The 576,716-nt window shown below is 41.3% G+C and overlaps 5 protein-coding genes, 1 long non-coding RNA gene and 1 pseudogene across 25 annotated transcripts; 4 read left to right on the plus strand and 3 right to left on the minus strand.

Moving 5' to 3' along the window:
• Positions 1-41,883: 41,883 nt before the first annotated feature.
• Positions 41,884-47,502, minus strand: LOC125635466 (large ribosomal subunit protein eL37 pseudogene; annotated as a pseudogene).
• Positions 47,503-69,633: 22,131 nt separating this feature from the next.
• Positions 69,634-313,966, plus strand: BLTP1 (bridge-like lipid transfer protein family member 1). Of its 12 annotated transcripts, none has more exons than XM_075127633.1 (87): positions 69,634-69,749; positions 97,132-97,261; positions 101,962-102,078; positions 104,015-104,093; positions 104,822-104,886; positions 116,548-116,734; positions 119,151-119,232; positions 120,282-120,475; positions 128,747-128,826; positions 133,961-134,111; positions 139,425-139,581; positions 140,007-140,085; positions 141,265-141,356; positions 142,390-142,507; positions 143,786-143,941; positions 151,111-151,208; positions 155,825-156,003; positions 156,149-156,255; positions 159,152-159,360; positions 165,544-165,771; positions 166,434-166,571; positions 171,246-171,422; positions 172,681-172,809; positions 177,424-177,543; positions 181,046-181,326; positions 184,305-184,555; positions 185,107-185,365; positions 185,818-186,661; positions 189,463-189,533; positions 190,753-190,926; positions 191,258-191,378; positions 193,538-193,684; positions 194,117-194,244; positions 194,656-194,858; positions 196,658-196,855; positions 198,313-198,521; positions 198,887-199,038; positions 205,141-205,291; positions 207,867-208,019; positions 208,507-208,747; positions 209,704-209,852; positions 212,233-212,452; positions 214,627-214,785; positions 230,736-230,911; positions 231,547-231,722; positions 232,417-233,123; positions 234,024-234,269; positions 234,624-234,717; positions 236,438-236,488; positions 240,133-240,339; positions 240,495-240,733; positions 245,531-245,775; positions 246,792-246,897; positions 250,854-250,951; positions 251,279-251,464; positions 252,946-253,114; positions 253,686-253,897; positions 255,453-255,651; positions 256,376-256,435; positions 260,197-260,423; positions 260,876-261,073; positions 261,275-261,405; positions 263,552-263,675; positions 264,928-265,037; positions 267,193-267,283; positions 267,896-267,958; positions 269,719-269,963; positions 270,713-270,928; positions 272,632-272,812; positions 274,599-274,788; positions 277,036-277,197; positions 277,306-277,445; positions 278,887-279,088; positions 280,472-280,672; positions 282,336-282,515; positions 285,275-285,412; positions 287,873-288,130; positions 299,869-300,019; positions 301,437-301,594; positions 302,223-302,415; positions 302,653-302,867; positions 304,938-305,189; positions 305,628-305,831; positions 307,779-307,973; positions 308,962-309,096; positions 311,562-311,727; positions 313,239-313,966. In XM_075127633.1, the coding sequence occupies exons 2-87, from the start codon at positions 97,165-97,167 to the stop codon at positions 313,453-313,455; spliced, it is 15,264 nt and encodes a 5,087-aa protein (XP_074983734.1). In that variant the 5' UTR covers positions 69,634-69,749; positions 97,132-97,164; the 3' UTR covers positions 313,456-313,966. The 12 variants fall into 12 exon arrangements, with proteins under 12 accessions (XP_074983734.1, XP_048703141.2, XP_074983725.1 ...); XM_048847183.2 differs by lacking the exon at positions 260,876-261,073 and adding an exon at positions 71,810-71,876 and having other exon boundaries at positions 69,661-69,749; positions 287,870-288,130; XM_048847184.2 differs by lacking the exon at positions 260,876-261,073 and having other exon boundaries at positions 287,870-288,130.
• Positions 313,967-314,929: 963 nt separating this feature from the next.
• Positions 314,930-349,080, plus strand: ADAD1 (adenosine deaminase domain containing 1). Of its 8 annotated transcripts, none has more exons than XM_048847199.2 (12): positions 314,930-315,393; positions 316,937-317,147; positions 318,772-318,960; positions 320,534-320,701; positions 321,466-321,534; positions 322,102-322,230; positions 326,258-326,381; positions 327,112-327,282; positions 329,104-329,333; positions 331,225-331,462; positions 342,843-342,975; positions 346,576-349,080. In XM_048847199.2, exons 2-12 carry the CDS (start codon positions 316,949-316,951, stop codon positions 346,687-346,689), a joined length of 1,764 nt encoding a protein of 587 aa, XP_048703156.1. In that variant the 5' UTR covers positions 314,930-315,393; positions 316,937-316,948; the 3' UTR covers positions 346,690-349,080. The 8 variants fall into 8 exon arrangements, with proteins under 8 accessions (XP_048703156.1, XP_048703153.2, XP_048703155.1 ...); XM_048847198.2 differs by lacking the exon at positions 314,930-315,393 and adding an exon at positions 315,656-316,012; XM_048847205.2 differs by lacking the exon at positions 314,930-315,393 and adding an exon at positions 315,935-316,012 and having other exon boundaries at positions 327,145-327,282.
• An 83,213-nt stretch (positions 349,081-432,293) lies between these two features.
• Positions 432,294-493,573, plus strand: LOC142071750 (uncharacterized). The gene is made up of 7 exons (XR_012667941.1): positions 432,294-432,474; positions 432,960-433,061; positions 459,766-459,840; positions 482,296-482,397; positions 484,639-484,779; positions 492,530-492,567; positions 493,506-493,573. It is a non-coding gene; the product is annotated as an uncharacterized LOC142071750 (long non-coding RNA).
• Positions 438,326-454,595, minus strand: IL21 (interleukin 21). Its single transcript, XM_048847170.1, has 7 exons — positions 454,467-454,595; positions 448,590-448,594; positions 448,042-448,132; positions 447,888-447,923; positions 443,627-443,770; positions 443,065-443,142; positions 438,326-438,385 (listed from the first exon to the last, which is right to left on the minus strand). Exons 1-7 carry the CDS (start codon positions 454,593-454,595, stop codon positions 438,326-438,328), a joined length of 543 nt encoding a protein of 180 aa, XP_048703127.1.
• Positions 493,574-531,890: 38,317 nt separating the features above from the next.
• On the minus strand, positions 531,891-543,224 carry LOC125635491 (uncharacterized). 2 transcript variants are annotated; one of them, XM_048847232.2, is made up of 5 exons: positions 542,936-543,171; positions 540,220-540,375; positions 537,431-537,559; positions 537,204-537,341; positions 531,891-533,856 (listed from the first exon to the last, which is right to left on the minus strand). In XM_048847232.2, the coding sequence occupies exons 1-5, from the start codon at positions 543,122-543,124 to the stop codon at positions 533,767-533,769; spliced, it is 702 nt and encodes a 233-aa protein (XP_048703189.2). In that variant the 5' UTR covers positions 543,125-543,171; the 3' UTR covers positions 531,891-533,766. The 2 variants fall into 2 exon arrangements, with proteins under 2 accessions (XP_048703189.2, XP_048703188.2); XM_048847231.2 differs by lacking the exon at positions 531,891-533,856 and adding an exon at positions 534,121-534,632 and having other exon boundaries at positions 542,936-543,224.
• On the plus strand, positions 543,215-556,709 carry BBS12 (Bardet-Biedl syndrome 12). Its single transcript, XM_048847228.2, has 2 exons — positions 543,215-543,360; positions 551,110-556,709. The coding sequence occupies exon 2, from the start codon at positions 551,126-551,128 to the stop codon at positions 553,298-553,300; it is 2,175 nt and encodes a 724-aa protein (XP_048703185.2). The 5' UTR covers positions 543,215-543,360; positions 551,110-551,125; the 3' UTR covers positions 553,301-556,709.
• The last annotated feature ends 20,007 nt before the right edge of the window (positions 556,710-576,716 follow it).

Here is a 576,716-nt window from a genome sequence, read left to right on the forward strand (position 1 = left end):
CCTCAACACTAGGTCACACATGGCTGCTTTTATTGAGCATCTCTTTGAATTTTGGGAGTAGGTAGAGCTTGGAACTTAAGGAATATGACTTTATGTGACTGCAAGTCATATGAGCACGAACCAAAACTGCTGAGTTTAACCCAGTTTGTGTGCCCAGTCCTGAAAAGTCCTCCATGCAAGACTTCACTAGGACACTTTGCATGAGCAAGGGTTGCAAGATCAAGTCCCTATTTTTTTTTTATAAAGTCCTTACAACCAAATTGTTAGCTTTTCTGAGAGCAGCAGAAAAGAATGATGTTTTGAAATTAGGCATATTGGAATCCACTATCTCTTTTCTGTTTTGTATGTCTGACACATTGTCTAGAGACCTACCAAGTTTAGTCATGGTAGAGTGGCCTCCTTCATGTCCCCATTGCCTTTCTAAAAAAAAATATATAAAAAATGTTAACGTTGGCATAGAATAAAGTATCAATGGAGCCTTTAACAAGAAGGTAAAATGTTACAATGCATAATATCAAAATTTCCCTTTTGAACTGAAACATCCTCTAAGACATTGCTTCTGAGGTATCCAAGAACTCTAACCATTTCCTAAGAGATTTTTGCTTCTGAGTACCCTTCATTTGTAGAATGTGCAGGAAGAGGTGCTTCATTTAAGAAATTTCTGCCTTGTATAAAACTAAATCTTTGTCCACTGACAACCTTGAGTGTAGAACAGGAGGCAAACAATACCTTAGGCTAGGTCCAGACATAGTCAATAGGGGCTCAATCCTGCAAGGAACTAATAAACTTAGCTTTAAGCATATTAATAGTTCCATTGATTTCACTGAGGCTACTTCCATGCTTAAAGTTAAGCATCTGCTTAAGGGCTTTCCTGTATCTAGGGTAGAGTGTTCAGCACCTTGCAGAACTGAGCCCTAGAAGAATAAAAAGGCCACAAAGGCATGTACACATGCTGGCGGTTCTGTCACATTAGTTTCTGTTGTTGATCATTTTCCCAATTCTTGTATAAAACTCATAGGTTATAACAGGAAAAAAGTCTTGCTCTGGGAAAACTACAATTGTATTTCTAGTTTTAGCAGATCTATTGCTGATGAAAGGTGATAGATTGACCACACAAATACTGAAGATCAACGCATCACATGAAGATGCAGTAGTAGCAACCTCCCCATTCTGTCCTGTCCAATATGCTTTTGCCTTGACCTACAGCAACTGCATCTTGTTATGTTTGATGGATCTGCTAAGCAGGAGATTACAACTCCCATGAGCCCCCTCTTCACAGGACTTCCCTTTCCCTTTCCCTGGCCAGAGGAAAGTGTCTTGAACCAGAAAGTGGCCAGGCTGGCTCTGTGAATTAGAGGCCGCATGTCAGACAAGAAGCTGCAGAGAAGCTGGATGCAGAAAGAAGTCCACAGGAACTGTACACAAAGCAGTGTTTAGAACAGGCTGTAAGGGCTGGACATTACAGCTGTGTATAGGTCTATACAGGACTTATTGGGAAGCAGCATCCACTGGGCAGGGAACCAGTGCAGAGGGGCCCTGATGAGACACACTAACTGAACCTGGCTTAGAAACCCACAAGCTTCTATTTGCTTGAATAGAGATTGGACTGAAGAGGATACCCCCCCGCCCAAGCCTGAAGAGCCCTAACTTGCACCTGGACTGCTCCAGGAACCCAAACATTCATGGCTATTGCTTACTTTGAACTGTAACTGTTAAGTCTCTACACCTAGGGTATCTACAACCTTTCCCTTTTGTGCCAGCCCTAGTAAAATACCCTTTCACTTAACCATTCAGACATGTGGCCTTTGGGCCTGCAAGGCCCAGCTGCTAAAGCACTTGGGGCTTGTCTCCAAGTCATGGTACACTACTGGCACCTTAAGTGTTTTGTGTACTTCATTACTGAGTAGCCTCAATATTTACATATGCGTAGGTAGTTTTATTTCATGTCCATACTGGGGAGATTTTTCAAAGGCCCAAAGGGGAGATAGGTTCCCAACTCCCTTTGTAAGTTAAGGAGAGTTGGATACCCAATTCCCATTTACACCCTGAAAATCATTCCCTTATGCCTTTGGCCTAGACTAACCTGTAGGAACTGGACTGAAACAAAATCAGCTCATTTCATACTGGCCACAAAACAACTGACAGATAGCAACAATTTTTGATCACTGCTGACCTGAGCCATATTTAAACCAGCAACCTCCAGCTTAAAGGCTGCATAATCTGTTCCTAACCCCTTGAACCACCTAGTCTGTTCCACAGGTATATACCTTAGGAAGCAACACACTGAATTACAAATGGGATTCAGGATCACAATAGATGAATAGAGTGCAGAGCAGATAAGATTTTAGCAAATTAGCAATGCTTTTTGTCCAGTGCAAATGATTAAGTCTGAATAAACTTGTAGACAGTTCAATCACTCTGTAACTGGGAGATCAGAAGCTGAGTTGCTGCAGGGTCAGGACGTGATAGACAGTACATAATAAATAGAGAAACTGGTGACATAACTGTATAAACCAATCCACCGAGATTATTTCCCGACAACTATTTTTCCTGTCTTTTTACAAACTGTAATCATAATCTATTTTCATTTATGGACAAATTCCCAAAAAGCCCTCTGGGCACCTTAAGAGAATTAAATTAAAAACACAGCTAAACAATACAAGGAAATATGGCCAAATAAACATATCCCAGAGAGAGATAGGGGGTATCTATAGTGAAATACTAAGGGATCAGAGCCCACAGAAATTAGTAATATTTAAATGAACTGTAAGAAAACACTGTTAATGAGCAAGTCTTTTACCTGTAAAAAAATCAACGTGCACAAATTGTCATAAGTTATCCGACCATTTTCCCAGGAAAACTGTACTTTGGATCTGTTCTTCTGGTTTGTAAACAACCTGTTTTATATAAATATTTCTAATAAAAATCTGGGAACATTAAATACCCAAGGAGAATTCTCTGATCCTTTCTGCAAAGGCTCTTTTCCTCCCCTGTAAAGTCAAAACGCTTAAAGTCTTTGTCGTGCTTTTAAACAGTTAATAGATAAAAGTAGAGTTGAGTTGAGTTGTTCTCTTTAAGCAAGTATCCATATAGAATTCTTCTGGTTTTCTTGGGAATTTGAAGTGGAACAAAAAAAAATCAAGTAATGCTAAATTCATATTTTGAGGGTCCACAAGAGTGCAGTTTTCAGACCCTCAGGTTTTTGTAAGCCTAATTTTAAGGAGGATTCATACAACCATGAAGATTTTCCATAGTCTCTAATGTCTTGTTCAATTGGTTTCGGTTCAGCTGCCGGAGAACTCTGCAGTTTTGATAGGAACTAAATATATTGGTCTTAAGACACTAGATTTATAGCTTATTATAACAATCTAACCCACTAACTCCCCTTTTTTGTCCTATGACCAGAGGTGTTAGTGGGCCACTTTACTTTAAATGGTTCCTTAGAATGTGTTAGCTACTTATACTAAATAATCTGCTCCACCTTGTATTTAGCTGTCACATGGAGTACCTTTCCCAGATCTGAAGCGCTCTGTGTAGCTCAAAAGCTTGTCTTCTTTCACCAACAGAAGTTGGTCCAATAAAACATATTACTTCACCCACCTGGTCTCTCTATACTTACTGTATGATATTTGACCATATATCAGAATCTCACTTCACTTTATCACCTGTTCATCTCATCTTGATTCAGTCTTTCCATCAACACAAGTTCATTCAAGCATGAAGGAGAATGTCTTCAGCTTCGGATAGCACCGAACTTGTCCCCATAGTATGTTACTTGGCATTGTTCTTTTGGGGATGGGAGATGGGAAGAAATTAATGGTATGCCAAAACAAAGAACAAAAAGTAATGATATACTTCTCCTCTCACCTGCTATTTTTTCCAGATAGCCTGCATGTTAATATAACAAGCCCACAACCTCCACTTCAAGCATGGCTAACAGGGTCTTATTGCATTGGCTGACATATATTCTCTGTCCACTCAGCATGGAGCAGGGGAGTCTGACTACCTGTTCCTAAAAACCTCATCAGTTCTTTGACTTCAGTGGTCTGGAAGTTTTACCATTGACTTCAGTGGGGCTAAGATTTCACCATCTGCCATTATGGACGCACAAAAACAACCTATCCTCCTCGGAGGGTAGAAGAAACATTTCCCCTAGTTTCTATCAAACCAAACCAGACATGCAGCTGAGACAAGTTAAGAAGAAAGAAAGAAAATCTCAAGTTTCCTTCATTACAGGTGATGAGCATACACAGCTCCCACTGAAACACTGAAAATAAGACTTGTTACTCATCATCAGCACCTCTAGATCTTTGACATTGTGGACCAGAAACTTGTTGAATCTGGTGGGCAGCATGTGTTTCGTCTTTTTCTTGCTACCATAACCAGTGTTGGGCATCAAGATTTGGCCCTTGAATCTCCTGCGAGCTCTGTTATCGATACCTCTTGGTTTATGCCAGTTGTGCTTGATATTGACATAGTGATCTGATTGATGGTGGATGAACTTCTTGGCTCTCTTCTTGACTATCTTAGGTTTCACTGGGGTCAGAGGGCAGGCATGGTGTCAGTTGCTAATGGTGGCCACCCTGAGAGGCAGCGCTGCTGAGAGAGCGCAACTGGTGTAAACCAAGAGGTATCGATAACAGAGCTCGCAGGAGGTTCAAGGGCCAACTCTTGATGCCCAACATTGGTTATGGTAGCAATAGAAAGATGAAACACATGCTGCTAACCGGATTCAAAAAGTTTCTGGTCCACAATGTCAAAGAACTTGAGGTGCTGATGATGAGTAACAAGTCTTATTGTGCAGAGATTGCTCACAATGTTTCCTCCAAGAACTGCAAGGAAATTGTAGAACAAGCAGCTCAGCTTGCTATCAAGATCACCGATCCAAATGCCAGACTGAAAATAAGGCCATGTATGTCTACTCAACACAAGTCCATCAGGACAGAAGACATTCTCCAGTGAGTTGAGAACCAAATGTAAGGAGATGGTTGTTTATGTACCTAGAAATACAAACATATCTTAGCCAAGGTAAAGCCCCTAAAGCCATATAGTTCTCCATGCATGATCACACTCTCTTTGTGGTATACTGCATACAAACACGAAGAGTTTTATTTTGGGGATACTGCTGTGGTGGGCAAACTTCTAGACATATTTATAGGAGATTTGCTGGTGATAGCGGGCTCAAATGAAGATTTTTTTAATTTTTTTTTTTTTTTTTTAGCAAGGGGTATATTTTAACAAGACATATAGTTAACTTTGAAAAGCTGTAATATCAGGCAGGATGATTAGTCTTCCATTCCTACTCCCCCAAGATGGTGAACTTCATACAGTTGATCTTTAATTTTTTTGTATAGTAGATATGATCATCTTTTAACCCAAGTTGAACACTCCATTTTTTGCAAATCCTAAGAATCATTATTTGAATATTTACATATAAGAGAAATTGTGTTTTGTTTATTCTTAAGTTCTTCTAAAGCTACAGCTTTATATTTTTCCTATATGTTTTAATGGTAGTGTCCAATTAATTACAAATGCACTTTGATAATTAAAAAATCATGATATCTGTGTTTTGGACTGATCCGTTAAATGAGTGGTAATCTTTTTTCGAGACTTCCAGAAAATGTAGGTGGATATTCAGTGACTCCTAGCCCCAACAGCTAGGCCTCTTGCAATGGTCTACCTAAGATTTCTAAAATGAAAGGTGATCCAAAGCAGATGGACAGATGGACAGAGACACTATTAATAGTTGAGGAGAGACAAACATATTCATATCAAACTCTAATGCTAAGATTCTTGATTTTTTTTAAAAAAGCTTCTTGCTTGTCAATCAACCTCAACTTGACAAATGATCCAGAGAATTGCCAAAAAATGAATCTGTATAAAACACCCCAAATGAAGGTTTTCATGAGCATGCTATAAATAATAATAATAGTAATAATAATAATAAATTAACAAAATCTGGCCAGTTACTGAGTTTTCAAGAATAATCACAGATTATTCCATTTTTGTGGAGATAACAGAGCTGAATTATTAAATAAATAAGATTACTTTTAGAGAACTCTGCATGAGTTGTTCATAACTAAACTCCAATACCAAATACAATATTTTAATGAGGCTTTCCAAATTCAAGCTTATTTTTAAATTGTAAATTATTATGCAATTGAAACCTTCCACTTCTTATCAGCCTAGGCATTTGCCCTTCAATACAGCCTTTAGCTTAGCATTTGGGCAGTCCATTTTCAGACTCTCATAGTGCTTAGTATAATTCCTTTATATCAAGCCTTTTAGAGAGAGAAAAGGCACTGTATTATCCATTCTGTTTGACATTCAAATTAAAAGGAGTAATTGCAAATGAATATAGCTACAGGTGTCTCTTATCTGATAGAAGTGTTATCTCAGTCATAATTTTAGTGACAGAAATGTTCCTGTTGGCTTCCCTATTCTCTTCTATACAACTTGTAATAAGGATAGTATCAGATAGAAAGCACAAAGAGTGGTATACATTTGCATTATAAAAAGGGGAGGATGAAAATGATATACTGATAGCCAAATTGGCTGGAAACAAAATGGAAGCTTGAGAAGCCAAACAACGGTAAAATCAGACCTACCAGAAACACTGATGAACATAATCAGAAATGATATTTTGAGGAGATCAAACAGAAAGGCAGCCTCTCATTAGTTCTTGTCATTTACACTGCCTTCCCAACAGAGGAGAGTCAGATCAAGTCCTTCTGGGGTGGGGCCAGGTAGTGACATGGAAGGGAGCACCAGCTCTGTGACTGTCATGGACCAAGGCATGGGCAGTCAGGCTTGGCACTCCGGAACCAGGACTCAGACCAAGAACGGCTGAGAATAAGGCAGGCCCATGAGCAATAACAGGCACTGCCCAAGTCCGACTGATGGACTTAAAAGCATTCCTGGCAATGCCACTTGGGGTTTCAGTTGCAGTTAACTAGGCGTTCCCCAGATCATCTGCAGGCCCTCATTCCTGACTATGACATTCTTTTCTCTTCCTCTCCTCTGCATGGAATCCCCCACAGCTGATACACTATGGAGTTCAGTCTAGAGCTGGAGGGAAGATCACTCTACACAACATTGTCTCTTACTTGGGAGTTTGGCATTTGCTTCCTTCCCCATCAGATATACACATAATGGATCCCAGTGGCAAAGCCCTGGCAGGGAGCACCCATCATTGCTCTGAATTCAGACTGGAATGGAAAGAAGAGATGTCAAGGGAATAATTGCTTTAGCATTTTGAATCAATTCCTTGCTTTACTTTGTAACCCTCACATTCTTTTCGTACAGTTTAAGAGAAATTTGTTCTAAGTTGAGACTGTTTTCCATCCTACCTCTCCACAGGGAGTCTGTTCCTCTTCTTCCTTTCTCTTGATTTTGTATGATATCTGTACCTTTGCAGCTCTTGCCTTCATCTCTGATGAACTCTCACACAATGCTGTAATGGCTGAGCTGTATCCAACATCACCTACAAGGGAAAAGGAAGTTCTGTATTTTGTTGTATCCACTTCTTGCTTCCATCATATATTTACAGTGCAAGCTGTTTGGGGCACGGTCCATCTTTTCAATGTGTGTGCAGTGCATGCTAATAGGAACCCCATTCCAAAATAGGTCCTTTAGGCATTATAACAATGCAAACAATTATGAATAATCAAGATAAACAGCAACGAATTCAGTCCAGCACTTCTTCATCTGATGCAGATACCAATGTTTACAGCCTCCCTTTCTGTGCCTCCTTTGTTGCTTTGCCTTTTGTTTTCAGTGTTCTGCACCTTTAAATATCAAGTACAGGACATTCTTGAGACAGGACACTGGATCTGATGGACCAGGAGTCTGATGCAGTTTGGCACTCCCTGCTTACTTAAACTTAGAATATAAAATGGCACAGAAACAGAGAACACACTGCAAAATAGACCTGATTTAAAGAAGGAGAAAGCAGATGAAAAGTCTAGGCTATAAAAAATAGAAAAAAACAGGCCCTGATGAAAATCCTAAAGAAAACAAGGAAATAAAACATTTATATCCAGCAAAATATAAGTAAATAAGCAATACAATAATAAAATACATTAGTGTGCCTTATGTGTTTTAAATCTACTACATATACCACTAGCCAATATCCATTAGTATCTATTTGGCAGCGAATCAAAATCACAAAGTATTCTGATATGGATTCAGACTTTGCCTCCTTCAGAAATTCTGGACATAAAACAATGATATATAATTTAAACATAGGAACCTTGGTGAATAGAAGGGTAAATCTATGAATGCTGTATTTTTTTTTATAATACCGGATGACTGGCTGATAGACACAGCCCCTGATATTTGTTTAGAAGTCAGGGATGCTGTGTGAATACTGATGACTTGCTTGCCCCTGAATTGAAATATACTGTAGATTGGAGGAGTAATGAAAAATTGTCTCATCCACAATGACAGATCAAGAGAAATCGAGCAGGGCGTGAGCATAAATATCTGTAAATATTAAAGTGTGTTAAGTCATTCATATCACTGCATTGGTTGAAAATTTGTAACCACTTGGGGCAAGGGGTGACAAAAATAGGGCATTTTTTTTGTAGTGTTCAAATCGCAAAATTAGCCAGGTGCATGATGGCTCTTTGCTTTCCTCCGAAGCATCTTGCAATGGGCAGTGCAGAAGGGAGAATACTGGACTTGATGGATCACTGGTTTGAAACACCATAGCAAATCCTATGTTCCTATTAAAACTGCCTGAAGGAGGTTCCCCTTCACCCTCAACACCATAGTGAAATTTAAAAGTAAATGTATATGTCCCTCAGAGCTTCCCTTTTTTTAAATTACAGTTTCCCTTAGTATCAGTTTGAGTATCCTAATTGTGTGGTCCTTTAGTCTGACGTCTTCATGATAGACCCAAAATTCTGGCGTAACCTAGAGTAGCACTAATTTATGAATGATACCAAGTCATAAGAAACGCAACTAAAAGGGAAAGGCGACGTTTATGAATTAGTTTATCTGTCAGGATTCTATTCTGCTTTTGCTGAAGGCTATGATCATGTGAAGCAGAGACTATTTTCTAAACTGTCATATAAACAGCAAGTTTGGTGCAGTGATGTATGTGGCTGACAAGTGTTGGGCCTGCATCTGACATCAGAAATACTTGTAGGTAAAAGGAGGGGACTGGCCAAGGGAAATCTAAAAGATATAAGCTTCAGCCATCACCTCTTATTATCATTCAGCAACTATAATATTACACAGTCACAATACCCATTCACACAATTACATCTAAGATGAAGATGAGTAAAGCTCTTTAACCCCATTTACAGACAAACAACAGGGCTGGATTAATGCACACCTCAGATCACAGCTGGAAAGGCCAAATTATATACTATGGGGGCTCAACACATTTCCCTTTGGTTACGAGCACCCTCTTCAGGTCAGCAGTCCTGAAGAGATAGGGATCTACTGGAACCTTCTAGGGGCTCCAATAGCAGATTTTACAGAAGGTGGTGCCTCCACCTGGGATAACAGTCTTCGCATCCTGAGTATAGGCTTTAGTCCTCTCAAGAAACTTTCCAGGGAAGGCCCACTTATCCTGCTTACACTAATGCAGTGTTTCCCAAGTACAAGGCACAATTCCTGGGGGACACAAACAACTATCAGGGTATGGACCGAACTCAGTTGTTCTCCAGAGTCTCAGCTTTCTTTCTTCCTTACATGAAAGTGAGGCTGCAGCTCTTTGGCAGCTAAGAAAACCTTCAAAGCTTAAAGTAAGTGTAACCAATGCAAATGTCTCCCAGAATTTGCAGAGAGCCTGCAACAGTAGCTCTGAGAAGTGTGAACTGTCCTATTCATTTCCACTGTGTGGGGTGGTGATTTGGCTTCATTTTCCTGAAAGTGAGGACTTATATAAGACATGGCACTAATGGGAACAATACTCTCCATCTGAGCAGTCAATAAGACATACACAAATGGACAGTAAAAAAGAGTCATAAAAGTGGGCAAATCTAAATGGAGTAGCTTCAATTAAACTAACTAGGGTTAAGAAACAAAAGAAAAACTGTTTACAATAACAGCACTTAATCAATACATGGGAAAGTGAGCTAATATAAGTGGATAATTTTGTTATGAATTTTAGTAATAAAAGACATCTTGCAAGATATACAAGTAGCTAATTGTCTCATACCCACTGACATTATATATAAAGGTAGAGTAGGCATTTGAGTTGTCTGAATATTTGGAAAAAACATGGTAGAACATGAGAAACAAACCCAATTCATTATCACTATGATTTTTCCTTAACACACCTCCCCCCAAAATCTTAGATTTTAGTGCACACCAGACCACTACATAAAACAGGTAAATAACAATTGTACAGAGCACTTATTTAGGTCTTTTGCAGCCAGAAATCTGAAAGTGCTTTAGAAAGGAGGCCAGTATCATTTTATGTGTGAGGAAACTGAGGCACAGAGAAAGGAAAGTGACTTGCCTATGGTTACCAGCAGAGCCAGGAATAGAGTTCCTGTCCAGTGGCTAGGCACCACTGCCTCCCTATAGTACAACTATGCTGGAGATGCCACCAACCATCAGCTAACCTGCCTCACATAATTGTTTTCTTGACACAAATTACTAACCCACTAGAGTAATATACGTAAAGTTCTTTCTGAAAATAAAGATCTGCCCCTCCCAAAATCTGTACCTTGGAATTACTAGAGGAATTCAGTCTGCCACTGAACACCATTAAATAGTTAGTGACATATCTAATAGTAGCAAAATGTGCAATACTTAGAAAGTTAGCACACTTCCAGCTTATTTAAAGAAATGTTAAACATAGCTCTGACAGAGGAAATGACTTTACATCAGCAACAAAATGCGTGGAGGGATATGCTAAAGTTTGGTGTCACATGAATGCACTAATGTAGTTGTGGTTTAACATGGCTCTTAGATAATGTCAGAACTAAAATAACATTTTAGACTGCATTTGTAATTAGGATACACTGATCTTACATATAAACACCACCCTATACCGGAAACCTACTGACTGCTATACTTACCTACATGCCTCCATCTTCCATCCAGGACACATTACACGATCCATTCTCTATAGCCAAGCCCTAAGATACAACTGAATTTGCTCCAATCCCTCAGACAGAGACAAACACCTACAAGATCTTTATCAAGCATTCTTAAAACTACAATACCCACCTGGATAAGTGAGGAAACAGATTGACAGAGCAAGACAGGTACCCAGAAATCACCTACTACAGGACAGGCCCAACAAGGAAAATAACAGAACACCACTGGCCATCACGTACAGCCCCCAGCTAAAACCTCTCCAGCATATTATAAACGATCTACAACCTATCCTGGAAAATGACCCCTCACTCTCTCAGACCTTGGGAGACAGGCCAGTCCTCTCTTACAGACAGTCGCCCAACCTGAAGCAAATACTCACCAGCAACTACACACCACACAACAGAAACACTAACCAAGGAACCAATCCCTGTAGCAAACCTCGTTGTCTATTCTGTCCCCATATCTACTCTAGCAACACCATCAGAGGACCCAACCACATCAGCCACACCATCAGGGGCTCATTCACCTGCACATCTACTAATGTATTATATGCCATCATGTGCCAGCAATGCCCCTCTGCCATGTACATTGGCCAAATCGGACAGTCCCTACGTAAAAGAATAAATGGACACAAATCGGACATCAGGAATGGTAACATACAAAAGCCAGTAGGAGAACACTTCAATCTTCCTGGACATTCTATAACAGATTTAAAAGTAGCCATACTTGAACAAAAAAACTTCAGAAACAGACTTCAAAGAGAAACAGCAGAACTAAAATTCATTTGCAAATTTAACACCATTAATTTGGGCTTGAATAGAGACTGGGAGTGGCTGGCTCATTACAAAAGCAGCTTTGCATCTCCTGGAATTGACACCTCCTCGTCTATTGTTGGGAGTGGACTACATCCACCCTGATCGAATTGGTCCTGTCAGCACTGGTTCTCCTTTTGTGAAGTAACTTCCTTCTCTTCATGTGTCATTATATTAATGCCTGCATCTGTAATTTTCACTCCATGTATCTGAAGAAGTGGTGCTTTACCCACGAAAGCTTATGCCCAAATAAATCTTTTAGTCTTTAAGGTGCCACTGGACTCCTTGTTGTTTTTGTGGATACAGACTAACACGGTTACCCTCTGATACTGCTCTTATGGTCATGCACTGGCCCAAAATAAAAAAATAGAAGAATGAAATAGGCAGAATGAAGACAGAAGTTGAAAAGCATAAAGCAATCATTTGGGTTCAGAGTGTGGTTTCCAGAGGCCCAATGATCAGAGCAAGCACCTGTGCTGGGGACTGGAACCAAACTCAGAGTCTAAATGCCAGAGCCACGGATCAAGATAGATTCAGAGTCTGGAATGAGAGACAAAGATCAAAACCACATTACCTGGAGTCAGGGAAGGCAAGAGCAGGGCTGGTTCCAAGACAGAAGCAAGGCCGAGAGAGGACTGGAACAAGACTGGGTGCAGGGAAGGCTCCAAGTTGAGTGCAGGCAAGGTCTAGACTGAAGCAGTGTAGGAGCAAAGCAGAACCCAGCTGGAGTAAAGCAAGCACAGAGAACCAGAAAATTATTACTGGAGAAATAATAATATAGTTCCTCTTTTTATAAAAGGGGAAAAAATGTTATCCAGGAAATGACAGGCTTGTTAGTTTAACTTCAGTTGTATGCAAGGTCTTGGAAGAAATTTTTAATGAGAAACTAGAGGTTAACAGTAATTGGGATAAAATACAACATGGTTTTATAAAAAGTAGATTATGCCAGACAACCTGATCTCCTTCTTTGAGAGTAAAATAATATTTTAGGCAGTAGATCTAACCTACCTGGATTTCAGGAAGGCCTTTCATAGAGTTCCATATGGGAAATTATTAGTTAAATTGGAGAAGATGGGGATTAATATGAGAACTGAAAGGTGGATATGGAACTAGTTAAAGGGGAGACTACAACGGGTCATATTGAAAGGTGAACTGTCAGGCTGGAGGGAGTTTACTAGTGGAATTTCTCAAGGATCAATCTTGGGACCAATCTTATTCAACATTTTTATTAATGACCTTGGAACTAAAAGTGTGCTAATAAAATTTGTGGATGACACAAAGTTGGGAGGTACTGCCAATATGGAGAAGGACCAGAATATCATACTAGAAGCTATTGATGACATTGAAAACTGGAGTAATAAAAATGGGATGAAATTTAATAGTGCAAAGTGCAAGATCATGCATTTAGGGACTAACAATAAGAATTGTTTCTATAAGCTGGGGATTTACCAGCTGGATCTGACAGAGGAGGAGAACGACCTGGGAGTATTGGTTGATCACAGGATGATTATGAGCTGCCAATGTGATGCGGCCATGAAAAAGGCCAATGCAGTCCTAGGATGTGTCAGGCGAGGTATTTCTAGTAGTGGCAAGGAAGTGTTAGTACCATTATACAAGGCACTGGTGAGACCTCTTCTGGAATACTGTGTGCAATTTTGGTTTCCCATGTTTAAGAAGGATGAATTCAAACTGGAACTGGTGCAGTGAAGGGCTACTAGGATGATCTGAGGAATGGAAAATCTACTTTATGAGAGGTGACTCAAAGATCTTGGCTTGTTTAGCCTAACCAAAAGAAGGCTGAGGGGAGATATGATTGCTCTCTATATTCATCTGAGGGATAAATACAAGGGAGAGAGAGGAGTTATTTAAGTGCCAATGTGGACACAAGAATAAATGGATATAAACTGGCCATCAACAAGTTTAGGCTTGAAATTAGATGATGGTTTCTAACAGTCAGAGGAGTAAAATTCTGGAGCAGCCTTCCAATGGGAGCAGTGGGAGCAAAAAAGCTAACTGGCTTCAAGACTGAGCTTGATACATTTATGGAGAGGATAGTGTGATGAGATTGCCTATCATGGCAAGTAGCCAATCTGTTACTGCTAGCAGCAAATATTCCCAACAGCCCATGATGGGTCACTAGATGGGGAGGGCTCTGAGTTACTACAAAGAATTATTTCGCAAGTGTCTGACTGGTGGGTCTTGCCCACATGCTCAGGGTATAATTGATCACCATATTTGGGGTCAGAAAATAATTTTCTCCTGGGTCAGAATATTGATCCTCTGCTGTTGGGATTAAGGCTAAGGCACATGACTACCTTAGCCAATCAGGTGGTTCTGCTGTAACCCGGCTGTGCTCATTGGCTGACAACTAAGGAGCTGCAGCTGCAGGCCCTCATTCCTGACACTTGGTTTCATTTGTTGTACATTGCCAGCAAAATTTTGTTTCAACATCTATTAAAGAGAAAAATCTTTTAAACTCAAATTCAATAAACCTTGATTTTATTAGTTTCCTTTATCTCCTCCCACCCCCACAGCCTCTCTTTATATAGATACATAGAGTTTTTTAAGAGAAAAAACCCTTGCTTGACAGCCAGATGGTATCAAATGTCCTTGCTTGGGAAAAGAGAGATTCAATTTTAGGTTTAAGCTCTGGGGTTTTGTTGTTAAAGTCAACTCCTGTTTTTTCTGAAGACAGGATGAATGTACACACAGTGAGAAGGCAGCAGAAAATAATAGAAGATAAGAAAATGCAGCTTCTGTCTCTTATGCTTGTAGTGCAGGTGCTTGCAAGTCACAGGCACAGCATAAAGGACCCCGGCTTCACTTTCCTCGTGTTGGAAAATGTCTGGCTAAGTTGCACTCTTTTATCCCTTGCCAGGATGCTCAGCCATATTAACCACTGTGAGACACTATCTTTATTCTTCTAGAAGCAACTGCTTGAAACATGCTTCTAGGTGCCAAACTGGTCAGAGGAAAGGTTTCAAGGTAAGTTTAAGATTTGTCCTACTCTTATCAGACTAAGAGAATCAAACTCTTTTTAGCCAGCAGGCAAAAAGCAAAAGATAGTTAAAAGGTCTGAGGACTAAGGTGAGGAGAAAACTGACACACTTGAGATAGAATAAAAGGTTCACATCTCATGGGTTGTGAAGCATATAGCTCGGGTAATGGTGATGTCATCTGGTCCGCACTTCTCATCTGGTCAGGACATCTTTCTGAGCCAGGAAAAAGAAGGCCCAACAATGTGATGGTAAAAGCCTGTGAGAAGGGTCCCACGGTGTGGTGCTACTGGTAGTGAGTAAGTTGCCGACTGCTCCCCAGAAAAGAAAGATCCAAAAATATGACAAATTATTGATGTTCCTTATGCAGCACATATGAACGTTCTGGTCTGTTGATAAGGTAATTTTGTAGCTTCTCTAGAAGTGTTGATACCCGTAATCAACAGTTCTTTCAGTTCAGACAAACTCAGATTATATCATTCCTTTGGCTCCAGTCTGTAGTAACTTTCAGCAATAATTTTATACAATACCTTTATCGGTTAAAATGATCATCCCTACACATTTCATCTGTTTTGGGCACTTAAAACTTCAGTCCAGGATTGTTGTCATCCTTTGTGACCAAAGATCACGCTGATAACAGTTTTACATCTTGTGAGTATGGTTGTGCCTAAAAAGACCACTGCAAGAGTGGCAGTCCTTTCTGCATGATGAGCACGGGTAGCTCGATGCCAAGGACGAGATTACAGTCTGCGCCTGCTGAGTCTGACACTGTTTACAACTCAGGTTTCAGAGTAGCAGCCGTGTTAGTCTCTATTCACAATAAGAAAAGGAGTACTTGTGGCACCTTAGAGACTAACCAATTTATCTGAGCATAAGCTTTTGTGAGCTACAGCTCACTGACTGCATCCGATGAAGTGAGCTGTAGCTCACAAAAGCTTATGCTCAAATAAATTGGTTAGTCTCTAAGGTGCGCACTCCTTTTCACCACACTCCTTTTCTTTTTGTGTTTACAACTCAGTTTCTGTGCCTCAAAATCCATACGGCTGTTAATCTTGAACTGGGTAATCCCACTGTTGGCTATTGCTCGCCAGCATGATCTATCTGTTGGCAGCTGTCAACATCACTGGAGCACTGTTTCAAATTAGGCTTCTGTATATCCTTGAAGTGTTTTTTCTGGCCACCTCATATTCGGTTGCCTACTTTTAGTTCACCAAACAGCAATTGCTCTGGCATTCTGGTGTTGTTCATTCTCCACACATGATCAGCCCAATGTAACTGTGATGCTATAAGCACAGCTTCAGTCCCTGTGGAGTGACTACATTCCAGAAACTCATTATTGGTAACCTTATCCTGACATCTGATGCAGAATATGGCACGTAGATGTCGTAAATGGAATGTATCTACAATGTAATGCCTGTAGCAGGTCCATACAACAAGTTGGACAGCACAGCCACTTTATAGACTTTTAACTTGGTTTGAAGATTAATACCATCTTGCTGCCTGATAGTCTGCTAAGTGATGAACTGACTTTGTTGATATGAGTTGTCAGGTCCTTGTCTATAGTAACATCATTCAACAATATACTACCAGGATAGCAGACATTTGTAACAGCATTCAGTGGTGTGTTGCTGATGGTAACTTTTGGTTTTGTGTAGGTTTTCCCTGGTGCAGGTTGATACATGACCTCTGTCTTTTTCAAATTGATTGTCAGCCTGTACCTTTCTGCAGACTCTGTGAATTTGTCCATAATCATAGAATCATAGAATCATAGAATATAAGGGTTGGAAGGGACCCCAGAAGGTCATCTAGTCCAACCCCCTGCTCGAAGCAGGACCAATTCCCAGTTAAATCATCCCAGCCAGGGCTTTGTCAAGCCTGACCTTAAAAACCTCTAAGGAAGGAGATTCTACCACCTCCCTAGGTAACGCATTCCAGTGTTTCACCACCCTCTTAGTGAAAAAGTTTTTCCTAATATCCAATCTAAACCTCCCCCACTGCAGCTTGAGACCATTACTCCTCGTTCTGTCATCTGATACCATTGAGAACAGTCTAGAGCCATCCTCTTTGGAACCCCCTTTCAGGTAGTTGAAAGCAGCTATCAAATCCCCCCTCATTCTTCTCTTCTGCAGGCTAAACAATCCCAGCTCCCTCAGCCTCTCCTCATAACTCATGTGTTCCAGACCCCTAATCATTTTTGTTGCCCTTCACTGGACTCTCTCCAATTTATCCACATCCTTCTTGAAGTGTGGGGCCCAAAACTGGACACAGTACTCCAGATGAGGCCTCACCAATGTCGAATAGAGGGGAACGATCACGTCCCTCGATCTGCTCGCTATGCCCCTACTTATACATCCCAAAATGCCATTGGCCTTCTTGGCAACAAAGGCACACTGCTGACTCATATCCAGCTTCTCGTCCACTGTCACCCCTAGGTCCTTTTCCGCAGAACTGCTGCCTAGCCATTCGGTCCCTAGTCTGTAGCTGTGCATTGGGTTCTTCCGTCCTAAGTGCAGGACCCTGCACTTATCCTTATTGAACCTCATCAGATTTCTTTTGGCCCAATCCTCCAATTTGTCTAGGTCCTTCTGTATCCTATCCCTCCCCTCCAGCGTATCTACCACTCCTCCCAGTTTAGTATCATCCGCAAATTTGCTGAGAGTGCAATCCACACCATCCTCCAGATCATTTATGAAGATATTGAACAAAACCGGCCCCAGGACCGACCCTTGGGGCACTCCACTTGATACCGGCTGCCAACTAGACATGGAGCCATTGATAACTACCCGTTGAGCCCGACAATCTAGCCAGCTTTCTACCCACCTTGTAGTGCATTCATCCAGCCCATACTTCCTTAACTTGCTGACAAGAATACTGTGGGAGACCGTGTCAAAAGCTTTGCTAAAGTCAAGAAACAATACATCCACTGCTTTCCCTTCATCCACAGAACCAGTAATCTCATCATAGAAGGCGATTAGATTAGTCAGGCATGACCTTCCCTTGGTGAATCCATGCTGGCTGTTCCTGATCACTTTCCTCTCATGCAAGTGCTTCAGGATTGATTCTTTGAGGACCTGCTCCATGATTTTTCCAGGGACTGAAGTGAGGCTGACTGGCCTGTAGTTCCCAGGATCCTCCTTCTTCCTTTTTTTAAAGATTGGCACTACATTAGCCTTTTTCCAGTCATCCGGGACTTCCCCGGTTCGCCACGAGTTTTCAAAGATAATGGCCAATGGCTCTGCAATCACAGCCGCCAGTTCCTTCAGCACTCTCGGATGCAACTCGTCCGGCCCCATGGACTTGTGCACATCCAGCTTTTCTAAATAGTCCCTAACCACCTCTATCTCCACAGAGGGCTGTCCATCTCTTCCCCATTTTGTGATGCCCAGCGTAGCAGTCTGGGAGCTAACCTTGTTAGTGAAAACAGAGGCAAAAAAAGCATTGAGTACATTAGCTTTTTCCACATCCTCTGTCACTAGTTTGCCTCCCTCATTCAGTAAGGGGCCCACACATTCCTTGGCTTTCTTCTTGTTGCCAACATACCTGAAGAAACCCTTCTTGTTACTCTTGACATCTCTGGCTAGCTGCAGCTCCAGGTGCGATTTGGCCCTCCTGATAACATTCCTACATGCCCGAGCAATATTTTTATACTCTTCCCTGGTCATATGTCCAACCTTCCACTTCTTGTAAGCTTCTTTTTTATGTTTAAGATCCGCTAAGATTTCACCATTAAGCCAAGCTGGTCGCCTGCCATATTTACTATTCTTTCGACTCATCGGGATGGTTTGTCCCTGTAACCTCAACAGGGATTCCTTGAAATACAGCCAGCTCTCCTGGACTCCTTTCCCCTTCAAGTTAGTCCCCCAGGGGATCCTGGCCATCCGTTCCCTGAGGGAGTCAAAGTCTGCTTTCCTGAAGTCCAGGGTCCGTATCGTGCTGCTTACCTTTCTTCCCTGTGTCAGGATCCTGAACTCAACCAACTCATGGTCACTGCCTCCCAGATTCCCATCCACTTTTGCTTCTCCCACTAATTCTACCCGGTTTGTGAGCAGCAGGTCAAGAAAAGTGCCCCCCCTAGTTGGCTCCTCTAGCACTTGCGCCAGGAAATTGTCCCCTACGCTTTCCAAAAACTTCCTGGATTGTCTATGCACCGCTGTATTGCTCTCCCAGCAGATATCAGGAAAATTAAAGTCACCCATGAGAATCAGGGCATGCGATCCAGTAGCTTCCGTGAGCTGCCGGAAGAAAGCCTCATCTACCTCATCCCCCTGGTCCGGTGGTCTATAGCAGACTCCCACCACTACATCACTCTTGTTGCACACACTTCTAAACTTAATCCAGAGACACTCAGGTTTTTCTGCAGTTTCGTACCGGAGCTCTGAGCAGTCATACTGCTCCCTTACATACAGTGCTACTCCCCCACCTTTTCTGCCCTGCCTGTCCTTCCTGAACAGTTTATATCCATCCATGACAGTACTCCAGTCATGTGAGTTATCCCACCAAGTCTCTGTTATTCCGATCACGTCATAGTTCTTTGACATCACCAGGACCTCCAGTTCTCCCTGCTTGTTTCCAAGGCTTTGTGCATTTGTATATAAGCACTTGAGATAACCTGTTGATCGCCCCTCATTCCCAGTATGAGGCAGGAGCCCTCCCCTCACAGACATTCCTGCCTGTGCTTCCTCCCGGTATCCCGCTTTCCCACTTACCTCAGGGCTTTGGTCTCCTTCCCCCGGTGAACCTAGTTTAAAGCCCTCCTCACTAGGTTAGCCAGCCTGCTCGCGAAGATGCTCTTCCCTCTCTTCGTTAAGTGGAGCCCGTCTCTGTCTAGCACTCCTTCTTGGAACACCATCCCATGGTCGAAGAATCCAAAGCCTTCTCTCCGACACCACCTGCGTAGCCATTCGTTGACTTCCACGATTTGACGCTCCCTACCTAGGCCTTTTCCTTCCACGGGGAGGATGGACGAGAACACCACTTGCGCCTCCAACTCCTTTATCCTTCTTCCTAGAGCCACATAGTCCGCAGTGATCCGCTCAAGGTCATTCTTGGCAGTATCATTGGTGCCCACGTGGAGAAGCAGGAAGGGGTAGCGATCCGAGGGCTTGATGAGTCTCGGCAGTCTCTCCGTCACATCGCGAATCTTAGCCCCCAGCAAGCAGCAGACTTCTCGGTTTTCCCGGTCAGGGCGGCAGATAGATGACTCAGTCCCCCAGAGGAGAGAGTCCCCGACCACCACCACCCGCCTTCTCCTCTTGGGAGTGGTGGTCGTGGAACTCCCAACCTCAGGACAGCGCATCTCATGCCTTCCAACCAGCGGAGTCTCCTTCTGCTTTCTCGCCCCAGACATATCATCTGGTCCACTCTCCGCAACGATACCTGTGGAGAGAACATGAAAGCGGTTAGTTACCTGTGTCTGTGTTACTGGAACCCGGACATTCCGCTTACCTCTTCTGGAGGTCACATGTTGCCAAGCTTCTTCACTGGCCTCTTGGCTCCTCTGTGCAACCTGCTCTATATCGGTAGAGCTTTGTGCCCCTAGAAGCCTATCCTGAGTTTTGTCCAGAAAATCCTCAGTTTCCCGTATGCAACGCAGGGTTGTTATCTGTTGCTCCAGACCTTCAATCTTCTCTTCCAATATGGAGAGCAGCTTGCACTTTGTACAGAGAAAGTCACTTCTGTCCTGTGGAAGAAAGACAAACATGGCACATCCAGTGCAGGTCACAACAGCTGAACCCCCCCCTTCCATATCACCTTCCTACTATGAGCTTCCTCAGAGCAGTTTGCAAGACGTAAGCCTCACTGGGCTCACTCCAGGCGAACTCCCAGGCAAACTCCTGCTGTGAGCTGCTCTGCTGTCCCCGCTGCTCAGCTGGTTCTCCGCCGCTCAGCTGGTTCGCGAAGCTCTGGCTATTTTTAAACAGCCAGGCTTCCCTGTCGCAAACAAACAGACACCCTACTGCCCGCCCCCTGCAGGCTAGCAGCCAATCAGACACTCACTCAGGCTCTCACACTGCCCCCCCAGCAAACACACGCTCGGATACTTCCTCAGCAGGCAAACAAACACACACTCGGATACTTACCAGTCCCAGGCAAACTCCTGTGTATCAATTGTGTATCTTCTGAGTATGTGCCTCTAGAGCACAGTGATCGGCATACAGCAGCTCATGAACAATTACCTCAAAGACTTTTGTGGAAGATCACAGCCTGTTCAGATTAAATAATTTTCTAGAGGATTAGAAACGTATCCTGATGCCGCCATTCAGGTGTCTTGTAGCATCGTTGACCATTGCTGCATAGAAGAGATTAAACAAGAGTGGACCAATCACACAGCCTTGCTTAATACCATTAGTAACAGGAAATGGGTCAGACAGAACACCATCTACAGAACACCATTGCAGATGTTGTCAGACACAGTGAGAACCAATTCCAGATTGTTGGTGATGTTCACAAAGCAGCTCTAAATGGTGGAGTGCTAATTCTGGGCCCAAGAAATGAGCACTGGCTGGTGGGATCACATCATAATGAAGGTTTGGGATAATGAGCAGTGGCTGCAGAACTTTTTGATGTGCAAGGCCACATTCCTGGATCTGTGTGCCAAGCTCACCCAAACCCAGAGTGAGAGCTGTACTGACAGTAGAGAAGCATATGGCAATGGCACAGTGGAAATATGCAATGCAGGATTGCTACTAGCCAGTGGGAAATCATTTTGGAGTTCGAAAATGCACTGGGGTGGGGGCTGTTGCTGTGCAGGGCTATTAATCATCTCCCGCCATGTAGGGGTATTGTAAGAACATGCAGGACTGGAACCCTAGGGTTCTGGGCTGCTAATTTCCCCACATCACCACTGGAGGCTTAGGCTGTGCTCCTACGGGAGGACTCTGTGAGGCTGGGCTTAGCAGGAAGTACCCTCCAGCAGGACCTTAGTGGTGGCCCCTTGCAACCCATTGATTGGCTCATACCAGTACTTAAACCAGGAAGCCATGCAGGAGAGCTATCTGAGCAAAACCACAGGCTGCCTACGTATCTCTGCTCCAGACCCTGCTCGCGACAGACTGTAGACTCCAGCTTCTGACCCTGGTTTGCCCTTGACTTTGCTCTTTGATTGCTGGCGCCTGACCCTGATGTCCCAATAACCTGATCCTGCCTTGGTTTGCCCTCTGGCCTGTCTTGGACTCTGACCTCCCTGTACTTGACTCAGCCTGACTCCTCCTCCAACCACTAGGTCTGCTCTCCCTTGTCCCGTTCATGACAACAGTGACTCTCAGCAAAGTGGAGGACATAATGGATGGATTTGCAGCAATAGAGTTCCCGAACTGCTGTGGAGAGATAGACAGCACACATAGCTCTATTTTGGCACTTGACTACCTTGCCACAGAGTACATTAATAGAAAGGGCTATTTTTCTATGGTTATGCAAGCACTGGTGGATCACTGGGATCACTTCACCAACATGAGTGTTGGCTGGTCAGGGAAGATGTAAGATACTTGCATCTTTAAGAACACAGGACTGTTCAGAAAGCTACCAGCTGGGACTTTTTTTCATGACCACAGGATTACCATTGGTGATGTTGAAATGTCAGTCGTGATTCTGGGGGACCCAGCCTATTCTTTAGTCCCTGGCTCATGAAGCCGTACACTGACGCATCGGCAGCACCAAGGAAAGATTCAGCTACCAGCTCAGCATGTGCTGAATGACAGGTGAATGTGCTTTTGGTAGGCTGAAGGGACTCTGGCATTGTTTACTCATAATATTGGATCTCAGTATAAAAAAACAGCCCAGTGGTTATTACTGCTGCTGCATCCTGCATAATATCTGTGAAGCAAAGGGAGAAAAGTTGTTGCCAGGGTGCAAAGGGAGGGGCTGTCTGCTGAATTTGAACAGCTAGACACAAGGGCTATCAGAAGAGCTCAGTGCAGATCTGTATGTCTCAGGGAGGCTTTGTAAGCATGTTAAAAGCACTTTACCAGTGAGCCACAGTAATGGGTTGTGGTGTACTGTGCTCTACTTGGCCCTGCAGTTTGAGTGCCTGTGAGGAATTATGTGATGTTTGGTGCACATTTATGAATATAATACTGACAATCTATCTATTAATTCTGTGGTGCTTGCTGGACATTTATGATTATTACACGGTGTTTGTCACTGATTCTGAGTTGTATGATAGTGTACAGTAAAAACTGGTGCGTGCTTTTGGTACCACCAGGCATTGTCCAGCATACGTTGGGAACTAGTAAAGATTAATTATTTTCCAAACAATAGAGTTTTATTGACTAAGGAAAACACATAAAAATTCTCTTCAAGTTAAAAGCAAATACATGAAAACCTTGATAAATGTATGGAACCGAGCTTAAAGAAGGGGAAGGAACATTCATGTCCATTTTAGCTGCACATACATCAACTGTGGCTCTCACAGGTATATGAAGCTGCGGTTGTCCTTAATGTCCCCAGTGTGGAGTGGTAGGGGTAGGGATGTGGCCCCTGATGCCGTATGGAATGTTGGGGGGTAAGGAGTAGGGAAGTGTTATACTGGAGTTCTCCATGGATTGCAAAGGGAGGTGATCCTGGGATTATTGAACATGTAGGTCCACAAGAGTCTGCTGCATTTGAGTTTGCTGCCAGAGAAACCCCATTATGTCCTGGTGCCTCTCTCTCTCCTCTTCCTGCTGGGACTCCTAGGTCTTTCTCCTGTCCGCTCTTTCCTCTCTCTGCAATATTCACCCTCCAGGCCTTCTGTTCATGGTCTGATGCAGATCTGGCTTGCAGGATGTAGTTGAACATGTCATCTCAAGTCCTATACTTTGTCCTACTTATCTGGCTCAGGCATTCCATGGGTGTGGAAGAGGAACCCCTAAAGGCCACAATGACATCAGCTGCAGATAAAACGCATAGAGGTACCATTGTCAGTATAGTCACAACAGAAAGTGAAAGCTGAGATTTAGAACTCCCTTTCCTTGCTCCCTAACAGTTATAAACAAGACATGCTAAATGACATGTCTGCTTCGGAGTGATTATGCTCGGTACCGCTCACAGCACCAGTCATGTTGAATGTGGCCCTGTAGAGGTGAAGGAAATGAGGAGGGAATTGCTCAGTTGCATAAAACTATGCCCTGGTCTACACTAGGACTTTAGGTCGAATTTAGCAGCGTTAAATCGATTTAAACCTGCACCCGTCCACACAATGAAGCCCTTTATTTCGACTTAAAGGGCTCTTAAAATCGATTTCCTTACTCCACCCCTGACAAGTGGATTAGCGCTTAAATCGATGTTGCCGGCTCGAATTTGGGGTACTGTGGACACAATTCGATGGTATTGGCCTCCGGGAGCTATCCCAGAGTGCTCCATTCTGACCGCTCTGGACAGCGCTCTCAACTCAGATGCACTGGCCAGGTAGACAGGAAAAGAACCGCGAACTTTTGAATCTCATTTCCTGTTTGGCCAGCGTGGCAAGCTGCAGGTGACCATGCAGAGCTCATCAGCACAGGTGACCATGATGGAGTCCCAGAATCGCAAAAGAGCTCCAGCATGGACTGAACGGGAGGTACGGGATCTGATCGCTGTTTGGGGAGAGGAATCCGTGCTATCAGAACTCCGTTCCAGTTTTCGAAATGCCAAAACCTTTGTCAAAATCTCCCAGGGCATGAAGGACAGAGGCCATAACAGGGACCCGAAGCAGTGCTGCGTGAAACTGAAGGAGCTGAGGCAAGCCTACCAGAAAACCAGAGAGGCGAACAGCCGCTCTGGGTCAGAGCCCCAAACATGCCGCTTCTATGATGAGCTGCATGCCATTTCAGGGGGTTCAGCCACCACTACCCCAGCCGTGTTGTTTGACTCCTTCAATGGAGATGGAGGCAATACGGAAGTAGGTTTTGGGGACGAAGAAGATGATGAGGAGGAGGAGGTTGTAGATAGCTCACAGCAAGCAAGTGGAGAAACCGGTTTTCCCGACAGCCAGGAACTGTTTCTCACCCTGGACCTGGAGCCAGTACCCCCCGAACCCACCCAAGGCTGCCTCCTGGACCCAGCAGGCGGAGAAGGGACCTCTGGTGAGTGTACCTTTTAAAATGCTATACATGGTTTAAAAGCAAGCATGTGAAAGGATTACTTTGCCCTGGCATTTGCGGTTCTCCTAGATGTAGTCCTAAAGCCTTTGCAAAAGGTTTCTGGGGAGGGCAGCCTTATTTCGTCCTTCATGGTAGGACACTTTACCACTCCAGGCCAGTAACACGTACTCGGGAATCACTGTAGAACAAAGCATTGCAGTGTATGTTTGCTGGCATTCAACCAAAATCTGTTCTTTATCTCTCTGTGTTATCCTCAGGAGAGTGAGATATAATTCATGGTCACCTGGTTGAAATAGAGTGCTTTTCTTCAGGGGACACTCAGAGGAGCCCATTCCTGCTGGGCTGTTTGCCTGTGGCTAAACAGAAATGTTCCCCGCTGTTAGCCACAGGGAGGGGAGAAGGTTGAGGGGGTAGTCACGCGGTGGGAGGAGGCAAAATGCGACCTTGTAACGAAAGCACATGTGCTATGTATGTAATGTTAACAGCAAGGTTTACCCTGAAAGAGTGTAGCGACTGTTTTATAAAATGTGTCTTTTTAAATACCGCTGTCCCTTTTTTTTTCTCCACCAGCTGCATGTGTTTCAATGATCACAGGATCTTCTCCTTCCCAGAGGCTAGTGAAGATTAGAAAGAAAAAAAAACGCACTCGCGATGAAATGTTCTCCGAGCTCATGCTGTCCTCCCACACTGACAGAGCACAGACGAATGCGTGGAGGCAAATAATGTCAGAGTGCAGGAAAGCACAAAATGACCGGGAGGAGAGGTGGAGGGCTGAAGAGAGTAAGTGGCGGGCTGAAGAGAGTAAGTGGCGGGCTGAAGACAGGGCTGAAGCTCAAATGTGGCGGCAGCGTGATGAGAGGAGGCAGGATTCAATGCTGAGGCTGCTGCAGGACCAAACCAGTATGCTCCAGTGTATGGTTGAGCTGCAGCAAAGGCAGCTGGAGCACAGACTGCCACTGCTGCCCCTCTGTAACCAACCGCCCTCCTCCCCAAGTTCCATAGTCTCCACACCCAGACGCCCAAGAACGCGGTGGGGGGGCCTCCGGCCAACCAGCCACTCCACCACAGAGGATTGCCCAAAAAAAAGAAGGCTGTCATTCAATAAATTTTAAAGTTGTAAACTTTTAAAGTGCTGTGCTTAAAGTGCTGTGTGGCATTTTCCTTCCCTCCTCCACCACCCCTCCTGGGATACCTTGGTAGTCATCCCCCTATTTGTGTGATGAATGAATAACGAATGCATGACTGTGAAGCAGCAATGACTTTATTGCCTCTGCAAGCAATGATTAAAGGGAGGAGGGGAGGGTGGTTAGCTTACAGGGAAGTAGAGTGAACCAAGGGGCGGGGGGTTTCATCAAGGAGAAACAAACAGAACTTTCACACCGTAGCCTGGCCAGTCATGAAACTGGTTTTCAAAGCTTCTCTGATGCGTACCGTGCCCTCCTGTGCTCTTCTAACCGCCCTGGTGTCTGGCTGCGCGTAACCAGCAGCTAGGCGATTTGCCTCAACCTCCCACCCCGCCATAAACGTCTCCCCCTTACTCTCACAGATATTGTGGAGCACACAGCAAGCAGTAATAACAGTGGGAATATTGGTTTCGCTGAGGTCTAAGCGAGTCAGTAAACTGCGCCAGCGCGCCTTTAAATGTCCAAATGCACATTCTACCACCATTCTGCACTTGCTCAGCCTGTAGTTGAACAGCTCCTGACTACTGTCCAGGCTGCCTGTGTATGGCTTCATGAGCCATGGCATTAAGGGGTAGGCTGGGTCCCCAAGGATACATATAGGCATTTCAACATCCCCAATGGTTATTTTCTGGTCTGGGAATAAAGTCCCTTCCTGCAGCTTTTGAAACAGACCAGAGTTCCTGAAGATGCGAGCATCATGCACCTTTCCCGGCCATCCCACGTTGATGTTGGTGAAACGTCCCTTGTGATCCACCAGAGCTTGCAGCACTATCGAAAAGTACCCCTTGCGGTTTATGTACTCGGCGGCTTGGTGCTCCGGTGCCAAGATAGGGATATGGGTTCCGTCTATAGCCCCACCACAGTTAGGGAATCCCATTGCAGCAAAGCCATCCACTATGACCTGCACATTTCCCAGGGTCACTACCCTTGATATCAGCAGATCTTTGATTGCGTGGGCTACTTGCATCACAGCAGCCCCCACAGTAGATTTGCCCACTCCAAATTGATTCCCAACTGACCGGTAGCTGTCTGGCGTTGCAAGCTTCCACAGGGCTATCGCCACTCGCTTCTCAACTGTGAGGGCTGCTCTCATCTTGGTATTCATGCGCTTCAGGGCAGGGGAAAGCAAGTCACAAAGTTCCATGAAAGTGCCCTTACGCATGCGAAAGTTTCGCAGCCACTGGGAATCGTCCCAGACCTGCAACACTATGCGGTCCCACCAGTCTGTGCTTGTTTCCCGAGCCCAGAATCGGCGTTCCACAGCATGAACCTGCCCCATTAGCACCATGATGCATGCATTGTCAGGGCCCATGCTTTCAGAGAAATCTGTGTCCATGTCCTGATCACTCACGGGACCGCGCTGACGTCGCCTCCTCGCCCGGTATCGCGTTGCCATGTTCTGGTGCTGCATATACTGCTGGATAATGCGTGTGGTGGTTAATGTGCTCCTAATTGCCAAAGTGAGCTGAGCGGCCTCCATGCTTGCCTTGGTATGGCGTCCGCACAGAAAAAAGGCGCGGAACGATTGTCTGCCATTGCTCTGACGGAGGGAGGGGCGACTGACGACACGGCTTACAGGGTTGGCTTCAGGGAGCTAAAATCAACAAAGGGTGTGCCTGTACATCAAGGAGTATTTCAGGCAGGACTGCATGGAGGGTTCCAATAAGAAATGGTGCACCTAAGTTATCGTTGTTATTGGAACAAGGAGGTTAGCCTGGCCTCTGATTGATACATGGCTAGATTTACCTCGCTGCACCTTCTCTGTGAGTGACTGCAGTGTGATCTAGACAGGGGAGGAGGCAAATGAGTACAAAACAAATCTGGTCTATTTCTTGTTCTGACCCACTCCATCTATCTTTTACATCTTTGGCTGGCAGCAGACGGTGCAGAAGGACTGCATGCCATCCACATCTCATGGCTGCTCGGCAGAAGATGGTACAGTACGACTGCTAGCCATCTTCATCTCTTGCCTGCCTGGCATAAGATGGTACAATACGACTGCTAGCAATCCTCATCTCTTGCCTGCCTGGCAGAAGATGGTACAGTACGACTGCTAGCAGTCCGTATCGCCTGCCCGCTCAGCATAAGACGGTTCAATAGGACTGACTGCAGGACTAAAGAGAATGACCTGGTCAAGTCACTCCAAATTTAGTCCCTGCGCCCATGTCTGCCCAGGCGCTCCCAGCCGACGTGGCCAGGAGCACCTCGGACACGACGAGGACGACTACCAGTCGTATTGCACCGTCTGCTGCCAGAAGGCAATGGGTTGCTGCTACTGTGCAGCAAAGCCGTACCGCGTCTGCCAGCACCCAGGAGACATAGGGTGACGGTTACCTGAGCTGGCTCCATGCTTGCTGTGGTATGGCGTCTGCACAGGTAACTCAGGAAAAAAGGCGCGAAATGATTGTCTGCCCTTGCTTTCACGGAGGGAGGGAGGGAACGGGGGCCTGACGACACGTACCCAGAGCCACCCGCGACAATGTTTTAGCCCCATCAGGCATTGGGATCTCAACCCAGAATTCCAATGGGCAGCGGAGACTGCGGGAACTGTGGGATAGCTACCCACAGTGCAACGCTCTGGAAGTCGACGCTTGCCTCGGTACTGTGGAAGCGCTCCGCCGAGTTAATGCACTTAATGCACTTAGAGCATTTTCTGTGGGGACACACACACTCGAATATATAAAACCGATTTCTAAAAAAACGACTTCTATAAATTCGACCTAATTTCGTAGTGTAGACATACCCTATGAGTACAGGGCAATGGCACTGAATACTAGCGCCATTTTCCACAGGCGGTGGTGATTTTAGCTGATATCTCACTCCTGAGGGTAAAAAAGACAGAGAAAGCGCAGCTGCTGCTGGCATCCCAAATCCACCCAGGCCTGTATGCTGCTAGCTTGTTTACTGCAAGGGTGGCTGCTGAAGTTCTCACCAACTGGTGTGGGAAAGTGTCCTACTATGGAGGAAGAAATAAGGCTGCAATCCTTAGAAACCTTTGGGAGAGGATTACAGAGTACCTCCATGAAAGTTTCACCAATATGTGTCAGGAGGAGTCAAGGGACATCCCTGGGTACATAAACAAACTGCTCCACATGAAGAATACTTCTGTCGACCTAGCTACAGCCTCTCCGGGAGGTGGATTACCTACACCAACAGGAGAACCCCTCCTTTCGGCATAGCTGCATTTCAAGTGTAGGCAACCCTCATGTGTTATTTTGTACTGTTGGGTGTGAGGCTGAACTAGTGCTGGGGCCTGGAGGGCCAGTGTATATCCAGGAGACTAAATAAATTGGATCCCTTATGGGGATTTTTGAACTGGCTGAGTTCTTAGAGTGCAAAATAGGAGCAGGGCACTGCAGAGGCACTCTGGGCTATGAAGGGATGCTTGGGAGGCACTGTGCTACAACACCGCTCTCTTTACAAAAATTACCTTCATCGTTCACTGGCCTGAGCGGCAGGAGAGCCTTAGGGTTTTTGTGATTTTTTTTTTAATTGTACTGCTTTTTTTTTTCCAAATTATACCTTCATTCATGATGGCAAGGACAAAATGCACCTGACACCTTCCTCCCAAATAGAACCTTTTCTGCTACAACTGGAAGTCAAAGCCTTGCATAATAAAGCTTCTATAACGCCTTCCATCCAAGGATCTCAAAGTGCAGAGCCATTTATATACTTTTTGTCTCAAACAGCCCTGTGCATTAAGAAGGGCTCATCTCCCCATTTTATAGATAAGAAAATGGAAACAGAAAGAGGAGACTTGCTGAAGATGACACAGGAAATCTATGACAGGACGAAGAATAGAACCCAGGTTTCCTGCTTCTTAAGCTTGTGCCTTACCATGGGATCATTGTGCACCATAAGAGCAAAGTCAGATTTGGTTTCATTTTAGGGGACCACTTGCAATGTTCTTAGTTTTGCCTTCTTTGGGAAAGTATGGAGTAGGAAATACCCTTTAAAAAACCTACCAAAATCTGTTTTTATGAAAAGCTGATTTCCATGAAATAAACTGCTGTTGAGAAGGTTTATACTGAACATGTCCAGCTATGTTCTGATTTCAAAGCAGAATGTTCCTCTGAACTTGGAATTACAGAAACAAATCCTGACCTTTTATCCAACTTGCACTTCAAGGGCACCAATGAAATTGAACTCCTTGCATTTCCTGTCTCCCTTTCTGCTTTTGTTTACTTTTGTCTTTTTCAGCCAGAGATCATCTTGAATCCAAAATTTCCCCCTTTTACCAAGGATGCCTGTCAAAGTGGGCAGGATGTGGCTTCTTTCATCCTATCAATGCCACACCAAGTGTCAGGAAGAGGGGTTCACTTGAAAGGCACAACCATAACAGGTTGAGAGCACTTACCATCACAGCTAGCAGTGCCAGTATTTGCCGGCCTGGGAGTAAAGCACAAACTTGAGTCCCCAGGGTTTCTGGGTTTTGGGTTGCATTGCAGCTAGTCCTTAAAAGCCTCTTTTTTAGACTTTGTATATTCTCTTGGATACTTTTAAGTCAGACGTTTAACATTTAAGTTAAACATAAAAATGTTTAACACAGTATTTTACATAGTGCTTTACTTTTTCTAAGTGCTTTAAAAGATAAATAATTAATTACTATAATAATAAACTATAATTAATATAGTCTGCATAATGCTGAGACTGCGAAGAGAAAACAAAATCCACAATGGATTTAGGGCCAAATAATTTGCTCCACTGAAAGGGAATGGGGGCACTTGAAGCAGGCTCAAATAGCAGCTATTCATAGGTGTTGGAAGTACTTCTGTAATTTTTATGCTGTGGCAATTTGTGACAAGTTTTTCCTCTTCCGTGTAATTTTGTTTGGAAAGAGAACCTGGGATCCTGGGTATTTTGTGTTCAGGATCTTTCCTCTTTTGAAAACAAAAATACTAATTCCCAGTGGACAAGTATCCATATTATAAAAGTAATAATCACACACTAATCAGCACCTCATTAGCATTCTTTTTCTAAGCAATAAATTGTTAAAGAGAGCACAGTGTGATATATGATACATATCTATATTATAATGCGTGTACACAAAAAAGTTAATTTCTTCTAATACCAATAGTGCTTTAATTCTCAATGTTAAAAATAACCATGACATACATTTAAAGCCAGTGTTTGCTGGGGATAAGGCAAGAGAGGCATTTTTTGTTACAGCTGATATGGAACAACCACATCATCCATTTCCCATGTTCTATCTCACAGCTCAGGAAGAATACTTTGGGTCATTGCCCAACTCCTTTTGCCCTGAATTTGGATCAGTCATCTGACTGCTGTATTAACAGCCACTTCTCTATTCCTGGGAACACCACTGGGAATACTTGTTATTGTGATGGCAATAACATTAACTACAACTGGTGATTCAGACCATGAAAGAGTGAATCTATATAGTTCACTGCACTTAGTGCCTGTTGTCTTTGTATTTGCTTTCTTTCCTGACTGGTGATGTAAATAGTTTGTCTGAGATTGCTGTGGTTGTCTCAGTAATATTGTGTGTGCTGCAGACTAATGAACATACAATACTTGTGTAGAAGAGAACATGCATATTGTGTATTAAACATTTCTCATACTGCTAATGATGAAAAGACAGACTAAAGGAAATAATGTTCTGTTAATCGGGTAGGTAGTGTCTTTGGCAGTGGCTCTCAGACTTTTTTACTGGTGAGCCCTTTCACACAGCAAGCCTCTGGGTGAGACCCCCCTTATACATTAAAAACATGGCTTTATATATTTAACACCATTATAAATGCTGGAGGCAAAGTGGGGTTTGGGGTGGAGGCTGACAGCTCGCAACCCCTCATGTAAAACCTTGCGACCCCCAGAGGGGTCCTGACCCCCAGTTTGAGAACCCCTGGTCTGTGGGTTATTTAACTGCTAGAAGATGAAATACAAGATACTGCATTTACTATTGAAATCTAGCACACTCTTATAAAGATCTGACTTTATCTAACTCTTGATGAAGACACCAAAGGACAGCAGGATGCCTGGTCATTTTTTTATGGTTTACCAGACAACAAATGCCAGAACATAAATTTCAAAGGCTGAGGTACCTTTTCAAAGTATGGGAATATGAGAATCTTGAAACAATAAATTGAGGCAGCAGGAAGTTTATATTCATCAGACTATACCACATGGCTTTACAGGTTTCCCATCCTCCCCCTTAGTTTGCTGATTTCACTATACAATGTGCAGTTCGTATATAGGGTTTTTCATTCTGACCAGTATGCCATTATGGGTATGTCTACACTGCAGCTAGGAGCGTGCCTCCCAGCCTAGGTAGACAGACTTGTGCTACCTGAAGCATGCTAAAAATAGCAGCGTGGATGTTGTGGCTCCAGTGGAGACATGGGCTAGCCACCTGATCTAAGAGATGAGTAGGCTTGAGAGCCCAAGCCACAACATCCACACTGCTATTTTTAGCACTCTAGCTGGAGCCAAGCTAGTTTGAGTCCTTCTACCTGGATTGGGAGGCTCACCCCCAGCTGTAGTGTAGACATACCTTATGTGAGCAACAATATAATTTATCTAGCCATAATATTATAACAAAAGAGTATTCGAAGGAATGAGGTTAGGTCTGTGTGATGGGCTGGATTAGGCCCAAAGGCTCCCGGCTGGAAGCCTCAGGGTTCTACCACACCCATCCCAGGAAAGGAACAGTGGAGAGGTCCTCCAAGTGGCTTAGAGTGGTTGCGAGGAAGCACCAATCAGAGGGGCTTCTGGAATGGCCAATTAGTGGCCAGGAGGGCCATATAAATGGAGCTGCAGAACAGAGCAGCAGTCAGTTGCTGTTTGGAGCTGGAGAAGAAAGGACTCATAGACTTTAAGGTCAGAAGGGATCATTATGATCGTCTAGTCTGACCTCCTGCACAATGCAGGCCACAGAATCTCATCCACCCACTCCTGTAACAAACCCCTGACCTATGCCTGAGCTACTGAAGTCCTTAACTCATGGTTTAAAGACTTCAAGGTGCAGAGAATCCTCCAGCAAGTGACCTGTGCCCCACGCTGCAGAGGAAGGCTAACAACCCCCAGGGCCTCTGCCAATCTGCCCTAGAGGAAAATTCCTTTCCAACCCCAAATATGGCCATCAGCTAAACCCTGAGTATATGGGCAAGACTCACCAACCAGACACCCAGGAAAGAATTCTCTGTAGTAACTCAGATCCCACCCCATCTAACATCCCATCAAAGGCATTGGGCATATCTACCACTAATAGTTGAAGATCAATAAATTGCCAAAATTATGCTATCCAATCATACCATCCCCTCCATAAACTTATCAAGCTTAGTCTTGAACCAGATACATCTTTTGCTTCCACTGCTCCCCTTAGAATGCTATTCCAGAACTTCACTCCTCTGATGGTTAGAAAACTTCATCTAATTTCAAGTCTAAACTTCCTGGTGACCAGTTTATATCCATTTGTTCTTGTGTCCACATTCATACTGAGCTTAAATAATTCCTCTCCCTCCCTGGTATTTATCCCTCTGATATATTTATAGAGAGCAATCATATCTCCCCTCAGCCTTCTTTTGGTTAGGCTAAACAAGCCAAGCTCTTTGAGTTTCCTTTCATAAGACAGGTTTTGCATTTCTCGGATCATCCTAGTAGCCCTTCTCTGTACCTGTTCCAGTTTGAATTCATCCTTCTTAAACATGGGAGACCAGAACTGCACACAATATTCCAGATGAGGTCTCACCAGTGCCTTGTATAACGGTACTAACACCTCCTTATCTCTACTGGAAATACCTTGCCTGATGCATCCCAAGACCGCATTAGCTTTTATCATGGCCATATCACCTTGGCAGCTCATAGTCATCCTGTGATCAGCCAATACTCCGAGGTCCTTCTCCTCCCCAGTTTATAACAAAAATTCTTGTTATTAATCCCTAAATGCATGACCTTGCACTTTTCACTATTAAATTTCATTCTATTACTATTACTCCAATTTACAAGGTCATCCAGATCCTCCTGTATGATATCCCATTCCCTCTCTGTATTGGCAATACCTCCCAGCTTCGTGTCATCTGCAAACTTTATTAGCACATTCCCGCTTTTTGTGCCAAGGTCAGTAATAAAAAAGATTAAATAAGATTGGTCCCAAAACCAATCCCTGAGGATTACTCCACTAGTAACCTCCTTCCAGCCTGACAGTTCACCTTTCAGTATGACCCGTTGTAGTCTCCCCTTTAACCAGTTCTTTATCCACCTTTCAATTTTCATGTTGATCCCCATCTCTTCTAATTTAGCTAATAATTCCCCATGTGGAACCATATCAAGTGCCTTTCTGAAATCGAGGTAAATTAGATCCACTGCATTTCCTTTGTCTAAAAAATCTGCTACCTTCTCAAAGAAGGAGATCAGGTTGGTTTGGCACGATCTACCTTTTGTAAAACTATGTTGTATTTTGTCCCAATTACCATTGACCTCAATGTCCTTAACTACTTTCTTCTTCAAAATTTTTTCCAAGACCCTGCATACTATATTCTACTACATGCCTGACTGGAAGACCAACAGGACCAAAGACAGTGTGCCAGCAGGAACTGGGGGAGCAAGAGGCTCCTGGCTGGCTGCTAGGACTGCGTCAAAGACTGTTTGCTAGCAGGGACTGGGGGAACATTGAGGGAGCTCCTGGCAGGCTGTGGGGACTGAGTAAAGCCTGAGCTTGGGGAGGGCCCTAGGAAGATAGGGTCTCCAGGGAGGAAGCCTTGGAGATATGGCCCCATACCAGGGCCAGGACTACTTGCTGAAAGAATGCAGACACACCTAAGCAGAAGAGGCGCTCATGAGAGGTAGGTGCTGACCTTGTTACCACGTTGTCCTAAAAACCCCAACAAACTTTAATGCAGCCAGAACCCAAATGCAGCAGCACGGTGTTACACATGCAGAAGTTCTATATTAGTCAAAATATTTTTTCTCTGAAATAACAATAGGCCCTCTTCAAATGGCTCTAGTCATTAGCGGGCAAAGTCATTGTCACCTGGTGGTGGTTGTTCTACGGCTGATGTGAAATGAGCTGGCCATCTGGAGGTTCAGTCTAGTTCCCAGTGGACACAAATCCATATTATAAAAGTCATAATCACACATTAATAAATATCCCTGTTGGCAATTTCAATAGAGAGATGGAATGGAGCAAAGTATAAGCTGCTCTCTCAGTACTAGCTCCACATCAGGCAGAGGCACATCGGCAGGGCACAGCCCCATGAAGAAGCTTACATTGCTGTTGCTTATATTACACTTGTGTTGTGGATAAGCAGATGGCTTCAGTTTCCAGTCCTATCAGTCTGGCTTTTCAAGAGGAATAAATTCATGACCTCACATTTATGGGGGAAAGTGCTAGCTGGGGAACTGTGACTTTTCCTCATCCTTTCTTCATTCAGGTCTGGCTCTGTCATCAGCCATTAAGGATGCTCTGAAATAATGTCAGTCATCCTGCTATCTAACGCTTATTTGCTAACGCAAATTAAAACAATAAGATGATTTAATATTTGCAGCTAAATGCACTTACAGAACATACTTTTACTTCAGCAGACTGAGAGTAGGGTGTTATTTATAGAGTCTCCGCTGGACTGCATTAGAGTTGCTCCTTTGCCTTCTTTAAGTTTCAGGCAGAATAATTCCTGGAGTTCTAGTCCTTTTTAAATCATGAATACAGTTTTTTATAAGAGGAGAGATGTATCCTCCCTGCACGCTTTTAATGCTATTAGCAAAAATGCTTTCAACAGAATGTATTTTCCTAAGACATTTTAGCATCAGAAATTACAGCCCTGATGTGACAACATTTTGGCCCAGTGACCTTCATGAAGGTAATATCCAGCTATTTTAAGGAATTACAGAAGCAACATGTTCTACTCTAAAAATCTGCTTGAGATCTTGATCCCTTGCATCACTACTGATCTCCAGGTACCCCTTGTCACAGAATCACAGGATCGGTGCTATGGCTTCAGATTTGGAACAGTCTCTAGGAGGAACCCCTTCAGTGTGCCAGACCCCCTAGGGGTCTCCTTCTTCCTCCAGGGTAAGCCACATGGCTTCATTGCCTCCTTAGACTGGACCTCCTGGCCTGAAGCACTCTTGCTTCACATCATAAGTTCTGTTCAACGAGTCCAACTGACTCAGGTCCCAGTAGAGACTTGTATACTTTTCGGGGATTAATGCACCTCGCCAAGCATTTGCAATGACACTTACACAGAGTTGTCAAAACAGTCTGGTTTATTTGTTAACTGGAACACAGCATAGGAAGTTTTTGGGGTAATCTAGAGAAATGAAGGTTAAAGCATAGTTCATTCTAGTTAGCCCAGAGCCCAGCCAAGCTATAGTGACCCCCTTGGTTCAAGCTCTGTCTGTCTGCCTCCATCTGACCTCCTTTGTCAGACTCCAGGAGAGAGCCACGGCTCCCAGTAACCAACTCTTATTCCCCACCTCATACCCATCCAGTCCTTTGATCTCGAGCTGTTGTTCAGCTTTCCTATGGTAAGGTGGGGAAATCCATATCCCTCTGGGTTGTTGGGTGCTAGGTGTCAATGTCCTTGCGATTGGATTTGCCATTTTATTCTCAGATGCTCCATTGATATGGGGAGTAAGGTGCTCTCCCAACAGCTAGAGTGGCTACAATAGAGAGTTTACAGGGGGCGCAGCTGTGTCGCTGTAAGATCTCTAGTGTAGCCAGAGCATAAGGGTGAAATCCTGCTTCCAATTAAAGCCAGTGGCAAAAGTCTCATTATCTGTAGTGGTGCCAAGATTTCACGTGAAGCAGCAATTTCCATTTATTTCCATGTGTGGTCACTAAATATTTATTACAGCTGTGCAGTAGCCAGGTTCCATCGAGGCTGATGAAGCACTTGCACAGTGTTACTTTTCTGTTTTCAGGCACTTATAACTTTCTGAAAACAATCGTCTTTGGACTGAAATTTCTTATGCTTGTGCTCAGCCAGACACATTCATTTTTTTTTTAATTTTATAAAATTCCATTTAATCATTTTTCAGACTGTTGGCAAATAGATATTTTTCATGTCTTTTAAAATTGTTCTGATGTTTTATTTGCATTTAAATAACTTTAAATATGGCAGCATTTTGTCAAATTTACCAGATTCTTCATATAAGAGTTGAGGAACTGGACCACGCATTGAAAAATAGAGGGAGATGGAAAGCATTTGTTCAGTTGTGAGTGAAACATCGCAAAATCTCTGTCTGATTAAACTGGGAATTGTGCAGAGATCATTGTGATTCTCTCATGTATGTCTGTGAGGCTGTTTCAACTCCTGAGCAGGATTTCAGAGAGGGACATTGGCAGACTACCCCTTGCTTCACGCTGCCAACCCCTACTGAGAAATACAAGCAAGAAGCAGGCCCAGAATAAGACTGAGAGCTTGTAACAGGTCAAGAGGCAGAATGACAAGAGTCAAAAATTCCCCAGAGACTCAGGCTTGAACACACAAGTCACATTCTTGAGAGAGGGTTTTATTGCAAGGGTCTGAGTTTATTCAAATTGGCACCAATTTTGCAAAAATCTCTAATCGCATTGTGTCCATGCAGCTTTATAGACAAAGAACTTTTAAAAAATACAGTTCAAGTTTCCTTGTTTCTCCAGTGTTCCTCTGGTCTAGTTTCCAATCAGCCCAGCACTCTGTCACTTCTTCCCTCTGAAAGTAGTGGACTTATTGAAGTGACATGCCTTGGCTTACCTGCCCTTAATTATTTTCTGGCTAGTAGTGTCTCCCTGAGCTATTTCTGAATTTTGGCTGGGGATTAACCCCAAAATGGAGATTTAAATAAGCCTTCTCCTAGGGACAGCACTGGGGTGGGGAATGGCAGGGCTTTAGGAATCCTTTCCAGAGAATACCAAAAGACCTGATTCCACCATGGCAGGGGCAACCATGTGCTACTGGAAGAGTATGAGAACTTGGGGACAGAATGTTCCTGTGACATGCTTAGACATCAGTCAGGTATAGAAGCCTAGATAAAATGGTCCTGATGCCTCATTAGAAACATATATTTTTTACACACTAATGGTCCTGTGATGTGCTCAGACATCACAGTGAGGTATAGAAGTCTAGATAGATACATTCTCAGACAATATTGCAAGGTATTAACACAGTAAGAGCAAAGAGAAAATCGGCAAGTACAGGTAAGGATCACAAAGTCCTCACATTAGACACTTAAATCTGTCTTGTGTATGACCAATTATCAAGTAGGGAGAAATAATCCTGTTAGTACAGAGAGAACTTGGTCAAATGTTCTGAACTTCTAATTACTGAGCCCTTTTCAGTGTAATTGATAAAGGGCAGTCAAATGTTCAGATAATTGTTATAAGAGCACCTTCTAGAGTTATAGATTTTTTCCATTGCAAGTGCTTCCCAAATTCCTAAAAGTTATAATCTATTGACAGTGTGATGTACTTGTGCCACTTTGCCACAATAGTAATTCTAGCAGCCTAAGCAAATCATCGTTTCAGTTCAGAGGAAAGAAAGAAAGTGTATTTTGAAAACTTACTGCTCACAACCCATGCTTGCTAAGAGAGGAATAGAAAATTATTTTTTCTGATCTTTTCCACCCTCACCTACCTTTAAAGAAACTTTTGTTAAAGGAGATTTGAAGGGAAATCTCTGTGGGACAACTTTTTTAAAAAATTACATTTTAGAATTGAATTTGCACAACTGGAAAAAAAGAGGAGGCCAACACCATCTGTCAAATTTGCTGATATTAAGTGCACCTGCTGGAGTCCCTTATCCCTTTTTAGAAAAGGAAAAAGGTATACTAAATACATTGGTAGCAAGCCTGCTTATTACATGAGCACCCAATCACTTCCTATAAGGCATCTGAGATCCATAGTACAAAGCCAGACAGCAGGAATATCAAAATTGATCTTCCCTGGTTTTGCTGGAATAATTCTTAGCGGTCTCAAATGTGTATTATGAGCTTTCTCACACCTTACTTGAAGGAATGGGGGAGTTGAATGTTCAGCAAAGAAATCCTTTCTCCCAAGAGTTTATTAGGCATTTTGGTGTAAAGGGTGTTAACAAAAAACAAAAATCAAAGAGCAAGAGCCTCACATCATGTAAATTGGTATATATATACTGACCTCAATGCAGGTACATTTAATGCAGTAATTTAAACCTGCTGAAGACCTAGCCTGAACAACTTTAAGCAGTCTGATTAAAAATCCTTTTTTCTCTCTGTTACTTAACTTCAGCTTCTTGTTTCTTGTGATGTCTTAATCCCATTAGTTTTTCAGGTTTCAGAGTAGCAGCCATGTTAGTCTGTATTTGCAAAAAGAAAAGGAGTACTTGTGGCACCTTACAGACTAACCAATTTATTTGAGCATAAGCTTTCGTGAGCTACAGCTCACTTCAGTGGATGCATAAAGTGGAAAATAGAGTGAGGATATTTATATACACACAGACCATGAAAAAATGGGTGTTTATCATACACATTGTAAGGAGAGTAATCACTTAAGATGAGCTATTACCAGAAGGAGAGTGGGGTGGGGGGAGAGAAAACCTTTTGAAGTGATAATCAAGGTTGCTCATTTCCAGCACAATTCCAGGAGTTAACAAGAACATCTGAGGAATAGTGGTGGAGGTGGGGGGGAAGGGGAAGGAATAAGCAAGGGGAAATAGTTTTACTTTGTATAGTAAGTCAACCACTCCCAGTCTCTATTCAAGCCTAAGTTAATTGTCATTAGATTTCTTGAGTATACAAAACCTGAATTTACAGTGTAAAAAGTAAACAGAAAGTTAAAAGAAAATACCAAAAAGCTTTTCAGTCCTCTGTTATTAAATAACAAGGAAGCAAACACCAGAATAATTTCAATTTTTTATCCTTGCAAGTCACCTGTAAGGAAATATTTTTACGTTCTCCCACTTTTCTGTTTTCAGAAATGAGATTCCAAAAACGAAAAGCATGACCAGCAGAAAAACATTTATCGTTTTAGATTTTATATAAAATGCATACTTTTTTCTTTTTACATTTCTTTTATTGGAAATGCAGCGTACAAGGGAATACAAGACAGAAATAACATCCAAGAACATACAGCATAGGAAAAGCATCTGGAAAAACTAGATAACAGATGCAAGTTGTGTTTGAGTGTGTGATCAATTATAGGATTGCTGTGTAGGCTATACTATAGTGATGTATTGACAGTCTTATCAATAGGTCAACAGTCATGTTTCATAGATGAATAGTACAAGTAAAAGAACATATTTTCAACTATTTTCTTGCTAATATTGCTAATACATTTATTGAAACTGTTGGCTTGTCCAGCAATATAATACAGTCTCAAAGGATTTAACTAATGACAATACCTTGAAAGTGAAATATCATTTAACCACAGTTTTCTGATGTATTTTGTAAGAAAAAAGAAAGAAAAGAATCCCTTCAACTCCATGAAAGGATGAGTTCAACAAAAAAGACACTCACTTTTTGTTAAAATTAAAAGAAATTTTTTTCAAATGAATCCATAAAACAATGCTTAGCCCAAAGCTATAGTAAAGAAAATAAATGACATAACCCCTCTGACTACTGCTGCTCCTCTGAACAATTACCCCAGGCAGGAAATCTTTAGATAAAAACCTCTAATGATGCTGGTCTCCTATCTAATCTCCTTCCCAAAAGCATCATAGTTAATGATTGCAAATTCTTTCCTTTTGTATCATAATCAAATTCACTTACTTACATGGAGTGCAGTAAAAATAATGAATATTTCGCTTCACTATCTCTAATGTCACATTAAAACTGATGATTGACTGTATTTACAAAGGTGAAAAAATAGCAGGGCTTTGATATATTTTTAATTCAACATGTAATAACCTAGGGATAGATTTAAAAAAAAATGTGTTAAGGCAGGAGTCAACCCTCCAGATCACATAGAACATGTGTCCTTCTCTACAACTTGTCACTGCATGAAGGAACCTGTTAATGAACCCACAAGAGGCAGCCAGAAAATCTAGGTAAACTGGATATACAGCAAAAAGGTAATACAACAGGCCAATGTAGCTATGGACATCTAGGTGAATGACAGAATAATGCAAGGATTCGTATCAGATACAACACACTAACAACTCAGATACATGATTCATAAAATGCTAATAATCAACCTTGCTAGATTTAGCCATGAACACCCAGAAATCATGTTTTATTAGACAAACAAAAAAAGACTGACTAAAGAATGTGCTTTTTGATGTGCAATGCTAGTGTAGTTGTGTTATATAGTTATGCAGTCAGGGCAGTTAAACTTCCAGATACTAGTAGCTAAAAGCAATGTCTTGCTTGGAAGCACTGATGTATGTTCTGGTTTACCTTCTAGTACTGTTAAAAATAGTAAAAATTGTCATCAACAGCAGTTACTGTGCCATAAAATAAGTTGTTAGTGATAAAAATGTATAACTGCATGCAGCACCACTTAAACCTAACCAGGAAAGAGTCACAGGATAAATATGTAAGTAGGAGATTCACATTAATAAATCATGAGAGAAACAAGTAGGTGACGTAATATCTTTTATTGGACCGACTTCTGTCGATGAGAGGTACAAGCTTTCGAACTACACACACTCTTCTTCAGGTCTGGGAGAAGAAATCAGTGTCCGAGCTAAATACAAGTTGGGACAGATTATTAAGCATAAGAGGTAATGGTGTAGGAGGCCACTTAAAATGGTGTAGGCAATAAGGGTTAGATTGTTATGTAAAAGGAATTTGAAGTGGGCAGTTAAGGGTTTGGTTTTTGTTCTGTTTTTTTCCGGATTAGACCATTTATTGTAACAAACAGATGCATCCTTAAGATGAGCTGGATGCTGCAATGGCAGCTCTCTTGGGCTTAGGTTTTGTTCGTTCACGGAATCCATTCCTGAATCGACGGTAGACATTTTTCGGGTGCCTCATACGATCAGTACCAGTGGTGTTGCATCTTTTAGCCTTGGCAGTCCATTTATACTTTCTCTTGCACTTAGCAGGGTACCCACATTTCCCACAGGTGGATTTCTGGAGATAGTATGCCTTGGATCTGCAGCGACTGCACAAAGTGTGGGTTTTACTGTGGTGCTTACCGAATGATACCCTTAGTCATCTTCCTCCGGCCGTCCTGGGGGTAGGATGCAGAGAGTCACCTGCATTATGGGTTTTATGGTAAGGAGCCATGTAACCCCCCCACACTAGAACTAACTAAATGCCTGGTAAAGGAGAGTATGGGTGATCGGTGCATAGTGCCGCTCCCTTGTGCTACAGTTTAATAAAAGTTGCAGCCTTCCACTTAATTCCATGCATGTGTCTGTCCTCATTTCACTGCTGTCTACATCAAGGTGCCCCTTGCTATTAGGGGATGTCTGTACTAGCTTTTTTGCAAATATTTTGTTACCATTACATCAGCAAAGAAGCTACTGTTGAGTGTTCCACACCACTGCTGACATTTTTACCATCAGGTTATCTGACCCTACTTTGTTCGCATAGTGATTAAAACACTGGTGGCTGCCTGTACCTTGCCTACACTAATGGTCCTGCTGTTGCTACCCTTGATGGAGCTGAGCCAGTGGCAGCAACTGGGGGAGAGTTTTGGCAAAACAATTCTACCATAGACAAAGCCTGAGCTAGCGTTGCTTTTACAGGAGCAGCACCCAAAAATATGAAAAGCATAAGGTTAATATATAATGTAATAAAGACCGATAAATATTGGGGTACTGTGATGTTGCACTGTGTATGTTTTATAAAAATATGCTTATCAGTGTGAATATGACGTAACTGGAATATGCTTTATGCAAAAGGTTTCTTGTAAGGTATCATAACAAAGGTTATAAACTACTGAATATATTCCTCCTATTTGTATGCATGTATCATTCTTGTATCTGAAACTAGAAATATGAAGTATATCTCTGAGGTCCTATTGTAATTATACAAAGTGTGGGCCATTAATAGTGGTTTATAATCTTGATGGCTCCCATTGACTGTAAATGGTTTATTTACCTGCAAGCCTTCCTGTGTATGTGTGGGCTAACCCAGGAAGAATGGAGACTAGGGGTCTTACAGTGACATGTGACCATGTCACATGATACTGGAAACCATCTTAATCATTGTACTTTTCCATTGATGAGGTGGGGTGGGGACAAACACAGACAAAAGATACCCACCTTGTGCCAAAGCTATAAAAGGGGGGAGGAGCAGGACAAATGGGTCCAGTCATGAGAGAACCCCTGCTTACCACCTGAGATGTCTACTGGAACTAACAAGGACTGTACCGGGGAAAGGATTGGGCCCAGACTAAGAAGGAGTCTAGTCTGTGAAAGAAGCTTATTGAAACATCTCTGAGGCTGAGATATTACCTGTAATCAGTTTCTTAATGTATTAGGCTTTGACTTGTGTGTTTTTGCTTTATTTTGCTTGGTGACTTACTTTGTTCTGTCTGTTATTACTTGAAACCACTTTAATCCTACTTTTTATACTTAATAAAATCACTTTTGTTTATTAATAAACCCAGAGTAAGTGACTAATAGCTGGGGGAGCAAACAGCTGTGCATATCTCTCTATTAGTGTTATAGAGGGTGGACAATTTATGAATTTACCCTGTATAAGCTTTATACAGAATAAAACGGATTTATCTGGGGTTTGGATCCCATTGGGAACTGGGTGTCTGGATGCTGGAGACAGGTAGTCTGTAGCTTTGGGGGTGTGGTCCAGACCCTGGGTCTGTGTTGCAGCAGGCTAGCATGTCTGGCTCAACAAGACAGGGTTCTGGAAGTCCCAAGCTGGCAGGGAAAACAGGCTCAGCAGTAATTTCAGCACATCAGGTGACAGTCCCAACGGGATCTCTGTGACCGAACCCGTCACAGGTACATGACAGAAGCCCTTACTCATACCATCCATTAAGCTCAATGACTGAGTAAGGACTATTAGTATTCCTTGATATTCATGTCTTTTGACATTTCTATATGCAGGCAAAGAAGGCAAGTGCTTTTAATTCAGTAGATGTAGTGCACATTTATTGCTCTTTAAATAATTCCTTGCTGTTGTCCAATTCTTGTAAAAGTTATTATGGGATCAGTTCAGGGCTTAAAAGACATGTTTTAGCACATGGACATACAATATCTTTTAAGTGTGCCAAAGACTTCCACCTGCTAAGCTTAAAATACAAGTGCTGTAATTAAAGTGATAAATAAATAACTGCTTGATTTTTCACTTGCATACTGTATTACACCACTTTTTAAAATAAAAAAGCACCACAAATTTTACAGGAATGTTGTAGAGAGCTGTTGTTAATCCCTCCCCACACAACAGTAAAAATTGTGGTGCTTTTACTTTAACTTTAAAATAACTGGCTCTTCTTCCCCACTCAGGAAGCACTACTTCTTGAGTTGAAAAGAAAGGACTTGTTAATTAAGGTCATTTTTTCCCCTATGTGGTTTTCCTCTGTGACTAAAGTTTTGGTGACCTCTACCCTTAGTACGTTTCAATGACTGGGATGGGAAGTAGGCTGGTAGACTGCCAGGACAGCTGTCCTGGGCTTATGCTTGATGGGAGGGCTTGGTGATGTCCCTTCACTGGATCTGTGCAATAGTATGATCAGCCTCAGTGAACCCAGTATTGCATCTTCCAGTGCCTGCTGCAAAGGGGAGTCAGCAGTGGGCAAAGATCAAGGAGATGGGATAGAATCTCTGTGCAAGTCTGGCCATTGTATGAACTTGGATTTGGTATGAAGGTGGGGAGGGGTGGAAAAGGAGCAGCTGAGAGAAAAACAGACTGGAGAAAAACGATAATTGAAAGAAAAACCAAGGAGAAGAGCAGAGGCAGGAAGGTGGTAAAGGAAAACATGAGGTGGGGATCAGAATACCTTTTCTTGAAGAAAAAGATTGGTTGGTGGGACCAGGTGCCAGCTGGCTTCTGTGTCTTCTCCCATGCCCTGTGAATCAGGTCGTTGTATAGTTTATGTCCCACTCCCACTGTTTATGGATTCAGTTTATCATGGAGAGGTTTCTTCTGTTCCTGATTTTGTTCTGTTCCTAGAACTACTGGAGTTCTAGCACCTGGTGGAAAAGCACCACTAGTTCTAGCACCTGGTGGAAAAGCTTTACCAAAGATGAAGGTTTAGTAGCATGCTCGAAGGATGGAATCAGATAATAATAGTGCCTTGCTTTTCGATAGCACTTTTCATCAGCAGATCTTAAAGTGCTTCACAAAGCAGATCATCATCATTATCCTCATTTTACAGATAGGGACACTGAGGCACAGATCCCTGATTCTCTAGTCACATCTGCAATGGCTCCAGCCTTGTTGTAAGCTGCTCTAATATGTGTCAGGTTTCCCTTCTGCCCCTCACATCCCTGCAACAGTGAGAGGTGCTTGAATAGGAGGTGGTGACGTCAGCTTTATAAACACCGGGGAAATACAGGAATTTTCTGCTCCCTTTGCACCATGGCAAACAGGGAGTGGAGGGCAAACAGGGCAAAGCGAGTGTAGTCAGGCCACAGAATCTGGCCTGCAATCTCTAGTATAACTGGACCTCATCTGCTAATGGCTTTGAAGATCAGGACCAAGCGCTTGAACTGGTGGTGGGAGGAAACTGGGAGCCAATGGAGGGACCAGAGCACAGGCTTGATGTGATATTGTGGTCTAAACAGAGGACAACTTTATTTTGCATCAGTTGAGGCCTTTGCACTGTTTTCACATAATACAAGCAATAAGAACAAATTCCTTGACAATATCAGAACCGGATGGCACAATCACCTGATATGCAGATTGTTTGAGACTGTGCTCAGAGTACAGATCTAAAAAGCAATGAAATAACACTCCCAAGAATTCCCTCTCTGCTAGAAATCATGTTGGCTGATTTATGCCATGCTGTTTTTCTCATTTGGAATAGCTATTCAAGTTCCATCATCAGCAGATAGGTCCTGATCCAAACCCCACTGAAGTCAATGGAAAGAAATCCATTGATTTCAGGGGGAGCTTTGGCTCAGGCCCCTAATCAATAATCCGTACTGAATGAATCCACTGGAATACAGTCACGATTTTAGGATTAGTCCGGCTGAAAGCAACTCTAGTACCCGAATAATATGCTCGTCTTAGCTGTTGGTTGCAGCCATGTCAAGCTCTCTGCTCGCAGGGAGTGTTTCTTTGGACGGCAGTGACAAGGACAAATAGGTTCTGTATCTAATTCTGTCAGCTGATCCTTTCTGACAGGAAAGCATTACATGGCATTGAAGCACATGTTAACTTTTTAAATTGCCATTTAAAATACAACCGAAAATATTTTTTTTTTGCTCAGCAAAAGTGTCAGTGCTGGTATACGCAGTCTCACTCCTTTTTGGAAATACTTTTAACAGAAGGGGCTAACGGTCTAAAAGGGAAACATGTTTCTACTTAAAGGGGTACTCTCCTTGTAACGTCTTCCAAAGAAATCGCTATTCCTGCAGTTTGCATGCCACATCTTATCCCATAGTAGTCTATCCGGAAAGCTTGCTAAAAATCAGACAAAGACTCTTACATTTATTTGGGTATTTCAAAAATTTAGTTGTCGATCCCTTGACCATTTTCTAGCGCTTCTTTGACTCATGTCATGATAACTCTAAACGGGACTGCACTTGACTGAAAACTCCAGATATGTTTGGTGGCCTTGTAGAGGTGAATGTAGGTGGCTGCCCTTCCTTATCTATGTCACGGGGATGTTATGCTTAGTTTGTTAACAAAGTCAAATGTGTTGGATTAAACATGCCTTGGATTAAAGATGCCTATTGAAATGCAAGGTATTGTTACTAATACACATAGGTGAATGAAAATGTTTTGTGCATGTATATTATTATGATTTACAAATCCAAATATAGGATTTCTCCTCAGTCCTTCCATTAGACCTGATCCAAGTCCTTTGAAGTCAAATGGAGTCTTTCCAGGCTGTTAAACATTGTTTAAAGTTAAAGGGAATTTTGTGTAGTGAAGTTGGTGAGGCATTTCAGCGGGATCTAACAAAGTTAGGGGGATGGGTAACTTGATAGCAGATAAAATTCACTGTTGACAAAGGCACATTGGAAGGAATAATTTGTACTACTTATACACTTTATTCTTATATTATATTTACACATATATTGTTATTATTAGTAACAGTAGTAGTATTTACAAAGAAAGAAAGCAGGTTCAATTCTATCAAGGATGTCCACCAAGGAAAAATCAACAAGGCAACACACGCCAGCCTCTTCAACTCAACAGTACTGCCAGCAATGTTGTATAGCAGTGAAACATGGGCGCTGATGAAGACAAAGGAGCAACAACTGTCTGTCACGGAGAGAGCAATGGAAAGAAGAATTCTGGGAATCCGCGACTGAGTCCCCAGTGAATGATCTGACAGCAGAGTGGAGTGCAGGATGTCATTGTTGAGAGCAGACATAGTAAAATGCGATGGGCTGGGCATATCGTGAGGCTCACTGACAATCGATGGGCTGCAGGGGTCTGTTGCCGAGTGGTACCCAAAGGAACTGAAATGACCCCTCAGCCGACCTCCAAAGAGATGGGAAGATTTTATCATCAAAAGACATAGAGAAGGAAGGCCAGGATAAGAGAAGAATTGGAGGCGTGTTGTGATCGGCATAATCTATACGAGGGCTGAAGGACTAATCTATCAAGGTGATCAAATAGTATTTGTATTATCATAGTGCATAGAGTCCCAGGCACGGACAAGGACACAGTTGTGGTAGGTGCTGTACAAACATAGAACAAAAAGATGGTCCCTGTCTCAGAGAGCCTCCAATCTAACTATGAGAGAAGAGACAAGAGATGGATACAGACAGACAGGGGAGTACAAGGAAACAATGAGATATTATTGGTCAGCATGATAAGGAGTGGTCTCAGCATATCGAGGATTCTATCTATTGCTAGGTTGACTTATTCTTGGAGGTCAAAAATGCTGCTGAAGTGCAAGATTTTTGCTTTTTGAGATAGAACTGATGACACCAAAAACTTATGGTGGAAGGTGCCCCTCTGATCAACCCACATGGTCTCCCCATTTCACTTATCCTATTTGAACACTGCTGTTCTTTCAAAACACTACTTGTATTTTTCAGAAACAAAGATAAACATTTCCTGGAAATGCTCTTAGTGTGAGTTAATTTGCCAAGCGTCTCTGCTTTCTTCCTTAGTTATGGTTCTACTGAAGCTTTTTAGTAGGGCTGTCAAGCGATTAAAAAAAATAATCGCGATTAATTGAGTGATTAAAAAAAATCACAATTAATTGCACGATTAAAGAATAATAGAATGCAAGTTATTTAAATACTTTGGATGTTTTCTACATTTTCAAATATATTGATTTCAATTACCACACAGAATACAAAGTGTACAGCGCTCACTTTATATTATTTTTATTACAAATATTTTCACAGTAAAAAACAAAAGTAATAGTATTTTTCAATTCATCTAATACAAATAATGTTGTGCAATCTCTTTATCATGAAAGTTGAACTTACAAATGTAGAATTATGTAAAAAAAGCCCACCTGCACTCAAAAATAAAACTATGTAAAACTTTAGAGCCTACACGTCCACTCAGTCCTACTTCTTGGTCAGCCAATTGCTCAGACAAACTTTACATTTGCAGGAGATAATGCTGCCTGCTTCTTGTTTACGACACCTGAAAGTGACAACCGGTGTTCTCATGGCACTGTTGTAGCCGGTGTTGCAAGATATTTACATGCCAGATGAGGTAAACAGTCATATGTCCCTTCATTTTTCAACCACCATTCCAGAGAACATGTGTCCATGCCAATGACGGATTCTGCTTGATAATGATCCAAAACTGTCAGATTTTGGAAGTCACGTCAGATTTTTAAACCTTGGGTGGAGTGCTGTAGCTATCTTTAGAAATCTCACATTTGTATTTTTTTTGCGTTTTGTCAAATCTGCAGTGAAAGTGTTCTTAAAACCAACAACATGTGCTGGGTCATCATCTGAGACTGCTATAACATGAAATATATGGCAGAATGCAGGTAAAACAGAGCAGGAGACATATAATTCTCCACCAGAGAGTTCAGTCACAAATTTAATTAACATATTTTTTTAACAAGCATCAGCATGGAAGCATGTCCTCTGGAATGGTGGCCAAAGCTGGAAGGGGCATATGAATGTTTAGCATATCTGGCATGTAAATACCTTGTAATACGGGCTACAAAAGTGCTATGCAAATGCCTGTTCTCACTTTCAGGTGACATTGTAAATAAGAAGTGGGCAGCATTACGTCCCATAAATGTAAACAAACTTGTTTGTCTTAGCGATTGGCTGAACAAGAAGTAGGACTGAGTGGACTTGTAGGCTTTAAAGTTTTACATTGTTTTGGTTTTTTGAGTGCAGTTATGTAACAAAAAAATCTACATTTGTAAGTTGCACTTTCACAATAAAGAGATTGCACTACAGTACTTGTATGAAGTGAATTGAAAAATACTATTCCTTTTGTATACAAACATTTGCACTGTAAAAATTATAATAAAAATAATATAAAGTGAGCAGTGTTCTATGTTGTAATTGAAATCAATATATTTGAAAATGTAGAAAAAAATCCACAAATATTTAATACATTTCAATTGGTAATCTATTGTGTAATTGTGTGATTAAAAGTGCAATAAATCGCGATTAATTTTTTATTAATTTTTTGAGTTAATCCTGTGAGTTAACTGTGATTAATTGACAGCCCTACATTTTAGTAATATTTTATTGTATTTTATTTTATTATTTAAATGAGAAAACAAATGGGTAGAATCTCTAGTCTCTCGCTTCCTCCTGGAGCACACTCACCACAGGCTAACAGGAAAAATTATTGGGAGCACATCACTGACCAGCATGAGCCACCACCCTCAGTCTTCCAGCTCCTGAGTGATTCAGAAAGCTGAAAATATATGAACTGCTGGATAGTACCTTGCTAGAGCTGATTACCTGTTTTGTCTTTACAGTGCTATTTAGCTGTTTCATAATTGGATTTCCTTCCCCGGATCCAGTACTTTGAAACAATTTTGGTCAGCTTTAGGTTTGGTAGTCCCTTAAGACTTTCCTATGCTAGGAAATCAACCTGTTGAAAAAAAAAAAAGGTGTCGTCAAGGGTCTCCCTTGAACCATTGTAAAATGGGAATAGGAAGCATCAAACAATGTTGGTGAAAATGGCAAACAGCTTAAATCACTTTCAGCTCTGGTTCAAGAGGACGTGTTGCTGACAACTATTCTCAGTGATGGTTTAGTACTAGAATGTAAACAGGGCTTCTGTGTTTGAACTAAGAAGCCAAGAATGAGAGAGAAAACTGAAGCAAACTGAAATAAAAAGAGACCAACAATGGTCTGGTCCCTCAAGTGTACGCCAGCAATCAGCACAATAATGTGTTCAGAATTCAAGGAGAGCGCTTAAGTAGTTAAATGTCTATAATGTGCAGAGTACTTATGTGTTAAAAATCATCAAAATAATAAAAGTAAAAGGGGGAAAATATTTCTAAATATCTCTAGGGTGAGGTGTTGAGTTTGCCTGTAGTTTACAAATTATTGAAGACTGTTACCACAGACGAGCTGTATTATTTTTATTATTAATTTAATTGTATTGCTGTATGAACTGCATAGGCCTCCTGGCATCCACTAATGTTGCACTATGGAATGTGTCAGTGGTTCTAAGTCTGCGTCTCTTGGAGAATGTTAAGGATACAACCTGTTTCCATTGATAAGGACAGTATATTCACTGACTTCAGAAGGAAGTCACCTTGCTCTCCTTATCACCCCATCACAATTTCGATATGTTATCTTCTCTGATTTAAGATTCTCTTTGGTAGCTTACAGTACGTTTGACTTTCAGTTCCTGCCTGTATTTCATTTTTATTACACCATTGTGCAAAACAAGTCATTCCTCCTGAAGTTGTTCCTTTTGCCCTGTTCTCTCTTTCTTTTATGAACATAAGAATGGCTATACTGGGTCAGACGAAAGGTCCACCTATCAGAAGACAGGATACTGGGCTAGTGGACAATGCCAGGTGCCCCAGAGGGAATGAACAGAACAGGTAATCATCAAGTGATCCAGCCCCTGTTATCCATTCCCACCTTTTGGCAAACAGAGGCTAGGGACATCATCCCTGTCCATCCTGGCTAATAGCCATTGATGGACCTATCCTCCATGAACTTATCTAGTTCTCTTTTGAACCCTGTTATGGTCTTGGCCTTCACAACATCCTCTGGCAAGGAGTTCCACAGGTTGACTTTGCATTGTGTGAAAAAATACTTCATTTTGTTTGTTTTAAATCTGCTGCCTATTAATTTCATTTGGTGACCCCCCCTAGTTCTTGTGTTATGAGAAGGAGTAAATAACACTTCCTTATTTATTTTCTCCACACCAGTCATGATTTCATATCCCTGTTCATATCCCCTATCATATTCCCCTTTAGTTGTCTTTTTTCCAAGGTGAAAAGTCCCAGTCTTATTAATCTCTCCTCATATGTCAGCTGTTCCATACTCCTAATCATTTTTGTTGTCCTTTTCAGAACCTTTTCCAATTCCAATATATCTTTTTTGAGATGGGCGACATCTGCATGCAGTATTCAAGATATGGGCATACCACAGATTTATATAGAGGCAATATGATATTTTCTATCTTATTATCTATCCCTTTCTTTATGATGCCCAACATTCTGTTTGCTTTTTGGACTGCTGCTGCACATTGAGTGGATGTTTTCGGAGAACTATCGGAGAAGATCAGTACAATGACTCCAAGATCTCTTTCTTGAGTGCTAACTTACTGCTTACTATTCCAGTAATGTATTTTTGGTGTCACTTTCCTTGTTCTTAAATGTGTAAGAACCATGAAGCTGAGCAGTTCTGCTGCCTTAAGTGAAGCTTTGATTTTCAAAAGGCCCTGAAGCATGCCTATTAATATTTTGTAAATCCTGGTAATTTTTAATTCAATATTGTAAATTGTATGTGTAGATATAGATGTTTCTTATTAATTTGAATGATTTTAAATGCTGTGACAATTGCTTTCATCCTGAAAGAGCCTCAGATTTTTCAGAGGTTACAGATAGATTACTTCACCCACTGCCAGCCACCACTGTAGCTGAATGTGTAACAACTGTGCCCTAACAATACTACACACACAACTGCCCAAATGAGATTAAAAACTGATGCTGTTACAGATGAATGTCAGTGTCTAGATCTTCTGTAATTTTCCCATTGCCACTATATGCACACACCATTCCTTTCTTCCTCATTTATTTTGTTTCCTCTCTACCCTTCCTCTCTTTCTCCCAGATAATTTCTCCCTCAAGTTGCCAGGCAATACTTCAGCCTGATTATTCCATCAGTTGAACACACATATCTCGCATTAAAGTCAACAGGAGATTTGTGCCCAGGCAATTCACTGATGGGGCCCCCTGTATTTAAACAAACAAACAATTAAAGAAAACACCCACTCAGCCCCACTACTTTCCATTACACAAACAACTGGTCAGCGAGCAAGTGAATATTAACTTTTCTAACAGACACCTCAGGGGGAGTTATGAATGTAAGTACCTAAATCAGAATTTGGGCAGCTGTTATGTACAATAAGTGTATTTCCATTTTTAAAAAAAGGCTATTGTATACAGAGCAGATAATGGACAATGTTTGGTCATATTTTACATAGGATCACAACTTGCATTTCTTGCGCACCCAAAACTCATGTCTATGGGAATTCCCAGTGTGCAAGGAATGCAGACTCAAGGCCAGAATTATTTGTAAAAACAGAATAGATGAGATTCACATGACAGGCGATGGCAGATTTAGGAATCTAGAAATGGAAATAATTACAAGGGAAATGAAAGTTAAAAATAATCATGGTCTACTACAAAAATTGTAACCCAATATCCTTGTTTGGAAGTGGTGTTACGTTACTTACTACACATCTGTCCAACATCCTAGGAACTTAGCAAGGAGGTTATGGGGCAAGTGGTCTAAAAAGGAACTTTATTCTGTAAAATATATTCAAATAAATGTTCAGATCGCTTCAAAATAAAGCATGTAAAATTTGCTTCCACTTCTAATACAATGATCCCCTACTGGTATGTTTCAGTACAAACCACTTTGTGAGAGCTGAAGAGGCTAAAATGGAAATAAAAAACCAGCATAGCTACATTACTAGCTGAAGAATTTAAAAAGATAAAATAGACAGATAGACTTACCTAGTATGAGAGACAAGATGGGTGAGGTAAAAACTTTTATTGGACCAACTTCTGTAAGAAGCAGGAAGCATTATTCAACGTAAAGGCACTACATACCATTTCTTTTGTATGGAATAATGGAAATTTCAAACTCCTCAGATTGATGAAGATAGGTAAAATACTGTTATCCATTTTCCCTCGTTAGACATCCTAGGGCCAAACACTCAAATCCTTACTCTGGCTTTATTCAGGCAAAACTCTCATGGACTTCATCAGCAAGAACTGAGCAGGGACTTCAGGATTTGGTTATCTCCTAATTGAAAGATTTTCTGAATTGTTTTGTTTTATCCTGAAATGGCCCTGGATTTGGAATGCCTTCATGGCTTGGAAGTGGTTCTGATCAGTACAATTTCCTTTAGAACACTTGTTTTAAGAACAATTGAAATTTGATCATGGAAGGACTTTTAGTTTGTGCATGCATAGAGACCTCGTTGCTTTTTATATAAAATAAGAAGTTATGAATAATCAAAATTACATTGCAGTGGTAAAAATTTAATAGTGAACATTCTGAAACAGAGCACAAAATGGCTCAGAGGAAGTGTGACACCAAATAAAAACCCATACATACTACTAATAAAATCAGACAAAAATAAAAATGAGCAAACTGACTCAGAATGTTTCTCTACAGAGATTAATGTTGTCTTCTTTATACAGGCTGACACTGACAACAGTATCACAAATCAAAGAGCCTGTGTAAGACCTTTAGGGGATTCCAAACATATATCCAGAGGCAGAAACTATTTTTTTAATGGTTTCAGTGAACAGTTCAGGCAAAGATACAGTAAGCAAGAGGAAGTCTCTGGTATCATAATAACAGTCCCTATAGAGTGTTAGGTCAGTGTAACTACTGAAGCACTCTGCGTTGGGATTTGGAAGAATTCTAACAGTCTCTCAGCAATGTTAATGTCTAACTCAGTGTCAGATCTTGGAATTTACAAGACAAGTGCAGTCTTAGAACTTATAAGATACTCAGTATTAGGGATTATGTGCAGTGATGGTGTTAGGCCCCTGCAACCCATTCAATCACAAGTGGCCCGAAGACAATGATGGGCCCTGTGACGGGGTCTGCTTACCCCGCACTAGCCCAGACAGGGTTAAGCCCATATTATTGACAGCAGAAGTCCTGCCTCCTGGAGGGACTAAACATGCTCCAAATGCTCTCGCAGTATAAAGGAGGAAGCCCACCTCAGTTGCGGATGACAGCCATAGGGGAAGGCCCTGTCTGGGAAGCTCCTGCAAAGGGCCAGCCACAGCCCCTGACTGAGCCGGGAATCAGAGTCTCCCCGGGCCTGCTTGAACCCCGGTGACGGGAGGAGCCAGAGGAGGCGACCGGCCCAACTGTCCACAGAGAATCCGAAGGCTCATGGGAGACCCCAACACAGAGACTGGTAGGAAGTGACCCAGGGAGGGTGACGGAGTGGTACCTCCCACCCGGGAAACCTCAACGTGTTTCGTAGGACCCCCCAGGTGAGTCAGTGGCAAGGTGCTACACCCCTGTTAGAACCCTGGGTTGGGGCCCGGTGGAGTCAGGTGGGCCCGGGCCCCCCTACTGGGGCCATCACACCCCTTGGTGGGTGCCCCACCCCCGTAGACTCTGGCCACTAGGCTGCGCTGCCCTGCACCTAAGAGCTGCTCCATAAACTCTGGCCATTAGGCCACGCTGCCCTGACCCTAGGGGCGTAAACTCTCACACGTGGTGGAAAACGCGGGCAATGACCAGGACCTGCTGAAAGGTCCAGGGGAAGGAATCTAGATGACAGGAGCCCCACTGCCATCCAAGATGGATACAGAGAACCTTCTAAAGTGGATGCTGGAGAATCAGCAAGAGCAGGCATCCCAACAGTGACAGCAACAGGCTCACATGATGCAGCAGATGGCCAGCCAGCAGCAGCTGCAGATGACCCAGCATAAGGAACAACAGCAGCAGCTCTTTCATGAGTGGGCTGCCCAGCAACAATTACAACAAGAACGCCTAGTCCAGCAAGTGGCAACTGTACTATGCCCACAAGGAGCCCCAGCCCCCACACCCACAGGGGCGGAATCTGGAGAGACTTCAGTGGGGCTGCCAATATGACTCACTAAGATGGGACCAGGAGACGACCCCAAGGTGTTCCTGGTCACCTTCAAGCAGGTCGCTACAGCTGCCCAGTGGCCCCCGGAGCACTGGGCCACCATTTTAGCTCCATATTTGACTGGACAGGCACAGACTGCCTACCACAACCTCGATCCCCGGGAGGCCCTGGAGTCCCCCCAGGTGAAAGCGGCCATATTAAACCAAACCTGCATTAGCCCGGAGGCTTACCGCCAGTGCCTCCGCAAAGAACAGTACCCCCCCCGGGGCTCGACCACGGCCCATGGCCCAACGGGTACGGGATCATCGTTGGAGATGGTTGGACTCGGAAGGCTTGACCAGTTCACCCAGATCCTACTGGCAGGAGGGAAAGCATGGGTGCAACGCCACTGACCGGCGACCTTGTCAGCATCGGTGAGCCTGATGGAGGACTATCTGGCAGCCGAGGGAACTGAGGCACCACCCAGGGGATCAGAAAACCTGAGCAGAAGACATGTGCCAGGCAAGGGAAGCCCGCGGGGAGCGGAGGCTTGGGAACTTCCATCCACCACCCTCTCCACACCCACTAAGCCCTCCGCCCCCAAACCCAGACACAGGGTCGCTTGGACTCTGATTCGAAGGGATTGGCACCCACAACGGAAGGAAGGCCTAGGCCCACGGAAGTCTGAGGTCACTGCTGGGAGTGTGGCCAAGAGGGACATTTTCGGTGGGAATGTCCGTTCATGGACTGCAACTATGGGCAAGTCTGATTGCTGGCCAAAGAGCTCGGAAAAGAGGGCCAGGAAAGCTAGTGGTCCCTGTACGAGTTGAAGAGACCCCCACGAATGTCCTTGTGGACTTGGGATGTAGTCAGACCCTCAGACAGGAGGGGCTGGTCCCTACCTTAAACTCTCTGGTGAACAGATGCACTTACAATGTGTCCATGGGGATATCCATCCTTACCCCACAGCTTGGGTGAGGATTGAGATTGGCCATCGGGAGGAAGTCCTCCACGTGTGTGTGGCCACCAGATTGGCCTACCCTGTAGTACTGGGGTGAGACTGGCCAGAATTTAGGGAGGTCCTCCAGAAGTATCAATGCCTGCTCCATGAATGGACAGGGCAAGGCCTCCAGTTAGGGGGCTGCTCAGACACACACCAGAGGCAGACCCCAGGGAAGGGACATCTCCAGCTGGGAAGGCGCCCACCAGCTCCCACGCAGCAAAGCACCTGTTCATGGAAGACGCACAGGTAGAGCTGGAGCGAGATATAGATTTCGTGCAGGAGCAGAGAGAGGACCCGACCCTGAGTATGGCCTGGCAGCAGGCCACCGGCCCCAACCCCAGGAAGGATGCATCTTCGAGACCTCCCCAGGGATCTGGCGGGATCGCCTATAGTTGGTGGTACAGGAATCACAGACAGCTGAGCAACTCTGCCAGCTGTTGGTTCCCTGGAGGTTGCGACGAGGCCTCCTGGGGTGGGAGAAGACCCTCCAGAGGGTGGCCCACTGGTTTTTTTGGCCCCGCATTCACCAAGAGGTCCAAGACTATTGCATGTCTTGCCCGGAATGTCAGCAGGCCGGACCGAAGGATGTACCCCGGGCACTCCTGATGCCCCTGCCAGTGGTTAGCGTATCCTTTGAATGCATCAGGATGGACGTGGTTGGCCCCCTAGAAAGAAGTAAGACAGGGAATCGATTATTTTAGTGATCGTGGAATACATGACATGTTATCCCGAGGCTGTTCCCCTCCGAGCCACCATGGTGCCAGTGATTGCCGCCGAACTAGTGAAGGTCTTCGCTAGGGTCGGGATACCCATGGAGATCCTGACTGACCAAGGCACTAATGTATCCTCTAAACTAATAGCAGAGCTGTGCTGCCTCCTGAATATATGGACACTCTGGACGTTGGTTTACCACTCACAAACAGATGGTCTTGTGGAGCTGTCATAAATATAAAGGGAAGGGTAATCACCTTTAAAATCCCTCCTGGCCAGAGGAAAAATCCTCTCACCTGTAAAGTGGGGTGCAAGGGTTGGGAGGATTTTGGGGGGAAAGACGTTTCCAAACGCCGCTTTCTTAATAAAAATAAACCCAGATAAATGTTTGGTGGTGGCAGTGGAAGTCCAAGGGCAAAGGGTAAAATAGTTTGTACCTTGGGGAAGTTTTAACCTAAGCTAGTAAAAGTAAGCTTAGGAGGTTTTCATGCAGGTCCCCACATCTGTACCCTAGAGTTCAGAGTGGGGAAGGAACCTTGACAGGAGCGTTTTAACAATACCCTGAAGTCCATGTTGCGGACATTCATGGAGGAGGACCCCATTGGGATGCACTATTGACAGCCCTGCTGTTCACCATAAGGGAGGTGCCCTAAGCATCGACTGGGTTCTCGCCCTTTGAACTGTTGTATGGCAGACAGCCCAGAGGGATCCTGGACCTCCTGAGGGAAGACTGGGAGGCGCAGGAGACATGAGTACTCGGGATCACCCAGTATGTGTTATATCTCTGAGAGTGGCTCCAAGCCCTGGATGCTTTTGCCCAAGAGAACCTGATGCGGGCCCAAAAGACACAAGAACCACTCTATAACAGAGGGACTAAGGTGCAAAGTTTCGACCCTGGGGACCAGGTGTTGCTCTTGTTGCTCTCTGCAGAGTCAAAGCTCCTGGCCAAATGACAGGGGCCTTACAAGGTGACCCGGCAGGTCGGGCCGGTAGATTACGAAGTCCGGCTGTCCGGACGACAGAGGAATACCCGTATGTATCTTGTGAATCTTTTGAAGGCCTGGAAGGCCAGGAAGGCCTTGTTCATCACCCCATCACCCCCAGACCCAGAACTTGGACCCCTAGCAGGGGAACCCCCAGATCCAAGGCCAGCTACGCTCAGGACCAGCCTCATCATGGCACGGGAGGAGCAAATACTGCGGCTCAGAAGGGACTTCCCCGACGTTCTATCAACCTGCCCCGGAAGAAACAACTTTATGAGCCATCATATCATGACAACACCCAGTCAGAGGGTGACTTACAGGATGACCACAGACCGCTGGCCCGGACGATGTGGGCTGCAGTATGACAGGAACTAATACAATGCTTGAAATGGGGGTGAATTGAGGAGTCAAAGAGTGAATGGCACAGCCCAGTTGTTCTGGTCCCAAAACCCGATGGGACCACTTGATTCTGTGTAGATTTCTGGAAGGTCAACGCTATCTCACGGTTTGACGCGTACCCAGTGCCCCATGTGGAAGAACTCATAGAACAACTCAGGGGACTGAGGTATTTGTCAACTCTAGATTTAACCAAAGGGTACTGGCAAATCCCCCTAACACCAAACTCCTGGGAAAAAACAGCCTTTCCGACAGCATTCGGCCTCTTCCACTTTGTAACCATGCTGTTTGGGCTACATGGAGCCACAGCTACTTTTCAGCAGCTGAATAAGATCTTGCTGCCTCATGATCAGTATGCAGCAGCTTATACAGATGACATTGTAGTCTACAGTAGCAACTGGGAGGACCACCTAGAACATCTCGCTGGGGTATTCCAGGTCCTTAGAGCAGCCGGCCTCACAGCCAACCCAGTGAAGTGCCATCTTGGGCAGGAAGAGGTGACATACCTCAGGTACGTTGTAGGGGGAGGGAAATTGCGCCCCCAATCAATAATGTACGAGCCCTTATGGATACACCCACACCCAAGATGAAGAAACAGGTACGGCAGTTTTTGGGACTGGCCGGGTACTATCGCCGCTTTGTACCAGAATTCACGTCCATAGCCTCCCACCTCTCGGACCTGACGAACTCTCAGCCACGACAGGTACAGTGGTCTGGCCAGTGCGATGAGGCCTTCAGGACTCTGAAAGAATGACTCACACAGAAACTGGTCCTGCAACACCCCAACTTTATAAAGGAGTTCATACTCCAAACAGATGCCTCAGAAGTGGGCTTAGGGGCTGTACTCTCCCAAGAACTGGAGGGGGAAGAACACCCAAGTCGTAAGTCAGAAATTATGTACGTAAGTCGGAAATTATTTCCTCGAGAACAGCGTTACTCAACAACAGAGAAAGAGGCCCTGGCCGTGAAATGGGCTATTGATGCCCTGCGCTATTACCTGCTGGGGAACACCTTCAAACTGATCATGGACCATACCCCCCTCAGATGGATACACAGCATGAAGGACACGAACCCCCGGATTATGCGCTGGTACCTCTCACTCCAACCCTACGACTTCCGCATATTTCATCATCCGGGTAAGACCCACGCTAACGCGGATTTCTTTTCTAGACAGGGAGGGGAGGAAGAGGAGACAGACCGCCCTCAGGGGTCCTTCTTAAGGGGGATGGTGTGTGACGGGGTCTGCTTACCCTGCACTAGCCCAGAGAGGGTTACGCCCATATTACTGACAGCGGAAGTCCTGCCTCCCTGGCAGGACTGGGCATGCTCCAAATGCTCTCACAGTATAAAGGGAGGAAGCCCAGCTCAGTTGTGGCTGGCAGCCACAGAGGAAGGACCTGTCTGGGAAGCTCCTGCAAAGGGCCAGCCACAGCCCCTGACTGCGCAGAGAATCAGAGCCTTCACGGGCCTGCTTGAACCCTGGCAAGTGGAGGAGTCAGAGGGGGCAACCGGCCCAACTGTCCACAGAGAATCCGAAGGCTCATGGGAGACCCCAACACAGAGACTGGTAGGAAGTGACCCAGGGAGGGTGACGGAGTGGTACCTCCCACCCAGGAAACCTCAGTGTGTTTCAGTAGGATCCCCCCTGCTGAGTCAGTGGCAAGGTGCTACGCACCTGTTAGGACCCTGGGTTGGGGCCCGGTGGAGTCAGGTGGGCCCAGGACCCACTACTGGGGCCATCACACCCCTTGGTGGGCGCCCCACCCCTGTAGACTCTGGCCACTAGGCTGTGCTGCCCTTCACCTAAGAGCTGCTCCATAGACTCTGGCCACTAGGCTGCGCTGCCCTGCACCTAAGGGCTGCTCCATAGACTCTGGCTCCTAGGCCATGCTGCCCTGACCCTAGGGGCGTAAACCATCACAGGCCCCCTGAAAGCCAGATCTGGCCCACTGGGTATCAGTTGCTCCATCCTGCTCAGTTCCACCCAGGGCTCAAATAGAGTCCTCACGCACACTGTTCATTGAGGTAACTGATGGGGATGGCGGGGGGGGGGGGGGGCCCACAAGACAAACACTACCTGTCATACAGCTAAGGGTAGTCTAGAATTCCTCCTTACCTGTAAGGGGTTAAGAAGCTCAAATAACCTGGTTGGCACCTGACCAAAAGGACCAATGGGGAAAGGAGATACTTTCAAATCTGGGGGCGGGGGAAGGCTTTGTTTGTGCTCTTTGTTGTGTGTTCTCTGGGGAAGCAGAGAAGCATCGGGTCAGAAAACTCCTTCTCCTAAAATCATCCTAAAATCAATATTGCAAAAAGAGTAAGTAAATAAGGCAAGGCGTGTTAGATTATCTTTTGTTTTTAGCTTGTGAATTTTCCCTGTGCTTAGAGGGAGGTTTATCCCTGTTTTTTGTAACTTTAAAGTTTTGCCTAGGGGGGAATCCTCTGTGTTTTGAATCTGATTACCTGTAAAGTTACCTTCCATCCTGATTTTACAGAGGTGCTTCTTTTACTTTTTTTTCTTTATAATAAAGCTCTATTTTTTAATAATCTGGTTTTCCTATTTGGTTGGTATATTATTCTCAAGCCTCCCCAGGAAAGGGGGTGATGGAGCTTGGGGGGATATTTTAGGGAAATAGGAACGCCAAGTGGTCCTTTTTCTGAATCTTTGTCTAACTCACTTGGTGGTGGCAGCAGTACCCATCCAAGGACAAGGAAGGATTTTTGCCTTGGGGAAGTTTTTAACCTCAGCTGGTAGAAATAAGCTTAGGGGTCTTTCATGTGGGTTCCCACATCTGTACGCTAGATTTCAGAGTGGGGAGGGAACCCTGACACTACCTATGTATAGAATTAAGTACCACTAAAATAAATCTTATATAAACAAAGTTGTAATCCTATTCACTTTCACATGTACGTGTAATGAAGTCATCAGGTTTGGGTGAGAGGGGCAAAAATAGGCTTAAAAATAGTCGAAGGACGGTAGAAGGAAGAGGTGTAAAAGCGTATGTGATTTAGTGCTAAAATTAGAAATATTCAAGTGTGTTTGAACAATCAGATAAATCTGTTAGTCAAGTAGGGGAAGTCTTAAAACACCACTTGCGTTCTGTGAAGGCCTTTTTAATGCAATTGTCTTTCAGCTTTCAATAAGCTTCAGTTAGATGAATTTTGGTTGGGGTTTTTTCTTATATGAACCAGTGAATAAGGGAAAGGTAGGTCTGGTAGGAAAATGTTTTGTTTTTTTCATGAGCAATTTTGACTCTTCTCAAAAACAAAAAACAAACCTGAACAATTTATCTGAAGATATGTGGCTGGAATCTGAAAATTTTGGTTTGGAAATGCCCCCATGATTCCTCATGATCTCATTTTCCTCTGTGGGCTGAGATCCTTGACATGCTATGTAGCCCAGGAAGCATCATGACCTCCCCTCTTGCTAACCCCTGTTTTAGTTTTCTAGTGTTTGGGGTTTTAATGAAGAGTCAATGTTTTTTCACAGGTGCTTTAAAAATAATTATATTTTATTGAAAAACCTATTTTTTAAAAATCCCCCAGCTTTGATGGAAAATTTTTGACCAACTTTAGGTTTTAGCTTCTGTAGGTGAAATCAATGGCAAAACTTGCCATTTATGTCAGTGGGACCAGGATTTTACCTTTTATTATTATTATTATTATTATTATTTTATTATTGTGCCTAGGAGCCATAGCAGGAACCAGAACCCATCATGTTAAGTGCTGCATTTTTGTGGCCTGTCCTTTGTGCACAAAAAGATATGCATGAGGAAAAGGTGTGTATGAAGTTCATGGGATTTTCATCCTTGCATTTTCTAAGTGGCATTCGTCAAATGCAGATTATTACCATTTTGGAAGATGTCGTATGGTTTACATATCTTCCACTGCTGTGCATTGGGCCAATAATATAACTATCAGGTCCTTTGCATGTGTAACTCCAAAAAACTCCATTTTTCTTTATATTTTTAATAGTTAAACTTTTCTTTGGAACTGACCTGTAGATATCTAGCTTTTATACGTTGTTAATGTACAGTCTCTCTCTCTCCACTATAATTACAACCATGTCAGAGAACCTGGCCACAACAAGTTTGCAAGTGGATCCAGCTACAATGTTGTTTCATTTTGTAGTGTAAATGTGATTTTAATTGTGTTCCCAAACTGTTGTAAGGTCTTGCACTTGTGCTAGGATACAGACCCTCTTTGTTTCTCTCTCTTCTGGGTGACTGAAGGAGGGTGGAGGGAACAGGTGTAGAGTGTGGAATCAACATTGCTTTGTTACTAACCCTCTGATACTCTGATGATTGCTGGACTATAATACAAATTGCTTTACTTTAACTAGTTTAAGGAATATGGAAGCAATGTGTATATTTTAAATGACCTGCTAATCAGCATTTTGTCCTACAAATGATATTCAGGGAAGTCAAGAAGAACAGCCTAATCCATGCATATCTGTGTTGAAAAAGATCTGTGTGGGTTTGCCCTTTTACTTTAATAGATTACTCACCAAAATTCAGCTGGCTGAGAAAGAGCATTAGGATTTCTTATTTCAAGGAATTTGACATATTTATACAATCAGTTGTAGGGTGTAACATGAGGCTAACAATTTCCATTGAAATATATTTTGAAGTCGACACATCCGCATGCAGGTTCAGTATAATCACATATCCTGGATTTTCCTTAGCATAACAGTTTAACTGTTGGTTGCTCCTCTACCAGCAGAGTTACTGTTGTCATTTAGATCAGCCTATCAATCTATAATATGAGTGGCTTTTTCTCTTTGATCATGTTGGCTCACTCGGGAGGTCAGACACAATTACTTGGAAGGGTACTTCTGGCAGAAGAAACCACAGCAAGTTCTGTAAGGTCAAGTATGTAATGAATTCTGTAACTGGCAACAAGTGACTTTCAGGACCGGCAAATTGTGTGCTTAATACAAATTATTATTGTTTTGTTTGTTTATTTGTTTTTTCTTAAATGTGTGCCTGTGATTTAGTCTTTAGATAAAAAGGGTCCAGGATTTAGGAAATTTACCATTACACTAAAAAGCCAGGTTTTTTTTTTTAAACCCCAGTCTTTGCTATAATAAATTTTCAGTATGTAAATCAAGCTGGATTAGAAATTTCTGAAGTGTATATTTATTTATGTTTATCTATTATATGTATTTATATCTGAGCTCAGAATTTGTTTATGAATGTAAGCTGGAATGAACTCTTATAGTTCTTATAGTGTTTACACTGGTATCATGTAGAGAAGCTATCAGCCAAATTCTGCTCTCAGTTACATAAACTGTAGATTAAAATCCAAACACTTATGTTTCATTGATTTGTTCTAGCTTCCTCAAGGCCCCAGAAGAAACTTATTCTATTTTTCAGTCCTGAGTTGCCCTACCCACACCACTCCTTGTTCAAGTTGATCTCTGGACACAGAATTACAAAGTCTCTTGTGATCTAGCATTCAAAGTCAGGAAAATTTTTCCAAGATAGATAAGATAATTCTATGCAAGAGGATTGTCTTATCCTTTTAATTCTGGGCATGGGATAAAGGCTACATAGCTTTCAGTCAATATTCTAGTATTTTCCTGATTATCTAAGTAATTCATGTAATCAATGCAAAATTCTTGAATGTAAATGTATGGTCCGATCAAACAGGCTATAAATTGGACATCAGAGGACATAAGGGAGATTGCTGGAATTTGTCTGCTTTTCTGAATGCAGAGTGAGCATTGTGATTGTAGGTTGCTTTAAGAGAGGGGACAAGAGAATGGTGAGATGACCCAGAATAAAGTAATGGGTGAAAGCTCATTCAAGATGGGATCCTCAAGCCAACTCTGTGCTCTAGTCACTACCTTGGAGAGAAGAGGACCTCTCATAGATGCCACTGCCAACATTAATGGGATGATGAGGAGGAGAGAGAAAAAGGGATAGATGCTATTTAAAATACCAGATATGGCAGTTTTGTAAAATTGTACTTGTCTGGTGTCCTAGGACAAGTAATTTTTGGTGACAAGTGAGTACACTATAATTAGTGTCATCATTATCATCACCACTATCATGGCAATGGTGCACAAGCAGATTTTTTGCTTAGACGGGTTTTCAGGACACTTTTGGAAGGCTGAGTGAAGAGGGGAACACCAAAATTAGACCCTGATTTTTAGATATGGTGTTGAGCAAATGTATCCTTGAATGCATCATATATCCCTGAATTTCAATCCAGCTAGTGGTGCTAAGCCCCTTTAAAAATCAAGGTCTCATTTCCTTGTATAACTCAGAAGAAGAATGTGATAAACACAAGAACCAAATATAGATTTCTGCCTTTATAAAATAGTCAGAGCCCCTGCGTGTTGGTTTAAATAAATACTAAACATTCAAAATCAGCTTGAATTAGACACTATGGAACATGAGTGCAGTATCAGCCACAGATAAAGAGCTTGATAAATTGATTTTGGAGTTTTTAAAGTAATGGTTAGGGAATAGACTTCTGTCACAAAACTGAAATTTAATTTCAGGACTATATGCTCATGCAAATAATGTTCTTTTTTTACAAACTGTGCCTTTTTACAGTGAACATAAAAAGACCTATTCTGAGGCTAATGGAAATGTCACCTGACCCCAAAAATAATTTATAGTGTAGAAGACAGGGTTATATTTTCCTTAACTTGCAAGTTATGGTCAAATTGAGACAGTATCTATAAAATGTGTTTTTCAGTTCCCATGTTAATAAGCAAACACACAACGTCATAGACTGCAAGGAATTAAACATTAATGATTCTCTGTTTCCTACAACCATGAGAAAAATCTGGGCAAGCTTGAAAAGTTATACCCCAGGGACACAAGAACTGGGGCCCTTCATGCTGTGTCTCTGTACACAATGCCCTCTGAAGCTTGCTGCTTCTCACAGCAGAGTGAATAAGCCTGCAGTAATACTAGAGAGGAGAGGCTTCAATGAACGTACTGGAACTTGGAGGGAATTTAAAGTTAGATCTGAAGTTAATTACTTGGGTTCACCTCAAATTCAAACTGATGCTTGACCTGAAGCCGGCAGTGGGGGTCAGAGAGGGAGCCCCCTCGCCCTTAGCACAGGTGCCACCCTGTGACTCTCCATCATCCCTTGCCCCCCAGCACTGGTATCCCCTCCCCACACCAGATTTCACCTGTATGAAAAATGTTAAAGGAGGCCCATACAGGCTGATTTGTCCCAGGCGTCCCCATCCAGAAGAGGAGCGTTGTGTGTGAACATCACTGATGTGAGTAAAGCAGGGGCTGGGCCCTGGCTGCTCCCATGGAGAGAGGTTGGAGCTAGGGGGAAGGGAACATCTGAGGTCTGTCCTGTATTTTTTAAATACAGTGTTGGCAATCTGAGAGAGATTGTAACGAAAAAGCTTATATAGAATGGTATAGATTCACAAAACTGCTACTTCAAGGAATACAGATAAATAGACACGCCTTGAATAGCAAATTAATGTTTACCCTCACATAGAAAGTGAAACAGAGATATGGTTGGTTGGAAGATCGGCTGTTCTAAATATATATGTGCTTGGTCATTTCTTATATGAACCAATGAAGCAGCACATTGTGCTAAACTGACCTTGGAACATAAATATTACGAGGGCCAAATTCTGCCCTTATTTCTATCTACTCATATCTACCCTTAAAGTTCTTATATGAAAATATTAGCTGCAGGCACTTAGGCTACAATCCTGCAGGTTGGTCTGTGCAGGTGGGCCCTTATACCCACTCAGAGCTCCATTAAAGTCAATGGAGATCAGCATGAATGGGGGGCTCTGCCCATAAGGATGAACTTGAAGGACCAGGGCCTTAATTTTTGTTTGGTATTTATTCTGAATCAACATTTTTTCTTGTCATTGGAATTATCACTTTTAGGAATTAAGCCACAACTTTTATGTCTGAATCCTGATAAAGGTTATATTGTTACAGGTTACAAAGGACATAAACACAAACAGACACTGCTGATTTGGAATTAATTTGCAAACTGGATACAATTAACTTTGGCTTGAATAAAGACTGGGAGTGGATGGGTCATTACACAAAGTAAAACTATTTCCCCATGTTTATTCCCCCCCCCCCCCCGCTGTTCCTCTGACGTTCTTGTCAACTGCTGGAAATGGCTGACCTTGATTATCACCACAAAAGGTGTTCCCCCCACCCCCCCCTTCTCTTGCTGGTAATAGCTCACCTTACCTGATCACTCATTACAGGGTGTATGGTAACACCCATTGTTTCATGTCCTCTGTGTATATAAATCTCCCCACTGTATTTTCCACTGAATACATCCGATGAAGTGAGCTGTAGCTCACGAAAGCTTATGCTCAAATAAATTTGTTAGTCTCTAAGGTGCCACAAATCCTCCTTTTCTTTTTGCGGATACAGACTAACACGGCTGCTACTCTGAAACCTTTCAATTTCATGTGATACAATGTTAGTTTGCAAAATTCTACATTGTGCAATTGTAAATAATCCTACAAGCTCATTATATCATGTTTTATAATGTTGAATGCCCAGTCATGACCAAACAAACATTGGAAAATTTGTTTCAAATTTTATTTCCCCTTTGCTGAATTCCATGCCAGAAAGCTTTGTACACTGGCTTTGCATGGAAAAAACAGAAGACAAAATATGAACAAACAGAATACAGTTATCAGAGAACTGGAAAACAAAATACTTCAGTATGTATAAAATAAAAAATCGTGAAACCGTGAGCAAATGAGGCAACAGTGTTTGTTGTGGGCTCACACAATTAAGTCAGAACGTATTGTATGTGCTTGATTACAATGAAGAAGAATGTGCATGTCGGGATCAACTGCTTCTCTAACTATATGAACACAGAAAATCATGACAATGTTGTAGTAGATCCAACAACTGCATTTATAATTTATCATGTTCCAGCTTCAGTGAATCTGTTTGGGTCTCACCGCTAAAGCCAAAACCAACTCTGACTGAACTTCATCATTGTTGCGGGGACCTAGAGAAGATATCCAAATTACAGATACCTAAATTTCCCTAAACAAAACAAAAAACAAAAAAACAAACCAAACCCCCCCCCCCCCCCCCCAAAAAAAAAAAAAAACCAAATACAACCCTCACTACCCAGTGGAGCATGATAGCAATGGAACTGTAATTTCAATTTCTTTTTCTTTATTCCTTTCTTTTGTGATCTCACCTCTGTCTCTCTCTAACTTCTTCCTACAACTGCTATTCTAATTTATGCTTTCTCTTTTCCCTGCCTCAGGAACTCCCTTTCTGTTCCTCTCTCCAACAGTTAGTTTCCTTCAGCAGTCTGTTCTTGTTTTAATTCTCTTCACCTTCTTTAAACAGACTTTGATTCCTTCCCATGCTTCTCCAACTGCCTCTGATTCCTTCTCATTTCTTAATTAGCCTCTGGTTCTGTCTCACTGTTTTGTCTCCCAAGCTGATGTACTCTTTCAGAACCTCTCTCCCTGGGACATTCATATCACTTATTACCCTACAGTCCGTAACCAAACAATGGCCATGGAATCTTCTAATATTTTGTCTCTTGTTAGGAACATTAGAAGGAAAGATTTACTTTGGACCCAGTCCTTCAAATTCTGGCTCAGGTGGGTAATGTAAACAGAAACATTTTTTAAATTTATATAATCACTGTCAGTTAGGACTCAGAAAAATCCTATTCAGTAAATAAATACTGTACACAATAGATATTTCAGTGGATTTTGATAGTTCTCCAGGATGGAAATGATTTGACCATATCTACAAAGTTTACAGAGACACAACTGTACTGCTGCAGTTGCACCGCTGTAAGATCTCCCACGTAGCCGCTCTATGCCGACAGGGGAGAGCTCTCCCGTTGACATAAGTAAATCACCCCCAACAAGCGGCGGTAGCTATGTCAGCTTCTGCCGACATAGCGCTGTCCACACCTGCACTTCTGTTGGTGCACCTTACGTCACTCAGGGGTGTGCTTTTTCATGCTCTTGAGCCACGTTATACCAACAAAAGTGCTAGTGTAGACGTAGCCTTAGCAAAAAACCAAAACCAAAGTAACCACACAAACCCACACAAAGGTTGCCCTAGCTGCCATTTTGAGTTTATATGGCCAGAATGTAGCATTTTTCAAAAGGATTGCAGAGGACAGCTTTCTATATTTCTTTTTCAATCATTTCAGAAGGAGATATCTTTGGAGAGAAAAAACCTTACGAACCAACATGTCTCTGTTTTTGTTGAGGGAAGGCCTCTTGCATTGTAAGCCCTTGGTTACTTTGTATGGGCAGAAATGATCCTATGGCACCTCTTACAGAATTAAGAGCTGGTCCTGGGGCCCAGACCACATTTCCCTTCTCCCCATTGCTGGGCAGAGCGCTCTGCACAGGTAGGAGTTGCTGTCTCCATGTTAAAGGTAGCTCCCTTTCACTGTTGCTTTATGTATATTTTGCGTGCAGTGTTTTACCTCTGGAATTCAGTAATATTTCAAGTCGTACATTTTTGTGTGGGTTTTGATTGTAAACACCGAACAAGTTGGGAGATGTTTAAACCTGGGCTTTTGTTTCAGGCTGCCCTATGCAAAATCTGGACCATGGCCCAGATCTGTATTCTTTCAATCATGAGCGTAATTTAGGTGTGTCACAGAGTGGGGGGTCTGGTGCAGGCCCCTTTCTGGTCACACGGACTGCACTGAGAAGCTCTGGGCAGGGGCCGGTAAATATGGAGGGCAGAGAGATGCTAACAGCCATTTCCGTGGCATGGTGGCGTTCTGTGCAGGCGGGAACCCCTGAGCTAGTCATTGCCTATCACGGGCTGCAGGCCCCGGCCACCCTTTCGCTGCAGCCACCGCGCCCGCCTCGGGCAATGAACGACCAGTCTCACCCTGCACTCCCCGCGGGGCGGGGCGGGGCGGGGCGGGGCGCCGCCGAGGTGGCCGGAAGGGGGCGGGACTGCCTCTGCGGGAATATTGACTAGTCATGAGGTCACGTTAATTATTCATAAGATAAATCCTTTGAACTGCGAAGGCATGCTCGCGCGCGCGCACGAGCCCCTACCAACCCAACCCACTCCCTCCTGACTGCAACCCTGCGTAGGAGGAGCCCCCGCAGGGCCTCGTTTTGCCATTGGCCCCGGAGGGATCCTTCCACCCGCCTCCTGTCGGATGCAGCGCGTGGTCGTTGGCTAACCGGCCCGGTTGTGCCCGGCGATTGGTGGGCGGCGCTGAGGGAGGGCTGGCTGGGGCGTGCTGGCAAACCCATCCGGTGTGTGCGGCTGCCGCCGGGGCTGTAGTAAGAAGCGGGGAGGGGTGCGGATGTAAACACCGGACAATGGCGTAAGCGATGGGGCGCCGGGCCGGGCTGGGGGGCGCCGGGTGGGGGTGGGGCACCCTGTCCCGCCCCGCCCCGCCCCGCCCCTGTGTGCGCCTCGCGGGGCGGCTGGCGCTGGGGGCCGTGTGAGGGGCGGGCCGCGGGCCGCCTGGGGGAGCGCTGGCGGCCGGGGTCTGCGGGGGCGGGCTGACCGCTGAGTGGGGGACGGGCGGGGCCGCTGGGGGTACGGCACGGGGAGTCTCCTGGCCGTACCCTGGCTGTGCTCCTGCCTGGCCGTGCCCCGGCTGTGGAATGGGGCGAGCGAGACTTGCCTCAGGCGGTGCCTGAACTGGTGTCCGAGCAGCCCCGTGAAAGCGGCTGGACAGCTAGGGGAAGGTTTTTTTATTTCTCAGTTACTCCCTTTTTTCTGGTAATTTTTGTTGCTCCCATTTTGGCTCTCCTGAAAATTGGGGCCGTCCCCTCACCTCCTCCCTCAGGTAGCCTGTGTGTTGCTCCTTCACTGAAGTGAAACTAACATTAGGCTGGTCAGTTTCACTCAGTGGGCACAGGCAGCCCCACACCTGGCCTGTGCTGGGCAGAAAATGAAACGGACCGGCCTTACAACAGGGTTAGTCCTATGCTGTTGCTCCCCCACTTGGAGCCCAGGTATACGGTGCACAGATACACTCCCTTTACAAGAAGTTTTAAAGAAGGTGGTATAAATTTATCATAAAAGTTGGCTGTAATCTTAGCTTCATGAGTCAATACTTCTGATGTCAATAATTCATGGTAATAAAAACAAGATGCCATAAAACTGGATTGGAAGGAAAGTGTGCAGCTAATGAGATGTGTTCTCGTTGGTATAGCTGGGTGTAGGAACAGAACAACAGCACCAATAAGATCCTTCCTTATAAGTTTGTCAAAATGCATGGTTATGTGGGAATCCCATGCTGCATCTGTGCTAGCCATAACATCACATTTTATTGCACTTGTCAGCTAGCTGTGCTATCAAACCTATACAACCAAGCCATAGTAAAAACAATGTAGGTCTACTAATTGTGAATTGAAATAGATGTAACCTGCTAAGTAACTGATTTTATTTATATATCTATCCATATATATCAGTTACTACCGGAACACTTCCTAATACTAATTAGGATGATAGACAAACTGACTCCTAAAAGAATATCTGTACTATCTGAAATTAGTAAGATCATTGCCTTCTTTTTGGGAGATAAAAGATTTTAGGGCTATGTGCCCCTTTGAGTTGTAAAGGTAAAAAGACAAAAAATCCAAAATGTGGAATGGAGAGCTCCTGCTCTGTGACATGCCCCACTGTGTGAGTACTGTACAGTATCAGGGTTCCATGAATATTTGGGGATAGAGGTGGGAGTGGCCTTTTTCAGTGGCATATTCCTCTTCATATCCTGCAGTAGTTCAAGTAGAACAAACTTTCACAAAGTCTCCTCAGTAGAGCTTCTTGCATAACAAAGGAAGGAGGTTCAGCGTAGCTCCTGTAGGATCACTATGCTCCGGGGTGTTTGTAGGCCAACATCCCCTGCTTCTTCTTCAGCTCTCAGTAACCTCCTCCTGTGGGACATACTAATTGGAAATTCTGTGAGAGGAAGTTTGTGGAGTTTCCTGGGCTCTTTGTCCAATACCTGCGTATGTCTTCACAGAAGAAAAATTCAGTGATATGTTTGAAACAAATTGTTTTCAAGTGAGAGTATGAATTACATGAGATCATACAAGTTTAAGGACCTCCAATTTGTTTGGTCTGTACAGAAAGATTTACTTTTGGGGATGATCTTTGTCAACTATAACTATCAGTATCTCTGATCCTTTGCTTAATGATTGACATATACTAGTTGCCTTAAAAAAAACCCCAAACCCCATAATTTTTTTAATTTGTCTAAGAACATATTGAAATAGTTCTATTTCATACTAAAGAATGTTTTTAATAATGTTATGAATGTAACTTGTTTTACACTGTACTGGAAGCATATCTTGAAAGACTAATTATTCAGTATCTTAACATTGAAAGAGTAATCATAGTCCATATCTGAACTTTTGTTTCCCATTTTAGTAATGCCTCAGTTGTTAAAAGAAGTAGGCCCAGGATTCCAATCATAAAACTATTTTTGGACTGAACAGTGAGTAATCACTTATAGCCCATAACTTATATTATAGATATAAAGGTTTGTTGTGTATTTGTGCTTCTTGGCAAGCACAACCTAAGGTTTGTGGCATGACCTCTGTGTTCTGTAGCACTCAAATATAGTAGATTACAGAGATTTAAAAACTGAAGTTTTTAATGAAGTATGAAAATCAGGAAGTTATGATAGATCCCCTCTGATATTTAATTTGATATTAAATTCTGTTTTTTACTTTGTCCATTAACTTTTAATTTTCATTGTGCTTCACAGTTTTGTGTTTAAAATGTGTAACTGTATTACAGAAGTTGTCAGGATGGAAGCTGAAGGTTTGGACAGTTGGGCAGGGGAGAACTAGAGCTCTTGTCTCCTGGTAATAATGTGGAGAGGCAGTACTGGTTGTGCTAAGCATGTTAACAAGATGTTCAAATTATCATTGGTAAAATACTTAAATTTTAAGGAACTAATCCTGCACTCAGCTCCATATGGACATGAAGGATCAGGGCTTAAATTTGCATACTTAGGCCTTGATGCTGCAAATACTAATTCATGTGCTTAATTTTACCCCCAGTCAGTGGTGTTATTGACGTTAATAGAAGTGTATGAAGTTAGGTATGGACATAAGTCTTTGCAGGATCAGGGCCTAAGATTTCTAAATTGTTCATCTGTGTGGGGCATTGAAGCATTTCACTTCTCTCGGGTATATTTAGGATGACTGCAGACTTGGGTAGACATTTTATATGTCTAAGTTTCATTCACTTGTGGAAGGTGCCCTTTGCAGACTTAAGGGCTAGATACTTAACAGCTTTCTTTTTAAGAGCTTGGCTTTTGTGCCATTATTCTGTAGCAGAATTCACAGAAGCATGGAGTATGCAGAGCCCTGGTTATGAATAGTGGCTGCATTCTTTTTGCATGGGGTTTGGATAGAAGTTTTAGAACTTTGAAATGTTTTCCTCTGAGGTAAAGAACAGTATTGCCAAACCAGCCATTCATAAAATCATGAAAGAGTCAAAAAAGAATCATGAGTTTTTTGAAAGGGGCAGTGTCTTTTTATTTGCCTTTTTATGTTTTAATCCTTTAGGGTTTTTGTTTTTAGCTCTTTGCTGAAATCCCAAGAGTTGGAAACTTAAACTTTTTCTTTTTTAAATGAAAGCTAAGACTTTCCAGTAATCATAATTAAGGCTGCATGTCTGTCACGGAGGTCACGGATTCTGTGACTTTCCGTGACTTTTGCAGTGGCCAGTGCGGCAGGTTCTTGGACCAGCTGCACCGGCCACTGCTAGGGCAGTCTTGGGCCACCATGTCCTTCCCCAGCAGCAGCAGTCATTTGGGTGTGGGAGGGGGCTCAGGGCTGGGGCAGGGGGTTGGAATGTGGAGTGGTGCTTACTTCGGGGGGGCTCTCCAGAAGTGGCCAGCATGTCCCTATAGCTACTAGGCAGAGAGACCAGGGGGCTCTGCGCGTTGCCCCGCCTGCAGGCACTGTCCCTGCAGCTCCCATTGGGTGCAGTTCCCGGCCAATGGAAGCTGCAAAGCCGGTGTTTGTGGTGGGAGCTGGCACTCATGGTGGGGGCAGTGCTCAGAGCCCCCCTGGCCTTCCCTCCCCCTAGCAGCTACAGGGACATGCTGGACGCTTCCCGGGAGCTGTGCGGAGCCTGCCAGCCCTTTCAATCCTCCTTCTCCTCCCCCCAGCACCAGCGGGGTCCTGGGCCATGCAACCCCCCCCAGCACCTGTGGCACCCTCCCCTGCTGCCCCAGCACCTCTGTTCCCCCGACCCACTCCCCTAGCATCTGCGGCCCCTCGACCCAAGTTTTAGTTAGGGGTATGTAGTCACGGACAGGTCACAGGCCTAGAATTTTTGTTTACTGTCCATAACCGGTCCATGGCTTTTACTAAAAGTACCTGTGATTAAAATGTAGCCTTAATCATAATTCCAGGAGCTGAGGCTTTAAGAAAAACAGATATTGTGAGACTTGTGATAGAATTATGAGAATTAGTAACATTGCATCCTATCTAGTGACAAGAAGAGAGGTTTGTATTAGATTGAGAATGCTAAGGAATAAGAGTTCTTTAAAAGAGAGCTCGTTTGCTATGGGATCTGGTTTTGGAGAATCTTTCAAGTACTTGAAAACAACATATAAATTATTTTTAGAGGATTTTATAAAAATCTGCTGTAAATAGATGTTTTTATTTAATTTTTTTAAAAATATAACATTTTTGGTATGTTGGCCAAGCAGCATTGTGCTAGTTTGAAAACACTACAGTGAAACTGATGAGTCTAGTTTCATTGTCCAAACTGAGTGAAATGTAGAAAGTAAGCAATTTAAACAGCTAAAAGTAAGCTAGATTTTTAAAAAAAATAATTTGTTCTCTATGTATTAAGTTGGTTCTAGTAACGAAATTCCGAATATATATATATATGTGTGTGTGTGTATATATATATAGTTTTCTATGTTGATGGATTCCATTTTTCAACAGTGAAAATAGTTTAGCCTTTTCCCTAAAAGAGCTATTTGAGACATTGCCAAAACAATGTATTGTTTCCTCTTCTGTCTCTGCAACAACTCAACAAACACATCCTTTCCTCAGTTCAGAGTTGTGTTGATACTGTAAATGATGCAAAAAGAAAGTAAACAAATATGTAAAATGCCAAGTACTATTAAGAAACTTGGAAAGTAATTGGTAAACTTCCCTCACAATGCAGTTTTCTGTGAAGGAAGAACTTACTGGAAGAATATTTGTCATGTAATGTTGTTGGTAGGTTTTACACAGAGAACTTGAATCCTGCTTTTTAAAGCGGTGCGTTTGTGCTATGTAAATAGAACTCTAAATGAGCTAGAGGTTCAGCTTTAAAAGGGTTAATGCACATCAACCAATATGTAATTTACTGCCTTTCTGCAGCAACAGACATGATTAGCTATTATTAATTCATGATGTTATAGTGTTCTATATATGTTGCAGGACAGATTGCAGTGAAATTTTTCTTCCTTATTCAGATCTTAAAACACAAACTAAATGTGTTTTATCTTTAAGTGTAGCCTTAATAAGAAATAAGAAAAATCATGTTTAAGAGTCACAACTAATGACCAATGTGTTTTGTATTCTGTTTGACATATTGTTTTCTCTTGTCTGTGGTGTTTCACCAATGTGTAGTCTACATACCCATGTAGCCCCCGTAGCATGGGTATAAATAGCAATATATATGGTGAGGCACAGCTTAGGAGAGTAAAGACGTGCCTGAAGGGTGCAGGCAGGTATGCATGCAAATACATCCCTATGTGGCTCTCTACTCACCATGGCTGTGCCTTCCTGGCTATGCTGCCATTTTTAGCAGCGAACTGTGCTGCTGCTGGAACCTTTCCGTGCTAAAGGAAAAAACTCTGGCTTCAGAGAAAGGCTCTTCCAACTTCCTGCTGCTGCAGTCCTTACCCCACCATAGGGAAAGAATCCGGCAGCAGAGAGAGCCTCTGGCTGAGCCTTTCCCTGCTGTCTACCCTCTGAAAGAGCCTTTCATGGGCATGTGTATCTACATACCATAGTGTGGATGCAGTGCATTTTTTACTGCAGTGTGTACCTACACATAGACTGCACACTGCCATTTGGTGTATAATGTAGAAGTCGCCTCAGATGGTAGAACCTGACAAGCAGTTCCCATTGGAGTGCTCTTGCATACTCCCTTTGCCCCTCCCATCATCGTTCCCTGAATATTCCAAGGCAAGGCTATAAAAGGGGGTGCAGTGCTTTGGCTCCCTCAGTTCCATCCCACTGGCACTCAGTCATGGGTTATAATTAAGGTTGTGAGGAAGAGGAGAAGGGGAGTGGGAATATGCAGAGGCCACTTGAAGGAGAAACAGAGGTACTTGTCAACAGAGTTCTTTATGACAGACTCTACATTTCCATTCCATGTCCACCTTCCCCTTTTCCTAGGAGCCTTAATTATAGCTCGTAGCTGAGGAGGTGGTGGGAAGGAACTGAGGTGGTCAGAGCACTTTGCCCTAGAACACTTCAGAACAGAGAGGGGAGAGGTAAAGGGGGTACGAGGGTGCTCCAGTGGGCACTAATTGTCATGTTTCACCATCTGAGCTGCACATATCTGGTGCATCCCAGGAGTGTAAATATGCAGAGTCCATCTCTAAGAACTCCAGTAACCTCCATTTACCTGTATCACAGTGCAGCCGGGGAAGCTCACAATTTACATGTCTAGATGGAGCTCATTGGGGGCAGAGGCCAGATCTTTCCTTTTTTCAGTAATGTGTTGATGCTAGATACATTTTAGAGACTAATAAATAATTTGTGACCACAGGAGGCTTCTGATAGCAGAGTTGCACCTTTCACTGGAGATGTGGTGGTATTATGGATAATTTGTCTTTTTCACTCTCCCACGTGCTTAATCTTGTAGTAGAAATATTGGAGACTGGGTGAAAGGAAGAGGTAGAATGAATAGAAAACTAAAATTGCCTCTCCTCCCTCCCCCCACCCCCTTTCTGTTTTCCTTAAGAAGCTTGTGCTGGTTTTGACACCCTATGGTAAAGGGAGCCATATCCTGAAATACTCATGTAAAGCATCCTTGCAGTTTATGTAAATGAAGAGACAGTACTAGATCAATCTCCCTAAATATAATCTGGTATGTTGAGTGTTGCAAAACTACAGATTGCTATGCTGCATTTTAACTTTTTCATAATTGCTGTAGGAATTGGGAGTTTGCTCTGTCAGTATAAAGTATTTAGTCAAAGGGAGGAGAGGTAACCTTGTAAGTTACTTAAAAAACAGCTACTACAGTCACAGAAGAGGTTTTTCCATCACTGTATTAAATCCACCCCTTCAAGAGACAGAGGTTGGTTGAGGGACGTATTCTTCTGTCAACCTAGCTGCATCTAGGCCTGGTTTCAACCTAAAACTTAGGTCGACCTAACTGTTTTGCACAGGTGTGAGATTTTTTCACAGCCTTGAGTGATGTAGATAGGTCAACCTAAGTTTTAGGTGTAGATCGGGCCTAGAACATTGACTGTGGGATGGAGGGGAGACGACTGAGGTGTTCTCTATTTCCTTTACTCCCCAAATTAAAAATGATCTCTATTAGAATTAGAAAAGTTAATCTGTGCTCTAGCTGTCAGATTATAATGTTGTTTATTCCTACAGGGTGCTGTTAGGAATAGGAAGGCTTTAAAGACGAAAAGGTAACCAAAATTAGAAGGATGGGTGAACCTTGCATTTTTTCTTCTGCTGTCTTTCCACACAAGCCAAACATCTTGATTCCGTACCTGAGAATATTAAGCAGTCATCTATATTTTCACCTTCAGTTCTAGGTCTTTATGGTAGTCTTACAATTCAGTTGTTTCTTGCTTTGCTTCAGCTGTCTGTGGCTACACTAAGCAACACTATTCCAATGACCAAGGATGCTGGAAAGCGTCCTCTGTGATCATACTGCCACTATATATGCAGATGCTACAAAGCGTTCTGCAGTCTGCTCTCTTCTTCCTTTCCTCTTTCTTGAGTGAGCATTACTGCTGTGGTGCTCTGAGCTGCCAGTAATGTGATACTGAATCTGGGTCTTCAAAGGTAGCTTTTTGTGTTTTTGTGCTGCCAGTCAAGCTATTTGGTGGGTTTCTATTCTTTTGATCCTATTGGTGCAGATACAAATGCTCTCTAACTGTCACGTGGATTTATATTCATTTAGACAGAGCTGTCACTTTTGTAGTTAACAATGTTAACACCTCACATCAGTCGTGTTAAAATGAGGTTTGCTTTTTGTAGTGACTAATATTTTTTTTTCACAACCGTTACTAAAGCAGCTAAGTTTAGGTAATTTAAGACAAATTCTCATCCATAAACTTCAAATTTGGAAACTGGATGAGGATGAAGTATATCTCGCCAAGATTGAGTTCTGCTAGTGCTAAAAGTGAAAAAGGAGAGCGGCTGATTAATACCAACACACTTCAGCCAGTGAAACGCATTTTTAACCAAAATAGCAAGGGTAGTATTTCTAATTGGTACCTATCATCCCCCTCTATTCTTTCTGTTTCTAGTAGAGCTATATCTTAATATGGTAATCAGCAATGATTGGGAAATCCAGAAAATTGACATAACTATAGACACTCCATTTAATAAAACAGCAACAAAACTCAATACAATAAGCATTAAAGGCTGGTATTGTGTTGTACAGCACCATGCAGACAAGCTTCCAGTTCAGTTCAGAAGGACATGCTGCACTCTAATTTCAAATTTATAATCTGAAGAAGCAGTTTTAACCTTTCAAATCCATCAGTTGATGATTGATTTAACATGCCTAATAGACCATGTGGATTTCTTACAGAGAAAACAGTCATGCTTTGTGGAAGATGCCTGAGTGCAAATTTCATCAGAAAAAACATAAATGGCCTGAAAGTGGTGTGCAGAAAAGGGTTTTCTTCTGATCCCTGCTCCCCCATATGCGTACCATGTTTTGTTTCTCTTTTGGCAGAGAAAAATGTAATTGCCAGAAATTCAAATTCTTATGAGTTGAGAACCCGGAACTATTACATTTGCAGAGTTGATAGACTCTGTATCAGTTTGGGCACTGAAATGTAGAAATACAATTTGATGTCCAGAATAACCACACTGGAATCTTTTTTTGTTAAGCTTCAACTAAAATGGTTCAGCCGTTTCCAAGAACGATATTAAGGAAAAATGCTCGCCCCACACCTCCATGCAAAATTTTTTAATAGTTCTGTTGAGAAGCTTTTGTACCTCCATATTTTGGAACAGGGGCTTGGGATGGGGTTGGAGGGGCCACCCCAACATCAGGAATATGCCTCTTGCAATTCCTGTTAAAATCCAGCCAAATCTGGCCAGATTACAAGCCTCTGAATGTGGCAGTTTGCACATGCTCGATACAGGTTGTTAGAATCTGGCAGCTACATTCTCTGAAGATTCGATCTGTATGGAGTATGCTCCATAGCCACACAGTTCCTTCCTATGTGCTGACCAGACTGTGCATGTACCACTGAGAGATCTCTGTCTCGGGGCTGAGCAGAACTTTTCCTGCTGTTGTCCTTCCTGGTAGTTGGGTCTCCTGTGTTGCCAGGCATCAGAACTGAGAGCAATGAGATTCTCTTGTGCTCTTGATGCTCTGCCTGCTGGACTGCAAACAGGAAGCAGCTTGACTCAAATGTGGAAGGGTGAGGAAATGAGGGAGGCAAGGAAAGGAGCTGGGGATGGGGGTGGATAAGTATAGAGGGGAATAGAAACAAGGGTAGAAAGGTGTAGAACCACTAAATCACACTCTCTTCCAGAACCTCAGATTGAACCTAGGATTCCAGTGTGTCAGCATTCCTCTGCATCAGCAAATTTCCCATGGGTTTCACAGCTAAATGTGTGTCATCACCCTGTAGTGGCTGATCCATAAAGAATATAAAAGCCTGCTAATGCTACAAGTTACTTTAGTTAGCTTAAGTGGTAGAGACTTATGTTGTGATCTAAAGATTTCAACCCTGCTGATGACTCATGTGGCTGTCAATATTGGTTGTGCATCATGGAAATTCTGTTTTTGTTTTTTTAAAATTTAGGAAACGATTACAATGTTACAACTGCAGAGTCAGGAAATGCCAGAATTAAGGTTGCCTGTGTAACTTTAATTCAGCCTCTTGTGCATATGCATTATGATACAGCCTGTAGTTACATGATCAGATATTTTGTTTTCTTAGGAACCCCTGCCTTATTCACTGTAGGTGGTGGACCTGCTGTGTGAATGAATTTGGGGTTGGTTCTCTTGGATCTCTGCCTTTTATGTTGGAGATGTTCGAACCTGTGTAGTGAATGATGCAGGGAACAATAGGAAGAGAATGAACGGGCTCATGGCTGAGGTAGCTGAATGCTGTCATGGAGAACTGAATTCTATTCCTGCCTCTGCACAGAGTGGTACTGGGCAAGTCATATAAACCATACATTTTCACAGTTGGACACTGACGGTGTATTCTTCATTTTCTATATGCCCAGTGTGAGACACCTAGAGCAAACTCAGAGAGGTGTTGTATGTTGCCAGTTGCAACTGAAATCAATTTGGGCTGTGCTCTGAACATATGAAGTGCTATAAACTGGTCAGAACTTTGAAAAATCAGGTCCTAGATTTCTCAGCTTGGACATCCAAAATTCATGGGCAATTTTGGCCTTAATTTCACTGTGCCTCAGTTCCCCCATTTGCTAAATGGGGATAATACCACTACACAGGGGTGTATTGAAAACTCATTAATGTTTGTGAGACACCCTGATGGTATGGCTAATATGCCATAGAAACACCGAGAAGAAAATTAATTTTGTATTCAATGTGGACTTTGTATGGTATGAGAGCTAAGGATTACCAGGTCCAGACACACACACTGATCGTCGGAGCCTTTGGTGCATGGGACCTCAGTAACAAGCAAGTGGAATCGGTCAACGCTATGCTCAGCTGATGCGACAGCTCATGGTGTCGGACATCATCAGGTGGTCGAGGGATATCTGCTTGGACGCATCACCGGACATCTGCAATACCAGGAGGGATGAGCTGGACTGCTGATAAGTGCAGTCAGGAAAGTAACAAATACTTTCCTCAGGGATTGTATTTTCTAATTCTCAGGGACAATCTCCACTCATTGATATATTTTGCTTTCCACAACCAAATCTCTGTAAAACTTTTCATGAGTGATGTACCTGAGTATTCGGATTCTAATATTGAAACTGTATTGTTAAATCTATTCACCTAAATTTGGGTTATTGCTGATTATGCACTCTGTATCTTATGACTTTTAAAAACTAACTTTATATTTGTGGATAAGCTAAGTACTGTACCCAGATGTACAGACACTCTTTCCCAACCTATGTATTATATAATTTTTTTTAACATTAGCTTTAATAAAATAAGGGTGGAGCCATGTACTGATTTAGGATTTTAAAGAAAGTAACTGCCCATTCAAGAAGCATCATTAATCTTGTGCAACAAATGAAAAAATAGTATAAAATCATGTAATTAAAGGCCATATCTCAATGCATACACACAAGGGGGCTGAATTAAGGTTGCACAGGCAATCTTACTTCTGGAATTCCTTAACATTTGACTTAGAAGAATGCAAAGGTTACAAACTTAGGGATGAAGGTTATAATGTAATATATGTTTGAAGTGTACCACATACTCATGTACCCTCCACCCCCAGAATCTAACCAGGAAATAATGAGTTTTGAAATTAAGTTGCCATGAGAGACCACAGTGCTCCCTGAGCTTCTTCTGAAATGTTGATGTCATCGGGGAACTTGCATTAGTTTTAAACCTTAGGGGTTTTTTTGTTTTTTGTTTTTTTTAAATACTGCGAAGCACATATATGTAAGGGAATACTTTGTACGTTGCAACTGACATATACTTTCTGCAGATGGCTGGAAAATAAAGCCATTTGCTATATTAAAGAATAGCTGAAAAATAAGATGTTCTTTCTACTTCATTGACTGTCTCTGGATTGAGCTCTATATGAATTTTTTTAAGTGATCTTTGTGCCCCTTTATTGCATGAGCATGAAATATTGTTTGTAAGATACTGTACTTAATCTTTTACAACAGGTTTCCCTTATGTACACTACACAATATACCTTTTCTTTCAGAGGTGTTGCAAGAGTAGGTAAATAAAAACTGTGGAGCTCTTTGAGATCCTTGGATGATGAGTGCTGTAAATGCAAAATACTATTCTAGTCCAAATCCTGCTCAGTTTATTCATGCCGTTAGTCCCATTGACTTTAATGGGACTACTCATCTGAGTGAGATGAGTAGCATTTGGGCTATGTTTAGGCTTGTGTGCTGCACTTATCATGGTAGTAGTTGACAGCCTAAAAAAAGATTATTTATTTCTTTGCATTCATTTATATAAACCCCAGACCTCCTTTCTTCATCTCATTCCTCCTTTGCATGTGTTAGAGCAGTGAGCAAGGATGTGCTCCGCATCTCAAAAGCAGCTCTGTATTAGTAACTTTGCCTAGCCATTCTATCATCTAAAAATAAAAATCCATCCTTAAGGAGCAGAAGTTTGAATGTTACTTTTATATAATTTATTAATTTGAAAATATATTAAACATACTCCAGAAAATTGTCTTGAATATCCAATTTATAGTTACGTGTCACTGGGGCAGTTTAATTTGGGAGGCTAATAACCTAAGATCTTCCACCTAAGTCTCTGTTTGGTGGTTGTCGTAAAATTGTTTCCTTTTGATTAGCCTGTGAGTGCCCTAACAATTAATTGAAAATAACATTCGATACAAAAAATAGCCACCTCGCAGCATAGCAAGCAAATAGAAATAAGTGTTTCATCTAGTAACTCAAAATAGCCAAGAAACAGATCACTCAATCCCTCCGCTAACCCCAGAAAACATAGCATGGTGCTCCTAATGGACATTCTGGCCTATTTCATTCACAGAGGAAATATTATCACACACAGAGAGTAGTCTCTTGGGTAGGCATGTCTCAAGTGAGTTAATGTTTTGTAAATCATACTCAACATCTTAAATGTCACCAGGATGCCAGTATACACCCAGTGCACCCAGAGAACGCCCAAACACTCTTCAGTGAACAACTGGCTATATGCATACCTGGAAATGATAGCACAAGTCACAAAGAAGACTGGGAAGCCCTAAAATAGACCATCCCTGAGGTTTGCGAGGACTGCATTGGCCTTGCTACCCACTACCATCAGGACTGGTTTAACAATAACAACAACATTGAGATTACAGCTCTTTTGGACCAGAAGAGAGAAGCTTTCTGCGACTGGCAAAACCAACTACTGTCCCGTCAGAAACAGAGCTTTTTCCATCAGCTCAAAAGTGAAGTTCAAAGGAGGATCTGAGAAATCAAAATGGTGGGAGGACAGAGCAAAAGAAATCCAAACATTCGCTGACAGACATGATATGCAGAGCTTTTTTTGTGAGACAGACTATGTACAGACCAAGCTCATGTGGACTCACTCCTCTGAGATGTGAAGATGGTAGTATCCTTCTTAACAATAATGAACCCATCAAAGAGTGCTAGAAGGAATACAACCAAAAGCTTCTAAATCCAGAATAGACTGTTACTGACGACACCGTCAACATCTATCAAGCGTTCTTACAACTACAATACCCACCTGCTGAAGTGAAGAAACCGATTGACAGAGCCAGAAGAGTACCCAGAAGTCACCTACTACAGGACAGGCCCAACAAAGAAAATAACAGAACACCACTAGCCATCACCTTTAGCCCCCAACTAAAACCTCTCCAATGCATCATCAAGGATCTACAACCTATTCTGAAGGACGACCCATCACTCTCTCAGATCTTGGGAGACAGGCCAGTCCTTGCTTACAGACAGCCCCCCAACCTGAAGCAAATACTCACCAGCAACCACACAACAGAACCACTAACCCAGGAACCTATCCTTGCAACAAAGCCTGTTGCCAACTGTGTCCACATATCTATTCAGGGGACACCATCATAGGGCCTAATCACATCAGCCACGCTATCAGAGGCTTATTCACCTGTACATCTACCAATGTGATATATGCCATTATGTGCCAGCAGTGCCCCTCTGCCATGTACATTGGCCAAACCGGACAGTCTCTACGTAAAAGAGTAAATGGACACAAATCAGACGTCAAGAATTATAACATTCAAAAACCAGTCGGAGAACACTTCAATCTCTTCGGTCACTCGATTACAGATCTAAAAGTGGCAATTCTTCAACAAAAAAACTTCAAAAACAGCATCCAAGGAGAGAGTGCTGAATTGGATTTAATTTGCAAACTGGATACAATTAACTTAGGCTTGAATAGAGACTGGGAGTGGATGGGTCATTACACAAAGTAAAACTATTTCCCCATGTTTATTCTGCCCCCTGTTCCTCAGACGTTCTTGTCAACTGCTGGAAATGGCCCACCTTGATTATCACTACAGAAGGTTCTCCCCCTCCTCCTCCCGCCCCCCGCTCTCCTGCTGGTAATAGTTCACCTTTCCTGATCACTCTTGTTACAGTATGTATGGTAACACGCATTGTTTCATGTTCTCTATGTATATAAATCTCCCCATTGTATTTTCCACTGAATGCATCCGATGAAGTGAGCTGTAGCTCACGAAAGCTCATGCTCAAATGTGTTAGTCTCTAAGGTGCCACAAGTCCTCCTTTTCTTTCTGCAGATACAGACTAACACGGCTGCTACTCTGAAACCATTAACTCCATCACTCAGCATCCAATCTGGGAAACTTACCAACCCACCAATACCTGAACATAGCAATTAAACAAATGAAGAACAATAAAATTCCAGGTCCTGATGGCATACCAGCTGAAGTACTGAAAGTGGGGTTAGAACCCCTGACTAACAAGCTTCACTTGCAGCTCTTCAAAATCTGGCGCACCGAAGAAATCCCTGTCAACTTATGCAATGCTAACAATTGTTGTCATTTTCAAAAAGGGAGACAAGGTCGACTGTGGCAACTTACTGAAGCATTGCCCTCCTCTCCATCCCTGGGAAGATTCTTGCTAGAATCTTACTGAATTGCCTGCTCCCTCTTGCAGAGGAAGTACTTCCAGAGTCCCAGTGCAGCTTCAGACCATCACGAGGCACCACCGACATAATTTTCACAGCCAGGTAGATCCAGGAAAAACGTCAAGAGCAACACCAGGAGCTGTATATGGATTTTATTGAGCTGACCAAAGCCGCCTACTCTGTCAACGGTGAGGCTCTGTGAAAAATCATGTCAAAGTTTGGCTGCCCAAGCAAATTTATCACCATTGTAAGACTCCTCCATGAGCAGATGACTGCCTCCATCCTATGCACTGGCTCTACCTCTGAGCCCTTTGTCATCTGAATTCGTGTAAAACAAGGTTGTGTACTGGCACCCACACTTTTCTCCATTTTCTTAGCAGCTATAAAAACACTAACCCAAGACTGCCTACCACAGGGCAGTGGCTTCCAATATTGGATTGACAGCAACCTCTTCAACCTTTTTCGTCTCTGTGCCAGAACTAAAGTAATATCAGCAACAATAACTGAACTCCAGCATGCAGAGGATTGTGCTGCAGTTGCACACTCAAAGGAGGATCTTCAAACAGCCCTTAATTGCTTCTCTGAAACTTACAAAAGCCTACAGCTAACTCTGAACATTGGCAAAACAAAAGTTCTCCACCACCTAGTCCCCGGTCAATCATCAGATCCAGCAAGGAAGATCTATATTGACAAAGAAGATCTGGAAAATGTAGAATACTTTGCCTATCTTGGCAGCCATCTCTCACAGAAGGCAGACATAGACGTTGAGATTCAGCACAGAATTCGCTGTGCCAGCCTTGCCTTTGGCAGACTCTCTTGCCAGGTGTTCAACAATCACAACATCAGAACACATACTAAACTGTTAGTTTACAAAGCGACGGTAATCCCAACTCTCCTCTATGGCTGTGAGACTTGGGTGACCTACAGAAAATACCTGAAAAACCTGGAACGCCAGCACTTTCTTCGGAAGATCCTCAACATAAAGTGGGAGGATCATTGCACTAATGTGAGTGTCCTCACAGAAGCCAACATCTTCAGTGTTGAGGCCCTGATTATCCAGCACCAGCTGACGTTAAGCGGGCACTGTGTGTGAATGCGTGATGTACGCTTACCAAAACAACTGCTATATGCCCAACTCACCAAAGGAGAAAGGAAACAAGGAGGCCAAAAGAAAGGCTTTAAAGACACCCTGAAGATAAACATAAAGAGATGTTGCATCGACACCGCACCGTGGGAGACAGCAGTGAAGGACAGGGAGAACTGGTGAAGATTTGTCAGAGAGGGAACATCCACTTTTGAGACAAATCGCCTTGCCATGGTCACAGAAAAATGCCAGAAGAGAAAGGAAAGACAATGGTCACATAGCAATCATGGCCCAATCGTGCCTTCCAGCACCACCTGCAAAGTCTGCCAATGAGCCTGTGGCTCAAGAATTTGACTCTTTAGTCACCAAAGGACCCATGAAAAACAAAACTTGTAAAAGAGATCAGCCTTGACATGGAGGGATTGCCAGCGATTCACAGAGGGAACAATATCATGCACAGAGAGAGGTAGTCTCTTGGGTAGGTATGTCTCAAGTCAGTTAATGTTTTACAAATCATACTCAACATCTTAAATGTCACCAGGGTACCAGTATGCAGCCAGTGTAAATCATGGAACAGTGCTGGTCTGCTCCCAGTGATACACATTGCTTAAGTTGGCAGCTGTATTTAACATGTCTGGTGTAGCCCCATATAGTTCATATGGCAGGAGTTTAATGTTGAGGAGTCAAAGATGTGGATAATGGTAGCGATGTCTGCATCAGTTGGAAAACATCTCTACCTTTATGGCCAAGCACAGATGAACAAATTGTCTTGGTCACTGCTGTAATATGATGGCCCAGAAGCTGCTTGTGAGCTAACATCATCCCTATGTTGTAAACTCAGGAAATTAATAGTATCACTCCTCTGATTGAGGGTGTTTGTTCTCTATCTGTGCCATCTACTTCAGGTGCTTTTGCAGCCAACCATTGTTACTTCAATCTTATTTAGTTTGAGCTTTGGTCGGTTTGCTCCCATCCATGCTCCGTTATTAGTTGATATGCTTGACCGTAGCATGTAAGTCAAGAAGAAAGACATCTAGAAAAGAAAGCTAGGTATCATCTACATACGGAAAAAACCTCATCCTGTGCTTTGTCACTAATCCTTCTAATAGTCACATATACGCATTAAATAGGAAGGGGTGATAAAATGGAACCCTGCAACATTCTACAGTTGGGAGCCCTGGGGAAGCATGTCAGCTGCCCACAGCTACCCTTTGTATTATCTCTCAAAGAGAAGACTGAAGTCACACACAAGTAGAAGTCGAGTCACCACCTCATTATTAACACTGAAGGCACATGACAATTGGAATACCTTTGTCCATTGTCAGATCATTGACTAGCACAACCAGTTCAGTCTCCATGCCAAACCCTGGTTTATGTACACATGGAGAAGCAACAAGGAGATCTGAGTCATCTATGTATTGAAAATTGTCACCGTAATCTTATTCACAATTTTAAGATGGAATATTAGATCTGACAGAAGTTGTCCATGTCAGTGTCAATTCATGGTTTCTTAAAAGGCCACACCATTGCTTTCTTCAGTAGGCATTCTGCACTCCTTAAAAATGTTAATCTCAGACAACATTAGAGCCAGCACTTTACCATTGGCCTACACCATTAAAAATATTCTTTTGCTTTTCACATGCCACAAAATTTTACTTTCAAAACAAAACAAAACTTTATACTGCAACCAATTGGCTCCTGTATCAGATTTCCACTACCAGCACATTAGTTGTTGTCTCCACTTGCTGCATACTTAAGTCAGGTGACCTTGTAGGATGTCTACAGGTCTTCCATAATTTCATCCTACAGCTTCATCCCACTGGTAGGAGAGTCGGGAGAGGGAGACTGTGTGTGTGTGGGGAATTATTATAAATTATTTGTGTAGCAGTTCTCGTCTTAAAGTTAAAAATATTTGTAATGCACTGTACAATATTTTTTGTACCGTTCTGAAAGGTTTGTAGCACAGTATAATACCATTGAGCAATTGGGTTTGCCATTGTGACACTATTTGTTACCAAGACATTGTAATGTAACAAAGGTAAAACCAGTGATTATTATTATTTTATTTTTTTTGCTTATGTCGTCTTTCTTTCCATTTCATTGTTTGCTGATCTTTTCTCCCCTCCTGTCTGGGAAGATAATGTAGTGTCTTCTCCCAGAATCAGTACTGAAAATAGATTTTTTTTTTCGTATTCTCCATCAGAAGAGATATTAAAGAAACTGGTAGCTGTTTCTCTTTGTGAGACTGAGCCCATGTTTTTCTAAATTTCCAGCAGAGGCTCTTGATTGGATAGTTTACTGATAGTATAGGTAATGTAGGTGGGGGGAAAAAGAAAAACCTGGGTAAATCAAGTGTTGATTCCCAAGTTAGGCTATTTAAAATACCCACTATTGCAATGACTATATGAAATGTTATCCTCTCAATAGTATTAGGTTTCATATTCATTAATTTTTGTTGGAGAGTGTCAAAAATCTCATAAAGAAGGGAAAGTAAGACTGCTTGTTAGCAGCTGTCCTTAAAGAAATAAAGTAGTATGACGTTGGCAAAAGCTAAAAGAGATAACATTAGCTGTGCCTTTTTAATATTGCTTTTCCTGTGAAGAAAAGCAAGTTTATGACCAATAACATGAGAGGAAGGAGGGAAGGCAACTGAAATTACAGCTCAAGAAAAATATTGCTACATAACTACTAATATTGAGTAGTACTAGTCCTCCTTGTTAATGACATCTAATTAATGTAATCCAAGGTAGAGGTGATTTATATGTAAAAGGCTTTTGAACACGTGCATAGGTTTTGTCTTTGGGAGAAAGACTTTTTGGGAAGACAGACTTGGGTGAGATGAATTTAATTGCTGTTTTAGAATGTGTTTTACACAGAAATATTTGGCCAATCACTGATTTGTTTTTTAAACTATTTTCTTTGAGGTTTTTAAAATATAAAACACTAGACATAATGTAGATCAGTTTTTTACGGGGCTGCATATGGTCCAGTGATTACAGCAGTAGGAAGTGGAATTCATTGATTCTGTTCCCAGCTCTGTAAACTTTCTCTGTGACTTGAGGCAGGTCAGTTCTTTCTCCCTCTCTCTCAGATGCTGTAAGGCTAAGTTTACTGTCTGTAATGTATTTCGAGATCTTCTGATGAAAGGCTTGATATAATTGCAAAATATTACTACTTGCTAAAGAAAATATCAAACATATGTTACAACACTTTACACTTTCCTTTCAAAGTGCTCTGTGACCTTTAACTAATGGGCAATATAAATAGAATTCTCTGTGTATACTTGTAAGGATGGTAGGCAGGCAAATTATTTCCATTTATAGATGGGGGGGGGGGGGGAAACTAAAACACAAACATATTCCCCAAGACTGGAGTCCTGGTCTGTACCAGAAATCGGGACATAGTGTAACTCACACACCTCCTGGGTGTAGTGTTCTGTCCCATCTAGTGGTACTGAGACTACTGAGAGAGAGAGAGAGAGAGCTAAAATACATCTGCTCTACAGCCTTAGCGAACAACCATTTGGCTTTTAGCTCATGTGGTAGAGGCTCATGCACTAAGCTCCAGAAGTCCTAGATTTGATCCTGCCTGCTGACGGCCGGTCTCTGTTGGTGTTACATCCCGGCTTTCAACAGGGAAGACTCTGAAGCTCAGGATGCGCTCCCTCAGCTAGGGGAAGTATGTAACCCACACACCTTCTGGGTGTGGTGTTCTGTCCCATCTGATGACATTGAGACCACTTAAAGAGAGAGATAAAATGTGTTTGCTCTACAGCCTTAGCTAACAGGCAGTTGGCTTTTAGCTCATGCGGTAGAAGCTCATGCACTAAGCTTCAGAGGTCCCTGGTTCGATCCTGCCCACCAGCGACCGGGGTCTGTCGGCGTTACAATTGCTCTCTTTGTTTTGTCCATGACGCACGTTGCAAATGGCTATTTTTCCATTGTTCATGGGCAGTAAATTTCTTGAGTCCATTTTCTTAATTCAGTGAGCACAGTGTATATTAACAGACACACTTACAATTTTTTAAAGTTCATACCCTGCAGTTCCTTTTGGATTGTGCACTGCTCTGGGATTCCTAGGTAGCAAAAGTAGTCAAGATTATCTCATTCTTACCTTTTTCTCTTGGATGCAGGCCTTGCCACAGTTAGTTACTTATGTCTGTCATCTCCAGGTTGGCTTATATCAAAGCGCTTTATGTGGGGCTACCCTTGAAGATTACTCCAAAGCTTAAGCTACCTCTTACCTGGTAGTGCTTTTCGTGAAGAGCATATTAAATCTGTGCTCTATGGACTTAGCTGGCTACCAGTGGTTCCGAGTGCCTTTTATAGGCTGTCAGAGGTGGTTTTCTATAACCATACCAGAAAGAAAAGGAGTACTTGTGGCACCTTAGAGTCTCTAAGGTGCCACAAGTACTCCTTTTCTTTCTGCGAATACAGACTAACACGGCTGTTACTCTGAAACCTATAGCCATACCAAAATCAATCTTTGTGTTTTACCGTGACAGTTGAAATCAGGTGGGATGGGTTACGGTGGAAGATCCATCTTCTTAGATTAGTCAGAACCTGTACTGTGGAACGTGCTTTGCTCCATCAGTCTGAAAAGTCAGTTTGAATATCAGGGTATGTTGCAGGACCTATCTTTTTACTGAAGCTTTGTTTGAAGATGATGGTTTAAATGGTTTTGAGCTGGTGAAGTTGATTTTAGACCTGAGCTTTAGTGACTGAATTATGGTAGGTGCATATGTAATTAATCAAAAATTAAATACTGATTTTGTGGTGATAGTTGTATCAGTGCAGTCAAAATGTTGTATAGGGCTCTCCTGTCAAATTAACCAGGGGAGAGGGCCAGAGCAGAGGAAAGCAGAGAGTTCACCTTTCGGGGAGTCCTTCACCATAATGAGCAAAGGGGTTTAGTCTCCAGAACCTGTAGAGCTCTCAAAATCCACACAGGTCTTGGACTTTCTGAATACCATAAGGATGGTACTGCCAGTGCAGTCCACTTCCTCACTGTACCTTGAGGTACAATCCTGTTAAGAGCAGACCCTTGAGGCAGTGTGGTTGTGCATGTCTTGCAACTTGAATCACTGACTAAATGACACACTTTGTCTCAGTTTAATGAATGCCTTGCAAATATTTAAATATTCAATTTGATAAAATATTGATATTAAAAATAAGTTATAGCCCTTCTTGATACAGGGACTGTGATGGGGTGTATAAAGCCCACACTACATCTGAAGGGGTTAAAGAGCAACTCTGGGCCCAAATGACCTTGGCCAGCCACGCCTGCAGAGCATGCTCCAGCTGGAGGTGAGCTTAAAAGAGAGACAGACAGCTCAGAAGGGGGCTGACAAGGCAGGGAGAAGGATCTGCTCTGAGAACTCCTCAGGAAGGGGTGGGGGGAGAAGAGTAAGGACTTGGCAACTAAAGGCCTGGCCCCCTAGCCACTAGATGATGTGTCCTGTGAGCATTGGCCATTATAAATGCGCAGTGTAAAAACATGCAAGAAGGCAGTTTTTGTGGGAAGTGAAAGTATAGGGGAGTGTGCTTTTTGCTTTGCATGCACTTTCTTCTTGGCTTAACATCTGGTAGTTATTTAACTTTTTCAATATAGAGGGATTTAGTAAAATCACAATTAACCTAAATTATTAAGAATTTTTTTGTAAAGACTGAATTCTTCATTATCATACTTTTTCACTAATTATACATTACATTCTTTACTCAGCTTAGTCCCTTTTCATTTGCTAATCCTCGTGAATTTAGCACATTACTGCAATATATGGGGTTGCAAGGGTTGACGGGTGTTTAAACTTGAACAGCTTTTATTAATTTGAATAAAAAAGCTAAACTTTCCTACATCATTGGATTACTGCAAGGACCTTCCCTTCAAATCATGTTTACATAAAATAAGTATTATAACTGACCAAACATACCCTTTTTTTTAAATAAAACTGAAAAGTGTGAGTCATTGTAAAATCAACTTCTCTAAAGGAGTGTTAAATTATATTTAACATTAGTCATACAGTTTAGGTCTTGGTAAGTAATGCCAGAAAACTACAAAATTTAAGTAATTAAAAAGTATTTAACTAGTTGTTCTTAAACCTAGATAGCAGTGAAGTAACTTTACAGTTATTGGGCTGACTTTTCCCTTGATGGATGATTCTTAGTAAATAATTGAAATGTGTTAGAGCAGGGGTGGCCAACTTGTGGCCCCGGAGCCACATGCGGCTCTTCAGACGTTAATATACGGCTCCTCGTATAGGCACCGACTCCAGGGCTGGAGCTAGAGGTGCCAACTTTCCAGTGTGCCGGGGGGGGTGCTCACTGCTCAACCCCTTGCTCTGCCACAGGCCCTATCCCCACTCCACCCCTTCCCACCCCCTCCCCTGAGCTTGCCATGCCCTCACTTTTCTCCCTCCCCCCCCCAGAACCTCCTGCACACCATGAAACAGCCGATTGGGAGTTGCGGAGAGGGAGGCACTGATCCACTGACCTGCCGGTGGGTGGGAGGCGCTGGGGGTGGGAGAGCTGCTGAGGGGCTGATGACATGTTACGGTGGCTCTTTGGCAATGTACATTGGTAAAGTTTGGCTCCTTCTCAGGCTCAGGTTGGCCATCCTTGTGTTAGAGGTTGAACTTGCATCCACTACTTTAGTAGAAACAGGAAAAAGCCTTGCACTTGTGTTTTTTGAACTGTTAGCTTAACTAAAACGTGGTTCTAGTAGATTAAATGAAAACACAGTAGATGTTGTATAAGGCACTCACATTACATTATCTGATATTTAGGGTTGACTGTTGCCTCAGGCTGTATCGTGAAGGGTAGTAATGATGCTACTTCTGAAGAGTTTTAAGCTTCTAAACTGTTGGCCTGCATTATATTTAAGTGTAATGAGTGGAAGATAGGGCTGGCTGAACATATGGAGGAGATCCTGTTGAATCTCAAAATGCTCTTTAGCTATATTAATCACTAAATAGCCTTCCTTCTCAAAATTTTGCTCCTACCTCATGCATCCCCAATACTCATCCTCTTTGGAGTTCTGCTAAAATGTAGATATATTCGTTTCTAGGTAGATTGCCTTATAATAATAAATAATATATTTTTACGTCTTCCAATTTAGAATCTTAATCTGCTGAATAAGAGTTAATTAAGACTCGGCAACCCCCTGAGGTATGATATGGGTATATGCTTATTCTCAATAGACAGATGGAGAATTTGAGATACAGAGAGGTAAAGTGAATAGCCTAAGATCTAACATGTCAGTGACAAACCCGTGAACAGAACATAGATATTCTGACTTTCAGTCCTCTGAATGAGCCAGTAGATTGCTAATCCAGGCGCAACAATGTTCTCATGTTGGTAATACTGTTTTAAAGGGCCAGAGATTCATTCAGTCCTGACAGATTATATTTTATTTTTGTTTTGTATTCATCTTTTCTCTTGGTTGATTGTTGAGCCATGTACTCTAGTAACATTAAATATGTCCACTGCTTGAGTAGCTTGCTCTGGTGAGTGATTTTTCTTCTTCCTCTAGATTAATTCTTTCTTGTCCTTTCTGTCAGTCAACATGTCTTTTCATACTAGTGAAACTGAAAATAATCAGAATGACTAATATTCTGCTTGATTCTTATAGACATGGAGTGCGTATGTTACCTAGGAAGATTGATTGGGAGGTAACGAATGGTCTAGGTTTTGTGACAGACTTTGATGTCTCTGACAAAGGTGAAAGATCTCATTTCTACACTGATTTTCTTGAAACATCACCTCATTACATGGTCACGTTGCACTGTGTAGCTATAAAACTAATTTGAAACTCTGAAATATTGATTCTGACTTTGAGATGTAATTCAAGCTCTATCAGCTTCAGAGTTCTTATTTCAAAAATTGGAATGTGCTGCGTAATGTCCAGAAGTGGTAGGCTTTTATTTGTGTCAGTTACCTCACATTTAAATAACCTGTTTTCCTGATTGCAAATAACTTCTCCAGATACACTAGTTGTAATGGGTCCATGTTTCCAGCATGTGACTGGTGGGAACGCTAATAGCTTTGCAGTTTTTGGACAGGTGCATTCTGTTTTCCTGGAAAGCCATCAGTTTGCATTGGTCTCTGTAGAGAGAAGGGGAAAAGACAGTGTGGCAGATGTGAAACATGGAATATTTAAAGATTGTTGTATCTGCTTTATAAGTGTTATATGTATCTTTATGGCTTGCTAGTGATCATATTTCTGGTTCAGTGGGTGAGTTAAAGGGATGTCCTGCAGGAAGTAAAATCAATGATGGATAATTAATGCAAATACCTAATGCTGTAACAATGTAAATATCAAGTCTTTTTTGAAGTTACGCCCTCAAGGGAAATAGTATATACTGGTTTGACCTGGTTCAAGAAGCCTAAGAATACAAAACACTTGAAATTGCATAAAGTGACAGACCTGATCTGAAGAAGAGGGTCACTTGCACTTGATCCAAGAACTGACTGAGTCTTTGCCCAGGGACAGGCCCTGTAGGAGGGTCTGAAGTACTTTAGTCCTGACAGTTTAGGACTGTCCTGTTTTCTCTATGTGGAGGTTGGGTGACTAGAAAGCTAGACATGCATATAAACTGTTCGTTTGTATGATATGTTTTGTCTGTAATGCTTTTGTTCTGAATAAATAGTACTTTGCTTCATAAAATCAGACTTCATGAGTTAATCACAGTAAATTGCAGGAGCCTGTAGCCTAAGACCCTTTTCTCAGGGAGCTAGACCTGGGACTGCTAGAGGATTGAGACCTAAGAGGGGGGATCCTTGAGGAGGCCACAAAGGGGATAAAAGTGCTACTAACTCAGGAACTGTGACACACAGTCCCTGTCCCCTGGAGTTTATGGTGTATGCTGGATAGAAAGCTGAGGCAATATTCTAGATGATAATTACTGGTGGAGACAGTGCAGCTAAGTACTATCCTGATGGGGTGTAGCATTATTTCTATAGCTCAGTGGTTTTTTTTGAGGCAGTAAATACCACGATGCCTTACATTTTGGCGTTTTTGTTTTATCCTTTTTCAGTTTGGGAAGTGTTTCTTTCAAGTATTGGTAGTGGTGATTCAAATGTTAATTGCCAACAGACAAAACCTAGGGGAGAAGTCATCGCTTTTAACCCTTAATGGAGCTCTTTCTGATGTTTTCTGGTCTGCATATTCAGGAGCTTTCCACCGCAGGATGCTGTGAAGATTGTCCTACCTCTCAAGGCAGCAGGAGTTTCAGTACTGAAAACATTAAGTTGTCCTAGAGAAGAAATGCTTATGTCAGGCAGCACTGAAAGACACTACTCAGGGAAAATAAAGCATGAGCAGATACTAAGGAGATAACACATAAAGCAATCTCCCATTGGGATGTCTTTCCTCCCTTCTCCCCCCGATATACCTCTCTATGCGCAAATGTAGTTAGCCTAAGGGACTGGAATAGATGATCTAAGTATTAGACCATGTTGCCATGGCATCTCCTCTCAGCTCCCGCCCATGCTCCCTATGTGTATCCATCCATCTAAGGAACTAGCTCTTTTGTCCATCCACTAGCAATCATTGCCTTGTTCCTTTTCACCTTCCATGAGAAAGGGGTCAAGACAAAGCATTTCTCTCCCCCAGCACATGGAATGTGAGGCAGCCTCTGTGGCAACCATCCAACCAACTTCCTAGATGATAAGCTTGCTAGGAGCACACATCTGAGGAAACTTTGTCTTTTCCTTCTCTGCACCTGTGTATTAAGGGTGCCGCCATGACCAGGCCTCTATGTAGGGAGAGGTCTAGTGTTGGAAGAGTTGTAAACTTCCTATCACATTAGTGCGTGTTGGTAACTCTTGATGCACTCAAAGCGTGATGGCTATGAAGCGCTTGGTGCCTCTCAAGGGATGCTTTCTAGGACAGCTTTCCAGGTTGTTTTGTGCATAAAGCTTTGGGTTGATGAGACTTGGGAAGAGAAAAATCTCTGGAACAAGATCTTTCAGCCTTCAGGTAGCTGAGCATGTCCGCTTGTGTGCATACAGATCCTGATTACAGGTGCCTGAATCTTCACATGCTTGCTCATTTGGAGCTTGATGTAGACTAGCGAAGTTGGGCAATTTTGCATACATGTAACTGTGCACTCACCTGGCAACTGAAAACCAAGCTGGGGGTCTTCAGGGTTGGGGTCCCAGTCTAGGACTCTAATTTCTGGGTTGGAATGAGGGACTGAGAAGGGAAAGGCATGAAGCCATCTTCTATCATATTACATTTTTAGAAAGGGAGGAAAAAAAGAGAGGGAAGAAGTCTTGTCTTCATGGCTGCCAGGCATAACTTTCCTGAAAAAATTATGGTTTACAGGCTTGACTTTTTTTAAAACATTTGGTGTACACCTGCTATGGAAAAGTAATCACTGAATGGGTGTGCAAATGGTCAGAGATGCATTTAACTGGTGCACATACACTTTGGTGCACCTGCCTTTTTGAAAGTTGAACTGTGCATTTCTGTTTGGCATTATGGATTTAAGAAATTCAAAGAAAAGTCATGTAATATGTTTCTGAGCTATTATATGCCTTAGTGCTTAGTTGGTGTCTTGAGGCACAGTGCTGAAAGTGAATAGATTTTTTTTTTTTTAAATTCACCTGGAGAGTATACTAATCCCTGTGAAACATACTGTCTGTTACTTAAATCTGCTCTGAAAGCAACACTTTGTAGAAGTGAGTTTCCTGTGTGTAAATGTGAAAGGTACAGTCTCTCTTATCCACATTTTCTTGTAATGCTTTCCTTGTTGTGGGTTAACTAATTTAGTATATATTAGTTGCCTTTACATTGTGGAAGGATAACATTTTGTGGTGTAACTTGTACACTTATACGCTTGCTAGCTACTAGATGGGTCCTCAGTCTTGCTACCCTGTGTGGGAGAACACAGTTCATGACTTGGTTCATTTCCGTTTTGGCAGAGGTAGAGTGTGCTCAGAAAGTATACTAGCAGGAAAAAGCACTTTGTATTACTCAGTAGTGGCTCCACAGCAGACACCAGAGTGGCTGAAAAGGTAGCTAGGAATCACGATGAGGTTAAAGGGAAAACATTTTGGTGCTCTGATGCTAAAGTTTTTGAAATAGTCTTGGCCAGTTATCTTCCCAATCCTCAGAAAGTAGGTATATGGGGAACTCTGCAATCTTGTACGAGGTTGGTCTGCCTTGTATGGGGTAGAGCAGTGGTTCTCAAACTGTGGGTTGGGACCCCAAAGTGGTCACAACCTCATTTTAATGGGGTTGCCAGGGCTGGTGTTAGACTTGATGGGGCCAGGGGCCAAAGCCCAAGACCAAGCCTCACTGTCCAGGGCCGAAGCCCAAGCCCCATTGCCTGCAGCCAGAGCTGAAGCCTGAGTCCCACCGTCTGGGGTGAAGCCCGAGGACTTCATCCCTTAGTGGCGGGGCTCAGGTCACAGGCCCCGCATCTGGTGCTGAAGCCAAGGCTTCCGTCCCCCTTCCTGGAATCGTGTAGTAACTTTTGTCGTCAGAAGGGGGTCATGGTGCAATGACGTTTGAGAACCCCTGAGTTAGAGTATGAATGTGAACTCTTATCTTCTGGGTTACGTGAGAGCTAAACCCTTATGAGTTCTTTAACATGGTTTTTTGTGGGAACTTTTTGATAGTTTTGCTGTGCTATGTTATTCAGTTTGGAATCTTTCTCTTTCAGCCCTTTAGACACTGATACAACGGCAATCTAGCAATGGAACAAAAAAAAAATGACAGTATTGTCCCAAGTATCACACAGTTGGAACACTTTTTGACAGAACACGACTCCAATGTTGTTTGGCTATTAGTTGGTAAGTTGAATATATTCTGGTTTTGTTAAATGTTTTTTTTGTGAATCCATTAAACATACTTTTCTAGATAGTACTAGATACTTTTCCTGTAGCTCAGGAAAGCTTATGCTCAAATTGGTTAGTCTCTAAGGTACCACAAGTACTCCTTTTCTTTTTGTGAATACAGACTAACACGGCTGCTACTCTGAAACCTGTTATATAGCATCTGTTACCCAGAAAGATCCCAAAATATTTGAAGATAGAAGCCCCTTCATTCACCATGCAGCTGTTTAGTAGCACCCAGCAACACTACTACACAATTTAAGAAGGAAACAAAGAATTGTTTTCAATATAAAACCTCAGGGAATTGGGCCTGGTTACTAAGGTTAACTCTCCTTCTATTTCCCACCCCCCTCCAAAAAGAAAAGTCTCTGTGGGAACTTTACTGATAACAAGAAGTTGGGAGCACAATTTTATATCTTATATCTGGAAGAAGGCCTCTCCAGTAGCAAAATACCTTCTACTACCAGAGAGTCTAAAACAGCTATTTGCTATGTTATGTGTGTGTATATATATATAATACACATACAGTATACACACACACATGAGAGAATGCAGTACCATAAAATATATTTCATTTGACCTGTTATGTGGAAGAATGACTAAGTTTTCTAAAAGATTTGAAAGTAGTGGTCTGTGTTGCAATAAGTATATAGTACAGGATGCACGTATGTGTCTGTCACATAATATAGTGCATATATACTAGGTAATTGGCACAAGTGTAGGACAGTCACATTGTTCTGGAATGGGGAAGCCATAGGTGTGTAATGCAGGTTACTCAAGTGAGTGACAATAAAGCCTCTACATCACACCAAACCATAATGGGAGCATTACTGCGTGTTACACAATACAATGGTGATGCAAGAGCATAAGCACCAACCTCAGGACAGACTGTTAAAAGCCAGGGCACAAACCATGAATTGGTTGTGAGTTCTAAACTTAAATTTCACCAACCAAGTGCAAACTCCATAGGCACTTGAACAGCCTTAAGACAGAGTCACAGATGGTCCCCTTCAGTACTCCAGTCTGTCTTGCCATCCAGGTGAGTATATCTCTATGGTAGATGGCCCATTACACCAAGAATCACAGCAAAATATTCAGGTTACTTCTGATCCTGAAGGACCAGTTCCTGACACCAGGTCACCTGCGCTTTAGGTCTCTCACCAAAGACCAGGCCAGTCCCATAATAAACTAGATGAAGATTTATTAAATTGGAAAAGGAAATTAGAGAGTTATTCACATAGGTTTGGTATGTTGGAAGTAAATCCAACTCCTAATGGAGATGGTTGAGTGATTCTGTGTGATTTAACTCTTATCTGGTAACAACAAACTGGTCTCTGAGATTCTATTTCCAGGTGTTGTGAGGTGAAATGTACAAATGTTAATGACACTCTTGTGGGAATAAATATATTACAGCTGGTATGTGGGTATGTTTTTGTATTTTTTGCTGGAATGTTATTAAGCACTAAATTTTCTGAGGAAATTATTATTAGTGTTAGAAGGTAAATACAAAGCAAGCAGTGCTTTGCAATAACTCTAAACAAAAATGTTGCTTTTTTTGTTTACCTTTGTACTTAATTTTAAAATGTATATTTTGCCCATTATTGTGAGATCTGGGTACATAAAATAAAACATAAAAGTATTGCATGCAATGGACACAGCTTAAACCCACTCATGCCCCTAACTGTCTTGGTCAGTAGATGAAGATACAAATGCACACTAAGGAAGAGCTGCAGTTTGTTTGTTTTTTTGTTTTTTTTTAAAAAGTGTCTTCAACCAAATCTTAAAATTGCCAAATTTTGGTTCTGGAGGATTGTAATAAGGAATGAATTACAGAGCTGAACATTCTCTGCTAAACTTTCCTCCCCATTTCCAGAAGGCCCCTTGGAACAGACAGCAAAACTTTCCTGTTGATTGCAGCTAATAAGGTAGAAATTGCAAAGATGCAGTGATTGCCATTAAGAAAGCTGCATAGTCACTAATGTACTGCAAAACTTGCACTACATATTAATATTTTACATTTAAATCTTTCACTTAAAGGTCTCAAACTGGTTTACAGTATTTGTTTTGTAGTATGCAATTTTTAATTTTTTTAACATAATAAGTTGCTTGGAACTACACTTTAACAATTTCAGCATTTGAGGACAGTTGCAATTCACAGTTCACTGGTTAAGTGTCTCATTTATGTAAATTAGTAATTTGCATAAAAATCCTTTGTAATCGGAGTTAATTGCAATTGGCCTCCATTTATTCATGAACTGTGGAATTCAACTTTATAATGTTTCTGTGAACTTGGCATAGGTACTGGAAGTAGGGGTACGGGGGGTGCTACTGCACCCCCTGTCTTGAAGTGGTTTCCATCTTATACAGGATTTACAGTTTGGTGCAATGGCTCTCAGCACCCCCACTATAAAAATTGTTCCAACACCCCTGGAACTTGGTGCAAATGATGCTTCAGTTATCTCTGAGTTTCAGTTACCTCTGAGACTATTACCTCTGTTACCTATTCTCAGTTACCTCTCAGTTATTCTCAGTTACCTCTGAGAATGCCTACTGGATTGGAGGATAAAGGGTGTAGCCTAATCCTAACCCTTCAAAGGGAGATAGGCGCCTCTCTGGTCCCGATTTAGGCACCTATCTCTGCTTGGGATTTACAGCTGTGAATATCTTCCTGAACTAAAGTGTTTGAGCTCTTCTAGAAAAAAATGGAGGAGCAGTAGGTACTGGTGCTCCCCTTTATAATCTTTAGGCCAGTGATGAGAGCACTTTACTATGTTGTAGGAGACAGGGTTCAAATCCCTCTTCTGCCTGATTTGGAGCAGGGATTTCAACCCATGTCTTCTCCCCTCTCAGGAAAGGGCCCTAACCACTAGGCTATGTATAAATAAATGACACTAATTGGAACAGGAACTTGAACTTAGGTTCTCCCGCATCTCAGGTGAGTGCCCTAAACATTGGGCTATAGAGTCACTTTCCCTCTTTCTCTGGCCCAATGAATATTTAATTATTTATACAAAATGGAATGGCTTCTACAGGAGAGATTCAGAAAGACTCATTGCAGAATCTAGCAGTTAGGACACTATCCTGAGAGGGAGAAGACCTGGGTTTAAATCCTACTCCAAATAAGAAAGGGAGGGGGATTTGAATCTAGGTCTCCCATGTACTTGGTGAGGGTGCTAATCACTGGGCCTAAGTGTCTAAGGAGGTGGCGAGAAAGGGCTTAGGAGCCTAACTCCAGGAGAGTGTTCATGGCTTGAATCCCATGGGGAGATCGGTGCCTCTCTCCTTTGTCATTCCTATTGGCTAGATTAGGGAGCTCCCTGCTCAGTTTGCTGGCATTTATGGATCCCATTCTTAGAGGCCTAACTCTCCCCATGCCTTGTGTAGGCACTTAACTCTGCTCTGATCCTTAATTTCATTTGTGGACCTATTTTTTTTTTTTTATTGCTCACTTTTAAATATGCTGTATAGTTTTGTAACCATCATTTTTATGTGGGGAGGTACACTGAGATCACTCAAAATATAAAGATTATTTGGAATTGTCATCAGATGTGAAATCCTGTTCTCTGGCTGCTGCTTAATGATTCTCTCTATATTATTGATACATGGAACCCAAAGACCACAGCCTATCTTCTCCTTCTCTTCCCATATAAGCTATTTAAACAGGTAGTGAAGAAGGGCAACAATGGGTACGTTGTTTAAATTAGTGGTAAGAGCAGGAAGTTAGGGGTCCTGGATTCTGTACTAGTACTAGTTTCTGCTACTAAAACTCTGACATTGGGTAAGTCACTTAGGGCTCATCTACACTGCCCCACAGTTTGGACTACAGGGGCGTGAATAGCAGTACACACCAAAGTGCTGTGCCGTAACTCCCCCATTTGGACACTGCAGTTCAAACTAAAAATTTCTTAGTTTTCTGTGAACTAGGAATCTTTTAGTTTCTCTCATCCAGTTTTCTTTCTGGAAACTTTGTGAACCATTTTGACTAGAAATAGGTTACTTGATTTTAATCAACTCATGTAAAAACTACTTCTGGGACTAGAAGACCTAAATTTATTTTGATTGGCATATTTCTAATTGGATTGAAATTCCCATGATTTTTTCCATCAAATTCCAATTTCAAACTAATAAAACTGAGAGGTATCGGCCAGTCCACTGATTCTTGTATTAGCACAAAGTACTACTGTGTGACAAATTGCTGGACTAAGATGTAAAGGCTGGAAATCATACGAGATGATGTGCTGAATCAGGGGCGATTGTAGCTTGGCTAGGACTTGTTTTCTCATTTTAGTTTCCATTTACTTGTGGATATGGCCACACACAGTTAGAGGAGACCATCAAATCTATGATGTTTTGTTTGGGTTGTGGGAAATGGTAGCTAATTAGTGGGTGATACTTTTCTACTATTGGCCAAATATTGTATGATAGTGGGAGTGAAGAGAGAAGGGCAATGGAGAATCTATATCTTCCCTCCCCCAGTGTTAAAAGCGCATGTGAATTACAAACATGTTTTTGTATGGGTTTTTTTAATTGGGAGGGGAAAATAGAGAGGAGAGGGGCATTGTTACTGGGCTTTGTATTTTGGTACACAATACTTTTATCGGGTCACACAAGTGTAACTTTAATACGAACTAAAATGAATATGTTAATCTTTTCAACAGCTACAATCTTGTCTTGTGGATGGATTATCTACCTCACTTATTATAATTCCCGAAATGTTGGACTTATTTTAACATTGGTTCTGAACAGATTATATAAACATGGCTACATCCATATTGGTAAGTTGTGGTTACTGTAATATGAGTACATGTGAATCTAATCATTATTTTTGATGATATTTTGTAGTTCATCCTAACATGACTTATTAAAAACTACAGGGCGCATCTTAAGTGTTTCTGTTTACTAAAGTAGTTTTCAAAATAACCAGAATAGTTGATTTCAACAAACACATTTTTTCAACAAAAAAGTATTTGATATATAACTCAGGATGTTTCTTAATGTAGGTAAAAAACCTAATCCCAGTAAATTCCTGTTTTGAAATTCCTCATGATTTATGGTCAGTTCAGGTTGATTACAAAAATTATAAAACCCAAAGGTGCCATATTGTCATTTGTTAAAGGAATCACGTTAACTTTCACTGTTATCTTCCCCTCTCTTTCCAAAGCTACACATCACAATGCCCATTCTTCCAACTGAAGAAAACTGGCTTGGGCTCGCTCTGGAGCCCATCAGTGCTCCTTGTGAATCAACCAGATAAATTGTTGCTGACTGATATGAGGATTTTTTTTTTTCCTTCTCCCACCCTTGGGGCTGAGTGCACTGTCTCTGCAGTGCAGCTAGCTACTGCAAATCCAGAGCAAAGGAGTGGACTGGAATCTCAAGCTCTTATTTTGTGTGTGATGGTGCATTGTATTAATAAACTGGCAGACTAGCTAATCCTATTAATTCTTATTGGGACAGTAATATTTAGAATTTATACTGGTAAGGAACTTTGTCAAAACCCATTAACTCTCCTTTATTTTTTAAATTTAAAAACATTTTTATGGAATAAACCAGGTCAGTACAAATCACTTGGGTGCTCGCCCACATTACAAAAATATATACGATGCTGAGTCATGTAAGGTTTTATCCCACAATCTGACTCTGATTGTCCTTTTAATTTTCTATCTCCACTTCAATCTCCCAGGCCTCCCTCTCTGTGCTACTCGGAATAACTTGTCTTTTTAATCTTGGACTTGTTCTATAGCTACTGATCGTACATACAATGAAAATAGAAGCTAGAAAAATTGTATTAATCTACTGATGATTTAAGGAATCTGAGATCCAAAAATTCCAAACCATGTTCAAATCCAACACTTATTATGACCTGTAGTGACTTCAGCACTTGTTAGATGAAGTATTTGATATATATGTTGTATTTTTAAAAACAAACAAACTCTGCAATGAAATTTGTATTAAGGGAAAGCAACTGGAGATAGCTATCCAAAATATGTGGTGTTCTTTTTAACTCTCACAATCATCATGGATATTGGATCCCACTAGTCCAATTTCTGGACTAGCTGTGATTGGTTTGTTGATGTCATTTTAACACAAATAAGGTTTTTTATGCCTACTTTGCTTAACTTCTTGTTTCTAAGCAAGGTTAAAAAGGATTGGGGAGAATATATGGCCCATCACCACTCTGCTTTGTTGCAAAGGAAATTGAGCCATGCTGATGTGTCTGCTTTCTTGTTAACTCCTCTGTCCCCCCAAATGTTCAAATCTTCAAATGAGACTGCTAGACTTGAAGGCCTAGGCCTGAAGGCTGCTAGGTTTACTACTACCAGAAACTTGTGTGTATTTTATGGTGAATCTTAACTTTGTCTTGTCTTCCAATTATTTAACTTAACTATACAATCTGTAGTAACCAGTGATATTGATACATATCTTACATGTTCAAAATAGTCATTCCATCACTTTCCTCAAACTTAATGATATAGGCCTACATTTTTAAAAGTGACTAGTGATTTTTGGTTGCCCAACTTGAGACATCCTAAAGATGCTTGATGTTTCAGAAAGTTCTGAGTCCTCTACTCTCTCTGAAAGTCGTCTATAAGGGCAAAAACCAAGGCACCCAGAATCACAAGTAAACCTTTTTCAAGAATCAGTTGTTCCCTTTCAGAAAAAGAAATTAAACAGACAAAAGCCTTACATGAAGTCTTTCTTTTAAAATAGGTTCCTTTTCATTCTCTGTCCTGTCCGGAAAAGTCATGGTTCGTGAAATCTATTACATTACAGAAGACATGTCTATCAGGTACTTCTTTGTAAAAGAATTACTGTTCTGGTTCTTTAAAATGTATTTTTGTTCCCTGTTGGTAAGACTACATTAAGAAATAGCAGATCTTTAACATGAAACTGATTCTCGTTGGTAGGTATGGGGCCAAACTGGTTCCCTCTTACAATTGCATAACCCCACTGACCCCTTCTCCACTGTTGTTGCATTGTAAGTTGAAAAGTTCCAGTATCTCATATAAATCTAATAAAAATTATTGACTGTATTAAGAGAGTGCTTTTCAGAATATAACAGAAAATTCTATTCGCTAATGTCTCTTACTTCATTGCACTCTTAAGTTTTTTATAAAACACTAAAAAGTAAAACTTTTAAAGTCCAAGTTCTATTAAAATATTTGAAAGATCTATTTTAGCCAAGCAACTTACACTTAATATTTTTCATAAATTTTAATAATTACATGAAATGTAGAGCAGGGGATGTTTTGGTAATTCTTTCAGCCAGAGGTCCAAAGCATTAAGAAGGAAACAAATAAGGGATTCTGAAAGTGAGGGGTTTTTTGTTACACTTGTGCATCTGCATAACATAAAGATTGGGCATTAGTTATTTGAATCTATTATTGTGATGCTGTTCATACAGTTTTAAGAAGGGAATCTTTCTACAATGTTTAAGGCAGTTTTTCAAGCTGCTGTACATAAAAGATCTATAAACTGTGTTCTTAAATTCCTATTTATGTAATTTATCCAATTTAGAATCCAAGATGGATTTATTATATTTCGCTGGTGGAAAATGTACAATCCAAAGCAGAAACAACATGGTAAGTTTCATCATAATGTTTCAAAGTTTGAATTGAGCTTTAGAAATATGTTCTCTTGGCATTGTTTGTTAGTCACTGGCTTTCTTTTGGAAGTATTTAAATTTACCATAGAGAGGTGTTGTCTTTAGATCAAGGTGAGACAAACAGGTGGTGAAAAGGAAGCTAACACTGCTGTTGCCTTTGTAGTACCAGTTCTGTGGATAAACGGGGAACTTCCATTGTAGGGGTGTTCACCTGGCTCTTCCAAGTAATAACTGACTGTAAAAAACAGAAGGGGGAGAAAGTTGTTGAACTTTCTTTGGAGATGTTAGCAAGTCTTGTAAGTTTATAATGAATAGTATTAAAATCAAGTTCTCCTTACTGTAAAGGCTGATGACTTCTCACAATTATTCAATTAAGTGGAGACAATAGTACATAATTTTAAAAGGTGAAATACTTGTAACCTGTTCAGTTTACAAATTTACTTATTGGCTGCAGGGTTTCCACATAGGAGTTCAGATTGCCCTGCTTTAGATATTCCCATATCTAGCATTTTAATCATGTTTCCTCACTGGCTCAGGTCATGTTCAACAAATGCAACTGGAGAGTACTACAAAACTTAGAATGTTTCTGTTGGAACTTCTTTGGCTGAATTGTGCACCACTGTTTTTGAACACTTGTACAGAAAATAGCAAACGTTACGAACAGTGGCTCGTTTTCTGGCATTTTTGAAAGAAGATTGTTGATGTAATATCAAAATAACCTGAAGGAAATAGTATTCATTAAGTAATTTGATTTCCTCTTTAGAAAGAAAACTATGCTGCTGCCTTTTTTTTTTATTCACGGTTGCTTTAGCAGAGCTGCTCTCTCTTTTTTTTTTTTCTTCTTAAAAAACAAACTCCTTCACCAGTTCGGCATATTCCACCTTTAAAATATGCTGACTACCTGACTAAATTGCAGAAGTCCAATAGCGCATTACATTTAAAAATCTCTTTATTTTTGTTCTCGTGTAATTTGTTCTGGTGGCAGCTTATCACCCAGAGCGGTCTGGATACCTGATGAAGCCAGGCATGATTGCTGCATCGGTTTGTTCAAATCTGCAATAAAGTGAAAAAGAAATAGAGCTTAAGTGCTCCTGAAGGAAAATGTCTATGTACTACAACGCTTCTAAAAATGAAAAGTGAATGACCAGGAGCTTATATATCTTTATTTAAAAAAGAACAGAAATTCTAAATCTCCGTGTTCCTTCTGGAAAAAAATTCCCTGCATTTGTAAGGATTTAAATGTACTCAGGGAAGGCCAATCTCTTAATGGAGCTCCATTGGAGCTCTTAAGTTCCCTTGGGCTTTCCTTCCATCATAATGTAGATATCTGTGAAGCTCATAAACTCCTCAGACTTCCCGTTATGTTGAGGAGGTTTTATGGCTCTTCTGCCTTCTCAATAAACTTCAAGTCAACAGTATTCTATTCCCCTGTGACCCCAGGTTTCATACATTCATTCCTGCTCCCAGATCCACATTAGCCTCCTTGCTGACTCCTAAAATCAACAGGTTTCAGAGTAGCAGCTGTGTTAGTCTGTATTCGCAAAAAGAAAAGGAGTACTTGTGGCACCTTGGAGACTAACAAATTTATTTGAGCATAAGCTTTCGTGAGCTACAGCTCACTTCATCAGATGCATTCAGTGGAAAATACAGTGTGGAGATTTATATACATAGAGAACATGAAACAATGGGTGTTACCATACACACTGTAATAAGAGTGATCAGGTAAGGTGAGCTATTCGTTACAGTGTGTATGGTAACACCCATTGTTTCATGTTCTCTATGTATATAAATCTCCACACTGTATTTTCCACTGAATGCATCCGATGAAGTGAGCTGTAGCTCACGAAAGCTTATGCTCAAATAAATTTGTTAGTCTCTAAGGTGCCACAAGGACTCCTTTACTTTTTGCTAAAATCAACAGAGGCTGCTATGTATCTTTCATAGAGCTTGAGGTTGGAAGGGACCTTCTAGTCTGACCTGTAATATCATGGGCCATTAAGTTTCACCCTGATCTCTACATTGAGCCCAACGACTTTAGTATCCCAAGGCCTGAAATGCTTTCATCTAATTAAACAGTTGTGCACCATCAGGTTTATCTGGGTATATCTCACCTATCTCCTGCCCCTCAATGCTGTGCAAGGAGAGCAACCCCCCCTCACCCCCCGCCCCGCTTTCCCAAGTGTCTGCCAATCTGACCTGGGAGAAAATTCTTTATCAACCCCAAATCTGGTGATTAAGTACGTGAGCAAGTACGCCAGCCAGGCATCTAAGAAAGGATTTTTTGTAGCTACTTAAAGCACTGGTCCATTCCATCTGGTATCCCATCTTCAGCTGCAGCCAATTTCTGATGCTTCAGAGGAAGATGAAACATCCCTCCCACTCTCACCCCATGAATATGTTATGCCAGTTGGGCACTGGGGGAAAAAATTCCTTCCTGACTTCTGCAGGCAACTGGCTGAAGCTCTGAAGCATGAGATTTGGTTATAGTCATTGTCTTTATACAGAGCTGCAAGTTTTATGAGCATATTGAGGGTAAAACAGATAATCCTGTTCTCCCCATGACCCGCAAAGGAAGAGGATGAGCAAGAGGATTCACAGATTTCAAGGCCAGAAGGGACCACCATGACCATCCACCTGACCCCTCCCGCCCCCCCACCCATGCGTACAGACTGTAGAATTTCTCTCAGAAGCTAGATTAAAGTGTATCTTTTAGAAAGATATCAAATCTTAAAGATTCCAAGTGATGGTGAGTCCAGCACCTTCCCTCTTAAGCTGTTCCAATGTTTGTTTACCCTCTCTGGTTGGAAATTGCATCTTGTTTCAAAGTTGAATTTGTTTAACTTCAACTTCCAGCCATTGGATCTTATGTCTTTTGTCAGCAAGACTGAAAAGCCCCTCTCTCCCCCACAGACAGCTTTTCCATGTTTAAATACCTAGACAGGGGGCATAGATCAGTATTCACGTCAGTCACCATCAGTACCCAGCCCGAGCCAGAGAAGCTAATGATCCAACCAGCAGACTAAATTCAGAGATGAATCCTGGTCACGTGCCACCTGAGGCACATTATGCATACGCGAAGAAGTACCTAGATCAGGGGTGGGCAAACTTTTTGGCCCGAGGGCCACATCTGGGTATAAAAATTGTATGGTGGCCCATGAATTCTCGCAAAATTGGGGGTTGGGGAGTGGGAGGAGGTGAGGACTCCTGCTGAGGGTGCAGGCTCTGGGGTGGGGCCAGAAATGAGGAGTTCAGGGTGTGGGAGGGGGCTCCGGGCTGGGACTGTGGGGTTCAGAGGGTGGGAGGTGGCTCTCAGATGAGGCAGGGAGTTGGGGTGCGGAGGGGTGTGAGGGCTTGGCTGGGGATGTGGGCTCTGGGGTGCAGGACAGTGTACGAGGCTAGGAGGGAGGGTTTGGAGGGAGGGAGGGAGGGGGTCAGGGCTGGGGCTGGGGTGCAGGGGGTTAAGGGCTTCGGCTGGGGTGCAGGCTCTGGGGTGGAAAGCCCCCAACCCCACTCCCCGGTGGGAGCTTGAGGGCTGGATAAAAGGTCTGAAGGGCTAGACATGGCCCGCAGGCCGTAGTTTTCCCACCCCTGACCTAGACACAAGTCACTTCTCAACCTTCTCTTTGATAAGCTGCATACCTTAGAGTCTGCATTAAGCCCATGGTTTCTGCTGATCTACTAAGGTCTATCACAAGACTGGACTTCAGAAGCTACATAGGGAAGCAAAGGTGGAAGAGTCTGTAGCAGCAGGGGCAGGCTGGGGGAATAAAGGAGTAGATTTATACAGCTTGGCTAAGGAGTTGTCAGCCATGCAATACTCAATAGAGGGTTTCCTTCTCCCTGGCTCTCAGCACCATGCATGAGCTCTGCAAGGTATTCTGTTCCATGCCACTGCATGCCTGTCATGAATATTAAAGCTTTTTTTTTTATGAAGAGGAGATTTCCAGACAAACTCTGATAACAGAGATAAGGCTGCAATTTTGTTTTGGTACCACAGTACCAAACTCTCTCTGTGTGTGTGTGTGTGTGTTTTGGGGTGGGAAAGTGAATTTTACAAGAATACTGTAATATATATATTTATTTTTAAATTCGAAACCAAACAGTCAAAGGGATGGAAAAATCAGTGAGAGACTCTGCCACTGTTGGTGGGAGGTACAAACTGGAATGTAGAGTGGGTTGGATTTATGGGTAGAGCGGGTACAACAGTAAGTCAGTGGTATGGTTTGCTGAATAATATGTAGATGAAATACAAGATATGGGCTGGGGGAAGAGGAAATGGTTAATGAAAGGAGTGATGGGAGCACTGCATATCTTTTATTAGAGTGGTACTGGCAAACCACTAAAATGGGCTGCTGAGGTCAAGGGTTTAAGGAATAATTACATCTTTTACTTAAATAATCTTAACCATTAAGTGCTCTGATAAAACTAGGGCAGGTGCTAATGAACATTTTCTTTAGAACTTATTCTAATTTTCACTTTCCATAGAATATATAGGAGCATGGAAAAAAGCTAATGGAATGGAGCGTGGAAGCATTATATAAAGCTAAAGCAATAAAGAAAACAAGTCTGATAACTTTTTTTGAGTTTACTGAAATTATTACATAATTTCCGAAAATGCATATCTAAAGGGTTTAGTAAGCCATCAGGGACTAAAGTAAACTTTGGAGTAGGGTCAGTCTCTGTGTTTTATAAAGTGCTATATAAAATATGCTTTAATAGAAGCAAAATATTAGTAACATAATGCACTAAAACTTCAGAATGCTTCTCTTCCCCCTCCGCCCAATAAACTTTCTCCTATCACTACTTCTTGGAGGGAACATTAATCCTTTCAATCTGTTACTTGCAAAAGGAAAGACTTGCCATTAACAAGTGTACAACTATTAGATATTTCTCATTTTGAGATTTTATTGTAGACATATGTTCAGGTTTGTTAAAACCCTTTTGGTATGACCTGCATAGTACAATTCATTTGCCGTGATATCAGTGTGTATTGTACTAGGCAGATCAAACCCATGTCAAGCGAATTATCTGAGAAGCCAAGTGGCTTTTAATGATACCTTGAGTGCTGTGATGGATGATTACTTTGTGTTTGTATCGCCACTCGGGAGTAGTTATTGCATTTTTGTGCACACTCTGACCCAGGATCCAGTCCAGTGTGTGAATGGGTTGGGGTGTGAGTTTATGGGTCCTGCTGTTACCTACAATAGTGGTTACAGAACGAGAAGGTAGAGCAATATATCTTATGCGGGATACACCTAAAATCTTTGTTTGTGTCTCTTAACATAATTACCATCTTTCTGATTAAGAAACAATCTTAGACCGTGGTGAGAAGGGATACCTCTTTCTTTCTGGGGGGGGGGAAACACTTTTTTTTTTATCACCTACCCCTACCTCCTGAATGTATTCAAGAGTTATAAATGTTTCATAATCCTAACTGTTCTGGGTTACCAGAAACCAATACAATTCCCACTCATATTGGAGGTAGTAAAGTGAGACTGCCACTATGAAGAAGGTCTAGTAGCATCTGATCCCAGAAAACTAAAGCACTCCTTTGTGTTCTGAGCCTAGGATTTCTTAAACACACCCTCTTTCTCCCCCCGCCCAACTTCCCTTCAGTTAGGTCACTTGCTGACTTTCTCAATTACAGAAAAGGTAGTGATAGTTGGGAATAGATTTTAAACAATTATTAATGATCATTTTTCACTTTATGAGGAATATCTCTGATGAATTGCTAAGCTTTGAGGAACTGTTAATATTGTATCACCTGAACAAGTGTGGTGATATGACTGTTAATAATAATAATCAGTTATATAAAGAAATCATTTTTTTGATTAAGCCCTGAGGAAGCCAGAACCTTTTTTATTCATCTTACTTTCAATTAAAATTGATAACATTACTGAAGAGTATGGTGTAGTTTATTCCTCTTTAAGAATATGATGACCAAAATGTTTCATTTTTCTTAGTTGCGTGTGTTCTCTAAAAATATTTTGGAGCAGAGTTCTGATGTGTGAAAAAGAGGACAAAACCTCTTCCTTCACGCTTGAAAAAAACAAAACAAAAAAACCTAAAAGCCTGTAAAAATAATTACCTATTTTAAGCCTCTCTCTTTTTTTAATAAAGGAATTATAATTCGACTCATTCAATTAATGAAGTCTAATGGCTGCCTCAAGGAATGTATTAGCTATAAAATTAACTTTTGTATATTCTTGATAATGAAGATCTCCCAGATGAACTATTGTCTACTCCAATATTTTTGTGCATAATTCATCTGAACCTCTGTGATTTGCTGCTGCTAATTAATTAACTTCCTGTGAAGCACACTTTATTTCCTTACTTATTTGTGTAAAACCAAGTTGGTACAATAACTCTGTACTTCTTAAAATAATGTGACTTACATTGAAAAAGCCTGGGAAACTAACTCAAGTTATGGAGGGGTGGGAGAAAACTCAGCAGGAGGGATAAAGGATGGAATGTTGGCTTTTATTTGTAGGTAAATATGTAACTCTTGTGGATGGAAGTAATGGTTAGGGAACAAAAGCTATTTAACACAAGGTATGAATTGCATCAGTTTCCCTCAGTCCATAATTTAGACAAATAGACTAAGTGGTATTTCAGAGCAGCTCAGGTCTCTTGAGTAAATATGTAATGGGGACACTTTTTTTTTTTTTGCGCAACCAGGTAATTATGGGGAAATTATGTGGGTTTTTTATGTAATTAGATCATGCTGTTACATAATTAGGTCAAGCTATCTGTAGCAGAAGTAAGTCAAGGCATGCCTCTCAAATGTTCTATATGGAATCATATAATTAAATATTCCTGTTGTTTTTAACTATCAGTCAATTCCATATTACAGACTAATATTCTACAGATTTTAAGTGTGCCCAAATGTCCAGATATTTGTGAGTTTGATCATTTGCAATTTAGTACATGAATTTAGTGCTTAATTTAATTTAATATCCAAAATCGTTAGGTGTTTTACAGAAGATTAGAAAGTTAAGATTCCTGTCACAAGAAGTTTACAATCCACAGTTTCGACTTGAATGAGGGTGACAAGGAAAGGGGGGATGGATGAAGAAAGAAAGTTACAGCAAATGGTAATGAGGTTTAGGCATGTGCATACTTAATGGTTCAGTATGTTTTTATTATATAAAGATGGAGAAATAGAATAGTGTGCACTATAGAACTGTACTTCATAAAGTGTGACTGTTAGCCAGTTCTACAGGTTGAAGTTTATCTAGAGGTGTGTTTATCCACAGAAGAGGTGCAAAATGGTAGTGAAACTGCTAGCTTTCTCACACTTAGTGTCCACTGTATGTGAAAGCTTACATGGAAAGACCACTTTCAGAAGGCAGAACACAGTTCAGTCTTCATGGCTGATGCAGTCCTTGCAGCGTTGCCATTTAAGCTTTTTTGTGTGTGCAATAGGAGTTATCGTGAGACCATGACATTTTCTTACCTTTGTACCTGAGAAACCATGAGATTAGTAATCGCTTTTGGTTATTCTTGCCTATATTCACCCTTGGATTGTAACCTATCAGTGAAATGCTCTCTGAAAGTTTTGTATAGAGATCTTGCCTATCACATGTCATATTTGTTTTGTTTTTGTATGGTAAAGTTACAAATTCTTAAACAAAACAAAAAGAAAAAACCCTCAAAAACTGCCAGCACCCAACCTGGTTGATTAGAGTACAAGTTATCAGCTTTAGTGGCATGAGGTATAATTAAGAGTGTCTCGGTAATTCTTATTAAACTTGTTTACAAAAGTGGCTACTTTGACTAACATGTGCCAGTGCTTAGGCATATTAAGTAATTGCTTAAAGTAAATCTGTTTTCTGTAATCAAGAACTAATCCTGTGTATAATTGGGTAAAATTCTAGCATCATATCTGTTTAAAAAAGAGGTTTTATACCAGTTGCATTTCACATGCTAACAGATCATTGTGGTAGTCTAACAACTGGATAATGATCTGGAAGTCATGTTTTGTTCCTGGGTCTGCCACTGACTTGCTGTGTGACCTTGGGCAAGTCACATACTCTGTGTGCTTTTCTTATAGTCTGATATACTTCCTTTTTTCATAGTGGTGGTATGTTCAGTTAGCATTTGTAAAATGCTTTGAGTTCTTTGGGTGAAAGAGTATGCAGATATAAAGTACTACCTGGAAAGGATTTAAAATCTGTACATTTCCAATATTTCAGGGTTTTCAGCTAAACTTAAATTTTCAAGTATTATCTTTCTGCTCATCCATTAGAATGTTTTTTCCCTATAATTTAAAGATAAATTCCAAAACTGGGTTCAAATGTTGTCTTATCCGTTACTCTTGCTTCCAGCTTCATTGTTTCGCTCAAACTTTTTCCTTTGTTCTGTTTGTTAGAAATTAGAGTTCTAAAGAGTTCTACCTTTTTTATGATAGAATCATAGAATATTAGGGTTGGAAGAGATCTCAGAAGGTCACCTAGTCCACTCCCCTGCCCAAAGCAGGACCAACACCAACGAAATCATCCCAGCCAGGGCTTTGTCAAGCCAGGCCTTAAAAACCTCTAAGGATGGAGATTCCACCACCGCCCTAGGTAACCCATTGCAGTGCTTCACCACCCTTCTAGTGAAATAGTGTTTCCTATATCCAACCTAGATCTCCCCCACTGCAACTTGAGACCATTGCTTCTTGTTCTGTCATCTGCCACCACTGAGAACAGCTGAGCTCCATCCTCTTTGGAACCCCCTTCAGGTAGTTGAAGGCTGCTGTCAAATCCCTCCTCACTCTCTTCTCTTCTGCAGACTAAATAACCCCAGTTCCCTCAGCTTCTCCTCGTAAGTCATGTGCCCCAGCCCCTAATTATTTTTGTTGCCCTCTGCTGGACTCTCCAATTTGTCCATATCCCTTCTGTAGTGGGGGGACCAAAACTGGACGCAATACTCCAGGTGTGGCCTCACCAGTACTGAATAGAGGGCAATAATCACTTCCCTCGCTCTGCTGGCAATGCTCTTACTAATACAGCCCAGTATGCCATTGGCTGCCTTAGCAAAAAGGGCACACTGCTGACTCATATCCAACTTCTCATCCACTGTAATCCCCAGGTCCTTTTCTGCAGAACTGCTGCTTAGCCAGTCGTTCCCCACCCTGTAGCGGCACATGGGATTCTTCCTTCCTAAGTGCAGGTCTCTGCACTTGTTTTTGTTAAACCTCATCAGATTTATTTTGGCCCAATCTTCTAATTTGTCTAGGTCCCTCTGTATCCTACCCCTACTCTCCAGCATATCTGTCCTTCTCCCCACAGTTTAGTGTCATCTGTGAACTTGCTGAGGTTGCAATTAATCCCATCATCCAGATAATTAATAAAGATGTTGAACAAAACCGGCCCCAGGACCGACCTCTGGGGCACTCCACTTGATACCGGCTGCCAACTAGACAGCTAGCTACCCGTTGATAGCTACCGTTGAACCTGACAATCTAGCCAGCTTTCTATCCACCTTATAGCCCATTCATCCAATCCATACTTTTTTAACTTGCTGGCAAGATTACTGTGGGAGACCGTATCAAAAGCTTTGCTAAAGTCAAGATATATCACGTCCACCGCTTTCCCTATATCCACAGAGCCAGTTATCTCATCCTAGAAGGTAATCAGATTGGTCAGGCATGACTTGCCCTTGGTGAATCGATGTTGACTGTTCCTGATCACCTTCCTCTCCTCCAAGTGCTTCAAAATGGATTCCTTGAGGACCTGCTCCATGATTTTTCCGGGGACTTAAGTGAGGCTGATGGGTCTGTAGTTCCTTGGGTTCTCTTTCTTCCCTTTTAAAAATATGGATACTGTATTTGCCTTTTTCCAGTCGACCAGGACCTCTTCTGATCGCCATGAATTTTCAAAGATAATGGCCAATGGCTCTGCAATCACATCAGCCAACTCCCTCAGCACCCTTGGATGTATTAGATCCAGACCCATGGACTTGTGCATGTCCAGCCTTTCCAAATAGTCCTTAACCTGTTCTTTCACTCACCTCCTCCCCATACTGTGTTGCCCAGTGCAGGAGTGTGGGAGCTGACTTTGTCTGTGAAGACCGAGGCAAAAAAGCATTGGGTACTTCAGCTTTTGCCACATCATGTGTCACTAGGTTGCCTACCCCATTCAGTAAGGGTCCCACACTTTCTCTGACAACCTTCTTGTTGCTAACATACCTTTAGAAACCCTTCTTGTTACCCTTCACGTCCCTTGCTAGCTGCAACACCAATTGTACCTTGGCCTTCTTGATTACACCCCTGCATGCTCTAGCAATATTTTTATACTCCTTCCTAGTCATCTGTCCAAATTTCTACTTCTCGTAAGGTTCCTTTTTGAGTTTAAGCTCACCGAAGATTTCACTGTTAAGCCAAGCTGGTCGCCTACCATACCAACAGTCAGAGTTTTTATGCAGATGATAATATAGTCACCTGCTGCCATTTTAACCAACATGTTGCCTGAAGCTGCTGTCAGCAGATTGATGTACACTGGTTAAAACACCAGTGGCTTCTATGCTAAAACTTCCTCTGGGATGGCCGAGGTGGGAAACTTTAAGGGAGGAAAAAGCTATGTACTACCTGCCACATGCTTGCGGAGGGGGAAATGGGGACAGATAAAACACATTAACAGCACAAGTTTACAATAAAAACCCCAACCTTCTGCATCACTTTAAATAAGTGGCATGTGATCTGCAAGTCACTATACATCCTGCTTTTTTATGTGCATCCCTACCAATTTGCTATCTCTTCAACTTAACACTTTTTATGAGTTAGATCCCATGAAAATAAATTGGTTTAAATTTTTTATATTGAAAGCATGTGATAAGAGGATGATAGATCACCTCAAAGGCTTTCAGACAATTTCACCATAGAGTGCCAGATCACAACGTTCAGCAATATATGTGAAAATGTGTAGTGAGAAGATAGTTTTCTCTGTATGCACATTCAATTCTTGTCATCTGCTGATGCAGCCAATGTTGTAACCATTTTGGTGTTGACTTTTTTCATATAGGAACTTGAGTGAGGTGATAAATTTATTTTCTGTAAGCCATTGAATGTGGTATAAACTTTGGATCATTGCTGTCCCACGTAGGAGTCAAAAAGTTGAGTAAAGAAATAAAGCTCTGAAGTATGCTTAGTAATGAAGAAATCACTCGTAATGGCAATATTGTACTATTTAGTTTGCTTATTGCATACTTGACTCTTCAATTTGGGGAAGCATCACCACTGAAATTGTAATATACTGAATTAATATTAAAATGTTTATGTTAAATACTGGAAATTGGCATATTATGTCTTCTACTTTGTAATGACTAATTTAGTAACCTACATAAACAACTTTGTGTAATGTAAATTCTATTTTTTTTCTATAATAGCTTGCAAAAGTCAAAATACTGTCACTGTTAGAAACTAAATCAGGGTCCTTTTTGCATATTCAACAAATTTTGTGAAGAAATATTTGTTGTGCGTTGTCTGGATTTTTCTTTTTACATCTGTTTAATATGTACTTCAATATTTGTTTTCTGCAATGTAGAGTTCATGTTCCAAACTATTTATGCACTTTTGAAGAATTTGCTTGAATTATGGAGAGGAACTGCTGAGTAGAATCAGAAGTATTTTCCTTTTCCTCTTTTACTTTTATAGATCCAAAAGCAGAAACTAGACTGTATATCATGGTGAATGACTTTGAATTTCACGTCTACAACCGCTCTGCCCTTTATGGACAACTTCAGGAATTATTTGGTCTGGATCCAACAATAATTCCATCAAGGAAAGAGGATGAAAAAGCACAAGAAAATGGAAGAGAGACAACACACTCCAATCTCGAAAGGTAAAATATTACATCCCCACTTCAGTATTTAGTGAATGGTTGTCTATATCAAAATCCTGCCATACCTTTGAGTTTCAATTCAGCACTGTTTGCTCGGAAGAGGCCAACAGAGGAAATGCAAGGCGGTGTTGGGCAAGAAAAAAGATTGCCTTGATGTATGTTTGGGAATGTGCACAGCACTGGCCCTCATCTGCATAAAGGGGTTTTATTCTTGAGGCTGACAATTCCAATGTTTCAATGGATCATACTTATGGGAGATCAAGATTGTCCAGGATTAAATGGTAGCTGAGGTAAACTGGGCCAGTTTCATGTTGGGTACTGAAAGAACCTAAACCTTGAATTTGACCTGGTATTCCATAGGGTGCTAGTGAAGAGAACAGAGCACTGGGGTGGTGTACTCTCACCAGCCTGTGTTACTAAACAAATGGACTGTTCTATTCTGAACCAACTGTCGCTCTTTTAAAGCTGATACTTTTGTCTGGTTTCATACAGATACAAGAAATTACAGTATTTAAGCCTGAAGGTTACACATGAATTAATCAGTGATTAAGTCCAATCCAGGAGGAAGAGGAACAGTCTTTTTTCCAATCAGAAATGGAAAAGTGCTCCCCCCCCGCCCCCGGGTTTCTGCCCAGTTGTTCTGTTGTGTGAGACACGAGGGAGGAAGTATTTGTTCCCTACCTCCTAGAATAGTCCAGCGGGACAGACCACAAATCTTGTTGATCTCCAGGAATAAGACCATGTAATTGGAAGCAGTTGAGTCACATTTCTGCCTGGGAGGGAGAGTGTTGAGCAGGGGTGGGCAAACTTTTTGGCCTGAGGGCCACATTGGGGTTGCAAAACTGTATGGAGGGCCGGGTAGGGAAGGCTGTGCCTCCCCAAACAGCCTGGCCTCAGACCCCCCCAACCCATCCAACCCCCACTGCTCCTTGTCCCCTGACAGCCCCCTACTGGGACCTCCCACCCCTATCCAACCCCCCGGGACCCCCTCCCCTATCTAACCCCCTCTGCTCCCTGTCCACAGACTGCCCCGACCCCTATCCACACCCCCACCACCTGACAGGCCCGCTGGGACTCCCATGCTTATCCAAGCCCCCTGTTCCCCATCCCCTGATCGCCTCCGCCCCATCCAACTGCCCCCTGACAGGCCCCCCCGAGACTCCCACACCTATCCAACTGCGCCCCGATCCCTGTTCCCTGACTGCCCACTGGGACCTCTCGCCCTGGCCCCAGCCCCCTTACCATGCCGCTCAGAGCAGCATGTCTGGCAGCCGTGCTGCCTGGTCAGAGCCAGACACGCTGCCACACTCCCCTGCAGGAGCGCACAGCCCTGCTGCCCAGAGCGCTGCCCGCGCGGCGGCGTGGCTACGGGGGAGAGGGGACATCAGGGGAGGGGCCAGGGGCTAGCTTCCCCAGCGGGGAGCTCAAGGGCTGGGCAGGACGGTCCCGCGGGCTGTAGTTTGCCCACCTCTGGTGTAGAGTATATAGAAGATCGTCTCCAGGCCTAGACCCTGGTAGCACAATCGAGCCCTATGTTAAGTATAAGACAATCTGCATATAAGAGGTCTTAATTGCCTGAATATTTTCTGTTCAGCACTCATGTTCTTAAGTTTTGTTTTAGCAAGCTAATCGACAGGAGTGTTTTTGATAACTAATTATTTAAATATGTCTTAAAATGAGAACTTCCTTTTTCATGCGTGTTACAGCTCTCATTACATACTTTTAAATTGTAAAATTCTCCCATTTAAGATTTGCATAATTAAAAGGTAGAGGGGGAAATTAAAATTATAAGATAAATGGAATGCTGAGATGTCCTAATGTATAGGACACTAATTCTCTAGAAAAGGCAGTGTACAAAATCAGTTGAAACTTCAACAACCTTTAAGACAAAAACAAAAGAATATTCACATCTGTTGGCTTTTTCTTTCAGTTTAGAACAGCTAGAACTTCTGCAGTACAAGGCATTTCCAGGGGATTAATAGCATGAGGCTCTGAAGAAGGCCATTAACTCTTCCTAGTCAGTCACTTTTCTTCAGGTAGTGCTGTGCTGAAGTCATTATGCCTTAAGCGAAAAATCTGACAGACAATAAATCATAATATCTTGTACAATGTGTGCAGTGCTAGAAGTAATGAGTAACTTCTCTTCCTTGCTGCTTAAGTTTGACTGTCCTCAAGATTATCTGTAATATTAAACAGGGTTTGATCTTCCTTTTAGATATGTGTGGTTATTGTTGCATATCTTGTAAAATTGACTACTGCACATATTTGTTAAACCATAGCATCTTTTAATGAGAGATCTGGTGATGACCCCTGTGTAGCAAAACAAAGATTGAGTCATGAAAGCTTTTAGTTCTGATTTTTCTTGTTTATGTCCCTTACATATATTTGAATATAGATTTGATTTTTTGTCTTTTAGTGTTAAAGTAAAAACAGAATCTCAAGACCCTTCCTCTTCATGGAGATCCCTTATTCCTGTAATCAAAGTCAATGTTAGCACAGTAAGTGACATATTCCCCATTTGGTGTGTAAATAAATAAATAAATAAATGCCTTTAAGTTGTGGAAACTTTAAAATTCACTTTTACAGTTGTGACTTCATTATTACCATAATTTAATTCTTTATTTCTGACATGTTTTTATTTGAATCATGAAGGTAGTTTCAATTGGCTTTATTTTATTTTATTTTTTTTCAGCACAAATTCTGCTACCCTTATAAAAGCCCATTTACTCTGGATTTTCAACCACAGATTTTTGTGTGATTTTTTTTTTTCTTTTAAATATGAGACTAACAAATTAACTAGGTGGCTTATTTACTGAAATTATTTATTTCCATGTCACTTTTAATATAGGTATTAGGATCTTTTTAAAATCAGTGGAATTTTCTGGTACCAGGTGAATTCAGAATAGTGTTCAACAGCTTTTGTGATATGTCATAGTACATTGTAAATTATCACAGAATCTGAAATTCTTGATTACCTATTGTTCTACAATGATCATTTTTTTTTGTAGTGCTGCTGTTTGAATGTAATTCAGCATTAATGATGTAGGATCTTCATACTCCTTCAAGGGGACACCTGGGTCAGGGCTGCAGGTTTGGACACATGGGGTAAAGTCCTGATCCCATTGAGTATATCTACACTGGCACAGAGTCCCAGAACCTGGGTCACTTGACGAGGGCTTGTGGGGCTCAGGCTCACGGGGATAAAAATGGCAGTGTAGATGTTTGGGTTGGGCTGCAGCCAGGGTTCCAAAACCCCACAAGGGCAAGAATCCCAGAGCCTGGGCTCCAGCCCAAGCTTGAATGTCTACACTGCCCATTTTCAGCCCCATGCGACCAAGCCATCTGGCCTGGGTCAGCCGGAGCCATGCCATGAGTCTTTTATTGTAGATGTGCCCACCGAAGTAAGTGGAAGTTTTGCCACTGCCTTCACTGTGGCTAAGATTTCACTCATAGTTTTTACTGGCATGGTAGACTGGTTCATTACTCTGTGTAAGTAGTGTAAACTAAGCAATGCAAAATAAAGTAATTCATCTTTCTTTTAACTTAGGGTCGCTTGGCATTTGGGAATCATTATCAGCCACAAACACTCTGCATTAACTTTGATGATGCTTTCTTAACATACACCACGAAACCACCTTCAAGTCACCTTGACCAGTTTATGCACATTTTGAAAGGAAAACTGGAAAATGTCAGAGTCATGTTAGTTCCCAGTCCAAGATACGTTGGTCTTCAAACTGATGAGTAAGATTTTATTTTTAAGAATCCAGATGAAATCTGACATTTTAGCCTGTTCTTTTGCTGCTGTTGTAGATTGACTTAAAAAAAAAAAAAAAAGACTGCCTTTTGTTTCTGTTAGTATGGTCTTATTTTCTTTGTGCCATTGTGTCTAGTTAGATACACGTTTGCCTCTAGAGAGACTTTGGACATTTGACATTTAACAGAGTAATATTTATAGAGAGATGTGCAAGAGTTACTGCTGTTTTGCTATGACCTTAAAACTCTTCTGTGCACTTTTTGCTATGTTTGATTAGTATCTCTCATTAATTAAATAAACCCATGTTATTTCAATTAAGTTCTGCTACAAGCTGTTTGCTGCTAAAGCCTATGTCTGCAGCTGTAAGTTTTAGGACAAATACAGGCTGAGCTGTTGACTTGCATATAGTCACTTTATATACAGTTATAGCTATTGAAAATAGTGAAAAATGTGAAATTATATGATAAGCTGCACCATGTTAGTTATAGTAGGAAGTCAAAAAGTTTTGAGGAACATGATCTTAAGGAATCCTCAAGACTGTCAAACCCCAAACTAAACTACCTTTTAAATTTTTATTGCAATTCTGTTTATTATCAGGGGCTATACTGAACTTCCTTAAATTTAAAATAAAGATTGTAATCTGACTGATTTAAGATGAGAAAAATGGTTACCTGACTTATGATACAGTGGTAAATCCAAATAAAATGTGGATCATATATGTAATGCAAGTTACTGATTCTTACACTTCTGCATTTCCTGCTCTTTGATAGAACACAGTTCTGAAAAAATTCTGAGCAGAGATGACAGGCAAAGGAAGGAAATTGCAAGCTGCGTATGGTGGCTGGATACCATAGCAATGCGCACAGTATATGTGCCTAGATGGAAACAGTGCAGTGTGCACACATTTTTGCAGTGAAACAGTATGAACATGTAGACAGGCACAAAATTCTGTCTACCGTGACAAGGGTCCTTAAGTAGATTTTCTCTAGCAATATTTTATGTGCAAACAGACCCTTTAAGGCAAAGCTGTTTCATTTTCAGGTCTTAAAAATGTTGTTTGCTCAACAGAAGGTAAATTCCGTGTAATATCCCTGGAAAATAGTGTGTGTTTGTCTGGTCTTATTCTATATATGGTTAGTCATACATATACACACCATCCAGCATTTTCTGGAGGATGCCTCATTGAATTGAGGAGTAAATTTTTGAACTTCAGCATGCTGGTCTTAGTTGAGGTAAGTGTAAGTTAAGAGTTTACTATCATACATAAGTCAGAAATAAGTTTGTCTTTTTTACTTTTGAAGATACAATATAAGATGTCCTTTTAATTTTAAAAAAACTTCATCCTTTTTACCTACTCTGGAACTAGAACTGCCAACAGTCCAGATTAAGGTGATTAGGTTTTTTTTGTTGAGCCATCAGAAACTAGAGAATGTTGGCAGGAAATCCTTCCTGAGTTTTGCGTTGCTTAGCTTCACACTGTCACTTACAGCATTGCCATTCTGTAAATATTGTTTTATTTTGGTGTCTCGTGTTTGATTCCTGAAAAGACGCATGGTCAAACAGGGACTCTCATTGTGGAGGGATATGGAGATATGCCTTTTTGTATAGCTAACTGTATCCTAAATGTTCAGTTAATCCAACCCTAATTCTTGTCATGGGAACACTGTTTGAAAGCAATGTTTTTCTCCAAAAAACCTTTAAAAAAGATGGAATCCTTTAGACATTCCTTCAGTATCCTTCTAGACCAGTACTGAAGCCTATGTAGCTAGGGATTGATACCCTGATCTAGTTAGGTACCCTCACTGAAGATGAAAGTTTAAGGATTTTTAATACTCTTAAAATAGTGCCTGATAGCCTTATATCTTATTGGACTGATGCTCAACTAGTGATTCTTTCAGTGACTGCTCATTGCAATACTGTGAATATAATTATTAGGAAAGAATTATATTTCAGTTTATGGCTTGTTCTTTATAGATCCCAGCCTGTTTGGAGAGGGTTTTATTTATTTTTTAAAGCTGAAAATTTTTGACTTCACTTTAGCCTAGACTCATGAAAAAGAATGTCACAACGTACAGAGGTTCTGACTGAATTAAGAGTTTCTTGAAATGCTAATTGTATGAAAGACGTTTTTGTTTTAGGATGGTTCATATTGTGGTGGGGCACTGCGGTAGAGTTAAGATAACTGCAACAACTGTAATTCATCATTTCTGTACTTTCAAATATTCAGGAGTTTGTGTAGCTTTAACTTTGAAATATTTGGCTTTCTGTCCTTGTATGTATTTACAACCCTGACTCCAAGAATGAATTATCTGTCTGCATTGTATGTGTATAATAATCTTTTGGTTTATAAAGTATTCCCGAGTTTCTGTGTGTATGAAACACACATGTTCAGCCTTGCTGTTTCTAAGTATAGGAGAAGGCTGAGAAATTCCTCTGTGAGGGAGAATAAATAGAGAGTAGCTAACTTCAAATTCTCTCAGAAAATAACCACGGAATTTTCTTCAGCTGGTACTGAAAATAAACTAACAAGATTAATGCAAAATAGGATTAACATATTCAAGTTATTAGCTTGTTCCCCTGTTTCCACTAAGGATCCTCCTTTTTCCCTTTGGTTAAGTTAATGCAGGCTGACATCCAAAACTGCCTCCTCACTGCAAAACTAATGGATACCTAGAGCTGGCTTGATATGGAAAAATAGACTGTTTCTGACTTGAGTAGCACTGTGAGTAGTGATCCTACAGGAAACTCAGCCACACTATTTCTATATGCAGGTGGCTACTTCTCTGGCCTGAGTCAGCTACTGTGTTTCTCAACTCTCCTGCAACAGAACACCAGACTCTGGCAGGGCACGGGTGCAAAAGAGATCCTGTTTCATAGGGTATGTAAGCAGTGAGAGGAGAAAAGACATACTGAAAGGAAAAAAGAGAGGCATAGAAAATGAGAGAAAATCCAGGTGGATTCAGGAAGAACAAGTAAAAACACAAATGGAGAAGAGAAAAAACAAGAAGGGACGACTTCAACTTGCAGATGCAGGGAAGAAAATGCAGGAAAGGAATAGTACAGAGAGCAAAATAAAAAGAAACGTAGAAGCATAAATGCAGTCTTCTCCTGTGCTGCCGTTTTATTGTAAGTTGTTCTGTTTTTTCTCCTGAAAATGGAACAGAGTGTAGAGGTAAAGGAGATGGGGATGGTGGTATTTGGCTTAAGTGGGAGAGAGGAGGAGTTGGCCCCTTCTCTTATTTATTCCTTCTGTCAGCTGGTATAGCTTTTCTATGTGCATCTCTTTATGTCTCTCTTCCCTCCCCCCTTCCCACTTCAAATGGCTTTTATGGATTTGTCAGACATGAAGTTACTGGAATATGTGTGTCGTTTTTTGGTAGACTCTTTTCTCAAGTGGGCACTTCTCAAAATTCTTAAAGTTTAATTCTTAAACTTAATTCTTAAACTTAAAAGTGAAAACACTAAGGTTGTAAAGTTAAATGCTCATTCAGAATATGCAAAAATTTTAGTTTCACATGCCCCTTTATGTGTATATGCATTACGGTAGTTCTGATTACACAAACATAACTTTATCAAGCACATTTTTTTTATAGCCTTAGATACAAGTGTATTACTATGTGTTAGGGTTGTCAACTTTCTAATTGCACAAAACTGAATGCTCTTGCCCTGCTGCCTTCCCTGCTCTTTCCTGAGATCCCACCTCTTCTCTGAGGCTTCACCTCCTGCTCACTCCATCCCTCCTCCCTCTGTCGCTCACTCTCCCCCATCCTCACTCACTTGCTCATTTTCACTAGGCTGGGGCAGAGGGTTGGGGTGAGGGCTCTGGGGTGGGGTTGGGGATGAGGGGTTCGGGGTGTGGACTCGGTGAGGGAATTTAGGTGCGGGAGAGAGCTCAGGGCTGGGGGTTGGGGCGTGGCAGGGGGTGAGGATTACGGGCTCTGGGAGGAAGTTTTGGTGTGGGAGGAGACTCAGGGCTGGGGCAAGGGGTTGGGGTGTGGGAGGGGTTTCGGAGTGCGGGCTCTGGGCGGCGCTTACCTCAGCTGGCTCCCCGCAAGTGGCAACATGTTCCTCGACTCCTAGGCGGAGGTGTGGCCAGATGGCTCTGCGCACTGCCTCTGCCTGTAGGCGCCGCCCCTGCAATTCCCATTGGCCATGGTTCCTGGCCAATGGGCACTGAGGAGACGGCACTTGGGGCGGGGCGGGGGCAGTATACAGAACCCCCGTGGCTGCCTAATAGCCGAGGGACATGTTGCTGCTTCCAAGGAGCCATGCGGAACCAGGTAGGGAGCCTGCTAGCCCACACCAACTGGACTTTTAACAGCCCAGTCAGTGGTGCTGACTGGATCCACCACGGTCCTTTTTTGACCGGGCGTTCCGTCGAAAACTGGACACCTGGCAACTCTACTATGTGTGCCAGATACGAATCTAGGAATACCATATGTGAGAAAGACACGGTAAACTATACTTGTACAACGTACTTCAGTTTAAATAAACACAGAGAAATAATGAAAAATTGCTGGCATATATTGGCCACATATGTCTGCAGCTAAATGACCTTTGCAGTTAACTTCATTCCTTGCATTTAGTCTAATTCATATGTGTGCACCTCTAAGTTCACTTTTTTGATCTTAAGTGGTGTGTTTGCGGAGGTTCTTTCCTACAGATCTGGCAAAGGAGAGCGCTTATCTGTGCACTTCGGAAAATTCACTGTAGCAGATCTCCTTTAACAGCCACCTTAAGGGGAGCGAAGCATTCTGGTCTCAAGCCTGTGTACACCTGAAACAGGCGGCCGTACCTACTACATTCGTCAGTGTGTGGCAAAGTGAGCCATGCCTGCATGCACAGTATTGTCGTCTTAGCTGTCTGCAAAAATCTCATCTGCAAAGTGTGTGCATGTGTGTGACATGCCATTTTCAAAGTGTCATAGTTCAGTGAAAACCAAACTAATTTTAATCAGAATGTTCAAAGGTGCTTTCTTCCATTAAGGCTATTTCTATACCATACTCAATCTTTCTATCCCAGACCACCATATCTGTGGGCTGCTGAAGGTGAAAGGTAGTTTCCTCCTTCCCCTTTCCTCTCTCTTATGAACAAAATTTGATTTTTTTTAAGTCATCTAGAGGCAGAGCCCAATTCATGAAAATTTTAGCCTCAAAAGTGAAAGCTCTGGAAAATTATAAATGAATAGAAATGGTAATGCATCTTTAACTCTGGTGGTTTCTTTTTATGATGGTGTAGCTGTAAGGAAAATAATTTCATATTTCCCCCTCTAGGGTGTAAATGGCCAGATTACCCTGCATCTGAAATGGCTTGTGCTAAATAGATCTATGTATTCCAAACAAAAGAGACATCGTATAAGGTTGTAATTAACCATAGGAATTCTAATGTTCTGAAGATGCGTGGGATTAAGAAAACTAGGAATATAGATTTGTTCTTGTCACCAGTTTTTTAATGAAAGTATTCATTTTCCTATGTTTCATTTATGTCCTTTTAGAAAGGGTATATAGTACAGCCGTGTCAAGGTAACAGTGTTTTATCAGATAATCTTACTTCATGACTCCTCCTATAAAGTTACAGGAAAAATACCAGATTTGGACATACACTATTATACTAATGGTCTAATTACTGAAGATGATCTGTCCCTGTGGCCCTGAATGCTATTTTTGTAGGAAAACAATTAACAAATAAAAGAATTGAATATAGGACAAGGAGAATGTTAAAGAGTTGCTAAGTAAATGGAAATTAAAAGTGGGGCTTCATTAGTTGATTATGGAATAAGGTAACATACAAGTCTCTCTTTGTGTGAGCATAAGTATCTCAAACTGAACCTGATATTTCAATACGTTCGTTAAATCATCCTTCAAGTTGCTTTAATTTAAAATATTTTAACTGGCCTGCATTTTGAGAACTGATTTAAAAGAAAAAAAGACTATAGAATGGTTTCTTATTAACGTTTGAACTTTTAAAATGGTGCAGGTTATTTAAACAGTTTTATATTTTGTATTGTAACAAAGCACATAACTATTTTTCTGTTAATGTTTTATTACTGTGATAGTTTACAATCAGATATTATGTTTCCATACTACCAGTGACACCAATGATGTCCTGTCATAAATATAAAGGGAAGGATAAACACTTCTAAATCCCTCCCGGCCAGAGGAAAAACCCTTTCACCTGTAAAGGGTTGAAAAGCTAAGATAACCTCACTGGCACCTGACCAAAATGACCAATGAGGAAATAAGATACTTTCAAAGCTGGAGGGGGGGGACAACAAAGGGTTCTCTCTGTCTGTGTGATGCTTTTGCCGGGACCAGAGCGGGAATGCAGGTCAGAACTCCTGTAAAAAGTCAGTAAGCAATCTAGTTAGAGATGAGTTAGATTCTGTTTTGTTTAAATGGTTGATAAAATAAGTTGTGCTGAATGGAATGTATATTCCTGGTTTTGTATCTTTTTGTAACTTAAGGTTTTGCCTAGAGGGATTCTCTATGTTTTGAATCTGATTACCCTATAAGGTATTTACCATTCTGATTTTACAGAGGTGATTCTTTTACTTTAATTAAAATTCTTCTTTTAAGAACCTGATTGCTTTTCATTGTTCTTAAGATCCAAGGGTTTGGGTCTGTGTTCACCTATGCAAATTGGTGAGGATTTTTATCAAGCCTTCCCCAGGAAAGGGGGTGTAGTGCTTGGGGGGATATTTTGGGTGGGAGACGTTTCCAAGTGGGCACTTCCCCTGTTCTTTGTGTAACACTTTGGTGGTGGCAGTGTTTAACCTAAACTGGTAAGAATAAGCTTAGGGGGTCTTTCATGCAGGTCCCCACATCTGTACCCTAGAGTTCAGAGTGGGGAAGGAACCTTGACATGTCCTTATTCAGAAAAAACAGTAATGACCAATGAAAAGAGACTTAAATACCAAAAATTAGGTTTATTTTCAGAAATCGCTTATGCTTTGTGTGGTAAGAAATGCTCTTACTCATGTGAACTTTCTGAATGCTGCACTAAGTGTGAGATCTCACTGCACTACTCGTTGCACTGGTGTGGTAACAATTTGCCTTCTCCTAAGGCCTCTGTTGTCCCTCATTCTGAAACTTCAAATAATGTAAAAAGCTATATACTATATTTTTTTTCTTTTCTCCTCCGCTGCTTCCCAAATACATCTGTTGTGGTGATATCATGGTTAAAACCCGAGGCTGGAAATCAAGGTCTGGGGTGAAATCCTTTCTCCTGGGCCAGCCCCTTGAGGCTGGGTAAAAAGGGCCAGAGTAACATAAAGGGGTCCTAAAGGACCTATGTTCAGTCAGGGAAGGGATTCTCTTGGGGCTGATGCTGCAGAATACAGTCATGAGGCTGCTTCCTGATGACCTCCTTGCAAGACCTGGTGAAGAGGGTGTGGTGAGTATGAGGAGGCTATGTTGGGGGTGCACATGCAGTGATTCCGGGCAATAATGGAGCCCGTAGGGCTGCATACGGAGACTGCTGTCATTTAGACAGTCCTGAGGGCCTGGCTAAGTTACAGTCAGGACTGTAGGGACCTATGCAGCCTCTGGAGCAGCCCACGATTGGGAGATTGCATAGATAACTTAAAACCACCGTAGCCCTCACTTGTTAGGGGTTGAGAGCTCTGTGCTGCATCTCCTAGAGGCACAGCACAGAATCTGACCCCTATGCTTTTTGTTTCTGCTATAGACTGTGGCTTTAAGCAACTTCTCTGTTTTCTGAGTTTCCCCACCTATATAATGGGATACTATCTGCTTTATAGAAAGTTTTTGAGGTTTAATTCATTAATGTCTGTAAAATGCTTTGAGATCATGAGTTGGAAGCTACTATGGAACCACAAAATACTTATTAGAATTACTCTGCATTAGCAGAGAGGTCAGCCACTGAACCTGCTGCACTATTCCTACAATATTGGAGGCTCTGAAAGGAACTGATTAGTAAGAGACTGAGGCTTTCCTCAGATCTGGGTAACCTGGAGGATATTTTATAGTACTATCATTAGGCCATTGGCAGCCAAAAAGATATTTTCTGTACAAATGCCTTTCTAAAAGTGGATTAGTTACTACTTATGGAAAGTTTATCTATTTTTTTCTAAGATTGTTTAAGTACTTAAATTACTTCTGAGCTTACAGCTGAGCATGACCTGCACTCTCTTTTTCAGGATACCCAAAAATTCAAATTTAGCTTTATTTAAATTCTTAAGTTAATTTCTTCTAGGATACATTTCATTATTGACCTAACCCTTTTTCCCCCTACAACAGACCACCAAGGTTAATGGGAGAAGGCTTTGTTGTAATGCAGTCCAATGATGTTGACATCTACTATTACATGGATGAACCAGGTATCTTCTGTTAAATAATAGTGTTGTTTACATAATTTGTGTACTATTTATTTATCAGGACTTACTATACCATTAGTTTTAATGTCTTACTATTGTCTGTCTGGAATGCTGAAAGAATTTTTTTGATCTTCAGCTTAGAAGAGTTAGCACAGGATGTGAGACCATAAAAATGTCGCAAGAAAGTGTATGGAATGTCCCTGCCCTCTTAAGTGTTATCTACTAAATTTTCATGTTGTTGTCATTGAAATGAACAGGTGGGCAGGTTCCACTGACATAAATGGAAAAGAGTACTGTTTTATATTTTGAGTCAAAACAATGTTTTTAACAGTATATATTAGCTGTTGTGCTTTACAATGAATATTGTCAACATTTAGATAAACCCAATATCCAGGCTTCTCTCTGCAAGTCTGAAGAAGGTAAGACCCTGGAGGTGGGATTTTCAGAATGGCATCAATGGGAGTTTGGTGCCAAACTCTCCTCACACACTTCTAAAAATGCCAAATTTTCAGTGCCTACCATTAAAACTTAATTTAAATTTACTTAAAACTATATTTAAGCATCCACATAGAAATCACCTGATTTGTAAAACCATGCTAAGCAAACCTAACTCCTGGTGAAATCAGTGGGAACTGCAGATGTTTTTGAAAATCAGTCCAGTCCTACGTTGGTGTATAAGGTCTTGTGTACACAGGGAAATTTTCTCAGTATGACCTAAGGTGTGAATTTAATCCAATATAGTACCACTGTAGCCTCCTGTGTAGATGCTCTTATTTTGGGATAGTAGGTTGTTTTTGGCGTAGCTTTTGTCACTTCGGAAGGAGTTTATAACTAGACCGGTATAACTGGTCATTTTTTCCCCAAGTAGACAAGTCTTTAATATAGCTTTATGAGCTTAACTTGAGGCACACAGGTTAGAAAACTTTGGCCTAAGGGGTCTTGAACACAAGGGATAGGATTTTCAAAATTGCTCATTGTTGGCCTATCTCTGCCCACATTGAAGTAAATGGCAAAAATCCAACCATATTTAATTGGAAGGTTTTACTAGGAAAATTTCTACCAGCATACAGCTGCGGACATTGCTATTGCTAGTTTGTATTCACATTTGACTATCTTTGCTGGTGCAGCACGCCCTCACGCTGACAGGTTGTATTGGCAAAAGAAGGGCAGCATGGTGATTACATATCCCAGTGTTCCCAGGGCCATAGTTCAGTGCATTTCCTTCTAAGAAATATTTTGGCAGTGCATTGTGGACTGCCAGTGCTCTTCTCAGGCAATTGTGGGAGTTGGAGGATCAAATTCCCACAGTTCCCTCTGTTACATCCCATAATCTTCTCTTCCTCATGCTGGTTTTCCATCTCGCTGTCAGAGTCATGGATGCGGAACAGATCAGCAGAGCTGGCTTGTCTGTTTTAGAGACAGAGCAGCTGATTGTTCTGTACTTATGAAGCTACAAGTACTATCACAGCTGGGTCTGCAGTAGAGAAAATGAGAAAACTGAAGAGGTGTGGATAATGTGGAAAGTGAATAAAAGTCACCAGCTGCTGCAGGCACTCACTGACCAGCTGCACACTATGGAGCAGCAGTTTCTGGGCCTGTGAAATGAGCACCGAATGGTGGGATTGGCTCGTGATGCAAATCTAGATGATCAGTAGTGGCTTTAGAATTTTCATATGTGAAAGGCCACATTCCTGGAGTTGTGTGCCAGGCTCACACCATCACTTCAGCACAGAGACCCCAAAATGAGGGCTGTTTTGACAGTAGAGAAGTGGGTGGTGATTGGTGCTCCGAAAGGTTTACTCTTTAGGGAATTTAGTATCAAAAAGTTAAAAATTCTGCACACAATATTTTAAAATTCTGCATATTTTATTTGTCAAAATAACACAATATAATCATACCATTTTCAGTTATTTTGGTAATTTAGTTCAAAATACGTGTCAGCAAGTACAGACAACAAAGATGATTCAGGAAATGTTTTTTGACAAATAGGTTTCTTACTAGACATATTATCTCATCTATATGGCTCCACAGAGCTGATAGAAATACTAATATTTCCATGTATGCCAAGCAGAGAAGACTTTAAAACCCACGGCAGGTCCATGCCAGCCAACTTGGGCTTACAGGGCTCAGCCTGTGGGGCTTTCAGTGTCATTCCTGTTCAGACTTCTGGGCTTGGACTAGAGCTGGAACGATGGGACGCCCCCCCCCCACCCCCCAAACAGGCCAGCCATGGGTTTTTCTTTGCTGTGTAGACATACCCTAAAGAGCAGTACATCTTCAGGAGTGAAGTTAGGGCATGATCTGGCACAGCACTTAAATATGTGCATAAAGTACAGCACCTGAGTATCCCCATTGAAGCTAATCTTTGCCAGCTTCCATCCTTAGTGAATGGCATGGCTAAGTAGTTCTCAGCATGTCACTGTAGAGTCACTGGAGTAGAAATGAAATTGTTCTAGACAATAGATTAGAAAGGAAATGGGAGTGGAGGCTCCAGCATGGCAGTGGGAAGCTCAGGCCACTGGCTGCACAGAGGTAGGGGGATCACCCTGCAGACCGTCCATCTCCTTCTGGGACACAGACTTGGCAGTGAGGCTGCACCTGACCCTGACACAGTGCAAGGCCTGAGCTCGCCTCAGAAACACATCTGGGCCCTCCATGTCAGGTGCACTGTGATAGCAAGCGAGAGGGACAGAAACTCATGTTCATGCCCGGTCCTGTTCCCAGATCCAGGTGTGGGGCAAGCAGACTTAGCTTGGCAGGATCCAAGTGTGGAGGGGCTTAATGTGGGGGAACCATGTATGGGATAAGAGGGTTCTGTGTGGGGCAATCTAGGTGTGGGTGGCTCTGTGGGGGGTCCGGGTGCAGGGGACTGGGGCTCTGCAGGGGGAAGGGTCCAGATGAAAGTGGTTGGGCTCAGCAGGGGGATCTGGGTATGGGGGAGATGTGGCCTAAGCAGGGCTCAGCGGCAGGGGGAGGAGGGTTCTGGGTGCTGGTGAAGTGGGACTTGGTGGGGTGGGAGTCTGGGTGCAGCTGGTTGGGGCTTAGTGAGGTTGGGGTCTGGATGGAGGGGGCGGGACTCAGCGGGGCGGGTAGGGATGTATTGGTGTGTAAGGGCATCTGGATGCATAGGGGTTGTGCAGACGGGAGGGGCAGCTCCCCATACAGTGACACCTCCCCCTATCGTTGGGGAGTGATGGGGGCAGAAAGCAGGGTCCAGGGCAGAGCTTCTTGCAACTAGGAGAAGTTCCTGTGGGTGGGTCTAACCTGGCCCCAGGAGTGGCTCGTGCAGGGGCAGAGGAGATCCCTCCCCCGCACCAGACCAACCAGGACTAGCAGTTGGAACACAGTGCATGTTAGGAGCCACCGGCTGGAGTGTCCCCAGCCCTATCCCTCCCTGGTTGCGGCCATACCGTGATAGTGAGCAAGAGGAACAATGTCTTGTATGTACGCCTATTCCTGACCCCCAAGGCGGTGGTTTACGTCTCCCCTGGCTGCTCCCGATGCCGAATCAGATGTATCCGCTTGGGACCTCTGCCTGGAAGGGGCACATGAATCAATTATTTTGTGGGGAAAGAGTAAAATCTTGCACAGTAGCTCAGAATTCATGTAGTCTCAGTGCTCAGTTACTGGATTGTTTGCAAGCATTCTTCTGTATGTTTGATGTATTTAATTTGAATGCATTTTTGTTTTTGAATGGATTGAATTATATTTGCCTTACTTGATTTTTATTGTACTGGAAATTATTTTTCTTCCTGAAAAAGTTTTTGAATGCATCGAAGTCCTGCTAATGTATTTATATGAGAACGTTTTTTGGTTGACTAAAGTATTCTTTGTTGTTTTTTGCCTGTTAATGCTACTCTGCACTCTTAAAACAAATCGGCTACTTTAAAATCTAATTCCTTTTTTCCCTGCCCACTTGCAGTTGTTTGCCATTTTGAGGGGTGTGTGAAGAACGGATAGGCGAGAGTGAAGCGTCGGGGGCAGTGAAGAAAGTTTGTTTTAAAAACCATGTGCAGTATAGGGGGTAGTAAATTAAACCTACTCTAGTCCATTTTTCAGGGGGCTCTCTCTGAGTTTGGCTGGGTCTCAGAGCTTCTTGGGTATATTTGGACTCATGTCTCACTCCTTAGTGAGCTTTTCATCAATGTGTGGTTCTGGTGTACCCTCCTCAGGACATTACGAAGAATCCACTATTAGTCACTAGTTGCTGGGGTCCCCACTCGTTATGGCATCTAGTTCTGCATAGAGTGGCAGCTCTGAAGGGCAGCACCAAATTTTTTGTTTTCCTCCACTGACTTTTGTTAGGACTGCTGCAGTTCCTTCTCCATTGCCTAGCATTGGTACTCATCCCTGTCATATTTCAGTTTCTGCATCTCCTTTGCAATGTTGCTGTGTGAATTCTGTAGTTATACTTCCATTGCTCCTCTCCTCACTTGCTGAGGACATCCAAGACTACTTTCCTGTAGTAGGCAGCAGCACTAAAGTTCGCTGGCGTTTTAGCTGTAGCTTTACATGGAGCCATACCTGTGTGTTTGCAAAAGTGAGCTAGCAAGAACAGAGGCATTTCCAAAACACTCTGGATATTTCAAAGGGGGCATTGTGACCATTAAGCAGAAGAGTTCAAAAATTTGAGCAGAGAGCAGTCACGGTACAGTGTCATTGTGGCAATATTGCTGTAGGTGCAGTTAATACAGTGTTCACACAAGCATTGAACCAGCATAAGAGTGTCAGTAGAAGATTTATGCTGCTTAGGAAGATGATTTAACTTGACCCACAGTAGCTGAGGGTTTTGTCAGCAGGACTGAAAAGGCAGTGCCACGTGCAAAGCTGTGCTGACAGAAGTCAGGTTTTACCGCTAAAATTATGTAGTGTAGGTTCTGTGGCCTTTACTGACTTCAGTGGAGCAAAGTTAGCTGTCATTGAGTGCTTTGGAAAAATTCCTTGGACTCTTGCTTTCAGTCATATCCTTCTCTTCCTTTCTCTTTAGTCTAAATGAAGGATGGTTTGACTCTTGCGTCCTGCAGTGATCTTGAATGAAACTGACATCTGCATACTTGAATTGTGTAGTGGTCTGCAAAAATTCTTCATAATTGGAAACACCTTCCTGGAGTAATGTTTACTGTATTACAAACTACAGGTCTTGTACCAGAGGAGACAGAGGAAAATAACGATGGAGAAACAACTGATGAAGACAGTAAACTGCAAGATCTGCCTCCATGTTGGGGATTAGACATTGTATGTGGGAAAGGAACAGATTTCAACTATGGACCATGGGCTGACAGGCAAAGGTATTAAACTGAATTGCATTTTTAATATTAATCTTGAATATCATTTCCTATTTGGAAATTGTAATGAAGCCTCCATTGATATTGCTGCTCAGGCTGTTAATTGTACATGGTAGACAACTAAGTATATAACAGTCAAAAAGGCCTCTGACCAGTAGTTTAGGCCTAATAGTAGGCTCAGCATTAGCTGCTATGCATGTACTCCAGAATTTAAGGACGATTCTTCACAAAGATAATAAGCAGAACACTTAGATTTTTTTTTAAATCAATACATTGTATTCCTATATAATGAATGTAGTTCTGATGCTGTCAAATTTCTGTATCTGTAGTAAATTTACACAAGTCATTAAAAAAAAAAACCCTCCACAGTTGTGCCATTTTCTGTATGTAATAAAACTGTAATGATTTTTTGGGGGAGACTTGGAGCTAAGGGATATTGTAAACTAACTCTTCCTGAATGTTTCCCTTCAGATTAGGGTAGGGAATTAATAAGGAGGAAAAGATTGTTCTGTAAATTAGGATTATTGGTGGGAACAGGCAAATGCTTGATGGAATCCCAACAAATACTTACAGGTTTGGCCTTTTGCCTTACATTACAAGCCTAGATTCTACCACCATTCCTTACTTTGGATAGCACTTTACTCTGAGAGTAATTCCACTGAAGTCAGTGGGACTGTTTACAGAGTAAGGTACAAGTTGCACAAAGGTGACAATCTGGCCATTTAAGAAAAAAATGTTGAGAAGAATCACATATTTGATATTCCTTTTGGATGTATGCCATTTACCCAATTGTGAAATGGTTGTGATTGACTACCTAATAGGAGTGTGAGACTGTGCAGATCGTAAGGAGTATAGATAGTAAACAATATCCTGAAGTACCTAAAGGAAAGAACTTCTATGTACAGCATGCTGCATTGATGGGAACATGAAACCTCTAATTTTTAGTATCACCGAGAATATTTGCTCTCTTAAAGCACACTTCATATTTTAAAAAGAAAAGGAGTACTTGTGGCACCTTAGAGACTAACAAATTTATTTGAGCATAAATTTGTTAGTCTCTAAAGTGCCACAAGTACTCCTTTTCTTTTTGCGGATACAGACTAACACGATTGCTACTCTGAAACCTGTGTTCATATTTTAACTTGCTCAGTGATGGAGGCATGGTTGTTGAGGTGAGTTACATACTCTTTGGTCAGGTAAAGGATCCAAAGTGGTGGGTCTTTTCAAGGTATGTAAGGAGCAGAGGATGGAAGATGATAAAATACAGGTAGGATTTGATGAGAAACAGTCAAATTAAAAAAAGTCTCATTCAATTACATCATATAATGGGAGACAGCTAAAAAGTGACAAGTTTTTAAAGTGCTTATATACCAATGCTAGAAGTCTAAATAATAAGATTGGTGAACTGGAGTGCCTTGTATTAAATGAGGATATTGATACAATAGGCATTACAGAAACTTGGTGAAATGAGGATAATCAATGGGACACAGTAAAACCAGGGTATAAAATATATCGGAAGGATAGAACAGGTTGTGCTGGTGTGGGAGTGGCACTATATGTGAAAGAAAGCGTAGAATCAAATGAAGTAAAAATTTTAAATGAACCAAACTGTGCCATAGAATCTCTATGGATAGTAATTCCATGCTCAAATAATAAGATAGCAGGAGGGATATATTACCGACCATCTGACCAGTATGGTGATAGTGACTGTGAAATGCTCAGGGAGATTAGAAAGGCTATTAAAATAAAAAACTCAATAAAAATGGGGCATTTCAACTATCCCCATATTGACTGGGTACATATCCCCTCAGGACGGAAGTAAAGTTTCTTGACACCTTAAATGAAGCAGCTAGTCCTTGAACCCACAAGAGGAGAGGCAATTCTTGATTTAGTCCTAAGTGGAGCACAGGATCAGGTCCAGGAGGTGAATATAGCTGGAGCACTTGGTAATAGTGACCACAATATAATTAAATTTAACATCCCTGTGGCAGGGAAAACACTACAGTGGCCCAACACTGTAGCATTTAATTTCAAAAAGGGGAACTACACAAATATGAGGTTAGTTAAACAGAAAATAAAAGTTACAGCACCAAAAGTAAAACCCCTGCAAGCTGCATAGAAACTTTTTAAAGACACCATAATAGAGGCTCAACTTAAATGTATACCCCCAAATTAAAATGCATACTAAGAGAACCAAAAAAGAGCTACCATGGCTAACCAGCAAAGTAAAAGAAGCAGTGAGAGGCAAAAAGGCATCCTTTAAAAAGTGGAAGTTAAATCCTAGTGAGGAAAATAGAAAGGAGCATAAACTCTGCCAAATGAAGTGTAAAAATATAATTAGGAAGGCCAAAAAAGAATTTGAAGAACAGCTAGCCAAAGACTCAAAGTAATAGCAAATTTTTTTTTTAAGTACATCAGAAGCAGGAAGCCTGCTAAACAACCAATGGGGCCACCTTATGATCGAGATGCTAAAGGAACACTCAAGGACGATAAGGAAATTGTGGAGAAACTAAGTGAATTCTTTGCATCAGTCTTCATGGTTGAGGATGTGAGGGAGATTCCCAAACCTGGGCCATTCTTTTTAGGTGACAAATCTGAGGAACTGTCCCATATTGAGGTGTCATTAGAGGAGGTTTTGGAACAAATTGATAAACTAAACAGCAATAAGTCACCAGGACCAGATGGTATTCACCCAAGAGTTCTGAAGGATCTCAAATGTGAAATTGCAGGACTACTAACTGTAGTCTGTAACCTATCATTTAAATCCGCTTCTGTACCAAATGACTGGAGGAAGGCTAATGTGACGCCAATTTTTAAAAAGGGCTCCAGAGGTGACCCTGGAAATTACAGGCCAGTATGCCTGACTTCAGTACTGTGCAAAACTGGTTGAAACTATAGTAAAGGTGAACATAATTTGTTGGGAAATAGTCAACATGATTTTTGTAAAGGGAAATCATGCCTCACCAATCTGCTAGAATTCTTTGAGGGGGTCAACAAGCATGTGGACAAGGGGGATCCAGTGGATATCGCATATTTAGATTTTCAGAAAGCCTTCGAAAAGGTCCCTCACCAAAGTTTCTTAAGCAAAGTGAGCAGTCATGGGATAAGGAGGAAGGACCTCTCATGGACTGGTAATTGGTTAAAAGATAGGAAACAAAGGGTAGGAATAAATGGTCAGTTTTCAGAATGAAGAGAGATAAATAGTGGTGTCCCCCAGGGGTCTGTACTGGGAGCAGTCCTATTGAACATATTCATAAATAATCTGGAAAAAGGGATAAACAGTGAGGTGGCAAAATTTGCAGATGATGCAAAACTACTCAAGATAGTTAAGTCCCAGGCAGACTATGAAGAGCTACAAAAAGGATCTCTCAAAACTTGGTGACTGGGCAACAAAATGGCAGGTGAAATTCAATGCTGATAAATCCAAAGTAATGCCCATTGGAAAACATACTCCCAACTGTATGTATAAAATGATGGGATCTAAATTAGCTGTTGCCATTCAAGAAAGAGATCTTGGAGTCATTGTGGATTGTTCTCTGAAAACATCCACTCCATGTGCAGCGGCAGTCAAAAAAGCAAACAGAATGTTGGGAATCATTAAGAAAGGGATAGAAAATATCATATTGCCTCTATTTAAATCCATGGTACACCCACATCTTGAATACTGCATACAGATGTGGTTGCCCCATCTCAAAAAATATATATTGGAATTGGAAAAGGTTCAGAAAAAGGCAACAAAAATTCCTAGGGGTATGGAGCGTCTGCCATATGAGGAAAGATTAGTAAGACTGGGACTTTTCAGCTTGGGAAAAAATATGAGTAATGGGGGAAATGGTAGAGGTCTATAAAATCATGACTGGTATGGAGAAAATAAATAAGGAAGTGTTGTTTACTCCTTCTCATAACACAAGAACTAGGGGTCACCAAATAAAATTAATAGGCAGCAGATTTAAAACAAACAAAATGAAGTATTTTTTCACACAATGCACAGTCAACCTGTGAAACTCCTTGCCAGAGGATGTTGTGAAGGCCAAGACTATAACAGGGTTCAAAAAAGAAATAGATAAGTTCATGGAGGATAGGTCCATCAATGACTGTTAGCCAGGATGGGCAGGGATCATTGTCCTAGCCTCTGTTTGCCAGAAGCTGGGAATGGGCGACAGGGGCTGGACTACTTGTTGATTACCTGTTCTGTTCATTCCTGCTGGGGCACCTGGCATTGGCCACTGTCAGAAGACAGGATACTGGGCTAGATGGACCTATGGTCTGACACAGTATGACCTTTCTTATGTTTTTATGTTTTATATCTTGGGCATAACTTTTTCATTGCTGATTTTAAAGAAAAATTAGGGTGGAGTTTTCAAAAGTACTGAGTTGTTTAGAAGCATAATGAAAGTCAATGGGATTTGCTGCCCTAATTCACTTAAGTGCTTTTAAAAATCCCACTTTTAACCTCTGAAGTCCATTTCAAGAACCCTTCACTTCTTCAGGTTGGCATTAATGACTCTGCATAGGGTAATTCTGAAAAAATGATAATTTCTCAGCTACTACAGCAGTCAGGTCTTGAGTGCGCTGTAAAAAGACCATTCTCATTCAAGTACTTTTATTTTATCCAAGAAAGTATTTCATATGTGGTTACAGTTTTAAAACAGTTCTACGGAATTTGACCTTAGTTCACTGATGGACTCCTTATGTGAACCACATATATCAGGCTATCTATGCTTTTATCATCCTCTCAGTTTCCTTTCTTGTGGCTATATATTTGGTTCAAATTGCAGAAATTCAGACTACGTTCCAATCCACACATTCTAATTTCATAGACAATTTGTTGTTATAGTTTCTGTGCTTCTATAAATTATACACAATCAAAAAGTGACCTTGTCATCTCTCTCATCCTAATCTCCAAAACAAGACAATTACAGTATATTGTGGTGGGAAGATGAAATGGAAGAAAGAATGTAACGTACTTGTATTTGCTTTTTGGGATTATTATGTTACTCCTTCCTGTCATCCCCTCATAACATGTCTCTCCACCACAACCATCCCTGCAAAAGTTTATTTCCTAGCAGTTTGAATATTTAATTTATTTTGAGTTTGATTTCACTAATGAGGCGAAAGTCTCTCCATTGATTTAGGTTTGAAGATTTCAGTATCTTGCAGCTTTATGCAAATGTTTTTTTTTTTCCTTCACTTTCCTTACCTGTTGGCTTTCCAAGGATCTAATTCAATTACACAGACAGGTGGCAAAGAAATTTGTAGATGAGACAAATTGTTTCTTTCCATCGGAGTAACTATATTTCTCTTCTTGTTTTCTAGGGACTGTTTGTGGAAATTTTTTTTCCCGCCAGATTACCAGGTTATGAAAGTCTCAGAAATTGCACAGCCTGGCAAGCCAAGACAGATCCTTGCTTTTGAGTTGCGGATGAATATCATTGCAGATGCCACTATTGACTTGCTTTTTACCAAAAACAGGGTAAATAATGGCAAGGTGGTAAGAAATAAATTCTTAAGATACCTCTGAATCTTACAAGCTCCTGTGATTAGGTTGTCTGGCTTTTTGTTTGTGCATATTTTCATTTGTCAGGTGGTATCTAGAGATATTTAAACATGGTATTTTTGGGGGGCGGGAGAAGAGAAAGGGAAATATAATCTTCTTTCATCCTCACCAGTTTCTCTTTCAGCCAAGGATCTTCTGGTTGTTAATGTTAACTTATTCTCAGTATCATGATTTCTTCTCTCTCTTTTTTTTTTTAAACATTAAGGACATATCCTAGTCAGCTAGATCCTTCTTTTTTAATCCTGACAATTTAACCATGAATAATGATGGCCAGAGGCATGACATACACTGGCTGAAGATGGGGGGAGAAATAACGTTTAAACTTTTTCTCCCCTCCTTAGGAAACCAATGCTGTACATGTAAACGTTGGAGCAGGCTCGTATTTGGAAATAAATATTCCCATGACAGTCAGTGAAAATGGTAAGTTGATGAGGCGGTTTATTTTACATTCTTAAGATTGTGCACAGGAGAAAACAGTTGTTTATTCATAGGATTGTGGATATAGTAAGCTGTTTTCCCCTTATGGCTACAAAGGACCTACATTTCTATGTAAAGGAGCAATAACAACTTATACTTTCATAGTGCCTTTCATTACAGGATCTTAAAGCACTTTAAAAATACAGATTTAACTCTTGTGAAGCCCTAATTGATATCAATAAGACATTGCAGTAACTTCTCCCTAGTTACTGAAAACAAAGCTCTTATTTTATCTAATTTTATTAATACTTTAGCATATTACATAAATTGTATCTGTACAAAAGCAGATCCCATTTTTCAATATGATTACCATAACAAGTCTTTAGAAACATAATGGGTAATACATTGATGAAATATTAACTTAGTCATAGAAATACCATGTAAAGTCAAGATAAAGATGGGGGTGAAGGGAGACCGGGATTTGGGCTCTTCTGTTGCCCTCCCCTGTCGGTAAGTGTTGAAGTCCTATATTAAATATGCTGAAGTTTTCTTTACTTGCTTTTGCTTGTGTGTCTTATCTTTACCCTGCATATAAGGAGTAGTAGATGCAGCTTCCTTTTGAAGTTGATCATTGCCTTTCCTATCTCTCACTGTCTCTTTTGTCTATTGTACATATATATGATCCCTATCACCATAGTATCTGAGCAATCTTTAATGTTTGTATCCTCACAAACACCTCTGTGAGGGAGGAAGTACTGCTATCCCCCTTTTACAGATGGATAACTAGACACAGAGAAGCTAAGTGAGTTGCCCAAGATTTCACACACAGGCTGCAACAGAGTTGCAAATTGAAACCTGGTCTCCAGAGCCCCAGAGAAGCCTTTTCTGGACCAGCCAGATTCCTCAACTGCATTATCTTAAGCCTTTGTCATCCAACTAGTAAAGGACTGAACTGGAGCCTCATACTATTGATTCTGTTCACGATGTGTTTTGCACCTCATGTTGTTTATTTATAAAGTATTTGAATTTCTGTTTAACTCTTGCTTCTTTACTGTAATTCAGAAATAATCTTGTCACACAAGATTGGGGGTTGGACTAGATGACCTCCTGAGGTCCCTTCCAACCCTGATATTCTATGACAAGAGAAGCCATGATGTAAACATTATTTGTTCTGTCCGCTAGGCTATTCCCCTGCAATTAAAGGACAGCTTTTACACGTTGATGCCACCAGCAGTATGCAGTACCGAACTCTTCTAGAAGCAGAAATGTTAGCTGTAAGTCTACAGTAACAAAGCATTGTTAAGCACAGAGGTGCAGTTGTCTCTGATGGACATTTGGTTTAATATAAATCATTTTTATATGCCTGGTATAAATGTTGTGCAAGTATAGAAAACAGTGCAATGATTGGGGCATTTGTATATACTTTACAAGACCTCAATCCTCCAAAGAATTATGCACAAGTAATTTTATGCATGTTGAGTAATCCCACAGAAGTCTGAAGAGCTACTTAAGTGTGTAAAGTTAAACATTGATTTAGGCCCCAGTCTGTGAAGACTTGAGTTTGCTAATCTCACCTAGTTTATAGGCATAATATAACTTACAAACTGTCTCTTCTGGGTGCTCAGCAAAGATTTAATAGTAGAGTGTTGCTCAGACTTGCATTGCTAAGACGACATTTCTCCTGCAAAATATACGATTGTACATTAACTAGTATACTGTGAAGTATTTTAAATACTTAGAACTAAATTACTTAAGTATGACAAATACATTTTATGATGGATTAGCTTTTTAATTTGTGCATTTAGTACTTCATGAAATTCAGCAATTGAATTCCAGTTAACTTCTACTGAAATGCATATGCACTAGTTTTGAAAATGCTTTCTTTCCCTGAATGACAAGTAAAAGTACGCACTTAATAGCCACAGTACATAGATGATTTGGCTTAAAAATTGTTTGTTTAGATGATATTTTGTAGTAGGCTGAGGAAGGTGGAATCTTGCTATGAAAGGTTAAATTAGATTATAAAGTGCTCAGCGTAACTGTTGCAACAGCAGATGGCGAATCTGTGGTATAATATGAGAAATTCATAGTAGAAGTTTTCAAACAAATGAATAAAGTGTCAACTGACCTTCAGGCACAGAGAAAGAGATTAAATTATTAAAAAACTGGAGAGGCCTTCTGTTCATCCCAGCAGGAAAATGGTTTTAATTATTCACCAAAGTGTATGTGGTTGACCCTTCATCTCAGCATTGTTCACACATTGTCATGTTTGAAGCGCATACTGATGCTTTAGTGTTTTGTTCACAGTTTCATATTAATGCCAACTATCCCCGGATATGGAACATGCCACAGACATGGCAGTGTGAAGTTGAGGTTTATAAAGCAACCTATCACTTTATCTTTGCTCAAAAAAACTTCTTTGCAGGTAACTTCCTTATTACGTTAGTATCTAAATATTTAATTTGTGGAACATAGGTACGTCTGGCACATGTTTTTTCTTTGTCTTGTTGTTTTCCAAACCATTTTAGAGGGGCGATGAAGTTGTTTTAATGCAAGAGCAGATGGCCTTACAAACGTGGTTATGTTTGTCTAAAATGGTGAATAAACTTGAGGTGCTAAAAATCCAAATGTTTTATTTCCCTTAATTAGGTGTTAATTTATGTTGTTTTTTTATGGTTGACTAGTCACAGTGAAGAATAATTTTTTTTGACAAACAACACAAAATATATTGATTTGTGTTGATTATAACTTTTGAGATATTTCTTAGTTTAATATTGCTGATCTAAGAGAAGTTGACCAGTTAATCTGGTGTATGCAGAAATTTTTTGGCTGACTAACTTCAGCTTTATGGGTTATCTTGATCTCCATGTGGCTGACCAGGCTTGTCAGAAAATAATCTCCTCCCCAGGATTTTGACTGTAATTTAGATACAGTACTGTAATGGAAAGCCAGTGATTCACAGGCACTCTCCAATCCTGCATTTCTGGTTGCCTGTAAACTCTCTGAGGGATTGGGGTCCTGATGTAATTCTTTCATAGTTAAAACAGAATTGGGACTGATAAACAAAATCATGACAACTAGTTAAAATTTTTTTCTTCTAGTAAATTAAAGAAGAAATTTAAAACACTGAATAATCAGAAACTAAATTAACTTTGATATTTTTAATGATGTCCTTTAGATTCCTGTTTTTGTCTTTCTGTTGATTTTTTTAAAATTTGTAGTTATGTACTTGCTGTTCTGTCATGTAATAGGTACACTTAACTTTATCTGAAACTTTGAGCTTAATGCTCAGTAAGTCAGGGTTCAAAATCATACTTCTTGTATTATCCTATACCGTTATTGCAGTTAATTATTAATTGCATTTACATTTATGCATGAATATGATTTTAGTGTTTGGATATCTGTAAACAATTAGATTTCATTTTAATTTTTATTTTACACAAATAAAACTTGTACATCATTGATTCATCATTTTAATAGACTGAGGTAACTCTCCTTTGACCAGAAAGGTAAAGGATTGCTGAAATTTAGTAGTTCAGTTCTCAGCTGGTGTAAATTGGCATAGTTCCCTGAAGCCAGTAGAGCTACAATGATCTACAGCCAAAGATCTGGTCCAACTACTTTTTAAAGGACTTCTCCAAAGTATTTAGTTTCACCTGATACATTGCTAATAATTTGTCCTTTTTATTTTATATAATTTTAGATTTGATTCAAGACTGGTCCAGTGATAGTGCTCCTGATATTTTCTCGTTTGTTCCCTATATATGGAATTTTAAAGTAATGTTTCATCAATTTGAAATGATTTGGGCAGCAAATCAACACAACTGGATTGACTGTTCCACCAAACAGCAGGAAAACGGTAAGAATGATTTTTCTGAAGAAATTTTGTTAAAACATTTAAAAAAAAACCACAATACCTGTTTTCTGTGATGTGTAGGCGATCTTTTGGGAGGTAATAAAAACCTCTTCACTAGGTACATTGTTTGCCAAGAAATATAAGGTTTTTCACATGCTCACTACTGGAAAAACCTCTCACACCCTCAAATACAGCAGGTCTTCTTTGGGTGATTGCACGTGTCCATTCAATTGTAGGTGTCTGTGTGTGCCATTGCACACCTCAGCGCTACCTGCTGGGGCAGCACAAGTGCCCTCTGCTGCTTAGAGCACCATGTGCAGGCATAAAGGTCTGAGCCACCCCCAAGTCCCCTCAGTTCCTTCCTACCGCTCGTGACAGTTGTTGTAGCTCTCTGTCCTTGCTTCTGCAAGTCTTCATTCAAACCTGTAAATAGTACCCATTGTATAGTTAGCGTAGTTTAGTGGTTGGTTGGCTTAATTTCAAAAAAGTATCTGACAGCCAGCCTCGATACTGGCCCTAGTATCTGAGGTATGCCTCACTCTCTGGGTTTCAAGCCCTGCCACTCTTGTGGTAAAGCAATACCTAATAGTGACCCACATCCCAGCTGCTCTAAGTGTTTGTGGGAAGCCTCACGTGAGCTGCAAATGTGACATTTGTAAGGGCTTCAAGCCATGCTCTCAAAAAGACAGGGCAGCTAGGTTGAAATATCTGTTGCTGGAATTGGTGCTACATCTTCCATCTGAGCTAACTATCTTGATCCAGCACCTTTGGTGCTACTGGTGCTGAAAGGCAGATTGGCATTGCCAGTACCGAAGAAGAGGCCTCAGAAATAGGAGTTTGTACTAGCACTGTTGAAAGAGACAAAGAGATCAAGCTCTTCTAAAGACTCAGGAGGTTGGTCAAAGAGGAGGCACTCTCCAGAGCACACCTGTAAACAGGGGAGTTTGTTGACTCCAAATCCTAGTACCTAGTACCAAATCCTAGTACAGGCCCGTCAAGACCAGCTCCAGAAGCACCTTCATCAGCATCTCTTCGCACCCCGGTACTGCAGAGTTTCTTCCCAGTGCCAACTATTCCTGAAGCATTAGAGGCTGCAAGAGAGTTATTAAACCTCTCAGTGCTGCCATCACTGGCAGTTCAAGAGACTCTCCCGGCACTGGCGCCCAAGGTCCCAGTGTCAGCACCTTCACCTCTGCACAGGGTAATTCAGTCTGATTTGACCATCAGGGTACCAATTAAGGTGATGCCATTTAGGGGAAAGCCTCAGATGATCTCCCCGGGTCCCCTTCATCAGAGTCTGATCATTCTTCACTGGTACTGACAGGTACAGTCCCCGCCATGATCACAAGAAGAGGTTTCTTCTTCAGCGGACTCAGAAGTGGGATTCCCATGTGTCCCACCCTAGCCGGTCCCGTCGTCGGGAGTATGTCACCTTCTTTCCCTGATTTCAGCCTCAGCACCAGCAAGGGGCTTGTAGAAGGAACTCTTGGGCTACACACAGTTGGGGACTGGGGCTGTACTAGTGGCCCTTTAGGAACCTGTGGGGATTTCCTCCTCAATAGAGAGCATCCCTGCTCAGCTAGCTCCATCTACTGGTTCTCAGGATCATCAGCGCTGCAAACGCTCTAGCATCTGTCCCGAGCCTGGCACAGAAAATATTCAGAATCACTGTCACAAGTAGCCACAAAAGAATCAGCATCTGGACTAGCTTTTGTTACCGTTGACATCCTTTTTCTCAACTCCTGATGAGACAGTTGTGGCAGAGCCAATTTCTCCATTTTGTGATGATTTTAAGACTCTTCAGGAGTTGTTGGGGAGGATGGCTATGACCCTGGACGTTCACCCAGAGGAAGTCCAGGAAAAATCTCACAAGACGATGGGCATGTTGACAGCTGCAGCTCCAGCTAGATTAGCTGGCTTTATTCATGGTGCTGTCTTAGAACCTACCAGGTCCTCTGACAGGCACCAGTTTCTCTGCCTCCAACTTAGAAAAAGTGGAGAGGAGGTTCTGAGGTTCGAGCACCGATATAATCATCACTCTTGGGCTTCCCTTGAAGTGGCAGTGGCCAATGAAAAAGGTAGATAGGACACCGGCATCAACCTCAAAAAAATAGAGGACAAGAAGCTGGATTTATCTGGGAAGAAGCTTTATTCCACAGGTGGATTACAGCTGTGCATTGCAAACCAGCACGCTTTGCTGTGGCACTACAGTTTCATCATGTGGGAGACACTTTCACAGTTCAAAGATAAGCTCCCAGATAAGATAAAAAAAAGAGTTCCAGGCTTTAATTAAGGCAAGTTGGTCCCTAGAACGGCTCTGCAGGTGGGTCTGCATATGGCAGATTGTGCTGTGTGCAGCACTTCTGCTATCACGATGAGGCATTTGTCCTGGTTACACTCTTCTGGCCTCCCTCCAGAGGTGCAGTTGGCAATCCAGAACCTCCCTTTTGATGGGCCATCACTCTTATCAGAAAAGATGGATGACTCTGCACAGTTTCAAATATTCTAGTCCAACCCTGAAATCCCTGGACGGTGAAGTGGAAGGTGTTCTGTTCTCAGTCCCAGTGTTTTCAGGAGTTTATCCCTCGAGTCCAAGGTCAGTCAAGGAAAAGGAGCAGATGTTAAAAAAACAGCAACCACCACCCTGTGCTTTTGTATCTGCCGGTTCATCAAAGTGGACAGCATCTGCCAAGAGCTCATTTTGATGGGCATGTCTAGAACAGAATACTAGTTCTGAAAGTGCCATCTTTTTCTTTTCCCATTTTTGGAAACTGCCTGTCACAAAACCATTGTGCTTGGGCCCACATCACAACAGCTCTATGGGTTTTTCGCATGGTGGAAGTGTGATACGTGTTCCAATTTATTTTGACCGCCTCCCCACGCCAACACTCTTCAGGGACCTTTCTCACAAGGCAATGTTACTGCAAGTGATACAATTGCTCCTTCTGGTAGGAGGTGTAGGAGAGATCTCTTCTTTGTTCAGGGAAAAGGGATTTTACTCCCAATACTTCCTTATTCCAAAGGCAAAATGGGGTCTCAGGCCTATTTTAGATCTAAGGCACTTAAGTTCTTGAAAAAACTGAAATTCCAGATGGTCATTCTAGCTTCCATTATTCCTTCCCTGGATCCAGGGACTAGTATGTTGCTGTTGACTTAGATGCTGTCATAAATATAAAGGGAAGGGTAAACCCCTTTAAAATCCCTCCTGGCCAGAGGAAAAATCCTCTCACCTGTAAAGGGTTAAGAAGCTAAAGGTAACCTCGCTGGCACCTGACCAAAATGACCAATGAGGAGACAAGATACTTTCAAAAGCTGGGAGGAGGGAGAGAAACAAAGGGTCTGTGTCTGTCTATATTCTGTTTTTTCCGGGGATAGACCAGGAATGGAGTCTTAGAACTTTTAGTAAGTAATCTAGCTAGGTATGTGTTAGATTATGATTTCTTTAAATGGCTGAGAAAAGAATTGTGCTGAATAGAATGACTATTTCTGTCTGTGTGTCTTTTTTGTAACTTAAGGTTTTGCCTAGAGGGATTCTCTATGTTTTGAATCTAATTACCCTGTAAGGTATCTACCATCCTGATTTTACAGAGGGGATTTCTTTACTTCTATTAAAAGTCGTCTTGTAAGAAAACTGAATGCTTTTTCATAGTTCTCAGATCCAAGGGTTTGGGTCTGTGGTCACCTATGCAAATTGGTGAGGATTTTTACGAAACCTTTCCCAGGAAGTGGGGTGCAAGGGTTGGGAGGATTTTGGGGGGAAAGACGTGTCCAAACTACGTTTCCCAGTAAACCCAGTTAGAGTTTGGTGGTGGCAGTGGATATTCCAAGGACAAAGGATAAAATTAATTTGTACCTTGGGGAAGTTTTAACCTAAGCTGGTAAAAGTAAGCTTTTCATGCAGGTCCCCACATCTGTACCCTAGAGTTCAGAGTGGGGGAGGAACCTTGACAGACGCCTACTTTCACATGGTGATTCACCAGAGGCACCGAAAATTGCTGAGAATCACCATCAGTGATTGTTATTATCAGTTCAGTGTTCCCCTTTGGTCTCTCTTCTCTGCCCTGTGTATTTTTTACAAAGTTTATGGCAATGGTAGCAGCATCCCACTGGAGGTCAGGGGTTGATGTTTTTCCTTACCTGGACGACTACCTGATAAGAGGTTGATCCAGTTCATAAGTGGTGTCCACCATAAGCATCCACCTTAATGTATTCAGCCTACTGATCAGCACAGACCAATTGGTCCTGTTTCCAGTACAAAAAACAGAATGTATTGGAGCGGTTCTGGACTCAACAATGGCCAAGGCCTTACTACCACAGGCAAGGTTTCATGCAATGCAAAGCCTCATTCTGGACTTAAAGGCTTATCTCTCACCATGGTGAGAAACTGTTTAAGGCTGCTGAGGCACATGGCAGCATGCAATTAAGTGTTTCAGTAAGCCAGACTGCATTTTAGACTCCTTCAGGAATGGTTGGCAGAAGTGTATTCTCCAAGAAGGTACCACAGAGAGATGTTATCCTCCCTAGTTTGGTGGATAGCCCCGTCCAATGTCTGCAAGGGAGTTCCTTTTGCCTTTCCTCAGCAATCTCTTACCTTAGTCATGGATGCCTCGGACCTGTGTCGGGGGGCTCACCTGGGACCCCTGTAGACACTAGGTGTCTTTCATCCCCAAGATCTCCGTCTGCATATAGCTTGCAACTCCCTGACATTTATCCAGTTGGTTTGCATGGCGTTCCTTCTTTGCATTAGGGGAAGCGGCATATTGGTGTTGACCAACAATATGACCACCATGCTTTATGTAAACAAACATACTGGTCCTCACTACTCTCTCAGGGAGCAGTACTACTCTGGGACTTCTGCATCAACATCTCTATATTTCTGAAAGCAGCCTACCTCGTGGGGCTCAGAATATGCTGCCAGAGCTCCTGAGGAAGTTGTTTATCAATCACCACAAGTGGTCCTTTCACCCAGACATAGCAAGATCCATTTTCCAGCTCTGAGGAACTTCCCAAGTGGATCTTTTTGCAATAAAAGACAACACAAAACACCATTAGTTCTGCTCCAGAGCAGGACTCAGCCTGGGTTCATCAACTGATGCTTTTCTACTGCTGATCTGCTGTTTTTTCCCCTCCATCTGTCTTCTCCTCAGAGTTCTGTGCAAGGTCAAGCAGGACAAGTCCTATCTTAGATTGGTTCCCCTGACATGGCCCCCTCAGCACTGGTTTTCACAGCTCTTGGATCTCTTAGTCAGTCCCCCACTGACACTCCTGTTTTATACGGACATAATTTCAGAGATTCATATCTGCCTCCTCCACCCCAAGTCTCCAGGCCCTTCTCCTGTTGGCCTGGAGGCTTTATGGTTAACAGCAGTGGAGGAGTTCTGCCCTAGAGAGGTCCAGGAAGTACTACTGAATAGTAGTAAACTATTAACCAGGACAACTCACCTTGCTAAATGGAAGAGATTTTCCATCTGGGCGAGGCTGAATGGGGTGGTCTCCTCTATTCTTGATTCTATTCAGCATGTGCTGGACTACCTTCTGTATCTGAAACATGAAGTATTGGTGAGTAGCTACTTTATTAGCTATCCCTTTCCTAATGGTTCCTAAACAGTTAGCTTTTTTGACTGCCGCTGCACCTTGTGGATATTTTCAGAGAACTAAACACGACTCCAAGATCTCTTTCTTGAGCGTTAGTTAATTTAGACCCAATCATTTTGTATGTATAGTTGGGATTATGTTTTCCAGTGCCCATTACTTTGCATTTATCAATATTGATTTTCATCTGATGTTTTTTTGCCCAGTCACCCAGTTTTGTGAGATCCCTTTGTAACTCTTCGCAGTCTGCTTTGAACTTAACTATCTTGAGTAATTTAGTATTATCTACAAATTTTGCCACCTCACTGTTTATCCCTTTCCCCAGACCATTTATGAATATGTTGAACTGCACTGCTCCTAGTACAGATTCCTGGGGGATACCACTATTTACGTCTCTCCATTCTGAAAACTGACCATTTATTCTTACCCTTTGTTTCCTGTCTTTTAACTGGTTACTGATCCATGTGAGAACCTTCTCTTTTATCCCATGTCTGCTTAGTTTGCATAAGAGCCTTTGGTGAGGGACCTTGTCAGAGGCTTTCTGAAAGACACGATATGTTGTATCCACTGGCTCACCCTTGTCCACATGTTTGTGTGACCCCCTCAAAGAATTCTTGTAGTTTGGTGAGGCATGGTTTCCCTTTATAAAAACTGTGTTGACTTTTCCCCAACAAATCATGTTCGTCTATGTGTCTGATAATTCTGTTGTTTACTATAGTTACACCAATCTGCCTGGTACTAAAGTTAGGCTTTCTGGCCTGTAATTGCAGGATTGTCTCTGAGCCTTTTAAAAAAATTGGTGTCACATTAGCTATCCTCCAGTCACCTGGTACAGAAGCTGGTTTAAATGATAGGTTATATACCACTGTTAGTAGTTTAGCAATTTCATATTCGAGTTCCTTCAGAACTCTTGTTTGAGTATCATCTGGTCCTGGTGACTTATTGTTTAACTTATACATTTGTTTTACAACCTCCTCTATTGACACCTCAATCTGGGACAATTCTTCAGATTTGTCACTTAAAAAGAAGGGCTTAGGTGTGGGAATTTCCCTTACATCCTCTGGAGTGAAGACTGAATGCAAAAAGTCAAGAACTCGCTGGATGGATTGATTACAAGGAAATTCAATACTTATCTGAAGGACATGGCACACGTTTTCAAGCATTAACAGAAAGAGTTTGATGGTGTATTAAACCATAAAGCCACAAGGCATTAGTTGTGACATTTTGGATCTTTCTGATGGTGATTTCACTCTTGATGGATAATTTTGCTTCACTAGCTGGAATGGTTTTCTTTAGACACACTAATGCAGAGTACAAGCTTCTAAAAAGGATAGGGTTCACAGTTTATTCCACACGTGTGATAGTTTAAACTTGCCATTTTCTTTGTAGTATGGATTCTGTAACAGCTGTTTCTTAATTCTCACCCATATATTTGCAAGAAAACTTGTCTAATCAGGGAGATACTCCCATGAAGGAGCACTAACTTAAAATAGATAGGACTTGTTAGTATTGCTTATAATAGAAAAGCATTTAATTTAAAAATGATTTTTATTTGAATTTATTTTTCTCTTTTCTTGTAGTTTATCTGGCAGCCTGTGGGGAAACTTTAAACATTATTTTCTCTCTGCCTTTCACTGACTTTGTTCCAACCACATGCAATACTAGGTTCTCTTTAAGGGTAAGTAAAACTTTATATGCTTGAATTACTACTGTAAACAGCATAGTATTTCTTCATGTGTAAGATAGTCAGTTGCCCAGTAACTTCTTGCTTCTTTGTCTAGGCCTTGTCCCAGGCTTGGGCAAGGGATTTTCAGAATCCTGTTTCCTCCCTGACTGAGAGGAAAGGGGAAGAAAAGATGTTCTCTTCCACTGCTTATTCTTATACCTTTGTTCTGATGAGTCCATAGTTAACTCCTTCCTTGCCTGCGTTAGTACATTCCATCACAAGTACTTTCTATTTAATGTATTTTTAATCCTTTGTTAATTTTTCTTCTTCCACTCTCCAACACCGCCACCCTGCCCCCTTAAAAAAGTGGTTTCTCAAAGGAGCCACTCTTCAAAGGCCAACAAAACAAAATTTGCAGACCAAGCCACTTTGGAGATGGGAGCCCCAAAATATTAAGGACTTCTTGAAAAGTAAAGAACAGATATTTTTAACAAACGTAACTTTAAAACATATATTCTGATGCCTTCACACTTTCCTCTCCAAACTTCCTAGAAAATTTTACTCTCAGATGACACTTGTCATTGGAAAATTCAGCGGGATTGCTTTCTTTTTGGGGAAATTGTAGCTAGGATTTGAAAATGAGGTTTATAATGCGTCATTGACTTCAACCTTACCTATGGATTGGCCATTGCTAATTCAGCTTTGTTCTAATAGGTAGGGCTGATAGTGCTGTGTATAATGAAAAGTGCTAAGTAACCTTACCTATAAGATCTGATTCACAGTCGCTTATAACTTTGTCAAACTTTAATCGTTGGGGCTGAAATTTTCTATGCCTGTTGTCTGCCTCAGGCTGAATGTTTTGGAAAGTTACAGCCAAAATGCTTCAGCCATTTCTGCGAAAGGGAACATGGTAAAAGATGCATTGTTTTGCCCTTGTTAATAATTTCCTTAATAGTTTTGCTGAGAAGCTGTAGAACTGCCATTCTTTGGCGTATGAACTTAAAATTTAGCTGGGAGGTTGTACTTGTGCCAGAGATGTGCCTTTTGCCTTCCCTGTGAAAATATATCCAAATTTGGCAAAGCCTAGGAAAACTTATTTTGCTTCCTTCTTGTGTGTGTACCTTATTCATGATACCTTATTTAAGTACACAATCGCTTATTTTTTTCAACAAAGCCCCTGCCTCCTTCAGCTTATAGGATGGATGGTGCTATGGCAGTGAATCAGGGCAGTGTAGTGAATGCAGCTGTTGTCTGCAAGACCTTTTTGATTTATTTGTTACAGAAGCTACAAAGTATGTGGTAAATGAGCCCAGGGATTGTAGGACAAGGGGTGGCCTTCTGATTAAGGCAGTTGAATATATTGGAATTTGAATGTTGAATTTGATTCTACCCCTGCCTCTGTCACCGTGTTCTTCTGACACGGTGGGCAAGTTATTTAAATCAAAGTGTTCACAGTTGGGCACTATTGTTTGTGCCTCATTTCCTGGGTGCTCATTGTGAGACAGCTGCTGCCAAATTCGTAGACGTGCTGAGCGCTTACAACTGCAACTGAAATTGATTGGAGCTGTACTTTGAATATATTTGCTACATAATGCTAGGTACTCTGAAAAATCAGGCCATAGGTGTCTCAGGTTGGGCACGCAAAATGAATGGATAATTTTGGAATTAATCTGTGCTTCAGTTATAGAAATATGAATGTGTCCTAATCTCAGAGTGTTGCAAAGATAAATTCATTGACGTTTTTGAAGCAGCATAGTGAGAGCAGCATAGAAACCCCTGTGAAGAAATTAACAATTTTGTATTCAGTGCAGGGTTTGAACATTATACAGAGTGTAAAGTCATACTTTTGAATGTGGAATATTAAAAAAAAAAATTGGATGAGGCAGGTGTTCTTTTGTGAAAAATAGCATGATCACGTAACTAAAGACTGTAATAATGCATGTGCACAAAAGGGCTGAATAAATATCGCACAAGAAGCCTTAATTCTGACATTTCTTAACTTCTGAATGCTGGATTTTGCAACCTTAATGTTCTTTTAACATAGTTTTAAAAAATTATGTAATATATAAATGTTTGGGTGTTTTCCCCTACGTATAGGGTTCATCAGTGGTGGGGGATTAAGCTGTCCATGTCCATTAATGTTAATGGAAGTAATTTGGTTAAATCCACACATACTGTGCTGAAAATGTGCCCCCTGAAAATTTTTGTCTTCTGATTAAACTTGTCCTACTCTTATATAAAGTATTTGTAAATATTTTTACAGCACAATCTGATAGAACTTCATTAAACTAAGAAAAGGATTCATTGGAGACCAGAGCTGATTTTGTGCAACTTTTTTGGTTTCTGTAGGGTTCAAATAATATTTTTCTACCCTGTTAGAAATCTCTTAACTAAGAGTTATACGAGGTAATTGTTGTTAATTTTATTTTTAATTCCTGCCACAAAGCAGTTCTAAGAAAGTAATGCTTTTGCCCCAGTTAAGCTAATTAAAATGTGAGGCTCTTAAATTTTAGCTGGTTGAGTTAGGGGAAAAAAACTTAACAGTTTACTGCATAAAATCTGTACCTTGTTAATTTGTCTTATTTCTCATCTTTCTTAAACGCTGCTATTGTGAAGTTCTGTATTAAATCTGATTTTGAGATAGTGCTATCCAATATTTTTCTCTTAAGCATTTACAAGGTCTATCCAGAAGCTTGCTTCTAACTGGTGACACAATAGTTGGGGTTGCAGATAGCAATTTCCCCCATCCTCTTCAGATTCACTATATTTTCAAAATGGAAAATCGGGGTGGGTGGGTTGGGGGGTGGAGATAAAGAGAATCTGGTGGGGAAGTGAGAGGAAAAAGGGATGCCTCTTTCCCTTCGGAATGAAAAACTCTGATACTCGATAGGAGCAGGTGGGAAAACAGTGTTTATACAACTGTCACCCTTTTATTGTTTCTTCCTAGTTCCCTCTGCCCACACCACTTCATCTACTAATGCATGTGCTCCCCCGCCACTTAATTCTGCTCAATCCACCATCATTCTGAGTCAAAACCTCATCTTTCTTCAATTTAAACCCCACTTGCTCAGAAATACGCCACACCAGTCTGAGAAACTCCCTTCTTCACAGCTCAGAAACCTTCCCTCTTCTACTTCACATCCCACCATCAGGAATCTCCTCACCTATTTCAGAAACCTTCCAACTTTTTGTTGGGTCTGGAAGAGCATGGAGCATATGCAGTTGATCTGAAGCAGCCCTGTAGAAGTCCCTGTTCCATGCTTCCTCTTTATTGCTGCTTGCATGTGCTGCAGGACCTGATGACCCCCTGTGGATTTCAGGTGTACCACAGACTCCAAGGTCTGGGATATTCCCAATGGCTGCCACTGATTTTACACTTTGTAGTAAATTGGCCACAGTACACAGTTGTGGTACTAATAGCCCCTAATGACCAGCTACTTCCATCTAAGACTAACATATATCTTAGGACACTGACTGCAAGTTTATTTTATATATTGGTGATCGGAAGGCACTTAGAAGGTAACTCCCTCTTCCCGGAAAATTAAATGTAGTATTTTAGTGACATAACTTTTGTATGCTTTCAGTCCCCAGAAAGATGCTCTTCTCCAAGGGAAACCGCACTGCTTTAGCCAGCTCAAAATAATCTTGCTGTCCTATTCCCTTGATTTCAGATATTGTGTTTTGTATTTATGGCTGTATTCCTTGAAAACTTGTTCTGTATAAAAGCTTGTTTTCCTGATATGAAAATTTTTGAATACCAAAAATCCAAGTATGTAAATGAAGATGAATCTTAACAAATATTTTTCAGTGATAATGTTTTTTTATTTGGTATTAACTAAACTCATGGGTATACTGCTTGCAAGATTAGGCCTTATGCCCATATCCTGAGAAGATTTATGCGTGTACTTAATTTTAAGCATTTGAGTAGTCTCATTGTGTCCAGAAGTTAAGCATCTTGTTAAAATATCTTTGGGAAGCACATAGTCTAATAGAGAACTGTATTTAAAATTCATGGATTCTTTCTTTGACTCATCCAGTAATTTTCTGAGTGATCCTGATCAAGTTTCTTAAATGTCTCTGAATGTTAGTTTGTATAGGCAGAACAGAGATAATACTTAACCACCTCACATGAATCTTATGAAGTTTGATTAATGTTTAAAAATACTTGGAAACTTTTTATGAGCAGTGATGTAAGTGTGAATTATTATTATTTTTAGTAGTAGTAATTAGAATTTGAAATCTTCAGATTCTAGGGTTTTGGGGACTTGAATTAAATATTACATTTTTGAGGTTTTGTGATCAAAAGGACATTAATGTGTCAGTGTGCTCTAGAGGGCAAATCAGAAAACGTGACTAGAAATCATGACTCCTGTGTTCTATTCCTGGATGTGCTATATGGCCATGAGCAAGTCACTTGGAGCATGATTCTTTTCAGAAGTTCTGAACACCTCTGATTCCAGTTGAAATCAGTGGGAGCTGTGAGTGTTCAGCACTTCTGAAAATCAGGACCTTACATCTCCTTGCTGCATGCAGTTCATCTGTCTATAAAGTGGGTATACCGATGGATAGAACCGTACAAATAGTACTTTGAGTTCATTTTATGAATATTGTTAATATTTCATTTGTAGGGAGAAGATGTCGATCTTCATTTATTTCTACCAGATTGCCATCCTAGTAAATATTCTCTCTTTATGTTGGTGAAAGATTGTCATCCTAATAAAATAAGTCCTGAATCCTGTATTTCGGCTGAATGTCAAAGTGGTCAAAAAACAGGCAAGCCCAAGTGGAGGAATATTACTCAAGAAGAGTGAGTTCTGTTACCTCATGGAATATATATTAGCTCCTTGTATATTTGTGTTTGGAGTAGAATATTATTAGTTCTGTTGTCTTTTTGTATGCAATAGGAAAAAATGAAACAATGGGTACTTTAAAAATATCTTTCTTTTGGATAGGGCTGGATGGGTTGAATGCTGGACTGTACCAAGTGTTACATTCACAATTGACTACACTTGGCATCCAATTTATCCACAGAAGGCAGATGAACAGTTGAAGCAATCATGTAAGTGTCACTTCATTTCTGTTGTATTTTAAGAGTGATTGCAAAAAAAGCTGCGACTTAGTATGGTCATTTTGATTTAAAATCGTAGTTTGCACCAAAGAAATTGAAAGCATGCAGATGTAATGGGGCCATGGTGATGGGCAGGCAATATTTTGAATAACTTTACATTCCCCTTCTTCCTGGACTCCAGCTTAACTCTTTGCTAAGCACAAGGTAGAGTTCCATCTTTTCAGGACTTGTCAAAAAGCATTACACAGAGTTAGACCTCAGGGCTATTGTGTGTAAAACCATGGTAAACGGATGTTAATAATTCACAGTCAATTTTCAAAGAGAAAGTAAAACAAACATTTAATGCACAAAAAACACATTGTAAATAGCGTTTGCAATATTATGAATAATTTTTAAGCAAAAGCTATTGGAGAATAAATCTACTGGTGTTCCATCTACAAACTTCCCCCTTTTGCTTCTCTTACAAACATTAAAATATGATGTTTTAACGTAAGATTTTTCTGTATTTCAGTGCACATATCAAAACACATTTCCCCCTGATCTTCTCTGAGGTGATTTCTTCTTAATAGTGTGGCCCTAATATGCAGTGTGTCACCTGGACTCTTCAGAGTTTGAGACATTTCAGAACCCCATCAGCAAAACAAACAGCCTGAGGATCTCCATAGCTAACAGTATTCCAGCTCTTGGCTCAATAACTGAGTGATCCTCACAGTTGCTGTTGAAACAGAAGTCTGCATCCCGTATCCAAAGTGGTACAGGGATTGGGATCAGCATATAAAATATCAATTTCCTGAATCTCGATAAGGTTCTCTTTCTATAGGATACCATCTTCTCCCCATAAGTCCTGCCAAGACTTATAAGTCAGGCAAGAATGCACAAACCCTCATTTCACTAAGTGCTGCCCCATTTCTCTCTCTCTCTCACAGAATCTCAGTTTAGAGCAGTTAGCTGATAGCCAAATGTAAGGCTCTGTTGGTGACAGATGCTTCCCCCTCCCCCACCCCAAGCCCTTCCTCTAGGTCCATAAAACACATTTCGGTGGACCAAACGTTATTCTATTGGAGGGCTGCCCTAGTAAATAAAGCTAGAATAGTACTGACCTGTATCCAAAGTGGTACAGGGATTGGGGACCCCCCCATCATAGTAGACAACTCTTGCTCCTGTATCAATCAGTGCTGTGTCCACTGTACCATCTGTAACTCTTATATTTATAACCTTTCTGCCCTGCACTATAGCTGAGCTCTCAAGGGTACCTAGAGTATGACCTGCCAGGTGGGTTGCCCACAATGAAAACTTCATATACAGCTTCAGGGCATGCAGAGCATGTCGGTTAGCTCCCACACATAGTCTGAAAGTTTCTGGGTCCTTCTAACTGAATTGCCCTACTCTGCACATGTGCATCGACAGACTATCTATTTAATATTCATGTCTCCTCCCTATTGATACTTTCCCCCTACCCTGGAAAAAAAAACAATCCAATGCTACAGTATTAAGCTTGTGGGTTACACAGACTATCAATTCTTGTCAAGTGGGATAACCTGAATCTTTGAGTTGAATCAGTTTCATCAAAAGCATGGTTTTCAATTTCAAATTTTAAGAAGATGCATCATTTCTCTAAGTGAAAAGCAGGTAACAATGCATTAGACTTGTCCAAACTTGTTAATCTAACCTTGCCCTTTACCTAACAAATAGAGCACTTCTGCTAAATGAGTCATTTCACAAATCCAAAAATTTCTTGTTGTGTGGAAGACAGTATTATGGGGTACATTAATTTTGCCCGATAGTCGGTTTTCCAAGCGGTCTTTCTATTCTTTAGGTAATTTTGTAATATTCAGCTCTTACAGTATTGTACCTTTATAGACAGAGATGGAAGTAGGTTTAGAAACAGGAATGTGCTGGCTACCAGTGTTGCCATTTTCAGCTGGCAATTTACTGTAGATATATAGTTCTAGTAGAAGTGAACCAAGAGGATGGGTTAGGAGTGCTACAGATTGATTTAACGGAAGGTATTTCATACATAAGTGTTAGCAAGGATGAAACTGCGAAGGTGCTTGTGGGAGAAGGGGAGGTAAACGGACAGGGGAAATTGGAATTATTAGTTTGAGGGGGCATACAATAAGCTCCAAGATAAAGTGATAATCTGAAGGGGCAAGTTGTAAAATGGGCTTAAAAGTAAGGTTAAGCAGTTTGTCATTGATATGGTAGTAAAGTGAGAGCAAGTGAAATGTCTCTGAGTGTGGAATGGTGTCATAATGATGAGCCAGGAAGGTGATTTTTAGAAGTAATTTTAATCAATGTGATTGGGCCAAGGTAGGTTTTAAAAAGGACTGCAGGGGTTTAAGTAGTCCACGATTAGAGATAAGTCCCTCCATGAGAAGAGAATCCAGGTCACTTGTCTAGAGCTATTCTAGGACTATAGTGCTAATGGGAGTAAAAAAAATAGTAAATTTTTATTTTCTGACAAGTCAGTTAAAATTCTGAATAGACACAGGGAACAAATCTGTTGGGTAAGAAAGAGATACATCTTCTATATAATCTGTTTTCTCATCATGACATGTAACCAAATAATGGCCATTTAAAAATTAAATACTGAGTATTCACAGTAGAAAAAGAATAATAAACAATATTTTTTTTCCATAATTTATCTTAAAGATATTGGCTCTCTTGTGCACAGTAGCTGTTGAATAAAACATTTCATACTCTGTTAAAATTACTTGTTTTTTCATTGTTTGCTTGGAGAAATGTATTTATTATACATTCTAGAAATATCAGTTGTCTGATAGCCACCCACACTGGAAAACTACAAATCTGTTCTAACTTAATCAATGTTCATTTGTAGAAATTCACAAGTAAATTCAAAAGATTTACCTTTTTGTTTATTCCTAAGTGTCAGAAATGGAAGAAACTATGTTATCTGTACCAAGGCCATCACAGAAGACAGCCGATAGAATCATTTCCTCTCCCACAGCCTCAACTCACCTTCCTATTGATCCCTCGGAACTTCCACCTGATAAGCTACATGTGGAACTAGAAGTCTCCCCGGATTCTCAGATCACCCTGTATGGACCTCTACTAAATGCCTTTCTGTTTATAAAGGTATGAAGAAAAGTAGCACTCACCATTCTGACAAGTAGGGAAGAAATATTTAACAAGATTAGAAGTTCAAACCACTCCAATTTTATAAAGCAGCAAATACCCTATAAGAGAACATGCTTAATTTTTTGGAATTGTGGCACTTGCTTGTAACAAGGTCTTCTCATAAGTTGCTAAGAACCTTGTTTTTCCAAAACAGAAGCAAACCTTTTTTGCATTTAATTGAAGTTAACCATACTCAAGCATGGTCAAGTTTAATCAGATAAAATACAGCTTACTTACAATAAGAGCAGTCCCATGCAGAATCTCTTTTTAGTGTTAAACAAATAAAAACCATGGAGTCCTCTGTCCCAAATAAAAACTAGTAACTTAGTGATGTTTTTTCTAATGGGTGTGTAGTGTAATATTGGCGATGACAGCCATGTGACAGAGAGAGAGTACTTGATAGTCTAGTGTGCTATAAAGGTTTTTATTGGTATGTGTTTGCAATAGTTGTATTACTCAAGCCACACATGAATTAAACAGGTCAATCTAAAAAAGTGACATTTTAAGTATAGAAAAGAGGTTATTTTTAGGTGCTTTCATCTCTCTCCTGCGCCCTCTACACTTGGACTAAGGCATCTAGCTTGACAGGTAGAGGATATAAAACAGTCCCTATATATATTTTTAAACACTAGAAAATGCCTTAAATTGCTTTTCTGTAACCATGTGTGTTATGTGTAGGATACATGATACGGAATAAAGGTTTGTATCAGCACTTATTTCAGTTTACATAACTCACTTGTGACTTTGTTACTTATGAGTATTGCACTCATTGCAAACTCACAGGGTGAAAATTTATATTGCACTATCTTGCTCATGAGTGACTGAGAGAATATGTGTGTGTGGGGAGGGGGTGGGGGAGGGTGGTTGTTGTTTTGGCCCCAGTAGATTTTCTGGATTCCTTTTTACCTTGACAAAATCCAGGAAATTCAAATTTAAGGCTGATAGTGCATCATTAACTCATCCCCATTGTGCATATATAACCCACACACCTTCTGGGTGTGGTGTTCTGTCCCATCTGGTGGCACCGAGACTACTTAGAAAGAGTTAAATGAGTTCGCTCTACAGCCTTAGCTAACAGCCAGTTGTCTTTTAGCTCATGCAGTAGAGGCTCATGCACTTTAAACTCCAGAGGCCCAAACTTCAATCCCATCTGACTACGGCCGGGGTCTGTCAGTGTTACACATAGGTATTGTCTGACTCTTTGAACAGGGAGTGATTAGTGTCTTACTGGATGCTGCTATATATTTGCATAGCAGGGAGCATGAAAGGATCATTTCAGCCTTAACTGTTAATTTAATGAGATCTTTGATGTTGGTTTTTGGTAGTAAAAATTCAAACTGAGCTACCCAATTACACTATAAACAGATGTTTAATTAGCATCCTTAATTTTTTTTAGGTATCTTTGCAGAACTTGGACCCAGCATACACAGGGTTCTGCTTAGGGTCAGCATTTCTTTAGAGATGCCTGATTTCTGCAGTATATTGAATTCTTTGAAATGTCTATAGTGATGCACAGTAGGTGGTAAAATATTTTGAGTAAATTAAAACTTTGAAGACATACCCTCCAAGGACATATAAAATAGAATATTTTTCATTTATTTTCTTGGATATTAACTTTTTCATTTTAAAATGCTTCCATTTCCTCCCTCCTCTTCTTGGCTGTGCCTTCTTCTAGGGCAGTGATTCTCAATCAAGGGTACACATACCTCTGGGGGTATGCAGAAGTCTTCCAGGGGTATGTCAACTTGCCTAAATAGTTGTCTAGTTTTACAGCAAGCTACAGGAAAAGCACTAGTGAAGTCAGTACAAACTAAAATTTCATACAGACAATAACTTGCTTATACTGCTCTATATTATTACTAATCATGGGTTTCAGAGTAGCAGCTGTGTTAGTCTGTATCCGCAAAAAAAAATATATAACACACACACACACTATGTGTGTGTGTATATATATATGTGTGTGTGTGTGTGTATGGAACACATAGTAAGAAAATTATATATTTATTTATATATATAAAAATATTCTTACTATGTGTTCCATTCTATGCATCCTATGAAGTGGGCTGTAGCCCATGAAAGCTTATGCTCTAATAAATTTGTTAGCCTCTAAGTGCCACAAGTACTCGTGTTCTTTTTACTAATCATTGTTTCTCAACCTGAGGGGCGCGATTAATTTTATAATTGTATGGTAAAAATGAGAAAGTCAGCAATTTTTCAGTAGTAGTGTGCTGTGAGCTTTTGTATTTTTATGTCTGATTTTTTTTAAGCAAGCACTTTTCAAGTGAGGTGAAACTTAGGGTATGCAAGACAAATCAGCCTCCTGAAAGGGGTACAGTAGTCTGGAAAGGTTGAGAACAAGTGTTCTAGGGGAAATGGGGGTAGAGCAGGTATTGTTGTTGTCTTTCTGGTGTAAAAGGGAAGGAAGTGAACATGTGAATCTCACTTGATTGCTTAGGAAACGTTCATTTGCTCAGAAATTTGCTTGGAGTAAAGCAGGTTGGCTCTATGATCAGTTCTTTTAGGAGGCTTTCATTGCATGGCAGAGCAGGGGGAGTTTTCTGAGATGGGGGTAAATTGCAAGGCCTCTTAAGTAATCAACTTTCTTGGCTGTTCTGAGACACTTACATAGACTGGAAGAGAATTTTGGACATTTGTGTAAGTTATGAATTTTAGGTGGGACTTTAAAAAGTGCTCACCAGTGGCTTAGCTGTGCTCTCATTGAAGTCAGTGGGAGTTTAACCATTGAATGTGGTGGAAGTAGAATTAAACTAATATGAAGTGAATTTGAAAAATCTTCCCCATCTCATGATATATTTATACTGTAGCATCCACATGATAGGAAGTTTTTGTTCTGGCCTTGTTACTGTAAAACTCCGGAGATTCACATGATAGTTTCCCCTTTCTCAGAACTCTTGTTCTCTGGAGGAAGCTTCCTCTGATAAGGCTGAACTCCTATGGTATTTATAAGCAATATTATGTCATAATACAGGGAATGCAAGTGCTTGGGTCTTCTAAAACTATCTTCTAAAACTACAGAAATACTCTTCGAAAATTTAAATGAATGACAGTCTTTCCAAGTGTTCCCCTTTGTTATACTTGCTAGTATTTTTGTCATTTGTGCTTAGATTCTTTTTGTCCAACTTTGTTGGCAATGTACCTTCTTCTTTTTTGTTTGTACTTGCTTCTTAATGACTTTTGTGTGATATGGTTGGGTGTTCTTGTTTTTTTTTAAATTTTCAGTTTGTGTTCATGGATTCTGTATGTGGGAGGTTTCAGTTGCATATGTATTTTTCAGAGTTTAATATGACTTTCAGTTCTTCTAGCTGTGAAGCCCTTTAATGTGGAGCATTCTGTTTCTTCAATTCACCAATTTGTAATAGATGCTTGTAGCACTTTGTATCCTCTATGAGAGACTCTAGCAGCAAGTTCTCAGTATTTTTAATACCCTCTACTGGTCCTGCCTTAACATACTTCTGCCAGTTCTGTCTCTGTCACAACATTCAGCTCCTGCAGAGAAATGTCCTCTGAAATTAGGAAAACATTTAAGTGACTGTTCCAAAAAAAAGAAGGGGGGAGAGACTGTACGGTGGAGCTTCTAGGGTGACCAGACAGCAAGTGTGAAAAATTGGGACGGGGGTGGGAGGTAATAGGAGCTTATATAAGAGAGAGACCCCAAAATCGGGACTGTCCCAATAAAATTGAGACATCTGGTAACCCTCGGAGCTTCTGAGGTGAAAGCTTCTTATTTTGAGTGCATTGTATAGCATTTTAATTCATAAACCACTTTAGAAAGAAATACTATAATTGAATTATATTGCATGTCCCAGGTCAGGCTTTGGAATATGCCTTTTATGCAGGTCTTTTTCAAGGGTTTGGAGGATATTAGTCTATTTTCCTTCTTTATATTAGATAGTGCCTCTTTATGATTTACTTGACATTGTCTCACATGCTTGGATTGAGGTCTTAGAAGGCAAGTGACATGAAGGGTGAGGACAGAGGGATACAACTAAATATATAACATTTTAGTGTACACATTTTAGTTTTAAAAAATGATCCTCATTAGCCCCTCAACCTGGTCATTAATTGTCTGTCTTCTTATAGGATGAAGGTAAATCTCAGACATTTAAATAGCTTTTCTCCCCTTGCAATATTTATTTAAATGACAGGGTGGGAGAGGGGAATTAATTCCTCCATTTAAAAAAAAATTCTGGCTTTTTCTAAAAATTAAATTGTATATTTTGTGGCTCAAGGGAATAGTAATTGGATATAGATCTCTTGATCTCATGGTTATTAATTCAAATCTAGCCCAGATTAGTAATGACAAAAATATCCTTGCAAAGCTGAAGACTGGTGGCCTGTGTGAAATAAGTTTGGACTCAGTCTGGTTCCCAATTGACGAGTGTGTACAGCTCAAAAACCATCACCACAGTTGACATTAATTGGAACATTCTTGACAGTGTTGGGGCCAGAGATTGGCTATATATGGAGATTGAATTTTCTTATTCCTAGAGTGGCCTCTTCCAGAGTGAGTGAGGTAGCACTACTTATACATGTGCCATGACCATTCTGTGGCTAAAGAGAAGACTTCACTCCTCAGGGTGCTCTGTCCAGCACCTCTCCCCAAAGTACTTAATTAGCATGAAAATGTCATTTAGTAGTAACCTTTTGTTGTCCAGAACCCCTCCTTGAAGTATCTAACTTGTTAACTTACTTCACTTTTCCTCAGCATTTCTTACCTTTTTCTAAAAAAACCCCACACATAACTTTTAAAAATCTGGGTCTGACACACTTTAGAAATAAAATGTAGGAAATCTCTCATATAATGGGGTTCAAGCTTCCCAAAAGAATTTGACAGTAGTTATTTCTGTCTGAGTTAATTGAGTGGGGGTTGGCTTAGAAGCAAAATGAATGTTTGACCCAAGAGGATGAATTTGTGAACTTCTGATATGCTGCAGGCATGTAAAACTTGCAACAATAGATGTGTCTGGGAAGAGGTATTGGATGACTGTTGTTCATGTCTGACCACTGTAGGCTGTACATCATAAAAAAAAATAATTAAAAAATAAATATCTATCTAGCAGTACCTATAGCCTGGTGCCAGAATACTTTTTTTTTAATCCTGCTCCTGTCCAACTTCACAATTTTTACTCCCACTCCCACCTGCTCCCGCTTTTTCTCTTGACTTTTTGTTCTGCTCCCGCTATTATGGCAGCAGGATTTGCAGGATACCAGTCGTGTTGCAGAGCTCTAAAATGGTCCCAGCAATGGCTGGAAGTGCTACTCTCAGCAGATGTCTCTCCACCGGCACCCACTCCATGCACCCCTGTGTAATGGGATCGGAACCCCACACCCTCCCAACTCACCCATGGAGAGGGATCAGAGTCCTCATGCACACCTAAAAGGGGATGAGCAGCCCCTGCGTCTCCTAATCGATTTGTGTGGGGAAGGGAAACCTCGAACCCTCCACACAAGTGGCTGGAGAGCCCATGCATCATCATGCAATGGGGATGGGTCCCCATGCGTCACCATCCCCAGGCACAGGCAAGGAGATCCCGCGATAGCTCCCTTACTTCTGTGCTGCTGCTAGTGGCGGTGCTGCCATCAGAGATGGGCAGCTAGAGAGTGGCGGCTGTAGGCCGGAGCATTCGTGTTGTTTGCTGCATGGGAAAACTATTATTTTAATCCGTCTCTCATCTCGCCCCACAATAGCCACTCCTACCCGCATTGTTTCTTGAATTTTTATCTTTGCTCCCACTTTTATGGCAGTGGGATCCCAGTCCCACTGCAGGGCTCTACTTCCAACCAGGTATTTGTGTCACAGTACTGAAAGTAAAATTTAGTATAGCTAGGCTGAGGTTGCTTGCGAAGACAATGCTGTAAGACCCTGCTCCTGCAAAGCACATAGCCAAGTACTTAACTTCGCTCACTGGAGTGATCCTACTGTGGGGCTGCTGTTATGAGCAAAGTTACACCCAGGCTTCAGTGTTTCGTAGAATTAAAGCCTTAGTGCTTATCAGGGTGGCGGGGGGGAGGGAGCGGTATAGGACTCAGATATAGGATAAGCATGGATTTGTGTTGCATGATACTGCTAATGACACAGTTCACCTTCTTTAATGATTACTGCAATAATTCACTTCCCAGGAAAATTACTTTGGAGAAGATGACATGTACACAGATTTTGAAGAAGTCATTTCAAGCCCTGTCCTGTCAATGTCAACATCTTCAAGCTCTGGGTGGACAGCAGTTGGATTGGAGAATGACAAAAAGGGAAGTGAGAGTTCAGCCAAACCAGTTCATCCCCTAACCTTGCGCCCTTGGGACATTACTGTACTCGTTAATGTGTACAAAGTGCATGGACGGCTACCAGTGGTAAGCTGTTGGGAACCTTGGTCATCATGGGAAACCAAGTACTTCTTAATTTCTTTAAAATATTTTATGAAGTATAGTAAAACTGATATGCATTTAAAAATTACAGGCTATACTGCAGTATGTGTGAAGCCAAGTGCTTCATGAAACTCTTAAGTTCTATCCTATCATTGGTGGGTTTTGAGTTAAATTATGTATTTTTTTCCATAATAGGTAAATGAATGCAGAAATTTGATACTTGGTGGATTTTGCTGTTTGAGTCAGAATTAGATAATTATTGTGTGTAAATCCATTTTGTATTTAATGAAGAGTAGAGTTCCATCTAGTTGATAGTCATTATTTTTCATCAGGCATAATGATTACTCTCTAAATCAACAGGGCAACTCACTAATCTTGCAATCTGATCTGTGCAGGCAGACCTTTATGGAGCCCCATTAATTTTAATGGGACCATGGGACTCTGTGTGTGTAAGGGTTCCCCTGCACAGATCAAACTGTGGATTAGAGAAGCCTATGTAAATTAATATTAAATGGCGTTTAAAGTCAGACTTTTTCATCAAGCACAGGAAAACTGTCACATTCTGCAGAGGTTTTTCATAATCTGACAATCTCAGTGGTTTTGTGTATCTGCAACTTCTCACAACAGGATATGTTGATTAATTTTAGCACAGCAGCACGGATGGTCCTGAATGCCCTACTGCTTTCTTGGAAAGATTGTGTTTTGAGATGAAAAAAGGATTTAGGGAAACTATGCTGCAACTTGTACTATCCCCATTGAACTTATTCTTGAATGACAGCTATCAGGTAATATGAGTATTCTTTTGTGTTGGAGGAATGCTGATTTTTATTGTGAAACTAAAACTGAATCATGTTTTGATTGAATCCTCTCTAACACACACACACGTTTTCACAAATGTTTTCAAGATGACAATTCATGAAAAGCATTTAAGAAAACTATATAGTAGTAATTCTGCTGGTCATGCATTCTGTTTTTATCACTGTTCAGCCTACATTCTTAGTTCATACACAAGAGAAAAGGATCTTTTGTCCTGTTAATGTTGTTGCCTTAAAACTGTGTAGAATTTGGGTTTGCATCTGAGCCAGGGATCAAGTAGTTCCACCTCCCTAGTGAGCAATGGAAGACTTGCAGCTGAATCATCTGATTGGCCAACTTGACCGCTTGGCTGGAGGAACCGACAAACATGCTCTTAAGCCCAGCAGCAGCATTTGGCTGACGGTTGGCCAATACTTATGCCTGCAATTGTGATTGCTTCTGTACCAGCCTTGCTTCCCTGCTCAGTTCCTGGTTTCTGACTCTGATTTTGACCATTGGCTCTGACTCATGGGGCCTGACTCCAGCTCTGACCTCTAGGCATGACTACCCATGCCCCAGTCTGTGACAGTTTGAGCAGCTCAAAATAAAAAGGAGTAGCTTCCTTTTCTAGGATGGATCCTACAAAAGCTAATATCCCCTTGTTGGGTTTGGTAGATGCCCTGCAGAATTTACAAATCCAGATTAGGGCCCTACAGGTACAAAACACTGCTTTTCAGAGTCAAGCCCTGCCTCAGGTCCATGGAAACTGATTTGTTTACTAAGCAAGTTCAATCAGGACTATGGAAAGTTCCCTGGCTTTCTGAACCAATGTTGACTCCCGTTCCTATATGCCTACAAACCTACCCCATGGACTGGTCCAGGTTGGGGCTCATCACCAGTTGCTGGCCAGTAGGTGCTGGCCTGAGCCCTTCTATTGCTGGAGAAATCTAGCCCCCCTCTGTGCCAACTTGAGAATTTTGCATGAGCCCTTGCAGCTTGGACATAGTCCAACCCCATCTCTCCGATGCAGAAAAAGATCAACACCAGGCATTGGGTCTATTCCTCTACTGTGGAGGTCCAGAACACTTTGCCTTGAATTGTCCAGCATAGGGTTGATCTGCTTGTTGGTCAAGAAAACGCCAGGGGTCTGGGCAGGGCTTGAACTTCACCCCTCGCTCCCGTCCACAGCACCTATTTGTCTTCAGGTAGCTTGATGGCATCTAATCAGCACCCAACACACTTTAGGCTCCTGTTCTGTCTGCAACATCCCCGACGATAGAGGTCAGTCTGGAAGCACTGGTGGACTCTGGTATCTCCAGTAATTTTATGGACATAGAATTTTCCCAAAAACATAGGATCCTGACACAATGTAAGGTCATCTCTGATCTAATAGAAGCCATCAGTGGTTCTCTCCTATCCTCAGGCCCAGTTTCACAAGAAGCCTTATCTTGGAGGTCACTGCCCTTCAGCGTCATTGAGAGTCCCTCCCCCAGTTTGGTTTGGTCCAGTCCATTCCCCACACTTGCTGGTCATTCTCTGCATCATGTGGCTTGTTGTTCATGATCCCCACATCCTTTCGGGTTCAAGCAAAGTCAATTTTAATTTCTTGTGCTGCCAGCAGTCCTGCTTCCCTGCTGGCAAGTTTGAGGTTCGAGCTTCTCCCTAGTGCAACTCCAAGCAAGTCCACTCCCCTCCCCCAGAAGAATTTGAAACAGGGGCACTCAGCTGAAGGGGTCCCTACTGACCCCAACAGCCTCCCTGTCAGCCTTGGGGATACCAGCGAAATACCAGGACTTCAGACATTTTTGAAGAGAAGAAAGCTGATGTCCTGCTCCTGCATTGGCAGCATGATTGTCCTATAGACCTCCAGCCCCGAAGATGAGGTACTCAGAAACTATCTCCAAGAGAACCATAAGTGCCATAAAACAGGCTCTGCTGGGTGGTGGCTTATGTGGAATTATTATAAGTGAACTCTGAGTATGATAATAAGGGAACGCAATCATCCTGGTGATAATTTAAAAAGCAGTGGAGATATTGCTCCAAGATCTATCTGGTTAACCCATTCCATCTGCCCGTTGGTCAGAGAGTGATAAGCCAATGAAATAAAGGATTCCATGCCAAGGAGCTTGAAGAATGGACACCAAAAATGGGAAATAAATTGTGGACTTGGATCCGATATATCAGTAGGCAAACCCATGATATCTGAAAACATTGTCCAAGAAGAGACTAGCTGTTGAGCAGTTGGGTGGCATAGGAAGGAATGAAAAGCACTATCTTGAAGAAGATCAACCACAACCAGTATAATTATTCAGCCATGACAGTGTGATATGAAGTCCAGTAACACAGCAGACTAGGGTTTTGGCAGAATGGGTGAGGACTGGAAGACACTGAATGGACTGGAGTGTGCAAACTTGGTCCAGGAGTGCTCAAGTCCTACAATGGCAGGAAAATGATTAAGTAAGATATACCCAGATAATCCTAGTTTGTTTGAGAAGGTCATGCAAGACCGTATCAAAAGCCTTACTAAAGTCAAGATATACCACATCTTCTGCTTCTCTCCTATCCACAAGGCTTGTTATGTGAAAGAAAGCTATTAGGTTGGTTTGATGGGATTTATTCTTGACAAAGCCATGCTGACTATTACTTATTATCTTCTAGGTGTTCACAAATTGATTGCTTAATTATTTGCTCCGTTATCTTGCAGGGTACTGAAGTTAAGATGACTGGTCTGTAATTCCTTGGGTTGTCTTTATTTCCCTTTTTATAGATTGGCACTCTGTTTGCCATTTCCGGTCCTCTGTAATCTCTAGTCTTCCATGAGTTTTTGAAGATAATCACTAATGGCTCAGATATCTCCTTGGTCAGCTCCTTGAGTATTCTAGGATGTATTTCATTAGGCCCTGGTGACTCGAAGACATCTAATATGTCTAAGTGATTTTTAACTTGATCTTTCCCTATTTTAGCCTCTGATCCTACCTCATTTTCATTGGCATTCACTATGATAGATGTCCAATCGCTACTAACTTTTTTGGTGAAAACTGAAACAAAAAAGACATTTAGCACTTCTGCCACTTCCACATTTTCTGTTATTGTCCCCCCCCCCCTAACCCCCAATTGAGTAATGGGTCTACCTTGTCCTTGGTCTTCCTCTTGCTTCTAATGTATTTGTAGAATGTTTTTTTGGTTACCTTTGTCTCTAGCTAGTTTAATCGTGTTTTGTGCCTTGGCCTTTCTAATTTTGTTCCTATATGTGTTGTTTGTTTCACACAGTAATAACAATAATGATGCTTTAAGGTAACTGGGGTGCACTGCATCTTTGGGTGTAGAGGATCTGGGATTTCTGTGGATAACGAGAGTCAGGGGCTAGAAATCACAGGGGACTGCTTCAAAGGGACTCAGACTGGGATGCATCTATTGCAGTGGTTCTCAACCTATTTATCATTGTAGGCCGCATCCAATACTACCTATATAGCCCTGAGGATGTCACATGCACCACATCTCTGTCTTGACTGGCTGCATGTTGAAAACCACTAATCTGTTGTTAACCTGCAAGGCAAAGACAGGGCTGGCATAGCTCAGAGGAGAGTGCTTGAGTGGCTGTAAGGCTAGCGGTGTCAGGGATCTGACACCCAGCTAGGCATAGGGAAGACTTTGCTCACTCTGGAGGTGGGGTAACAGGGTGACTGACAGTCCTGGGTGTCCCAAAAGCCATTACACCTAACTAGCTGAAAATTGAACAGAGTGCCTTAATTGGCATCAGAGCTGTCGTGTCAACATCAGCTTCAACTTGGGAGTGTTCTGACTTTCCCTGCGTGTGGCTGTAACATAAATATATCAGTTGGCACTGAGATTGATAATGCCCTGTCATTTGGGGGGCTGATACTTAAACAAGACCATTGCTTTACCAAAATATTATATAAAGCCTATAAGGAATTGTTGTTTTGAAGTGGTTTAATCAATCTGATGATTACATCAATTATATTTTATTTTCACCCACTTTATTCTAATTTGGTTTTATTTATATGTATTTTAAGGTTTTGCTTAGTTATTTAATTCAGTAAGTAAGATATATAATTTTGGAAACCGGCGTGGCTTCGAGGTTTTTTTTTCCCTGGTGCAGAACCTGAGAAGTCCCCGGCGTAAATAAAGAAGGCAACTGGCCCACCTAGCGGTGATCCATACAACTGCTGTATAGTCCTCTTGTAACTGGTGCCCAAACAGGAACCACTGCTGCTTTTTGAGGGAAAGTCAACTTATGTATTATCCATTAACCACATATATATTAACCCACCATAAGCAACGTGGGTTCCAACACTTTGGGTGGTCTGGGGTGGAGAATGTGAGCCAGTTAACATAAAGGATAACCGATTTCCCAAAACGAATCTACACTCACACTTGTTTTGTCTTTTATTTATCTCTTTAAGATTTGCATATTATCGTATGGCCCATTGCACGTGACATGATATAAACTCTTCCTTATTTTACTTCTAGATGTTAGCTGAAGTTCTATTTTATTATTTTTTATTTTTCATTGTATGGAGAACAGTGGGATTTTATAGGTCAGGATTAATGTCAGAAAAGTATCTTTTGATAATTAAAAAATACAAAGCCCTGTGTAGTCATTCTTTGAGAATAGTTGTCTGTAATTGACTTCTCCTCAACAGCGACCCTCTGTGGATGAACTACTTAGAGAGGGCCATATCAGCCTGTCAGGTCTGCAGCTACGAGCTCATGCTATGTTTTCAGCAGAAGGTCTGCCTGTGGGAAGTGATACTTTAGAATATGCATGGCTGATCGATGTGCAGGCTGGCTGCCTTACAGCTAAGGTTACAGCACCACAGGTATGTTCTAGAAATGCTAGGTAACATACTTAGTACAAGGCTTTAGCTGTGTATACACATTCCTTTGTTGCAAAGCCAGTGTAATGTGGCCTTTTTTGAAGGGACCCAGTGTACATAGGCTCAGTCCAGCTGAGATTCATTTGTGGCTAAAGTAACTTGAAATTAAAGGATTTGGAAATTCAGTTTGAAACTCCAAAATGGGGAGAGAGAATCTCCATTTAAAATCTAGAATTGAACTATGGTCCAGGGGTGTGTGTGAAGGCAGAAAGACAACTGAGCGTACAGACGAGCACTGCTTGAAATTTCAAGTGTAGGAGCCATCTGTCTTAATGTCCTGAAATTGTCCTGATTTGTACTGAATATTCTTGCAAGTAAATATTGTTACTTATATTAAAAGGATATCCCTAACCATAATATTTAAATGCACTTTAGATGGCATGCAACATTTCCCTGCAAATAGGAGCATGTATATTGTTACTTTGTGTAGCACTGAACAAGCATTAATGACAGGAGACAGAAAAAGGTGGCAAGTAGACGAATTGCCAGGGAATTGCAGTTTATGAAAATCTTATTTAAAAAAAGGGGGGGGGGTACATTTTACATCATGCTGTGAAAGAGGCCAGGTTCACACTAAATCTCATGATAATAAATTTCAGAGATGTGGGTCCTCTGCCTCTACTTCCAAACTGTCTGGGGTAGCCAGCTCAAGTGTCCCATTTTGATGAGTCGTACGAGTGGCAGTTTGATATCACTAAAACCTAGGGTATTTGGAGTAGTATGTTAAAGTATATTAGGGAACCCTTAGTGTGCCACCAGCAGCACCTATATGGGTTAATTAATGCACAACATATTAGAGATCTTTAAAAACCACATCTCTGCTGAGTGCGTTACCCCATGATGTAGACAAGCCCCAGGTAAATTTTGAAAAATGAGCATTCAATTACATAAAAACAAAGATGTTTCCCTAAAGAGGGTCAATTGCTTTAGAAGTGGCTAAAATAGATTGGTTTCAAATAGATGAGTTTTGATTTTTGAGTACACTTTGCCATTCATGAAAGAACAATTGCAGAAACTTACAAACTATGTCAAATCAGAAAAATTACAATAATGGCTAATTGCAAGTAGATTATCTAGCAGCAGGAATAAAGCTCCTCATGGTTTCTTTCGTTCTCAAGCTTTGCTAATGTTCTTTCTCTGAACTCTGATAATTTATTTTGAATACTTACTGTATTGTGATCCTGTTGCTATTTGCTTACAGCTAGCATGTCTGCTGGAATGGGGACAGATGTTTGTGTTTCATGTAATGTGTCGAGAGTTTGAACTGGAAAGGCCAAAATCTGTAATAATGTGTCAGCATGGAATTGATCGTCGATTTTGTGAATCTAAGGTAAAGCTTCATCAATTTCGAGCCTACAAGTTGGTATATTTGCAGTAGTATATTGCAATAGTATTTGAATATAAAGTATCCAAAAGTAGAACAAAGCTATACATGTGGTTTGGAGCATGCAGATATTTTAGTTAGCCATAATTTGGTAAAGGAAATAATTATGCTTCTTTGAGTGACAATCCACATGGAATCTCTTCTAGGTGCACACACACCCCAGGTGCATAAAATCAGATTATTTTGGCAGCAGTGTCTGTTGTGGCCATTTCTGCACCCTGGATGTCCTCACTCATCTCCACTCCATGGCTTAAAGGGTGAGGCGGGATCAACAGTCTCTCAATTTCTTCTTACCGGCCACGACAGCAAGATAGAACATGTTTAGTGTCCCCCTAATTCTCTGTGCACGGTGTAGTGAGTAGTTAATTGTGTTGCCTGTTGGCAACACACACAAACATACAAATTCCTTATTTTACTCAGGTTCCTGTTTTCAGGCTATTACACCCAGGCTATTAATCTCTGCCCCCTTGTAGAGGGACTCCAGCAAAATGGCAGAAACGACATCTCTTGGGTTTAAATCTTGCCCCTAGTGTGACGCTTCAGTGACAACTGATGAGCACTCTAGGTACCTGTGTTTTCTAGGAGAGTGCATAGGTACCATATGTCACTCCTGCTCTAAGTTGACTCAAAAACTAGAAAAGACCATCTAAAATTGTTCCTCCTGGAGTACTCCTGTACATGCCTCCTTGGACTCCAAAGAGAAGAATGCATTTAGATTTTAGTCTTCTAGTCTGTTCTTCTCTTCATGAGTGCTTCCGTGAATAGAGATTTTACCTTGAGATTTCTGGTTATATTGACCAAGAGGCCTCAGTCATTTGTCTCTATTCTGGCTTTGAACTCTGATAGGGTAGGAAGGAGCTGCTCCAGAGTACAGCAAAATCATAGGTCACCCTCTTTGGTGATTCAAGGCACAAGTCTCCGAAATCTGAGCCATCTTGCATTCAACAAAGAGAGACAGTGGCCTAAGAAGGGCCCCTCTGGTACCTTGGTACTAATTAAAAGAATGTTGATGGTACCCACTAAATATGTGAACAGCAATCTTTCAGTACTGAACTTTCAGCCCTCAGTGCCTTGGTACCTGGCACTTCTGTACAGGCAACCTTGGAATCATGTTTCTTGGTGCCCAGTGCATCAGTACCTAGTGTGGTGGGAATCAGGTCATGTATGGTACTTGAATGATTTATCTCTGGGCCCAGTTTTGGAATCTCCTTTCCTTGAGAGCTTGAGGGTGGTGATAACTAGGTCACCAGGTACTGAGCTGTCAGTACAGCGGTAGAGGCACCTCTGTTACCAACTTCACCCTCTACCCAGTTAGGGAGGACACAACAGATCCAGGGCATTCCTGACAGAACGGCCACTCCTTTTTTTAACTCCATCAGGGCATAGTAGTTATTCCTCTTGTACACATTCTCCTTGGGTAGTGCAGTGGGCATCAGGAAGAGACTCTGTAGAGGATGTGTAAAGGACAACAGAAAATTTCCTAGGTCACATAGGAAACATTCTTCCTAGTACTCTCCTGATTTTATCCCCCCACCCCATATCCTTATCTGCCATGGCTCTGATGGGAGGTGCAGCTGTGTTCAAGTAAGCCTGCATCTTTTGGCTCCTTCTAATTTTACATCCACCCTCCCCCAAGAGTCCATATAAACCAACATAGCCAGGTCAGTTAGTGCAGCATTGGATCCTAGAAAGCAGGATAACGAAAGTAATGTGGAAGAAGAACTTATCCTGGCTGCAATCTCCTCTTCTCTCAATGAGTAGGAGTATTAGATTCCAGGTCCATGAGAGGTTATCTTCCATGGGAAATAGTCCAAACAATAGTGGACTTCATCAACTGACATCAAACTCACTCCAAAACATCCCTAAGGGCATGCCTCAGACTTCTGACCTCATACACCTCTGTGATGGAGTTTCAGACTTTGTTTACACGTCCTGCAAGGGTGTTTGAAATTCGTGTATCCACTCAGCAGACATCCGGTGGACATGTTGGTTCTGATCCCACATGAAGTCCTTTCCTCATTAAGCTGGTGGAAAGACCCAAGTTCAGGTGTTCAAAGGAGTAGTTTTTTTTCTGCACCTCTATCAAGACAGTGGTGATGAATGCCTCTACCCAGGGAGGAGGGGCTGTTCTAAATCAACTTTAAACTCTGGGCCCCTCAGGAAGCTCATCCTGAAACTCTGAGCCGTCCACCTGGCATGCAATGCATTCCTACCACGACTCCAGATATCCCGTATTCAGGTGCTGGCAGACCACACCACAGTTATGCCTTATGTCAGACAAGGGGGAGTAAGATAGTCTCCACTCTGTCAGGAGGACATGGTACTCTGGAGTTGGTGTATTCTGAATCAGATTACACTAGTGGCTCTGCACCTTCCCAGCCTTCAGAACACCTTGGCAAATCAACTCGATGGGCAGCTCTCAGACAACTGAGAGTGGTCTGGTCTGTCAAAGACTCAGTCCTGCAGAACATCTTTCGCAAGTTGGGATTCCTTGAAATAGGCCTGATTGCCACAGACCTCAACAAGAAGTCTCTGAAGAGGGAGTTTGAGCCTAGGCTTGATAACAGATGCTTTTCTCATTCCTGGGTCATTGGGACTTATCTGTCATTGTGCTGATCCCCAGGAATATTAGGGGTTCTGAGAAAACTGAGGCAAACATAGGACTGATGATTGAACAGCAGTTCTGGTATTCAGATCTGATGATCCTCTCATCACGCTATCAGCCCGGCCCAACATATTCTCGCATGGGTTAGATCCTACACCTGAATGGAGCTTTGGTACATCTGACTGCCAGCATGCTGGCTGGCTGACACGTCCACTGAAAGAAGTTTTGCAGCTGAGATTCACACGATTCTGCAAAGCAGGAAAGCCTGACTTAAAAAGCTAAATGGAAGAGATTTTCTATTTGGGCATTTCAGCACTAGCTGTCTCCCCTGACATCACCCATTTTAGCAGTATTAGACTATTTGCTAGCTCTGAAACAGCTCCCTAGGGGTCCATGTAGCAGCAGTATCTGTACATCTCCTCCTATCCAGAGCCACACAGTATTCTCCCACCCTACAGTGGATAAATTTCTTAAAGGCCTTATTCATATTTTACCCCCATTTCAGTAACCCCCTCCCTTTTGGGACCTCAATTTAGTAATAAGCAGAGTTGATGGGTCCCTCTTTTAACCCCTTTGTAATTTGTCTCCTTTATCACTTACCTATGAAGACTGCTTTTTTAGTGGGCATTATGTCAGCTCAAAGGGTAGAGGAGATGCAGGCCCGCATGCTGAGTCCCCCTTATACAATGTTTTGTAAGGACAGGATAGCTCTCAGGCCTCATCCCAAGTTCCTTCCCAAAAGTGTTTCTATTTGAACCAGTTTTTTCAGGTCCCAGTTTCTTGCCTAAACCTCATTCAGACCCAGGGGAAGTTGAATACACTTGATGTATTAAGGCATTGACATATACCTTAAGAGGAAGAAAACATTCAGGAACACACCTAGACTGTTTGTAGCCTTTGCTGATAGGCTTAAGGGTCAGGCAATATCCTCTCAGAGATTATCTAAGAGGGTCTTTGAAAATATAAGGACATGTTATAAATTAGCCAGATTATATCCACCTAATCATATTAGAACTGATTCTGTTTGAAAAATGTCCCTATTTCTGAAACTTGTAGGGCACTGATGTGGAGCTCGGTCCACACCTTTAGAAGACACTACTCTTTTTGGTATAGGCTTCCACATCCCACGCACAGTCTGATAGGACTGGCCTGCAGTCATTGTTTAAATAGGACAACTGCTGCGTACTTCCAAGCAAACCAACAATTGGGTGTTACCAAGAGTGGAATCCATGTGGACTGTCAATTGAATAAAGAATACTTACCCCACGGTAAGGACAGGAGGTCAGACTAGATGATCATGACGGTCCCTTCTGACTTTAAAGTCTGAGTCTAACTTGGAGATACGTTTCAGAGTAGCAGCCATGTTAGTCTGTATTCGCAAAAAGAAAAGGAGTACTTGTGGCAACTTAGAGACGAACCAATTTATTTGAGCATAAGCTTTCGTGAGCTACAGCTCACTTCATGGGATGCATCCGATGAAGTGAGCTGTAGCTCACGAAAGCTTATGCTCAAATGAATTTGTTAGTCTCTAAGGTGCCACTTGGAGATATGTTGTTCACATAGATTCCATGGTCTGCCCTCCTCTCCTGTCATTAAAGAGTCTTAAACTGGGATCCTGTATTGGTGAGGGAACTGATGGATGGATGGTCCCGCTCCACCATTTATGCCCTCAGCTGAAATGGGTACAAGGACATCTAAGGTGCAGGCAGGGCCCTTGGACACTGCTGATCAAAAGAATCCAATCTCATGTGCACGGGGTACATTTGCACCAAGAGTGGAATCCCATGCGGACAACACATCTCAAAGAATCATTTACTGTAGGGCAAATAATCCATTCTTTTTGGTCTAATTTGTTCTCTGTTAAGTGAGAAATTGAAGTATGATAAGGAAAAACTTGTTAATATGAAATTAAAACTCTAACAAAATTGAGTGCTTTGTTTAAATATCTCCTCCAGATGAACTGTGTTCCTGGGCCATGTCCAGCATCTGACGATTTAAAGTACACTATGACACGCCTTGCAGTAGATGGAGCAGATCTGTATATTGTAGAGCATGGCTGTGCCACCAACATAAAGGTGAAAATATTTTTGCCCCTCCTTTCTGTGATAATTGCGATATTCCTTTTCTTTTTCTCTCTGCCAAATGAGAAAGCACTTCCTATATTTTACACAGACTAAATAACTGAATTTATTGTCTGGAATGTTTGTTCTGCAGTAGTACTTATTTTGAAAATTAGAAGATTAAAAATATATTTAAGAATTTGGTATTTCATGAAAAAAATAGTCGTTGGAGGCTTGAACATTTTAACCTGCCTAAGTCCCAGTTTCAAAAGTGACTTTTTAGGCTCCGAAGTCTCTTAGGCAATTTTGAAAGTTTTACCATAAGTCCATTTACAGTGTCCCATAATAAATTTGTGCTAGAGCTGGCAACACAATGCAGACTTCTAATGTAATAGACCATAGGTCAAATTTTCAAAAGTATGTTAGTCCTATTTTCAGTATTTTTTCCAATCTTCCCTCTTCCGCAAAATATGTGAAGAATAAAAATATTTCAGTCTTAAAAATTGAAAAGTGTGATTTTGAAAGTTGGTATCATAGATTTTTGTAGTAGCCATATTCTGAAGGAAATTTATTTTTATTTTCTCAGTTTGAGAGTTTGAAAATTGGGTTTTGAACATGTACAGTAAGTGTTATAACTAATCTTGTTAAACTGAGCATCTAAGGAAAGATTGGTGAGCATTTGCAGCTGAATTAGCTTTGCACTGGCCTGATTAGATGGCTAGGCCTGGATCTGATGCAGAAGTTAGGTGCTTACAGGATACAAAGCAAGGACTTCAGCCAATGTTGTTTTGTGGAGGAGAGGGGCTCCCTCCTGTGCATTTCTGCAGAACTGCTAGACTTATGCCTAGTCAGAGAAATAGTGTATGATTATGTAAAGACTGTATTGTAATACATAGTGGTGGCAGAGTTGAGGTTCTGCATCTGAGCACTCAGTGTGTCAGTTCTTGAGGTGTCCCGGCCTCCAATATGAGAGAGAGACTTGCTTGTGCTTAACTGAGGGTCAGCTCCATGACGCCTCCAGTCTGTTAACCCAAAGGAGATTGTTTAGGTGGCTATGTCGGCCCTTATTTGACCTTGCAGGTTAAACATGGGTGTACCTGAGTCCATTGAAACATTCCCTTGTCCAGCCCCTTCTGTGCACGCTGAACACTCACAGAAATACCAGGTCTGCTGCCTGCAAGGAGACAGTGTACACATCAGCTTACTCAATTCAATTCAGGATCAGCACTTAATACATATGAGATAAACTTATTATTGTTTTCACTATAAATATATAGCATCAAAGATGCAGATTTAAGAGATGGTAAGTAAGGATAATAGGAACAGGTCACATATAACACAAAAGTATAACATGCTTTCTAGGGATTAAATTTAATTTACAAGTTAACCTTCTGTCTAAGTCATTTATCTCACCCCAAATGTGCTCTGCAGCATTTCAGCAAGGGCTGGTTGTGATCCTGTTTTCATGAATGTAGTCGCACTGCCCAAATATTTTCCTAGGTGTAAGATAAAGAGGTGTGTTTTTTCCTTCTCCTTATGTTCCTCGAAATTCATTCTCCCTCCTAGAGATAGGACAGACCCATGAGGTTTATTCCCCAGTGCCCTGTCGCTCTGCTGACATTCCTCTGTTGATTTCATATGTAAATAGGGCTTCTGTTATGTTGGCTCCCAATGCTCAATTTACATGTGAACCAAGAGACAGGCGAACATATATCCTTTGTCTGGCAGAAACCCGTTTGTCAACCCTGCCTTGATACAGACTTTAGAAACATATTTTCATTATACATAATATCTGTCCATACATTTCACAACAATATTAATGACCAGCATGATCCTGGCTTTCATTTAAGGTGTTACATGACACGCTCTTTGGTAAACCAAATGTAAGTACCAGGACCAGGATATTCCTGCAACCAGTTGGCATTAAAGGGTGTAGCTTGATTCTTTTTAATGGTTAATAATTATATTGATTGCCAATTGATACTAATTTAATGAGCTGGGGGGATATAGGGTCCTAGTCCCAGAATCAGGCTCCACAGAATTAAAACTGACTCAAAAACTAACAAGTTCAATATCTTGTAGAGAACCCTGGAGTATATGGCAAAACATTCATACTGAGGGCAAAGCAAAGTCTTAGCCGCTTTTATTAAAACAATTAGTGAGGACAAGAAAGATCCAAACCATATAAACAATTAGCAGTCAAATAGTATTAGGGATATCTCCAGTGTCATCACTGCATGTGCTCATATACTTACATAAAATGGTCCGACAGCTACCCTAAAGTATGTAAGGGTCATAGGCCTACTTTGTCTTAAGCAAGTTAGCATAAATAATGTCTTACAGGATACAGGCCTGTAGGTTCCTTGTGTTACTGCTAAGTAAAATAAAAGGCTGAGCTACCTCTATGGGCTACAGAGGTTTTAGGGTTGGACTCAACTATGCAAGTTTGTTGCTCTATCCACAAAGTTTTGTCATCAATTAGTGTATAAGTGCTTCATAAAGTAAAATACTGTTGTATTCAAAATAGATATCTAATAACCATTCTTTCTGAAGGCTATGTAATAGCAAATGAGGATTTTCATACTCAGCTTGTACTCAAATTGCTATTCTAAACACACAGTTTGCAAATTCCTTGATTTTTAGGTCAGCATTTCCCAGACTGGGGGTACTAATCCAAAGGGGGTTAGCAAGCCTCTTGTAGGAGGGATCACGGTATTGCCACCCTTACTTCTGCATAGCCTTCGGTACTGGATGGTCGGAAAGCGGCAGCTGCTGGCTGGGAGCCCAGCTCTGAAGGCAGCGCCGCTGCCAGCAGCTATGCAGAAGTAAGGTGGCAATACCATACCATGCTACACCAGCAACTGCCACTCTCCAGATGCCCAACTCTGAAGGCAGCGCCACCACCAGCAGCAGCGCAGAAGTAATGCTGACATGGTATGGAAGGGGTCATCACTTCTGGGGGGAGGTTGTCACAGCCTGAAATATTTCAAAAGATATCCCAGCAAAAAAAAGTTTGAGAACCGCTGTTTTAGGTTATACTTAGGAAATTCATAACACCTCTACCTTAGAATCATAGAATATCGGGGTTGGCAGGGGCCTCAGGAGGTCATCTAGTCCAACCCCCTGCTCAAAGCAGGACCAATCCCCAATTTTTGCACCAGATCCCTAAATGGCCCCCTCAAGGATTGACCTCACAACCCTGGGTTTAGCAGGCCAATGCTCTCAGACATGAATCATAACATTCATTAGAAGGGTACATTTTATCATCTTTTTACAAATGGAACCTGAGGTAGAGAGATTTAGTGATCTGTCTAAGGCCACAAAGGATATTGATTTCACGTGTGTGGCTAAATGTAATTCCTGACCAATAGATCAGCCTTGCTTTAAATAATTCTTTAAATAATATACTGAGTTGTATCTTTCTGGGACTGCATTATGGGGTCCTGCAATTTTTAAATGATGCTTTTGTAGTTTAATCTGAATAGTTAAAGATATTCTTTTTTAATAATATTTTCAGATGGGTGCTGTACGTGTTGCAAACTGTAACCTCCACAACCAGTTTGTTGGAGAGGGTATAAGTGCTGCTATCCAAGACTTTCAGATGAGACAGTACATTGAGCAGGTGAATACCTGCAGAGTTGGTCTTCAACCTGCAATACTGCGGAGGGCGTACTGGCTGGAAGCTGGGTCTGTTAATTTGGGACTCATCACTGCTGATATTGCGTTAGCTGTGGATCATCATTCTAAACATGAAGTACAGAGACATTTCTTAGAAACACATGATAGCAGAATTAAGAGGTAAGTGAAATTATTGGAGGAGGTGAAGTCACCATATTTCATATCTTTTTAGTTGATACATTTATTTATTCATGAGGGTGTATTTTTAAGTGCTGACTCTTGTACATTTGCTTAAAAATTAGATTGTACTCACTTTATAAGTAGGTAGGTTGCTGAGAACTACCTATGTATGTAAAGTGCTCAGAGGAGATTAAGGATTTGGTTGCCAACTTCGTGGATAACAGAGAATTGAATGATTTTTATATTTGTAGAGCTCAAAATAAAGAGAAGTAAATCAGTTTTTAATCGTTGGCCTAAGCTACAAAGATAGGATTGTATACTGCCTTCAGTCCACACTGGATCTCCCACTGATAACAGCATAGATTTCTGCAAAAAAAATGTAAAATATGGCCTTGAGGAAATAACTAAACTTTCTTTTAGTAATCTGCCATAAAGCATCAATGAGTGAGAGGGGGAAAATGATGCAAATCACTTTTATTACCACTGCTATTTTTGCCCTTTGTTTAGCCATTTTTGTTTTCAGTTATAGAACTACTTTATACAGTTACTTTTAAAAAATCTGTTTCTCGAAGTATCACAACTAAGCTTTCGAGTTCACATTTTGTTTGGATGAATGAGAGCAACTGACAAATCCTGTGAACTTGTTTCACATTATCAAAGACCATGCTACATTCAGCCGTATTTTTGAACGTTTTCATAACACTAAGGGCTACAAATTTATTTTTTTTAAAATGAATGCATAGATTGTGGAGAATCTGAACCAGTCCTGAAGGTTATCTAGATACAATCAGCAATCCAAGTATTTAATATCACTAATTCAGAGAATTGGAGAAAAATGCATTCTGAAACTAGAAACGTGGCAAAATCGGCTGAATTGAGTAATGAAATTCATTAAGGACCAATCAAAAACTGTTTGTGTAAAAACAAACTGCTATATGTTTGTAAAAACAAATCAGGATAACTCATTAGGAGGTGATTAAAAAAATTAATTTGTGGTGATCATGAGTATAAATGGAAAAACAATCAACAGTGCAATGAGGTTGCTAAAGAAGCTGGGGCAGATCTTCAGCTGATGTAAATCATCATAGCTCCATTGACTTCAGTGGAGCTATGACATTTTACATCAGTTGAGGATCTGCCCTGTGAATGCCATATTTGACTAAAGGTGTAAATCTAAATACAAAGGTAATTAATTTTCTCTTGTCTGAACTGGTTACGCCTTAACTAGGCTGCATTGTTCAGTGTTGGGTACCACGTTTCAGAGAAGACATACAAATTAGAGTTCAGTGACAAGTGAAAGATAAACTTTGACTAAAATCTGCTATTTGAGGAAAGACTCAGAGTTGAGTGTATTTAGTCTGAAGAAAAGTCCTTGAGAAGAGACAGAACTTTATACTGTATAAAGAGAATATATTTTCTCCTTAGGCATATAGGACTGAGCAAGAAATTATGGAAATATACTGCAGTAGGGGAAAATTTAGGATAACATTAAGGAAAAGCTGAAACTGGAAAAATTGTTGGAATTGCCATCAGTTAAGATTATGAAATCTAGAATATCTAGAAATTAATTTTAGGAATCAATCCTGCAGTGAAGAGACTGGGACTAGTTAAACATATCCTTATGTGACAATGGAAATGACATCATCTACAAGTGATATAAAAATACAGCTTCCAAAATGGCCTCAGGAGTCCAAGTTGACAAAGAATGGCATCAAAACTCACCTTCCTTATAGCAGTCTTTCAAACACACTTTTCTTATGACGTATACTGGTAGATACTTCTGAAATAGTGCATACACTTTGGACATGGCTACACTTGGAGATGTAGAGCGCTGGGAGTTAAACCAGCCTTCGGAGACTGTATCAGGGAAAATGCTGCTGTGTGTTCGCACTGTCAGATTCAAGCGCACTGGCATGGCCACATTAGCAGCTCTTGCAACACCACAGAGAGCAGTTCATTGTGGTAGCTATCACAGCATTCAAGTGGCTGCAACGTGCTTTTCAAATGGGAGGGGGGTGGAGTGTGACAGGGAGTGTGTTGTGTGTATGTGGGGGGAGAGAGAGTTGGTTTTTGGGGTGCTAAGAGTGTGTCAGCATGCTGTCTTGTAAGTTCAGACCGCAGCCGACCACACTTCCCCCACCCCTCCCTCTGTCTCACTCACTCACAGCCAGCAGCATTCCACAGTAATGGTTGCTTTGTACCAGAGCAGATAAGCATGCCAGCTCTCAGAAACGGAGCTTTGAAAGGGGATATCTGCATTCCTACAGCCGAGTTCAAAATAATGACAAGAGTGGCCACTTAACTTCAGGGGATTATGGGATGTTTCCGGAGGCCGATCACAGCGCAGTAATGCAACACCGCGTTCACACTGATGCCCAGGCATTTCAGCTGGGGCACAGCAAGCTCTATGCTTCTCGTGGAGGTGGATTACCAGGAGCGCTCCAGCTGCAGAGTCCAGGTGCTCTAAGTGCCTTGCTAGTGTGGACAGGTCGGGAGTTAGCGCGCCTGGGGTTGCTTTAATGTGCTCTAACTTGCAAGTGTAGCCAATCTCTTTGCAAAACCATGAACTGTTTACACTAAGACCTCTCCTTCCTAATTTGTGGAAGTGTTTCTGATCTTTGGAAAGATGATCATAACATATATTGGAAACTAAACTGGATGGTATTTAGTGTTTCTGTAGATGTGTGCAATTTATGTATCTGCATTGTATTTGTAAAGGGCTTGATTCAATTGTATAAACGAATCCATAAAATGGGGGTTGGTATGTGAAAAAGAGAGAGTGAGCTGTAGCTCACGAAAGCTTATGCTCAAATAAATTGGTTAGTCTCTAAGGTGCCGCTAGTACTCCTTTTCTTTTTGCAAATACAGACTAACACGGCTGCTACTCTGAAACCGGTTTCACAATGTGAGTTTAAATGTACCTAAATCTCAGTGCACTAATGCTTCTTGTATTTATTTTTTTGTTTTCCTTTGCAAAGGTTGTGGTTTTTGTGGCCAGATGATAATGTGAAGAACAAGAGAAGCAAGAACAAGTGTGGCTGTCTTGGTGGCTGCCGATTCTTTGGTGGCACAGTAACAGGACTAGACTTCTTCAAGCTTGAAGAGATGACGCCTTCAAGCAGCTCTGCCTTTTCAAGTACAAGTGCAGAATCTGATATGTTTTATGGACAGTCTTTATTGCAGCCAGGAGAATGGATTATTACCAAGGAGATTCCCAAAATTATGGATAGTAAGAATAAAATGTGTACTACTTAGTGTGCAGTTTTGTCCCACTTACTGAGAAGTGTAGATTCTTAAGTGTACAACGTACTTTCTAAAGTCTTAAAGTCTGATTCTGGTAAATGAACAATAAGTTATTACTAAATACTGTGTATGTAATTCTACTACAGGTTGCACAATAGAATGTGGTCTGATAAACCTGTGACAGTGGAGAGTATGTACTAAAACACAATGGGTGCTAATCCATCCAATCTGTTGAGGGGGGTCTACAGTTGCTTTCTTGTTCATATTCAGTCTGAGGACTTTACATCGACTTGTAGTTAATTATCTAAATTGGGCGTCAATCAATGGGGGCGTCTAGTGTTTTGCCTTTTAACACTTCTAGTTGTCTTTATACATTTTTGTCAGTGCAATATGTATGTGTATAGATATATGTGTATGTATGTATTTGAATGTTACTTTTTTTTAAGGGTGGGGGGAGAGGAAACCATTATAGTTCTTAATTCTTGGTGCCACAAAATGTTCACATTTGTAATTGATTTCTGTCTCTTCTGTACTTAGGTAAGACAAATGGTGTAAAAAGAAAAGATTGGGATAGCAGGTCTGTGGGTATAGAAATAGAGAGAAAGGCCCAGCACCTGTGTCTGCAAGTACCATTGCGATCCCATAGCTCATCATCATCTTCAGAGGAAAACAGCAGTTCCAGTGCTGCACTTCCCTTGCTTGCAGGTGAGAAGGAAAGCCCTTCTTCTGCTACTGAAGATCACATGGGACAAAAGGAGTTAGTGTCTGGTGCAAAAAGAGAGGATGGTCATGGAAGGTTAGTACTCTGTCCAAGGTAAAAATTTATTTGTACTCTTAAGGATTAATAAGGCTGAGTAAACCAATTCAAACACAACTGATGATTTATAACAGTATTCCTGAAATTAATTTGCTACTTGGAATACAAAAGTTGACTCATTAATATCCAGAATGCAACATGCATGACAATAGCATTTGCCTAGACAAGCCTCATTTGTGCTTTGATCAGTTTGAAGATGGCCTCAGTTACTATAAGACCTTAATATGGTTTAGTATCCATGCTCTGTATTGTGAAAATAATTTCGTATATGAATAGATATTTTCTTTGACAATTATAATTTCCTCCTTTGTGTTGATGAAAAGTGCATAAACTGTTTCTTTAAATGTGCATTAATAATTGTCAAGATTGTGCAATGTAAGATTTGGACGATATTAAATGAAAAAAACAATTGTTTTTTTTTCTATTTCTAGTACTCCAGCAGAAGTTTCAGAAAGCAGTCCTGTGTCTCCTAACAACCAGGAAAGGTCTGTAGGACAGTCTCCCCTCAGGTCTCCTTTGAAACGGCAAGCATCAGTGTGTTCTACCCGACTTGGGAGCACCAAGAGTCTTACCGCAGCATTCTATGGTGACAAGCAGCCTGTTCCAGTTGGTGTTCAGTTCAGTAGTGATGTCTCTCGCAGTGATGAGAATGTCTTGGACTCTCCAAAGCAGAGGAGAAGCTTTGGTTCTTTTCCATACACACCATCTGCAGATTCAAATTCATTTCACCAGTATCGCTCAATGGACTCTAGCATGTCAATGGCTGATAGTGAAGCCTATTTTTCAGCAGCTGAAGAGTTTGAGCCAATAAGCAGTGATGAAGGTCCAGGAACCTATCCAGGGAGAAAAAAGAGAAAAAAGCAAGCCCAGCAAATTGAATATAGTAGAGGGTCAATCTATCACAGTGTAGAAGGACCTCTAACTAGTACAGTCCATGGAGAAGCCAGTCAAGATCCAAAGACTTTGCCAATCAAGACTCATGCTTCACAGGCTTCATTTGTTTCAGCAGTGGGAGGAGAGGATGAGCTTGTTGAGCACATGTATATCATGGAAGCTGAGAAGACTGTAGAAAGTGATCAAATAACTTCCCAACAGCCTATAATGACCTGTTACCAAAGTTACCTTACCCAGTTTCAGGTGGTCAACTGGTCAGTAAAGCATCCAACAAACAAAAGAACCTCAAAATCTTCCTTACATCGGCCTTTAGATCTTGATACCCCAACTAGTGAGGAAAGCGCCTCGTCTTTGGAGCATCTTTCTGTTCCAACTTTTAAGGTATGGGGAAAAAAGTGAAGAAGGAAACAAAGTGGACTAGAAAGGTTGGAATGTGCTGTGTTAAAGAATTCCTATTAACTAGGTCAAAGGAAACTTAAAACTGTTTGCTGTTGGTTACTAAGAGTTGTGATCTCTGATATTAAATCCTTAGGATCTAGAAACAGGAAGGGTTTGTGAGGTAGGGAGGAATAAGTTAGTGTTTTGTGACTGAAAAGTGTGTTTGAATTATTGAGAGCTTTATAAACTCTCATTACAGTACTCAGAAATGCTTTTGAATGACATCCAGCAGGATGTCATTTGTAGTGCATTTTCTTACAAAATGTATTTACAGTATACTTGATTAACTCCTCCACAAAAGCTTAACACTTCAGTTAGTTGTGGTTAACCATACTGTCATATAGGCTGTGAACAGCTTTACATCAACGTAAAGTTGGGAATCAGCAGATTTAGACAACAAGGTGCTGAGGTTTTGCTTTATTTCCTATTTAAGTTACTCCTGGGGGAATTCTGCACCAAAAAGTTAAAAATTCTGCACAAAATAACACAATATAGTCACACTAGTTTCAATTATTTTGGTAAGACCAAGTATGTCTGTAACAATACAGACCAAAATAAAAAGGAAATGTTTTTTGACAAATAGATTCCTTACTAGGCATATTAATATAGAATGTTGAGAAATTCATTTAAACTACAATACTGAAACATATTTCCCACACCCGTCAGAAGCAGTGCAAAAGCTTGGGGTGTCAGGGGCAATGGGGGAGCTGAGGGAGAGGAAAGGAGCCTGGGGATGAACCTGGAGGGTTGTTGGGTGTGGGTGGGAGAAGTAAGGAATAGTTTCTTTTGTGGGGGCGGGGGAGGGATTGTTAGGGTGTTGGGGAGTTTCCCCCATGCAGACCTTGGGTGACCCCGAGCCTCTCCCAGTCAGTCATGCACATCTGCCCTTGTCCCCATGTGTCCCTGCACCCGCTGTCCCCATGTAGCCCTGGAACCCCCTCCCATTCAGCTCTTGGCTCAGTGCTATCACCCCATTTCCTCCTGAGCCCGTGCCCTAGGCTGTCCCTCCCCACAACCCTTCTGAAACCCAGTCTGTGACCCCGCCCCTCCCAGCAGCCCCGTGTGTCCCACTCTCCCTCCTAACCTGGCTTCATGGGCAGGTTGCTGTAATTAATACAGTTGGCTGCTAGCTGTTGTTGCTGGTCAGCTGTCTGCTCTGGCAACAGAACAGCCAGCTGACCAGCATCTGGTGGGTGAAAGGTGGAACTATAGCAGTTCCTGGGCAGAATGTATTTTCTGGGGGGGAAAAAATTCTGCACTAGACATGAATTGTGTGTGCGCGCAGTGGTGCAGAATTCCCTCAGGAGTATTGTGTGTGAAGGTATATGTTTGAAGGAGCTACTAAAAATCTAAATAAGACATTTGAATGGTATGTTAATATATGAAAACTTAGGATCCATGAGGCCAAAAAATTTGTGTTGGGCGCAGAGAAATGGTTAAAAGAAAATTTTAAAAAATTAAAATATAAATAAGGGTTGAGATGATTTTGTCCTCTCACTATGGTTGTACCTAAGATTTCTTTCTAGTTTGAGGTAATCTGTGTCAGCTTCAGGGTCAGCATCCTTTCAGCAGTTGCTTTTGCATAGTTTGTAAAATTTGCTTTTTTTTGTAAATGCTTGATCAGGAACCCTGAGAACATCTGACAAAAATAAACCCAGAGTAAATGTCTTGAAACTTGAGAATCATACCGAAAACTTGCATAGATTTTAAAACTTCAATTTAGTGAACAGTGTGATCATTGTATTTCATATACAAATCTAAAAACATACATTTATTTAGTTTATTCTTAGGTGCATCATTAGCAGTCTTCAAGTCTGTGGGTCTTCCAGAAGCAGTCTTTGTAACACAGTGTCAGAGTGTCTTGTGAGCAATGAAGTCTAATCAAAACTGAATATACCAATATAAAGTACAGCAACACTAGAGTAATTTTTACCAAGAAAAAGTATTTATTTCATCTTAAATGCCGCATAAAGTGTTGGAATTACCTATCAGTAAAACAAAGACTCTAGACTAGTACAGTTAAGTGAAGACTCAGTAAAGTACACCCCCCTCCCCCCGTGCTCTGAATTAGTTTATTATGCTTGTTTGCGTATTAAGATTCAACACAGGAAAGCAAATATCTCCCTCACAACAAAATGTTTCTGGTTTGTTTTCTTTGTGCAACAGTATGAATGGGTGCAAGTTTTCCAGTGCTTTCTGATTTCAGGATAAGCTAGCCTCCTTCCCCTCTTTTTAATTAGATGCCGGTATGAAACTGAATATCAGCAGTTGTACAAATGTGAAATTATGCCTCCATTGGGTTACTCCCTTTGAACGCCATACTGTATTAAATTTGCAATTTTCATATAATATGAAAAATAATTAAAATGATTTAATAGAAATTTAAGTAATGAACAAAATTAAAGCTAATTTTAGATGTGCTTTTAGAGTCAAAGAAACACTGTGGATATTGTTAATCTTTCATACATTACTTTCCTTGAATAGTTGTGTAAAAAATTTCAAATAATGTTTATTCATTATTGTATTAATTTTCATGTGAGAATTTCAGGATCTGATCTTTAAATGGTTATAAAAATATATCTTAATGATGGAATCCATGTACAGTATGTTAAAAAACCTAGATATATAGATGGAGTGTTGGGGGAAAACACAGTAATGGGAATCTTCTCTTGAAGTTATAGTATTCAAGGAATATATTAGTCATTTATAAACTCAAAGTAGTAATTGTTTTTTTACTGTTTTAGATTGTTAAACAGGGTCTCACAGCTAATGCTTTGCTGGACAGAGGCATGCAGCTTACAGGATCAACATCCAAGTGAGTAAAAGATTGCATTTTAGCAGACATCCCCAAACTGTGGGGTGCTCTCCCCTGGGGGGTGCAGAGGAAAATTTTGGGGGTAGGGGTGCTGCTGCGGCCTAACCCAGCCCCCACAGGGGGTGGGGAGGGAGCACCAACCAGCTGCACCCCTGCTGCCAGCCCTTAGCGTCTGGGGTCCCGAACCTGGGACCGTGGCTGCTGGCCTTGACCCAGGGCCGTGACTGCTGGCCACGGCCGAGACTCTGCTCCCACCCCAGCTATGGCCCCAGCCTTGGCCCCCTTACCTCGTCCATATCCCTCCCCTCCTGGAGCCGCAGCCCTGCTTGGGGGAAGCAGGGGGGCATGGACAGGAGTAAGGGGGGGCGCAAGGTAAAAAGTTTGGGGACCACTGCATTATAGTGACGGTATGGCTTTAAATGAGAGGTGACTGAGTTTGTGTAATACTTTAACTGTTGCAGCTCTTGCTAGCCTTATTAAAATCAGGCTGGTGTCAGCAGCCTTTTTGTTAGATATCTATTTTAGAATGACATATCATGTCTTATTTAAAGGCTTTTCTGTGTTGCTCTTCACCAGAATATATGAGCACCTCACAAACATTAAAGGATTTCCCTTGTGTAGGGAAATATTATCCCCATTTTCCATATTGTAAACTGTGACTTTCCAAGGTACCATAGGAAGCCTGTGGCAGAACAAAAAGTAGAATTTGGCTATTGTGACTAAAACATTACACTGGGACTCTCAAGACCATCCTTTCTGCAACATGTTATAAAAATTCCATTAATGTTGAGAATTGCCATGACAAATATTCTTTTAACACTGACTTAACTAATGTTAACATCAGTAATACTGGTGAAAAAGAATTTCAGCAAACCGAGAGGCCAGTTTTGCAATCTTTGAATTAGGGAATGCTTACTTGCATGCATAGTTCTAACATACGTAAATAGGTACTTCTCACATTTGAGGTTCCTATACATAGCCTATTAAATATGTAGTCTGTTGTGCTTACTCTGGAAAGTATCTGTGTCTTGAAGACCCTCCTCATTCCGAGATAATCTTCTGATGAAATAAATAGAAGATTTTTTAATCTAACCGAAGGCTCTGATTCTTTTGGAATAGCTGTCGTACCAAACTATAGGTTTAGAAAATATATTAACTATACATTTTATAATGCCTATTTTGAAAATCTAAATAATTAGTTTCTATTTAACTTGTTTAGTACACCCTATACTCCTTTGGAAAAGAAAACAATGGATAATACAGATGATGAAACAATAACAGAAGAATGGACCCTGGATCATCCGGTCTCCCAGACTAGAACAACAGCAATAGTGGAAGTAAAAGGAACTGTAGATGTTGTTCTCACTCCTCTGGTAGCAGAAGCTTTAGACAGGTATTTTATTTTCATTTACTTTAAGATAAATGTTTAAAATTGCTAGATACTAGAAGATCAATTGCTAAAATCAAAACTTTTTGGATAGACTAGTTGTATATAGGCTTTGGAAGAAGAGCTGATTTTATATAATGCATGGAATAGCAGCTGATGTCCTGCCCTTATTTTCCCCCCCCCCCCCAAAAAAAAGGCCAATTTATGTAATTTCACATGTCTAACAGGAGAGCTAGGAAAAAATGTTATATTGTAGTGACCTGTGATCTGCTCTGATCCTTGTTGGAAATTAATTGGGAATTAATCTTTCTTTTGTGATTTTTTTTTTCTCCTGTAGGTATATAGAAGCAATGGTACATTGTGCTAGCACTCAACACCCAGCAGCAATTGTGGATGATCTACATTATAAGGTCCTCAGAGAAGCTGTACAGAACAGCAAAACAACCTTTTCAGAGAATGTAAGCGTACTACAAAACTGCAGGAGGTTTTGTGGGAGCAGAAGCATGTATATTTTTATTAGATTGAGTGATGAAACAGAACAAATAATATTATAAATGTCTTTATTTCAGATTAAATTTTTATCTCATCCTATAGTTAAGGATGCATGCACATTTGTTATAACCAAATGTTCTCCTTCAAGTGATTGAGTACATACATATTCCACTTCAGGTGTCTGCATGCCCGGTGCATTTGAGTCAAAGATTTTTAGCTAGCAATGTCCATTGTGGAGGGGCATGCACCCTGCATGTGCTTGTGCTGCCATTAATGGCATAAAGGACAGAGTCATCCCTCTCTTACTTCCTCCTCAGCACCTGTGGCTATGAGTTGGCGCTCCGGTGTCGCCTGGAGCTCTCATGGTCTTTTATTTGTTTAATATGTAGTTCATAGTGTTAGTTTGCTGTTGTGTAAATAGATAATAAGTTTAGTGTTTACTTTTTTTGCTTCCTGAGTAGGGAGTTTCTGTTGTTTTTTGGAGATGAACTACAGTGCAACTTTAAACTGTAAAAAATGGCCTTCCTTTTGTTGTGACCCTTAGTAGTGATCATACACGTTACCTGATACATTGAGGCAAAGGGCACTTAATGGGCAGGTGTAGGTCTTTCTGGGATGCAGAAATCTCATGAGATACTCCTGAGTAAGATGACCAGATGTCCCGATATTAGGGGCTTTGTCTTTATATAGGCAATCTATTACCCCCTTCCTCCATCTTAATTTTTCACACTTGCTATCTGGTCACCCTACTCCTGAGGAGTACCTCATGGAAAAATTTAGCTTTGGATCCAGGCCAATCTGGAGCTGAATGGACGAAGAACTCATCATCCCTTAGTGCTCTGGCTGGTCCTTTGGCCACATCCTGTCCCTCAAGAGACAAAAACTTGTGAAAGCACACAGGGAGTAAAAGCATCACTCGTCTTACCTGAGGTCATCTTCCAGCTCTCAGGAGGAAGAGACTGAGTCAAGACCCAAAAAGGGCTCCTCGGGCTCTCACAAGAACTCTAGTCATAGGATTTTGGCTGATAAGGGCTCTCCTAAGTTCTCTGGTGTTGAGGTTAAAAGACATCAAGAGTGCTGCTCCCCACTACTGTCAAGTCTGGTGCCAATCTCATCAGTGCTGTCGAGATTGTACACTCCACTGCAACTCCAGTGCTGATGGCACCGGGGTGAATGGTATTGATGTCAGTGCCCTCAACATCGGCATGGGTAGTACCTGTGACAGACATCTCAGCTGTGAGTACCATGAAGCCTGCTGGATGCTGCTGTTCAGGAGAATCCAATCTTGAGCACATGAGGCACATGTGCATCTACAGTGGGATCCATGGTGACAACATCTCAAGGATCCACAGTTACAGAACAGTTATTTACTCAATAGTATAGCAGAAAAATCTGTAATACTGTACTATATTTGAGAAAGTGTGATATTAATTAGTATAATTTAGTACAATACATATAAGGCTGGATCTTTGGCTACTGTAAATTTGACATTGCTGTGCTGGTGATTGGGTCAATATTCTTCCAACAGATTTTTTTTTTTTTAAGTGGAATATGTATACTGGCAATGCGTAATTTATCACAATTAATATTTTAGAATACTTCCAGCAAGTTGTGTTTTGTGAGGTAGGGTTCTGCTGAAATGAAGCCATAAAAGCACATCTGTCTTTTTATGAGAGGGGAGTGGCAGAAAGGCAGGCCATCTGATACCTTCCAAAATTGTCCCTACCTTCCTATCAGTCTTTTGAAACTAATTGTACAATTCTCCTTCTCCACAACTAAGGATTCTTTCTATCCTTACTGGTGATTCTTTATATTTTTAATTTACTTTGTGACCTCCCCTAGGGGTCCCTTATCAAAGCAACTAATCTTTTAGATAAAAGGAACTCTTTGGAGATCATTTTGGATCTTTAATCAGTTGAAATTTATGTGCTGAACGGCACAACCCTTTGTAGCATGCTCAGACTCGGATGATCCAGAAATTATAACACCATAGGTTGGAATCAAACTTGACTCTATTGTATTGCAATGCCTCTGAGCCATCCCATTACGTTACATTTAAAAAATATTTTGAGAGTAATTTACACTCATTGAAACCTAACTGGTACCACTTTTTTTTTTTTTTAAGTTATCTTCCAAACAGGATGTTAGAGGAACAAAAACAGAGAACCCTGCTACAGGAACAACAAACCAAGGACAGGCACAGACTAATCTTTCACTTAAGCAAGATAATGTGAAAATTAAAGGTCTTCAGGCCAATGTTACCATACCCAAGGTAATAATTATCTGTTTGTCTGTGTAGTTTCACATGACAGGAGTTCACAAGCTAGCCTTAGTGTGGATTCTTTTGACTTTTTGAAAAGCTTACCTCTAGCTGTGATAAATGACTGTCATATTTTGTTGAGGATTATATATTTTTGTCAGCCTGCTCAATCAAAGTAAAATAGTTACGCAAATAAAGTATAAAATTAAAGTTTTTAACCAGTGCAATGGTGTCTGACTGAACTTGTGTTCAAACTCTGTAAAGGTTTAGATAGGATAAGATTATTTCGTCCTCTTGGATTTCATTTTTAATAGGAATGGTGTAGATTATATCAGATGAGAAACCTTTGAGATATATATATATATATATATATTTTTTTTTTAAAAGGGCATTTAAAAATAAACAACAACTATCTTTTATTCTTTGGGGGAATTTTATGTTTAGGTAAACTTGTGTTTATTACAAGCATCGGTAGAAGAAACCTCAGGCATTGCTTCTGGCAAAACTGTGACTCATGTTTCCTTAGTAGCTTTGTGTTTTGATAGAATTGCTACACAAGTTCGTATGAACAGGTAAGACTAAAACATTTAATAATTCATAATTCATAACTCTTAATGTCTTGCAGATCAGGAGAATCTGAAAAAAATTGCTCTGGCTGAGACTTTTCTTGTCAATGGATTTCTAAATATAAATTTAGTTTTTAAATGAGATGGGAAAAAGCACTTTGGAATCTTTAAAGCCTTAATCCTTCAGTTACACAGGTTTAACTCTTAGTGATGTCTGGGGGGAATTGTACTTATGTCATTTAGGGGAAAATTAAATCTTTATTAGTTTTCCTAATCATCATTTATTAGTTTTTGTGAACAAAGAATTCTTAGTTCTGATGCGCCTACTTTATTTTAAATTGGCGTAAAACTAAAAGAAACTAGGTAAATAATTGTCTTTAAGATTTTTTCATTTACTTTTCCCTTTTCACTTAAAAGGGGTCTGATTGAAGAGACTTTAAACAATGCAGATACAGGGAGGAATTCAGTAACATTTGATCGGTACATCCATGCCAGTAAAATGCAGCCCCAATCTTCTGGCTCACTGAGATCAAATGCTGGAGCAGAAAAAGGAAAAGAAATTGCTGCCAAACTGAATGTTCATCGCGTTCATGGACAGCTTAGAGGCCTTGATACAACAGGTTGGCTTATTCATAAGTATGGCAACATCTTTTAGGCATCAACTGCTTATGCTCAAATAAATTGGTTAGTCTCTAAGGTGCCACAAGTACTCCTTTTCTTTTTGCGAATACAGACTAACACGGCTGTTACTCTGAAACCTGTGATTGTATAGTTAGGGTTGAGTCAGATTTCAGTTTTTCTACTCCTAGCTTTTGACTGAGATTACCAATTTGAGCTGCTTTCCACATAATGGCAGCTGGTCCTATCTTTTGTTTAAAATGCAATACCCATTAGTGAGTATATTTTTTCCATTGTGATTTTAAATGAAGGGGGGGGCAACTTTCACAAATGCCTTTCTCGTTGTTCGATTAGATTCAAGCATCCCTTTGGTGACAGAGTTTTGCCAGCATACATCAGTTCTGTCACATGATGCCTAGGATAACTCCTCTAATTTTTTTTTATACAAATCGAGGGGTCTGACTCATTTTAGACCTCAGACTTCAAAGAAAGTAATATAACAAATTTAAAATAGTCTGTTCTGGGTTTATGTTTTCTTAGCGATCAGTGGAACTGATTATACGCATTACACACCTACAACATGGGTGGAGGCGTACATTATACCCACTAAATAAACCTTGAAGATATATTTCGAAAATACCCTCAAAATGTAGCGGACTCAATCAAGTGCCTTTAAAAAAAAAAAGCAACGCTTTTTTTTTAATATGCCATAAAGTTTCCCTTTTAGCTAAGAGAACCACATAAGGTAACCTATTTCCCCTTGTTCCCCCCCCCTCCCCCCCCAGCAGACGTTCTTGTTAAACCTTGGATTTGTGCTGGAAATGGCCCACCTTGATTATCATTCACATTGTAAGGAGAGTGGTCACTTTAGATAAGCTATTACCAGCAAGAGAGTGGGTTTGTGTGTGTGTGTGTGGGGGGGAGGGGGGTGAGAAAACCTGGATTTGTGCTGGAAATGGCCCAACTTGATTATCATACACATTGTAAGGAGAGTGATCACTTTAGATAAGCTATTACCAGCAGGAGAGTGGGGTGGGGGGAGGTATTTTTTCATGCTTTGTGTGTATAAAAAGATCTTCTACACTTTCCACAGTATGCATCCGATGAAGTGAGCTGTAGCTCACAAAAGCTTATGCTCAAATAAATTGGTTAGTCTCTAAGGTGCCACAAGTACTCCTTTTCTTTTATCAATATCACTGTATTTCATTTTGCATTTGGTATCATAAAGGTATTCATTTGGAATGTGCTGTAACAAGATTTTTCCTTAGGGCTAAAGTACCTAAGGCTTTAACCAGTCACAGGTCAATTTTTGAAAAGCAGCCACAAACTTTTCTTTATATAGCATTGTATTTTTGCTAATAGTACCTTAACATGATTAAGATTGGAAATATATTTGGGCTTTAATTTAATTTTGCGATCATTGTTATGTTGCTTTCTTCTCCAGGCTCTTTCAGATTGTATGTAGGTGACGGAAGATGTGGAGAAAGGGAAACACTATTTTAAAATTTTATGAGCAATGCTTAATGAGTAGCTTTTTTGTTTTTGTTTTTTTGGAGTGGCAGTTCCAAATGTTCACTTCTTTCAACCTTTCCTTTTTGTGCATAGTCATTTTTTAAAAATTATTGATAAATGCAAAGGAAAAAAAAAAGTCCCCTTCGCCCCCCCCCCCCCCCCCCCGCAAATCCAAACAAACCCTCTTTAATTTAGGGAAAATGCTCCGTCACTATAAAAATGTGCTATATCCATATAAATTCTTTGTCATAATCTATATAAAAAGGGAGTAAATTACTTGTTTTTACAGACATTGGGACTTGTGCAATAACAGCGATTCCTTTTGAGAAGTCAAAAGTTCTTTTTACTTTGGAAGAGTTGGATGAGTTTACTTTTATAGATGAAACTGATCAGCAAGCTGTTCCAGATGTAACTCGAATCGGTCCCAGCCAAGAGAGGTGGGGCTGGATAATGTTTGAATGTGGAATTGAAAATTTAACAATAAAAGGTAAAGTTACAGTATTGCAATGCTACATGATCAATATTATTTACTATTATTGTAATTTAATGAAATGCTCTAATAGGTGTTCCAAGTTTCTAATCTTCATTTTTAATTTAATTTAAAAAGCTATTGAATGTAGGTGGTATTAAATAGTTTATATTTTATGTGAACATACATACTTTACACCAGAGGTGGGCAAACTACGGCCCGCGGGCCACATCCATCCTGCCGGACACTCCTGCCCGGCTTCTGAGCTCCTGGCCCTGGCGGCTTGCCCTCGGCCCCTCCCCTGCTGTTCCCCCTCTCCCACAGCCTCAGCTCACTGCGCCACTGGCGCAATGCTCTGGGCGGGGGCGGGGCTGCGAGCTCCTAGGGCAGCACAGCTGCAGAGCCTGACCTGACCCGGTGGCTGTAGAGCCACCAGCCACCGGTGCTCCAGGCAGCACGGTAAGGGGGCAGGGAGCAGGGGGGTTGGATAGATGGTGGGGGTGGCGGAGGTGTGGGTAGGGGCCGGGGCGGTCAGAGGGCAGGGAGCAGGGGGGTTGAATGGGGGCAGGAGTCCCGGGGGAGCAGTCAGGAAGGAGAGGGGGATTGGATGAGGTGGCGGGGGAAAGTCAGGGGCAGGGGTCCCGGGGGCGGTCAGGGGACAAGGAGTGCGGGGGGGAGGTGAATGGGGCAGGGGTCCCGGGAGGGGCCGTCAGGGAACAGAAGGGGTTGGATGGGACAGGAGTCTGAGGGGGGGGGACTGTTGGGCAAGAAGCAGGGGTGGGGTGGGGTGGTTAGGGGGCGGGGGCTGAGCCACACCTGGCTGTTTGGGGAGGCACAGACTCCTCTAACTGGCCCTCCCATTTCAGAAACGCGCTGCGGCCCTCAGGCCAAAAAGTTTGCCCGCCCCTGGGTTAAAATGTTAGCTTTATTTCAGCCTTAATGCTATTTAAGGAGCTTTTGTCTATAACATTGAGTTTGTAAAGATAGAAATTGGTGATATAACTAGTCCCTTGGTCCATGATCCTGGAATCAGATCCACAGTAGCGGTCTGTTTGCAGGATTGGAGCCTTGTTTTCCAGAGGGAAGCTCACTCTTGTAAAAGAAATAATCTAAATGTATTCTGCATCTGAATTGTTCTCTTCAGTAGATTGTATGTTTAGTGTTTCAGTTAGATAGAGGGCATGCAAAATTGCTTTGAGGAGATATAAACTTTTCCAAAAACAGGTATTAAATTTACTTGTATCTAAATATATGTGCACAAGGATTAGTGTGCTGCAAAGTATACAAAGTATGCATTAGTATACAAAGTATGCAGCAAAGTATTTGTGAAAGTAAGAAGAGTTACAGATGTTTTACATGGGACTTGGGAGTGGAAAATTGACAAAATTCCCTATTTTTAAAAGTTTCTGAAAATAGAATAAATGGAACAAACCAAGAGTTTTGTAAACAAATTACTCTAATTTTTTTATTTAAAGGAGGAAGACAATCTGGAGCTGTTTTATATAGTACTTTTGGAGTCATGGGTAAATCTAGTGCCACAGAGAGGAGTGGATTGCTTGCATCCAACAATTCTTCAGATTCTCCAACTGGTAGTGGTTATAATACCGATGTGTCTGATGATAATCTTCCTTGTGATAGAAGTCCCTCTTCGGACATAAATGGAAATTCAGTTTCAGATGAACAGGTAGGTGCATGCCCTTTTTTAATTATTCAGGTTAGTACTTGTCTCAAGATTGACTTCTTTTTAGCAGTTGCTAATTATAGTGCAGAATTATTTTTTGCAGCAGTTTAACAACTTCTGTACTTACTTTGAATTCAAAGTATCTGCTTACATAGCTTACACAGTTAAAACTGCAGTTTTCTGAAGGATGCATCCAAATATGATCTTGGGAGATAGTGTGGGGCATGTGTGTTTTTATTCCTTTGTCTAGTTAAATGTCATATGGAATTTTATTTTTTGGCAGGCAGTACATAATATGCTTTTCTGTTAAGCACTTGTTGCCCTCTGAAAACAATTTACCTCTTATCCTTGTACCTCTTTTTGTGTAGGATGAAGGAGTTGAATCTGATGATCTGAAAAAAGATCTTCCTCTAATGCCTCCCCCACCTGACTCCTGCAGCATGAAGCTGACAATCAAAGAAATTTGGTTTAGTTTTGCAGCTCCCACTAATATGCGCTCTCCTGCCCATATATTTTCAAGGTACACTGCCTTAGGCTTAAAAGAAATGAAAGGAGTGTTTCTGTATATTATTAAATCTGGTGTATTCTGTGTGCAGCCTCCTTAGTAATTGCTGCTGCTTCTATTATTGGATAATGACAAAACTTTGGGATTTAGATAGTTCAGACCAAATCAGTGTCACTGTACTATTCAACTGCCTGTATAACTGTCATAATTATAAGGAAATATATCTAGTTATCTTTTTTAAAAGGGATTAAAATGAATAAATAGTGAATATGACATAGGGCAAGTGTAGGAAAGAGTAATATTTTCAGAAGTGCTTAAAATTCTATTTTCTAAAGGGATTTAGGCAATTAAGAGCCTAAGGACTTGACTACTCGAGGAAGCTTATATGGGATAAGCTAGGGTGTGAAGTTAAAGCACATGAACTACTCTGCATTAACACTGCCATGAGCACACTCTTACTACACACTAAGAGTGTCTTTGTGCACTGTAGCTTAATACACTTCCAAAGTGTGTTAAGTTAAAGCAAACAAAGACACTCTTAGGGTATGTCTACACTACGGAATAAGGTCGAATTTATAGAAGTCGTTTTTTTAGAAATCGGTTTTATATATTCGAGTGTGTGTGTCCCCACAGAAAATGCTCTAAGTGCATTAACTCGGCGGAGTGCTTCCACAGTACCGAGGCTAGAGTCGACTTCCGGAGCATTGCACTGTGGATAGCTATCCCACAGTTCCCGCAGTCTCCGCTGCCCATTGGAATTCTGGGTTGAGATCCCAATGCCTGATGGGGCTAAAACATTGTCGCGGGTGGTTCTGGGTACATATCGTCAGGCCCCCGTTCCCTCCCTCCCTCCGTGAAAGCAAGGGCAGACAATCGTTTCGCGCCTTTTTTCCTGAGTTACATGTGCAGACGCCATACCACGGCAAGCATGGAGCCCGCTCAGGTAACCGTCACCATATGTCTCCTGGGTGCTGGCAGACGCGGTACGGCATTGCTACACAGTAGCAGCAACCCCTTGCCTTGTGGCAGCAGATGGTACAGTACGACTGGTAGCCGTCATCGTCATGTCCGAGGTGCTCCTGGCCACGTCGGCTGGGAGCGCCTGAACAGACATGGGCGCAGGGACTAAATTTGGAGTGACTTGACCAGGTCATTCTCTTTAGTCCTGCAGTCAGTCCTATTGAACCGTCTTATGGTGAGCAGGCAGGCGATACGGATTGCTAGCAGTCGTACTGTACCATCTTCTGCCGGGCAGGCAAGAGATGAGGATGGCTAGCAGTCGTACTGTACCATCTTCTGCCGAGCCGCCATGAGATGTGGATGGCATGCAGTCCTTCTGCACCGTCTGCTGCCAGCCAAAGATGTAAAAGATAGATGGAGTGGGTCAAAACAAGAAATAGACCAGATTTGTTCTGTATTCATTTGCTTCCCCTCCGCCCCCGTCTAGGGGACTCATTCTTCTAGGTCACACTGCAGTCACTCATAGAGAAGGTGCAGCAAGGTAAATCTAGCCATGTATCAATCAGAGGCCAGGCTAACCTCCTTGTTCCAATAAGAACAATAACTTAGGTGCACCATTTCTTATTGGAACCCTCCGTGAAGTCCTGCCTGAAATACTCCTTGATGTAAAGACACCCCCTTTGTTGATTTTAGCTCCCTGAAGCCAACCCTGTAAGCCGTGTCGTCAGTCGCCCCTCCCTCCATCAGAGCAATGGCAGACAATCATTCCGCGCCTTTTTTCTGTGCGGACGCCATACCAAGGCAAGCATGGAGGCCGCTCAGCTCACTTTGGCAATTAGGAGCACATTAAACACCACACGCATTATCCAGCAGTATATGCAGCACCGGAACCTGGCAAAGCGATACCGGGCGAGGAGGCGACGTCAGCGCGGTCACGTGAGTGATCAGGACATGGACACAGATTTCTCCGAAAGCATGGGCCTTGCCAATGCATGCAACATGGTGCTAATGGGGCAGGTTCATGCTGTGGAACGCCGATTCTGGGCTCGGGAAACAAGCACAGACTGGTGGGACCGCATAGCGTTGCAGGTCTGGGACGATTCCCAGTGGCTGCGAAACTTTCGCATGCGTAAGGGCACTTTCATGGAACTTTGACTTGCTTTCCCCTGCCCTGAAGCGCATGAATCCCAAGATGAGAGCAGCCCTCACAGTTGAGAAGCGAGTGGCGATAGCCCTGTGGAAGCTTGCAACGCCAGACAGCTACCGGTCAGTTGGGAATCAATTTGGAGTGGGCAAATCTACTGTGGGGGCTGCTGTGATGCAAGTAGCCCACGCAATCAAAGATCTGCTGATATCAAGGGTAGTGACCCTGGGAAATGTGCAGGTCATAGTGGATGGCTTTGCTGCAATGGGATTCCCTAACTGTGGTGGGGCCGTAGACGGAACCCATATCCCTATCTTGGCACCGGAGCACCAAGCCGCCGAGTACATAAACCGCAAGGGGTACTTTTCGATAGTGCTGCAAGCTCTGGTGGATCACAAGGGACGTTTCACCAACATCAACGTGGGATGGCCGGGAAAGGTACATGACGCTCGCATCTTCAGGAACTCTGGTCTGTTTCAAAAGCTGCAGGAAGGGACTTTATTCCCAGACCAGAAAATAACTGTTGGGGATGTTGAAATGCCTATATGTATCCTTGGGGACCCAGCCTACCCCTTAATGCCATGGCTCATGAAGCCGTACACAGGCAGCCTGGACAGTAGTCAGGAGCTGTTTAGCTACAGGCTGAGCAAGTGCAGAATGGTGGTAGAATGTGCATTTGGACGTTTAAAGGCGTGCTGGCGCAGTTTACTGACTCGCTTAGACCTCAGCGAAACCAATATTCCCACTGTTCTTACTGCTTGCTGTGTGCTCCACAATATCTGTGAGAGTAAGGGGGAGACGTTTATGGCGGGATGGGAGGTTGAGGCAAATCGCCTGGCTGCTGGTTACGCGCAGCCAGACACCAGGGCGGTTAGAAGAGCACAGGAGGGCGCGGTACGCATCAGAGAAGCTTTGAAAACCAGTTTCATGACTGGCCAGGCTACGGTGTGAAAGTTCTGTTTGTTTCTCCTTGATGAAACCCCCCGTCCCTTGGTTCACTCTACTTCCCTGTAAGCTAACCACCCACCCCTCCTCCCTTCAATCACCGCTTGCAGAGGCAATAAAGTCATTGTTGCTTCACATTCATGCTTTCTTTATTTATTCATCACACAAATAGGGGGATGACTACCAAGGTAGCCCAGGAGGGGTGGTGGAGGAGGGAAGGAAAATGCCACACAGCACTTTAAAAGTTTACAACTTTAAAATTTATTGAATGACAGCCTTCTTTTTTTTGGACAATCCTCTGTGGTGGAGTGGCTGGTTGGCCGGAGGCCCCCCCACCGCGTTCTTGGGCGTCTGGGTGTGGAGGCTATGGAACTTGGGGAGGAGGGCGGTTGGTTACACAGGGGCTGCAGTGGCAGTCTGTGCTCCAGCTGCCTTTGCTGCAGCTCAACCATACACTGGAGCATACTGGTTTGATCCTCCAGCAGCCTCAGCATTGAATCCTGCCTCCTCTCATCACGCTGCCGCCACATTTGAGCTTCAGCCCTCTCTTCAGCCCGCCACTTACTCTCTTCAGCCCGCCACCTCTCCTCCCGGTCATTTTGTGCTTTTCTGCACTCTGACATTATTTGCCTCTACGCATTCATCTGTGCTCTGTCAGTGTGGGAGGACAGCATGAGCTCGGAGAACATTTCATCGCGAGTGCGTTTTTTTTTCTTTCTAATCTTCACTAGCCTCTGGGAAGGAGAAGATCCTGTGATCATTGAAACACATGCAGCTGGTGGAGAAAAAAAAAGGGACAGCGGTATTTAAAAAGACACATTTTATAAAACAGTGGCTACACTCTTTCAGGGTAAACCTTGCTGTTAACATTACATACATAGCACATGTGCTTTCGTTACAAGGTCGCATTTTGCCTCCCCCCACCGCGTGGCTACCCCCTCAACCTTCCCCCCTCCCTGTGGCTAACAGCGGGGAACATTTCTGTTTAGCCACAGGCAAACAGCCCAGCAGGAATGGGCTCCTCTGAGTGTCCCCTGAAGAAAAGCACTCTATTTCAACCAGGTGACCATGAATTATATCTCACTCTCCTGAGGATAACACAGAGAGATAAAGAACGGATGTTGTTTGAATGCCAGCAAACATACACTGCAATGCTTTGTTCTACAATGATTCCCGAGTACGTGTTACTGGCCTGGAGTGGTAAAGTGTCCTACCATGAAGGATGCAATAAGGCTGCCCTCCCCAGAAACCTTTTGCGAAGGCTTTAGGAGTACATCTAGGAGAACCACGAATGCCAGGGCAAAGTAATCCTTTCACGTGCTTGCTTTTAAACCATGTATAGCATTTTAAAAGGTACACTCACCAGAGGTCCCTTCTCCGCCTGCTGGGTCCAGGAGGCATCCTTGGGTGGGTTTGGGGGGTACTGGCTCCAGGTCCAGGGTGAGAAACAGTTCCTGGCTGTCGGGAAAACCGGTTTCTCCGCTTGCTTGCTGTGAGCTATCTACAACCTCATCATCATCATCTTCTTCTTCGTCCCCAAAACCTACTTCCGTATTGCCTCCATCTCCCTTGAAGGAGTCAAACAACACGGCTGGGGTAGTGGTGGCTGAACCCCCTAAAATGGCATGCAGCTCATCATAGAAGCGGCATGTTTGGGGCTCTGACCCGGAGTGGCCGTTCGCCTCTCTGGTTTTCTGGTAGGCTTGCCTCAGCTCTTTCAGTTTCACGCGGCACTGCTTCGGGTCCCTGTTATGGCCTCTGTCCTTCATGCCCTGGGAGATTTTCACAAAGGTTTTGGCATTTCGAAAACTGGAACGGAGTTCTGATAGCACGGATTCCTCTCCCCAAACAGCGATCAGATCCCGTACCTCCCGTTCGGTCCATGCTGGAGCTCTTTTGCGATTCTGGGACTCCATCATGGTCACCTGTGCTGATGGAGCTCTGCATGGTCACCTGCAGCTTGCCACGCTGGCCAAACAGGAAATGAGATTCAAAAGTTCGCGGTTCTTTTCCTGTCTACCTGGCCAGTGCATCTGAGTTGAGAGTGCTGTCCAGAGCGGTCACAATGGAGCACTCTGGGATAGCTTCCGGAGGCCAATACCATCGAATTGTGTCCACAGTACCCCAAATTCGAGCCGGCAACATCGATTTAAGCGCTAATCCACTTGTCAGGGGTGGAGTAAGGAAATCGATTTTAAGAGCCCTTTAAGTCGAAATAAAGGGCTTCATCGTGTGGACGGGTGCAGGTTTACATCGATTTAATGCTGTTAAATTCGACCTAAAGTCCTAGTGTAGACAAAGTGTTAGTGTGTAAAAAGTGTGTCCACGAGGGGAGCTAGTGTGTGGAGTGGATGGCATGCACTAGCTACTGTGGGCTTTTTGCCTTTGTAGAGACAAGCCCTTGGTGTCATTGAAAGTCAGTGGGACTTGAGTTCCTAAATCAGTTTTGAAAATATTATATTAACACTGGTAAGCACTGAAAAAAACCCAAAAGTTGAAGTTGCCCATAGTCTTGTGTACAAAATAGAGCAAAGGTTTTTTGAGCAGTTTAAGGGCAAATACTAATTTTATCCCGTCTTGACCTTTTATTGTAATGTGGTTTTTTTTTTTTTTTTTCATTCTGAGGCAGTGAAATTGTTTGGGAGAAGTGATGGCATTGTTTGAGAGAGAGGAAGAAAGTGTGTCATTTTCTTTCCCCTTCCCATCTGTCAAAACTACTTGTACACTCTGCATGACTCCCATTCATGTGACCTTTGAAAATCCAGTTACCTTATGCCAAGAAAGAGGGAGAAGAGTAATAGATCCTGTAGCATGAGTGAGAGAAGGGTATTAGTGAGTGTGTTTCTGGCATTTAGAGCCACATACTTACGTTTGCACGAGTTTTAAATGTGAATAATATTGTTCTGTATAGCTTAACATTTTCAAGCCTATAAAGATTGTTTTGTTTCACTTTGTAACTCTACCTAGTTATGTAATATCCAACTCAAACTAATGCATAAGGAAACATTACTGATAATTATTGCTGAACTTGAATTCTGTCTTTTAATATTTAATTTTTCTTAACATAGGCAACTGAACCTACTGAGCACTGCAACTCCTGCTGTTGGTGCATGGCTTGTTCCCATTGATCAACTGAAGTCCTCATTAAACAGATTAGAAACTGAAGGAACTCTAAGGATTTGTGCTGTCATGGGCTGCATAATGACAGAGGCATTAGAGGTTGGTGACTCACTGAAAAATAAGGTCAACAGACTTAAAATAAGCACAAGCAACACACCTTCCTTTGGTGTCTGGCTTCTTTAGTGATTTACTTGTAATTGAAATCCTGTGCTTGTTGAACTGGCCACAGATTTCACCCCTTGTGATTTGGACATAGAACCTAAAGTTTCTAGCTGTTATGTCTGAGGAGAAAACCTTGGTGATGGTGAACAAAATGGACCTGATTCTTCTCTCACACTGGTGTTAATAAATAGTATCTCCAGTTGAAGTCAGTGGAGTTACACCATTGTAAAGTAATGGGAAATTAGGAGAATTAGGCCCCATACTAATTGATCTGATGTCCGCAACAGTGGCTTTGGGAATGTGTGAACTATCCAGTGAATCTTTGTGGGCTATAAACTGAAACCTCATGAAAACAATGTGAATTCTTGCACATGATTTATGTTGTGTCCAGGTAGTGTATTGATCTGTATTTGTTGGATGTAGCCAAAGATTTTTTGGATTGGGGGTGTGGGATGGAGAGGAGTGAACTACTTGCTGGAGCATGGAACTAAACATTTAAAATTGCTCTCACTCCCTTTCCCTTGTTCCCTCCTACCCATCACCCTCCATATTTTTAAAAAAAGGTAAAATCCCTTCTTGGGTGCCAAAAGCCCCATGTGACCTTTCTCAGGTGTCAAAATCTTCATTTTTTACTGGACAACTTCTCTAAAGTTTAAGTATTAGCATAGAAAAATCTATGTCAAAGTAAATATTGAAAATATTGGCTTAGTATACAGCTGAAAAACATTCAAAATTTGAGATTTGACTTGAGTTCAACACCAAAATGAGTATCACAAGATATACTGTACCAATGGTATTAATTTAATATTGAATTCTGTAAAAATATTTTTAATTTACTTGATTATGCAGAAATGTCATTTTCCTGCCAAATTCAGCATAATTAACTGCAGAAATTGGGGGACTTGATGCAGAATTTAGGTTAACTGTATTGTAGAGGACACATGATCCTGATTTTATGCAGTCAACTTTTTTTTCTTCTGTTTCACTAAATCAGTCTCATTGGTGGAAAGGTTTTTCAGGGCTTCCTTGTCTGCTATTGCAAGACCTGGCAGGTTAATGCTTGTTACAGTTGCCTATTCCCTTACCTTAAACGTCATCACATCCTTGAAACTTGAATACAAAAATCTTATACTGCAGGAAACAATTTTTAGTATTGGGGTGGCTTTTTCTAGAATTAAACTGTTAGAAAATAATTAATTTATTTAGTTCTTAGGAGGAATTATTAAATTTTATAATCTATATCAGAAGTTCTAAAATGCAATGCGGTCTCTTGCAGTATTTTTTTTCACAGTATAGTTTTGCAAATATCCTGCTCCGTCAATGGAGATGGACATAGAAATATTTTCTATTTCTAAACAGATTTTCTTTAAATCTTCCGCAACAGTGTAGTATCTTTAGAGTTTGACCCTTACACAAAGTAAAACTATTTCCCCATGTTTATTTCTCTCCCCCCCCCTCTCCCCCCCATTCCTCAGATGTTCTTGTCAACTGCTGGAAATGGCCGACCTTGATTATCACTACAGAAGGTTCTCTTCCTTCCCCCCCCCCCCCCCCCCCGCTCTCCTGCTGGTAATAGCACACCTTACCTGATCACTCTCGTTACAGTGTGTATGGTAACACCCATTGTTTCATGTTCTCTATGTATATAAATCTCCCCACTGTATTTTTCACTGAATGCATCCGATGAAGTGAGCTGTAGCTCATGAAAGCTTATGCTCAAATAAATTTGGTTAGTCTCTACAGTGCCACAAGTACTCCTCTTATTGCGGATACAGACTAACACGGCTGCTATTCTGAAACCTCCCCGTACTGTGTTCCTGAGTGGTTATCTCATCCCCTTGTTAGCTTGATGGTTTTTAAGTAAATACATTCTCCTTGTCTCTTAATGTATCTTAGAGGAACCATCAAGGTGGCAGAACCATATACCTTCGTCTGAAGTTATCCCTGCCTAGCAGACACACTTTAAGAACATAATTTCCAGTTGGTTTGTAATTTTGAATTTGTTCCCCGTACATATACCAGACAATAATGAGTGTTCAGTATACCATTAGCTTTCTATTGATATTTTATAAGACACTTTTAAGATACAGATTTTGGTATTAGTGTGTTGTGGTACACTGAACTAGTCAGACCAGCTGAAACTCACTACCAGATACCAGAGAGACAAGGTGGGTGAGATAGTGTCTTTTATTGGACTGACTTTTGTTTGTGAAAGAGACAAGCTTTCAAGCTACACAGAGCTCTTTAACAGGTATTTGTAGTTAGAAGGCTTGTCTTTTTCACCAACAAAAGTTGGTCCAATAAAAGATATTACCTCATCCATCCTGTGTTTTTAATATTCCTGGGACCAATATGGCTACAACAACATTGCAAAGAACAGTACCGGATACAAGTGAGCTCCTTGCTGTCTTACATTAGGGTGCTGTTAGGTTACACAGGTTTATAACATGCATGCATTTTTATATGTGTTCACTATAGGGAAAATATATACATGTATAAATATTTATTTCAGAATAAAAGTATGCACTTCCCTTTGAGAAGCAAATACAACAGACTGACTAAAGTGGCTCGTTTCCTACAAGAAAATCCTTCCTGTTTGCTGTGTAATATACTGCATCACTACCTTCATCAGGCAAATTATTCCATCATTGAGGATGCTACCATGGTGAGTTATCCTTTAAAGAAGTAAATAATAGTGTGTACTTAATAGTTTTACAATATTAAGATTATTACAGTTTAGCATATAAACCTAGTACAGACTGCAGGTGTCTTAGTGTAGATAACTGTATAAAAACATTCAAGTGCTTATTAGTTACTATTACATAGAGCTTGAATTTTTTTAGACTGCCATTTCTACATTATAGACGAATAGTTTATAATCTGTTGTTTAGCTATTTTATTTATAAATTTAGGGAGACACCATAAATTTAACATGTGGATTTAACCCCTCCCCTCCCCCCAATAATTTATTGGCCTTCCTATGTCATGTTTCAGCTTTCTTTAAACATTTCCATTTTTAGACATGAACGCTGCAGAAATATAAACTCTTCAGAACTCTTTGAGGTCATGCTCTGCCTGATCAGAAAATGCTTTGTAACACGGATCTTTTTCAGTTCATGTTAAGATGCTATTGTGTGTGTCTGTATTTTTAGAGTGATGGCCTTCCTGCGTTAGTGACTTTAAAGAAAGGTCTAGTTGCACTTGCTAGGCAGTGGATGAAATTCATTGTGGTGACACCAGCTTTCAAAGGAGTTAGCTTACACAGACCAGCTCAGCCGCTGAAACCACAGATAACTGCACGCCATGAGCATGAGGATGGAGTTGGATTAGACAATGGAGGTGGCCTTCAGAGTGACACAAGTGCTGATGGAGCAGAGTTTGAGTTTGATGCAGGTATATTTGTGTTGCAGTTATGCTCTATACCAATGACTTGGGAACAAATAATACTTTTTTGACAACTTTTGTGATAAAATAGCATAATAACTGTTTATCTTTTAAGGCTATGTCTGTACTACAGACCTGACAGCGGCACAGCTATACCGCTGCAGTTTCACTGCTATAAGGTCTCCCATGTAGCCACTCTATGCTGGCAGGAGAGAGTTCTCCTACCAGCATAATGAAACCACTCCCAACGAGCAGTGGTAGCCATGTCGGTGGGAGAGCATCTACTACTGACGTAGCGCTGTCCATACCAGCCCTTTTGTTGGTCAGGGGTGTGTTTTTTTTCATACCCCTGACTGACAAAAGTTTTACACAAAAATGCTAATGTAGACAAAGCCTAATGCTTTGGCATCTGACGCTAAAACTCTGTAAATCTGTGGTACCAGTTCAGTCCTCACTTCACCTCAGTGTACTTTGTTTTAACTAGAACTGGGGTTGCCACCTGTCTTGAAAAATTGACATATGATTTTCTTCCTTGCTCACTCTTATTTGATAACATAAAATACTTCAGCTTAATTAGTTGCCTTGTGCACATTTAACTTATATTATGTGCTGTCTCTGACATTGTAGACTTAGGTCATGCATTTGAATGGTTGTAGCTGTGTCGGTCTTTAATAGGTATTTTCTGTAATATAAAATTTTAAAAGCCGTCTTAGTATAGCTTCAAAACATGCTTGACAACTGCATTATACTCTTGTGTAAATGCCAGCTGGCACATGCTTGGGGTTTTGTTCTTTGTTAGATTTTGCTTAGATCAGTCTCTCTGCCATCTGTGTGCCAAAATGCAAAAGCATGGATGTGTACATGATGGTTTGGGAATAAGTGTACATAATTGATAGATTAATAGTATAACTATTTGTATACTATTTCACATGTAGTTAATTTGTACAATTTGTTACATTTTTCAGCTACAGTCAGTGAACACACAATGCTCCTAGAAGGAACAGCTACCCGTCCTCCACCGGCTGGAGTTTCTTCTGGGCCTGTAACTGGGGCTGAGATCATGAGAAAATTATCCAAGTCCCATACTCACAGTGATTCTGCTCTGAAAATAAAGGTAAGTTTATACTGTAACTTGGAAAATATGGGGAGACAGAAGTGTTTTATTTGCAACTGTATCTATTTTAAGTTTGATTTTGTGTCCCAAAAATAATTTTCACCTGGATTAAACACTAACCAATATAATGCATACTTTGCATTGAGCCATGTTCATCATACTGTAGAAAAAGAGTTACATTATTTAATCGTTGTAGTTTTCTTTTTTTCCCCCTAGCAGTTAACTCTCGGTCCCCACTTTCAAAAACAGACAGTTAAATTGCGGATTCCAGAATGAATGGGTGCACATGAGTAATATTTAGGATAAAATATGTGGTTGTGTGCACAAATTGGAAATTTTTGGCTAAAATGTGCTATTTAGGAATATGATGTATAAAGTCTATCACTGATGGTATTATTCTGCAGAACTCTATCATATTTTCTGTAAATAAATGACCTGGATATTCTTATAGAGAGTTCCTCTTTGATTTTGGGTCCATGGTGGTATTAGCTAAAAGTGACTCTTGTTCTGAGGAGAATAGTAAAAAGATTTTCTCTGTTTTCATGGTACTCTAATTGTAGCCTCAGTGCTAGTATTGTCTTCCAACGTTAACAGTAGTAAGAGTTCTCCACATGATGATTGCAACAAATCACTTTTACCTAATGGGATCTACTTTTGTAGATGGACTCTGATTGTGGATATCCCTTTTCTGTAAATGATTTAATCTTACCTCCTACAAACTGATGGTTTATGAATATAATATATATATACATATAAACAAACAAAATTAAGTTTTAAAGAAAGTGGAGAATTCAAACTCCACACCCACAAATGTTCCAATTTAATCCCCATTGTCAGTCTTTTTTTTGAGGACCCCCATAAACAGTGCGCTAGGCGGAAGGGCTCATCCTCTCATTGTTCACCAGCTAAACCTAGTTTCTGACACACTGGTTTTGGTTCACTGGTTTCCAGTTCTGTACTTTTCTTGTTTACCAGAAGTGATCTTAACACAGTCCTTTAATTATATCAGTAATCCTTTTTGTTTGCACTAGTTTAGTCTTTGTCTCATTTTTGCACCTTTTCTTATCAGCATTTGTTATAAGTTATTGTGACATTTTATGAATTTTCACTTAATTTTTACAGTAGGGCTGACAATTAGGGTAAATTTGTAGGCCCCATTATTACAACACCACCATTTGTCCTCCTTCCTCTCTGCTTCGGAGTTTAATCTCATGGAACTTCAGAGTAAAGAAGGAACTGAGGGCAGTTCATCTGTGCAGCTCTATATCTCCTTGGTAAGGAGTACGAGGATATCTGGAGCACGTACATGGACTGAATTGGCAGAGCTGTTGAAAATCTCTCATCACAGATTCATGAGGCGCATACACACCTGAAATGGAGCACTCATAGTGAAACACATCTTGAATAACTCTAGTACTGCACAAGGTGACTAACATCTCCTGCTGTGATTTGAGTTACTTTGAACATAGCATTTATATGAACTTTTTATCTCAAAAGCAATATACAAACCTGAATTAAAAGTTACCTTTCTGGCATATGGTGAAGCTACAATATGTTATATAATTAACTTTCTGGTCTCAACCGTTACAAGATCTCACGCATTAGGTTCAGTTATTGACAAGAGGAATGTGATTTTAGGCATCATTACCTAATGATTCCATGCTTGATAAAGTGTCATTCAGTAATAGTAAAGCGTGCCTGCTTTGGGAAACTGTTCTACAAATGGTTTTTAGAGAAGTAATTCAAAGGGAAAAAGTCTTAATTTTACTTTTACTGTTTGGGTAAAGTTCTGCAGATTCTTTAAACCACCTGTTTGTGCTTCAGCACCTTAGACAGCATGAAGCTTTTTTTAATGATGCTTTTGCAACAAAAAATGATGCTTCCAGGCCTGTGTTTTTCAAGATTGACTATTAAAAACAAATATAATTGCAGTTCAGATGGGTTAAGATAATTGCAGTTTAGGTAGCAGTTTTTGCTGTGCCTTCCACAAACTTCCTTTAGTTAAATTGAACACTGGTTACCTACCCATGATTCCAGGTGCTAAAAGTTTACATACTCTGCTTTTAAATTACAGCTTCTTACACACAAAATCATAGTACTTTTTTCATCTTTGGTATGCAGTATAACTAATAATTCTACACAACATGCTTATGGGGTGGGGCAAGTGCAAATTGTGGAAATAGGCAAAGAGGATGTAACTTGTCTAAGACTGCCAAAAGAGTTAGTATCAGAGCCAAATTATGATTCCTGAGTTTCTGGATTCTGGTCTTGTGTTCAGGCTTAATAAAGTGTTCATAGCACTTAATAATTACTTATTTCCATTTTGTTATATGTACATAGATCACTTAGCATTTAGTGATTTGTGTTTTGTGTGTGAAAGGGTATACATCCGTATCAATCCTTGAGCTATACGAGTGGAGACACAGCCACGGATTCACCAGTGCATGTTGGCCGTTCTGGAATGCCAGTCAAGGAAAGTCCAAGAAAGGAGAGCCTACTCAGCTACCTGACTGGAAGTTTTCCTAGTTTGCATAATCTTCTTGAAGGGACTCCTCAGAGAAGTACTGCAGCAGTTAAAAGTAGTTCTTTAACAAGAACAGGTACTGTACATGCTATGTCTTTAGATTTTTTTTCAGTTTACCGTATTAAGGGCTAATATCAAAAAAGAAGCCCAAATGTGATTATTACTGTGTTAGGATATTTTTCCTTCTGACTTTCTAAAGAAGCATTAATGCTATTAAAGCAGTGGCTAGTGGTGACTGCTATATTTTTAAATTCTTTAAATCCTCCATCTTTAAATTTAAATCCTCCATCTTTAAATTCTTACAACTTTATGAAAAAATAGAATTTTGAACTGAAATTTTGCATGTCTGCTCTTTTTCCAAGAATGGTATACTGTGTGTGTTTGTGTGTGTGTGTGTGTGTGTGTGTGTGTAAACGTACAACCACTCAAACAACAGAACTGAGAAACTTTGCATATAACTCTTCTTGAGAAAAGTGTCCAATACCAAGGTGCGTGGCCTAATCAGGGACTAGATTATAAAGCCAGAAGGGACCACTGTGATCATCAAGTCTGACCTCTTGCATAACATGGACCATAGGGCTTCCCTGATACGCCTCAGTTCAAACAGGTGGTAAATCTTTTGGGAAAAAAATTCAATCTTAATTTAAAAATTGCTTGTGATAGAGAATCCAACTCTTGATAAGTTGTTCCAATGGGTAGTTATCCTCACTGTTAAAATTTGTGCCTTATTTCCTGTCTGAATTTGTCTAGCTTCAACTTCCATCCATTGTATCTTGGACTAACACTAGGGCTGCTGTTCACCTTCTTGCCTTCTGTCCCTCCCTGACAGTCAGCTGCTCGGTTTCTTTTTTGCTCGCTTGGGGCTTGTCTACGCTACCACTTAAGCGACATAACTTACATTGACTTAAGGGTGTGAAAAAGCAACCTCCTGAGCGACCTAAATAACATGGACTTGAAGCGGTGTCTACACCATGCTATGCCAGTGGGAGAGCCTCTCGTTGGTGTGGAGTAATTATGCTGATGGGAGAGCGCTCTCCTGTTGGCATAGCGCATCTTCACCAGACGCGCTACAGCGGCTCAGCTTCATTGATGCAGTTGCTCTGATGGACTGTGGTAGTGTAGACTGGCCCTTGTTCTCTCCTCCTTTGTCTCTGCCGCCTCTACTTTAGTGGCTGTGTCTCCAGGAATGGCTGATCTGAAGGGGAGCTGAACACATATGTTGTTTAGCAACTCAGTGATTTTGAAGAAATCTGCCTACATGTGCACCTCACAAAATGAAGATCTCAGTTTTAAATGCTTTAACTCTGCTTTTCCTTTAGCTCTGCTTTTAAAAAAAAAAAATGCCCAAAGCCAAAAAGCAAAGTAAATATGTAAAAATGCATCATTAAAGTTGTTTATTTTAAAGTAAGAGTCTGGAAGTACACAACTTAATATTTAATTCTCACTGCGCATCCTGTAATTTGAATATTAGTATCAAAATGTATACCATAAATAAATTTTTCAGTGGAAAAGCAGAAATAAAAAAAAAAGTTTCTGTTAACATAGATGAATTAACCTTCTCGGTACGGTATTAACTTTGTATTTCCTGACTCTCTGCTTGTTACCGTTCCAGTTGTTTTTACGGTAGCAACTGGAGTCTCTGAACAGGATTGAGGCCTTGGTGTACTAGTTGCTTTACAGGAGTAAGATCTTATAAGGTCTTCATGTTGCTTGTCTTTGCTCACCCCTACTCTGAAGTATGGAAGGTTGTGGGAGAAGATGATAACCAAATAAATAAATAAATAAATTATTAATTTAATATATATTAAAAAGCTTTCATTTTATATATTCTTACTAGTGTGTGTGCGTGTGTGTGTGTGTACAGCATTCTGGAGTGAGCCTTCCAGCGTGATTTGACGCACTGGGGTTAGTGGGGCTTGTGCTAGTGCTCTAAAAATAGCTGTATGGATAGCACTTTGGAGTTACAGCTGGGGCTGGAGTTCAGGCTCTGAAGCCTAGGGTTGGGGTGGACTTCCCCAGCACCAGTAGTTTGCAAGAGTGCTGTCTGACTATTTTTTTTATACCTTTCTGAAATATCCCTTGAGCAATTCCTATATATCAGAATAAGTTAACAGTAAAGTAAAGTAAACAGTAAGTTAACAGTAAAGACCTCACCTGTTTTCCATTATCAATATACCTATGTTGTGTACCAATTTTACACAGTAATTTTGGTGTGATGGTCTTTAAAACTTTACTGATTTATTAATATAGGAAATACCGTGGCCACCGACATGTTATCTGAACATCCTTTGTTGTCTGAACCATCATCTGTGAGTTTCTATAACTGGATGTCAAATGCTGTTGGCAACAGAGGAGGTGTAGTGCAAGAGTCTCCCAACACCAAATCTGGACACAATAGCCTTCCAACAGGTATTGTTAATTCTGATTGGACTTCAAAGATATTGCATAGTTATCAGTTTTCCCTGAGTTATGCAATTCCTTGCATTCTGATGCAGGGTATTTGATTTGCACGATCAGTCTATTTCCTATCTTTCCTGTATGCAGATTTCTACACTCTGATTCTTGTAGCTGTCATTGGCCAGTCAGAATGCAGAAATCTGCATAATTACCATATGCTAATTTTTTATTGTTCCTAGTCTATCAAATGGGGTTAATAATACTACTTTATATCAGAGAAGTGATGGTAGCATAAATGCATTAGTGTATTTGTAGCACTTAGATATTACAGTGATGGATGTCATAGAAAAGTCTTTACATAATTTGCAAATCTCTGTATTCTGGCTTCTGTCCAGACTGGCTCTTTATTCAGCATTTTCAAGCTGCACGTCATCCAGACATGGTTCCCTCAGAGTTTCACTTCAACCAAACTCTGAAAAAACTATGCATGAAAGAAAACAAGATAACTCCTAAAACCAAGAAGGCAGAGTTGTTGAACTGCTGAAAGATAGCTTTAAAAAAAAAGCCCGAAAACCCTTGATTTCCTTTCTTCAGGCTCAGTCCTGCTCCCAAGGAATTAATGGGAATTTTGAAAATGTCAGTGTGTTGCAGACCTTTCTTTTCATGCTTTCCTCTTGTGTCAGCAAGGCTCTTGTCTCTACAATAAAGGTCTTATTTTTGTGTATATGTTAGTTTACAAAGGAAAAACATCCTCTTTCTCCCTGTTCAGTTTTGAAGCTAAATATAACCAAGCATATTTCTTCTGTTTTGAGAAAGATGAGCTTTAACCTGAAGGGGAGGTAGTGAGAGGACATGAGAGGGATTGAAAGTGGGAAAAAGAAAGGAGAGATGGGATTGAAGGATTAAAAAATGTGCTAAAACACATTAAACAAGATAATTTACAGTAGTTTACTGGTCTTTCCGTTGTCCTCTTGAAGATTATGAACAAGGGAAGGATTATAAATGTGAATTTTGTAATTTTCAGTTTTTCTATTAATAATTTGAAGGTTCCTCCTTTTTAATTTATTAACTGTCCTTTAGCCTCTCTTTGTTAATCTCAGAATATAATTATTAGCTTGTGATTATTTTATGGTTGAACAAATACAGGCCCCGATCCTGAAAACACATTGTGAGTGCTTAACTTTATAGATGTGTGAAGGTGTTTACCCACTGTAACTCTGATTCTGTAACCTGTTAAATCTGTAACCTGCTATTCTGTGAAAAGAACCACAAAGTAGGAGTGTTGTGAACTTGATTTTAAATGATCTTTGTTAAACAGTTGCATTAGATGTATAGTATTTAATGGCATGAGTTTAGTTAATTAAACCATAATAATTTGGTCACAAATTCAGGTTCCTGAAATAGCTGTAGGTATAATTCTATGGCCCAGGGACATGGCTCTATCAAAATTTTCTTTTGCAAAAGGTGTGTAGTGATATCTACAGTTATACCGTTACATGTAGCATATATGGATAGAGAAGAGTAATCTAGTTAGTGAGTTTTGCTTAAGTAAAATGCATGTTATTTGGGATAATAATGAGCAGCAGTATAAATTGTGAATTCAAAACTAAACGCATGCATGTGTGGCTGTCAAGGTTCCTCCCCCACTCTGAACTCTAGGGTACAGATGTGGGGACCTGCATGAAAATCTCCTAAACTTACTTTTACCAGCTTAGGTTAAAACTTCCCCAAGGTACAAATTAATTTTATCCTTTGTCCTTGGAATATCCACTGCCACCACCAAACTGTAACTGGGTTTACTGGGAAACGTAGTTTGGACACGTCTTCCCCCCCAAAAAATTCTCCCAACCCTTGCACCCCACTTCCTGGAAAGATTTGGTAAAAATCCTCACCAATTTGCATAGGTGACCACAGACCCAAACCCTTGGATCTGAGAACAATGAAAAAGCATTCAGTTTTCTTACAAGAAGACTTTTAATAGAAATAGAAGTAAATAGAGGTAAAGGAATCACCTCTGTAAAATCAGGATGGTAGATACCTTACAGGGTAATTAGATTCAAAACATAGAGAATCCCTCTAGGCAAAACCTTAAGTTACAAAAAAGACACACAGACAGAAATAGTCATTCTATTCAGCACAATTCTTTTCTCAGCCATTTAAAGAAATCATAATCTAACACATACCTAGCTAGATTACTTACTAAAAGTTCTAAGACTCCATTCCTGGTCTATCCCCGGCAAAAGCAGCATACCGACAGACACAGACCCTTTGTTTCTCTCCCTCCTCCCAGCTTTTGAAAGTATCTTGTCTCCTCATTGGTCATTTTGGTCAGGTGCCAGTGAGGTTACCTTTAGCTTCTTAACCCTTTACAAGTGAGAGGGTTTTTCCTCTGGCCAGGAGGGATTTTAAAGTGGTTTACCCTTCCCTTTATATTTATGACACGCCCCCCAAACCTCAGCTAGGGTGAAACACTGGCTTGGATTTCTTCCTGGAGCTCTAGGAAAAAGAGTTAATAAGACACATGCATCTCTAAATATACTACCAAGTACATAAAGACTAACAATATTTTTGACATCTCAAGGACATTTTAACCAGTTGATTCTGGGAAACTTTCCCGGGAGAGTGCATCAGCCACTTTGTTAGAAGCTCCTGAGATGTGTTGGATGTCGAAATCAAAATCTTGGAGAGCTATACTCCACCGAAGAAGTTTTTTGTTAGTTTCCTTGACGGTGTGAAGCCACTTCAGTGCAGCATGGTCGTTTGTAGGTGGAAACGCCATCCCCAAACATATGGGCGTAGCTTTTCCAGAGCGTAGACAATGGCGTAACATTCTTTTTCACTGACTGAACAGTTGCTTTCCCTCTCAGACAGTTTTTTGCTGAGAAACACTACAGGGTGGAATTCTTGGTCAGGTCCTTTCTGCATTAAAACTGCTCCCACACCACGCTCGGACGCATCTGTGGTTACTAGGAACGATTTGTCAAAGTCTGGGGCCCTTAGTACAGGGTCAGACATGAGTGTCGCTTTAAGCTTGTTAAAGGCCTTCTGACACTTTTCGGTCCACTGAACGGCATTTGGCTGTTTCTTTTTGGTTAGGTCTGTCAGTGGGGCGGCGATTTGGCTGTAGTGCGGTACAAATCGTCTGTAGTAACCGGCCAAGCCTAAGAAGGATTGAACCTGTTTCTTTGACTTTGGGACAGGCCACTTTTGGATAGCATCCACTTTGGCCTGTAGGGGGCTGATAGTTCCTTGACCCACCTGGTGTCCAAGGTAAGTCACTCTGTTTAGGCCTATTTGACACTTCTTAGCCTTAACAGTTAGTCCTGCCTCCCTTATGCGCTCAAGGACTTTTTTTTAGATGTTCCAGGTGGTCTGCCCAGGAATCCGAAAATATGGCCACATCGTCAAGGTAGGCGACTGCATATTCTCCTAATCCCGCTAGGAGACCATCTACAAGTCTTTGGAAGGTGGCGGGTGCATTTCGCAGCCCGAAAGGGAGTACATTAAATTCATACAGCCCGAGATGTGTGGTGAAGGCTGACCTTTCCTTGGCAGATTCATCTAGCGGTACCTGCCAGTACCCCTTGGTTGAGTCCAAGGTAGAGATGAACTGGGCCCGTCCCAGTTTCTCTAATAGTTCATCTGTGCATGGCATTGGATAGTTGTCTGGGCGAGTTACAGCATTTAGCTTATGGTAGTCCACACAAAAACGTATTTCCCCATCTGGTTTGGGAACTAGAACCACTGGAGATGCCCATGCACTTCCAGAGGGGCGGATTACACCCATCTGTAACATATCCTGGACCTCCCTTTCTATAGCAGTTTTAGCTTGAGGAGACACCCGGTAAGGTTGGACTTTAATTGGGCGAGCATTACCTGTGTCAATGGAGTGGTATGCCTGTTCAGTCAGTCCTGGGGTGGCTGAGAACATTGGCGCATAGCTAGTGCACAGCTCCTGGATCTGCTGTCGCTGCATACACCCAAGGGTCATGGAGAGGTTCCACACCACCAGCACTTTTCCCTTCGTAGTAGACACCTTCAGGCCACTCAGCGTCGTCTCCTCCCTGGGCTGTAAACTGACAACCCTTTAATTCTCTGGAATAAAAGGGCTTTAGAGAAATAATATGGTACACCTTAGGCTTTCGGTTGGAAGTGGGGAATGCTATGAGATAATTAACAGCTCCCAGGCGCTCCTGGACCGTGAATGGCCCTTCCCACGATGCTTCCATTTTATGGGCCTGGAGCACCTTTAAGACCATGATCTGGTCTCCTACTTTGAAGGAACGCTCTCTGGCATGTTTATCATACCAGGCTTTTTGCTCTTTTTGAATACCCTGTAAATTTTCTTTAGAAAGGGCTAAAGAGGTTCGGAGGGTGTTCTGTAGATTGGTTACAAAGTCCGGAATGTTACTTCCTGTAGAAGGTGTAAATCCCTCCCATTGCTGCTTCACCAACTGTAATGGCCCCTTAACCTCACGGCCATATACAAGTTCAAATGGGGAAAACCCTAAACTGGGATGTGGTACAGCTCTGTAGGCAAACAGCAACTGCTGCAACACTAGGTCCCAATCATTGGAGTGCTCATTTACGAATTTATGTATCATGGCCCCCAAAGTTCCATTGAACTTCTCCACCAGGCCGTTCGTTTGATGGTGGTAAGGAGTGGCAACCAAGTGATTTACCCCATGAGCTTCCCAAAGGTTTTCCATAGTTCCTGCCAGGAAATTAGTCCCTGCATCTGTGAGGATGTCGGAGGGCCAACCTACCGTGGCAAAAATGTCTGCTAATGCCTGGCACGCACTTTTAGCCCTGGTGTTGCTTAGAGCTACTGCTTCCGGCCATCGGGGGGCAAAATCCATGAAAGTCAGTATGTATTGTTTTCCTCTGGCTGTCTTTTTCGGAAAAGGACCCAGAATATCCACAGTTACTCGCTGAAATGGAACTTCAATGATGGGGAGTGGCTGGAGAGGGGCTTTGACCTGGTCTTGGGGTTTTCCCACTCTTTGGCATACTTCACAAGATCGGACATAGGTAGAAAATCCTTGCCCATTCCCTCCCAGTGGAATGACCCCCCAAATGGTCTTTGGTCCTGTTCACTATTCAGCATGGCCACTAAACTAAGCTTAGCCCATGGTGATCATGGGCTAAGCTCAAGAGCTTGGCCCGGTATTTAGTTGGAACTACCAACTGTCTCTGAGGATGCCAGTCTTCCTGGTGTCCCCCAGAAAGAGTTTCCTTGTATAAAAGTCCTCTTTCTACAACAAACCTGGATCGATTAGAAGAGCTGAGAGGCGGTGGGTTGCTCCGTGCCGCCGTCCAAGCTCTCTGGAGGCTTTCATCTGCTTCCTGTTCGGTCTGGAACTGTTCCCTTGAGGCTGGAGACATCAGTTCCTCATTGGATTGTGGACCTATGCTTGGTCCCTCTGGAAGCAATGTAGGGGATGGGACTGTTTCCGTTGACTGTGAACTGCTTTCCGCTGGGACACTATGTTGGGGTGTAGGCTCTGGCTGAGCCTCTTGTGTAGGGTTATGGGCTGCTGCCGGTTCAGGTTCGGTGGGGCCCTCTGGTGTTGAGGTTACAAGTACTGGATTCAGTGCTGGCAATGGGTCTGTTTTTGGTTGTTCAGCTGGTTCCGGTTCTGGGATTGGTTCCGTCTGGGTCTCTGGGACTGGATCCACTACTGCTGTTGCAGACATTGGCCTGGGGTCCGGGTCCATCACCTCTGACCGGGTCCTGATAGAAGTTTCCGGAACAGAGCTAGGCCTCACGGCTTGTTTAGCCTGGCTGCGGGTGACCGTTCCCACCCTCTTGGCCCGCTTCACATGATTGGCCAAGTCTTCCCCCAACAGCATGGAGATGGGATAATCATCATAGACTGCAAAAGTCCACGTTCCTGACCAGCTCTGGTACTGGACAGGCAACTTGGCTGTAGGCAAATTGAAAGAGTTGGACTTGAAGGGTTGAATCGTCACTTGGATCTCTGGGTTGATTAAATTGGGGTCCACTAAGGAAGCATGGATAGCTGACACTTGTGCTCCGGGTCCCTCCACGTGGTGACCTTCTTGCCGCCCACACTCAGTTTCCCTCCGCTCCAAGGGTATCTGGGAGGTATCTGGGCCTGCGGACCTCTGGTGTGACCCGGTGCAATGAACTGTAATCTGTTGGGGTTCTTGGGGCAGTTGGCCTTTACATGCCCCAGCTCGTTACATTTAAAACATCGTCCAGCTGACGGGTCACTGGGGCGAGAAGGGTTGCTGGAGAACGGGGTGGTGGGATGATAAGGTGTCTGGAGGGTTCTTTGGGAAGTAGTTGGGGCCTTGGGCGGCCCCCGGTAATAGGGTGTGGTCTGGGGTTGTCCCTTCTGGTCTCCGCTCCAACTGCGACCAGTTTTCTTCTTCTCTGCCACCTCCACCCATCTGGCTCCAATCTCTCCTGCCTCGATTACAGTTTTGGGCTTCCCATCTAGGATGTACCTTTCTATTTCCTCAGGAACCCCCTCTAAGAATTGTTCCATTTGCATTAGGAAGGGCAAATTTACTGGAGATTCAACACTTGCTCCTGATATCCAGGCATCCCAATGTTTCACAATGTGGTAGGCATGTCGGGTAAATGACACGTCTGGTTTCCACCTTAGGGCTCTGAACCTCCGACGAGACTGCTTGGGTGTTATCCCTATTCTGACTCTCGCCTTGGATTTAAACAGTTCATACTTGTTCATGTGTTCTTTAGACATTTCAGCTGCCACCTCAGCTAAGGGTCCACTGAGCTGCGGCCTCAGCTCTACCATGTATTGGTCAGTAGAGATGTTGTACCCAAGGCAGGCCCTTTCGAAGTTTTCTAGGAAGGCCTCAGTATCATCACCTGCCTTGTAGGTGGGGAACTTTCTGGGATGGGGAGTGGTACCTGGAGAAGGATTGCTAGGGTTTGTTGGCATATTCTGCTGAGCCTTTACCTTCTCCATCTCCAGTGCATGCTTCCTCTCTTTTTCCCTCTCCTCCTCCTTCAGCCCCATGAGTTCTATCTGTCTTTCATGTTCCCTTTGTTTTTCCTCAGCCTGAAATCTGGCTAATTCCAGCTTTTGTCGAGCCGTGGATTTTGTCATCCTAACCTCTCTGTTTTTAACTAACTTTACACCCGAGGTTTAGAAATAAACAAACAAAACTTGGCTGTAAAATTTTGCTGTGCTGGAATAGAATACCTATTCTCTGATAGTTATTGTCAGCCTGCAGAAAAAGACAATTCCCTTGTCTCTGCTCTGGCCCCAAATCAAAGCAAAAAACCTCCAACTACTTGGAAACCTGCTTACCAGCAGACCAAAGGAAAAAAAATTCCTTTTCAAACTTGTGCTCCTTGTAAAAAAATCAAAATCCTAAAAAAACAAAGCCCCTGCCACTTTTGTCTCCAGGCAAATGGGTAGAACACCCCCCCCCCATTTACTTTTAGAAAAAAAAAAAAAACTTCTGGTTTACCAAGACTGTGAATTTCCCTGCAGGAGGTTAAGTACCCTGCCTCCAGGCAAAGAAAACCTGCAATTCACAAAGATAATCCCCTTTTGTCTCCGCTCTAGCCCCAAAGCAGAGAAAAAACAAGCTGCTTTCCGCAGCTCCAAAGGAAAAAAAAATTTCCTTTTTAAAATCTGTATTTCTAGTTCAAAAAATCTCAAATTGATCTCAAAATGATTTCAGGTTAATCCCACCACTCTGCCACCATGTCAAGGTTCCTCCCCCACTCGGAACTTTAGGGTACAGATGTGGGGACCTGCATGAAAACCTGCTCAGCTTACTTTCACCAGCTTAGGTTAAAACTTCCCCAAGGTACAAATTAATTTTATCCTTTGTCTTTGGAATATCCACTGCCACCACCAAACTGTAACTGGGTTTACTGGGAAACGTAGTTTGGACACGTCTTTTCCCCCCAAAATCCTCCCAACCCTTGCACCCCACTTCCTGGGAAAGGTTTGGTAAAAATCCTCACCAATTTGCATAGGTGACCACAGACCCAAACCCTTGGATCTGAGAACAATGAAAAAGCATTCAGTTTTCTTACAAGAAGACTTTTAATAGAAATAGAAGTAAATAGAGGTAAAGGAATCACCTCTGTAAAATCAGGATGGTAGATACCTTACAGGGTAATTAGATTCAAAACATAGAGAATCCCTCTAGGCAAAACCTTAAGTTACAAAAAAGACACACAGACAGAAATAGTCATTCTATTCAGCACAATTCTTTTCTCAGCCATTTAAAGAAATCATAATCTAACACATACCTAGCTAGATTACTTACTAAAAGTTCTAAGACTCCATTCCTGTTCTATCCCCGGCAAAAGCAGCATACCGACAGACACAGACCCTTTGTTTCTCTCCCTCCTCCCAGCTTTTGAAAGTATCTTGTCTCCTCATTGGTCATTTTGGTCAGGTGCCAGTGAGGTTACCTTTAGCTTCTTAACCCTTTACAGGTGAGAGGGTTTTTCCTCTGGCCAGGAGGGATTTTAAAGGGGTTTACCCTTCCTTTTATATTTATGACAGTGGCAATGCTAAGAATCATTATCCTTCTGTGGAATGTGTGGCTAAATATTTTTTCTGACTGTTTAAAACTAGCACATATTAATGCAGTTTACAATAATGCCATATTTTAAAAAATACAAATATTTATGTTGGCTTTTAATAGGAGTTACTGTTGAAATTCGAATTAGTTTTTCTTTTTTGTCCACAAGTATTCTGCTCTTGGTGTACATGCCCCCACATGTGCATGAGAGTAGATTCATTTGGCCAGCAGTGTTTTGGTACCCAAGATGTCCTTTCTGCTTCATGGTCATCAGACTGGGAGTCAGGTAGAGACTTTGAGAAGGAAAAGGCATGATTCTCACAAGAAACAGGCCCCCTGGTATTCTGCCCACTTCCATGCTTGGTAGATTCACCATTGTCTGTTACGGTAGGGATTGTGAAAGCCTGTAAAAGACGTGTGGCACACTCTAGCATCAGTATCTGCCACTTCCAAGAGGACAAATAGACAGTACCAAGTTCTTCCCCAGGGCTTTGTGTACTTTTATTCACATCCATTTGTCATAGTGGCTATTCAGGGACTATTCAAGCAACCAGGGCCGCCTCATACACCACCACGGAAAGAGGAGTCTTAAAAGACTGGATCTCTTTGGCAGAAAAGTCTACTCCTCTGCCGGTCTCCAGATGGACATTACCAAACACTAGGTGTTTTTCACAAAATATAATTATCTACGTTAGGACAAATGGTCTGTTAATAAGAACTTCCACAAGAATACAGGGCAGAATTAAAATCTGTCATGCTTGCTGATATCTAGATCTTCATTGAATATTGTTTTGGATGTATCCACATACACCATTGCAACCTATGTGGTGATACAGAGATCCTCCTAGCTCCAGTAATCAAACATCCAGGCATGTCCAAACCAAAACAGAGGATCTTTCATTCAAGGGCTGTGACCTCTTCAACTCGTAGACCAGCAAGGCCCTCCACTCATTAAGGACTTTAGAGCCATTTTGTATTCTCTTGTACATGTCAGCCCTAAAGAGAAAACCAGCTAGATCTCAAATTTTCAGACAGTATCCCTGTAGTGCACACTATAATAACCTACAGAAGGCACTGGATCCACCAACAGAGAAGAACAGGTTCCAACAAAGATGACCTCTTCAGCTATGGTGTACTCGACTTCTTCCTCTCAACATCAGGTTTTGCACCAGTCTAGAGGCTGGTAGAACTGTGGGCAAACTGCTTTTTATTTATTTATTTTTCTTCCCCTTCTTCTTCTTCTTCTTCTTACAGGAAGCCTAGACTGGGTTCACTATGGATAAGTGGATCTGACATTATTAGAAATGGGTATTGCATACAATTCCAGTCCCTTCCTACCCCCCTACCATCTTCCTAATTCTTATTTGGGGACTCCTCTCATGAAATACTATTGAAGTAACTGGTGGATTCCCTCCTGCATCTTGGAGTAGTGGAAGAGATGCCCTTGGAGTTCAGAGGCTGGGATTTTTATTTCTATTATATTCTCATCCCAAGGAAGGAAGGGAATTAGTGTTCCCATTCTAGACTTTTTACATCTCAAAATCATTCTTCAGAGTCACAGGACATAATGTTTTCCTGCCCTTAATGCACACCCAGAAACAACTGACCGTATTCCAGACAAATGCCTCCTCCTTTACAGTGTTACAGCACACATTTAATCTGGAGAAAGCTGCCTTTGCCACAGCCATTCGAGTGGGGCATCTATGCCAACAGGGGGATGTGCTATGCTATGTTACTAATAAAGCCAAAAGTCATTGTTGGCTAGTGTACGCAATTGTTGCTGCCCTAACAATTTTGTGTAGGTTATATTGCTGTTTATGCAGAAGGCCAACAGTAGCCCTAGCCACTGTGTCAGAGGGAAAATAAAAACCTAAGTGAGGACCGCTCACAACAAAACGTTGATTCGGGGTCAAGGGAGGGGAATGTCACACCCCAATGGCCCCCTCCCTCAGGGAATCTCCAGGGAAGGCAGATCAGCATTGTATGTGGCTAACACTGTTGCAAGCATTGCAAAGCATTTTGGGGAGGGTCAAAGGTGTGTGAATGGAGAGTGGAAGTTTCCTTTGCAGAATACAAAAGGCCGGGGGGGAGAAAGAAGAAAAGCAAAGAACGGGTTAACTCAACACTTTCAGCTAGCTCCGTGTACAAATAAAACTCTGGCCCCGGCCCAAGGTCATGGGCTTAACAAAAAATTAGCAGCTGCCCAGCTGTTGAAAAAACCCCAAAACACTAGATTAAGCAAAGCTGCAAAAATAGCAGCAAAAAAAAAAAAAGCAAATAAAACACCAACAGCTAAAGCCAATAAAAAAAAATCTCCAAAGCCAAAATGTTTTTAAAAAACCAAAAAGGCCACAGCAAGCCAACTTAAACTAGCCCTAAAAGCACCAAAAGCAAAAGTCCCTAAGTAAAATACACCCCCCTCTCCCCAAAAGCCCCAAACTTAAAACCCTCCTAAAAGCTAAAGCAACTCAAAAATCAACAGCAAATCCTTCAACAACCTGGGCCCAGGACACTACTCCTGTCCACCCTTCCCCATCTCTTCTTCTAACATTACACCCAGGCCTCGCCAGTCTCGGGTAGTGTGTGTGTAAGTTTAAAAATGGGTTAAGGCTTGGGGCACTAACGCTTTCTTTCTTCCTATAAGTAATGTGAAAGCGTCCCCAGCACTCTCTGCTGTTGTTTTATTATTTTATCAATAAAGCTTTAAAAATTAAACACTTAATGTGTTCCGTACCTCCTCCCCAAAAATCATGCAGCATCAGCCTAATCAACTAACGCCCCAGACAAATTGATAACAAAAATCTCTGTCACAATACCTCAGATTTCTGATAAGAACATCTCTCACTACCAGTACAGGATTCTGCCCTTTCTTCTTCCCACTCCACAAAGTGTGTTCGCTACATACTTGGTAGTCATACAGTTCACTTAAGGGAAAATGGTGTTCCTTTCTATCTGTATCCTGCAGACAGGTTGATCTGGGGTCTACCAGTAGGTAAACTTCTCAGTTCAAGTAAACTTCTCTCTTTACCACACTGGGCCTCAAAGTCAACAGAAAGAATCTACACTTACTCTGACTAAAAAGACAGAGTTTATAGGAGCTGTGTTAGATTCCAGGTCAGTGAAACCTTATTTTCCACAAGAAAGATTCTAAACCATAGGGAACCTGATGAACCATCTTCTAACTCACAGAAGGACATCAGTAAGAGTATGCCGAATGCTTCTCAGACATATGGTGTCCCCTATGTTATGTAGTTTGCCAGTCTTGACCTGTGGTCCATGCAAGTGTGGTTGAAATCAGCGTAACAACCCACCACATGGGCCTATTGATTGTGGTCCTGCAACAAGCACTGTACTCATCAAACTAATGCATGAGTGCAAGGGAGTACTTTGTCTCTGCACCTCTACCTACCAAGACTAGCGATCAGTGCCATTTCTCTGAGGTGGAATCTAAATCACATTCAAACACAGGGCCTGTAGTATCCTCCAGAAGCTGGTCTTTACATTTCCTGGAACTCAGAGCTATCCACCTGGCATGCAAAACATTCCTGCTTCTGCTCTAGATTTTCACAATCTGAGTATTAACAAATAATACCACAGATGTGTATCATGTTAACAAACACATGTAATTTCCGCTCTATCAGGAGGCCATTCAGCTCTGGAATTGGTATATTCCTCTCTGACCATGAATTTTCCAGGGCCAACATTCACAAGTCACTAGCAGATCACTTCAGTCGGCCGTTCTCAGGCAACCTTGAGTGATCAATCAAGGATCCAGTGTCGCAGAACACATTCTGTAAGTGGGGAGGCCAATCAGTAGACTTATTTACCTGAGTCCAAAACAAGAAATGCCGAGTGTTCTGCTCCACAGAGTGCTGCAGTTCAGGCTGCCTGTCAGATGCCTTTCTCATCCCTTGGATGTTGGGACCTGGACAGCCTTTGTATTGGCTAGCTGATGTTCACCAAACAAGCAGTTCAGAAAATACTGCTCCTAAGAAAGCAAGCCTCAATCAGACTGACTTATAAAGCTAAAAGGAAGAAATTTTCTGTTTGGGCATCTCAGAAGCAGCTGCTTTTTTGACAACACCCATTTCAGTACTGTTTACTAGCTGTGAAACAATCTGGACTTTCTATTAGTTTCATAAGGATACACCTGGCAGCAATATCTGCACATCATGCTTTTATCCAGGGCCACACTATGTATTCTGAACCTGCAATTGCTAGAATCTTTAAGGGCTTTCCTCTAGTTCAGAAGTCCCCTTCGCTTTTGAGACCTTTATATACTAATAGTAGAGTTGATGGGATGCCCCCCTTTGATTCCTTACCAGCCTGTACCACCTTATTAGTGAAGACTGCCTTTTCAGTAATTGTCCTGTCCCCTGGTAGCATAGGAGAGATTCAGGACCTCATGGTGAGTCAGTCCCTATAATACAGTGTTTCATAAAGACAGGGTATAGTCCCACCCGAAGTCCTGAAATGGCATTCCTAAGTACTCTGGGGAGAGATGCAGGGCTGACAATTAGCCCCTCTTCCTCCCAGCTTCATTCAGGAAAATCTGCCAATGAGTTCCCATCCTCTGACCTGCAAGAGTGGAAACCTAAAGGGAAGAATTCTGAGAGAGGAATTTGTAGAGGGCTCAAGGCCATTCGCAAGGCTAGCCACAAAAGACCTCCACCAAGGGCATACCTAGGTGGCCAATCCTGCAAAGTGTGTGCGTGCACACACACAAAAATGCCTCTCTCCCCAAGTAAAACAAACAAAAAGGGTTAGAAAAACCTAAAAGATGGTTGCCTCTGACTCAGACACTTCCTCCTTTACTGAGTAAGGAGCAATATCTGCCTCTGATTGTCAGCAGGACATGAACAAAATGCTAGAAAGGTTTTTTCCCTCCTTGAAAAGTTTGAAAAGTGTGCGAAAAGGTGGTAGTATCCAGGATCCAGATAAGACGTGAGCAGGCCCTCAAGAACAAGCAGGATCTTTGAGCTCCCTGGCTGAGAACGCTCATGTCTCATGTTCTTCAGAGCAGTTAGACTGGCCAGACCAGTGGTCAGATAGATCTTCTTTAAGTTAGACGTACTACTAATGTTTGGAAGCATGGGTTGTTGGGGCTTTCAACATCACTTGGTTGACGAGTTGGTGTGTGAAGATGCTCTTCCACTTCTTGTTTAGATAGACCCCTTCTCTTCCCAGCAGTTCTCCTTCCTGGACAGCCAGGACAAAGAAGCCAAAGACCTCCTATCAACACCATCTACACAGCCATGCATTCATCTCCAGGATGTGCATGTCCCTACCTGGAACCTTACCCTCAACTGGGAGGATGGGCAAGAACACCACTTGCATCCTCTACACCTTCAGTGTCACTCCCAGAGCCTTGTAGTCACAGCTGATCTGTTTAGGGTTGTACCTAGCAATATCATTGGTACCCTTGTGGCTAAGCAGCATGGGGTAGTGATGAACCTTGGCAACCTTTAATATCTCTTAGGCAGGGTACAGGCAGGAAGCTCACCTCCCAGAACATTGTGTCACATTGGTAAATGTATGCCTCCATCTCCCGCAGAAGGGACTCTCCTACCACCACCACTTTATGTCCCCTTCTTTGGGAGCAGTGGCCATGAGCCACATAGCTTTGGGGCTGGTGTCTTCGCTTTTTCTCCTGTAGCCAGTACAGCATACTGATTCTTGACCTCGAATTGACAGAGGACCTGGTTTGGGGGTGGTGCACTGTCTAATGCCCCGGGTAGCCAACAGCCTTCTTTTGCCTTTAAAGCAGGTGGTTCTTTTCTTCTCTGGTGATGCTAAAGTCATTTGTAGTCAGCTAGCATTCTCCATCCCAGATGTTTCCAAGTGTGTTCTGTCGATGAAGTCCTAATGCTCCCGGGTACTATAAAAATTAGTCATCTCCTCCTGTAGCTCTCTTACTTGTTGCTTGAGGGACCCCAACGACAGATACTTCTCTTACCAGGTGGTTCCCCATCCCTGGCTTTCTTCAGAAGGAACATGCAGCCTGCATTCCCAGCAAGTCAAGACCAGGACCTGGGTAGAAGCCATCAGGGCCCTTACAGGTGCAAGCAGAAGAAGAGCTAGCAGTGCTGTTGACAAGGTGCAGTTTTCCTTCCACTGAAGATTCTTCCTTATAGAGTTGGTTTCAAGTCAAAGGAAAAAATCCTACCTCCCTGCTTTTCTTTGCTGGCAAACTCAGCTGGGTGACTTAGTCTCCCACCTGTTTTCGTCTCACCAGCCACACGTCTAAGTAGGCCCAGCCATTGTTTCAGTTGGATTGCTATGATCTATCTCCAAACAAACAGACAAGAACTTGTTATCTATCAAGAATAGAATCCAAGTGGGCAAACATTTGAATAATAAACGTTGGTTACTTACCATACAGTAATTGTGGTTCTTCAAGATGTGTTGCCTACATGGATTATACAACCTGCCTTCCTTACCTGCCACTATGGAGTCCTCCTCCTCCTGGGATTCTGTGCTGGCAAAAGAACTGAGGGATGTTTGTCCCTTTCCACCTTTTATGCTGTCTAATGAAGGGGACATGAGGACGGCGTCAGCATAGGTGTGGTCGCAATGGGCACTGCTGCCTAAAAAGAATCTGATTGTGTGTACGTGCAGTGTGTGCACGCAATAAATAGAACCCATGTGGACAATATATCTCAAAAGCCAATAGTTATATCAAGGTAAATAACCATTCTTTTTGCTGAGTTTTCTGTAATAATAAATTATGTTGTTACAGAATTGTTTTCCAAACATGTTCCTCAGGCTCACTAATTCATGGAAGCTTTACGTTTTAGACCAGCAAATCCTATATTTTGATCTGGGTGCAATTTATTTTTATTTTTGCACAGATTTACCAAACTAACTTTCAGTATTTTGATATTTAATAGGAGTATGGTATGTTGTTTTCCACAAATAATCTGAGGGTCAGCTTGTTGACATTAGCTGTAGATACTTAAATACACTAAATGTCATGGTAACTCAAAGCACTCTTTGAAGAGCTCTTTTCTAATGTTAGTAGCCTAGTAAAAACCTTGACTTTTAATGAGACAAAGTGGATGAAATAATATCTTTTTATTGGACCAACTTTTGAAGGTGAGAGAGAGAAGCTTTCGAGCCCCACAAAGCTCTTCTGAGCTCAGTAGAAAGACAGAAGAAGAGCTCTAGGTGGCTCAAAAGCTTCTCTCTCTCTCTCTCACCAACAGAAGTTGGTCCAGTAAAAGAGATTACCTCACCCACCTTGTTTCTCTAAGATCCAGGGATCAACAAGGCTACAACTTGACTTCTGAGTATTCCGCTTGTTTCTACATAACTATCCTTTTTATGAGTTTTATTCTTTGTCTAGACAATGTAGACTCACTTAGTGTTATAACTTGCTGTGGTGTTCTGGAGTGTTCATACAGGGATTTATTTTGTAGGTGTTGCACCCAATCTTCCCACAATACCCTCTGCTTCAGACTTCAATACAGTTCTGTCTAGTGACCAGAACACTTTGGATGGGACACATTCTCAGCACAGCACCAGTCAGGATGACATTGCAGGTGTAGAAGAGGGTAACCAGGGATTTCCTGCTGTTCAGCTTGCAGATGCACAGGTGTGTATTTAATGAGTTTGGGAGTTTGTTGGGAGGAAAAAATGTTTGATAAAACAAAGTAAAACGTAAGGTAGTTATATTGTTCCACCTTGTATTGTATCAAACAGTATAACCTTGAAAGCTTTGTGAGAGTCTCCTAATGTTTCCATGAGTGAGGAGTAAGAGGGCATTTCCCTTTAAATCTGAAGAGCTAGGGGATTTGTGATAAACTGAATCTGGGTCTTTTGTGTGGAGGGCCTTCCTCTGCAGTCTCCTTTCCTTGCCCAGTCAGAAAGCTGGGGCTGCAATTGGATGGAACCCCCTCATCTAGCTATAACTTTAAAGCAACCAGTGGCTGAGGTAAACATGCTGCATAAGAGTTTTACTGGGCTTTTTGGGATAAATAGGTTCACTACATTTCTTCTCTGTCTAAATCTTGGATTTGTACTTTTTAACAGCAATACAAATTAAATGAAATTTAAAAGGAAATCTTTTTTATTTTACAATTTATATAGTTAGCTTATCACAAATACCCTCGTTTTATGATTAATAATAATAATAATAATAAAAATTAAAACTCATTTCTGAAGCCGAAAAACAGAAGTATAAAAATATCTAGACAACAGAACTAATTCAGAGACCTTATATTTTTTTAGGTTGTTTTCAAACCTCTTCTGAGCCATACAGGAATTCAGTCTCAAGATGCAGTGCCACTGTGCTATAGAATGTATTTCGGAGAGTATCTTTCATTCTCAGGGACTTTGGACTGTCTCAGGGCAGACATTGTTGATTCAGATACAACAAAAGACAGAAAAAGCAAGAGAGCACGAAGGTATATTATTAAATAATTATTTTTAAATTACATATATATGTGTAAGAGTACAGAAATTGCTTTTTCACCATTTCAAGTTCTGTTTTGACTTTCTGAAACACATCCTCACAGAATGGGAAAACAGTCTTTCATTAAGCTTTAATTTACTTTCACCTGGAAAAGCTACATCCAAATGATTTTGATACCTTCATATTTCACTTTTAGAAATATAGGTGCAACCTCAGAGACCCAGCTGCTTATTCAGGTTTGAGGTCTACAACAGAAAAGGCTGGAGAGAGGAGGTGGGGCTAAGGGGATGGGAGGTAGAGATGTTGACAAGGTTTAGGATGTTCCAATCCTGTAACGTAATTGTCATTTACTGAATAAAACTATATTACTTCTTTGTTTGCAAAACATCTTAGACAAAACTGGATGGTAAAATTGACAAATTACACATCAAACTACACATTTCATACAATAAAATATTGAACCAAAATGACTTTCACTTCTGTTGTTTCTACTGTAGCCAATATATTGTATAATATTGGAAAACTATATAGTAAAAAATGAATAAACGATAATGCAGAGGTGGTCTCCTGAAGGAACTGAACGTTGTTTTAGTACTAGTTTATTGAACTTTTTATATAAAAGCTATTTAATGCTGGCCTTCTCTTTTTAAAAAATCCTTAACTTTTATCTTTTTTTTTTTGGTTAGGCAAGGAGCTGTCAATCTTCCCCCACTTGAATTCAAACCGGCATTGATGTTGGAAACTTTTAGCATTAGTGCTGTTGTAATGGAGAAGTCAATGTGTACACCCCAAAACTCCACCAATGCCCTTTCTTTTCATGACCTGAACAAGCGTTACTATAATACTTTTCACTGTAATTTTACAATTTCCTGCCAGTCCATAAGCCAGCACGTAGATATGGCACTGGTTCGGCTTATTCATCAATTCAGTACAATGATAGATGATATTAAAGCTACACAGACGGACATCAAACTCAGCAGATACACTGCTGGGTCGGCCTCTCCAACACCTACCTTTAAAACCCGCAAACATAGAGACTTTCGCTCTTCTGACTTTAGCCGCAGCTCCCGAGGAAGCATTAATGGAGGCAGCAGAGTAAACAACGCAAAGAACAAAAGAACCAATAATGAGAACAATAAAAAAGAATCTCGAAACAAGAATTCTCTTGGGAGATCAGAAAGAAGAACTTCTAAAGTATCCAGGAAGGGTTCAAAGGATGTGGTTGATCACATGACCATTCATATGGATGACTCAGATTCAATTACAGTGTCAGAACAGAGTGAGCCCTCTGCAGAGTGCTGGCAAAATATGTATAAACTGCTGAACTTTTATTCACTTATCTCTGATCCAACAGGGATTTTAGAAAAATCATCTGAAACTTTTGGGCCAACAGGTGAGATGTTTTAGGGTTGAAAATAATTTAATTTACATAGATTTTTGTAGTATTGGATTCTGATAGATTTTACAAATGGGAAGATTCTTTCCTAAATGATTTACTAAAAGTTGTCAATATTTGTGTAGTTCTGCTCAGAAAAATGACTGTAAAATGGAATTATTGAGTTCAGGTTGGCATCTTATTGGCTTCCAAACAAAATGTTTTCTGTTTGCAAGTAAACTTCTGATTTGCCAAGTGAGGGAAATCCATTTAATTGACAAATGATAATATCCATACTTCTCTACATGTAAATTCCATTATTACATTTCTTTTAATGTTATGTTTAAAGTGTTTAAAAGGAAACTTATCCACCAAAACTAAATTACTAGAGATTTCTGGCCATTAAACTGACCAGAAATATTAAGGAAATCTAATTAAAGATGAAATATTTCAAGGAGGCAAATTTCTCCTGGTTTTTTTTTTTTAAATGGGGTTTACCTGTCTAAAATCTCTCACACCACTTTTTAAGTGAAGGGAGCTATGCCTAATAACTAGGCACAATGGCCGCTGCTCATTATGAAAGCTGATATCTAGTCACATAGGCATGCCAGTGTATTAAATACTCATTCTAGGCTGTAACATTCAGCAAATATTTTTAGTTCAAGGGGATCAGCAATTGTTAGCAGTACAATAATGAAATCATCTGTAGTTACAGTTATTATTTAATCTTTAATGTCTTGGTTTTTGCTCAGTTGTGACAACGTTACTGGACTGATGTGAGTGACATACCAATGGTTAGCCAGAATGTCGCCGCCTTATACAGGAAATAATTCCTAGTTTCAAATACAAATTTAAATAGGTTTCACAGTAGATCATTTACTCAAGTTTTCACTGAATAATTGGTATATATTTGTGCAGGTGTTCGGAGCCCTACTGAACCTGCATGTAGAGTTGTGTTTGAGAATGAACAGGACAATAGCAGCTTGAGCAAGACACAGAGGAAGCGCAGTCTTGTTACTTCTGAACCTCAGCACGTGACTCTAATAGTCTTTGGAATAGGCATGGTGAATCGCACACACCTTGAAGCAGATATTGGTGGACTAACAATGGAATCAGAGCTGAAGAGGATTCATGGAAGTTTCACACTAAAAGAAAAAATGAAAGGTGGGAGAGGCTTTTCTTTGACTAGTAAACATCTTCCAGCCAGGCAACAGCAAATGTATGTAATTATGGTGTAAAAATACCCAAGTTTACATAAAATATTTCTTATGTAACATTTATTTAAAACTTCAAAAAACTGAAATATAATGAAAAAACTTTTAGAAAATGAAAGTGTAGCTTACATTTTTGCAACTTTCCTTCACCAGCTAGTGTTTAAATGTGAGGCTATTTAATACAATTATCAAACATTGTGACATTTACGTTAGCTTGTACTGTATTTTGGCAAGCAATTGACATATATGGAAGTATTTTACTATATTCCAGTATTTCTAAAGTATTTTCTCTTTCCTCTTAAAGATGTACTGCACCAAAAGATGACTGAGACCTGTGCTACTGCTCATATAGGTGGTGTTAACATTGTTCTGCTGGAGGGAATTACACCAAATATCCAGTGAGTGTGAAGCCAAAAACAATTTAAAAATAACAAAAACACATTTGTGTAGAAATGGAGAATCAGCTGTATGTACAGAGAAACGTATGGGACTTGCTGTGGAGGCCGGGGCCCTGATCTTATAATGAGGTCTGAATCCATGTAGTCCCCTTTAAGTCAGTAGAGCTCTATGGGCAGCCATGTAGAGCTTGTTGTTGGAATGGGTCTCAAGTCTGGGTCCTAAAACTAATTTTTATACAGACACAGACAAGGTTTTTTAAACTAAAGCATAATTTTTTTGTTTCATGACAGCATTTATGGTGAGAGAGCCATTTTTCTTGCCCAGACAATATACAGTGCAAACATTTGTATTTGGAGTAAATCCTGCTTGCATTACATAAATAATTCCATAAAAGTTAATGAGACTATTCGTGTGAGTACAATGAACAGTATTTGGGCTATGGTGAACATACAGTCATCTATAACTATGGCCCCAATCAGTTAAACCCTTAGCTATATACTTAACTATACAGATATGAATACTCCTGTGGACTTCAGTAGGTCTACTCCCATTAGCAAAGGGTATGTGCAGAAGAGTTTGCAGGATCATTGCCTAAACAAATGAATGGTTGGATTGTGAAAAATGGTAGGAAATAGATCCACTGAATAAAAATATTTTTTCACAACATCATAGCTTTCTTTGAGCAATTTTCTCCTGCTTTGTGTGTACACAGTGACTCAATGACATTATGTGTATCTGCAGTTATTTCTATAATGTTTCTAATAATTACTTTTTAAAAGTTTGTAGAGTTCCTTGAATGGTACACAGAGGTTCTTAAATCAGAGTATTTAATCTTTTAATGCTGATTCTTCCCATATGAGATCTTCTTGCTTCATAAAGGATGAACTTTTTGACCCCTCATGTTGCATGGTCCTTTAAATTACTTTACCTCTATAAGGTCTGTTCTTTACCCCTATACAACTGACAAAATTTTAAAATATCACCTTTTACGCATGAACATCTAGAATGACTTGCTCAATGTCCATGCAGTTTGCACTTTTGCTATGTTCACAAACTTAGGTTAGAAGTGCATGCTTGTTTTTCTTTCTTCCTTTCCATTTGAATCTCTTTATATTTGAGTTGCAGAGCACTACAAATAAAATTACAATTTTTCATAATGTAAATCACTGTCACGCCGTTTCTCAATGTTAGTTGGGTAACCCTCAGTATGCTACTTTGGCCTTTAAAATATGCATAGTGATGAGATGACTAAGGAGACTGTCTCATGTGAAAAGTCACTCATGTCTCATTTTTAAAAATAATTCTTGTCAAGTTCTCTCCACTATATAAATTCTAACTAAATATTGCAATATTGTTTTCTGTACTAAAAACCTGTATTATTGATATTGTCCATACCCAAATTGCTAAACATACATACATATTTAACAAGTGTGAATAAAAGCTCTGAACTGTCAGCCATGTAATACTTTAGATGATGGCTGAAATTAATGTTTCTGTTCAATGCAGTGTCTCTGATCTTGCACACAGAAAAACAGGGATGCAACAAAATGGGAAAAATTACTAAAGTTTCTAAAAACCAGTGTCAACTTGTTAAAATTTAATATATTTTTAGATAATTTGTCATATTGTGGGTTACATATATTTAACTAATTTTGCATGAATGTTTATTCTTTATTTGCTTTTTGTTTTTCTTGCTTTCTCTTCAATCTTCATCTGTAGACTGGAGGATTTTCCTACATCTCCTACAAGCACAGCCAAACAAGAGTTTCTGTATGTCATATTATTATGTTTAATGGACTTGCAATTAGCATTGTGTTGTGTAGTTAAAGGCTGCATTATTACTGTGTTTGAGTGTAGCCAGTTGCTGCTTCATAACATTCTAGTTTAATAAACAATAAACTCTAAATTAGTTAGTATGGTCCACTAATTATATACTAAGAAAATTTATGGGTGTTCATTGAACAGTCTACCCTTTTGCCCAATTGTATGCACTGTGCTATAGTTGCTGAAGAACTAGACTGGTTCTAATAACTATTAAAGCCTAATTCTTTGGCCGTTCTTTACGCTGCTACTATATGTTTTAATGATATGAAATCGTGCTGATCCAGGTAAGAGAACAGGTTAATTAGACCATTCTTATCCCACTGTGGGCCTGCTCTTATTGATTTCACTGTGCATTTTTTGTCTTTACTTATCTTATTCTTGCATCTAATAATTAAATATTTGAAACTATAAGTACACATATTAGTTATCTTTAAAAGATACTGTTCTATTTAAAACGTACAGAACTTCCAAATCCATTCCCTAACTTGCACATGTACAGGGGACCCTGTGCCCGTGAGTCTCCCCTTCCCATATAGAAATGGACTATGTTTTCTTCATGTTCACTTTCTCCCTTTCCCCTGCCCTCAGATCCAAAGAAGGTCTTCCACAACTCTGGGACTTCACACCAAGAAAAAAGGTTGGGGGTGGGAAGTAGGCTAGTGGTCAAAACTGTTAAGTTCTTGTCCCTCATTGACTCTGCAGACATCCGGGCAAAAATGTAGATGTGGGCAGAAACTGTATTTTCCAAAACAGCTACTTGGTGGGGAGTCCCTTCTTACCATTGATCAACCCCACATACCTTTGCGGGGACTCTGGGGCAACTACCGTATGCAGAAGTCTGTGGGCGTGAGGGGTGGGGATAATGCTGTGGGATACAGACTTGGCACAGAGCCTTCATGTAGATATCATCTGGCCTTCTGCTGATTTCTCCTTTCTAATCTCTCCCAAGTTCTGTTGGGTTTGGGGGCTGGCACTGTAGCCTGTTTGATGGTGAGGAAATCCTTCCCATCTTTTCCTTCTTCCTCCTTCTCCCGCCCAGTTTAACTGGTTCAGGAAGTACTGCAGAATGGAACCTTGGAGCAATTTTCTCCCCTTCAGCCTACTTCCACAGGTTTTCCCATAGAGCTATGAGTTCCTGTTTGCCAAATCACCTTCCAGCTGTTCCCTTTTAAAATGACAATCTATAGAACTGATCCAATATGACAAAAACTAGTACTTGAATGAATTATTTGGTGAATAGCTGCAGTGTTTGTTTAATAACATTTGAATAATATTGAGCTAGCTCTAGTGCTATGTATATTTTTTTTGTTAGATGTATAATGCTTGCTAAGAATGAATAGGATGGTGTTTTAAGTGTTCTGAACCCCTGCTTTCCATGTTGGTAGCATCTTAGAGCAGACACTTATAGTAAGATACTTTAATTAAATGAAAAATTAAGTACTTGCCCAGGGAGCACAGTTAACTTAGTTGTCAGATTTAAAGGAGGTCTAGATTTGTGAGTTTTGAGCTTCGAGTCTGGAACCAGTGAAATGTGGGTTTCTGTCATTTAATTTAATTACATTGGCTCTGTATTTGTTTTTGTGATTTCCTCCCCCTCCCCCCCGCCCCTTTCTGGTACATTAGCTTAATGTTTTTCTTTAAATTGTATTAGAAATACTGCTCATGTTTCAGCACCAAGACGGTGTACATTCAGATGTTGTTTTTAAACAGGGAATTTTTTTATCATAGAATCAAACAGTGAATATTTTAATGCTGACTATGACACTTTTTCAACAAATTGTGTAGTGGATGATTGCGTTGGCGTCTTGGCATAGATTGGGGAAACTGCTTCAATGTTCCTTCTTGCTGAGAGTTACACTGATGATGACTGAACAGCTAGTTTAGTCAATATTTTGAAACATTGATGTAAGGAATTTATTCTGGGCTGACTCGCATCCTTATGGTGCTGGAGTGTTGAGTGGTTGTGGGAAAGACATAGGTAGGGAACATAATTCTGTCCCCTGTTAATTTCTGCTTGGAATGAGATTTACAGGAACGCTAACATAAACAGAGTGGTATTTTTTTGTGTTGGCCACATGTGTTTTATATTTTTTAAAAGCTAGAACAAAACACACACATCCAATTTTGAAGGAAAGCATATTTGCCTAATACTGTTGTGAAAACATTAATGAACAAATTGGGACTTTTCCTCCTTGGAAGTGTGTCTTCCACATTTCTGTGAGAGCACCTTATAATAAAATTAAACAACCCTCTCTACCCCTGAATTTTAATCCATGACAATCTGGGTCCCTTAAAGCTGCTGCCTTCCTTCTAGCCATGGGATCCTGAACAAGAACTTGTTTCAACTCCCAGCAATATCTCTTCTTAATCTGATAACCTAGTGTTAGAACAGATGTTTGGAAGACCTATGACTGAATTAGAGTGACACAGTTCTCTCCTGCTGTGAGCAGAAAAAACACTGCCTTTGTTGTACTCCCACCTCTTGGGTTCTTTGAGCTAGCTGGGCCTTTGGCATAGTGTTGGAGAATAACACTTGAAATAACTTTTAATTACTTTAACATTTCCCCTGGGAAGATAATCTACATAAATACTATGAGATCAGGTTGCCCAAATATTAAATCCCATTTTTCCTCTTAACTTTATCATTGTAATATTAATACTGTGAAGAATATTACAGTTATAACCCTTAGAGAAAATTGCTGCTCAAATCATCTGAGCTGAAAGTTGAAAATTTCATTCTATACTAATTGGCAAACTATGTTGCTAATATATTGCCTCTTCTAAATTATATTCCTATCATATGTATTAAACCCTAATAGTGTATGCCATAGTACTTGAAATCTTGTCTGAGTAAAATTCCAATAACTGACCACAAAGATGAGAAATAGTCATGGATTTGTTGTTCTTTATAACATGGTTGTTGAAGATGAAAAACACTGGTAGAATTACAAACACATAGTGCAATTGTGTTTCTTTCACAGCTGTATTATATGATGACACCTTTGAAATTAGTGTAGTTTGAAGTTTACATTTGTGAAGTTAGGGCTATTTAAACTTGAATATTCCTACACCAAAAAAGCAAATTGTTTGCTACATATTAACTGCAAATTGAGACAGAATCCTGTCCAGTAGTCTAGTAGTTGTTAAAATAAAGTCTCTCTGAGTAGCTGTCACTATAGAGGATTGTTTAAAATTCTTGAGGAAAAAATGAGGATGAAATAGGTGAGATAGAATCACAATTGTGTTCATTGTATGTATAGTGTGTGTATGCAGTCTGTGTGTAGTCACAAATTATCTTATATTTCATTCTTATAATAGTTGAACAGACATTTTGCTATGCATGCCTTATAATTTTGTTAAATGTAATAAACAGCATAAACTGGATAGTTGCTTATACAGCATGTACTGCATCTGCGTGTGCATAAATAGAAACTAAGTAGGCATGTATATTGTTTATAAATTGCTAATACAAGTGTATTCATCTTAATACTCAATGATTCAGCTAATTTGTTGTTAAAAAGCTATGTCAATGTATATATTTATATATTTTGAGAAAAGGATGCAAATAACCATATTTTGTTGTTTGTTAGAACTGTAGTCAAATGCAGTATTGCCAAATCACAGGCTCTTTATAGTGCCCAACGAGGATTGAAAACAAATAACGCTGCAGTGTTGAAAGTGGGAGCTATCAGCATCAACATTCCTCAACACCCTGCCACTCTACACAGCATGATGGTGCGCAGTTCTCACCAGCTTTCCAAACAGATCTCAGACCTCATCAGGCAACCATCAACAGCGTAAGTTTTGCTTTATTTGCCATCCTGTATGGACCTATCTTACTTTCTGTCCTCTTATGGGCTAATGCTGCTCTGTGGGAGAATCGGGCCAACACTGTATAATGAATGCATTAGGATATCTAATAGTTGTTTCTCGTATCTCTTCTTCTAAATAGCCCACAGCCTCCAAAAGAAGATGTTGCAACTCCATTGCCCTCTGAAAAGACACCAACAAGTGTTAATCAGACTCCAGTTGAAACCAATGAATTTCCACAGCTGCCAGAAGGCTTAGAGAAGAAGCCCATAGTTCTTAAATTCAGTGCCATGATAGATGGTATAGCTATTGGAGCAGCACTCTTGCCATCTCTAAAAGCAGAATATAAGATGGGAAGAATGAGAAGTCACGGAATGACAGGTAACCATGGGCGCTGACTCTGACGGAAAAATATTAGCGGATGCTAACACCCTCCGGTAGACAAGCTCCCCTTCCTCTCCCCTGCCCTAGACTTGCCAGTGGCCCTGCCAATCAATTCCTCCTCCTCCCTCCCAGCGCCTGCCACCTGCAGTGGATCAGCTGTTCCACGGCGTGCAGCAGGCACTGGAAGGGAATGGGAGGAGCGGGGAAAGGGTGCGCTTAGGGGAGGGGGCAGAACAAGGAGGAGCGGGGGCAGGAAGAGGGGGACATAGTGGGGATTTGAGGGAAGTGGTGGAGTAGGGGCAGGACCTGGGGCTGAGTTGGGGTTGAGAAACCCCCAGGGACAGCTGGAAGCCAGTACTCCGTGAAACTTTGAAAAGATCACGGTCACTTTTTAATATTGATTTCACTAGAAAAGATCAAATGTGACATTATGGGTTCCTATTCAGTTTTACGGTAATTATACCTTTTTAATCCAGTTGCTCTTTGTTTTTCCTTGTGGCTATGAATTTATATGAACAGGTTAGTATGAGAGAATTTATATTAATAAGGAACCAGAATATAGTAAAAATCAATCCTGCAGATATGACTATTTAGTGTATTAAAATAAAATAGGAGGCTAGTTCTAGTAGATTTTCTTATAAAGATTAATTGCACAAGGCATAGGCCAGTGAGGACAGATACAAAGATCTGGAATTTTTGACCAAGTGGCTGCAACTTCATTAATTCCATAACAGGATAATTTCTCAGGCAACCTGTCCTAGCAGCAGTGAAACCAGAAAGAACATCAGTGCTCCTACCTTCTTCCTATTGGCTGTGCATATCCTGAGCATCACTGTCCCAGGTCTTAACAACTCCCTGTCATAGTCTGTTTTACCCCAACGTTTATCATGGCTTGCAATCTAGAACAGCTTACTGCCTGGGAACCCCTGATCTCATAGTGATGGCTCAGGTTTTTCCACAAATCCAACCTCTTTTCCTGAGAAAACTGTGTTGATGCCTAATTCTTAAGGGAAGAATGGAGGCATCCCAAACCCACCCAGGCTCTGTGATTTTTGGGAGAACCAATCACAACCATTATCTGCCTTGGTGGAAAGTGAGGTTTGAAACCTCTGCTGCCAGGACCTACTAGACAAAGCTGTGATTCTGTGAAATAAAAAGCATATTAATAAACCAAACAGAATTCATACTGATTCATCAAAAAGCACTGTTGTGTACGCTAACTGCAAACTGACCACATAATTTGCACACCAAGAGTGGAAAATATATGAACACCACATCTAGAAGCGTGAAAGTTACTGAAAGGTAAGTAACCCATTTCTCCAGTTAGGTGTCAACATGTACGTCATGTGCAAGAGATTGGAGTGTTTTGAATAGCAGTGTCTGTTAGGGCCATGCATGTGTTCTGTGCCACCGTGTGTTCCTGTGCAACAGCATAAAAGGCAGAGCAGCCAGGACCGTCCCTCAGTTCCTTGTTACTTCCTACGGCATCAAGACAGAACCTAACAAGTATCTGACCCAGTACTCCTGTGAGCTCCAAAACCTGTGTTTTTGTGCCTATTGCTACCCCTTATGATGGATTCTAAGCAGTCAGATTTGAAACCCTACCTATCCTGTGACTGCCTCATCCCCCTCATAAATGGACACAGTTGATGATTTTTCTTCTTGGGACAGAGCCACATCCTGGACAGGTGTTCTGTGTGCCAGTTGTCTCCTTAAAGATTCTCAAGTCCAGGTACGCTTGGCTCAAATTACAGTTGATAGAGAAGTCCAAGCTTTTGACCTTGAGGAGATGCTAACAGCTACACTGGAGTCAAATCAGTTTTGGCCAGCACTTCCACCAAAATCTGAGGCCAGAGAGAGGAGGGAACTGAAGAAAGTCAGTGTCGAGACTGCTGATGCCAATCTCAGCACTGCCAACTTCAGCACCAACAGGTCTGGCGCCTAGTCCCCTGGCACCGAAGAATGACTACAGGAGGCAAGGCAGGATGGAGTACAAACATAGTTCCAAGCATTATGTGGACTCCACGTGCCACTCTTCCAAAGACAAAGCCGCCAAACTCTTTATGATTTCCAAATTGGAGGAGGCCAGCTGGTCAGTCAGTGTGGCACATGGGGATGAAGGCCCGGTGCTGACCTTGTTACTGGGCATGGCAACTGGCACCAGTAGCTGAACCTGTCAAGGATTAGTGTTCCACACCAAAGCAGAGGCTTGCACTGAGGCCTACACCACTCTTTGGCCCTCCATTTGAGGAAGCATACCTCTCATCACCTTCTTCGACCTACTCATTCTCACTGTCTCAGGTAGAGATCACTCTCACCTACCATCAGAGAATGTTGTGACCCTAAGCAGGGTTCTGGAGGCTATCCATTTTGAGCTCCACTTCTAAGGAGATGTGAATGGCACTGGATCAGACAACATCAACCCAGTCATTACCTCTGTAGCTTACTGCTCTGTCTGTATTGGCCATATTGGGACCCACTGTTGCATATGTCCCAGAGCAGATCCCCCTCCCATGCCTCAAGGAGGAAATCCTACTCCCCAGCAGCATCAATAGATGGCCACCCAGAGGCTGACATCGGCATCTAGGAGTAGACAATAATGAAGGGAGAGTAACAATATCAATCCCCATCTCAGGAATCCTCATTGTTGCCAGATGAAGTGGTGGCAATTGTCCCAGTGCCTGTGGTTGATGACACTGGCTTTCCAGGACCTCCTGTCCTAAATCACAGAGACTCTGGATGTTGAAACCACACTAACCTAGGAGAGGTCTCTTAAGCTCTTTGATATACTGAGGTCAACAACCCTGGCCATGTTTGTCTTCATGATCAACAAAGACATACTTACACTGGTAAAGGGTCTGTGGCAGACCTCTGCCATTCTGCCCCCCACATCTAACTGAATGGAAGAGAGGTACCAGGTGCTTCCAAAGCACTTTGAACACTTGTGCATACACCCAAATGCTGTCTCTGATCATGTTGGCAGTCCAAGAAAAGTCTGGGCCACAAAAGGACCCTGAATAAAGCTCAACTTCTTCAGGATATATTCCTCCGCTTCATTGCAACTTTGCATTACAGATTACCTGACCATGTTCTGATCCATGTCCACTTGTACAGCAGTTCTGGCCACCGTTTAACCTTCTTACGCTCTCCGTCAGTTTATTCCTGTTTTTCTGTAGGATTTTGAACAAGAAGAGGGAGGCTTTCCCAGATGAGTAAGTTACATACAAAGGAAAAGGACATCATTCAACTCCCAGAGCAAACAGCCTGAATATCCTCCATGGAGAAGATCTTGATGCTCCACGAGATGGCCATCTTTGTCCTTTGTTCACCATGCACAGTCACAGAGTCAGCACGTGTGATGGGAGTATTTGGCTCTAATGTGGCTCCCGTCAAAAGCCTGCCAGCACTTTAAGGAACTGTCTTGCCCCTCTCCAACACTCTTGGCCCTGGTCTACACTAGGACTTTAGGTCAAATTTAGCAGCGTTAAATCGATGTAAACCTGCACCCGTCCACACGATGAAGCCCTTTTTTCCGACTTAAAGGGCTCTTAAAATCGATTTCCTTACTCCACCCCTGACAAGTGGATTAGCGCTTAAATCAGCCTTGCCGGTTCGAATTTGGAGTACTATGGACACAATTCAACGGTATTGGCCTCCGGGAGCTATCCCAGAGTGCTCTATTGTGACCGCTCTGGACAGCACTCTCAACTCAGATGCACTGGCCAGGTAGACAGGAAAAGAACTGCGAACTTTTGAATCTCATTTCCGGAGACTGTGGGAACTGTGGGATAGCTACCCACAGTGCAACACTCCGGAAGTCGACGCTTGCCTCGGTACTGTGGAAGCACTCCACCGAGTTAATGCACTTCATGCACTTAGAGCATTTTCTGTGGGGACACACACACTCGAATATATAAAACCGATTTCTAAAAAAACAACTTCTATAAATTCGACCTAATTTCGTAGTGTAGACATACCCTTGGTCTACTGTCACAACAGACAAGTGGGTATGGACATTTTGCCTATGACTACCCTATTCATTTCCACAGTTGACCCTCCCCCCCCCCCCAGCCCAGTTGCTCTTCACAAGAGTAACCTTTCTCACAAGAGCCTGTTGCAAAACACAGTGACCTTAGAGGGAATATCTCAGGCGTAAAGAGAAGAGGCGGCTTCTGCTCATAATATTTCCTTATCCCAAAGAAAACAGGGGTCCTTTGTCCTTTCCTAGACCTCAGGAGACTGAATAAATATATACACCACCTCAGATTCAAAATGGTGACACGTCAGTCGTTCCATCCAAGATGCGCACTTTCACATAGCCATTCACTTGGCCCATAGGAAGTACTTGAGATTCACAATGGAGCCAAATCACTACTAGTACAAGATATTGCCATTTGGACTCTCCACAACACCAAGAGTTTTTTAAAAATACCGAGGAGTGTTAGTATATAGAGTTTTGTGGTCCCTGATGAGATGAAACTGTTATGAATGAATGAGGTTGTCTTGAGTTTATTTTCACAGGTTATCAGTACAGATACAGAGTTGGGTTGTTTTGACTACCTTAACTATGCATTTACATAGTTCCAAATGTTTGGATTTTTAAAAAAATTTAATTAGGTTAAAAACCCAAGAAATTGAGAATTAATTGTTTATAACCGTTACATTACTGTGCTCTCAATCTTGCCTCCAGTTTGAGCTTTCATTTTGGTTCCACTAATTTTCTTAACTTCTATAAGTTTGAAATATTTGTTCTTTCTGGGCCAACATTATACATACTTTTCTCTTTCTTGACAGGTGCTCAAACAAGGTTTACATTTGAACTTCCAAATCACAGATTACGATTCACATCAAAAGTTTCTGCCACTGATATGTCTACCATTCCTCCTTCAGCAAGTCTTAATCTTCCCCCTGTCACTATGTCAGGCAAATATGTCATGGAGGAACATGACACCTATTCAGATCAAATATGGAGTATAGATGAGCTACCTACTAAACAGGGCTATTATCTACAAGGGAACTATTTACGTTGCGTGGCTGAGGTAGGCATTGAAGAAAGCCAATTTCTTTGTTACTTCAATTAAGTTTCATACAGTATTTTTATATATATTCCTGTTTGGCATGCTTCCTAAACTCCTTGGTTGGTATTTGCTCTCACATTTGAGACTTCTGATGATCTGTATGCTTCTCAGAGAATTCCAACATGCTGCTGTGTTTTTGTACTTCCCAATCTAACCTTTGCTGCTTTCTGCTTCCAGACACATCTTACCAGTGTAGAGATTTAGCCTTGGTTTGAATTTACTCTAAATGTGTTACTCTGATTAGTAACAGAATTGTGTTTCTATTTTCCATTTAAAATTTGACTAATATTAGGAAGTATTTAAATTTAAAGTTTTTTACCGAACTTGTTTTCAATAAAGTTAAAGAATACAGAGCATGGTAACAGTTGTTAGAAAATTCCCAGTGTAGAAATAATATTTCTTAAAGCATCAGAGTTCAGAGTTAATAACTAGGTTTATCAGGTATTGCACATATCAGTAGTGTTTTTCTTCAAGAGCATTTAGAATAAAGGACCTTGGGAGTCAGGACACATGGCTTCTGTTCCGAGTTCTGTTAACAATTTACTATATGACACGAAGCAGTTCATTTAACTTGCTTATGCCTTAGTTAAGCCTTCTGTAAAGCTGGTCAAATTATACTTACCATTTGGACGTTACAAAAAGCTGAATGAGCTTTGCAATTCTCTGTTGTTGATAATTCAGTACTGGTATTCTGCCTTTGCTCCTATTATAGTAGTTGACATAACGCACTTTCCCCCTTATTTATTGTTACTTACTTATAATCAAAAAATTATACTAGAGAAAACTGTTCCACATACAGTGGCCACAATTAAAAAATCATTGTTTACTAACAATAATTACATCAATGTATCTGACATTATGTGCCATTGTTATGCTGTATTCTGATGCAGTCAGTATTTAAAACAGTATTGCATTGACCACAGATATCACACCTATATTTTAAAATTTTACAAAATAATCTTCATATTTTCTGGCAGGTTGGTTCCTTTGAACATAATCTCACAACTGACCTTCTAAATCATTTAGTGTTTGTACAAAAAGTATTCATGAAGGAAGTCAACGAAGTCATACAGAAGGTGTCAGGTAAGATGAACTACCTGAGGATTTCACTAAAATTTTAGCTTGAAGACTTTTGGTGCTGCCTAACATATCTGCAATCTCTACCTGTCCCATGTATGCTGTTCTTATGTCACCAAGAACACCACCACTTTCTGGTTCCACTGTAGCACAGTAGTAGTATCAGAGGCCAGCAACACAAGGAAAAGAAGTTTGGTTAGGTAGAATTGTGGCTTTGGAGAACATTGTGGGTGACATAGTTAATCTCTTTCTTGAGTCACTGGAGCTGCCATGCAAGGGTGCTGTCTATTAATTGCAAAAGTAATTCTACCAAACAATCCACTGAACGTTAGCGTCTGTCTGTAACATTGCTTTCTGTCCAGTCAGATCAGCTTGCAGCTTTGTGAAAGTTTGCAAGAGAAAAATAGCATTCACTACAAAAAGTTAGTGGAGGATTTTTACAAAGCTATATAGAAGGACATTTGATCAGGGTTAGAATGGTACAATTTGTTGTTTGTGGTAGAGTGGATAGGAAAATTAGTTTCAGAACCACATTTGTTCTTATTATGTAAAATACTGTTTTTAGTAAATTATGCTTATTGGGTAACAAATAAAAGTGTATTAAAACAGATCCTTAGCTGGCATAGCTCCATTGACTTTCTAGGGCTATACCAATTTACCAGCTGAGAATTCTACCGCATGATTGAAGATGAAAAGCAAATGTGACTGTAATCATACAGTGACAGTTTATCACAGAAGTGTTTAAATTTAGTGAAGGAAAGCTTATTTTTCCAAAGGCCGAAAGAAATAACATGAATTGATCTGACGTGAACCAACAATGAGGAAACCTGAGAGCAAGTGACTATATATGAATTGGATTAATATTTCTTGTAGAGAAAAGTTATGGGAAAATACATCCCATTAGAACATTACATATTTCTGTAACACACTTGCTTAAATTGAAGAAAATTGGAGATATTGTCCACAGTAATAATTGGAAAATGGGTAGAGAAGTGATCTGAATAAAAACAAGTTCAAAAGCCTAATATACAAGTATAAATTAAAGTGGCACAGAAGATTTTTTTTAAAATGTAACTAAATTAAGAATTAATGAAAAAATAAACTAGAGAACTGCATGAGAAAAAAGAAAAGGAAAGAATTAAATAAATAAAATCTAAGCTGTCTATTGAAGAATCTAGAGGCAAGGTAAAAAGCCAAAATAAAACCATCAGGCGAATAAAAGGAATAGAAGGTCCATAAACAGGCGTGTAGAGGGCTTGTATATCTGTGGAAAATAATCTTACAAAGAATAGGTAAGTGAAGAGTCCAAAAGAACTAAAATATACAAATAGCTGTTTTTAATGTACTTTTTTTAGTTTAGTTTTGTTGGGTTTTGTTTTGTTTTGTTTGTTTAGAAAGCTTTAAGGAAAATATAGAGAAGCAAGCGGACATGTTATGAGAAAAAACAGTTGCAAAGACCCAGAACAAAGGGTAACCAGCAAAATAAGGACCAAGTGTCTGACAGCTAAATATATATAAATATATAGGTCCAGATGAGATTACCTCAAGAGAGTTTAAAGATCTAGTGGAGGAAATCTCAGAACCTCTGAAAAGAAATAAAGCATGCAAGTCAGGAGAGGTACCTATCTTTAAGAAGGGTGGGAAGGAAGAACCAGAAAAATCATCAGCTTGTTGTTTATTCCAGGCAAAATATCTCAGCATATAATAATCGGTATGAGAGTGTCTGGAAGAAAAAGCTTTAATAATGATCATTATTCCATTAAAATAGCTTCACAGTGAAACTTAGAATATTAAAATGAGAAGGCTTCTCTGTCTTCACTGATGTTCAGTCTCCTCCCAGTTTACTGTTATCTGTGAATTTCATTAACATGCTGTTTGTTGAGTCTTCTAGATTGTAAGTGAAGCTGTTCCCAACCAATCCAAAGTCTTTTTAAAAACATTGGTATTACTATAATAGATTTTTGTATTGCTGTCTATCACAAGGCCCTAATCAGGGCTAGGCAAACATAACAAAAAGATGGTCCTTGCCATTAAAGAGCTTGTAGTCAGAATAACTTGAGTAAATTACTTGAATGTTACAATAAATGTAATAAGTGAAGGCGGTGGCTGTGGTGTCTCCTTAGTATTTTAAGGCATTCATTTTAGTGGCACATTATAAACTTAAAGTAATTAGATGAATACCAGTTAGAACAAATTAAAATACCATGGAGAAGAAGCTGGTTGATGAGCAGAGAATACAGAGCAGTCATATTTCCAAGTTGAGAGCAGCATTGGGTTGAGCACTGGTAGTGTCAATTTTGGCTCCTTTATTCTTTAAGATTTCCACTGATTCTCAAGAGGAAGGTATAAATTCAAGCATGATCAAGTTAGCCCATGACACCAAAATTAGAAGGGTAAAAAATATACGGGAGGATAGAGAAAAAGTGAAGTGGGCTTCATTCGACAGGATGTGATTCACAGCTAACGGATGTGAAGCACTACATCTCAGGGAGGGAATAGAGCTCATCTTAGAAGGGGGGAGTTTGAGGGGGACTCTACTTGCAATCAGTAACTACTTTAAAAAAAAAAAATTACCTGGATGCCACAATAAAAACTACTTCGCTGAAATACCATTGCAAAAATAGCCTGAGCTCAGTGTACTTATTGAAAACTAGGAAGTTATTCTTGCCACTCTTCAGACCCGCAGTGTAACCACCTCTGGAACACTATACTCAGTTGTAGTCACTAGAATTGGGTGATATTTTTAAACTGAAACATTTTTGGCAAAAAAAAAAAATGCGGTTTCAGCAGCACCAAAACATTTAACAAGTTTGTGTTGATTTTGCCAAGTTGTTTGAAACAAAAACCAAAAACTATGTCATTTTGATGTCTTCAAACTGAAATGTTTCCATTTTTTAATTTGAATTTTGTTTTGAACTTTCCCTTAATTTTATTTTTAAAATTAACATTAAAATGCTCAGTATTGCAATAAATCGTTTTGTTCATCCCAAAATTACTATTTTTTTCAATTTTTCAGAATTGCCAGTGATCCAAAAAATCCATCTAGCTCAGTTCTATTAGTCACCAAAGTTTAGAAAGGATATTGAAAAGCAAATAAGGGTATCAAAACTAAGTGGAGGATGAAACAGTCTGTGAGCATGTACACCAAGTCACTTAAAAATTTAAAAAATCACCACATTTCTGCATAATTATTTTAAGTTTGAGTGATAATAGAGATTTGAAAAATTGGAGTTGCAGGGGAGATGGAATTCTTTGTGCTACTCCAATAGTAACCCCTTTTTGTCAGCTGTGGTGGAATATTGATAGACTCTACAGAAGATACCATTGTGTCCTCATCCGAAAGGATTGTTTCTTTTATTTATAACCAGAAGTATATGTGAGGTGGGGAGGAGGGAGGCCAAAGTAAAGGTTTAAAAACATGTTCCCAAGGACACCAAAAGATTTTGCAGAGGACTCCTTCACACTCACTCTAAAGTAACTATTTGTTTTTAATCCACCTTTTTGCATACCTCTTAATAAATTTGGTCAAGTGACTGGTCCTCATTGTTAGCTAAATTCAGTCCATATCAGGTGCTGCTGGTAAAGAGCAATTCTTTGTGATCTAAATGATACCCTTTCTCTGCAGGTGCTAGTTGTTCTGTGGGTGTTATTTGGAGAGTGCGAGAAGTCTCTGTCCATCTTAGACACCCCCCTTGACTTGATGGGAATAGGCAAAAAATGTGTTAATCTATAGTAGTGGGCCATTAGCAGTGCTACTCCCATGAGCTGAGAATACACCCCCAAGTAGGTCTTATTCTTCTGAAACTTCCAAATTTATGCTTATTATAATTCTTTACTGCAGAACTGACTGTTCTCTAATGGTTGGTTACATTCAGTGAGTCACATTTAAAGATAAATTTTATTTCTATACTGTATGAAAAATGCTCTTTGTTAAAACATTGAAAATAGTTTTTAACGTGCAGGAGGGGAGCAGCCAATTCCTCTTTGGAATGAACATGATGGTACAACAGATGGAGAGAAGCCTAAAATTCTCCTGTACTCTTTGAGCCTACAATTTAAGGTAACTTTATGACCAATAAATCTCTCAAGCTGTTGCCAGTGGTTGAATATGTTGAAACCAAACAAATCAAAAATTTCCCTGAGATGGTCACAAATGAAATGTCAGATAACAATCAGTCAGTGTTAGACAAGGATGGAAATCTCTCTTAATTAACAAAAAGCAAGAAAGAAGCCTGTCTTTGATCTTTGTGATCTTTTGAAATGCCCTAAATGCAAAGTGTTATGGAAAAATCCTTACTCCCTTTCCTGTTTCATGTCTAAGAATTTTTTTTCACCAAGGATGCCTTTGAAGCAGATCCTAAAAAACTTTTCTTTCATTGTTTGCTAGGGAATTCAAGTGACAGCCACAACTCCATCAATGAGGGCCGTGAGATTTGAAACTGGATTGATAGAACTTGAGCTCTCAAACCGAATACAAACCAAAGCAATGCCTGGAAGTACCAGCTACCTTAAACTGTTCGGTAAATGCCAAGTGGATCTGAATCTGGCATTGGGACAAATTGTTAAACATCAGGTTAGTTGACAGCAACTCTGTGTGTGTTAGGAAAGCCTAGTAATGTTACTTCTTCATTGTTATGAAGTCAAGTATCTTCTGCTTTGAAAAGAATATAACAAAACTCTCTAATCTTACTCTGCTAGGATATGACTAGCTTGATTTCTTTAGACCTCTAGTTGGAAAATATTTAAAACAATTGCTTTAGAATGCATCCACAGTTCAGAATCAATAAAGATTACCACCTAAATATATTCAGCATGTGCTGTTATGCAGTAGTTGAAATTGATTGTCTGGCATTAGACTTGAATTTCAATGTCCTCATTAAAGATGGCTTTCAGAAAAAAGGGCTAAATGTTCACTGTGAACAGTAATTCATGATAAATCAGAGGGAGTATCAAATGTATTTTATTATAATAATTCATTTAGCACTTCTGTAACTAGGGACTAGAGCTGGGTAAATAACTGCTTTTATTGTTTGTTTGGTGGCAGTTGTGAAATATTGCAGAAAAAAATGGTTCAGGTTGAACCAGAACTGAAAAATCCATTTTCGGATAAACCAAACATGTTTTCCTATCTAAAATGTTTTGTTTCTGGGCATTTTAAAGAACTAAATTCATAAAAATTGGGGGGTAGTGGAGAAGGAGCCCCCTTTATAACTTTTTTAGTTGAGTGGTTAGGGCACAAACCTGGGTGGAGAACTGTATTTCCATCCCTGCTCCAGAGCAGATTCAAACCAGGCTCTCCCACATCTAGGGTGAGTGAACTGACCCACTGGGCTAGAAGTTATAAGATGGACTCCCTAACTCCCCCACATTGTGTGAATCAAGCCAGAAAAAAAAAATTCTGTCTGAAACTATTCAGCTAATTTGTGTCAAATTTATGAATGGTTTCCAGTGAATGAGAACTGCATTTTTCAACAAATAGTTTATTCATCCAAAAAAATTGCCCCACTGTATTGCAGACACTAATGGCCTAATACTTTAGTTGATCCAAATTCAAAATTTCCATTGATTTCAATGCTATTTCTAGCGTACATACATGGAATAAGATTAGATCCTAATTTGTGAAACCTAAATCTTGATCTACTTTATTTGTCTTAAATTGGTAATTACATCTCCTAGATTCTTAAATCCACTACTATCTCCCGAAATCACTGATTTTATGGGAAATACAGTATTTAGGATTCTCTGGAGGGTCGGAAAGAGAACATAAATTTAACAAACTTGTATTCAGATGGTGGTTTTCCTCAGAGACGATTCTGATGTATCAAGTGAATGTAGAGAGATATGTTGGCATATGTTATTTAAGAAACACAGAAAAATAACCAATATTTGCCAACTTAGGTCAAAATGTAGTAGAGAAGAAAACAGTTTTCTATCTTCTTAAGAGCATATTGCAAACTGAAGAGTAAAACAAAATGGGGCATCCCCATTTTAAATTTATTATTTGTGTTAGTCATAATTTAATATGATTTTATTGTATTTTTCAAATGTTTTAAGGTCTATGAAGAAGCAGGTTCTGACTTCCATCAAGTTGCTTATTTTAAGACAAGAATTGGATTAAGAAATGCTCTTAGAGAGGAAATCAGTGGCTCATCAGATAGAGAGGCTGTGCTTATTACTTTGAACAGGCCAATTGTCTTTGCTCAGCCTGTGGCGTTTGACAGAGGTACTGTTGGGTGCTGTTTCTATTTCTCTTTTGCTAGAAAGTAGAGAATCATTACAAATTTGTTTTCAAATTGAACAAGTTCTGTACATTTCTTTAAAAAAAGAAATGCTTGATATTTATAAATCTGAATTTATTTGTAGTCTAAAATAAACTACAACTGTAAGTATAGTTCTCAGAGTTTGGTTAGGAAGTTTGTTGTGTACTAATGTTAATTTAGAGTAAAAAATTGAACTGATGGGAAGATGCCTTTTCAGTTGGTATAGATGAAATGGTTTATGTAAATATATACCAACATCAGCAGCATTGAGTGTATCAGCATCTTGGGTTCTGTTAACTTGGCACTCTGCCCCTTAGCATTTATAATACGTCTTATTTTATTTTGTTCTTGGCAACAAAAGCACATTGCTCCTGGGAAATAAAAGTGTGTGTGTGTACAAATATATATCCATTGTATTTTAATATATGGTGACAAGACAAAAACAAAAAAATCAAACCTTAGTCTTGTTACAATGAACAATATTTTTGTGCCATTTTATTTTAATTTTGTTGGAAACTTTTTTTCTTCATAAAGCTGTGCTATTTTGGCTGAATTACAAGGCTGCTTATGACAACTGGAATGAACAGAGACTGGCTTTACATAAGGATATTCACATGGCTACAAAAGAAGTGGTAGATATGTTACCTGGAATCCAGCAAACATCTGCCCAGGCTTTCGGGACACTTTTTCTTCAGCTAACTGTTCATGATTTGGGAATTTGTCTGCCCATCACAAATGCACCACAGGTATTTGAAAAATATCAAGAGTGGGGAGAAGTGTAGTAGACTTTTTTTGTCGAAGTAGCAATTTCTTGATATTTTATGCTTTTAGAATTTATGAAATGTTAATGTTTCCCTAGCACCATATTATACTTATGATGTGGGTAGTAGCCTTAATTTTCAAAAATGACTACTGATGGTGAGTAGTTCATTTTCCATGTGCCCAATTTGAGGCAACTTAATGGGCTCTGAGTTTTCAGAGGCTGAGTGTGCAGCACTTTGAGAATCCTTTGAGGTGTGTGAAGTTGGGCATGCTTTTTGAACATTTAGGCCAGCAATTCCAGTTTAAGTTTGGTTATTTTATGTTTTCAGACATTTATAATTGAAGACAAACAACAAGACCCTACAAAGTTTCTTTTTAAAAAATGTGATAAAACGTTCTGACTGACGTTTGGATTATTCAAACAAGTGATGAGCGTTATTTAGTATTTTTAATGTAATTTTCACTTGAGTAACGGTTTTGGTTGTGTTTAGACCTCGAGTTGGTCATAAACCTTGTCCAGAAAAGGATTTAAATTGTGATGTTAGCACTTATTAGCTAACACATGCTAACTGACATTTTAAGTCTAGTTTAGACAAGGCAGTGCTTGCTTTGACACATGCTAAGCAGATTACATTGAAGTCAGGAGGAAGATTAGGCTTCAATATGACAAGTTTAGCACATTATAACAGTGTGTGCACCACCTGTGTACACTAAACTTTCACAAAACACGTCTGCACGTTTGCTAATATGCTGACATCATCCATTCTAGTTTAGACAATGCCATAGATTTACGTCTTCATGGGGAACTAGTCTTGCATATGTCTGAAGACATTTGGTTTACCAATAATGTATCCACCTGTCACATATTAATCTCATTGGACTGTCAGCTTTGAAGCCCAGTGACAACTTTTCAGTATCTGTGTTAACTACTCCATTGCTGATCATTTTATAAGCAGATGGAATAAGAAAGAGGGTGTGAGAGAAGCTCTCAAGAGGTGGGAGTTGCAGCATGGAAAGAAAAATGCAGAGGGAAAGACAGAGAGAGACAAGGAAAGACCGAGAAGAGAGAAATAGAAATAGTGAAAGGTGGATAGGAAGGAAGAGAAACAAAAGGCAGAAATAGTGGTGGCCTAAAAGGGACCAGTTTTTCTCCCTGAGTGTTGTTGCTTGTGACTATAAGAAAATCAAAGTTTCAAATAATCAGTTTTGCTGCAAAGGCAGTGGGGAAATCTGCTATGAATTAAGGGAAGTATGAAGTCCTGAATTTATATTCCAGTCCACAGACCATAATTAAGCATGGAGTCTGGCCAAAAGAATTTAACACCCCTGCCATAGGATATGCTGTAACTACTGAGAAGTAAGGATACATGACATTGTGAATGTATAGACTTGCTGCTTTGGAGAGGGTTTCTATAGAGCTGGCAAGGAGGGTATGAGGAAGATATGAGCCTCTGAACTGCAAAAAAAAAAAAAAAAAAAAAAAGTTTGAGATTACCAGTAAATTGCCTTTTCTGTACAAGTCTCTTCTTCCTTTTGCAGACTAACCACACAGCAGATCTTGACACTGGCTCTGCTTTAGTCCTGACCATTGAAAGCACTTTAATCACTGCCTGCTCTTCAGAGTCTCTGGTTAGCAAAGGACATTTTAAAAATTTCTGTATCCGCTTTGCTGATGGTTTTGAGACGAGTTGGGATGACTGGAAACCAGAAATACGAGGGGATCTAGTCATGAATGCCTGTAAGTGTTTCTAATCTTGTCTTGGTGGCCCTGGAACTTAGAGTCCCCTATTACCCTTTCCCATGTTTTTTCACAACTTTGACGGTTCAGAAGGAGACTAAGGAAGAGATGAACATTTGATTTCCAAACCCCAATAAAGCTCTCTGGCATGTGGGACCCTACATGTGAACCCCAGTCACCCTTTAGTATTCTTAAATTTTTTTAAACAATAAATGTCCTTTTTTCAAGAATTGTAATATACTGCAACAAAGTATTTGCCTTGTAGTACCATCTGCATTAACCAGGTTGGAAAAGTTTTTTTTTGTTTTTGTTTTTTTAGTATTGCTTTAAGTATATTAATTTAATTTAATTTTATTACATTTTTATTGAATACTATAATACAATGCAAAAAATGCATAAAACCTATTTGTCCAAAAATGTGTAATAAATTGCTTTCTCATAACACTTCCCTTTATCTTCCGTATTCAGCAGCTAAATATGGATTCTTTCTATTTCCTACTGCATATAGAAATGTCAGCAATAGGCTTGCAAAATTGCCAAGAAAACTTGCCAGCCCAAGTGAAATTATGATCACTTCCGTAGTGTTACTGATTGATGATAAACAAACAAACAAACGTGACATTTGACTTACCTAGATCAAGTGTACAAAAAGAATTTTGTAAGGAAGATCTAAAACTTGTTTAATTACATCTGTCTTACTAGCATCTGCTTATTTCATGTTTAGGTGTAGTGCCAGATGGCACCTATGAAGTCTGTTCAAGGACAGCAGGACAGGCTGCTGCAGGTAATGTTTATATTCAATTTTTATATTATTAAAACATTTATAAACTGTAGGATATTCTAGTGCAGGTGTGAGCTCTTGATAGCTTGATAGCTTTTTTTAATTGTGATTGTGTATTTCAAGGTTGTGCTTTGTTTTGATACCCCCTTTTCACAGTAGCTGCTCCACATTTCCCAATTTATTTTTGTCCATGAGGGCTTTCAACAATCCCTTGTAGCCTTACAGACTTGGGTTTTAGCTACAAGAAATTAGTAAAAGGTAGTAGCAAGCTATCATAGGCTTTAATACCTGCTGGATCAAATGTGTAAAAAATGTGACTAATACAAAATAAAAATAATCCTTTTAGTATAATCATTGGAGCTGGTTGAATATTTTCCAGAGAAAACAGTTCTCTGCTGAAAAGTATTGATTTAACAGAAGTGAAGTATTCTGCAGAAATATTTCAGTTTAATCAAAAATTTTGATGTGAGCCTGTCTCCCTGCCTGCTTTCCTGTCAGTCAACCGGGCAGGCAGGCTCACCAGCAGCCGACCTGTGGGGCTGCCAGGTCCTTAGTTAACAGGCTCCCCAAGAACTCCAGTACCTACCTAGTGAGTTCCAAGGCTGTGCCTGGCTTCCTAGAAGTCAGTTCCTTGGGCTAGTCTGTTTTCCCAGATAGCCAGCTCCCCAGGCTTCTCAAACATCTGGCTTCCTGGGTCCCACAGCTGGCTGACTTATTGTCCTTTCCAGCTGTCCTCCTGTGGGAAGCTAGGTAGCCAGGCAGCCAACAAGTGGAAAAATTCCATTTTGGTTCTCCCAAAACTGGATTTTTCTTCCTACAAAAAAAATTGAATTTTTGTCTTTTCGTTCAGATAAGTTTTCAAAAACTTTTTCACTCAAAGGAAAATCCATTTTCCAGCGGCTGTGTTGATATATATTGAGTCTGGGCAGAAAGGGAATTTCTGGAAAGGGAATGAATGCAGGTGGAAGAAAATGAAAATTATGGTGGATCATCCTCCCTCTAACACTTTGAGCAAACTCTGGATTTCAGAAATATAATGGGATGCTTTGCTTAAGTTACCTATTACATTTTCTTTAGTCCAAATGTGTTTGGCGTTTAATCAGCCCTGAAGGAGGAGGATAAAACATCCATGGCAGCAGAGATATTTCAGATGCTCTGGGGATGTCCACCATTCCTCCCTAGGGCTAATGTGACTCATTTGTGCTTTTGGCTTGCTCATTTTACATTATATTTTAACCATTAAAAATTGAGCTACCAGGCATGCTAATCAGGCCACAGGGAAAACACTGGGATAGGAGAGGAAGAGAGGAACCAACAGTCTTAGCAGGTTTCAAGGAAGTGGGGAGGGTAACTGAGAAAGGAGTCAGAATTGCAAAACGGATAAAGGTCAAATTACAGAAAAAAAACAAAAGGTGGGAGAAGAGGGGGAAATACAGAGAACTGGACAAGAGGATTGTTCAGACTGGGAAGAAGACTAGAACATGGACAAGAAGGGGTATGTTTTTGAGGAGCAAGAGAAATTAGGGAACAAGAAAAACCTAAAATGAAATATACTTTGATGTATACAAATAAAATTGTATTCGTTTAAAAATCATGGTGTATTTTAAAGTATAAGACTATATTATGAAGATAATTTTAAATATAGAAATGTCTTTGATAATCTCAGTCTTATATTACAAAACATGTCACTTTTCTAGTTAATGCCCACCGTAATCTACCTAGGGTATGCATTAATTAGCATATCTGTAAACTGTTTTAGATTTTATAATTGTATGGCTATAGATCAAAACTATACAACTGCTCTTCTTCCCACATAGTTAGATTCCCATTCTGGCAGTGGATAGTCCCTCTGCTTTTATAGTTTAATGGGCTAACACAGGACTCTGCTCACTTGTGAAACGTTCCCGGTTCCCTGACTCTCTGCCTTTTCAAGTTACAGAGCATATGAAAAACCTTCCAGATAGGAATTTCTGAACTAGTTTTTTAAAATTATCTTGCTTGCTTGCTTTGGCAGCCCATTTCAGGGATTTTTTTTGTGGCTCAATGCATAAGCGCCGACTTCTGCTGGCGCCGGTGGGTGCTCAATCCTGCCCCAACTCCACCCCTGCCCCGCCTCCATTCCAACCCCTTCCCCAAAGTCTCTGCCTCCTCCCCTGAGTGCGCTGCGTTCCTGCTCTGCCCCCCTCCCTTCCAGAGCTTGTTACTCCGAGAAACAGCTGTTTCGTGGTGGCAAGTGCTGGGAGGAGAAGCGGGGACGTGGTGTGCTCAGGGGCGGAGGCAGAGGTGAGGTGAGCTGGGGTTTGGGGGCGGGGTAGGAAGCTTGGCTGCCGGTGAGTGCAGAGTACCCACCAGTTTTTCCCCGTGGGTGCTCCAGCCCCGGAGTACCCACGGAGTTGGTGCCTATGGCTCAATGGAGCTTCTAGGGGCTCTGTGCTCTAACTTAACCTTGCCTCAGAGCCATAATGGTGGAGAAGGCCAAAGAAGGAGGTGTCAGATGGAAACTGTGAGCAATGACTACCCCAGAAAATTCAACAAAACTTCTTGTAAGAAACATTTCCTTGTCTATCCTCAAACCCAAGGAAGCAAACTCAGACCATAATAACCTTTTCACATCTTTTAGCTATTGGGGCAATAGCTGAAGGGGAAGCAAAGCTTGGGAGCATATTCAGTCCTGATCATTTCCAGAATATCTGGTGGAAATGGGACCATCTTGGATCAGAAAGATTTAAATCAGTAAACATGACATTCAAAAAGGAGACTTTGGAATCCATCCTCGTTGTGAACACTATGAAAATTTATCTCAGAATATCGCCTATACATTTCCCTTTCTTCTTTTTTCTCCAAATTCAGCACTTTCTAATGAGAAGGTATGGCACCTGCTTCATGTCTGCAAAGCAGTCAAGATGTAACTGTTAAGCTTTCTAAAAAGTTTTTGTTCTTAACAGCCATATTCATCCTCTACCATCCATCAATTAAAAGACAAAAATTACCAAATTCAGCATAACTAGATGGCCAAGAATACTGTATAAAAGAAGCTTACAAAGCTTCTAGCTCCTTCTAAACAAGTCAAAGTCCATTAAGCCATATCTGTTTGGCACTGTATGGTGGAACTTGGTTGGAAACTTCCGTCTCCTCTTAAGATGAAATATGTAAAACTCCAGCATGGTAACCATTTCACCCATTCAGTAGGCACTAGAAATTAGATGCTCAAGATTCAGAGGTTGCAGGTGCAGGCTTTAATGAACCATTAAAATCTTTGTGATTTAGAATTAAGATTTTGAATTAGATTAAGAATTTAGATTTGGAATTAGAGTAATTCCAAGAGTCTGATTTGTGAAGAGTTAAAAATTATTTTCTCACATGCCCATACTTTGGTTTTCACTGTTATTGGAATCCCTGTGTTGGAAATGGTAAACCTAGCTCAGAGAGAGAGATTGAAATTCATATTTCATGTTTGTCTTCTAGTAGCTAACTGTGCCTTTCACACCCTGGAGAATTTACTTTCCCTCTGGCCTATCAGATTTTTCTTATATTCATTAGAGAAATCTTAATACAAACTTAATAGCTATATCTGTTAACTGTATTCAAAGTGCGATTCAGTTCTGGAAAGGTCTCACTGGGGGCTTTTTACAAGTGGGCAGAGCCAAGGCAGCGCCCCATGATGGATAAGTCTAGTGCTGTCTCCTGAGCTGTAGAAGCAGACAATGACAAACTTGGCTACAAGGAAGAGAAAAATCATCAGGCAAATTTTCTCTTTTAAACAGAAAGCAATAGTGCTGGAACCTGGACTCTCAATGTGTTATGGAAGATGTGCGGTATTGATGTCCACATGGATCCTAACATTGGGAAAAGATTAAATGCTTTGGGTAATACCCTCACAACACTGACAGGAGAAGAAGATGTCGATGACATTGCTGACCTAAATTCTGTAAACATAGCTGACCTGTCGGATGAGGACGAAGTTGATACCATGTCTCCCACTATACATGCAGTAAGAGAATCAACCAAAATAGTGTCTAAATTTCTTTTGTTAAATTATTTAGGCATAACAGTAAGCTTCAGAAAATTCCTATTCGCGCGTGTGTATGTATGTGGTGGGGAAATTTTAGCTCAGTTAGCTTTGAGATTTTTTCAGACCCTTTCTATGAGATGCCGTAGTATGCATTCAGGTGTCTAACTTTAAGCACCCGCTTTGGAAGACTTTGGCTACAGTTACTCTGATTATCCTAGCAAGCAATGGAAGATACTAACATTACAAACGAACTAGAAGAACGAAATTTTCAGTAGCAAAAAACAATACTGTGTGTCAACTTGTGTTTTGGTTTTATATTAAGTAGTTTTTTTAACAATTATTTCTTTAAACAATTGCAATTTTGCAAGAATCTTGTAATGGCTTTAGGGAAAAACCACCCTAAAACACTAACATTCCTGTTTATTATTTAGAAATCAGATGGAGTTTCATTATGTGGAGATGCACACAAGTTAACATTTGGGCAGCGGATTGTAAATCACCTGTTGGGTTTGAGCCCCCAAAACCATCGATATTCCGTTCCTGTAGAGTATCTGTCGGGGGCAGCGATGTGTGACTCTACTCATTCTAGTTCACATTTGAGAGCGGGCAGGTCTTGCTCATGGGGACATGTATGTAGTAGCTAATGTTTGTCTTTAAGCAAATGATGGGACTTGAATCATTGGAAAATTTCAAATCAGCTGCCTTTTGACTTTAAAAAATAGTGTTTGCATGCAGTGTTTTGATTTAGGGTGTACAATTCATTGTACCTGTAACTTTAAAATGGTTCTGTACGTTTAACAAGGAATTTAATGAAATGTTATTTTCAATAGGAGACTGTTGATTATCGGCGACAGGGAACATCTGGTAGCCAAGTTGGAGAGCAGAGAGGAAGAAAATTTGTGAAACGTTTAGTAGATATTAGGGAACTGAATGAACAAGCCAAAGTAATTGATGACCTCAAGTAAGTTGGCTTTTCTTGCGTTTTAAAACAAAACAAAAAACCCCTCCCCCAATACTTAAGAACATAGGAAAGGCTATACTAGATCAGACCAATGGTCCATCAATCCCAGTATCCTATTTTCTGACAGTGGCCAATGTCAGGTGCTTCACAGGGAATGAACAGAAGAGGTAATTGTCAAGTGATCCATCCCCTGTTGTCCATTCCCAGCTTCTGGCAAACAGAGGCAAGGGACACTTCAGACAATGATTTTGCATCCTTGCCCATCCTGGCTAATAGCCATTGAAGGACCTATCCTCCGTGAACTTATCTAGTTCTCTTTTGACCCCCATTATAGTCTTGGCCTTCACAACATCCTCTTGCAAGGAGTTCCACAGGTTAACTGTGCATTGTGTGGAAAAAATACTTCCTTTTGTTTGTTTTAAACCTGCTGCCTATTAATTTCATTTGGTGACCCCAAGTTCTTATGTTATGAAAAGGAGTAAATAACACTTCCTTATTTACTTTCTCCACACCAGTCATGATTTTGTAGATCTCTATCATAGTTCCCCTTAGTCACCTCTTTTTCAAGCTGAAAAGTGCCAGTCTTATTAATCTCTCCTCTTAGTTTGGGAAAAACAAATTGAAACTGTGCTTTCCCTTTTCTTACCTCTACTGCTTCAGCATTGGTGGGACTATACAATCTGCAAGAGGAAATGTTTTTTTTAATCGTTGATTGTTCTGGTTCTACTAGAGAAAATCAGGTGCACAAGTGGCCATTAAAATCCCCAGGAAGCTCTCCTTAGGGTCAAGGCATCTTTCATTTCTGGTTTTGCCTCACACTGATGGCAATGTGGCAGCAGTTCCGATATAATGACAAACCATAGTTCATCATGATTTGTAGCACTTCTGCTACCAGCTATATGATTGTGACTTGGGAGTGACAGTGCTTTGCAGTTGGAATGAGATCCCGTTCACTGTAGGAAGAAGAAACCTCTCTAAATGAACTATTTTATGGCATTTATATGATATATTTTATTATATAAATAATTCACAGACACAGTAATACTCCATAAAACACACAAAGGGAAAATTAAAAATGTCATCCAAAAGTGCTCATGGCAAGAGACAGCTATGAGTTTTATATGAAAACATTTTATTTGCGTTTTTGGCATGTGGAAGGCTAGGTCAATCTTAGTAAAAAGTGGGATCACTTGTGATAAAGAATGCCTGTTGCTGACTGGTTGTTAAATAATAATGAAGAATGGACATACTTTACTATTTCAGCTTTAGACAAGATTGCCAGCAGCAGTCAGTCGCAGGCCAGTTGTAACTGAACTATTTGATATACGAACATTCACAGTTAATATGTGATAAGAAATGCTTGTAACCATGTGAATGTGATGACCAAAATTTATGTTTGCACCTTTCTGTCCTCAACATATGGTAGCATCAACAAACCCTGTTCTCTTTAAAATAAAATGGATTTTAGTGAGTTTCCTTTCTAAGCTTGTTTACATTCAAGTTCGTTATTTCTACAGGAGATTTTCTTCTTCTGCTTTTCATATTCAGAGGATCTGATCAGTCTGGTCTGCCATTGTAGGAAGCTTTTTCCTCCTGGAAATTTCCACAGTTCAGTCTTCCTCCTGGCATCTCTAGCAAGAGGTTTCCATACCCTGCCTGCTTTCTTGAACTAAGGATCATCGAAAATACTTAATTCTAATTTTGATACAGATTTGTTCCAGCTGGGAATCTTTGCTCTCTTTAGGAGACTTTCTTTTCAAAGGGAGTTGCTCTCTAGCAACTATCCCTCCTCCACCTCTGTTGGCATCACAATATAATGTTTGACATCTTGTATATTTTGTTACACACCTCTTTTTCTGTTTGCTGAATGTGTGACAGAGGTAAAAACCTTGAAATCATGGGCCCTTGCAAAGAAGTTACAGTATGGGCAAAAGTTATATAGTGAAATAATGGTGGACCCTCAACAGCCATATATAGAAAACTCCTGAAAAACAAGAAACTGATTGGGTAATGTTTGAAAGGCTTTAGGATTTTCACAGGAATACAGTATAGAGGTTTTGTTGATAAAGGAAATGGTGAAAGTAATGTTTAACTTCCCTAATTATTCATTCCATCTGGAAAACTCACTATCCTAACTTGTTCCCAGAAAACTAGGTGCAAGTGAAGGAACCATAAACCAAGAAATTCAGCGCTATCAACAACTAGAGTCAGTAGCTGTGAATGACATTCGCCGAGACGTCCGTAAAAAACTACGTAGGTCCAGCATGAGGGTGAGCAATTTTCTAACGGTGTTTGGCAAGTTCCTAAGTATTTTCACTTGCAAGTATCTCTTCCACATATTAAAAATAAATAAAAGGAAGACACTGAAAAAGAAAGGTAAAAGGACTATTAAATATATAAAACACATGGTTTAACTTTCTGGGAAAACAGATTATTCTGTACTACTGGAGATAGAAAACCAGAATTTTAGTGGTACGGTATATTATGTGGATTTTTGTTTGCTTTTCTAGGACAAATCTTTAGGAATAAACTATTTTAATATCTCTATTTTAACTATTTAAAATAGATATTTTAAATAGTTTTAAATATATCTATGTTCAGAAAAAGTAAACAATAATTGGCTTCCAGAGGTCTGAAAGCCATAATATGCAATGCTGTACAATTTACTAGCCAAGATTCAAACTCAGGCTTTCAGAGGTGGTGGCGGCAATCATAAAACATTGCCTGACTACACCAGAAGAATCCAAAAACGATAAGCATGCTTGAGTATCTGAGCAAAATCTCTGTTATATTCCATTTGGCTGATTTATATTATTAGGTTTATAATGTGTGCTAAAAGAAATTGCTTATTCCTGAATTGAGGTGCCTTTTTATTAATCAAAAGATAAGAACAGCAAGCAGGAGAAAATACGCAAACAGAAATAAAGTTCCAACCCAAACAGTGTCCCCATTCACCCACAAATGCCTGCTCTTATCATGCCACCCCCTGCCATAAATCATGGCAAAGGAGTATTTGTAGCAAACCCTGAAGACCGGGACATTTGAGCTATTCTGGACCAAATATGAGTCCATCCCAAAGCAAGGGACCCCTCTCAGAGAGTATTCTGTTGGGAGCTTCTGCTTAAATGAGGAGGCTGTAGCTCATGTTCCTGTGCTAACTACAGTTGCAGCAGTATCACATGAAGAGAGGATATTTATTCAGCTAGGCAGATCCCAAACTACTGGGTTGGGGGCCACTCTGTTCTCCTGACAGCAAGAAAGTACCAATGCCAGCTAGTATGAAAGGTGAGTGAATCGTCCAGAGACCAGTCAAAATGAAGATTTTGGGCAAAGGCCTGCAAAAGGGTGCCTTGAGCACATGATACAAAAAAAAAAATATTTTGTAAAAGTTTTTTCCTAACTGTTTGCATGGCTGTAAAATAAAATGTTTTAAGTAGTGGAATTTTTCCACATTCCCATGTTTATGTATAATTTTCATTATTTTTGTCCTCAACATCTTAGATATATTTTTCTTTTGTTTAGGCTGCTTCTCTGAAGGACAAATGGGGCCTAGGTTACAAACCAAGCTATAACCGGTCTAAAACAATTTCAGCATCTGGAAGACCACCTCTAAAAAGAATGGACAGGGCAAGGTAGAGTGTTTTTGGCAAATGACTATGCCTGTGGGAAGATGAGATCTGTAATGAAGTTAGAATAGACTGCAAGAAGGAGAATATCTGATTGTGGAGCTTCATGAGGTCTTTTGCCATTGTGATGAGTGTGTGTGTGTGTGTGTATATATATATATATATTTATTTATTTATTTTAGGGTGGATTTGAGAAAATGTTTTCAAGAGATGGGAGGTTTGACAAATGAAGTTTTTCTTTTTGTGAAGTATCTGTTTTTGGCATACCATGTCTCCAAAGCAGCTTGACTTAGAAATTTCATATTTGTTTTGTCTGTCTTCTGAGAACTAATGTCTGCACATTTCTCAGAAGGTTTGATGATTACAGATATTCACTGTGGACATTCGTATTGCTCAAATCTTGCAGAATTAATAAGGTGTGTGGTTTTCTACACTTCCTAGTCAGTATGCACAGCTGAACTATCAAGTTTAAGTTCATCCATAAATCTATAAAGGCAAAGCTTTACCCAAAGTTGTTGGAAGCTAAAGATTGGGGTGGGGGGGGTTTGAACTGCTGCCATGGAAACTGAACCTGGCCTCTGAAAGTTAAATTGAGATCTTTCTGGCTCTCACATCAGCCTCCAAGATGCTACAATTTAAATTTGGCTAATTATTTTGAGATGATCGACAAGCAGAATAAACTCCATCTCCTTCTTCCAGAGCAGTATTTGCTCTGCAGGACTAAGAGTTAAGAAGTAGTAAACTTTAAGGAAGTAAAATCATCAGATATTACTCTGAATGCGTTCAGGGAGCCAACTGGTTGAGGAGAAAGGTGTCACTTTTATGTAGTCATTTTGCAGGACTTTTAAGAAACACATTTGAAGGTTCTGCGCAGCAGGCACGGCTAATAAGTAAAGAGGACACAATTTATCCCTTTGATTTTTACACTGTGTTGTCCTCATATTAGAAAAAGGATTTAACTACTAGTGGAGGGAAGGCAACTTTTTAGTTCAGGAAATGATTTCCTTTTCTCCTTCCAAGTATTCTGAAGCTGGCAGCAGCAAGTTGCAATTCTCATAGCAGAATATTGTGCATCAACTTTGCTTGGTGTCTGTTGCTTTGTGAATAAGCATGTTGCTGTTGTAGAACCAGCAGAGGGAGAAAACACATATTGGAGGGTTTGGATTTTAAAATATTGGTGGCATTTTAATCAGCAATAAAATACAGTACTAGATTTTAAAAAAAGAAAACGGGAGCGGGAACTTGGCTATTAGAATTATAAGGATCTTCTCCATCAATTATAGACATTTTTAAGTTAAGACAAATCGGTTGACAATTTTGAGCGTTAGTTTTAAAGGTAGATTGAAGCTAAAAAAAATATTAATAGAGATCCCAAAATATCAGAGAACAGCTCTTCCAAATTACAAATGGCTTTAAACAAAATGGATCAAAGTGAATTCGTCTTTTACTTGCATTGCAAGATTATAGGATTTACAGGTTAATGTTTCTTCTGAACTGGTTAGCATTACTGATACCTTACACAGTAGAAGGAGTGCAACTGTGAAGACTCTTAACTCAAATCCTGGCAGGTAGAAAGCATTTCACTTCACCTTTTAAGAAAATCATCTTCAGAGAATTAGGAATTCTGTTGGGAAGATTAATAAAATGTTGTGTTATGTAGTATATTCAGCTGGCTAGCCTATCAAGAAATGCTTAAGTGAGTTGTTAAATTGTGAATGAGAAGTTGTAAATTTGCACTGCAAATATGTCATAATGATTTCATTAGTTTTGAAAGATTGTCTGTATTTGAGTTATTTTGTGAATATGCACTATCTGCCAGTTGTACTTCATTCCATGTGACAAGTCACACACATTTTATTTTTTTATCTGTCTTTCTGCTTCTTGGCCTGTGCTTGAAAAGAGTAAAAAATAAAAACAAAGTCCCGCAAAATTAAGTGAACTGCTGGCCAAAGTCATTTGAAACTTCATCTTTTTCCTTTTTATGTGCCATAAATGCTTGAACACTGATTTAATACCATTTCATTTGTATATAATGTTAAGCATTGACTGATGCTTTATATTTTTATTGCAACAGCTTTTGTGTATTTATTGAACTTTTAAACGTAGCAAGTACATTCAAATTTGTAATAGCTTATTTATTCCTTTTATATTTTGCTTGTAGCTCTCGACTAGGAGACAGTGAAGAGCTCCCAGAAATCCGTGTAGATGCAGCGTCTCCTGGACCCAGAGTAACCTTCAACATACAGGACCCTGTAAGGCATACCCTACATACCAATTTAATTAGTATACCATGCTACAGTAGATTAAATACCATGTTGACTTGGAAGTACCTCAGTTAAATATACTTACGAAGATTTTAATTGCCAATCCCTCTTGATAATTTTTTTAGTCTCGTGGTGTCTATCTTAACACAGAAATTAATAATGGAAATATCAAACTAAAGAATTTTCATTTACTTCTTTAAATAGATTAGTTTATACTTTTAACAAGGTTCACTTCCAGGTATCCTCAGACCAAAAGCTGGCATGTGCAAAAATAATACACATGGTTAACGTGTTATTGCTATTTTTAACAAATATGCACAATAGTCATATCCTAATGTTCAGCCTTGTTTAGCATTTTGGAAATGGTTATTAATTAAATAAACATTCTCTGAGTTTGCTATAGTCTGACACACATGTCCATTTGTATGTTTAAAATGTATAATTCAAATGTCAGATTTTTTGTTGCAATATGTTGGCCCCCTTTCTCTCTCTCCCCCCCGCCCCCCATCCTTCCTAAATATGTCATTGCTGTTGGTTTTGAATGACTCATGCTATCGTAATTGTTTTAATTTTCTTTTTTCTTTTTCATTTTTAATTAAGTTGAATAAAACAGTTTTGGGGATTCCACAGCAATCCAGCTGTCAAGGGGAAGGGTATTTTCAGGTACTTGTAAAAAGAAAAAATATATACTTTGCCATAGCACTAATTCACCTCACTGGCAGCTGCTCTTCAATTGTTCATCTCTCTTTCAAACACCACTCAGCAGAATGTATATCAGTTTTTTAAAAAAGATTTTAAGTAAGTTTAAACGGGTAAAAAGTTATAGGTGGACATGATGAATTAAGTTCTCAAAGATTCTTACATCCCCATATGTAGCTTAAATTTTGCAGTTTTTTGTACAACTAGTAATGACCTATTTTGTTTGCATATTTACAAAGGCCCTGATCAAGTCTGGTCTAAATTATGGAGATGACAATAAGGCAAGCCATGATCTATTCTTATATGCAGAGCATACTGTAGAGAAGGACTCAGTGCCCACACATTTATCTTAATCTTTTACAAGGGTGTCCCAAGAGTGTAGGCACCAACACTGATGGAATATAATTGCAAGGTGGGAAGCCATCAAGCATCATAATTTGATATTAGAATTCCTATATCTGGTACAGTTGTGTAAGATATCTTATTTAAAGGGAGCAGGATAACCAGTTTGTCAAAATTAGTGCCCAGACAACTCACCTACTTTAAAAAAAACAAAACCCAAAAAACCAAACTTTTAATTTTAAAAAGATACTCTAGACATATTGAATGGAAGAAATTAAGTACACCTTTTAGAAGACAGTCATCTAACTTTTTCCCTTCCACCTTTCCTCTATTCTTCTTTTATAAGTTTTCTGAGTTGGAATGCTTTTTCAGATCACCTTAGAGTGCTGATGTCTAAATAGCTCATTTCTGAGAACAAAAGGAAAGGCAGAATTGTGCTTTGCTGAGTTCTTTTATATACCTTATAACACAGAACGTATCAAAAGGTTCCATTCATTTGTAATATCCATTTCCATTAATTTTCCACAGCTTAGAAAAGACTGTCAAATATTAAGTAGTGTTAAGTCAGGTGCTGGATGTGTGAAAGGCCATAATGAAAGCATGGAGCAAATTATCAAAGGATCTTCCACTCAACACCCATTTGAATACACAAACAATCCCCACAGTTTTATGCCACGAGCATTTCGTTGGCACATGTGTTAGTCTAACACCTGCATGTACAGTTGTTTAGACTCTATCCCTGCATATACAGGTGTTAAGTGCTTGAAAACTCTTTGTGTGGGGGTATTTGCTGATGCAAAGTGCACCAAAACAGTTGGAACCACTTTTTGGAAATGCGTCTCTAAAGTTTCTTCCCATCAAGTCACTTTTATCCAACTTTCTAAAAAGAAGAGCATAATGTATAAGAGAATGCTGTACATTCTGTACTAGTACTTTGCATGCCCTTTCATTCACTAACAGATTCCTGTGCATTTCTTTCATTTACAGGTGGCCATGATGATTCTTTCTGTTCTGTGTTCTTTACTTTTAAAATTTGTTTTCATTCAATTAAATGTTCATTCTTCTAGTGATGGCCTGTCATAATGTATGTTTTGATCAGAGCTTGATACTGTTTAATTATCTAGCTAACAAATTCAACTCAATCACTAAGGCAGTGGTAAATGTATGGTACTGTTTTTCCTCCAAACCTATGCATTAATTTATTGTGTTACATGATTCATTTCATACATTCCTAAATCTGACACTTCTGTCTGTTCAAAATGAGGAACCTGAGTTTTCAGAGTTTTTTAAGCACTCTTGCTTTCCCCCCCAGAAATCTTAATTTTTGCGTAGTAAAGACAGTAACTGTGAACTTTAATATCTTTTTGTCTTTTCACAATCAGTTTCCAGAGGAGACAGAACTGGACCTTTTGTCAGTAACTATTGATGGTCCATCCCATTACTCATCCACTAGTGAAGGATCATGCTCAGTATTCAGTTCACCCAAAACTCCAGTAGTCTTCTCACCAAGCATTCCCTTCCAGCCCGAAGAGGGACGGCGGGATGACAGTTTATCTTCAACCAGTGAAGACTCTGAGAAGGAAGAAGACCATGAGAGAGAGAAGGCTTATTTTTACAGAAAACCACAGTAAGCAATTTGTTTAAAAATATTTTCATTAGGGCCATGAGAAAATTGTCTTTAAAGTTCACATCTAGAATAGCTTTTGCTGACCCAGGATTGAATCTTGCCTGTCCTTGGTCCTTTCAGCAGGTGTAATTCTAGGGTAGGGAGGAGGGAATGTCTGATGAGTTGCCTTTTTTTTTTTTTTTTTATGGCAGCTCTTTGAAGTCTCTCAAATTTTGGAATGTTGGAATAAATCTGTTATTGGGCAGAGGGAAGGTGAGGAGGGTCAAAGGTACACTGTCCCTTATTTAATATATAGTTCTGCAATTTACCTCATGGCTAAGCGTGTGTGTAGGGGCTATGTGTGTGTATGTTGTATATACAAACACAACATTATAAACAACGTTAAGAGGTGATATATATTAAAATATAATATACATAACAAAATGTGTTACATTTAATTGTCTCCCTCTTCCATATCCCTCGTTTGTTGCTTGTTGTCTTAGACCTCCCTCAGACAGCTACAGTCTATGTCCATGGGGCTCAATCCACATCTACCATGAAGTAAATATTTAATAATACCTTAGTGGAAAATGGACTAAGATAGCAATGTGCACCTATGAAAATTTACCATATGGTGCCTCTTTACCGAAAACTTCTTAAAATGTTAAATGTACTGGGTAACTGACTTGTCAGCAAATACATTAGTAGACAACCTTGGAAGGAATCTTATCACAGTACTAATATCTAACAAGTAATTGTTCTTTCTGCAGGAATAGCACTCGTAAGAAAGCAACAGGCTTTGCTGCAGTTCACCAACTGTTTACTGACCGCTGGCCAACAACTCCTGCCAACAGAAATGTGACTGGCACACCCACAGAGAGAAATATTGACTTTGAACTTGATATCAGAGTTGAAATTGATTGTGGAAAATGTGTGCTGCATCCAACAACGCTTCAGCAAGAGCATGATGAAATAAGCTTAAGAAGGTAAGAAACCTATTGGAAGACAGTAATATTTCTAAATCATATTAGAAAGCAGTGTATTACTGTATTGTGCCAGTCTTTCTGTATTTGACATTTACTTAGTCATAAATAAGACAACTTACTGATTTACATCAGTTAGGATCCTACCAGTACACCACACAATACTTAATGGCAACTGTGCATTGACCCATTTGAAAAGCATAGAAACTATGATAATTCCTACCATTTTTAGCCAATTAGTGGTCAGTTATTTGTATCATCACCACACGTTGCCATAGCATGATTGAATTATAGTCTTTGTTCTGGGAAAGCATGAAAGTCTGCTTGCACAAAGGGTTGAGTCTAATGAGCCTGACACCAAGAAATGCGTGTACAGCTGTTTCCTTCTTACCCATCCTTTTATAAATGGAGCTTTTAAGCTTTGAAAGCACCAGGATTCCTTTTTTACTCTCCAAGTAAATGCCTGAATGCACTGTCTCAAAAATTTTGAAATACACTGCTGAGTTGATGCATACTAGGCTAATGCTGTGTTCTCTTGATATTCAGTTCCAACATTTTTTTCATTTTACTCACTATCCTTGAGATAATGTTCACTGTACAATTAAAGGTATTTGTACAACTTGAAATGAAATCCTGACTCCACTGAAAACAGCTGGAGCTTTGCCGTTGACTTCAGTGGGCCACGATTTCACGCTGGTTTTTTAAACGCTTTTCTCCATTCTGCAGATATGCTTTGACAGCCAGTGGCCTCTGTTTTTGTTGTTCATTATTAACCGAATACACCTTTACTTTTAATTTCTTCTTTGAACTTTAACACAGTGTTAATGATAACCTAGCTTTAGCAAAACTGAACTCTTAGGATTTATAAAGTCATTCTTACCTTTTCCATATTTTAAATCATCCAAGGATTTGTATGTAGTAACAGATTTTTTTTCACCTTCCTTCTATAATATCTAAAGAGAGGAACCTGCAGCTGAAAATCAGGCTGTAGCTGTCACACTTTAGGCAATCTCATGACACTTTCATGTAGTGATATTACATATTTGAGTGACCTCCCAACATACAGCAGGGGAGCATTTCTGAAGAAGTGTATATAAGGAAATGTGATCATACTGTTAAATTTCTGAATGACTTTTTAAAATGGACATGGGTCAGAGTAGAAATATTTTTTTCTTTAATGAGAGCTATAATTTTGTTTTGGTTTTCATATTGCTTTTTTATTATTTTGCTGTGTCACTTGTGTAAATGGAATTTGGTATGCAGAGGGGAGAAAATCATAAGAAATTCATGTAAATGCAGATGCTAGGGAAGAGCAGAAACAGTGAAAAATCCACAAATGTTACCTGCACTTTGAATTCATCATCTCCTATAGATAAACTTGAGAATGAAGGCAAGGGGCACTTTTTGTCATTTTTAAAAAAAGTTTGTTTTAACTTTAAAATCTGCAAATAACACTAGTAATATATATTTTGGCAAAAGCAGAGGAGGATGAAAATGGCCAAAGGGGAATTAAGGGCCAGCAGAATAGAGAGGTCTGATGGACAAAGAACAAATAAAAGGGGTGGAAATGCTTCTACTATTCATCGTGAAATTCCAATGTAATTTTTAAAAAGAAAATCCCCTTAATTTTAAATATTGAAAAACATACTTGTGATGGAGTATTAGGTCTGTACTAAGACACGTTGTATATTGTTGTTTATCTGTAGGAGTTATGATCGGAGTTCCAGAAGTTTAGATCAAGAGTCTCCTTCAAAAAAGAAGAAATTTCAGACTAACTATGCATCTACTACTCACTTACTTGCTGGCAAGAAAGTGCCGTCATCTCTACAGACAAAGCCTAGTGACCTGGAAACTACAGTATTTTATATTCCTGGTGTAGATGTAAAGGTAAAAATTATGGGACTAGGAAACATTTTTCCACTCCAGCTAGAACTGACTAGAAACAAATACTTCCTTTAGATCATCTTTTATCATTATAGCATGCAGCTTATATAGTGCCGATATCAAGTGTGATACCTGCTGTTTCTTACATGGAAAATCTATGTCATTCTTACTGCATACCACTTCTGATACATGTAAGCAACATTTTGGAGTTGCGTCTGGTACATGTGTATACACAAGAGGAACAATACAAATGTATTGACATATTCCATATTCTTAATGGAGCATAACAAGTAGTATAATGAGAAGTGTTATCTAGGCACAAGACTAGGAGCCATGAATTCAGGAGTTCCAATGGCAGTTCTGACATTGCTTTGCTACATGTCCATAACAAAACTTGACCTTCTGACTCAGTTTTGCCACCTATTAAATGAAGAAAATAATACTCCATCCTTATCTATGTGAGTTAACATTCAGTTAGTTTTAAAAAGAAAAGCCAATGACTTAAATATGGTAAAATGTATTTGTTCTATGTCATGGGTCTACAATAAGACCTCATGGAGTATAGTGTGGATCAGATAGTGTATTTTGTAAAGTGTTTAGAAGATGTAAATGTAATTCCTGTTCTTAATACATGTTCATGGTATGCACTGTAATGGCTCCAAAAGAGCTGTTATGGTATGCTGTGAATGCATACATATTGTATGTGGTAAATCTTCCCAATTTCAGCTGGGGTCTATAGGCATATTGTAGTACAAATAATAATTTCTCTAATCTGATGTTTTGGAAGGAGATTCAAATCCATAGGCTATCAACTACATTTCTCTCATCCCACTTTAAAAAAAATATTTTAGTTGTAACAGGAAAAATGTTACAACTAAAAAAAGTCAGACATTAGGCTTGTTTGCTTCTGCTCTCTGATAGATGGTATGGATTGCATGTATTGGGAAGCCTTCTCTGTGCCTGTAGTGCATGTGAAAATGCAATAGTTAGTGAATGCAGGGTGGGGCATAGGTGGAGGATGTGGTCTTCCTTTTCTGCAAGTGATCATCTTTTATAAAGGTAATTATTTATGACAACGTCATCTGCTGTAGATCTTTAAGGAGTGGGGAGCTACTCACGGTGACTGGACTTCCCCTTCCAGAACCACAAGGGATCTTCAGAGATACCAGACATGGCCCAGTTCCCTACTTTAGCTTTTAAGTGGATTTAGGGATGCACAAGCATCATTTGCAGTTTCTGCTCTGCCTCCTAGTGACATCCACTGAGAAACACTAGATTTTGCTTACCCACATCTATGAGTGTGTAGAACATGAAACCTTTGAGTTACTTTAAGAAGAGAGGTAAGTGATCTGGGCATGATGATATGTAGTAGTGTGGATAGTCTGTACAAAAAAACAAAAACCCACAACTACACGAGGGAATAAAGTAGTCATTGGCCAGGGGGAGATCAGCAGCTCTGGGTGAGAGAGGCTGTCTGTCACCAACTATTAGGGATTTGTGTCCTATATGCTAAAAAATATTGCCCCTTGCTCAGTATGTTTGTGATTTAATTTTGTTTTCTGGGTGAGGTTTCTTAATTTATTTTTGCTTATGAAAAATTATGACTCTTTGGAATCGATAATCTTTATCTACAGTGTTTTATATGTAATATGTTTGTTTTAAGATCACTCAATTAAAAAAAAAATGCGAAGAACATTTGGAGAAAACTGAACTGTGCAGAGACTCAGTGAGAATGCTACTAGTACTACCATTAAATGGATTATTAAATGGATTATTTTTTTCATTTCAGTTACACTACAACTCTAAGACTTTGAAGACTGAATCACCAAATGCCTCCCGGGGATCCTCTTTGCCAAGAACCCTTTCCAAAGAGTCCAAGTTGTATGGTATGAAAGATACTGCCACACCTCCTTTATCTAATACTACCCACAGCAAGACTAATACCTTACTTCTGCCCCAACCCCCACCCATCCCATCAGGTACTTGTAGAATACCCTTTTAAACTATAACTTGGATATCTTTTTCCCTCCACATCATATGATCTGCTAGCTTTAGATCTGTGCATTAGCTGAACCTCAAAATGGTCATAAATGTCTAAATATTGGCTGCAAAGAAACGTGACTACAGAAGCACATGTGCAATTCACAAATTCTAACTGCTCTTAAAGCTGCCTTCTCGGAGATTTCCTGTTAAATGGTTCTCAACATATATCACACAGAGCACAGAAATGGCCAAATACCACCACCTACTCCTTTCCTTGAACAGATAATATACAATGCTAGAAAGCTTAGTTGTTTTTAAAAATTAATAATTCTGTTACTAGTACAACTAAGTATAGTTATACTCTGCAGTATTCAGAACTCAATAGAGAATTGTATACTAAATTTACTCACCAGTTCATCCACATTGCATCCTTCCAATAATACTCTTCGTTACTGTGCAGCTTGCCTTGAAAGTAATACTTTGAAGTGTGATAATTGCTGGAATTAGTTTATTCATCATGATAGCAAGCAGCTGTTTACAATCTTTGAATTAGTCAAAATACCAGCCATTACTGTGCTCCACTACTGCAGTCCACTGAAAACTACTTTGGCTTGGAATTACCTGAAGTTCCCGTTTTTAGTGTCTTCAACTTTGATTTAAAATTTCAAGAGTAACAGGTTGAATTATCCCAGTTTTTAGTCAGAGGTCTATGACTATCTCTGGAAGGTTGCAGTGTCAGATCTAGAGGTATGTAGATTTCTCTCCCATCTTCCAGAGGATTGTTATCTCACTTGTCTCTTTCTCAGAGTTTAGATATTAAAAAAACCCATCAAAACAAAATGAGCTGGAAACAATAAACTTTGAAAAAAGATTCTATTAATTGGCTCAAAGTCTGAGAGAGAGCAGTGAATTTGAGCACTTACCTTATTATCCCTGGCTTTTAACCACTGTTACTGTGTTTCCTCCCACATCCACCTTCTTTGTGGATCTCTGAATTCATGAAATTTAATTTTATTGCTTGCTTCAGTTTCTGTCGTACGTTGTGTCTTTCCTTGTAAGCTTGTTCATAACTTCCCTTTCCATTCTTTACTTTTTAATTCTTGCCTAAAACTTCCCCAGAGTTTCTTTTTTATCTTTTCTCTACATAGATTTCTCCTAAAACTCACCTCTACTTATTCTCTTATTATACGATAAGAGAGAGGCCAGTCCAGATGGTCAGCAGCACCAGCCAGAGTAGCTCGGCATTAAAACTCATTGCCAAGTGGCTTAGGAACTGACAGAAAGATAAAGTATGAGTGTAAGGTTCTATTTTAGTCCTTCAGTTAGTCAGCACTTGTATCTTGCTTGGAGAAATCATATACAGCCATAATATTCTATTTGACTTGTGTTCAAATGATCCATTTCTGTATATGATGATGAATCCCAATTCAATGACGTTGCTCTTTCTTCATTCCTTGTTCTAATTATCTATCCTTCACACTGAAAATAACTGAGCTGGTACTAATAGCTTTTTAGAAATAAGATCTTGCTTAAAATTTACTGAGCTCAGATAATTTTCTCATTTTAGGGCACACAGATTTATATGTGCGGGTCTCTTCCATGAATTGAGAAGAGAATTCTCTTACCTAGAATATAGCTTAATATAAACGTATCTCCAAGCTTGGAATTTAGAGGTTCGAAATCAATTGTTAATAGGATTTCCTGCTTAGAATCCTCATTTTATTATTTGTGTAATATTGTAGGACTTACCATTTGCTCTTAGGGGTTTTGATATTTTTCTCAGTTGAAATCAATATATTTTTCCAAACTGATGCAAAATTAAGTCAGGTGAGCAATTTTGTCTTCACCCTTTCCAATCTAAATGCCAATTGCTTTCCAGTCAGTTATGGCTGCTGTGTCTTGTCTTCTGGAGAAGAGTTTTGTGTGGCTGACTTTAGTGACTGTTGTGAAAAAACATAGTTATTGAAAGGAAGTAAGGACTTGAACTAGAGCAAGTGCATTAGGATAGTACTACTATCTGAACGGAGTTCTTCATCTCTGTTATTTTAACACATCTTTGTTACCAAAACGATGCACTTTGGTTTTTATAACTGATCTATGAAATGGCTGTTTCACATGATGATGGAGAAGGATACAGCATTTGATCTGTTTTCTCTAATTGTAATGAATGTTGCTATACATTTTAATTGTATTTGGAGAAATTGTATTCCACTAGACAAATTTACATTTTATAAATGTTTCAGCCAAAGGGAAAGGAAGTGGTGGAGTAAAAACTGCAAAATTGTATGCATGGGTTGCACTTCAGTCACTGCCTGAGGAAATGGTCATTAGCCCTTGCCTATTGGACTTCCTAGAGAAGGCTCTGGAAACCATTCCTATTACACCAATAGAGAGGAATTACGCAGGTACCGTGTGACGACTTCTTTTTCATATATTCTAGTACATAACTTTATTGACTTTTTAATTCCAGTTGCTTCAAACCATTATTTAACACGTTCTTTCTACGTTAAAAGCTGTCAGTTCACAAGATGAAGACATGGGACAGTTTGAAATACAAGACTCCTTGGAGGAGTCCACAGCCTCACTAGTGTCATCGTCAACGTCAGCATACTCATCGTTCCCTGTGGACGTGGTGGTTTATGTACGAGTTCAGGTGAGAGTGCAACATTAACATACTGCATACTGTGTAATGGCAATAGCATTTTTTAAAACATACTTGCATTTTAAGCTTGCCTTTATCTTTGCTGTTTAAAATTAGATTCTTTAGAGATAGTTACATTCAATAGATATCCATTCTGAGCAATATGTTTCCAGCACAACACTCTTTTAACTAGAGTTCTAAAGTCATTGATTGCAAGCACATGGTGCTCAACAGACGTGAGCCATTTTGAGAAGCCCCACTAGCCTTTAATCACTAATTTTCTTGCTGTTCATGGTGGGGGTTCCCTTTGTTGCTTTGCTGCTGCTACACTCTGACTGTTTTACAGCCTCACTTGAACATACCTGTCTTCTCTACAGCACAATTCTCAACTTATTCCTCAGAAAATATCCTTGTATAACTAGCATCTACAGCGATCATTCTTTTTCAAATAAATAAATAAAGTACATATAGCTAAAATATTTTATGCTCAGGATATGTTTCAGATATGGGTACCTTGAGGTTGGCTACCTTTCAACTCTTAGTTCATCTAAACAAACCATTTTTATAGAAATTCATTTCATCTAGTATTTGTCTTTGGGGCATTATATTTTTCCGACTGTCCAAACTATCTTTTTTTTTTACATGGCAGCTTTGAGTGCATTCCTACATTGAGCAACATAGATATAAAAGACATCTGTTAGGGTCTCAAAATGAAACATAACTGGTTGGGTTGGGAGACTTACGCCCAAAAATTGTTGTGGGCTACCAGTCTGTGAGCACTTTTGACACTTTCTTCGACCTCTCTTGGTTCTCCCATAAATTCAACAGGAAGCTGACCCAGGAAGTTTTGAGAGGCAAGGATTTTAATATAATCCACAGTGTCTTGAGACTGTCCATTTCGGCTGCTTCAACATAATTTGGCTTGATAGGTATCAAAGCTGAGCTTCCACATCTTCCAAATATGAAGCAGCTTCCAAGCTGTGGATTCACTTGGGGCGCACACATTAGTTCTGGGAGAATGGTTCACTAATATATATAGGCATCTTTCCTGACTATTGCCTGGACTTTCTGGGTAACACACCGCAATGATATAGGAAATCTCAGAAATGAACGTAAATTCTGCAGATTGTAAATCATGAAGATCTTAGTAATTTCAAAGCTAGACTAAAAAAGCCTTAGTGTATTTAGGGTACAGGAAAGTTGCAAGCGGCTATTCTTTGGATTCAGGCTCATAATGACAGGTTTCAGAGTAACAGCCGTGTTAGTCTGTATTCGCAAAAAGAAAAGGAGTACTTGTAGCACCTTGGAGACTAACCAATTTATTTGAGCATGAGCTTTCGTGAGCTACAGCTCACTTCATCTGATGAAGTGAGCTGTAGCTCACGAAAGCTCAGGCTCGTAATGATTTTCAGGAATTTTATATTTGTTCTTAAAATCTTTTCTTTCGGCTTAGCCTTCACAGATCAAGTTCAGCTGCTTACCTGTATCAAGAGTAGAATGTATGCTGAAGCTACCCTCTCTAGACCTAGTGTTCTCTTCAAACCGAGGAGAATTGGAGACCTTAGGCACAACTTGCCCCACAGAAAACTTGGCAGTTGGTGGTAATACTTCACAAACTGGATCAAAGAACTCAGTTAATAAAATTGGGATACCAGGTAATATATATAAACAATTTTCTTTGAATTAGTTCACCTAATACATTTAGCTAACAGCATAAGTAAATTAAGTTCTGTTTGTGTATAGTGGGGGTGGGAGGAGGAATAAATTAGAATAAAAGTTAAACACCTATGTAGTCCAATGTTAGAGTTGCATAGGGTTCTAGGCATGACAAAAACTCCTTATAGCTAGAATAATAAAATCTATTTTTACTACATTGTTAAACAGTTGTGATTTTAACAGAATGGCTGTTTGGTATCAGATCAGTTGTAACAACTTTTTTTATGTTGTTGCTGGTCTTCAGAAATGTCCACAAACCATGTAATGGAAGCTGTTTTTTTTTTAAAAGAAGTTTCAGAGCAATACTTTTCGGTAGTCTGTATTGCCAGTGCACTGGTATTTTACATCCAAAAAACCACTTTTGAAGCTGTACAATTAGGTTGATTTTACTACTCTTTGATAAGCTTAGCACATTGTTTAGCAACTATGGTGATGAGTATTATAAGAAAAACTTTAAATGGATAGGTTGCTAGCCTTTCTGTTAAATACTGAGGAACTGCTCAAATATCTTTATTTGTGAATATATGTGTATATAATGTGGAGTTTTGTTTATTAAGTTCCACTTCAGGTTGTCTGTTTTTAATTTGGAATGACTTCATTCTTTCACTTTTAGTATGATTTTCAGAATTCAGTTTAAATATTTAGCTAGTTTTTTATTCCACTTCTTTATTCAGAATCATTTACTCTAGACCTAATCCACCTTCCATCAAAACAGTGGAAATTCTCCCTTAGCTTACTCTAGACTTTCAACTTTTGATGGTGTGTGTTTCTATGCGAAGTTAAAAATACAGCATCCACTAACAATGGAGTTGTACATTTATGAAATTGAATAAGAAGGCATTCAGATCAGTTTTCCAACCTATTCTGAAAACTCAGATGGGTAAAGTATTTTAGGAGCAATTTTTTTGCCTCTGTAAAAGTAAGTTCAGTTGTCTGTTTTAACCTTTTGACAGGAATGGCATTGTTAGTTAGGTTATTTAAGCCATAAGAACATATGAATTGCCTAGTGGGTAAGACCAATGGTCCATCTAGCCCAGTATCATGTCTACTGACTGTGCCAGATGCTTCAGTGGGAATGAACAGAACAGGGCAATGTATCAAGTGGTCCAGTCCTAGCTTCTGGCAGTCAGAGCTTTTGGGACACCCAGAGCATGGGGTTGTGTCCTCAAATTGTTGTTTCACTGAGATTATTTTTGAAATGCATCTGATGCATCAGCTGGCTTTTTATGACATAGTAAGTATTTTTAAACAGTTTCATGGTTGAAAATGCTTTTGTACTAAAACTACTATATAACATTTGTGGATTTTTGGATTTTCTTTAGGTTCATCTGGACTAGGCAGCCCTCTTGGCAGAACCCGACATAGCAGTAGCCAGTCAGATTTGACTAGCTCTAACAGCAACTCATCAGGCCTGAGCTTCACAGCCTGCATGTCTGATTTCTCCCTTTATGTATTTCATCCATATGGAGCAGGAAAACAAAAATCTGCTGTTACTGGTCTAACTCCTGGATCAGGAGCACTAGGTACAGAATGGATTTTTTTAATTTAATGAACAATTGCAAAAGTTACAAGATTTCATAAACAATTGTTAAAATGTGAGAAATGGTTGCACAAGACTAAGTGTTAAAGAATCAGTCCATCAGGGATGTGTATACCCTCTTTACTGTTATAGGATCCTGGAGGACCTTACTTTCAGCACTCCAACTGACACTTGTGTGAAAACATTCATATACCTGCACTTGGCAGATCCAAAATCATGTGTGTTCATGCTTTAGAACCTGCAACTGCAAAACCCATTTGTCTTAATAGGAAAAAGTAGACCCGCTTGCGCTTATAGGAATTCTTGGTGTAAATTTCAACATTCCCACAAACATGTTGAAATGCTTTAAGTGGGTTTGCAAGTGTTTGCACTTATTTGTATGTTAACTGTTTGTTATATGGTAGCAGCTCACAGCCACAATCAAAGTTGGGTTCCATTTTGCTATAGCCTATATAAGCATAGGTCTTTACCCTGAAAACACCTAATAACATGAACAGCTTTACAGACATGAATATTCTTGTTGGATTTAGTGGAACTGTTAACATACCAAGTGCATATGTGCATGATGAGGGTACATAGAGTAAAATAGTCTCTGCCCTGAAGAGCGGTGACAAAATGCTATCATATAGAGCTGGGTGAAATATTTCAGAGGAATAGTTTATTTGCCAAAAAAAGCTGTTTGGGTTGACCCAAAATTATTTGCAACTTTGACGTGAATTTGCTAAATAGCTTTGGCCAGTTTTTTCAGGGAGTGCGGCTTAGATGCCATTCATACAACCAGGGCAGGGTAGGAGGAGGTGGAGATAGTCATTGCCTTGTAATCTCACCTGGGATATAGAAGACTCTGGGCTTGTCTACGCAGTGGGGTAATGCGCTCTACAGTGAGTGTGATTTCTAAAGCATACTGATATATTGTGCATTCATTGGCCATGTAGACCTGCCTGGTGCTCTTCAGCGTAGTGCTGTTTGAAACTGTACTACATTAAAACACACTAGGGAATTTTTAGTGGGCACCAGCAGGGTCTGCACAGACCAATTGATATGCAACATATTAGTGCACTTTAGAAATCACACCTCTGTAGAGTGCATTACCCCACCCTGTAGACAAGCCCTCAAATTCCATTCCCCTCTTCCAATGGAGAAGGGATTTGCAAGAGTGTATCCTAACTACTGGACTAAAAGTGATAAGGAGATTACCACTATTGCCTCCTTCACTGGCCATTTTGTGAATCTAACCCTTTAAAAATGCTCAAACACACTCCCACCCCTAGTCACTCTCATTTTGGGTCAAACAAAAAAAGTTTCATTTCACCCAGAACAGATTTTTTTGGATCACCTAAATTGTTTGCAATTGTGGGATTCAGTTTGATCTGAAATGTTTTTTTCCAATTTTTCAGAACTGCCAGTAAACTGAAAAATTAGCTATTCGCCCCACTCTGCTGTCAAATGCATAATGTAAACAAACTGAAAACTGTGTCACTTGTGGCATAATTACCTAAAATTTCATACAAAAATTTGACTTTCATCTTGATGGTGTTCCCAAGTAAAGTTTTTTTGTTTTTTCTACCCTACAAGAAACATAAATGATTTTTACACTGAGGTGCTAATTTGGGGAGTACACTGAACATCACCCCTTCTGATTGTAGGTAATGTAGATGAGGAGCCCACTTCAGTCACTGGTCGGAAAGATTCTCTGAGTATTAACCTTGAATTTGTGAAAGTAAGTCTGTCAAGAATAAGACGTTCAGGAGGTGCCTCATTTTTTGAGAGCCAGTCTGCAAGCAAAGCTGCAACCAAGATGGATACTACGTTAATAAATATATCTGGTACTTACAAGTTTCATTTAATCTATATTGCTTTCTTCTGTGTTTTGCCTAACAATAGAGGTGTTGTTCCAATGATAAGCACCATTCTTTCTCCACCACTTTTTATATAGATGTCATTTCAAAGCCACCACCTATCGTGTGCAATAACAACATCTTTTAAGTGAATCAGTGACTAAGACCTTGGGGAGGGGGGGTTGTGTTTGGGTGACCTCAGATATCTCTGTATGTGCATATACCCCCCTCCTTCTCCACTGTTGACTCATTTAATTTCAACACCTCACATGTGTTCTTTGACTTCTGTCTGTATGGGTTTACAGCTCTTGAGATTTTTGCTTTGATTTTTCAGTATGAATGAACTTTGAATTTGGTCCATGATCATAAAGCAAAGAGAATTGTTACACCTGAGTTTCACGCAAACCAAGCTTAAACAATTCCACAGGATTTTGAGACAAAAATTGTGGTTGGTCAGGTAGTTCATAAACCTGAAGGACCCTTTGGCAAACCCAGATGTATTTCATGTGGTTTTGAGAGTTTTTTGTAGGTATTTCTCTCAGCTCCAGCAGTACCAACAAAAAGTAATTTAAGTCATTAAATTTACTAAAATTAATATTTAGTATATTCATGATTTACATGCTGATGCTTTTATTTTTCAGTATACTTCAAACAAATGAACTTATTTTCCAACAGTTTGTATGTTATCTTCTTTGTGTCCACACAGATCCCACTGTGGGTGCACATGAGCCTTATGCACACAAGATCAGAATCTTTGAACTGCAGTGTCTGTTGAACTGTGCCTTAACTATGTACGTCCTCATGAGTCCCTCCTGTGGGATAGAAAGGGCAGAGCAGCTGCAACTATCTGTCAGTTCCTTCTTGCTACTGAGTTGAGCTAAAAAAACAATTTGAGACTGTTCACCCTTAGTTCTTGTGTTAATCCCGATAATATTTACAGCCTCCTTTCTTCCCAAGGCCTTCCCTCCCCTCCTTCTTGCTGACCAACAGTTTTTTCCATTGCACCTGGGTTCACATAGGCTTTTATTTTTAGGATAGCACTGTTATGTGGGGTGGGAAGTTTTATGTTGGTTTCTTTTAAGACACATTCTTTTTGTCTTATTTAAAATCATCTTCAGTCACCCCCATCAGTCAGAGACCTTCTTTTTAGAAACTTCCCCTTATCTTATTAGTTATTCTTTGAACCAGACTTCATTCCTTCTGGCCTTATAACTCATTATTTTCAAAGCCTTCCTTCTTGCTAGTCAGGGTCTTTCTTTACAACATATATATTTCCGTAAAACAAGCTTAAGCTAACTTTAATTTTTTAATTTCATATTTATCCTACAACTTTACATTGTCCCCCTTTTTTAACTTTATTTTGGTCATATCAAAAAATAAATGTTATTTGTTCCTTGTCACAGTGTGCCGCTATTTGCACCAAAATGGCAGATGCAAAGCCCCTGGGCTTCAGACAGTGTCAGTCTTCCAACACTACGTCACCAACCACAAATGCTTTCTGAAGAGCTCCATCATTATGCCAGTATTTCACCAGTAGGGAAATCCAATTACAGATTTGTTTGCCACCAAAGATAGCACCTTAGCCTCAAGACAGTATTTTTAGTCACCATTACATCAGCCCGAATTGTCAGAACCTCCAAGCTCTCTTTGCTGACCCTCCTAACACAATATTCCACAGAGAAATGGTGATAAGATCTCATCCTAAACTTATTCCCAAAGTTGTCAGACTTTCATTTGAACTAGTCTGTTAATCCCTAATCACCCATTTTCTTTTCAAAACGCCATTCCTCTCCAGAAGAGAAGAAACTCCACATCCTGGATGTTTCAAGGGTATTGTTATATTACCTTGATAGGGCAAAGACTTTCAAACAGACTATCCTTTTGTGACCATCTCTGTGATTCTAGGGATCAAGCCATTGCCTCCCAGAGAATATTGAAAAGGATTACCTAGTGTATTTAAATCTGTCATGACTGACAATCTTATTCTCCAAATATTAAAGCTTGCTCCAATAGAGCACAACCTATGTCCTCTGTATGCTTCAGGAACATGCTCATGTCTCAAATTTGCAAGGCAGCTGTGTGAACAAATCCCTTTACTTTTGTTAAATGCTATGCCTTTGAGCTGGCTGCAAGATCAGATGCCAAATTTGGTTTGATGGTTTTACGGTCAGTATTTAGTTAGTGGCAGCCAAGACTTCTCAATCACACCTTTCAGATGAGGCACTGCTTTATCGATCAGATAGAGTGGGATCCACATGGACGTATACTCGAGGAAGAAAGAACAATTACTATAAAGTATCTGTGGTTCTTCGAGATGATGATATCCATGTGGATCCCCAAACTTGCCTTCTACCCCCACTTTTTCAGAGCCCTCCTTCCCTGGGATTCTGGGTTGGCAAGGGAACTGAGGGACAGTTATGCCCGCTCTATCCTTTATGCCCTTGGGTCCAGATGGCATGAGTACATACAGTGCAGGTGCAGCCCAATGGACATTGCTATTCAAAGATTCCGCCCTTGCACGTGAGGCACAGGTGCACCTAGAGTAGGATTCACATGTACGACATCATTTTGAAGAACCACAGTTACTATAAGGTAAGTATATATTGCACTACCTCTTTTAGTGCTTGAAAATGTTTTGGTGAATATATCCAATATGAGTAACCTACAAAAATTGAAGGGTAAATTTTCAAATGTTAGATTCGATTTTCAAAATCTTTGAATATTGAGCCATTTGCATTTTTTATCAGCTGTCTGTGATATAGGATCTGCTTCATTTAAATATGACATGCGACGACTCAGTGAGATTTTGGCCTTCCCAAGAGCCTGGTATAGGAGAAGTATTGCCAGACGCCTTTTTCTAGGTGATCAAACCATAAATCTACCAGGTAAACCCCCCTTATTTCTCTGAAATATTCTTCCATGAAATAAACCAAAGCAAGAATTGTTTAATTTATGCCATAATATATGAGTAGAATGAGTAACTAGATAAAGCAGTAGAAACTATACTGTAGTATAATATACAGACTGAAAGCAGGTATTGCCCAATTCTAATTCCCAGGAATTTTTCATTCACCTAAATGGGGAGCTGGTGTTATGTATTAAGAAAAAGTCACTACAAACAAATTTAAATTTCAGCAAAATTTATAACCTAGATAATGGAGTGGAGAGTGTGCTTATAAAATTTGTGGATGACACCAAACTAGAAGGGTTTGCAAGCACTTTGGAGGACAGGATTACAATTCAAAATGACCTTGACAAACTGGAGAATTGGTCTGCAATCAACGAGATGACATTCAGTAAAGACAAGTGCAAAGTACTGCATGTAGGAAGGAAAAATCAGATGCACAGCTACAAAACGGGAAATAGCTGGTGTGACAGGGTCGGGCCAGATGGCTATAGGAGAGTAATAAAATGCAGATATATTAGCCCCAGGCTAAGTAGGTCCCTTTTCTTTGGGTAAGGTAACAGGGAAGGTTCCAGAACAATCAAGAACCTTCTGGAGACAATTAAGACAGACAGGCTGATTAGAACACCTGCAGCCAGTCAAGAAGCTGCTAGAATCAATTAAGGCAGGCTAATCGGGGCACCTGGGTTTAAAAAGGAGCTCACTTCAGTTTGTGGTGTGCGTATAAGGAGCTGGGAGTAAGAGGCGCTAGGAGCTGAGAGTGAGAACGTGTACTGTTGGAGGACTGAGGAGTACAAGCATTATCAGACACCAGGGGGAAGGTCCTATAGTGACCTATAGGACTCCCGCCCCCCTCCCCCCCCCCCGGCAGGGTGAAGAAGCTTGGTCCTGCTGGCTGCTGCTGCAGAGCAGGCAAGGTCCCCCCCTCCCCCGCGTTTTGCCCCAGTGTGCCGGGTTCCTGCCCCTCCTCCTCTCCCCCTTCTCCCAGCGTGCGGGGTTCCTGCCCCTCCTCCTCTCCCTCCCTGCCTCCGATCAGCTGATGGCCCTTCCAGGGAAGGGGGAGAAGCGGAGCTGCAGCGCGCTCGCTGCTCTGGGGAGGAGGCGGAGAAGAGGTGGGGACAGGGGCCGTGGGGACGGGGGCTGGAATTAGGGCATATCCCCTCTAGCCCCCTGCCGTGAGCCGCTCTGGCCAGGGGGCTGAGCACCCCCACAACCCCAGCCCACACCCCCAGCCCTCTGCGCTGACCCCTGCACCCCCCTCACACACCTTCCCAGCCCTCTGCCCTGACCCCTGAACCCCCACACACACATACCCAGCCCCCCCACAGCTCTTGACCTGACTCCTGCACCCTCCTCACACCCCCTGCCCTGACTACTGCATGCCCCCACATTCCCAGCCCCCCCACACTCCATGTCCTGACTCTTGCATCCCCTATATTCCCACCCCCACTCCTCGTACCAAATGGGAGCTGCCCAGGTAAGCACTCCACCCCCAAATTTCCTGCCCCAACCCTGATCCCCCTCCCTCATTGTAGTTTCTGGCCAGACCCTACACCCCAACCCCCAGCCATGTGCTCACTGCACTCCCACCCTCAGCTCAGTGCCGAGAGAGAGGAAGAGAATGGACTAGAACCAGGGAGAAGGTAGGAACCCACCCTATGTGGGCAGGGCCAGGATCCTGGGCTGGTAGCCAGGACCCAGCAGATGGAACCCCAGATCGGTACCAAGCTGAGTGGCAACGGGCTGAGCCGCTCAGCCCACTGCCGGTCTGGGGTCCCGGCTGCCGGCCCCGCTCAGCCCACTACTGGTCTGGGGTTCTGGCTGCCGGCCCCTTGCCAGCCAGGGCCCCGCTCATCCTGCTGCCGGCCGAGGTGAACGGAACCCCAGGCTGGCAGCGGGCTGAGCGAGCCAGCGGCATAAGATCAGCATTTTAATTTAATTTTAAATGAAGCTTCTTAAACATTTTGAAAACCTTGTTTACTTTACATACGACAATAGTTTAGTTATATAATATATCGACTTATAGAGAGAGACCTTCTAAAAAACGTTCAAATATATTACTGGCATGCAAAACCTTAAATTAAAGTGAATAAATGAAGACTCGGCACACCACGTCTGAAAGGTTGCCAAGCCCTGGTTTAAGTATACTTGGTCCTGCCTCAGCACAGGAGGTTGGACTTGATGACTTCTTGAGGTCCCTTCCAACCCAACACTTCTATGATTCTATGAATACTATTAACATAATATTAAGGTGACAATAAAAACACTTTAGAAGAGTTTCAAAGTTACTACTATGAGATTTGCTGCTAAGATTGAAATATACAAAACATTTCCCCATATGTAAGAGTAAATCATTTTGCTTCTGTTAAGTATTACAGACTGACTGACTAAAAATAAAATAAAGTTACGCTGCACTATGGGCACTTTTCTTTTCCAGCAGCATCAGGTCCTGGAACACCAGATTCCATTGACGGGGTAAGCCAGCATCTTTCTCCTGAATCATCACGTAAAGCATACTGTAGGACTTGGGAGCAGCCCTGCCAGTCTGCTTCATTTACACACATGGCACAATCACCCAATGTTTTTAATGAGCACAATACAAACACCAGTATGTCACCTGGGACAGCAAATCATAATTTAAAATCTCCAGCTGTTGCAAGATCCCGGAGCGTATCTGATTCTTCAGTTCCCAACAGAGGTGAGTGGAAAAGGAGATTTTTAACAATCCTGTGTCTTTTTAGTGTGATTTAACACTATAAATATTTCCAGTAATTAAGTACAAGGATGTGATATGTGATAGGGCATTGAGTCATCATATCAGTCAGAAAAAGTTATTAGTTATCAGTCAGAATAACTGTGTTTGCAACTGTAAGTTTTCATTCTGATCTCTTAGGGTGCTGTAGGTGGGATGGAGATAAAGTAATTATATTGTTTTAAAAATTCAATGAACTTGTTCTGAACATTTTAAACAGGAAATGTAATCACAGAAAAATAGCAAGCCTATAAATAAATTAAAACTTAAAGGCACAATCCTGTGAGGTGGTGAGTGCCATTGGCTCCCACTGAAATATTTGGCACCTTGCAGGATCAGATCCTAAAGCATGTATTTTTCTCATTGTGCTAGTGTCTCCTTTTTGTGATAGGACAGAGTCTGAGAACTACAGGAACTGAAATATAGTTTGTCCATCTAGTCTATAAAACACCATTGGAAATGCTATTGCTAGCACAAAGGTTACACAGCTGGTGTGTGGTTCTGCAGTTTATCTTCATTTATACTAATCCTTTCCTTTACACTTGGGTCCACCCATGCTAACCTGGTGTTCCCCGTAGCAGCTTCACGTCACAGATTGGATTGTCAAATATGTGGTTGCATGCAGATGACTGAGTCTTAGGCCCATATTAGGAAGTACAAAATAAATACAGATGTGTTTCTCTTTGTATAGAGGTGGAGAAAATAATATGAACTTGTTCTGCTATGACTGATTTGATTTTGCATCTTATGAGTGAAACAGTGGGGTCTATTTGGGGTCTCAGAGTAGCAACCATATTAGTCTGTATCTGCAAAAAGAACAGGAGTACTTGTGGCACCTTAGAGACTAATAAATTTATTAGAGCATAAGCTTTCATGGGCTACATAGCTTATGCTCTAATAAATTTGTTAGTCTCTAAGGTGCCACAAGTACTCCTGTTCTTTTTATTTGGGGTCTGTACAGTACTGAGGCAGATAAGGTGTTTAAAAATGTTTTTTTACTATAGTGAAATATGTGGAGAAGTGAGAGGACAGGTTTTTAATCTATATGGAGGGCAAAATGTGAGCACTTCACAGAGGAAAACTTAGCTGAAGTAGAATTTGTGGTTAGCTAAATATGTTTTTGAACTAGCACATACTCACGCAGTTTAGGCATAGTGCCATGTTTTAAAAAATGACAAATATTCATGTGGGCTTCCAGTAGGAGTTTTACTGACTTGAAGTTCACCAGTCTATGTGACAAACCCCAGGGTACAATCTAGACTAATGAATAGCTGTCACACCCCTGCCCTCTAACCTGGGCTGCCCTTTACAATGCTTTGTTGCTGTAGCTGCCAGTCTGGACTGCTCAGAGTCTCCAGTGTGGAAGTCACTCGTGGCTCTGTGTGTGTGTGCGTGCATTCGTGCTGCAGCCAGCCACACCTTGGCTCCTACCAACTTTGGCTATAGTACAGGGTGACCCAACTAATTCCCAGTCTTAGATTTTGCCCCAGAAATGTATGTCCTGTACTGACCAGCCTTCTCCTGGACAATACAAGTTTATATAAACTCTGTTATTGCTTTAATAGAAATAATGCTTGCCACCCCAAATGGAGTTTCCCCAAGTTTAACTATAAAGAGAGATTTTAAGTGAGTACAAGTAATAAGTCAGAAATGGTTACAATAAAGATAAAAAGCAACTGGTTACTAACTTAAATTGTTAAATTCAAAGCAAGGTTTTTCTCACCACATACTCTCAGCAGTCTTACTGACCAAATTTCTTAGGTCAAGACCCCTTCTCCAGTTCAGTGGCTGCCTCCTTTGCATCTTCTGGTGCATTGAATCGATGAACAGAGAGAGAGAGAGAGATAGAAGGGTCCCCTTGGGGGTGTTTACACTGAGAGTTGGCAGGGACTCCAGAGAGTACTCTTGGAGAAGGCATGGTTCTCAGAGGGAACAGGCCCGCTGGTAATCTGCCACCTTCCACGTCTAGTAGATTCACCATTGTCTATTGAGGGATTGTTAATCCTGCAAAAGACTTGTGGCATACTCCAACATCAATACCTGCCACTTCCAAGAGGGCAAATAGAGGGCAAATAGTACCAAGCTCCACCCAAGGGCTTAGAATACTTTTATTTGCATCCAGGGACAAGCTGACTTATTTTAGAAGCTATTCAAGAAAGATCCAAGTAGCCAGGGCCTTCTAATACAACACAAGGGAAAAGGACTATAGAAGACTAGATCTCTTTGTCAGAAAAGTTGTCTGCTCCACTGGTCTCCACATGTATGTTGCCGTTTCTGAAATACAAAGATTCAGTATTTAATGTGTAAAATCTGTAAGACTTTAAAATATTTATTATATTTTATGGATGACCTGAAATTTATTTATTTTTTCTCATGACAGTGTTCATAAAAATAGAGAAATGAATTATTTCATTCTCATGATAATTAAGGCAACAAAGTAAACTGTAAATGTTTTAATTTTCGGCAATCTTTAGTTGTAGTTCTCCAAGTATATGCCCTATGGACACTCCACCATAGGATGCGCACATGCATGTGCACCCTTTACCAGAGAATGTGTTTTAAAAAAAAAAAAAAAGGCAGTGTGCTACTCTGGAGCAGTAGTCTCCTCCAAACTGGGATGCGTGCACCCCAGGGAATACATGAGGTGATCCCAGGGGGTGCACAGCAGTAGTAGCGCCGCCAGACAGCACTCCGCCGTTTTTTTTCTTCGCTGGCAGCTCTGCACATCCATGGCTGGTGTTCCCCTCCAGCGGCCCGCCTGCAGCAGGTCTTCCGGTCTGCTTCCATTGGCGGCGTGCCTGCAGCAGGTCACCCTGGGGGTGCGCAAGCCAAAAAGTTTGGAGACCACTGCTGTAGAGTGCATTTATGATATCCACGGTTCTCTGCTTCCCACCTTTTCTCACTCACTGTTAAATCATTCTTTTAGTTAGTTCAGATTTTATTTTAATTATTATATTAGGTTTTAATACAATGCTGTGCTTTTGAAAGGGGGGGTCTCCCCTCCCGAACTTATTGTTTTTAGTTCCATGGCACTTCCTGGGTTATATCAAAATCCTCAGCGTTCCAGACCTGCCACAGGTATTTTCCCTGTAGTGACAGGCACTCTAGGGTACCAGCCTGGTAGAAACACCAGCACCTGTTGGTCCTGCATCACTCACAGGCACTGCAAAACCATAAGCCGATACTGTGTGGCCCCTTGGTACCTGAGGCGACCAGGACCCACAGAATGAGGAAGACTCACCCCATCAGCTGAGTCCTTTGAGGCAGCAATGCCACCCCCTTCCTGTGCTGACAACTTTAGGCTTTCCAGGACTTAATGAAGCCTTTGGCGGAATCCTTCCAGACTCCTTTAGAGGAGCGCCAGGAGTCTCAACATTCCCTGATTGATATTTTAATCATCATCCCTTAGGATAAGATTGCTCTTCCTATTAATGATAATGAAGCACTGTTCTCGCCTGCTCACATAATAGTAGCAGCAAACACCTGCTACTATTATGCCAACTTGCAAAATAAATACTACATTCCAGCTAAGGGAATGAAGCTGATGGTAGAGGCGGTCAACAAAAGGAATAATCAAACATGTTCCAGACCCTCTCCTTCCAACAAGGAGTCAGTTAATTGCCAGAGCTTCCCTGCAGGCCGTTCCCAATGTCACTGACACTACTTTGTGATCCCTAGCCACCACAGTGGTTATGAGGCGAGCATCCTGGCTCCAGTCTTCTGGACTCCTGAGGGAGGTGCAAAACACTATAGAACACCTCCCCTTTGAAGGGCTCAAACTCTTCAGTGGTGACATGGACTCCTCACTCCACTCTCTTAAAGACTCCAGGGCAATGTTGTGGTCACTGGGAATATACATGACTGCAACAAAGAGACAGTTTTAGCAGGTCTCAAACTGCAGTCTGTTCTTGCTTTTTCAATACCACCCAAAACAGCCCTACCTCACATCTTCAGAGCCTCCTAGGTAGCGATCAGGAGCAGCACAAAATGCACACCTCCATGTAAGAGACCACTTTGACAGCTTGGTTGAGGGCCTCAAACAACCTCTCCCTCTGGATCTTTTGCTGTATTACTCCACTATATATCCCTCTCCCATTTGGAAACTGCCTATACCATTTCCTACATGCCTAGGAAATGCATCACCACAGACAAGTGGATTCCGAAGGTAATCAGTGTGGGATACTCCATTAATGTCCATTCTGTCCCTCCCACCCCTTCCAGTTCCTCTTCAGGGGCCTGCCTCACAAAGATCTCTTGAAGCAGGAAGTGCAATCCCTCCTGTACTTGGAGTTATCAAGCTTGTTTCTCCCAGCTTCATCAGAAGAGGGTTCTACTCCAAATATTTCCTGGTTCCCAAGAGAAGCAGAGGCTGAAAGACAATTCTAAATCTCAAGAATATGGACATGTATGTCCTTTCACAGCACTTCAGGATGATAACCTTAGCCACAACATTTCCATCCCTAAATCCTGGGAATTAGTTTGTCGTCCTCGACCACCTTTTATATAGCCATTCACTCCTCCCACAAGTGCTTTCTGTACTGAAGAGCAGTGGATGTATTGTTTCTTGACTTTAGCAAAGCTTTTGACACTGTCTCCCACAGTATTCTTGTCAGCAAATTAAAGAAGTATGGGCTGGATGAATGCACTATAAGGTGGGTAGAAAGTTGGCTAGATTGTCGGGCTCAACGGGTAGTTATCAATGGCTCCATGTTTAGTTGGCAGCCGGTGTTAAGTGGAGTGCCCCAGGGTTCAGTCCTGGGGCCGGTTTTGTTCAATATCTTCATAAATGATCTGGAGGATGGTGTGGATTGCACTCTCAGCAAATTTGCGGATGATACTAAACTGGGAGGAGTGGTAGATACGCTGGAGGGCAGGGATAGGATACAGAGGGACCTAGACAAATTGGAGGATTGGGCCAAAAGAAATCTGATGAGGTTCAATAAGGATAAGTGCATAGAATCATAGAATCATAGAATATAAGGGTTGGAAGGGACCCCAGAAGGTCATCTAGTCCAACCCCCTGCTCGAAGCAGGACCAATTCCCAGTTAAATCATCCCAGCCAGGGCTTTGTCAAGCCTGACCTTAAAAACCTCTAAGGAAGGAGATTCTACCACCTCCCTAGGTAACGCATTCCAGTGTTTCACCACCCTCTTAGTGAAAAAGTTTTTCCTAATATCCAATCTAAATCTCCCCCACTGCAGCTTGAGACCATTACTCCTCGTTCTGTCATCTGATACCATTGAGAACAGTCTAGAGCCATCCTCTTTGGAACCCCCTTTCAGGTAGTTGAAAGCAGCTATCAAATCCCCCCTCATTCTTCTTTTCTGCAGGCTAAACAATCCCAGCTCCCTCAGCCTCTCCTCATAACTCATGTGTTCCAGACCCCTAATCATTTTTGTTGCCCTTCGCTGGACTCTCTCCAATTTATCCACATCCTTCTTGAAGTGTGGGGCCCAAAACTGGACACAGTACTCCAGATGAGGCCTCACTAATGTCGAATAGAGGGGAACGATCACGTCCCTCGATCTGCTCGCTATGCCCCTACTTATACATCCCAAAATGCCATTGGCCTTCTTGGCAACAAGGGCACACTGCTGACTCATATCCAGCTTCTCGTCCACTGTCACCCCTAGGTCCTTTTCCGCAGAACTGCTGCCTAGCCATTCGGTCCCTAGTCTGTAGCTGTGCATTGGGTTCTTCCGTCCTAAGTGCAGGACCCTGCACTTATCCTTATTGAACCTCATCAGATTTCTTTTGGCCCAATCCTCCAATTTGTCTAGGTCCTTCTGTATCCTATCCCTCCCCTCCAGCGTATCTACCACTCCTCCCAGTTTAGTATCATCCGCAAATTTGCTGAGAGTGCAATCCACACCATCCTCCAGATCATTTATGAAGATATTGAACAAAACCGGCCCCAGGACCGACCCTTGGGGCACTCCACTTGATACCGGCTGCCAACTAGACATGGAGCCATTGATAACTACCCGTTGAGCCCGACAATCTAGCCAGCTTTCTACCCACCTTGTAGTGCATTCATCCAGCCCATACTTCCTTAACTTGCTGACAAGAATACTGTGGGAGACCGTGTCAAAAGCTTTGCTAAAGTCAAGAAACAATACATCCACTGCTTTCCCTTCATCCACAGAACCAGTAATCTCATCATAGAAGGCGATTAGATTAGTCAGGCATGACCTTCTCTTGGTGAATCCATGCTGGCTGTTCCTGATCACTTTCCTCTCATGCAAGTGCTTCAGGATTGATTCTTTGAGGACCTGCTCCATGATTTTTCCAGGGACTGAAGTGAGGCTGACTGGCCTGTAGTTCCCAGGATCCTCCTTCTTCCCTTTTTTAAAGATTGGCACTACATTAGCCTTTTTCCAGTCATCCGGGACTTCCCCGGTTCGCCACGAGTTTTCAAAGATAATGGCCAATGGCTCTGCAATCACAGCCGCCAGTTCCTTCAGCACTCTCGGATGCAACTCGTCCGGCCCCATGGACTTGTGCACATCCAGCTTTTCTAAATAGTCCCTAACCACCTCTATCTCCACAGAGGGCTGGCCATCTCTTCCCCATTTTGTGATGCCCAGCGTAGCAGTCTGGGAGCTGACCTTGTTAGTGAAAACAGAGGCAAAAAAAGCATTGAGTACATTAGCTTTTTCCACATCCTCTGTCACTAGTTTGCCTCCCTCATTCAGTAAGGGGCCCACACATTCCTTGGCTTTCTTCTTGTTGCCAACATACCTGAAGAAACCCTTCTTGTTACTCTTGACATCTCTGGCTAGCTGCAGCTCCAGGTGCGATTTGGCCCTCCTGATAACATTCCTACATGCCCGAGCAATATTTTTATACTCTTCCCTGGTCATATGTCCAACCTTCCACTTCTTGTAAGCTTCTTTTTTATGTTTAAGATCCGCTAAGATTTCACCATTAAGCCAAGCTGGTCGCCTGCCATATTTACTATTCTTTCGACTCATCGGGATGGTTTGTCCCTGTAACCTCAACAGGGATTCCTTGAAATACAGCCAGCTCTCCTGGACTCCTTTCCCCTTCAAGTTAGTCCCCCAGGGGATCCTGGCCATCCGTTCCCTGAGGGAGTCGAAGTCTGCTTTCCTGAAGTCCAGGGTCCGTATCGTGCTGCTTACCTTTCTTCCCTGTGTCAGGATCCTGAACTCAACCAACTCATGGTCACTGCCTCCCAGATTCCCATCCACTTTTGCTTCCCCCACTAATTCTACCCGGTTTGTGAGCAGCAGGTCAAGAAAAGCGCCCCCCCTAGTTGGCTCCTCTAGCACTTGCGCCAGGAAATTGTCCCCTACGCTTTCCAAAAACTTCCTGGATTGTCTATGCACCGCTGTATTGCTCTCCCAGCAGATATCAGGAAAATTAAAGTCACCCATGAGAATCAGGGCATGCGATCCAGTAGCTTCCGTGAGCTGCCGGAAGAAAGCCTCATCTACCTCATCCCCCTGGTCCGGTGGTCTATAGCAGACTCCCACCACTACATCACTCTTGTTGCACACACTTCTAAACTTAATCCAGAGACACTCAGGTTTTTCTGCAGTTTCGTACCGGAGCTCTGAGCAGTCATACTGCTCCCTTACATACAGTGCTACTCCCCCACCTTTTCTGCCCTGCCTGTCCTTCCTGAACAGTTTATAACCATCCATGACAGTACTCCAGTCATGTGAGTTATCCCACCAAGTCTCTGTTATTCCAATCACGTCATAGTTCCTTGACATCACCAGGACCTCCAGTTCTCCCTGCTTGTTTCCAAGGCTTTGTGCATTTGTATATAAGCACTTGAGATAACCTGTTGATTGCCCCTCATTCCCAGTATGAGGCAGGAGCCCTCCCCTCACAGACATTCCTGCCTGTGCTTCCTCCCGGTATCCCGCTTTCCCACTTACCTCAGGGCTTTGGTCTCCTTCCCCGGTGAACCTAGTTTAAAGCCCTCCTCACTAGGTTAGCCAGCCTGCTCGCGAAGATGCTCTTCCCTCTCTTCGTTAAGTGGAGCCCGTCTCTGCCTAGCACTCCTTCTTGGAACACCATCCCATGGTCGAAGAATCCAAAGCCTTCTCTCCGACACCACCTGCGTAGCCATTCGTTGACTTCCACGATTCGACGGTCCCTACCCAGGCCTTTTCCTTCCACGGGGAGGATGGACGAGAACACCACTTGCGCCTCCAACTCCTTTATCTTTCTTCCTAGAGCCACATAGTCCGCAGTGATCCGCTCAAGGTCCTGCACTTAGGAAGGAAGAACCCAATGCACAGCTACAGACTAGGGACCGAATGGCTAGGCAGCAGTTCTGCGGAAAAGGACCTAGGGGTGACAGTGGACGAGAAGCTGGATATGAGTCAGCAGTGTGCCCTTGTTGCCAAGAAGGCCAATGGCATTTTGGGATGTATAAGTAGGGGCATAGCGAGCAGATCGAGGGACATAATCGTTCCCCTCTATTCGACATTGGTGAGGCCTCATCTGGAGTACTGTGTCCAGTTTTGGTCCCCACACTACAAGAAGGATGTGGATAAATTGGAGAGAGTCCAGCAAAGGGCAACAAAAATGATTAGGGGTCTGGAACACATGACTTATGAGGAGAGGCTGAGGGAACTGGGATTGTTTAGTCTGCAGAAGAGAAGAATGAGGGGGGATTTGATAGCTGCTTTCAACTACCTGAGAGGTGGTTCCAGAGAGGATGGTTCTAGACTATTCTCAGTGGTAGAAGAGGAGAGGACAAGGAGTAATGGTCTCAAGTTGCAGTGGGGAAGGTTTAGGTTGGATATTAGGAAAAACTTTTTCACTAGGAGGGTGGTGAAACACTGGAATGCGTTACGTAGGGAGGTGGTGGAATCTCCTTCCTTAGAGGTTTTTAAGGTCAGGCTTGACAAAGCCCTGGCTGGGATGATTTGGTTAGGGATTGGCCCTGCTTTGAGCAGGGGGTTGGACTAGATGACCTCCTGAGGTCCCTTCCAACCCTGATATTCTATGATTCTATATTCTATGATTAATAGACTCAAAACATTACCAAATCCTCATTCTCCCCAAGGGTCTTTACCAGGTCTTTTTAGCAGTGCCAGCTCACCTGTGTTGGTGGAGCATTGCAGTGTTTCCATATTTGGATGACTGGCACCTCAGGAGTCAATCAGCTCTAGAAGTTCAATTGGCAGTATTCAAGGCACGAATGCTGTTTCAATCCCTGGGCATTTGCATTAATCTAAAAACACTGACATTAAGATAGTCTTCATCGGAGCCACTCTAGATTCCCTAATTTCCCGAGCTTACCTTCCCAAGGTAAGATTCTCCAGTATGTCCAGTCTAACATCTACCCTACAGCACAGTCCACAAACAACTCTAAGAACCTGCCTACAACTCCTAGGCCACACATTGGCTTCCACATTCATTGTGTTGCATGATTCCACATGCATTATGTTGCAAGTCTGCACCTCAGATGTCTTTGGGCTTGCCTGAGGACTGTGTATACCACAAACCAATGGTCTTTCCAAACCAATCATGGTACCTCCAAACATACAGACACTCTCAGGTGCTGGAAGAACCCACTGAAGTGGAATCCTAATTTTCACATCCTCCACTCTTAAAAATATATATATATATAATATTCCTCATGACGGATGCCTCTCACTTGCGTTGGGCGTGCCCTCTACAAGAGGCCACTGCACAGGGCAAATGGTCCCCACAAAAGAGAGCACTCTTCATGAACATCCTAGAACTAAGAGCATTTCATTACACCTGTCAGCGCTTCCTTTACAATATCCAGGGTAATGCTGGACAATCAGGCAGCGATGTACAATATAAACCATCAAGGGGAAGCAAGATCCCAGTTATTATCAGCAGAGTCGCTAAGACTGTGGAACTAGTGTATCTCACATCATCTAGAAATCTCAGTGCTTTATGTACCCAGCCTCCCAGAATACAATTGCAGATTTCATCAGGACCACAAGTGTTGGAAAATGCGCTACAACACCTTGGTTTCCTGACCAACTCTACCTGCCCATACCTCTGATCCTCAAAACATCATTCAAACTGAGACAAATAGGAGCAAGGATTAGTCTCATAGTGCCATCATGGCCAAGACAAGTGTACTACTCAGACCTCCTTCACCTCTCCGTGGCAACACCTCTTCATCTCCTGAGACAGGAAGTCTTTCTTGAGAGGAACTCAGGTGCCCTGATACATCCCAGTCCTTTGTCTCAAGGGGTGGCTCCTCAATGGTTCTTGAGTGTGGAATTATGCTGTTCAGATAAGCTCTAGTCAGATAAGATCTAGCAGGAAACCACCTACTTGCGAGACTTACTTGCAGAAGTGGAAACATTTCCATTCCTGGTCTTCCCTCTATTCTTTGCAAGCCTCAGATGCTCCACTCTCAAAAATCCTAGATTACCCATCGGACTTAATGACCTGAGGTTTGTCAGTTAGCTCAGTCAGAGTGCACCTGCTCTCTATCAAGACCTTCCATTTACCTATTGAGGGGGTTTCAGTCTTTAACTGCAAACCATGGTTAGATTCCTTAAGGGCTTACACAACTTGTTTCCTCTTCTCAGGAACCCTGCTCCCCGATGGGACCGTAACTTGGTCCTTAATGCCTTGAGATGCCTCCCCTTTGAGATGCCAATAGCTGCTCGCTTTTCCACCTTTCTCTTAAGACTTCATTTCTGGTTGCTGTTGCTTCAGCCAAAAGAATGAGGGTGTCAAGGTGTACGTGGCAGACCCATCATATACCGTCTTTTACCCTGACAAGGTTACACTGTGTCCCCATCCTCACTTCCTCTCTAAGTTCTCACTGAATTTCGTATTAATCAAGAAATTTGTTTACCAGTATTTTATCCAAAGCAGGACACCTCCAGAGAGGAAACTAGTCTGCACACACACTAGACATCAGGAGGGCTGTCACCTTCTCCCTCTAGACTGAGACCTACAAAGCTTCTGCAAGATGCTTTGTATCTTTTGCTGAAAGAATGGATAGCCAATTTCCACTCAGACTCTGAAATGGGTTTTAGGTTGCATCTTTACCTGCTATAAAACTGCTGGGATACAACACCCTCGCAGAGCAATAGAACACTCCACTGGGTGTCATTGTGTTGCCCCTGCTGAAGGATGTTCCCCTAGCAGAGATCTGCAGGACTGCAACTTGGTCTTCAGTTCACATGTTTGCCAAGCATTATGCTATCTTACCTGCTTCCAGAGCTGATGCTACCTTTGGTAGCCCAGCTGTCCAAACTGTTTTGGATTTGCCTCCTCAGCTCCCTCCTCCACACTGAGTTACTACTTGGGGGCCTCCGAGGGTGGAGCATCCATAGGCATATACAGTTGCTGCGGCATCTTTGGTTTCATGGTTGATAAGAAACTGAGTAGCAGCAGATCCATGCTTTTTTATATGCCCTTGTCTGGGATCACGAGGTGCTGCTCTGTACAGACACATGGATGCTGCTTTTTTACAATCTCCAGTTGAGAGCACATGGGTATGCACACATTCTGCAGTGGAATATCCTCAGGGACAAAACTTCTTGAAGAACTCAAATTACTGTAAGGTAAGTAACCTCTCCATCTGTGGTGCTTTTAAGTCTCGTGGCAGTTTTGTCTTCTGTTAATATCTTTTAGTGTTAAAAACCTACAAGTTTTCCTCCAGGGAATACCTTTTTCAATTTTTACTTTCCTCTGTTTTTAGATACACTCTCGAAAACATCAACACCGTTTAATAAATCAAATAAAGCTGCAAGTCAGCAGGGGACACCATGGGAAACTCTGGTTGTGTTTGCTATGAATTTGAAACAATTAAATGTCCAAATGAATATGAGCAATGTAATGGGCAATACTACGTAAGTAGAAAAAATTGGTGATTTAGCAGATTGTTTGATATTTTAATTTGCTTGGGGGAAAAGTCTGTTAAACAGTTGTCTCCCAAGAACATTTAAAACTTGCTGTCTTCTAGGTCAGTGGTTCTCAACCAGGGGTACGCTTACCCCTGGGAGTACACAGAGGTCTTCCAGGGTGTACATCAACTCATCTAGATATCTGCCTAATTTTACAACAGGCTACATAAAAAGCACTAGGGGAGTCAGTACGAACTAAAATTTTATACAGAGAATGACTTTTTTTCTATATACTATATACTGAAATGTACATAAAATATTTATATTCCAATTAATTTATTTTACAATTATAAGCTTAAAAATGAGAAAGCAAGCAATTTTTGAGTAATAGTGTGCTGTGATACTTTTTTGTATTTTTATGTCTGATTTTTGTAAACGAGTAGTTTTTAAGTGAGGTGAAAATTGGGGGTACACAAAAGAAATCAGACTCCTGAAAGGCGTACAGTAGTCTGGAAAAGTTGAGAGCCACTGTTCTAGGTGATTTTGTATTTTTATAGTTTTAAATCCTGCCATTCCACTTTAAATGCCCTTAGTGAACGAATGTAGTGTTGTATGATCTCCTGACCTATGGTCTGCTTGAAATGAAACTGACTGTAAGTGTTAACGGCCACTGAGGCTACACTCAGACTTCAGGAACTTGACATAAATTAGGATCTGAGGTAGCCTCAGTGCCCTATGGAAAGTATAGTCTGCTCTATCCTTGGCAGGCCACTGGCCACAGGAACACTACATTATATGCATAGATATTTCTACAGTGAGTCAGCTTCTAAATCGCCAGTATAGGACAATGTGGGAAAATCAGAATACCATTTTATAAGAGGCACAAAGCTGCGGAAAGGTGGATTTTCTCTCTGCCGGGTTTGGGCCCAAGCCTCCTATGTTATATTATTTCTGCTTTGTGGAGAAGCTGGGGGAAGCAACATTTCATTTGGAGCCAAATTTTCAAATGTTGTGTGTAAAGAGCTTCATTCTCCACAGGTGGATTACTGCAGAGTATACTAGATCCATGCTCTTAGCAATTCTGCCCATTCCGTATTCCAGTGTTGAAATACTCCAAAGCTGAAAGTTTCAGCTCTGAAGCACCTCATCAACAGATGGCGCATGCCTAATCACTGCTGAAGAATTACATCCAGTAACCTGTCCTCACACCTTAAGTGTCTGTTCCTTCTGAAACAGCACTGTTTTGTCATTTGGCTTTTCTTATTTGTGGAAATATATTTTTCTTGCCCCAAACACTGACTCAAACAACTCTGCAGTAAAACAAGAAACTATGCATATCTCAACAGTTTTTGCTTACAATGATACCTTGTAGTTTGAAGTGTTGAAAGTACTCATGCATTTCCGCTTTTCATCTCTGTTTCAGGTGGACTACTAGTGGTTTGAAAAGCCAAGGACGTTTATCTGTTGGTAGTAACAGAGACCGTGAAATTAGCATGTCTGTTGGTCTGGGAAGATCACAGTTGGATTCTAGAGGAGGTGTGGTTGGAGGTACCATAGATGTTAATACCTTGGAGATGGTGGGTAAGTTGGAAAGACTACAAGTTTTACACTTCGCGATACAAAGTCCATTACGAATTACACCCATGCAGCAGTATTCTACAGAAGTGTAGTGTTCCGAAGTGTCAGTTTTTTTACATAATATGAAAAGCCAAAAGCACATATGTAATACAAAATTTTCCTATGTGAACTTATTTAATTATATAAACAGACTTTGGCCTAGAATCTCACCTGCTGCACCCATTGTCCACTGGGCAAAGTTTGGCGGCAGGGGAGGGTGTCCAGGAGTCAGTTGCAATTCCCTGATTCTGGGATGGTTCTCTGCCTCAGGGCCAGGGCTGCTCTTAACCTGCACTGGCTGACTGTGGCCCCCAAGTATTCTACCAGTTGGAAACTGCAAGAGTACACAGCACTCCAATGTACCCTATAGCTCCTCAAACACCCCTATGCTAGGAACTGCAGGAAAGATGATGTAAGAGCTGGATATGTCAGTCCTATACCAATTTGGGGACTTCCCAATGCTTAGGACAGTTCAGTGGCTTTCCGGTCCCTTTCCACCACCAGAGTGGCATAAAGGGGTCAGGATACATTAGAGAATCTGGTCCCTTATTTTTAACATCTTGTATATCTATATTGAATTATTCTGTTTCAGCTCATATTTCTGAACATCCAAACCAGCAACCCAGTCACAAAATTCAGATTACAATGGGTTCTACAGAAGCACGTGTTGACTATATGGGGTCCAGTATCCTTATGGGAATCTTCAGTAATGCAGATCTTAAACTGCAGGATGAATGGAAAGTTAATCTGTATAATACCTTGGATTCAAGTATTTCTGATAAAAGGTAATACTACTTACTGTACTTAATGTTTCCACTGTCTAGTTCTGTCCATTTCTCTCATCCAAAAGAATAAAGTACATATGCTTTTTTCATAAAAGATTGCTAGATCATATCTGATGACAAAAATAAAATAAAATTAAAATAATGCAGGTTAGGAAAGTGAAAACAAGTCACTTTTTTGTATTGAATCAAATATAAACTGAATTTATGGTGAATATTCTTACTCTTTTTATATTCTAGTGAGATATTTGTCCATGGAGACTTGAAGTGGGATATCTTTCAAGTGATGATTTCAAGATCAACCACCCCAGACCTGATAAAAATAGGAATGAAGCTTCAGGAGTTCTTTACTCAGCAGTTTGATACCAGCAAACGGGCTTTATCTACCTGGGGACCTGTTCCTTATCTTCCTCCTAAGACAGCGGCTAATATAGAGAAAAGCTCACATGAGCAATGTATGTATTATAAAAATAAAAAGCTTAGTTATATAGTACCATTTATAGGTGAGATTTTTCAGAATTAGTTTCCAGTATTGCAAACACTAATGAGTGAGAGTAAGTCCCATGGAATTTTAAAGTATTAATATTAGTGTAACAAGATATCATGCTAAAGCTTCAGTACATCTGCCACAGATTTTTTTTGGCATGGATAGCCTATAAAAATAAAGTTCAGGGCTCTTCTTGTGAATATACACTCTTTTGGTAAATATAAAAGTAGAGCTGGCTGATAATTTTGTCATCAGATTTTTAGATGAAAAATGAATTTTCCACTAAAACAAAAACTCTTGTATTTTGAAAAACTTTTTGGTTTTGGGTTTTCAAAGGTTTATTTTCCTCTCCCCCCCCCCTCCGTTCCTTTTTCCAGGGGGAAAGAAGTGAAAAAGTGTGGGGAGGGGGCCCCAAAAAATTAAAAGCCTTTACAAAAAATTCAAATTAAACCAATGTTCATTTAAAATTTTTCATAAAAAATATTTAAAAGAAAAATATCAAGCAAAATATTTGTTTTTTTCCAAGGCTTTTTATGAAAATGGTATTCTATTTTTGACTAGCCCTCATTTAAACACTTTGATGTGTGAGGGTCCCATTTCTCCTAAGCAAACATGGAAGTTGTTAATGACCAATAAAGAATCTAGGGACTTCCTTACTACACAAGGAATTTTAAAATATATAGTATTTAAAAATATCTGGTGTATACCTACTTCAACATACTGCTAGTGCACAAGGCAGATAGAACAGGGAACATTTCATGTCATTTTAGTATCCCTCTTTTGATCCTAGAGCGATCAGGATGCCTTCACCGTACTCACTGGAATTCTGTATGTTCTAATAAGTAGCAGTTTTATACATCTATTTAGCCAACAGTAGTTATTACATTGATGATATTCAGTACCACAGTTAAAATATGTGGATGGTGAGTTTGGGACTGGGCGGGACAAGAAGGAACAAGTTATAAAAATCAAAGGAGAATACTATCATCAGAGGTCTCTTTTGTATGGTGTTCAACGTAATTTAATCCACTGATTACTATACACAGTATCTGCTATAGTGGAAATTGTATCCTGTAATTTTTTGGCCAGAGTTGCTTCCGAGAATAGGTACATAATATTCTTCGTGTTGTACGTTAATTTTTTGCATTTTTTTATGGAAGTACTTCCTCCAAACCTGCATCATTGACCTTAGTCCTCAGTGCTGCATTTTTTTCTTGTCTCTCATGTTACTGCTAAAGGTTATGCTATAGTGTGTTGGCTGTTGGTTTGAATAGCTCACATATAGTGACTGTGTTCCCCACGCATATGTGATCCTTGTCAATGATTTTGAGTAAACTTTTTCAGTAAATGTAAGGTTTATGCCCTTTTGGATAGCCCTCCAACTCTGATATATTTGGTTCATGTTTGTCGTCTAACTTTCTAACCAACCTTAAAGCTGTATATTATTTCTTTATTATTGCTGACTTTTTTAGACTATCCTATTCATTTTATGTAATTGTTGAATCCATTTTGACAGTTTGTATGTGTGGGTTGCCTTTCGGCTACCAGTACAATTTTCTGTATTAATCTTTGCTGCTTATTCTTATTTATTTGTAGTACAGTAATGCCTAGTGGTCCCAATCAAAGGTTGGAGTCCGGTTAGAGTCCCATAGTAGTAGGTAATAAGCAATTAAAAGACCTGCTATTTGGTCAGTTTTGTGAGACTTGTCTCCATGAAGACTAGCAGTAGCCACTGCTGGAGCCATTTATTTTCCTGTCAGACATGAACTTGGGCACCTCCTAATCTGAACAAAAGAAATATGAGTTTTATTGATATTCAAGTATGTTTCTTTGGATACTTTTTTTCATCTCCACCGTCTTTGCACATGACAAGGCTGAAGCAATTTAAGTGAAATAGACTGTATAAAGTTAGTATAGCCAGAGTCAGATTTTCAGTAGACACAGAATTCCAGCAGGCGTTTTACAGTTGTATCTTCCACTTCTGTAAAGTTCACAGTCATGCTTGAGGACCTTTCTATATTTGTGTTTTTTCCTCTAGTGCTGGATGCAGCGCATCATCGCCACTGGCCAGGGGTTTTGAAGGTAGTATCTGGGGGCCACATATCCTTATTTCAGGTTCCTTTACCAGAAGACGGAATGCAGTTTGGAGGATCTATGAGCTTGCATGGAAATCACATGACACTGGCATGCTTCCATGGACCTAATTTCCGTTCAAAATCTTGGGCACTGTTTCACCTTGAAGAACCCAACATTGCATTTTGGACAGAAGCACAAAAAATTTGGGAAGATGGTAACTAAAGCCTTAATGCATCCTTCACTTTAGAACCTTTTCTTGAACCATAATTGACCATCGCTAACCAAGCAAAGCAGCTTTCCTATACTTTGAATCAATATTGTTCTTTTCCCAAAAAGGCTTCTACATGTTTAAAATAGTGATGGTGTACCAGAGAGAATATATCGCCTCTTGCTTTGTCTGTTGCATAAAGGAAAACACCTAGTTGAGTATAATATTTGATACGTCCTTTATTTGAAGACTTCATTTTGCCAAAGTAGGAGGACAGCCTTCTTGTTCTGATAAATCTTTTCTGTCTATAAATAGGGTTTAGTTCTCCTATCACTTACCTTAACCTTATCAGTTTACTAGTATACTTGTACAAGTGATAGGAGGATCAAGCCCTATCATACTATTACTCTCTTCAGAATGTATATTTTTTTTACATTGACACAGGTTCTAGTGAGCATTCTACATATGTTGTACAAACACTGGACTTTCATTTGGGTCATAATACAATGGTCACCAAACCCTGTGGAGCCCTAGAAAGTCCTATGGCAACAATCACCAAGATAACAAGGCGCCGCCATGAAAACCCACCACATGGTGTTGCAAGTGTGAAAGAATGGTTCAATTATGTTACTGCTACAAGGAATGAAGGTTAGATTCATATTCATTAATTTCTGGCCTGATTGCCAATCAACTGCAGAACATGTTGACTTGAAGTTAAAAAGGGAAAAAGAGGAGTTGAGCTCAGAAGAATAGATATTTTATGTTTCTACAAAAGCTGAACCCCTATAATCCATACCTCACTTATTTGAAACCCCATTACTGGGTCATGTCCCCCAGAGTTTCACATAAGTAATGCTAGAATAAAAGTGAGTTTTGAACTTTAAGCAGAGGAGAGCTTTCACTTTAAAAGGTTCTCTCTTTTCCCCTCACCCAGGAAATCCAAGACAAATTGGAGTGGACTTTGGGCTTCCCAAAGATTGACTAACACAGCAAGACTCTTACAGATACTTGGATTCTATGTATGGGGCAATACAAAAACCTAGATAGAGTTCTGGCCCAGTTCTCCTTTGGCGCTACAAGTATCAGATCTCTCAGGCTTATCAGACTTTTAAGCACCATGCACTTAACAAGCTGTGCACACATGGATATTGTTTTGATCTTTAAGTGTGTAGCTAATACAGTAGAACCTCAGAGTTACAAACACCAGAGTTACGAACTGACCAATCAACCATACTCCTCATTTGAACCAGAAGTATGCAATCAGGCAGCAGCAGAGACCAAAAAAAAAAAAAAAATGCAAATGCAGTACAGTACTGTGTTAAACATAAACTACTAAAAGAAGGGAAAGGAGCTTTTTTCTTTGCATGATAAAGTTTCAAAGCTGTATTAAGTCAATGTTCAGTTGTAAACTTTTGAAAGAACAACCATAATGTTTTGTGCAGAGTTATGTACAACTTCCATTCCTGCAGTGTGTTTAACTCTAAGTTTCTACTGTAACTCAATTTTTCACTGCTTATATGCAGTCCTGGCTATTAAACATATGTAGCCTTATTGCAAAACTAGTTTATTTCCTGCTCAAAACAGTTTATCTACCGAACTTGAAGGTTCAAAGTTCAACCAGTTTTGGAACTATTCCTTTGAGTGGAGGGGTGGGTGCAGCAATGTGGTCACACTTATTATAATTGGGAATATATTATTAGTATCTTCACATTCAGTTTCCAAAATTAAGGTGAATGTGCTAAGTTCCAAGCATTTGAAAATAGGGGATTGCAACAAAGATTGTTTTGAAGCCTTAATTAAAATGGTGGTTTCTAAAGAAACCGTTAGAAAAAGTCTTGTATATGTATACTGCTTAAAAAAACAAAATAATTTGTCAGTCTTCTATCCATTCTTTAGATCACGTTCTTAAAGTAATAGAAAACATGAGTATAGTGAAGACGTATCAGCCCTAGCAGTCTCTCTTTAGTGAGGTAAAATTATCTGGAAGGAGTAAGGAGTACAGAATAATGCACCAAGGATGCTGTGGGAGTGATTTGAGACGTTACCCTTTCCTCTGAATAAATGTACTTCCTAGAGCAGCGGTTCCCAAACTTGTTCCACCACTAGTTCAGGGAAAGCCCCTGGCGCGCTGGGCCATTTTGTTTACCTGCTGCATCCGCAGGTTTGGCCGATCGCAACTCCGAGTGGCCGTGGTTTGCTACTCCGGGCCAATGGGAGCGGCTGGAAGTGGCAGCCAGTACATCCCTCAGCCTGTGCCGCTTCCAGCCGCTCCCATTGGCCTGGAGCAGCGAACCACAGCCACTGGGAGCCGCGAACGGCCGAACCTGCAGACGCGGCAGGTAAACAAACTGGCCCAGCCCACCAGGGGCTTTCCCTGCACAAGTGGCAGAACAAGTTTGGAAACCACTGTCCTAGAGTGTTCTCAGCCCAGACATTCTTAGGAGTGAGAGACTGGTCTTGAAATTGAAATACCATGTTGCAGTGAAAAACAAAACCATTATTAGGTTAGAACGTTTGCAAATCTGTCTCCTTAAATGCTGATAAGGCTTTTTAATAAAGATTGCTGAATTGCAGCATTTGCTGTTATCCATATAGAACTAAACCTGCTTCGAAACGTTGATGCTAATAACACAGAGAGCAGCACAACAGTGAAAAGCTCAAGCTTGTTAAGTGGATTCAGAGGAGGATCCAGTTACAACCATGAGACCGAAACCATCTTTGCATTACCAAGGATGCAACTGGACTTTAAATCCATTCATGTTCAAGAGCCACAAGAACCTTCATTACAAGGTGCAATGGACATCTTTTTCTTTTCCTTTTTTCTCGCTGTTCAAGACTATTACTTCAGTTGTGATCATGCAATAGTATGAGAAGATTTTACTTCACTGAAGTAAATGGTGTTACACTTGCATAAAATTGGTCTGAGAGAAGAATTAACCTTTGTATCCTAAAAGCTGACAAACTAATGGCTTTCTATGCAAGAAAATACAATCTGAGAACCAGCTCAAATTTTGGGATTTTAATCTAAAGATAGTTGGAGTTCTGGGTAGAAGGACACTGGCTTCTCCATTTTCTTAAACTAATCTAGAGTGAATTCTGATGTTAAATCCTGAGGCAGTGTCCCTGGACCAGGCACTGTTTGAAAACCCTTGGAAGAATAAAACCCTCACCATCTATGATAATTTTGAATAAATGGATTAATATGATTAATTTGTTGTGATATATTTTAGAAACAAGGGCCATTTAAAAAATGAGAATCCAGGGCAGGCATCTAAAATAAGTGACCTAACTTTTAAAAGTGCAGATACTTTCCAGTTCCTAATTTAGGAGCCTACCTTAGGTTTCCAATTTTTAAATCTTGGTCAAAATGGCCATATTTTACATCGGCTCTCATTATAGTGGTTAACCTTTCCACTGCTGCCCAAATAGGCATGTTTGACCTCCACGTCCAATAGTGTCCATTACAATTATACATGGAGCTGATAGAGCTGCCTATAGTTATGGTTCACTGACACAAATTGGGATCAGTATAGTTCCACATGATGGAATTCTCTTTTAAAAAATTTAAATTGCATTGGGGAAAAAAACTACATAGAAAGAATCTTAAATTTGCAAAGCTGGGCAACCTCAATTCTGGCCTTTCCTAATTTTTGAGTGCTTTGTCTTTGCAACATCAATTCTTTTAAGGTCTTTTGTGTAATATATATAGTGTAAAATTGAGACAGATTGTATAGATATCACACTTTACAATATGCTAAAATTACTTTTCTTTGTCCAGACACCAGTGTTAAACCAACGGTGGAGTGCAGTGTAGTAACTGAATTCACAGACCACATTTGTGTGACGATGGATGCTGAATTAATCATGTTTCTGCATGACTTGGTGTCTGCTTATCTTAAAGAAAAAGAAAAAGGTATGTGGTTTTAAAAAAAACTCTTTATGATGTAATGTAAATTAACCATCTTATATTAAGCCACTTATGTATGTATGTATTTTTATACATTACTATTAATACTATAAAGTAATTTTGTTTTGTTTAAATGAAGGCTTGCTTTTTACAGGTTAGGTTTTCGGAATGTTTAGTGTTGGTCTAATTCTGCTCCCATTAAAATCAATGGGACTACAAGTAAGACAACACTGAGTGAGTTTGAAAAACCTACCCTTACAGTGTAACTGAGATTACAGAGCTATGTTTTCCAAAGAGCACTACTAATGACTGAGGGCTAGTCTACACTACTGTGCTACATCTGCGTGGCTGCACTGTGTCTGGTGAAGATGCGCTCTCCTGTCAGCATATTTACTTCACCTCAACAAGAGGCAGAAGCTATGTTAACGGGAGACGCTCTCCTGCCAACATAGCATGGTGTAGATACTGCTTTAAGTCTGTGTAACTTTTCACACCCGTGAGCAACATAAGTTACATCGACTTAAGCAATAGTGTAGACAAGTGAGATTTGTTCTTATACAAACAAAAATGTCTGAGTCTTGCTTGGCTTGGAGTTTGTTCCTTGCTCTGCAGCATATCAGATGTGTGACCTGAGGCAAACTACTGGTACTTTATTTCTGTGCCTTAGTTTTGCCTTAATTTTGCCATATGTTTATTTTAACTTTTCTTTGTAAAGCTGTAGATCAAGGTGGACTGACTTAAATCAAGATGACTTAAATAACCAAGTAGAAAGTCTCAATTTAAATAATCGATTTTGTCACGTTTTCCATTTGTACTTTATTTTCTAAAGAAAGGTGCATTCTCACTGGTTGAGATAACCATTAAAACGTTGATTTGCAAGTAAATGGCACCTTTACAATAGATTTGGTACATCTCTTTGCTACCTAGGAGGGTACACTATAACTATAGTCATTTATTTAATATAGGTTATTATTTTTAGCTTCTTATTAATTGTACATTTAGTATGTTAAAAAATGGTGAATGATATATTGCTTAGTTGCTTATTTACTAGGTAATGAACTTTTTGCTCATGACTTGTGTCAAGCTGTAATAGGATGGTAACTGAAATGTAATTACATGCACAAAAGAGCATACAGAATGTATTTTTATTAAACAAAACAAGCCCTTAATAAGTACACAACATATTTTGCCATATTTATAAAGCTTGACCTCAAGTTACAATCAGGGAAAAACATCTTTCTTTATATAGAAAAGTAACCTTTAACTCAACATTTTTCATAGAGGCTCACGGATTCAGCATATTTATTTTTTATTAAAAAGTTTCAATAGATTATAATAAGTTTAGGCCTTAACTTATTCTTTATTAAATTCAATATAAACAGGTTATATTTTTAAAAAAACTTAAATTGTACTTTAAATAAGCAAATTAAATGATTTAAATAAAAATGATTTTTTTTAAATTATCGATTTTTATCCACTTGCAGTAAGTGAAAAATGCTACAGAAGATCTGTGTATTAGTTTATTAAATACCAAGTGCTCTAATCTTTAGCAAATGTAAACTAATATAAAAATACCTATTCAAATGTGTGTATTTCTTATGTATGGTGACAAAAATGATTGAAGGTAGAAAGTTAAAACCTACCTTCCTTGATCTCACAAAAATCTAAAGAATAAACAAACTTTAAAAAACTGATTAGTTTATAAACTGTTAACATTAAAACTTCATCTTTGTGTATGAGAACTTAGCGATAAGTGATGTAACTTACTTTATCTACGGCTGTCATCCCCCATCCGAACCTCCCCTCTCCCCTCCACATAATTGTTAGTAAAAGTCACAGATAGGTCATGGATGTCCATGAAATTTTATTTCCCCGTGACTTTTACTAAAAATAACCATGACAAAATCTTAACCTTAGTTATAGGCCTGTAATCCCTGCACTGGAACCAAGTAAATGCCAGGTATAGGACCGTATGGATCATGGGCAGCAAGCACTCCTTCCCTGTACTAAAGTTTAATAAATTTGCGGCCTGCCACATCATTCCATGAATGTATCTGCCCTCATTTTGCTGCTGTGTCCACATCAAGGTATTCCATGTGTTTGAGAGGTGAATTACAAATGTGGTGAAAGTCATAAATATGGAGTGTCTGGTGTGTGTGAAGTCCAATGTTTTGCACAGATATTTGCATTCAGTGTGAATAGTTTTTTTAAATATACATGCACAATAAACGTTATATTATTAAGGTATTTAAGGTTCATTAGACCTGAGGATTTTGAGAGTTTATTTTTGTGTGTAACTTGCTCTTAAAGGAGGTTAAAGGAGCTTAACAATTATATTCCTAATGCTTGTTGAAGTAAGATGTGTCCAAGATAAGAATGAACTTAGCACTTACTTTACTACCAAGTCCAAGCAAAGCCTTGAATAAATGCCCATGAATGAAATTTTACTTTTCCCCCCCACCCTTTTGTAGCCATCTTTCCACCTCGTATTTTGTCTACTCGACCAGGACAGAAAAGTCCAGTTAGTGTGCTTGATGAGAGTTCCACTGAGAGAGATGCAGAAGAAAGCATAACTTACACTACTGTAGACTGGAGAGAATTTATGTGCAATACTTGGCATCTGGAACCCACACTTAGGTAATTAGCAGGCTTATTTTGCAGTATATTCAATTTTACATTTATTTTGACTGAGTAATAGTATTAAGTGCAGAGACTATTCTTCAAACCACAGATGTTTCAATTTGATAGTTAACCTACTAATGGGATCTAGCCTTATGGAAGCTGTCACAGATTCTGCTTTGGCTGTTAGATGCTGATAGGAAGACACCTGCTACAGTATATGAAATGTCATTTGGTAACAAATGCTGGGTAATACCATAATTCACCATAGACAACGGTTGATCCGCTGGATCATGGTGTACATGTAAGAGATCTAGTCAGATGCTGAATGAATCCACTTACGCCTGACAAGTCCAATTCGAGAGTAGCCACTGGATAAAAGCACTGAAAGTTATACTGCTTAGAACTACTGCACATACAACAGCAAGGTTCTCAGGTGCTCAAAGTCAAGATGAAGCAAAATGCAGCTCATTAAAGACCACACATTAACTTGTCATTTACTTTTTTCTCCTATTGTTCAAGTAATCTTTAATTTCCAATTTAAAAAAAGAACTTAGAACCTTTCTTCTATTCTATCAGTATGTTTTCTCTTGAGAATGTAAGCTGTTGGGGTCAGGGATCTATTGGTTATTTAAATTTTTTAAATGTAAAACACACTTCTGGGGGCTATAAAAATAATTTGAGGCAGACATTCAAATGAGAAATGTCTCTTTCAAATATTCACTTTCTGTTGATTGTCAGCTAGTTAGATCCCCTGCTTTCTCTACTAATGTAATTTAAGAAACTCCCTTTTTCATGCAGGGAGGGAAAAAGGGGGTTGTTTTTTTTCCTCCATTTTCACAATGGGAATGGAACTATTAAGTATTTTTAAAAAGTTGTTATAGAATGAATGTAGTTCTCATTAAAAGTTGCCATATGGCTGATGAAACTTCCCACACAACAGAAGCAGGAACAGGTGTACAGGCACCTGCTGCCCTAAATATGCACTTCATCCTTGACCAACAGGAATCACTTCTGAGAACACGGGGGTAACTGTGTCATCTCCATGCCTCCTTCAGTTGTTGGTCTCTGCTGAGACTGCTAACAAGGGCACCAATTACTGCTAACCATAATGTTTTGATAAGTGAATACTTGCCTGCTAAGAACTGGACTGTGAGATGACCAACTCAGTCCACCCAGGCCAATAAACACCTATCAGATAACTATTTTTGGTTAATCATAACATGCTCCAAATTGACACAGGATCCAGAGATGACATATTACATCTGGGATCTCCTGAATCATCTAGTCCCTCCAAAAAGGTATAAATACAAAATTTATTTACATAAGTTAGCTGAGACTGAAATAAATGCCTGTCGGACTTTCACAGTTTAGAAGTAAAAAAGTTTGATGTGACAGTGCCAATGTTAACTTATGATGAAGGTTCTAGTTGCTATGCCTTACTTAAGGCTTAGTTGAGTTTTACACTTAACGCAGGGATTTAACCTTTTTGGGTTTGGGGTTTGGTTTTTTTTTTGTTTGTTTTTTAGATTAATCTCTTGGACTGGAAGAAAGATTGACCCAGTAGGTGTTGACTACATTCTTCAAAAATTGGGCTTTCATCATGCCAGGACTACTATTCCTAAGTGGCTTCAACGGGGGGTAATGGACCCACTGGACAAAGTTCTGTCAGTCCTTATCAAAAAACTTGGTACTGCTCTACAGGATGAAAAAGAAAAGAAGGGAAAAGACAAGGAAGAACACTGAAGATGTAATTTGTAACTAAACTAATTTTATTTCCATTCTGTCTGAGACTGATACTTTATTGTATAATAAGAATTTATTTTAAGTATGATTTAAAGAGAAACCTAACAGCTTTTTTGCTACTATATTTAAAACTTACATTGTAAGTGACTGTTTACAGTGGTATACGATACCATTCTGTATGTGGTAAAGTATTGCATGATTATGACCAATGTATATTCTGTGAAAGAATAGGTGAAATACTGTAAATCTGCTGTTTAGCATTAACAGTTTTATTATGTGCAATATGATTCCTGCATCTTTAAAATATGTGCAGATTAACTGTGAATTTTCATAACTTTCATTGGCCATAACACACACACACCCTTGTTAATGTGATTCTGTTAATGGCTTTTTTTGTCAATGTAGACTTGTATAAATTCCTGTATGTATATAATTTATGGAACTGTGATTGTTATAGTGCTAAAAATCATTTTAAGTTTGTTACACTTGTAATAAAAAACAGTAACTGTTATTATTTGTTTTTAGTTCCTTTATTCTCAAAACGTAGCAGTAAGAAGTGTTAGTGGGGCATGCTCGCCCATGTCCCCTAATTCAAGCATTGGAAACAGATTACATTACAGAGTTTTAATTGTACAAGTACTAGAAAAAAAGTTTGGAGTTTATAATGTCTTAAGCTGTAATGGAATGGGGACAGGCAGAGCTAGGGGAACAGCTATTAATAATGAAATAAAAAAATGACAGCCTATACAATGCAAATCTGAGAGTTTAATACAGTAAATAAAAATCTGTCTTCCACCCTCTGGAAGCCTATAGGAGCCTGTGGAAGCTATGATTTTTTTTCAGTCTTTTTTTATTGAATAAGACTTCTAACACTTGAACATCACAAATTACTTTGCTCCTCTCAGGATTACTGAGAACTTTATATGGTGGGGTGTGTGTAGCTTAACACTTTTGCTTGTATCTATTACACATTTTTAAAGCCCATTAGTCAATAGTGCCCTGTGAATAAAGTTCAAATTACATGTCTACATGCAAGCATAGCTGCACAAAAACAAAAATAGCTCTTCTGGCCAGTTGCCTTTGTAATGTGTCCTTCAATCACACATGCACTTACTCATCTAATGAAAGACGAGGAACTGTACCTTTTTATGTGGTCACTGTAATTCACCTTTCTATAGTATTTTTCTGTTAAATATTTGTTCTTTAAAATGTTTATTTCCTCTTCACATGTAAACCTGGGTGCTGTGGATATTATCACCTGAGCCGTCTGCAGCTGAAAACTAGGTCACTGTTGAGGACTCTTGTTCTAACTTTTCCCATGTACAAAATTGGGATTATTCTTAAAAGTCTCTAACGTGGGGCTTTCCCCTAGCGAGGCAGAGGCTGATGTTTCTTGCCGCAGTGGGTGGGGTTCGTTTTACGTTCTACTTTTTAAAGAGCCAGGCTCCAGCCACAGGAAAATGTCTAGACGGGGACCAGCGCCAGTAGCTGCGCCAGGGGCTGTCCCGTGCACACAGCAGGACCCAGTGGGCGCGGGAGAGAGGAGGCATAACGGCCGCGCTGCTGTCACCTCCCGGCGGCTGGGCTTTGGCGCCCGAGCGCACTCCTCCCCGAGGCCGGTTCCGACTCCCTGACAATGAGCGCTCCGAGGCCCCTAGAGGGGAAGGAGCGTGGCTGGGCGGGCGGGCGGCCACCGCAGGGCACGGTGCTGCTTCGGGAAGCAGAGTCCAGCTCCCGTGAGAGGCGGCAGGTGCACGACAAAGCACCTGAGCCTGGGGCCGCCCGCCCCATGGGGAGGGGTGGCCGCTGGCCGGTCATGCTGTTGTTGCGCCCGCTCAGGGCTAGAGGGTTGCAGGACGCTGGGCGGCCCGCTCAGACTACCCGCACAGCCGGGGGGAGGCGCGTTAACGGTCTCGATGTGGCGCGCTCCCCGGCGAGGTGAGGGATACGGAGACCTTGTGTGACCTAGGCCGAGTGCGTATCCCACTCCCCGTCCCCGCACTGAGCCGCCTCGAGCCAGGCCCGGCGGCACCACGAGCCGGCCCGGCGGCGGTTGGTCGGAGGATCACGTGATCTGAGGGCGAAGCCTTTTGAGAGACGCCCCCGGGCCCCGCTGCCGGCCAGGGAAGCGGACTCGGGGGGTGTCGGGTCACGTCACGCGCCCCTCTTTATTAGTTGGCCCGGGCACCGGTCTTGAGCAGACGCGTCGGTGCGGACGGAGGGAGCCGCCGAGGGGAACTTAAATCACTGCGGGGGGCCGCTCTCGCGGGAGACTCTAGTCCCCTCGCTCGGTGCAGGGCCCCGGGGTGGTGCTGGGGCAAGCCTCGGTCACGGGGCACGGCCTCGTCTTCGAGCCTGTGTCCCGGAGAGGGGGCTGCAGCGTGATCCTCACCTGGCGCAGCCAGTGGCTTGCGCTCCCCAAGGGAGGCGGCCCCAGTGCGCGCCCCTTGCTGCGCCCGCCCTGCAGCGCGGTGGGGCTGACACAAGCCCCTGGTGCGGGGAAACCGCAGGGAGTCTTGGCCGGGCGCTGCCGTCGCCGTTCTTCTCCAGTGCGCGGGTAGGTGGCATGGCGTCAGGCTGGGATCCCTTCCCACGGGAAGCCTGGCCCGCCGGGGGCACCTGCCCGACAGTGGGACAAAGGAACCTTCCCGTCCTGTTTGCCTGAGCCAAAGGGGCTAGAGCCTGAATCGGCGTGAAAGCCAGGCACGTGGGGCTCCGCCTTGCTGAGCCTGGGCAGCCGTGCTGGAGCTTCCGCTCCCATTGCTTTTGTAATCTAGGGTAGGGGTTCGGGTTCTCAACTTTTTTTTGTTTGTTTGTGTTTTTCTGAACAGCCCCCAGTATGCTATAAAAAATCCAGGGCCCTCCTGAGCCACCATAACTGGTTTTCTGCATATAAAAGCCAGGGCCGGCATTAGGGGTAGCAAACAGGGCAGTTGCCTGGGGCCCCAGGCCACAGAGGCCCCCACAAAACTACGTTGCTCAGGCTTCAGCTTCAGCCCTGGGTGGTGGGGTTCATCGGGGCCTGGCTTCAGCTGCACGTGGTGGGGCTTCAGCTTTCTGCCCTGGGCCCCAGCAAATCTCATGCTGGCCCTGCTTGGAGGGCCCCTCCCCCCACCCTCGAAACCTGCTTGATGCCCCCTAGAGGGCCCTGGACGCCTGGTTGAGAACTACTGATCTAGGGCACCTGGGACTCAGCAGAGCAGTTGCCTTTCAAATTGTGGCTGCAAGGAAAGGGGAAAAGTTCTTAGCTGACTGATAGCATTGCCATTGTCTCCCTATGTTCTGTTTTCCTCCCTTTTGTAAGTTTGGGTCTCAACTACTATTAGTGTGCTTTTGAATTTAGTAATTTTATTTATTAGCAGAAAGAATCAGGAGGTATGAAACATGTAAAACTAATTTGTGGGGAAATTTTCCAGATTTGCTAGGCTATGCTAATGTTCAACAGCCTTAAAAATATCTGTTGGCTAAATTTGGCTCTTAGGTAGGTGGAAAAATGGCTTGCAACAATGACTGGTTTCAAGGTTCCAGAGTACCCAGTTTTGCTCAGATGCTAAAAAAGAACTTACCCACTGAACCCCCTCCTCAAGTCTCTCCTCAGCCATCTCCACACTCTGTGAATATGGGCCTGATGTTTTCATCTTCTGAAAATTACAGCATGCCAAATTCAGCATGTAATGTGACACAAATCACAGGTATTGTCTTTAAGTTTATTAAGCTGATTTTCTTCTAAGAATGGCCTTTCAACACTCGTACAAATAGCTTTGCAAAACTGTAATGAAAATTAACCTGCCTAGATATGCCATCTACTTGCTTTTTACCAGGATCATTCATAATGAAAAATATTTTACTTACCGATTGAAAAAAATAACATTGAGGGCAAATAAAAAAGTTAGAACTATTAACTTTAATTTTTATCTTTTTATTCTTGTACATGTCAGTAAAACATATTATTTGACTGTTTCTTAATTATTATCCAGCAGTGGTGTAAATAAAGAGATGCAGCCTATTTAGATTTTACATCACGTGTAACATCTATGGAATTTGTGTATATAAACTGAGTGACTCTGCAGGTGGAAGTACAGGGAATTTTCATCTTAATAAACTTGGATAACTATAAACACTTTTCAGAAATAGCTTTTCTGTAAAAGAGAAGTGTAGAATCCTCATCTTTACAGCCCTCTAAGCTAATGCTATCTCTCAGCTGACTAATCTGCTCTCTGCCTTCATCCCAGTCTCTCTTGCATTCGGGTAACTTCTACCTGGAACCTGCAGTTGAGGATCCATGTGGGTGCAGGGGTCTGCCCAGCTAGCGTTCATTCTTTCATCAGGTCTATAATGTGTACACAGCACTTCATATAAAGTGCACCAACATGTATATAACCTGCTTTGTGTGCATCATCTTTTGTAGAAAAAGCTGAGAATTTTAACTACAGTTTTGTTTGATAGTAACAGATTCCCTGTCCCCCGTACATATGTAACTTTTGAATGCGGGAGTTCAAGATTTTAGCAGGTAGTCTTATTTCTGAGTCTTTTTTGTCTATCAGTATGTTTATTATAACTGAAGAGGAACTCTGCATCTGTATAATTTAGATGCAGCATTTATTTTATGTGGCAGGTGCTTGTGTGTATTTGTGAACTGAACTTAATAATATTTTTGTGCCTTTTTGGAGAAAAATGTTTCTCCTGTGGTTAAAGCTCAAAACATACTTGGATAATTGGGCAGTGTCTTGCTTAGGAAAAGTAATCAAGTTTAGATCGGGCTAAGATAGCCCATGCTAAAGTCCAGTCTTTTTTCTAGTGTAGATATGGGGTAACACCAGTGCTGTATCCTAGGCACCTGCATGATCCGTTAAAATGGACCTGAGGGCCCATGGCGTGAGGCAAAAACAATATTATTGCCTTTTGTGATACTGTAGTAAAGAACTATGGATTGTGCTTCTGCTATTTTTGTACGCCATGAAACAGATTTTTATGTGTTAAATCAGATAAACAGGTAATCTCTGGAAGTCCTTATTTCCCTGGAAATTATGGCCTTTGGTTCTGGGTTTATATGTGACTGGGTTTGACTTCAGAGACTATCAGGTTTACTAGTCAAGGAACAAGCCCTAGTGCCTTTAAAGGGGTAGGCACTAACATTTACAGGGTTACCAAAACTACTTACAACCTCTTCCGTTAGAATTAAAATACAAATTGCTTAATCTTCCAGGTTGCCGTTGTTGAGATGCAGCAATACTATTCTCACACTTTCATTTTACTTTTGTATATTGCTTTTAGCTTAGTACACACTAACATCTTAATTTAACAAATATATTTTAGGTCATGTTTCAGACTTGCTATGTTCCAGAGCAGCCCATCCACTTCCAATCACTTCACTTCTTCCAAAGAAAATACCAAAGGAGTTTATACTAAAATATAAACGTGGGGAGATGAATCCAGTATCTGCCTTGCATCAGTTTGCACAAATGCAGCGTGTGCAACTAGATTTGAAGGAAACTGTTACAACAGGTAAATGAGAGTGTCCTTGTTGCCTCATGAAGTTGCTCTGTATGCAGTTGGTGTAACTGGCTGATACAGAAACTAATTTTTTTTTAAATGTTGGTTGCACTGTGTGTAGAATTAACAGCTATTTTTACTATGCCTATATCATGCCTTCATGTAATCCAATCAGTGGTTAATGTGGTCACTACAAAATCAATTACAGAAAAGGAAAAAGCTCTCACCTTGGTCTTTGAGTACTTTTTTCAGGTACTTTTTAGACCATTAGTTCTTATAGTATATGTCTACACTGCAGTTAGATACCCCTGGCTGGCCCATGCCAGCTGACTCAGGCTCGGTATAAGGGGCTGTTTAATTGCGATGCAGATGTTCAGGCTCAAAGTGGGAAGATCCCAGAGCTCAGGCTGCAGCCTGCGCTCAAATGTCTCATCACAATTAGACAGATCCTTAGCGTGAGACCCACGAGTCCAAGTCATCTGGCATGGCCAGCTGTGGGTTTTTAATTGCACTGTAGACATACCTATAAGCTGTCATTCTAATTATAAGCAACTTTATTTACAACTTGGCTTTCTAAATTTGTACCAAATATGAGTTAATATTACGCGACCTTGAACATACTCATTTCGTGATGTGTAATTTGCATCCTCTCCGCTTATGTGTTTTGGGGATGGTTCAGCTTGATATTTGGTCACAGTGGACCTGCATCTGTATGGAGAGTTTAATGCTTTTTCAGTGCTATTCAGTTGAATCCTCCCAGACTGAATCAGATATGGTGGGACTATGCAGGAAGTGAGCCAGTCAGTGAAAGATCCGTGTCCACCCAAGGCTAACTTGGTTAACAGATCAAACCATGGCAATGACAGGAGGTTGTCCTGTCATGTGCAGTGCAGTGCAAAAAGAGATGGAACCTGACCTTTTGAAGGTCTTGTTTTCATTGGGCTCTCAGCTTACTAGGAAGTAATGTGTCTGTTAAACTAACCCAAGAGGAAAGCTGAGATATTGGCAAACTGGAATTCTATTTTTTGACACAGACTTTGATGTTGGGAAATACATTTTCGGAAGTTTTACCATAAGCCCCCTTTTTCAGAAGTGACTTGAGGACTTAGGAGACTTAGTCTGATTGAAAGGCTATAGAATTTAGGCTCCTATATCACTTTTGAAAATGGAACACAGGCTCTTGAGTCTAGGTGTTCTTGAAAATTTTACTCTTAATTTCTCTCTGAAGCTCAGGTCCCAAACATCACACCACTACTGAGAAGTAGAAAAATAGCCTCATTTTACAGAAGCGTTGAATGGCCATAGTTTTCACTAAAATCAAAGGCACTTAAGTGAAGGCACTAAAATGAAATGCCTAGCATCTCTGAAAAATTGGGTTTTTCATTAATGTGTATAAATCTATTTATGAATCTTGGGTGAAAGGTGAAATAAGGTATAAAATATAATTCTTGTAAATGTAAAAAGTAGTTTGGATTTGTTAAAATATCTTGGCCTTATATTCATCTGATTTTCCATAATTATAAATGCACAAAGCTAATGAATACATTAAAATAAAATTCTAACTGTATACGGCTTCTTTTTCTAGGCAACGTCTTGGGGACTTACTTTGCTTTTTGTGCAGTGGTAGATGGAGTTCAATATAAGACAGGATTGGGGCAAAACAAAAAGGAGTCTAAATCAAATGCAGCAAAACTGGCTCTTGATGAGCTACTCCAGTTGGAAGATACAGCATCAAAGGTTTTTGAAAGTTCAGGTAAATATTCCAGTAACATCTCTACAATAAAAGTATTTTTAAAAATAAATGTGTAGAGTAGCTTTGACTAAACACTCCTGCATCAGTGTCTCTCTGCCCATTCCAATGAATCCTTCCAGCAGAGTTAATCGGTTTGCAATCCTTAAATTTTCCCTTTCCTGCTCTTGTATTTTTAAATGCTGCTTTCAAGGTTCCTGCTATGTACAAAGAGGAGAAAACAATAAGTTAACCCTTTAAGCAGTTTCTTTTCTGTAGAGTCTTCCATGTTATTACAGCTATTCTTTCCAGTAAAAAATTATTTTAAATTTTGTTCATGGTCTTTGACTTCTTGTATTGGAAGTCCTATTGCACTAAGTCACTGCTTTGTGAAGAATTCAGTCATTACAACGTTGATCTCCTGCTTTTTTGAGACAAGGACTTTATTAATAATCTTCTGTCCTCACGTGCTATAGCTTTGAAAGAGAGCAGTACTTTATAGAATGTGGACTAATTTAGGGGAACTAAATTAATTGTGAAGTAGCTTATTTTTGTTCAATGATAAAACAATTGACAGATGGCAAAGTGTGAATTTAAATTATCCTGATTGTTTGAGGGTCTTCCTATTTCTATTTATGTAACTTGAAAAAATTGTTTCCAATAACCTTTTATTTTGGGACTTTAACTAAAATGTAACTACTCTACTGCTAGAAACACTAAATGACAATGAATGTTTTAAAGTCTTAAATGTTTCCCACAGTTAAAACTTTCTTATTTTAAATTTACAGGTCCTCCCCAGATTCCTGCAGAACCCATAGTTTCAGCTGAATCGATATACATGTCAAAGATGCCTTATGGTAGGAAATCTATTTTCCCTCATAGAAAATTAAATTGGAAAGCTAACTGATGTCTTTACAGAGTTGTATTTGGTATTCATTCCTGCCAACTTAGTGATAGCTATGAAAATATTACTACGTGGTTCATGCAGGGATGTCTCTGCTTTAGTAACACTAATCTCCCAGGGACGTCTGAGGTAAGAGTGGTGTACCTGTCATATAGATGGATAAATACACAGATGAACTTGCTTAAAGTCAAACAGTGAGTCAGTGGCAGAGTTGGAATTAACATTTCTGTCCTCACGATATAAAAGGCTATGTCTAATAGATTGCATTTAGGGAGCATACCAGCATAACTTGCTTGAGTTTTCTTATTCTCAATTCTTCATATGCACTTTTAATTTTTAAATTAAAAAATGCCTATTGGCATTATTTAGTATGGATTAGTGAATGTACTGAATGACTTTATCATATGTTCAGTTTTGTAGCTTATCTGAATGGTTGACATTGCTTATTTCTGTTTTTTCCTACAAAGTTGTATTTTGCTGGTTTCTACAGTATTTTTTCTTTTTAAATTATTTTGTTCAGTAGAGAGAAGGCATCTTGTGTATGAAAAATTTTCACGAGTTGTCAGGGAAACCTTTAACAGTCTGGCTGCCAAATATCCTGAGTACCAGAGTTGTAGAAATTCACTGGCTGCTTTTATAATTGAAAAAGGCAAGTCTATTTTGAATGTTCAGTGTACTTGTATGAAAAAACTCGTATTTGTAGGGTGCATATACCAAAAGGGGTATTGAGCATAATATAGCAATGTAGATTAACCTGTATAGTAGCCTAATAAATTGTATAACCAGCAAACCATACTCCTTTTGACGTACCATGAAATCATCTATAAAAAACAGAACATAATTGTACTTCCCTTTTAAGGATATTATAAATATAGATTTGTACGCATTGAAATGGAAAGCATTCCATTATGTTAGCCCTCACCAGAAAAGATGAAAGATGCAAGCCTTCTCAAGATTGTTGGGGTTGAAACTGCTTCATAATCTCACTTGTTCAGGCTTACTTTTCATTTTGAATTTTCAGATGGCAATCGCAAGAAATTATTTGTTTTGTTATATGCGTTTCACTGGGAGGTCTCAATAAATTAAATTTAAAGGGTTGCTTCTCAGGATAACACATTTCATAGTTGAAAGCTTTACATCATTCATTATAGCACCTTGGGGTCCCTGTTTTGGGCTGGGAATCTATTGTGCTAGGTCAGAGGTGGGAAAACTACCGCCCGGGAGGCTAGCCCCCGGCCCCTCCCCCGCTGTCCCCCCTGTCCAGCAGCTACACCACTGCGCAGACAGCTCAGCTTGCGCCCACCCACCTCCCAGGATTTCCAATAAGCCTGTCCTGCTGCTCTGAGCGGCCTGGTAAGGGGGCGAGGGGTGGGGTTGGATAAGGGGCAGGAGGTTTCGGGGGGCAGTCAGGGGACAGGGAGAAGGGAGGGTTGGATAGGGGGTGGGGTCCCAGAGGGGGGGCAGTCGGGATAAGGAGTGGGGGGTTGGATGGTTCCGGGAGGTCTGTCAGGGGATGGGGGGGGTTGGATAGGGGCAGGGGACAAGGAGCAGGGGGGGTTGAATGGGTCAGTGGCTCTGAGGGGGGCAGTCGGGGTGGGAAGTGGGACGGGGCAGGGGCCAAGCTGTTTGCAGGCACAGCCTTCCCTACCCAGCCCTCCATACCATTTCACAACCCCTATGTCGCCCTCGGGCCAAAAAGTTTGCCCACCTCTGTGCTAGGCGCTATACAAGCACAGAACAGATATAAGCCTTCTGGGGCAGGGACTAATTGAAGTAAATTCTGATATGAAGTAATTGGAGCACACTCACTGGACCAAAGTTAGACAGTACAGAAAATGCGGATAGATAGATATATGTTCTTTGAAATCATAGGCCATGTTGTGCAGTAGATGCAGCCTACAATGACTTTCAGGGATATCACCAAATAAAGTACCATCTGTGATGGGATCCCCATTTGTGGGACTTCTGTGCCCCCTTAACTCTCCAGCCTGTGCTGTCTGTCGCAAAGCTTTGCTAGGACAAGCAGCAAACCCCACCAGGTGCTGTTATCACTCAGCACAACCACATGTGGAGCCCCACACCCATCTAGATTTCATGAATGCTCCCAGAGCCACTCATGAATCACAGAGAGAGGAACCAGCAAAATTCCCCGCAGCTTCCAGCATTGTACCTCAGGAATATACCGTCTTGCACTGCTCAAAACCCTTTCTTGAGCAATGCAAGTTTATTAATTGGTTCACCACTTCAATGAAAAGTGGATATACACCGGCCTTTGTAAACCTGAGCAGATTTACCAAACGCTTCAGGCAAACTCATTGGTAAAGATAAACATTAAAACAAGTTTATTGATGACAAAAGAGAGCTTTTAAGTGATTATAAATGATAGGCAAAAAGTCAGTAGTTACCAAAAGAAAATATAAGCCTTCAGTCTAAACCTTAACCTTTATCATGCTAGACAATATTTAGGTCAAGCAGTGTTCTGACCCAACTGGATCTTCAAGTCCTTAATATACAGGTTTGTCTCTTAAACCTGGGCCAATCTCCTTTGTTGGAATCTTCAGCCTTCTGAGCGTTCTTGTTGCTTGCTGCGTAGGTAGTGGGAGGAGAAAAGGCAAGTGCATGGGGCCACTGTGTTCTGTTTTATACCCTTAGTCTATGTGCTTGGAGAACATAAGTCTAGGCATGTCTGGTGGGCATTGCTGAGTCACCAGGCAAGGCTGAGCAATTCCCCTGGTGTGGCCTTGTACAAGTGAGTCATTGCATTGTAGTTCCCTTGCTGGACAATGGCTGTTGATGGTTGTTTGATACTGCCCAGGTGTTGGCTATCCCCCTGGTTATTGTCTTTGGGGAGCTAGTATCTGGGTGCATCCCATACCCACAGCATATTTTAGTGACAGTCATACAACACAATTCTCATAACTTCATAAGCATTAATGATATACGTAGTTAGAGGGAACAGTGGGTTTCAGCAGATCATAACCTTTCCCATGATATCTCACATATCTTTATATGAAATATCACAATTATATTCAAATGATGAATCTGGGGGGTTGCAGGATGCTCCCCCGAGGTATAGTTGTTAGCTAGCCAAGAGGTCCTGAAGATGTAGAACACTGTACAGAAGAATAGACTGACTTCCGTGTATTTAGAAATGAGAAGTTACTTTTGACAATAATCAGTATGTGAGGTGCCATATTTGTATTGCTTTCCAATGGTCTTTTTTCCATCTTTGGGGGTTGCCTTATTCTGCTCTACTGATGGAATCTGCAATTCATGGAAGAGGATACTATAATTCTCACGTGCCTTATCTTTCTGCTACAATGTTGGACCCTAGGGCATATTTTTAAACTCTGGTGTTACCATATGTTAACAACAAGGTCAGGGAGTTAGGCGTGGGAGGTTTTGCTGAGATTCTATCTGTAATGGGGGAGAGCAATGTTGACATCATCTAGGATAGAGAGAGGCAGTTGCAATGATCTTAAAAAGGGGATTAACAGGATGTAGACAAGTTTTCAGAGATGGAGAGAAAAAGAAAAGAATCTTTTTGGCAAGGCAAGGAGAGGAGGACAAAGTAGTAACGCAAAAAAGATTGAGTAGTGGGGTGAAATAAAGGGAGAGCCAGATATACTGCAAAGATGCCAACTTGGGGAATGGGGAGGATGGTGGAGTCCTGCCAGTATGGAGAAGGGAAGGGAAACCATGAGCTTTGTTCTTATCATATTGATCTTAAACTGATGGGACATCCTGAAGGAGACATCACCCAGATGGTTGTGGATGTGGTAATAAGGAAACCAAAGTAGTGAAATGGGCTTGAGTTGTCACTGCAAAATTAACAAACTCTGGATGAAGCTCTGAGGGGCAGCAACAGAGGAAAAGGGAGATGATACACACTGAAAGCGTAGCAAAGGAGATTGAAGGAGAAGAGAGGTATTTGAGCATTTAACGAAAACCCTTGGAGGTGAGTTTCACCGAGATAACGGTAAGATCCAACTGTGCTGAATAGAGTTCAAATTAATCTCTGTACACAGAGTACAATACCATCCTTTTGTCTTCCCCTGCCTCGTACTTAAGTTAGTGCCTAAGTCATCTGCACCATTGATACTCACTGAGCCATAGATCTTTTTTTCTGTGCCTTGAGGTAGGCAAAGTTGGTGCAAGCTGTAACTGCACTTGATGCATTTATCTTGCTGTCACTTAGCAGTCTGAGTTGAAAGAGTTAAGGGAGTCATCAGTCTCTCTCAAGATTTTTAAAAGTCCCCCACAACTATTTCTTCTGATGTCTCTGTGGAAACGGAGTAAAAACTACTTCTCTCCCTTCCAGAAGAGCAGAGTTCTGAATTCTTCTCCGTTATCCCCTTCAGTTTACAATTTGTCAAGGACTTACAGGGTCAGTGATATACCAGGACTTTAAAAGTATAGTGGTCCACAGGTGTGTAATGAAATGTTTTTAAAATATGCTCTAAATTCTTATGGTAAAGAGGTATTTATTTTCATTTACCAATCAAATTTCCACCGATAATGGTGGCCTCATAAGATTAAATCACTCTTCTCTTCTCCCCTTTTACACTATAATCAAAAATGGAATCCTTTTAATTCCTCCTTTAAAAGCAGTTGCTTTAAAAAGATGGGATCCTTCAATCAAATGAAACTACTTGTTAACTACTTTTTCTTTTTAGCTGGACAGCATGAAGTTGTTGCTCTAGGCACAGGAGAATTCAATTACAGTCAGTGCATTCATCATGGTGGGAGAGTGTTGCATGACACTCATGCTGTTGTTACTGCAAGACGCTCTCTGCTTAGGTAAGAAGATGAGTACGTAAACTAAGAACTGCAGACAACCGTTTTGATTAATCTAAATATTGATGTCAATGCATTTTGTGAATAGTAGTTTTCTATAGTTAGGGCTACTGTTTGGGAGGTTTATTAACTTAATTTTTTTAGCAATTTTTGAGTTTTATGGTGCTGTCCAAAAATTGGGGCTTTTGGAGGGTTTTTTTTTCTGTATGTAGTATATTACACAGCTTTTCTCATTACAGTAATATTTACTCTTAATAATGTTGTTCCCTAGTGCACTTCAACATAGTAGTGTTGCAAACAGTACTAAGTAAAAACTCATCAAGGAACCTTTAGTGTACACTAGCAGGGTCTACATGGGCCAGTCAATGTGTGGCATTAGTGTTCTTTAGAAATCACACCCCTATAGTCTGCATTACTGCTCTGTGTAGACAAGTCCTCGGATATAAGTAACTGTTCTGGGTGTTTTTCCAGTGTTTGGGTAGTCACCAATTTCTTTTTTGTATTGAATGGTGTTTTATTGGTGTCTGTGGATTAAAAACAAGTCAGAAGCCTTATATAGAGAATTTCAGGTTTCTTTACTAGATTATTTATTCAGATCTTACAGATGTGCTGAATAAAATAGTTGTCTAAATGCTCAGCAGCTTAAAATGAATTTAGTTTTTTATACAAATATGCTAAGTCTTTTAAAGTCTGCATATTTCAACATTTCTTGATCTATAACACTTTGTTGTAGGTATTTTTACAGGCAGCTTTTGTTGTTCTACAGTAAAAATCCTATTATGATGGACAAATCCATATTTTGTATGGAACCAGCATCAAGCCTGCTCAGTATAAAACAAAAAATAAATATTTTTCTCTACATGAATCAGTTGCCAAAAGGATCTGCTCAGATAAAGTCACAGTTGTAAGTATGAGTCTTCAAATCTAACAGATGCTTATTCAGAGATGTAATAAGATACTTAAATCTTCTATTGAGAATAAATTAATCTTCATCATAGTGAGGAGCATACATAGCAGGACTATAAATCAGATGGTATGGAAAAGTTGAGGTTTTGGGTTTATTTGATAGAACTGTGTTCAAAAATATCTTGATTCTGTAACTAATAGACTGACAAATGTGTATTTTGGAGCTTTTCCTTTTATATGTACACACTAAAATTGTGTAGTGTGACGAGAAAAGAACTGTTTTCATTGTATGACGTATTACTCGACCGTGGTACTTAAGACTGTTGTTGCTGGAATGTTAATGTTGACTGCTCATACTTTCAGAAATTCTTGGAGTTTAAAATAGTCCTTTCAAGCTAAAGTTAGAATAGACTTCTAGGGAGTCACCCGAAGTGGAGCCCTCACAAGGAAACTACTTGAAGAGGAGGATACTCACTTTGTCGATTTCTTCGAGATGTGTGCCCTTGTGGCTGCTCCACTACCAAGCTCTGCTCCCCCTTGCTTTGGTGTTTCCTCTGTCAGACTTTGTGGTAGAGAAGGAACTGAGCATGCACAGGCGAAATGGGCGCTACCAAAAAATGATTAAAGATGCAGGGTGCATGCGCACCTGGAGTGGAGCACCCCAAGTGAGATACACCTCAAAGAACTCAGGTTACTACACAAGGTGAGTAACCTCTCCTTCCTTTGAAACAATAGTTTGAGCTTCTCATTGAAATCTGCCATTTGGTGGTCTCTGACAATATTTTTGAGGTGTCTTGATCTTGAGGCACGAGATTGCTTAGATACTAGCAGATGGCTTTTGTCCCAAATCCCGTCAGCATGGAGAGCTCTTTGGATAGCATATTTAAGTATAGAAAGTTTTGTTTGTTGCAATAGTAAATAGCCCAACAAAACCATGTGAGATGGCTTCATGTTGGACACTTGTGTAAGTATTCCTATGTTGGCAAAACGTGTCGCTTTATTAGCAGGTTTTAGTATGCTTTTCTGAGAAGAAATTAAGATAAATGGTAGATGAGCAGTGCTGCCCGCAATTAGTGCCGCTGTATGCCTGCCACACCATGGGTTGGGTGGCTGGGGCAGTATGCAGGACCTTTAGCCCAAAGTCACAGGCCTCTGCTGCCTGAGGAGCTCTCTAAGCTAAGAGCATTACTAAGGTCTTTTCTGTTTGGAATAGCCACTAAGAAGGAACATAGCATACTAAGCCAATTTTACATCTGTTTTCTTCAAATATGTCGGAGCGTGAAGGTTTTTTAACTGTTGTCTCAAATGAGTGGCAAGTTTGCATCTGCTTTCATGTGGCAAACATAGCCTCCAGATAACTTGCAGTCAGATGCATAATGTAGCAATAGTAGCCTACTTGCAGTAGAATTTCAGTTTTGCATGACTAGTGATGATTAGGATTTTGAGACTCATTAGGCTGAATTACTGCTTCCTCTGGTCAATTTGAATAGTCAGTAATATAGTTATTTATAAGAAAGTAGCTTAAGTCATCATATTAAACCTTTTATGTCTTGGACACTCCATTTGGAGGGTTTGGGGTTTTTTTTTGTTGTGGAGGAACAAGTTCTATGACTTTGCATTGCATCTAGAAAACATTGACATAGCAATCTAGTAATGAAGTAATTTGGCAGTATAAGCAGATTTTGGCATTTTAAACCTTGAAAGGTAATGAACAATGCTTGTCAATTTTGTTTCTTAGCCGTCTTTTTATATATATATTTTTTTTTAAAGAAAATATTTTTGTTGGACTTCATTGCCTTTTCTGTAATCTTTATTTTAGACGTCTCAATCCAAATTCTGTATCTGCATTTGAAGCTAATGAAGAGCTTAGTCTCCATCTTGCTGTGGAAGGCAAGATTTACCTAACTGTTTATTGTCCCACGGAAGCTGCTAGCCGAGTAAACAGCATGTCAGCTAGTGACAAATTAACCAGATGGGAAGTGCTGGGTGTCCAGGGAGCATTGCTAAGTCACTTCATTCAGCCAGTTTACATCAGCAGTATACTTGTTGGTAAGCCTTCCTTTACTGATGTAAAACAATCATTGCTTATGCCCTAACTTTCAGCTGTGGTATTTCATTCTGGTTACATTAATAAAAATTCTAACCAAGTGGAATATAATGCTTTATTTTAAAATTTGTTTTGAGTTTTCTATACTTAGTTTTCAAAAAGAAACTAAATATAAATGTATTTATACTTAAAATTGAGGTTTAACTTTTTTGAGATTATAATATGTTCTCCACTCTGTCAGATTACCCTCTCTGTCATCATACATCAATTCTAAATTTCCTGGGTTTAGTTGGTTTGTCACAGATGCAGTTATTCTGTCTTTAGAAATAAGATGATGTTACAAAGAATGTGATGACCATTTAAATTCAGACCATTTAAATAACTTGCATATATGAAAACTCCCAACTATACAGTCCCATAATTAGACAGTACAAAGTAGAGGTGATCAAAAAACTTGAACATTTTCTGTTGAATTTGCAGGGGTAGTATGAAAAATGTCATCAAACTCAACATTTATACTAAAACTAGTTGAAGAAAAACCTTTGTAAATCATCTTACTTCCTACTTTTAAAGATTAAAGGTACCTCTAAATTAACTAGTTGGCAATAATTTTATGCTGGGAAATAGTAACTGCCAAGACAATAGCAAGATTTTTTTTGTCATTGTATGACGATCAATGAGTGGCTGCCTTGAATTCCTACAGTAGTATTTGGCTATGCAACTCAAATAGGTGAAATGGAATTGCTGGAAGTAACATGATATTGTCAAGTATTTTCTCTCCTGTCAGCATTTGTACTGTTAAATTAGTTTGCACGTAGATCAATTCCCCAGATTTTAGCAGTTGTGGTGACTTTTCCCGTGATAATATACAGAATGCAGTTTTGGAAGCAGTCTGAGGAGACCGTCTTTTTTTTTTTTTTTTTTTTTTTTTTTGCTTTCTCCTAGTACCTAACTGTATGCCTGTTCCTGTCATTCATACAGAGTGTGGACACTGTCACTCATTCTGCTTTTTTAAATTACTTTTACGTTCTGATTTTTTTTAATGTTTAGATTAATGCATACCAGATTCTTTCTTCAACCTTCCCGTACACAAGAACTCTCCAGACAATATGTACCCCTTGGTGCCAGTTTAGTCCTTGATGGAAGTATGTACTTCAGAGCCCAGAAAAGTCAAAGGCTAGGACTGTACTACAGAGCTGACAACTGCACCACTGTGGTGCTGCTAGTGCAGATGCTCTAAGCCAAAGGGAGAGAGGTCTCCAGTCAACTTAAATTACTCCAGCGCCTGTGAGCAGTGGTAGCTATGTTGGCCGGAGAAGCTCTCCTGCTGACATAGCTGTGTCCACACTAGCACTTAGGTCAGTATAACTTATGTTGTTTGTGGGCGGGGTGTAATTCTCACCCCTGAGCAACATATGATATACTGACATAAGTTACAGTGTAGACAGCCTAAATTCAAATCTGATAAGCTAAATGCTTCTGTTAAATTCCTGGAATAAGTTAAAATATAGAGTAACTCCAGTGAGGACAGTGCAAAGGCTGACTTTCTACATCAAAAATAAAGCACCATCGTAGCTTGCATGTTTAATTAGCGTCTTGAGCAAAGACACCAAAGATAAATTGAGCCTCTAGAGAGAAGGTGGTACTTGTTGCGGATGAAGTTTAGCAAACGCTTGTGTTGCCAATGATGATGCTGTTCTGCAGACTTATTAAAGCTGTTTTGTAAAGCTGAACCTAACAGTTATGAGTAATAATTCAACCTGGAACAATTGAAGCTTCTGGATTCTGAGCTCCCTTGAAAATCTGGTCACAATTTACCTGGATTCTGATATTTCTGCTTTCAGTGGTGTGCCTATGTATGGTGTTTTTTTGTTGTTTTTGTTTTGTTTTTAGGGGATGGAAACTGCAGTGATACAAGAGGACTAGAAATAGCTATAAAACAACGTGTTGATGATGCACTCACATCAAAGCTTCCCATGTTTTACCTGGTCAACAGACCTCATATTAGTTTGGTGACCGCTACACATCCAGTTCAGCTAGACTTGGAGCACAGATCTCTTAGTGTGAATTGGTCACAAGGGGACACTTCATTGGAAGTTGTGGATGGTTTAAATGGGAAAATCACTGAAAGGTTAGAATCTTTATACTATGTTCAAAATTAGTGGTGAGCCTGATTACTCTGTGTATGCTTGTGCCTGTCTAAGTAATTTTATTATAACTCTCAAACAGTTCTGGTTTGAGGCCACAGTATTATAGAGTAATTGACAAGTTCTCAACTGTGACAGTGAAGATAAGCCTGTAAACTCAAGTTAGAACACTCAAATTCCTAACTCAGGTGAGTGACTACCCTGCAAAATGTTCAAGCAATAGTGATTTGATTAGCAGAAGAAATTGCTTGGATTAGCAACTGATCAGCTCCAGGGAGAGGAGCATTTGAGCTTCAGACAACACACATGCCACACATGGTCAGGGGTACAACTCTATTTTTACCTTGACCTAACACTAGTGAAGACAAACCCTTTTTGATGATGATGATATGCTTTCTAGTCTGATAGTAAGTCAGGAGGATGTTAGGCAGCAGCTACTAAATGAGCAGGTTCAGATAACTTGCATCTGGGAGTTTTAAGAGCTGGCCTGGAGCTTGCTGGATTGTTAATGCTGACTCTTTTTTTTTTTTTGGAAATATTGCAATTTAGGGGAAATTCCAGAAGACTGGAGAAAGCTAATGTTGTACCAGTATTTAAAAAGAGTAAATGGGACAATCGGGATAATTATAGATTTGTCACCCTAACATTGATCCTGAGCAAAATAACAGAGCAGTTGATACAGGACTCTAATTACAGTAACGCCTCGCTTTAATGTTGTAGTTACGTTCCTAAAAAATGCTACTTTAAGCGAAACGATGTTAAACAAATCCAATTTCCCTATAAGAATTAATGTAAATGGGGGCGTTAGGTTCCAGGGAAATTTTTTTTGCCAGAGAAGAGACTACATTTTATATAGAGAGAGACTGTGGCAAATTGCCAGCACTACTATGATGGGTCTTGCGCTTTCTCTTCTTGGGAGGGGGTTCAGGGCACCGTTTCTTGCCCCTGAACTGGGGTATTAGCTGCCTCACTAGTGTCCTAGAGGAGGGGAATGGAGAGGGAGGGACCCGGGCCCACCCTCTACTCCGAGTCCCAGCCCAGGGGCCCTAGGGATAGTGGTAAATCACTTGAACTAGCGGTTCCTTCCTCTAGGCTGCTTCCCTCTCCTGCCCTTCAGCTTGTGGGGCTTCCTGCCCTCTCTCTGCACAAACCAGGTGTCCCTTTATCTAGGGTCTTGGTCTTCTTAGCCCACCGCAGCACTTCTCCAAACTCTCCTCTGCTTCCCTCCAAACTGCTCTCTGCTCCAACACCAATCCACTCTGCTTCAACTCCTCCCACTTGTCTGGTTGATTGAAGCAGGGGGGTTTTATCAGGTGCTCTAATTGGCTTCAGGTGCTTTAATTAATCTATAGCAAACTTTTTTCCCTCTACAGGGAATAAGGCTCTCTTCTAACACTCTCCTGCTGCCCTCTGGCCTTGCTGTATCACAAGACACACACATATACAGTATAAGTTTTAAACAAACAGTTTAATACTGTACACAGCAGTGATGATTGTGAAGCTTGGTTGAGGTGGTAAAGTCAGACAGTGGAAGAGGGTGGGATATTTCCCAGGTAATGCCTTACTGCTAAATGATGAACTAGTACTCGGCTGAGCCCTCAAAAGTTAACATGTTGTTAATGTAGCCTCACACTCTACAAGGCAGCATGAATGGAGGAAAGGGAGACAGCATGGCAGAAAGAGACAGACACCGTGTGAGAGAGAGACGCGCATTATCCCTTTAAGTATGCTGACTCCACTCTAAGTACATTGCCTTTTTAAGTAGATAAACAAGTAGAGCTTGGAGCTTGCTGGTAGCAGCTGCTTCCATCATGAGCCCTGTCATGTCTCCCTGCTTCTCTGTGGAGATAAGGTACAGGAATGGGGCCGGGGGAAGGGGACACCCTGACATTAGCACCCCTCTTCTCCCCCCTCCCCTTCACAGCAAGCAGGAGGCCCCTGGGAACAGCTCCAAGGCAGAGGGCAGGGTTAACACACACCACTGGGGGGAGGGACAGTTGAACTGCAGGCAATTCATAGCCTGCTGGGCGGCTGCTGCACAGGGAACTTAAGGGAGCTGATGGGGGGCTGCCTGTCCACCCTGGTTCCAAGCCCCCACCAGCTAGCGCCAATGGGCTTCTCTTTCTGCAAGCAGTGGACAAAGCAGGTGGCTGCCAAACAACTTATAAGGGAGCATTGTGCAACTTTAAACAAGCATGTTCTCCAATTGATCATCAATGTAACAATGTTAACCGGGATGACTTTAAATGGGAGTTACAGATATTACCCTCTAATTCTTGGTCATCATGGTTTTATGAAAAATAGCTCCGGTTAAACTAACTTGCTCTTTTCTTTGGTGGAATTACTAGTTGGATCAATAAAGGCAATAGTGTTGAGGTAATACATGTAGACTTCTGTCAGGCACTTGACTTGGTATCTGCATGACTCTTTATTTAAGAAACTAGAGTGAAACAAAATCAATATGGCACAAACTAAATGGATTAAACATTGGCTAGTCTCAAAACATAATTGTGAATGGGGAATCATCAAGCAGGTTTCTAGTGAGGTCCCACAGGGATCGGTTCTTGGTCCTATGTTTTTAACAGTTTTTCATTTGTGACCTAGACGAAAACATAAAATCATAACTAATCAAAGTTTGCAAATGACCCCAAAATTGGGGGAGTGGTAAATAATGAAGAGAACAAGTCACTGATAAAGAGCCATTTGGATCTCTTTGTAAACTGGGCGCAAGCAAAAAATATTCATCTTATTACTGCTAAATGGGAATGCAGACTATACTTACAGGATGAGGCACTCAGTCCTACCCCATGTTCTTTTCAGAGTCACTGCTTCTAGGATAATCTGTTGAGCGTGATCTCCTATGATGCTATTGCCAGAAGGGCTAATGTGATCCTTGAATGCATAAACAAGGCTATATAAAGGAGGAGTAGGGAGTCTGTATTACTGGGCTGCAGAAGTGTCTTCCACAGTTCCGGACATCTGGCCTGCTCTCCTCTCTCTGCATCTCAGAGAAGTGGATCAGTGTTTTTGGCCCAGCATAGTCTGGCCATGTACCCTCTGCTTCCACTTGCTGACAGATTCTCTGCGTTGGCAGCAACATACAATGGCAGTTTCTTTTGCTTCTCCGTTCTTCCTTCTATTTTAACTTATTTGCTCAGTTTCTCGGGCAGTGGGCAGCCCCATTCTCCCGTCTCTGCATTCTTCCTTCTCCATGGGTATATTAACCCCTTGGGGGTTAATGGTCCCTGAGCCTCTGCTGCAGTGCAGTGTCTCTGCTGAAGGTGAGCTGTTTGGCTCTGAAATCTAAGTAGGCTCCCCTAGGTAATCCTCAGAGTAAATTTCTCCACTCAAAACTGCTGCAATACCCCTTCATTCCTCCTTTGAGGAAGTGATTAGGGATGAAAGGAACAAGGCTGATTAGGGCAAGCATGTTAACAAGAGCGACTTCTGTAACTTTCAAAAATCAAAGGGCTCTATTGCTGAGACACCAATGGGTGGGTGCCACTGTAGCATCCCTTGTTTGGGATGTGGTTATTCCCTTAGAAGGAGAGTGCTACACTAAGAAACTTAGGGATAGTGCAATGGAGGCCACTCTCAAAAGGGGCTTTGAAGTTTCTTTCACCACCCTTTGAGCATCCTTGGAGATTTTGCAGGAGCATCTCTTTCCTGGCTGGAAGATCTCAAAGCCTTTAAGGACTGGGATCACCTGACTTTGGCTTCACTTTAAAGAGAGTCTCCCTAACAACAGTGTTCGTAGCTGATGCCTCAAAGAATGCAATGAGGTTCTCAGCCCAAGCCATGGCTTCCATTTCATTAGCCGGGGCCACCTCCGGCTCTGACTCTGGAAGCTGGATACTCTAAGCAGGGCCAAGAAGTTTACAGGCTCCCTCTCTTTGTGGAGAAGCTGGATAAGGTGATGGCTGACAGTTCAGCAAAATCGAAACAGTCTCTCCCTTTCCCACTCAGGAAAGAATATATACCAGCCTTCAGACAGTTTGCTTCTTGTCCTGTGTAGGGACAATAATTCCCCAATGGAAAACAGTGAAATCGATATCTGAGATAAATTCCAGAGGGACTTCACCTTTCCCACCCTCACAATCCACTTTGACAAAGATTGCATATGCCTCCCTCCAGTGCAGAAGCTACAAAGTAGGATATCCTGTTTCCTAGAGGAATGGCTTTAATCAACCACAGATAAGTGGGTCAGGGAAATAGTGATCTGGGGATACTTCCTCAAGCTGTAGTCTCCACCCCATCTCATCCAGTCACCCAGGTTCAACAGCCCTGTAAAACAGTCTGGTCCGCAAAGAAATATGTCATTGTCTGCATTTGGGAGTGAAAGTGTGTTCACTCAAAAGAGAGCTTCTCTGGGTTCTACTCCATCTTCATTGCACAGAAGTGCCTGGAGGGTATCTGAGCCTTTTTTGACTTCAAAAGGCTCAACAAGTGGATGAAGAAAACAAAGGGTTCACATGGAAACCCTGGCCTTTACAGTGTCATCCCTGTCTTGAGGTGGGAACACGGGACTTCTTGACTTCAGTAGATCTAATGGATGCATATATCCATGTCCCCATAAGACTGTGCCATCACAGGCTTCTGAGGTTTGCCTACAACAGGAAACATCAGTACTGAATACTCCCTTTTGGACTGTCCACAGCAAAGATGGTGGTGGTAAGAGCCATACTCAGATTGCAGGACTCGCGTGTTCCCCTTCCTGAATGACATCCTGATCAGAGCTCCATCACAATCAACTGTGGAAATGGTCACATCTTGGATACTGAATTTTCTTCAGACACAGGTCTTCATCAATGCCAAGGAAAGTCCTCTGGTTCCATCCAGGAATTTATTTTCTTGCTCCAGAACTTCAGGAGGCCTACCATTCCACTATGCCTCCAACTATTAGCACTTCTGGTGTTGTGCATAGGGAACGTTCCTTGGGAACAGTGACACCCCAGAAGACTTCAAGCTTTCATACTCAGATTGTAGGACCATGCTCTGGAACACATGCAAGATCAAGTACAGGTTCCAACCAAAGTTCCCTGTAAGCTGCGTGGCCGTGCAGCACCCTACTTAGCACCACGCAGGCCCTCAGGGATCCCTTCCGGGGACCTGCAACTGCTGGGGTAGGAACACCTTTACCTCAGCCCCAACTATGCCATGGCTGTGACATCCCTACCCCGGCCTGAACCCAGCCAGGGCGGCGTGGCTTGGATGCAGTGCCGGCCCAGCCCTCAATCCAGCCCCAGTGCCCCTTCCTGAACCCAGCCCGGGGGAGGGGCGCTCTCTCTCCCAGGTGCTGCTGCAGGGATAGCGAGCTGAAGGGTGTCTCTCTCTCTCTCTCTCCACCTTAGCCCTGACGCATCATCCTGCACCCCAAACCCCTCATTCCTGGCCCCACCCCAGAGGGTGCTCCCCCAGACAGAGCCCTTCCCCTCATCCCCGGCCCCACCCCAGAGCCCGCACTCCCAGCTGAAGTCCTCACACCCCTGCACCGCAACCCTCTGCCCAGCCCTGAGCCCCCTCCCATACTCCGAACTTCTCAGCCCCACCCACACCGCATTAATTTTGTTATGTGCACTGATATGAAGGTGATGTGTGTCACTTCACCTCCATATTGGTGCACATAACAAAATTATTCCGCACATAGGTGGGAACACTGGTTCCGACAGAGGTGTTCAACTCCTTACAGTTGTGATCAGCCTATGATAATGTCTGTAAAGCTGTTCCCATCTGCTTTCCAGACCTTTGCAACCAATGTAAGCATGGAGGGCAGGAGAGCTCACTTGGAGACCCAAACATCCAGGGCCTCTTGAGCAGGGAGGAAAAGCCTCACAGCCTCGTAGGTCTGAGAGTGGTCAAGCTAGCTCTGCAAAGATTCCAGCCCACCTTAGGGAGCAACCACATGCTAGTTCAATCAGACAATATGACTATGAACACACACACACAAACCAAGAGTGGACTAGGAGTCTGATACTACATATGGAAGCAATGAAAATAATGAAGTAGGCAGAACAGTTCCTCCTTTCCACATAAAAGGGGACCTGAACCAAAAGGAAGACAGAGACAGCAACTCCAAGTGTTGCCTTATTCAGGAGGTTTTCAGTCTCATTGTTCAGCCTCTCTTCATCTAATCCCTTCACAAATCACGCAAATGCAAAGAGACAAAATTACTTCATAAAGGGGGCAGACCCCAGAACCATGGGAGTAGATGCCGTATTGCCATAAGGCCTATTTTACAAGTTTCCACTCTTCGTTACTGAGGAAGGTGGTCCAGAAAATAAAATGAGAACGGACGATGGTAATACTGGTAGCTCATGGACCGAGGAGACCTTGGTTCTCAAACCTGATAAAACTGCAACTGGAGCCTCCGGTAGTTTGTACTTTTGTGACCAATCATGAACAGGTACGCCTCTGCTGCTTCTCGGATTGGCTCAAAACAAGCTGTTTTAGCCAGAGGCACTTTGGGCAGGCATGAGATGATTTCTCTCCAAATAAAGAACTCCCTGGCCTGGGGGAAAGATCCACTCAACGTCTGTGCAGGCATTCCTTTCTCTCACCCAGTCCCATCAGTAACTGTGACATCAGATGCATCACTCTTGGGATGGGGAGCTCACTTCAGTGCCCTCATGGCAGATGGACACCACCTCAAGAAGCCAGTTTCCACAACAATCTGTTAGAACTCGGGGCAGTCAGGAATGCCTGCTCTCATTTCCTGCCCTTCATCAGGGTAAATAAATCAGGGTCCTGATGGATAACATTCCCTGCATGTTCTGTGTCAACAAGCAGGGACGAGCAAAATGAAGTGTGGTGAAGTTGTGGAACTGGTATGTAGCTCATCAGATCCAAATTTCCGTGGTCCTACCTCCCATGTGTTCGGATTATTCTCAGCAGATGCTTCTGTCAGGACTATTAATGGGAGCTAGACTCTCAAATTCTCCATAGTACATTCTCCATAGTACATACATAGTACAAAGATGGAGTCTGCCAGAAGTGGATCTCTTCACCATCTCCAGGAACAAGAACCATCTTTTATTCTGCTCAAGGTGGGGTCTGGGGCACCACTCTTTCTTCTGTCTTGGAAAAAGAGTTTGCTATATGGGTTCCTTCTACCACCACGAAGGGTGATGAACAAGATCATGAAGGGCAAAGCCAGAGCTATTCTTATAATACTGACCTGGCTGAAACAGGCTTGGGAACTTTACCTGCTTCAGGTTTGCACCAAACCGTCATTCAAGCTTATGACCATCCCTTCTCTCCTCTCCCAGGATGGGGGTTGTGCACTTTGCTCCAACCTCGAGGTTCTCTGCCTCAGGATATGGTTCATTGATGGTTCACCGTGTTAGAATCCTCCTGTTCTGTGGAAGTGCAACAGGTGCTACTCAACACTATAAGGGAGTTAACCCGTATTTCTCTGCCATTTCTGTAAGTGAGTTTCTTCCATTGGTGGTGTCGCCTACAACTTGTGCCTGAATCTGTGCTATTCTGTCTTCCTGAATTACCTGTAGTTATAAAAGAATTAGGCTGTTAGCTCAGCTGAGGTCCATTTGGCTGCGGTATCAGTTTTTCATCCCCCAGTACAAAGGTTCTTCATATTTGCTCAGCCGGCGTTGTCCTAGGTTTATTAAGGGTTTGGGGAAATCTCTGCCCCCAGATCAAAGACTTCCATGAGACTTCCATTTGAACCAGTGGCAACCTTCTTCTTTCTCCATTTATCTATGATGGGGTGGGCAAACTATGGCCCGTGGGCCAGATCCGGCCTGTAAGGGCTTTGGATCTGGCCTACGTGATCGCCACCCCTGTGGCACCGCGGGGCTAAGGCAGGCTTCCTGCCTGCGCTGCTCCCAGAAGTGGCCAGCACCACATCCTCGCAGCCCCTGGCGGGTGCGGCGGGGATGTAGAGGGCTCCATGCGCTGCCCTCGCCTGCAGGCACTGCCTCCTGCAGCTCCCATTGGCTGGGAACAGGAAGCTGTGGCCAATGGGAGCTTTGGGGTAGGTACCCACAGGCGAGGGCAGTGCACGGAGCCCTCTGCCCCCCCATCCCCCAACCTTTCCCAGGGGCTGCAGAGATGTGATGCTGGCCGCTTCCAGGAGTGGCATAGGGCCAGGGCAGGCTGGGAGCCTGCCTTAGCCCTGGTGCCACCCCAGAGCCGCTCAAGGTAAGCAGCGCTGGGCCAGAGCCCACACCCCGAACCCCTCCTGCACCCAACTCCCTGCCCTGGGCCCCCTGCCACACCCTGCACCCTTCCTGCACACCAGCCCCTTGCCCTGAGCCCCCTCCCGCACTCTGCACCCCTCCTGCGTCACATTCCTGAGCATCGAGCAGGTTATTCCTGCCCAGCAAACAAGCAGGACATAGAGGTCATAACATTGGGCTACACTTTCCATTTTATATACCTACTTTCCTTCCATTTCCCTTCTTGTCCCTCTTCAGGACCCCTTCTCACAAGCTTTTATTGAGACAAGAAGTGGACTCTTTCCTTCAGTTATGATCAATACAGCTGGTACCACCTCTTCACAAGGGCAAAGATTTTTACTCAGAATATTTATTTGTGCTAAAGAAAAATGGAGGGTGGAGATTGATGTTGGGACTAAGACTTCTAAACAAGTTTAAGTCTTAAAGCAGGGGTTCTCAAACTGGGGGTCATGACCCCTTAGGGGGTTGCAAGGTTATTACGTGCAGGGTCGCGAGCTGTCAGCCTCCACCCCAAACCCCACTTCACTTCCAACATTTATAATCGTGTTAAATATTAAAAAAAAAAAGAAAGAAAAGTATTTTTAATTTATAAGGGTGGGGGTGGTCGCACTCATAGGTTTGCTGTGTGAAAGGGGTCACCAATACAAAAGTTTGAGAGCCACTGTCTTAGAGGTTCAGGATGGTGACTCTGGCAGCTATAGCTCCTTCACTGGAGGAGGGTAATTGGTTTTCAGCCCTTGACCTATTTCTATATAATGACACACCTGTCAGAGAGAAAATACCTACACTTCACTGTATACCAGGCTTGTTTCCAATACAGTATTTCCCTACGGCCTTTCTTCAGCCCCAAGGGTGTTCTCAAAGTTTCTGGCAATAGTGGTGGTTTACCTGTGATGAGAAGTGACCCTAGTTTTCCCATGCCTCAAAGAGTGGCTACTTAAAGGCTATTCCTACAAAGCACTGTTCTCTTCAACTCAGACAGCCTTTGCTCTTGTCTAGGAATTGGGGCTCCAGCTGAATAAAAAAAAATCACTTTTACGCCTGTACAGAAAATAGCTCATAGGGGTATACTTGGATTCATTGACATCCAGGACCTACCTTCCCTCAGACATATTCATAACTTTATTGGGTCTGGTCAGGACAATTCAGGAAGCCCTTGGCCCACTATAAGGAGTTGTCTGCATGGGGCTGGCCATGGGGGTGGGCGATGTACACATCTACTGTGGTCTCCATGGTCAGGGGGTGGGTGCTGTGAGAGTGCTGCAAGCTGGCGAGCCTGGGCTGCCAGAGTTGGGGGTGAGTGCAGGCAAGCCCAGGGCTGGAGCCGGGCAGGGAGTGGAGCATAGATCCAAGGGGTACACGATATCCGCTCAGACACTGTGAAGGTTGATCTCTGGGTGTATTATCACTTGTTATGATGCAGCCAGTGTTCCTCTCTTTCTTCCCCTCCCACCAAAGGGTGATAGTACATTCTACCAGATCGTAAGCAACATCTATAGCATTACTCGGGAATGTGCCAGTATCTGATATTATGTAGGGCTACTACATGAGCTTCTGTACATACATTTTCTAAACATTACACCTTGATCCATGCTGCCCGATGTGGCACTTGGTAATGCAGTACTGTCCTCAGTTCTACATTCAATTTTTAAGTTCCCTACTCCCTGTGGGGCTACTGTTTGGGTGAAACCTGAAGTGGAGCACTCATAGGGACGCTACTCAAGAAGAAGAAGAGGTTATTCATCTTTTGTGATAATTGTTATTCTTCGTGATGTGTCTCTCTGTGGGGGCTCCGCTACCAGCCCTCCTTCCCCTCTGTATCAGACTGTTCTCTGTGGGATGTTCAGTTGGAGAAGGAACTGAAGACAGTTCACCTGCGCACCCCTATGTAGCCTCTGAATGCAGCACAAGGAGGATTAGAAAAGAGCGCAGGCTGAACTGCTAATGGAAAATCTCCAATCAAAAGCTTGAGAGGCACATGAGAAGCTGGGAATAAGTGATGGGAATAAGCTGGATCACTTGATTACCTGTTCTGTTCATTCCCTCTGGGGCACCTGGCACTGGCCACTGTCGGAAGACAGGGTACTGGCCTAGATGGACCTTTGGTCTGACCCGGTAGGCCTTTCTTATGTGCACCTGAAGTGGAACATCCATAGAGACACACATTTCGAAGAACTGCAGTTACTGCACAAGGTGAGGAACTGCTGCTTCTGACATCAATAATTAAAGAAGGATGTTGATAAACTGGAGAGGGTTCAGAGAAGAGCCATGAGAATGGTTAAAGGATTAGAAAACATCTTTACAGCAATAGACTCCAGGAGCTCAGTGTGTTTAGTTCTAAGAAAAAAAAAGTTAAGGGGTGCTTTGATTAAAGTATCAGTTGTGTGCAAACCTGTTTGGGAACAAAAATTTGATGATGGACTCTTCAGTATAAATGATAAAAGGTATAACAAGATCCAGTGGCTGGAAGTTGAAGCTATGCTAATTGAAACTGGAAACAGGACACAATTTATAACATGAAGGGTAGTTAATCATTGGGACAACTTACCAAGGGTTGTGGTCGATTCTCCATCACTGAAATGTTTACGTTGTGTGGATGTTGTTCAAAAAGATATACTCTAGTCTAGTTCAAACATGAATTAATTCACGGAAGTCCTATAGCCTATGTTATACTGGAGTTAAGACTAGATTAGATGATCATAGTGGTCCCTTCTTGCTTTAGAATCTATTAGTCTACGCTAACCGCATCCTTCCTACAATTGGGCGCAGTTTAAGAAGCAAGATTGTCAGTGAAGCACCAAAATATGAAATTAGGTAGTCCTCCTTTATTGAAATTAAGACGCTCTTTTCTCCCCTTTATCTCCCGTCAGCAATACAACCTTGAAGAGATTGAGTATACGTAATAGTTTGACTAAAACCAGTAGTATCTCTGATCTGGTAGATTACAGGATTGAAAAGATTTGGCCAGCCTTCCAGTAGCTTTAATTATGGAGGTTTATACTTTTTGATTCCATTGTTTATTTCTGCTCTAAGTGGAGAACATATCACCTACATAATTTGAAACAGATAATCTTTATTTCAAATGTGGTAGCTGGAGCAAATAGAAACTGAATTGAATAACAGATTTCTTAATTTGACTCATTGCTTTTTTCCCCCCCCTCAATTCTAGTTCGCCATTCAAAAGTGGCACTTCAATGGCAAGCCGTCTTTGCAAGGCTGCAATGTTAAATCGTTTCAAACTGGTCTCTAAGGAAGCGAAAAGAAGTGATTTGCTTGAAGCTAGTACATATCATGAAGCAAAGGTAAGACTAGTTAAAGAAAAAACAGTAAATGACATTTTAGTGGTCACTTTCAAGGTGCAGATAGGTGACAAGGAAAGATTCTAGTATGCTGGAGATGTTATGTGAATGGTTGAGCATTTCTTACAGCAGTAATGACCTTTGTCTCAAAGGCTTGCAAATTGGTTATTTGCAAGTGAAGTTGTGACGGGGCCACTCGCCTCTCGTAAGTGTCTCCTATCAGTTGTGTGCAAACCTGCACGCTCACTCTCTGCTCCTGGTGCCCTGTGCCAGCTGTTAACCTCGTCAGATGGGTCTTCAGTGGCCCAGCCCTCCGGTCAAGTCACACACAGTCAACATGCATGAAGGAATCCCTTCTGGGGTAATAAAGGTCCAACAGGGCCAGTCACTGTGCCCTTGTCGTTACCTGCAGTCCTGTCTCTGGGCTCAGATCTCACCCCTTCTGGGCTAGCTTTATCTGTCCCTGCCTTGTTATCGAGACATTTTGTCTTTAGCCTTTCTGTGGTTTCCCAGCTCTCAACCAACGCAAGTCACTTCTTGACTTGAGTCCCCTTTCGGGATAGCAAAGGTTCGACGAATGGTTGCCCCCCCTCATGGTCTTCAGCCCCATCCATAGGCCTGTTTATAATTCCCAGCCCCTTTCTTGGGTTTTCTAATCCAGAGTCTTATCTCCTACCTGGACACTGCTCCAGTGGCTGGTGGGGGGAACTGGACCTGCTAATTACTCTGGATCCCTACCCAAGAACCCTATAGACAGCAGCTATGTACTGCTTCCTTTACTTGGTTGCTGCTGCTGTTCCTTGGCTGCTTCCCACTCAGTCCCATCACATTCACCTGTTACCTTAGGATACAGTCCTTGGGTTCTATTTGTCTTGTTCCCTGTATGCGCAGGGTCTCCCCCAGGCCTCCTTGCCCGGAGAATCTTTCTGTCTTATCTCTTCTGGTCCCAGCCAGGAACTGATCTGCTCAGGCCCTGCAGCACCTTTTAACTAAGCCTGCTATTTTCTGATTTGGCTGCTTCCTTGCAGCCTTTCTAGACAGGGCTGCAGGATCCACCTTTATTGACTAACCTAATTGCCTGTCTAACCTAATTACCTTCTATGAGGAGATAACTGGCTCTGTGGATGAGGGGAAAGCAGTGGATGTGTTATTCCTTGACTTTAGCAAAGCTTTTGATATGGTCTCCCACAGTATTCTTGCCAGCAAGTTAAAGAAGTATGGATTGGATGTATGGACTATAAGGTGGGTAGAAAGCTGCCTAGATCATCGGGCTCAACGGGTAGTGATCAATGGCTCCATGTCTAGCTGGCAGCCAGTATCAAGCGGAGTGCCCCAAGGATTGGTCCTGGGGCCAGTTTTGTTCAATATCTTCATTAATGATCTGGAGGATGGCGTGGATTGCACCCTTAGCAAGTTTGCAGATGACCCTAAACTGGGAGGAGTGGTAGATACACTGGAGGGTAGGGATAGGATACAGAGTGCCCTAGACAAATTAGCGGATTGGGCCAAAAGAAATCTGATGAGGGTTCAAAAGGGACAAGTGCAGAGTCCTGCACTTAGGACGGAAGAATCCGATGCACTGCTACAAACTAGGGACCAAGCAGCTAGGCAGCAGTTCTGCAGAAAAAGACCTAGGGGTTACAGTGAACAAGAAGCTGGATGAGAGTCAACAGTGTGCCCTTGTTGCCAGGAAGGCTAACAGCATTTTGGGCTGTATAAGTAGGAGCACTGCTAGCAGATCGAGGGACATGATCATTCCCCTCTATTCAGCATTGGCGTGGCCTCATCTGGAGTACTGTATCCAGAGTTGGGCCCCACACTACAACAAGGATATGGAAAAATTGGAGAGAGAGCTCAGTGGAGGGCAACAAAAATGATTAGGGGGCTGGAGCACATGACTTATGAGGAGAGGCTGAGGGAACTGGGATTATTTAGTCTGCGAAAGAGAAGAATGAGGGCGGATTTGACAGCTGCTTTCAACTACCTGAAAGGAAGTTCCAAAGAGGATGGATCTAGACTGTTCTCAGTGGTAGCAGATGACAGAACAAGGAGTAATGGTCTCAAGTTGCAGTGGGGGAGATTTAGGTTGACTATTAGGAAAAACTTTTTCACTAGGAGGGCGGTGAAGCACTGGAATGCGTTACCTAGGGAGGAGGTGGAATCTTCTTCCTTAGAGGTTTTTAAGGTCAGGCTTGACAAAGCCCTGGCTGGGATGATTTGGTTAGGGATTGGTCCTGCTTTGAGCAGGGGGTTGGACTAGCTGACCTCCTGAGGTCCCTTCCATCCCTGATATTCTATTATTCATTTTGCTTCTTTTCTGGGGCTGGGTGTGGTAGGACCACGAGGCCTCCAGTTAGGGGCCTCAGAGGGCCCAATACACCCCATAACAGAAATCCATGAACTATTAGTTATACTGAAATTCTGCAGGACTTAACCTTGATAGTTGTTGTAAAGTTAATGTTAGAAAGTCCATACAAAACTGTTCCTTAAGTTTACAAATTGAGAAGTATCTTTTGTTGGGTTGAAACTTTCACATTTGATCTCCATCCACAAATGGCTGCCAACCATTTCCTCACAATGGCTAGCTTGATATTGATATTGGAAAGTTCTGCAGGTTTTTGTTCCACTCTTAGCACTAGAGAGATGCTTACTTTGCGTAAGTATAGGCACTGTTCTCCCAGGGAATACACTGGTGGGAAAGGGATATCAACAGAAGTGGGGGAGAAGGTGATAATTCAACATCAGAATTTGGGACTGAGCGTGATCTTATGTTTTTGGGCTGAGAACACTGAGGGAGCACTAATTGAAGAAAGAATGCTGTTCTTACTAGCTGTATTATCTTGGAACTGTGATGCTATGGTAACTCTCTTCTTCTCTTCTCCCCTCCCCCTCCCCCATGCAATAAACAGACTACTCATAATGAGGAGCATACTGAGATTAAATTCCTATCCTCCTGTAAAGTTGCTGGGGAAAGCTTGCTCGTTCATAGACGTGCTGAGAAGCAGAATATCTAGTCTCATTTCAGATGGTTAGGTTTACGCCCTCCCAGGCATTCAACCATTTTTGTACCTTAGCCCTTCCTATTTTTTTTTCCGAGACAAGATACGTATTTTCTCTTTTTTCCATGAAGCTGCACATAGAATTTGCTTTTCTAACAGATATTATGATGACTTTTGTCAGCATTGGCTACGCTTTATTTCTATAAGAATTGTTAAATTAGATATCCTGCTAAACCTTTTCAATGGTTTCAAAGCTACCATTGTAAATTTACCTGGTTTTAGATTCATGCAATACATAGCTAAATACTAGCATGGCGTAGAGAATGAGTAGTTAAACTGATGTTGAAAAACATGAGATTAATTTTACCAAAAAAACAATTTTCCTTTTCCAGTACATAAAAGCATATCATTTCTTATCAGTCAAATCCTGTTTTTCCCTTTGCCCTATCTGCTGCATTTCTTGTTTCGCATTCAGTGAACAGTGGCATCTCAGGCATGTTTCAAAACCATGTTTTGCTATGGAATATCCTAGAGGCACAATGTATTAAAAAGGGCAAATCTTGTGGCCATCTGTAACAATTTTTTAACTTTTGTTTCTCTTTAGATTAAGTCAGCACCCTACCAGGAAGCTAAACGTTTGCTGAAAAGCTACTTTCAGCATCATGGCTACGGATCATGGATTGTGAAGTCTCCACATATTGAACAGTTCACCATGTAACTACGAAGATGATATATTGGTTTTTATGACCTATTTAAATAAAAAAGTTAATTTTGCGAGTAAAATATTTGGATATTGTTAGTCTTAATCTTTCAAATCAGTGCCATTTACAGGAATAACAAGTGAATGGCTCAAAGACTTTTATTGTCAATTTAAACACAAATAGTAGACTACCTCTTGTAACAAATAAGTCTTACTCAAGATACCAGTGATTGTCTAAGATAATCTCACAAAGCTGCTATTAAAGAGTCTTATCTGTATTCTTTAGTGGTGGTCTCTAAAGACCCTGATATTTTTTCTGTCAAGTTTGCAATATCACAGATTATACATTGACTTTCCTGCTTCTCACAGATGTTTCTGCAGTGAAATTTCTGTGAAATTTGGCTTTCTTCAGAGGATGCTATTAATGTTCTTTATTATTTAGTTGTAAGAGTGAAACAAGTTTTGATCTCCGAAATCAATCTCACTAATTCAGTGAAAAGTGATGGTTGTTAATACTGGCTCTGTGCATCTTTTTTTTTTTGAGTTAATTTAAACCAATCTTCTTTGGAATGCCTTAATTTAGGATTAGCCAATGGAACACTGTATTATACAAGTCAGTGCAGGAGGATAATAAAAGCTTACTGAATATTTAGAGGTAAAACTTCAGTATTGTTAATATCAAACTTTTACTTCTCAGAAATGATACTTTTTGGTGTTTGTCAATGTTGAGCATTTTAGCTTCCTAACTTTCAGTGAGTTTAGTAATAGTGGAAAAGTGCACGATTGATAGCGTTGGACAATGAAGTCTTTAGCCACTGTAAGTGTTGCATAAGTAACGGTGAAAGTTTCCCTATATTGCATTGATGATGAGCTTTGCTCCTGACATGGGAAATAGGCCTGGTACTTTCCTCTCATTTAGCTCTCTGAAGCCCACATTGGGCTTTAATAGCTTGGCTGAATCCTTTGAGGTCTGGGATTACAACCCTCTTCGGTCTTTTTCCTGTACCCAAGATGTGTTTAAAAGTTCTGAATTAGCTTTCTTCAGAGTCAGTGTTCAGTTTCTTGGTGAAGTACGTGTGAGTGAGTGAGATAATTTAATGGGTTAAAGAGTTGTGTCCTGTTCTAACATTTTATTGACAAATTTTCAGAAGAGAGGAGATCCCTACAGTTTTCATTTATGTAGGTTAATGTAGAGTAGCTCCATTAAGTAGCCCATGGTTGTTTTAAGCAGCACTGCAGTTCAAGCTATCTTGTCTTATAAAAATGTTGTGCCACACTAAGTAGCTGCAAAATTTTATAATTGACTCAGCAGCTGTTTTTCTCTTTCTGATCAGAACAGATCAGAATCTGTCTTTCTTCCCTCAAAAAAGCCACAGAGGTCCCAGGCCATGTGTTGTGTTGTCTTCTGAAAGCAGATCAAAATAGTAAAACTGCTGTGCATCCAGTGTACATAAATCACATTTGTTTTTACACCAAAATCTCATTTAAGCTGTTACTGTCTTTAAGTATTCCTTCCCTATCGCACTAATTTTTTCAATTCTTCATATTATATCATCATCATCATCATAATCTTTCATATCAACAATGTCTTGACAGTTACTGGGTGTTCTGTTCCAGACCAGCAGTAAACCTTTCCCTCATTTATTAAAGAGCTTGTTAAATGGAAACCCATAGAGATAAGACTGGGCATATTTTAGAATCACATTAGCTCAAACTTTGTATATTCAGAAACAGTTACAGTATTTTTATTGTCTTTCCATCATTGGCCTCGTTAGAAATTTCAAGGTAGCAAATGGTATTGCGGTATTCTGACATAGGCCTCTCTACTAGTAATTAGCGTGATTCCTCCAACTCATTTCTGTAGGCTACTAACAGATGTCAGTGACTTTAGGTCACTGGTACCATTGTGGGGTATAATCAAAATAGTGACAAAAGGGTGAAAAATGCTGGGCTCCATTATAAGTCTATTAAGCAGATTCATTCCCTAGATATAAAGCATCAGCTGCAAAACTGTTGGCCAAAATGGGTGTATTTTCCTTAAGTTACAGTAGTAATACTGATTTATTTTCAAGAAAGAAAATTTAAAAGGGTGTTAGTTAAATACCTACTCCTGTTTTATGTTTTTATAGAATATTACTATACTTTATACTTTAAAAAATAATCAGTTTAATTTTGCTGTTTGACTTTTTGTGTTTCACTCAAGATGCTGAAAGCTGGACTTATGTATAGTCAGTTTCATTTTGTACTCCGAGCGCAGTGCTGTAAAGTGGGTTTGAGCTTGTTGAAGGAGGAGGGGTATACTAAAACAAAAGCCTGTTTTCCATTTTTGTGTGTTTATATCAATAACTGCTTGTATGTGGTTGAGTAAAATGAACAGTAGGGCCTTCAATAAAACCAAGAGTTCTATCAGATGTGGGTTTTTTATTTTCTTGATGTAGGGAAGATGGTTTTAAATAAAAGCTTTTTCTCAGAAGTGAAATGTCAATGAATTAACACTTCCAGTCCTTACTGAATTGTTGAAAGTGGTACTACTCTACCAGCACTTCTCATTAATTTTATTTTTCATTTTTTTCATTTCCCTGATTTGTCATAAAAAAAAATTTTCATTTCCCTGATATTTTCTTTTTTTTTTCCTTAATACACAGCTTCCCTTTTGATGTAAGGGGTAATGCTTCTCACTTTTGGAACTTGGAAGCTCTCCAATGTTGTTGATGGGCACTTTAAGACCAAGCAATATCCTTCCCCTCAGGTCACCAGATATTCTGCCTCTGGCAGCAGAGTAACTTGACAGTTCAGTTTCTCTCCACCACTGTCATAAATATAAAGGGAAGGGTAAACCCCTTTAAAATCCTTCCTGGCCAGAGGAAAAATCCTCTCACCTGTAAAGGGTTAACAAGCTAAAAGTAACCTCGCTGGTACCTGACCAAAATGACCAATGAGGAGACAAGATACTTTCAAAAGCTGGGAGGAGGGAGAGAAACAAAGGGTCTGGGTCTGGGTCTGTCGGTATGCTGCTTTTCCCAGGGATAGAACAGGAATAGAGTCTTAGAAATTTTGGTAAGTAATCTAGCTAGGTATGTGTTAGATTATGATTTCTTTAAATGGCTGAGAAAGGAACTGTGCTGAATAGAATGACTATTTCTGTCTGTGTGTCTTTTTTTGTAACTTAAGGTTTTGCCTAGAGGGATTCTCTATGTTTTGAATCTAATTACCCTGTAAGGTATCTACCATCCTGATTTTACAGAGGGGATTTCTTTACTTCTATTAAAAGTCTTCTTGTAAAAAACTGAATGCTTTTTCATTGTTCTCAGATCCAAGGGTTTGGGTCTGTGGTCACCTATGCAAATTGGTGAGGATTTTTACCAAACCTTTCCCAGGAAGTTGGGTGCAAGGGTTGGGAGGATTTTGGGGGGAAAGGCATGTCCAAACTACGTTTCCCAGAAAACCCAGTTAGAGTTTGGTGGTGGCAGTGGAGATCCAGGGACAAAGAATAAAATTAATTTGTACCTTGGGGAAGTTTTAACCTAAGCTGGTGAAAGTAAGCTGAGGAGGTTTTCATGCAGGTCCCCACATCTGTACCCTAGAGTTCAGAGTGGGGGAGGAACCTTGACAAGTTCAGTTTCTCTCCACCACTTTGTTTAGAACGTCACTTCATGAAAATTAATAAAAAGTAGACGCTTCATTTCAGCTTAAGCTCCTTCCTCTCTCTCTCTCTCTCTCGCTGAGGAATCCCCACAACACTGAGACTTTAACTCTGTGGTACTGTATCTCTCTAGCAGGCTCCCTCTGCCTCCGCTAGGGTATCAGAGAAGCACTGCAAAGCAGCAAGCTACATATAAGCAGTGCAGTATTTATAAAATTCAGCTTCCCCAGAGTCCGAGGTGTGGCTATGCTGTGCTGTGCACCAACCCTAGCATTGCCAGGTCATGGGGTTCTGAGTTGGACCAGCATGTTAGGGACTCGCCTCCCCCCCCACATGAAGCTACCACTCCACCATTAGAAGGCTCAAGCAGGAGCAGGAGAATTCCAAAGGAGAAAAGAACACCTTAAAATGCTGTAAGGGGTGTAGCTTGCAAATTCCAGAGACTCTGGGTCCTAAAAAGACAGTCTCCCCAATTCAGAAAAAAAGTAAATTATGTTTAAGGAACAAGTGGTATAAAAATCGGGTTTGTACCATCAGAATGGGAAGGCAAAGGAGAAAAGTATGTTTGTGGGGGCTGCTCTTATGTAAAGATGTTACAGATTTAAGCTCCCAGGTACCACTTTGAGTTGGTGTGTCCTGGTCTGTGGGAGCTTGCTTCTGATGATGATCTTGAAGATTTGGAGGGTTGTTTGAAAACCAGAAGAATAGGTTCAGGAAAGAGTTCTTTCAGGATCAGGCCCATATTGAGTGGGTTGTAGCTTTTTGATGACACCCTGTATGAGTTCCAGAGTGGCATGGTAGGTGATTGGAGGACGTTTTATTTCTGTATTGAAGCAAATTCTGTCAGTATTTAGGTGGCCTGTTCCATGATGTGATGTGCTTCTCTACTAGAGTGTCCTATAAGACAAAAACACCCTGTGGGTGAACACCTATATCTGACCTATCAGCCCTCATCCTCAAAGGAAACCTGCACAACACTTTTTCAAAAGATAAGCATGGGAGCTTAAATTCACAACTTGTAGACACTAAAGAATGGACTGAACAGAGACACTGGATTTATGGCTTATTACAACAATTCGTAACTCACTAACCCCCTCTTTTTGTCTTCTGCCTCCAGAGGTGTTAAAGGGCCGCTTTACCTTGAATGGTTCCTTTCAGTATGTACTAACTAGTTATGCTAAACAATCTGTTCCACCTTGCATTTAGCTGTGATATTTGGAGTACCTTCCCCAGACCTGAAGACAAGTTGTGCGTGGCTCAAAAGCTTCTCTCTCAAAAACAGAAGTTGTCCCAAAGTTATGGCCTCCTTACCTTGGTCTCTAAAGATAACACAAGCATTTATGTGAGAGAGCTTACAGTTCCTGTACACGATCTGTTCCATTGATCTACCTTCTGCACCCAGAGTCTCAAGGAACACCTTGGAAGTAGTTGCAACAAGCTCAGGTCACAAGATACACATTTATGTCCATCCATGAACAACATTCTAATTAATGTCCTGCCCAGAGAAACAGACCAACTCATAACTTGCCAAGTGCTGGAAATGACTCAAATTAATCAATAACTTTTTGAGACCATGAACAGAGCATTACTCAACCAAGTATCAAAATAAGCATAGCTGTGGACATAACTTTACACTATAGCAAAGATTCAAAACTTAATCATATTAGTGATCTTTTACAGAAAAATGTCTCCAGTGGCAACAAGTATCAGGTGTCAGTGTCTTTCCCTGAGTGTGTTTTCACAAAATGTGCTTCCAAAAAGTCTTAATGAGGCACGGAACCAGTCTCAAGTTATAATGCAAAATTAGACGACATTCTGAGATCACATCCAAATGTCTCTGTGTACAGGAGAGTACAACATCCTGAAAGTCCACCCAATTTTCCCTCTAGGACCAGTGCATGAGGCCAAGGATGTGTATATAGTTCAGTAATGCTGTATTTAATAGTGCCTCATATCAGCTGCTTCAGAGGAAATGTGTGAAGCCCCAAAATGGGTAATTGTAGAATATGCCAGTAGGGGAATTTCTTCCTGTCGTAGTTTTGCTCATTCCCTGAAGCATGAGGGTTTATCACTTCTAATTTTAATTTTACCTAATATAATTGTTTATCTTAAATGTCTAATCCTCTCAAATCCACCAAGCTGTTGACCTGAATGACGTCTACTGGCAAAGCATTCCACATTAACCATGCTGCATGTATCATATTTTTATTTTTTTTATATTTGCTGCCTTTCTATTCTATAGACAGCACCCTGCTTCTTGTCTTACAAGGATAAAAAGGAGCACCTGGTTTACTTTTTTTCTCTGCCAGTCATTGTTTTGTATATTGATATATTCCCCTCTTCTTCATCTTCTCTAAACAACTGTCCCAATCTTATCAGTCTTTCCTCACATAGAAAGCTTTTCATAGCCTTAAAATTGTCACCCATTACCCAATTCCTAATTTTTACAATACTGTTTTGAGAATGTGACCAAAATGGAATATAATATCCCAAAAGAGCACGTAGTATTGCTTTTTATAATTATATTATTTTCCATCCAATTTCTTATGTTGTAACATTTTGTTTACTTTTGGATTGTTACTGCATATGGAGTAGAGATTTTCATTGAGCTCTCCACCATGATGTCCAAATCTCTTTTCTGACCAGTTAAAATTAATTTAGAAGCTAGCAATGTGTACAAGGAGTTTAAATGATTCCTTTCAGTGTGTTACCACTGATTTGGTGTCCCATCTTAAGCTGTTCTGTCAAATGTCCCTGGATCCCATTGAAAAAATATTTCAATGACCTCTGTAACTCAGGTTCTCCCTGCATTTGTTTTTGCTAGTCCCTGTGAGTGGTCCAACTCAGGTGTGCATGTGCCTCTTGAGCCCTTGAGTGGAGATTTTCAGCTAAAAGTATACATTTGGCCTACACATGTGCTCTAAGCAGGCTGTATAGGGGCATGTGGGTGAACTGCCCTGAGTTCCTTCTCAACTGCCTGGGCCTTGAGCATGCCTTGGCCTTTCCATTTTTTCCCTTAGTGTTAAGATACTTAGTCTAGCAGTTGGTAGGATAGCTATAGTTAGTTTGTATAGGTCGTGATGGATTGTTTTGTTTTCTTCTTCTTTTTTCCCCTCGAGGAATCTTGTTTTCCTGGCAGGGAATGCCAGGCTCGCCAGACTTCAAGTGCTGCCTTTCCTGCCAGTGAGCTATTCCTATAAGCGACAGTCACTCTAAGTGTATCCATTGCTTGGGGCAGTTCCATGTTTCCCAGAAGTGTAACTTCTGCTTGGCCCTCAAGTCTAGGGCAAGGAAGAACAGGAAGATGAAGCTAAGACTGTGATAAAATACACCCTGGAACCACAACCAGGTCAGGAGACCCGACTGGCGCTCGCACATCTGTCTCAGACAGATCCAGTCTGAGCGGCAAGCTTCCCCTAAGGAAGGGAAGATTGTGGAGGCTTCTGGGAAGACCTTCACTCCAAGGAGCCAGCTTCAAAAAAACACTAGGTTCCTGGCCAAGTATGTTGTTTCCCAGGGTATCATTGAGGCCAAGGACTCTGCCACGAAGCCCCACAGCTCCAAGGAGAAGAGACATGACTCTGATAGGGCCCTGATACTCTCTACCAGCAAGGAGAGCAAGCATAGGGCACCATCGAGTTATGTAGGGGCTGGTGCTGATGGGTATCAAATCCACCAGTACCAAACAAACAACCATGTCATCTTCAACTGCAGTGCAGTCATCATCATCAGTACTGTCTGCTTCAGTAACTGTGGCCTTAGCTACTGGATTGGTAACAGATCCCTTCTTGGTACCACAGGAATTCCGATACCCTAAGGACCTTTTGGTATCAAATGAATAGGAGTCTCTGGTTCTTATGGGTATCAAGCACCTTTCGGTACTGAGATCACAGTCTCTGCACTACTGTCCTCATCACTGCAAGACTGTCCACTTTTTTCAACTGGTTCCCCCACATAGTATGATGGGTAAGAAGATAAAGGAGACTCCCAATCCTCCTCTATTTCAGTCAGCAGTTCCACAACATACCACTTCAGGAATCCCTTTTCAGTTAGTCAGGGAGAATCATACTGGTCACCAAAAGTGGTGGAACCAACCCTGTATATCACCTTCACTTCCATATGGACCACAATGGTCATACTGGGACTCCTGGGCAGCCTATCGACAACAGATTACAAGACTACCAGTACCATCTTGTACGGAGACCAGGGTTATGCAACCTCTCCCTTCCTAACCAGTCGTTCCCCCCACCTTCCTGAAGACATTTGAGGAGCAGGAGGCTAGCGCAGAAGAGGAGGCCACCCATGAAACACCCCTCTCATCTTCATTGCCAAATGAGGCAGTCAGGCCTCCACCATCTTCGCAACTTGGCGACTTTAGGTAATTTCAAGACCTCATTAGGAGGATAGCAGACAGTCTTCAGATTACTCTTAAAGAGGTCAAGGATCCATGACACAAACTTCTGGATATCTTGCAGTCAGTAACACCCTCCAGAGTATCATTAAAGATCAGTGAGGCCCTTCTAGATCAGGCTAAAACAGGGTGGCTAACGTCTGCCACTATTATGCCCATTTGTGAAAGAGCACTTGTAAAGAAAAGATTCTGTGTTTTTGTTTTCCCAGCATCTACCTAAGTCGCCAGTGGTGGATGTGGTAAATGTGTGGGATAGACAACATTATTCTAGGTCTACCCCTTATAGGACCAAAAATGACTGGATCTCTTTGGATGAAAGTTCTGTTCATCAGCAACCCTGCAGTTTTGTATCACAAATGATCAGGTGATCATAGCTAAATACAACTTCACCAATTATAACAGGCTCGTGCCTTTAATTGAACAAGCAATTCCAGTCTATCGTCTCGGGGCCAGTTATTTTGCCAGAACAGCTCTTCAAGCATCTGTAGATGCTGTGGACACTGCTGCAAGATCAGTCTCCGTAGCAGTGGCTATGCGCAGGCTGTCACGCCTCCAGCTCTCGGGGTTTCCCACAGAGGTACACATCACTGGAAGATGTTCCCTTCAGCGATCATAAATTCATCTCAGAAACCATGAATGAGTCTCTGCACATGCTGCAGAGGGCTACCTTATGATGCCTGCATATATGTACATCTACAAATAAGAGAGGCTTAGTTGTCAGACTGTCCAGAGATCACATCCTGCTCAGTTTTCGGATTTCATAGATCCTCTGAACTCTCCACAAAGACGCACAGATTCCAGAGACAAAGAGCCACTCAACTATGCTTCTCAACCACCCAGGCCTCATCCAAGCAGCAGTTTTGATGGGTTGGTCAAGCATTCGAATCCTCCCATACCTCTGGGGTGACAGTTGTGCCTATTGGCCCATCTTCTTCATTTTGGGTATCTCCTCTTCAGTTTTCAGCGACCTTGGAAATGGATCCTCATAGAGGTCATACCCTTGGACTACACCATCCATCTCTACCTTCCACCATGCCATCATATTCTTCTTCTCATCAAGGGTAGAGTAATCAGGGTTATGATGGACAACGTGTCCTGCATATTCTGCACCAACAGGTTTGAGAAAGCAAGGTCCCCCTCCTTGTGCGCTGAAGCTATGAATCTATGGAACTGGTGCATAACCCATATTTCAGCAGTTTACCTCCCAGGCATTCAGAATACCACAACCAATGCTCTTAGCCAGCACTTTTCAAGACACTTAGTTGTGGTAAAATTCAGTAATTAGTGCTTTTAAAGGCAATTTTTGTTCATTTGTTGTTTGCTTCTCAAGAAATGGATCTAGGGCTAGTAAAAGTGCTTAACGTATGTACTAGTACTGTGGAGGAGGGAGGGAAGGTAAATGCACATATACCTCTGTATTTGAGCAAAGATAAGAGTAGGTTTATTAAGTAAAAGTTTATGCATTTCTATTTTAGTGAAGTTGTAATGCAAACAATGTTCTGTAATTTAAATAAGAAACTCCTTGTGTTTAATATCGGGCCATTTTTGCAGGTGGCATAAATTGGGGTAGCACTATTGACTTTCGTGGAACTATGGTGAGTTACACCAGCTGAGGATCTTTGTCTACAGTGCACTCTTATGCAGCCTTACATTTGCCATGTAGGAAAAGATACCATCAAACTTAACATACCACGGGATGTGTCGTGAAAGGCTACAGGAAATGTGCTGACCACTAGTACGTACCTAACATGCAAAAATACATACATTTTGCTGCAAGAATTTTGCTACAGCAGAAGGAGTTGAGGCAGATGTATTTTGTGGCTCATTGTCATGGAAGAATATCATGTGGAATATGCCAGTGGAACTCTGAATCCTTATTTGGCCCAAGAGGTTAGTACAGAAGTTTTGTTACGACTTTGACTTTTTTTAAAAAAAATGTAGTCATGTTTCATGAATGCTTATGTAACCATATTAAATGTTAGTATATCTACAAAGAAAAATAATACTTCCTAAATAAGCAATGAGTTTTTTCCCTCCTCCTCAGCTGATTAAAAAGGTATGTTTACAGTTAAATTAAGACTAATAGTTGTGTAACTCAAAAGCACTCAGATATGCTGCCTGGGCAAAGAAAAAAATAAAAGAAAAGACTTATTTCTGAATCTTTTCTATAAAACACAAATATTGTAGTACACAAGAATTTAACATCAATGAATTTTTAATTAAAGCAGTTTTGTCATGCGATCTCTCCTCTCCTTGTGCTTTGTATCTGGAATTTAGAAATCAATAGCTTGATAAAATGTCTCAGAAGTATAATTTGACATTACATCAAAAGATTTAGGGGGACTGATGGTTTTGTTTAGTTTAGAATTCAAAATTATAATGGATCATCCTGCAAACTGCATAGATTTGGTCAGTATTTATAAGCTGAGTGAGCAGAAATATGCCTCCAGCTTTCACCCTGACCACACCACACGATCCATCGTCTACAGCCAAGCTCTGCGATACAACCGCATTTGCTCCAACCCCTCAAACAGAGACAAACACCTACAAGATCTCTGTCAAGCTTTCTTACAACTACAATACCCACCTGCGGAAGTGAAGAAACAGATTGATAGAGCCAGAAGAGTTCCCAGAAGTCACCTACTACAGGACAGGCCTAACAAAGAAAATAACAGAACGCCACTAGCCATCACCTTCAGCCCCCAACTAAAACCCCTCCAATGCATTATCAAGGATCTACAACCTATCCTAAAGGATGACCCAACACTCTCACAAATCTTGGGAGACAGGCCAGTCCTTGCCTACAGACAACCCCGCAACCTGAAGCAAATACTCACCAACAACCACATACCACACAACAGAACCACTAACCCAGGAACTTATCCTTGCCACAAAGCCCGTTGCCAACTGTGCCCACATATCTATTCAGGAGACACCATCACAGGGCCTAATAACATCAGCCACACTATCAGAGGCTCGTTCACCTGCACATCCACCAATGTGATATATGCCATCATGTGCCAGCAATGCCCCTCTGCCATTTACATTGGTCAAACTGGACAGTCTCTACGTCAAAGAATAAATGGACACAAATCAGATGTCAAGAATTATAACATTCATAAACCAGTCGGAGAACACTTCAATCTCTCTGGTCACGCAATCACAGACATGAAGGTCGCTATCTTAAAACAAAAAAACTTCAAATCCAGACTCCAGCGAGAAACTGCTGAATTGGAATTCATTTGCAAATTGGATACTATTAATTTAGGCTTAAATAGAGACTGGGAGTGGCTAAGTCATTATGCAAGGTAGCCTATTTCCCCTTGTTTTTTCCTACCCCCCTCCCCCCAGACGTTCTGGTTAAACTTGGACTTAAACTTGGAGAGTGGTCAGTTTGGATGAGCTATTGCCAGCAGGAGAGTGAGTTTGTGTGTGTGTGTGTGTCCCCGGGAAAAAAAAAAAAAAGAAAGAAAGAAAAAGGGAGGGTGGGGTGAGAAAACCTGGATTTGTGCTGGAAATGGCCCACCTTGATTATCATGCACATTGTAGGGAGAGTGGTCACTTTGGATGAGCTATTACCAGCAGGATAGTGAGTTTGTGTGTGTGTGTTTTTGGAGGGGGGTGAGGGGGTGAGAGAACCTGCATTTGTGCAGGAAATGGCCCACCTTGATTATCATGCACATTGTGTAGAGAGTTGTCACTTTGGATGGGCTATTACCAGCAGGAGAGTGAGTTTGTGTGTGGGGGGGGTGGAGGGTGAGAAAACCTGGATTTGTGCTGGAAATGGCCCAACTTGATCACTTTAGATAAGCTATTACCAGCAGGACAGTGGGGTGGGAGGAGGTATTGTTTTATGATCTCTGTGTGTATATAAAGTCTGCTGCAGTTTCCACGGTATGCATCCGATGAAGTGAGCTGTAGCTCACGAAAGTTCATGCTCAAATAAATTGGTTAGTCTCTAAGGTGCCACAAGTACTCCTTTTCTTTTTGCGAACACGGCTGTTACTCTGAAACCTATATTTTAGACTATCTCCAATTGTTCAGTTACTAAAAATGGAATTTTTATGTGTATCTTGTCTCACTCTCTCTCTCTCTCTCTCTCTCTCACACACACACACACACACACACACACACACACACACACACACACACACGGCTCTCTCTTATTTAGAGGAACCAATACTGATTTTTTTTTAGTTACAGAATTATTATTGCCTCAAAGTAGAAAACAGAAACACTTAATGCAATCATGTACAAATATTAATTGAATATGGGTATCCTCCAATGCACTCCATAGTGGCCTCATGCGGTCCCCTAGTTCCCCCACGGGTTCCTCACATAAATTGCCCCACAACCTTTATGTCCATTCACAACAGCCCTTCTTGGGGTCTGGATTTTTTCACATAAAATAAACTTAAAATAAAACTTAGTCCCAAAACAAAGTCCATTGATTTACCCTGTTATCAGGTCTCTCCCAAGCCTTTCCTGTCTGTAGACTCTCTTGGGTGAGACCTGATAACAGTTCCAAGTTTATGTACTGGAGCCCACTCGCTCCCAGCAGCCTCCATGCTTTACTGGAGTCTCCATGAATCTCCCAACCCCTACCCCCAGACATGGATTTGTGCAACTCTTGAAGGGGAATTACCTAATTTCTACTCAGGCATGCCTCCAGGCCCTTAAGGGGCAAGCCCCCCAGGAACATTCCTAGATAAAAGTAACATAGTTAAAAGATTGCTACAACTGCTCTTTCTTGGCTTAGATATTAAGGTAATCAAGTAGTAGTAAATAAAATATGACTCTATAATGGTAGTAATTAAACATGTATCACTGTGATAACTTTATAACACAGGAATAATCTTTCTTTTTTGTTTATATTTAGCTTTCTGTCACCATGCAAATTTCATTGTAGAATCGAGGCCTAATCTATGTTGGGAGTATTATTTTCTCCTCTTATTGAGCTTGCATAATTCCCATTGGCATTAATGAAAAGTTGTGTGTGCACATCAGGAGGAGAATTTACACCTCTGAGTTCCTTATCCTGAAACCTTTAGTTTTTGGATAATGCTTGACTGCTGTAGCATACATGTTAACAGGCTAGAATCTCACTAAGAATGACTATAAAACGTGCACTGGTACACTGTTCTTAAATTTTGAGAACCTTTGCACCTCACACTCTGTCATCTTCAGTGGCAGGTTATTAGGAATGTAAAATAAATATGTACTGAAAAATATTGTACTGCTAGCCATGTTGCTTTTGCTCTGAAATTTGCACGTAAAACCTCAGTGGATTGACAGTCTTGCAGGTTAAAAGGACTAAATTACATTTGTTTCTTATTAGGAGTCATTTTTAATTACAGTGGATTTAGAAACATTTCAGCAATGTCACTACTGTGAAGAATATTGACTCTTGAGCACCAATACCTGGGATTCTCAAACACAATAACAAGCTTATGTTAAATGTACTGTTGCTGCATGGAAGAATTATGGTTATAATGCAAAACTAATGGTACAGAAACATTGCGTTAAATAGGTCAGACTTAAGATTTACAAGAAAGATAAGATAAAACTGAAACCAGGTACTTTACTGTAGATCTTGAATTGGTCTTGTATTTTGTAATAAGTGAGATGAACTTTGATCCATTTATTTTATACTTGCCACATACTCTTGTAGAATGCCGTATGCTACTAATGCACAGACATAAATACATTTTGCACCACTCACTGATTCTTCAAGATGTTTTGCAAGCATTTTGTATACTTTTTAGGAAGATAAAGCACATACAGCTGAAACTGGGATAGCAACTAAAATATGAACTAAAATCTAACATATCTGTCCTATGACCATGGACAGCACAAACAGCTCCCTTCCTACTCCTGATGCTGCCCCAGCCAGCTAAAATTCAGTGTACTGCACTATAAAGATCAGTAACTTAGAATCTGTCAAACCACTACAGGGAATAATTTCTTGTGTTTCACCATCTTCTGAAAATATCCTGCCACAAGAGAGAACATGTAGAGTACAGGAATAGTAGCCACATCCCCACTGCACTGGTTTCATGGGGTACTGCAGCCACTGAATTCTCATATACACAGATATGAAGCCACATCCTTCAACACCCCAGCTGTCCTCTAAAATGATTTTCTGTGCTGGCCTCAAGTAATCTGGCAGAGATCGGTTCCACAGTGCATACTGAATGTATCTATAATGCACTTTAGGAAGCTAAGGGCTCTGACGTTCCTAAAAATACAGAGATCAGTCTCTCCTCAACAAGCCTTCTCTCGATGGTGGAGTGTTTAGCAGTTACCAACTAGACTCAGACTTCTTGTTTTGGGGACAGTGATTGAGAAGGCAATTGCTAATGTATGTCAGATGTACTTAACACCTTTGATATTCTGGGTAGATCCCAGTGTGGGTTCTGGCAAACCTTTGGAATTGAGACTTCTATCTCATCCTCAACCACTGTTAAACCAAAGTCTTGCTGTTGGTTTGGAATTGTGCATAATGAAGCATCTTGCTACTTCAGTCAAAATAGTGGATAACATTTGTTACTGCGTCTTGCTACTGTGTCATAACACATACCTTTATTGATGGGATAGTGCGGCAGTAGTGAACCAGGTAAAGGCCCTCAGCATTGCTTTGGACCATGCCCTATCCACCTTTCCATCTTAAGTTATCTATGATATGTAAATACTGGGGGGAGGGTTTCCATTTTCACCTGTATTTATAGCATAGCAGTCTTGATACCATTATGAATGATCCAAACTCTTATTTTTTTTGTCAGAATAGCTACTCTTGGATCTGTATTTATCACACACCCTTACAATTCCCCCCCCCCCCCCGTTTGTTTTATGTGTTTGTATTTTAAGAGGGGTTTATTTTATTATGTTTTATTTGCTGTACACTGTTTCAAACATTTTGACAGGGGTAAGGGACTCTATGAATAGAAATGTTATTCCACAGAGAACAGGAGTGATGTATGACAAGTGAAACTACTTTGTAGTAATTCTGTTTGTCAAACTGTTATCTCCTTCCTGCTTTCCCTTTCTCTTCTGAGTTCAGTTTTTAGTAATATTTTATCATCTTATTGCTGTTAGTTGTTTGGGAAGCATCAGATCGGTGAGAAGAAAGTGGAGGTGGTTTGTACATGGTTTTGATGATTGACAGTCTTCTGGCCTCTTGAATCCTAGTGGGTGGGGACAGAACACACTCTCCCTCAGACAGCGAAGGAAGAGAAGATGACTAGAGCAAACAGAAATACCAATGCTGTAAGTAATTTTACCAGTTTTGACAGACAGCTGCCATTATAGTTTATTTTCTGCTATTTGATAAAACTACTGTTTTTTCCAATTACTTACAGCCTGTTCTGAAGTATGACTCTGAATACTCCATTCCCCACCCACTTAGTAAAACACATCAAAGAGACAATGATGGACTGATAACTGTACTAGTATAGCTTGTTTTCATCAATTATCATTTGTGCTGTTGTCAACAGTGAGTGGTGGTTTTTGAATTGTAAAAGGTACTCAGCTTAGTTGTTTCCTTCTGCATAAACTTGTTTAAAATGTTACATGACTGACTCTATCTTCATTCAGAGTAAGTGCATTGCAGAAGTTGCACAAATAGGCTTTGTGTACAAAATGTAGGATTTGTCTAATATATATTCATTTGGATTTACTAATTGGCAGCACTGTTTCGTTGCTAGATGCAACTGGCTATGAAAATGTTTAGGGCACTGGTTTCACACTTGGAGGATTATTTATTTCTGTTCTTGATTATTTGGGGGGGGGCAACCTTTCCATGTCTCTCAAAGGTCTTATCTATGAGATGTAAACAGTAATTGCTGCAAAGTTCTTGCTACAAAGGCATAACTGAGAGCCTGAGTAGAAGAAGAGCTTTAGCAGGGAAGAGCTTTAGGAAGAGACTTGCTAGTTTTCTGCACTTGTTCTGTTATTTGTCTTATATATGCTACATATTGATTGTTATACAAACATAAGCTGATATTGTATTTTGTTTGATAGCATTTAAGTAGAGCCTTTAAAAAACACAGCTGTAGAGTCTCAGCTTATCTCCAAGTTTCTCATGTTGAATCTGTTACAGAAACTCTTGTGTACAGGTAGATGCTGTTTTTAACTAGATTCCTCTATATAATGCAGTGTGCCACCAGTGAAATGAGCCTTGTGAACTAGATAAGCATCATATTTAATGAAGAAACAAAACAGTAAACTTTATTTCACATATCACAAAATTTAATATATCTCCATTTACTACCATCTACATTCATAAAATATGAAGTATTTTTAACAGATGGTATTTTAATAAATAGTTGCTTTAAAGTACAGCAATTTAATGAGAACTAATTAGCTTAAAACCACACACACAATAGTTTTGGAGCCCGTAGGGCTTACAAATAGAATCAGATGTCATTTTACTGTAGAAAGGCTTGCTTAACACCTGTACTTAAAGAATATGATAGTGCCAGAATGACAACAAGTTAATAAGCAACAGGGCAAAAATATAAATTATAATAATTAAATATATAAATAAATAATGTAGCAGTTACAGTAACAAACGCTATCCACTATTTTGACTGAAGTAGCTAGTGACTTTTCATTGTAACCATACTAGAGTACATAGACTGCAGAAGTTTCCGCAGCCCTTCAAGAAACTCTTGAGTGGTCTTCCGTTGGCAGCCTTCACATTCCTGTGTTGTGCTTTTCTGCAATGAAAATATTTATGTAGTTAATAATTGATTAGTGATAGCTCTGTCATTGACTAGAGTCAGTGGTAATGCATGAACCTGTGTATGCTGAGTTTCCTTCCAAAATGAAGCCCAGAATGTTTTTCAGGTTTTTACTTTTTGCTAAAGTTATGTATTCATATAGTAAAGTAAGCCACACATAGTGGGATGCTCTGTGGCAGTGAAATATAGCACAACGGCAATTTATTAACTTTCAGTAATAACAGAGTTGGTTAATAATCCAGCTGAGGCACGTTTCATTGTCTAACCGAAGCCTGAGCGATATTTCTAAAATATTAGGTGGCCCCCTCTAAGCCATGTTTTCTGTGTTATTTTTTAATCATAGTGGGATTTGGCACTTGGTAGCTTTACCAAGTCCTGCTGCATAGCGTCCCTTATGTTCAGCATTAGAGACTGCAGAGTCAGGTACTTGCTGTCCAGTCCTGGAAACCGTTGTTCATGTGAGGATTCTTTACTCTGCCATAAGCAAAGATTTGCAAGACCAGACACATTGACCTTAGTCATAGTCAGGTTAATAAAATTAATTAGAAACCCATATTACAGAAAATTTTGATTGTAAGCATTATATAACTAAAAAAGGACAAACCATACCTTGTCCTAGTGGATTATCATGCAAATATACATTGCTATATATTTAAAACTTTAGACATTTTACTAGCTATTACAGTGCCAGTAGGTCTCAAGAAAAACTAGTACACATCTGAAAAACAATGTATTGGTCTCAAGATTGGAATTCAAGATTAACTTAAATGGTTTCATTTTCAGTGAAGAAACTCTACTTTGCCACTGTATATAAAATCAAATGTGAAATTCCCATCACCAAGATTTCTTCTTTATTCTAGTTAAAGGACAGAAAAAAAGAGAGGAAAAATACCCATTGCAGCCTATGGGGAATTTTTTTCCTGTATTGAGCCTTAAAACTCTGCTTTAAAACAGATCAGATTTGGGTTACCATTAAGCTACACATTTCTTTTTAAAAGCATCCAACCCAAGTAAAAAAGAAAAACTTTTGTAAGAGGCAGTTTAACTTGAATTTTCTTCTTTGCAGTGCAACAACAGAACCATATTCTTCGTTTTCTATTGACAGAAAATGTCAATAGGCGCTCAGATCCTGTAGTGATGGGAGTAGTATAGATAGTATGGAGTCTAGATATATTAGATGGAAAAAGACGTTGAGACAGATTATGGGAGTGTCAGATGAGCAAATAATGCAGTGTTGGGTCCACTACCAGCAGATAAATTTTTCTCTTTCTAGTTGATATTCTATCAATTTCTAAATTTGTGTATAAAATTGTGTAAAAATGAATCCTTACCACAGAAACACCAAGGCATTTCATGATACGATCAATACTATTATTAACCATAACATCGCCTTCGCTTTCTTCTTTTAAAGTGTTCATTTCAGCCATGTAAAAGCCCAAGGCCTCCATTCTGTGCTCCTCCTAAAATAAGAAGGAAAATCATTGCTAAGTATGATTGGCCTTTACTGGGGCCAGCAAAAAAGGTAGTATTTGAATAGTGAATACACCTTGATTTATTTTACGCTAGGAAGAAGTTTATACAGTATATCATTCATCTGTGCTCTTTAAGGTCAGACTATAAGAAATTAAAAATGGGCTCAACTCTAGTATTTTCTTGTAGGCTTGTGCTGCTCCATTTGGAAGTCTGGTCAATGATTGCAGGATTCCTTGAGCACAGGAAAAGCCTCAGGTGGCACACAGCTGCTCTTGCAGCTCCTACACTAATACTTGGTCCTAGCTTGTGGTGTAGGAGGTATCATCTGGAAAAGGGCACATAGCCTTAGCCCCTGTACCTAAGGTTGATTCCCAGCTGCTGGATGGCTCCTTTGGGCCATTTCCAGTTGGTGTAAATTAAAGCAGGCTGGCTGATCTGTTTCATTCCTTGGACTGACCCGGCCCCTAGATTCAGGGGGAGTCATCTTTACACAACCATCACAAGCTGTGCCAAACACAATTTGAGCATATCACATGATCTACCCCAATAAATTGACTTTTTAAAAAAAATCTAAACCAGAAATTCTTAGTGTTTGATCCAGTGAGCACATGAGTAAAATTACTCTAGTGAGGAAGTCATTGCATGTTGAGGCTTTAAACCTTTACTTAAGCAAACATCTCATTACCTTCGATGGGAGTTCTGTAATTAGGGATTTACATAAAAGTATAAATCAATTAATTGTCTGACATCTTCCAACACTAATATACTTTCTCAGCATGTTATCTAGGTAGGTAAGTATTATCCCTATTTACATAAAGGAAAAGCTAACACTAAAGTGGTCGAGTGACTTGATGACAGAGAATCTGTGGAGAGCTGGAATTACAATGCAATTCTGTGCTGTGTATACTAGATCACACTGGGGAAAAAAGCAATCTCAATGACTTAATGAGGGTTCAGAGCAGAAAGTTCTTGTGCAATTGGATATTTATAATAAAATACATACATAATCTATTATTGTATAACGAGTATAAATAAGTATTCAGAGCTAAAGGTATCCGAGCATGCCCTGATGAAGTTTCACTCCTGGAAAGAGCACATGTAGAATTTTAAAACCAGAAAGCGCAATCACTTTAATCTGTGATGTTATATAAGATCTGTAACACGAACTGCTTGTGTCTGCACATGCAATTGGGACAAAATTAGACTATACTTTGTGCCAGCTTCTGCCTATATTCTTAAAAATGAAACTGGCATTTTTTAAGTATTACCTCACACTAAAGACTATTCTTCCTGTTTGTGCTGCTGATTTAAGAGTTAATATCACCTGCTGCATATTAACCTGTGGCCCAGTAAATCTCAAAATAAATTATTTTCTTGTAAGAATTAATTCAACTGCAGTGCATTCAATAGAGCAAACTAATCTTGCTCTGTTCTGCTGTTGCACAGAGCAATGAGATAGCATTTTTACATCAGGCTTTTCTGATGTCGGACAACAGAAAGCAAAAACACAAGTAGAATCCCAAACACTGGGTTCGTACAGTGAAATCATGCTCCAAGTGTTGGTCAAGTCTTTTTTCTTATCTCTGCCTTTTCAGAAAAGGTAAAATGTTGATGTGAATTAATAACACACATACTTGGAAAGGCTCTTTAAAAGATAACACAAAAATTTATACTCACATTTGAGAAGTCCTCTGGTGTGTAAAAGCCATCATAGTCAATATTCTATGAGAAAAATAGGAGTTAATTTTTTCTGCAAAAAGTAAAATAAAAAAAATTACAGTACAAATTTAAAAAGGAAAAAAATCCACTTACTTTGGTCATTTTTTCTAGCTCGATTACATCATCAATTGCACATTTTAGATACTCTTCGTTTGGTGAGGTGAATGGTGTACCATTTGGTGAGGTGAATGGTTTACCATTTGCTGCAATTACAAGCAGTAGTGGAATATAGCAGGTGACCAATACTTTGCACATTATAACAGTGTTCTAATTTACTCTGTGTCAGTATCCAAGTTGTAATTGATAGAGCTGATAAATTGTCCTTCAGCTGCTTGGTATATATATACTCTTAATTCCGGAAAAAAAATTATGGGGGCGTCCTGTTAAAGTGTTGGCTTATTACACACTTTTTCATATGTTCTACCTGTGTGGCAAGAATCATTACTTTTGTTTTTCCTCCTCTGATGACACTTTGGAATTTCTTTAAAGCCTCATAAGCAGTGAAGGGATGTAGGTAAAATCCCTCTTGGTGTAATAGAAGCCCACACTCATGGTAGTACCTATTCACGATATGTATATGAAACACTTTTTCCCCTTCGTTCACTGTCACTCACCTCTCTCTCTCTCTCTCCATATAGACTATACCAAGCTATAAGCACGTGAAATGTTGATCTCAATCTGCATAATTAACTATAGGGTGTATGGTTTTTGTAAATTTACATGTCATTCATTTATACCCACCAACAGATTTAATGTGGCACAGTGAAGAGAAGTGAAATGTACAGATAAAAGGAGAGAAGAAATTTTATTTTGTTTTTAGAATTGTTGATTAAACAACAGGAAGAAAGTTAGCTTCCTGTCTGACAGTGGTTTCACCTGTCATCTTTTGCAAAAGATAGCTAATGCATGTTCAGTGATAGATGCAGAGATCAATCTTTACACAATCAACTTGGAAACTGTTGTAAATCTAACTCCCTCACCACCTCCCTACCAAGGATCCCTGGTTTTGAGATGGTTATTTAAAATTTATTTTTTATTGATGTATGATTTACTGATATTTCTCTTCCACCATCTGCACCTCCGCTCTCTTTTTCAACATGTGATGAAAAGCCAGGGCTTTTGCTTTTTTTTTTTTTTTTAAAGCATGTCATTTTGCTTTTTGGATATTTGCCTATGTTTCTCTGTCATGCTGGTTTTTGATTATCTTGTTTCTCACTGAACCTCCTACCTTGTTTCGTATATTGAAGTTAGGAGGAGACTGTTTTACAGTGAATTTAACACGGGGCTCCCATGTTGCAGTATCATAAATTGTCACTTCCACCCACCCTCAAAATGCCTATTGCTGGCTGAAGAGTGCTTACTGTAAATTTAACATTCTGTTCTGTCCACCTTGATCTTAGTCCTGAGCCACATACTCCCTCTGTTGCACAAAAGCCCCAAACACATTGGAATGGATGCAGTTCTTGTGTATAGAGGAACAGACCCTGGAGAGGCCATGCAGAGGGACTCTACCCCTTAAATTCTCTAGAGCTTTGTCCCTGTTGACACTTGGCCTGTCTTAAGGCTTGCCTGAGAGCAGGACTCCCATGCAGTTAAGATAAAGATGTCTAACAAAGAATGGAATTTTACTGGGCAGTAACACTTAATGTATTTTGAAAGATGTTTTAAGATCTATATATATAGTATAGTGTACTAACTGCAAACTGTATACTGCATGAAATTATAAAAAGAAAAAGGGCATAAACACTGACTAACTGCCAGATGTTGAAACCGTTGAAAAGTTGCAGGCAGGGAACCTTGGAAATAGCCTCAGATAAGAAATATGTACCGAAAAGAGGAAATAGGTAAGGATCACACTGATACACAATAAGGATAACAAAGGTGTAATTGCCCCAAAATCATAAGGAAAGTAAGATCCATCTATAGACTGGACACAGATTGTGAGATAACTACAGAGAAGGTTTCCCACAGCTGTTGGTAACTGTATGCCTCTGTTTATGTGCGGTCTTTGAATGTATTAATCAGTTAGATAAATCAGCTTTGATTACTGAGGTTTGTTATTATTAAACTAATCCAAACTCGAGAACCTCTCTCACTAAACACGTAATCACAGTGAAAATTTTATCAGTTATTGGTTATCAATAAATTTATCAGCAAATTATTGATAATCCACAGTAGCATGGAGGAATAAGGGTAGGATGGAGAAGTCAGCGGTATATATCCATGCACAGGCGGGTCGTAGAGGGGAGGATCTAGGCATGTGATCCATGCTTTCACCATCTCCAAGCTGGGCTGTTGTAACAGTCTCGCATTGGACACAACCAATACTGAAAGGTTGAAACTGGTACAGTATGTAGCAGCTTGCTTCACTAGCAGCTCAGATTAATGCACACACATCACACGTGTATTCCACAAACTCCACTTGCTTTCTATTCACTGCAGAATAGTGTTCAGTCTTGGTTCTGATCTACCAGGCACTTGTTGCATTGGGTTGCAGCCACTGCAGAGGCTGCCCTCTCCTCCATGATCCTGCAAGACAGCTGAGCTCAAAAGATAAACCCAGAGATCTTGAGGCTATAGCATGCTTGTAAGTGTAACTCCAGCTGTGGAACTTCTTGCCCACAGAAATCAGGCTGAGCCCATGCTCTGTGATGTTGAAACCAAAGTGTAAAACCTTAGATTGATAGGAGGCGTGCAGAAGTTCCAGCTGCTACTACAGCTCATAAAATGCACTAGTGTTACGGCTGTCTGGCTGCTTCAAGTGTCCCCTAAGAAAATATTTGGAAACACTGGTTTCTGAATTTGAGATTTTTCTTGTGTAGTTTTACCATCAATTGGGTTGCCTTCTAAGCACCCGCGCTTGCTTTGCCATACTCACTTATGAGAATGTGTTGTTGCAGCTCATACTTTTTCAGGAGGTTAACACCGACTTAATGCAATGGCCCATACATTTTTAAAGACAGAAAATGCGGCGAAGAGACAGCTGAATGTTTGAGAAGTAGCCAGTGTGAATGCACATAAGGATGCTAAGGTGATTCATGTTCAAAATTGCATGGAAGATAAATGTTAATGTATTCATTCGACATGGTCTACATGTCTCTCCCTCTGGCAGTCTTACTGTAAAAACAAAAACAGTAAATAATCCAGGTCCCGCAGTTTACATCCTTTCACATTTTAATGCCATTTTCCTTAACCAATCAGTAGCTGTTATTACCATGACCTGTTTGGGGCTCTAGAGATCAATAAATGAGGGGTTAATATACTGTTAAAGTTTGAAAACAAGCCTCAGGAGGAACTGCTTGAGCCAATATGATGTTTGTGTTAATTTGAAGTGTATCAGTAGTTCTTTGACTTAGCTGAAGCAACAATGACTGCTCTGGTCACTCAGAGACAGAATACTGGATTGGATGGAATAATGGTCTCCGCCAATATGGCAATCCCTATGTTCTAAAGTCACGGTGCAGAACAACGCTGTCAGGGCCAGAGTTTCAGAAGTGCTGTGCACCCACAATCAGCACCAGATTTTCAAAAGAGCTTAATTCCCATTTAGGCACCTCAACGAGTAGCTAGGTACTCAGAAGAGTTCTGCACTTGAGATGCCAAACTCTTTTGAAAATCTGACTGTAAGTTCCCAAAAGAAGATCTTCTGCTGAGGTGCAGGTTTTGTGTCCCAGAGGAAAAATGGGTTTTGACATGTTGCCCCCCCCACCCCGAAAAAAGCTAACATCATGCTGGGATGTATTAGCAGGAGTGTTGTAAGCAAGGCATAAGAATTCATTCTTCCACTCTACGCAGCACTGTTCAAGCCTCAACAGTGTTGTGTCCAGTTCTGTATGTGGAGACATTGGAGAAAGTTCAGAGAAGAGCAACAAAAATTATTAAAGGTCTAGAAAACATGACCTCTGAGGAAAGATTGAAATAATTGGATTTGTTTAGTCTGGAGAAAACATGACTGGGAGGGGGACACATGATAGTCTTCAAGTATGTACAAGGTTGTTACAGAGAGGAGGGTGATAAATTGTTCTCCTTAACCACTGAGGACAGCACAAGAAGTAATGGACTTAAATTGCACCAAGGGAGATTTAGGTTAGACATTAGGAAAAACTTCCTACGATAAGGGTAGTTAAGCTCTGGAACAAATTATGTAGGGAGATTGTGGAATCTCCATCATTGGAGGTTTTTAAGACAACCACCTGTCAGGGATGGTCTAGGTAATATTTAGTTCTGGCTCAGTGCAGGGCAGTGAACTAGATGACCTATTGAGGTCCCATCCAGTTCTACATTTCTATGATTCTATGTCAAAGGTACTTTCCTAGGTATATTGTATCAGGAGGGTTGACTTAGAGGGCTAAGTATCAGGTTTGGAATATTGAATTTTCTAGAACCACTGCTTCAAATCCATGCAGGATCAATTCAGACCTTTCTACTTCCCTTGTACCTCACATTTATCTGAATTCTTATACTGTACTCTTCGTTTGCTACCTAAGCACCATCCAAAGTCGATAAAATGAGTCCGATGCAGTTTATGCTATGTACAGTAGAACCTCAAAGTTATGAACGCCTCAGGAATGGAAGTTCATAATTCTGAAATGTTCTTGACTCTGAATAAAACGTTATGGTTTTTCTTTCAAAAGTTGATAACTGAACATTTACTTGATATGACTTTGAAACTTTACTATGCATCAGAAAAATGCTGCTTTCCCTTTATTTTTTAGTAGTTTACATTTAACAGAATACTGTATTTCCTTTTTTTCACCTCTGTTGCTGCCTGATTGCATACTTCTGATTACAAATGAGGTGTGTGTTAACTGGTCAGTTCAGAACTCTGAGGTTCTACTGTAACTCTTTCAGATCAGACCTTCAATATCTAAGCTTGTCTGCTCTAAATGAATATCACAAACCCTCTCGCACTTTGTGTAAGAGTAGGCATTTGTCCTGATATCCATGCCTAAATGTTACCATGGACTTGTATGCTGTTACCCTTGTTGTGGGCTATTAATTGTTTTAGGGAGGAATCTTCAGACGAGGAACTACTTTCAAAACTATTTGGCCATAAGCCCTACCAGTACCACTTTGTGCACTGTCAACTCTTACAAGATGGGGTGGGTTGGTACTTGGATGGGAGACCTCAAAGGAACAGCAGTAGAGAGAGGCTACTTTTACAATGGCAAAATTTGCAACTATTTAATTGTAGCAGTAGTGAAAGTTGTAGTATACACAAGACAGATATGATATAACAACCTGGTGTTTAAAAATACCACTCTCCAGGCAACATTCCAGCTTCTGCCATTGCAACCAACAGTGGAGCTGCCCAGTGGTGATTTACAACTTTTTTTTTATTGGTGTAAGAAAAGGCAAAGTATTTCTGTAGGTCCTATTCTTCTCTTTGAGTCAGTAATGACCCAGTTTTTCTCCATAGTGTTAGGGGCCGCTGTGCTGCTAGAGATGACATCTTTCAGGAGACACCTGAAGCAGAGTTGATGTCTAGTTTAATCATTAAATACCATATAGTGTTGGTTTTTTTTGGTTGGTTGGGTTTTTTTGCAAAAGTAGGAATGTTGGACTTGGTACTCTGCTCAAATTCCAATTTGAGTAATTATGTTTTATCTATCTAAATTCCTTTTGTAGCTTATATTGGAAAGATGTTTTTCACTTCCTTTCCTACAGGACTGTGCCGGCTAAAAATAGCTCCTTTCACTTTATTTCCGGTAGCTGCATTTTAACAGAAGGTGAAACAACTCTTGAATATGACGACTCTAAAATGCCTTGGCATCTGAGAAAATAAAAATAGCATTGCCAATCCCAGGACCCAAAATCATGAGATTATTTTAAAAAATAATAATACAACTTCAGTTTTTTATGTACTTTCTGATTTTTTTATGTTTAGAGTACACTCAGGTTTCATTTTCAAGCTTTTTCTCAACAGTTGAGAGGCTAGAAACCTTTTTTAAACGAAAGCTGAAATTCTCACATAATCACATGATTCCAGGAGCTGGGGCTTTAAGAAAAAAACAGCAACAGTGGCAACACTAAAAGGCACCATGTAACTGAGAGTCTTTTGAGCTTCAGGGAAAACAGCAAGGCCTATCTCCTTTCCCTTGTCTTCAGGAAGAGGTGAATTAAAGAAGGTGTGAGTGGGCTAAAGGGAGTGGATCCTGCCAGTTAGAAGGGCTGAGGAGAGTTTGTATTCTGCTATTGGTTTATTTGTCTGAGTTGTTCATAATTTTTAATGTGCATATGCCTAGCATAAAAGAGACTTTTTAAGAAATCCAAATAAAATTTAATGGGCCAAACCTACATCCCCACTGCCAATCTGCACGCCTTCATACTCTATAAAAGTTCCTACCTGGATCAGAACCTTGCAATATGTACTCAACTCTTAATTATTTTTATCTTACTGTCTTATGCAACTTTCTGAACTGAAAGTTTGGTTCTTATTTTTTTCCGTACAAAGCTGATGACTGGTGACTTTGAAGAAAAGTTTTACTTTCAGTGATGTTTTAGGGAGCTGATCGATCAAGCTGCTCACCACCTCTCCCCATCACAAGAACAAAGCAGTATTCAAAAGTGTCACTGCTATTGTCTTGTTTTGTATATTATATTCATTCTGCGGGAGTTTTTTCAAACTCCTACTATAGTATTTCATTTAACAAGATTACTGTCAACAGAGTCATAGGAACCACAACGAGTTCATATGCCTGACAAATATGATAAGCATCAGCCTGTGATCATAATCTGTTGCTTTTAACTCTTGCTCATTCTGTCCTAGGTTCACTCTTTTAAAGATTCTAAAGAGCCACCTCCTTTTATAGTAGAATAAGATTCATACTATGTTTTCAGAGCACAAATAATGGTAGAGGTATTATTTGAAAGTATACTTTTAATGGCCCCTGTCCGCCATTCACATTCTACATGCAATACCCTTCAGTGGGGTACAGTGCAGGCATAAAGGTCCACCCATGTAGATCTAAATGCAGCACTGAGGCCAATATTTGTAATTAACTTTATACAGACAATGTATCAAAACAAAAGGCAGTTGATTGTTTTTTGTTTATTTTTTCATTAATTACTAGCAAAGGCTATTGATACGGCCAGTATATTGAACATTATTTAGAAGGAAAACAATGGGTGGAAGCATGGATGAAACTTGAAGTTTGTTAGTATTAAACTAAAGTTATATACCTATGCAGGGCACCATATTTATTTAGTTTTGATTTATACTCAGTGAAATGAAATACCTAACTCTAGGCTCTCCCAACATTATTTATTTAAATATACAGTCATAGACAAATTATTAACTTACTAACTCCTGTACACCTCTTTCAGCCAACAGTAGCTTGTCAACAAAAAAAGTTGGTCAGAAATTTGCATTTTCATATTGCACACCCTTTTGCCAGAGGCTTCCATGATCAAACATTTTTCAACTAAAATATAATGGACAAGATGATTTGGCTGATATTAACAGGGAAATGGGATGTTTTAGGGGAGAATCCTTAATAACACATGTAACATGCTTGTAGTGTTTGTCTGAAACACCCCACCCTGTTGTTGTTTTGATTCTGCTGGGAAAGTGTTAGGTGCACTTTGCCAAGTCACCGTTGCAGCTGGCCTTGCTTTTTCTACTAGGATATAAGGGATGCAGGAGAATAGCTCTTTAGAGTGCTAAAGTTTTGGGGACAGATGAGTCCGGGGAAAGGCTTAGGCTGGGGGAAAGTAGGAACATAGGAATTTCCAAACTGGATCAGACCATTAAGTTCAATAGTGTGTCGCTTACTAAGGTGAATAGTAGCTGCTTCAGGGGAAAGTGCAAAACATCCCAAATGAGTAATTGTTAGCACTAGTCAAGAAATGAATTTTTTTCCCATGAAAAATGTCAGGGTTTTTTGGTCCAAAAATCAAATGTTCAGTTTTCATTTTCTGTTGAAAACTTGAAAATGGGTGACAAAATGGAAATTTTTCTTGAAAATTTGTTGAGTTGAAAAGTCATTTTTCATTGAAAGATAAAATGCTTATATAAAAACATTTTAACCATCCTTAGTAATTATGGAACAACTTGCCCATGGGGAAAGTTACTTCTTGACCCTGTTAGAAGTTGGTTGACGCATGAGAGCTTGTATTCTTCCAAGAGTCTTATTTGTTTTAATTATTGTAACTCTTGATGTTCTTGGTATCCATATGAATGTATTTCTGAAGTTGCTGAAGGACCAAAAGTATTGCTTTGCCAAAGGATACAATATATTTTTATTGTACTGTACATACCAGTAGGAATGACCAAAGCATGTTTTTATAAACACATAATTGTTCTGACTTGTAAAATCTTTTGCTCTTTGATACATAATTTGATGCTTGGCCCAATACTAACTGGAGTTCTCTCTTTGCCGGTGCAAATGTAACACCGGCAAACCCTGGTTGTTGATGGGTGGGATCGAACCTGGGACCTCTGGAGTTTAGTGCATGAGCCTCTACTGCATGAGCTAAAAGCCATTTGGTTGTTTGCTAAGGCTGTAGAACAGTCTCATTAATCTCCTTCTAAGTGGTCTCGGTGCCACTAGGTGGGACAGAACACCACACTCAGGAGGTATGTGGGTTACATACTTCCCCTAGTTGAGGAAGCACGTCCGGAGCTTCAGAGACTTCCCAGTTGAAATCCCGGATGAGCCCCCACTTGTAACACCAACAGACTCCGGTCGTTGGCAGGTGCGGTAGAGCCTGGGACCTCTGGAGCTTAGTGCATGAGCTTCTACTGCATGAGCTAAAAGCCATATGGCCATTAGCTCAGGCTGTAGAACAGACTCATTAACTCTCTGCGTGGTCTCAGTGCTACTAGATGGGACAGAACACCACACCCAGGAGGTGTATGGGTTACACAAACAATTGCCAGTTCCAGGTATGTCTTCTAGATGTTTAAGTACTTGATGAGCCCTTGAAAGGTGTTTGTTTCAAGACTTATCACCAGCAGAAAGTTGTTCTTCTGGCAGCAGTGTCCAAGTGTTGCACAGGCCAAACTATCTGGCACTGACATAATTACCAGATGTATTGTTTTCAGCAATGCCTCTTGACACACCACCATCATTTCTAGGGGTATGTGAAACTGACATAGCCAACTTTGAATCTGCTCAGGCACAGTCCTGGGTTTGAGATTTGTGGTGTTCTGTAAATCTAAGTGAAAGAGATTAGCACAGTTTAACGAGATTAGCCGAGTCACAAAGAGGCTGCAGCAGCTCCTGGAGCGAGAGAGGGGCTGCAGACAAAGAGAGAGGTGGAGAGATGGCCTGCAACTGCGGGGAGAGGTGTCTACCTGATGAACTATTCCTCAGAAGAGCCAGGAGCAGGCACCATACTTGCAGCGAGTGGACCACCCCATCCGGCTTGCCTTCCCTGCAGAGTTAACTTGGGCTCTTACTCAGGTGTAACCCCAAACCCAATTCCTACACACACAAATCACTCGAGTGTGTTGGTGCTTTACACCCAATCTAGCTAGTCCATCTTGAGAGGTAAGCTAAAGTCGAGTGCTGCTTACCCTCGGTCTGAAACGCACCCACCTTGCAGTGTGAATTATCACACTTGAGTGCTCATTGTCCTCTGGTGCCTTCCCACGATCCACCACGTGTGCCCAGAAGCATAGGCGCCAAATCCGTGGGTGCTCTGGGGATGCCCCACGGCAGCCCCCCATCGATGCCTCTCCCTCCCCCCAGTATTTCCTGCCTGCCGGCAGGCCTCATCAATCACCACCCCACCTCCCTCCCAGCACCTACCACCTGCCAGCTGTTTTTATTGTACTGTACATACCAGTAGGAATGACCAAAGCATGTTTTTATATACACATCATTGTTCTGACTTGTAAAATCTTTTGCTCTTTGACACATAATTTGATGCTTGGCCCAATACTAACTGAACTTCCCTCTTTGCCAGTGCAATTGTAACACCGACAAACCCTGGTTGTTGATGGGTGGGATCGAACCTGGGACCTCAAGCAGGTGTCAGGAGGTGCTTGGGGTGGGGAGGAGCAAGGGCACAGCGGGGGGGGCGGGACAGGAAGAAGCAGGATGGGGTGGGGCATTAGGGGAAGGGGGGGGCGGGACCTGGACAGAGCCAAGGGGGAGCACCCCCCAGCAGATTAGAAAGTCTGTACCTATGCTCAAAAGGCCAGACAAGTTCTTCCATAATTCACTGGGGAAAAATTATAGAGCAGCTTAGTTTTCTGCAGCACTAATGACCCCAGAAATCCGAGAACCTCATATGAATGAGTGCAGCACCAGGGTGGACACACTCGAGTATGGCTTTGCAGTGTGGCCACTCACACCTGAGCTATGCTAGCCCAGGTGCCAATAACCCAAATTAACTCTGCACTGACGACATCCTTCTAGAATGGAGACTGGCTGTGTACCCAAATGTTGATTAATTTATATTCATCAGGATAGGAATAGAGAGGAAAAAACTGGGCAAATAAGCATTTTAAAATGTGTTAACAAATACTTTAGTGCCTTCCATCCCCCACCAGTAATTTACAAACAATTTTGCTGCTCCCTTTATCTAATACTGGGAGATATTAAAGTTGTTGTTTTAAAGCAATGTTCTGCAACATCAGAAATAAATTAATCTAATCCTTGGTACAGACTCTTCAAGTGTCATTTCAAATGTAAGCGGGTGGAGGCAGAGCATGTCTTTCTCAATGTTTAGACTGCATCAAGCACAAAAAACATAACAGCTAGCAGTCTTTTGGTTCTCCATTCAATAAAGTGGATTATGTAGAATTAGCATGCATGGTACTTAAAACAATTATTTTAAGTTGAAATGGTCACAGAGGGTATGTGTATACAGCAATGAAAAACCCGTGGCTGGCCCATGCCAGCTGACTTGGGCTCATGGGGCTTGGACTGTGGGGCCGACTCATTGCTGTGTAGACTTCTGGGCTTGGGCTGGAGCCCAGGCTCTAGGACCCTGTGGGGTGGGAGGGTCCCCGAGTAAGTCATGAGAATCTTAGTGTCCGGCCCTCAGTTACCTCCTCGCAATAGCACTTGGTATACAGTATAAGGAAATGACTGACACTCTAGTTTTGTAGGTTCTAATTTTTTGAATTTCTGAAATTAAAAAAAAAACCTGAAAGGTGATTTAATCTAAACGTTTCCAAGTACCCCAGTCAGTGGAATTCCATTTCTATTGCATCTGTACGGTGATGCAGTTAGTAGTCATAGGGAAATTTCTTGGTAGGTGAATCTCTCATCTGTGGTAATCATCTCATACTGTGGGGTTGGATTTTTTTTCATGATGTATGATATCCATACTTGCTCACCCCCTTGGTCTGTTCAGGAAACTCAGAATATACCATTCTTTGACATAACTAAAACCGTTAGTTCCAAGAAAACCAGGCACTTCCTGGTTGATTTCACTAAGGTGGGGATGGCCAGGGAGAAGTTTCTCCATCTTTAAAATGGAAGTACAATTGGTCTAATACATGAGTGTTCTAAGAGTCCAATCCAGTTGAGGTACTGGCAACTGGGTATGTGCAGTATCTCACAGGAGATACTCAGAAACTCATAATCAGGCCCTTCATTTGTACAGCGCTTTGAAAGCCTAAGTTGAGAAAGGTAATGTAAACACATTTTTCTGGACATCACTCAATTTCCACTTTAGTTTTCCTGTTTACTTTTAAAGAAAGATTGCCATGACCACTTAAAATCCCACCAATGCCTGAATAAATGTTTAACAAGAAAATCAATTTTAAAACGTGTTTTACAAATGTCTATCACTTTCCAGTATTTGCTAGGGCTGTCAAGCGATTAAAATAATTAATCATGGTTAATAGCGTGATTTTAAAAAATGTATTGTGGTTAATCGCACTGCTAAACAATAATAGAATACCATATATTTAAATATTTTTGGATGTTTTCTACATTTTCAAATATATTGATTTCAGTTACAACACAGAATACAAAGTGTACCGTGCTCACTTTATATTATTTTTATTAAAAATATTTGCACTGTAAAAAACAAAAGAAATCGTATTTTTCAATTCACCTCATACAAGTACTGTAGTGCAATCGCTTTATAACGAAAGTTGAACTTAAAAAAGTAGAATTGTTTTATTTTTGAACGTAGTTATTTTTGAACAGTGTAAAATTTTAGAACCTACAAGTTCACTCAGTCCTACTTCAGCCAATCGCTCAGACAAACATGTTTGGTTACAATTTGCCCGAGATAATGCTGCCCACGTCTTGTTAACAATGTCACCTGAAAGTGAGAAAAGGCATTCGCATGGCCCTGTGGTAGCTGCATCACAAGATATTTGTGCCAGATGCGCTAAACATTCATATGTCCCTTCATACTTCAGCCACCATTCCAGAAGACATGCGTCCATGCCGATGACAGGTTCTGCTCGATAAAGATCCCAAGCAGAGCGGACCGATGCATGTTCTTTTTCATCATCTGAGTCAGATGCCACCAGCAGAAGGTTGGTTTTCTTTTTTGGTGGTTCGGATTCTGTAGTTTCCTCATCGGAATGTTGCTCTTTTAGGACTTCTGAAAGCATTCTCCACACTTCATCCCTCTGAGATTTTGGAAGGCACTTCAGACTTGTAAATCTTGGGTCAAATGCTATATCTATCCTTAGAAATCTCACATTCTTTGCGTTTTGTCAAATCTGCTGTGAAAGTGTTCTTAAAATGAACATGTGATGGGTCATCATCTGATGCTCCACACCTCGTCCCTTTCAGATTTTGGATGGCACTTATTCTTAAACCTTGGGTCATGTGCTGTAGCTATTTTTAGAAATCTCACATTGGTATCTTCTTTGCGTTTTGTCAAATCTGCTGTGAAAGTGTTCTTAAAATGAACATGTGCTGAGTCATCATTTGAGACTGCGATAACATGAAATATATGGCAGAATGCAGGTAAAACAGAACAGGAGACATACAAGTCTCCCCTAAGGAATTCAGTCACAAATTTTATTAACATGTTATTTTTTAACAACCATCAACATGGAAGCATGTCCTCTGGAATGGTGGCCGAAGCATGAAAGGGCATATGAATGGTTAGCATATCTGGCATGTAAATACCTTGCAACTCCGGCTACAAAAGTGCCATGCAAACGCCTAGTCTCACTTTCAGGTGACATTGTAAATAAGAAGCAGTCAGCAGTATCTTCCATAAATATAAACAAACTTGTTTGTCTTAGCGGCTGGCTGAACAAGAAGTAGGACGGAGTAAACTTGTTGGCTCTGAAGTTTTACATTCTTTGGTTTTTGAGTGCAGTTATGTAACAACAAAAAAACTCTACACTTGTAAGTTACACTTTCGCGATAAAGAGATTGCACTATAGTACTTGTATGAGGTGAATTGAAAATACTATTTTATCATTTTTACTGTGCAAATATTTGTAATAAAAAAATAAAGTAAGCACTGTACACTTTGTATTCTGTGTTGTAATAGAAATCAATATATTGAAAATGTAGAAAAGCATCCACAAATATTAAATTTCAATTGGTATTCTATTGTTTAATGGTGTGATTAATCATGATTACTTTTTTTAATCACGATTAATTTTTTTTAATCGCAGGTAATTTTTTGAGTTAATTGCGTGAGTTAACTGTGATTAATCGACAGCCCTAGTATTTGCATTAGCTGTCCCTATTTGTTTTGAGACGACTGCCTGAAACTCAGTCTGGAGAAGGAGGGAGTATTGCTAGTGGGATGGGGGAGACATCTTGGAGCTCTTGCTTGCCCAGTGGTAGCTGCCTTGCTTGATGGGTTTTATTCTAAGTAGGTTGATAAGCTTTGCAAGTTGTGTCCCTTTTGCCTTGTGCTGAACGTGGAAACTCGAGTTTCAAATCACCATTTCTGAAATACTAGAAGTCTGTGGCTCTTTCTTCAGAATGTGGTTCACTCCTCTCCCTAACTGAATTGCCCAGTACACATTCTTGAAAAGATGGAGGCAAAACCTTCTCATTTAAAGGTACACCGCTCTGGATAATTCTTCATTTGTCACTCAGCAGAGTGACTCGGGTGCCTTACCAGCAATAACTCCAACAAATATGATTTTAAGAAGCAAAACCAAAAAACATTTTATTAACAAAAAGATCAGCATTTCTTCTTTGAGTGACTGTATATATCCATTATACTGTAAGCCTATGCGCATTTCGTGCGCATTTCGAGTTTTCTCTAGCAGTACCTGTTGGGTGTAGCCCTGCATGCACCCTGGCTCCCTTGTGCTCTAAGCTGAGGGTATAAAGGGTGGAGCCACAGTGTCCATTCTTCAGTTTCTTCTTACCATCCATGATGGGAGCATTTCTGTGCTTTACAGCCTTTGTTCCTTGGTGAACAAAATTATTTATAGTTAGTTAATTTAACTAGGGGTATTCGTCTTGTCCTTTGGGCATTTCTTTTTTCTTTATTAGTTTTATTCAGCTACCACAGGAGTAGTCAATTATTTTCTGTCAAGGTTGAAATTTCTTGGTCAAGGTCCAGAGAAACATTTTTCACGCCGCCATGATGATGATAAGATTTTGCGATCCATTCAAAAGCATCTGGCGATGCAGGATTTGGCCTGCGTCTGCCTATTGAATACCCTGATATCCGTTTTACCTGGATAGAACAAAGCCTTTCTGGGTTTCTTTCCAGCATTTTATGTCCTATGAGGAACAAGGGAGAGGTCATCCTGTTACAGTACAATGACTCTGAATGGATTACCAGCTGCATTGTCATGTGTTGTTTCCAAAGGTGGTATGCCCCCTGGGAAGATGTCTGAGCATTCAACTATGGTGCACTCAGCCTCCATATGATTTGTGATTAATGTCCTTATTGTGGATATCTGCAGAGCAGTGATATGATCATCAATCCACAAGTTTGCTAGACACGATGCTGTTGTTGGCACATCAAGGGAAGATGTAACTGTGTGGAAAGCTGTCACACAGTTCCTCTGTGGTTGAGACTCTTATCCCCACCTTCTTTGAAAACAGCTTGGGAGTCACCTACAATAGAATGGACATATGTGCAATCACTCAAAGAAAAAACAGTTACTTGCCTTCTTGTAACTGTTTTTCTTTTAGATGTTTTGTATATGTGCATTACACAACCCAACACAACTCCTTCTCCAATGCATTAGAGTCTACCACCTGGATTCCGGTATGAAGGAGTTTATATCCTCAACTTACAGGGAAGCCAGGGGCATATGTGAGACTGCCTCTGTGAGTACTGCTTGGGAAAATTCTCTGGCACCAGTGCATGAGATGTGCAAACACACCTGTAGTGCAATGCACATATACAGCTCATCTCAAAGAACAACAACAGTTACAAGAAGGTAACTGTTTTTCTCAAATCCTTGAAGAGAGTCCCCCAAATATGACTTCTCTTGTAAGATACTTGTAAAGTCTCTGCTCCTCCGATCTGCCTTCTTCAAGAGCACTTTCAGGTCTTTTATTCAGCAGCAGTTACCCCATTGTTCAGATCTAGTTAGTATCTGATTTCCACACTTGTCACATTTTAGCTTTTAAATTAGCCCCATCTGGACTGGTTCATGCTTACAAGCAGCAGCTATTGGGGCGAGGAGTAGCTAATTGCTTCACAGAGCTAGTCTTTTTCTCCATCAGACTGGGGATAAAAATCTACTGCTGTTTCCTCATCAGGTAAAATAGCCTTTCTAAACTGGAAAAGAGGATTGGAAGACAGAATGCTTCAGTGATTTCGGGAAAAAGGAAGAGAAAGATCATAAAGTCCCATTCCATGCTCCATTCACATCACATATATATGCATCTGTTTATTTGTCTTTTTCAGATGCCTCCCATTGTGGCATCTAAGTACAGAATACGATCCCAAAGCAGGGAAGACTGTATAGTTAATTGGCAATGTTTCTAGGATCTTGGAAAGAGAGAAGGAAGGAATCCTCTCCCACTTAGGAGCTCTGTTCTCAGGGATCCTCAAACAAGAATAACTTCATTAGATATCTGTTCGTTTTCATGCAAATTCTCTGGGAGCACAGAAATCCAAGACCCTGGAAGGCAGGAAGACAAACGGGAGACAGATTTTCAAAAGTGATCATTTTATTTATATATTTGTTTGTTACAATAGCACGTAGGAGCCCAAGTCATGGACCAGGACCCCACTGTGCTAGATGCTGTCCAAACATAAAGAAAGTCTCTGCCCAAGCTTTTTACATCTAGAATTTGATATCCAGAGATGCTAAACAGCCGCAGTTCCCACAGAAACTTATAAAATAAGACCTTAGGAACATAAAGCTGGGCACCCATAATTAGAGGCTACTTTTGAAAATTTGGGCTAGTATTTCCATGTCTCCAATGTAAATGCTGAAATACATCTGTGGTTAGCTTCTGAGTGACGCTCATGACCTCTTTATTTCCTCTTTTGTTATTGTTGTTTTATTTATTATTTATTATATGTATTACAGTAGTGCCTCGGCAGTCTAACTGAAATCAGGAGTCTATTGTGCTAGGCAATGTACAAGCATAGGCTGCGACACTCCCGCCCTGAAGAGTTTAATTAATTGTGGTGCAGATGCTTTTTTGCTTTGTTTTGTTTTGTTTTGGATAGTGGGAATGAAAAACTGGATCTGTGGGCTTTTTTTCCTCTCCTGAACATTCCCTGTGGTTCAAATTAGTCTGTGTTGCCTTTTGTATTAGTAACTGTGGTTGCATTTATTATATTAAGCAAGCTCATAAATGCTTGTCATCCACATGGCCAGGAGGGCACAGTGCCAATGTGCTATAGCAGGCTTGACCTGGCTAATGCTTTTGGATCGATGCCCCTCCAGCATATTTTTTCCATGCTGCGAGAGTTCGGGATGCCTGAAAACTTTCTCCAACTAATCCGGGAATTTTATGAAGGTTGCACCACCATCATCCGCTCCATGGAAGAAGGGAGGCCTGAAATTCCTATCTGTAGTGGTGTGAAGCAAGGCTGTCTCCTCAGCCCCATCGTGTTCAACTTGGCCATGGAGCCACTCATTCGAGCAATCTCCAGCAGGCTAGGCAGTTTCAGTGTGCATGGCAACAGCATGAATATCCTGGCCTACACAGATAATCTGGTTCTGATTGCAGACAACCCTGAGAGTCTCCAACAAATGCTCAATGTCACCAGCCAGGCTGCCAACCAGATGGGACTCCACTTCAGTGCTAGGAAGTGTGCATCCCTGCATATCGATAGCAGTAGAAGGGACTCGGTCCAGGCAATGCCATGTCAGATCCAGGGTGAACCCATGATCTTCCTCAAGGACAGGCAACCATACCAACATCTCGGTATGCTGACTGGTTTCCGCATCTTGCAGACACCTGAGGATACCATCCTACGAGATGTGGCCAGGATTGACTCCTCCCTACTGCCACCATGGCAGAAGATAAACACCTAGAACACCTTCATGATGCCCCATGTATCTCATTCGTCCTGAGGGGATCTGTCGTGGCGAAGGTACCTCTTAACAAGGATCCAAAACAGACAGCACCATCAGGCAGCTAGTGAAGAAGTGGATGTTTCTTCCCCAGAGTGCAGCAATGAACTGGTGTACATCTCATACAGGCAGGGCATATGGGTGATCTATGTGATGGGTCCCTCATATGGGTCTCTCATATGGGTGACCTATGCGATGTTCCAGTGATCACTCATGCCTTCAGTATTCTGATGTGCCTGGACTCCATGGTGAGGAACACTGCAGAAAGTACTATGCAGGATGTCATCAAAAAGCAAATTGCCAGGACCCCTCCAACCCAGAGGTCACCACCTACCTTAGTGGGTCCCTGGAAGGAGAATTTGGAAGAGAAGGGGGAGATTTCGCTTCATTCCAGACTCGTGCCCACAATGCTTTGTGATGACTGGAGAAGCATATCGGCTGTCACTGGATGTGGTGCATGGAACACCAGGAACTGGGACTCCTGGTGCCACAGGTGAAGAATATAGAGCACACACTCTCATCACTCTGAGAGTTAGAACCATTCTGTAGAGAACCCTGAAGGATGTCATCTGCTGCTGAAAACCTGAAACAGAAGCCGGACCAGGACAAGGCCTTCAAGGTGACGTGCAAGTGGGACTCCAGCAGTTACTTCCTACCCGGGGGCAGCTTCACCCAATTTGCCAACCAGAGGTTCATCCGCAGAGCCTGGCTCAACTGCATTCCGCTGAACGGAGCCGTCCATCATGGAAATCGGGACAAGCGATGCAGGAAGTGCGGCTATGCCGAGACACTACTCCATGTCCTGTGTAGCTGCAAGCCCCATTCTTCTTCGAGTGATTGCTCATGTGCATTCCACAGTAGGTGTGCGTGCTTGCCACGTGCACCAGCGCTGGAAGTTTTTCCCCTAGCAGTACCCGTAGGGGAGTGCCCCTAGTGACCCCTGGAGTGGCGCCTCCATGGCGTGTGTTAGGATATAGATATTCAGGCCTGTCTGTAAAGGCCTATACTCTAAGAATTTAGGTGTATTCTTATCACTTGGCTAGTTATAGAGGTATAAAAGAAAGAATCAAAATCACTGTCTGCCGGTGTAAGGTCCTTCTCTTACTGTGACAGTCTGAGGCCCTGTGCTTAGGCTAAGATCTTTGGCTAAGCAGCAGAGGCAGCCATAAGCCGGGAAGCGAATGGTCACATCCTCACATTCGAAACTAGTCACATTGAAAGAAGGTGCTATTGGGCTGTTAGGAATACAATCCTGTCCTGATAATGCCTGTCGCCTCCAGAGAAAGGGAAGTGCCTAGAAGATGTAAAAGGAAACTTAGTTTGATAGCATCCTGTCTGGCAAGAACTCACTTATCAATAGCTGGGATGTGAAATCCTCATTTCTTTGTTGTTCTGTCACTGTAGTCCCCATTTCCATATTGTTTGTCTGTATAATCTCTGTCTGGTTCTGTGATTGTTTCTGTCTGCTGTATAATTAATTTTGCTGGGTGTAAACTAATTAAGGTGGTGGGATATAATTGGTTAAATAATCATGTTACAATATGTTAGGATTGGTTAGTTAAATTTCAGGAAAATGATTGATTAAGGTATAGCTAAGCCGAACTCAAGTTTTACTATATAGTCTGCAGTCAATCAGGAAGTGTGTGGGTGGCAGGGAAATGGGAACAGGGAATGGGGGGTGGGGAAAATGGAATCATGTTTTGCTAAAGGGGGAAATGGGAACAGGGAATGGGGGTAGGGAAATTGGAATCATGTTTAGCTAAGGGCAGGAATGGGAACAGGGCCACAGGTAAGGCTCTGTGGTGTCAGAGCTGGGAAGGGGACACTAAGGAAGGAAACTGGAATCGTGCTTGCTGGAAGTTCACCCCAACAAACATTGAATTGTTTGCACCTTTGTACTTCGGGTATTGTTGCTCTCTGTTCGTGCGAGAAGGACCAGGGAAGTAAGTGGGTGAAGGAATAAGCCCTCTAACAGCGTGGTATAAGGGACGCTGTGCGCTCCCACCACCCGCAGTTTCTTCTTGCCACCAGTGAAGGTGCATCGGAACTGCTCTGCTCCAGGTTGGCTGCGGCTTTCCTTTTGAACTCTTGTTTGTTCATAATTAGTAGTAACTGTAGTTTAAAGTAGATTAGTTTAGTGCGCCTGGGTCAGGGCAAGCCCCATGCCCCGGGCTTTAAGTCATGCGACACTTGCAGGTGGCCGATGCCAGTGAGTGATCCGCGCACGGACTGTTTATGCTGTCTGGGGGAAACGCAGCTCAGCGATCGCTGCAAGATTTGCAGATTCTTCAAGCCTCGGACCAAGAAGGAAAGGGACATTCGGCTCCGAGCTATTCTGATGGAGTTGGCGCTGACCCCGACTCCAGTGCACCGCTCAGAGTTGGCACCGAGCCCCACGGTGTCAGTGCGCAGTGACCCTTCGGTGCCTTCCGCCAGTCGGCACCACTCCCCGTCCACGGAGCATGCCAAAAAGGCTAAGAAGAGGTCTTCTCTGCCAAGACACCAGAGCAAGACCGGGGGAAAGACTAGACCCATGTTGGGCAGTTCTCAATCCCCGTTGGCCTCCAGCCCCCCCATCTCTAAGAGGGCAGAAGTAATTTGTGCCCGCCAAGGGGCATGCAAACCTGTACACCCACCCTGCCCCCAACTCCCTGGTGGTCGAGTTGGTCAACCACAGGGAGAGGCAGGGCCAACCAGCCCCTACTCCGAAAAATAGAGACTCACGGAGGCTGGACTTATTCAGAAGAAAGGTTTATTTGTCCTCGAGTTTCCAGTTAAGAGTGACAAACCATCAAGCCCTCCTGGGGCGGTATGCGTTCAATTTGTGGGGCTCTCTGCCCAAATTCAAGGACTCCCACCAGGAGTAATGCAAAATGGAGTTCAAGGTTCTGATGGAGGAGGGTACAGCAGCTGCCAGGGTGACCTCCAGGCAGTGTCGGATGCTGTGGATATGGCTGCAAGGTCTATGGCCTCTGCAGTGTCTATGAGGAGGGTGTCATGGATCCGACTGTCTGGGCTGTCCAGCAAGGCACAGAACTCTTTGCAGAACCTTCCATTCGATGGCAAGGCCCTGTTTGCGGAACAGATGGATGTGAAATTGCATGGCCTGAAAGATTCCTGCACAACACTTAAGACACTTGGCCTATATGTCCCGGCTCCAACCAGGACCAAGTTTAAGCCTCAGCAGACTCCCACCCACTCTAAATATGAGCCCCCTGATAAAAAGTCACGGGATTATAAGAAATGCCCGCAGAGGCAGTTCTGGTCTGCCCCCCAGCCTGGGCCTTCCGCAGGCAAACAGGCAGGAAAGCGTCAGTTTTGACAGGGTGCCTGGGGGCGACTTACCAGTTCATACCAGGGATTCACCCGCAATAAAACTTCCCTTTTCCAACCATTTGTGTGCTTTCCTTCCAGAGTGCTTGCAGCTGACCTCGGACTGTTGGGTCTTCAACACCATGTCCAGGGGCTACACCCTCCAGTTTACCTCTATCCCATCCTGGGGGACCCTTCTCATGAGGCCCTGCTTGAGCAGGAGGTGGGGCGGCTCTTGGCCTAGGAGCAGTGGAAGTGGTGCCAGCAGAGTTCAGATGCAAGGGGTATTACTCCCGCTATTTCCTTATCCCGAAGGCCAAAGGGGGGCTCAGGCCCTGAACCAGTACATGGTAAAGCTCAAGTTTCGCATGGTCTCTCTGGCCTCCATCATCCCCTCCCTGGATCCTGGGGACTGGTATGCCGCCTTCAATCTGTGGGACGCGCACTTTCACATTTGTATATTCGCAGGGCACAGGCATTTCCTCTGTTTCACGATTGGGCAGGAACACTATCAATTTACAGTCCTCCTGTCTGGCCTGTCCACTGCTCCTAGGGTGTTCACAAAGTGTATGTCTGTGGTGGTGGCCTGCCTCAGACATTGGGAGGTTCAGATCTTCCCCTATCTTGACAACTGGCTGGTCAAGGGTAGCTCCAGGTCACAAGTACAGGATCATGTGGTGCTCCTCCTGTCCACGTGCGCCACCCTGGGCCTGTTGGTGAACGACACCAAGTCCACGTTAGTCCTGGTGCAGCCCATAGAGTTTATCGGGGCAGTCCTGGATATGACATCAGCCAGGGCCTCCCATCCACCAGACAGATTCAAGATCCTAAAGGGGCTCATCAACACAGTCACAAGGTTCCCCGTGACCACGGCCAGAGTGTGCCTCCAGCTCCTGGGTCACATGTTGGCGTGCACATATGTGGTTCACTACGCCAGACTCAGGATGAGGCCCCTCCAGCTCTGTTTGACCTTGGTGTTCCCTCAGTCCAGAGACAGGATGGACAAAGTCCTCACTGTACCTGAACCGGTGATCACCTCCCTACAACGGTGATCCTCCCAGGGAAACATGCTCCGCGGGGTCCCATTCAGGGGCAGGCCCCCATCGGTGGAGCTGGTGTCCACTGCCTCGGATCTGGGGAGGGGAGCCCATGTGGGGAATGTTCAGATGCCAGGTCTGTGGTCCACACGGGACCTTGCCCTGTATATAAACATCAAGGAGCTCAGGGTGGTCCGGCTGGCATGCGTGGCCTTCTGCTCGCACCTAGAGGGCAGAGTGGTCAGGGTTCTCATGGATAACAGGGCCTCGATGTTTTACATCAACAGGCAAGGTGGGGCCCGCTCCTCTGCCAGGAAGCCCTCAGGCTGTGGAACTTCTGTATAGCCACGAGATTTGCCTACGAGCCCACCACTTACCAGGCGCCCGGAACTTGTAGGCGGATCGCCTGAGCCGAGACTTCTCTCAGCACAAGTGGTCACTACACCCAGAGGTGGTGCATAGGATTTTTCAAGACTGGGGAACTCCCCAGGTGGACCTGTTCTCGACGAGGCAGAACCGACGGTGTCCCCACTTCTGCTCGGGGGAGGGGGAGGGTGTTGGGCATGGGCGCCATCTCCGATGCCTTCCTCCTATCCTGGTCGGGCCAGCTTCTCTATACCTCCCCCCCACTCCTCCCGATCCCACTGATCGTCAAGGTCTTGGAGAAGATAAAGACAGGGCCTGGGTCCTCCTGATTGTCCCAACATGGCCCAGGCAACATTGGTACAGGACTCTCATGAGCCTGGCAGTCACCCCACCATGGCCATTGCCATCCCGCCCGGACCCGCTCTCCCAGGACCAGGGCTGCCTCCTCCACCCCAACCTAGCAGCACTCCACCTCATGGTGTTGCTGCTCAATGATTAGGCCAGAAGGAAAGGACATACTTGGAAGGGGTTCAGCGCATCCTCCTGAAAAGCAGACAGCCCTCCATGTGTCGGGCCTATCTGGCAAAGTGGTCTTGGTTTTCCCAGTGGGCAGCTGTTCGGGATGTTTCACCCGTGGCTCCAATCCAACTCATTTTAGACTTCCTCCTTCGCCTTAGAGCCCAAGGCCGAGCACCCTCGTCTGTCAAGGTGCAATTGGTGGCCATATCATCCTTCCGCCCGCCGGTGCAGGGACACATGGTATTCTCCCATGCTATGACTGGCCGATTCCTTAAGGGATTGCATCGTCTTTTCCTGTACGTTAGGCCCCCAGTTCCGGGTACTGCTAGGGGGAAAATCTTCTGGCACTGGTGCACGTGGCAAGCACGCACACCTCTTGTGGAATGGACATGAGCAACACATCTCGAAGAACAACAGTTACGGAAAAGGCAACTGTCTTTTCCAGAGTCTGGCAGCTGCACCTCAACACCATCCAAGACCGACTGGTCAGAGCCATCCCGCCACCCGTAGGGAAGATTGCCGTGAACGCTACCATCCCCAGAGTGGACAGCCAACTGCAACTGGACATAGGCATCACCAACAAGGACCGGAAGAAGATCATCATGGTGGATGTCACAGTTCCCTTTGAAAACAGGACCCCAGCCTTCTGTAATGCCCGATCTCGAAAGCTGGAGAAATACAACCCTCTGACCGACACCTTGAGAACGAGGGGCTATGAGGTTCGATCTCGGGCGCTGATCGTCGGAGCCCTGGGTGCATTGGACCCAAGTAATGAGAGAGAGAATGTGGAATCGGTCAATGCTGCGCTCAGCTGATGCAGCAACTTATGGTGTTAGATGCCATCAGGTAGTCGAGGGACGTCTACCTAGAGCACATCACCAGACAACGGCAATACCAGGAAGGATGCGCTGGAGTGCCGATGAGAAGTGCAGTCAGGAAAGTAACTGAAATACTTCCCTGATGGATTGTATTTTCTAAATGGACAATCTACCCTAAATTCTCAATTACTGAGGGACAATCTTCACTCATTGCTATATTTGCTTTCCACAACCAACTCTCTGTGTAACTTTTCATGAGTGATGTACCCAAATACTTGGATGCTAATATCTAAACTGTATTGTTAACTTTATTCACCTAAATTTGGGTTATTGCTGATTATGCACTATATGTATTTTACAACTTTTAAAACAAACTTTGTGGATAATCTAAGCACTATACCCAGATGTATAGACACTCTTTCCATAACCTGTGTATTATATATATTTTTTAACATTTCCTTTAAAAAAAATTTATTTCCCCATGTTAAGTATCCTCACACCTTCTTGTCAACTGTCTAAATGGGCCATCTTGATTATCACTACAAAAGTGTTTTTTCTCTTGCTGATAATAGCTCGCCTTAATTAATTAGCCTCTTATGGTTTGTATGGCAACTTCCACCTTCTCTGTATGTAAATATATATATATATATATATATATATATATATATATATATATATATAATCTTCTTACTATATTTTTCATTCTATGCATCCAGTGAAGTGGGCTGTAGCCCATGAAAGCTTATGCTCTAATAAATTTGTTAGTCTCTAAGGTGCCACAAGTACTCCTGTTCTTTTTGCTTATATAGACTAACACGGCTGCTACTCTGAAAATTTTTTTAAAGTTACTAGACTACCTGTGTTTGCAGCTTATGCCTCACTGAGGTGAGTAGAGTGTGGGAGAGGTGAGTTTACACCTTTGCAATAGCTGTTAATTGCCAGGGGACAGTTTTCTGTGAGGAGGTAAGATTTACAGAGCATCAGCAGTTTCACTGAGTGGCTCCTTGCAATAGAGGAGAATATAAACCATTTTTAAAATGAAAGATTATAATCCGAGGGAAGCTGCAGTGGTGGAAAGACTCAAAGATCATGGCCTCCAGGATTTTCACACATGCAATTTTCCATTCACACTGCTCAACAGTAATGAAATGGTTCAGGAAATTGAAACTTGAAATTGTACAGTTAGAGGTTTTTGACAGGACCACAGTGATCTGATTAGAGTTTTTTTTTTTTTTAAATATTTGAAACCTTGATAGAACAGGAACCTTATTAAACCACAAAGTCAAATTTTAAAACTACATGTAATAGCTGCACTGGAGAAAGCTTGTTTTGGGTGATTCCCCATTTGAATAAGTACAAATGCAGGTGATTAGAGAGACTGTATAATGGAAAGAAAAGGTTGAAATTCTATACTGAGTTTTCACTCACCATGTGGAGTTTCTTATTGACAAATGTAATAGCATGAGCAAAACCAATGGAGAAACTTGTCTGTGAATTGGTCTTCCCACCTTTATTCAAATTACGGTACTTTTTACTTTCCATACCTTACTGAAGGAAAGATTGACAGTGATTTGTTGGTGGCATATGCATCATAGCAATTTCACTCATATCTTCCATAACTGAATGAGAGAGAACATTTCCCCCCATATTCAGAGGCAGATGTATGGATTTTAATTATATGAAGATTGTAATACAAACCAATGAGTAAGGGGTTATGATACAATGTTAACTCTCCCATCTCGTCTATAGAATTTTTAAACTTGTTTTTAAACACTTAACATTTTTTTATTAGTTTCTTAATGCTAGTAGGTCAATAACAGTCCCATGCAGTAAGGAGAAGTGGGGAACAGTAAATGCATCATCAGTGGGAAGTTCCCTCCTTGACCACAGAAAGGGCAGTTCACTGTTACAAGTAGAAAAATTACTTTACCTTATTAAACTCCATATAGTCATCTAATTTTTAGTGAAATTCTAGTCTTTTATATATGATCTGGGCTTGGCCTCATCTGTAAAATGTTTTCAATAAAAATGTAGAGAATTGACAATTTTCCAAATATTTGTTTGTTTCAAGATATTACAGAATACACAATAAATAACCCCCCCAAAATGTTAATATACAGCTTTAGAAACCATAGCATTACAATAATATGGAAATCTGAAAAACCACTGAATGTATATTTCACTTGGAGGGATCTCACACCAATGGGAAAGTGATGGAATGTCTCCTGATTTGGAATCCATTCAGTGAACACACTACAAATAGAAACTGAACATAAGCTCCTTAACTTCCTCAAGACAAGGACTTTAACTTCCTCAAGCGTTTATAAAAGGGTGAATATAACGATTAACAATTAATAACATGTATTGAATAAAATAGTTTATTCAATACACTTATCCCAAATATGCTCAAATAAGCAAGAGGAAGGAAAAAGCTGAGTCAATGTGCAATATTGTCATTTATTATACCGCTCAAACTTTAATCTCTGTAGTTTTGTAACTTATTTGATGTTATGTAATATACAATACCATAATTATGCCACATATATTTGTTATTGTAACATCAGTGTTTTTCTGCATTTTTCACTTTTTAATTTAAAAAGTATCATCAGACTAAATCTGCTATCCTTAAATCAAGTTGTGAAAATGTGGATCAGATATGCAAACAAATCAGGAACCATCCGCTGCTACAGAAATGACAGGTTTCAGAGTATCAGCCATGTTAGTCTGTATTCGCAAAAAGAAAAGGAGTACTTGTGGCACCTCAGAGACGAACCAATTTATTTGAGCATAAGCTTTCGTGAGCTACAGCTCACTTCATCGGATGCATACTGTGGAAAGTGTAGAAGATCTTTTTATACATAGAAAGCATGAAAAAATACCTTCCCCCCACTCCACTCTCCTGCTGGTAATAGCTTATCTAAAGTGATCACCCTCCTTACAATGTGTATGATAATCAAGCTGGGCCGTTTCCAGCACAAATCCAGGGTTTAACAAGAACGTCTGAGGAGGGGGGGGTAGGAAAAAACATGGGGAAATAGGTTACCTTCATAATGACTTAGCCACTCCCAGTCTCTATTCAAGCCTAAGTTAATTGTATCCAATTTGCAAATCACACATATATGTGATATATGTGATATGCCATCATGTGCCAGCAATGCCCCTCTGCCATGTACATTGGTCAAACTGGACAGTCTCTACGTAAAAGAATAAATGGACACAAATCAGACGTCAAGAATTATAACATTCATAAACCAGTCAGAGAACACTTCAATCTCTCTGGTCATGCGATTACAGACATGAAAGTTGCGATATTACAACAAAAAAACTTCAAATCCAGACTCCAGGGAGAAACTGTTGAATTGGAATTCATTTGCAAATTGGATACAATTAACTTAGGCTTGAATAGAGACTGGGAGTGGCTAAGTCATTACGCAAGGTAACCTATTTCCCCTTGTTTTTTCCTACCCCCCCCCAGACGTTCTTGTTAAACCCTGGATTTGTGCTGGAAATGGCTCACCTTGATTATCATACACATTGTAAGGAGAGGTTTCAGAGGAACAGCCGTGTTAGTCTGTATTCGCAAAAAGAAAAGGAGTACTTGTGGCACCTTAGAGTAACCAATTTGCAAAAAGAAAAGGAGCACTTTAGATAAGCTATTACCAGCAGGAGAGTGGGGTGGGGGGAGGTATTTTTTCATGCTTTGTGTGTATAAAAAATCTTCTACACTTACCACAGTATGCATCCGATGAAGTGAGCTGTAGCTCACGAAAGCTTATGCTCAAATAAATTGGTTAGTCTCTAAGGTGCCACAAGTACTCCTTTTCTTTTCACTTAAGATGAGCTATTACCAGCAGGAGAGTGGGGTGGGGGGAGAGAAAACCTTTTGAAGTGATAATCAAGGTGGGCCATTTCCAGCACGTTTCCAGGAGTTAACAAGAATGGCTGAGGAACAATGGGGGGGGGGGAGGGGGGGAAGGAATAAACAAGGGGAAATAGTTTCACTTAGTATAATGACTTAACCACTCCTTATCTCCATTTCAAGGAAACGTTTCTTGCTAGTTATTCAGAATAGTTTGCATGTGTTGAGAGAGAAGGCTTTGACCAGCCTTTAATAAGGATCTCACAGAATACTCATCACATTTCCTTGTAGGAACTTGTCACATCACTTCTGTTGTACCACCATCTTGTTTGCAGATTTTGTGCATGCAAAGACCACACCTGAATTTTTGCAGGTAGAAAATGTAAATGCTGGCTTGAGGTTGGGTTCAGATTTGGTCCTATGTGTTTAAAGAACTGTTTGATGCTTCCAGATCATTGTAAGTTCCTTGCTGATCCTGCAGTGAAATTATAATTGGTGACAGAAGTTAAGAAATTTCCATTATTCAGAGGAGCATCCAAAAGTTGAAGTAATTGAAATTATCCAGACTTGTAGGTGCAACCTTTCCTCACCCTCAGATCCACATATATCTTCCTGGCCCTTTGACTTGCCCTCTGTCTGGTGATAGTAGCTTTCCCATTTTGAATCTGTCAAAGAATACTCAGTAGCACCTCTCTGGGTAACAGACTTCTCTAAGTGAAGCCATTACTACCTTTTGGAGAAGGCAGCTGGTACATCCTGCTACTAATGGAGTAAAATTCTACATGCCCACACTGTGTTGGGGCTTGTCCACAGAGGACGTTATTCTGGAATAACTATTCATGATTAACTCCATGTGTGGAGCTCTTATTCTGGAATAATCTATAAATGCATTAAAATAATTCCGAATAAGGCACTCTCATTCTGAAATAAGAGCATCCACACATGGAGTTGATCAGGAATAGTTAATCCACTTTAAATTCACATCCTGCTTTATTCTGGATTAATTTTGATATGTGGACAAGCCTTTACACCTTCCAGAGGATGTGAAAATTTAATTTATCAATAAATTGCAGTAACTAAACTCTCTGATAAGGGGTTGGAGACAAGAAGTGAGTCTATGGAAAGGCAAAAGGGGGTGAGAGATGCTGGCAGGACATAGTTTGGTGGGTTACCAGGGATGGAGATGCAGAGGGGTTCTTTAACAACATTTTTAGAAACTTTAAAAATGATCTGGTCTGATTTGGTTTGCAAGATGTGTGAAAATGTGTTTCCTTCCCTCATTGTGTTCCATTCAGATGAATAAAATGAAAGAGAAGTGGCATGACCTTCCACCCCTAATGTTATGCATTATGGGGCAAATGCTGCCCCTTACCTCTCTGGGAGTGGAGGAGCTGGTCTTGTGGAGGAACTTGAAAACTTGCATATATATCTCTCCAATAATGGGAATATATTTCATTCTGTTGAGTTAATTCAAGTGTACACTGGGCAGCGTCCATAAATGTTATGAAAAATCATGGAGGAATGAGATGTCAGCATAAATGAATTTATGAAAAATTGTGTCAGGTAAGTCACAAATGTAGATGTTGTACAGTGAAGGAGCCAGCATGGATCCTTGAAGCAGACCATCATTGAGAGTATGTGCTTTACTGATCTTTGTATGCAAAAGGACACTATCTACGGTTGCACACTATTCTGGCTAGGAGTCACATAGTGCTACAGTATTTGATGGCCATTGATGCCTTGAGCAATAGCCCATATATTCATACTATGTCACTGATGGTGGGTAAATTTGTCAGCACTTTCCTGTGTTAGATTCTGCTGGAAGGCAGCTTTAATGTGACTGGTCGCAGTAACTTTGTCCCAGTCTGAAATTTGCCTATTCCTTTGACAGGATTGGACCAATAAAACCCTCTCTATTAACTTGCAAATTGTGGAGAGGAGTGATGATAGGCAATAGCTTGCAGCATTGTTTGGTGACTTCCCATGTTTGAGGAGGGCAATGACTGTCACCTCGTGCTACCTTTTTGGGGTCTTCCCTGTCAAATGTATAGTCGTGAATAGGTCTGCCAATCATGTTTGTTCTTTACCACCCATCGGCAACATGCTCCCTAACCTCAAGATAATAGCAGAATATTTTCAATACTGGAAGGTACGCCCCGTTGCCTCCAAAAGTTTGCTAATAGTCTTTCACCTAAATCAACAAAACTGCCAAGTTACCACTTATTATCGTCTTTGGGTGGTGAATGGGTCCAAAATGATTCCTATCTGAAATACTTGGGTGTAACCACAGATAGATGCCTAACTTTTGTAGCTCAGCTGGAAAAGACATGTAAAAAGGCAACATCAAGGACCAACCTTGTCTGAATCCCCACAGACACACCATGGGGTACTGATGCACACGCACGTCGAACAGTGACTCTAGCACTGTTGTACTCCACCACTGAATACAGCGCATCAGTCTGGGCAGCCAGCTCCCATACCACATCTCTGAACATGCAGCTCAATGTAATGATGAGAATTGTAACCGGAATACTGAAATCAACACCCCATCCACTGGTTGTCCACTCTTGCATATATACCGACATTCAAAATGCAGAGAGAGAGAGAGAGCTTGTGAGTACAATCAAACTATGGCCAGCCTGAATTTACCACTTCATGAGGACCTCCAGAAGCTTCCAAAGTCATGTCTGAAATCCTGTAAGCCTTTTTGGGGCCAGGCTAAAACTCTTATTCAATCATCAAGCACACTAGAAAGAATTCTCGGATAATGCTAATATCCCAAACAAACATTTGACCACTGATGCCCCAAAAGAACTTTTTAGGCTTCAACCTACCTCGGAAACAATGGCCTCCATTGAACAGTTTCAGAACTTTACATGGCAGATGCTGTCATCTCTCACATCTCAGGAAGATGAGAGATAATGTAATTATGGACACGAGTTGCAAACTGTGGGCCACATTGTAAATCAGTGGTATCTTAGATTTACACAAAGGCACTTCTAAAGCTATGCACTGGCTCACTTAACTGGACTTGGTTATTTGAACATTGCTAATCAGCTCCCTTGCCATAGAAAAGGAGAAGACAGTAGAAATGTATATATGCATTCCCTAAGAAACACGACTCAGATGGCTCCTTTGAGAACACATCTGTCTAAGACTATAGCGCAATAATGCTGGTGTCGGTCAGCTCTCTTAAAAGTAAAGCTGGGCCTAAAATGCATCACTAAATTCAGATTCCTCCTTGCACTTTGGGAAAGTTCAGATCTGGATCCAGATCCAAAATTCTTGACTCTGGTCCATATTTATAGGATGCATGATAACTAGAATACTGAATGCAGAAATTTAAGGGAAGTTTGGATCCAAATCTGGATTGGAAATTTTCAGATCAGTTCCATCTCTACTTAAAACGGAATCAACTTTTGTCTGGAATGAAACATATAGTCCCTTGTCAGATGACTTGCCCCATATGCAGTAATTTCAGGGGATGCATTTAAAAAGTAGAAGGGTTTATGAAGGCTTATTAAGGGCAATGGATAAGGAGTATAACAGGAGAGCCCTCATGGGAAAATGTAGGCAGGTTCTGGGCATCGCCACTGCAGAGAAGAGACTGAATTTTCAGGAAAAGTAGAATCTCATATCTGAGCGTTTCAATCAGCAGCATGATGTGCAAGATGGCAGGTTTCCTCCAAACCCGCGTTTATGGTTATTAGAATAAACAGCTTAAGACATATTGGCTGTACGTTGAGTATATTCATTATTAGGACTATGGTTCAGGATCAAGGCTCAGTTTTCCAAATCCTGTACAAATAAGTAGCAATGTTTCCTGCCCCAGTGACCTGATAAACTAATTTGAGACAAGAAGCAAATAATGCATGGGACAAGGCTAATGAAAATGTTTTGTGCAAGTACATCGGTAGCTGTAGTGCAGATTGAAAAGTCCTGGTAGCTGAAAGGGTTTGTTGTTGGGTTTGTTTAAATAAATAAAATCAACTATCTCTGACTCCATGAAGAAACCCTTTGTATAAGATTTGGTCAGTCCAAGGTAGATTAGTAATTAATCCTCATGTGATAAAACTGATCTAATATCTCACAAAATATAAGTGGTATGCAGTGTGTGTGAGAGGTGTATAATTTCTCTTTAGAGTGCAGGAAACAATTTGAAACATAATTGCTCCTTTTCCTACCTTACTAATGACAATGTTCTAAAAATAAACACACAGTACCTTTGTGGTTTGGATTCTCATTTCGTTACTGCTCTACATGATTCATGTGTACAACATAGGGGTTCCCCCCAATAACAGGTATATCCCTGCTTGTGGTAACTCGGGGTTTTCCTTTCACATCTGCATGGTTCACCATTGAGTGTGCAGTCTAACTCTTCACTCTGGCCTCTTTGGGAGGTTATTGAAAGCCGTTCAATTGTTTATGTGTTTTTAATACTGGCTGGCTTCTGTGGGATTATCGGGGGAGGGGAGGAAGAGGTGTGGCCTCTGGCAGGAATAGGGGCCAGGAATTCCTGTGTTGTCATTCAGGTTCTGACATTGACTCCCCTTGTTACTTTGGGCAAGTCACTGAATTTCTTTCCTTGAGCTTCCTCATGGGTACAATGAGGATGAAAATAGTTCCTACTGTATCTCACAGGATTGTTGTATCTGATGCTAAATAAACTGGCCCAATCCTGATCCCATTGAAACCAATGGGAGCTTTGCATTGACTTCAAAGGGAGAAGGCTAATGTTTTGTAATACAGTTTTTGGGTGGTGGTTGTTGGGTTCCCTTCCTCAAAAAAGTTCTCAGCATTGGTCTAATTTTGTTCCAATTTAAGTCATTGCTCTTCTTCGAGGAATGTCCCCTGTAGGTGCTCCACTTCAGGTGAATGTGCAACCCTTTGCCTTTGATCGGAGAATTTCAACAGCAGTGATCATCTGGGTCACGCATGAGCTCTCCCCATCTCACGCTGTTGTCGGCATCTGTCTAGTGTGCGTGACCAGACCCTTCCCTCCCCCCTTAGTTCCTTCTCAACCATCCTCGGCCTGAGACAGTTCCCAGCAGTGGTCAAACCAAAAGCTTTATTTAGTGTTTAGTATAGCTTTTTAGAGTAGTCTTAGTATAATAGTTACATTTACTTACCCTTTTTCTTTCCCTGTTTATTTTTTCATTTAAAAATTATTATACATATATTTTCTTACCCCTTAAAATAGTGGGCTGAACCACCATATTTCGAGCTATGGTTGGTTCACCAGGTTTCAGGTGTTGTCTTTCCTGCTGGGAGGCAATCCCAGATTCAGATGGACACTCTCAATGTATCCGGTGCTTAGGTGAGAGACACATCCCACAAAGTGGTCTCACTGCAGCAACACAAAGGCTTGTGTCAGGAAGAACAGAGACCTGCATCTCAAACTTATACTTATGGAGAAATCGCTGCACCTGGCATCTGAACTCAGCCATCAGACCTCCTCTGGACAACGAACTCCAGAAACTTCACCCTCTTCACAGAGGAAGGCTCACTCCTCCAAAAAGGTAATGAGGAAAAGACCATCAACTTCCCCCATTAAAGAGCCATTGAGAAAGAAATAGTCTCCAGCTCCTTCTTTATCCTCGGTACTGACAGCACAGCGGCTGAATACATATGAGGCAACGGGATCCTCCAGTTCATAGAATCAGAGAAAATTAGGATTGGAAGGGACCTCAGGAGGTCAAACCCCCGCTCAGAGCAGGACCAACCCCAACTAAATCATTTGTCAAACCAGGCCTTAAAAACCTCTAAGGATGGAGATTGAACCACCTCCCTAGGTAACCCATTCCAGTGCTTCACCATCCTCCTAGTGAAATAGTGTTTCCTAATATCCAACCTAGACCTCCCACACTGCAACTTGAGACCATTGATCCTTGTTCTGTCATCTGCCACCACTGAGAACAGCCAAGCTCCATCCTCTTTGGAACCCCACTTCAGGTAGTTGAAGGCAGCTATCAAATCCCCCTCACTCTTTTCTCTTCCGCAGACTAAACAAGCCCAGTTCCCTCAGCCTTTCCTCATAAGTCATGTGCCCCAGCCCCCTGATCATTTTTGTTGCCCTTTGCTGGACTCTCTCCAATTTGTCCACATCCTTTCTGTAGTGCGGGGGGGAGGGGGGGGACCAATACTGGATGCAATACTCCAGATATGGCCTCACCAGTGCCAAATAGAGGGGAATAATCACTTCCCTCGATGTGCTGGCAATGCTCCTACTAATGCAGCCTAATACGCTATTAGCCTTCTTGGCAAAAAGGGCACTCCGCTGACTCATATCCAGCTTCTTATCCACTGTGATCCCCAGGTCCTTTTCTGCAGAACTGCTACTTAGCCAGTTGGTCCCAAGCCTGTAGCAGTGCGTGGGATTCTTCCATCCTAAGTGCAGGATTCTGCACTTGGCCTTGCTGAACCTCATCAGATTTCTTTTGGCCCAATCCTCCAATTTGTCTAGGTCACTCTGGACCCTATCCCTATCCTCCAGCATATCTACCTCTCCCCCCAGCTTGCTGTAATCCATCTGATCATCCAGATCATTAATAAAGATGTTGAACAAAATCGGCCCCGGGACCGACCCCTGGGGAACTCAACTTGATACCAGTTGCCAACTAGACATTGAGCAGTTGATCACTACCCACTGAGCCCGACAATCTAGCCAGCTTTCTATCCACCTTATAGTCCATTCATCCAATCCCTACTTCAACTTGCTGGCAAGAATACTGTGGGAGACCATATCAAAAGCTTTGCTGAAGTCCAGATATATCATGTCCACTGCTTTCCCCATATCCACAGCGCCAGTTATCTCATCATAGAAGGCAATCAGGTTGGTCAGCATGACTTGCTCTTGGTGAATCAATGTTGACTATTCCTGATCATCTTCCTCTCCTCCAAGTGCTTCAAAATGGTTTCCTTGAGGACCTGCTCCATGATTTTTCCAGGGACTGAGGTGAGGCTGACCACTCTGTAGTTCTCTGGATTCTCCTTCTTCCCTTTTTTAAAAGATGGGCATTATATTTGCCTTTTTCCAATCATCCAGGACCTCCCCCGATCACCATGAGTTTTCAAAGATAATGTCCAATGGCTCTGCAATCACATCAGCCAATTCCCCCAGCACCCTCGGATGCATTAGATCTGGACTTGTGCATGTCCAGCTTTTCTAAATAGTCCTTAACCTGTTCTTTCACCACTGAAGGCTGATCACCTCCTCCCATACTGTGTTGCCCAGAATAGCAGTGTGGGAGCTGACCTTGTCTGTGAAGACCAAGGCAAAAAAAGCATTGTGTAATTCAGCTTTTTCCACCGCATGTGTCACTAAGTTGTCTCCCCTATTCATTAAGGGTCCCACACTTTCCCTGACCTTTTTCTTGTTGCTAACATACCTGTAGAAACTCTTCTTGTTACCCTTCACGTCCCTTGCTAGCTGCAATTCCAGTTGTGTTTTGGCCTTCCTGATTACATCCTGCATGCTCGAGCAATATTTTTATACTCCTCCCTAGTCATCTGTCTGAGTTTCCACTTCTTATAAGCTTCCTTTTTGTGTTTAAGCTCACCAAAGATTTCACCATTAAGCCAAGCTGGTCGCCTGCCATATTCGCTATTCTTTCTGCATTGGGGTGGTTTGGTCCTGCGCCCTCAATAAGGCTTCTTTAAAATACAGCCAGCTTTCCTGGACTCCTTTCCCCCTCATATTCACCTCCCAGGGGATCCTGCCCATCAGTTCCCTAAGGGACTCAAAGTCTGCTTTTCTGAAGTCCAGGGCCCATATTTTGCTACTCTTTCTTCCTTTTGTGAGGTTCCTGAACTCAACCATCTATGGTCACCGCTGCCCAGGTTGCCACCCACTTCTACTTCCCCTACCAATTCTTCCCTGTTTGTAAGCAGCAGGTCAAGAGGAGAACGGCCCCTGGTTGGTTCTTCCAGTAGTTGCACTAGGAAGTTGTCCCCAACACTCTTAAAAAACTTCCTGGATTGTCTGTGCACTGCTGGATTGCTCTGCCAGCAGATGTCAGGTTCTGCATGTACCATGAAAGCCAGTGACCCCAAACGGGCTGGGCCTGGGCAAACAGAAGCCCATCTCGTCCACTACAGTGCTGATGGAGCCGCCTAAAGATGCAGCACCAACGCACTCCCCGCAGGCTATGGCACCACCACCTACTCCAATTGCACAGAGCACTCAGGTGTCTGCACCATTTCCTGCAAATGGAACAGTGTCATTGGCACTGACCACTTTGGCGCTGAAACCATCAGCACTGCACTATTTCCTGCAACACAAAGATCTACTTGTTTCATCAATGCCAGAATCATCACTCTTCAATACCAATGTATCTCCAGTACCAAGTCAACCTGCTTCACCTCTTGCCCCTCAGTGCTGGTATTATCGTTGCTAATGTGACCATCCTGTTTTTTAGCGAGGAGGTGGCGTGTTTTTTTTTCATTACACTATTCCTCCCACATCCAAACTTCTGCAATCTTAGGCCCACCTGTACAGCCTAAATCTTATCACAGGATTGACACCCAGACCTAGTATGGCCACCCCTGGATGCTACCACGTAGACCATCTCTCACATAGTGGCCCTATTGTGACCCATGGGCAGCATACAGAAGACAATACTCCAGGCCTCCAAGGAGAAGATTAGATGTCCCCTACCACCCTCACTGGCTGCACCATCAGAGCCTCCTATGGAAAGCTTTGAGGAACAGGAGGAGGCCCTGCAACAGGAAAGGACACCACCAGTCAACATTTCATCCTCTTTCCCAGATGAGGCTATAATGCTTCCACCACTCACTGCTGCTGACAACTTCAAACATTTCCAAGAGCTCTTCAGAAGTGTCACAGATTCCCTAGAGATCCCTCTAGAGGAGGTTTCAGAGTCCGAACATAAATTATTAGACATTCTACAAACTTTGTCATTAAAAATAGTGCTTCCAATAAATGAAGCACTTATGGAGCCAGCCAAAAACATATGGCAGACCATATACCGGCAAGTGGCAACTATACCTGTCACTTGCAAGAGAGCAGATAAAAAGTATTCTGTCCCCTCAAAAGGGATGGACTTTTTATTTTCTCACCTTGCAATGAACTCTTTAGTTGTTGACTCTGTCAATCATCACAGTAGATAATACCAATCCAGATCCACTCCATTTGACAAGGAGTGGAAATGACTGCAAGGCTTACTCATCATCCACTCTGCAATTTCAGCTCACCCTTTATGCCATGTTGATTGCTAAATACAACCACATGAACTATTCCAAACTCTCAGACTTTATTGATTACATCCTGGAAGACAAAAGGGACCAATTCAAAGCCATCATCTCTGAGGGCCATCGTCTATTCAGAACTGCCTTACAGGCATCCCTAGATGCGGGAGACACAGTGGCATGCTCCACGGCCACCACTATAGTTATGCTCTGAGCATTGTGGCTCCACCTGTCCAGCTTTCACAGGGAGGTACAATCCACTGTGGAGGACCTCCCCTTTGATGGCCAGAGGTTGTTCATCAGAAAGATGGATGAGGCCTTCTACATCCTGAATGACCTTGGGGATACACACACCTGCAACCAGAGAAAATAGAGTAAATATTATTCCTCCCAGCACTCAAGATCTGCCACATATGTACAACAATATGATACACAATGACAGAGACAGAGACCTCCAAGGTATTGACCACCTCAGTCATCAGTATCCCAACAACCGTCTGTGAAACAACAATTTTGAGGGCTTGGTCGAGGGCCTGAGGACCTCTCCCATTCATCAGTGCTGACACCATCACTGACCATCCTCCATTTCAGACACCATTTGACCCCTTTCTATTCAGCGTGGAAATCCATCACCACAGACAAATGGGTTCTAGAAATAATCCTTGATACCATTTACTTCCATCCCCTCTACCCATCCTATTTCCCCTTCCCTCTTCAGAGACCCTTCTTCTCATGAACACCTTCTGTGGCAAAAAGTAAACCATCTCCTATATCTGGGCACCATGGAACAGGTACCACCACAACACAGAGGGATTTTATTCCCATTACTTCTTAACCCAGAAAAGGAACGGAGGATGGAGGCCTATTCTAGACCTTGGAAAACTCAACAAATTCATAAAGACACAGCAGTTCAGGATGGTCACATTAGCAACAATAATACCAGCACTGGAACAGGAGGACTGGCTCTCGGCCCTCAACCTCCAAGACTCCTATTTTCATGTAACCATATATCCCGCTCACAGGAGGTTCCTCAGATTTACTCTGGGGACAGAACATTTCCAATAAAAAGTTCTACCTTTGGGTCTTTTGACAGCACCACAGGTGTTCTTGCAGTCATGGCGGCACACCGCCGCAAACAGGGTGTAATATTTCCCTATCTGGACAATTGTGTACCCAGCCACTCCACTCCTGAGGATTGCCCAAGCAACAGAAGGCTGTCATTTCAAACAGTTTTTGATTTTTAGTGTGGCTACAATAAGCAATGTGGTCTTGTCCTTTCCTCCTCCCCCACCCCACCTGGGCTACCTTGTCTGCTATCTCATTTTTTTTAATTAATAAAGAAAGAATGCATGGTTTCAAAACAATAGTTACTTTACTTCAAAGCGGGGAGGGTGGTTGGCTTACAGGGAATTAAAATCAACAAAGGGGGTGGGTTTGCATCGAGCAGAAACATACACAACTGTCACACTGAAGCCTGGCCAGTCATGAAACTGGTTTTCAAAACCTCTCTGATGCGCAGCACGCCTTGCTGTGCTCTTCTAATCGCCCTGGTGTCTGGCTGCTCAAAATTGGATGCCAGGTGATTTGCTTCAACCTCCCACCCTGCCATAAACGTCTCCTCCTTACTGTCACCGATATTGTGGAGCACACAGCAAGCAGCAATAACAATGGGAACGTTGGTTGCGCTGAAGTCTGACCAACAGCGCCAGCGAGCTTTTAAACATCCAAAGCCACATTCTACCACCATTCTGCACTTGCTCGGCCTATAGTTGAACTGCTCCTTACTACTGTCCAGGCTTCATGAGCCATGGGAGCAAGGGGTAGACATGACTACGGGTTGCTGCCAGCTGGGAGAGCAGCCTGAGGCAGAAGCCTCCAGCTCGCAGGAGAGCAGAGTTGCAGCGGAAGTGATGTAGCTGTATACCATGACCTGGAGGTTGCTAGGAGCCGGGCAGGGAAGACGTTCCCAGAACCCCCGGCGAAGCTACATGTCCGAGGATGGCTACCAGTCCTACTGTACCGTCTGCTGCAGAGTTGCAGGAGAGCAGTGGAAGCGGTGGAGCCGTACACCATGGACGAGGATAGCTAGCAGTCCTATTGCACCGTCTGCTGCGAAGGCACCCAGGAGCTGCTGCTGTGTAGCAATGACAGCTGCTGCAGGTGCTTCTGTGTCGAATGCTTGGAGGTCCTGGTAGGGCAAGGTACCTCGGCCAAGCCAAAAGAGCAAGAGCCCTGGAGCTGTTACATGTGTCAACCACAGAAATGCTATGGGGTGTTACAGTGCCAACCGGACTGGAATGTACAGCTGCAAGACTTTCTTTTTCAAGGAAAAGGTCACCCTAAGACCCCACCCAAAATTGTTCCCTAAAATACCTTCAACCTTTCACTTCAACCAACCAATCCATCTTCCCTCATTCTTCCCTAAACCTCATGGGAGTAAACAGGACTCAGTATTACATATGCTAGAGGGTCAGGTGTGCTTTCAGGTTCTACCTTGACTGAACTCAGCCATTCAGAAACTCACAGAGGCTTATTTCCACTGAGGAATGATCTAAAGATTCTGCTATTTCCAAACAGAAATAAATGGATTTCTGGGTGCCTCCACCTCTGGTACCAACAGAAGGATATGCAATCCCCAGTGGGGATTCGAACCCACTCCGCCAGATTGCTTTCAACTTCAATAGCCTTCCTAAACAATGTGCCGATCATGGACTTATGTAGAGCAGCCACTTAGGCGTCCGCACTCATGTTAACAAAACATTATGCAATCAACCAACATTCAAGATTAGACGCATTGTTAGGTCTTACAGTTTTATCAGGTACTCATGCAACTCCGAAGCCCGTTCCGTACAATGAGGTGCACTGCTCAATGGTTACCTGAAGTGGAGCACCCTCAGGGATGCTCCTCGAAGAAGAGGAGAAGGTTACTCACCCTGTGCAGTAACTGAGGTTTTTCGAGATAGGTGTCCCCATGGGTGCTCCACTACCCACCGACCTCCCCTCTACTTTGGAGTTAAATTTCCAAACTCTACAGTAAAGAAGGAACTGAGGGCGATCTGGTCGCACGTGCTAGATAGGTGCTGATAGTGGCACGAGACAGGGAGAGAGCGCATGCATGACCCAGATGAGTATTGCTGCTGAAATTCTCCAATCAAAGGCACAGGGACATACCTTCACTTGGAGTAGAGCACCCACAGGGACACCCATCTCAAAGAACCTCAGTTACTGCACAGGGTGAGTAACCTTGTAAAACTTCTATTGACTTCATTGGCAGCAGAATTAGGCCAACGCTGAGCACTTCTGAAAATCCCACCTTTCTCTTTAAAGTACTAAGAGTATAATATTATTGTTAATAATTGTTTTGTTACATTTAAATCTCAATTAAATTCCTGAATCACCCAGTGAAAATATACTCAAGTCAGTAGTAACAAGGACGTTTGAGAAATAGGTTCTTAGCTATCCTGTCTGTAACCACTGCTCTAATCACTAACTCTTCTTCCAGAGTAACGTGTAGAACCCAAGCAGAACCTCGCTACCAGTTGCTCCCTGAGATCAAGTGGAAGAGGTATGTGCTACGGATCTTAAGATCCAGGGTTCAAGCCCTGCTGATTGTGCATGTGGGGGAAAATAGTATACTATCTTTTAATTAAGACTGTCAAATGGTATAAGGGGGGGAGAAAGAATGTGGCATAAGTAACCTTAATTCTGGCTTTTCAGTGCTTGACCTATGTTTAATGTAAGGTTTTTTCTTTTGGGGTGTGTTTTTTTGGGTTTTTTTGTATGTTCATATCCTATGGCCTTCCTTGGCACCCCCACAGTGGCTGTCTAAAAGATAAGTCTGAGGGGGTATCATCTTTTCCAAGGGATCTGCATGGGATCAGGTAAGATATTTGTTAGTTTCTCTGCCCTGTTCACCTAGGGCCCCGCAACCTCCAGGTCCTGTGCTGAGCACTCTCAGCTGAACCCAAGGATCTGGCCCTACATTGTAATTTGGCCAAATTGTTCTTTCTAATACTTGCCTTTTTATTAGGGCTTTCAATTAATTGCAGTTAACTCACGTGATTAACTCAAAAAATTAATCATGATTAAAAAAAATTGTGATTAATTGCACTGTTAAACAGTAGAATACCCACTGAAATTTATTAAATACTTGTGCATGTTTTTCTACATTTTCAAATATATTGATTTCTATTACAACACTGAATACAAAGTATACAGTGCTTACTTTATATTATTTTTATTACAAATATTTGCACTATAACAATGATAAACAAAAGAAATAGTATTTTTCAATTCACCTCATACAAGTACTGTAGTGCAATCTCTTTATTGTGAAAGTGTAACTTACAATTGCAGATTTTTTTTGTTACATAACTGATTTCAAAAACAAAACTATGTAAAACTTTAGACCTACAAGTCCACTCAGTCCTACTTCTTGTTCAGCCAATCGCTAAGACAGACAAGTTTGTTTATATTTATGGGAGACACAGCTGACTGCTTCTTATTTACAATGTCACCTGAAAGTAAAACAGGCGTTTGCATGGCACTTTTGTAGCCGGAGTTGCAAGGTATTTACATGCCAGATCTGCTAAACATCCATATGCCCTTTCATGCTTTGGCCACCATTCCAGAGGACATGCTTCCATGCTGTTGATGGTTGTTAAAAAAATAATGTGTTAATAAAATTTGTGACTGAACTCCTTGGGGGAGAACTGTGTGTCTTCGGCTCTGTTTTACCTGCATTCTGCCATATATTTCATGTTATAGCAGTCTCAAATGATGACTCAGCACACGTTCGTTTTAAGAACACTTTCACAGCAGATTTGACAAAACGCAAAGATACCAATGTGAGATTTCTAAAAATAGCTACAGCACTCGACCCAAGGTTTAAGAATCAGAAGTGCCACCCAAAATCTGAGAGGGACGAGGTGTGGAGCATGCTCTCAGAAGTATTAAAAGAGCAACATTCAGATGCAGAAACTATAGAACCCGTACCACCAAAAAAGAAAATCAACCTTCTGCTGGTGGCATCTGTCTCAGATGATGAAAATGAACATGCATCGGTTTGCTCTGCTTTGCATCATTATATAGCAGAACCCATCATCAGCATGTACGCACGACTTCTGGAACGGTGGTTGAAGATGAAGGGACATATGAATCTTTTGCGCATCTGGCACATAAATATCGCGACGGCGGCTGCAACAGTGCCATTCGAACACCTGTTCTCACTTTAATGTAACATTGTAAACAAGAAGCGGACAGCATTATCTCCTGTAAATTGTAACCAAATTTGGTTGTCTGAGCGATTCGCTGAAGTAGGACTGAGTGGACTTGTAGGCGCTAAATTTTTACATTGTTTTATTTTTCAACTAAGTTACTTTTTGCACATAATTCTACATTTGTAAATTCAACTTTCATGATAAAGAGATTGCACTACAGTACTCGTATGATGTGAATTGAAAAATACTATTTCTTTTGTTTTTTACAGTGTAAATATTTGTAATAAAAATAAATATAAAGTGAGCACTGTACACTTTGTATTCTGTATTGTAATTGAAATCAATATATTTGAAAATGTAGAAAACATCCAAAAATATTTAAATAAATGGTATTCCATTATTATTTAACAGCACAATTAATCACAATTAATTTTTATAATCTCTTGACAGCCCTTCTTTTTATCCATGTCATATCTTAGAGAGGTTACTGTGAACACATGTATTGTGAGAGATAAGGTTAGTTTTGCTTGTACCTGTTAACCTTCTGATTCATTTTTGAATGTGTAATAACGTGGGAGTTCATAAAGGAGAGTCATGTTATCATAGTAAAAAACAGTCAAATCGTAATCCTAGATTAGTGGCAGGTTTTTGATCAATCTTCAATGGTTTTGTGTGCTTCCTGCAAGGTACTGAGTATCCTCAAATCCCACTGGCTTCAGTGAGAATTGAGGGCATTCAACACTTTGCATGACTGAACCATTAATTGCATGTATCTGTGTTATTTGTAGTTATTGCTCATGGAAAGGAAGGGGAATTCCCTTTAAATGTCTATATAAAGAACTACTTTTACAGGTACTGTCAGGAGCAGCCCTTAAATCTCAATAAATAATTTGTAGACAGTATTCAGAGAAATTGAAAAAATATTTCATAGGACACTCTATCCTTTGATACTGTATGCTGTGGAGTGTTTTTAGTATTGCACCCCCCCAATTCTTGGCTATATGTGATTGAACAAAAATGTCAAAAGATTCCATTTTTAATGTCTAAGAAAGAGATCTAAGTGAAACTGAGATCTGTGGGAGACAAATTTCCTATGTTAAAAGGAAGTGTCCCTGTTTAACATAAATGTTAGCAATAGTATCACCAATCACTTAATAAAACTGCGTGTGAAACTTATTACCCAGTTTTTCACGTGGGATTCTTTTTTTCTTTCACGGGGAACTTTAGTGGAAAATAATATTACATAGTTGCAGTTGTTGTCTTGAAGCTAGGAAGGTGGAAAAATACAGCTTTTTGTTGTGTGCTTACTAGAATGGTTCAAAATCTTCTCGCTGTCCAGTGGTGTGAATTATATTACCAGAGCCAGGCAGACCTGCTGATTGTTGTCATAATTCAATATTATTTAGGCCTAGCTTTCACAATATGCAAGTTCAAGTTGGGGGTTTCCACTGCTTAATGTGGAAAAATGATAATGCCTAGCTCTTAGATAGTATTTTTCATCAGTAGATCTCAACGCATTTCACAAAGGAGGCAAATATCATTATCCCCATTTTTCCAATGGAGAAACTAAGGCACAGATTAATGAAGTGACTTTCTCCAATGTTATCCAGCCAGCTAGTGTCAGAGCCAGGAATATAACCCAAGTTTCCTGAGGTCCAGAACAGTACTCTATCCACTATGTGCCTATGTCTTAATTTCACTATCTGTAAAGTGGGGAGGATAATTGCCTACATCACAGAGGTACTGCATGACATAATTATAGGTGTAGACAGCATTACCTATAGACAGGGTTGCCTGACACTTCCATTTTAAGACCTTATAACTTTGCCAAACAAACTGTTTGGGCTGAAATTTTCCATTCTAGGTGTCTACCTCAAGCTGAGTTATTCTGGAAAGTGTAAGCAAAAATTGTTCAACTATTTCTGAGAACAAGATTGGGGGAAATGAATTGTTTTGCCCATATTAACAAATTTGTTAAGTTGTTGTTATTTATTATGTAGTTAGAGCATTTAGTGTGTTCATGCTTTGGAGCAGGGACTTGAAATTTGGTGAGGGGTGGCTGTTGTGTCAGGGTTATGCCTTTTGCTGTTCCTGTGAAAATTCAACCAAATTTGGCGAACCTTTGAAAAATCTCAGTTCAAATATGCTCAGATGTGTTAGTGGATAAATTCTTGTTTGGTGGCTGAATTCTCTGAAGATTCTGTCTACACTGAGTATGCTCCAGCCCACAGCAGCAGGGGCTGAGCAGGACTTTTCCTTAATTTCTGTTCCTGGCTGCTGCAAGTCTAGATGGGGGCTTGATATAGGAACTAAGAGCTGGAAGACTCTCTCTCCTGTGCTCTCAAGGCTCCCCCTGCTGGGGTGGAGGAAGCTACCTGACTCAAATGCAGAGGAGAAAAGAGCTGGGTTTGTGGGGTCATGGGAGTACACTGGGACAAAAAGCCTGGAACTGGGAACTGGTACAGGGGAGAAGGAGAACAACTGGGACTGGCTGGGCAAGGAGACCCTGACTGGGAGCCATTGAGGGGATATGGGGATGACTAGGAGCCAGTGGTGGGGAAAATGGATCAGATGAGGAGCTGGTAATGGAGAAACTAGGACCAGCTGGACATGGAGGGAGGTGCTGAGAGGCAGGAGGGATTCTGGGATGAGGAGGCAAAGTGGCGGGGGGTGAGAGACTGGGTCTTGGAGCCAGTGGGGGGAGGGAGATTGGATGAGGAACTCTGGAGAACTGGGATTGGCTGGACAAGGGGCCTGGAGTATATACTGGCATGAGGAGCCTAGGCAGGGAGACTGGGATTGACAGTTGGGGAGGTGACAATGACGGAAACAGTGGTGTGGGTTTAGAGAAGATGGCATTATCAGTCTTTAGTTACAGATAGGTACTATTTTTTCCACAGGACCCTTGGTTCATTCAGTGCACAGGATGGACCTACTCAGGGGACAAGTCAAATTGTGTAGTGAAAGAGGCTGTTTGTAGGGGCTCTGCCTCACTTTTTGCAGAAGTTGGAAGGGGAGGGAACAATTGGAAGCAAAAGATGGTCTTGTGGTTAAGGTAGTTGAGTGCTGCTCTGGAGACCTGGATTCTATCCCTGCCTCTGCCACCAAATTCCTCTGTGGTGCTGGCAAGACAAGTAAAGCAAATTTTTCACAGGTGGTCACTAATTGTGTGCTGCTCATTTTCTGGGTGCCCAACCTGAGACCGTGGAGTTTCATTTGCAGAAGCGCTGAGTGGGAGCTATCCTTTGACCATCTAAAGTGCTATATAATGCTAAGTACTGTGAAAAATCAGACATTAGATGTCCCAAATTGGGCACCCAAAATTAGTGAATACTTTCTGACCTTAACCTCTCTGTTCACCATCTTTAAAATGGGGATAATGCCCCCTAATCTCACATGGGTGTTGTGAAAATAAAATAATTAATGTTTGTGAAACACTTACCTACTACTGTGATCAGCACAATAGAAAAGCTCATGAGGAAATTAATTATTTTGCATTCAGAGCAGGGTTTGAATATTGCGTAGTAAATAAGGCATGGGGCCACATATTGAACAGTGAAGAGAAAATAAAATAATGAATAGCTGCTCATTCAGTTAGTATTGTCTATTCTGTGCACTGAATGAGGCAGAGATCTTGGGGGGAAAATTCTACATTATTACAGAATTAAAGAATGTACCATAATACATACACACAAGGAGGCTGAATTAAGATTGCATGGGTAACATTAATTTTGGCATTTCTTAGCTTTTGAGTTCCTGAATTTGCAACTTTAATATTTTAACATAGTTTTTTTTATGTATAATTCGTAAGGTCCTACCAAATCCACGGTCCATTTTGGACAATTTCATGGTCATGGGATTTTAAAAATTGTAAATTTCAAGATTTCAGCTATTTATTTAAATTTGAAATTTCACAGTGTTGTAACTATAGGGGTCCTGACCCAAAAATGAGTTGTGTGGGGTAGCAAGGTTATTGTAGGGGGAATGTGATACTGATACCTTTACTTCTGTGCTGCTGCTGGTGGCGGCACTGCCTTTAGAGCTGGGTAGCTGGAGAGCGGCGGCTGCTGGCTGGGAGCCTAGCTCTGAAGGCAGAGCCGCTGCCAGCAGCAGTGCAGAAGTAAGGAGGGCATGGTAAGGTATTGCCACCCTTACTTCTGCGCTGCTGCCTGCAGAGCTGGGCCCTCAGTTGTCAGCTGCCACTCTTCAGCTGCCCAGCTTTGAAGGTAGCAGCGGAGAAGTAATGGTGGCATAGTAAGGTATTGCCACCCTTACTTCTACATTGGTGTTGGTGGGGTGCTGCCTTCAGGACTGGGCGCCTGGCCATCAGCTGCTGCTCTCTGGCCACCCAGCTCTGAAGGCAATGCAGAGTAAGAGTGGCAATACCATGACCCCCCTAAAATAACCTTGTGACCCTCCTGCAACTCCCTTTTGTGTCAGGGCCCCCAGTTCGAGAAATGCTGGTCTCCCCCATGAAATCTTTATGGTATAGGGTAAAAACACACAAAAGACCAGATTTCAAGGGGGGAGAACAGATTTCATGGTCCGGGATGCATTTTTCATGGCCATGAATTTGGTAGAGCCCTAGTAATTCATGATTGGTTATAAAGTGCTTTTTTAGCCCAAAAGAAGGTGCTGTAGAAGTGTGAAGTATTTTATTACTAGTATTTAAAATGTCTATTAAAATATAGTTTCAGATAATCTACATAAGTGTAGCAAATTAATGATGCAATTAAACACTTATGCACTGTATGTACAACCTGCTTGTAATTCATAGAACATTACCTTGTACATTCAAGAATAGCAATTGACATCTGAAATATTCCTCACTGCTTCCTTGCTCATGTATACAAACTGAAAATCAAATTTGGCTGTTACACCAATGTAAATCTAGTGCAATAGGAAAGGTGAATCAAGCCCATTGGCTTCTGTGGATTATCCAGATTCACATGGGTGTAGACTGACAGTAGAATTTGGCTCACCATTTGCAGAGGGTGGGATGTGAGCACTGCAGATGATGCTTGGGGTTCATTAAACTGAAATGATTATGAGAATCCTGAATTCTGAACTGAAATTGCAGGGTTTGCTTTTACATATATTCAAATGTTTATCTGGTGTTTTTCCATCCAGGAGATGAATGAAAGTTTTTAAAGAGAAAAAAATCAAAATGTAAGAATATGAGTGGGATTTGACTCAACATTTTGCAATAATAATATAAAAAAAGTACAGGTTTATTAGTCATATCCTCTAAAGGATTTCTTGTAAAGCAACTTCACCTTTTGTAAACACTCCCATGTGATTAGTTTAATAAGGAATCTCATCTTTTAAAAATGAATATTTTTAAAGAAAGTGAATTTTTAATATCCAGTAAAGTTGCTGAATTGATAGCCCCAAAAACTGAAGTCAGTCCTCTGTGCCTGATCTTCAGAGATGCTGAGTATTAAGCAATGCACGTAAAGAACTTCACAGAGGAAGCTATTTCCAGAACACAACAAGAAGTTTGGTGGTCTTATAATACTAGGAACTATGGTACATGTTCTTGAGCATCATTTACTGGCACTTTATATATGGATTAACAATATGCAAACAATATATACAAACAGAGCATTCCTGTACCAGAGAGCACCTACATCTCCCTATTGATTTAAATTGGAGCTGTGAGTGCTAAGCTTTTCTGAAAATGAAGCAACCTCTATTTTTATCTATTCAACAGATACAGCATAAGGAGTATAGCGTGGCCAGTGAAGTAAGTGGTGCTGTCCGCTGTCATGTTTCCGTTTGTAATGCTGACCTAAGCAGATGATGGTATAAGAGATAAAGACCAAGAGTTCTGTAATTCACTCCTTTATTACAGTATGCAATAGTAAATGAAATCTCTGGCAAAAACTGCAGAAATGAATGCACTGAGTCCCCTGGTCTGGAAAAGAACCAGTTGGAGAACTAGAGGAGGTGATTGCAATGCTTTGATTTTCCTGCGGGAAAGTGATATTAAAGAGAAATCTGAGTGTGTGAACTCTTCCACAGTGCTAAAGTGACAGGCCCAGAAGTATTGGAAATTTCCACTATGTTACAGGAGGAACATGTAGAGGACTACAAACTGCTAGACAAAGACATTCAATAATTTCAAGTACACTGTGATGAATCTGTGAAGTAGTAAATCTGTTGCTCTTCACCCTTTAGAGCTAGAAATAGGTGGAGAGTGTTGAGGTTCCAGGCAGTTGGGACGCCAGAGGCAGCAGTGTGGGAAGCGGCTGTGGAGAGAAGACCAGGCAGTCTGAGAACTGGGACTGAACTCTGAGAGCTAGTCAGAGAAGTAACCTGTTGCTGTCTGGAAGTTAGGAGTAACAGCGGCAGCAAATGCACACAGGACCACAGCCTGCAAGCAGGATGCCTGGGATACCTTCGTGTGTGAGCAGCAGGAGAACAGCATAAGGAGTCCCAAAGGATGTTACTTGTATATCCCTGCATAGGACTACGTGAGGTGAGCTAGAAAATGAGCACCCACCAAGAAGCTAGTGTCTGTGGAGCCTAGTGCTTGGAGTAGCTGCAATACTTTTGTCTGAGCTTTTAATACATGGAACGTGCTACCAGACATCTAGATGGAACTAGTGTACACTAGCACCCTTAGTGAACACCTGCAGAGAGATCAGTTACTGATCAGAGATCAGAGAGATCAGATCAATACTTTAACCCACAAAGGTACACGACATTACAGGCAAATAGCTGCCAGTTGATCCCATTGACCATATTATTACAGATCTACACAATAAGCTGCATCACAGGAATGATGAGATACTTTGCGCGAGAATTATTTATGGTATAACTGATAGATCAGATCAAGGTTACTGTGAAAAATGGACTTGACTTTTCAAAGAACATTGTTACAGGACCAGTAGCTCCAAAATGAGTGTTAAGAGCAGCAGTAAATCTGATTACAAATTCATTCTAAGGCACAGAAACAGAATACAAGAGTATTAAACAAGTCACAGAGACCAGATTTGTTTGCAGTGACTGTTGAGGCAATCATAACATGCTGTAAAGAAGACCAGCACAAGAGTGTAATGCCATGCAGTCAGTAAAAACAACCGTTTTGCAAAAATAGATCATTTATCACAAACTCCAAAAGCGTATAAAAGCAAAACACATGCATGAAAATGCAGCTTGTAGACAAAACTCAAATGATGATCCAGAAACAGTTCACTGCTGGATTTCTTAATACATTTACCGAGCAAGATTCTGCAACAGATTGGGTTTGACACTGGAAATAAGTGAGCAAAAAGTGAATTTCAAAACAAATACTGGAGCCAAGTGCAACATAATCATAGTAAACATAAGCAAAAAGCTTAATGACTGATAAAGTGAAAATATTAGGTCATTTCACATGACTTCTAATGAGCCCACAATACCATGATGTAGAGTTTGAAATATTGGAGCATGAAGTTCCTCCCACATATTACCTTTTTGTAACCTTTACAGTCGTCAGCTTCCTGGGGTCAAGAAATTTGAACCACTCTTTCCAGCATTCCAGTGTCACACACTTATTAAAAGCATCAGCAGTGTGAGCTTCCCCACAATGCCTTGCCAGTATACTTTGTTAACTCCATATGAATTCTTTAAGCTACAAGAGGGCAGTTCACTCCCAATGCCCAGTCAGCTCAGATGTCTTTGAGCCTGCTAGCTATGGTGATTGTTGTGGATTCATCTGATTTGCTTTACTTTTATCACTGGAAACATTCTAAAGAGACGGGTAGATGACAGGCATCAGAATTTGCTGTGTGCTTTACTATGGGTGAGACTAGATAATTCAAACAGGATAGTCAGCTATCAAAACTTGCTACCTCACTTAACAATGGAGAAAATCCTGACAATAATGTAGCGCCAGTTAGAATCTGCAGCCCATTGTTACAGGGGATGTACCCTAAAAAAAAAAAGAAAAAGTAATAAGCACATTGGATCTGACCATCACAGACATTGTGGTTGATATGGAATATGGTTGATATAATGACATTGATATAATGGCAACATGGCATCTATTAAAATTTGGAAGATTTCTATCATCACTGTGCACTGTAACATTTTTCATTCTTGTAGGGAGGGAGTGGCTCTCAGTGGTGGCATTCTAATTTTAATGTAGGAGTGAAACTGGATAACACACACACAGGAGGAAGAGAGAACGAAATAAACAAGAGACAGAGGACTGTGTATCAATGGGAATTTTGGTCCCAGTTGGAATCTCCCATTTCTTGTGTGGTCTGTTTCGCTCATGTTTCGTATTCTTTTACTCTTTTGTCGTCATATATGCCTCTCTCTCCCCTCCTCCTCTTCCTTCCATTGTTTTCTCTTATCTCCATCTTTTCCATTCTCCTCTTCACTACAGATTTTGTATGTATCATTTAACATTGTTGATGAACATAAGCTATCAGGTAGGAAACTCTGATAGGTCGAACTGCCTGAGAGCTGGGTGGCTGCATTTTTGAATGAGCACCAGAAAACAGAAAAAACGGGGATAGTTTTCCACTCCATGCATCTGATGAAGTGGCTTTTAGCCCACGAAAGCAGCATGAGTTGACTAATAAAATTGTTAGTCTCGGAGGTGCCACAAATACTCCTCGTTGGTTTTGCTGATACAGACTAACACGGCTACCCCTTGAAACCAGAAAACAGAAACAGTGCCACGTAGTGACAGAAATACAGTACTACAGTTACTATTATTTGGGAATTTGTTAGTCTCTAAGCTGCCACAAGTGCTCCTTGTTGTTTTTGCTGATACAGACTTAACATGGCTACCACTCTGAAAACAGAAACCGTGCCATGTAGTGACGGAAATACAGTACTACAGTTACTATTCAAATGAATGGAGAACTGTTCGTAGAAGTATTGTCCTTTATTATATACTCCGTTTTTTAATTTCCTCTTTGATTTTATTCTTCATTGCTTTGTGTTTCCAGATGCTTCCCTCCTACCAGATGGATTTGGAATATATTGACTTTAATGGTGCGTTTGTTTATTTATTAAAGAAGGGGAAACATTAGAAAGGTGGAGTGGGCAGATTGTCTAATGTGAAGTGGAGGGGGCACAATAATGGTCCTGAATTCCTTGAAGAACAGTTCAGGCTAGGACTGTAAGGATAACAGATGAGCAGTCTCTGAAATGTTGGGGAAAGTACAGGTCAGAGGTAGTGAATATAGCGACTTGTGTGTCATGATCCAAATCACCTTGTAGATTGCACTGGAAATAGAGAACCATTTGATTTGAATGATATAAGAAATGCATGACTAGCTAGCCTTTTACTGTTGTTACTAGGCTGCATACTATCTCATATGGCCCTTTGGCAGCAATGTCAGGAATAGAACTCAGAGCCTTCTCCAGAAACAATGGTGCCAATCATTTGAGCTAAAGGAGAATTCCCATTTGTTGTTAATAGTATGGGGCCCATGACACCCAGCTGCTCAGCTCTGATTCCATCCTATAATCAAGACAAGATAATCACTTACACTGGTCTCTGCCTTGTCTCCTTACAATGAAGCAGCATGAGTTTACAATTCATGGCCTCTGTGTGTGTTATAACCCACAATACTTATGCAGCTGTAGGCATTCTCAACTACACCAACTACCCCATCCACCTCTTACAGAGGAACTTGGAAGAAGCTCTGCAATAGGAATGTCACATACTTTCCCTTCACCTAGGGCCTCCTACCACAGATACTTCCACAGAGAGTAGGCCATCAGGTCAAATGTCAGCAAGGGTACTGCCCTGACATTGATGCTATCCGCACAGTTCTGACGCTAACAGTTATTAATTCGTGCTGGATTGGCTGCCTGTGCAACCATAGAAAGTGTTGTACTATCATACTGTACATTAATGGTGGGGTTGAGGGTTGGTCACTGAGCAATTTTGAAAACCACCTTACTCTTTGGCAATTTGGTTTTTATTATTATTTTAATTTTGAAAATTTGCAGAGATTCAAAAAGAGGGACAAATTTAGATATGGACATTCTCCAGCCAGATATAATCATCACTTTTACCATAAATGTTAAACTAAAAAAGGCGTTTGAAATTCCAGACCATTTGGACAATACATGTGTGGTCTTAAAGGGACAGTGTCTAGAAGAGGATCGTATTTTTGAAATGAGCTTATCTATGTGACCAATAACATTAGATTATTTAAAAATCTAATCTACTTTTCACCATTTAATGCTGGCTGTTTATTTTTTTACACTTTATTTAGCATGAGCATTGAAACTAGACTGGTCTTTTTTACTTTTTGGTTCTTTTACAACATTGGGGATTCTGGCATGGTAAACGAATAAGTTTAAAAAAAAATTTTTTGTTAAAGTGTCATTCTTTGGTTCTGTTAGTTTGAAAATCAGTTGAGCTTCAGTTTTCCAAAGATATGTGACTGCTGATATCTGCCAGTTGGCGCAGAGTAATTTTCAGTGAATTATGACGGTGCTTCACCTTGGTGGAAAGTAGGGAGTTATGTGGGGAGGGGAAAACACCTTGAGGACTTTTTTTTCCCCCCTCTGAGATGAGGGTAGATGGATCAATACTCATTTGTAAACTTGTGTAAAGAGAGAACTTTTTAATAAGATGATTATCCATCTCTGTTCTCCCATTGACTTCAGAACCACTGTGCCATAAAGAGATTTACTGGTTGCAGTATGGCTCCGCTGAGCTATCTCTCTATCTTGCCTTCACCACCGTGCCTCCCACTGGCTTCTTTGTTAAAGGGCACTTAAAATATACATTATACTGTGGAATTTTCCAATAGGTCTCAGAAACAGTAGCATAAAAATTCTGAGGTTCTGAGGTTGATGGCCTATGCAACATCTTAAGGTTTGTAACAAAACAGTTTCTAGTCTTATTAGTACCATTCAGCACATTCAAACTTTGTGGCAAGTGTTGGCTAATTAATAATCTTGAGTTTTTCTCTTGACTGCATTAATTATGATGACATGATGTTTTGTTCATACCATAAAAAAACTATAGTTTAGTAATTTAGGGAGATCCCTTGTTGACATCTACAGCAGCATTAAGCATACTTCAAACTCCAATATGGAATCAGTTCTTAGCTGATGAAAGCGTTATTGCAGGGATCATCAGATGGCACTGTTACACACTTTTGTAAGTTCTTTTTCTTAGTGCATGAGGCAGATTTTAGTCTTGGAGCAAATACTGTGGTGATGTTTTTCTGAGGCAGTTTCTTTGGGGGAGATGTGGCAAGCAGCAAGAGAGTTTGCTGTCTGCTTTATCTCTAACTAGATTCTATTCTTGGGGCAGAATTGCTCCCTGGGAAAACAGGCATTGACCTCTGAAATATGGGATTGCCTGCATGGTATGTGTGACCACCTCTGTTCCAGTACTGATTATATATAGTAAATAAACAAGTTGCACTAGGAACGTGCCTGAACTTCATGTCACTGATTTCTTCTCTGAAAAGCTCATCTGCAAAGTTAAGACTTCTGCTATTACTTGGCAGATGTGTGATTGGGGGAAATGGGGCTAGGGGACAAGAACAATAAACGTAAGTACACAATACTGTTCATTTCTATGGCACCATCTGTGTGAGGATTGCCATTTGACCATGGTAAAGGAAGAGTCACACTCCTGCATGACTGATCAAGAATGTTTATTAGAATAAAGAAAACAGTGTTAAGCTTAAAGCAATGTTGTTCACTGTAGAGCTTCTGCCAAGATTCTTTCACCACCCCCTCCTGCCTGGTTTCTTGCAGTTTTAAAGAAGCATTCCACATCTTTTCACAAGGATCTGAATGCTGTTATAATTAAGCCTAAAAACACCCCTATGAAGTAGGTGATTGAAAAACAAAAGAGGAATTACTGCAACTGCCACTGGAGTGGAATTTACAGCCACTTGACAGCACATAGTAAGACTATACAACAAGATAGGAAGTGAATAAAAATGCTGTATCCATGTGATGTGCAAGGGCATAAGGGATAGCCCAGTAATTATCTGTGTTGCGGTTTGGCCAGGGGCAATATATTAATTTTCCAGAAGCTTGCCAAATGCACTAGGTCAAGATCTCAGTTTACATTCCATCCAAACAATGGCACTTGTCGCCACCGAGTGCTTTCTGTCACTGCACTGAAGACTTGGTTTAGCTCTGACTCACAGGGAAGAGTGTCATCTACTAAACAGCTAACACCACTTCCCTCCATGTACTGACTTTAGGCCTACCCTGTGCAACTTGCAAAAAAAAAAAAAAGGTTCAGTCAGGGCTTTAAACTACGAGTTGCTATTAGAGGGAAAGCAAGAGCCTGAAAAGTCCATAATATGAAATTTCAAAGTTGCTGTATTGGAATTTCTATTATCTTCATGCTTGCTGTAAAGTAATATTGCTCTGAATCCCTATAAAAGAACTCCATATGCTATTGACGTTTCTAACTACCATGCGTAGTTTCCAACGTACAAATAGCTTTTTGCCCGTACACCATTTATATGACCAGTTCAGTTGTTATGACTGTGATAATACTCAGTGTGTCTAGCTTTTCACTATCCTGAGGCAAGCGATTTTAGGTTTGGTAATTTGCAATTTCCATCTCTTGTAACTGCAACTGTAGTGGTGGCTATAGAAATGAGATGATTTTAGTGCTCTTTGAGTGCTCTGAAGTAGTATTTCAAACTGTAGGACCGGTGGACACCCCGGTGTCCAAAGCAGGACTAGATTTTTCCAGTGCTTTGTCCAATCCAATTTTAGTCTTGTTGCTAAAGACTTGTGCATAAAAATGATCTTCTTATAATTCATTATTTTTGAAGGAGACAGGGAGGGACAGGTGGTGGAAGAAAATTCCTATTCGGAGGGAGGTGAGAAATGGAATAGAGAAGGAAGGAAGTACCAAAGGTGTGGGTAGTGGTGGAACAGGGTGAGGAAAAAAATTTTCCAAAGGGGGCAAGGGACAGGGAGATGGAGGGTAGAAATTTCCATGGGTGTGGGAGGGGAGGGAAAATTCTCAAAATAGATGAGAAGAGGTCAAGGGGGAAATGCACAAAGTGTTGGGGGAAGAGGGGAAATGCCAAAAGGGAGGCAGGGCAAGGATGGGGGAGAAAGGGAACGTTCATAAAATGAGGGAAGATGGGGGGCAGAACCTGGTCATATAGGAAAAAATGCATAGAAGGGTCTGTTAATTGACAGATTGCATTTACTGTAAAAATAATGTTTATACATGCCTTTAGTTTTGCACAATTTGTCTCTTGCCAGTTAGCCTTTTCCCAGCCCAGGAACTCTAACTGAATGGATAATTTGTATAGCTGTTTTTAAAAAAAAAAAGAAAGAAAAGAAATCCATGTAAAATTTTGATTCTCTGTGAAGTACTCATTTTCCTCTATAGGTAGGGTTCCCTGGTTGGGCTACGATCTCCCATGGTGCATTTTGATTACCTCTCTCGAGGTGGGGAACAGAATATCATGGGAAATGCAGTCTGACCAGAGAGCTTGACTTTCTGGCAACCTGACCCATTGATAAGATTGGGAACACAAGGCAACCGAGAAACAGCTTCGAGGAGGCGTCACACCAACATTTCCAAATAAACAATTTCCTGTGAAGGCAACATTTTTCAGAAAAGGTCTCTGCCCTTCTGCACCAAATTTTTTTTTGTTTTGTCAAAAACAAGTGCCCTAAAATCAAAATATTTCAGTTTTTAGTGGAAATATTTTGGGTTTGGGATGTTTGGAAAGTAAATATTTTCCACAACAAGAAGACCCTTTTATGAAAAATTTCACTCCGACGTTTTTCACCAGCCTTGCTAATGCTGCACTCCTGTATTAGAGAGAGGTAGTGAATCATGACTGGGTTTTTTGGGCTCCTGTTTGTCTTTCCAACAGAAACCAGTTCCATTTGTCATCCCCCTCCCACTTTTAAAAACCAGCAGGGATGCCATCTGTTTCGTGCTAGAATATCTATGATATAAAAGATCGTATGCACTACACTTCTGAAACAGGCTTTGTCAAGGGAAATAACTACAGAGATAGAGGTGGGAGTAAGAGTACGTAGGGACTTCTAGTAGACTTCATTGCAGATGTACTTGCTTTTGACCAGATCTGAATATAAGAATGGCTTTTTGGTTACAAAGTGCATAGTACTTGAGGGTAGGTATTCTCTTCCAGAAAATACATGCATAAGTTTTTACCTGAAATGTTAGCAGATATGACAGGGCTGCCAAAACTATGAATGCCACACCTGATGCCTGAGATTTGGAGGTCTGTGGTAAAGAGATTGGACTGGGACTTGGAAGACCTGGTTTCATTTTCTGCCTCTGCTTCAGCCTTCATGTGTGGCTTTGGGAAAGCCTCTGCATTACTCTGTGACTCTGTTCCCCATCTGCAAAATGCGGGATAATAGTACCTCCCTTATTGGGGGGGCAGGAAGTATTGTTTGTGAGGTCCTCAGGTACTGTGGTGACGGGGCATAGAAGACCTGGATAGACGAGAATATTCTCTAATTAAAATTATTTTCTAACATTCTTTCATATCGCTGTCATCAGGGCTGTTCCTAGGGGGCTGCGGGGCCTGGGACGGAAGTGATGAATCAGTCACTTCCAGGACGACCACTCACTTCTGGGACTGACTGTGCCAGGGGGGAGACTGGGGGAGGTGGTGCCTCCCCAAAACAGCCAGGCGTGGACCCTCCCACACTACCCCTCAGGGCCCCACTCCGGCAGTGCCGCTGGGATCCAGGGGGCTGGGGCCATGCCTTCCCAGGGCTGGGGAATCTGCAGTGGTGCCCCCACGTGCTCTCCCTGTTGATGCTCAGGGGCTGGGAGGCTTCAGTGATGCCATGCCACCCATGCGCATCAGCAATCGCACTGGCCCGCAGGGCCCCCCAAAGCACAGGGCCCGGAGCAGTTGCCCCAATTCGCCATACCCTAGCAACAGGTCTGGCTGTCATTCATCCCCATTTTCAGCCTGGCACCACTAAGATTCTATACTGGCAACTGTTATCCTGTTAATCACAGAGGACTATCTTCAGGGCCCATCAACCCTGCTTTTTGATTAGCCAGAGAGGCTGTAAGTGAATATGAGGCCCTCCATGTTTGTCTTTCCTGGTAAGAGATGAGTCCTCTGCCTTCTCACTACTCCCGCAAAAGAGGAATCTTAAATGCATGCTGAAAATAGAAATATAATTAGCAACTTTGTAACTTTTTGGATTAGGACGTTTCTCTTCAGTAATAAGAAAAGGAGTACTTGTGGCACCTTAGAGACTAAAATTTATTTGAGCATAAACTTTCGTGAGCTACAGCTCACTTCATCAGATGCATACTGTGGAAAATACAGTGGGGAGATTTTATATACACAGAGAACATGAAACAATGGGTGTTACTGTACACCCTGTAATGGGTGATCAGGTAAGGTGAGCTACTACCAACAGGAGAGGAAAAAAAACAAACATTTGTAGTGATAATCGAGGTGGGCCATTTCCAGCACTTGACAAGAACATGTGAGGAACAATGCGGGGGGAGGGGAATAAACAAGGGGAAATAGTTTTACTTTGTATAATGACACATCCACTCCCAGTCTTTATTCAAGCCTAATGTAATGGTGTCCAGTCTGCAAATTAATTCCAATTCAGCAGTCTTCTCGTTGGAGTCTGTTTTTGAAGTTTTTTTGTTGAAGAATTGCAACTTTTAGGTCTGTAATCGAGTGACCAGAGAGACTGAAGTGTTCTCCAAGTGGTTTTTGAATGTTAGAATTCCTGACGTCTGATTTGTGTCCATTTATTCTTTTACATAGTTCGTAAACGTGAAAATGAGGAAAGAAATGTATTTCTACGGGCACTTTTCAATAAAATCTCCTTTCACAACATTTTTACCTGGAAGTACTGTAGTGGTGGGGTTTTTTTTTTGTTAGTTTGTTGTTTGTTTGTTTGTGAAAAGGTGATCTTTATTTTCCAGAAATGTAATTTTCAATTACCTTTGGCCACAACTGTCCTCGGTTTTGTGATTGTACATCGCCATCTGGTGGTGCAAATACGGAACTATTTTTTTACTGCACTATATTGTTTACTTTCCTCCCAATTGGAAAGGATGAATGTAAAAATAGAATTGCTTAGTGGTCTATATGAAAGGCCAGATGTGTAAATATCACATGTTCTTCTGAATTTCCCCTCCTCTCCAATGAATGTTTTGTGTCATGTCCCCTTTGTTAATGCAAATCCTTACCTGACACTTCACCACTTCTTATGGGATTCTGTCTTTTTATGTGACAGGTTTCAGAGGGGTAGCCGTGTTAGTCTGTATCAGTAAAAACAATGAGGAGTACCCTTCTGGTTCTGTCAATCTGTTCTTCACTTCCCCAGAAGTCACCTACTACAGGACAGGCCCAAAAAAGAAAGTAACAGAATGCCACTAGCCGTCACCTTCAGCCCCAACTAACACCTCTCCAGTGCATCATCAAGGATCTACAACCCATCCTGAAGGACGACCCATTGCTCTCCCAGATCTTGGGAGACAGGCCAGTCCTCGCTTACAGACAGCCCCCCAACCTGAAGCAAATACTCACCAACAACTACATACTACACAACAGAAACACTAACCCAGGAACCAACCCCTGCAACAAACCCGTTGCCAACTCTGTCCACATATCTATTCAAGTGACACCATCAGAGGACCTAACCACATCAGCCACACCATCAGGGGCTTATTCACTGGCACATCTACCAATGTGATATATGCCATCATGTGCCAGCAATGCCCCTCTGTCATGTACATTGGCCAAACCGGACAGTCTCTATGCAAAAGAATAAATGGACACAAATCAGACATCAAGAATTGTAACATTCAAAAATCAGTAGAAGAGCACTTCAATCTCCCTGGACACTCAATAACAGACTTAAAAGTCACCATTCTTCAACAAAAAAAACTTCAAAAACAGACTTTCAATGAGAAACTGCAGAACTGGAATTAATTTGCAAACTTGACACCATCAAATTAGGCCTGAATAAAGACTGGGAGAAGCTGGATCACTACAAAAAATAATTTTCCCTCTGTTGATACTCACACCTTCTTGTCAACTGCTAGGAATGGGCCACATATGCCTTGATTGAATTGGCCTCATTAGCACTACAAAAAGTAATTTTCCCTCTGTTGATATTCACCCCTTCTTGACAACTGTTGGGAATGGCCATATCCACCCTAATTGAATTGGCCTTGTTAGCACTGACCCCCCACTTGATAAGGCAGCTCCTATCTTTTCATGTGCTGTATATTTATACCTGCCTACTGTATTTTCCACTCCATGCATCTGATGAAGTGGGCTATTGCCCACAAAAGCTTATGCCCAAATAAATTTGTTTAGTCTCTAATGTGCCACAAGGACTCCTCATTGTCTCTTTATGTTAGCTGTCTTCTGATCCTTTCAGGCACATAAGGGAGAAATGAAATGGCTTTTCAGTTACAGTACAGTGCTCCAGGAGATCATCATCTGTTGTGGTAAATATGTTATGCAAACCCAGGTCCCATCAGCATGTTTCTTGTGGTCGTCTGGTGGTCCTGTCAGTCTTTGTAGTATTTGCAATCACTAGTTAAAATTAACTTGTTTCTGCCTTTATGGTTGTAGAGAGAGTCTTCTGAATGTGACCAAATGCAGTTCTATCTGGAGAGAGACTGAGTGAGACATGGGTCAACTTCATTCTAGTGTGAATTTTCCCTAATAAATCTAAGAGCAATGTATACATTTGAGCTAAATGAGGAAATTAATATTGAAGCCTGTGGATACCATCATAACATCATGTTTGCTACTCATTTTACCTCCGTTTTAGCAGAAATATCCAGTTTCTATACAGTTTTTATACAATATGGTGTTTGGATATCCTAGAAAACAGAAAGGAAAATGGAGAAAGCCATGGGCTAACTATTGGAATGAAGGAAAAGAGGGCAAATGAGCGGGAAAATGGAGGAGGAGAATGAGAGAAAGAGAGAGAGAAAAGAGAAAGGGGACAACAAGAGGTGGAAGAAGTGGAGAATTAAGAATGGGCAAGGAGAATGGAAGTGCAAGGATGCAGAGAGGGAAGTTGAAGAATGGAAGGAGAGAAAGAAGCAGAGTAAAGAGGAAAAAAGTGATGGGGAAACCGGAAAAATGTCTGAGAAAGTAAGTAGGAAATGGACAGAAATGGGAAATAGACATGAATGTAGTTATTAACATGAATTTAATTAGCTTAATTTACTCGACATAGATCTTTTGAGGTAAACAAATTGACACACAGTGTCTGTAAATGTTTATACAAATTAGTCTCAACCCTTAGACTGTGGACAAATTGCCAGAGCAGTCCTTTATTGCCCCAGAAGTTATGCACCACTGTGCTATAGACATTACAAATGTAAGAAGGGCCTGGCACTTGCCATAAAGTGATTTGCTAGTGCTCAACTTGTGGTGACCTCCTTGAACAGACTGTAGGAGAAGAGCCAATAGAGACAGCCCTGACAAACTAAGCAGCATAGTTGTGGTTACTTTCTCAGACTGTTGCAATGTTGCAGCAACTTGGCAACCAACTTTAGCCCTTTTTTGTGGGGGGAGAAGAAAGCGATCAAAACTAACAGAATCATAGAAATATAGGGCTGGAAGGGAACTGAAGAAGTCATCAAGTCTTCACTGAAGCAGGACCAAATGAATCTAAACCATCCCTGAATCTGGCAGATGTTTATCCAACCTGTTCTTTAAAACCTCCAATGATGGGGATTTCACAAACTCCCTTTGAAGTGTATTCCGGAGGTTACCTACCCTTATGGTTAGAAATATTTTTTGCTAATACCTAACCTAAATCTCCCTTGCTGCAGATTAAGCCCATTACTTCTTGTTTTACCTTCAGTGGACATGGAGAACAATTGATCACAGTCATCTTTATAACAGCCCTTTACTGTTATCAGGTCTCCCCGAGTCTTCTTTTCTCAAGACTAAACATGCCCAGTTCTTTTAACCTTTCCTCATAGATCAGGTTTCTAAACCTTTTATCATTTTTGTTGCTCTCCTTTTAATCTCTGTGTGCCCAGAATTTCAGGATGTTCAGACCCCATGGTTTTGGGTGGGGATAAACATTTCTTTTCAATTCTGCCAGTGTGACAGTTGCTTCTTATTTATCCTCATCACAAATTAGTAGTCCAACCACACAGCACATTTTCCCCTTTAAAAAGGAAATTATACTCTTAAAATGTAAATTTCATGGCATATAAGTGGCTGCTACTTTTAACCTTTTAAAGTTATTCTTTCATTTGTTGCTGGGTATTGCCAAACTCCTGATGGTGCCTGTCCCCATTAACTATCTTGATGGCGGGAGACGACTGGTCTGTCAAGGAGAGATGTGGGCTGCTGTTGCCTGAAGCATTGATTGAAGGTGGATGCAGGTGACAGTGGTTTGAAATAAAGGAGTCTTCCATTAAAACAATGAGAATGCCACTTTGATTCATTATTTGCATTAGAATTAGGGAGAGTAAAGTCAGGCATTGCTATAAATAATGGTATGACTAAAATGTTGCAGTGAGCCTTCTTTAAGAATTCTTGCATATCACAATCCTGAATAATCAACAGACCAAAGAAATAACATATTTTGGATGCAGAAAATCAAAGAATTGGCAAAAACAAAATTTGGATGTTCTGAAACGCCGCCTTGTGTCTGTTTAAAAACTCACTGCAGGACTGCTCACATACATCAGATACATTTATGTTTGTGAACAGATATTTTCTTGATTGCTATTTAATCTGAAGTATAAGATCACATGATGGATTTTATAAGAGTTACTTTGGCACCTTTAAAAATGATCAAGTATACATCATGGCTCAAAATGCTGTCCCGTCAAATGTGAGAACAAAGTTGCGCTAAGACTGTGCCTTAGAACCCTGCTAAATGACATCATAGATTCTAAGGTCAGAAAGGTCCACTGTGATCATCTAGTCCAGGGGTCGGCAACCTTTCAGCAGCGGTGTGCCAAGTCTTCATTTATTCACTCTAATTTAAGGTTTTTGTGTGCCAGTAATACATTTTAATGTTTTTAGAAGGTTTCTCTCTATAATATATAACTAAACTATTGTTGTATGTAAAGTAAATAAGGTTCTTAAAATGTTTAAGAAGCTTCATTTAAAATTAAATTAAAATGCAGATCTTATCAGTTTAGTGTGATCCTTGGTCTTGTTTTTCCTTGCTGAGTTTTCCAATGTCTGGCACGTATTTGGATACTTTAAGCTGCACACAGGCTTCTGAGTGATCAGTTCTTAACCGGCTCCAAGAGGGACAGAGGACAGATTTCATGTGTGAAAATACCTTTTCACACAGGTATGTGGATCCAAATGCTGAAAGCATTGCAAACGCAATTTTCTTCAAACCGTTAAATTTTACTGGCAGGGACGTCCAGCAGGTCAGAATAGAGGCCCCATGATCTCTCTCGGTAGCTTCAAGTGCACTCCACAGATCTCTAAACTTTGATGCCCACAATTCTGAGCTTTTTAACTGAATGAGCTGCATTTCGAAATCTTCAACACCCATCCACAGAAATACTGATAAATCCAAGTTGCTTTTGTTGAACTTTTCAAGTTTAATTAGAAAAGAAAGCATTGGGCCAAATTGCTGGAAATCTTGAAATCTGTCAGAAAATTCTAATTCCAGTTCTTGCATGTAAATTCCAATCCCATTGACACTGACAGTGCAACGTATCGATAGCTCTTTTATGTGTTGGAAGTAGCAGAAAGTCAAAGTTTGAATATCCCGAGAAAAAAACTGCTGGTTTTACAACAAATGCCTTCCGGGCTTCATAAAGATCCAGAACCGTTTGCCCTGCACCCTGGAGATGGAGATTGAGTTTGTTTAGGTGAGCGGTGATGTCAATTAGAAACATGACCTTACACAGCCATTTGTCATCATCCAACAAAAAGGCCTTGATTGCACCAAAACAGTTTACAAAGCGCACCAAAACTTTGCCACAACTTAGCCACCAAATGTTGCTGTGAAGTGAAATGAACAGACATCTAACTTTGCTTTCTTAGGAACTGACATTTTGTCAAATGTACCCCTCAACTTACAGTGGGGAAAAAAATTGTGACAGACGGTATGCACAACGTCAAACGCAATGTGCTGTTCCACGTGACGTGATAGTGATGTAAGCAGCAAATCAGGACTTAAAAATATCCCAGTACAGTGGCACTGGAAAAATTTTTAAGGTGTGGGTGCTGAGCGGTGACCCCTCTTGCCCCTGTCTGCACCCCTCACTGCCCTAAGCTGGGGCCAGTGGGCCACAGCTGGGGGTGGCTGCAGAGCCCCGGGCTGGCGGCTGGGACCCCAGGATGGCAGCAGAGAGCCCGGGACCAGTGACTGGGACCCGGGGCTGGCAGCGAACTGAGCAGGGGGCCGGCAGATGGGACCCCGGCTGGCAGGGAGCCGGAGGATGGGACCCCGGGTGGCAGCAGAGCTCCCAGGACTGGTGGCCATGACGTGGGCAGTGTGAGTGCCACTCAAAATCATCTTGTGTGCCGCCTTTGGCATGTGTGCCATAGGTTGCTGATCCCTTATCTACTCTGATAACACAGGCCATAGAACTTCCCCATAATTATTCCTGTTTAAACTATAGCATATATTTTTTAAAAATCCAATCTTGATTTAATAGTTGCCAGTGATGGAGAATCCACCATGACCTTTTGTAAGTTGTTCCAATGAATAATTAACTTCACTGTTAAATTATCTCTTATTTCTGGTCTGAATTTGTCCATATTCAACTTCTAGCCATTGGATTATGTTATACTTTCCTCTGCTAGATTGAAAAGCCCATTATCAAATATTTGTTTCCCATGTAGGTACTTATAAATTGTGATTGTCACCCCTGAATCTTCTCTTTGTTAAGATAAGTAGATTGAGCTCCTTAAGTCTACTGCTATAAGGCATGTTTTCTAATTCTTCAATCATTCTTCTGACTCTTCTCTGAACCCTCTCCAATTTATCAACATAGCCCAGATAAAATCTTTTTTCTGGTATCAGGAGTTTAGGATGGGCTACTAAATTTTACCAGGTGAGAGTATTTTGCTGTCTGTATGTTTCAACTATTTCTCTTCTACCATCGGCATGGGTGAACTGATGTTGATCTCAAAGTATGACAGTTTGAAAATGGAACTTAGGCTTCAAAGTCATTCAGGCATTTTTGAAAATGCCATCCCTAGTCTCATCCTACCCATATTTTCCAGGGAGGGCTCTTGGAGCATAGGGGTCTTTTGGGCCAACCCTGTTTTGCCACCAGCACTACAGGGATATGAGTTGTATAATGCAGGGCTATTCTTGGCTGGTTGCTTCTGGATGCAAAATAACAAGGTAACATTTATGCTGCAACACAAAATCACAGCTCTGTGTATACTGGAAAAACACTCTTCATTTCAACTGATCTGAATATGGTGATTAACCAATACAGTTCACTCATCCCTAATTGTAGAGGCCCAGATTCAGCAAGGTACTTAAGTACATGTCAACCTTTTAAGCACATGAGTAGTTCCAATGACTATGAATGTGATGAGACAACTCATGTGTTTAAAGTTAGGCATATGCTTAAGTACCTTGCTGAATTGGAGCAGAGAGGAGTAAGGACTGTTTTTTCCTCTGAATCTGGATCGTGTCTAGCACATTTTGGGTACCACCACAATGTAAATTGTAAATAATAAGTCTTATTTTTTGCTTAGATATAAGTGATATAGGTTCTTCGCTTTTGTGCCGAATATACCCTATTATAGCTCCAGAATCTTGTATCTTCTCTTATTTCAAAACCAAATTATCAATGAGAACTTCCACTAAGGCCTTTTGACAGATGGTATAGTGTTTGCAGTAAGATCATTAATTTCTGGTGTAGCAGTGTATTTAATGTGCAGTTATACCCTGGAAAGTGGCTGGCATTATGGTGTCCATGGTTACTGTCTTTCATTGATTTCCATATTCAATGTGGTCCCAAACAAAAAGCCTTTAGCCAAATGTTCCTGAATAAGTAGATTCAGAATTTAAATTAGGATCCAGATCAAAATTTCACAGCTGGGCCCAACTCTATAATTGACCAAGTCTAAAAATCAGATTTGAGCGCTCCAAACTTTTGGGAGGTCAAAATCTGGATCTGAATTTTCCAGTTTAGCCCAATCTATATTCCATAGCATAATCTTTCAGTTAGCATGTAAAAAGATTTTTTTCCCCTTAATTTACCTTGCAATCTGCAAGTTGGGCTGTATTCTTTCTGACTTTGACATGACCAATGATAATTGTACTGCAACTGGGACTTAATTAACAATCCTGTGAATGTGTGAGATCCAGAAAAGAACTCGGCACATTTTCTTAGCTATGTTGGCTCTTCTGTGATAACAGAAGGAAAAAGTAATGAACATTTATTTTTGCCATGTAGCAGATAAGACTTAACACATATAGGGCGTGTATAGACTTAACACGTATAGATCTGTTAAGATTCCATTTCTACATGTGCCCATTCCTGAGTATAACTAAACTTTCAATTTCCACTATTGTGAAAATCTTTGGCATTTTTTCTTTATGAATTGCAGCCCATTGTTTGATTCCACCCCCCCCCCCCCCCCTTCATGTGTACCATCCCTTCCTAGGATTGATACTGTGTGACTGATCACAATATGACTTTTGGAGTCCAGAAATGAAGCAATGTTATTTCAAGATACCTTGAGTAATAGTTCACCATGAGTCTCCTGCTGCTTGTGAAGAAGCCTGCAGCCAGAATTTACTGTTGTCAGGTGATGCATGATGGGGTGGACTGCGCCTTGAGGCCCCTTGCTGGAGGCCTTGCAGCCCTGCCACACCCTGTTCCCGAACAGGGCAGTGGAGAGGATTCTCCAAGCTGCCTAGAATGGCTGTGTGGGATGCAGCCAAACAGAAAGGGCTGCGGGAAGCAGCCAATCAGGTCCCAGCAGGCTAGTATAAAAGGAGCTGCAGGACCACAGTGAATGCAATTTCTTGCTGGAGCTGGTGGAATGTGGATGGTGTGCCTGGCTAGCTGAGGGAGCTACAGGACCTCGGACAGAGCAGTGCTGGTAGAGACTGGGGGAAGTGAGAAGGAATTCACCGCTGGCTGCTGGGAATCAATCAGGACAAGGCTCTGAGGTAAGGGTGAAGAATGTGCTGAGGCCATGGAAAAGTGGCCCAGGGGATTGTAGCAGTGATGCAGTCTATTTAAAGGGATGTGGTGGATGGCTGCTATGTATAGGGTCCCTGACTGGGATCTGGAGTAGGAGGCAGGCCTGGATCTCTCCCCTCCCCGTTAGCCACTGAGCAAGTGGCCTGGTCTTTTGATGTACTGCAGAAGAGGAAACCGAACTCTTTTAGCAGGAGAGCTGGGGCCAGAAAGGCCTTGGCTCCAGGGAGGGAGCCTGGGCCACCAATCTATAGCAGAGCAGGGACAACTTGAGAGAATCCAGAAGGGGCTGAGAGACCGTTTGAACCAGGGTACTGCGATAGGCCCTGCTGGACTGATTGAGGAGCAAGCTGAGGAATAGGGCTGCAGATAAAGAGACATTACAGAGGGCACTGAGAGACGTCTCTGTTGGACTTGTACCTTGGAAGGGGTTTGCTTTTTATTTCACATACAGACTGTGTGAGACTCAGCCAGAGGGCTAAGTTGCTGGAGACTCACCGCAAGGCAGAGAGAAAGCGCAGACACGCGCAGTAAGAGAAGGGGATACTCGCGAGAGGTGAGTGCCAGCTGTTACATGATGCATGCCTCCTTTTGCTAATTTCAGCGCTGCAGATACTGCTGTATGATGTTTAGGCACTTTTCTTGATTCTCCTTGCACTTGCACCAGTTTTACACCAGTTTAACTCCCATTGATTGAATGGTATTACCACTAATTCAACTGAGAGGAAAAGGCAGCCCATTGTTGTCTGGAAAATACTTGCCAAAAAGATGAATGCTCCTACTTAGTATTAACATGTCTCAATTCCCAACTGTCCTATAAGAATTCTTTTTAATATCTCATTGCTTTTTTATTTTTCCCTTGTTGTTTTCTCCATCACCATCTCTTAATCTCCCGGTCCACTAATCTTATAGACTAACTAGAGTATTGTTATCCTGTGATGTGATGTTATATGATATGGGCTTTGCAGTCACTAAATTTAGGTTAGCTAACACTTTCCCTAATAAAAGCTTCTTCCAACCTTCACTGTGAGAAGTACTCACTTGTTTACAGCGGGCCTTTTGTATTCAGAATGCCCCCAGCATGCAAGCAGAATGCCCCCCAGGGTTTAGAATTGCCTTTCTTTTGTCCTGTGAAATTTCATTCAGTATTTGCCAAGATACAAAGTGTTAAATTTTGCCATTTTCCCACTCTTGTTTCTGTTACTCAGGAAAATTATGGCAGCAAGTCAAAACCATAAATGTACTGTTCTGAGGTTGGTCTCAGCAACAGCAACATGCACTACACTGCAAGCTACCAGAGCAGGTGTAATAGGCTACTCCCACCACATGGCCCCAGTGCACTACATGGGGCAGGAGGAGAGAGAGAACCAGGCTGGGCTTCTCACTCCTGTTAAACCCCCAGAGTCTGGCCCTGGTGATCCCAATCACCATTAATACATTATTATTTGTATTACCATACCATCTAGGGGCCCTAGTCATGGCCCAAGACCCCATTATGCTAGGCGCTATACAAACACAAAACAAAAAGATGGTCCCTGCCCCAGGCCACACTCCCCTTAGCCACCCAGGGAGTCTGAATATAATTCCAGGAGCCCCTCTCATACACATCCTTTTCCCCAAAACAACATGTGGGGCAGGAGCACCCTGGAATGGGGGGATAGAGCAGAGGTGGGCAAACTACAGCCCGCAGGCCACATCTGGCCCGAGGGACCGTCCTGCCTGGCCCCTGAGCTCCTGGCCAAGGAGGCTAGCCCCCAGGCCCTCCCCTGCAGCCTCAGTGTGCCACATCGCCAGCGCTCTGGCCCGCTGCTCCTGCTGAGCAGCGCGGACGGTGTGGCTGGCTCTGGCCGGGCTATGGGGCTGCGAGCTCCTGCTGCTCTGAGCAGCATGGTAAGGGGGGTTGGATAAGGGGCAGGAGGTCTCGGGGGGGCAGTCAGGGGATGGGGAGCAGAGGGTGGTTGGATGGGGTGGAGGTTCTGGGGTGGGCAGTTGGGGATGGGGAATGGGGGGGGTTGGATAGGCGTGGGAATCCCGGGGGAGGCTGTCAGGGGTTGGGGTGTGGATAGGGGTTGGGGCAGTTAAGGGACAGGGAGAAGGGGGGATTGGATAGGGGGTGTGGATAGGGGTTGGGGCAGTCAGGGGACAGGGAGCAGGGGGGGTTAGATAGAGGGTGGGGTCCCAGGAGGGGGTGGTCAGGAGACCAGGAGCAGGGGTGTGTGGATGGGTCGAGGGTTCCAAGGGGAGCATTCAGGGGGTAGGAAGTGGGAGGGGGCGGATAGGGGGCCAGGCTGTTTAGGAAGGCACAGCCTTCCCTACCCGGCCCTCCATACAGTTTCGCAACGCCAATATGGCCCTCAGACCAAAAAGTTTGCCCACCCCTGGAATAGAGCCAGGCCAGGCTGAACTCCTCAAAACCACCCTCCAGACCCAGCACCTGGACTCCGTTGTCCATCCTGTTCACATGCTGAGGGGCTATCTGATCACCATAAGTGGGGCTGGGAAAGAATTCTCCCCCAGATCAGATTGGAAGTGACAATGGGTTTTTCCATCTTCCTCTGCAGCGTATGGATGTGGGTCAGTTGTCAGGATTATACTGATAAGTCTCACCTAACCATTTCCCTGCTGTTGTGTGGGCCTTGGGCATGGGTGCACCTTGATGCCTCCTGTTCTCTGCCTGTGGCACATAGTCTCCTGTGACTAGTAATAATTTGGTCTTATTTCCATTGTTGAGTTTGCTGTGCAGGTGCTGGGTGGTGTTGGTGGCCTGTGATAGACAGAAGGTCAGACTAGATGGTCTGGTGGTCCCTTCGGGCCTGAAACTCCATAACTCAGTCTTCCCCCTCTGAGATAATGGCCTTCTCCTGCTGCCCGCTAGTGTGGTTAGTCTTCTAGCACAGGAGGTAGCATTCTGTGCTGCAAAGCTGAAAGTTCAGGATTCAAACACGGATGATGATACATAGTGGGTGAGGGATTGATAGTTACACATAATAGGATTTGGTTTTACCTATATCCTTACCAACCAACCCCCACCCACTCCCAAAAAACCACCCAAACTAGAAAATTTTAAAAAAGTTAAAAGAACGTTAGGTTGCAAAGTCAAGTGCTGCAAAGTTAGGAAATGCCAAATTCTGTTTGTGCAGCCTCAGTTCAACCCCCTTATGGGTATGTGTTATGATAGTCTAATTACCTGAGAGCATACTATTACTTCAGCACTCGGCTTCATTCAGTGCCCAGGATGGTCACTGTACAGGATGGAATTGAGGTTTCACAGGCCTCCTTAAATTTGACATTTCCTAACTTTGAGTGCTTGACTGTGCAACCTAAATAAGATTATTTTTAACATAGTGTGTGTCTGTCTCACACACACACACAAACAAATTTTACCACCCATTAATTGTATTTAATTTAGTGTATGCTTCTCAAATATTATGACATGAGGATGGGTCTTTCAGATCAGTATCTCTCTGCTAACACTTTTTATACTGTACACCCTGTATACCAACAGGTACCAGTATGAGAACACCCAGAGCATTTCTTTGGGCTGGAAAGTCATTTGGACATGACTTTCTCCTGTCATTTTTACATCCAATGGTGAGGGGAGCATGAGCAGTTGTGTAAGTGGGTCTAAAACACCGCCAGGGAGGGAAGGAGTCCAAAAGGATAGTTTCCTGAAGGTTGGGAGCTTCAGGGGCTGTAACTTGATTATTGAAGTTAACATGATATTTTCCTTGGATTGGCTGAGACGGTGCCTTTCTCCTCTGTCACTGTTGTGTTGGGGCTTTTCACCCCTTTAGTTGCCCCTCAGAGCAACCCTGTCAAGTTGTCAGTGAATAATAATTTTTAAATAATAAATACAAGTGTTTAATTTTAATTTGTATTTATGCTTCAGCTTCATTAGGACGTAAAGGCACCTAAATGTCTAATAGTCAAATTACTATTTTAATTATTTTACTGACTTGTATATCCTGTCTATTGCATAGTAAAGAAACTGATACTGTAGTGGGGGAGAGAAGTAGAAAACAAAAAGAACTTTTTGTTAATAATTAAAATATTGTGTATGAAAAAGTAGGTGATCCATATTCATCAAATATGCAAATGAATGCATTGCATTATTTGCATTAAATATCCATGTTTCTGGAGCTTAAGTCTTAAGAGGTATGAAGAGGAAAACCAGCAGCAGAAGATCAGAAATGAGATCTGATTAACAAAAGCAAATTAGTGCCCAAGCTAAACCCTCATAAATGTTCCGAGGAATTTCACAGTGCTGCCAACAATCTGGCCCTTCGCACCTGGATGAAAACAGAAGATAATGGCCAAGAAAAGCAAAGAGCAAGGAAATAGCATGATGGATACAGTAGAAAACATTTAGACTCACAGACCTTCTTTAGATTATAGCTCTGATATTTAATAGAGGTAGAGTAGGAGATTGAAAGAAGATTAGGAGAAGGAAGGATTGTAAAAATAAGTAGGAGAGATTAAAAGTAAACCTCCCCAGTCTAATGCTGAATTAATGGATGAAGTCTTAAGAGCTCAGGCCATCTTTTATTTCCTTATGACAGATAAAGAAGCCATGTAAGATTTGTTTGTTTCTGTTTTAGAGAATCAGCCCCTAACTAACCTGAAAGCCACTCTAATGCAGGCATAGCCAACCTGAGCCTCAGAAGGAGCCAGAATTTACCAGTGTGCATTGCCAAAGAGTCACAATAACGCATCAGCAGACCCCTGTCAGCTCCCCCACTCCTGCTCCCTGACTCCCACCCCCAGTGTCCCATCCGCCACAACAGCACTGCCGATCGGCACCTAACCCTCCATCCATGTGCCTCCCACCCGCCGCAATCAGCTGTTTTGTGGTGTGCAGGAGGCTGGGGGTGGGGGCAGGAGGAGCAAGGGCGCAGCAGACTCAGGGGAAGGGGCCAGAGCCTTGGGGGAGGGAGTGGAGTGGGACTGGGACCTGGGGCAGAGCCAGGGGTTGAGCAGTGAGCACCCCACAGCACATTGAAAAGTTGGCACCTGTAGCTCCAGCCCTGGAGTTGGCACCTATACAAGGAGCCGCATATTAACCTCTGAAGAGCCGCATGTGGCTCCAGAGCTACAGGTTGGCCACCCCTGCTCTAATGACTGAAGAATTAGTGAAATGAGACCTCACAAGAGCCGTTTCTGATATTTCTAAAATAAAAAATGAGACTTTAAAATGTAACTAAGCTAAAAAGAATATGAAAACAAACAGAAAACTACAAACCTAGCTTCAGGTCCATTTTAAAGTTATGGTTCTACTGGGAGCCAGATTAGAAAACAGTTACTGCCAAACCTTAATTGTGAAGGGTTTGATGTTGGTTTTAGGGAACCCTTTTCCTAAAGGGAAATGGTTCCTATTAGTTCTCAGATGTCTGTAGCCTCTGTAACGCACTGAGATTTGGGCAGCCTAATGACCGGGAACATTTAATTCAGATCAACTTTGTTTAAACTAGTCTGAAGTCTTAATATACACTAAATTGCAGAAGTCTCTTTAACAGAAGACATTTATTCATCTCACCTTTGTAAAGATACCTCAAAGATTTAAAAAGTCTTGAGAAGAGTGACAGAAATACCTACAAGTATGGTGGAACTTTTGTATGATCAGAGTTTGCAAATATTAGGATTTATTTACTCTGGAATGGAAAAGAATGAAGAAAGGGGCCTGCCTTTATTTATTTATGATTATGAAGGGCATTGTGAAAACTGATCAATCCCTTCTTTTTATCTGATATCATTAGTTTGATTAAATTAAAGGCAGTAAATTAAGAACAAATAAAAGAAAATACTGCATTACACAGCATATTGTCATCTTGTGAACTTCACTGCTTCATTGCGGCAGTAAATAGAGTCAAATGCTTTGGCTAACTAATGACCACGAAAAACAATGATCGTATTAGCAGTCAACAAATCTGATATATCAGAGCATACATAAACCAACTACCTGATAGGGTGAGGAAGGCATTCCTCCTACTGTATGGCAGTGGACAACTAATTCTGTAAAATGCAGGAGGATGGTGGTTTACCTTCCTTGAATGCATCAGGTACTGATCACTTATTCAGGAAAGATATTCAATGGGAGAGGTCAGTGGCCTGATCTAATATGGTAAATCCTATGACTACATAGGTTAAAGAATAGCCTCCCTAGATGGCTTATCTTGGCCCGCAGAAGTAAGGTACACATGCTACAAGTTTTTAGTAGATGACAAGAAACAATCATATCAGCTGAACAGTATTTAATGTAATATTCTTTTAAATAAATTTGGTGACTTTATATATAAATATACAACATGGTTCTCAGTATCAGCTTTTCATGAATAGGCAATAAATAATCATTAAATTAAATCAGACAATTGATATAAAAATAGAATCTCTTTTAAAATGTAACTACGATACAGGAGTTATATAAACCATGCTAAAACACATAGAGGTGTCTGAAAAGGACACCTATATCTAAAATCATAAATAGGTTGTTAATCCTCCCTAGGAGGTAATGAGCCTCTGTGACTTGCTTTAAGCACTCAGACAGCTATAGGAACTTTCACCCTGTTTTGCAGTAGATGGTGCTGCAAAGGCTGTTAATACACAGACAGTTCAGTTTATAATTGTGACTACATTAAGGCTGGCTACACATCTCAAAAGCTTCACAGATCAACTCTTCCTACATCCTAACTTCTTCATAGGCTTTCTTCTTTTTTCTTCTGATGATGATGCCAGAAGGAGAGAGACACATTTATGTTGAACGTTGATTTTGCTGTTCTCAGTTTAGGATTCAACTAATTCATCCTAATCTAGTACACTCCATTTCTCAAATCCTGGTGAGAACTGTGCACATATATTAACCTGCCCTACACTTTCAGTGACCCTTTGACCAGTAGCTTTTGAGGTGAGTGCAAGCCTGAGTAAAATAAATAAATGACACTAGAAGAGAAGTGAAAGGCTATAAAAACTAGGATTCTTAAATAAATTTTGCACAATTAAGCTTTTTAAATAATCTAGTTAACCAATGGCCTGTGAGATGGAAACACAGTGGAAACTTCTCTTTAAGGGTGAAACTCACTCTTTGTAAAGTAGCTCACACGAGGCCCAGGTACCACTTAAATTCTACATAAGGCTTATTTTGAGGGCTTAAATATAATTTAAGTAGTTCACAGTCCTTGTGCTAGAACTGCATAGAAGTGAATTTTACCCTATAATCAGGTTTCATTGTATATAATGTAGTAACTGATTATTCCTAGACAGTATTAGCCAGGCAGGATGTAGCTTATTAATTCTTCATGGTGTTAAAATACTTAATTTTTTTAAATTGTCCTTTATTATACTAAGATTTTTATAAAGGATCTTAAGGTGGTAAAATATATCCTTTAAAATGTTTTATAATAAATTAAGTACAATTTAAATACAACTACAGTTTCACACTAAGTCTGCTCGGCTACTTAATTTGAAAAATGGAGCAACTCATCCAAAGCATATACAGGTACAGTGCTTATCATCCCACACATTCTCTCACATAACAAAAACAAATCATATTTCATTGCAGACAGGAATCACTAATTAGCTTATGACATTCTGGTGAATATTGCTTCTCTAGAGCAGCCTTGCAAAACTGTCATAAAATTTACCACTCCAGAGACAAAATCTACTTGCCCACTATTTTACCTTGATTATCGATGAATATGGAAAAACTATTTTTCTTGCCAACCCAAAAAATTATTCTCCCCAGGAAAGTGGGCATGTAGAATTTTGTAAGGATACTCTAGAGTATTGACTGCACTCTTGAATGCGCACAGCAAATTACTGGAAAAGGCATTTACAAATATTTTTTTAAAACTACTGTACACTTTGGGTGAATATTTGGGCCCAGTCCTGAAGTCAATGGGATTTCTGCTGATGGAGGGCTTTTGGGATCTGTCCCTTCATCTATAAGCCTAGTATAATTTAGTAAAAGGAGAACTTGCTTTAGGTGAAATACATTGTTAATAGATTGTTCTAAAATATAAGTGAATTCTGTTACATTTAATAAAAAAATTTAAAACTTCTAATAGTACAAATATCAGCTGACACTTTGAGATTTAAGGACTGCCTTTAATATTCTCCAGTCATCTGGAGAATATTTGTCCTGATTTTCTTTAACTATTATAACTGCAAATCTCTCAGCCACAGCAATAGCTTTGCATATTGATTACCAGTAGGTCAGTTAAAGAACTTTGTGCATAACAAAATAGTAGAGACTAGAATAAAGGGGTGCCCAAAGGCATTTAAAAGTTCTTATTAGCTACCATTAATTTTTAGAATATTAATACTCAGGCAGTAAAATGGAAACACTGATTTAGAAGGGAACAAACATTTTCTGAAATAAAGCAAAAATATCTAAATCAAATTTAAAATGTCATCAGCCAAAAAGCAATGATGATGCAAGGGCAACTTTATCCTCTGATTGACAATCTTTTTCCCTGTTCAGATACATGTATTTAAAGTGATGCACATTCCAGGAAGATGCAGGGCACTTGGAAATGGACATTGAAAGATTCTTTGCTCACCAATTTCTCTTTACCAGAGCTTAGTGTGATAGTGGTAGAAATGAACTTATGTGTCTAATGGTACCTCTCTCTCATAACAGCTAATCCTATAGTCATTTTCCAATGTACTAAAATGTGTGAAATACACTTAGAAATAGGTTTATTTTCAGTTTCCTTCACCTGCAAAACATCCCTGTGAAGTAGGAATTAAATGGGAGGAAGCTGTTTGTGGGAGTCAGGAGCTGTATTCTAGGCTCTGCTACAGACCTCCTGTGTGGTCTTGGGCAAGTTGTTTGCACCTCGCTTTCCTCATCTAGGGATGAGACCTACCTCACAGGGTGTTTTTTGAGGCTATAGGAATTGATGCTTGTAAAGCATGTTAAGTTCCTCAAATGGAAGGTTCTATAGAAGTGCACAATATTATTTTAAGTAAACTATGGTGACATATAACTAAGCAGCTCAAACCTAGTTTTTAAGTAGAATGGTATTTACTTTTATTTTATGAAGGCATAAATGCTACCTTCAGTCGCAGGCCTGGTCTACCCTTAAAAATTAGATCGACCTACCAATGTTGCACAGGGCTGTGACCTAAACCCCAGAGCTATGCTGCACAGGGCTATGTTGGCAGACACATTTTTCTGTCGACTGAGCTACCGCCTCTCAGAGAGGTAAATTAACAGAAAAACTCCAAGCCAACAATGTAGGAAGTGTCTTACACTGCAGCAGCACAGCTGCAGAGTTCTACACCCAGATTCAGAACTTGTACAATAAAAATTCACATTATATATCTTTGACGCTTTTTTTAAAAAATTGCAATTAAAATTGAGACCACAAATATAATTGAATGGTAAATAGGAGAAGTAGTGTTCTGGAACACGAGTAAGAATACAAAAACATTAAAATATTGCCCTTCTAAGCAGACAATATGCTTTTGAGGTGCACAGCGTCCAGCGATCTTTAATTATTGTGTCTGCTTGATGATGTGCAAGGGGATGAAGGCCAACCAAACCAATTATGTTTAAACAAGTGCCTCTGCTGTATTTTTGATGTTAACATGTATGAGTGTTGGCGCTTACAATCAGAAAGGTGCCTGACTTCAAGCTCCTGAAATATTACTCTGTATATCCAAGAGATTTTAGATTTTCACTTCTTAAAATTTAAGGCTCAATGCAGCTCGTTTTAAAGTCAATGGCAACACCCCCATTGTCTTCAGTAGGGAAAAGGATCAGAGTCATTTTATACAGTTTGGGTTGTAAATGTATTTCCAGTAATTTTAAAATAATGAATATCAAAATATTAGTCTCTATACAACATAAATATTTCAACATGTACTTTTGATAAAAGTAAAATACAGTATATTTATCAGTAGTTGACTAGCAAAAAGCTCCAAATACCCATAAATAAAATTGTGTGTGTGTGTGATAATGAAGATAAACAAATTGGTCCAGATACAATCATAATCAAACTCTCTTGCAATTTCAGAAATTCTAATTAGCTTTTCTTCTTTGCCTTTTTTCCTTTCTTTTTTTTTTTTTAAAGGTTCAAATAAGTCTGTTTATTTAATTTGGAATCAAACAAGAACAAGGCTGCTACTCATGGTATTTCTAAACCAGCTAAAATTGGGGAATACTTGAAATCTCATGAGAGAACCTTTTCCTGAGAAATTTTGAGCCTAATTTCCAGCATGAGGGGAGGTTCAGATAAGCTTTGAATAACTATCCAACTCATCTAAACATTTTGAGGAAGGTCCATCACTAATGTACCCAACATACAACACATCATAATGTTCAATACACAATATTTACATTTTCATTGTTGTCTTACATAATATAGTGTCTGCTTTAAATAGTGGATGTCCAGTAGTCTTCATATCCTTGTGTCCTAAATGTGAAGTTTTATGATTCGCTGTGAAAACAACGTATTGTTAAAAATGTTGTAAAATAATGGATATTACAATGTTCTAAAAGACTTCGGCAAAATGAAAGGCAAAATGCCAAAAACTTATAATGAACAATGAATGTTAATTACCTCCTGTAGCAGTGATAGAAAGCTGTCCAAAAATTGTCTGGGGGCTTCTTTAGCATAAGATTCACATGGAGAACAATTCTGGAAGACAAAGAAAAGAGCTTCTTATCAGACATGCTGGATTTGAAAAGTGTATCATAACAAATAATAATTTGAGATCATTGAATGAAAAATATGTGAGGTACTAAAAGTGGGTAAGTAGTGTTATCTTCTTTTAACGGATGGGAAAACAGAGGTATAGAAAGATTAGGTAGTAACAAAGTAAACCAATGGCAGTCAGAAGAAGCACCTACATCCATTGATTCCTATTCCTTTACACTAATCAGGAGACAACCTGACCTCCATCTTACACATTTCCCATTATTTAGCTCCATGTAAACAGTTGATTAGTAGGACCAGAATGAGTGTGATCTTAAAAAGAATTACTAAGTATATTTACATCTTTCACTCTTAGTAAAACTTAAAGAAGAATCTGTACTTCTACCAAGCTTTACAGTTAGGACATAATAAACTATGCAAAATATGGTGCAATTATTAAATTAGGGAACATGTCAAACAATCCTACCATGTCAGTAATGGTGTGTGTAATAACTGGTCTCCTCAACCTTGTAATCATGACTTCAAAATTACGAGATGATTGGCTGTTTGCTGGCTCTAAGTGTAAGCTTGCATTCTGGAAGCAGTTGAACGCAGAAGACAGGCATTTACTCTGGAAGACAAACATTGAAAGTAATTAAATTACTGCCAAATATTTCTAAAAAGTAAACTAACACTTTTTTACATTTGCTTGGTTTTTTCTATGATTCCACATGCATAGTTCTCTCATTCTAACAAATCAATGAGATCTAACTCATGTCTTTTTTAAAGTTTACTTATTTTGATTTATACACATCCACTATAAAAGAGCCTGTACCCCTTACTCTGGCTGCCTCTTGACAAATTTTAAACATATATTTTTAAAATAGACAACTCATAAAATCTCTCTTTGGCCATTAATCAACACACTGACAAACAAGAATTTAATCCAGAAATGAATCTTGCTATATCTAGTGGGTTTTTTTGACATACATAAGTAGAAATGTTTTCTTCTCATAATTAATGAATGCCCTACTGAAGTCTTTGTTTTGTGTACATATAAATATGCATTTTGATCCTCCATGCCATTTCTAATATCACATTTAATAATACTTAGAACTTACATAGGGCTTTATATTTTCAGAGCACTGTACAAATCTTAAATATTCCCATTAAACAGATGAAGGAATGGAGATGGAGAAATTAAGTGCATTGCTTAAGGGCAATGCTGGGAGTTAGGGGCAAAGGTGGGACAAGAACTCAAGGAATTCTGGCTCCCAGATTTACTTCATCCTATTAAATCACAATGCTGTTATTTCAGCTTTAAACTCAGATGCACCTTAAACCATAGGACAGATAATCGAGCAATGATCGTATCTACTGTGAGAAAATTATCTCATTTTTCTTTATGCTTTGGTCTCATGGCATAAATTTTCCTAGTTGCACTTATACCCAGAGCAAAAGTTGCCTATTTTTTCCCCACTCGTATTGCTATGGTTGGTTAATTTTATTAATACCGGCAGCATGACACTTTGACCCATCCAGAATCTCCCATCCTGCGCAGTGGTCATTTTCCTTCCTATGCATAGCTGTGGAAACTACCGCTGAAACTAGCTACTCAATGGAGAGAGAGCAGCATTGTTTACTATAGCCAATTTCTAACCTGCTTTGCACTTTCCAAAGAAAAAAACGCTCAGAAATGCTGATTATGCACATCAAGGAAGAGATAAAACCGTCATCTTTGTTTTGCATACCAACTGCTACCCAAACTCAATCTCATCCGGTACACAAAGTGTCAATGCATTTGCTTCTCATGCAAGGACCAGACGATGTTCTCACTGTGTATTTCTTATAGAACATTTTTAACAGAAACCCTTTATGTCAGTCAGATTTAGCATTATATTTTCCTTAAAAACCACACATTCATGTTTGTCTCAGGCTTTTTACTGTAACCAGTCTAACTTACTGGAAAAAAAAAACATTCATTTTAAAGAGCTCAATTTTCCAGCTGAAACTGAAAACATTTTCTGTCTCATCTGTGATGAGCTGAGAAACCAGCGTTTCTCATATAGGCACAGCTTTTTTTTTTTTTTTTGCTGACTTAACAATTACCTCTAGATTGGCTAACCGTCAAATAAACACAAGGATTCTGCCTGTAGACTATTCATGCATAGCTAAGAATACTGATTGATCGATGTTAAAGTTTGCCCCAAAGTCATGGGAAGCTGGTGACATCTGAGAACGGGTAATCAGACGTGCACGGTTGCCATATCAGAAGTAATTTACAGCAATGGGTAAAGGGTATTTTACGTCTGACTCAAAATAATGTTGCTGCTTACCCTGAAGAACCTTCACTTCCTGAGCTAGGAACCATGGTGCCAGAGTCTCAGCTAGTGCAAATCAGCATAGTGCCATTGGTTTCAGTAGAGTTATGTCTATTCTTACTAGCTAAGGATCTGACCACATTCCTCTTTGCAGTTGAACTAATTTTGCCTCAAGATTATCAACTTCAGTATATTTTCTTCTCTTTGTTGATGTTGTCGTTTTTTAAACTTGTCCTCACCCACTACGGTGAACTGGTGAACACACAAGAATTGTGTGGGGTTGCATTGGGGCTAACACTCAGTCCACTCACAGGAAGCTCCAAGGAAGTCAAAACCGACTGTGACAAACCACTGAATTTTGGGTCATGCGTAAGGCAATCTTCTTCCTGTATGTACAGGACCAAATTCAGCCCTGGGATAAGCAGGTACAGTTTCATTGATTTCAGGGTAATTGCACTCAGTTACACTAGCCCTGACTTTGTCACATTTGATTTCATGGCTAACCTGTTGGAAAAGTATGTAATTCAATCAATACAAATTTAACACAGATGATAGAGACCACAAACACCCAGTGCAATCATTAGCATTTGAGATCTTTACTGACCGTGAAGTATGATTACTTTTAAGCCCTTTATCTGTGCACTAAGGGATTGCAGCAGTGACAAGTTTAATGTGTTCAGAGAAATGCTGAGCTCTTAATGAAATCAAAGGGTGTGTTCAGCCCTCACAGGATGAGACCCTAGAACTGTACTGTGAGTTGTAAGTGAACCACTATCTCTCTTCCTGAGCTCGGCTGACAATGTTGTTTTGAAAAAGTTATGATTAAGCAGTTAGTCACTAGCTATAGTCGCTTTATTTCTGGGATAGTGGCAAGTTTATCTCAGTGACACAATAGCTAATCATCCAATAATTTTCACTTTGACATGAAAATGTAGACATTCAAAGACATTTTAAAAATCCCCAACAATTTGAATGTCGTGGGATTTTGCATTGCATGTATTCCCAGCAGTGACATAGAGGAGGTCTGTGTGGGTCATGCATGCTTATAAAATTTGTTCTCTTTTCTGGAAAGTAACAGAAGCTAAGTAAAGACCATAAGGAGTGTAGCCAAAACAGTCCAAAACAAGGTGAGTTTTTCCTTTCTTTTGTTCTGCAGTAAGTTTACAAAGCTGAAAAAATAGCATAACAATTTATGCATGCTTTGCTGAATCACCATGCCTAATAATAATCTTTGTATACTAGTCAGAAAAATTGTTTTAAGTTTTCTGAAGTATTTGCTGTTGCTCAAATCTGTATATTGCAGTTAAAGCGAAAGCAGCTGATGCTTTAGCTAAGCGTTATATTAAATAAGTACATGTTAGGTCTAAAACTTAGTTCTGCATTGGTGAATGTCAGAAGAAAGCACAAATGGAACTCATTCACCTTCTAAACTTTTGAAGCGTGTGGACTTTATTTTGTTCTTTACATTTAATTTTACTACATGTCCTGCAGTGAGATAATTTCCACTGGGTGCAGGCGTTCTCTGACTTATTTAAATGTTACTCTGATGTATAATAATAGTTCATGGAACTGAACAATGTAAATATACATACTGAAATGAGAATTTACAATGACTTATTCTTGTTGTTTTAATGAGGCAGAATATAAAGAAAATTTGGTCCAACAGACTATAATAATTTTATTTCTATTTGCCTGGTAATGTAGTCCTTCCTCATAGACTTTAATGTCAGAAGGGACCATCATGATCATCTAATCTGACTTCCTGCACAAAGCAAGCTAGAGAACCTCACCCACCCACTCCTGTAAGAGACCCCCCCTAATCTCTGGCTGAGTTACGGAAGTCCTCAAATGATGATTTAAACATGAGTAGTCTCTCAGAAGCCAGTAGGACTACTCGTGAGAAAGAGCTGCAAGGGCCTGTATTTCCACTTTTGTTACTTCAGTTCAGTGAGTAGTTTTTCATTAAGTGCCTGATTCTGCAAGGTGCTGAGACCTTTCAATTCCTAGTGCACTCAATGTAAATTGAAGGTGTACAGCATCTTCACAGGACTGAGTCCTTGAAGAGTAGTACTGATTATCAAGCAGCTGTGTGAATGTCTGGAACAGGATTAAATTTCAAGTAAAAGGAATACATCCAGATACTATGGCAATGGGTTCTTTAGAAATATACATATTATAATAGTATTAATAATACAGTACTAAAGCATACTGTAATATTAATCTGATATTTAAAACAGAAGTAAGAAGCAACTTCTATGTAAAGTATTTTCTGTTTTTTTTAAAATCTAGTGTTCAGAACAGTTTCAAATCTACTATTAAGAGAACCAGGTCATGTGTCAGAAAAAAAGCAGTTGTCACTTTTAAAGAGAATGAACCTATTTAAAATAAATTCAGTATATTCGGAAGGATATGTTAAAGCAGTCTTACCTCAAAGTCTTCTGGCATATTCAGAAGTTCAACATCCTAGAATAAAAAATTAAATTAGTATTTTTAGATACTCCCGTTAGGTGTATTCTCAACAATACGTACTGAGAACATTTTATAGACAGACTTTTTTATATTGCCAAAATACTGTGCTTACCTTAACTTTCACTATTTTTTTCAACTCCTTGACTGTCTTTACAAGCTCCTTGTATCTTAACTTTGTTGGTGCAGCTGCACTCAGCAGTATACTGGAACAGAAGAAAAACAGACAGAAAACGATCATCCTCTCCATAGTGATGGGTTTAGTTTTAAAATATGCCCAGAGTAGAGTCAATGCTATCCAAGAAGTACACTTCACTTTAACTGTGCTCAGGTACACTGCATACCTACCTATTTATTGATCCTTACTGAAGATGTAAACCCACCCATTTCAGTTTGGAAAGCTTTGTAGAATGGATTAATGAGTAACCCGTTTTTCTTTTCCACTGGCTAGGTGTATGTGTGTGAGTTAGTGCGTAGGGGGCAGGGATTGATGGAGTGAATAAAAATATGCCCCATCTGCACATTGGACAGGAAAAAAAAAAGGTGAATTCCCATTTTCACTTTGAGTCAAGAAATGAACACAGTAAATAATAGGTACTTAGAAACCACAAGCCTAAGTAAACAAAGATGCTGCATTTTTTTCTGTCTCATACAGCATCTTACCTGTGCTATCGCACAAATGCATGTTTGTAATAGCACTATAATAATGAGTAAAGTGGCAGCACTTACTTCTCTTGCTACAGAACTTGGGGGGAGGGATAGCTCAGTGGTTTGAGCATTGGCCTGCTAAACCCAGGGTTGTGAGTTCAATCCTTGAGGGGGCCATTCAGGGATCTCAGGCAAAAATTGGGGATCAGTCCTGCTTTGAGCAGGGGGTTGGACTAGATGACCTGCTGAGGTCCCTTCCAGCCCTGATATTCTGTGATTCTCTTCATGACTCTTTATATATATATATACACACACACACAAACATTTACCCTAGCTTATTAGTTTCCTCTGGTTTTTGTGGAATACCGTCTTTCAGATACTAGAATTATTTTGGCATTTTCAAAATAAGGAGTCATGGCTTGGTTTCTGTGGCTGAAAGTGTCAGTTCATTCAACATCTGAACTAGCTGAAGTATCCTGTAATTACTATATTAACTTCATGAGCACTGCCAAGTGTTTTAATTACACCCTAGAAAATATATCCACTGTGCTATGCTGCACAGCATAAGTCCCTGATCCTGCAATGAGCTCCAGGCAGGTAGACCCTTGCACCTGTGCAGAGCCCGATTGAAATCTGAGGTCAACCAACATGGAGTATATTGCAAGATCAAGGCCTAATATGTCACTGATTCCAAAGAAGCTTATTGTTGGATAACAGCAGCTGTGGTGGTTAAACACATTCAACTATATTATGGGAATACAAGTCATGGTTCCATCGTCGAGTTTATTTTTGCACTTAAAGCAACCAATTTGTTGTGTATGAAGGATACTATACTACCTATTATTTGAGTACACAATGAATTTTCTGATCATTTAAAAGTAAATAGGTTAATTAGTTTGACTTAAAATAAATTAAAATGAGGATCCTTTAAGAAATTTAGCACTCTGTGTTAGACCCATGTTCTCTTCCCCTCCCCCAAATGACTTTAATTATGCAATAAAGCAGACTTTTCATATAGTGCAAACTCACTGCAATCTAGTGAACTGACTTCATTTGAAATTTATTTATGATTAATGTTTGGGGGTTTTTTATTCTCCATAAGTGAGAGTTTCTTCTTCAGCAGAGGCTGATGAATAATGTTCTGTTATACAGAATTCGAAGAATTGCCTTCTTGCTAAATGACTGTCATCTCCCATTGTTTTCAAAGGGAGTGAAGCTAAATGTGTCCTTGTCAAATATGCCTTTCTTTCAAAATAGCCCCTGCCTGCCATGGGGCCCAGATCCTATAATGGACACTGTTCTAGACAGATTGCTATGCCTGTGTGGAACTCCAATGACTTCAGTGGAGTTATCTGTGTACCCAGGGATTCCCTTATACGTTGCAAATGCTGTACTAGGGCTGTAGTTGGGCCACCACATAGGGCATCACCCTCTGCTCCAAGAGCAGATTTGCTTCACACCCATTGTTCCCAAGAATGACACCATAAAGAGGAGAAAAAATGCTAGTGTCTGAAAATCAGTTAAATCTGGAATGAAAACACTGTTATGCAGCAGTTATAACTGTATGGCATTACAAAAGGGCAGAGTTAAGGTTATTTGAGCTTTTGAATTAAATCTTAACCTTTGAATTTATGGTATTCCATAATCCCATAAATAGTATAGGAACTCTAAATTTAGTGGTAATGCCATGCTAAACATGGGAAAAATTGATTTTTAATTGCGTATAACTCAATTATTTTAAATTTTCTTATGCAGTGAGGAGTAGTCACCTGGAAAGTTTCAACTTCATCTTGATAATTCAGTCCTTTTTGAGTTATGCATGTACAAAGGCTGAGACTCAAAGCCTTTGGAAAATGATGGAAAGATTGCCATTGACTTCAGTAAACCTTGGATCAGGCTCAAATTAGTACTTTTAAATCTACATACACCTTGGAATGGGCAAGTGGAATTTGCTCAAACTTTCAAAAACAGAACCAAAAAACAAACAAAACAAATCCTTATCGGTGTCAGCTATAACAATGAAAACATTTTACAAAACATTTTTCTGATAGAAATTTTCACTAAAGGAAACAAATTAAAACATCCCTTGCTATCTAGGGTCTTATAATGCATTTATGCAGCCCTAATGAGATCTCAGCAATGGCTGTTTCAATAGTGAGCAGGTTATTTAGCATAGCATAATAGTCAGTAAAACAAAATCAAAAACATCCAAGATGCTGTGGAGTGCTGTACACACTTCCATTCTCCCCTCTCATTCACTGTGGAAATAATATTTGGTACAGTTAGTGAAGAAATTTCTGAAGTATTCTGACAGGTTTCAGAGTAGCAGCCGTGTTAGTCTGTATTCGCAAAAAGAAAAGGAGTACTTGTGGCACTTTAGAGACTAAATAAATTTGTTAGCCACAAATTAATTAATTAGCCACTAAATTTGTTAGCCATAAATTAGGTGCCACAAGTACTCCTTTTCTGAAGTATTCTGTTAAACATGCTAATCACAAGACAGGCTCAGGAGCTTTGAGTCTCAGTGCAACACACTGGCTGCTGCTTACTGTCTAAGTTTGAATATTGTTTCATGTTTATGCTGAACTCTGCTTCCTATAAATGCCAGTTATAAGACTGAACTTGGAGCCAGGCAAGAACTGTATTTACAAGTAGTTTCTGTTGTTGATGGACTTACTGTGCACATTGAATGTTAGAGTTATTTTCTTTTATTCCATGTGGATGATTTTGTGTCTTACTCTTGAATGAATCCCTAGAGGTTTGAAATAAATGAAACTTTGAGATGGGCTGTTTGGCTTTCAAACCTAGGAGTGTATTGAGATGTGTGGCTACATTACGATGAGGGTTTTACCCACCTCCTGACCATCTCTCAGACTGACATGTAGCAATTCTCAGAATTAATATGCTTGGATATTTTCTAAGAGTGATCAAAGCCAGGAGCCTAATCCCATGCCTGTTCACTTGATGAATGGGTCCTAAGGCTATGACATTTCTAGAGGTACAATCTGAGTAATAAAACAATAAAGTGACCTGACCAAGATCACATAATTAAAAGATTTAAAAAATTAACCATATCCGTGTGGTTCAGACAGTCTGTTCAAAGGAAGTTAACAAATAATCACAGTACAATAAAGCAGCATTAGGCACTCCAATCTAAATTCATGGCCGTTGTGAGTGATTTAAAATTAATTGTTTTCGTTCAAAATAATTTCAAGGATGGTTGAGCATTTATAAACTTTACATTTTAATGGGGATATCCTATTATGCTTATCTCTTTAAATGTAGGTGTTTTTAATGAATTTGCAGAATGGAGATATGGCTGAAAACCCCAGTGATGATCTGCTAGCCAATATGTAGTTTTAGGTCTAGTGAACCTTTCAGTATCACATTGCATTACAGAAGGTCCTTCATGATGTAAAGAGAAAAAGGCATATAGATTAAAGAGTCTTTATGTGACAGCTGATAGTGGTGAGAGCATAATTTATTACAGTGAAACTCAACTATGTAATAGCAGATGTACAGCCTAACCCATGGGCAATAAAAGCATGACAGACTTCACTAGTAGTTTGCTGGTCCAGTGGAGTAGTTTGAGGATATTGTGGGTATCGTGTTTGGATGGGTGTCTCAGCCCAGCCCATATCTAACTGTAATCTATGACCACTTAAAACAGCTATGATGAATGCTAAAGAACAAGAATGGGAATCTAAGTAATATGTGTTTGGCAATGGAGCAGTTAATTGTCTCATGCCATTTCTCTGGAGTGGAGTCTATTTTATGTTAAGGGACATGGTCAGCAATACATTTTGGTCATTTGCAAAATGGCACATGTAGCAAGTGAAAAAAAAAAAAAAGCAAGGACAAAGAACTTCCCTTGTGTTCATACAGCGGGGAAAACTCCTTGCTGTCCTCCTCATCTGATAAGAGTGAGTACTGTGCTTTTTATGTACGTCACTTCTTTTTCTTGTGGCTTAGGAACATGCTGAGTCAAATAATTGCACTCTCTCTAGAATTACATCACCAGTCAGGGACAGGGGGAACTGCCAGACAATGGAATTCTGAAAAACCTCAGATCCATGGCTGAGAGTTGTCTTCCTCTTTCCTCTTGATGACTGTCACTTACTATCCAAATTTTAAATGAGTTAGACCCAGAAGGCCCAGTTCCCCCACCCACATTTTCCTTTACATTATAATTGAAAAGGCTTTTCCTATAGCTTAGTCATTGCTGGGTTAGATACGGTTCAACCAGTTACAACTGCAAATGTACAGAGTTGCTTTCAAAGAATTCTGTGGCGTTTCATCTATACCACAAGGGGTTGGGGAAAAAGTGAGGAGAGGGTACTGTGTTTCAAAGTGGGAGACTGGGGCAAAAGAACTACTGTGTAACAAAGAGACCAAGAAAACAGTGGTCTTTAAAATATTTAACAGTTGCAAAAATTCAGTCTACTATTTTCTTACTACCACTTTCTCTATCTTTTATTTTTGTTGCTGTGGGTATTGTGTTTTTTGGGGGAGGAGGTGAAAAGGGGGGGCAGCGGGTTATTTTGAGTTACTAACATTATTTTGAAAAGAGAGCCTGAAAGAAAATGTAAAAATAAGGAAAACCAAGTTCCTAATTTGGAATGATATTAAATATAAAATGTAGAATAAAGGTAGCTGGGAAATGTGAGGATATAAGTATTGAGAAATTAACATAGTACATACAGCAATGCAAAACTATACAGACTACAGGAATAATAGTCTTATGTTAGGCTTTGGATTTGGATTTAGGCAATCACAGTTCAATTTTCCTTTCTGCCACAGGCCTCCTGTGTAAGCTTAGACAAGTTGTGATCATTCTCTGCCTCAGTTCCCGCATCTGTAAAACAGATTACTTTATTTCCCTGCCTCATAGGGCTGTGTGTGGGAAAAATTAATTATCTGCGGAAGATGCTAAGGTACTACAATGCTGGAGGGCATATAAGAACCTAGATAAATTCCAACTGCAGCTCTTTTGAAAACAGACACACTAAGGTCTCTCTTCAGGATAAATTAGATTTTAGAATTAAGAATTAAGAATTAAGCTTCACACTTCAGGATAAATTAGGTTTTAGAATTAAGAATTAAGAATTAAGCTTCACACCGTCCCTTTGTACATGCCAAAGCATGTAGGTTTTCATTTCCTAGAGGCAACAACTATGGCAACCGGAAAAATATTCTGGTCTTTATCAAGTCTTTTATTAACAATGTGGTGCCAGGAGTCTGTTTTTCAACTGAATGTAAATGGAGTCTGAAAAAAATAACAGGCTCTTTCCTACCTCTCTGAATTATGTGGGGCAGGAACATTTTGGGGGTGGGGGTGGGGGGCTCTACCTAGGAGTTCCTGCCCATACTTCACATGTAAAACTTGTCAGTTAACTGTCAAACTAGGATTGAGAATTAAGACTCAACACTGTGCCCTAATATTCAGGCGTAAGTTTAAATAAGAATTAACCAGCAGCACATGTTGTGTTGGAAATTATGTTTGGTGTGTGTGGTGTCACTTACACGGAAGTAGTTTGACAGCAGATGGAATGTTGAGTCCAAAGATTCTTTAGAATTTTCAGAAATGCGCCTGTTGCAAAGGGGTGCTGGTGCTGCTGATCTGGAGGTGTGATTTAGTCATGCTGTGCCTCTCGCTGTAGCATTCGAATGCTGCCAATGGCTTGGATGGAGGTCAGTGTCAGAATTACTACCACCCCATTTCATGCTTGCTGTTTACTCTTTATTTGCCAGTCCCACCAGTTTGTACAGCATGAGCACTTTGTGTGTACTACAATGGGAAGCAATTTTAATGTGGGAGCTTCATGTCCATAGTCATCATGGTGTATGGAAGCCTATTGTTCCTCCTCTGCAGAAAATCTATTATCTCTTTACTTCTGTCCACATAAGCTCTTCCTCTTCAGCTCCTTTATTTACAGTCACCATTTCAGCATCTTCATCAGTTTCAGGATCTGACAAGAAATCTCTGCAGTCATTGGCAGTATCCTCGGTGTGGACCTGCATTCCAGCTGCCCACTTCCTAATCTCTGTTTAATCACAGGTATGGTTTTAATAAAGTAAAGCCAGTGGGCCATATTTATTGGTATAGCCTGTTTTCCACCACACTGCTGATGCAAAGAATTTGTAGAAGTTTAACAAGTGCATTAAGCAAGGTTTATGGCTGCATTGCCTCACCAGATTGGCACAAAGAACCCAGAGCGTACTGGTGAATCTGGTCCAACGTCTGGGCAGTCAGTCTCCAAGGTTTGCAAGTGGAACTGCCTGTCTGCAGGGTTGCCAATGCTGAGGAAGCTATGCATGCTCTGGTCTTGTCTCTTCTCAATCTGAAGAACCAACTGAAAAGTGACCTTAGGTGCCCCTCTTAATCCAGAAAAGACTCGACCAATCCAGGATCAAGGCAAAATACAATGCAACTTCCACCATGAGATTTACCCAAATGCATCAGGCTCAGGTATGAAAAACTCCCCAAACAGCAGCCTAGAAAAAATTCTACACTGTGTGGGAACTAATACTGAAATACTACTTGTGCATGGAAGCAATTAAACTTGAAGCAAGGCTTTTCTGTAATACAGTAGGTCAGACAATTCACACAACTAAGCTGCAGGTCCTGAAGTTGAAAAAGATTTAGATTTGTACCCACTCAACTTTCACAGTCAAGTTTCGTTGCAACATAGACAATTAAGGCATGGTCTCTAAAGCCTACTAAAGTCAGACTCCTACTGATTTCAGTGGGCTTTAAAGGCTGGCCCTTTGTGGGCATAAAAAAGTTCTAACAAACCACATGAACACAGGCTGAACTTGTACCAAGACTGATTGTGGGAACTTTTGCATTGAGTTAAACATTCTCTCTCTTACCATATTTGAAAATAAATATCTTACACTTGCACTGATGAATATCATTTAAGTTTACCTAGTAATTTGTTGTTCTCCATTGCAGTTAGGCTTTAGATACAGTACCACTAAACTTTAGTGCAAAAAATAGGCAACGTAAAAATTATAGTAACATGACCTCAGTCCCTGGAAAAATCATGGAGCAGGTCCTCCAGGAATCCATTCTGAAGCATTTGGAGGAGAAAAAGGTGATCATGAACAGTGAACATAGATTCACCAAGGGCAAGTCATGCCTGACCAACCTGATTACCTTCTATGATGAGATAACTGGCTCTGTGAATATCGGGAAAGCGGTGGACATGAAAAACCTTGACTTTATCAAAGCTTTTGATACCGTCTCCCACAGTATTCTTGCCAGCAAGTTAAAAAAGTATGGATTGGATGAATGGACTATAAGGTGGATAGAAAACTGGCTAGATCGTTGGGCTCAATGGGTAGTGATCAATGGCTCAATGTCTACGTGGCAGATGGTATCAAGCGGAGTGCCAAAAGGGTCGGTCCTGGGGCTGGTTTTGTTCAACAACTTCATTAATGATCTGGATGGTGGGATGGATTGCACCCTCAGCAGGTTTGCGGATGACGCTAAGCTGGGGGGAGAGGTAGATATGCTGGAGGATAGGGATAGGGTCCAGAGTGACCTAGACAAATTAGAGGATTGGGTGAAAAGAAATCTGATGAGGTTTAAGACAAGTGCAGAGACCTGCACTTAGGATGGAAGAATCCCATGCACTGCTATAGGCTGGGGGCTAAGCAGCAGTACTACAGAAAAGGACCTGGGGGTTTCAATGGACGAGAAGCTGGATATGAGTCAGCAGTGTGCCCTTGTTACCAAGAACACTAATGGCATATTGGGCTGCATTAGTAGGAGCATTGCCAGCACATCGAGGGAAGTGATTATTCCCCTCTATTCGGCACTGGTGAGGCCACATCTGGAGTATTGCATCCAGTTTTGGGCCTCCCACTACAGAAAGGATGTGGACAAATTGGAGGGAGTCCAGCGGGGGCGCAGGGGAACAAAAATGATTAGGGGGCTGGGACACATGACTTACAAGGAGAGGCTGAGGGAACTGGGCTTGTTTAGTCTGCAGAAGAGAAGAGTGAGGGGGGATTTGATAGCAGCCTTCAACTACCTGAAAGGGAGTTCCAAAGAGGATGGAGCTAGACTGTTCTCAGTGTTGGCAGATGACAAAACAAGAAGCAATGGCCTCAAGTTGCAGTGAGAGAGGTCTAGGGTTGGATATTAGGAAAAACTCTTTCACTAGGAGGATGGTGAAGCACTGGAATGGGTTACCTAGGGAGGTGGTGGAATCTCCATCCTTAGAGGTTATTAAGGCCCAGCTTGGGGGGTTGGTCCTGCTTTGAGCAGGGGTTGGACTAGATGACCTCCTCAGGTCTCTTCCAACCCTAATCTTCTATGACATATGTAAAAAAGAGCTCCCTGTTCAAGGAAAAACATTGTTTTACAGCACTGTTTACATAATTCTGTACTTGCTTAGATCACAATCCTGTTAATTTATTTTGTGTTATCTTTGGTAAGAGCAGGCCTTGTGACGATGTCATATGAACATAAAGTCCCATGGACACTTTCCAATTTTGTGATGAATGTTTGGTTTGTGTGCAACTTGATTATCCTAGTATTTATCTGTTTAGCAGAGGTGTGCAGTATGACTTTATATTTTGTTTCTTGTCAATAAGAAAGAACACGGCTGCAGCAATTAGTAGTAATAGTAGCTTACATTTATAAAATATCTTTTACGTCAAGAGTCCAGAGTATGCTACAAATTTTTTGGCCCAATATGCACATGCATAACTATTCACAAGATTAGTTCCACTAAAGTTAATGGGCCTACTCCCATGTGCATTTGCTTTAGACTGAGCATTGATAGATAAGCTACATACCCTGGGCATCTTAAAAATTCTAATTATTTTTCTTTCATTTCACCCTCCACCACTGCTGTATGCATCCACACTTTCTCTCCTCGCTGTTCACTTTGTCTCCTTTTCAACCACTTGGTTTTGAACCTAATTTTATGCCACTCCTTAAGGTTTATCTACACTTGAAAGTGAATTCAGATTCAAGGGGGATATTAATTTAAAGCACAATGCTATTCCTGAACAACTCCATGTGTGGACGCTATTATTCCAGAACAAGAATGCCTTATTCCTGTTTAGCCCACTTCCAAAGTGAATTAAACTAAATTGATTTAAAGCCACTTTAATTCTGAGTGCAGTTTAACTACTAACCCACTTTAAAAGTTAATTCAGATTAATTTTGCTGAGTGTCCCTGTTTAGACAAGTCCTAAGTCTTGGAACAGCCTCATGCTTCCTGGGTGACATGGACCTTTTCCCTTTCTCTTTACACATCTGTTAAAATTTGCTTATTTCAAGAAGCATTCTCATATTGATCTCTTCATCAATAATATCTTTGAACTTTCTCATTCCTGAACTGTGTTCCCATATGGTATATTTGTCAGGTTATAACCTTCATAGTGCAAGAACCAAGTTTTACTGTGTGTGCCATAAAATATCACAAACACTTAGTACGGTAGTAATAATTTTCACCACAGTTAAAGTGCAGCCACCTCTGAAGTGTAATATAACATTTTAGGACAGGAAGTGAAGAACACTATAACACTTCCATGGGAAATTTTATGGAAGCAGAATATAATAGTGGGAACTGGAATTTGGCCAGTCCCCAAACAATGGGATTGGGACTGATGGGGAGATAATTGATAGAGAGGAGCCCCTCCTTCCTCCATACTGAAAGGATTACTTTCTCATGGACTGTTGTACTTGGGGTATTTTAATTGTTCTGGAGATCTTCAGCCCTTCTCATGAAGTAGAGATGTCATCAGTCAAGCTACCCTGAACAACACACTATCTTACTGCTACCTAAGAGTTCTCTTAGAATAATACACATACTGAAAACTCCATTCAGAATCAGTATTATATATCTTGTAAAGAGTAATGACATAGTATATTAGAATGCAACTCAGTGTGGTGTAAAGTAAGAACACAACAAGAAATCTGTTTTAAATACAGTTGATAGAAATGTTCTTTTCTTATTGGACTAAGGCATGTATGGTGAACAGACTGGGTCAGAATTACAAGAGGGTTGCCTTTGTTTTATTCACTGACAGAAAGAAACAAAAGAAACTACATTTACAAGAAAATGACTTCTATGTTAAAAACCTGAGGCCAAGAAATACCATGAAATTTTAGATTCAAGACTGACAGGCAATCCTTATATAGGGCCTGATCCAGTATCCATTGAAATCTGGGAATCTTTCCATTGACTTTAATGGGTTTTGGATGAAGATTTACAGCTACATTATAGGTTATTTAAAATTAAAACTAATTTTAAAAATCTAATTTAGTTTTTGACTATTGTGCTTTTTTGCATGATTAATGAACGTTACTTTTAGTCCTACTTGGAATCACTTTCTTGTTCTCATGCATTAGCATGGAGATGCTGTCTTTAGATTGTAAATGCTGGAGCTTAAATTTAAAAAAAACATTTATATTGGAATTTTAAAAACCATGGCAACATTTCTATTTGTCTTGGGTTTTGTAAAGTCTCTGGTTCAACTGTCTTCTCATGCTGGTGTAAATCAGGAGTGATTTTATGTTAATGGTATTTAACTGCAAATGAGAGCAGAATCAGGCCCCTAACTTTTTACTGAATTTAAATTTGGAGCCAAATTTGACCTGATACAATTTCTTTAAGGAAGAAGGTACAGAAATGCCATAACTTAGAGGCCTATCTCCCCATTATACTTGAAATTTTATTGGCGTAACTTTGTTGGTTACAGGTGTGGGTTGTTTTGTTTTGTTTTTTAACTGATGTAGTTATATTAGCAAAAACCCTAGTGTGGACACAGTTATACCAGTAAAAAGATGCCTTATACCAGTAGAGTTATTCCATGTCCCATATAGGAGTGGCTGTATAGGTATAATGCACCTTTATACCAATAACTTCACTCACACTATGGGGGTTGTACCACTTACCTATACTGGTATAGTTAAAGTGGCACAAATTTTATGAGTAATCAAGCCCTGTTTCTTTGCTTTGGGCAGTTAAGGTAACATTCTGAAGGCGGTTGTATCCAAATGTACCCTCCTTTAAGATGACAAATCCTGTGTGGCATCCCTGGAAAATGGCTTCTTTTAAGATCTTCTGCACTGATCCTTTTAAAGTGTGTGCACATATATATTTTTTAAAAAATTAAAAAGCTATACAGGGTAGTTGCTTTGCATAATGAGGTTTTTTTTTTTTCACAGATCAGCATTTTAAGCGAACCTTGGAAAAACGACTGTGTGATCAGACACTGCACTGCAAGCAAGAATACCCATTTGGTAATTGTAGTCGTGGACAAAAAGCTGAATGCTGTGCTTTCAGTAACTTATCATTGAGACCTTGTGGTTTCTGTGTAGGAGGGTTGTACAAGCTGGACACGTTTGACATCCTTATTTCTGAGCTGTGAAATCTGTTCATCTAACTTATGAAAATTACTTCTGCTTTTATTTTATTTAATTAAGTCAACGCCATATTTTCCTTGCATTCAGTGGAAACAAAAACAATGGAAATGTTTTAGGGTATGCTGTGAACCTGCTTTGACCTCCAAAAGAGAAAAGGATGAATATGTTCATTTCTATGATTAACAGTCAAGATGCTTTACTTATAGAAGTAAGCTTAAATAAAATACTATAATCAGTTGATTGGAGAGAGGGGAGCATTTCTCTGATGTGGAGATAGAAGATTCATTACTGTGCCATGTTAGTATCATGTTTTTAATCCTTGATTTTCTACTGTAAGTATGATAGTAAAATAGAACCATGTAAATATCTGTAGGTCTTTTAGAGGGCTAAATCTGGTTCTTCATACCGAAAATGGATTACTTTGGGATGGGGAGGTCTGAATAGTCTTCCCATATAAGCTATTACCAGCAGGACAGTGGGGTGGGAGGAGGTATTGTTTCATATTCTCTGTGTGTATATAAAGTCTGCTGCAGTTTCCACGGTAAACATCTGATGAAGTGAGCTGTAGCTCACGAAAGCTCATGCTCAAATAAATTGGTTAGTCTCTAAGGTGCCACAAGTACTCCTTTTCTTTTTGCGAATACAGACTAACACGGCTGTTCCTCTGAATCCTGCACCTCTGTTCTGCAAGTAATAGATCCACTGGCATCAGCCTGTCTCTTCCCCCAGGCCACTCCTACTCTAGCTGCTATGAAGATACATACCAGGAGCCCCCAGAGAGGTGAGATTTGTAGAATGCAGAGCATTTGGGCCTGTGTGGGTTCAACAAATCCTGTCTCCCCTCATTGTCCTGCATAGCAGAACCCCACCAACTGCACCACACCTGGGGCCTTCTGCAGGGGCAAGATCAGTGCCCACGCAGCCAATACATCATACTCCAAAATGAAGCAATAGAATGAGTTAAATCCTATGCATGTGAAGGAGACCACTCAAAGATTCAAAACAGACCCACAATCTTTCTCGGATATGTCTATACTACAAATGCTACAGCAGCACACTACAGCTATGCTGCTATAGTGTAGACACTAAAGCGAGGGAAGTGGTTTTTCCTGTTTAGTAAATCCACCTGCCTTTTGAGAGTCTGATGGAAGAATTCTTCTGTTGACATAGCTGCATCAGCCGTGGGGGTCAGGTTGACCTAACTACATCTCACAGGCTGTGAAATTTTTCACAGCCCTGAGTGATATAGCTAGGACGACCTAAGTTTTAGGTATAGACCCAGACCGTGGCAAAATAGAAGAGGAACTAGTACTTTTGTGGATGTTTCGCCCCATCTGTTTTCTGCCACCTCATCTGTGGCAGAAAAATCCACCTGAAAGCATTAAAGACAATAGAACCCTTTTGCATGCATTTTGTGTTAACAAAGATTTAGAGTGTGATTATCACTGAACAATCATTTTGGAAAAGATGGCCATGAGAAGCTCATGTTACTAACTCTGATTTTTGTATCTCAAACATGCCTTCGCAAGTAAAAAGATCAGATATGTTCATTTTTAACTACAAATTTTCTCAATGATCTCAGTTTCAGACATGCTCCTTTGCAGGTAAAAAGATGTGTGTGTTAAGTGTCAGGCTTGCAAAATCTCCCTTGGATCTGAAAATCAAGGGGGTGATACTGCTCATGCTTAATCAACACAATCTGAACAAAGAAAGGCACGTAATAGTGGTAAGCAGTTGAGGTATACGGTTGCAAAATAGTAAACTTGCTATATTAAAATATCCATGTGTCAGGGACATTTTTCTTGTGTTACTAACCAAGTACTTGCAAAAAGAAAAGGAGTACTTGTAGCACCTTAGAGACTAACCAATTTATTTGAGCATGAGCTTTCGTGAGCTACAGCTCACTTCATCAGATGTATACCGTGGAAACTGCAGCAGACTTTATATATACACAGAGAATATAAAACAATACCTCCTCCCACCCCACTGTCCTGCTGGTAATAGCTTATCTAAAGTGATCATCAGGTGGGCCATTTCCAGCACAAATCCAGGTTTTCTCACCCTCCACCCCCCCACACAAATTCACTCTCCTGCTGGTGCTAGCCCATCCAAAGTGACAACTCTTTACATAATCAAGTCGGGCTATTTCCTGCATAAATCCAGGTTTTCTCACATTCCCCCCACCCCCATACACACACAAACTCACTCTCCTGCTGGTAATAGCTCATCTAAACTGACCACTCTCCAAGTTTAAATCCAAGTTAAACCAGAACATCTTGGGGGGGGGGGGGTAGGAAAAAACAAGAGGAAACAGGCTACCTTGCATAATGACTTAGCCACTCCCAGTCTCTATTTAAGCCTAAATTAATAGTATCCAATTTGCAAATGAATTCCAATTCAGCAGTTTCTCGCTGGAGTCTGGATTTGAAGTTTTTTTGTTTTAAGATAGCGACCTTCATGTCTGTGATTGCGTGACCAGAGAGATTGAAGTGTTCTCCGACTGGTTTATGAATGTTATCATTCTTGACATCTGATTTGTGTCCATTTATTCTTTTACGTAGAGACTGTCCAGTTTGACCAATGTACATGGCAGAGGGGCATTGCTGGCACATGATGGCATATATCACATTGGTGGATGTGCAGGTGAATGAGCCTCTGATAGTGTGGCTGATGTTATTAGGCCCTGTGATGGTGTCCCCTGAATAGATATGTGGGCACAATTGGCAACGGGCTTTGTTGCAAGGATAAGTTCCTGGGTTAGTGGTTCTGTTGTGTGGTATGTGGTTGTTGGTGAGTATTTGCTTCAGGTTGCGGGGCTGTCTGTAGGCAAGGACTGGCCTGTCTCCCAAGACTTGTGAGAGTGTTGGGTCATCCTTTAGGATAGGTTGTAGATCCTTAATAATGCGTTGGAGGGGTTTTAGTTGGGGGCTGAAGGTGACCGCTAGTGGCGTTCTGTTATTTTCTTTGTTAGGCCTGTCCTGTAGTAGGTAACTTCTGGGAACTCTTCTGGCTCTATCAATCTGTTTCTTTACTTCTGCAGGTGGGTATTGTAGTTGTAAGAAAGCTTGACAGAGATCTTGTAGGTGTTTGTCTCTGTCTGAGGGGTTGGAGCAAATGCGGTTGTATCGCAGAGCTTGGCTGTAGACGATGGATCGTGTGGTGTGGTCAGGGTGAAAGCTGGAGGCATGCAGGTAGGAATAGCGGTCAGTAGGTTTCCGGTATAGGGTGGTGTTTATGTGGCCATTGTTTATTAGCACTGTAGTGTCCAGGAAGTGGATCTCTTGTGTGGACTGGACCAGGTTGAGGTTGGTGGTGGGATGGAAATTGTTGAAATCATGGTGGAATTCCTCAAGGGCTTCTTTTCCATGGGTCCAGATGGTGAAGATGTCATCAATATAGCGCAAGTAGAGTAGGGGCTTTACGGGACGAGAGCTGAGGAAGCGTTGTTCTAAATCAGCCATAAAAATGTTGGCATACTGTGGGGCCATGCGGGTACCCATAGCAGTGCCGCTGATCTGAAGGTATACATTGTCCCCAAATGTGAAATAGTTATGGGTAAGGACAAAGTCACAAAGTTGTAATAAACATCTTTAAGTGAGAAACTAAATTTCCTATGGAGACAAGAAGTTTGTAAGTGGTCCAGCTTGTGGAAAAATCATCTGAGACACAGGGATATACAGTGATGGCCAGCCAATCCAAGTCTTATTGAAGTCAGTGAGGTCCTTTGGAAGTTAAGGCTTTAAATGTAATCACTATGGACAAATGCCTAAGGGCAATGCAGGAGACAAAGTGAAAATCCACATTTTTCAATATGCTGAAGTACTCTGTAAACAGGTTCAGCGTCACAAGATTCTCTCTGTGTAGTCCAAATGCTCATCATTTCACATCTTGAGTACTACACCGGTACCAGTCTCCAGCCTAGACAAATGCACTCTTGCCCCGTTTATCTCCATTCAGAATGCTGCTATAATGATCACTTTCCTGGCTCATTGCTTTGAGATCACCCCTCTCCTTGCCTCCATCTACTGGCTCCCTCTTTTCCATCAGATGAAACACAAACTACTAGTCTTCACTTTTAAGATTTGTGACCAGGCTGGTCAACTCCCACGTGCCCCCTCCTGGCCTTGGGTAACAGTACAAGCAGCCTGCCTCAGTGTCCAGCCTTGAAGTTTTATTTGAACATGCCACCCAGGCTTTTTGTGGTCAAGAATACCTGTCCTTGGGACCTGCATTTATTAATATAGAAATAAACTTCACATAAAATGCAAAGTCCCAAAACAAAGTCTATCCAAACAAAGGTTGTTCTTCCTCCTCCCAGCCTTCCAGTCTGGGGTCTTTCCTGCTTTTGCAGGCCCGAGCCAGTCCGAGTTCCCAGGACAATCTGCTCGAACCTGCTCACTTCTAGTTCTGATCCCTGAGTATTCTCCTTTTCACTGGAACCTTCTGCTGCTCTTTATAGGGCAAGCAACTGATCTCTCCCAGGTGTGGCTCCTTAGTAATCAGGGTTAGCTGGCCATAGGCCTTCCAGCCCTTAGGGGCAAGTTGCCCTGTTACAAGACGCTTCAATACTTGTCCCTGTGCCACCTATTATCTCTTTAGGCTATTGAGATGTCCACTCCTGCCCCTGCTCTGCCAGTGCTGCCAAAAGTTTTTGCACATCTGTTTAAATTTTCAAACAAGCACTTTTATTATTTCTCCCAGACTGCCCATCAGGCATGGAAAGAGCTCTATGGAAACATCTACAAAGCCACCTCACTGTTCTCCTTCTAAGTCTTCATTAAAACTCTTCTCCTCAGTGCCTACAGAAAATGTGGTGTGCTGTGACAGGCAGCTTGTGTGCTGTGACCAACGATTTTCCTGCTGCTCAGTTCTGGCTCATTATTACCTTGTGCTCACCTTCTCTTTTGTCTTAAACTGCAAGCTCTTCAGGGTAGGGACTGTCTACTTGTTACATTTGTGTCTGATGCCTAGCACAATGAGGCCCTGTTCCATGACTAAGCACTACTGCAATGCAAATAAAAGTGTTGACCCTTAGAACAAGTGGAAAACCAAAATTCAGGGCCTTGTAGGTCGGTTCTGTTTGAGTGAAAAATCAGTGACCCAGATATCCTTGATGTAATCCATTTATTTACAGAAATATACACAGTCTTCTTTCCATGATCAGAAACAGAGAGCACACAGGTAGCTTCCTTGCTAAACTATCCCTAGGTGAGTCCCTCTAGTCATCACTGTATCTGAGGAGAGGCTGCCTCTCTGGCTCTGCTTTCTTTCAGGATCATACACCTAAAACTCTTTGGCTAATGTACTCACACAGCCCACAACACCCCCTACCCTCTGTATTTGGAATCTCTAGGCTGGCTGGCTGCGGACATTAGCCTCAAAGATGTCTCTTTAAGGGTCTCTGGGTGGTTACTTCCGTTCCCAATAACCTTAAAAAGCAGCCACGAGCCCCTGTCACAACAACAATAATAACCATCACCACTTCGGGATATGAGATGCTGCTTCTGGATCACACGTGAGGAGATGCTGTCCTTATTACTGAGTCTATGTGGCTGAGCTACTAAGTAATAGTGACCTTAAAATAATTACATTAAATTTCCTTGCAGGGAGGATGACAAGTGATGGTCTTGAGACATTGAAGCCTGGGCTACACTATGAAGGTTTACCAGTAAGACTTGCCTTATGGGGGAATATCTTTGCATGTATCCACACACAATTTTGCATCCTGTCAGTAAAACTCTCCTATTCTGTCAGGCAAATTAAACCACCTCGCCATACGACATAAGCCCTGTACCAGCACTGTTCTGTTGGTATGTTGCCTGTGTTGACACTTTATTACCTCATCCAATATAAACCATCCTCTAGCAACAATCACACCGTCCCCCGTCCCAGTGACAGTGACGGCTGTGGTCCAGTTTTGAACTCGGCTGCCCAGGGCTCAGAGTATGTGGCTCCAAGGGTAGGGTGGTGCTACAGGGTTTCCCTAGCGATTCCAAACACAGGGACTAGGGGCCTTGTTGTGGGCTGCCAGACCAGAAGCCTGCCGCCCACTGTAACCTCCCCAGCCTGTTCTGGAAATTTCTCTCTTCCTACGAGCCCACCTTTGCAAGCACACCTGTGCTAGCCCAGTGCACAGGTCTGTCACCAGACGGAGCTACGGCAAAGTTCAGGCAAGCCTCATGCTGCAGCCTGGGTCAAGAGAGGAGTTCTGGACTTCATCAGCCTGATGGAAGAAGGGGCAGCGCAAGCCCCACTGTGGAATTGCCATAGGAATAAAGATGTTTGTTCTGACATTACAAAGAAGAAACTAAAGATGGGGTAGGCCAGGGATAAGGAGCAATGCCAGGAAAGGGGGAAGGGAACTATAGCAGTCCTATCAAAAGGCAATGGAGGTTTCCTGCTACACCTTCTGATATTATGATGATGCTGGATGCCATACTGGGCAGGGACCCCACACAACCACCCTGTGAGTGACAGTGGACTGAAATCCAGAGACAGCAGTCTCCAGTAGCTCACAGCAATGAAGAACTCATACAAAGGATGCTGATCCCATGGAAAGCCAGGCGCTCTTCAACAGCCAGCCAAACCCAACCCAGACAAGTCCTGAAGTGGAACCCACTGATGAAGGGGAAGGGAACTCAGGTAAATGTATTAATTCATGCGGCTTTTTTTTTTAAAAAAAGTGTTCACAGGCCCCAAAATCCCCCTCCCCACTTTTTTTTCCTGCCCTCTTTTCCCTCTTAAAATGGTGGCTGAATGCATGCAGGCAGCAAACAAAATAAATTGCTTTTTGGACTAGTTGTTTTATTTTAACATTCATTGGCACTAAGAGGCAAAAAATAAGACTAAATATGATAGGCAATAGAAAAACATTCCCACATGCATGCTAATGTCATGGTAGGCAGATAGAATGTCTAGCAACATAAGTTGATGTATTCTTGTAAATGGAACAAGAACTACGCTGAAACCTATATGTAAGCGTTAAAATAAAAAACTTAGACAATTTAAAATAATCCTTGCAAGCAATCCAGTAAGTGGTAATTAATAGTACATATTTTTATGAATAAAATTGTAAAGCAAACATATAATGAAAACATAAAAACACTGTGCTTTGTTTTTCCAGGCTGAGTCCAAGTCCAAAACAAATTACTTGCATGCTGATCTTGGATTCAGGGGTAGAAATGCCTTATTGCTGGCTCAGGGGGTTTAGCTTTGAACGGGTTTGCAGAACTAGACCGTGATGACAACCCTTCTTTTTCAGAATTTTAGGTTGACCTTGACAAGAATATTCCGTTTGTCTTCTGGCACAGCCTAGATAAAGTTGTCAAGCGCGTATTCGTTAAGCTCTGACTGAAAATTTCTCAGAAAAGCTGCCTTGTTCCTCACGCTGCAGTAGGGCATCTTCCCACACTGCTCTCAGTGAGTTCTAGTGGCACTGTCACTATGAAGAAACCAGCAACGTACAGGCCAGGTGGCCTCAAGCAGTTGCCTTCTCTGGGCCTTTGCTACCCTCAGGAGTGATATCTCAGCCAGGTTCAGCGCTGCCTTTTATAAGTTTTACAATATTTACTGTATTATCCCTACACTTATTACCTGAGACACATGACAGTCCACTCTCACCCCCTTTACTACAGATTTTGAAATATACCCTCATATAATCACCATGCTGGGAGCTGCTGCTATGATTGGTTTTCCTCCCCTTTCTCATCTATCTGCTACACCTTCAACCAAGTTTGGCTTTCCCCTTGCCTTTGTTATCCCCTTTTATGCTCTAGCTCTGCTGAGTACCTCTGGAGGAAGCCCCATGGCTATGCCTCACTGCAAATTGTCTTTAACAAGCAACAGGAAGCTGAAACAATTCTCCTTTTCCCTGATATACTCACATACCTCTATCCCTTGAGAATTCCTTCATTTATCATACCCTACTTCTTCCTCTCTGACATGCTCTGTTGTCTCCTCTATTCCCAGGATCTTGCCAATTATTTTAAAGTTAGGACTGACATATAAGTGGCACAATGACTCACTTCCCTCTTCCTCGTTTCTATTATCCCTTTATCTGACTTATGTGAGCCTCTCACCACACAACCTATCCCCTTGGCCCCCTCCCCTCCCATATGCTGTCCTTCTTTATTTCATCTCTCAACTTCGCTTCATCCTGGCTTCTTTGCTTTTACTTTCATAAAAACACTTAATCACACTTGCTTCTCCAGTTTCCATCATAATTCCCTCCTCCATTTTACCACTGTGCTCCTTGCGCTTGATTCTGTTTTCTCCAATTCACTCCCTGATTAGTTTCATTCTGGCCTCAGACCACTCCACACTAATGAAAGTGTTCTAACCAGAACAATACTGGTTCAGTTCTAACACCATTGCAGTGTCAGTCCAGGTCCTTTTAGACTTGATCTGTCTCTGTCTGTGCTCCCCCAAGCATATTTCTTACCTTTAACAGAGCTCAAAAAATGACATAGCCAAAAGCTTTACAAGCTTATTGAAATAGGTACTCCATAATGTGTATATAATTAAATACTCCTATTGTGTAACTCTGAAATACCTCACAGAAGTGTCTATACCTTCCTTTTACCAAAAGGTGAAAACAATTATCCATTGTAGATGGGGGAAGCCAGTTGGTGTTCAAGACGATGGGTGCCAAAAAAGAGGATTTTTTTTAAAACAAAGAACAATCTGACTGTGATACATCATGGCCAGAGGGCAGCAGAAGAGTGTTAGAAGGGAGCCTTATTCCCTGTAGAGGGAAGAAAGTTTGCTATAAATTAATTAAAGTACCTGAAGCCAGTCACATGATAAAACCCCCCTGCTTCAATCAGACAAGAGGAGGAGTTGAAGCAGAGTGGATTGGTGTTGCAGCAGAGATCAATTTGGAGGGAAGCAGAGGAGAGTTTGGAGAAGTGCTGCGATGGGCTAAGAAGACCAAGACCCTAGGTAAAGGGACACCTGGTTTGTGCAGAGGGAGGGCATGAAGTCCCACAAGCTGAAGGGCAGGAGAGGGAAGTAGCCCAGGGGAAGGAATTGCTAGTTCTAGTGGTTTACCGCTATCCCTAGGGCCCCTGGGGTGAGACCCAGAATAGAGGGCGGGCCCGGGTCCCTTCCTCTCCACTCCTCTCCTCTAGGACACTAATGGGGCAGTTAATACCCTAGTTCAGGGGCAAGAAATGGTGCCCTGAATGCCCCCTTCCCCCCCCAAGAAGAGACCGCGCGAGACCCAGCATAGTAGTGCCGGCAATTTGCCACACTGACTTTCCACCAATCCCAGAGCACACGTATAACTGTGGTATTACCCACTCTGTTTCAGTTATGAAGGGCAAGTGATTTTGTATGAGAAAGAGAAGTCAGCATATACCTGCATATCAATGACTCAAGCATTAGCTACCCAGAATCTCACCTTGTCTTAATTCAGAACACCAAGACAGATTTGTCAGTGTCATTGACACAGGGTGTGCTGCTCCTGTAAGAGCAGGCCAGCCCATCCCTTCTCCAAGTACTGGCTCTTTAAGGCGGGCAATAGGGTAAGCATGGCCTGACCCCAGTTCAGTGAAGAACAAGGGAATTCTGGGAATTGTAATTCCCTGAAGGATGCATGGAAATTGTAGGCTGGGAAACAATGCATCATGGGAGAGGAAAAAAGTATAAGAAGCTTGGTTTACTACTGGTGAGCTTTTTGGTGCGTAACTTGTAATATGTGCTAACTAAGCAGCTATTATCTCAATACTCCTCTGCTGGATATGAGTGAGGAAAAAGCTGCTAAAAGGCACAGGCAACTGGGACTAGAAGGTGAGGAGAGGGGGCCCCAGTCATGCCCTATTAGACACTCCCATCCACCCAGTTCCCACCACGCAACATTTCCCCAGAGCGCACACAAGGCCTTGCTATACCCCACAAACCCCACTGTCCCCCAGCATTTTCCTTACCTCGGACACTCCCACAAACCTAGCTCTTTTCAAGACACCTCTGCAAACGGAGCTGTCCCCAGCTTCCGATTCCCCACCTCTCCCAGAACTGTACCCTTAGCCACTGAACTCCCCCCCCACACACTTCCATCCAGATACCTCTACCCCCACAACACCTTGAAAGCCCCACATCATTCACACAAACACAGCAGCTCTGGCTCTTCCTCACCTCCCTCGTGCCAACACTCACCTACTCCCCAGACACCCTTCAACACCAACCCGCCAGCCCCAGCTGCTAGGTTTTGCAAAGCTCCAGATCCAACCCCCTGTACTACTTGGGACCAGATATACGGACCTTAAGCTGAAGTTTATGGTTATATACAATTATGTGAATGTATGAAAATTATTGAATGAACTAATTTGAGTATTTGTAAACTACTTATATAAACATCCCATGGAGTTGTGCAGAACTTGGCAACTATAGGGGAAGAGCCAAGGAAGGAATTGTTTAAACTTGGGATGGCTGAAGATGGTTTTGGGTTGGGAGTTTTTGTTTATCCCAAAAGGAGGGCTCTTATTTGGTTTGACTGGCCCTCCAAATCAATTTACTAGCCCAGGAAGTCCATTGTTGAGGCAGAACCTAAGCCAGCAGCTGTGTACCATCCTGAGATTAGGTAAACTGCTTTTATAGTCGCAAAATGAAATGTGAAACCTTACAGGAGAGACTTTTTTAAACTTAAAATTAATCTTGACAGATGGCTGAAGGCTATTCACAATGGATTTGTAAAAGGCTTGTGCAGCTCAGTCCAAGTCAATGAAGGCATTTTGATGTGGAGATGTTTGAATAAGTTTAGAATTGAGGTACTTGTATCATTTGAATACTATTTACCCACCTCAAATAGGGCAAGAGGAGTTCAACTCACCTTGCTGAGTCAGATCAGGCAGAATTTATAATGGAACTTCTCGTGAAGAAGATTGCTGAAGAAGGCATAATGTGGGGCTCCAGTAGTCATTAACAAAGTGGTAACTTTTAAGACAAATCCCCATTTTGTTGCTACAAAATCAGTTTTTATAGCCAGATTATAATATGGAACACTTTTATAGAGCTGTTTGTCTCACTATTTAACCCTCAAAATGTTCTCTGAAATTTTATAATTATTTTACATATCTGGAAACTGAGGCAGAGAGGTGGAATCACAGAGAAAGTGTGTGTTAGTACCAAGAGTAGAATTCCAGAGTTTCTGGCTTCCATTCCTATGTTCCAGCTCCTGGACCATACCTTTTCATCAAAGAAATAGAATTTATCTTATTATAAATTGCAGATTGTCTCTTTCATTACAATGAAATAAAATGGATTCCTTCTGAAATGTATGAACATTATTTTTAAAAATGAGCTTTATTCATTTCCACTGACAGGATGGGAACTTAGATAGGCTTGGCAGAATTTTTATATATATATAATTTTGACGGATTTTGTTGTTTAGATTTTTAATAATTTTTTTAAAGATTTTTATCAGTTTAAATTTTCATTTTTGTGGGAAATTATGGGGAGGTCTGTCAGATAATAGTGGGTCAGCCAATAATTATTTAATGACAGTAGAAGTTGAGATTCAAAAAGTCAAAGCTTTATAACCATTAAAATACAAATGGTCAACATCACTTGTCAAAATACACACACTAAATATCCTTTAATCAAATTCAAATAAGTTCTCAAGCAACATTTTTCTTACTTTGCCTATCTGTAAATTTCAGTTATCAATAGAAATATTTTAATTGTTTTGTTTGTGTACAGTGAAATCAACATTTACTGCCATATACCAATAAAAAACAGAATCCTTCTAACCTTGCAACAGAAAGGTGTCTAAAAAAATGTAAAATGTTCTTCAATAGTGTTTAATACTAGTGCTAAATGTAATTGTAGATGCCCTGAACTTGGATCAGTGAAGCCAGTCAGTGGAAGGAGGATCAGGCCCATAATGACTACTCTTCAATCAGGACCTGATCTTGCAATACCCCTCAACTCTTGGCCTATAAATAGGAATTGTGGGGTATTCGCAAATTGGGGCTATCAGTCGTTACTTAAGCAAAAACCCCATCAAAGTCAGTTCTATATATTATGCCCATATTTTTTTCATTCTAATGAAGTGATTCATGCCAAATTAAAAGTGATCCAAGATCTTAAAAAATAATACTATATGGCTCAATAATGATATAAATAGGTATGAGTCAGAGCAACTGTAAAAAAGTGATTGGCTCAGCCCTGTACTTAGAAAGTATTTGGGACATTATTAATCATTTGGAAGAAGTACAATGAATGGCACAGAAACAGATGCAAAAATAAACCACAATAAATGTGGGGTTTAACTGCTCTCTAGTGGATTTGTGAGTAGTATCATCAGTATAAGCAGGATCTACATTCAAAAAAAGTAATCTCTCAGACATTTTGACATGAAGAAACAGAATCAAGTACTTCCTACACATCTGAGTTCAACTGCTGCTTCTCTCTGGCTATTTCTCTCATCTCAATTTCACTGAATTACAGAAAGGCTAAGTCTGAGTATCAGAACATAGATGTAACTTTTAAAAAATGCTCTTACCATGTGCTGTGGTGAACAGTATCTCGTTATATATTCAGCACAACTATAGGGGCCAATGTTTACCTTAGCTTCATGTTGGAAAATCAGTGTTTGTTATAACTTTGTGCTTTGGAAAAAATAGTTAAAAGTTGTTCTTGAAAATACAGTGCTGATTTTCTTAAGCTAATACCTTAGGGAAAGGACACACAGAGATAAACATCTACTGCTTCTTTGGTATATGTACTTCATTAGAAAAATAACTTGAACATATATAAAAAAGGCCAGATCCTGCAGAGCCTACTCAGAAAAAAATGCTATTGTTTAAAATGGGAGCAGGGTCAGGTAAACACGGTGTGTCCAAAAATAAACCCACATGTGCGTAGGTCTCAGTACTGCAGTGAGAGTAGGGTTGTCATGAACTATACAAGGTAGAGAGGGTCCTGTTTTGAGCCTAAGCTATGGAGTGCTCAGGACAATTCTGAGGAAAGGCTGTGGAAAGATGCCATTTTCCCCCCCATCCCTTTCCTCAGTCCTCGTAAAGGCTGCTCAAATCTGCACTGGCTACTAGCTGTCCGACGAAGTGAGCTGTAGCTCACGAAAGCTTATGCTCAAATAAATTTGTTAGTCTCTAAGGTGCCACAAGTACTCTTCTTTTAGCTGTCCCCAGCAGTCTTTCTAGCAGCCAAGGATTGATGGGGAATAGGGACTCCAACTAAACCACCCCAGGCGGTAGTGTAGGAGCTGCTAAAGTGGTTCTATGCCATCCAAAGTTTACTCTTGAAACCTCAAGTAGGTAGGTAAGCCAGATTTAGGGCTGCTTTTCATTACAGTAGTAGCACAAAACTGCTGCAGCACAGCTGAAGGTCTGGCCTATAGGTCTAACAAAATCTCCAGCAAAATGTATCTACCTTACACATGTTCACTGCTGGATGGGTCATTTCTGGAAAAATTTTAGAACAAATTCTGCAGTTCTCTTCCTCCACCAATAATTTAAAAAAATCAATGCCATATTTCATGAACAGTCCCACAATACCTAAACTGATGCCTGTTCCTTCTAGCTCACAAGGTGTTACTGTAAATGACAGACAAAATATGTTAATTTAAAAAAATAATGGAAAAAATACCACCTTCCATTTCTATAGTACCTCACTGAAATATGTGGAATTGCCTTACAATTAAGTCTCACTTCACTCCGATATTGTAGAGCAGATAACTAGCACTATACAACTTGTTAAGACAAGTGAATGGCGGTTAAGCAGAGAGGTTAAGTGTCCTTCCTCTTTGTCAAATAGAGAATTAATAACAAAATCAGAAATAGAAGTCTCTGCTCTAACTACTGGAAATCAGAAAATATCGTAGGAATAACCTCTTATGTCAATGCATTTTTATAGACATATCTACAGTGCCCTTCAGTGTGAATTCTCCATCACTGGCAACTTTTAAATCAAGTTGGATGTTTTTCTAAAAGAGCTGCTTTAGTTCAAAGGGAAGTTCTATAGCCTGTGTTAGACAGGAGGTCAGACTAGATGATCACAGTGGTCCCTATGGGCCTTGGAATCTATGAAACCATATTATGTGAGCACCTTGGATATTACCTGCAGCTTTTGGGGTTTGATCCAAAACCTGCAAAAGTCAATGGAAGACTCCTGTTGATTTCATTGTATGTTAAAGCAGACCCATAATGAATTATTATTTATTATTATAGTAGTGCATATAGGCCCTGATTGAGGCTGGAGCCTCCCCCCACCCCTATGGTACTAGGCATTGCAACAAAAGCATTGTAACAAAGATTTTCTACCGCAACAAATTTACAATGTCAATAGACAAGACCGTCAAAGGAAACAGTATTATCTCTATTTTACAGATAGGGAACAGAGAAATTAAGTGATTTGCCAAAGATCAAGGCAGGCTGGGTACAGCCAAGAACTGAACATTGATCTCCTGAGCTCTGGTTTAGTGCTTTCATCACAGTATCAACCTTCCTCTCTAACTGAAAGCTTTGTACTCAAACCCAATGTATATCACTTGAACAGTGATAGCAATACAAAGTAGTTCTTATTATACATGTCTAACAGAAAATGTTAAATTTGAATCCTCACAGCATTCTTCTGAAATAGGTAAGCAATATTATGCTATACCCACTTTACAGATGGGAAAAGCAAGTCTCAGAGGGTATATCTACATTGTGTCTGGGCGTATGCTTCCCAGCCTGGGTAGACAGATTTTTTGCTAGCTTTATTTGAGCTAACACACTAATATAGCAGTGTGGCCATTGCAGTAGGGGCGGCAGCTTGGGCTAGCCCTCTGATCTCCTGGGTCCAAGTTTGGGTGACCAGCCTGAGTCGCTGCTCATGATGCAATGTTCACACTGCTATTTTAGCATGCTAGCTTGAGTAGAGCTGAGAGGTACACTCACAACTGTAATGTAGACTACCGAAGAGGTTAAGTGACTTGCCCAAGGTTACATGCATAGTGAGTCAGTGGTGGAGTTCTTAACTCCCAGTGTCAGGCTAACTTTTGCAGAACATGCTGCGCTTGTGTTAGTTAGAAGCAGGGTATTTTTGGTAATAGTGTAAGGAAGGTTTGATTGAGGCTTTCAAATACACCATCATATAAATAAGACAGCCAGATTTTTCTCTAAGGGATGTAATTTGACTGTGAAGAGCATTCATCCAGCATGGAAAATTTTATCCCAAACAGTTAAAACTTTGCAAAATTATAAGCAAATTAAAACTGTGTTTTACAATGGAAAGTGTTGGATAACCTTAACTATAGATGTTGCTGCCTGTTCTGTATATAATAATAGGTTAAGGCTATTAGGGCGCAGTAATATTTGCACCATGGTTAAGGTTGCATTACAGTATTCAGTTTTACAAGGCACTCTAAACCTTTATTTTGTAAAAAATCTCATTGAAATGGCAAATCTCAAACCACAGAATATAAACTTTGAGCACTATTTCAATTTTTCATTGTGGTTTTATGAAAAATTGATACAAAAAGAATAATGTAGGTTCAGATATCAGTGCTTTTGGTGTTTCCCCCTCACACAGAGGATTGTCTCAGTTTTTTGCAAGAAATTTCAGAACTCTCTGAGATCAGTCTTTTGGTCTCATTATTGCTCTTCATGTGTTGATTCCTTGAATATCATTTACACAGAAGTAGTGTTTGCCTATACTATAGGGTATTTTACAACTTTGTAGCCTTAATGGAAAATATGTGCCAAAGCAAACCCACCAAATTTTAATTTGATGACAAAACTGCCACATCACAAAAGAGGGACTGAAACTATGGCTTGTCTACACAGGGACACTCAGGAAAGTTACGACAAATCACATAAAAGGGGTGAAGTTAATGCACATAAATTAAAACACATTTAACCCACAGTGGAAGCTATCACTCAGGAGTAAAGTGGGTTTAGTTTACTTTAGCTTAACCCTCAAGCTATAGCCAACTAAAACCACTTTACTCCTGAGACTGAGGCCTGGTCTACACTACAAAGTTAGGTCAACATAAGTCACCTTGCATCAATCTAGTTGTGCGTGTGTCTACACTCAAATTGTCTCCCATCAATGTAAGTACCCCATTACAGCAAGGCAATAACACCACCTCCCCAAGCAGCATTGAGCTATGCAAGTATAGGCACTGCATGACCTATGTCAATCTTAACAGTCCTCCAGCTGCTGTCCCACAGTGCCCAACACTCACCGCTCTGGTCACAATTGTTAACTCCACTGGCCAGTGGTCACAGAGACTGGAAGCCACCCCACCCCTTTAAAAAAAACACACACACACTTATATTTGAAAAACCTTTTCCGGATTGCCCATCTTGGCAAGCACATCAAGCATCTCTCCCTTTTTGTGTGCAACTACCCAAGCAACCATGCTAGCTACATGCTCCAGATGTGCTCCTGCCTGGAGTAGACAGGAAATATTGGTTCTCCTTGACCAGTGGGGAGAAGAGGCTGTGTAGGCACAGCTAGGGAGCAGTCATAGAAAAGTAGATAGCTATGAGCAGATTGCACCAGCGACGCAGGTGAAGGGGTACAACAGGGATCAACAGCAGTGATGCGTGAAAGCGAAGGAAGTGTGGCAGGCATACCAGAAGGCCAGGGAGGCCAACAGTCAATCTGGTGCCAATCTGCAGACCTAGCACTTTTACAATGAGCTGCATGCCATTCTTGGAAGAGAGCCCACCAGCATCCCACAGACTACCATGGATATCCCCAAGGAGTTCAAGACTTAGATCCCTGCCATGAACTGCAAGGAGGACAGTGGAGCACATGCAACCCAGGGGAAGGAGAGGGATCCAGCTATGCTGCAAGTCAGGACCTGTTCAAGGCTCTGCAGCAGTCTAGCCAGTCCAGGCAGCCATGCACATGCAAGCCTGATGCAGAGGAAGGAACCTCGGGTAAGGGTTTGAATGCATTTTCCATTACAGTGTTTAAATGTACTGATGGCGCTCAACCCCAACTTTGCTGGACATTAATATTGACTTTTCACTGTTTTACTCATACTAGAAGTAATGGTACAACAAACAGAGGTAGAACTGTTGTCTGATTTTCATTCCCCAGTAAGGATAGACGGGTGGAGTCCATGCAGAGCAGTTTGTTTACATACAAAGGGATGTCCCTTGAATCCTCCTGAGAGATCTTGGTTAAACTTTCATGGAGGTACTCTGCAATCCTCCCCAAAGGTTTCGAGGGGTATCAGCGTTAATACCTCCTCCCCAGGAGGACACTTTCCCACCCCAGTCTATGGGTATGTCTACACTATGGAATAAGGTCGAATTTATAGAAGTCGGTTTTTTAGAAATCGGTTTTATATATTTGAGTGTGTGTGTCCCCACAGAAAATGCTCTAAGTGCATTAAGTGCATTAACTCGGCAGAGCACTTCCACAGTACCGAGGCTAGAGTCGACTTCCGGAGCGTTGCACTGTGGGTAGCTATCCCACAGTTCCCGCAGTCTCCGCTGCCCATTGGAATTCTGGGTTGAGATCCCAATGCCTGATGGGGCTAAAACATTGTTGCGGGTGGTTCTGGGTACATATCGTCAGGCCCCCGTTCCCTCCCTCCCTCCGTGAAAGCAAGGGCAGACAATCGTTTCACGCCCTTTTTCCTGAGTTACCTGTGCAGACGCCATACCACGGCAAGCATGGAGCCCGCTCAGGTAACGGTCACCATATGTCTCCTGGGTGCTGGCAGACGCGGTACGGCATTGCTACACAGTAGCAGCAACCCCTTGCCTTGTGGCAGCAGATGGTACAGTACGACTGGTAGCCGTCATCGTCATGTCCGAGGTGCTCCTGGCCACGTCGGCTGGGAGCGCCTGGGCAGACATGGGCGCAGGGACTAAATTTGGAGTGACTTGACCAGGTCATTCTCTTTAGTCCTGCAGTCAGTCCTATTGAACCGTCTTATGGTGAGCGGGCAGGCGATACGGACTGCTAGCAGTCGTACTGTACCATCTTCTGCCAGGCAGGCAAGAGATGAGGATTGCTAGTAGACGTATTGTACCATCTTCTGCCAGGCGGGCAAGAGATGAGGATGGCTAGCATTCGTACTGTACCATCTTCTGCCGAGCAGCCATGAGATGTGGATGGCATGCAGTCCTTCTGCACCGTCTGCTGCCAGCCAAAGATGTAAAAGATAGATGGAGTGGGTCAAAACAAGAAATAGACCAGATTTGTTTTGTACTCATTTGCCTCCTCCCCTGTCTAGGGGACTCATTCCTCTAGGTCACACTGCAGTCACTCACAGAGAAGGTGCAGCGAGGTAAATCTAGCCATGTATCAATCAGAGGCCAGGCTAACCTCCTTGTTCCAATAAGAACGATAACTTAGGTGCACCATTTCTTATTGGAACCCTCCGTGAAGTCCTGCCTGAAATACTCCTTGATGTAAAGACACCCCCTTTGTTGATTTTAGCTCCCTGAAGCCAACCCTGTAAGCCGTGTCGTCAGTCGCCCCTCCCTGCGTCAGAGCAACGGCAGACAATCGTTCCACGCCTTTTTTCTGTGCGGACGCCATACCAAGGCAAGCATGGAGGCCGCTCAGCTCACTTTGGCAATTAGGAGCACATTAAACACCACACGCATTATCCAGCAGTATATGCAGCACCGGAACCTGGCAAAGCGATACCGGGCGAGGAGGCGACGTCAGCCCGGTCACGTGAGTGATCAGGACATGGACACAGATTTCTCTGAAAGCATGGGCCCTGCCAATGCATGCATCATGGTGCTAATGGGGCAGGTTCATGCTGTGGAACGCCGATTCTGGGCTCGGGAAACAAGCACAGACTGGTGGGACCGCACAGTGTTGCAGGTCTGGGACGATTCCCAGTGGCTGCGAAACTTTCGCATGCGTAAGGGCACTTTCATGGAACTTTGTGACTTGCTTTCCCCTGCCCTGAGGCGCATGAATACCAAGATGAGAGCAGCCCTCACAGTTGAGAAGCGAGTGGCGATAGCCCTGTGGAAGCTTGCAACGCCAGACAGCTACCGGTCAGTTGGGAATCAATTTGGAGTGGGCAAATCTACTGTGGGGCTGCTGTGATGCAAGTAGCCCACGTAATCAAAGATCTGCTGATATCAAGGGTAGTGACCCTGGGAAATGTGCAGGTCACAGTGGATGGCTTTGCTGCAATGGGATTCCCTAACTGTGGTGGGGCTATAGACAGAACCCATATCCCTATCTTGGCACCGGAGCACCAAGCCGCCGAGTACATAAACCGCAAGGGGTACTTTTCGATAGTGCTGCAAGCTCTGGTGGATCACAAGGGATGTTTCACCAACATCAACGTGGGATGGCCGGGAAAGGTGCATGATGCTCGCATCTTCAGGAACTCTGGTCTGTTTCAAAAGCTGCAGGAAGGGACTTTATTCCCAGACCAGAAAATAACTGTTGGGGATGTTGAAATGCCTATATGTATCCTTGGGGACCCAGCCTACCCCTTAATGCCATGGCTCATGAAGCCGTACACAGGCAGCCTGGACAGTAGTCAGGAGCTGTTCAACTACAGGCTGAGCAAGTGCAGAATGGTGGTAGAATGTGCATTTGGATGTTTAAAGGCGCGCTGGCGCAGTTTACTGACTCGCTTAACCTCAGCTAAACCAATATTCCCACTGTTATTACTGCTTGCTGTGTGCTCCACAATATCTGTGAGAGTAAGGGGGAGACGTTTATGGCGGGGTGGGAGGTTGAGGCAAATCGCCTGGCTGCTGGTTACGCGCAGCCAGACACCAGGGCGGTTAGAAGAGCACAGGAGGGCGCGGTATGCATCAGAGAAGCTTTGAAAACCAGTTTCATGACTGGCCAGGCTACGGTGTGAAAGTTCTGTTTGTTTCTCCTTGATGAAACCCCCCGCCCCTTGGTTCACTCTACTTCCCTGTAAGCTAACCACCCGCCCCTCCTCCCTTCAATCACCGCTTGCAGAGGCAATAAAGTCATTGTTGCTTCACATTCATGCATTCTTTATTCATTCATCACACAAATAGGGGGATGACTACCAAGGTAGCCCAGGAGGGGTGGTGGAGGAGGGAAGGAAAATGCCACACAGCACTTTAAGCACAGCACTTTAAAAGTTTACAACTTTAAAACTTATTGAATGACAGCCTTCTTTTTTTTGGGCAATCCTCTGTGGTGGAGTGGCTGGTTGGCCGGAGGCCCCCCCACCGCGTTCTTGGGCGTCTGGGTGTGGAGGCTATGGAACTTGGGGAGGAGGGCGGTTGGTTACAGAGGGGCTGCAGTGGCAGTCTGTGCTCCAGCTGCCTTTGCTTCTTTTTTTCTTTCTAAGCTTCACTAGCCTCTGGGAAGGAGAAGATCCTGTGATCATTGAAACACATGCAGCTGGTGGAGAAAAAAAAAGGGACAGCAGTATTTAAAAAGACACATTTTATAAAACAGTGGCTACACTCTTTCAGGGTAAACCTTGCTGTTAACATTACATACATAGCACATGTGCTTTCGTTACAAGGTCGCATTTTGCCTCCTCCCACCGCGTGACTACCCCCTCAACCTTCCCCCCTCCCTGTGGCTAACAGCGGGGAACATTTCTGTTTAGCCACAGGCAAACAGCCCAGCAGGAATGGGCTCCTCTGAGTGTCCCCTGAAGAAAAGCACTCTATTTCAACCAGGTGACCATGAATTATATCTCACTCTCCTGAGGATAACACAGAGAGATAAAGAACCGATGTTTGAATGCCAGCAAACATACACTGCAATGCTTTGTTCTACAATGATTCCCGAGTATGTGTTACTGGCCTGGAGTGGTAAAGTGTCCTACCATGAAGGACGCAATAAGGCTGCCCTCCCCAGAAACCTTTTGCAAAGGCTTTAGGACTACATCTAGGAGAACCGCAAATGCCAGGGCAAAGTAATCCTTTCACATGCTTGCTTTTAAACCATGTATAGTATTTTAAAAGGTACACTCACCAGAGGTCCCTTCTCCGCCTGCTGGGTCCAGGAGGCAGCCTTGGGTGGGTTCGGGGGGTACTGGCTCTAGGTCCAGGGTGAGAAACAGTTCCTGGCTGTCGGGAAAACCGGTTTCTCCGCTTGCTTGCTGTGAGCTATCTACAACCTCCTCCTCCTCATCATCTTCTTCGTCCCCAAAACCTGCTTCCGTATTGCCTCCATCTCCATTGAAGGAGTCAAACAACACGGCTGGGGTAGTGGTGGCTGAACCCCCTAAAATGGCATGCAGCTCATCATAGAAGCGGCATGTTTGGGGCTCTGACCCAGAGCGGCTGTTCGCCTCTCTGGTTTTCTGGTAGGCTTGCCTCAGCTCCTTCAGTTTCACGCGGCACTGCTTCGGGTCCCTGTTATGGCCTCTGTCCTTCATGCCCTGGGAGATTTTGACAAAGGTTTTGGCATTTCGAAAACTGGAACGGAGTTCTGATAGCATGGATTCCTCTCCCCAAACAGCGATCAGATCCCGTACCTCCCGTTCGGTCCATGCTGGAGCTCTTTTGCGATTCTGGGACTCCATCATGGTCACCTGTGCTGATGAGCTCTGCATGGTCACCTGCAGCTTTCCATGCTGGCCAAACAGGAAATGAGATTCAAAAGTTCGCGGTTCTTTTCCTGTCTACCTGGCCAGTGCATCTGAGTTGAGAGTGCTGTCCAGAGCGGTCATAATGGAGCACTCTGGGATAGCTCCCGGAGGCCAATACCATCGAATTGTGTCCACAGTACCCCAAATTCGAGCCGGCAACGTCGATTTAAGCGCTAATCCACTTGTCAGGGGTGGAGTAAGGAAATCGATTTTAAGAGCCCTTTAAGTCGAAATAAAGGGCTTCATCATGTGGACGGGTGCAGGTTTACATCGATTTAACGCTGCTAAATTTGACCTAAAGTCCTAGTGTAGACCAGGGCTTAGATGACTTCAGCAGTAAACAGACTGGCAGCATATGGGTCTGAGTAGCTTTGGGATGCCCACAGCAGCTGTGCTCTCTGTGCCTTTGTTACCATCAGCAAGATATCAGCTAAAATCTCCACCACCTGTGGAAAACAGTGCCAGTACTCGTGCCAGTGCCCTGCACTTGTACACAGGGAAATAGGTGCTGAAATTTTATTGTTTCATGCGGCCGAAGAATTCCCACCTCATTCCACCCTCCATCCCCATCCTCGCTCCCCCCCCCCCACACACACACACATGCACGTGCTGGGCTATACCCATGGGCTATACCCAGGGCTGGCACTGGAGAGCAGTGCTGTACAGAGGCGCTCCAAAGCTGAAATGCCAATCGGCATGTCTTGTTTAAAACTTTAAGGATGCAAGGAAAGGGAGTTCTAAAACTTAAATTTCACCTTCAGTTTTAAATATAAATATGATACCTCTTTGTGTTTTACCTGTAGCTGTTGTGGTCTTGAGTGTCCCCGCTCTGCACCAGGGAAATGCCTGACCATAATAAGGAGAAGAAAGAAGAGGACACGGGAGGAGATGCTCAATGAAATCCTGTAAGCCAGTGTTGCATCAGATTGTGAACAGAGAGCATGGAGAGTTAATATTTCAGGCTCTATGGTGAAAGAAAGTGTGGACAGGTGAAAGGACCAGGAGTCCCAACAGAAAAAGGAGAGGGAGATGCACCAGAACATAATGGGGCTTCTCTGGCAGCAAACACAGATGCTGCAGACTCTTGCTGATATACAAGTCTAACAATCACAGGCTCACTTCCCTTTGCAGTCAAGGGAGAACTCCATTTTAGCACCTCCCTACGCCCTCCAACATTTCAGGTGGTATCAGGGGTAGCATCCTTACCACTCCACAGGGGGCTCCAGTCAGGACAATTACAGCTTCACATACATGGACCTATGAAAGCCCCAGTTGTTATATATGTAGCCAAAATAGACTGAAATGGACAGAAATGTCCTTTCCCCTTGTTAAGTGCTGTTACAATAAAAACTTCTGAAGTAGTTAATGTATTTGTTTTTTCAGTTGCACATAGTTTTTTTGCATTGGTTTTGGTAGGCAATACAATTCTATGTTTTGGAAATGAATTAATATGTATTACTTCAGCAAGCATGCTGCATAACGCTTAGCAGTACTGAAAGCGCCCACTACTTGCTAATGTACAGGGTGGCAGACCTCAGAGGATCAGTGACAAACACAGTGTAATAATTATAAATGTACAGCAAACACCAAAAATTTTATGGGTGCCTTACCAGACAGACAGCACACACCACACAATTCCTAACAGCATGGACAGCGGGTATCGTAGGAAGGGCACTGGAATTGGGGACAGCCCAGTAACCCGGAGCAGTGGGGCTGGGGACACTGCCACCCAGTGCATTGGGCCTAGCCATGCCACCCAGCCGACCGGAGCACAAGGGCTGGCTGTGGCGCCTGGCTGCCTAGAGCACGGGGTACTGCTGCCCAGGGCTGGGGCCTTGCCCCCCCCCCCCCCCCCCGGCTGCCCAGTGCTGGGGCCAGAGGCCGCAGTGGGAGTGCTCTGGGATCCTGCGGGGGAAGGGGGCAGAAAGGGAGGGGAGGGACAGGGTCTTGGGCCCAATGGGAGGGGCGGGGACTAGTCTCCCCCAGTGGCTGGGTCACCGGCTGACCATGCCTAACAGACTCCAAAGCTGAAGGGCCAGATAGAGCACAGTCCAGCACAACACTGTCGATGACTGTTAAAGGCTGGGTCCCCCAGGATCACTGTTAGTATTTCAACATCACTATTGGCAATCTACCAGTAGGGAATGAATGTTGAAGGTTTCTGAACACTCCTGTATTCTGAACACTCCTGTATTTCTGAACACTCCTGTATTCTTAAAGATGTGTTCTGTTGCAAGGTGGGTTGATACCAAAATAGGGATGTGTGTGCTGTCTATTGCCCCACAACGGTTCAGGAACCCCATTGCATCAAATCCATCCACTATGTTCTGCATATTGAGAGCCACATTCCTGTACAGCAGGAGATGATCAATGGCCCTGCACACTTGCATGACAACGGCCCCCAGTGATGGGGTGTATCAGAACCTTTGAGGCCCCCTGCTGGAGGCCTTGTGAACCTACCACACTCCACCCCAGGAAAGAGCAGTAGGGGTGGGCCCTCCAGACTGCATAGAGAGGCTGCAGGGAAGCAGCCAATCAGAGCCCAACAGGCTCATCTAAAAGGAGCTGGCTGGAGCTAGGGGAGTAATGATGCTGTTCCTAGCTGATGACTGGATCTTAAGCAAGACTTCAGCTCTGATGTAAGGGTGAAGCTGAAGGTGCTGGGACTAAGAGGGGAAGTGCTCAAGGAAAACAAAGCAGCAGGTAATTAAAGGGAAGCAGCCACTGGCTGCTACTTATAGGGTCCCTGAGTTGGGACCTGGAGTAATAGGGTGCCCCATTCCCCACACACACAGGTAGAGTGGCCTAAGCCCAGAGAAGGGGACAGAAGACCCTGAAGAGGGTCAGTGTTTAATTGAACTGGGAGGGGATTGACCTGAACTAGTGGCTCAGCTGGAGAGCTGGCATCAGGAAGGCTCACTATGGAGTGAAGAGTCATCAGGGAGGGGTCCTGGGGCACTGCTTCAGAATAGGTACTGTTGGAAGCTAGTCCAGGAGGGGCTGAGGCGAATCTAATAGGCCCTGTTAGACTGATTGAGAACCAAACCCAGGGACAGGGACAGGGACCAAGACGTTGCAAAGGGCAGTGTGAGAGGCCCTGTTGCACTTGCATACTGGAATGAGTCTGTTTGTTTGTACACCTACAGCCTGTGTGTGACTCAGCAGAGGGCCAAGTCACTGAAAACCTGCTCAAGAAATTTAACCATCAACAGGGGTCACTGCAAGCAGAACAAGGTTGACAGAGTGCAGGTGCAGACATGCCTGGCTGGCAGGGGCACTCAAGTGAGGTGAGTAGCTCCACTGAACCCCCGTTGTTAATTTTCTAGCTCCAAAATGATTTCCCACTGACTGGTAGCAGGCTGATGTTGCAAGCTTCCAGAGTGCCATCACCACTCGCTTCTCAACTGGCTGCACAGCTCTCATCTCGATGTCCCCGTGTTGGAGGGCTGGGATGAGCTCAGCACTCAGATCCAGAAACGTGGCCTTACATATCTGAAAGTTCTGCAGACATTGCTCATTATCCCAAATCTATATTATGATGCAATCCCACCAGTCTGCACTTGTTTCTTAAGCCCAGGAGCAGTACTCCACCATTTACAGCTGCTCTGTGAATGCTACCCACAACCTTGAAGTGCTTCCACTATGTCCCACAGCAATCAGTTCTCCACGAAAGTGTCATGTCCCGCATTTCTGTGATTCTTCTTTTAGCTCTGCAAATACTGATGTGTCCTGTGTTTGCAACATTCATGACAATAGTGCAGAGCTGCATGGGCTCCATGCTTCTGTCACAGATGACAGACAGCAAAAAGTGCTGTGTAGGTTTGTGGGCTTTTTAAAAAAAGGGGTGAAAATTATGGCACTGTAAATGGGAAAAGTTGCATGACGGGAACTTGATCCCTTGTGCCAGGCTCCCCTGCATGGCTCGTTTTTTCCCATTGTGCATTGCCAGAATTTCCCAAAATACAGTGCAGCTGCCAGTGGTGAGTTGTACCACACAGTGCATGGACACAAGCACTCGTGATGAATACAAGCATAGCCAACGCAAGAAGCCAAATATGTACCTCTGCATGAGTGATCTACTAACTGCAGCAACTTTATGCTGGCCTAACTTATATCGACCAAAGGTTGTAGTATAGACACAGGCCATGTCGCCAGAGCCTCCTACTGTAGATGCGGTATATGCTGACAGGAGGAGTTTTTCTGCTGGTGTAGGAAAACTACCTCCCTGAATGGAATTAGCTATGCTGACAGAAGCACTCTTCTGTTGGCATAGCTGTATCTGCAGTGGGAGTTGTGTCAGGATAGCTATGCCACTGCGGGGGGGGTTCACACTCCTGACTGACATAGCTATGCCAGTATGTTTTAAGTATGGACCAAGCCGCAGTGAGAGTTTCCACAATGGGGTTAAAAATGTTCTAATTTACATGCATTAACATCACACATTTAAGAGAAATCAACTGAACTTTCCTGAGTGTCCTTGTATAGACACAGACTAATCAAATGCCCCAGTAGCCTACGGGTAAGTTCCCTGAACTGTGAAAGAGGAGACCAGAAGTTCAAATTTCTGGGCAATACCCTATGCTCATCAACTACAGACATGAATCCCAACCTGAAAATGAGGAAAGGAAGACTGTCTGAATGTCTTCCCCCCACCCCTCCATTTTAATTTTTTTTTAAATAAGCGAGCATAGGCCTTATGAAATGTCACTGCTAATTCAGAAGTCAGGTTTCTAAACATGATGAATCCCAAGCTTATTCACTGCACCACACTGCCTCTCAGAGTGACTAAACCAGTTTGGATGATCCCCTCTCTAACCACAATAAACCACACTCCTTTCCAGGGATGGGATCCAGGATTCCTGATCACCAATATTCTTCTGCTGACTAATAACTACAGTAACTCCTCACTTAAAGTTGTCCCGGTTAACATTGTTTCGTTATTAGGTTGCTGATCAATTAAGGAACATGCTCGTTTAAAGCTGTGCAATGCTCCCTTATAATGTCATAGAATAGCAGGGTTGGAAGGGACCTCAGGAGGTCATCTAGTCCAACCCCCTGCTCAAAGCAGGACCAATCCCCAATTAAATCATCCCAGCCAGGGCTTTGTCAAGCCTGACCTTAAAAACTTCTAAGGAAGGAGATTCTACCACCTCTCTAAGTAACGCATTCCAGTGTTTCACCACCCTCTTAGTGAAAAAGTTTTTCCTAATATCCAACCTAAACCTCCCCCACCGCAACTTGAGACCATTACTCCTTGTTCTATCATCTTCTACCACTGAGAATAGTCTAGAACTATCCTCTTTGGAACCCCCTTTCAGGTAGTTGAAAGCAGCTATCAAATACCCCCTCATTCTTCTCTTCTGCAGACTAAACAATCCCAGTTCCCTCAGCCTCTCCTCATAAGTCATGTGTTCCAGACCCCTCATCATTTTTGTTGCCCTTCGCTGGACTCTCTCCAATTTTTCCACATCCTTCTTGTAGTGGGGGGCCCAAAACTGGACACAGTACTCCAGATGAGGCCTCAACAATGTCGAATAGAGGGGAACGATCATGTCCCTCGATCTGCTGGCTACGCCCCTACTTATACATCCCAAAATGCCATTGGCCTTCTTGGCAACAAGGGCACACTGTTGACTCATATCCAGCTTCTTGTCCACTGTCACCCTAGGTCCTTTTCCGCAGAACTGCTCCCTAGCCATTCGGTCCCTAGTCTGGCAGCTGCCTGCTTTGTCTACTGCTTGCAGAAAGAGAAGCCCGTTGGAGCTAGCTGATGGGGGCTTGGAACCAGGGTGGACCGGCAGCCCCCCTATCAGCTCCCCACTCCCCTAAGTTCCCTGTGCAGCAGCCGCCCAGCAAGCTATCAGTTGCCTGCAGTTCAGCTGTCCCTCTCCCCACTGCCTTGGAGCTGCTCCTAGGAGCCTCCAGCTTGCTGGGAGGGGGGAAGAGGAGGGGGAGGAGAGAAGAAGAGGGCTAATGTCAGGGTGTCCCCCCTGCCCCTTATTGCTGCCCCCTGCTTACCCCTTCTCCATATAGAGCAGGGTGGGGACAGGACAGGGCTCAGGATGGAGAGAGCTTGCTGGCCGCAGCTGCTATCTCAACTTTCTGATCTTTTTAAAGGCAGTGTACTTAGAGTGGGGAAAGCGTACTTAAAGGGGCAATGTGCATCTCTCTCTCTCTTGCCCCCACACACAGGGTGTGTGTCTCTGTGTGCCATGCTGTCTCCCCTTCCTCCATTCATGTTGCCTTGTAGAGTGTGAGGCTACATTAACAACGTGTTAACCCTTGAGGGCTTAGCCGCATGCTAGTTCATCATTTAGCTGTAAGGCATCCCCTGGGAAATATCCTACCCTCTGACTTCACAACCTCAACCAAGCTTCACAACCATCATCGCTGTGTACCAGTATTAAATTGTTTGTATAAAACTTATAGTGTGTGTGTATATACAAACAAAATTGGATTTGCTTTAACATCGTTTCACTTAAAGTCGCATTTTTCAGGAACATAACTGTAATGTTAAGCAAGGAGTTACTGTAGTTATGTAGTCCACTGGGAAAGTATGTGCCAAGTCCTTCCCTAAGGGCTGGTTTAGAAAGGACATAGTGATCACTCCTGTAATTCAAGTGGTAAGGGCCTGAGCTAGGGACCTGAAGACTCTGGGGTTTTAAACTGTTCCTGGTTAATGTGTGGGGTAGGTGACATGGTTGTCCATGATTCACACAGTGAGGGGGGGGAAGCCCACTTTATCCTAGGATTTTAAGCATAGAACTTGCTTTAATCTGTAAACTATTGTTTGAGTCACTTGCCACACCTTTTGCCTGAAGAAAAGGAGTACTTGTGGCACCTTAGAGACTAACCAATTTATTTGAGCATGAGCTTTCGTGAGCTACAGCTCACTTCATCAGATGTATACCGTGGAAACTGCAGCAGACTTTATATACACACAGAGAATATGAAACAATACCTCCTCCCACCCCACTGTCCTGCTGGTAATAGCTTATCTAAAGTGATCAACAGGTGGGCCATTTCCAGCACAAAGCCAGGTTTTCTCACCCTCCACCCCCCCACACAAATTCACTCTCCTGCTGGTGCTAGCCCATCCAAAGTGACAACTCTTTACATAATCAAGTCGGGCTATTTCCTGCATAGATCCAGGTTTTCTCACATCTCCCCCACCCCCATACACACACAAACTCACTCTCCTGCTGGTAATAGCTCATCTAAACTGACCACTCTCCAAGTTTAAATCCAAGTTAAACCAGAACATCTGGGGGGAGGGGTAGGAAAAAACAAGAGGAAACAGGCTACCTTGCATAATGACTTAGCCACTCCCAGTCTCTATTTAAGCCTAAATTAATAGTATCCAATTTGCAAATGAATTCCAATTCAGCAGTTTCTCGCTGGAGTCTGGATTTGAAGTTTTTTTGTTTTAAGATAGCGACCTTCATGTCTGTGATTGCGTGACCAGAGAGATTGAAGTGTTCTCCGACTGGTTTATGAATGTTATCATTCTTGACATCTGATTTGTGTCCATTTATTCTTTTACGTAGAGACTGTCCAGTTTGACCAATGTACATGGCAGAGGGGCATTGCTGGCACATGATGGCATATATCACATTGGTGGATGTGCAGGTGAACGAGCCTCTGATAGTGTGGCTGATGTTATTAGGCCCTGTGATGGTGTCCCCTGAATAGATATGTGGGCACAATTGGCAACGGGCTTTGTTGCAAGGATAAGTTCCTGGGTTAGTGGTTCTGTTGTGTGGTAGGACAGTGGGGTGGGAGGAGGTATTGTTTCATATTCTCTGTGTGTATATAAAGTCTGCTGCAGTTTCCACGGTATACATCTGATGAAGTGAGCTGTAGCTCACGAAAGCTCATGCTCAAATAAATTGGTTAGTCTCTAAGGTGCCACAAGTACTCCTTTTCTTTTTGCGAATACAGACTAACACGGCTGTTCCTCTGAAACCTTTTGCCTGAGTAACCCAATGGCTAATGTGTGTGTTGTGTCCCCTCTGTGCCACATCCACAGAGAGTATGAGGCTGTGATAACTCAGCTTGCATGCTCAGTTCTTTTTAGCACAATCTGTAAAGACTCATGATTTATAGCTGTGGAGGTCATGGGTTCAATCCAAATGGTATCTGTCACACATACAGGTGTCCCATAGTGGTGGGTTTGAAGGTGAGGGGTATGCTTTGCACTGGCAGGGAAGGAGGAGAACTATAGGCAGACCTGCTGGTGTAATGCAGGTAAGCTCACCCTGCAGCTACTCCTGGCAATATCCAATTTGTGGAAATCCATGAAATGCCAGGGAGTGTTTCAGACTCCTTCACAGAAGTTCTCACCCGCTGACTGCTTACATCTTTCCTGCTGAACATGGATGGTTGCTCTTGGTGTACTTACTTTCATGGGGGGTGGGGCGTCAGCAGCACAGTTTCTCCCTCTGATTCCCAAGTAGATGCAGCTCATCTTTTCCCTGACAAAAATTACGTTTGACAGTAAGGTTGAAGCAGGACACACTCCATCCACCTGGGAACTTAAAAGCATGGAAAGGAGACGTTAAGAGGACAGACATATGCATTCCTTACCATCTTCATGTTGCTAACAACACACTACAGTGCTTCATAAGGCTTTCACTTCCATCTTCAACAGATAGCCAAGGGTATCCCCAATTTCATCAAACAACCAAATTCTTAACAGCAGTACTAAGGCAAAATAACCTCCCAGAGGCACGGAATGTCTGACAATCAGATGTGCTGATCATTTATATAATGATATATATATCAACCATAGCATCTGGTACTCCCTTGACTTCTCTGTCCTCTCCTGATTTGCCTCCTACTTCTCTAAGTGCCCCTTCGTGTGTTTTTTGGAGGAGGATCTACATCCATGCTCCAGCTTTCTATAGGAGTTCCATAGGGCTCTGTCTTGGTTCCCTTTCTCTCTCTCTCCACCTTAAATCTAGGTAATCTCATCTGCAAACACATATGCAACTACCATCTCTATGCTGATGACTAACAGATCTACCTCGCTTTTCACACCTTGCTCCTTCTGGCCAAACTAAAATCTCGGCCTGTTTCTGATATTTCCTTGTGGGTTTCCAGCCATCAGCTAAACATGGCTTAAACAGAGCTCCTAATCTTCCCTTCCAAGTACTCCTCCCACCTACTTATTTTTCTCAATCACTGTAAACAACAGCAACATCCTGCCTGTTACTCAGGCCTGTAACCTTGGTGTCATCTTCTACTCAGACTGCTCTCTAATCCTCACATCTGGGCTACGTCTAAATCTTCCTGATTCTTTCTGCATAACCTCTCTAAGATATGGCCTTTGTTATCCATCCACACAGCTAAAACTCCTGTCCACGCTCTTGCAATCTTACATCTCGATTACTGCAATATCTTTTTCTCTGGCTTTGACAAACACAGTTGTGCCTCACTCATCCATTCAGAATGGCCCTGCAAAGATCATTTCCTAGCCCTTCATTTTGACAATATCACCCCTCTCTTTGAATCCCTCTTCTGGCTTCCCCTTCTCTGTTGCATTAAACAAGCTTTTTGTCTTCACTATCAAGGTCATTTGCAGCCAACCCCCTCCCCCGTTTAGCTGTCATTCTTTATCAAGCTGTCTGTGCTCCCCTCTGATAGGCCTATGATGCCAGCCTCCATCACTCATTTCTTAAATTTTCAAACAAGCACCTTTCTCTCATGCAGCCCCCCACACTTGGGAGGCACTCCCTGTGAACTCCCAGAGAGCTACCTCATTATCCACCTTCATATCCTTCCTTTGCCGTTATGCCTACATAAAACTTGAGAGCAGTTAGGCAGCTAGTGTGCTGAGACTGCTGCTGCTGCTGACCAATATTGTCTCATTATTCACTCATACTCCTGTCTGTCAATATCTGTCTGTCATCATCTATATTGATACTGATAAACTCCTTGGGGAAGGGACCATCTTTTTGTTCTGTTTTGTACAGTGCCTAGCACAATGGTCCATGATTAGGGCTCCTAGGCTGTAATGTAGTACAAATAAATAAGAAGTTCATTGTTAAGCCAAAAGAAGGCTAAGAAAGATGCTGCATGAAAGATGCTACTTGTAGGAGTAAGGACAATAGACTCTGTGTGTGTGTCTCTGTTTATTTTGGAAGATGCCAGCAACTCCATTGTTAAGACTCTTACTGTCTTTTCTGTCAATTACATTTTTGGTCTCCACAATATTCAAACATAGCAAAAATGTTTTATATTAAAATGTTCATAATTTTTAAAAAAAATAGTAATTTTCTCCTCAAATAATTTAAGCTTCTTACAAGGGACAGTCTTCTCTATGAAGAAATGTCAGTTTGAACTGTGCATAGGTCAAAATATATATGTGTATATTTTAAAACTAATATTTTCTATTTCCTTTTTGTCTAACTTCCTGTGTGCCGAGCCCAGGTTGTTTATTCTTCTGAATGATGCAATGGGTTAACGAACTGTTTGTGGGTTATCAGTAAGGAAATCTTAAGGTACAAGGACCATAACAGTACCTTATGTTTCACTTTGATTAAACTGGTAGAATTCCGCGTAAATGGAAATTTGTGAAGGCGTATAGCCTTCGTTCAGTGAAATGCCAGAACCAAGAGGATATAGTAGGAAGTAAATTAAAACAAAGAGCTTCTCATTCTGCTGAAAAACTCCAAACATGCTGAAGTCTTCAAATTCAAAATCCAGTCTGTCTCACAAACAGGATATGCCTTTAAAAAAAGGGAAACTAGTAATCTTTTTTGCAGGGAGGGAGAGGCATGGCAAAGTTGATATTTTGGGGTAGAGTGAGGAGGCTCTTGCAAGTGTGGAAGGTTTCCAATCAGATAATTATTTTATAGCTTTGGGGAGATGGTTGGGATTACTTATTGGAATTACAGATGTCTATAATTGTCTTAACATACGTCAAAGGTGCCTAGAACAATGCTGAATTTGTTTTATAAATCTAAATTATTATTTTAAAGCAAACTTTTTTAAACAGTAGTTCATTTTTTGTTTTTGTTTTTTAATGTTTTACAGGCAATGGTAAACCCAACTGCTTTTTCAGAAATAAAAATGTGAGTGCATTGTGAAGCTTCCTCCTAACCCATGAAGCCAAGAACGATGTAATGCATGTAGTATTGTTTATTATACATATTGCATTAGTACCAAGGGATCTCATGCAGGATCAGGGCCCCATTGTGCTTGGTATTATATAAACACAAAGGAAAATAGTTCCTTCCTGAGGCGCTTACAGACTAATTTAAGAGAAGACATAATAAATGAGTAACCAACAGGAGAGAAGTAGCAGGGCAGAAAAGGGTGACTGTAATAGGATCCCACAGCTAATTAAGCTTAGCAATTGCACTACTTGAGGATTCTGAATTACATCTGGATATCTGTAATCCACTGACCATCCTGCCTTAGTGTGTGTGGCAGCCAGATATACAAGAAGCAGATCCTCTTCAATCAGTAGGCCTAACTGGATTGTGGCTTACCTAATAGCTGTTCTTCTTCAACAAAGAAAAATAATAGTTGTCCAGAAAAAGAGTAGGGGATACTTGTAACTGGGGTAGGGAAACTTATTTTCTGACAGGCCATTATCTGTGACAAAAGTAAGTGGTGTTAAATCTCTGCCTATTAAACTCTCTCAATTTTCTGACTATTATTTTTCCTCCAAAGACCCACTTAATTGCTACATTCATTAACTCTGAGGGTGGCTTGTGGCCAGTGAGAGATCACAGTTTTCCCTGAAGGCTGCTTATGTTGACGCCTACTTATGTAGGCACTCAGCTGACATACATAGGAGGCAGCAACACTTTTTTTTAATATTTAATACGGGGCGATTCCTTGGTCCGCTCCACGTGGTGCACTACGCTGGGTACGTTCAGCGTGCAATGATTGTATTGCAGAGGAGTAAACCATCATAAAGAGAATCTGAAAAAAAACTGTAAAAGCTTTAGTAGTCATCTTTTGCATGCTATTTATGATCATTACTTATTGGTTTACATTCCAGGATCTCCCAGTGACTCAACTGTGTGACCTAAGGCAAGTCTTTTCATCTCTCTGTACCTCAGTTTTCTCACCTATATCACATTGTTGGAGAAGGAGATTTGGCCAACGTGAGCACACAAACAACCCTAAGAGACAACAAACCAACTTCCAAAGTATACTTTTATTGCTAGATTTTTGCTGGTATACAAAATGAAGGATAAACTGCTAGTTGCATGAATTTTTCTCTCAAGCTGATGTAACCATTAAATCTGAGCAATCACATCTTGTGGATGTATTGATACATCCTGTGGCCATAATATGTGTTTGACTATTTTTCCTCATGATATAAATACTGTAAGGTATACAGATACTAAGGCGATGAGTGTGAGAGAAATCATGAGAGAGAGAAATAGATATAAATTCATTTCAGGCGTAATCTCTGAAAATTTAAGGGGACTTTTAATCTGGTTGACTTTCAGTAAACCTTGTGTAAAGTTCCTGACTAGAGCTGATGGCTTCATTATGTACCTCCTTGGGCATTTGTACCTCAAATGCTACTTATAGCTTTATGAAGCAGTGTGAGCAAAATTCGTTTGTCTCTAAAGCTTTGCATTTAGAGTACTCCAGCTATTGAGATAGGGGTGATGAGCATGATTACCAGGGCTTACATGTCCATCTTATGTCCACAGTACATAATATTAAAAGCTTAGACCTTCTGTCAGTCTCTACTCTCTGTAAATTTTGTCACCCCAATCCTGAATTTGTATTTTCCTTCATATAGGCCAAAACTGCCTATTAATACCTTTATAATATTAACCACCGCCTCAGCTCTACCTTTTTTGAAATCTTCATCCACATCTTCCACTCCTTCAACTCTCACCTTTTTTAACTCTAGTACAGGGGTGGCCAACCTGAGCCTGAGAAGGAGCCAGAATTTACCAATGAACATTGTCAAAGAGCCACAGTAATATGTCAACAGCCCTCGCATCTGCTACCCCCCTCCAGCCCCCAGTGTGTCCCGCCCATTGGCAGCCCTGCCAATCAGCTCCTCCCCCTCCCTCCCTACGCCTTCTGGCCACTGCAATCAGCTATTTCGCAGTGTGCAGGAGGCTCTGGTGGGGAGGAGTGAGGGCATGGCAGGCTCGGGTGGATTGGTGGCAGGACCTGGAGCAGAGCAGGGGGGTTGAGCAGTGAACACCCCACAGCACATTGGAAAGTTAGCATCTGTAGCTTCAGTATCTGAGTCAGCGCCTATGCAAGGAGCCACAGGTTGGCCACACCTGCTCTAGTACATTGTAGAACGCTACTGCAAAAGAAACATGACCACACTACTCGCAACCTGCTTAAACATCTCCACTAGCTCTATTCATTTGAGAAACTAATTCAAAATTGCCTGCCTGGCTTTTAAAATCCTGCATGTATTTTGTTCTTCAGTTACCTCTGCTCACCTAATATTGGCTGCCTCCAGGCACTTTCATAATCTCACCATTTCTGGTGCAAGAGTTTTCTCTTCTGCATCTCAGGAAAGGCCTTTCTGTATATCTGTCTCATTGAGTCTCTATTTCTAAAAAAATCTCAGACAGAAGAATGTCCTCCCTTCCCTATACTTGTCTTTTTTTCTCTTTTTGTTGCTGGAATTGATTAACTCTGCAATTGCATTATTTCATTCTTAAAACACCAGGCAACAGTGTGTTCGAAAGATGTTACAGAATGCGAAGTTGTAATGTACTGAAACAGGAAATAATTTCAGAATAGGATGATTCACCCTCTCTGCAACCCCCAACTAAAAATAAAAAAAGATGATTCACTATAGAAAGTCTAAATGAGGTTTCTCAAATTCATATGCTCGCTGGATTATCATATGTGAGGCAATTCTGTGGTTCGCGTTCTGGCAATGTGGTATCATTTTACTTGAAAATGGCCTAGCAGATGTATCGATTCATCCTGGGAGGTGTTTGGGGGTTTTTTTTTTAATTGTTGGTTACTGAATACTATTTATATAATTTAGAGTCCTTTTTTTTTAAATTACTTTCCCAGATATAATTCAGAATATATCTTAACATTAAGAACACACCTTATAGCTAAAAATGTAGTAAGACATTTTAACTGGCTAGTCCAAAATGTATAATATATGTCCAGTTATATTTTTCTCTGTATATTTTCTACTGCTTAAACTTTAGCTGATGGAATGAATTTTAAAATAAATGCTAACAGAAACAAATTTAAAATTGATAAAAGAAAATGCTCTTGATACAATTCATAGTTAACTAGTGTAACTCATTGCCTCAAGATATCACTGAGGCCAAGAATTTAGCAAAATTAAATAGGAATTAGACCTGTATATGGATAATGAAAACATCCCCAGTAAAAGGACAAGATGTGGGGGAGGTGGGGAAAGCTCATATAAAGCAACACGATCGAGGTATAAGCCAACCACTGACACACAGGTTAGGACAGGGTGGCTAGCCTGCAGCTCCGGAGCTGCATGTGGCTCTTCAGAGGTTAATATGTGGCTCCTTGCATAGGCGCTAACTCCAGGGCTGGAGCTACAGATGCTAACTTTCCAATGTGCTGTGCTCACTGCTCAACCCCCCTGCTCTGCCCCAGGTCCTGCCATCACTCCACCCCTTCCCCCAAGCCTGCCATGCCCTGGCTCCTCCCCCGTCCCCACCAGGGAGTCCTGCGAACTGCAAAACAGCTGATTGCGGCAGGCAGAAGGCATGGGGAGGGAAGGGGAGGTGCTGATTGACAGGGCTGCTGGTGGGCGGGAGGTGCTGGGGGCTGGAGGGGGGGGTAGCAGATGTGGGGGCTGCTGACATATTACTGTGGCTCATTAGCAATGTTCATTGGTAAATTCTGACTCCTTCTCAGAATCAGGTTGGCCACCCCTGGGTTAGGAAGAAACTTCCTGTATAAACAGGTTATTCCCTAAGTGTTTGTTTGGGGATTTCTTTTATCCTCGTTCAAAGCCATCTGATATTGGCCCCTGTCAGAGACAAGTTATTGGACCAGACAATTGGTCTGGTCCCATAGGAACATAGACATTGCAGTATCTTTTATAACGTGGGAATCTGTGAATGTATGAATTCCAGTTTGCAGTATTGCCAACCCCAAAGGTTCAAAAATCATGAGGCAGACCCCCCAAATCATATTTCTGGTCTAGCTCTTTATTTTGAATTCTCCTTACCCCTTCTGTGCGCATGTGACAATTAGTGTCATCAGCTCTCCCAAATTGATTGATTGGGAAATGTGCTTTTTTCTTTTTTTACCTACTACAGGAGCTCTCACCCCATCACCTGCTCATCCCCCCTACCCAGCAATTAATTCTGTCCCCACACCAGGTCTGCCTTTGTCACCCCTGCCCCCCAGTCTTTCCTGTCTCCCCATTTACCTCCCATCAATTCTGTTCCCTGAGCCTGAACTCTGTGCCTCGTACAGGTGCAGGGTCTCTTCATCCCTTCTTCCAGGCTGGGTGTTGCAGGGAGGGAGAGGAGAGTGGGGAGGAGTTGTCCCCCTTGCTCATGAGAGGAGATGGGAAGGTGGGAGCAGAGCAAGCCTGAATTTCTGGGCTCTTTCTGCTCCCCTCTCCCATCCTTTGAGAAGGAAGTCAGCCCCTTAGGGGAGGAGAAGAGAGTTCTGCCTGCTGTAGCAGCCCTAATTGGCTATTCTTCCCATTAAAGGGGGTTTTCCCTCAAGCATGCCTCTGCTCAAATCATGTAAAATAGGGGGTGGGGGGAAATCACAAGAATTGGTAATAGTGAGTTTGATTTTTATGAACTCTGTATGTTTATACTCTTATGGTTGCCTGGATGGATCCTTGCCTCATACATCTTGTGTTAGTGGCAGGGGGACTGGCACCTGGGTGTCTTCCCCTGAATGGGACAGACATTAAGGACCATGAACAATTAAATAACCCTCTGCTAGCAGAACAATGGAGACTACCAGCCAAGGACAAATGACTTTGCTAATATCTTTTGTCGGATCCACTCCCACCCTTGTGAAAAAGGGAGTTGTGCACATGAATGCTGTCTGAGTGTGCCATGTGATCTCACACTGGGACTCAGCCAAAACTGTGCTTGTTAGCAGGACTTCTGCCACAGTTGCCAACTTTCACATGGTAAATAAGCACCCCGACTTTCACAATAAGCCAAAAATCAAGCTAATCCTATTTCAAAACAAGCCAATCCCTAAGAACCCCAACGTTCTATGTGACTAGATTTCCCCGCCCCCCCACACCTCCCATGGCATGCAGTCTGTGACTGTAGTGGGCCTGCTGTGCACCACTGACTCCCCCCCTCCCCTTGCCTCTGCCTACCCCCCCCCCTTGCCAGGAGCCAACCAAAAAAAAAAAAAAAGGGCAACAAGCTACAAGCCAAACAAGCCAGTTAGCCAAAAACAAGCTCCATTTCTGCATCCCTCCTCTCCCCCCCCCCACAGGTTTGACATGCGTGGCTCCTGCATGTGCTCAAGCAGAGACAGACAAGGAGCAGAAGACAGGACTGGGCAGAAGGGGAGAGGGATAGCAAAAGAATCTTGGACTACCTGGAAGACACTGATTAAGACCCAGAGGACTTCAGGAGGGTGAAGAGACTGAGGCAGGGTCTTGCAATCAGCAAATTGTTGTTTTCAATAGATTTGTGTATCTCTAGAGGCTTTCTAGGAGTAAAGTGTATGTATGTTTAGAAATTCCTTTGTAGAGTTTGTGTATTACTTACACTGTCCTGTCACCCTCAAAAAGGGAGACAGTAAACCAGAGAGTCCAGAGCTTTGGAGAAATTCAGGAAGTATGCAACAGCTAATGCGGAGGCTTGGGAGCACTGGCATTAGTTTTAGAACCTAGGCAATTGGACTGTGGAGTTTCCACTGCCAAAACAGGTGTCAGACATAGGGCCTGCTCCTGAAGTGTGTACTAAGAGGCCCAGAACCAGAGAGACAGTGCCTACATTCTGTCTAGCCCCAGCAAGCTCAGAGCACATGAGACCCATGGGTTGGGTCCTGTTAGGCTTGGGAAGTCCAGTCAAATGACTGGTCAAATGGACAGTCAGTTGATCACCTAATATTTGACCATGGTCAAATATTGTTGAATATTCCAGCAAGAATGCCCTGGTTTAGGCAACGGCCTACCTTTTTGATTAAGCATGGTGCCATTCTGTTTTTTTTAAAGTAGGCCTCAGTCTCTAAATAAGACTAAGCTTATTGGAGACCCATAAATTCTTATTCTTTTTTGTTACTGTTATAATAAATTAGCACTAACATATTTGACCATTTTCACATTGTTTGACAATATTTGACCAGTTAAATTGACCAATTATTTTTGGACTGGTCAGGTGCCAGGCGTAAGTCCAGTACAGCAATAAGGTGATCCAGGTGATCCAGGGTTGTAACAAGGTACAGCTAATTTAAATAAAGGTTGTAAGTATAAAATTTAAGTAAGCTTTATTTTGTCTTTTCCTCAGACTGTCTTTCAAAATTATTACACAAAAAACTTAGCGTTGCTCCACATGCATGCACGGACACACACCCACTGTACCCGATAACCTACCAAAGAAATGAAAAGTGATATATAGTATTTTCCCTCTTCTCTTCAACCTATAGGCACGTACTTTACCATTGCCACAACTAATGTACACCACAGACAAAGCTTTGTAACCTTAACCTGCCCCTCTAGGGGCACCTGCCTTCCAACTCTGTTGTGGATGTTTAACATAGAAATGTGTTGTATTGGAAGGCGATAGTGTGGTAAAGAATACAAATAGAAGGTTGGCACCCCTAAGAGGGGCAGAGTTAAGGTCTGCAGTGTGAGGGAGGTCTGTGGTGAATTGTGGGCTGAGGAGAGAGGCTATTTAGTGGTAGGTGGCTTAACAATTTCATCCCTTTCTTTTGTCAGGTGTATATTTGTATAACCATCAACTTCTTCACATTGAAACTTTTTGTGACTTAATTTCCAAGCTTCATTTAATACTTATGGGGTGGTGAAGGGAAGCAGATCTGTGTCAGCAGCTATACTTTTATCTCATCACAGAAAATTTTATCTATCAGCACCTGCATATAATTTCTTATGTGGCTGCATATGAAAATTATGTGCACAGCAAAAAAGTTTATGCACGTGTGTAAAATGTATGCATTGACAATTGCTGCAGATAAAACTTGGTCACGATGGATAACTGCCAAAACTGACTGTAAATCCAATTTAAAAACTTACATGCTGCAGCAGATTTATTCAGGATACACCTGTCAACTAAATCTTTTGTAGATACCTTTTATAAAAATAAGAGGTCAGACTGCTAAAGAAATAATTCAACCAGAACTCAATTTCAAAGACATTCTACTAAAAACTTTATGAAGAGAAATCAAAGAAACTATAGTTTTTATGCCTTTTATGTTTTCTAGCACTCTGAAATTTCTCACCAATAAACCACTTACTCTTATGCAAAAACTGGAATTTCTGGCTCATTTTAGCATGCAACCCTAACTAGGGAGACATTTCTAGGTGTCTCCATAATAAGATGACTTGTAAATTGGTTATTGTGTAGTGTGTATTGGGCTTGAACAATAAGTAATATTTTTCCCAGATAAAGTGGTAATTATTTGGGGAACTACAAAGCAATCTTTGTGAAGATGAATAAACTCTCCACTCTCATCCACATAGTAAATGGGTAGGGATCTCTGATGGGAAATCTGTATTCTTTCCTCAGCAGTATCTGCAATGAGATTTGCATTGTGGGATGAACAGGAGAATTTTCCCCTCAGGGAAGGGTCCTTGAAAGCATTACCACTGTATTTTGATTGCAGGATGCAAGTTCAACATCAAACAGCTACAATATTTCACCAGCTATTACAGCCAGGTTTTCAAACTGTACTTTTCATCAAATTTTCTGTCCCAGTAAACTGTAATCCCTTTTAATGTAGTTCTGTATCAAAGGGGTCAGCAGTACTCATGGAGTAATGACTTATTTTAAATATGCGGAAAGAGGAGGCAGTAAACTCAATTAATCACCAAAAAGGAGAAATAATAAAACAAAAGGAAATAAAATGGAATACACCTTGGAAAAATACATCTGGGGACAAATACCTGAATCATGAATATTTAATGGGAGAGCAATAAAGCCAAACAAGACCCATTGCCAGGATAATAGTGGACAGCAAATTTGACATGCGTTTCCCACACAATACGGCAACAGAAATGGCCATTGTGATCAGTGTCTTGTATGCAGAGTCAAATAGAAGGAGGGGGGTGGAAATACAGTATTCAGTTCTGGGGACCATAGGATAACTTCTCATCCAGGCCTCTGCCCAATGTCCATTTGTGTGAATGAAAAATTGCAAGCACATTCTTGCACCCACCCTTTAACATACTTGCCAGTGTGCTGTAAAAATGCCAACATTCAGTACAGTAGGTCTGTATGTTTACAGGTGTTACAATTGGCACTTTCAACCCTAACCAGGTTTTTGTGGTTGCAAATTCTGACTCTTGGGCATATGCAGGTGTTAGTCTATTCAAAATTAGTCTTTTAGTGTGCAAATGTGTTTGCTCTGGGCAAGTGAGAACACAAGTATGTTCCAGCATAGTTTTACATGTGCACAAATGAAACCCGGAGTTTGAAAACTTACCCCTTAATAATGATAGCATTGATAAATATGACTGAGAGTGGACAGGCTAGCTATCCTCTAGTATTTTAAGGATGTAAAATGGGAGAGGAGTTAGTTAGGATGGTACTAAGCATGGGGGTATAACTGAGTCATGCTTACATGTTGCATTTGTTACTGTTTTTATTTTTTTTGCTTCCAGATATTCAGATGTGGGCAGATTTCAGACTACTTGTGTCTCTAGCTACCCGATTTGCCCTTGAATTTTAAACTGTGGGGGCAATATTTGCCAGAAATTCAAATGCAGCTACCAGTTGTACTAGCCAGCAGGTAGACTGGAACATTTGGCCCTAAACATGCGTAAACATACTTGAACATTGAAATCATTTTCAGCAACTAGACAATTAATTTCCTGGAAGGATGGTTAGTTTGTTAGTTTTTCCCCAAGATTGACAATATTGTTTTAGAAATGGTGTCGCCTATTGGAAGCTGGTCTTTACTGCAGGTTTCAATCAATAATAAATACTTGTTACTATCTCCATAATAAGGAGTAGTGTAAATTATCTCTCAATAACACTTTTACTGAGATGTTTTGGCAGGAGGCCAAATCTCATCATTGAAAGTATGGCCCAGGGAATACAGTTTCAATTTGAATGTCTGAGTAAATGGAATACGTTCAAAATTGTTGTGAATTTAGTTCTGTAGGATTTTGTTTAATTTAAAAATGCTATAGGTATTTCTAAATTAGCATTTACCTTACAATTCTGTAAGTCTTCTGTCTTGTAATGTAATCATTACATTATGTCTTAGCCTACTCTTCAGATGAAAGTTTCCCTTTGGTGTTTAATTATTTATTATTTCTATTTAAAATAGTTGAACTCTGACTTGTTCTTATAGTGATTACAATTAGCTGAAGTGATACCAATATCATATTACCCTACAGTTTTCCTTCAACATGTGTTATATGTAAGGCCCTTTTATTTTCAGTTTTTATTTTGTTTAAATTTATCAGTGTATATTATAAAAATTTTAAAAATGTGTGAAATCAGTGCAAAAAATTAACTTGAGTTTTCTAGGTAAATATCACTCTTCTGGTTTTTTTTTTAAATATTTAAAAAAAACATTCTGAAATGTAGTCACATACAGTTTTTCACGTTTGACCCATTTTAGCTTGAAAAGTAGTTCACTAACTTATTTGCTTTGAGTCAGTATCTGTAAAGCTGGTAATGTGTATGTGGTAGCATGGGATTGACAACAGTATGTACACCAATACAATTCAAAGACTTCTGACACGGTTCCCCACTCCAAAAGGAGAGAAAGCATCTTGGTACCCTAGACAACCCAGGTTACTGGCCACCACCTCTCCTTTTGGAGAGGGGAGCTGGGTCTGGAGAGTTCTGCACATCCAAAATTTGGGTGAAAATTGGTAAAAAAAAAAAAACAGATAAAGGATTTTATAAAACGAGGGATATTTTTGGTAAAAACTGAAAATGAAGGGCCAAAGTTGTATCAGATTTACTCATTGCCAAATACCAATGTTTGGATCAAATTATTAACTTCTACTGATATTTCATCTGTCAGTTCATCTGTTTTTGTTAGTGTACTGAGTCTGAGTATTAGGATACTGTGCTATCACAGCCTCGTTCACGTATAATAATGAAAATCATGGGGGGAGAAGAATGCCAGACCACTTCTATCCCCATAATCTACCCCAACATACACCTCTAACAATCTAATAAACTTGTGCTGAAAATATACTTTCAGAGAAATAACCAAGTGCGCCGATAAATGTAACATTCAAACATGGCCAATCTTACCAAGTTTCACAATGAATCGTAAATGGGAACTGAAAAAAAATAAAGCTGTTGCCCATTGTTACCGTAAATGTAAAGGAAAAGAAACACTGTAGGTGGGGATAGTCGTTCTGAGCCTTTCCTTTGGTATCTTACATATAACTGTCCCAAAAACCCCAACCGGGCTTCACTGTCGGAAATCTCCCATTCTGTAGACTTCTTGCCATGTTAGCCACAACTCCTAACCAGCTCTGACGACAGAATAAGAATATAATTTGACGCATTTCACTTTTCCATGTCTGTTTACCAGATTTTCATTTCCCTGTCTGCGGTCACTTACTCTTGATCCAGTCATACAGGTGAAAAGCAGTGACATGTCTGCAGCTTTTTCTCTCTCTCTTTGTGTTGAGACATAAAGGTCTAATGTTGCCAAAAGGGTCAGAGATGGCCTCACAGTATATCAACATTGTGATTGAAGGAACGATGGCAGCTTGAGTAGACACAGCCTTAATCTAAAAATAGCAGTGAAGCCAAACCACTGTGGGCTTCAACAGGGGCTAAGAACATGAATACATACCTAAGGTACATAAGAGGGCTTGTAGAGTGTGCTGAAGGCTGTGCCGCTGTAGCTTCACTGCTATTTTTAGCCATGCTAGACAGCTGAAAGCAAGTGCGGATATATCTACCTGAGCTGCAATCACACTTTCAATTGCAGAATAGACACAACTTAGAGACCCAGAATCTAAAATTTGCCACTTTTCAAAATGATGTGTTGAATGGAGTGTAATTATGATGGTGTTTTCAACCATTTGCAAGTTGTTTGTCTTACCTGGTCGCCATTCAAAGAGTTGGTTGTTGGGTTTTCCTAAGGCTGAGGGACTTAATGAAGGGAGGCTGTTGGGGAAACACAAAGGCCTTCAACAAGCATCTGAAGTGATAGTAGAAATGACATACGGAGGTGCCTGCTGTACGTTCTTGCTTTGTACACTTTTCACTTGCACATACATGTACATTCTCTCTTGCAAAGAAAAATCATAGTGAAGCAAAAAGAAGGGGTCACATTCTTTCATGTTTTTGATAGCTTCGCCTGATGTTCCCATGACACAAGTTAGCTAGATTGCATGGGACAGCAGCAAAATCAGCTGTCTTATTCCTCTCATTTCATATTTACCCAGAATATTATAATGTTTAGGGAACACAGAGTTGTATGGTTTCTCCACATATACAGAGATAGACAATGGTTAAACTGACCACTGTGTTCTCATTTGGTCACCACAACATTCAATGTGGCCTTGTTGGCCTTTGTAAGCAGTGATGGAAAGTTGTTTGCTATGTTTCAGGTCTGATAGTAAGATTTTTGTCCAGTATTTTAAGAGATGAGTCAATGGGTGCTGCTCGGCACTCAGGTGCCTAAGTGACTGGTTTTTGAAAGTAATAAGCGTCATGTGTAGCATGTCTCACTTTAGAGAGACAGTTTTGAAAATGTCAGCCTTTGTCCTTAGTGATCTTTTGATAAGATCAGTTACATGTATAATGCCACAAGTAATTCAAACAGGGATAGGAGAATTCTCATTTTTTAGAGGTGGGATGAACTCCTTTAAGCAGTACTACTAAATCCATAGATGTACAGGGACTTATGGGAAAGCTGACTACTTTTGTTTACTCTTGACACGTTATTTATCAAGGGCCATTCTCTAAGATGCTCTGTGTAATTAATGGAAGAACAGCACAAAGTCAATTGCAAGAATTGCAAAAGTGGCAATAGACCTTTCAGAATTTGATTGCACGGATTGACCTATGATGTGGCATTAGTGTCAATGCTCTTAAGTTGTTTGGTGAGGGTGATGGAAGTCACATAGTGCTGCATCAGCAAAAGGAATGAGCTGGGGTAAGAGCATAAGGAGTTTATGGCGAACTAAAGTATGGTGGGAGTGACTCATGTTCATAGATCATAGAATATCAGGGTTGGAAGGGACCTCAGAAGGTCATCAAGTCCAATCCCCAGCTCAAAGCAGGGCCAATCCCCAATTTTTGCCCCAGATCTCAAATGGCCCCCTCGAGGATTGAACTCACAACCCTGGGTTTAGCAGGCCAATGCTCAAACCTCATGTTGAGCAACAAATGTTCTTTAAAGTTGTATTTACTTTAATCTTTTATTTTGTTCTTTCAATCTTTGCAACATTTGCTTTTCATTCAAAGAAACAACTGTCAATTTATTTTTGGTTTTACTTCAGAAGTACCTGACTAGAATTCTCAGCTCCAGCTGGAGAAACATGCAGGAGTTCAGGTTATGTTTCCTGTTTAAAGTTTAGGAGCACATATATTCAATATGAGAGATGATCAACACAGTGGTCCACTGAAGCTCAGAGTGACCAGTGCTATGTGAAGTCACCCAGTGACTTCAAATGGGTTCTGGCTGTCCATATTACCACCCTTTCTCTAGGTTATTGTTCAGCGAGTCCAGCTACATATTTATATCAACCAGGAATTTGGATCTTTAGTCATAAAGTTATTCTATAGAAACTGCCATTATGTTTTACTGCTGAAACAAATTCTAGCCCATAGCAAATAACAATGATCACATTGCTATTATCATTACTATGGTATCATAGTGTGCACAGCAATTTACAGCTACACGATTTACAGATACAGAGGATATTGCAATATAAGGCCTGTCTTCACATAGGAGTAGTGATGGGGAATGTGGTGTTAACGCAAGATAACCAAGTTGAGGTAAAATCTTAGTGATAACAAGGCAGGCTGTAGTTTTCACATGAGTTAGCAGGTTAAGTAAAGAACAGACTCTGAATATAGTCTTTAACTCTACCTGCTAACTTCTGTGAAAATTTCAACCTGCCTTCTCATCACTAGAATTTTACCTCAAACTAGCTAACGCGAGTTGAGAACACACCTTTTCCCCCATTTGAGACCAGGCCAAAGGGTGTGCATCTACAGCCCTTACTACATAAATAGTCCTTTTGATTATAATAGGTCTAATCACACGAGTAAGAGCTGCAAAACTTTTAGCTGAAGGACAACCAAAGTTGACAGACAAAAGAAGCTCATCCGAAAACTATCCTTAGCTGGGTCTTGTTTCCAGGGAATTTCCCTTCTCAAATATAACCCCTGACCACTTTATTTATTGGTCATTTGAATAATGTAACATTACTTGAATAGTTTGAATAATGGGGGGAAACAGGTTTGTTTATAATACATTAGAGGCGCTGGTATTTGTAAATAACTTAATTCTGCCCCTCTTTAAATATTACATCTGTGTCTGTACATTTTTTTCTAATCCCAGACAAAGATGTGGAATGTCAGATAAGATTCATTTATGAAGGGGGCTATTTATCATTGCTAAAGAACCTTCTTCCCCTCCCTGAACAATCTCTTTGAGGAAGAGATGTTTACTGGAACCTATTGTGTGTATCTATCTTTTAAAGGACTACTGGGGGATAATATGACACACACAGATGGGTGATGTCTGGAACGATAAACTCTAGAAACCTTTCTGGATATCCAAGGGGATGACCTGGATCTAGGGATTTGATAAGCAAGTCTATAGGAAATGGAAGAGGGGATCTTGGGGACAATATGGCAAAGGCTGACCAGAGTGGTCAGAGGTGGAAACACAGCTTTAAAGAGAGAGACAGTTTTCTATTCATTCTACTATAATTAACCTGAGAAGATCATATATAGCTTAATTTATGAGAAGTGTAAATCATAGAGTTATGAAGACACCCCCAAAATCCCAGTCAATGGGCCTGGGAAAGAGGTTTTCTCCCACTGATGTGTGTTACCTGGGGTTGCAGTCAGACCAAAGGAGAAAGATCTTGGAGTTGTCTGAAAGTGAAAAAACTTTATCCAAATTACTACGTTAAAAAGAAAAACAAGGAAACTAGATAACAGCTCAACAGACAATATTTGTTAAACACAAAATACGTAGCAAGTACTTCAACAGTTCTTCAGTTTCTTTTTTAAAAAGAAACTGATGTGGGTGGGTTTGTTTGTGGAGAGGTAGAAAACGTTTTACATTTAAAAAAACTAAGTGTTTTTAAAGTTACCTGGAGGAACCACCCTATGGATGAAAAATGGTAATCCATTTTCTGTGCCTGTGTTATCCTTAGCCTCTCTGCTGAGATTGCAGACTAGGGATAAGTAGTTTGAAAAGCCTTAACCAGGAAAACAGAGCTAGTTTTATGCAAATTTGGTAAAGAGCAGCTATGGAATGGAATGATCCTGTCTTTGTTTAACAAAATACTGCAACATCTTAGAATCTGCAGAAGACACTTTGACTTGCAATGGAGTCTGAAATCTTCCTAAAACAAACCCCACTCTCCTGACCTTGCCTCTGCAGCATAGAATGTTTCTCCAAGTTACTCAGCCTTAAAAGTTTGTATGTCAGTACAGAAGCTACATGCACACTCTTGAAAAGACAATAGTAAATAAAACTATTTGTTTATTGTTTAAAGAGAAAAGAACATGCATGTAGTGATGTACTTTTTGACGCAGTAAGCAATGGGATTACAAAGGAATCTTAAAACGTACGTTATTTGACCAAGTGCAGGTCTTACCTAATGTGTAGTACATCTGGTGGCTTGTTGTGGGGGCGCCTCTCTCTCTCTCTCTCTCTGAAAATGGACTGTGACTGACTAACACACACTCTCCTGTAGCACTACACATGTGATCAAACATATTTCACCCTTGCAAAAAAAGCTAAAATTAGAAAAAAGAGAGCCGTTCATCCATCATGCTAAGAACATAATTTTTAAAGATGATTTACAATGAAATAAAAAACTTGTGTGGTTGGAACTTGCCATAGTCAATCACGAGTAGGGTTTTGCAGAATCAGGGCTATATTCTGCTTTTTCAACAGGATGATCCTGTATCCAAATTGCACTTTCATGGTGTTTTTGAAGAATTAGTAAGGAGTCCGGGGTACTCCCAGAGGAATTTTACTAAAATTCCTGTCCCTTTATTCAATGAGGTGCATTCCAAAAGGAAAAATGTTTGCTCTTCAGAAGATTTGTTATGAACATGAATTATAGGTCATGCAGGTAGTGATGCCTATAGTTGAAGTTGCCTGGTGTTTCCATTATAAGACCCTGTTTTCAGTTGCTTATAACTCTATCAAATTTTACTCGTTCTAGCAGAAGTTTACCATGCTGGGTGTCTGGCTCAGGCTATTGTGTTTATTGTTCTTTTTAAAGCTTCAGGTAAAATGGTTCTGCTGTTTCTGAGAATTAGATTAGGGGAAAATATATTGTTCTGACCATGTTTTTAAAGGGGAAAAAGAATTTATATCCACTTTTGCTGAGGCGCTTTAGTGCCTCCGTGCTCCAGAGAAGGAACATGAAATTTGGCAGGGGTTCACCAGGATCTCAGCAATGTGGCTTTAGCTGTCCCTATACATTTTTTTCCAAATTTGGCTGTGTTATAAGTAAGACCCAGCAAAAAATGTTACTTTGATTTAATTAATGGTAGCATCATGGGTAAGTGTTGGAACTTCCATGGGATTTGCATGGCTGCTGAGTCTACCCCGTTTCCTCAAAACGGCTGAGATTTTTCCAACCACAAGGAGGCAGAAGCACGGATAAGGCCATGGTTGCTCATAGGTGAGGGTGAGGAGATGGGATAGACCCGCACACATGCTCACGCTCCAAACAGTGGATCTGAGTCTTAGCTCCTCACTAGCTGGTACTGTGGTGTCTCCAGGTGCCATTGTGGGGCAGATCAGGCCACAGATCCTAATTGCCACACTTTGTCAGAGCCACCCTCTCCCTTCTGGCTAGCCAAGAAGCAGCAGTAGTAGTCTGGGCTGGGGCTAAGCATGGAGTGAGCTGGGCCTTGATCCCTACCTCTGGGCTGGGCTGCGTGGTGAGATACCCCCTGTCTTGACATGCCCCCTCGTTTCCTGGGGTAGGACCAGCCTGCCATTTCCCTGTTCCACTACGGGATGGAAATGACCCACTAGCAGACAAATTATGCCTCCCCGCTGTTGGAAAAATCATGGTATTGGTCTAATTTCATGATTTCCATGAAATCTGTGAAACTATAATTTACACAGGGCCCTAGTTACAAGTCTCTTAAAAATCTCAGTTCACACCTGCTCAAAAAACCTATTAGAGTTTGGCAGCTGAATTCTCAGATGAGTCCATCTGCAGCAAGCATGCTCTGTCCCAGGACTGCATGGGCTGAGCAGGACCTTCCCTGCAATTGCTCCTCCTGGCACTGGGCCTGCTGTGGCACCAGAGCTGAGAACAGTGAGATTCTCTGTCCTGTGCTCTCCATGCTTCCTTGAGGAAGCTGTCTCACTAGAAAGCAGAGGAATGAGGAGAAAAGAGGGGTACATCAGGAAAGAGTTGCAAGGCAAGGGAACTTGGGTAGAAGTTGGGGAGGGGACAGAGAAGGGAGGGAGTATAGGAGCCTGGCATGGAGGGGGTTAGTCACAGGAGTTGGGGACTGGAGAGGATAGGAGCTAAAGGGTGGGAGTTGGAAAGCAGGGACCAGCGCTGGTGTGGGGTGAAGGATAAGAGCAGAGAGGCTATGGGGCAGGGGAAGAAGGATCTGTAGCCACTGGAAACACTCCCCTATAGAGCTTGGAATTAAATCCATTATTCCAGAGTCAAAACATTCCTTTGCTGTCAGAAAATAGTTCTGAAACCCACTGGCAAAGTGTGCATCTCTGTCTCCTAATAGTGGCAACTCTACATAGGGGAAACAGCATTCTAGGGCCACCAGTTAATTTGTGAGCTCAAGTGATTTGTGTTAGCTTAGAGGATTCGTAATTTGTGCTGTGGACCTACACAGCCCAACTCAGCTGATGACCAGGTGGAGATGTGGTGAGAGAACTTTTAACAAGGAGCTCTCTTCTTTGGGACAAAAATGATCTTACTTGAAACCTATAAAGGTAAGCCATAACACAGTGAAATCTGTCACATCTGGGATTATTTGTATATTATTAAAGTTCTACTATCTTCCCCTAAGCCCTTAGGAGGAGGTCTGTCCCAAAGCCTCAAAATTCTTTCAATACCCCCCCCCCCTTTTAATTTTACTATTTCCACTCAAGACTCCATATCATGCCAACTCTCATTGTCGAGGGTGGCTGCATGTTGCTTCCCACAGGTCTCATTAATGCCACTCTTCAGATGGTCAGTGGTCGTTACAAAGTAACATAAGGCAACATGTTGCCTCTCCAATACTCCCAGCCCTGCTAGCTGAAGAGCAAAATCCACCATACTATCTCAGCCTCTGGTCCCCTGCATAGCAAAAGACCAAGATACTATTTTGCTGGTCATCCTGTTGTATGCTAAATAACAGAAGAAATCAGTACGAGCCCCTGTTAAAACAACTGTGATAGGCGTGGGTGATTCATGAATAATATCACAATGGCCTCAAGTCCTTTCAAACGGCAACTATTAAAGCAAAACTTCTAGAAATATCACCCCTTATTGATATAAAGGAATCTTAGTCTTAAAAATGAGTTAAGCTGAATCTATTCACACAAATATTGAAGATACTCTGTGTGGTAGTATGAATTTTCTTTATGTTCCTTCCATTGTATAAGAGTTAACAGGAATGGTGGCATATTCACATGCCTGTGTATATTTTGTATACACACATGCTCTTTTATTCCACTTAGCCTTCCACTGCTAATCTCCATTTGGCTACAGTCTCCTCCTTCTTTCATACCTGACCAAATATTATTTCTAAAAGTTAGGGATTGACAAGGTACATATGAAATAAACAATTCCATTATTTTATCGTTGAAACTTTCCTGCTTCTAATCCTCATTCTGCTATCCTCAGTACTTGCAGCATTATGGCTAATTTGGCACCAGAGCGTCTTTGGTCCAGGATCTTGTCTTCCTACAAGTCTTTGAATCATCTTGCAAAAATACGTTCTCAAGCTACATATTACTATTTAAAGTAAAATAACATATCACCACCAGAATGACATTTCTTAAAACGCTTTACTACAGCAACAAACCTCTCAATGAAAAGAACATCCGCTTTCAGATGATATTTGTTTTCAATGAGCCCTAACTGTTCAAGTGTTACAAGTTCTAAAATCGTATATTCAAGGCTCAAATTCCTCCTTAATGTCACTCTGTTGCCTTCAGTGGAGTGACGCCAGGAATAAATTTGATCCAAAAATGTTATAAGTTTTTATCCAGAATTAAAAAAAATGTACAGAGCAGTGTGCAGTTTCAGCCAATAAATGTCAACAAATGTTCACTGGAAAATTATACAGAAAATTTGTACAGAAATAAACAAAGGAATATGAATATAAATAAGGTCACAGGAATGGCATGGTATGCATGCTATTAGCTCCAAGGTTTTTTTGTTTTAATTAATTACAACATACCTCCTTTATTCTGCTGGTGAAGATTTTATCAAGGGCCTCCATCTTTTGTTCATTAATAATATATGACAAAACAAAGGAAGTAAAGCACATGCATGGAAAATTTAAACTCAAAACCACATTATCCTGTGTGCCTGCAAACTTTACAAGATATCCAATGAGCTTCTGAGTCGGTAATGCCACAGATGTCACTTGCCTGGCTTAAAAAGGACTGAGGCTGCATGTCAGTATTTAAAAGGTCAAATGGAAAGCTTAAGAATTGAAATTCGTTTATCGTGTAAATCTGCACTGGTGGTCTGAATGAATAAACCAGATAATCACGCACAGCCCCCTATAGAGACTTCTAATTACACCAAGTTGAAAGGTGCATGATACAATACTAGTCTATTTTTTTAATACAGTATTATAAAATATATATTTACTCAAGCTGGGAATCACACCTCCCAGCTTCTGCATAGACATACCCTAAGGTTTAGTCTACACCACAAAGTTTTGTCAGAACAGCTGTGTCCAGAAGTATGGGGGGGGGAAATCACACCCCTTATCTGACAAAGTTATGCTGGCAAAAACCCCAGTGTAAATGCAACTATGCCAACAGAAAAGTGCTTCTGGTGGCTTAGCTAATGTCATTTAGGGAGATGGGTTATCTAAGCTAGCAGGAAAACTCCTGTCAGCTTATTCTGTACCCACACTAGGGAGCTCTGCTGGCATAGCTGTACTGATAAAGAATTTGAGGGACATTTTCAAAAGCACCTAAGAGATTTATCAATACCTCATCAGAGGTGTTTGTTTTGGGTCTGTGCCTATCGAGTGAACCAGTTGTGAGTGCGAGGGATGTGCTTAAATTTATAATGCCTTTTTTCCAAAGTGCATTTGTGTCATTGTATTGTTATGATTTGGGTTAAACCTCTTTGCAATTGCGGGTGTAACTGACGCTCTTAAATTAAGGCAGTTATAGGCAGCCAGTTCCTTCATGTAACTAGGTAGCTGAAACAATAGCAGCCACTGGCACATGTCACTGCCTTAAAAAAAGGTACATATGGGTAGCAGGCTTTTGCTGGATATTGTTTTGTGAAGGTTTGTGTGTCTGTAGCTATGTCCACGCTACAGGTGTTACAGTAGCGTAGCTCTGCTGTAATCCATAGTGTTGACCCAGCCTCGAGTGACAGAAGAGGTTTTTCCATCACTGCAGGAATTCCACCTCACCTAGTAATGGCAGTTAGGTCAACGGAAGCATTCTTTCTTTGACCTAGCTGCATCTACACTGGGAGTTAAGCTGTCATAGCTCAGGGGGGTGGATTTTTCATGTACCTGAGCTCTGTCATTTTAAGTGTAGACAAGGCCTGTGTGAGAAATAACAGGAGAATCTAATAGAGAGAGAGAAGGTAGAAAGCCAAGGACACAGCCTGGACAAGCTCTGGGAGTGTGACCCTGGGGAAAAAAGCCTAGTGAGAGCTTTTGGGGCAGAGTACTGCTTCAAAGAGGCTTGGAGCAAAGAAACTCTCTCTTGTTGTTTTAATTCCTCATGTGCTCAGGGAAACAGGTTAAAACTGCACACAGTTAATTCCCTCTTTCAGAAACTCAACTAAGGCACCGCTGTCCAGTCACCAAACAGTGTCTTTCTCTTGGACTCTCCTGCTCAGCACATGCTTCTCTTTTATTGCCTTAGTCCCTGGGCATTTCACCTTGAGAAGGGAATCCGTTAACACAAAACTGCTCATCTAGAGGACCATATGGTCTTGAAAGGTGTGCCTGTGCATTAATTCCCTTCTATATAGCTGTTATGCAAGACAAAGAAACCTCAAAAAAGGTTTGATTGTCCATCCAGACAAAGGAGAGTGCTTTTACCCACATGTTGCTTTAATGTGTGTCTCAGTATGGTTCCTGCATGAGGTCACTTTAACTTTTTCTATGGAAAGTTTCATACTGAGTGCTTATACATTGATGACTCATAACATGTATGACCTTAGCATCTTTTGCTGTAATAATATAGATATACTTGCACACAGTGAGACAAAAGAGTAACAGATATACAGTCACTCCTCTTCCAGCACAGCTTATCTGACAGACACAGGCATGAGTACAGATTGCACATAAGGGCAAATCTCATAGACTTTAAAGCCAGAAGGGACCATTGTGTTCACCTAGTCTGACCTCCTGCACATTGTAGGCCACATAACCTCATCCACCCACTCTTGTAATAGACTCTGAACCTTTGTCCCTGTGTTTGCTTGGGAAGCAAAGAAACATTGTTGGGCCTTGCTTACACACAGAAATTATGCTGTTTTAACAAAACTATTTCATTAAACCAGCAGAAACCCCTGTGTGGACACTTCAGCATCAACTTAATACTGATTGTATCTATTGAGCTTGCACCCGTGCCTGTACTGACACAAACTAAACAGCTATAAACCAAGCTTAAAACAAATTGAGTGTTCATACAGGGCTTTGCATTAATTTAACTGACTCTGTCTAAAATAACACCTTTCATTAAACTGGTATAAATCTGTGTTTAGCAAAGAGGATGTGAAGGTGCAAAGAGAGTGGGAGGAGATGTAGGATGAGATGAAAGAAAAGTTGTGCAGATCAAGACTTGACTAGAGATTTGAATACAAAGTTATGCAAAGCCGGGGGACAAGCCAGCTTCATAATTGGAATTTGGCCAGGATACCAAGATTTAACAGCTCAGAAGGTACTGTGGAATCCTTAGTGACCACAAGCAGGCAGGCTCTCTGACTTGTCCAATTGAAAATATTGCTATATTGACTACTACAGAAAGAAATTAATATAAACAATGTCATTCCAAAGGTGATAAGAAAATGAAGGTTGGAATTTTATTTCAGTAAACAGAGAGATGGGATAAGAATGGTCTAGTTCCAGAGGAGAAAAGATTTAGAAAACAAATATTTATATTCTTGAATAAAGCAACAGTAAAGTGTAGCCAATATATGATTTTGCTGTTGCTTTGTTCAATAATATAAATATTTGTTTACTGTTTACACAGTAAGGGAAGCAAACTGGCAGAGACCTGGGGAGGGAGCAGAGGGAAGAAGCTGGTCTATTTCATCCTCCCCACTGCTGTAAGAGACACACATAAAAACAAAACAAACAAACAAATCCCCCCCACACACACACACACACGCACAACCAACTGGTGATAACAATGCTTCTCTGTAGTTGGCTAAAATGTTGTTCCACAGATCTGATTGCATGTTTTGTAGCAACTTATTGTAGCTGTATTTCAAAGCTTTTCTTCATGTTTGTATTTTGCTTTGACTCTCTTCATCATGCAAGGGGGCATCTCTTCCCAATACAAGATAGTTATGTTGGGAAGTTGGTATCCTAACTGGTAGTTGGTATAATGACTAAGAAGTATTTACAAGTTTTCATGACTGCTGTGTGATGTATCTGGTTAGACAGAGTTCTGTGGTTCATTGCGTTGTGCCATTACAAACCTGGTTGGTGAGGTACAAGAGGTACAGTAGAATATATGACACAATGCAAAGTAGTAGTTTGTTTTCAATGTTATATTGTATCCATCCAAAATATTCAATAGATCAATTGTAGTTCAAGTACTCTCTAAAAGACTGGTTAATATTTATATATGATAGTTCAAATCCAAGGATAATTAAATAACGAGGTATCTCCTTGTGGATGTTTAGCTGTCAACTCAATCTCAACATTGCCAAAACAAAGCTCTTAATCAACTTTCCCCTACTTACTTTCTCAACATATTGCCAGACACTCAGACTCAAACTAGGTTCAAATTGAACAGGACACCTTTCTCTAGTCTTCACATCCAGGCTGAGTCTAAATCTTGCTGATTTGTTTTTTCCTGCACATCTGTAAGATAAGAGAGGATTTATCTGTCTACAAAACTAAAACTGTTGTCCAGAGTCTCATCTCAATTACTGCAATATCTTTTCCTCTGGCCTGACAAAAGCTATCTTGCCCCACTTATATCCATTCAGAATGCTGTTGCAAAGATCGTTCTTCTAGGCCATCACTTTGACCATGACAGCCCTCGCTTTTCATCCCTCCACTGGCTTTTCATTCTCTATTGCATCAAATATGAGCTACTTTTCTTCACTTTAGAGGTCCTTCATGACCTATCCTCCCCCCACCTATCATCTGTCCTTCACAATCAAGCAGTAGACTTCTGCCTCCACTTGACCAATGAATGGTAGGTGCTTCTATAGCCCACTTGTTAAATTTGTAAACAAGACCTTTGTGCTTCCCCCATGCTGACCCTCAAGTTTGGGAGGTGCTCCTCATAAATCTACAAAGCTACCTCCTTATCCACATTCAAAACTCTCCTTTTCATTGATGCCTACAAAATAACTTTACAACTATTAGGCCACTGGTGTGCCAAGACTAGAGCCTGTCACGCCGACCAATATTGTTTCCTTGTACTCCCCTATCTAGATGCAAATGTTGTCTCTTTTCTTGTATTTGGATGGTAAGGACTTTGGGGCAGTGGACCATCTTTTGGTTCAGTTTTTGTACAGCACTCCATCCTGGTCCATGACTAGGATTCCTAGGTGCTGTGGCAATACTTAAATAAATAAATACATCTCTAGCCACACAATAAACATCATAACTTAAAGTTAGTGTGGAGAAAGTAGTCAGTTTTTTAAAGAGACAAATTACTGTGAACAAACCAAATGTGTCAGTGGAAACTGCTGAAATCATAACTAGTATGAAAAGATTTCATGTTTTGTCAAAACTTATGCAAAAGTTCAAAGTGGCTCCTATTTTCTTGCTGCCAGTACTGTCACAAGTGTCCTAGAAATTATTTTCCATTAAACAGATTGAAACTGAATCTATCACTGCTTCCATTCTTTCAAAAACATTTTGTTTTTGGAGCAGCTCCACAGAGGGCCTGCTATAAGCAGTGTGTGTGTGTGTGTGTGTGTGTGTGTGTGTGTGTGTGTGTGTGTGTGTACACAGAGCACATGAAAAGTTCTCAACAGTTGACAAGAGAGGGTGAATATCAAGAGAGGGAAAATTATTTTTGTAGTGACCCATCCACTCCCAGTCTTTATTCACGCCTAATCTGATGGTGTCCAGTTTCCAAATTAATTCCAGTTCTGCAGTTTCTTGTTGAAGTCTGTTTTTGAAGTTTTGGCTCCCTACAAAAAGTAATTTTCCCTCTGCTGATACTCAGACCTTCTTGTCAACTCTTGGAAATAGTGGACGTCCACTTTGATTGCATTGACCTCATTAGCACTACAAAAGTAATTTTCCCTCTCTTGATATTCACTCCCTCTTATCAACTGTTGAGAATAGGCAACTTCCACCTTAATTGAATTGGCCTCATTAGCACTGACCTCCCACTTGGTAAGGAAACTCCCATCTTTTCATGTGCTGCGTGTGTGTGTATATATAGCACACACACTGCTTACTGTATTTTTCACTCCATGCATCTGATGAAGTGGGTTTTAGCCCATGAAAGCTTATACCCAAATAAATTTGATAGTCTCTAAGGTGCCACAAGGACTCCTTGTTGTTTTTGCTGATACAGACTAACATGGCTACCACTCTGAAATCTTTTCTTTTTGTTTAATCATTATAGTGTGTTCTTGCTTTCTGTCCTTCCTAGGAAAAGGACAAATAGGTAAACACATATCTTTGTGTAAAAGTCAGAGTTGTTGGCTGCCAGGCTCGTAATGAGAGGAAGAACCAGATCAATTAAACCCTGCTGGAGGCACAAGTGCAGCAGGTTAGCAAATAGGAACTAGATGCACTGAAGCAGGGCAAAAGCCAGAAACTTCAAGAGAAAAGTCGGGATAGCTAGGAAAGTTGTGTTTCAGAATTGGCTGGGAGTCTTTTTTGAGCCAAGTGTCATATACCATTCTTATATCCTTTGTTTTGGTTCTTTTCCCTGTAGTGAAGAGGACTAATAAATTCTATTTTTACCCTATTTTGGAGCATTGTTCTCTGTAAAAGCTGACCAGGCCACTTGGCCTCTGAGACAGCCCTGAAAAAGCCAAAAGATACCAACCTTGCAGTGTTTCTGCAGCACTTCTGCAGTCTCTGGAGTGTGATGTTCCAATGGCTCCCTTCCCTCCCTCCCTCCTATAACTTTAGATTGTTAATTAGCCTTTCTACTCCTCCTCCTCCTCCCTTGCACAGTAGGGGGCTTTTTGGAGGCGATAAGAGGGACCTATAAGCTCTCTGGCAATGTCTTCAGTTACCTTCCCAGCTCAGAGCATGTACTTGTATATTTGCCATTTACATTACCTTGTAAAACATTGCAAACCTCAAGCGTTCAGATGTCATGAGCCAGGCACCAAATTATTAAATTGACTTAAAAATCACGATTTAAACAAATAAATCTGAACCTATAGAGTGCACTCCACATTTTAAAGCTTGTCTCTACAACCATGAGGGCTGTTGCTTCTTTTCTTTTTTACAACATATATAATGAATGTGGAGATTATCATGCAATTTCTTGATTTCAGGACCTCGGGCTTTAAGAAATACACTAAAAATCATCACACATGATAAAATTGTGAGACCTGGCAATACTGTGCTGTGTCTTCCAGTATCAAATCGTCAAAACTGTCATGTTACAAGTATTAGATCATAGTTTTAGCAATTTGAATATTAGTTGTTGAATTCATTACCTGATGAATTTACTTACCGCCCTGCCCCTTTTTTAAATATAATTCAATTAATCAATTTGACCAGTTCTCATTATAGACCAGTTATTCAGGACATGGGGTTATTTTTTCCCCGCTGTACATAATATGAGTTTATAGTGAAATATAAAAGGTCACTTTCAGCACTGGAATATCTGTAGTCAAATCTACTCAAGCAGTTTGTAAAAAGTAATACCTCATTGAAACCTTAGAAATAAGCTTTATTTAGATAAATGTATAATTACAGCTCATACTTAATAAGGGTATCTGCAGCAAAAAAACCTGGATTTATGCAGGAAATAGCCCGACTTGATTATGTAAAGAGTTGTCACTTTGGATGGGCTAGCACCAGCAGGAGAGTGAATTTGTGTGGGGGGGTGGAGGGTAAGAAAACCTGGATTTGTGCTGGAAATGGCCCACCTGTTGATCACTTTAGATAAGCTATTACCAGCAGGACAGTGGGGTGGGAGGAGGTATTGTTTCATATTCTCTGTGTATATATAAAGTCTGCTGCAGTTTCCACGGTATGCATCTGATGAAGTGAGCTGTAGCTCACGAAAGCTCATGCTCAAATAAATTGGTTAGTCTCTAAGGTGCCACAAGTACTCCTTTTCTTGCAGCAAAAGAGTAAATCTGTTTGTTCAGAGGAGGAATAATCTGCATGAGTAAAGTCCTAAATTTATCATAATCCTTCCCAGAGCAACAAATTGTGATGTCAAAAATAGTGTGGGGGGGGTGATTCTCATCTCATTTAGGCTCAGATCCTGCAAAGGCTAATGTATGTGTTTAACTTTACGTGCTGTGAGTAAACTCATTTATTTCACCAATATCTTTTATTGGACTAGCTTCTGGTGATAGAGACAAGCTTTCAAACAGAGAGCTTTTTTCTTCAGGGCTGGGGTCCTGCACCACAAGAAGCGTTGTGTGTAGCTCAAAAGCTTGTCTCTTTCACCAACAGAAGCTGGTCCAGTAACAGATACCGCCTCACCCACCTTCTCTCTCTTATATACTATGTTTTTAATGTTAAGAATAGACCCCAGACAATGACAATCAGGCCCCAGATCCAAGTATTAGGTGTAGCACATGTAACTCTCAGGCTCAAATATCTGTCTTTAAAAAGTGCCCCTCAGACCTCTGTTGACAGCTGTTCAATTTAATAAAGGTACTCTTGCTGAACTCCCTCTGCGATGTTAGAACCCCTAGTGGGATGTACACTAGGAGTCTAGAACTGCTTGGATCTGGAAGATGGAAGCAGTACACTCTTATAAGTGGAAAGGTGCATAGACCTGGACTGAAGTATAGTTTTATGTTAATCCTACTACTTCATTCATTTTCTGAAAGAATCCTACGTACCCTGGCGGCAGGACTTGTGTGTGTGTGTAAATGAAATCACCCTTCAAGAAGCTTTAAAGTGCAGTACCTCTCTGAATGGTGATTAAAAGTGGTATCATGAGGCTCCATGTTTGTTATGTCTCAATGACTTTTAAATTGTGTGTGTGTTCAGTTTGCAAGTTAAAAAGAATTTTCCCCCGCTTTACTGTCAGCCCTGTAAACTAAACCTCAGATCTGCAAGGCAAATTGGGTGCTTTCCTTCTCTTGCCTCATTGCTGCAAAGGTTCTGCAGTCCTCGGTAGGCCACCAGAGACTCCTCTCCCATCCCTTTGCCTTCAATGGATTGCACAGATGTAACTGATTGAAACTAGTAAACAATTCTCTTGCTGCCATTTTTTAAAAAAGGAATAGTATCTAGCTAGCACAGTCAAGTGTGTTGGCTCTGCAAAACTAACAAGAATAAAAAGCAGTAAGCACTTTGTCACCAAAGTCATCAAGATATAACTATTTATACACAAAGGGCCTAGTTCTTCATTAATTCCCACCATTTTTACGCTGGTGTAGCTCCACTGACAGAAAGCGAAGGTCAGACAGAACTCCAACTTGTAATATAGCAATCTTCCTTTTAAGAAGACAAGGCTACCATCAGACTGCTGACCTCCATGCTCCATTGACTGCAATGGAATTACTCCTTATTTACACCAGTCTGAGCAGAATCAGGCCCACGGTGCAGATATGTTAGTGCCATTTTTACGTTCTCCGTTTACAAAGTAGATGCATACCCTACCAGGTACAATCAACAATTCTTGAACAATCTGGCACGTTTTTTTTCTCCACCTTTGCTTCTAGCAAACGTAGTATATGGTCATTATCAGGAAGCTTCTATTTTCTTCTAACTTCTATAATATTTAGAGTTCTCCATTGTGCCTCCTACACTACAGTCTCTCAGAGTAGAGGGAAAAATTCAATTTAAAAAATATAGGTATTGTTTGAAAGGTTGACGGTCACTGTTGCTTCCCCTCCAAAACATACATCGTTAATTTATTCTCTAGAGTAGATGTGACACACTACTTCTCACCATGGCTTTGTCTACCAGCATTTGCAAATTTTCACTTATAACCTGGCAGTGATGGCCACCACTCCATTTTCTATTCCTAGTTGTAAGATGTAATGAACTTCCTAGCTGTTAGGCCTAGGACGTGTGAAAAGCCACAAGATCAGAAGATGTGAAAACTGGGATTCTGACTTGTTTGTTGGTGTTCACAGCATAACACTGTAAGTGAGCTAACTCCTCCATATGTGAATCAGACCAACCCCCAATAAGTTTTTTAAAATCTTTTTATCAACTTTTTTGTTTTGGTCTTAATTTTATCACAAATAAAGGAATAAACTAATCTTACTAGCGGGAGATACCCTTATTTGTTTGGAGAAACAAAAACATGATATTTTTGTATTAAAAAAATCTTTTATTCCTTTCAACATAGTCATTTCTGCAGAAACACAGTCAGAAATTTCTGTGTAGGAGTATGGATTTCTGGTAACAAGGCCACCTACACTAATTCACTGCAGGAAGTAGGAAGCCTATAAAGCTTCACTCACTAAGGACACAATTTTGCAAAATACTAAGTACCCTCTACACCCGTTTAAGTCAATGATAACAGAAGGTACTGAGCCTTTAGCAGTAGGTGATCAGGATTGGACCACCCTAAATTTTTACTTGATGAGTCGCAGAGCTGCATATATTTGTGTTTCTCAATAAAATTCAAGAATCTACACAACCTCTCCCCAATCCCACCAGAATAAACAGGATCTTGTTTAATACATCTATAAAAGTTGTTTTGGTATTAGAAGGAATAATTTGTACTTAATTGTTTTATTTTTCTCCTAGAATAAGGGTGGGCAAACTTTTTGGCCCGAGGGCCACATCGGGGTGTGAAACTGTATGGAGGGCCGGCCGGGTAGGGAAGGCCGTGCCCCCCAAACAGCCTGGCCCACACCCCCTCCCACTTCCTGCACCCTGACTGTCCCCCTCAGAACCCCTGACCCACCCAACCCCCCTGGTCCTTGTCCCCTGACCGTCCCCTCCTGGGACCCCCCCGCCTCAACCCCCCCCCCCCCAGGATCCTACCTCCTATCCACCCCCGCCCCCTGACAGGCCCCCCCGGGACTCCCATGCCCTATCCAACCCCTCCCTGTTTCCCGACCCCTGACCACCCCAGAACCTCCGCTCTATCCGACTGCCCCCTGGAACCCCCTACCCAACCCCCCTCATCACCACACGTGTGCTGCTGCCACCCCCTTACCATGCCGCACAGAGTGGCAAGAGCTCACAGACCTGCTGCCCGCAAGGCGGTGTGGCTGTGTGGGAGGGGCCGGGGGCAAACCTCCCAGACCAGGAGCTCTGGGGCTGGGCAAGACGGTCCCGCGGGCTGTAGTTTGCCCACCTCTGTCCTTGAAGCTGTTTCATTTCTGGGAAAGGTTCAATTAATAACTAGATAGGGAAAGATTTCTCAATTCATATTTTCTCTTCAGATTTTAATTTTACAAGTCAGACTATACTATCAGAAAATCTTATTGTAAGTAGTACCCAAGAGAGTACTTTGTCTTTGCAGCAATCCAGTGCAACATATATCAAGATGAGATTTCATAAAGAATATTTACCTTCTACACACCATTTTTTAACAGAGGAGTGTTGTTCAAAACTGTCAGCAATTTTGATAAATGTTCAGTTTAGTGGTTGTATGAAGGTGGAAGGAAAAAAGTTACCACTGAAAGCATATATTGAACTGAAAGATTTGACTACCATTTTTCTGCTAAAGAACTGCACACATCCAGAAAATATTGTCAGTTTGTATCTTATTTGCTTTGGTTTCAAATACATTTTGAAAATAAAACTGTATGTTAATCAAAACTAGAATGTACCCAAGGTTAAAGGTACACTGTCAATTGGAAAAATCTCACTTCTGAATATTGTATCTACAATAATACCTTAGATTATTATAACTGAGAAGTTATTGGTCTTTCAGTTTGTTTACTTTGTTCATTTGGCAGAATTTTGTGCATAACTAGTTAACAATGGAGAAACTCACTAACTGAACAGAGCCTTACAAATGTCAACTGGTGAGGCGAAAAGCACTTAATTTTTTCAAGGAAATTAATTTAAATTTAATGATAAATTATATATGCTATTCAATCAGGGTCCTATCAGAAACTGGAGAGAGTCCAGGAGCAACACAAATAATGCAAGGTCTAGAAAAGCTGACTATGAGGCAAGGTTAAAAACTAGGGATGTTTAGTCTTGAGAAAAGTCTGAGAGGGAACCTGATAACAGTATTCAAATATGTTAAGGGCTTTTATAAAGAGGACAGTGATCAGTTGTTCATGTCCACTGAAGGTAGGCCAAGAAGTAATGGACTTAATCAGCAGCAAGGGAGATTTAAGTTAAATATGAGGGAACACGTTCTAACTATAAAGGTAGAAACTATAGGCTTCCAAGATAGGTTGTAGAATCCCCACCATTAGACGTTTTTAAGAACAGATTGGATAAATACTTGTCAGTGATGGTCTCCTGCCTAAATGCAAGGAGCTGGACTTGAGGACCGCTTGAGGTCCCTTCCAGCCCTACATTTCCGTGATTCTATGACTTTCATATAATTCCTCCCTCCGAAGGGGATGTTCTGTGTGCAAATAAAACTGTCTTTTCAAGAGACACCATCAGGTGGTCTAGGTCCAGCACTATAGGCTTAGCTTGAACAAAGAAAAAAAATCAGTTAAAAAAAACTTAATAGAATGGTTCTGATGAAATGTTTTTTGAAGTCAGTGAAAACTTTGGATCGAAACAGCCCAATGCAGTGTTTACAAGTCAGCTTTATTAGATCTGTACTGGTAGTTTTGCCTTGTTTTAAATAACCATGATGATTAGTTCTTGCATAGCACTTTTCAGAGAGGAGATCGTTATCTTCAATTTATGGATGAGGAAATCAGGGAAAAGAGAGGTGAAGAGGAAAGCATACTGGAAAAGGTCCATATAAAAGACTAAACACCTAGAAATTTTATTGGTGATTAGGCCAATAAAGGGAAGATTTCACTTTCTCCAGTATTAACTGACTAAGCTTCTGACCGCCTCACCATCAGAAGCTCTGATGTAAGATGATATGGGGCATTCCTTTACCAAAGCATGTTTTGTTTACCAAGGAAGCCTATATTCTTATCTAATGTTTTAAAAATCAGGATTTATTTTATTAACAGCTTGTGCTTCTTGTGTTTCAGCGCTGTGCAATGGGGATCTCTGCACAGGAAGAATCCCTCAATCTATAGAGCTACTCAATGCTTGCTACTCTATCCCTGAGGCTGCAGGATCTCCCCAGTCTCTTGAACATCCACTCTGTGGGGACAATGGCTAGAATATCTGTGTAACAGTAGATTCGCCAGTCCCATCCCTGATGTGATTATCATAGCAACAAATCCCCCTGCAACAAGCTAAATTAATAAAAGTGCAGTCTCAATATTTCACATCTATGCTTTTGAGTTTTTGCATATGTACATGCCACTTGGATAATTAGGTGTTTCCTCGATTTTCATGTACAAGTAGCTTGTGTGCACAAGTCAGAAAAAAAGTAGTAACTGTATGTGTAACTATTAAATTTGTGCCAAGAATCTCACACATTTACAGGTAGCTTTTGAAAATTTGATCCCTGAAGTCTTAACTCACCAGTGACAACCTTGTTATATTTTCTCCTGTGTACTTAATTCAGATGAGCAACAAATGACTTGAATATTTACAGGTTCAGTACTTAGTGAGAAACTAACTATTGATTTAATGTTCTCAGTTGGAGATCTGTAAGAAATTTTTAATCTCTTTATCTGATCTCTTAATTCAAACCTCAAACAAGCAAGCTACTTTTTCAAGCTAATTTATTTTAACCTACTTTCACTAGTCATTAAAAGCCACTGGGGAGGGAAAGTAGTATCACTCATCTTTAACCGTAGTAACCTGGATGCCCTCTAGTGAGACTGTCAAGTTCTTTTTTCTATCAATTCTTTATCCTCTTACAGAAATAAATGGGAGGGGTTGTACATCACTCCTTTAATGTGAAAACCGGGGAACAAGTCTGACAACTGATCTTGTTGTAGAATCCACAGTGAATCCACAGTTGTAGAATCCAAGAGTTTGGTGGGGAAATGAGTGAACAGAGATAAAGTAATTGCCTTCTGTTCGTAGTAAGACCATATGTTTACTTCTGATAGATGACCTCCAATTCTCTCTAAATTCCAGTATGCAGTAAGTACCTTTCTGCCGTGACTATCAGCTCCGGCTGCACCATAAGCACTTAAAAAACTGAAGTTGTCCTCAAGTTTCCTACCATTATTGCCTGACCTTAAAGCTATTCACTAAGCAGGAAAGTGAAGCTAAGAGGGCAGGCAACTCAACAACTTTATATTGTGGGATATCCTCCTAATGGTTAAGTCAGAGTTTACCCTTTACCACAGGATGGATAGTATGTTTGGTTGCCTATGCCAGAAGGCATCATAAGATGCCTGCTGATTAATTTATACAGGAATGTGTTTGTGGGTATTTGTCATGTCCTCAACTATTTGGTTCCATGTTTTTAAGTGCATGAGTTTTGTAAACATGATAGGCAACTATGGCTTGTTTTTGTTAACACCCTTTATTCGCTTTTGAAACTGTTTATGAAATTTCTTGGGTTTGTATTTTTACATCTTTTGTGTGTGTGCAGTTAAATAAACCTTTAAAAAATTAAATACAAAATAATCTAGTGATTTTCTCCATATTAAGTTGAGTGAGAAGAACTGCCCATGCTGCTAGCTGGAAACGAAAGTCAGCATTCCTCTGGTAGTTTTAAAATTGCTGGGTTTTTGTGAGGGAGCGAGGGGGAGAATGTCAGCAAAAATGCACTATCAGTGAGCAATATCTCACTCCAGTATGTTTGCAAAGATTGAGAACAGCAGTAGTTGATTAGGTGATTGTACACTAATAATACATTACCCCACCATCTTTGCTTTAATCATGGAACAATTTCATTCAAGACATATTTTCATTGAAGAAAATACATTTGACCAGTTTTTTCCATTTCTCCATCAGTTTCAGTGATGGAGAATTGTGTCTAATTATCAGATGGCGGCAGTTTCTTAAACATGTTACTATTTCTGCCCTTGAACCTTGCCGGTTGCATGAGCCAATGTCAAAAAAAATTTTACCTGTTGACATTTCCTGTACATGAATTAAACAGTGAGGCTGCCTGGCAGTAGCCAGTGAATTGTACTCATGTTTCAAATATTATTATGTAATGTGGTTTCACTCGAAAGATTGAGGGATAAAGTTAGCTTACAAAAAATTAAATAAGCTATTTATATATTTTAATAGCAAGTGTCCAGTCAATTTATTCCAAGTTTTTAAGATCAAATTCTAGTTGTCAGTAATACTCTGTTCTAAAAATTTGAACGCATGTAATTTTTTTTTCTGCCCACCCCTACCTGCTTTTAGAATGACAAAGATGACTAAAATTAGCCTTCACTAAGGAGAGGCTATTATCTCTCCAGACTAAACTGCATACCTGCAATGTCATAAATAGAACCTGCTCCCACAACTCTAAGAGCACAGATCGTTGCTCTAGTTCAACTAAAGCAACTGATACTGAAGGACCCTCGTGCTTTTGAGGCTACGGATGAGTCAACAGAAGACAACATGCTCAAACATTTATATAGGACTTGATCCTCCACTCCATGCATCTTCTGTAGGCATAGCCAACTGAAATTTAACAACAAAAAGGGTGTCAAACATTACGTGTTGAGAATGCAAGCCTTTTACACCCACTTTGTACAGGGGTCGATAACTACAGAAGGTGAAGGTGAAGGCCAGTAAAGAATCAGGCTTGCTTCTGCTCCTACTACAGCTGATCGCAAAACTCCCATTGACACCAACAGGAGCATGATTAGATTCAATAGTGTCCAAAACAAACTTAATCACTGTGCTTAAAGAGGCATATAATATTATTAATCCCTTTTCTCTAAATACAGTTGATGCAGAACTTGATAAGGAGATTTAACCACCTAGAAAGCCTGAAGGAATAGTAACCCATTTTACATTTCCCAAGTTAGAGGGAGACAATTAGGCAAAAGTCAATTTCAAAGCAAGCTAAACTTTAAATGGCTTGAAACTTATTTTGTACAAAATTGTCTCTCCTCTTCCCCTAAAGGTAGGCTAGACATTTTTCTGTGACAAATCAATGTTCAAAACTAAAACAGCTGGAAGCTATTTGCAATCTAAAGTATGAAGAGGCTGTTGCCTCTCAATAGCACTTTACATTTGACAGATATCTAGATATTAATCAAATAGTTTCTTTTTTAAAAATGAATTCCTGACATGTACATTATCCAAACACAAATACTCAGTGAAAACCTGATCCCACTGAAGTCCATGGGAGTTTTGCCACTGACTTCAGTGTGGCCAGAATTTCTTTCAAATCATACAGAAATGCAAGTTAAAGAAGAACTCCGTAATACATTGAAAGTATTTCAGGCAGAACCACAATACTACAGTGTCATTTGCTGCTATAGATGCTGAAGGATTAGTCACGTTCAAACAACATAGTTGACCATGAGTGTAGAATGTCCCTGAAGTAGAGTTGCAATTTGTATTGTAGTGAAAGAACATAAGACTCTTGTTCTATTAGTTGCCAACCTATTGTGGAGAGCTTTAAATTAGTTTAAAAGGAGGGAAGTGACCTTAACCAAGGGTTAGAGGTTGGGGCTAGGGGGAGACAAGGAAAATTACAACAGAGTCATAGGAGCAACTAGAGGAAAATCAGTGGAGGAATCTGCTCAACATCTTTGATGTCTACACACAAATGCAAGGAGTATGGGGAATAAACAGGAAGGACGGGGCATAAGCTAAATTATGACTTAATTGGCATTACAGAATTACTCCTAGGGGAATTTTGCACCATTGCGCATGCGCAGAATTAATGTCCCCCTCAGATTTCTTTACTCCCCCACAGAAAAATGACTTTCTGACAGGGAAGCAAAGGGAAGCTGTAAGAGCAGTCACGCACCACTCCCTAGCAGCGCAGGCACATTGTTTCAGGCACCCGGAGAAACCAGCGGAGAAGTAAATCACCACGGGGCTAGGAACACCCCAGCCAATAGCTCCACCCTGAGCCAGGATCTGCTGCTAGTCCTGGCTGGGCTGGAGGTAGGAGAAGACGGGACTTCCTCTTCCCCTGCAAAGAGTTGCTGGGGCTATCTCAGACCCACCCCCCAGAAACCTCCCCCAAAGCTCAGCATCCTCCCGTTTCCTGCCCCTGTCACTCCTCAGCTGTGGGGGGATGGGTCACTGTACAGGAAACTGCTCCCTGCATCCACCCAACCCCATGCATCCAGACCTTCCATACCAAGATACCCCTGCCAAGCCTCACATGGTACATCCAGAATGCCCCCTAACCCTCCATACCCAAACCCCACTCCACTGAACCTCAACCCCTGCACCTGGAGCCCCCACCTGCACCCCATCTCTGTGCCCAGACCACCCCCTACTGAGCTTCCTGCACTCAAACCACCACCCTGAGCCCCCACATCCTGACCCTCATGCTACTGACGCCCAACTAGCTTCACCCAGACCCCCACCAAGCCCCACTTCCCCCAGCACTCAACACCCCTGCTGAGACCCCCACACCCAGACCCCTCCGCTGAACCCCAACCATCTTTACCTGGAAGCCCCTGCAGAGTCCCATTGCCCCTGCACCTGGCACCTCCCCAATGAGCCTGTGCTGCCAGATCCCCCACCCCACCTAAACCTCCCCCTCGAGCTGCCTTCACCCTGATTATTCCACATAGACTTCACTCACCCCACATCTAGCTTCCCCCACACTGAGCCCCACCACACATGGATCCTGCCTGCCCAGCATCTGGTGTGCCTGGAGCAGAGGGGCAGGCCCAGGCCTTGTGCTGCAGCAGGGTCAGCCTCACTGCTGAGTCCCTATCTTGGGGTGGGGGGGGCAGAATGGGGTGCTGCAGAGTGATCTCTCACCTTCATGCAGGCAGTGGCCTGTCCTCCCCACTGCCATGCTGGAGCCTCTGCATTTATTTATTGAGAAATGAAACCTGCAGCATTTTGCAGAATTTTAAAATATTGTGCACAGAATTTTTAATTTTTTCATGCAGAATGCCCATAGGAGTACAGAATGTGTGTTATGACTAGAATGTTGGTATAGCAGGTTCAGAAAGGTCAAGCACGGTTAAAAAGGGAGGATGTGTTGCATTATACATCAAGAATATATACACTTGTTCTGAGATCCAGGACATTGGAGCAGACAAGCTAAAAAGAGTCTCTAGATAAAGGTAAAAGGGGCAAAAACCAGGGGTGACATCATGGTAGGGGGTGTACTAGAGCCCACCAAATCAGGATGGGAAGGTGGATGAGGCATTTCTAGAACAAAATAACAGAAATCTCCAAAACACGAGAGCTGGTAGCTGTACAGATCTGTAGGCCTAGAACCCAGGTCTGCAGAGCGTGGGACAGCTGATCGATGTTGCCATTGTGATGTCATACAGATTAGGCACAGGAATTGCTGCCCAAAGGATCCAGAAAGACAGCAACTTACAGCCTTCTTATTGGCTCATGCTCACTATTTAACCGTGGAGGATCTCCAAGAAGTTGTCTAGGCAATCATGCAGATTTTTGGCTTGCTATGACTCCAGACCTCACCTTGCTTTCTGATCTCCAGTCTCCCATTTCAGCTGCCTCTGACCTTGAGTCTTGCCTCCTGATTCCAGACTGGTAATTACCTCTGATCACTGATCCCAGCTGACTCCGACTCCTGCCTATTGATCCTGTTTATAGTGATTACTCTGATTTCTGCTTATTGACTGCAGCCTTGTGACTTGTGGACACCAACCTAGCTGTGACTGTTAGGCCAGATCACCTAAGCCCTGGTCCCTTATGGTAAGTAATGGGGGACTTTAACTGCCCAGACAAGTGTTGGAAATGTAATATGGCAAAATACAAAATTTCCAGTAAGTTCTTGGAATGTACTGGGAACAACTTAATTGTTCCAGAAACTGGAAGATGTAAGCAGGGAGCCAGTCATTTTAGACTTGATTCTGACTAACGGAGAGGAATTGGTGGTGATTCTGAAGGCGGAAGACAATTTGAGCAAAAGTGATTGTGAAATGATAAATTTAGTAATTCCTAAGAAAAAGGAGTGAGAGCAGAATAATAAAGACAATTAACTTCAAAAAAGGAGACTTTAACAAACTCAGAGAGCTGGTAGGTAAGGGTCCCATGGGAAGAAAATCCACAGGAAAAAGGAGTTCTGGAAAGCAGGCAATTTCTCAAATAGACAATATTAAAGGCACAACTGCAATCTGTCCTGAAGCAAAGGAAAGAAAGGAACAGTAGTATGAGGCCAATATGGTTCCAGTAGGTGCTCTTTAATGGCCTGAAAATCGAAAACTAATGCTAGAAAAAGTGGAAATGTGTACAAATTGCTAAGGAAGGGTACAAAAGAATAGCAAAAGCATGTAGGAACAAAATCAGAAAGGCTAAGGCACAAAATGAGTTACCGCTAGCAAGGTACATTAAAGGCAATAAATGTATTAGGAGCAAGAAAAATAAGGAAAGTGTAGGTTCTCTACTTGGTGGGGAAGGAGAGCTAATAACTGATGAAATCAAGAAAAATGATGTGTTTATTGCCTATTTTGCTTCAGTCTTCACTAAAAAGGTGAATGGTGACCACCCTCAACACAATTAATATTAACAACAAGGGGGAACACAAGCCAAAATAGGGAAAAAACAGATAAATGTATTCAAGTCAGCAAGGCCTGATGAAATTTATCCTAGGGTACTTAAAGAACTAGCTGAACCAATTTTGGAACTATTAACAGTCATCGCTGAGAACTCCTAGAGGATGGGTGAGGTTCTAGCAGACTGGAGAAGGGCAAACATAACTTATCTTCAAAAAGAGGAACAAAGAGGATCTGGGGAATTAAAAACTAGTCAGCCTAACTTTAATATCTGGAAAGCTCCTGGAACATAAGTACCTGGAAAATAATAGTCCATACTCAAAGAGTAGTTATCAGTAGCTTCTGTCAGACTGGGAGGGTATATGTACTGGGGTCCTGCAGGGATCACTTCTGGATCTGGTACTATTGAATATTTTTGTTAATAACTTGGATAATGCAGTGGAAGTATACTTATAAAATTTGCAGATGACTCTAAGGTGAGAAGGGTTGCAAACACTTTGGAGGATAGGATTAGAGTTCAAAATGACCTTGACAAACTGGAGAATTGGTCAAGATGAAATTCAATAAAAACAAAAGCGAAGTAATTCCTTAGGAAGGAAAAATCAAATTCAAAACTACAAAATGGGAAACGACTGGTGGTACTGCTGAAAAGGATCTGGGGTTATAATGGATCACAAATTGAATACGAGTCAATGTGATGCAGCTGCAAAAAAGGCTACTGTCATTCTGGGGTGTATTAACAGGGATGTCGTATGTAAGACATGGACTTAATTGTCCTGCTCTACTCAGCACTGGCAAGGCCTCAGCTGGAGTACTGTGTCCAGTTCTAGGCTCCACATTTAAGGAAAGATGGGGAAAAATTGGAAAGAGTCCAGAAGAGAGCAACAAAAATGACAAGTTTTAGAAAACCTGATATATTAGGAAAGGTTACAAACCTGGACATATTTGGCTTTGAGAAAAGACTGAAGTGGGACATAACAGTCTGCAGATATGTTAAGGGCTACTATAAAGAGGACCGCAATCAATTGTTCTCCATGTCCTACTGCAGCAAGAGTGATTTAAGTTAGAAATTAGGAAAAACTTTCTAATTCTAAGTTCTCGCCTAGGCTTCCATGGTGGTTGTGGAATCCCCATAATTGGAGGTTTTTAAGAACAGGCTGGATGAACATCTGTTAGGGAGGGTGTAGGTTTACTTGGTCCTGGCCACAATGCAGGAGCTGGATTTGATGATGTCTTGAGGTCCGTTCTAGCCCTACATTCACTGGAAGTAAGATCTACTCCAATTCAAAAAACTGTCCAAAACTTCAGATTGCCCACATGCTCAGGGTTCAACTGATAGCCATATTTGGGGTCGGGAAGGAATTTTCCTCCAGGGCAAATTGGAAGAGGCCCTGGGGGATTTTCGCCTTCCTCTGTAGCATGGGGCACGGGTCACTTGCTGGAGGATTCTCTGCACCTTGAAGTCTTTAAACCATGATTTGAGGACTTCAATAGCTCGGACACAGATGAGATGTTTTTTGCAGGAGTGGGTGGGTGAGATTCTGTGGCCTGCATTGTGCAGGAGGTCAGACTAGATGATCATAAGGGTCCCTTCTGACCTTAATATCTACGAGTCTATGAGACTGAAGAGGTTAGTTAACAAGCTCGTCACTTTAGCCAAGCTACAAGGTTTCAGCATGAATAAGTAAATCTATATATGTTTTTCCTAGCTTCAGAATCAATCTATGTTTCACTGTGAGTAATGTGATTAGGGCAGGAAGAAACTAAATGCATCATAGGTAAACAAGAGTCATTACCCTTTTCCTGTTGCAACATTCAAAAACTGTACAGTCACTCGAACAAGTTCTGGGATTCCCCCAGTCTTCTAGAGGCTGAAATTTCCCTTTTTGAAGAGAACTGCTTAGTGTAAGAAACTTTTAATCAGCATGCCAGGGAAAAAAGTTTTATTTGACAGAATATTTAGAGGCTATGCATTTCTCTTTTGGAAAGTGTTATAAAATACAGAATTAAAAGCTTGTCCAGAATTGCTGTACACACAAATCAAAACAGTGATATTTAGATAGTACATTCAATTTCCTGAACTCAACTCCACAAGTAGTATACTTGCAAAACTGTTTTATTTCACTTTATACAAAGTTGAACCATGTATTTTAAAAAAAGCTTACAGTGCCATAGATCACATCTACTGCAGTAGAAAAAGTTAACATTGACTTGATAAAAATTAAATGGTCTAGTTCATATAGGCTCAGTTCAATACATAGGGCCATCCAGGGATTTGAGCCCACCTCTATATAAGCTAACTGTGGCTTAGCTTATACAGAGGAAGATCAGTACAGAGCCCGAAGCCAGAATGATTCTAACAAAACCTATCAGCTCTGCATCTGCAAATCAAGAGTTCACATAAACTAACTCTCCCCACTTCCTTAGCTGGGACTAGCTCTCCCCTGCTGGGGCCTTGCAGCTGAAAAGCAACTGCAAGTGTTACACTCCCCCTTCTGAACTCCATTTAGGAGCTGTAATCAAGAGACACAGTTTAGGTTGTATGGCCTCCTTACAACTTTTTATTTGGTTGTTTGACAGTGAATCAAGGATGATAATTCCCTCTGGATTATGTCCTTAGATGACATGTTAAGCCTCGCTGCCATATGCTTGTATGCAGAAAGGAAATGTTGAGAAGCACCAGTTAGGCTGAAATTGGCAATACCTGGACATTCTCAAAATGAGGCCGCCTATAAAATAAAAATTAAAAAGCAGCTCCCATATGCATAGAAACCTCTTAATTTGCTAGTTCTTGACATCTGTATAGTATAACAAATTATTTCTGAACTGTCAAGGTGCTATCAGATTGTATGAAGGAGTTGTAAAGTTACTCTTGTGTATACAGCCTGGCCTTCAGTGGTGCCTACAGATGAATTTCACTCCAAGTACTTAAAAGAACAGTAGAAACTCAGTAATGCTTCAGACATCAGTACCTGGGAACAAGACAATGATTATATAGTACAACTTTGATAATCTAAACAAAATGAGAGAAACCAAGTTCAGACAAGCCAGACAAGCCAGATTTCAGACAATCATTGGATTGTGAAATGAAACAACATCTAGAGATAGCAAGGCATTTGGGATAACAGGAGTTGTATTGTACATGGCTATCTGCTACTACACATACCTTCCACAGGGTCCCAACGCAACCAGCCACAGGAACAATAAAGATGGATATGCAACAGATTTTAGATTCCTTAATGGAAAAAAACATGATAGCCACCAAACCTGAAAAGCTTACAAGAACAAAAATATTGGCCTTGTGCCTTTGTTTCTTTTGGAAGTATAAACTCAACCTATAATTTAATTTTAATGCATTAGAAATATCAAAGAAGTCAACTCAGTTTATCTCTAGGTTTGCTGGAGAACATGTTGTATTATCGGCTCTCACATCTTAAATGAAGGGGCATGGGTGTTTCCATGAATGTCCTTTCTCTAAAGTGTTAGTCACTGAACTTACATACATTTAAAAACAAAAACAAAAAACTGAGTAATAGTTTGACTAACTCTACTTCTCAGCTTTCACTCCTGGGATGTCTCATTTCACTAGTTCTTCTGTCACCCACAGTCGTCTAGGCTATATAGACCCTGCATTTTTATCATAAAAAACACTATCCAAAAAAGAAAAGAAACAAAAATACATCCCCTTTTAGGCCTTCTTTATATGTTATGAAACATCAAAAAAGGGTGAAAGCTAATATTTTTTTAAAGTCTTTTCCAAGTCATCTTTTAAAACAACCCTAAGTGAAGGCAATAGCAAACATTAATATAGGCTTGTCTTCTTCATGATTCTCAAAAACTCTTGCTCATTTACTTCTCCATCTCCATCTCGATCAGCTTCATCAATCATTTCCTGTAAAGAACATTTAAGACTAACAACCAGACTCAATATACAAGACCTTTTATTTACTTTAAAGTAGGGCTGTCAAGCGATTAAAAAAAATTAATCGTGATTAATTGTATGATTAAAAAAATTAATCACGCGATTAAACAATAGAATAACATTTAAATATTTTGGATGTTTTCTACATTTTGAAAAATATATTGATTTCAATTACAACCCAGAATACAAAGTGGACAGTGCTCACTTTATATTTATTTTTATTACAAATATTTGCACTGTAAAAAACAAAAGAAATCGTATTTTTCAATTAACCTAATCAAGTATTGTAGTGCAATCTCTTTGTCATGGAAGTTGAACTTTAAAATGTAGAATTATGTACAAAAAATAACTGCATTCAAAGATAAAACTACGTAAAACTTTAGCGCCTACAAGTCCACTCAGTCCTACTTCTTGTTCAGCCAATCACTCAGACAAACAAGTTTGTTTACATTTTCAGGAGATAATGCTGCCTGCTTCTTGTTCACAATGTCACCTGAAAGTGAGAACAGGCATGGCACTGTTGCAACTGGCGTCCCAAGATAAATATTTACATACCAGATGCGCTAAAGATTCATATGTCCCGTTATGCTTTATCCACCATTCCAGAGGATGTGTCCATACTAACGACAGGTTCCGCTCGATATCCAAAGCAATGCGGACCGATGTGTGTTCATTTTCATAATCTGAGTCAGATGCCACCAGCAGAAGGCTGATTTTCTTTTTTGGTGGTTCAGATTCTGTAGTTTCTGCAACAGAGTGTTGCTCTTTTAAGACTTCTGAAAGCATGCTCCACACCTCATCCCTCTCAGCTATAGCACTTAACCCAAGGTTTAAGAATCTGAAATGCCTTCCAAAATCTATGTTTAGAAATCCCACATTGTTACCTGCTTTGCATTTTGTCAAATATGCAGCGAAAGTGTTCTTAAAATGAACATGTGCTGAGTCATCTGAGACTACTATAGCATGAAATATATTGCAGAATGTGGGTAAAACAGAGCTGGAGACATACAATTCTCCCCCAAAGAGTTCAGTCACAAATTTAATTAATGCATTGTTTTTTTTAAATGAGCGTCATCAGTACGGAAGCATGTCCTCTGGAATGGTGGCCAAAGCACGAAGGGGCATACGAATGTTAGGCATATCTGGAACGTAAATACCTTGCAATGCCGGCTATAAAAGTCCCATGCAAACGCCTGTTCTCACTTTCTGGTGACAATGTAAATAAGAAGTGGGCAGCATTATCTCCTGTAAATGTAAACAAACTTGCTTGTCTTAGCGATTGGCTGAACAAGAAGTAGGACTGAGTGGCTTGTAGGCTCTAAAGTTTTGCATTGACTTGTTTGAGTGCAGTTATGTAACAAAAAAAAAATCTACATTTGTAAGTTGCGTTTTCATGATAAAGAGATTGCACTACAATACTTGTATGAGGTGAACTGAAAAGTTTTTTATAGTGCAAATATTTGTAATAAAAATAATATAAAGTGAGCAGTGTATACTTCGTAATCTGTGTTGTAATTGAAATCAATATATTTGAAAATGTAGAAAAATACTGCATTTTGCACTCAACTGTCAACATGTGAATGTCAAGGCTGAACCATTTTATAGACCTTAAGAGATGAAGGAGGATTTAGGAGTGTGGGAACAGTTTCTGATGCATTGTAATAGGGGGTTCTTTTTGGAGGGAGGAATGGATGATAGAGGCAGTTTTAAAGATTCACTTAGATGCACTGGGAGGAGAATAGGTTTTGGGGTATTTCACCAAGGCAGCTGGTGTGCTCAGAAGTAGCCCTGGTTGGATACAAAAATGGATAGTAAAGGATGTAGGCTTCCTGAATTTTTTTTCCATTTTAGTGGCAGAGACTATTTGGGGAATGAATTTCGCAAACAAAAGAGTGCATTTCTGGAGTGACAGCATATTGGTGTTACATGTTAGTAAGCACCAGTCCTCCAGATTGCCCAGGGTTATAAGGTTGACTAGAGCATTCATCCTGCAGTGTTTCAACTTTAACATCTGTTTTTCTGCCAAAGATGTTCCCAGGATTCATAATGGAATAGACAATGCATTGTCTTGATTTCAAGTGGATGGAGTTTGGGAGCTGGTGCCAGGAGCCAATAAGGAAACCAAACAGATGATGGTGGTCCCATCGGACCTTGTCTCATGATGGCTCTTGGGGCAGTACACCGATTGGTAGAGACACTAACATTCAGGGCTCATGACAGAAGCTTTAACAATTTTGTGTAATTTCAAGGAGGGACGGCCTCCCTGTGATATGGCCTATTCCAGAGGACCAGATACTTCACTACATGTTTTTTCTGGCAACATGGGCTGACATTCTCTACCAGCTCCAGTTGCCTATCGGGCTTTACATTTGCTAGTAGGGCAACGGGTACCCAGATCCTTGTACTAGAATCTTAGTCTGGAGGTTTGTAATGAGATGGTTTTAAGACACTGGCCCTAGGCAGGATCCTGGTTGTCCCATCACTGTTCAGGTGCTTAGGGATTTGGTGAAAGTTCTCCAGCAAATATGCAAACATGCATAGGAGGTGGCCTTGTTCAAGGCTGCGTTCCTGGTAGCATTTCTTGGAGCTTTTAGAGTCAGTGAACCAGTGACTGGGTTGGTAAGGGATAACTCAGGAAGAGCTTCTGAGTACAGTGATTTACAGTGGGAAGAGAGATCAGAGGATGTTGAAAACAGATTGGGAGAGAGAAGGCAACATAAGTCTTTCATGCTACAGGAGGGGGATGAGGTAAGGATTTGTCCGGTAGGGTCATTAAGGACTTACGTAGCCTTGAGACAGGTGGGGGGGAGCCCCTCTTTATGTATGATGATGGAAGATCCCTCACATCCAACCAATTTGTTACCATTTTAAGAAAATGGCTTATAATGTCCCTTACAAAAGGGACACAGTTATCAGATAAAATGGATTAGAAGGGAATTTAGAGGAAAGTTGGGGAAGTGGGGTTTGGGGAACCTAACATTTGGTATAGCAGGGAGCTAACCCCTGTTTCTTTTCAGCCCCCTTCAACTTTATACGAGGTGAGGGCTGCGGGGTCCCAGCAACTGGCTGGCTGGGACTAGGTTGGATGGAGAAGGGCTTGACGGCAGCCGCCAAGATAAGGGGAAACCATTACGAAAATAATGACCCACACTGTGTGATTTATTGCTCAGATATTTTAGGTGAATAAAGTTGTGGCCTAATTAAAACATATCTATTGCCTCCTGTCTTTCTTTCAGAGTAACCTGACATTGTGTCTGACAGAGCTAAAGGACTGGCCCAAAGTTTGTTGGGAAATTATTGGTAAGGTCAGAATTTACCTGCAATTCTTCATCTGTTAAATTCTCTCCTAGCTCCTTGGCAACTCTCTTCAAATTTTTGAAAGAAATCTTTCCTGTCCCATCATCATCAAATAATCTGAAGGCTTTCAAGATTTCTTCTTTTGAATCTTTCTCATTCTAAAATGAAATCAAGAAAAAATAAAAACCCATTGTTTAAATGTCCTCATTCGTTTATCGCATTTGATTTTTCAGACGAAGTAGATTACCATTTTTTGGGTCATCATGGCCAAAAAGTCTTCAAATTCAATGGTGCCACTTCCTTCTTTGTCGATATCTGTGATCATTTTTTTAACTTCTTCTTTCTTTGGCTCAAAGCCTAGTGCACGCATTGCTACCTGTAACAAAGAGCAATTCAGTTAACATACGTATACAACAAGATGCCACTAGAATTATACCTAAACCATTTGCATTAAGCAGTGTTTCAGTTCTTTTCCTCAAACTGCAACTATAACTTAAAGCATATAAATCACAAAGAAATTCTTATCTACATTTCTCATCCTTTTGGTAATGGCATTTTTCTTCCGGAGTTGAGTAGTTTTTTGTGATTGTAACACTCACCGCTCTAACAAAAACAACATAAATTTCTTACCTTGAAAATCAATATGTAAGTTATTTTACAGATGAACTGAATTGTTGAACTGGGACTTCAGTGAGAACAGGAGACCTGCAGAGACTTGATCCTACTCCTATTGAACTGTACAGCAAAACTCTCACTAATGTCAAGGTAAGCTACTATTCTACTTATTGATATATAAACAGTTAAAAGGAATCCCCATTCCTAGCTCTAGGGACTTTTGATATTTATTTAAAGAGAAAAAACAAACAAAGCCAGAAATGTAACAACAATTGGGTATTTAAGGTCCTTTAAAATCAGTCAGTGTGACAGTCAGAAAACAAAATCCCCGCCATTTACAGGCCACAAACAAAATACAAAACATAACTTTACAAACGTGATATTTAGACTGTCATAGATGGAGCGAACATGAAGGTATTTTTAAGATTAAATTTTGTACCTGCAGTCTTTCAGCACCTTAGAACTATGCTTGCTGCTTCTCAAAATTATTTATATAGCATCATCAGCGTGCTAGGTGCCTGAAGCAAATTTAATTTAGAAAGATTACATTCAGTTTCAAAAATACTTGGATTGGAGTGGATTTTGGGTATAAACACTCATTCTTTCTGAGGTTCAGGTAAAGGAAATAATTAGAGCTGGTTGGACATTCTGACAGAATGTCCTTCCATCAGAAAATGCCAGTTAACCAAAAGGTAAAACATTCTGTGGAAAAATGTTGCCTCTGATGAAAATTTGTTTTGAAATGAAAATTGAAAAAAGCATTTAAATAAGGTTGAAACGTACCATTGCAACCTTTTCCAAACAGAACATTTCTGATTTCGATTTTAAAATTATTTGGTTTCAAAACGTTTTTATCTTGTATACCAAAATATAAAAGGAATGTTGAAACTGGAATGAAGCATTTAAGTTTTGTCATAATGAAATATTTCGATCAACCAAAAATTTGTTTCCTGGATTTCTGATCAAGGAAAATTCGTATTACTTTTTCTTTCCATTTCAGAATGGAAGACGTTTCAGAGTCATGAAACTCCTCCCAAACAGCTCTAGAAATCATGAATGCATGTGATGTATTGAATTATTTTACCTAAGAAACATATTGCAAATTTCTGTTCTCTTAGAAGCTGTTAAATTTATTGGTTCTAAAATTAACTTTTACATATTATCAATACATTAATTAGACCAGCCAGACTGTGCTGACAAGGATTAGTGTTTAAAGTCACTGAAGTCAACAGGAGCTGAGAGTAACTCAGCACATCTGAAAATCCAGCCTGAGATTTCTCCAGTTAGGCACCAGTGCTGGATTAATGCAAGGGTTGTAGGGGCTACAGCCCAGGCCCTCAGGCAAAGGGGGACCCCACAAAAATAAATCCATAATTGTATACAATTCAGTGGTCACCTACCTGTCGATCACGATCAACTGATTGATCCTGGAGCCTCTCCCAGTCGATCGCGATCTCCGGGCCGCTAAAAGTCCAGCTGCACAGCAGGGCTCAGGCAGGCTGCCTGCCTGCATGCCATGGCCCCATGCCGCTCCCAGAAGCGGCCAGCTGCTGGCACATCTCTGCGGCCCCTGGAGGGCGGGGGAGAGGCACCTCTGTGTGCTGTCCCTGCAGCTCCCATTGGCTGGTTCCTGGCCAATAGGAGCTGCCAGGGGGGCACTTGCGGGCAGCGCATGGAGACACGCTGTCCCCTTCCCCCCAAGGGCACGCAGAGATGTGACAGCAGCCGGCCGCTTCTGGGAGCTGCGTGGGGCCACAGCATGCATGCAGGCAGCCTGCCCAAACCCTGCTGCACCACTGGCTGGTAGCCACCTGTGGTAAGTGCCTCCCTGCCGGAGCCTGCACCTCACACCCTCTCGGGCACCCCAATCCCCTGCCCCAGGTTAGAATCCCCTCCTGCACCAACCTCTCTCCCAGAGCCCGCACCCCTCACCCTCTCCTGCACCCCAACACTCTGCCCCAGCCTGGAGTTCCCTCTTGCACCCAAACTCCTTCCCAGAAAGAAACTAATATAACAGCTGTTCTAAGGTAAGAAGTAGGCTATTTTGAATTAACTTAACTATGTTCTACATGTTAAGACTGAAATGTAACCACAGAACAGCTTTGTTAATTAAAAGGCAAGTTTAGTATAGCGTTAATAGCCTCGATGCCATAATTGTGATCATTTCGTTTTAAATTAGAGAGAGACTTGTATACAGGCGCCCCAAAAAATCTAATAGCCCTTGGCCTCAGGAGAGTTAATCCAGCCCTGTTGGGCACCCAAGCATTGGTTTACATTTTGTAAAATTTAGCTCTCCGAAAACAAGCCATTTCATATATTATTTGGGACTGACAATGCCAGCCTACAACTGAGTTTGGACACTGGTGAATAGAGTAGGTCAACAGCTACAACTTTGAAAATAAACATAGAAAAAATTAAAACCTTCAGTTCTTTTACATCAATGCTTCCAGATCCATCAGTATCAAACAAATCAAAAGCTTCTCTGATCTCCTGCTTTTGTTCTTCAGTTAGTTCTGGTTTCAATCCACTTTTCTTCCGCTGGGAAGCACCCACGCCAGCTTTTCTGTAGTTAGATGCCTTCAATAAATGGATGAAAGACAAAAGTTGGTAAAGACCCATTTCAAAAAAACAAACCAAAAAATACTCCGCAATAGTAGAACAAAGAGCACATCTGTTGCTGCAACTAGTAGATGTTGGCTCAGTTCTGGCCAGCACCCAGAATCCTTTTGCTCGGACTATCAGGAACCACCCCAAAGAGAAAGTGTTGAGCTTTAGGCAGCTTGGGATAAACACACTAGCTAGATGTTTCTGCCAGAATAATCACCAATTAAATAATTAACACTGTTTACACAAACTGTCATCTTTCAGTGGCAGTGTTAACACACCACTTAGATGACTGAGGATGTTTACATTTCTTGACTACTGCTTCAGTCTGTCTGCAGACAGCACGGCATATATTTAACCTTGAAAACATTAAGAGAAATCTATCTTCACAACCATAATTGCTAGCACTATAGGCTTCAACTCTGAGCATGACTCAAGAGTACCTCAATACTTGTGTTCAGCACAGAAATGGGAGTGCTCATTCTGGGATTATCTGGGGCTCTCCCTTGCCCCTGGTTAAATTAGAGCAGCTTCTGAGCTGCTATAACTTGTACTCTGCTTTAATTGGCACCCTGGGCCACAGAAACCAGAAAATGGCAAGTATAGTGCCTAGCTCTAATACACCCCTAAGTCACTGGCAGTCAGAGAGAGGAAAGGGGACTGGCTATGTAGGAGCCACTTATGCAGGGTGTATTCCCCAAGTCCCTATTACATTGCCAGAGTAGTGTAAAGGGGACATATTTCGATGGAGAATTGCATTCCTTCCCCCTCCCTTTTTTTTTTTTTTTAATTTAAAGCCTAGAATCTGGAGTACAATTCTGCAACAGGAATGGCAACTTCCACCGCATCTCTGAACACAAGAGGCTTCAGACTGTCTTCAGTGCTGGTTCTTGACTCTGCCTGGGTTCACATGAAGACAGTATTCTTCAAAAGTTCAAACTTTATGGGCGAGAAAAGTGAATAAAAAGTTATTACAAGGGAAGTCTAATTTTGCACTTAATAGGAAAAGTTTCTTACCTATAGTAAGAAATTAGACTTTTCAGGCCCTGTCCTAACTTTTTGCCAGTAGGAATGCCACTAAGGTAACTAACTTTTTTTTTTTTTTTTAGATTCTATTTTGGGTTGGAATTTTATTTTTAACGTGACTCGTCCATGCCAGGTTAGCTTAGGATCCCATTACTCCAGCAAATCTCTCTCACATTTCATTCCATTAACACGGCTGCTCCAGATTTTTAATATTTAAAAAGCCCTAAGATATATCACATTTAAGTAATAGAGGGACTCACAGGGAGACTCTCTGATGGAAAAGGAAGGATAAATTGTTATACAGCAGAGGCCCAAACCTTGTGTCTTTCAAACTCTCCATACATCCAGTTGATCAAATGTACACTGCTTATTGTTCTTTCCACACATTTAAAATTTTTACACTGCACAAATTCTTCAGTGCAAATATTTCATTTACATTCTTTTCTTGCCCACACACTTGGTGTATGTGCTAAGTGACAGTCAGACACCAGAACAGGCTAAATTAATTCAGAGAGTCCATTTACCCAGTGTGAGTGGCACTGTGGGTGTTCCCTGCATGTTATCACACCCAAAATTCAAACTGCAGATTTGCCATGTTTGGTATTTTATCTCTATTAGACAAAAGAGTGACATCACTATGTCACCCTGAAAAAAGGAATTTTTACCTGTCCTACTCGAATTAAATTTGGGTAGGTTTATTTTAGCATCCTGCAATCTAGTCAAAATCAATAATGCCCCATAACATAAAAAATAAGTGGAAGAGGTGGAAAACCTGAACAGACTAGTTTTCCAGGGGCCGCGTGGCAGCTCTTCAAGGTGAGCTCAAGTGTCTTAGCCTCTCGGTGTAGCTCGGAGAAACAACAGAGCTGATTCAGACAGGTGCTTACCAAGGACCCCAGGCCAAGGGAAGTGTCTATGAATTAGTCGTCACATGAGGATAAGCCACTCTAGGGCATATACAAGCAAATACAGGATCCCCTGTAAAGTTGCTGATTTGGGGTCTCCCTATAACAACAAAAACAAAAAGCAGCACCACACCCACTCCTTGAATCAGCAACACCACAGGCCCAGAATCCTATGCACGCAGCCAGAATCTAGCAGCCTGTCTGACCAGAGCTGAAGAGGGCTCCTATATTAACCCCTTGGCAGGATGTCCACGATTTGATGGTAACCGCTTTAAAAACAAGAGAGCCACTGCTTAGAGCGACCACCACCCGCATGGCCGCTCGTCTGGAACTAGCCCTGCACCTTCCCCCGCCATCGCAGCTTTGCCAAGAGGGCCCAGCACTGGTTGCTGCAGCAGGGCTGGGATCCCACCTAGTCTTCACACAGGGCGCTGAACCTCGCCGCTGTGGGGCGGGACGGGCTGTGCCCCGCTGCCCAGGCCCGGGGGTTGGCAGCTTGTCTCGCTGGGGAAGGGGTCCCGGCGCGCTCGGATGGCGGGGGCGGATTTACCGCTACCAGGCCAGCCCTGCTAGGGGCGGGGGAGGGGCGCGTGCACACTCACCATCCGGCTCCCCCCCGCCACGGGCTGAGACAGGGCGTCAATTGTTCTGCCACCTGCACGCACCGAGCGCCTCTCCCTGGGCCCGGCAGCGCGGCTCGTCCAATGACCAGCGGGAATGCCACCGAAGCCCCGCCCATACCCGGGACCAGTCAGGTGCGACGGGCATTGTGAGGTCACACCGAACGCCATGTTGCCCGTTGGCTTGGATACACACTACAAACACAGGCGTCGTTGTCCCGGCAACAAATCCCCGTTTTAGCGGCTCCCGGGAGCTTGGGCGCATGCGCCTGCCTGGAACGACGGAAATGCCGAGCTGCGCGCGCGCCACGTCTCGAACGGGAGTGACCCTCCCCCGCAGGCGGCCCAGGCCCTCCCCTGCGCGCGGGGGAGAGCGGGAGCGGGAGCGGGGCTGGCGGCGGAGAGCGGTCAGTAGTGCGGGCCGGGCGAGGTTCAGCGGCTGCGGGGGGTGGCTGTCCCTGCCTCCGTTGAGCGCCCAAGCAGCGGAACCCGGCTTTCAGCTGCTGTGGCGAGCGGGTTGCGTCCATTTCCCAGCCGGGGGTAGCGCGAGAAACTCCCGCGGGAATCCGCGCGCTGCTGCAGCCCTCTCTCACCCCGCGTCTGGGACAGCAGCTGCGGGGGCGTGGCTGGCGGGGTGCCTGCACGGTGGGGCCAGCGGCTGCGCTGGGCTGGGCTGCCAGGAGAGCCTCCCCGCTGAGACACCTTAACAGTGGTGCCAAGGGGCTGGTCTAGGAGGAGGCATTCCTGGGAGAGAAACTGGCCGGGGGGGGGGGGGGGCGGCGGATGTAGTTTCCTCATTGAGACTCTGAAACCTCTCATTGAGACTTGAGTACGATACAGTAACTCCTCGCTCAACATTGTAGTTACGTTCCTGAAAAATCCAACTTTAAGCGAAACGATGTTAAATCCCATTTCCCCATAAGAATTAATGTAAATGTGGGGGTTAAGTTCCAGGGACATTTCTTTCACCAGACAAGACTATTATATAGACATACACACACAGTATAAGTTTTAAACAAACAATTTAATCCTATACACAGCAATGCTGATTGTGAAGCTTGGTTGAGGTGGTGGTGGAGGAGGAGGGTGGGATATTTCCCAAGGAATACTAAATGATGAACTAGCAATCAGCTGAGCCCTCAAGGGTTAACACGTTGTTAATATAGCCTCATCCTCTACAAGGCAGCACAAATGGAGAGAGGGGAGACCGCATGGGAGACACAGATACACACCATGTGAGAGAGATGCATTGCCTCTTTAAGGTTTCAGAGTAACAGCCGTGTTAGTCTGTATTCGCAAAAAGAAAAGGAGTACTTGTGGCACCTTAGAGACTAACCAATTTATTTGAGCATGAGCTTTCGTGAGCTACAGCTCACTTCATCGGATGCATACCGTGGAAACTGCAGCAGGTATTATATACACACAGAGATCATGAAACAATACCTCCTCCCACCCCACTGTCCTGCTGGTAATAGCTTATCTAAAGTGATCATCAAGTTGGGCCATTTCCAGCACAAATCCAGGTTTTCTCACCCTCCACCCCCCTACACACAAGCTCACTCTCCTACTGGTAATAGCCCATCCAAAGTGACAACTCTCTTCACAATGTGTATGATAATCAAGGTGGGCCATTTCCTGCACAAATCCAGGTTCTCTCACCCCCTCACCCCCCTCCAAAAACCACACACACAAACTCACTCTCCTGCTGGTAATAGCTCATCCAAAGTGACCACTCTCCCTACAATGCGCATGGTAATCAAGGTGGGCCATGTCCAGCACAAATCCAGGCTCTCTCACCCCCCCCCCTTTCCACTCTAAGTACATTGCCTTTTTAACAGGTTTCAGAGTAGCAGCCCTATTAGTCTGTATCTGCAAAAAGAAAAGGAGTACTTGTGGCACCTTAGAGACTAACAAATTTATTTGAGCATAAGCTTTCGTGCGTGCATCTGATAAAGTGAGCTGTAGCTCACGAAAGCTTATGCTCAAATAAATTTGTTAGTCTCTAAGGTGCCACAAGTACTCCTTTTCTTATTGCCTTTTTAAGTAGATCAGCAAGTTGAGACAGCAGCTGCTGCAAGCAAGCTCCCTCTGTCCTGAACCCTGTCATGTTCCCTCCTTCCCCCCCCCCTGGCTCTACATGGAAAAGGGGTAAGTGGGGTACAGGAACAGGGCAGAAGGGAACACCCTGACAGCCCCCCTCAATTCTTCCCCCCCCAAAGCAATTAGAAGGCTCCTGGGAGCAGCTCCAGGGCAGAGGACAGGAGTAGCACATGGCAATGGGGTGAGGGATAGCTGAACTGCCAGCAGTTGATAGCACAGGGAACTTAGGGGAGCGGGGAGCTGATGCGGGGCCGCCAGTCCACCCTGGTTCCAAGCCCCCACCAGCTAGCTGCTACGGGCTGCTCTTTCTGCAAGCAGTGTACAGAGCGGGCAGCTGCCAAACAAGGTTATAAGGGAGCATTGCAGAACTTTAAATGATGATCTCTAATTGATCAGCAATGAAACAACGTTAACTGGGAAGACTTTAAGTGAGGAGTTATTGTACTTGTACTTAGTTGTGTACTAGTTATTGTAGTTATTTAAGTGAGGAGATAGGCCATGCGCTTGGCAAGACTAGATTGGGGGAGGCCTCTGCTAATGAGCAAAGTCTGTTCTAGTGCCTAATCACCTTCAGCCAATTTGCTCCTTCACTGTCTTTCATTTTTTACAATATACAATGTACACAGTTGTTTCCCTGTGTGTTTAACAGAGCTGCAGACTCTTCTTTAGGGAAAAGGAATGCAGGCTTCTGAGACTTGGTTACTGGCCACAACAATTTATGAGAGGCTGTCACACGCCCTGCAGATTGAGCTTGTGAAGAATACCTTCCTTACCGGCAAACAGGCAAAGTCAGGAATGCAGCTCTCAAGGCAGTCTGATGTCTATGCACCTAGTCAGGGCACAGTGTGTTCTGAGATAGGGTGACCAGATGTCCTGCTATTACTGGGACCCTCCCGCTATTAGGGGTTTTATATGTCGTGCCCCCCCCCCCCCCCAAAAAAAGTGTCCTGATTTTTCACACTTGCCGTCTAGTCACCCTAGTTCTGAGATGCTGTGGAATTTACCATGTAGTAGGGTAGGGGTCTACACAACTGCTGGGAGCGTGCTTCCCAGAGTGACTAGATAGACCTATGCTAACTACGCCCTAACAAGATGCTAAAAATAGCAGGGTGGCTGTGGTGGCATGGGTGGTATCTTGGGCTAGCCACCCAAGTGCATAGCTGCCGAGCCCCCCAAGTATGTATTAGAGTGAAAAAGGAATGCAGTCTTTTAAGATTCGGGCTTGGTCTACACTGCCAGCTTATGACTAAATAATAACTACATAGTTGAGCAACGCAGTTATACCAACCTAATTCCAAGTGTAGACTGTGTTATGGGAGGTGGAGTACTCACACTGACCGGAGTCAGTGTAGGCAGCATCTTCCCTAAGCACTGCAGAGGCACTAGTACAGCTGTGCCACTGCAGTACAGTTAGTATAGACAAGCCCCCTGTCTCTAGCCAGAAAATTTTTTGAGAGACTGTCAGTCTCCAAATAGCAATATGCTTGAGGTAGATGGGATAAGGAATTGCTGTTACTCTGCATGGCTCATAGTAAACTAAAACATTTTCCAGCTACCTGTTTTCCAGTAACTATGCTGCTGCACCAGGGCTAGCAATGGGGTGTGTGGGTGGGTATGTGCACTTATGTACAGACAGTTCAGCAGTTTTTACTATCACTTCATGATAATATACTAAGAGCTGGCAAATTGATTCAAAATTTTATAGTGAAGACCCTTAAAGATGAAGATGCTACTGGGGAAAGCAAAGTAATACAAACATACAGTCTCTCTCTCTCTCTCTCTACTTCAGACTGTAAAAATAAACTGCACATTTTAGGCCAAGAAAGATGATGCAGTGAATCATACTCTTTCTCTAGAAAAGAGTTTTATTCTGCTCAGCTGTTTACAGAGGATAGGCTTTCCAGTGGAGTTGGTCCTGTAAGTCAGTGTGCAGGTTGGATTGGTAGAAACCCATTAAGGCAGTCAAAGGGTCTCAGGCTAGTTAAAACATCACACCTACGAGGTGACATAGGTATGCCGGAAGAACCCCCAGTATAGATGCAGATGTGTTGACAGAAGAGTGCTTCTGTCAGTGTAGCTGATATCACTCGGAGTTGGCTTTCTGTTGGCATATACCAGGGGTTCTCAAATTGGGGGTCAGGACCCCTCTGGGGGTCACGAGGTTATTACATGGGGGGTCATGAGCCTCCACCCCAAACCCCGCTTTACCGCCAGCATTTCTAATGGTGTTAAATATATAAAAAGTGTTTTTAATTTATAAGCGGGGGTCACACTCAGAGGTGTGCTATGTGAAAGGGGTCACCACTACAAAAGTTTGAGAACCACAGGCATATGCTGTGTCTACACTACGGGTCTTTGCCAGCATAGCTATACCAACATAGCTATGCTGGCAAAGCATTTTCAGTGTAGACAAGGCCTTTCTTTATCTTACAGGGTCTTCTTCCTCCTCTTCTTCACTCTTCCCTGGCCTTTTCTGCTGTAGGTAACTTGAAAATATAACCCCAACTAACTTTTTGTTTTTTTGTTTTGGATGAGTGAAGAAAGAAGTATGAAATGACAAAATTCTAAATGCAATGTCTTCTACTACATGTTAATTTCCTGTGTTACAGTCACTTGTATGTTATGGTTATTACCAATATACATGTACGCATGATGGAAAAGAAAAAAGTTACAAGCTTTTACAGCTCAAAAATGCAAATCGCTGGATCTTTTACATAAAATGTCTCAAGCAAAAGATACCCAAATTGCTTTATGAACTGATATACAAGTTATACGTAGCACTGTAGGGATTACTTCACATCTCTAGTATATCCCATAGGCTGAACTGAAGCATCTGTTTTACAGCAGCAGTCCAGATTTAGGACTGGAAGTGAGGATTACCTTTTTCAGTTGAAATATCAGGGGAAACTTTAGGTGAACAGCCTGTAATTGACAGTGTTGGAATTGACCATAGTGCTGGTGTGAATGTCTCTATTTTACAGAAAGTGCCACAGTATCTTTTATCACAAATCACAGAGCTTTGGTTTTTCATCTCATCTGATAGACAGCACCATAGTACCTCATAGTGCAGAAGCATGGGTTCAGTACTAATTCACAGCTTCCTCAACAGGTAGAAAACTTGATGGGACTGCTGGTTATTGGGTCAGTCCCAGTAGAAACAGAGAGAAGAACACTCCTGGAGAGGTTGCAGGGGTGGCCCTTCCCCCTCTAGAGGCTTTATCTACTCTTTGGCCAACTAGAGAGGAAGGAGCTGATTGGTTTCTTGGTTTCTCCTTTCATAGTTTAAACCCTAGCTTTGCCCATATGGAGCCTCTTTTTGCTCAGCAGCTCCACCCTGTTACCTGTAAGTATATTTTCACAGCTGTGTCTTGCAGATGCTGTAGGTCTGACCAGTAGCCTGTCTGGGGATCAGGAAGGGGTTTTTCTTCTATTGGGGCCAAATTCTCATAGTTCTGACAGTTTTTTTTTCCTTCCTCTCAGCATCCTGGAGGTGCACTTAGGTTAAATAGGATTGAGGCCAGGTCTACACTAAAATGTTGCTCAGAGGTGTAAAAAAGCCAACCTAACACCAGGTGTAGTCAGTGCTAGGTTAATGGAAGAATTCTTCCATCAACCTAGCTACTGCCTCTCGGGGAGGTGGATTAACTACAGCGACAGGAGAACCCCTCCCTTCACTGTAGTGAGCATTTATTGCTGAAGTGCTGCAGCAGTTTAAGTGTAGACATAGCCTTGGTAGTTGATAGGGATGTTAGTTTGTTGCACCTTGCAGCCACTTTCCAGTGCATTTAAAAGGCTAAAATTAACAATTCCCAGAAGTAGAAGACCTTATGGCCTTCACGGGCTGACGTCTCCCACCATTTAGTAACGTCTGTCCCTTCATGGGTCTTGGGGGTACTGATAGGATTCAGAAGAGTGAGCTGAATCCAAGGGATAAGATGAGATGGTCTGCTCTAAGTTATTGGTTCATATGGTAGGAGACTTGTAACTCCTGCACTGAAACCATTTAAAATGAGGGTATGGGTATGTGAGGGTATCGGTGACAGGACAGCAAGTGCCCCACAAGTTTAATGAAGTTTCAGTCTGTTGCTTAAAATTCATCCTTGTGTCTGTCTTCATTCACCACTGTGTCTGGATAAATAAAGAAATAATTGTGAAACTGGCAAGTAAAATTGTTAAGGATTCCACTAATGAAAAAGGAGGATTGTTTGTGAAAAATACTGGTATATAGCTTGACAAGCTTAGATTATTACCACAAGAGGCTGCCAAGAAGAGTTCTTTTTTTGGGTGCACATTCCCCTTCCCATCCCTCTTCAGTACAGTTTCAGAAGTTAATATGAGTTGCTTATTTAAAATCCTACTTTAAAAATAATCACAATGATTATAGACATGTGGAATAAAATTATTCTGAGTGTGTGATTCTCTTGGAACTGACTTAAGGTTTACTGACTTTGTCTTACTAAATAAATTAAAAGAAAGTTCTGTGTTCAATTCAAACTTCAGTGGTTCCTTTAAGCCTTAGTTCAGGCCTACAAAGACATTGCATGGAACAAATATATAATAAATGAACCTGTAAAAATGTTGCTGTCTTACATGCAGGACTTGAAAAATTTTACTAGGCAGCCTTGTTAATAGAATGGAAGGGGGACAGGGGATGTCATGAAAAGGGACAAGGATGAATAAATGGTAAAGGCAAAGTTATGTGGGGACAAGAAGCTTGATCTTGACTGTGGGACAGGAGGGTAAGTCATTGGAGGAATTCAAAGACAGGGCGACACGGTCAGAACAACAAACAAGGCAGATGATTTTAGCAGTGGCATTTTCTATAGTCTGGAGAGGGGATTATGTGGGTGTCAGAGAGGCCAAAGAGTAGAAGGTAATAGATTAGGATAGGAGGGGTTGGACAAGAACGAATTTTAGCTAGAGGATCAGTGGGAAAAGTTTGGATCTTGGGGCATGTCTACATAGGGACACTCAGAAAAGTTCAGATAAATTAACTAAACTTGTGACTTTAAATTGCATTAGTGTAGGCATAGTAAACCCCTGTGATGATGCTCTTGGTCAGAAGTAAAGTGGCCTTTGTTTGCTTTGGTTTAATTTACTGTGAATTAACTTGCCTGAGTGTTCAGTGTAGACATGCCTTTAGAAATAGTGTGATGGGAGAAGCAGTATAATTTGTACATGGCCTGAACGTTTGGGGCAAGGAAGAAGGAGGAGTCAAAGATGACTACCAGTTTATGGGCCTGAGTGATAGGACTGGAAGGGACTTCAAGAGGTCATCTAGTCCAGTGCCCGGTTTCAACACTGAAAGAGGTTGTGGAGTGGAGAGGTTATATAGGGAAAGAGAAGGCATTCAGTTTTGACATGTTAAAGAAAGTGTTTTAAAATTAAGTTCATTTCTCTGAGCAGTGCCATTGAAGTCCAAGCTGTAAAATCTTTGTATTTTATTCATGAGGCATAAAAAAGTGTGGCTTTAGACCGTTTTTTCATGACTATGTTAGGAGAGCCTGCCACTGAGTGGGAATGAAATATCTTCATGGTCAATATGGTAGTTGGTCCCTTTCCAGCTCTGTTTGAAGTCAGTGGTATCACTAAGGGTAGTAAAACCTATGCCTACTAGTGTTTGCAGACAAGATATGTTTCCAGCCCTAACAACATGCATTCTGAATCAGACAAACAAATGCAAGATTTGACATAAGAAAAGAAGTCGGAAGAGGAATGGTTTGGGTATGGTCCTAAGGAGTGGTGGTCTTTTTTGTTATTAAATCTGATCTGCTTTATTAAATCAAATATATTTGATTTATGGGGTAAAATTAAAATACCTTTTAATTTTGGGAAAAAATCTTCTGTAATGTCTTAGCAGTGCAATATTTCAACAACTGCATGCGTCAGACATGAACAACATCTTATAATACAATATTATGCAATGTAAAGTTACTTCACCCAATCTGTATTCAGTTAATTTTTGTTAATTATATACTGTGTACTGTTACATTTTTGTCAAGAATGAAGTCTTGCGCAAGAAAGACAGAAGCAATAAACTTGTATTTTGTTTCCAGATATTGACAGCTGATCATGGCTTTCAGAAATGTGAACAGAAGACGTCACATTGGACTTCAGCAGCTTTCATCTTTAGCGTCAATAGGAAGAACACTTTTAGGGCCAGTAAAATCATATAAATTTATTGTAGATGTAAGCACCAGTGAGAGTGTTTTGACTTGTTCTGCAGTTAGACTTCTTGAAAGTTTGGATTTAACTAGTGCAGTGGGACAGCTTCTTAATGAAACAATTCAGGCACAGAACAAAGAATATAAAACTGGGATGACTACCCTGTTGTTTCTTGTTGGTGCATGGAGCAGTGCTGTACTTGAATGCCTTCAGCAGAATGTTCCTTTTTCACTAATAGTATCTGTGATGTCTGAAGGATTGAACTCTTGCAGTGAAAAAGTCAAGTGTCTTCAGCTATCAGTACATGATTTATATAAAGGGCCCGATTCTGTTCCCATTCACTTCAGTTCTAGCTGTCTGGGGCCCCAAATTATTGAAAATAAAACTTCTAGTATTGGATCTAACAGTTTTTTAAACCCTCTTGTGCATATTCCTAAAGAGGTTCCTGTATCTAAAGAAGAAAGTATTCCAGAAGGCCTTCATTCTCATCAAGCAAGCTCTTGCGATCCTCATAACAGATGTTTGAATTCACACCTATGCACTACAGACTATATAACACCCTTATTGGATGAACCAGTGGGCAATAAAATTATGCCTGCAGTTCCTGGAAGCAGCTTGATTACATCCAGCTGTAACAAAAGAACAAGATTAACTCATAGTAGATACTTTAACATTCCAGGAAAAAGCCATTGTTCACTCCAAGTAGACAATTTTGGGGGTCCTCCCACTGGGCCTGCAGCATGTCCTTATGAATTTAATGATTTTGGACAATTGGCAATGGCTCTTAGCCATGGGAATCAGTCTAGCATGAAATTGGTACAGGATATTGTCAGATGCCAGCAACAAGTAGCTGATCACACAGGTTCTTCTCAATTTAATATTGCAGAAGTTGTGACGTGCTGTTTACCAGGATTGTCTGAACATTATTCTTGTGTGTGTCCGGGGTATATCACTTTAGTATCACCAGAGAAAGTCGCTGTTACCAAGCAACTTCAGGATAGACCGCTTCAGATTCTTCTTGTAGATGGTGATCTAACGGAAAAGTATCGTCACTTGGGATTTAATAGACCATCAAATGTCAGAATAATATCAGAAAATGTAGGTTTGCAAGAAAGTAGCTCAGAAAGTTTATGGATAAATTGTGCGTTAGATGTTTTAATACAAGCAAAAGTAAATTTAGTTTTGGTAAAAGGAAATGTGTGTGAAAGTTTAATGGAAAGATGCATCCTGAATAACATATTGATAATCAATCCAGTAACTCACAATGTGCTACATGCTTTTGGGAAGGGCACAGGAGTGCAGCTGGTGACATACCTTTCCCAGGTAAATAGTCATTGCGTGGGTAGCGGTGTCTGGGTGGATTTCTGGAGAACTGGTGACTTGAGCACAATGGAATTGGATAACAAAGTGCCAATCAGTATCAAAGCTGAAGGAATTCATCTGGTAACAGCTGTGCTTAGTAGCACAGTAACTGCAAAGATGCAAGTCACTGAAGATCATTTCTGGACTTGTGCTTATCGCCTGCATCATGCTCTAACTGACCAGAAAGTTTTTCCTGGAGGTGGTGCTGTTGAACTGTTGTGTCTCAGTCATCTTAAAAAGCTTGAAGAACAATCTTTAAAGCAAGCAGATAAAAAACTTTCAGGAGATTTTTACATGTCTTCTTGTTGGCTGACAAAATCATTCACACAGTATAAACCAGTTGTGCTTAAAGCTCTGGCAAGTGGTTGGCATCAGTACCTTTCAAGACTCATGTGTAACACTGCTCATTATGCATCAGAGTTTGAAGTAAGCACTTCCATCGAGCATCATCTCAAAAAAGCAGCAGACTGTGGTTCTCCTTCAGCATATATTCTGAAAGAGTTCAATAAAGGAGATAAGGTCATGGTGGATTTTGGTCTTTCAACTAAACCTGAGGAGGCTGTAAAGATATATGACAATGTTACACCCAAGGTGGAAGCATGGCGCAGAGCTCTAGACTTGGTGCTATTAGTGCTTCAAACAGATGCTGAAATTATCACAGGTCCTAAGAGAAATCAGTTATTAAATTCACATGTATCTAGTGAGTTCATATTTTTATAGGACTTGGTAGGTTTTATGTATGACTCTAACTCAGTGGGTGGAAAATTTGCAGGTACACGGAAATGTTTATACAGCTATAAAGCAAACTTTTAAGGAGTTATGCCAGTGATATTTACAAATAAAATTCAGCACATGGATGTAGAGACAAACTAGATAGTGCTGTAGCTTTTAATTTCTAGAAATGGAAATTTGAGTATCCACCCAATCTACACTGTGACGAGGTCAAACTGATGCATGAGAGAAGTATGAAGCTACTAGGTGGAGTGGGATACTAATGGAAATGAGCTCACTGTCTCTAAGCAACAATACTGCCTGTTTGTTTCCATGCTCTCTCCATTAACCGCCTCCCCACCTCTTATACTACGTTGCATAGGAAGCAAAAAATACAGCTCCAGACTCCTCAGATGGAGAGTAAAGGCTGAAATTTGGTCTGGGTTTCTGGCGTGTTTGTGCTTTGCAAAACAATGGGCTGGGGTGGGGGGTGGGAAAGCTGAGGGCTTCATCCACAGATTTCCCTTTACTACAAAGTCAGTTCTTGTCCTTATTCACCTGCTACTAAAGAGGAGTAGCACCCTCCTGTCTCAACTGCTGTTTTTGTGGGTGTTCTGTAATTTTAAGGGGGCTTTGCTTTGTCTGTCTCTAACTACCTTTTGATGGGGGTGGACCTACTAAATTCTTGTTTCTTCTCCATGACTGAACTCACTGACAGAGTTGTCACCTCAAGAGCATTCTCCTAAATCAGTGATTTTCAGCTTGTGTTCCATGGACCCTGGGGGTCCACAGTCAATGCCTAAGATTTCCAAAGGGGTCCACACCTCCATTTGAAATTTTTTAAGGGTTTTTCACAGATGAAAACCACTGTCCTTAATCAACAAACTCTCTTTAAAGGCAACCTACAAGGGTGGGGAAAACAGTATGTGCTCCCCCTTTCTATCCTTTGTCTTACGGTTTATAAAGAAGGCCTGGAAGATTTTTACAATTCTTATTTCTAGTGGGGGTTTTTTCACATAAGAAACTTCAGGTCTTGTCTGCGCTATTCCTGGAAGAGTGTAGAGGACTCAAAAATTAGTGAGATTGACATCACAAGTAACAAATGTTTTTTGCCTTTTTTTTCTTTTTTTTGATGACCACCCTTTTCCCAAATGCCTGATGCTGTTGAGAGGGACGATTCAACACTTCACCCCTTTAGTTAAGGATTAAGACAGCTCCTTCTCAGCTTCTCTGGACTTTTATGAAGAGCTCAACCAAAAACAGGGAAGAGAAGTCTTTATGCACAAAGTACAGTGAGGAAAACCCCACATTTGTGCCTTCTGTGTGGATGAGGAAATGGGCACTCTTTCTTTGCAGGTCCCATTCCAAGTGCTTCAGAGACTAGCTATTGTCAGTTGCGGGGAAATCTGCTCTTCATTTGAAAATCCGAGAAGGTGAGAAGTATTAAGCATACTTCACTGAATATTATTCCATGTAGTGAATACCCAGGATCAGCTCCTCAGCTGGCTTGAATCAATGTTGTGATGTTAACTTCAGTAGGTTCATGCCAGCAGAGGATCAGGCAGCAGATTTGCTACCAAGAAGTGCTCAGGTGACCATATAAGACATTATACAATTATGTTAGAGGGGTAGCTACTCCCTTGGAGGAGGGAGCTTCCCTATGCCTCTAGAGAAGGTGCTGAGAGGTCCTGCTAGAAGAAATAGCGGTCATGGAGGTATCTGTAGCCAGAGTAGCTATGTTAAAAGTGGAATCACAAGTGTTACTAGTTAAGATTGAGGTACACTGGAAAGAGCTGACTGAAAAAGCTCGAACTGAGCCTGGCTCAAGCCATTGCCATTACCTTCCTTTTCCTAAGCGTTAAAATTCACTTAAATTTGTAGAAAAAATAAAAAATGTTTTGTCTCTGGTGAGAAGGGAGAATAGCTTTCATATTATATAATATTACCCCCCAAAAGTTTATATTTCCATCTTTTACTAAACAGGAACCTGCCTAGGGCCTATATTATAGTCTTGGGCATGACAATTTACCTCTGTGCCTCATTTTCCACATTTTAAAAGGGGGATGATAGTATAGACCAGTGGTGGGCAACCTGTAGCCCATCAGGGTAATCTGATTGCAGGCCGCGAGATATTTTGTTGACATTGACTGTCTGCAGGCACTGCACCTGCAGTTCCCAGTAGCCATGGTTCTCTGTTCCCAGCCAATGGGAGCTGTGGGAAGCGGCGCTTGCAGGTGAAGGGGCCAGAGGGATATACTGGCCGTCACTTCCCACAGCTCCTATTGGCCAGAACAGAACTGTGGTGTGCCTGTGGACGGTCAACGTCAGCAAAATGTCTTGTGGCCCGCAATCAGAGTACCTTGATAGGCAACCTGTGGCCCGCATGCAGCCCATCACTGCTATAGACCTTATTTATAAAGTGCTTAAAGAGCTACTGATGAAATATAGCAAAAGACAAATATTTAGATTTACACATCCTTTATAACCCTTTTCATTTTTGTACCAATTACTTTGTGAAAGTACATTACCAGTGATTCATGATCAGTGTAATATAAAAACTATTTGAAAATATCATCTATATTTTGAACCTGTACTGACAGTATAATGTGTGTGATTTGGCGCACTACAAAAAGCTTCTGTATTTTTAATGTTCTTTAATGCTAAGAGAAGAAAGGGAAGTAGGAATCATTCATCCATTTTAAATGTGTATATAAAATGAGAATGTGTATCTGGATATGCCTTTCAGTATACTGCTAAGTCAATTTGTACATGCTGCAAATTCAAATTCAGTACTCTAGCCTGCAGTAGATTATATTCATGAATAGTACTACATTTGGTGCTGCTTGCAGGAAGAGACCATAATTTTGTGTTTATAAATAGGGCATAAATTTCTCAGTGTAAGAAATATATACTACACAGGTTGTCAAATCTTGGAAAACGTCTCACTTGAAACACTGCTTTTGACAATATTTCCCCCCTCTAAATAAAATAAAATGACAGTCTTAACTGGTTTCCTTTGGGTTCTTTTGGTTATCCCTTTTCAACAAAACAAGGGATGACGCTTTACAGACAGCGTTCTGTAGTGCTTTCGTTGTGGCAAAAGACCAAATCTGAGTCTGGATAATTTAGTCAAGTCATTTTACCATCTAGCAGCATTTAAATAGTAAGCCGAGCCCAGATGGAATTGGTATTGGTATTAGTTGTAACAGAAAAGCATATAACTGTGGAGATGAGTTTCTCACACTAATACTTTGAGTAAACCTCATGGTGAGTGTCTCATACTTTGGGTGAAAACAAAATAGAAAAAAGACTGTAAATGGTGGTACTAAAACTAATTCCTGCTCTTGAGCATTTTTGTATCATCACTGTAATGGCTGACACCATTTGGATTAAATATGATTAGATTTACTCATCATAACCACTGCTGCTGTTTGTAATCTGATTCTATACATTTCTTTTGGGGCGGGGTGTGGGCATGATATTGGAGGCCAAGAATTTTCTAGGGAAAAAAAGCTGTTTTACTGTAAGTCCTGGCTCAGTAAAAGGGCAGTCAGAAATCAGAGCAGTTACTTAAAAATACTGTAAATGTGGTGGCCCTTTGTCACTTCCTATGTATTGTTCTGGCTGGATGTCTCCCTTTTCCTCTAGGCTCCTCGTCCCCTGTGTGTGTCTCTCTCTAGAGAAGGTATTGTGGAGCAGAGGGATGAGCTGGCTCAAGTATCTCTGTCCAACTACAGCCTTCCCACTTACTCTAATGGCTGGTTGACCCCTTTATTCATTCTGCAGCCTTCCTGCTTCCTGTCATAGACAGCACCATACCCAGGTGCCTTGCAGCCTTCTGAAGCTCCTCTGAGGGCCCATCCCCTCAGGGGCCTCAATTAGTTTTGTCAGCTCCTGATGACTATAGATAGCTAATGCTTGTGGGATAAGAAGTCTGTTAATGGGCTCCAAGTGTATGGCACCAGACCTTATCTAAACCTTGGGCCCTTCATACTAGCTCATCTCCCTACCTTTCCTTATCTCCCATGTATTTTGCCTCTCCCACCACCCTTTTCCCACCCACAATTCCAAAACACTTCACTTGTCTCTTGCCCTGGTAAAAAATCCCACTTCCTCATTTCCACCTGAAATAGCCCCTGGCTCCCACAAATTACCAGCCATTCTTCTGCAATAACCCCATTTTCTCCCTTTAACAACACAGTTGGCATTGTTGTGTCCCCACAGCCTACGAATACTTCAAGGACTCCCACAGCAAGCCAGATAGCCAACTCAGGCCCTAAACAAACCTTAGGCATGGGTTGAAGATAGGGGTCCCTGAGGAGTTTCTCCTGGTCTTCAGCTGCCCAGAGGACCATTGTCACTACTCACATGACATGGCTCCACCAAATGTCCTTTATGCCCTCTGCATAATTTGGATGAAACGGATCCTCAGTTTATGTAAATTGATGTAGCTCCTTTGACAACATTGGAGTTATACGGCTTTACTCTAGCAGAATATCTGGTCCAATGTGAGGTATACAGAGAGGAATTATAAGACTAATAACATTTTCATAGATAATATCTATTATAGGAAATGCTGCTCATAGTTATGTTGTTAACGATCATATTGAGAGTCCATATAGCCATGAAATACAATCTATGACACACACATTCCACTAACATAATTGAATGAAGCTGCTATTATGATTTTTTTTGTGATTAAAGGAGCAGATTTTGTTGTTGTTTTTTCAAAAATGTCAAATAAAAACTTTAAATGGCAGCCCTAAATATAAGTCTACTTTGAAAAGTTAAAAAAAAATCTCCACATTTATTTGGCTTTCTCTAACATACAATTGTCTATAAAATTCAGAATTTAGGAACAGGTAAATTTTGGAACACTCTCATGCCTAGTATAGGTTTTTAGAATTTTAGTTTGGAAACAAGTTAGGAACACTCTTCAGCAGAATCGAGCAGATCTCCTTCAGCTGCTTAGTGATTAAATCTTTAATCATCCAGAGATTCCTTTTTACTTGACTATGCAATTAGCACTTACCAAGTTATTAACTACATTCCAGAATATTAGGCGGTTGGAAGGGAAGAGCTGAGTGATTCAGGGGGCACATAGGGAACTGTGAACCCTGTGAACACTGCACATAAATGTAAACAAAACCACCCACCAAAGTGTTTGTAATTGCGTAGTCAAGTTTGGCACTATTTTTTTTCCTCTTGTTTTTGGTATTGCATAACCCCAATCCTCAGAAGAGATCCAGTTACAATTGATTTGAATAATAGGCCTCAGAGGATTGTGGAAAAAGCTGTGTAAGATAATTGTGTTCAAAGTGTCCAAATGTCTATTGACAGAGCTCTTAGATGCTGAAAAGAATTACACACTAACTACTGATAGAATCCAAAATGATGTAAAATTTCTAATAGTGCTTTTACAGGCGTATAATGGTGCATTTAAATGCTGTAATGTAGATCTCTTCTGAAAAGGTTTCAGACATCATTTGCAAAAAGAAAAGGAGTACTTGTGGCAACTTAAAGTAAGGTGCCACAAGTACTCCTTTTTTTTTGTGGATACAGACTAACACGGCTGCTACTCTGAAACCAGACATCATTTGGTAATTAAACATTTGCTTTTTCATAGGCTAGGCAAATAGAGATACAGTACTCTATATTAGCTGTAGATAGCGTATCCTATATCATTGACGTGCTCTTGATGCTACCTGCCCAATGATCCCCTCTCTGCCCCTAGCCTATTGATCCATTGTACTTGTAATCACTGATACTGATTAATGTTGACATTAAAAAACCCAGGAATATTTGCTCACAAAAAACATTAATGCACAATTACAGTTGCTCAAATCATTTTCTGTCAATGTAATCACTAAAACTATAATCCATTATTTGTATATTAATTGGTATGATGTCAGAGTTAAGGTTGTACATTTGGGGGAAGAGGATGTTTCATGAGGGAGAGACACAACATACATTGGTGGGAAGCTGGGCAGCGGGGCTTATCACTGACTCCCTGGCCCTACTGTACTTGTGTCATGAGCCCCACATTAGAGCCCAATTGCCTGGCCCCAGTGGGCACCCTAGTTTCATGATCCCCCAAAACACCCGCTCCTAATCCTTGTTCTTACGTTGTTTTTTGATTCTGCTGATTTGTATTAATTTTATGAATAAAAGTAAATGCTAATAAAACTGAATGTAAACCAACATAAGTGGAAAAAGAAGGAAGAGCTTCATTTTGGATTGAGGGTTAGGTGAGACAACAGAGGCATTGGGCCAGAGAACTTGGCTTTGCAGTGGGAGTGGTGACAGGCATACAAGTGGGTTGGGGAGTCACTCAGGAGCATCACAGACCATCCCTGTACCCTCTGCCAACAGTTTTGCCTCCCTGCCCATCTGTACCTCTCTGTGATACATTAAGCATGGCAGTAGGAGTCCCAGTTCAATAGCCCTACTGATATCTATCACAACAAGCAGATCCTTGTCACGGAGTGTGCTGTAATTTTGTAATTTCTGCTTGTGAGCTGTTGCAAGGCATGCTGGGGAGGAGTATCAGTGAATATAAGATGCAGCTGTCTGCTGGGCAGCTGTAGTTTCAGTACTAAGGAAACATTAAGTGGCAGAGGAGCTGTGCTAAAGTAGTTATTATAGGGTAAGATTGTGGGGGGGACTAATGAAGGGAAAGTCCTGTAATACTGAGATACAGGTAGGGGTTTCAGATTGTCTGTTAGCACTTGTCCTTGTTTAAGGGGCTTCCAGATAGGGTTAGAAGAGACTGCATTTTCCTTTTTCCAAAGCATATCCTTAGAAGAAGACTACTGAGTGAATGAAGCTGAAAGATTGATTGTTTTTCCTGAGAAGAGAGGCTTGATTTGATCGGAGAGCTAAATCACCCTGTCAGCTCAGGGAAGAGAATCTGTGAGGATGGCCAGTCTGAAGAGGTATGATATCTGTAACAGTTCTCCAAGGGGCAAAACTACCTACATAGTGGCTCTCCTAACCGTTTAGGTTCTTGTTATGGCTTTAAGTGAACTAAGCACTATATGGAGCTCATGGGACGCTTCCATTTATATATCTTGATGCATGCATATTAGTGTGTCATCTTGGGAAAACGCTGCTTTTATGTTCCCTTGCAGAGCATAAGATGTAATAGATGTCAACAACAAAAGGGGTTAAAGAAGTATATAAATAGCATTTGTGTATGTACACATTCATGTTCTCGGAACAGAAGAAAACCTTGTCCACAAAGATGGTATTGTACCTGAATAGCTGTAGCTGTTGTCAGTCCCTGCGGTTTGTCAACTTTGCTGATTTTTTCACATCTAACATAGGCGCTGTTGCTATAATGAGCAACAGCGAGACTGGTTTCAAGGTGGCTCCATATGGCCCCAGGAGTCTACCTACGTTTGCTTTGAAGCAACAGTGGGACTTTAGATTATAGGCTGTTTGTGACAGAGGCATATTTTTTGTCTTCTATTACCTAGTGTACTTTAGGTGCTATTAAAATGGTAATATTTTATGATTAGTACCTTCTGTGCATGATGCATGTGAATTCAATTGGTGGATTGATGACCCTTTCCCTCTGGCTCTGTTCCCTAAAGGATTAAGTGAATGCAATATATTAAGGAGGCATAGTTATCAACATTCCTTGGTGCATACTGTAGGTTTGCCATGTCTTTGTGTATTGTAAAGAGCAGCTATTATCTGGTGGTAATACAGTGGCTAACACAAATGCCCAGTTATGCTTGTTTTCAAGTTTATATTAAAATATTTAAGAATTATTAAAATAAAACAACCTGTTATATAGGATAATCAGGATAATATGTCTGATTCTGCCACCAGCTCTAATAAAAGTATGCTAACCTCAAGATGGTAACTTCAAAATAACTAAGGCAAAGCAAGTTCTTCATAATGCTGTACATCAGCTTCAAAAACTCCCATGAAAATCTGCTAGCATAGGCCTAGAATCTACTTACTGTCCTTATCCTGTGGTGAGTAATACCTTGTCAGGTAAATAGTGACACGTGTTCTGGAGGAAGTAGCAAAGAGTGGACAGTCACAAAGTCCTGTGTTCTAACATCAGCTCTGCCACTGACTCAGTGTGGCCTTGAGCAAACCATTTCATCTGTCTAAATTTTACCACATGCAGAAATGGGAATAATGACAGATCCCTACTTCACAGGGTTGTGAAAATTAGTCAGTTTGTATAGTGCTTTGAATGTGTAAAGCACAATGTAAGTTCGTGGTGGTGGTGTACTCTACATATTTTAGCCAGCAGATGGCAATCTTCAATTCCATTTAAGGGAAAATTCTTCTGTCAGAGCATACTAAAATTAACATTTAAGAATACTTTTTTATTTTGTTGATCCCTTAGTAAGCCAAACAGTAACATACAGACTAAAGAGAGAGATGAATATCTTCATCAAATGATGAACAAACAAAACCAATCTAACCCAACCAACAAAAGCATACATAGCTTGCCTGTATGAGACAGCAAATACTGCCTTGAAATACTCATGGGAACTAGACCAAAAAATACAGATAGATCGGACCATACCTCTGAATTATGCCAAACTTAACCCTAAATACTCTTTCCTATTTCTTTCGTGAGGGTAGAGAATGATGATGTTTTCCAAAATCATAGCTCTGGTATCCTTTAAAATGCTGTCTGTCCAGAACACCACTTTTTTTTTTTTTTTTTTTAACAGCCATCTAGCTGCATTCTTCTATATTTTGGTTTCTATGATTCTCTCTAAGAGGTTTGAAAGATGTGAGAGAGTCATTTTTTCATGGTTTCAAGATCCTGATTTTTTGTGGTGGGTCCTGTGCTTCACATTCAGAAACATAAGTCTGATTTGCACCTTTAGTCACAAAGATCAGGCTGATACCTTGACGTTAACGATAGAATCTGACAAGTGGTAATGAAACACTAAATCACCTACATTGACTCTGGAAACTGATGCAGACAAACTTTGAATCACAAAATATTTTTGAAGGGTAGGACTACAGTATGTTGAGGACTACAAAGTATTATGTATGTTCACGCTATCTTCAATGAAATCTGTCTGTTAATACAAATACTAATATTAGAGCCTAGCAAAAAGAAATCATATGAGACTCAGGAGGAGTTGTTGGGTTCTCTTTTTGGGGGGAAAGAGTGGGCTTTGTCCTTTTATTTCCTCTTTAGCATTTTGATTTTTCTTGGCTGATATTGTATTAGAACAAATGTTTCCAACCTGTGCTCCTTTGTGCAGTGAAGATTGTTTGTTTAGGTTTTTTGCTGTGGATGAAAAGTAAATAGGGAATCTTGCAGTCAACTAACAGTGCACACAGACTGGCTTTATTACTATAAAAAGTAGGCCAGCTTCCTGTACTAACCTCAGAGCAGAAGCTATAGAAGGCTTGTGTGTAACATGCTTTCAAGGCAAGCTTCCCCTCTGAAGTAAACAACAAAGAGGAAAAAATATTTAATGAAATTCTTTTAAAAATAAAAACCTTAACTATTTAATTTTTAATCTTTATTTGTGCTCTAACTTTATTTGTTTCACTTGTGCAGTTCAGTGGAATAATCTCATCATATTTTTCACTGAACTTGTCAAGGTTCCTCCCCCACTCTGAACTCTAGGGTACAGATGTGGGGACCTGCATGAAAAACCTCCTAAGCTTATCTTTACCAGCTTAGGTCAAAACTTCCCCAAGGTACAAAATATTACACCCGTTATCCTTGGAATGGCCGCTACCACCACCAAACAATTACTGGTTACTGGGGAAGAGCTGTTTGGACGCGTCTGTCCCCCCAAAATACTTCCCAAAACCTTGCACCCCACTTCCTGGACAAGGTTTGGTAAAAAGCCTCACCAATTTGCCTAGGTGACTACAGACCCAGACCCTTGGATCATAAGAACAATGAACAATCCTCCCAACACTTGCACCCCCCCTTTCCTGGGAAATGTTGGATAAAAAGCCTCACCAATTTGCATAGGTGACCACAGACCCAAACCCTTGGATCTGAGAACAATGAAAAAGCATTCAGTTTTTACAAGAAGACTTTTAATAAAAAATAGAAGTAAATAGAAATAAAGGAATCCCCCCTGTAAAATCAGGATGGTAGATATCTTACAGGGTAATTAGATTCAAAACATAGAGAACCCCTCTAGGCAAAACCTTAAGTTACAAAAAAGATATACAGACAGAAATAGTTATTCTATTCAGCACAATTCTTTTCTCAGCCATTTAAAGAAATCATAATCTAACACATACCTAGCTAGATTACTTACTAAAAGTTCTAAGACTCCATTCCTGTTCTGTCTCTGGCAAGAGCAGCACACAGACAGACCCAAACCCTTTGTTTGTCTCCCTCCTCCCAGCTTTTGAAAGTATCTTGTCTCCTCATTGGTCATTTTGGTCAGGTGCCAGCGAGGTTACCTTTAGCTTCTTAACCCTTTACAGGTGAGAGGAGCTTTCCCCTGGCCAGGAGGGATTTCAAAGGGGTTTACCCTTCCCTTTATATTTATGACAGAACTACATCAATTTATAACTGCATGCTCATCCTAACTGGAATTGTAGTGGGTATGCTGCCAAGACTATTAGTGCTATTATTGCCTGGTGCCTTACTGATTGCAATTTGCACCAATTACCTCTTCCTGGCCACAAAAATAAGGGTGTCTTTTATGCAATAAAGAAAGGAAACTATAAAAGAAACATCAAGGATTTTGTCTTTAGTTGTATGAAATCAGTGGAAACACTTGTATTAAATTAAAATACTCTTAATAAGATAAATTGTATCGAAGGTGACAGCATTATTTGCATTTTAAATAACTATAGCCGACCATATATACTCACTGTTTTTTATTTATCTGGTAGTTTTGATGGTGTTGAGAAAGTCAGGAGATCATGCAACCTTTGTGACACCTGTGTAACTCGATTAGTCTTAATTTTTTAACTTGAAAATTGAGTAAACTCTGATCTGGTGGTTACTGACAGCCAAACATGGAACCTTGTGATATTTCTATGATTACTTTTCAGAGTAGAACCAAAGAACCACAATTAATTAACTGTACTTGAAGACCTCCTCTCCATATTTCTCCAAGTTTGTGTGTATACTGATATTCTGGGATAAACCAATCCCTGGAGATAACCAACAAATTTCGTTGATTCCAGTTGGAATCCTGTCTAAATTACTCACCTTAAAATTGTCAAGAGGCATTATAAAATCCACTGCCTCATATCTGGAAATCAAATCTGTCCAGACTCTGTCCCTCAGATGTGCACGTGCCACTCCCATTGACTGGTGTTATAGTCAAAGGGCAGAATCTGGCCTGTAATATGCTTGTTAGTCTAATGCTATATACTAAGCATATTGACAAAAACATCCTTCAGTATTTCACTATCAAATTTTAATATAAAGTAACATAAGTCTGCTGAATTCTGATCAGGATTTGAAAAATCCACTCACCAGTTGCATGGTGGTGTATGTGCAATTGGTATTGGTAAATGTCTATTTCACTGTACACACGCTATCAAAATATTTCCATTGAGAATCAAGTTACACATGGGCAAAGAGGAAAAATGCTGCTTGATAAGTTATTCAAATTTAAGGATATTTACTTTGTATATTTTTGACATGGGATGTTGGCAATAAGGTTTTAACTTTTTTAATCTTTACCAGCTCTGCAAGGCTCTGGCACCTCTGAATTCATACGTCCTAATCTGTTGGATGCTTAGTGCAGCATGGGATACAAAACCCCAAAACTAGAACTGACAAAATGCAAGCGAAAATAAATAAAATAGAAGGAACATCAAAAACATGATCTGACAGCAGCTGTCTTTGTGGATGTTGATACCTAGGACAACCTAATATCTAGAGAAAAGATTTGACAAAAAGACTGAGTCAAGTTCTATTGGTACCATCATCATAATGCACCAACTTTTGGAATAGACTTGATTCTTCCCATTGACTGTAATGGAAGTTTTGCCAGTGATGGTGCAGGATCAGACAAAGATTTTTTTTTTTTAAATATGGGCTGTAGCTCATAAAAGCTTACTCTTGGAAGCCAAGATGCACTTAAAAGACCTGAACCTGCTAACACAAATCAGGTCATAGGGGAGAAATCTCTTGCGGGGGGAGGGGATGAAGGAGGAATCATTTATTGATATGGGTACCATAGCATAATTCTGATTCCCTGCCAAAATAAGAATTTGAAAGAATGTTAAGGAATTCTGTTTTCTCGGACACAACACTATTACAAAACATTCAAGGGTCAAACTACTGCAAGGGTATGCAAAAGACGGTGGATGCGAACACCTGCAATGGACTCTAAGTCACCTCCCTGGAAGTCAATGGGAAGAAAGTATTTGAGGAAATATTTATTTCAATCTCAGACACCAAGCTACTCACCTTTTTGTGGGGTTGCTTGTTTATAATTTCTGCCCAATATATTATCGTACTATAATCTAGTTGTTTAAAGTCTAGTTGTCAGCAGTGACTTTTTTAAAAAAAATCTTATTCTAGTGCATAATCAGTCATATCCTGACTGACTAAAGTAAGATGTTTACTACCTGTTAGTAAGGCAGAGCCAACACAGCTACAAAAGAACAAGCGGAACTCTTATGCTTCCTCAGTCAACAAGTGCTAAATTCTAGTTGCAGAACTTTGAAGTAGACAGGAACCAAGGAGCCTGGCTTGCTGAAATGGAACTCTTGCCCTATTTTTGTCAGGTTTTTTAATGTGGTCCCCTTAACTGAATCTAAAAATAGACTGCATCAAAAAAGCCCCAGGCCATATGGAGAGATCCATTTATTTCTTAGATATTAATACTTCACTAGCCTGAACAAATTAAATCTCTTTAACATACAGTTAAAGTTCTTAATCACTGTACAGTTCTGTAGTTGATTAGTACAGAATTAGATTTATTTAACCTTTTCACAGTTCTAAAAAATTACTTGTGCTACAATCTCTTGTGTGCACTAATGTACTAAGGGCCAAATTCTCCTACAGGGAAACCCAGGGTCTCCTGCAAAGATTTGAGTGAGCAACTGCACCAGAAAACTCGGTGATTATGTATGCAAATAGCAATTTGCACGTGCAGTTACCCATCCTGCATTTGTGTTCATAATTGCATCCATACCTGTAACTGTACACACAAATATCACAATTGGATGCCTGTAGTTATATATCATACTGCTTATGCTGTTCAGAACCATTATAAGCTTTAATGCTATAAGCATTTTTTATACTAATATAGCTACATCTACCCTAGGAGGGTTTTGCCAGTTTCATTATACGGTAAGCTTTACTGCTATAAAACTCTATGCTATAAAAATTTGCCAGTTTGCTCATGTCATGAGGCACAGTGCATCTTCTGCACCACCACTTTCTTGTGCCTAAAGGTAGTAACATACCTAAAGGCATACCTTTAGCTTTCTTTTTTCTTATTAGCTTACAACTCCAAACTGTAGTTGGAAAAACCATTGAAAAGCACATTACTGGGATTCTTCTTGTTCTTGGCTGTGACCTTGCACTCCATATGTTTTATGGAAATATGCTAATGAGTGTGACAATAATGTAACTGGAATATGTTTCATGCAAAAGGTCTCTTATAAGGTATTATTACAAAGCTTGTGATCTACTGAGTGTGTTCATCCTATTTGTTTGCACGTATTTCTGTGTCTGAGGTTAGGAGAATAATATATAAACTTGGCTTCCACTTAACATGTTTACATCAGTAATACATTAAGGGTGCTTCAGAATCAATGAACTGTGAATGGGTTTGTTTACCTGCAAGCCTTCCTATGTATGTGTCTTCCAGCTACTAAGTAATGAAGGAGGTCTTACAGTGACATGTGATCATGTCACCTGACTGGAATCCATCTTAAACCTGGTGCTTTTCCATTTAGAAGGAAGGGTGGGAACCAGAGAGTAACACAGGATTCCTGTCTTGTGCCAAAGATGTAAAAGGGGGTGGAACAGATCAAAAGGGGCTGCCAGTCATGAGAGATCCCCTAATTACCACCTGAGCTGGAACTGACAAGGACTGTACCAGGCAAAGGATTGAGCCCAGACTAAGAAGGAGTCTTGTCTGTGAAAGAAGCTTCTTGGAACATTTCTGAGGGTGAGATCTACCTGTATTCAGTTTCTTAAATGTATTAGGGTTAGGCTTGTGTGTTTTATTTTGCTTGGTAACTTTGTTCTTTCTGTTATTACTTGAAACCACTTAAATCCTACTTTTTCTACTTAATAAAATCACTGTTTATTAATAAACCCAGAGTAAGTGATTAATACCTGGGGAAGCAAACAGCTGTGCATATCTCTCTATCAGTGTTATAGAGGGCAGACAATTTGAGTTTATCTGTATACACTTTATACAGAGTAAAACAGATTTATTTGGGGTTTGGATCCCAGTGAGGACTGGGTGCTGGAAATGAGTTGCTGATTAGTCTGCAGCTTTGGGGGCGTTGACCAGACCTGGGTCTGTGTTGCAGCAGACTAGTGTGTCTGACTCAACAAGGCAGGGTTCTGGAGTCCCAAGCTGACAGTGGAAAACAGGCTCAGAGGTAATTCCAGCACATCAGGTGATAGTCCCAAGGGGGTCTCTGACAGAACCCATCACATTGGCCACCTGTTCTCAGAACCTTTTAACTCTGACACCATTGGTGGATGCTTGAGCCTGCAGGAGTAAGAATTACTTTGCAAAACAATGGAGCTTTACTGGAACAAGTAACCCCCTCCTAAAGTGAACACCTCTAACTTTTTTATTTAAGTACCAACCAACAAAAACTAAATGGCTTTTCAAATGAGTCTGGTTTTGCACATACTCTAGCTCAAGGTTCTTGAAGATCTGTTACTATTTCACAGAAGTTCTGTAAATCCGCTCCTTAGCACTTTTGCCAAATGTCTGTCCAGCAATAGATATATATGAAACTTATTTTCCTAACTCCTTTTAAATAGGGATTAGTCAAATCACAGGTTCCAATAACAGATCTTTCTTAAACTGAAAACACTAGCATGCTCTTCAGCAAAAGGTACACACATACATTCACCAGAACCTTGGAAACGTAAAGAAATGGGCTTGTGGTGAGGGAGGCATATTACATGACGCTGGAGTAAAGAGTCTGACTTTACCTTAACTTCTTATGACCCACCCAACTCCTCATGTGAGTGCTCAATAGAAGGGATGGAAGAGTGGCTGGAAAATAGAGCCTGGAATATTTTTTGCTAGAGCTCTAATCCTATTGGTGATAGCACTGGCTTGAACTGCAAACTGGGCCATTTTTTTTTTAAACTTACAATTATGGGACATGTGCTTTTTATGACATTTGCCAATGTAGTCCTAAGGCACCATTCTTCCCAGAGCTCCCAGTTAAGCAGAGAGAACAAGCCCAGTGTGAGGTCCAGACTCAGTCTGGGCCTATGTATTTTGATTTCTTGTTAATACTAATCCTTAAAGAAAAGACATTACTGATTTAGAGGATTTCTTACTGCTGAGTGATTTCAACAGCTTATGGGCCCCAAACTCCTGGCTCCAAATGTGCTCTGGCTTTGGGGATATTAGGTTGGGGATCTCACACCAACTGGTAGTTCTAGTTCTTCTGTGCTTAAAAATCACAACATAAAAGACATTCTAATGTGTAGAAAAGCAGAATGAAGGGGAATGGTTCTCCTCCCCTCCCCCTAAAAAGGAAGATAAATTCCATGCCAATAGATTCAGGACCCATGTGTATTACAACCTTTCAGAGAAACCTGGTTACAGTACAGTTGTCCCATTATGGCTAAGGTCTCTTCTATGCTACAAAATGAAACCGTGCTTGAAATGGACTTTAATACAACTACAAATGTATTCAGTGGGCAAGCCCTCAGCTGGTCCTCTATTTTAGTTTAATTCTCTCAGGCCATGTCTATGCTGCAAAACTATGTTGACTTGATTTGTGTCGGCATACGGCCACCGCAGTTAGTAAATCCATCTGTGCATGCACTTGGTACCTTGTCAGCAGTGTGCATCCTCGCCAGGAGTGTTCATATAGATTGCATTGTGGGACAGCTCCTCAAGGTCAGTGACAGTTGACATAAGCAATGCAGATCCTACACTGACACTGTATCCACCTAATTACATTTACTGTGAGTCCACACTGCTTGGGGAGGAGGTATTACTAAATCGGCATACAGAGGCACTTAAGTTTGGTTCCTGCTGATGTAAATGAAGACACTTCCACAGTCAGGTCAACACAAGGCAGATTACATACACCTCACCATGTAGTGCAGAGCAGGCCTCAGATACAATGGTTAAGGATCCTACTCACTGCAGTTGAATAAATGAGTCATTGTAATCCAAGTAGGAAAACAATAGACAATGCACATGGTATATCATGTTTTCACTGGAAAAAAATCTAAATCACAGACTGATTAATTTAACAGACATTGCAGAGTGACTTAAACTTAGATTTTTTTCCAGGGCTCATTTGCACTTGTCCAATTCTGATTAAGTAAGCTGCTGGGCACAGCATCAAAGGCTAAAGGAAGGTCAGCCAAAATATGGCTGCTAATGTAACAGTAAGTGAATAGTCTTTTCCAAGAAATCACTTTAATTGTGTTCACTTATCTAATACAGAAATTCAGACTAATCAAAGATGTCTGACTTCATCTTCTTGGTTTATGCCTTATGTGACTATTGTCTGAAATTGGAGAACTACTAGTTGTGGTATGTAACTGATCACTTAAATGAGCGTCTGTATCAGATGACTGGAGGGTAGCTAATGTAATACCAATTTTTTAAATAGGCTCCATAGGTAATCTTAGCAATTACAGGCTTGTAAGCCTAACTATAGTAAAGAACAGAATTATCAGACATACAGATGGACAGAGTTTCTTGGGTGAGAGTCAGCACGGCTTTTGTAAAGAGAAATCATACCTCACCAATTCATTAGAATTCTCTGAAGGGGTCAACAACTATGTGAACAAGGGTGATCCAGTGGATATCATGTACTTGGACTTTCAGAAATCATTTGACAAGAGCCTTTAGTGTAGGACATTAGCAACATAACCAGTTATGGCACAAGAAGGAAGATGCTCTCATGAATCTCTAACTGGTTAAGAGAGGAATCAAAGGATAGGAATAAACAGTCCAGTTTTCACAATGGAGAGAGGTAAAATGGAGTGCCCCAGGGATCTCTACTGGGAGCAGTGCTTTTCAACGTTCATGAATGATCTGGAAAAGGGGGTAAACAGTGCAGTAGCAACTTTTGCAGATGACAGTTACTCAAGATAAAGTACAAGGCTGATTGTAAAGTTACAAAGGGATGTGACAAAACTGGCTGCTGGCAACAAAATGGCAGATGAAAATCAAAGTAGATAAATACAAACTAATGCAAGGTGGAAATTTAATTTAGCTGTACTACTCAAGAAAGATCTTTGGAGTAATCATGGATAATTCTCAGAAAACATCCACTCTATGTGCAGCAGCAATCAAAAAACACAAAATATTAGGAACCATTAAGAAAGGGATAGATAATGAGACCAAAAATATCATAATGCCACTATATAAAGCCATGGTACTCCCACATCTTGAATTCTGCATGCAGTTCTGGGTGCCCTTCCACATGAGAAGAAATTTTAAAAACAGACTGTTCAACTTGGAAAAGAGATGACTAAGGGGATGGTGATATGCTAGAGGCCTCCAAAATCATCAACAGTGTCGAGATAGTAGATAGGAAAGTGTTACTTACCTCCTTCAAATAGCACAATAACCAGAGGTCACCTGATGAAATTAATAGGCAGCAGGTTCAAAACAGACCTAATGAAGTATTTCTTCACACAGTGCACACTCAACTTGTGTAACTCATTGCCATGGCATGTTGTAAAGGCCAAAAATATAACTGGATTAAAAAAGGAATTGGGTAAATTCATGGAGGATAGGTCCATTAATGGCTATTAGCCAAGATGGTCAGGGATGCAATTCTATGCTCTGGGTGTTCCTAAATCTCTGACTGCTAGATGCTGGGACCAGATGACATGCAGTGGATGACTCGATAATTGCTCTGTTCAATTCATTCCCTTGGAAGCATCTGGCATTGGCCACTGTTGGAAGACAGGAGACTAGTAAATATTGCCAAGTACCCAGGTCTTGTCCTTTTTTCCTTTTCCCTACCTCTTTAAAAATGAGAATATGCTCTAGATCCCTGAAATCCACGTACTGACTGTCAAAGAAGGCAGGATTTCATTTAGACTACTTGATTCAGACAAAGATAATCTGTAAAATGTTTTGGTCTGAGATTTTTTTTCCCTTTTGCAATATTGTGCTATTAAGCAATCTGTCTGCTAATGCTAAAATTTGTTGACAAGAAACAGATGTACCTAATTCAAAATAAAAAGTATTATAAAATTGTTAGGAGTTAAGCACTTCCTTTAGAACAATCTATTTCATGAAAGGTCAAATTCGGCTTGCCTCACTTACAAACTCGCATCTGTTCTGGGAACTGAAAATGAGTAAAACAAGTGGGATTTGGTGCAAAATGTCTCCTTTAAAGGGGGCAGGATGTGCATATTGCATATAAATATTGCATAAATGCATATCTTGACACTTGTTTAGGATGTCCTGCATAATTAATCCATGTCTCTGCTACCTAAGTAAAGCATGCTTCCTAAACTAATGCAGATAAATCTTTGTCATAGATGTAGCAAAGTGTCTCTTCTCCCCCCCTTCACAAATACGGTTATATTTTATCACCTATTTTGGTTCACAGTGGGACTAACTATGAGAATCTCCAATCTATTATTTTAGTAAACATATATACTTTTTTTCAGGTTTGAATGCTGTAAATAGGGATTGTAGCCAATCATAATTACTAGGAAGGAATCTTTCTAGTGTTGCAAAGTGATTTTTATTGCAGCTGTGATCAAAATGTCTGGCTTTTGTTCTCCTTTTACTTGCTCTGCAATGCCTATTTATCAATAAAGATAGACTTGGAGTGAAATTTAGGTTCTATTGATGTTAATGCCATAACAGTTCTGCCTGTAACACTAATGTCCAGGCTAAATTGTGCCCACCTGAGCAGGCCCTCAAGGGATGGCAGAAGGTGAAAGCCTTTTCCATATTGGGCTCTTGTATTGGGACCAGCTGTGCACTCTCAGGGGACAAGAGGCACTCCTTTTGGTTAGGAAGTGAAGACTGGGGAGGAGTGTAGAGCCAGACTTTCCACTCAAGTGTATAGGTGAGGAGAGGGGCAAGCACACTGAACCCTTTCAAGGAGTCCCCCCGCTACGAAGACAGTCAATGGCTCAAATTCACAACCTTTGGGGTGGGGGAGATTTCACAACATCCATAATGACTACCTGTAAATCGGTAGCACAACCACTTCAGACTCTGCTGTATGTCCTTCAGTAATTAATGTAAAGCAAGCACTGATCAGAAGTTAATGATGCATATAACTTAAGGGAGGAGTATTAGAGTTGGTCCTGAAGCAAAACCTCAGCTATAAATGTCCCCAAATCCCCAACAAATCTAACTGTGGTGATATTTTGCATTTGAACTCTCTACCTCAGGCCCCTCTCTAGTGAATATCAAAGTGCACAACCAAATGTTTGTCAGACACTGACCATCTTAAAATGATGCAGAAGGAAAATCAATTTGAATAAATGTGCCCTGAAAAAAGTGAAGCAAAACCTTAACTCTGCAAATATTACCAAATGATACTTTTTGGTGGGGCATTTCCTCTATTGACTCGTTAAGGGCTTTGTAAGGATCCCCTGTTGTATGGTATTTCTAAACTGAGAGAATGACTGTAAAATGCTCTACAGTGTGCAAGTAGATTCATACTGCTTGCTTTAAGAGCTCTAATATACCAAGGGATTTGTCAAACACAAAAATCTCTGGGGTTCTTTTCTGTGCTGCCTGCATATCCAGGGCCACTGTGCAAATGTCTGCTTTTACAGCACAAATGGTGTCTTAGGGAAGTTTGTTGCTGTGGACGAAGAGTCACATTAATGAAAACACCTTGGACCACATTATACCACTTACAGTTTGACCTTAGGTAGTGCTCTTATTGCTAAGAACACAGTATGTGCCATTTAATGTGCAGGGTGAGACATTTGAATGTTTGGGCACTTAGGAAACAGTGGTGCCCTCTCAGATCAAACTGAAGGAGAATGGCAGGATAACCATAGATGTAATGACTGCTTTCAGAGTAGCAGCCGTGTTTAGTCTGTATCCACAAAAAGAAAAGGAGGACTTGTGGCACCTTAGACTAACACATTTATTTGAGCATAAGCTTTCGTGAGCTACATGCTCAAATAAATTTGTTAGTCTCTAAGGTGCCACAAGTCCTCCTTTTCTTTTTCCATAGATGTAATGTCAGTCAGTAAACATCCTTGAAATGTGAAGCCCAACACATTCAAGGAAAAATCCTACCTTCTGCCGCACTGGGCAGCGGAGGGAAAAGAGGCATCCTGATCCCACAAGCACCCTCTAGAGCAGTAACAGGAGAGGGTTCTATTCTTGCACTCAAGATAGTGCTACGGTGAGAAATAGGCTAAAAGGCAGTCTACTGGTATGATAAAGGAACAGGTCACCAGCATTCCTGCATGCATGCTGTGCTTTGATCAGCAACAGGAGCTGGATAGTTGCAGGCTGTGCCTTCTTTAAAGAGCAGTAAATTGTTTCCCATTCTTTCTGCTCCTGGCCCATCTCTCTTCTTGTCCTGCATCTGCAAAGTGGTGGTAAGACCCTTCAGTATTAACACACTGCTCCTCACACCAGCATGGCTCAAAAAGCGAAGACAGGATTGTGCCTTTAATTTGTGTGATCGATCTGTAACATCCTTCAAAATCTGAACAGCTCCAGGCTTGATGAGCAGTCTCAATTTCCCACTACAGAATAAACTGGTTACACACTTGTTCTGCAGTTATGGGGATACAGTCTAAAGAAATATGAAGTATGTAGTGGGAACACTAGGGTTTTTCTGTATTTAAAAGCATGTTTTCATTCTGCAGACACATGAAAGAAACAAGGATTAAAAAAATGTATGTGGGACTTAATCCAAAACCCACTGTTGTCAGTGGGGGAAACTTCCACTGACTTCAATGGGCTTCATATTAGTCCCTTATCAAGCCAGTGTATTGTCATTTTAGAGGACTGTACAGCAACTGCAAAAGCAATGCAGTGTCTTTATTTTTTTAGAGCAATCTTTATAGCCTCAGTAATATATTTTGCAATCGACAGAAAGTTTAAGAACTTTACTTCATTTTACTTAAAATCCTTGTGGCAAGTATTGACTGTCTTCGTCGTTTGTACGCTACTTAACGGAATAGGGACTCTGGACACTACTGTTACATAATAGAAGATCAGGATGACATGTTCCTACTTCCTTCACCAAGAAAATAATCAAACTGCAATGTTCTGGACACCCTGTTCTCTCCAAATTTTTAGACTATTGGCTGAAATTCTGGCACCACTGAAGTTAATGAGAACTCTTATGTCAGTCAGTATAGCTAGAGAAAGTTACCTGTGACCTGGCAATGTGTACTGTGATATGAAATGACAAAACATAGCATTGTGCCAGAACAGTCAGTAGTCAATAAGCCAAGTGACTACCAGGTACATCATTTTACTTATGACACTAATCTTGGTGATTGGAGAAGGTTTGGCATGCAACAGCAGGATAGTTTTATGTGCTCAGTAGGCAGTGCGATAGTACTGTGTGTACATCGGAGTTGGGGAAGATGAGCTTTATGGGAAGGAATTGGAAGGACTCTGCACTATTGGCAGGGCCAGCTCCAGGCACCAGCTTTCCAAGCAGGTGCTTGGGGAGGCATTTAGAATGGGGCAGCAGTCCGTGTCCCATGGCGGCAATTCGGCAGCAGCTCTGCCGCACTTCCTGCTGCGGCGGCTTGCGGCAGCAGCAATTCGGCGGCGACTGCTTGGGGCGGCAAAATTGGTAGAGCCGCCCCGGACTATTGGATCAATGATAACCATTTGTTATCAGGAAGTCATATCATGCTGTTACAGTCAGAGTTGTAAAGTTGCTACAACATTACCTACATTATAGAAAGAAGACATCCTGGTTCATTTATATCAAAATTAAAATTTAAAATGTTGCATATATTAAAGATGGCAAGGTGCAGCAGGGTTCATAAGGAACCAAAATAGATGGGAAAACTGTAACCGGTTCAGAGGGACTGAGTGTGGGTTTTTTCTGTAAATGTTTTTGATTAGGAGGGATAAATGTGGTTGGCTAAAAATACCAATTTTTTTCCTAGGTGTTTTGGCAAGACTGTAGCCCAAAATGGTGAAAAGTTCATGAGATCAGCTGACTGGACTTTTCCAGCTCAGATGGGAGGGAGTAAAATTCCACATTCTTATTCCAGTTCTCATGAGACTTGAGCCACATCCAAATGGACCCATTCTAGTTTTTGGATCTCATTTAGAATCAGAATGACAGAGGTTGGATCCAGGAATTTGAATCCAAACCCCACTACATTATCCAAATACAAAGGGGTTTCAGGTTCAAGGCTCTAACGTTACCCCTTACTGATAGCACAGTGCACTTAAGTCACCATTCCTTGTAGGGGACTTCCTGTCCTGTAGGGTATTTTTTACTGAATGAGTTCCTGTGAAAGGCAATCTCTTCAGGACAGGAGAAATTTTAAGTGGATAGAACTGGCTCTCTAACAGCACATATAGTAATACTGTCAGACTTTACATATTATAGTTTAAGAATAAAGAGCAGAGGAATGTACAGTACAGTAATCAAAATTCAGGACTATAACAGGGCACTGGACTTTGGGGTACACGTAAGGCCCAGTGTTATGGTCTGTTGATCCTTTAAAAATGTGCCCTTCAGGAAACAGTATATCAAGTTTCTTGATCTAGTCTAATAAACCCAATTTGAGGAAAGGGATGTGACCCTGAACTTTATTTGGACTGCCCCAGCTGGTGAATTTTCCATTATAATTGCATTATACCAGACTAAATTATAAACACATTCCTTTGAAAGTTCTCTGGAGTCGTTTTTAATTGAAAATGGAGGCCAACTCAATTGCAAGTAATCCCTGGCCATTACATCAGATGTCAGTCTGACAGTCATCTGTTTGGTTATATTTTAAAACCATGTGGACTTCATATTTTGCAGACGCTGCATTAATCTGAAGCAACTCAGTTCAGCAGTACTTTGGGTTATTGGGTTGGTTTTTTTTTGGTCTGGTGAGACAGCTAACCATTTTAAGTCTAACCATGCCTGTTCCACTCTTGTATGTTGTTTTTCATTTTTAAATCTCACAATTGAGTTATTCCCATAAAAAGCAAAAGGAAAATGCAGACCAGCTGCAGCACTAAGCATTATTGAATGCTGTAACCTTTCTAATAGCTGGGCAGGAAACCAGAATAGGAGGAATAGTTGAGCCAGCATGAGATACATAGGAGAGAAATAAGAGACCTGTGAATAC

The sequence above is a fragment of the Caretta caretta genome, chromosome 4 (assembly GCF_965140235.1).
Source record: "Caretta caretta isolate rCarCar2 chromosome 4, rCarCar1.hap1, whole genome shotgun sequence".
In the NCBI taxonomy this organism is placed as follows: domain Eukaryota; kingdom Metazoa; phylum Chordata; order Testudines; family Cheloniidae; genus Caretta; species Caretta caretta.

Excerpts from the sequence above, each read along its gene's own strand:
- BLTP1 (XM_075127633.1), top strand. The coding sequence starts at position 97,165 with ATGGAACAAAAAAAAAATGACAGTATTGTCCCAAGTATCACACAGTTG. Across the intron at positions 245,776-246,791 it reads ATTTACGTTGCGTGGCTGAG|GTTGGTTCCTTTGAACATAA; the intron begins GTAGGCATTGAA and ends ATTTTCTGGCAG. Across the intron at positions 261,406-263,551 it reads AAAGTAATTGATGACCTCAA|AAAACTAGGTGCAAGTGAAG; the intron begins GTAAGTTGGCTT and ends ACTTGTTCCCAG.
- ADAD1 (XM_048847199.2), top strand. The coding sequence starts at position 316,949 with ATGGCTTGCAACAATGACTGGTTTCAAGGTTCCAGAGTACCCAGTTTT. Across the intron at positions 322,231-326,257 it reads TGCTTTTATAATTGAAAAAG|CTGGACAGCATGAAGTTGTT; the intron begins GCAAGTCTATTT and ends TTTTCTTTTTAG. Across the intron at positions 326,382-327,111 it reads GCAAGACGCTCTCTGCTTAG|GTATTTTTACAGGCAGCTTT; the intron begins GTAAGAAGATGA and ends ACTTTGTTGTAG.
- IL21 (XM_048847170.1), bottom strand. The coding sequence starts at position 454,595 with ATGCAGGTCCACACCGAGGATACTGCCAATGACTGCAGAGATTTCTTG. Across the intron at positions 443,143-443,626 it reads CACACACCATTACTGACATG|AATTGTTCTCCATGTGAATC; the intron begins GTAGGATTGTTT and ends TTTGTCTTCCAG. Across the intron at positions 438,386-443,064 it reads TTCTATCACTGCTACAGGAG|TTAGCCAAAGCATTTGACTC; the intron begins GTAATTAACATT and ends CGTGGTCATTAG.
- LOC125635491 (XM_048847231.2), bottom strand. The coding sequence starts at position 543,124 with ATGGCGTTCGGTGTGACCTCACAATGCCCGTCGCACCTGACTGGTCCC. Across the intron at positions 540,376-542,935 it reads TGGCGGGGGGGAGCCGGATG|GCATCTAACTACAGAAAAGC; the intron begins GTGAGTGTGCAC and ends CATTTATTGAAG. Across the intron at positions 534,633-537,203 it reads TAACAGATGAAGAATTGCAG|AAACTACAGAATCTGAACCA; the intron begins GTAAATTCTGAC and ends ACTCTGTTGCAG.
- BBS12 (XM_048847228.2), top strand. The coding sequence starts at position 551,126 with ATGGCTTTCAGAAATGTGAACAGAAGACGTCACATTGGACTTCAGCAG.